At 37.9% G+C, this 576,716-nt stretch overlaps 3 protein-coding genes across 5 annotated transcripts; all 3 read right to left on the reverse strand.

The window, feature by feature from the left end:
* Nucleotides 1-33,490: 33,490 nt before the first annotated feature.
* LOC131046250 (uncharacterized) lies at nt 33,491-316,874 on the reverse strand. 3 transcript variants are annotated; one of them, XR_009105959.2, is made up of 14 exons: nt 316,425-316,874; nt 273,630-273,801; nt 273,233-273,450; nt 236,289-236,349; nt 178,226-178,298; nt 155,949-156,026; nt 147,205-147,362; nt 91,850-92,018; nt 37,885-38,347; nt 37,106-37,510; nt 36,556-36,762; nt 35,180-35,313; nt 33,981-35,075; nt 33,491-33,864 (listed from the first exon to the last, which is right to left on the reverse strand). XR_009105959.2 is itself a non-coding variant. In XM_057979934.2 (13 exons), exons 1-13 carry the CDS (start codon nt 316,827-316,829, stop codon nt 34,904-34,906), a joined length of 2,715 nt encoding a protein of 904 aa, XP_057835917.2. In that variant the 5' UTR covers nt 316,830-316,874; the 3' UTR covers nt 33,491-34,903. The 3 variants fall into 3 exon arrangements, 2 of the variants coding, with proteins under 2 accessions (XP_057835917.2, XP_057835918.2); XM_057979934.2 differs by having other exon boundaries at nt 33,491-35,075; XM_057979935.2 differs by lacking the exon at nt 155,949-156,026 and having other exon boundaries at nt 33,491-35,075.
* LOC131859778 (uncharacterized) lies at nt 41,420-42,888 on the reverse strand. The gene is made up of 3 exons (XM_059213829.1): nt 42,753-42,888; nt 42,236-42,644; nt 41,420-42,134 (listed from the first exon to the last, which is right to left on the reverse strand). The coding sequence occupies exons 1-3, from the start codon at nt 42,810-42,812 to the stop codon at nt 41,578-41,580; spliced, it is 1,026 nt and encodes a 341-aa protein (XP_059069812.1). The 5' UTR covers nt 42,813-42,888; the 3' UTR covers nt 41,420-41,577.
* LOC131046251 (uncharacterized) lies at nt 43,082-44,468 on the reverse strand. The gene is made up of 4 exons (XM_057979936.2): nt 43,838-44,468; nt 43,504-43,736; nt 43,252-43,403; nt 43,082-43,153 (listed from the first exon to the last, which is right to left on the reverse strand). Exons 1-3 carry the CDS (start codon nt 44,428-44,430, stop codon nt 43,330-43,332), a joined length of 900 nt encoding a protein of 299 aa, XP_057835919.2. The 5' UTR covers nt 44,431-44,468; the 3' UTR covers nt 43,082-43,153; nt 43,252-43,329.
* Nucleotides 316,875-576,716: the final 259,842 nt, after the last annotated feature.

A 576,716-nucleotide genomic window follows, 5' to 3' on the forward strand; every position in this document is an offset into this window, starting at 1 on the left:
GGGCAAACTGTTCACCGGTTTCATATCCAGTCTGCCAAACTAGAGTTGGAAATTAGCAACCAGACTCAAGATTTGGAGGAACTCCAACTCGTTCTACTCCCACGCCTGCAGATACTTCAGAAATGTTATCTCAATCTGGATGCCTTAACGGTGACTCAAGAGATGAGCACAATAGATGCCATGGAAGAACAGGTCTCCCAGATGTAGACAGAGAAAGAAGTGGCTACCTCCCTACTTGAGTCCTGGTCCTTATCTATGAAACAATTTTTGCAGGACTTTAAATCAGGTTTTGACAAGTTTTATTCTTTACTGTCATAAACACTTATTATTTTAATGAAACATGGATTAGTTTGTAATATTTTGTTGTCATTGTTGGCAAAGGGGGAGAAGTATAAATTTTGAATGTTTTGATGTATACTTTCATGTTATTTCTGTTAAGAAGTAGTATGCATTGTATTTTCTGCAAACGGGATAGTGCATATGCTTAGGGGGAGTAATTTTGATTATGACATTTTTGTTGTAAAACACTTAGATGTCAAAATTTCCTAAGTGTTGCCATCAATGCCAAAGGGGGAGATTGTTGGCATTTTTGATGATTATGTTGTGATTGTCATTGATGGACACACAATTGCATTGAGATCACTTTTGTATGTATAAGTTAAAGCTCAACCGGTATTTGTTCCCAACCGGTATGATGCATTATAGGCCTTAGTCTATTGGTGTTTTGTAGAAAGTGTTTACCAATTTGAAGCGGTATGCTATCCCCAAGCGGTTCGAGAATCTCTACCGATACAAAGGATCAAAGCGGCAGAACACATATTTCCCAGTCTTCACTTTGTCAAACCGGCAACTAGTATTTTTCTTAAACTGATATTTTGTATGAACCGGTAATACTCTGTGATGAGTTACCAACCGACATTTTGTGATGAGTTACCATCCACTGATTGTTTGACGGTGTCGACACTTCAACAGTGCTTTTTGTGTCGTGTTATAGAATATGTCTAGATGCATTGAACCTAGGAAATTGTATTGTAATCCTATTGGATCGACATGAAATCAGATTCCTTTATAAGGACATCATGTCTAGGGTTTTAGGTTGTAGCTAGGTTTTAAGGTGGTTGATGAGTTAGAGAGAGTGTGAATGTGTTGACGACTGAAGTAATACTGGAATGCATTAGGAATGAGCTATCAAGGATCTAACCAAGCAATCTGTGCTATTTGCTAGATCACTCACTTGTTGATAACTCACATCTTCGACAAGTCTGAAGCCCTTAACTGGGTAGGCCCAAAAGCCTCTTGTAAATCCTCTAACAAGGTGGTTCACATATGTGGATCTAAAATCCTCTAGCAAGGTAGTCTTTAATCGGACTTATCTCCTAATAGAGATTGAGATTCCTAACAAGATCTATTCTGGTAAAGAACATTGTATGACCTTAACCGGTTTGGTTCCTATTCTGCAGATAGTTACTTGTGAGTTCCATCTCACCGTGGTTTTTCCCATTTGGGTTTCCACACCAAAATCTCTTGTGTTATGGTGTTTGTGCTTCTGTGGTTGAATGCATTATTTGCTATTTGGTTTGCATGTGTGCTAACCGGTTTGTCTGCTAAACTGTTTTACCAGTTTACTGTTAGTCTAGCAAAGTGTTTAAGTACACTGATTTTTGGCATACTAATTCACCCCCCCTCTTAGTATTCATAAAATTTGTGGCTCCTCTATTAATGGCAATTATCTGTTTCATCAACCCTATCGATGAGGCTTCACCAACCACAACACTTTTTCCACCTCTGCTTCACATGGCGTCACAATGATCAAGAGATGGCCCACCGACACACAGTCAGTTCGACAAACACATACAGGTATATCCCTTTGCCGATAGAGTTTTCTTCTTCTATTAATTGGTAGAGCATCCTGTATCGATTGCGCATCTTCACCTTCGGTGGTGTGAGACAACTTTAACATTCTGCCTCTTCATCATAAACAAGCAACCATCCTTCAGATCAGTTTCTTTATCCTTCAAACCGGTTTCTTTACCGGTAGACCTTCATTCTTTATGCTCACCTTATGTGGATCTCCTTCATGCCGGTTGACATCAATGACAACTTAGTGCCAAAATGCCAACACAACTTTCCTAGCACCAAGTCACGATCATCAAAAGAAGCAAAGGAAGCAATGAAAAATCCTTTAGCACAAGGAAAAAACTCAATGTTACCAACAACCATCGACTTCCAAGAATCACTCACCCACTGATGCAAATAAGGGAGAGAAGGCTAGATTCCAACAAATTTGTACACCAACCCACAACATTGCTAGAAAGCAACATTTTCAACCACAATAGGGGAGGTCTTGGCACAAGGAAGAAGGGTATCAAATGTTAATTAAACAAACAATGTATATTTATTTAATTCATACAATTGTTATCTCAACATTAATTAGATATGTTCCAACTATTTAATTAACTAATTGAGTGACTTGTTAATGGGTTTCAAAGGGTTAAACATTGTCAACAGGCAAAGAGGACTAATAATTGGTAACCACCAGACTTGGGGTGGATCAAAATAAATTTTGAATCTCTTGCTCATGGTAATCCTGGACCATCAAGCACAAGTTGTGTTGCGAAGGATTGCAAGGGGGGAAGTGTTAGAACATGATGTTATTAGGGATCACATCCTTATAACATTTATATATGATATTCTAATATAAGGTTATAAAACCTTATATATTATATGCTTTATAAGCATATCCCATTTGAAATAATTATAATCTAATAACTATTAGATTATTAATTATTAATGAGTGGGAGTTATTGATTAGTGAAGTCACCCTTCCTCCTATATTTAAGGAGGTTCTCTCTCATTTGAGCAGTGTGGGAATTTGGAGCTTTAAGGTGAGTTGTATCACTATACACAAGAGGTATTATTGGCCACGTGGAAGTATTGGAGGAGTATCCACAGGTTCATGTCTATTTTATGATAGACTATATTTTTAAGTGTTTTAATTAAATGATGCTTTATGGGGTTTTTTACTCGTAAGGGTTTTCCCCATGTATATCTTGTGTAATGTGTACATTTATGCATGTATGTTTCTCATTTCATTTACTTTCTTGTTTATAATGATTATTATCCTAAGGTCCTAATTTCTAACATGGTATCAGAGCAGGTTAGGCTATACTAATCATTTTTATAGGTTATATTAAAAAATTATGTTAAGCTTGATGAAAAATCTCCTTATGAAAATTCCTACAATCCATGCCACAAATTTGAGTAAGTGACATAATTGTTTATTGCTATTTTTTTTGGGAAGAGATGTATCATATATTACATTAGCTGAGTAGCATGATTACAAGGTCACCTTTTCCAAAAAAGAGGCTAGCATTTGGGATTGCACTTCAAAAGGTAAAGAGTGGTAATTTTTTTAAAATAGAAAGTTTTTCTATGAGAATGTTGGCATTGTGTTGTGATTGATGTCAACCGATATAGGATGGAAACCAGTATGGGAGATTGATGAGCAGTGCTGTCATTGATGAATATCGGAAATGGTTCCATTGATGTCATCTAGCATAGCAGGTCACCGGTAAGGAAGAGTATGTCATCTAGTATAATGGCCATTGGAGTCACCAGTACACAAGTTAGTGTTTGACTTGTGTTGAAGATATGGATAGGAGATCAATATGATATAAAAACATGTAAATGATGACATATGTAAGAGAGAAAGATGTTGGTCAGTTAATTGTGATGAAGAGGGGGAATGGTACCTAAATCACATCAACACCAGAGGAGAAGTTTTGTGCAGGCCACCGGTATCCTGTGTGGATGAGAAACAATAGGACTCCCACCGGATAAAGATGCAACCACCATTTGAAGAGATGGCTAATAGTGTATGTGCCCAACCGGTTCACATGTGCCTATTTGAAGATATGTTGTGAAAATAGGGAAGCCACATTAGTACAATGCAAGATGCAGATGACAAGGATCCACTCACACAGGTAAGTGGAGCTTATCTCCTATTATGCAAGAAATGCATCATAGTTCTTGGAGATAAGAGAAAAGAGTTAAAGCCAAGTGTTTGAAGGCTCACACCAAATGAACTAGTGAAACACTATGTTGCCTTAGGTGCATGAGATTAGAGATAAGAACCAGATCAGCTGGGTAGAAAATGATGAGTTGTCGATACAAAGATTGAAGGATATGGTTGTCACTTTGATAAACATGTTAATAGCAGAACCAATCCATTGATGAATAAGGCAAGTTTGAGCAGATGCATTATCATCAAGGTGTTTACTAGTAAGTATGTCCACTGGTAATGCTGACAAAGTGCAGATGTAGAAGGCTCCCATCTGATGAAGATGTGCATGAGGTAGGTTGGCAGGTGTGTTGACCGATTTGAGTGCTCCAATGGAAGAGAAGCATAGTGCAAGGTTGAAGGCAGACCAGTTAGGGTATAATCAACAGAGTCGGTGAACCGGTAGATGGACCCGGTTGTGTGGTGGGTCGGTGATCCTATCCAAACCAACATAACCGACCTAGTAGAGGTGGATGCCGACAAAGGGGACACATGGAGGTGAAGTGGCGTGCATGCACAGGTTGATGTGGTGAGTCAATGATGTCGTTGGCGACTAGTCCAACATTTATGATGACTGCGAAGCTAGAGGAAGCATGGCAGAGGATTGCGGATTGAGATTAAGGAAACAACATAGATCCAGGAAAGACTGATCTTTCAGATCAAAGAGGAAGAAGGAAACTGCATCACACACGTGATCAATCAGACAAAAGGCCGAAAATCATGCTATAGATGACAAAAGAGAGAAGACGTGGTTTGCAAGGTAAACAAATGGGCGATGCTCATTGATTGAGTGTTGAACATTGATCAAGGACATGATATTAGATTGGATATGATATGTAACGATGACCAGAGATCAGATCGGATGTAGATTCAGTGCATGGCGGAAACCCTCATGTGCCAATGTTCAAACTCACGTTTAGGCAAGAAAATCTGGCTATAAGAGTGCGAGCCAAAGACATTGTTTGGGCCACTGCATGTGAGAGAATAAATAAATCAAGTGCTAAATGAGTATCAGAGGAGAGACTGTGTGAGAGAGAGAATCAGGCTGAAGAGTTCAACCGACAACAGTGAGGCAATTGGTAGTTTTCCATTGAGTCTAACAGAGGAGTACATCGGTAGTGACTGAATTGACAAAGAAGAGTTACAAAAGATTGCAGAGAAGGCAAGATGAGAACCGATAGGAATAAGAGGGTAGACATATGACTAAGTTATCAAGATCGATGGTGGCTAGTAGCAGTGTGGTAGAGAGAAAAGAGAACCGATAGAGAGCAGAACTGATAAAGAGAAGAACCGACAGAGAAGAAGAAGAGGTTGAACCAACAAAAATGCAACAGAGAGTAAGGTGCAATAGAGAGTGGGTTGCAGCTGGAGATAAGGTTGCTGTAGAGAAAAGGTGAATAGAGAACCAACAAAGATCTGTGTAGAGGTGAACCGGTGAAGAGCCATACATGAGAGTTACAAAGTTCTTTTGTAACAAGAAGATAACTTATGTATTCAAAATGGGATTTTGTTATCATTGAGTTGGAGCTCGGTGTAGGGCTTGGCGCTCCTTGGGTTGGTGCCCTAAAATTAGGGGTTGGTACTCCTTGGGTTGGTGCCCTAAATGTTGTAACCAAGGTTTTCATTGTGGGGCTGGATTGGAGCAGTAGTATCCAATAACACTTCTCACTGAGGTTTTTCCCATCTTGGGTTTTCCTCGTACATCTGGTGTTATGTGATATCCCTTTTATGTGTGGTTGCATTTGTGTTAGTCCCCCATCTAATTGGTATGTCTACTTTATGTTAGATCTGTTAACCGGTATACACACCTAGGATAGAAATGGGTCCAGTTTGGAAATCACTGATTCAACCCCCCTCTCAGTGACATCTCGTGTTCAACAATTGGTATTAGAGCCTAGGTTCCCGGTTGATAAGCTTTCTCTAGCTTGGGTAGATTCTGGTATTTGAACACAATGATTTGTTTTGTGTCAATCCCTACTCCTGTATTTGATGGTTCAAATTTTCCTATTTGGAGTTGTAGTATGGAAGTCTACCTATCCTCTTTAGGGTTTGAAACATGGATGTCGGTTGTAAATGTCTGCCTTAGTAAAGTCAGTCCTTCCACCGATTCAGATGTAGAAAGAAGAAACTGATGCAATGATATAGAAATGAAGGCTATATTCTATGGGCTCACAGATGTAGATCGACAAAGAGTTTGTGGGACATATTGAAGAAGCTCTATGGAAATGAGCCTACAATTGTAGAATTGGTTTGTGAAGAAAAGATGAGGAATGCGACTCATGTATCTGGAGACAATGAAGGCAGATCTGTTAGCAACCACAAAAATGGTGAAGAAGATACTCACCTCTTCATGGCTCAAGAATCAGAACATGAGATGCACACATCTTAAAATGATCATGCAGATCACTCCTATTGGTAAGATGCGTTTGGCAGTGATAGTGAAGGAGAAGAAGAAGATGAAGCATAAGTATATCTTGAAGGAGAACTTGTAAGTGCACACAAATAACTTAGTAGAGTGAGGAATGAATACAAGTTATTCAAGAATGCTGTAGTTGTGGAGCAGAACTGGTTAATAAAATGCCTTGAAGAATCTAAGAAATGCATCTCAGAGTTGAAAACTCAACAAGAAGACACCAAGGAGTGCTGGTGTAAAGATCTAGCATCTGAGCTAGAGGTAAAAGATAAAGAATATCAACAAGCTAGTAGGAGAAATGGAGAATCTCAGGAAAGACCTTGAGAAATGTCAAGATGAGCTCAAGGTAAGGATTCGGTATGATGGCAACAATAATGCCTTGGATAAGATGCTAAAGAACTAAAAGCATGCCAAGGATACCAGAGGATTAGGAAGTGGTGCCAGTAAATGCTCCACCAGCAAGAATGTCCCCCATAATGACATTCTGTTTGTCTCCTCAAATGGAGATAACAAGGGACATACCTTCACTATTCGAAATGCTCCCCAGAAGAAGGTTGATCTAACCACAACTGGTGAAGACATGAAACAAAGAATGAAGACAAGTGCTGCAGGAAGGGGGAACAATACAGATCCCAAAGGAAAAGGAAAGATGGGAGAAGGTAGCTTCATCGGAAGAAAGAACATGAGAAGACAACAAAGAAGACCTCCTACCGGTAGAAAACAAGAAAATGCTACTACCCACAAGACAAAGCAAGTGTGGGAAAAGAAGAGATCAAATGGAAGAGCTGTAGAGCATGGACAATCCATGATCCATCCCCGAAGAAGCAGAAATATAGATACTAAACCGGTAAGATCTGCCCATGCATGGCAAAACAAATTTGTAAGTTATGTGCCCCCTTTCTTTGGTTACTATTTTGCATGCAAAGAATACGGTCATAGGGCATATGAATGCAAAATGAAGTCTAGGAGTAGAAAATATGTTTTTCCTAGAAACAATAATGCCATCTGTTGTAGATGTAATGCCCTTGGCCATAAAAGTTATGATTGCAGAAGGATGAACGTGCAGTGATATGACAACCGGTATAGCAGCTACGCTCAGTATGAAAATGGATTTAGAGCATTTGAAAGACAAAATGCTACATGGAACAAAAGGAGAAGAGGTTTTTCTCTTGCAAGATCAAGAGGTCCACTAGTTCCAGTAGCAGGTTACAATGGCATGACTTGAAGAAGATGGTCTAATCAGTTTAACAAAAGGTCCTCCAAACATGCATTTGGCATGAACACTGTCTGCTTCTACAGTAATGCTTTCGGTCATGTGGTAGAATCTGGTAGAGAAAGGACCAGTAAGAAGAAGAAGGTAACACCTGCTCCCAAGAATGAAAATGGGAAGAAGAATGAGATCAAGTAGGTATGGAGGAAGAAGCAAGAAGATGCAACCATGGACCGACATTGTGCATTCAATGCATAGGTGATATCTCCTAAGGCTTAAAGGAGATGTAGGACCTTAGGGGGAGTAGTACACTGACCTTATCATTCACCCCCTTAGTGGAAGAGGACACATGAAAGAACAAGTTGCTGCCGGTATGAAGGAAGGAAATAAGATGGTAAGTGTGTGTAGTGGCTGCCTTGGCTACACACCTATAGATGAAAGATGGATCACTACTGCATGTGTCAATGGATGACTAATTGACAATTGGGATCAGATGCAAATTGACACAAGAAGACAAGAGCTAGAGGAAGGTACTTCGGTAGTGATGATGGATAGGTACAAGAACCCTGTATGTGCAATAGGTTACCGATATGTATACTAACCAGTAGTGCAAGTTATGTAAGACAATGAGGTCCAAGATCATTACATTAACTTTGGTAGTATGGATTGAGGAGTTTATGTCTCAGGTGGTATTGAAGAAGACTTGAATGACATATGTTGGCCTGGTTGTTGATCATGTAGGAATGCATGTTTTTGGGCTAACTGGTTTGATTTATGGCATGATGGTGATAATCTATAATCATGTCATATGTTGTGATGGATATAATGGAGCTGAAAGATCATCAGTTGATCACATATGCACAACTCAACTGATATATGGTATAGATTGGAGCTCTGGTTTTGAACCTGAGATGTATGACTCAGGGGGAGTTCACAACCATGTTTTTGATTTGTATCAGACCTGCTAGACACAAGGGGAGATCAAGTGTTGATGATGCAGAATCGACATGCTTGAACTTATGGGTTTATAGACCGCATCAACTGTAGAAGAAGGAAATTGTTGTAGGAATACCCAAGAGATTTTCATGATTACGAGTATCTACTTTCCCAATTGGTAGCACGCATAGTACAATCAAATTTCATTCTTAAGATAAATTGGTATCAGATGAGAGATGACACGGTTTGATCGACAGGTATATTGTACTCACAGACACATGTGCCTTCAATTGGTTTCAGTCTTGTATATGCATGTGTTTCCAGTTTGCATATACACTTGGTTGTTGAGCAATTGGTGTTAGTTGGTGGTTGAGCTCTCCATCTCAAGTGCTGAGAATTAAGAGGATGAAATGCATGATGGTTGAAGGAGGAGAAGCATCCGGTAGAGAAAAAGGGGAGAGAAAAACTTGACAGTGCCCTTTGCCATTGTTGTCAAAGGGGGAGAGAGATTCTGTAGTATGCCGCATACTACATGTGTGAGAATCCTTGGATCACACAAAGGGGGAGAAAGAGAATATGTGGTATGCCGAATACTACATGTGTTGACATCAATGCCAAATGGGGAGATTGTTGGCATTGTGTTGTCATTGATGTCAACCGGTATAGGATGGCAACCGGTATGGGAGATTGATGAGTAGTACCATCATTGATGAATATCAGAAATGGTGCCATTGATGTCATCTAGCATAATGGCCATTGGAGTTACCGATACACAAGTTAGTGTTTGACTTGGGTTGAAGATATGGACATGAGACCAATATGATATAACAACCCATAAATGATGACATATGTAAGAGAGCAAGATGGTGGTCAATTGATTGTGATGAAGAGGAGGAATGACACCTAAATCACATCAACACTATAGGAGAAGTTTCGTGTAGGCCACCAATATGCTGTGGATGAGAAACAATAGGACTCCCACCGGATAAAGATGCAGTCACCATTTGAAGAAATGACTGATAGTGTATGTGCCCAACCGGTTCACATGTGCCTATTTGAAGATATGCTGCTCAAACAAGGAAGCCACATTAGTGCAATGCAAGATGTAGATGGCAAGGATCCACTCCCACAGGTAAGTGGAGTTATCTCCTATTATGCAAGAAATGCATCATAGTTCTTGGAGATAAGAGAAAAGAGTTAAAGGCAAGTGTTTGAAGGCTCACACCAGATGAACTAGTGAAACACTAAGTTGCCTTAGGTGTATGAGATCAGAGATAAGCACCAGATCGACTGGGTAGAAAATGATGAGTTGCTGGTACAAAGATTGAAGGATATGGTTGTCTCTTTGACAAACATGTTAATAGTAGAACTGATCTATTGATGAAGAAGGCAAGTTTGAGCAGATGCATTGTCATCAAGGTGTTTACTGGTAAGTATGTCCATCGGTAATGCTGACAAAGTGTAGATGCAAAAGGCTCCCATTTGATGAAGATGTTGATAAGGTAGGTTGACAGGTGTGCTGACCAATTTGGGTGCTCCACCGGAAGAGAAGCAAAATGCAAGGTTGAAGGTAGACTGGTTAGGGTATAACTGGCAGAGTCAGTAGACTAGTAGATGAACCCGGTTGTGTGGTGGGTCGATGATCCTATCCAAATTGACATAATTGATCTAGCAGAGGTGGATGTCGACAAAGGGTCCACATGGAGGTGAAGTGGCATGCATGCACAGGTTGGTGTGGTGAGTCGGTGATGTCGTTGGTGATTGGTCCAACATTTATGATGACTGCGAAGCTCGAGGAAGCATGGTAGAAGATTGTGGCTCGAGATCAAGGAAACATCAGAGATCCAGAAAAGATTGATCTTGTAGATCGAAGAGGAAGAAGGAAACCGCATCACACATGTGATTGATCAGACAAAAGGTCAAATATCATGCTACAAACAACAAAAAGAGGGAAGACGTGGTTCACAAGGTAAATAGATGGGCGTTGCTCATTGATTGAGTGCTGAACATCGATCAAGGACATGATATCAGATTGGATATGATATGTCACGATGATCAAAGATCAGATCGGATGCAGATTCAGTGCATGGCGGAAACCCTAACGTGCCAATGTTCAAACTCACGTTTAGGCGGGAAAATATGGCTATAAGAGTGCGAGCCAAAGATATTGTTTGGGCCACTGCATGCAAGAGAAGAAATCAGTCAAGTGCTCAACGAGTATTAGAGGAGAGACTGTGTGAGAGAGAGAATCAGGCTGAAGAGTTCAACTGACAATAGTGAGGCAACCGGTAGTTTGCCATTGAGTCTGACAGAGGAGTACACTGGTAGTGACTGAAGTGGCAGAGAAGAGTTACAAAAGATTGCAGAGAAGGCAAGTTGCGAACCAACAAGAATCAGAGGGTAGACATATGACTAAGTTATCAAGATTAGTGGTGGATAGTAGCAGTGTGGCAGAGAGAAAAGAGAACTGACGGAGAGAAGAACCAATAAAGAGCAAAATCGACAAAGAAGAAGAGGTTGAACTAGCAAAGGTGCATCAGAGAGTGGGTTGCAACAGGAGATAAGGTTGCTGTAGAGAAAAGGTAAATAGAGAACCGACAAAGATCTGTGTAGAGGTGAACCGATGAAGAGACATACATGAGAGTTACAATGTTCTTTTGTAACAAGAAGATAACTTTTGTATTTAAAATATGATTTTGTAATCATTGAGTTGGAGCTCGGTGTAGGGGTTGGTTCTCGTTGGGTTGGTTCCCTAAAATATGGGGTTGGTGCTCCTTAGGTTGGTGCCCTAAAGTAGGAGTGGTACTCCTTGGGTTGTTGCCCTAAAGCAGGAGTGGTACTCCTTGGGTTGGTGCCCTAAATGTTGTAACCGAGGTTTTCATTGTGAGGTTGGATTGAAGTAGTAGTCTCCAGCAACACTTCTCACCGAGGTTTTTCCCAACTTAGGTTTTCCTCGTACTTATGGTGTTATGTGATGTCCCTTTTATGCATGGTTTCATTTGTGTTAGTCCCCCATCTAACCGACATGTCTACATTATGTTAGATCTGTTAATCGGTATACACACATAGGATAGAAAAGGGTCCAGTTTGGAAATCACTAATTCATCCCCCCTCTCAGTCACATCTAGTGTTCAACAGAGAATAATAGACAAATATTTTTAAAAACATTTCTTACTTTCCTCCATCAATTTTGAAAATATTGAATATGAAAAATTTATGTGCATCTTGTATAATGTAGAAAAAATTGCAAAACTTTTTTGAATTACATGTATCATCATATTAATTTAACACAAAAATTTAAGACTTGTGAAAGGTGCATATTCATTTGAAAGATTAGAATGCATTTTTTACCTTCTCATGTAATTAAATGATATTAGTTAATCATGTTTCTTTCCAACAAGACTAAATTTATTTTCAAGAGGATCTAAAGTGCATATATACAATTTAATAATGTGGTATCTAACTAAATCTCCATGATAATATTTTTTTTCTTATAACCTTAGGAAAATCCATCCCACAACTTCTTCTCTTGCTAAAAGATTTTCACTTGATTATTTTTTGAGATTAAATCAATTAAAAAAATTCATAAAATAAATTACGCCATCTCACAACAAGTAGATAAACACGCCCATTTTTTTTTTTGTTTTGATGGAGGTCTAGACCTGCGAGCACAACAACCCAGCAAGGGCATGAAGCTCGCAATTTGCCAGCCCAACAAAGGCCTTCACCATTTTAAATTCACCATATATCAAATAATTTTTTTAATGTTTCAATCATTCTTATTGATTTTATACATTTTTGAGAGATGTGTTCTCTTTAATAGATCAAAACCCTATACAAAATCTAAATGATGTGTCTTTTGTGAAAGGGTAACTATCCTTTAGTATTGATGGTGCATTGTTATGAGCCAACCACAATGATGATTTAATATTGAACTAGTTATCATAAAAAGCATAAGTTGCAATCCTTACATATTGGTCACGATCCGTTCTCATGACTTCCTAATATGAAGTCTATCAATGGGATAATAAATCAAATGCTCTATTCTCATTGTTGATATTACACAAATCTCCCTTCCACAAACTTGATGAGTAACATTCTTATTTCTGCACTGTTTATGGCCATACTTAACAACTTATAAATACCGACCTTCCTAAGTAAAATTTATAGGAGATGAGAAGCAAGAAATGACATGGGACACCTTGTGCCTATATATGTTGGCATGCCCTTATATGGAATCATAATAAACAACTAATTGCCTCACTCATTATGTTAGATTGTGAGACTCAAATCAAAATAAGTTTGCAAAGAGAAAATGGTATGATTGGCAGTTTTCATCATCATTCTAACGCCTCTATTCAGGAAAAAATAAAATGAATATTCAAATTACCAATGCCATTTCTTATGGCTATCTTCCTCACATATTTTATGTTCCTTGCTTCCATTTATTTCTGACTTTTATTAGTTGACTGGGGACAACTAGTTGATATTTTTCTCATACTTGGCATTGCCTTCTAATTCTCCTCCAAATGCCTTATTTTGGACAACATTTCAACAAACAATTTGTATGCCTTTGTTTGGATTTGTTTTGGTAATTTATTCAACAACATATTGTTTTGACTACAAAGGAATTTTATAGTGCATTTTTTAATGATTTCTTTGGCATTCTCTGGCTGGTTTTGGAGGCCACTTAAACCACTGTAGTTCAAAAAGGTAGTGTGTGGGGGAAAAAGCGAGACTAGGTTATCATGCCCTAATCCTACCTCTTGTCACACATTACGGAATACGAAAGAGCCTAGAGGTATCGCACAATTGGCTACTTCTTTTTGTGAAAGAGAGAGCCACGAGCTACCTATTAGGATTTCTATTCCTTCGTTGTATTTGAAAATTAAGATTATGCAAGTCCAATTCCTAACCCTAAAATGCAAGTATGAACTAACAACAAGATTGCAGAATTGAACTTAAACAATGGGAAGCTGTAAACATAAGGATAAAACAAGAATGCAAATGCGTACCCGAAGTCAAAATCGGACTGAAAATGTTCGGGACGGGGGCGCGGGTGCCACTATCCTGATTCTGTCCTGAAAACTGCACTGAAAACTGCTGTTTTGCACTCTGGAACACTGTCAGAAACTGTCGGAAATGCTGTCTGTCCGAAGGACCAGGGCGCCCAGCGCCTCTGTCCCAGGGACCAGGGCGCCCAGCGCCCCTGTCCCAGTCTTTTGCTCTGCAATTTGATGCAGAGTGCTGTCTCGACCTGTTCTCTCCGGATCTGTATCCTGCGGCGTCGTCCGAGTCTTGAAACCTGCACTGATATCTGAAAAAGGGTGTATGGGCGGCTATATAGGGTTTTGCCTTAGTCAAACCCCCGCTTCGGTGATTTCCACCTCCACGAATAGCCAAGTTGTTTTGTAAAATGTATTGCGTGTGCAGACCTAGTGTGTGTGCAAGGTCCTAAAATGCAAGAAAGCAAACTAGAGCAACCTAGAAAGTAAACCCTAATTGCTTGTAAATGATAATGTAAATGCTCTAAATCAAGATGCAAAGTGATCTAAAGCATGAATGAATGATATATTGAAGCTTATGCAAAGACATGAAAACAACATGAAATCATACCCAACCCCCAAGGCAGAGGTACAAGCCAATCTTCAGTCGGTAATCTCCTATTGTTCTTCAATGTCTTCCAAGCCCTAAATGGATGAAAGGATTTGATAAATGCTTGATAGAGGGATGTTGAAAGTTGTTGAAGTCTTCAAAGATCTGCTCTTTCACTGCATATGAAGTTCCTGAAAACAAAATTCGGATCCTTTCAAATGAAGAAAGAGAGCTCTTATGTATGAAACCCTAGGTCGCAATTTCGTCTTTTGGCCGACCTAGAGATTGAATATCCCACCAATTTCTTGGGGTTAAGCTTTATTTTATGATTGGATCGCTCTCCTAAAATTTCGAGAAAAATGTCCGGGACCGTGTGCACTCCGGGCGCCACGGTCCTGACAACTTTTCACCAAATTTTCAGGACCGTCAGATATGATGATTTTAGAGAGAATCCCGAAGTTACAAGTGATTTCGAGATGTTTTGACCCCCAAAATCAAGCCCCCAAGTTCGAAATAGGACTTAATTAGGGTTTTTGATTAGATGATGTATTGGAGGAATAACATGAAAAGGGGCACACTTTAACGAAAGGGCCCGACTTTATGATGTGAAGGATGATGAAATAGGACCTTAGACCTAATTAATTTGATTAATTAAGTGCTAAAGGAGCAATGCAATGCAAAATGTAAAATGCACTAAGGCGGGTGCTAAACTAGGTGTGAAATTGTACCACCCTAGCAAGTGCGTACAATTTATGACGCTACATTTAGCCCCCACTTTAGCGGTCATATGAGTACTACGTGCATATGCAAGCTAAAGTACAAAAAGTAAACATCATTTGAAAAAGGATATATCCATAAGTTGTCGGACGAAGCCCCCAGTGGTATCTGCAGTACACAATTAGGAACCGCACCCTACAAAACACACGTTAGATCACAAAATCACCTAATGCTTACTAAGGAAGGTGATGAAATCTGTGAGTAGCTATATGCCTCCCCCTGTTTCGACTGGCTTATTAGGGAGGTGAAACAGGGTAGCATGTTTACTTGTGACAAATTGTATAAGAGAGTATTGATGAGGGACGTTCACTAAATAGGCTTCATCAGAGCACTTTTTGGAACATCCTGAGAGTAAGGGAATGAAAATACGATTCCTACGCAACAAACAGTTCGAAAATCGCATCTCCCAAACTCAATTTATGATGAAATGAGTGATAGAGGAAAATAAGGGTTTGAAAGGTAAAAATAAAGAAATGAAAGTATATACCTTGAAAGTGACATTTGCATTTGTCACTTTGTTGTTTTCTGAATACTGTTCATTGCAGCAGAGCCCACATAGCCATCATCATGCCTTCATGACGACCGGAGCGTCCCACGAGGATTGAGATCCTGCGCCAGGCCGTGATTGACGACGAGCCACTGGACGAGGTGAGTTGACTGAACATTTGACTTTTGATTTTCCGCATTTTGACTTTTTTGTGATCGTTTGTGGGCCCTGAAGGCTGACCTGGGCCCCACCCAGGGCGCCATGGTCCCCTCAGGGCGCCATGGTCCCTGTGGGGCGCCCTGGTCCCCCCAGGGCACCATGGTCTCCTCAGGGCGCCATGGTCCCAATCAGGGCTTGGCATACGATGTTCGACAGTTTGCATGAGCGATTTTGATGATCGAGTACTGATTACGGTTATGTTTTTATGTTGCAGGGCCTCCCGTACATGAGAGAGCATACAACGGGACATATTCTTCGCAGTTTGCGAGATCAGATTCCGCGGCTGACTCAGGCAGAGAGAGACACATTATCGATCATGGGATTATGGTATGTGATCCTCATGCTAGCCATTCGGTTCCATCTTGCGATGCTGATGGCATTGATGGAGCGATGGGATCCTGACACATGCACATTTCATCTTCCAGTAGGGGAGCTGACGGTTACACTCGAGGATGTGTACCGTATACTTCGTCTTCCTATCAGAGGAGCGACTGTTACATACGCGACCGATTGGTCAGCGGAGGATCATCAGAGAGAGCAGGTATATTGCATAGGGAGAGTCATGCCGAGCGAGATGAGAGGTCGCATCATGGTCAGCTGGCTCTTACATCCTACAGGGGAGGTACCCCTTCTGAGACGCCTTATGATCGCCATCATAGCACTAGCCGTCTGCCCTAATGGGCGAGGTACGCACATGCATGGGGGTCTCACATGGTGCATTAGAGCGATGGAGAGACACAAGAGAGTGTATGCTTGGGGTCAGAGTATGCTTGCACATCTCTATCACGACCTTGAGGAGTATGTATTTGGACAGGGTTGCAGTTTGATGACATGCACACTTCTGCAAGTATGGATTTTAGAGCACTTCACATGCACCAGGCCTGTTGGCTTTCCGCTGAGTACGGCTAGTGAGCGACCTAGGGTGATTGCTTATCCACTTACCAGCGAGTGGAGATTTGGAGATCTGTTATATTGGAGAGTGTATAGAGGGATCTGATCAGGATGTAGTCACTGATTATTCTGCAGAGCCTGGAGCACAACACAGGTATGTCTCATGGTTTATGAGATCATATCCAGGTCCTATCTTTCCACCGGATCACCCGACAGGCCATCCAGGCCCATGGAGACATGGAGACCGAGATGAGGACCAGGGATCCAGGTCAGAGGAGCCAGAGGAGGGAGAGGGTCATGAGGAGGCAGGAGATCCTGATCCACCTACAGGCGATTAGCCCAGCGCCGAGGAGGAGGACACAGATAGAGATGAGGACGAGGAGGAGAGAACTGATGATGAGGAGAACGAGGATGCAGATGAGGATGGAGATGATGAGGAGGAGTCAGATGCAGCTCCTCACCATTCAGGGGATGATACCATAGCTCTGGATCCTCCTCTTATTCCCCAACAGGGGGAACATGAGGCGATACGGAGACCTGTTCCTAGTACGGTCCAGCCTACACCCATCGTGCACAGATTAGTCGAGCGAGGGGAGCCTAGTAGATCCCAGTCACAGATGCTACCGTATCATGATCCCCACTGGCGTGAGGGAGACCCAGGTATAGTAGATTTAAATTGATTATTAATGTTTTGATGATATAGAATGGTACTAATACAAAAATCTATTCTACTGCCACAGCTAATGTGCAGGAGTGGCATTCCCTGATTCAGCAGGCAACGACAGATATTTCCACGATAGCACAGATCCCCAGTTCCTCACAGATTGCCTATAGGTCTCAAGGGAACGCGGGTCGGCATGAGGACTTGTTTTCCCCATTCCGAGTACAGGTAGACATATGGAGGGAGAGAGAGAGAGTCCTATCAGAGGACCTTCAGCAGGCGCGGCGAGATCTAGCAGCAGCTCAGGCCGAGGCTACCACCTATCACGCGATCTTTATGCATAGGGATCGTAGGAGTTCCTCTCGGAGTCACTCACGGTCTGTATCGCGTTACACACCCATGGGTCCACCTTCACGGCCAGATCAGGAGGGAGCGTCTAGTCGACACTCTCCAGCCACTAGTCTTAGAGATAGGAGATGATTTTATGATGTAGGAGAGGTCACATTTTGGATGTATAGTGACCTATATTTGTATACGATCCACATATATATATGTATATATACATTCTTCTCTTTTGTCTCAAATGTGTTATCTTTAATGCTTAAAACAATGTATATTTTGCTTTGATTAAATCTAATACATTTGGTAAATGTACATGTATGTTCAGAATTTAATTTCCATGTGATTGATTTCTCAATGCACCATGATTAAATTGATACATGTGTGACTGAATTAAATATTTAATCAAGTACTACATTGATGATAGGGAAGACATATGCACTAAGTCTAAGAATCATATAACTGACGTGATTTAATTTTGAACTTAAACACAACATGATACGATTCTACTTAACACATAAAGACACTGTATAATATGCTAGCATAATGGAAATGTAAATCTTTTACAACTTACATAAATGAATTCAAGACAAACTATGAAGTAAGGAAACACACTTGTCAAGAACGAAGCAATATAGATTAAACATCATAACATTTAATTCTATTTTGCTCTAATTAGGAGATACTAACATATTACCCAATGTTGAAGAACTGAAAAGAAGATAAATAAGGAATGAAGAATTAAGCATAATATCTACGCAAGTGCATAGCATTTATAGGTTCTTTAAGAGGCGTACCATCTACATCCGCTATTTTGTAAGCACCTGATCCATAATCCTCAATAACGATATATGGTCCAAGCCAATTAGGACTAAATTTTCCCTTTTCTGCAGGTAAGGCATTCACATTGCGCTGATTCTCATAAAGGACTAAGTCACCTACTGAGAAGGAACGTTGAATAACCTTATCATTATAGCTTCGTTGTAGAGTTTTGTGATACGCTTGAATATGCTCAAGAGCGTTTATACGCTGTTCATCAAGCATCTCAAGCTGTTGAAGTCGTTGTTCTCTATAAGAGTCACCATCTACTATACCTTTGAGAGAAACCCTAAGTGATGGAATCTCTAGCTCTAAAGGCATAATAGCATCAGCACCATAAACAAGATTATAAGGAGAAGTTCCCGTAGCAATTCGCACACTCGTTCGGTAGGCCCAAAGAGCATAGATTAGCTGGTTACTCCAATCCTTACCATGCTTATTCATGGTTTTGCGAAGAATTTGTTCGATTATTTTATTGGATGATTCGACTTGACCATTTGACTGAGGATAGCATGGTGTAGAAAATCGATGTTTGATATGATACTTCTTGAGGAATTTCCTCACGTCCTTGTTCTTAAATGATGTCCCATTATCTGAGATTATAGTAGAAGGTATCCCGAATCGAGAAATGATGTTTTCTAGAAGAAATTGACAAATCACTTCAGCAGTGGTAGAGTGAAGGGGAATAGCTTCTACCCACTTCGTAAAGTAATCTGTTGCGGTTATAATGAAGGTGTGTCCTTGAGATGGAGGAGAGATTTTACCAATAAGATCCAAACCCCATGCGGAAAAAGGCCAAGAAGCTACTTGAGAACGGAGTTCTTGGGCAGGAGCATGAATCAGATTATTATGTTGTTGACATTGATGACATTTCTTAACAAATGAAAAAGAATCCTTCTGCATAGTTTGCCAATAGTATCCCATACGAAGCAATCTATGAACCAAGGATTTGCCTCCAAAATGCCCCCCACAGGCACCTGAATGTGCCTCTTCTAGAGCAACGGGGATTTCTGATTTGTTAAGACAGCGAAGGAGAAGACCATCATAACCCCTTCGGTAAAGGACATTAGAAAGAATGATATATCTAGCAGACAGCTTGCGGATTCTAGCCCTAGTGTTTCTATCAGCAGAATCAGGAAAGGTACCATCGGTCAAATATCTTACGATATGCGAGTACCATTCATCTGAGTCTATAAAGTCACAACATGTTACCAGACTAGGATCGTCTACAATAGCTGGAGAAATAAGGTTGTGAATAACAAATTTAAGATCAACCACAGGGTCCTCTAAAGATACAAGAGAAGCCACACATGCCATTGCATCCGCATGTCGATTATCTTTTCGAGGAACAGGTTCCATGGTATAAGAATCAAATTTTTGTAATAAAGAGATGGCAAGGTCTTTATATTGTGATAATTTGTCTTGTTTTGCTTGATATATTCCTGTTACTTGTCTTATAATCAATTGCGAATCTCCATAGATATGTATGTGTTTTATGTTCAGAGCTAAGGCTACTTTTATTCCCGCTATAAGAGCGTCATACTCAGCAATGTTATTGGTACACAGGAAATTTAGACGATAAGAATAGGGAATGGGTTTCTTTGTAGGAGAAATCAGAACAACACCTGCCCCCGATCCCGTACGACACTTAGAGCCATCAAAGTATAACTCCCAAATTTCATCTTTCTCTATAGAAAGAATGAAGTCGTCAGGAAAAGACTCAGGGTTAGGGAAGGAGAAAGGTGAAGGGGCCTCAGCTAGGTGATCGGTCAATGCTTGCCCTTTAATTGCTCTTTGTGAGACAAATTTAAGGTCAAATTCAGTTAACATCATAACCCACTTAGCTAGGCGTCCTGATAAATCAGTTTTAGAGAAAAGATGCTTCAACGGATCAAACTTTACCATGACGTGGACTTCTGATTTTAAGAGATAATGTCTCAATTTCTGAGTCGCAAACACCAAGGCCAAGCATTGTCTTTCTATCACAGAATATCGGGTCTCATAATCGAGTAAGGTACGACTTATGTAATAAACCGGACATTCCTTACCATCTTTATCATGTTGTGCCAATAATGCTGCAAGAGCATGAGAGGAAGCAGCTGTATACAGAAGGAAGGGTTTGGAAGGTTCGACAGGTTGAAGAATAGGAGGACTAGCCAAATACACTTTTAAATCTTCAAATGCTTGCTGACAATCCTCATTCCATTGAAAAGTGATATCCTTTTTAAGGAGTTGAGTAAAAGGAAAGGTACGATCCGCAAGTTGAGACACGAACCTACGAATGGCTTGAATCTTTCCTTGTAAGCTTTTAAGTTGAGACACATTTCTAGGAGGTGGCATGTTGACAATAGCATCTATTTTCTTAGTGTCCACCTCAATCCCACGATGCGAAACTATGAATCCTAATAGTTTTCCACAATCCACACCAAAAACACATTTTCAGGGATTCAAGCGCATGTGATATTTACGAATTCTTTCAAAGATTTGACGAAGGATTTTAATATGATCCATGCGAAGAAAGGATTTGGCTAAAATGTCATCAACATAATCCTCTAAAATCTTATGCATATAATCATGAAAGATAAGGGTCATCGCTCGTTGATAAGTTGCACCGGCATTTTTAAGTCCAAAAGGCATCATTATCCAACAAAACGTACCCCAAGGAGTGGTGAAAGCGGTTTTGAATTGATCTTGAGGGTTAATAAAAATTTGATTGTATCCTGAAAAACCATCCATGAAGGATAACAAGGCATGTCCTGCTGTAGAATCAACTATCATGTCAATGTTTGGAAGAGGAAAATCATCTTTTAAAGAAGCCTTATTTAGATCCCAAAAGTCGATACACATTCTTATTTTGTTATCTGGTTTAGCCACAGCGACAATATTTGAAATCCATGGGGAAGAATCAATAGGGCGGATAAATCCAGCCTCCAATAACTTTTCAATCTCAGCCTTAACAAGCAGAGCCACCTTAGGATTCATTTTTCGAATCTTTTGTTTCACGGGCTTAGCATCAGGAACTAAGATAATGTTATGAGTAACAATCTTAGGATCTATACCAGGCATGTCAGAGTATGTCCAAGCAAAGATCTCGGGGAATTCATGCAATAAATCTTCATATTGTTTTTGTTCCTCTTCATCCAAACATTTTCCAATTTTAATAACTTTCTCTTTATTGCAAGGGTCCATCTTAACATCAGTGGTGTCACTTATGAGAAGATTACTTTGTTGAGGAGTATCCTTTAGCTGAGGGAATTCTTTCACAATCTCGTCATTATTCATCTCTTTTCCAAAGTAGGCTTTAGTGTTCAAACAATAAGGGAGTCCCCTATTGTGATGATAACGAGGAAGAGTGTCATATGCTCCTAAAAATTCAGCTAAAGCATCATCGGTAGGGAAAACGTCAAAAGCACAAGCACACGAAGGATCCCCATCAATATACTCAGGGTGTTGCATTGATAGAGATGTAGAAATAACATTAACACTAATGCATGGTCTTTTAGAAGCTTTAGTGCGCTTGCAGGGATTATAGCCAAGTCCAAAGGCATAATTGTGAAAATTAGTCTCTAGAGGAACTTTTATCCCTTGTTCATGAGCATCGCAACCATTTCCATGATACCCATGCTTAGCAAAAATGCGAAAACCACGACCATAACGATCAGCCATTTCAGGAAGAGAAGGTGGTTTTTCATAAGACAAAGAATCAAACTCTTCATAATTAGAGGTGTGAGGAGAAGAAGTTTGAGAAGCGGCCACAAAATTATTACTCATAGGTTCAAGTAAGATTGATTGATTTTTAGCTTCTTCCTTCTTTTCAACTTTAAGCTCTCTAGAAGGAACCTTATATTCACCTACAAAGGTGGGATTAAAATCAAGAGATCCCCAATCATCTTCTTCGCGGATCTTCCCAGGATCAAAATCCTTCTTATGTGTAGTTTCAAGTCGAGAAGAATCTTCTTCAAGAGCTCCAGACTCATCCAGAGAATTTTGATCATCGGAGAGCGAGGATTCATCGATAGGTATCTTATTTAAAGAGTCATCACTAGATGAGGACGGCTTAGAAGAACCCCCCTTGGAAGTAGATGTTTGCAAACAAGCTTGAAAATTAGTATCACCTATCAAGGTATATGTCTTATTGTTATAAATAAATTTAACTTGTCTATGCAATGTAGAGGGAACAACTTGCATACTGTGAATCCAAGGTCTCCCTAGTAGCAAGTTGTACGTTAGATTTCCCGACATAACATGGATAGGTGTAGGCAAAGTAACAGGCCCCACTGTGATGGGTAATGTGATAGTACCTAATGAAGTTTTAGCCACATTATCAAAGCCTCGAATAGGACGAGAGTCCGGCTCAATTAAGGATGTATCCACATTCATCTTATGCAAAAGATTAATGCTACACACATTGAGACCAGAGACATTATCCACTAGTGTTCGTCTTATAGCAGTGTCTTTCATGATAACCACAATCATCAAGGGATCATATTGTTGTTGGATTTCACTAGTAGGCAACTCATCTTGGGTAAACACAATTTGAGCTTTAGGATTCATCACAGAGTTAACCAAAGATGCTATATTACTAGATGTATTCGGTGGAGGAACATTCAAATCTTTCAAGGCATCTTGTAACATTCCATGATGAGCGGAAGAAGTTTGAATCAAATCCCAAAGGGATATCTTAGCAGGGGTAGCTTTAAGTTGTTCTATGAGATCATATTCCTTACTAAGAACTTGCGAAATACGGGGAGCTTGTGGAAGAATCGGTTGAGGATTTGGAAGAGAAACTGGAATAACAGGAGGAGGACTAGGCTCCTATTATTTCTGGTATGATAAGTATGGGCAACCGCATGATAACTCTCTCTAGTTATTTGCTTGGCATAACTATAAGGACTTACAGGTTTTCTTCCTTGCACAATGATGATTGGTTTATTCAGAGTACGAAAGGAATCATGATCATACCCTCCTTGAACAGTAAGGAGAGGTGATTTAGGAACTTGAAAGGTGGGAGAAGGATAAGCTCCTTGGACTTCAAAGAGAGGCTTTTTATGCTCATTCAAGTTTATCATGTTAACTAATTTAGAAGTCTTGTTCTTGTTTAAAGATTTCGATAAAGCCACAAAGTCATCAAGAGAATCATCCAACAAAGCATGATCATATCTATTAAAAGGTTTATCTTTTGATTCAAAAGGAGACATCTCCTCATAGAGGGGATTGTTGAAAACAACCATGTTACTAGATTTAGTGGAAGAGTTGATAGGAATGTACCCTTGAGAGGACTCATTCAACTTATCTTTCTCATCGCAACGAAATGGCATAGTAACAAGGTTTATGAGTTTTTGGTAAAATGAAGGTTTGGCATCTTTAGGGTTCAAAAACTCATCTAAAGCTTCATCTAATTCATCTTGGCTATACTCATAATAATCATCATAAGCATGAACATTTTGCAAATAAAAGTCTGACATTTTGAAATAAAAGTTGCATGAAATTTAAACACAATGCAAAAGGAACACTCTCTTTTTTTTCTTTTTTTCTTTTTAATGAAAATGAAATGAAAACACACTAAATCTAGATCTAGATCTAACAAATGCAATGCAAGAAGAAGCAATGATAGTTTCACGTCGGGTTCACCAAAATGTGTGGGGGAAAAAGCAAGACTAGGTTATAATGCCCTAATCCTACCTCTTGTCACACATTACGGAATACGAAAGAGCCTAGAGGTATCGCACAATTGGCTACTTCTTTTTGTGAAAGAGAGAGCCACAGGCTACCTATTAGGATTTCTATTCCTTCATTGTATTTGAAAGGTAAGATTATGCAAGTCCAATTCCTAACCCTAAAATGCAAGTATGAACTAACAACAAGATTGCAGAATTGAACTTAAACAATGGGAAGCTGTAAACACAAGGATAAAACAAGAATGAAAATGCGTACTCGGAGTCAAAATCGGACTGAAAATGTTCAGGACGGGGGTGCGGGTGCCACTGTCCTGATTCTGTCCTGAAAACTACACCGGAAACTACTGTTTTGCACTCTGGAACACTGTCAGAAACTGTCGGAAATGCTGTCTGTCTGGAGGACCAAGGTGCCCAGCGCCTCCGTCCCAGGGACCAGGGCGCCCAGTGCCCCTGTCCTAGTAGGACCAGGGCGCCCAGCGCCCCTGTCCCAGTCTTTTGCTCTGCAATTTGATGCAGAGTGCTGTCTCGACCTGTTCTCTCCGGATCTGTATCCTGCGGCGTTGTCCGAGTCTCGAAACCTGCACTGATATCTGAAAAAGGGTGTATGGGCGGCTATATAGGGTTTTGCCTTAGTCAAACCCCCGCTTCGGTGATTTCCACCTCCACGAATAGCCAAGTTGTTTTGTAAAATGTATTGTGTGTGCAGACCTAGTGTGTGTGCAAGGTCCTAAAATGCAAGAAAGCAAACTAGAGCAACCTAGAAAGTAAACCCTAATTGCTTGTAAATGATAATGTAAATGCTCTAAATCAAGATGCAAAGTGATCTAAAGCATGAATGAATGATATATTGAAGCTTATGCAAAGACATGAAAACAACATGAAATCATACCCAACCCCCAAGGGAGAGGTACAGGCCAATCTTCAGTCGGTAATCTCCTATTGTTCTTCAATGTCTTCCAAGCCCTAAATGGATGAAAGGATTTGATAAATGCTTGATAGAGGGATGTTGAAAGTTGTTGAAGTCTTCAAAGATCTGCTCTTTCACTGCATATGAAGTTCCTGAAAACAAAATTCGGATCCTTTCAAATGAAGAAAGAGAGCTCTTATGTATGAAACCCTAGGTCGCAATTTCGTCTTTTGGCCGACCTAGAGATTGAATATCCCGCCAATTTCTTGGGGTTAAGCTTTATTTTATGATTGGATCGCGCTCCTAAAATTTCAAGAAAAATGTCCGGGACTGTGTGCACTCCGGGCGCCATGGTCCCGACAACTTTTCACCAAATTTTCAGGGCCGTCAGATATGATGATTTTAGAGAGAATCCCGAAGTTACAAGTGATTTCGAGATGTTTTGACCCCCGAAATCAATCCCCCAAGTTCGGAATAGGACTTAATTAGGGTTTTTGATTAGATGATGTATTGGAGGAATAACATGAAAAGGGGCACACTTTAACGAAAGGGCCCGACTTTATGATGTGAAGGATGATGAAATAGGACCTTAGACCTAATTAATTTGATTAATTAAGTGCTAAAGGAGCAATGCAATGCAAAATGTAAAATGTACTAAGGCGGGTGCTAAACTAGGTGTGAAATTGTACCACCCTAGCAAGTGCATACAATTTACGACGCTACAGGTAGCTAAAAATTTGAAACACCCATGCAAAGAAAGCATCTATAATATAGAGACGAAATGGAATACAAAGAAACTATTGTAGATTGTTTCAATTTCTATAATTGTGCCTGCCCAAAAATTATTATACTTCTCAAATATATTCAAATCAAAGTCTCTAGATTTCTAAAAATCAAATTTAGACTTTAAAGCCTATCAATCTAAAATGTAATTTAACTAAGTAATCCACATAAACTTGGAGCATTCAATAAAATATATTTACATTTTGGTTTTACTCCCTGCAAGTGAATTGTTATGCAGCCACATTCAAAGAGTTTTAGCAACCATTAAAATAAAAGGTTATTTTTTTTTTGCTATCAACTCATTTCAATTTTAGAGAGGGTTTGAGTCGATTATTTATGGCACATCAAAGTTTATTTTTTCATCAATAAAACATGCTCAATATTGCACGGTTGTAACTACAATTTTGATTAAGCACATCTCACAAAGAAACTCATTATAGGTTGGAAAGAAACTCATTATTCTCATGATATTATTTTCATAAATTATTTTCTTCACATTTGAATTTTACACCCTTCACCATTATAAAATTGTTTAATTTGATGTTAATTTTTCAAGAAAGAAAAATGTGCATACGTATAAAAAAATGTTGTGATTATCTCATGAGGAATTCCATGTGTTCTATGAGATGTCTTGTTCTTTTATGTTGTCAAATATTTTAAAGGTCTCCACCAAACTTGCACATTTAACATACATGTAAATAATCTTATCATTAAAAATGGTCCATGTAAGAAAAACACATTGTCCATGATTAATGTAAAATTATTATTTTTTGTTGTCAATCACATCGTTGAAGATACATGTATATATGAATAATATCATTAAGAGTTAAGAGGGTTGCTTTCACAATGTTATAAGAGATGGTGTAGACTTGCACTTTCCTAGATTATCCATTATAAGTGTTGATACTTCATAATTCCCTATATAAAGGCACTTTAGAATTAATTTTGATTGTCATTTAGTATGGGTAGATATAATAATGTCATTTTTTTCATTTTTATGCTATCTTCTTGTAAATCACTTGTTGATGAGATGTGAACAAAGAAGGAAGCACCTCATAACTAATGGTGTTGATCCTTCCATATAATGTTATAATATGTTTGGTGCATCTTGTCCCAATTACTATTTTCAAGTTTTCCTTCCAAATTAATTGGTACAATAGTGCTCTAAGTTGCATTACAAAAGACTCATTAGTGCACTAACCAAGACAAAGGGAAGGAACATCATGATTTATCTCCCAATAATATTTTAGAGGATTATATTGAGAATATTGCTACTTGTAGTACATTTGATGAACAACTGCTTTACTATCAAACTATCACAATGATCATCTATTTATCCATAGATAGAGCATAAAATATTTATCTATGAAATATAAAGGCTATTAAAGTTCATAAGTAAATTCAAAATTTATCACAAGCATTTTTTTTTGTAGATCAAAGAGATCTATTGTTTTAATTTTTATTTGATCTATTTTTTAGACTATTTATAATGGGTGGCTATTGCCCTTATAAACTATCTGGGGAGCAAACCTAGAAAGGATAGCTCACCCATTGCCTAAATTTTTCTATGGATCACTGCTATATGTAGTAGCATGTCTATTTTGTATTTTAAACAAGACAACTAATTATTCATGCTTATTCTCATGAAAAATATATGTTGATCTCCTTGCTACTAATTATTGGACTATATTTAACATTTATGAGGAATATTATATGATCTTTGGCAAATGACAAATGCATACAATTATGTTCTTTCTTTGCACCAAAAATCAAATTTAATTGATTACTACGTTACTAACTATATTGTTTCTTCTATGGTGAGGTTATGCCTTCAAAACATATGGTGCAAGTGCTATTACATGGATGACACAATACTTTAATAAGAAGACTATCTTCTATATGTCTTTGAATCAAATGGGCAAAATATGAATGTACTAGCTCCCGAAGAATCAATATGGCCTTGAATATTTATGGAAGAGTTTCATTTGGATACATATAAAAGTACCATCTTACTTGAAGCTACTTTACTCTTTCTAGAGAATATCATTTCTAAAGGTCAAAATGAGATCATGGGCACCTCACTCAAGTGAAAGCATTCTATAATAAAGACACCTTGAAGATCATGGGTACCTCACTCAAGTGAAATCATTCTATAATAAAGACACTTTGAAGATCATGGGCACATGCTATATATTGGAAATTTAGCCATCACTTTGAAATGCTCTATGCAGTGATTGTTTAGGTGATGCCATTAAGGGGGAGTGTACATGGCACCACCTAGTGGCTAAATCCTAGATGTAAGACCTAATAGGCATAAGACCTTTAGGCATTATATGCTCCAAATTCAAATAATGCTTGGCCTTAGGTGATGCCATTGAAGGGGAGTTTGCATGTCAATGACACCACCTAGCAGCTAAATACTAGTTTTAAATCCTATGGGTAGGCATATGTCCTAATAGGTATGACATAAGACCTATATAGGCATTAGTAAGTCCTTTAAGCCTGCAAATAGGCATATGTAAGTCCTTTTCTGTTTTAAATACTGAGGTAGGCATTAGTAAGTCCTATATGCACATTTGTGCTTAAGTCGTACGGGCATATTGTAAATTCTTCTCCTTGTAAATCTTCCACTTGTAAAAGCATTGTATTAAGTCCTACGAGCACTATGTAATGAACCTGGGGAGAGGCTAATTCGAGGAGACTGCAACTCCACTATAATTTTTTAAGACCTCGTAGCATCATTTTTAAAACATTGGGATTATAGATTATGACAAGATGACTTTCATGTAGTCTGGAATGCATGATGATTCATGTTGGCATATATTTGTGTCCTTGTTTATCACTGTCAAAGAAGACCTACGTTACTGGGGTACTTCATTTTTTCTTTTATGGAAATTGACATGTGATCCCCTATTAACATTAAGAGGGAGTGTTAGAACATAATGTTATTAGGGATCACATCCTTATAACATTTATGTATAATGTTATAATATAAGGTTATAAAACCTTATATATTATATGCTTTATAAGCATACCCCATTTGAAATAATTAAAATCTAATAACTATTAGATTATTAATTATTTATGAGTGGGGGTTATTGATTAGTGAAGTCACCCTTCCTCCTATATTTAAGGAGGTTCTCTCTCATTTGAGAGGTGTGGGAATTTGGAGCTTTATGGTGAGTTGTATCACTATGCACGAGGTATTATTGGCCATGTGGAAGTATTGGAGGAGTATCCCCAGGTTCATGTCTATTTTATGATAGACTATATTTGTAAGTGTTTTAATTAAATGATGCTTTATGGGGTTTTTTTACCCGAAAGGGTTTTCCCCATGTATATCTTGTGTAATGTGTACATTTATGCATGTACGTTTTTCATTTCATTTACTTTATGATCTTGTTTATAATGATCAGTATCCTAAGGTCCTAATTTCTAATAGGAAGTGATGGCTATATGTAAACAGTGCTTAGATGCATGATCCAATAACGAAGCCGAAGTTAAAGCGGCTCTTTTGGTGATTCAATTGCCTAATAGACTGGGTGTGGAGAACTTACACTTGGAAGGAGACTCCTAGGTTATCATACATGCCATAATTAAAGGAGAAGCTTATAACTAGAAAATTGATAGAGAAATAAAATGTATTAGTAGTCTCTTAACGTCCTTCAGAAATTTCAAAGAGTCACATGTACTGAGGGAGAGCAATTAGGATGCCGATACTTGTGCCAACCAAGCTTTCGATTTACAGGTTGGCAATATCAATCACGAAATTTACCACCCCAACGGTATAATTTTGGGCTGATCTGAGGTGAGTTGGGGATGGGTAGACGTTAGTGGTGGCTAGTGGAGTAGTACGGGAGCTACTGATCGTGCTTTTAACAAAGATTTTTTTAACCATAGTCATTTATTGCATGTTAGAGTTGATAAGGCAACAGTCTCCCAAAGGCGTGTGAAATGATGAGGATCTTTTCCAAATCCCTTGCTTGTTTGAGGGAGTAGTATTATGTTGGGTCTAAAGGGAAAGGATGGCGACTTTCCTTTACTAAGCCATACCAAACTTGAGCTACATCAAGGCACAATTATTCACAACTTGCTTAGGCTCTATTTTTAAGGAAGAAATGGTCCCATGAGCAATTTTTTTTTCCTTTACAGGATTATTTGGAATCTTTCTCCTAAAAAAAGGAGCCCCTACTTTTTAGGAAGTAGGTAAAAAAAGGGTGGGGCTAGAAATTGCCCCATCAGCGTAGGAACTTTGTTTGCCACTTGTCAATAATCTGCAGATTTGATTTCCCACCAAAATCAAATGAAGAGGGAAAATGACACTTATTTAATTAATTTTATCTTTTTTTTGCTCAAACTTCCTTTTAGTAGTTCAAACTTTTAAGCTGGTTTGCACAAAAAATTCATGGGACCGCTATGTTTAAAATTTTCCTAAAACTTCTCAGCAGCCCCAAATCTATTTTTAAGGAAGCTCCCCTCCATAGGACCCCAACCTTAGCCTGCCTTTCGAATGACTATTGCATTAATGCCACCCATAGTAATTCTGGAGGTTCGGATTTGGATGCGTAAGGCGTATGTAGCAAGCAGTAAGACTTAATGTCAGGTTGAAGTAGGAGAGAGGTTGTCTCATCTATCTTTTTTGGCAATTGGCATAGAGATACACTTAAGCGTATCCTTCTATCACTAGAGTATGGAACCAAACTTCTCCTTGCAAGTGGCGAGACCCATGGTGGCATTTTGGGGCCAAGTTTCTGACGAAAGACTGTCAAATGTCTTCAAATTTTATGACAAGGAATTCCTCACGCGAGTAAAGATTGTTCTTGGGGAGGAATATTTGAAGGCTCACTTCAAATACCGCACCAATGCCGATGTTGCTTGCATGTTTGCAACATGGTGTTTTGAGTTGAAAAATGCAGAGAAGGTGAGATGGATAGTTAGCAACTACATTAGAGAAGAATGGTGCGTAGGTGATGTAGGAGCATCCCTAGTTCTTGGCAATCTTGCATCAACCAAAAAAAAACATTTTCCTTTCAGTTTGTTCCTGATTTGTAGTTCAACATTTCATTCTGCTTTTCTTTGCATTTGCTCACTGGATTTTACGAAGCTGGATTTTGATTGTGGACATGTTCATTTGCTTTATCCTAAGTCCATGAGACGTTTGGATCTTTTCCAGACAAGTTATCACTTCCGAAATTTGAGACAATTTTTTGGCTTAGAACACTAGAACCGCTTGGACCTATTTTTCTATTGGCGAATCTTGCAAGTCACTTCCGTAGCTAACAAAGATTTAGTTTGTTGTTTCCAACGTTCCTTGGTGTGTGGCCGACCTTCCCTTAGGTCTGCACTTCATTCTATGGATTTTCCGAAAGGATCTCTTTGGCAAAGGCTGACCTTATTGTTTTACATGTTTCATTTTTGTTTCATTGGCATTTGTTTCATCTTGGGCCGAGGTGGATCACCCTTGATCATATAAATCAATGTAATTAAGCATTTATAATCAAGTTTTAGAAGATAGAAGATAGATCGAAGGATTAGGAGGTCCGGAGTTGACTCACATTCTTGTTTGAGCCCGTATGTTGCATAACACGCATGTTTTGTACTTAGGCCTGTGAGCCTAGATGTTGCTAGAAGTTTGTAACTGATTTTCATGATATAATATAGTTTGTTTCTGCATTGCCTCCATCACTTCGAGTTGTTTCTGCTGTGTAACTCTTGGTGCACGATATAGATTGTTCTCTTTGAGGACCCTCCCACCATGATTGCACTCGGAGGCTTTGAAAGCTTCATGAAGATGACGTGGGATGGGAAGGGTTTTGTCTATCCTGACGGTCCTTGGCTCCATAGAGAGTTCCATCCTCCCTTGCACCCATATCTCACATGGAGCACAAACTGCAACAACGAAGTTCGTCAAGCCTATGCTCAAATTGGCATGCATGGTGTAAATGAGTACGTACTAGCACGCAAACGACAAGGGATTAGAAGGGAACTGGAGAAGTGGGGTCCCTATGATATGAGGCCCTCACGAACGACGAAGACCTCTTCAAGAGGCAAACGAGGTTGACCAAGAGTTTCAAAGAAGACAAGGACGACACTGTATATAGGTTTCCCACCAGAGCACAACGATGTTGAAGAGATCTAGGGGTGGCAGTGGATGGTGGAAGGGCTATGAGCAATAAAGGCAAGGAAATAGTTGTAGCATCATAATAGTGTTATGGGTTCATATTTTGTTAGTAAATTCTCGTATGAGATTTTGACTCTATCTAAATGATGATTAGCAGATTATGGTGGTTGTTTGGGTAGGGGTAGTAATGTCAATCTAAGATAAGGGGCATGATCTTTTTTATAGATTATCAAACTTTGCCGTAAGAAAGTTATGGACATTAAAACTGGATGAAAATGTAATTTTATGGAAAAATTAATATAAGTACCATTAACCAATCAATCAAAAAAAAAAAAAACAATCTAGTTTTTCTTCCAAGATTAATTGGATACATTGCCATTATTTATTCAATTAATTTCACCCATTCAACTTTTTCTTCTAATATTCCCACCTTAATTCAATTGTAATTTCAACATTCTCCAATAAATTAAATAAATTGACTAATAATTATTGAATTAATATAATTCATTTAGCCTTTTCTTTTAAATTCCCACCTTAATTGAATAAATAATATTTATTTAATTAATTCAATAATTTTTCTAATATTCTACAATAAATTAAACAATAGATCTATATTTATTTAATTCCTCTTGATTCCTCTTCACAAGTAATTGAATAAACAAATTAAATTTAGTCAACTAATAAATTATTTACACATTACTCGAAAAATTGATTAAATTAATTGAAGTTCAATCTTGCAAAAGAATCTAAATCTAAGACATGGCTCCATGTACACAAGGTTCTAAAAAGAGCCATTTCTATCTTTACCATCCATCAAGATTTGATCAAATCTCCACCCTTTATTCAAATTAGAATGCACCTACTAGCAATAGGTCTATGTATTTTGAGATAAGAAGTGATAATTTATATCTTTACCACAATTGCCAACTTTGCAACACTTCACTTGTTCCCATTTCTTGGACACACAATGTAAGGACACCTCAATTGATTATTTTGATTATTTTTATTTTTTGATCTACAACATAATTTGCAGTTCTTATAGTTTTCGTCATCTCTCCAAATCATTTTGGATTGCCTAGATTCAATACACATTTTTTTCTCTTTAAGAAAACCTTTTTTTCCCTTTACTATATCCCTTTATAACAAGGGTTGATCAGATAACCATTACCAAAGGTATAAAATGGCTCTCATATGATGTTTGAAATTACATGACTAAAACTAATGTCAATTCTGATAACATGTCTCTTTATTTTTATTCTAAATCCCCATTCATTTAAAATTCACGTGTTTCTATCATGACTATCTACTTCAATTCTTCGATAATAAGAAAAGTTGGATTATAATAAGACAAGTATGTCACACAAACTCTCAACATAAATTTGCTAGCCAAGTATGTCACACAAACTCTCAACATAAATTTGCTAGCCATAAGTACAATAATGAGAAGAGGTAGATTATAGTAAGACACAAACTCAACAAAAAATTGCTAGCCATCCATATATATGCACTAATTGTTAATAATAATTTAATTAATATTCATTTTACAATTTTTTTAATAATTATATTATATCTCTTAACATCTTTTAAATAAATATACTTAAAAGAGTTTATAATTAATATAATTTAAATTTAAAATAAAGCTTCATATAGACAAAATTGCCAAAATCAGTGCTACAAGTACTTCAGAAAGCTCTATCAATCAAATCATTCTCTAAAATATATTCTCTAGTGAGAAATTGATATTGATTTCACAAGCTTCACTTCTGAGGTTCAAGCATGACTTTTTTTTATCTTGAACCTAAATACCCCAATGCATGTTTGCTTTTTTGTGTCATTAGTGGCGGCATACTTTGACTCCCTTCTATACTTCAACATTTGTGCTCATATTTCTTGGTTCTTCCTTTCGTTTTAGGTGCTCACGTGGGCCATTCTTCTTGACTATGTACTTCACTCGTGCACTTCAGACACCTGAAAATACAAATATGTATTCTTTATAGGAATTTCACTCTCTTGATGAAGAACTAATTAAATCATTTACTGATCAATCCTTATTGCCATAGTACACAAGCGGGAGCTATAAGTACCTCAATCTGTAGAGTAACGGAATTCTGAACATAATAACCTTCATGATATGTGAATTAAAACAAAAAATCTTCTTATTAGAAGAGACTTTTCCTTATACAGATTGACAGGGATACTGTAAATTCAAGACGAGTATTTTTAACCCATATCAGATGAGTTCTTCTTGTCCACTAATATATCTGGCTACCATGATGGCAAAGTACAAATTTAGGCTAGCTTAATCTCTCTTACACTAATAACATCTCCCTTTTTAACATCAGTTGCTCTGGAACAGGAAAAGAAACATAAGTACATATAAACTTTGATTAATGCCATGATTGATCATCATTTATGACAGTTAATGCGTCTCTGGTATGTCCAGTCTATAATAGAGCTTTTCCCATCTTTACACTACATGCTCAAACTTATGAGCACTTGGGAAGTTATGGACAGACCCAGCCTCTAAGGTTGAAAAATCATCATGGCTACCATCTAAATAGGCTCCAAACCAAGGACTGTGTTTTAATCTTCGTTCATGATACATCGAGAATTGAACTTCAACCTCTGTTGTGCTTTACAATCTCAAGATCTACTGTCAACTTATGATGACCTATGCTTGTAAGTCAGGTAATGTTTCAAAGGAATCAAACTTGAGAGGACATTCTGTTCGCAAACAGCTCTGCAAAATGCATCCATCTGCTTGGGATAGTGAGATAGATGGAGAGATCCTCCCAAGCAAAGATGAAAAAATAACCATTTAATGAAGATCAATCTCTTTTTCCACAAAATTTTCTGCATCTTTCAAGGTAGAGAACCAGGCAGATAAGGTAAGTATGTCTGTTTAGAATCATTGGGAGGCTACTATTCGTGAGAAGGCCTTTTTCCTTCTTACAAGTAAGATCCAACTGTGCAACTAGATTGGCCAACCTGAACAATTATAACATGTTTATGAATCGGCAGTGGGATCATCCCCTTCCGGATTAGATTCCTGAAGGACTCTGTCTAGAGTTTCATTTGGAACAGTGATACCAGCTTCTTCAAGATCTGTAACAATGGCAATTGCAGCATCCCGTTCGCAAATATCCATACAGAGAGTAATCACTTCATCATATAGTGGACTGCATAAAACAAATTGAAAAAAACAAAGAAATTCAATAAACAACAGAGGCATATGCTCGGTTTGAAGATGAATTTACAAAAAGAATACAATTTAATTACCAACCTGCCAAAAATATATCCAAGGCTATGTGCTCTTCGTAAGATTGACACCATAGCCGAAGGAAGTGGAACTCTTATGGCTGCTCGCAATACCATAGCACAATCTCCAATAGTGGGAGTACCACCTACTTCAATGACCTAACCAGAAGCCAAACTAAATAAGAGATTGCCATCACAAACAACTTGGGTAGGGTAAAACCAAAAACTCAAGAGTGTCCATGTAGTCATTAGTGTTCATAATGCAATTGCAACATTAGGTAGATAAGTCAATTCTATAATCTGATCAAAAATTTCATATTCATTCATATTGCTTAATCATGTTGGTATCCTCTAATGGTCAAACTGTTAGATACAAGAATCACATGGCTCTAAACTTTGTTTACAAATTTCAGAAAGGAAAAAGGAAGCAGAGTTCCAAGGTCAGAAAATGGAGAAAATTTTGTTCTATAAGCAGGTAAGTAATATTATAGTGGTCATCATAATTGTCTGACTGTTCATGAAGATAACTGTTTATGTGCAATGTGATCACTTAACATACAATACATGTCAACTGATCTTTTCAAATAGGGTGTTTCCCAAGAGTTGGAATCCTTTGAAGAGCTTATTCTTCTAGAGAATATAGATTTGGCTGAGTTGAAGGCAGCCATTAAGGATTGGAAAGTTTTCTATTGGAGTTCTAAGGAAAATTTGCAATGCGATTGGACCAACTTTTTTGAAATTGTATAAGGAATTTTAGGCTTGTTTGTGGAATCTTGTGATACTTACTCAACCATATTTATCTATCGTTTCTTTATCAAAAGAAGTGCTTCTTTAGTTTTAATTTTTATGCAACTTCTAGAAGTGTGCATGCAAATATCATACCCAAATTAAATTTTAGGAATGTACGGAAATATCATGCCAAAATAAGACTTTAGACCAGAAATAGTCAAGCCTATAGAGTGAGCAAGTGAATTTTTTTCTCTAAATAGGGTGATTACAAAGAACATTGATGGCGTTCACATCAAAAAAAATTTACCTAATAGATTGTTTTGTTATGTATAGTGGGGTTCACCAAAGAATGTAAAAAGTTTAAGATTGAGTTGACAAATTAAAATATTTTGATGTTTTGTAGATGCAAGCAAAATTATAAACACACATGCCAGTTGCTGGTTGTGATTCCAACAATTGATGCCAAGTGGAGAGGAGTTGGCCAGAAAGAGACGAAAGTGTTAGTGAAGAGCACTCAAGGAGTATCTTAGAAAAGTTATCCTAGATACAATAAACTTTAAAGCAGACACAGAGCAGTACATAATGGATGTGGCATCCTAATAGAAATAATAAAACAAGAATCCAGAAAAGTTCACAACTTAATTAAATAGACTGGAAAAAATGGGAGCTTGCCTTCTCCATTATTTCCATCGCAATCTTCACTTCTTTTTCCTGTGTCCATGTCTCTGGAACTTTAGTTCTATGTTCCTTTTCCCATGTCCATCCCCAAGCATCTTCAATAGTATACATCTCTGAGGCATCGAACCTCATTTGGTACTTAAGATATTTGCATATTTCCTCTATCGTTGCTTTGAGATACCATGGTTCATCTGGATCTTCCTGTTAAGATACAAAACAGCCCATATATTGATAAATAATCTACTTCATGGGAGTCAACCAGTTATGTTAGGTAATAAACAGTATCATATTCAACTAACAAATCTCTTTACATTCTATGTTGCCATATATTTAATTTGTTTGGAGATGATTTGCATCTAATTGTGTTTCTAGAAGTGTCTGACATTAATTCAATATGACATCATACATTATCTTAACCTTAATAGTAACACAAGCATATCAGGCTTTCATTAAAAATAATAAAATATAAAACGACATATTAGCATTTTTATACTATGTCAACATAGAAACTATAGGTAAATGTATATGAGTTTCACGCAGCTACCCATATCTCTTCAGTCTCTTCTGGAGACTCTGTTTCGGATTCTACTTGTTGGTTTTCTCCATCACTGGCTAGTTTTTGACTAATCAGCTTAAGTGGTTGCTTGCTTAGATCCTCTTCAAAACCAGCTACGGCTTCTTCCTCATCTTCATCTTTGTCACCTTTATCCTCATCTCCATCCTTGTCACTCACATTCTCATCTACATTGTCTGTTCCAACTTTTGATTCTGTAGCCTCCTTGCCATTATCTTCTGAAAGCACAGGACTTGCAGCTTCTTTTTCAACTTGCTTTCCATCCTCGACAATTTCACCTGTAAAGTACCTAAAACGATTCCTCCAATATTCATTGTCCTCCTTTGCATAGCTTGCCTGTAGTTGGGAAACTAACTCTTGAAGTTCATCATCCACCTGAAAAAAAGATCCTTTCTCAATCCAAATATGTATGAAGCAGATGAACTCTCTAATGTTAAGATTTCATAAACTATACAAGGTTCTCATTCTAATCGGGCACAACTCTTAATTACTATGTGATTGTAAAAATTCCTCACAAACAAGAATACAGGCATCAAATTACAGTCTTGCATGTAGCATATAGATAACATTAGAAGTCAGGCTGGATAGGCTACACAATACACATTTGCAAGAGCTCTCTTCAGGGAACTCTTATGTCTGTCTATTTGCTAAATGTCTCATGGCATAGGTCACAAGAAATACGAACACGTGGATACAAAAATAATTAAAATTCTAAATCTAAAATCTAAAAAGTATACATTATCAGTTACCTCATTTTCCTCATTCTTAGCTGGTGGAACCCAAAGAGGTATGCCTTTTGCTCTGTTTATCCTCCTCTTTTTCTGCACTCTCTGATAAAGCTCTTGCCTGTTTCCATCTGTAGGCTCACCTTGACCCTCCAGTTCCTCTTTTAACTCAGATACCAACATTTTGCTGGCAGCTTTAGGCCTTTGTACAATAAGTGGACTATTACCAACTACATCCATCTTTATCTTCTCCGCCAATCTATGAATATCCTTTTTTGTCACATCTGCTCCTAGGGAACCTTCTCCTTCACTCAACAGCTTTGTCAGGAGCCTTTTATTGTATGTTTTTGAATTCTCAATGCAACGCTGTTTATATGATATTTCAACTGGATGTGAGTAGAAAAACCCTTCACAATCAGGATCAAGAGGACGTCCACGAGGTACCCACCTCTTTCTCTCACCTGTTAAACCCCCCTCTTCAATATACCTGCAGAATCATGAAAATTATTATGATGCATATTTATTTGAAGACAAGAAGACTTCATACTAAATATTTGTTGCTTTTTTCTAGAAAACAGAATCAGAAGCGACTCTGAATATGCCCTCAGGATATAAATACAGAATCAAGTGGGTAACAAATTACATTAATTGAAAATGTCTTCTTTAGGTTGAATCAAATAAGATGTGCAAGATGATATTGTGATCAACAAGTAATGAACAAATTTAAGGTGAGAATTCTATTGCATTGTACCTCTTTTCATGTGAAATTTTAAAAGCAAGCATTTCTTGACATTATTTATATGGACTTTAAAAATGTTCGATAGTGAGTAGATACTGTGCTCATGATTTTTTATTTTTCATAAGTATTTGGCAATCCTACATCATGGGGAGAGATGGTGACATGCGGAGTAATAGTTAGTAGTGGTGAGGTGCATACAAGGTTGCAATGGTAGCATCCACGTCATGGAAAAATAGTCTGGATGACACTACATTGCAGCAGGATGCAACATAATTGGAATTGTAACATAATCCTGCATCATAGGGAGGGATAGTGACATGTGTAGCAATAGCTAGTACTCGTGAGATGCATAGAATGTTGCAATGGTAACACCCATGTCACGGGAAAACAATCTGGATGACACCACATTGCAGAAGGATGTAACATAATTGGCATTGTACTTACGGGAAGAGGCCCTGAGGTTACACAGCTATGGTTAAGTCTATGAAGTACATTATATGAATCCCAAAAAATGTATGAAAAAGCACATCTAATGATATTAATTAAATGAATTTGCAAATTCAATGAGTAATTTCATTGTTGAAGGCATAATGCAATATTTACAAAGAAGAATATTTAAAATTTTTTTATTGACTAGGCTATAATGTCCCCTTTTCCTACACCTGTGTGTTTATGCTGTAGGAAGAAACAAATGTCGTTTTTTGGTGATGTCTCTAAGAAAAGATTAAAGCAAGTCTTTTATGCAAGGCATGAGATGGTAGTGCACGCCGTCCAGAGGATATTAGGTGAGGAGTTTTTGAAGGACAAGCATAGATATAAGGTCAACACAAACATCTCTGTGATGTTTGTGGTGAGCGTCATTAATGTTCGGGAAGGCAACGAAATGGTGGGTGCATTGTGCAGGAAATTAGTGAAAAAGTGCTACTTAGGAGAGCTTGAAAATATACTAGAGAACATGGTTGAAATGGGAATGACCCCGTTGCCAAAGGATTACTATGTGGTTTGCCGAAGGGGAAAAGACGTGAAGAATACCCAATTTTGGTCCCCTAGTGGGTGAAGCAAGAGTGGTGCAGAAGTAGACGACAGTGGACAGAAAAGCTCTGTTTCTCAAGAAAATGGTGGATTTAACAAAGGTGGAGCTAGGTGGCTATACAAATATTTGGCTTCTGAATGATTGGTGAGTGATGTTGAGGACTTGGGCTCAGTTGCAGTTGAGGGCAGTGACACGGGTGCTTCTGGTGTGGCTTTCCCTTTTGTGGAGTTGTTGGAGGCTCACAATGCGTGCGGTTTGAATTGCCCGGTGAATGTGGATGCTATGAAGGCTCTTGGCCAGGCCTAGGCTCTGTAGGGTTAAGGTTTTTTGGTTAAATCATTTGGTAATTTCTGTAAATGATGCAATGTATGTACACTGCAGGGGAAGGGTGCCAAATTTGGGACAAGTCCCATATTTTGGGTTGTTTTTTTATCACAATATGGGTATATAGGTCGATAGGGATGCCATTTTGTGTAGACTTGCAGAATATGTTTCAATATAATGGATTGCAGGGGAATATGTATTAATGGACTGATATAGTGGTGATAGATAGCTAGAAATGGTGAAGGCAGGATGATTTGTAGACAGACTTGGGGTAGATAGCTGGTAGATAGTTCGTTAGATGAGGTGGGCGTAGATCATGACAATGGCAAAGACTCAAAGGACTCTGATTTTGATGCAATGTTAGGAGATGCAGATTAGGGGCAGCAGTGTACTTTGTCTTTTGTATTTTTATATCGTAATTGACAATGAAACTATATGTCAGTAGTGTAGCCTTTGGGCATTTTGTATGTCATTTCTTTGATATCACATGCATATTGACAATGAATTCTGGATTATGAATGCATATTGAGTATTGACAATGAATTTTGAAAACAAATGTTATATGTTCAAACTTCACATTCTAAATTTTTTCATAGTATCATACACATGCTATCCATGTTTTCATATGAATATAATGCATATATGCATGCTTTATCCATGTTTTCATATCTAGATTAAAAATTTCCCTATATATTTTGAATTTTCCCTATATTTGATATAGCCGTCCACTTTGTCCCCCCCCAACCCCCCTCTGTCCCCAAATTTGGCAAAAAAAATTGTCGTCCCGAGAACTCATCCCGCCATCCCCTGTCATCCCCATCTTGGAAACTCGAGATGATATAGTTGGAAACCCATTGTTCAAAGTCTGCAATCTCCTCTTCCGTAACCCAATAGTGTAATCATCTTCTGAAACCAAACTAGGATACTCGTAAGGCTTAAATTCTATACCATGAGAGGTCTCTTGCCAAAGCATCTTAGTATAGCCTACATCAACAATCCCACTATCCAATAGGAAAAATTATCTACTCAACAAGAAAACATGTTCTTCATCATATCTCATCATGGTGTCCAAGAAAGGATGCTGATTAGCCCTTGCCAAGTGGCTGATGCAAAAGATGACAACAATCATAAATCTGAAAATTTGATTCATATCTATTCTAGGAATATTTCTACTATCATAAACTGAAAGCACCTCATTAACACTTAATCTTTGAGTGTTAAAAAAAAAAAGTCTCAAGCACACTAACTCACAAAATCACTTGCAATCAAAGAAACAGGACTCAAACTCGGAGTCAGACTCGGCTGGACTTCGGAAAGTGAAAAACTCAAGAAATTTAGAGATTTTTAAAGATTTAAAACTTGTTTCATGCACCCTTTATTGAATACACCTTAAAGACACAATAACATCATCAAACTCGACTCATTTGATTACATACACAAGTATACATCAATCACATAAGCATAAACACAAATTGTAGCTGAAGGAAATAACAAACATAGATATATAAATATTGTCAAATGTATACAATATTACAAAACTCATGGAATAAAAAATCCATGTCATCATATGATCATCATCAAATGTTCCATACAAATACCAAAGGTAAATACAACTACAAGCCTATGGCTCAGAGGAGTGTGCACCCTCTGACTCCGACCCCCTGTGAAGGCGTCTAAGGTAGGTCCTGGATGATTCGACAGCCATAGCCGCTCCACGTGACACCATGCCATGCTCACCAACATCAAGAACATCTGTGTCACTATCACTATCTGCCTCTGAATCTCCTATCTCTTCTTGTGCTCTCCGCTCCTCCTCTGCCATGGCTACAACCTCAGCCTCTATATCTACCTGGTCGATCCAATCAGTGTCATCATCACTAAAGACGGCCGTAGGATCTGTCTTAGTGGCCCACTCTGCATCAGGATCAATCTCATCTAGAATGATAGGAGAGATGTCAGCTAATGCATTCTTTCTCATTCTCAGGCAGAGGTTGTAGTGAACAAAGACGAGATCATTCATCTTCTCCACGGATAATCTATTGCGGCTCTTGGAGTGTATGTGCTCAAATATACTCCAATTGCGCTCACAACCAGATGCGTTGCATGGTTGGCTTAAGATGCGAATGGCCAACTTCTGAATATTTGGTGTCATTGGGCCAAAAGAGCTCCACCAATTATCTAAGTTTGAAATGAGAAAAATAAATAAAATTAGTCTCACTCATAAACTCATTTAACAATATACAATAAAACTAAAATTAAGCCTTACAATTTATTTTTACCTAGCATCATAGTTGTCCTACTTTCTTTGGCGATAGGACGAGAGAAGCTCTCCTCTTGTGCATTTGAGAACAAGTGTAGCTCTCGAATAAGCTCTGTCTGAGTAGAACCAGCAAGTGCCATCTTCTCCATGATTGAGTATAGCCCATTAAGGACCTCCAAATCAGCCTTGAAAGTAGAGCTAAAATGGAATGTCGGATTCAGATAATAGGCTGCTGCATGGATGTGCTTATGAAGCTGATGATGCCATCTACTATCAATGATCTCCCAAATGGGACCATACTTGCTCTCATCTCCTTCATAGACAGATTTGATGCCCTCCTTTGCCCTATCCATGCCCTCATATATGTAGCCCATTGTGGGCTTTTCTCCATCTGCAACTCGCAACAGAACCACCAAGGGCTTAACAAACTGCATAATTGAAAATATTGTGTAATTTAGAAAAATGAGCAAATAAGAGACTATGATGAATAAGTTATAAAACAAAAAGTTAAATTGTAGAATTTATAAAAAATTTACCTTCACTATCTCATCACCAAGGATCCAAAAGTCTTGCTCATCAAAAATGTAGTCTGCCATATCTTTCCCTGCAGGGGTGGCAGCTTAGGATGAGGAAGACCACTCCTCATCAACAATAATATGTCTCAAGGCCGACTTACAGCGAAGCATGGACTGCAATGTGATGAAGTTTGTGGCAAATCTTGTGATTCCTGGACGAGCTAACTCCTTCTGCTCTATGTATTGTCTCATAAGAGCCAACACCCATGAATGATTATATACAAATTTGCACACATTTCTCACCCTTTCTACAAATCTCTTGACCCATGGGAATTTTCCAATATCCTCCAACATGAGGTCAATGCAATGGGTGACACATGGAATCCAAACTATAGATGGGCGCCTCTCCATCAATAGTCTACCTGCAGCAACATAGTTTGTTGCATTGTAATTAATGAAGTTACAAAATAGTAATTAATTTGCAAACAAAATTAGTTTGTATTTGTAATCAAAAGTTTACCTGCAGCAACATAATTTGCTACGTTGTCAGTCACCACCTGTACTACATTCTCCTCGCCCACCTCATCAATCACCTCCTCTATCTGCTCACATAGGTAGGTGGCATTCTTGCAATGGGCGGAGGCATCAATGACTTGATGAAAACGGTGCCCCCTAAAATAAAAAAATAAAGCAAGATCAATGATCATTCAGTAAATCATTAAATGAAAAATAAAAAATTAATGACTAAATGAAACTAAAATTAATCAATCACCTGCGGAAGAAACAAGAAAATTAAGGAGAGTTCTATTTCTCCTATCCGTCCAACCATCAGTCATGAGGGTGCAACCTTTAGTGCTCCATATCTGGCATTGTTCACCTAATTCCTTCTTCACATCATTCACCAATTGAGTCAAAATGGGTCCCCTCAAATCAAACTCAGAAGGGGCTTTGAACCCCGCCTCGCATATGGTAAGGGCATCAATCACTTCTTGCCAATAAGGAGACCTGTCACAGATAAATTAAATGAGATAAGTTAAGTATGTACGAAAATATAAAACGAAGAATCAAAGTATAAAAATTAAAACAATCAAACATAAAACATTCACCTGGCTGTAAAGAATGGAACACTGTCGTAGACCCAAAACCTGCCAACTGCCATTTTAGCAGCATCATGGACCTCCTTGTTCCAATCCATGCTCTCAAGCGACTGTTGGGACCCAGGAGTAGTGCGAGGCACAAAGAAGGTATCCAACTTAGATTTACGAATTCTAGGTCCAATGCTAACACTCCCACTACCACTGGTAGTGTTAGGAACATGAGTAGTGGCACCTGCAGAAGAAGCACTACCACCAACAGTAGCATGGTGAGTGGGACGATGTGGAGGCATAGAAAAAGGCCCTCCAACACAACCTAAAGCTGTCCCACTTCCAATGGCCGCGAGATCCTCCTTTTGCTTCTTTTTGTTTTCAATTGCTTCAACCATTACATAGCACTCGTGTATGGCCTCAATTGTTGCTTCAATGCATGGGTCAGCATCATGGCCACACACACAAGCAATATGGTATTTCAATCTATAAATGCCTCCATGGAATATTGTTTTGCAAAACATACATTTTGTCTGCCCCTTTCTTTGCCTAGGAAAATCTTCGTGAAATTTCCAAGCGGGGTCCTTTCTAATTGGGGGTCTAGAAGAAGACATTGTATGATAGTTTTGTGAAACTTGAGGCAAATAAGAAAGTGAAGGTTGCTGCAATAAATTATAAGTCATAAGACATTACAAATACAAAAAAAATTTAATACATTCATTCTTTGTTGTGAATTCATTCTCATTATACATTTTTTTCAAAAAAACTAAGGTAGGGTTTGTAAATTTTTTTTTAAAAAAAGTAGGGTTTTGATCAAAATTTCAAACCCTACTTTTAAATTTCTTTTTACAAACCCTACATAGTAACATACAAAAGATTTTGGAAAAAAATGTAAAACTTTCAAAAGAAATGAATAGAAAATGAAATTTTTGCATACAAGAAACAAAAAAATCTCCAAAAAAGCAATCTTACCTCTTACAACAAGCTTGAAATGAGCTGCAAACTCTTCCTATCCAACTCTTGATGCACCAAATCCAAACACAATGCAGCCCCAATGTGATAAATGGAAGAAATCTTGAGCTTCCTCCTTGCTGGTTTTTCTTCAATGCACCCTTGTTTTTCTTCACAACTCACTTATCTCCTCCTATTTTGCCAAATGAATGAAATGAAGTTCACTTTTAGGGGCTAAGGATAAATAACAAAAAAAAAGAAGTTAAAAAAAACTTTTTAAAATGTTTTTTTTGGCCTTTTTTTAAGCCCAACCGGCCAGCCGAGTCCCAGGAACGAGACTCACCGAGTTTGGCGATTTTATGCCAAACTCGCCAACTCGGCGAGTTTGCCGAGTTCGCCTCTTGGACTTGGTCGAGCTCGGCAAACTTGGACCCGGACTCGCTGAGTTTGGGCGAGTCCCGTTTCTCTGCCTGCAATCATCAATGCACCATTTGAAGATATACCAACCAGCAACATGGAATGACTGCAATGACCATGAGTCACCAATGTGGAAGTTAGAAATGAATGCACCATATCAGAAGAATCTCCAACACTGTATTGCCAAAAAACTTGCAAGTACTCAAAATCAATCTGCTCACTAACTAATGTTGCCATAATCAGCATTGTAATGTTGGGACAGCAATTGTCATAACGAAAAACTTCTGTATACACGAAGGATGTGAGCATGGAAAAGATTGAGGGTACTTATTCAATGACCACCTCTGCCATTCAACTCCAATTGAATAAAGCTACACTGTTTGGCTGGAAATATTGGCCAATCCATCTACATGCAAGAAACCAAAGTCCTATGCTGATTGATTAAAAGGTGGAAAGCAGCTCCAACTCTGTAATCTTGTCCACAACTCCAATCTTGAGTCAATACCACAGCTGACAATTTCACCTAGATCCCAAATCCTATGGTTATCACCAACCATATTACAGAAATCAGAAAATGCTCTATCACCCAACTCAAAAAGTGGATTTTCAAAATATATCTCTACATCCATTTCAAACAATGAGTTATCAACAAACTGAATACCATCATTATCCTCATGCTCAACCTAATCCTCCTGCTGATCCAAACTTCCATTTTCCGATTTCCTGGAAAAACAAACTAGATAAAACTCCTCTTGGATGCTAATTACTTGTCTAATGTCCTTGGCCCTTTCCTCGTTCTCTTTCTCCCTGAATTACCTTTCCACATAAAGCTGATTTTCTGCTTTAATTAATGCTATTTGGGTGTTGTTAAATGAGTCTTTAGTTGCTTTAAGCTCATAGGTGAGCTCTTCGACCTTTGCCCTTATTTCCTTGGATGTAGTTAAATCTCATGTGCAAGTTTGGTAGCCATATCTCTATCTCTAATCATATGCAAGAATGCTGATTTCACTTCCTCCATTGTGCTCTTTATTATTTGCAAATCAACAAGGGTAATATTTTGTTCACATTGATCTCTGTGTCTTTTCGATGAAATTTTGAACAAGAATTTGGTGCCATCGAACTTAGATAATGTCACACCTTGTTTTCAGCTGTCATCAATAATTATTTCTTCCAACCATCTCCATTAATGTCAATATAGTGCGAAGTTAATAAACTATTGTTATTAGGCTCAGAATTAACTCCATACCTTTCAACAGTACCACCATAGCTGCTGCAAGTATCCTGTGCTTCTTCTTCAAAGTTTGTCCTATCTTTATAGGTTCCTAGGGTTGTCCTTTCTTCTTTCATGGCTGGTAGATGATTCTTCAATTTATGTGATTCACTAGGCCTCTGATCAAAATCAGCTCCATGCATTAAATTTTCTGATTTATCTACAAGTTCATGCCTCTCAAAAACAGCTACATCTATTGCATCTTCTTTGTATAGTTTATGCTCTAAGGTTAGGACAACACTTAGGTCAAAAAGAAATTCATCACAAACTGGTTCTTCATAATATTTTTATGCCAAAACACCTAGATATCATGGATTTACAAGCTGATGGTTTTTCTAAAAGAGTATGCTCATTGTTACCTCATGAGTGGTTGATTCCCTAAACAAATGACTCTCCATATCAAAAAGGCTGAAACTATCCTGCACAATCTTCTCCATAGTTTCTGTTTGAAAGTCAAACCAATAATCACTTGAAAAATCATCACTGAAGTGTGTTTGCTGGTACAACGGAATAATTAAATACAAAAAATAATAACATACATAACAATGCATACCAGATACGACAGTAAAATATATCCTTATTCGCACATGCAATTATTACAAAGAAGAAGACCAAAGATGGTCGACCAAGGATTACAATAGATCAGCGTATACCGTCCTCCCTTCCTTGGCGGTACACGACATATTTAAAGGATCCGATAGTTGTCGAGAGGTACACAACCGTCAACCAACTGACACATAACTACCTGAGAGTGACAACCCATCTTATACAATTAATTAATACATTGTCGGGTAACCTAAATTATCAAACATAATCATAGGCAATTTATGTCGACTACATCATCCCCCCCAAAAGAAAAAGTCATCTTCCAGATGACAAGTAAACGACAAGTAAACATCAAGTAATATCTGGAAAGACTAATGAAAAGAGTGTAGACAGACTTGTACTGGACAACCCCAACTTGTAGTGTACCTGCCAAATCAAATGAGGGTTTGGGGGCAACGCCCCCCATGGGGTCAAGGGGCAGGGCCCCTTGTAAAGTTTGGGGGCAGCGCCCCCTACCTGCGCCCCTTGCGGGATCCCGGGGCAGCGCCCAGGGTGCGCTCCTTGTCGCGGTACAGGGCGGGATTGGGGGGCAGCGCTCTCGCTGCTAACACCAAATTACAACCTTCAAAACCACACGATCGTCCATGGCGCACATGATTTTTGTGATTTTTTGAGAAGTAAATAACATTGTTGATGAAGTCAAACCATAGTCTCTAGTGAAAGTCTATCCAGCACGACCCATGTGGCACCTCCATGTACGACTCCCAACTTCCTCTTTGGTGATTATTTTCTGCAATTTCTGCCTCAAAGCCATACAACGTACGGTTTGGCCTACGTACGGACCACCTATCCTCTTTGTACGATACGAACTCTTTAGCATAGTCTTCTTCTATACGGCTTGAGCTATGTACGACGCGCTTTTTTTCTTTGTATGGCCTAGTCCATACGGGATCTCCTCCTTGGTACCACTTGTATGGTACGGTTCTTCCGTATGGGTTATGTGGTATGTTGGCCTCTCAACACTGTACGACATACGGTCTAGTCCTTCAACATCACCGTACGGATTCTCCTCTCGACTTGTACCGTACAGATGGGTTACATGGTACGCTGACCTCTCAACACCGTACGACATGCGGTCTATTCCTCCTTCAGCTTGGCCGTACTGATTGAGTTTGGCATACAAACAACTCTCGCCTTCAATCGCACAATCTCCTCTTGTACCGTACGACGTACGGACTACTATAGTACTTCCTCCCGTGAGACACTCTTTCCCTTCACCATACAGCATACAAACTTTGCTTGTGCAACGTTCTGCTTCGTACCCATGCAGTGTATGGTATAGGTTCTGCGCGTATCTTTGAGGTTGTATGGTCTCCTTGTTGTGCGATCCCTTATTCTGTAGGGTGTACGACTGGTGTCGTATGGCTGAGATGGAATTCGTTGTGGCTTGTACAGTTCCTTCTGTTTATTTTTTTCTCTCAATTCCATATTCTTTGACAGTACACTTGCATAGGATCTGACCCCATATGGGTATGATTTCCTTTCGTGCAGGCTCCTTTGTTTGTACGGCCTCTATCCTTCATTGGTGGGCTTTTCCCATCCACTTTCCATCTCCGTGCTACCGGATGTATCATTCATAATTTGCATGCTTTCATCAGTTGCTCTTCACCAAGAGTTGTAGCTTCAAGAAAATTACATGTTGGTGAAAATACCTCATAATCTTCCATTTGCTAGTGGAGTAGTCCATTCAGGGAACTCGTCTCATCTTCGGAGCCATCTTCCAACTCAAGCACCCCTTCATCGTTGGGTTCCATGCCTTTCCTCCCTTCGTCCATACCAAACTCTCCACCCTCAGATTCTGAGTCGGAGTATGCCAGTTCTTCACTCACTGTTGGCAGCATTATTGTACACGGGAATAACATTAGTTAATTATGTGTAATTGTTTTGGTTAGTCGGCAACCGAGGGGTGGAAGTTGCGGTGCGACGGTTGGCGCTCGCACCCCCTCGGTACCCTTTTATACTCTGGAATGTAACTTGTAAAATACACTGATTATGAATAGAACATCTAATACACTTGTCTGATATTTACGGCATTATTTTGCGTTATGTCCTTTATGTCTTAAGTTAGTCACCCGGGAGGGCAAACATTTGGCGCCGTTGCCTAGACGAACTCGGGAACGGAAGACACAGATGGCGCACAGACACAATGGGCCTACCCGTTGGTGAGGTAAACCCGGAGGCCGACGACGCGCAGACAGAACTGTACACAAGAGAAGACACGGCAACACGAGAATTCTCGATTTTGCTCCAGGTGGCCATTCAGACATACGTTCGACGAGAAGCAGCGGAGGCAGAAATTCCACCAAGTGCCGTGTGGACAGCGCTGGAGGTTAGCCCGACAGTAAACCGGTTGATGAACCACCTCCCCTGGTTGCTTGCACAGGCATCGCTGGCACAACAGGCCTGCCTGGAGGAGATTGCCCAAGAAGAGCGACGACAACAAATCCTGCAACGCTACGAAGAGAACAGCCGACAGGACACGGAAAGAGATGGCGACAGGCCAGGAGGGAATTGAACTGTGAACTTCTTATTTTCAAATAAAAGTGTCATTGACACGAGTTGTACTTGAGCAGATGAATTAATAAAGACATGTTTTGATTAAAGAATTGAGAGTTATGGAAATGTGCGACAATTAATGCCAAACCTCTTGAATACAGATAGAAATAGAAAACCGGAAACGAACGAGTGGGAGGCCGCGCAGAGGGCTTTGATTCTGGAGCAGCAAGTAGAACGTAGACGGAGGCTGAGGCAACTTGCCGAAGGACGACCTGCTGAAGGGGGGCCTGAGGGGAACCAAGGAGGTGTCACGGAAGGTGCAGAGGCCAACGGAAATTTCTACGCGTTGCCAGATCATCGTAGGACGCGGAGCCACGAAGAATTTTTAGAAGAAACAAGGTTACGGCGAAGTCTAGTCGAGGAGACTCGGGACCAGTTTAGGAACTTATCCCTCACGCCACGGAGTGAAGATCACCAACGGGAAGCAGGAGTAGGAGCGTGTCAGAACGAAGGGGAGGGCAACAGTACGGGTGTAGGTGCCACACGCCACAGGCAAAACACCGTACCTCTAGGACACACCACCAACACTACCCGAGGTAGCAGCGCAGGGCCACAGACACAGCCACAGACACAGACACAGACACAACCGCCTCCAGGAAGACGACCAGGGATAGTGAGCAAACAAAAGTTACCAAAGTTCACAGGGGACGGCAAGGAAGACCCCTTACGGCACTGCCGTACATGTGAGACCATTTGGTCCGCCAACGGAGTAACAGACCACGATGACTGGGTACAGCAGTTCCCAGCCACGTTACGTGGAGTCGCCATAGATTGGTACTCCGATATAGATAAGCAAAAAGTGGCCACATGGGCAACCCTACAGAAGGAATTCACGGAGGAGTTCCGGTTGCTTCGTGATGACAACGAAATTGTGACAGAGATATATAGTACCAAGCAAGGTACTAAGGAGACAGTACGGGCATACAGCAGGAGATTGAAAGAACTCTTGGGTAAAATGGAGAGCCAGCCTGCTGAGGGCTAAAAAAAACGATGGTTCGTGGAAGGATTGAAATCCTCCCTACGGAAAAAAATGAAGATTGTACCCCCGACATCATACGACGACGCCTATAATAGGGCGATGGATCTAGAAAGCGAATACAAAACATCAAGGAAGAAGAAGAGTAATAGATATTCATCTGACGATGATGAAGATTCTGACGGAGAGAGCAGTAGCAGTAGCGGATCAGGTAAAAAGGTACACGTGCTCCAGAAGGACATGGAACGAATGCTGAGAGAATTCAAGGCCATGAAAGGGAGTACAAGTAAGACGGAAGAAACTGAAGTATGGTGTACAGACTGCAGGAGTGATGGTCACACAAAGGGTACTTGCCCGAAGAAGGCATTCTGTGAGATTTGCCAAATGATGGGACACTCCACCAAGGAGTGCTCATACAATATGAAAACCCGAAGCCTGAACCAGGTGTTGTTCACAGAGCAGGCCACAACATCCGCACCAGCGGGTACGGGCCAGCAGACTAACACAACAGCATCATCTGGAGGATACCGGGATAATAGACGCGGCGGCGGCGGAAGAAACAATAACAATAACAACAACAAAAACCGGATCCAGTGCGATGCCAAGGGACGGCCGATGATTCAATGTAGGGCCTGCAATCAGTGGGGACACTTCGCCCGCGATTGTACGAAGGAAGCCAACACTCAGCACCTCTGCCGATGGTGCGGGCCAGGCGACCACGAGGACGCAAATTGCCCGAAGCCTGGTGTACACCTTCTAAACATAGAACCTACGAAGGCAGAAGTATTGGCAATCACAAGGGCGCAGGCTAAAAAGATTGCCTACCCAAATCCCCACACAGAGACCGAGAGAGTACGGGAGGCCAGAGATGAGATCACAAAAGAAATGGCCGCACAAGGACAAAACAATCACCAGACAGCAAGTCCACCACAGACGAAGGGAGAAGAGGAAATCTTACGGCAAATCTTGCAGGTAGAGGTACCGGTGAAAATTCAAGACCTCCTGGAGAGTATGCCGCAGCTAAAAATGGCTATTTTAAACTCTGTACCCCCACAAGTAAAAACAAAGGAGGTAGTGCGCCCCACAACCAACCCCGCGTTTAGGGAGGTCACGAACCCCGCGGTCGACCCCATGTTGTTGGTAGTCAACAACGGACGCCACCCGGCGGTGGTAGAAATGGGTATACTAGGGACCACCTTAACAGACACTATTGTGGACGGAGGGTCGGGAGTAAATGTACTCCCAGAAGCGACATGGAAAAAGTTGGGAAAGCCTACGTTGTGGCCCCCTACGTTCAACCTACTAGGGGCAGACCAACATGGGATTAAACCCATTGGTACCCTCATGGGCCAGCAGGTGATGGTCGGCACGCAGCCATTCGTGCTGGACTTTGTGGTAATCCCCTTAAAGCAGAAAGGATATGACGCCATCCTGGGGCGGGGGTGGCTCATTGCAGCAAACGCGAACCATAACTGGAAGAGGAATACCCTTTCTTTGGAAAACGTCGGGAGGAAGTACGTAATCGATCTCCGTACGCAGATGGTGAGCGAGGAGTTAGCCTCTTCCTCCGACTCGGAGTCCGAGGGACACCAGTTAGCGGAGGGTGGAAATAGATGCCGCATGGAGCCCAGTGATGAAGGGGTGTTAGAACTGGAGGCATGCTCAGGGGACGATGGGGACTCCTTGAATGGCCTCTTCCATTGGCAAATGGGAGATTATGAACTATTTACACCATCGTGCAACGTATTGAGCATCAAAGAAGAACCAGATATATTTCCCCCAGAATATGGCGAGTATAAGGAAGGGGAGGCAGCAGTGAATGAGGCGCCGGCACACCAATTCCTGAAGGGGGAGCCTATTAAGTATCAGGAAGCCACGTTAAAGGAAATGAATCTCGGGGAGACAAGTGACCCCAAGATCATCCTGGTCGGAGATGATTGGAATCCAGTGTTGAAGACCGCAGCCTTCAAAATTTTCCTGGAATACAAGGATGTCTTTGCATGGACATACAAGGACTTGAAGGGCGTGCCCCCAGAGCTATGTGTGCATCGAATAACGTTGGTACCAGGAGCCCAGCCAGTGAGGAAGCGGCCGTACCGAATGAACAAAAATTATGCTGTATGGGTGAACGACGAAATTGAGCGGATGTTGGAAGCAGGCATAATCTTCAAAGTATAGACAAGCGAATGGGTGTCCCCCATTGTGATTTACCTCAAGAAAGAGGCCAATCAGATCCGGATCTGTGTAGACTTCCGGTGCCTAAATGCTGTCACTATTAAAGACCCATTTCCCATACCCTTCACAGACAGCATCTTGGAGGAAGTAGCTGGACATGAAATCTATTCCTTCATGGATGGATTCTCTGGTTACAACCAGATATCCATCGCGGAGGAAGATAGGCTGAAAACAACTTTCGTGGTGGAGGACGGTGTGTACGCATACAACCGAATGCCCTTCGGTCTATGCAACGCGCCTGCCACCTTTCAGCGCATCATCTTGCACATCTTCGACAAGATGTCAGTGGGGAACTTCAAAGCATTCCTAGATGATTGGTCTATTTACAGCGAACAGGACATCCACTTAAAAACTCTTGGAGAATGCCTGGAGAGGTGTCGAAGGGCACGGTTGGCCCTCAACCCGAAGAAATGTAGATTCATGGTACCACAGGGAAGATTGCTGGGACACATTGTGTGTAGAGAAGGATTGAAAACGGACCCAGACAAGATTCGGGTAATAGTAGAAATGGAACCTCCGACGGATGTCACGGGGGTAAAGTCCTTCCTTGGTCATGTAGGGTACTACAAGAGGTTCATCAAGAACTTCGCTGAGATATCCCACCCGTTGGATAAGTTGACAAGGAAAGGGGAACCATACATTTGGGCAGAGCCACAGAGCAAGGCCTTTGAAGAGCTAAAGACAAGGTTGATGGGAGCGCCCATACTGGCATACCCGAATTGGGATAAGGAATTCCACGTTCACGTGGATGCCTCAAACTACGCCATCGGGGCTACATTAGCCCAAGTAGGAGGACACGGGCTGGATCACCCCGTTTATTTTGCCAGCAGATTGCTCTCGAAGGCGGAGAAAAACTATAGTACCACAGAACGGGAAGCACTCGGTATGGTCTATGCAGTACAAAAATTCCGTCATTACCTCCTGGCCACACCATTCACATTTTACGTAGACCACCAGGCACTCATGTATTTAGTAAACAAGCCCATTATCCAGGAGAGGATAAGTCGTTGGCTATTGCTACTATAGGAGTTCACATTTTTAATTGTGGTAAGACCTGGGCGAAGCCATGTCATCGCCGACCAGCTGTCGCGGATTAAGTCGGGGGAACCTCCAGAGGGAGTAAATGATGATTTCCCGGATGCACACTTGTTCCAAATAGCCGTGCTCCCTTTGTGGTACAAGAAGATTGGAGAGTACCTATCGACGTCTCGATTTCCGGAGGGTATGCCTCTAGGGGAACGAAGAAAGCTCGCATTAAGGAGCAGGACTTTTTCGCTCATCAACGAGTTACTTTACAAGATGGGGCCGGACCAGATATTAAGGCGTTGTGTCATGGAGGAAGAAGTCTTGAGTGTATTAAGGGAGGCACATGAAGGGCCTGCAGGTGGACACATGGGTCCAGACACCACAGCTCGAAAGGTGCTTCTCGCAGGACTATGGTGGCCAACAGTATATCACGACGCCAGGGAATGGGTCGTGAGGTGCGACACTTGCCAACGGGCGGGCAAACCTCTGAAGCAGGACTTCATGCCCCTCAACCCGTCGCATGCACAAGAACTCTTTGAGCGATGGGGACTCGACTTTGAGGGTCCTCTTAAGGCCAGTCGCGCATGACAGTGCCGATACATTATAGTTGCGACAAAATACTTGACCAAGTGGGTGGAGGCAAGGGCCCTCCAGGATAATTCGGCAGTAAGCACAGCGAAGTTTATTTATAAACAAATCATTACGCGATATGGTATACCTATTCAGTTGACCAGTGACCGGGGAGGCCACTTCGTGAACCATGTCATACACCGGTTGACATCAGACTTCAAGATTTTTCACTCATTCTCAAGTCCGTACTACCCACGTGCCAATGGCCAGGCGGAGGCCACAAATAAAATAATAATGTCGGTGCTATATAAGTCTTGCGGAGTGGAGAAGGATGACTGGGAGGAGCGCCTACCGTCAGTACTTTGGGCATACCGAACGACCTACAAAGTAACTACTGGACAGACTCCTTTCCAGCTAATGTATGGACAAGAAGCCGTGGTGCCAGTTGACTTCATGGTACCGAGTTTGCAAATTGCCATCGATAATCGCCTTGGCGACATGGAAAGCCTGAGGGAGAGGCTGTACGCTTTGAACAAATTGGACGAGCGAAGGATGATGGCTCAGTGGTCGACAGAAACAGCCCAGCAAAGACGGAAGGTGTGGCACGACAAGCACCTCCAGCGAATGAATTTTACTCCCAGACAGCTGGTGTTAAAATTCAACGGGAGGAACGAAATTAAACCGGGGAAATTCAAAGTCCGATGGTTAGGGCCCTTCCCGATATGTGAGGTCAATATGAACGGGGCGATAAAGTTATGGACGCTGGACGGGAAGGAGATACCAGACGCAGTCAACGGGTCGAAACTGAAGATCTATCACGAACGGAGGGAACTGGGAACCCCCAGCCAGTCAGCTGCTACTAAAAATTGAGAAAATTTGGAAAAAAATATATATAAAAGAAAATTTGAAAAAAATATATATAAAAAAGAAAATTTGAAAAAAAAAAAAAAAAAAGAAAAAAAAAAGGTGGTCATTGTACGGTGGGGAAGAGAAAGTGGCCACTGTACGGTGGGCACACCGAAGGTGGCATCACCGCACGATGGAACCATCGTGCGGTGAAACCACCGACGGTGGCACCACCGAAGGCCGCGAAAAACATAAAAAGCCACGCAAGGTTAAAAACGCCGCGCAAAGGAAAAAAGGAATGCCGAGGATAGGAGGAAGCCACCACGCCACACACCGCACAGCACCGAACATCGCGAGGCGCGAAGGGTAAAGGAGAAGACCCCGCACACAGTTGAAGGCCAGGGAAAGGGACGCACCGCACGGCCAGACCAATTTCGCACAATCCCACGCAGCCACAGGTAGACCAAATAAGGGTTAAGCGCAGCAGCCAAGGGAAGAATAAGAGCCACAGGTAGATCAAGCAGCCGCACGGCGGCAGCCAAAAAGAGAAGGCCGTTACGAAGGGTAGAGTTTTTTCTAAACAAATCAGTTATAGGAAGATCGATGGATTCAGCCGGGAAGAGGAGTTGGAAGAAACAGCTGCACGCTTCTTCCAGTAGCAGCCAGAAGGATAGGGGTAGCAATATCAGGATCTTAGCTTCAGGAGTACGTGTTGCAGGCGGCACCATGGATGCCAGCGGTCGGCAAAAACAAAAACAGAAAACACCACAGGTTGCCGCAAGTGCGAAGAACACAGTGACGCCACAGAATATTACTTTCGAGGGCCTGAATGGGTTGGAATGCCGAAAATGGTGGCAGGATACCTCCGATAATGACTTGGTAAAGCAAAACCTTCGGAAGGCACAAGTAGAGTGGGCTATTCGGATGCTCGTGTTCCCTATCCGGGAGTACGAGGGTGCCCTACGCTTCATGGTGGACACCTTCGACAGGCATACATGCACCAGCACGTTTGAATACCTCCGGAGGGATGCCACTATATCCTTCAAAGCAAGGGATTTCACGAGGGTATTCGGCATTCCGGGCAGCCAGGGCAAGAAAATAGACTTGAAGGCCAAGAAGATGACACAGGAGGAGGAGCGGTGGATTAAATTAGTCTCCCGGAATTTGACCACAGCGGAGTTGGACAGCATGGCTAGAGCCACGAAGAGTCGCGGAATCCGCAAGACTTTTGTTGCGGAGGGCCACTGGAGGTGCATCATGGATGTTATCAAGAGCAGATTGACAGGGTCGGGTAGGGCGTCGGACATTGCCCTCCCTCAGATTATGCTGATGAATGGGCTGATGAATGGCATCGTATATGACTGGGCAGCGTTACTGGCAGAGCGTATGTATGAGTTTCTGACGCTCCAGCATCGCACATTCTATATGCCTCATTATGCTATAGGGTTATTCCTGGAGGCCACGCGGGAAGTAGTGCCGGAGGACGAGTTGGAGGTACGGCCACAGGGACCGTTAGCAGCGGGAAAGCCTCCAATAATGTATTGGAGGCACTTGGACATTGGGCACTCTTCTGCGAAGCGGAAACGGGAGGTGGATAGGGCCTCGGCCTCAGGGGAGCCTGACAGCGGGAGGGAATCCAGCAGCATGGAGGAGTCGGAGGAGGATGATGAGGAGGACGATAGCAGTCAGGCAACGGAGGAGCCTGTACGAGTCCGGTTTGCCCCACCTCTGTTACCGATGGGCACGCCTACGCCAGCATCTGGAGTAGGCGGCACCTGTATTCCGGCCTTCGGGCAGAGCCATACGCCTGTTACACTTGGTCCCCTCCAGCACGAGCAACAGGGAGCACCGTCGGGCCCAGCCACAGCGGCACTTACCGAGGACATGGCAGAGTCAGGGATGGAGGAGTCACCGCACCGGGTAGTGGTCGAGCAGGGGCCGACGAAGGTGGAGGATACTGAGCCTCACGTGCGGTTGGAGGTCGTGGGTAGTGACGCTGTGGTGATTGTTTCTGCTTCGTTGTTGGAGGAGCCGACGACAGCGACCCATCCCCCGGTCACAGAGATGCGTGCTGACCTCGAAGCTATGCAGAGTTGGCTCACACAGCGGTTTCAAATGACACTGGCACAGCCGGAGGGAGCTGTTGTATTCTCACCGTGTCGAGAGACTGGAGCGGAGGTGGTCCACTTGGATGACTCGTCAGGGGAGGCACATGGACTCACAGTTGGGCACGAGGCAGGGGAGGTCGCCTTTGGGCAGGCACCAGGAGATGGTGCACCTTCGATGGCGGAGGCGATACCTTCGCAGCAGGATACAGTAGTGACCGTTCCACCAGGGATTTCCCAGTCTTTGGCACAGGTGGGAGAGGATGTTGAGACTTATCTCGCTGACATGGCTGATATGGTAACGAGGGGTAGGCGGGTAGTGGCCGCCGCCCAGACGCAAGCATTGCAGCAGGTGGTGGTGGAGCTAGAGCAGGTCCTACAGTTTATGCGGGTGGGCTGCCCGACAGCCTTTGCTACCTGCTTTGAGTCCCAGGGGTGGCCAACTATGGAGATAGAGGAGATGCTCCAGGCTTGGAGGCTGCGTCAGCCCGTTGTGGAGAGTCGGGTGACGGCAGTTGTCCGCGAGATCGAGCAAGTCTACTGGGATGCCTATTATACATTGAGGCGCACACAGCAGGAGTCTGCAGTCAGGGAGGCTTCCCGAGTAGCGTTGGAGAGCGAGGTGGCCAGTCAGCAGGCCTCATGGGCAGCCGAGAGGGCGCAGTTGTTGGCAAAGCTAAAGGCGGCCCGCACAGAGACGGCTGAGATCCGGACAGCGAAGGCCGAGGTAGAGGGTCGCCTGGCAGCCGAGCAGACACGGTTGGCCTGCGCGACGGAGGCAGTGGATACCAAAGAGGAGTTACTAGAGGCAGCACACATGGTGAAGACAGCTCTAGAGAAGGTCCTCGTAGCGGAACGGGATGTGGCTGCACGCACTCAGCAGGTGTATGAGCTTCGTTCCCGCTTGGCGACCCAGACACTGCCATCTCACACTTCTACTTCAGGGACGCTTTCTCAGCCCCCTCCCTAGTCTTTCAGATATCTTGTATAGGTTGCATTATCTCCATTTTTGTAAGTCGCCTGGAGACGACTTTTCTTTTTGGGGGGGATGATGTTGGCGGCATTATTGTACACGGGAATAACATTAGTTAATTATGTGTAATTGTTTTGGTTAGTCAGCAACCGAGGGGTGGAAGTTGCGGTGCGACGGTTGGCGCTCGCACCCCCTCGGTACCCTTTTATACTCCGGAATGTAACTTGTAAAATACACTGATTATGAATAGAACATCTAATACACTTGTCTGATATTTACGGCATTATTCTGCGTTATGTCCTTTATGTCTTAAGTTAGTCACCCGGGAGGGCAAACACTCACCACTTGGTTCCTCAAGTCAACCACATTCTTATGCCCTTTACTCTCGATGAAAAGTGCGTTCTTCTAGTTATGATTTGCCTTTGCCATGATCAGCCAACCTCTTTCGAGGAGGGCATCATAGGCCTTTTTCTCTAGTGGAATGACGATGAAGTCGAAGAAGAAATGTTGGGCTCTGATAACAACCTTTTGTGCCATAAGTGTTCCCAAGGGTTTGATACCATGTTGGTCGGCTCCTACAAGATGGAATGTTGGTGGCCAGAGAGTTGGTTTTCCCAGACCCCTCCATGTTTCTTCCGGCAATACATTTACTCTAGAGCCACTATCCACGATGGTATTGGTTAGCTTTCATCCCATGATCTCCATTTCCACTACAATTGGCTCCTGACCAATATTCACAGTGAGCAACATGGGGTCCGCGGCCGATGGTTTTGCTGCTGGCTGGTTTGTGACTGATGTGCCACATGGTTTTGCCGTTGGCTGGTCCATGGAAAATGTGCTGTGTCATTTTGCCGCCGGCTTGCGGCGTTCCTGGCCGATGATATTGTCGCCAACTACATTTGTGAGGGCCATTATCAATTGTGGCATAGTCTGTAGAAGGTCAGATACTCGTACTGGTACAATAGCTTGCAACATTTGTTTTATGATAGTTTTCTCGGATTCCAACCGTGGTGGAAAACTAGCGGTATCATGTGAGGCCCTTCGCACCTCTGCCATTGCCCGTTCAACATCCGCCTTTGCCTCTCGGAGTCTTTCCTTCTTCGTACGGGGATCAGGTACACTGCTTTTTTGTTCTGTAACCTTGTGATTGCGAGTATCTCCTCGTTTGGCTCTTTGATGTCCAGCATATTTACCCCTTTCTGCTTTGGACAGTTGGTGTCTTCATGGTCGCCTGGTCCACACCATTTGCACAATAATTGTACATTGTCTTTCTTGTTCTGGCAATCTCTCGCAAAGTGTCCCCATTCACTACATTGTCGACATTGTATGATAGGACGTCCTCTGGAGTCATACTGTATTTGGTTTTGCCCTCATTGATTTCCATAATTGCTTGGCAATACATTAAGTGATTTCGATGGGCTAGACTCCCCTCTGTGAAGAGTACTTGTGTACTTCTCATCTTCAAATTGTACAGGCACTCCTTGATTGAGTGCCCCAGCACTTGGAAAATCTCACAAAACATATTTCTAGGATAATTACCTATCGTGTGCCCCTCACTTTTGCACTCAGTACACCATAGTTCATTACCTTCTTTGTTGGTTCATTTCTCAGCTTTCAATTCTTTCATCATTCTCAACATATCTTGTTGAAGGGCTTGTACGGTTTTGGATTCTTCGTCACTGCTACCATCGATGCTCTCATCATCATCAGTCTTTCTCTTCTCTTCGGAGGAGGTTTTGTTTTCACTCTCGATGTCCATCGCTCGATTGTAAGCATCGGGGTATGAGGCTAGAGGCACTACTTTCATCTTCTTGCGCAATGAGGGTATCAACCTCTTCGTGAACCACCTCTTCTTCAACTCGTCGGCTGGCCGGTTCTCCATCTTGTTGAACAGTTCTTTGAGCCTACGGTTGTAAGCACGTACACTCTCATTTTTCCCTTGCTTGGTATTATAGATTTCAACCACAATCTTGTTGTCATCCCTCAGGAGTTTGAATTCCAGCTTGAATGTAATGTCCCCATTTTGCGAGCATCAGAGTTTGTAAGAATTAGCCTATCATTTGACCCTCGTAGGCTAATAATTATTGATAGAGGGCCTCATGTGGCAGTTACTTGGTGATTAGAGACATTACTCTTCAGCTGGATTCAGGTTTTGGCCTTTGCACAGGTTTTCTGACTCAGATTGGCACACTTACTATTTATAGTAAGTTACTATTTTGGGAGAGCCAGGGTTCCTATTAATAGAAAGACACCTGAGCAGAGCTTATTGGCAGTGTCGACCTTGATTGGGCCTTTGCAGCTATTTCTAGACTCAGTTCCACATACTTACTATTTATAGTAAGTCACTATTCAGGGTTTCTATTTTTAGACAGGCATCCAATCACATGGAGAACAGGGAGAGTCGACTCCTGGCTCAGACGGCTTAGCAATCAGACAAGTACATCAAGAGATATTAAAGTTTAAGTGACTTAAGTGATTTATTTAATATTTTAATATTATTATAAAGTTCTAAAGTAACTTTATAATAATAAAGTCACTTTAATATAATAAAGTGCATTAAGTGAATAATTTAATGTGGGAATAAATCTTTTATCCCACATTGGCCAGGAAGGTGTTTGAGCTCTCTTAAGGAAAGAATAAAAGGAAAGGCAGGAGTTCATTCTCGGCATCCAGTTGATGAATCGTATTTTGATTGATTTTTATTGTGGAGCCTAGGGCTTTCGCAATTTTCTTCTTTGATCATAGGAAACGAAAACTTCCTATTGATAGCAATTTTGAAGGTGTGAAATAACACCTGAATTATTGCAGTTGTGGGAAAGAATACTTCAGTTCATTCATTTGTGCAAATTGGTGAAGTTTTCTACAAGGGTTTGAAGTTTATTGTTGAAGAACATTTATAGTTGGTTGTGAATCATCCTTATTTGGCAACAAATTATTCAAGGTTTTAAGAGCAGATTGCAAGTTTGTTCTTGCTGCTACAGTGCGCATGAACAGTTCCGTGAACAGTGCGCTACAGTGCCGTGAACAGTGCGCATGAACAGTTCCGTGAACAGTGCGCTACAGTAGTTTGAGTTCTATAGAAGGGGATTTAGAAAGGTTGAATAGCTATATATATTTGACAAGGGATTTGCATATGAGGAGAATCAAACCAATATATCAAGGCAGCCATTGAAATACCAGGTTTTCTATCTATGGTCATTGTATTAGAAAATCATTACTTCATTGCATCATTTTCTATTATGATTATATCATGAAATATTTGGAGGTTGCATATGTTTAATGGAGATATAATTTGCATATTCCACATTCAACATTGATCAGCCATTTAGCTTTCATACCAATTGTTTGCTTAAATGCCTAATGGCTGTAGGTGTACTTTGGGATGCATGACAAGTGTTTGTCTTAATGTCAACTAACTGTACTAGTTAATTTCAGTCCTTACATATGTGTGGAAAGGTCTAAAACAGCTAGTATATCATTTCTATAACAACTTTGCATTGTTAGAAGCTTTCCATAACTTCATTTGCAGCCTACAAACCCAAAGAAGACAAAGAAAGAATTCACTACAGCGGCTTCAAACATTGTATGCCAAATGTTTGACAATATTCCTTGGTGTTCAAATAAGCAAAAACAGGGTCAGATTAGCCAAGGGATATTACAGTGGTATCAGAGCGGTTTCCTGCCAACCTGTTGGGTGATGGTTGCATTCAATTGGTGGGAAAATCATCCGTGTACAAATCAGTTTTGATTTGGTTTTCAGTTGGGTAGTGAAAATGGGCTACATGACAACATTGTTCAGCGATAAACAGGCACTGAAAGAACTTGAACAATCACAATACAAGCTCAGCCGAGAGTTGTTGCATTTAGAGCAAACGTTTTCAAAGTTTGGGTTGCCTAAAAGATTCAATTCACTTCCTACCAGCAAAGGTCGAACACCACAAAACAAAGAAGAAGAAGTGATTAGCATGTTTAAGGAGTATAACACTCTTCCTCAAAAAATTAAGAAGGAACTTCCTTTCATGAGTTACATGGATTTGCACCCGAGTCTTTGCCATAAGACAGAGTTTGCAAGGAATAAATATCACACTATAGCTAATGAATTGTTTACACATGAAATGGATAGAGAATCTACACATAAGGATGATACAACTCTTCATCAAAATGATTTGGTATCTTCAAATTCCTATGAAGTATGCAGAAATTTATATGATGAATTTGATAGACATGCTGATTTGATTCAAGAAGACACTAGCACAGCTTTGGTTAATGATTTATCTACATCATCCTTGCAAGAGGTGACTCAAGAAGTTTCTAATATAGAGGCTACTTCTGATTTTCATGACAGCAATGATGAAACTTTGCATGAGCATGAGACAGCAGTTTTTTCACATGTGCAAAATGATCCTATTGAATTGTCACATGAAAGTTCTCAGAAATTGGGTACTAATGATGCATTGTATGTGGAGGATTCATGTCGTGGTGAGTCTGATTTTCCAGATCAGACCTTTGAAAACAAGGTAGAAGATTCATATGTTGATACGGAATCCCAAGATCGTGCTTTGGATGGGCATGCAGTTACTTTGAGAGTGGAGGTGTGTGAAGATACTGTCATACCAGCAACTTCTACCTTATCAGTTGAGCCATCCTTTGAGGTACAAAGCAACAGTACCTTAGATGTTGAGGTGTGCATGGATGAAAGCACACATGATGTTGCTTATCATGTAGTGAGTGATGACGAATCAGCCTCATATCATAGTGCATATTGTGAACCGGAAAACTTGTATGGGGGTCATAAGCTACAGAATCCTCATCATTTGGTTGGGCAACTAAAAGTGAATGACAATATGATTGCCACAACCATTGAGCATTTTGATGTTGCTCGTCAGATGTTGGCTACCTATGGTTGGAGTACTCCTTTGACAGATGAGCATGGTGATAGTGGTTTTTCCCTTGCAGAGATACATGCACTTCGAGAAGCAATTGGAATGATGAAACAAAATTACCTAAAACTACTTGCGGATAGGGATTTTCTTCTCGAGTGGGATTGCATTTGTTATGATGCATTGAAGGGAAAGGAGGAGCAGGTCGATGAGCTCACTCATGAGCTTGAGGTGACTATGGACTCATGGCAGAGTGCCGAGTTGGCTCTTCAAGAGTCACAGTTACAGATTGAGAATCTTACCGAGGAGTTGAGTTTGGCACAGTCTCCACCAACTGCAGATATAGTACAGTTATATACAGAGGCAGTTGATGAGGATTTTATATCCACTGGTTGTAGTGAGGATGTGGTTACATCTATCACAGATATAGGTACGAAAGTTTCAGCTGGGATGAGTACCTTGGTTGAGAGCAGTAGAGAACCACTAGTTGCATCAAGTTCTCCTGAGGTTAGTACTGTGACAGTTGATGCAGGACAGTTTACTGGTAGCTCTTGTGTCACAATGGTGGATTCTCTTGAGAGTTGTGTGGTAGTACACAACGCTACTCCGTCCTCACAGAGCATTTGCAGAGTGTCATCTAGTTGGGAGTATGGCTCCCATGTTGATTTGTTTCCATCTCCTGGAAGCAAATCTGTCACTTCATCCCATGCAGCTGATTTTGGATGCCAGCTTGTTGTTTTTCAGAATCAAAGGGATCAACTGCTCGATTCAAGTGTTGTTAGTGATGAGCCATTGACAGAGGTTGGAGCATTTTACCACGACTACACAGTGAGGAGTGCTCATCATTTTTCTTTTGATCCACACACAGAGGACTTGATGATGCATCCGTGTGGATTGGCTCCGAGATGCCATCCTTTGTGGGATGGGTATTCATCATCTTCAGAAGATGGGATTAGCAGTTGCGAGTGCCCGACTCAGCAGTTTATGGGGGATTACTTGCAGGGACAGCTGTCAGTTATACATCACGCTGATATGTATCCAACAGGGTTTGCTACTTCTATGTCACAAAGTTTTCTTATGGGTACATGGTTACAGGATGACTATGGTGTCAGTGGGCATGATGGTTTGGTTGGTTATCACATCCATGGAAGTTTACCGAGAGCTGTAGAGAGACATTGTGTTATAGACGCTTCCAGATATTTTTATCTCTATATGGCGAATGGATGTGGGGTTCAGTTGTTTTGGGATCCAGGAGGCGACAGGTTTGGCACAGTGTATTGGATGGGTCCCATTGGTTTGCTTCACCACTTCTGGCATGGTGAAGTTGAGATCAGAGTAGCGCAGAGGAAGTCAAAGGGTATTAGGCGTGGTAGACTTCCATTCCGGGTTTGGGATCCAGGGATATTGTGCGCAACTATGTTTATGTTGGTGCTACAGGAGTCGGTTAAGGATGTGTGGGACATTTCACAATTCTTCTTTTGGGCCTCTCGAGGATTGGAGTTTCTTTGCAGTGGAGATTGCTTGGGGACAAGCAATTTCAGGAAGGGCGGACTGTAATGTCCCCATTTTGCAAGCATCAGAGTTTGTAAGAATTAGCCTATCATTTGACCCTCGTAGGCTAATAATTATTGATAGAGGGCCTCATGTGGCAGTTACTTGGTGATTAGAGATAGTACTCTTCAGCTGGATTCAGGTTTTGGCCTTTGCACAGGTTTTTTGACTCAGATTGGCACACTTACTATTTATAGTAAGTTACTATTTTGGGAGAGTCAGGGTTCCTATTAATAGAAAGACACCTGAGCAGAGCTTATTGGCAGTGTCGACCTTGATTGGGCCTTTGCAGCTATTTCTAGACTCAGTTCCACATACTTACTATTTATAGTAAGTCACTATTCAGGGTTTCTATTTTTAGACAGGCATCCAATCACATGGAGAACAGGGAGAGTCGACTCCTGGCTCAGACGGCTTAGCAATCAGACAAGTACATCAAGAGATATTAAAGTTTAAGTGACTTAAGTGATTTATTTAATATTTTAATATTATTATAAAGTTCTAAAGTGACTTTATAATAATAAAGTCACTTTAATATAATAAAGTGCGTTAAGTGAATAATTTAATGTGGGAATAAATCTTTTATCCCACATTGGCCAGGAAGGTGTTTGAGCTCTCTTAAGGAAAGAATAAAAGGAAAGGTAGGAGTTCATTCTCGGCATCCAGTTGATGAATCGTATTTTGATTGATTTTTATTGTGGAGCCTAGGGCTTTCGCAATTTTCTTCTTTGATCATAGGAAACGAAAACTTCCTATTGATAGCAATTTTGAAGGTGTGAAATAACACCTGAATTATTGCAGTTGTGGGAAAGAATACTTCAGTTCATTCATTTGTGCAAATTGGTGAAGTTTTCTACAAGGGTTTGAAGTTTATTGTTGAAGAACATTTATAGTTGGTTGTGAATCATCCTTATTTGGCAACAAATTATTCAAGGTTTTAAGAGCAGATTGCAAGTTTGTTCTTGCTGCTACAGTGCGCATGAACAGTGCCGTGAACAGTGCGCATGAACAGTTCCGTGAACAGTGCGCTATAGTGTCGTGAACAGTGCACTACAGTGCCATGAACAGTGCCGTGAACAGTGCGCATGAACAGATCCGTGAACAGTGCGCTATAGTGTCGTGAACAGTGCGCTACAGTAGTTTGAGTTCTATAGAAGGGGATTTAGAAAGGTTGAATAGCTATATATATTTGACAAGGGATTTGCATATGAGGAGAATCAAACCAATATATCAAGGCAGCCATTGAAATACCAGGTTTTCTATCTATGGTCATTGTATTAGAAAATCATTACTTCATTGCATCATTTTCTATTATGATTATATCATGAAATATTTGGAGGTTGCATATGTTTAATGGAGATATAATTTGCATATTCCACATTCAACATTGATCAGCCATTTAGCTTTCATGCCAATTGTTTGCTTAAATGCCTAATGGCTGTAGGTGTACTTTGGGATGCATGACAAGTGTTTGTCTTAATGTCAACTAGCTGTACTAGTTAATTTCAGTCATTACATATGTGTCGAAAGGTCTAAAACAGCTAGTATATCATTTCTATAACAACTTTGCATTGTTAGAAGCTTTCCATAACTTCATTTGCAGCCTACAAACCCAAAGAAGACAAAGAAAGAATTCACTACAGCGGCTTCAAACATTGTATGCCAAATGTTTGACAATATTCCTTGGTGTTCAAATAAGCAAAAACAGGGTCAGATTAGCCAAGGGATATTACATTGAACGCCTTCTTTAGATCACTCCATGTTGTCTTGTGCTGGGCGTCGAGGTTTGTGTACCAGTCAATGGCGATCCCCTGAAGGGTGACGGGAAATGCCTTCAGCCAGTGGTCCTTGTCATCTTGGCCACTCCTCCCATATTGTTATACATGTCTTACAATGTCGTACGGGGTCCTTTGATCCATCCCCCATGAACTTAGGCATTTTCTGCTTCTCTTGGGTGTTCACCATTGTTTTCACTCGGAAGGTACCGTGTGTATTCGCCTTGTGTGTCAGACCTGGGTAGACTATTTCCACCGCTACGTTCCGATGCTTTCCCTACACTCTCGGCCACGTAGGCATCCTAGACACGTCCACCTTCAGCGTCCCCAACACTTTGAGTACTTCCAGGTGTGTCGGACCTGAGTGAACTGCTCCAAACGCTACGCTCCGGTGCTTTCCTTGCACTCTCAGACACGCGCTTGTCCTCTACACGTCCACCTTCAGCGTCCCAACACTCCGAGTACTTCCAGGCTTTGTCTCCTCTTTGTGCTCCCTTTGGCCGAGGGTCGGCGGATCACCTAATCGCTTGGTCTTGACCACCCTATGGCCTCTTCTCACCTTTAATGGGGTCTATCGAGATGAATCACTCAAGGCTGACTCGATTTCTTTTAAGGCAACGATGCCAAAATGTTTGTTGGTACAACGGGCAAATTAAATACAGAAAATAATAACGTACATGACAGTGCATACTAGACACGACAGTAAAATATATCTTTATTCACACATGCAATTATTACAGAGAAGACCATGTGATAAACCCGCATTAGCACCTGATATAAAGTTATGTAAATAATATTAAGGATATGGATCGAGTAAATAAGATTATTGTAAATACATGACTAATACGATAAAATAAGTATTATATTAAATAGAGGAAATATATTTAAAATAAGTATTATATTAAATAGAGGAAATGCATTTAATATAAGTATTATATTTAATAGAGGAAATACATTTAATATAAGTATTATATTAAATAAAGGAAATACATTTATATAATAAGGAAAGAATTATTTAAAATATCATATATTTAATATAAAGAAAGAAGTGTTATATTATTATTTTAATATATAACAAATGAAAAAGTATTACATTTAATATTAAAAAGGCAAAACTTAGTATCATTATATATTTAAAATTAAAGCCCTCCCGATTCCCCCGCACCAAGAGGTGCGATGGTAATGGGCTGTGATTACCACCGCACCCCTTGGTGCGGAAGGGGATCGTGGAGGGTCACAGCCCTTCACAAGGCTATAAAGGGAAGCAGCCACCGCAAGGGAAGGGGAGGAGATAACACGGGAGAGCAGTCAGGAGCAGACTTCGTGACCAGCAGGTAAGAGGTAAGGTATAATATATTATAAATTAATATATTAGTGTGAATTAATATATGGTAATAGTAACTAATGTATATTTCATTGAGTATTAATTAAGTATGATAATTAATAGATGTTAATGTTAATTAATATATGTTTCATTGCGCATTAATTAAGGATGATAATTAATATGTTAATATTAATTAAAGTACATTTCATTGAGCAGTAGTAAGAATATATTGAGGCTAAAACATGTGGGCATTAAGAAATACAATTAATTAATATACTAATCTGCTCATAGGGAATGATTAAGGAATATAGATGTTATCAAGGAAGGTGTAATGCATATGTCAACAATGATAGGGTATATTTAATATGAATATATGTTAAAGAATACATTAGGAATACATGTTAACATAAAATGTAGATTAGGAAATAACATAGTGCTAAATCATCAAAGTGCATTATAAATACAAATGTAAACACATGTTGGAGGCTATAGGGAGGAAACTCCCTTAGTCTAAGGAAGGGATTATGAAATCCCTAGGGCAGTATATATACTGATTATTGATATGCATATGTAGGGCTTGGTTGATTAAGTTCAACCAAGAGGAGTTGGATCTGGCCAGTCCACTCCGAGGACTTGGGTGATGGGATGCATCACCCAAGGCAAGGAATGACACATGGTCTTCCTTGGAGGGCTTGGGTGTAAGAGGTTTGGGACGATGCCTCTTGCTTTTTTGACTGGTGCTCATATCGAGACTACCTGCAATGCGCATCCCAGATGGTAGAATCCGTTTGCCTATGTCTGCACTGGTTCCTTTTTGCCCTCCCTGCAACTTGTCTTCTAACGGCTGCAACCACTTTCGCCAATCTACCTTGTTCCTGTTTGTGTCCATTAGTACAGATTACTTCTTCAATTCTGTTTTTATAACCCCCTTTGTTTTGTTTTCTCGTTTCTCCAAAAAAAAAAAAAAAACCATTCCCGTAATCGGCACAGACTTGTGTAGGTTGGTGCCGGCTGCGGTTGTGTCTCTTTGTGCGGCTGCGCTATGGTTGTGTGGCTTGGCGGCTGGCGCTGTGCGGCTGCCGGTTGCGCACTGTGTGGCTGCTGGTGGAGGTTGTGCGGCTGCGCGTGGAGGCTGCGGGAGTGTGCGGCTTCGACGTTGTGCGGGCTGCGCGTGGAAGTGTTCGGCGCGGGCGGGGTTTTATTGGCGGTGGGCGGTGTGTGCGGACGGCGGCGTGCGGTTGGTGTGTGCGCTAGCTGGAAGGGAGTTTGTCCCGTAGTTACCTTGTAAGTTGTTCGGTATGCCCAAAGTACTGACGGTAGGCGCTCCTCCCAGTCATCCTTCTCCACTCCGCAAGACTTATATATCACCGACATTATTATTTTATTGGTCGCCTCGGCCTGCTCGTTCGCCCGTGGATAGTAGGGGCTTGATAAGGAGTGGAAGATTTTAAACTCCGTTGTTAACAGTCGGATTATGTGATTTACAAAATGGCCTCCTTTGTCACTCGTTAGTTGGATTGGAATCCCATACCGCGTAATGATGTGTTCATAGATGAATTTTGCTGTGTTGACCGCCGAATTGTCGGGTAAGGCCTGTGCCTCCACCCACTTGGTCAAGTATTCTGTTGCCACTACTATGTATCTGCATCGTCGAGCTCTACTTGGTTTTAATGGTCCGACGAAATCCAATCCCCATCTCTCAAACAGTTCCTGGGCATTCGATGGGTTGAGGGGCATAAAATCCCTTTTTAATGGCCATCCGGCCCGTTGGCATGTATCACAGCTTGTTACCCACTCCCTGGCGTCATTATGTAGTGTCGGCCACCACAGTCCTGCCAACAAAACTTTCCTCGCCGTGGTGTCGGGCCCCATGTGTCCACCTGCGGGCCCTTCATGTGCTTCTTTCAAGACGCCCGAAATTTCCTCTTCTAGGACGTATCGCCATAGGATTTGATCGGGCCCCATTTTATACAATAGGCCATTAATGAATTGGAATGTCTTGCTCCTCAGTACCAGTTTCCTTCTTTCTCCTGATGGCATCTCCCTCGAAAACTGTGATGTCGACAAATATTCCCCCACGCTTGCGTACCAGGCCGGGAGAACCGCGATGCGAAATAAGTGAGCGTCTGGAAAATCTTCGTTTACTCCTTCGGCTGGTTCTCCTGACTGAATTCTCGACAGCTGGTCGGCTATCACGTGGCTCTTCCCAGGTCTTACTATAATGTTGAATGTAAATTCCTGCAGCAGTAGCAGCCATCGGCTGATTCGTCCTTGGATAATTGGCTTGTTCACCAGATACATTAAAGCCTGGTGGTCCACATAAAATGTGAACAGGGTGGCGAGCAAGTAATGTTGAAATTTCTGGACGGAGTACACCATCCCGAGGGCTTCCCTTTCTGTGGTGCTATAATTTTTCTCTGCCTTCGACAGGAGTCTGCTTGCAAAGTAGACCGGGTGATCTAGCCTGTGGTCGCCAACCTGCGCCAGTGTGGCCCCTATGGCAAAGTTGGATGCGTCAACGTGTACATGAAACTCTTTGTCCCAGTCAAGATAGGCTAGGATTAGCGCACCCACCAACCGTGACTTCAGTTCTTGGAAGGCGTCCTCCTGAGCTGTTCCCCATATATATCATTCACCTTTTCTTGTCAGCTTGTCCAAAGGGCAGGATACTCGAGCAAAATTTTTGATAAATCGCCTGTAATACCCTATGTGTCCTAGGAAGGATTTAACTCCTGTGAAATCTGTGGGTGCCTCCATTTCCACTATCACCCGAATCTTGTCTGGGTCAGTCTTGAGTCCAGCCTTACACACTGTGTCCTAACAACTTCCCTTGAGGCACCATGAATCTACATTTTTTGGGGTTGACTGCTAGGCGAGCTCGCCTGCATCTCTCCATGCATTCGCCCAGTGCGGCCAAATGTGTATCTTGGTTGCTGTAGATGGACTAGTCATCCAGGAACGCCCTGAAGTTCCCTACTGACATCTTTTCAAATATGTGAAGGATCATTCGTTGGAAGGTTGCTGGTGCGTTGCATAATCCGAACGACATTCGATTATACGCGTACACACCATCCTCCACTATGAAGGTAGTTTTTAATTTGTCTTCGTCGCCGATGGATATTTGGTTATACCCAAAAAATCCATCCATGAATGAATAAATTTCATGACCGGCCACTTCTTCCAAGATGCTATTCGTGAATGGTATTGGAAACGGGTCTTTTATGGTGACCGCGTTAAGGCATCTGAAATCCACGCAGATTCGTATTTGGTTTGCCTCTTTTTTAAGGGATATCACTATGGGCGATACCCATTCGCTGGTCTGCACTTTAAAAATAATCCCGGCTTCGAGCATACGTTCAATTTCATCATTTACTCTTGCCGCATAGTTTTTATTCATTCTGTATGGCCTCTTTCGTACAGGTATGGCCCCACGTACGAGTGTAATTTTGTGTACGCACAGTTCTGGCGGTACCCCTTTGAGGTCCTTATACATCCAAGCGAATACATCCTTGTATTCCATGAATATTTTAAATGCCGCGGCCTTCAGGACTGGGTTCCAATCGTCGCCAACCAGGATGTTTCTTGGCTCTGCTTCCGTGTCGAGGTTTGTAGGTTTTACCGATTCTTCGTACCGGATTGGTTTTGTCATGTCGAAACTGTGTGCTGGTACTTCGTTGACTGGGGCATCCCCTTCGGTGTATTCCCCATACGCCGGCGGAAATTCGTTCTCGTCCAGATTCTCGTCTACCTGCAACATGTTACACCCATACAGCAACTCGTAGTCCTCCATTTGCCAGTGAAAAAGCCCATTAAGGGAATCGGTCTCGTCCTTAGAACATCCTTGGATTCTGAGGACGCCTTCCTCGTTCGGTTCCCTTCCGTACTTTCCTCCGTCAACTCCGCCTTCTCCGTCTGATTCCGGCTCTGACGCGAGTTCTTCACTCACAAGTTGTGTCTTCAGGTCGATAATAAATTTCCTCCCGACTTTTTCCATTGACAACGTGTTACGCTTCCAGTTGTGATTCGCTCTGGCTGCCACCAACCACCCTCTGCCCAGAATGGCGTCGTATCCTTTCTTGGCTAGCGGAATCACCACAAAGTCGAGGACAAATGGTTGTGTCCCGATGGTCACTTGTTGCGCCATGAGCGTTCCAAGGGGTTTGATACCATGTTGATCCGCTCCCAGTAAGTTAAAGGTTGACGGCCGTAGTGTTGGTTTGCCAAGCTGCTTCCAGGTTTCTTCCGGAAGCACATTCACTCCGGACCCACCGTCGACGATAGTATCAGTTAGAATGGTTCCCAGTATTCCCATTTCTACCACCGCTGGGTGTCGGCCACTGTATAATGTCAGAACCAATGGGTCTGTAGGTGTTCTGCCGGTACCATCCGTATTCCGGGTTGCCTGACTGTGCGGGGTTACTTGGACTGTACGTAGGAGTGCCGTACGTAATTACGGCATCATTTCCAGGAGGTCCTTCATTTTCACCGGCACTTCAATCTGCAACATTTGCTTCAGGATATTCTCCTCCGCCTTAGATCGGGAGGTACTTACCGCTTCTTGGGTGCTCCTTTGTGCCAACATTTCCTTCGCCACTTCCGCCTTGGCCTCCAGCACCCGTTGCTTCTCCGTGCGAGGGTCCAGATATGTGGCCTTCTTTGCCTGCGACCGTGTGATTGCCAATACCCGTTCCTCCATCCTGTCGATGTTGAGCAGGTTTACTCCAGACTTTGGGCACGTTCCATCATCGTGGTCTCCGGGCCCACACCATTTGCATAACTTTTGTGGAGTTTCTTCTGAGGTGCATTCTCTAGCAAAGTGGCCCCATTGATTAAAGGCTCGACACTGGATCATTGGCTGTCCCTTTGCATCATATTGGATTCGGCTCCTGTTATTATTATTGGTCCTCCCCCCTCGCCGGTTGTTCTGATATCCGCTAGATGATGCATTATTGTTGGCGGTTTGTGACGTTTCGACGGCCGACTGCTCTTGCGTGAAGAGAACTTGTTGGTTCTTGGTTTTCATATTGTAGGGACATTCCTTTGTCAAATGTCCCGCAATCTGGCAAATGTCGCAGAAAGCCTTCTTGGGACAGGACCCCTTGGTGTGTCCGTCACTCCTACAGTCGGTACACCACACTTCATTTTCTTCCGTCTTACTTGTACTCCCTTTCATGGCTTTGAATTCTTTTAACATTCTTTCCATGTCCTTTTGGAGCGCGTGTACCTTTTTACTCGATTCGCCACCGCTACTGCTCTCCCCGTCAGAATCTTCATCATTGTCAGATGAATATTTATTACTTTTCTTCTTCCTTGATGTTTTGTATTCGCTTTCTAGATCCATCGCCCTATTATAGGCGTCGTCATATGACGTAGGGGGTACAATTTTCATTTTTTTCCGTAGGGAGGATTTCAATCCCTCCACAAACCATCATTTTTTCAAGCCCTCAGCCGGTTGGCTTTCCATTTTACCCAACAATTCCTTCAATCTCCTACTGTAAGCCCATACTGTCTCCTTGGTACCTTGTTTGGTACTGTATATCTCTGTTACAATTTCGTTGTCATCACGGAGCAACCGAAACTCCTCCGTGAATTCCTTCTGTAGGTTGGCCCACGTGGCCACTTTTTGCTTATCTACATCGGAGTACCAATCGATGGCAACTCCACGTAACGTGGCTGGGAACTGTTGTACCCAGTCATTCTGGTTTGTCACTCCGTTGGCAGACCAAATGGTTTCACATGTACAGTAGTGCCGTAATAGAATATTAAAATAATGTTAATTTTAGTATTAATGCTCAATAGTGTATATTCTTTTTTAGTTAGATCGTCTTCGATCTTCTCAGCAGTTTCTTATTAGAAACTTGCTATTCTTGTAAATATCCTTGTATTATTTATGAGCGTCTTGCTCATTCTGTTAAAATATCAATTCTTTGAAATCCATTGCGTGTCTCGCATTGTTTTATGGTATCAGAGCTATAGGAGGAATTTTTTCGAATTTTTTTTAATTCTAATTTCCAATTAGTGGAAATTTTTGAAATTTTTCTGGTGCTTAAAAATCCTTCAAGGTTTTTTTGTCCGTGGCCTAGCTCATGTTTTTCGCGACCTGCACCCTGTGTTCGGCGTCGCGTGTCTGCGACCTCCGTCTGTCATCTCCGGTGTTCCGTCTGCAATCTCCACCTGCAACCTCCTGTTGTTGGTCCGCGCGATCACCACCTCTGCTCGTGCCTCCCTCCGTGGCTCACGCGCGAACTTCACAGCGCGCGTTTTCTGACGCGCGAACTTCACAGAGTGCGCTTTTTGCATAATCTGCAAAACCCACGACCTTCTGTTTCGATTAAGGTGTTTACATTCTGTTTTTTTCATCGAAAATAAATTTTTCTTACAGAATCTTGCTGGGTTTTTCGAAACCTAATCTGGGTAGTTGCCCGATTTTTCTGGGTGCCTCGATTTTCGAGCCCGTGGATCCAAATTCTGACAACAGATTCCTTCTAGGTTTTTCGCACGCATTTCTGGGTGGTCTTTGGATTTTTTTGGGTCAGCCGAGAATTTTTTTTTGGGAAACGTGCAAATGGCTTCTCACCAATCTGATGTTAGAAGGCAGTCAACGCTTTAATGATCACAATTACAACATCTGGAAACAGCATATGTTGACCATTTTTTAATACAGGCGTCTTGACCAGCTTGTTTTGGGAAAAGAGCTTAGTCTTGGTACCCCTGGTGCAGATCAAGATAAGTTTGATGAACGCAATCGAGAGGTAGTTATGCTTCTCAAAGTCTCAGTGATTGATGATCAGTTACCGCAGATTCCTTCCGGCAAGACAACTTCTGACATCTGGAAGCATCTGAAGGAATTGCATGAGACATCTGACAAGAGCCGAGCATTCTTTCTAAAGAATCAGCTGTTCTCCATTATGATGGACGAACGTATGTCCTTACAGGAACACCTCACGAGGATTAAGGACATTCGAGATCAGCTCGAAGCTATTGGTCGGACTATGGAGGAAGAAGACATGGTAGTAATCACTCTGAAAAGTCTTCCAAAATTGTATGAACACTTCATTGAGACCCTCAATATTACTTCCACTAATGTTGATCTGAAGTTTTCAGAATTGTGCACCAAACTTCTACAGCAGGATCGCTGGAAACAACAGTTTGGTAGTGGTACTACATCAGCCTCCTCGGAAAATGCCTTCACAGCTCAATCCTTTCAGAAGGATAAAGGCAAATTTCAGTCCTCTCAGTCTTCTCAGCAGAAAGGCTCTTCTCAGACACAGGATGGAGCTAAGAAGAAGAATGTGCAGTGCAATTACTGTCACAAGTACGGCCATATGAAGAAAGATTGCCGTCAGAGGCTCGCTTCTGAACAAAAGAAACAGGGAGGGTCACACCAAAAGGCGCATGTTGCTGAACATTCCGAGCAGAAGGAGTCTGCCTTTTATGCCTTTATGGCTAAGAGGTCTTCAGATCATGCCAGGTCTTCTGCTTGGTACATCGACTCTGGTGCATCATGTCACTTTTCTCATCGGCGTGACTGGTTTACAGACTTCTCCCCTTTCAGTGATTCCATTGTATTTGGCGGAGGTGAGGAGTATACAGTTGTTGGCAGAGGCACTGTTCAGATACAGTCTGGTGGCAGGACTCTCCTTTTTCTGAATGTGTACTATGTTCCTGGAATGGAACTTAATCTGCTCTCTGTCAGCCAGATTATGAGGAATTCTCCTCAACTAGATGTGGTGTTCAGTGCTCACAAGTGCTCCATCATTGATCGGGAGACTCATCTTACTGTTGCTGTTGGTCTAGAGGATCATGGCCTATATAGGCTTCTTGACACTGGTGATTCTCCTGAAGTGGCTCTGGCAGCTCGTGTTTCTCCTCTCAGCACTTTGTGGCATCAGAGATATGGACATCTCAACATTCAGTATCTCTCTCAGCTATCTCGGGAGGGACTTGTTTCAGGGTTACCTGATATTCAGACTCAGCATCTTGGAGTATGTGGCGCCTGTCAAGTTGGCAAACAGCATTGGACTTCATTCACACATGGAAAGTCTTGGCGCGCATCTAAGGTACTTCAATTACTTCATGCTGATATTTGTGGTCCTATGAATACATCTTCTGTTACTGGTTGCAAATATTTTTTGCTTATTGTAGATGATTTTAGTAGAAAGATGTGGGTGTACTTTCTTAAACATAAATCAGATGTATTTAGTATCTTTCAGAAGTTTAAGTCCTTTGTTGAAAAAGAGTCTGGACATAGTATCATTACTCTTAGGATAGATAACAGGGGGGAATTTTGTTCTTCTGCATTCTCCAACTTCTGTGATACCCATGGCATCAAACGCCAATTGACTACACCCTACACTCCTCAGCAAAACAATGTTGTTGAGCGTCGCAATCGTACGGTTGTTGAGATGGCTCGCTCTATGTTACAACACAGAAGTGTTCCGAATAAGTATTGGGCTGAAGCAGTATTTACTGCTGTCTACTTGCTTAACCGTTCTCCTACTTAGGCTGTTAAGGGGAAGACTCCAGAAGAGGTTTGGTCTGGTCGGAAGCCTAAGATCAGCCACCTGAAGGTTTTTGGCTCTGTTGCCTATGTTTGGATTCCAGATGCTAAGCGCTCCAAGTTGGATTCCAAAAGTCAGAAACTCATGATGACAGGATACAGTGATCACCATAAGGCCTACAGACTGATAGATATAGACACTGAACGTCTTATCTTCAGTCGTGATGTTGTATTTGATGAAGACAGAGGATTCTTTCAGTCCCCTTCTTCTGAGCAGAGTTCTGAGGATCAGCCTCACAGTGTTCTTATTCCATTAGGTTCGCCTGATGGGAGGGATGATGCAGAATCTATTTTCGATGATGCACTACCTGAGTTCCCTCCGGAGAATAATCCTCCTCTTGATGCTCCTGTTCCTGATCCTGAGCCTCTTCCAGCTCCTCCAGATGTTCGCACTTCTACTCTCCGGCCTAAATGGTGGGCCAAGACCATTGGTGATCTCAAGGATACTGAGCTCATTGAGGGTAGAACCTCTCGTAATAAGAGCAAATAGCAGCATACAGTCAATTTTGCTCTCATGGCTAACATACACAGTGTTTTTGAGCCTCAGACATACTCAGAGGCTAAAGGTATACCTGAGTGGGAATAGGCTATGGAAGCTGAGTTCCAGAGTCTTCAGAAGAATCACACTTGGACCCTTTCTGATCTTCCTTCAGGGAAGAAGCCCATTAGCTGCAAATGGGTGTACAAAGTAAAATACAAAGCTGATGGAACCCTAGACAAGTATAAGGCTCGTCTTGTTGCTCGTGGGTTCTCACAGAAAGAAAGCATTGACTACGAGGAGACTTTTGCTCCTACAGCCAAAATGAGTACCATATGGCTCGTTCTTGCCTTGGCAGCCTAGTTCAGTTGGAAAGTCCATCAGATGGACGTCAAGAGTGCTTTTTTGAATGGTGACTTACAGGAAGAAGTCTACATGACGCAACCCCCAGGATTCAAGGTTGCTGGTCAAGAACAGAAGGTCTGTAGACTAGTCAAAGCACTCTATGGTCTGAAACAAGCTCCTCGGGCTTGGTACATGAAAATTGATAAGTACCTGACAGATCATGGTTTTTAGCGGAGTCCATCTGATGCAAACTTGTAAATCAAGCATTCTAGTAATGATATTCTGTTTGTGGTTGTCTATGTGGATGACTTAATCATTACTGGCAGTTCAGCACATTTGATCACTGGGATCAAACAGGATTTGTGCCGCACCTTTGATATGACAGATTTGGGACTTCTACATTACTGCTTAGGAGTTGAAGTCTGGTAGACTGAGAACAATATCTTTCTCTCTCAGTCCAAGTATGCTAGAAGTCTTGTGGACAGGTTCAGAATGCAGGATTGCAAACCTGCCTCTACTACTATGGAACCCGGGCTCAAACTTTCAGCTCACTCATCTTCACCAGTTGTGGATGAATCTCTGTTCAGGCAACTAGTGGGCAGCCTCATCTATCTTACTGCCACTAGACCTGACATCAATTTTTCAGTGAGCTACATTTCACGCTTCATGACAGCTCCCAAGGCTGATCATTGGATAGCAGCGAAGCGTGTGCTGCGTTATGTGAGTGGCACTCCTGATTATGGACTTTTGTACACTCGGAGTTCTGATCCTATACTCAGTGGTTACACAGATTTTGACTGGGCAGGTTCGGTTGATGACCGTAAGTCTACAGCAGGGTATGTGTTTAGTTTGGGATCTGGTGCTGTCACATGGACTAGTAAGAAGCAGTAGGCAGTGGCTCTCTCCTCGACAGAAGCAGAGTATCGGGGAGTAGTTAAGGCATCTTGTGAGGCGGTTTGGCTTTGACGAATGCTTGCGGATATGCATGTCTCCCAGGCAGGTCCTACTCCCTTGTCTGTGATAATCAGGGAGTGCTCAAACTCGCCAAGAATCTAGTCTTCCATGAAAGAACCAAGCATGTAATGTCCCCACCTTTTTAGCATCTCATTGGAGTTCTTAGCCTTTACATTCTCCGAAGGCTAAGTGGAGAAATAAGGAGAAATTGATTAAATTAATTTCTTATTAAGTCATTAAATAAAATAAAATTAAAAAAGGTGACTTTATATTTAATTAATTTAATTAAAAGTGACTTAAGTGATTTATTTAAATATTTTAATGTTATTATAAAGTTATAAAGTAACTTTATAATAATAAAGTCACTTTAATATTATAATGTGTGAATATGTCTTTAATCCCACATTGGCCAAGAAAGTGTTCGAGCTCTCATAAGAAAGAATAAGAAGGGACTTAAGAGCTCATTTTATATCATCCATCCAGAGAATTGATATTTGTTTGTTATGAACTTGGGAGAAGAAGCCAAGGGTTTCTGATTCAGTCAGCCATTGGAGAGCGACAATTCTTCAGTGTTGCAACCATTTGAGGTGGTGAAATATCCACTAAATTTGGCATTTCAGGAGAGCTTCATTCTGGAGTTCTATTTGGGCTTTAAAAAAAAGGGAAGACATCTAGGGTATGCAGATTTTCGAATATATATTAATTGCAGACCTACAGTTTCATTTGGTAGCCACTAAAAATCAGAATTGAAGCAATCATTTCAAAATACAATTGCTGCTACAGTACCCGCGCTACAGTACCGCCGTACGGACTGCTACAGTGCCGCGTGAATAGTGCCGCCGTACGGATTGCTACAGTACCGCGTGAACAGTAATTTTTTCAAAAAAATTAAAACTTGCAGTTGGTAGATTTTTTTCAACTACTGGGACAGCAAAAATCAGGTTTTTATTTTACATTGTAATGAATTTGTTTTCCAGGCATATTGGCCATAAAACAGAACAAACATTCCCTTGATAGTTTCGTAAATTAATTCCAGCAGTAATATTATTGTTCCAGTATTATTTTAAGCATAGGAGTTTATTCCAGTATTGTTTCATTGCTCATTATTCCCCAAAAAAAAAAAAAACACAAAAAAATCTATAAACATTCAAAAACCCAAAACAAATTCAAATCTATTGCATTCAAAAGAAACAATCAGCAGAGGAGAGCCAAGTTGGGTTCTTACATTTTTGACTGGGCAGGTTCGGTTGATGACCGTAAGTCTACAGCAGGGTATGTGTTTAGTTTGGGATCTGGTGCTGTCACATGGACTAGTAAGAAGCAGTAGGCAGTGGCTCTCTCCTCGACAGAAGCAGAGTATCGGGGAGTAGTTAAGGCACCTTGTGAGGCGGTTTGGCTTTGACGAATGCTTGCGGATATGCATGTCTCCCAGGCAGGTCCTACTCCCTTGTTCTGTGATAATCAGGGAGTGCTCAAACTCGCCAAGAATCCAGTCTTCCATGAAAGAACCAAGTGGTTACACAGATTTTGACTGGGCAGGTTCGGTTGATGACCGTAAGTCTACACCAGGGTATGTGTTTAGTTTGGGATCTGGTGCTGTCACATGGACTAGTAAGAAGCAGTAGGCAGTGGCTCTCTCCTCGACAAAAGCAGAGTATCGGGGAGTAGTTAAGGCATCTTGTGAGGCGGTTTGGCTTTGACGAATGCTTGTGGATATGCATGTCTCCCAGGCAGGTCCTACTCCCTTGTTCTGTGATAATCGGGAGTGCTCAAACTCGCCAAGAATCCAGTCTTCCATGAAAGAACCAAGCATGTGGAAACTCATTGTCACTATATTCGACAGCTGGTTGAAGACGGATCCATCCAGTTGCTGTATGTTCCTACCTTGGAGCAGCCAGCAGATATCTTCACCAAGCCCCTTGGTCCTGATAAATTTGTAAAATTCAAGGGGTCTATAGGTGTAGTTAATAGATTGAGCATTAAGGGAGGGTAATAGAATATTAAAATAATGTTAATTTTAGTATTAATGCTCAATAGTGTATATTCTTTTTTTGTTAGATTGTCTTCGATCTTCTCAGCAGTTTCTTATTAGAAACTTGCTATTCTTGTAAATATCCTTGTATTATTTATGAGCGTCTTGCTCATTCTGTTAATATATCAATTCTTTGAAATCCATTGCGTGTCTCGCATTGTTTTATGCTGTAAGGGGTCTTCCTTGCCGTCCCTTGTGAACTTTGGCAATTTTTGTTTACTCGCCATCCTTGGTCATCTTCTTGGGGGCGGTTGTGTTTGTGTCTGTGGCCCTGCGCTGCTTCCTCCAGTGGCGTTGGTGGTGTGTCCTGGAGGTACGGTGTTTTGCCTGTCGTGTGTGGCACCTACACCCGTACTGTTGCCCTCCCCTTCGCTCTAACACGCGCCTACTCCTGCTTCCCGTTGGTGATCTTCACTCCGTGGCGTAAGGGATAAGTTCCTAGATTGATCCCGAGTCTCCTTGATTAGATTTCGCCGTAACCTTGTTTCTTCTAGAAATTCTTCGTGGCTCCGCGTCCTACGATGATCTGGTGACGCGTAGAAATTTTCGTCGGTCTCTGCACCTTCCGTGACACCTCCTTGGTTCCCCTCGGGCCCCCCTTCGACAGGTCGTCCTTCGGCAAGTTGCCTTAGCCTCCGTCTACGTTCTACTTGTTGCTCTAGAATCAAGGCACTCTGTGCAGCCTCCCACTCGTTCGTTTCTGGTTTTTTATTTCTATCTTTATTCAGTAGGTTTGGCATTAATTGTCGCACATTTCCATAACTCTCAATTCGTAAATCAAAACATGTCTTTATTAATTCATCTGCTCAAGTACAACTCGTGTCAATGACACTTTTATTTGAAAATAAAAAGTTCAATGTTCAATTCCCTCCTGGCCTGGCGCCATCTCGTTCCGTTTCCCGTCGGCTGTTTTCTTCGTAGTTGCGAAGGATCTGTTGGCATCGCTCTTCCTGGGCAATCTCCTCCAGGTGCGCCTGTTGTGCTAGCGATGCTTGTGCAAGCAACCGGGGGAGGTGGTTCATCAACCAGTTCACTGCTGGGCTAACCTCCAGAGTTGTCCACACGGCACTTGGTGGGATTTCCGCCTCCGCCGCCTCTCGTCGGACGTAGGTCTGGATGGCTACTTGGAGTAGAATTGAAAATTCTCTCATTGCAGTGTCTTCGCCTGTGTAAAGTTCCGTTTGCGCGTCGTCCGCCTCTGGGTTTATTTCACCAACTGGTAGGCCCTTTGTGTCTATGCGCCATCCATGTCTTCCGTTCCCGAGTACGTCTAGGCAACGACACCAAATGTTTGCCCTCTCGGGTGAATACTTAAAGCAGGAAGTACGTAATGCAGAACAATGCCATAGATATCAGACAAGTATCAGATATGCTATTCTATTCATAATTCGTGTCCTTTACAAGTTACAATGAGGAGTATATAAAGATACCAAGGGGGTGCGAGCGCCAACCGCCGCATCGCAACTGCCATCCGTCGGGTGCCAACTAACAACAAACTCAATTATGACTTAATTAACTATTCGTATTCCCATATACAATAATGCGGCTAACAGTAAGAGGCAGTTAAGATAGGTCGAGTGATGTTCAAAGCATGTGTCTCTCAAAATGACTTGGAGCAGAGTAACCTAAAATTGAAGGAATAATTAAGAAACATTTAACCTGTTTAGTGTGGAAGGAATCAATAAAAACTGACAAGGAAAGTTGTATGAAAGTGAAAATTTATCCACCCAACTAATCTCTAATGCATGTAATCATTTCACTAGTGTTGACCTCATTCAACATGGAAATAGAGCATCAGTTGTTTTTAAAGTTATTGTTTTTTGAAATTTTTTTAGGCTTTTTATATTAATTTAGATAGGTTTAAAACTTTTTCTTTACCAAATTAAAGATTTGAGGACAACCATTCTGTCAAAGTTGTCCATCATGATCTCTTTATATATTTTCAAAACAATTTTTATTATGATTCATTATATTAATGAAACCTATTAATTTTTATTATCATAGATTGATAATTTTTCTTGTAGAGAGTTACGGATTTAGGGGAATCCATTCTAATAAAGTCATCTTCGACATAACCTTTTTATATATTTTTAAAACAATTTTTATTATGATTCATTATACGAATTTTTATTATTAATGAAATCTATTAGTTTTCAATAATATGAAATATGTAGTGCGAGTTTGAACTCTTTGACACAATGACATTTGACACTTTGATTTGTGTATTTAAATTTTAAAGTTATGTTAAACTTTACCACTATTCTTGTTTTCAAAGTTTTATGCCATGATATTTTTTGGAAATTACTATATTATGTTTAAAAAAATGGCATCTCCAAGTACTCCCCCCATCTCCTATTTTTAAAAATTAGTTGTATAGGTACTGGTATAAGGTACCAATCTCCGGAGTCTACAAATACCCTCGTCTCCTGGTGACCTTCATGAATCTGAATTTTTACCTAAGGCTGTTGTTTTGTCATCTTCATTGAGCACATCCTCAACATATGCAGATGCATGCACTTCAATGGATTCGCTTTGGGACTATGCCATACTTACCTCATGTGATAAGGTACTTCAAAAAAAAATTCTGCTAGGAACTCCTCTTCTTCCTCATGCTCGCTTGCCAAGCAAAGTTTCAACTTATCACATTGAACAATCACCATTTCAGCTAAGACCTGTTCAACTAACAATATTCCTTGACCACCCTTCCTCCTACTAGTTGATAGAATAGAGAAAAGTGATCATAGCTTGTAATAAGCCCAACCCACTTCTAATGCAAAATAAGTAATTGTATGGTCCAAGCATGGTAGGCCTTGGACATTTTCACCTTAATCAGCTAGCAAGAACTGCTGAAAGGAATGAAACCGGTTAATTCAAAGCATGGGTCATCTCACACCATAATCAATGTCAAAGAAGATGATACAGATCGCATGGACAGGTGTGGAGTCTCCTACATAATTGCATGACAGGGAAATACTCTAGATAGATTATCCTCTACCTTATCGCTGTTCATGTAGAAGAAGCACAATTTGCATTAATTAATTAACTAAAGATAAACTAGATTGTAATGAAGAGACACAAATTAGTTATTTATTGGAAGGATGTGGAAGTGAGACACAACTTCTCACATCATGCCTCATCATGGGGTATTTAATGGTAATCATAAGTTCTTCAAATGGTATAGAATATTGGTTTTTTTTTAATACACTTCTGTATAGCTGCAATGCTCATTTGAGCCTATTGTCAACATAGTGCAAGGAGGGTGATAGCCCATTCCATTGCAAGGTTAAAGGCACATGCATAAAGGAGGTTTCTAATTGGAAAAGCGTCGAGGTTGCAAGATTAAAAGATTATATCAGGAAAGGCAACAGAAAATCCAAGTTAAATCAGATTCACAACCAAGCAATTTGCATGATCATTAAACTAAAGCAGGGCTGGTGATCTTACTTGATCAAAATCTGAAGCTATACTTTCTAAATCACAAAGAATTTAGATTCATTGCTAGGTAAAAGACGCAAGGGCAAGAGTGGATTAGATAGAGACAGCATCAAATAGATTGCATGATTTATCAAGAATAGCAAACAGAGTCTGACTTCAATTCTTACATACCCGATCCATAAATAGTCAATCACATGGTTGTAAATCATCATTCAGAGGCAGCGATCAATAAGGGATTAGACAGTACATTCTTATGCCAGTTATAAACTAAGTGAATCATAAGACTCCATAACGCATCCTGCATATACATTCTCCTAATTTATAATCACAGACCACCTTCTGTATTGGAATTTACATTAAAATCCAGGTCTGACTTCTCTTAGAACAATGCATAGAATCGGTATCAGAAATGACTACATAAGGAATTAGCTATTACAATCTGTTAGAACACTTCAAGCTCACTAATTAGGCACTTATTGGAGTATTCCTGATATAAGTCTTCTATAGCAATACTTCCATCATATATTTCCAATCAAGAACATAAGAACCAGAAGCATAAAATACTCAATTAACTGCAAATTAAAGGAGATTCAAGAAGGGGCATTACAAGTGGTATCAGAGTTAGTGAACCCGCCAGCCTTTGCATAGATGTTGAAAAAATCGATTAATCATGGCAACAAAGGATATAAAACAATTGGCAAGATCACTCTATAAAGCAAGCAACAAGCTTAGTACTGAATTTCAATCAAAGGATGAGGTCGTGAACACACTTGAAAGGGTGGAAGAATGTTTGATTTACTCTAAGGAGTCATCCTCTGAAGTGTTAGGCCTAGCTTTAACTGCTACAATAACGACCTTGAAAGAACGTGAATGGCTGAGGCATCATGATGAGAAAATTGAGTTGTATTAGAGGTGTTTCTGTTGTGCTAATTTGTGTTTGAGTCATTGAATTATATTTTCAAGTAAAATTCCATGTGGTTTACTGTAAAATATAATGTAAGAACTCTCCATCATAGATGGACTACTCACAAGGTACTCGGCGAGTATTTATACGATTAACTCGCACAAAAAATTGGCGAGTCTCTGGCAAAAACTTGCTGCATAAAAAAAGAGTCCCAAACACGTCAAAAAATTATCTAAATTTTTTTTCAAGTCAGTCTCATTCTCTTCATCAGAATATATACATGAAATACAACATTTAAGCATAATTCTTACACTTAAGTTATATTTCATGTATATATTGGTAGGATGTTTGAGAGTGGTTCCAGATCTTAGGAGTTATAATGCAAATTCTAGGTTTCAGAAGATCTTTTAAATTTTCAGATTTAATCAAATTTCAATAATCAATAGGCTCCTATTAGCATTCTCTCGCTCTCGCTATCTCACTCACTTTATCAGCCCTGAATTTTAGACCTATCTATCTACCTATCACTCTTCCTCTATCCCCTCTCTCTATCACTCTCTATCTCACTCAATCCTCTCTCCCCCAAGATCTAGACCTATCTCTCTACCCCTCACTCTCTCACCCTTAGAGCCCCACAAGGGTGCTAACCTCAACCTCATGTTAGCAAGGTGGAGGAGCCACATTAGACTCCTAGGACTAGACCCTCTACTTCTATCTCTCCCCTGGTCTTCACTAGAGCTGGGAAGAGGAGGATGTAAAATGTTTTGATGTAGTATTTACTTTTAGTTTTACAAAAACAATTTGCTATTTAATTTTGTTTTATTCTGTCAACCATTAGCATTCCACAAGAGGATGCCATTTTGTACCCAATTTGCATTTAAATCAATCAAATATATTTAGACTCGGCTTGTTTCTTTTGTGTACTCATTTATTGACTCATTGGATGCATCTCCCATTGAATTTTGCAAAAAAAATAATGCATTTCTAATTAAATTTAAGCAATTTTTTAAGTTGCCGAGTTTTCACCGAATGTTTTTTTCAGCCCTTGGTGAGTTTATGCTTTTGGCAAGTAGTTCAACTATGGTAAGAATTATAGTTAATTCCTACTTTGCAAGTTTTGGAAGGCTATGGCACCACCACATTACAAAATTCTTTACTTTCTAGTATTATTATTTCTAATGACAATCTCCACAGTTCTCCACTAGGTTCAATATTTGTAATTTTTAATATAGAAGGCTTGCTACTAGAAAATAATTTTATCACATCTAGATTTTGTATTAGTTGTTGTATTGAGTTGTGTAGCTTGTCTCCAACAACATTCTCTTGCAACAATCAGTCTAACCGTTTTCATTCTACACTCTTGCATACTTTGGGATCTTGGTGATCAAAAGGTGATCAAGTTGCATGCTTGTTCATTGTGAAAGTGAAAAATTAGAAAAAATTCAGTTTGGGACATTATAGTGGTAATAGAGTAATGATCTTGTCAACCTATATACAATTTGACCACGACAACTTGTATACAAGCCAACCATTCGATGCAAAGGATCACAACATATGCATCCCAGTGACAAAGAAATCAAATACTACCACAAAAAAGAGAGCTTTGTCTCTGATCCTTTTAACACAAAAGTAGAGTTTGAGATAGAGAATATTGATATGGTGAAAAGAGAAAGGAGAATTCCTTATGAAGAAGAAAGAGTTGATTTATAACTTAGTGCCATCTTACAAGGTCCACAACAGTTGACAAATTTGTTAACACAAATGATGCAAGAATTTTAGAACATGAATACCTCCAAAACAAATTAGAATTAGAATGGTGTGGGAAGTACACCTACAAATAACAATAATTACTACACCAAAATGGTGGTTGGTTCTTTAGATAGACCTCTCCAACCCAAGTTCTTGACAAGAGAAGTGCAATGTCCCCTTCTCAGTGATGTGCATTCAGTGGTCCATTGGCCTATTCCGGAGACCCGTAGGCTATTTGGAAAGGAGAATTAGGGTTTCCAACTTCTGTGGAGTTCTGCACGAGCTTTTTAGGGTTTGTCAGGAGGGAATTCTTCAGTTCTCCTTATGGTTTCCTTCTGGGTTTTTCATGAACTCCAGGGTGGCATAACATGCATGTTAGTCTTTCGTGAAGTGAGAACTTACTATTTTTAGTAAGTTAGGGTTTGGTTGTTTGGATGATGTAGTTCTACTGTTCTATTGACTTTCCAAGCTCTTTCTCTGGGTGTGAAGATCATTTTTTTCGAAGTAGTATTCCTTGACTTACTATTTTTAGTAAGTGGCTGTGTTGAGCATTTCTATTTTTAGTAGTCTCGGTCAGGGTCCTGATTCACCACAGTTCAGTGGTCTTCATCGCACCGCTTCATCCTTGATTTTGGCAATAATCGGTATTTTTGAAGAAGGTATTTTTTAATATATTAATACCTTAGGCATGAGGTTTTAATATTTAATTGATTTTGATGGCCAACTTAGGAAAAAGGGAAATATTATTTTATCCTAAGTTTCATATTTTTCCTAGGTCAGGTGGGTGCCCAAATTTCATGTTATTGATGCTTTGTAATGTTATTATTTTATAACATATTGACAACTTAAAAAGTTCGCCCAAGAGTCTTGGAGTGGGCGCCAAGTCTAGGAAATGACATGAAATGAAATATGAGCAAATGAAAGGTAATTTGAATGATCCCATTAGAGGGAAATGCAGTTCAATTTGAGGAGAAAGCTATAAGTATGTGCCTTGGGCTTTCATTTTGGTCATCTTATGAAATTGCATCGTTATGCTGCCGGTTTGGCTATTGAAATCTAAGCTTCGAAGTGTGCCTTCCTAGCTAAGTCTCAATTTCGTACTTGGGAGATAGTACCTAGCTGTGTTTTAGGTATTTCCAGTCATGTTAGAGAGTGTTTCGCAGATTGTGGAGTGTTTTTGGTGTGGTTTTGGAGTGGTTTCTCGCTGCTGGTCGCGGAATTGCTGAAACTGAATTTCATTCATACCTCCTGGCCGAGTGAACCAATCATTCTGGGTATTGGCTCTATCAAATCGTAGTACAGAGGCGATATTGTCTACAAATTTAAAGCTGCTGATTTGGAGAGATGGAATTTTAAGAGCAAATCGTACCACCTAGCTGGGTCAGACCATTCTAGAGGTGCATTGGGATGCGTGTTTCTGTTTTGAGGCGACTAGATTGCAGTTTATGTGTTCTAGAATCATCGTCCAGGTTATATCTTCCATTTGCATTTGATTTGGTGTTTTTCAGTCTTTGTTTGAGTGAGTTATCATCATTTTGGTGTTGCCGGTTGAGAATAGTTATGTGTGTATTGACTTCAGATTTTCTGTTCAGCAGTAGTGGCTTTATTTGAGTTATTTTGATGGCTGTTCTTCACTGTAATCTGTATTGGATATCATCTCTAATCTTCTCCTTCTATCTTTTAAGGTTAAGTAGTAGTACTACTAACCATTTTTGGAGTGTTGCTTGCCCACTGCATAAGTGGAAGAGGCTGGCTTAGTCGCCTCCTTGCTCTGTAATTTAGTTATGAAGTTCTGTCCTCCCACTGAGTAAGTGGTTGAGTGATTTTATGTTTGTAATGGTCCTCCCGCTGAATAAACGGTCAAGTTGAGCTTTTTTTGTGATTCAGTCCTCTCGTTGAAACATTGTGGTTGAGTGATTGGTGTCTTAGTGTGTTGTTCTCTTGGCTGGTTTACCGCCAAGTTTCTTGTTTACTCGTTGGATAAGCGGAAGGGGCTGGCTTGCCACCCATTATTGTATTCAACTTTTAGTTGGTTTGTGGTGCTAATGATCCCCGGAACACCGTATGCTCTCACCATCCCAGATTGGGCTTTCAGTGAACAAAAGGTGGAAGGGTTCCTTTCAGTTATTCTGGATTATTTCTCTAACCTTAACGGGTCACTGTGTTTGCTTTATAAATCTTATTGCAAAATCCCCAAAAAATTTTTTTGGGGGATATTACAAGTGGGAATTGAGAGAAAGGAGAGCAACATAATCAAAATAATGGAGACAACTTTGTCGATTAATTAAATGACTACCAATCCTTGGGTGAGAAGTTTCATGCAGCCATGTCTCTACAAGATTTCTACAACTTGAAAAAGAGAGACTGGCTTAGGAGGGAGAGAAATACAAATTGTAACAATCATAGTTGGGTAAGTTGTTAGTGCCCACCTTTGATGGTATAAACAAGTGTATAGCTCGCATGTGGTTCCAAAAAGTACACTTAGTTCTCTCTAAACACTATGTTTGAAGGAGAAGCAATTAAATATGCTACACTTTATTTGGAGAGAGTGGCACAAGAATGGTGGTACCACAAAATGATCACTCAAGATCATTGTTTGATTGATACTTATGCTAAGTTTAGTCAAAGGATCATTGATAGATTTGATAGAAAGGACCCTATGGTTCATTTCAAGGAATTGGGTCAGTTTGAGTATAAAGTTCAATGGACAACTATATGTGACAATGTTCCATAGACTATTTGTTATGGTTCCAGATGCCTCTAAAAGTAGGCTTATTGTTTTATTCATGGAAGGTTTGATTGAACCCCTCAAGGGTTGGTTTAAAGCCTTTGATCCTTCTTCAATAAAAAGATACAATCAGAAGAGCTATAAACATAGAACCCTCCATTCCTAAAAGCAAGTTCTATACAAAGGCATCTGAAACAAAGTAGCATAAAACGCCTTTTCAAAAGGCAATGCCAAAGAAAATGAAAAGAAAAAATAAGAAGCCAAAAATGAGATTTGAAGGAAGAAGTTATGCTTTTCTTCTAAGGAACAGTGGGAGCAAAGCCAAAGATGTCTTGATCAAGGGCAGGTACACTGTATTGAAGTTGTTTCAGATGAAGAATCTACACAGGAAGAATTGAGTCACAAAGTGAGAAGGATGAATTGAAGTCCAGCGCCACATTTCAAATATTAGTTCTCAATGCTATTAATTAATTGATGTTATGATCTTCATTCAAACTGATATTTTTTCTGGTTAGCCTGCGATATCTTATTGATTAATATTCCAATGCTGCACTGACTGTTTGGAGTTGAGTTATGCTGTTCCAGTTTATCATTCGGCAGTTAGCATCATATATCAATTGAGGATAACAAATCCAATTATGGTCACTGCTGTTAGGGATAGGGATTTAAAGTGTTTTCAATTCTGAATTTCATATTAGTCTAGTATTTATCAGCTGCTATACTCATTAATTTTGTTCTCTATCATGCTGCAACCTGGACTTGCATTACACATAGGGTTTGGTTGGTATTTTCCTGATATTAGCTGCTGCGTAGGGTTTCATAGGCATTCAATGTAATATCCCTTGGTCAAATAGGAGTAGAAATGAAGTATTCCAACCCAAGGAATATTGCCAAACCATTGTCATTCAAGTTCTCAAACTGCTGTTCTTAGTTTTCAGTTTGGTATAAGGGACATCCAACACTAATTCCACATGAAGATCATTCACAAATAACTTTGAAATGAAAGTATGATAATATTGAAAGCTTGATAACAACCTAGACATATTGGAAGACAAATGAAGCTTTCAAACATGGACATCTACTAGCTGGAATTTTGTCAAATAATTGTCATACATTCTCAGAATTCAAACATATAAGGTGCAGCCTCAACTTCTTAATCCTTAATTCATATGATAGCACAATTTGGCATTACAAAACTCTTACACATGAACTGATACAGCTACTAATTTTCAGACTTCTGAGGACAATGGCACTATTAACTTATGCACAGCAAACTGAATTTACAATGTAGTCTATAAGCAAAGAACCTGATATGAATTTGCCAAGGTAGACGATGTAGTTGCAGGCTAAAGATCCTCAATGATGACAGCTCCAATATGCAAATGCAAAGGACATTAAGTGCTGACCCTGCTGCTGCTGGTCTGCAATCTGCAGATTATTGTCGTATTACTCCTCCAAACTGATCGATTTCTCCTCTAGGTGACAGCGCCTTACTCCCAAGGGAGTTCCAAGCTATCATATGCATTCTATAGTGAAAATCGAAGAGCATGAGAACCACGGACCTGCCTCAGATCAGACTTTCAGTATGATCCCAAATGACACCAAAATGCCTTGTAAACAGTCCCAATCATATCGCCTCACCTTGCTGTCTAATCCGCCTAACACCAATGATAAGTTCAAAGCTTCTTTGTCAAGCAATGATTAAAATCGAAGGGTATGGCACAGTAGTTCGACTTCAGACCTGGCAACTTACAGCAGAAAACTCACAAAATCCTCTTCAAAATGTTCTCCAATAAAATCGCCACACTCCTCTTATGCAAACCGATGCACCATGGGCCGTAAATTTGATAAACTGAAAATGTCATGAATTCACTCCACCATGGCAGCAACAATAACTTCAATGAGCTCAAATTGGAAGACTGAAAATGTCTCCCACTCTAATGCAAATTTGTCTTCGAGATAAGACTTCACAAATTAAGCACCCATGTAGATTCCGTCACGAACCTACTCCAAATGAAGAACTAGGGTTTCGTCCAGCCCTTCTATCCAATCTGCTGAATGTTTGCGTCCTCAGAAATTCCACCAATGCCACGCATTAGTCATTTCTTCATAACCAAAACTCCAATCTACTTGATCCTCTAACATCCTCTTCTATTTATCCTTTTTCATCACCCTTCACGAGGTTCCTTCTAGAAGAGGGTAGGTACACTTTATTATTTAATATTATTTAAGTGACTTTTAATTATTTCTAATTTTATACTTAAGTCACTTAGTAATTAAATTAATTAAACATAAAGTCACTTTTAATAATTAATTTATTTTAATGACTTTATAAGAAATTAATTTAATTAATTCCTCCTTATATCACCTATTAGCCTAGCGGCTAAAATTGGGGACATTACATTCAATTCAATATCTTATACAAAAAGTGCAAATTTAGCTTGGGATTCAATAAAATAGCTTTAGAATTTATTTACAGTCTATTTCAGTTGTTTCCATTAAGCAAAAAAACCAAAAAAGACATACTTTCAAGAAATCCTCTCGAGGGACATTACACTAATATATATCACTAAATTTTTGATGCTGTATATTGACAAGATGGAAGCTTGACAATAAATTATTATAGGATGAGTTGAATGTCATCTTATATATGGATCTTTGACAAAACTCTCCAGTTTATGAATGAAATCAATTAAAAATTAAAAAGTATTTGTCTTCCTCATGACTAATCATCATAACCATTTAGTGACTATCTGTTGCAAATCAAGAACATCAAGAGGAACTAACCTGGCTACGTGGTCCACTTCAAAGCCTAATTCAGCTGCTTCTTGGAGAGGTTCAATCCAAGAGCTTACCAAAGTACGGCCTTTTCTATCTACAATCATGGCTCTTGGTGCAATGGATTGATCATCACTAGCCATTGCTTCCAAAGCTTCGAGTAGTTCAACGGCTCTTCCTGGTTCCAAAAGCACAACAATAGTTAACTTCATAAAATGAACTTATTACTTAGGAAAGCTCTCTGGGAAAACATGTTCAATTAACACACGCATCATTTGCTTTTAATTGACTAAACTCTTCTATTTATTAGAAAAGGAAAAGTTAGTGACCAAAATGATTGAAACATGCAATTGAAATTAATACATCAGAATTATCCTTTTTAGAGTGATATGGGTGCACGAAATAAACACGAGATATTTTTTATTCAAGGTGGCAAAAGTTAACTACTGAGGAAACAGAATAAAAAAATAATGGCAATTGTTATTATAAAAAGAAAGCATTTCTTTTGCAGAACAGAAAACATAAGAGCATCAAACAAAATTTTAATAAGATTGGTTTAGTAAACAATAAGTTGAAGCCATATTCAATTAAAAGGATGTTGGATGGTTCAAAACACTTTAAATATCAGGCCATAATGCTCTTTGTTATAATTAAGAGTTCAGTAATTTCAAGTCATTTAAGTAGTTTGTCTGTCCCCTGTTTGTCATTCTTCTTAATTCTCCATATATCTTTCTTTCCACATTATGATACCATGGGGCATGAAAAACATCATTTATAGGAAAAGAATAATTTAACCTTGCATATTATGGATCCGGATCCTAGAAGCAATCTAAGGAACAATGCACTAAATTGTAAAAATTGGTGTCATTGGCACAATCAGTACTAAATATCGGTTATAGTGCAAAGGAAAAGCAAATTCAATTAGGATATTAAATCAGACACATAAGATAAGGCCATTCATCCAAAGACAAATGGAACTTAGAAATGCAATACAAAATCTTTTATCCAACCACTTTTGCAAAAAATCTGTGATAATGGATGTGAATGATTATGCTATAACTTCTGGTAAAACAAGCATATTTATATAGATAACATCAAAGAAGATTAAATGGAAACATTAAAGTGAAACAATTTGTATATTTGTCATTTCATCTTCTAGGCACAACTGCCTGCCTTTCTGCCATCTGCAGGGGCTATCAGTTGGGGAGTTCTGTGATTGTCATGACAAGGTGCTAGCTCAGGAGTTTAATTTGTAATTGGCATAAAGCTGGTGGATTATCTTTGACTAAGTTGGCATGCCAGATGTTGATTCTTTGCTGTAATACTCTTTCTGCCACCTCAATTAATCACTAATTCTTAAGAAGCAATGTACTCTGCATTTACAATTTGTTATCTAGTGAACAACTTCTGTTGTTGAGTGATCCAACCTGTATTGATAACTTTGTATATGATAGTTGCTTGGCTCCAAATAGATTAGATCTTCATGCCATAATTTTCTCTACATCTGTACATATGCTACAACCAATCAGGACACAAATCCTGTGGCTAGAGTTGTTATATTGTAGGTACATGTAACAAAGGTGGAAATAAGGACACAAAATCTCAAATCTGAAAATATGATACAGACTAGTATAAGTATTGCTCAAATTTAAACCTTCACAAACAACAAATTAGTACTAGTAGCATGCACCTGAGCACAGACCCATCAAAAAGTTAAAAACATCAAAAGTGACACTCTAGTGTCCTAGAGTGTGCCAGCACCCAAATGCACCAAATTTAGCAAAAAACATAAAACGCCCATTCAAAAAGTGGGTTATCAATAGATTTTTCTACATCCATTTCAAAAAGTGGATTATCTGAAAAAGATTGAAAATTATTCTTGTTCACTTGATTAGAGCAATCTTCATACTAGCACAACTCTATACGTGCATCTTTTGGTTTCTCTAGCATCAACACCCAAATGCACCAAATTTAGCAAAAAGCATAAAAACACCCATTCAAATGGTGGGTTATCAAAAGATATTTCTATATCCATTTGAAAAAGTGGATTATATGAAAAAGATTGAAAATTATTCTTGTTCACTTGATTAGACCAGTCTTCATACTAGCACAACTCTATATGTGCATCTTTTGGTTTCTTTGGCGTCAACGCCCAAATGCACCAAAATTAGCAAAAAACATAAAAACACCCATTCAAAAGGTGGGTTATCAAAAGATATTTGTACATCCATTTCAAAAAGTGGATTATATGAAAAAGATTGAAAATTATTCTTGTTCACTTGATTAGATCAATCTTCATACTAGCACAACTCTATACATACATCTTCTAGTTTCTCTAGAATTTCATCTAAATCAATATCCTCTCGAAAACCTATCAAGCTCATCAATTACTTGCTTAGTTTCCTTATTCTTTGCCTCGTTCTCTTCCTCCTTGAAGTAATCTACAGCTTTTAGTTGATCTTTTATTTCCAGTAGTAACACTTGGGTTTTTCTTAATGAGTTCTTGGTTGATTCAAACTCAAAGGTGAGATCATCAATTATTACCTTAATTTCCTTAGACACACTTAAGGCTCATCTGCAAATTTGACAGTCAAATCTTTGCCTTTAATCATATCCAGTTATTCTAATTTCATTATTTTTATTGCATTTTGAACAGTTTGTATATTTTCAAAAGTAATGATCTGCTTACTCCTGGCACCATTTACTCCATCTAATTGCTCAATATATTCTCTCTTAAAATTTTGTGTTAATCCTTCAATGATCACATTTGTGTTATGCAACTATGTGAGGACTTGCACTTTATTTTCTCTTGTTACCGTCAACTGTTTCTTCCAATCACCTTTGTAAAATATAGTGTCATGCAATGTTACTGTACTTATTAGAATCACTGCAAAAATCAACATTCTCTTCTAAGATATACATTTTTATCACTCTAAAAGATTTATTGTAGCTCCCACAAATTTTCTGAATAAACTTCACAGAGTTCATCTGAGCATTCATTATTAGCTGCTGGTTTGAAATTTTCAACAAGTTTAATCCCATCATTAAAAACTTCTAAATCATTTGTCTCATGCGTATACTTCAACAAGATTATTTTGGAGCTCCACCGCACATGATTATTGAGTTAAAACATTTCTTTTTCACAAGAGTATTTTGAGTGTTCTTCTTTCTCAAATTCAGTTTCTTTAACAAATTCAAATAAATTTGTTTCCATCTTCTCTTCTTCCTCATGCTCCACCATGACAGTTTCTTCCTTGTTCTCATAACCATTTTGTTGGAATTGTTGGCAAGAGACACTGTACCGATAGAGATTAGTGCATGAGGAATGTTTCGGGGTTGTCATTGATGGCAACTCAGATCAGAAATCACATCCGGTATATGGTGAATTGTCCTACCGTGTTGCCGGGAATACCGGGAATAATCATTATGTTATGTTGTCATATTATGTTTATGTTGTCGTCGGTAATAATGAGTTATGGCGGTCGATTAGTTAGTCGTTCCCGAAGAGCAATTGGATGCGACGGTTGGTCGCACCCCTTCGGGTATTATATATTGCGTACCTTTCCTTCAAAGTGGCATCAGAATAGTGGTATCAAATGTGATGTTATGGCACTTGATTTATATAGACTATGGAGTTAATACAGAGACTGGTTCTTTAATATATTTCCATTATGTTCTGTGCATTTACTTTCTGCATTTAATTGTTTACCCGTATGTGGCAAACATTTGGCGCCATTGCCTAGACATACTCGGTAAAGGAAGGAGCGGATGGCGTACGGACATGATGGGCCTACCCGTCGGTGAGATTAACCCAGAGGCCAACGCCGCGCAATAGCAAGAGGCGAAGGGGAAATTGAACCCTGTAATAATCCCGACACACTGTTGATATAAATCGTGGCCGAAAGGCAAAATAATAAAAAAAGTTTTTTTGTGTACATGGTGTACGGAAGTGATTTATGCCAAATATACTAAATAAGAACAAAAATAAAAAGATACCAAGTGATGAATGGGAAGTGGCACAAAGAGCATTGAATCTCAGACAACAAATAGAATGAAGGCGTAGGCTAAGGCAGCTTGCCGAGGGACAACCGGCCAAGGGGTTGCTCAAAGGGAACCCAGGAGGTGTAACGGAGGTTGCGGAGGCAAAGATAGATGGAGAGAATTACACACTCTACACTGTCGTAGGGTTGCCCGAAGGGAACCTAGGAGTCCCAGAGGGTGCCGAAGGAGAACTCTACAGTTCGCTAGAATACCACCGTAGGGTAAGAAGTCGCGAAGTGTTGGTGGAACAAACAAGGCGAAATCTAAACTTGATTGACGCTACCAGAGACCTACTAAAGAACTTGTCCATTTCGGAGGACAACCGGAGGGAGATGACCGAAGGTGACGGTACGACCGACGGTGCCGAGGGAGCACAAGGGTACCGTACGAGAGGCAATTTGTTTGGTTCGGGGTCAACAACCTTCTCCGGAAGACCCACGAGTGGAGGGTCAGGTGCAGGAGGCGGAGGCGGAGGATCACCAGGTACAAGCACACAAGGCACCAGAGGAGCGAGACCCAGTGGTGGGATGGCCAGTAAACAGAAGTTGCCGAAGTTCAACGGCGAGGGGAAGGAAGATCCCGTCCGCCATTGCCGCACTTGCGAAACCATATGGTCAGCGAACGGTGTTACCGACTAGGACGAATGGGTAACACAATTTCCAGCAACTTTAAGGGGAGTGGCCATCGACTGGTACTCTGATATGGATAAGACCAAAGTCGGCACATGGCCCAACTTGAAGAAGGAGTTCGGGATAGAGTTTCGCCTCCTCAGAGACGACAATGAAATAGTAGCCGAAATCTATGGCACAAAGTAGAACAAGAACGAGACTGTCCGGGCTTATAGTCGGCGGCTCAAGGAACTATTGGGGAAAATGGAGAGTCAACCAGCGGATGGGTTGAAAAAGAGATGATTCGTGGAGGAACTGAAACACTCCATCCAGAAGAAGATGAAAATTGTTCCACCAACCTCGTACGAAGATGCATATAATAGAGCAATGGATCTCGAGAGTCAGACCAAGACATCCAAGAAGAAAAAGAAGGATAGCTCGTTTGAGGATGATGACTCTTCCGAGGGAAGCAGCAGTGACGACGAGTCGAACAAAAAGGTGCAAGCCCTACAGAAGGACATGTTGAGGATGATGAAAGAGTTGAAGGTTATGAAGGGAGGTTCGAGCAAGACCGACGAAGGGGAGCTTTGGTGCACGGAATGTAAGACAGACGGCCACACGAAAGGCTCCTGCCAAAAGAAGGCCTATTGTGATATATGCCAGTTGATGGGGCATCCCACCAGGGAATGCCCCTACAACATGAAAACACGAAACCAACAAGTATTGCTTACGCAGGAACAACCAACTACATCCGGCGGTACCGGCAGCTCCTTGGCAAACAACAATGCAACATCAGGAGGCTACCGAGATAACCGGTGGGGAGGACAAAACAACAATAACAATACAAGGAGCCGGATCCAATACGACTCCAAAGGCCGACCGATGGTACAATGCAGAGCATGAAACCAGTGGGGGCACTTCGCTCGAGACTGCCCGAAGGGAAGGGAGAGGCCACACAATATTTGTGCAATGGTGCGGATCGGGAGACCACGAAGACACCACCTGCCTGAAGTCCAACGTCAACTTGCTCAATATCGAGGAAACCAAAGAAGAGGAAGTGTTGGTCGTAACCCGCGCCCAAGCCAGACACGCAATGTGCCCAGATCCGGAGACGGAGAAGCGAAGGGTACGGGAAGCACGGGAAGAAATTGAGAAAGAGATACGAGAAAGGGTGAAGGCGAAGGGTACGACGGGTACATCCAGCCGACCGGAAGCGGAGGAGGCTATACTAAATCAAATTTTAAAACGGGAGGTGCATGTGAAGGTACACGACCTCCTCCAGATGATGCCTCAATTACGAACAAAGTTGCTGAATAATCTCTCCCAACCATGCACCAATACCAACCACCGCACAGATGTTCTTGGGGGGTCTGCAATAGACCTCATGCTGCTGGCAGTTAACACTGGAAGGAACCCGGCCATTATGGAGATGGGTATCCTTGGCACCATTCTAACTGATACCATCGTCCATGGTGGATTAGGAGTGAATGTTCTTCCAGAAGAAACCTGGCAGAAGCTAGGGAAGCCGACGCTATGGCCATCTACATTCAATCTGCTGGGAGCAGATCAGCATGGAATCAAACCCATCGGGACACTGATGGGCCAGCAAGTTACCATCGGGATGCAACCCTTCATACTGGACTTCGTGGTAATCCTACTAAAGAAAAAAGGGTATGATGCGATCTTAGGGAGAGGGTGGCTGGTGGCAGCCAAGGCCACCCACAACTGGAAGAAGAACACTTTGTCTATGGAGAATGGAGGAAGGAAGTTTAACGTAGACCTTGGGATGCAGTTGGTTAGCGAGGAATTGGCATCATCTTCGGAATCGGAGGGTGCAGGAGAAGGCGACCTGAGGAACGAAGGACGGGGCTGCAGGGAGCCCAACGACGAAGGGATTCTCAAACTAGGAGAGTGCTTTGAGGATGAGACAGGGTCATTGAACGGGCTGTTCCACTGGCAGATGGAGGATTACGAAATGTTCCAGAGCTACTGGATCGAAGTAGAGGAACCAGAGCAAGTAATAGAGGAGGTGTACCTGCCGGAATACAAAGATTATTGGAAGGGAGACGCTCCAAACCTCGGTGACGGAGATAATCCCAAGATCATTCGTGTCGGCAACGATTGGAACCCTGTGTGGAAGGCCGCAGACTTCAAAATCTTTATTCTTCTTCTTCTTCTTCTTATGTACGGGAAGGAGACCGTGATTCCTGTAGAATTTATGGTTCCAGGTCTTCAGATGGCCATTGAAAATAGACTTGCAATCAACGGGTCCAAATTGAAACCCTACCACGAGAAGCGTGCAGGGGACCCGAGAGGCCGGAAGGACACCCGAGAGTCCGGAGGGGGACCTGAGAGGATGGAAGGGGACTCGAGAGGCCGGGCAGGCGACTCGAGAGGCATGGGACCAAAGCGGGAGACTCTCGAGCGAGGCAAACCGAGAAGGATGAAGGGCGATCCTAGAGGCATGGGACTCGAGCCGAAGACTCGCAACAATTAGATTAGGAAAAAAAAAAATTGAAAAAAAAAAAAAAAAAATTGAGAAAAAAATTGGTGGTGGAACCACCGTGCGGTGGGGCAACCGTACGACAGACCACCGTGCGGTGGGAGACCGTACGGTTGACCACTGTCGACAGAGGTCACCAACCTCGGAGGGTGTTCACCTATCGTACACCCGCACGGCCAAACAGTATCCACCGTACGACCTTCCCAGACACCGTACGACACCAAGCTTCGGGTGACCCCAGTTGCGATACGGCTCAGCCACCGTACGACAGACCACTCCATCGTATGACAGATGACCTCTGTACGGGCTCTGTACGGGCTCGGGACATTACAGTCCATAGGCCTGAAGGAGAATGGCGAGAGCAGCGGCGGTTTAAAAGAGGGTGAAAGGAAAAATACCACGGCACGACAGGGATAAACGGTGGTGATGGGTGGTTAAAAAAAAAACAAAACGACGACAACCAGATTTAAAATCATTCGATGGAGTCTGGAGCCAGGACACTAAAAATTTAGAGTGGAGAAGCAAGTTTTTGGCATCTTAAAATATCACAAAAAATGATGTGCGCCATGGACTTCCGTGTGGTTCTGAAGGTGTTAAATTGGTGTTGGCTATTTTTGAGCTACAATACACTTTTTGAGTTGGGTGAAGGGCATCAGAGAAGTCACGGTAAGTGTTGGGTTGTCCCGTACTGTGAGAAAGAAGCCTGAAGCTCAGCATTGGTGGGAAGCCATACACCGTAGAGGGAGACGGATTTGGAGGTCACGAAAAAACAGAGTCTGAGGGAAGGCATTGTAGGCATGCGAAGTCATAAGGCACCAGGGAGTTATTCAGTTCAGTTATCAACCTTTGGGGAGTGTGATGGAGGATTTGAGGTGTCTCCTAGCCTTTGTGCCAGAAGGTTGTGGCCACTTTCAGGCATGCATGGTACGCTTTTAGGAACTTGGAGTATGTCTCGGCTGGACATGAGGTTGCCTTGGTGGATGCACAGAGGGCTCGGGAGGAGCTGACCACCAGGTTGGAGGCAGTAGTAGCGGGAGACTTAGCTTAGCGTACCAGGAGTTGGATGCCGAGAGGGCAGCATGGGTGGCTATTGAGGACAAATTGGCTAGGGAGACAGTATCATTTGAGTAGCAGTTGGTGGAGGCTGAGACTAAAAAGCGTGTCTTGCAGACAAGTTTGGTTTAGGCACAGGAGGACTGTGATGTCAAGGAAAAAAAAAAAAAACTCCTTGCGGAAGCAATAATGGTGACATCCACACTTGAGCATCGGATGGTAGCAAAAAAGGGTTTTTAGGCGAGGACGCGATTGGCGTCAACAGTTCCTGCCATTCATCTCTATTTTGTATTAAGTCGTCCGGAGTCTACTTCTTTTCTTGGGGGGGATGATGTTGCCGAGAATACTGGGAATAATCATTATGTTATGTTGTCATATTATGTTTATGTTGTCGTCGGTAATAATGAGTTACGGCAGTCGGTTAGTTAGTCGTCCCGAAGGGCAGTTGGACGCGACGGTTGGTCACACTCCTTCGAGTATTATATATTGCGTACCTTTCCTTCGAAGTGGCATCAGAATAGTGGTATCAAATGTGATGTTATGGCACTTGATGTATATGGACTGTGGAGTTAATACAGAGACTGGTTCTTTAATATATTTCCATTATGTTTTGTGCATTTACTTTCTGCATTTAATCGTTTACCCGTATGTGAAGTTTGATATCCATTTCACTTAAGTCTGGAAGGTGGAATACAATATGCAACAGAGTATGGATACATTGAGCAGAACTCAATTTTAGTTGCATAGTTTTGGTTGCAGTGGAAGAGTTAGGTGATTGGATGTTCAAGACAACTTAATTTGCAATCCTAGATTCCGATATTGATTCTCGAGCAAAATTGAAGACCTGGTATCCAGTATTTCAGGAAGAACAAACTTATTTTGGTGATTAGTGATGAAGCATGTTATGTGGAATCTTTTGGATGATTTCCATGATTGGTTTTGAGTTCAAGGTGGTTGAGCCGACATGTGTGAAGCAAATTATCAATTTGTTTAGGTCCGCATATGGATTTGCAATCGGATTGAGTCGACTTATTGTTACACGTTTCATGTTTTGCAAGTATTTTGAAGCCGATATATTTGTGACCTAAGCAAGTGGTGTGGATATATAAGATCGATCTATTTGAGCATTTTGGATATAGATGTGTGTGTGCGAAGATTGTATGAGCGTTGGTGCGAAGTTTCACGTGCGCCATCCTTGGATTGATGCTCCGGTATATGACCGAGCAGAGCAGAACAAAGTAGGTTGTCAGAATAGTGGAAGCCAGCCACTTTGCGCTTAACCGGAACTGCATTTTGGCATTTGTAGATGCTACTCATCAGTTTAGACAATTAGTTATCATTAAAAATCATTTTTAGGACAATGAGTCCTCTGGGGTTGTAGCCCTCTTTTTTATTAGAGTAGTGAGCTCTAGGCAATTTGCCTGAATGCATGTGCATTCCCATCTTGTAATATTATTATACTCCTGATCACAATATTATAATATTGTGGGTCTCAATTCCACCATGGTTTTTCCCTTTCCAGGTTTCCATGTAAAAATTTTGGTGTTATGGTTTTGTGCTTGTTTGCATTTAGTTTTTGCACTTTTCTTTTATTCATTTGCATCCAGTGGTTTAAGAATCAATTCAAGAAAGTTATTTATTGCAGAACACTAATTCAAACACCCCCCTCTCAATGTTAATTGATTCCAACAATTGGTATCAGAGCCTAGTTCATTCAAGGAAGCCTAATAGCTTGAGGAAGATCCAAGAGAGTGAATCAATGGACTCCGGTTTGCAGAAACAACTTACTGTGGCACTTGAAGACCTAGATGCAGCAAAGAAAGATGCAAGTAGCTTGAGAAGAAATCTGAGTGATGCTGAAAATTTCATTGAGTCATTGAAAGAACAAGTGAACACATCCAGAGAGAAGAGAAAGGAGCTTATGGACAAACTCAAGGAGAAAGAAGAGCAAAGCATTGATGATCAAGTTCTGAAAGATAAGACAAACGAATGTGAAAAACTTGCTAGAGATAATGCAGTCCTGAAGAATGAAATGCAATTCATTGTGATGAAGTTGACAAAGGAGATTGAAGACGGGAAGAAGAATGAAGAAATTCTGACTCAGTCATTAAAAGATAGATTCGATGAATGATGCAAAGTTAATCATGAAAATGACCTGCTGAAGCTTGAAATGATACAATCTAGGAATAATGAGCAAGAACTTGAAAGGCAGATCATAATTCTAAGAGATGAACTTACCACTGCTAATGAGTACAAAGAAAAATTCAATGCTAGCTCAGCTAAGCTGGATGAAATGCTACAAAGTCAGAAGAATAAAGGTGATATGGGAGGACTTGGATTTGAGAAAGGAGAGAGCTCTGGATTTGGTCAAAGCAATCATCAAAAGAACAAGAAATCTCCGTTAAGGCAACCTAATGCTTATAAATTCAATGGTAAATGTTTTGTTTCCAATAAATTTGGTCATATGGCAAGTCAATGCAGAAATAGAGTTAATACAAATAATTCATCATTCTCCGGACAATGTTTCAATTGCAATAAATATGGTCATAAGTCAATTGAATGCAGAAGTATGGTAAATAGAAGAAATTTAAGATGATATGCTTGTGGAAGATTTGGACATATTGCTAACCAATGCAGATCAAGGGGAAATCAAGGTAATTCTAGGCCTAATCAGAGAAACAATAGTGTTTGTTATGCTTGCAACAAATCTAGTCACGTTGCAAAATTTTGTAGAAGCAAGAATATGAGCAAGAATGCTCCGACAGACAAGAACAAAGCAAATGATAAGGGCAAAGTGAAGGTTGAAGAGATCAAAGAGCAGCACAAGTAGCAGTAAATGGGTCCACACCTGATTTCGGTGTTGGAACCTCACACGGTAACTAAGGCATTTGGCCTTAGGGGGAAGATTTTCATGCAGATCCTTAAAACCCCCTTTTTGAGATCTTTAACCGGATGCGGAAGGTTGCAGATGATTGTAGATGGTTGTGCAAATGATCTTGAGAGATATCTGGAAGATTTGATGCCGATTTGATGCTCCGGTACAATATTCATGAGATTCAGAGCATCTAGGAGAACTTTAGGGTTGAGCATTTATTGCACCTTAAAGTTAGGTATTCGAAAAATAAAAAGGCATTTTAACTTTCATTTCTCACATTGCATTCAAAGCGAAAGAGCAGGAGAGTGTGGCGAAGAAGATTGTGGAGCTAAACCAGAGCTTGAAAGGATTCAGCGAAGATTTCTTGCATCCGGTTGAAGACAAAAAGGTATTTTCTAGTTTGAGCTATTTGTTCATAACCTAGAATTCGATAATGGCATCATCTAGTGTGGCGACTCCGGTCGTTGTCGAAATAACTGATAGGGCAAGTTCTAAGTTCAAGAAACATCCATTCAAATAGATGGAAGATGATCCGAATGGAGCATTTTCGTCTATTCCATATGGCATACTACACGTTGAAGATATTAGGGCACACATACATTGCAATATTGAGGAGCTTGGGAATGTTGAAATGCTAACTTTGTACACCAAGCACATGATGGATGGTATGGGAAACCTTAAACCCGATTTCAAATCTCTGCGGGACAAGTGTTTCATTCTGTTTGTGAACTTTCTAATTTTCTGTGAACCAGAATGGGTTAGATACATTCTGAGCACAATCCATGACAAATTCTTATGGCTTCATAAACCGTACAAGATCACCAAGCAAGCAATCCACTCTGTGCAATGCTTAAATGCAATCGGTGAAGTTCTTGGTCTAAGAAATGTGAAGAACATGACCGTGACAGAGGTAACCGGTTCCCAACATGATAGCAGATTGATGATAATCAGTGACATTATTGAGTATGATGTCAGATTTGCATCCATGGTGATGGGCTATAAGGTCTATCAATCTAGCAGAGAAAACTCAGTCTTGTTGTAACCTAATTCACACATCACCCCATCTTAGATGGGGGCCCCCTATTTTTGCTTTCTAAGTTTTTGTTTTAGATTTGCATTTTCATAAACCTTCATTTTGAGAGATTTTAAAAGTTAGAGTTTTGAGGTCATCTCGAGTCAAATTGAGAAATCTTGCTCTGAATTGCATTTGAGTGTTGTCAAAGTGTTCAGAAGGTCTGAAGGACGAGGATCGCATTTGCTTTGGGTCATTTCTGACAACTTGCTATTTTTAGAAATTTTTTGTTTTTTTGTTTTTTCTGCTTTTTTGAAAGTGGCATATGGGTTTTGTTCCTCGAGTTATTTTGTTACTACCCATTTAATCGAAATTTAAAAATCTTGTCTCTAAATATAAAAAGCAGGGCTTCAATTATTATTTTTTTTTCTGAGATTAGGGTTTTGTTATTTAGGTCATTTTAGTCCTGCCCATGTCTTCAGATTCGAAAAATTTTGCTTCTAAGTGTAAAAAGAAAGGGTTTGAAATTTTTGCTTTTTCCTAGAATTAGGGTTTTGATCCCCATGCCAAATTATTACAACCCATGCTCTCAGATTTTGAAAATCATGTCTTTAAGGGTAAAAAGCAAAATGCAAACCCTAATCAGGGTTTTGTTCCAGAAGATTAGCCATGTTCTCAGATTTCGAAAATGAGGTCTCCAAGTGCAAAAAGCACAGTGGAAATCCAGATTAAGGTTTTTGTTCTAGATGAACCAACATGGTATCAACGTGGCATGAACACTGTTGATCAAGTATGAAGGAAGAATTTAGATATGGCACATTGAAGATTTCGCCTAATTTGGGGAAGTAAAAATGGCAGATGCTTAGACAAGTTCGCCCAAGCTCAAAGGTAGACAAGTGAAAGGCAGATGGTCAGTCAAATTCACCCAAGGGAAGAATGGTAGAGCAAGTATGTCTAGGAAGATGGTAGGCAAGACATAAAGTCCACCCAAGCATACATGACATTGTCCAACAAGCATCTTCAAAGTTCGTCTCATGCACAAGAGAAGTTGTCTGACACTTGGTAAACTTCTACCTCCAGTTAGCTAACTCATGGCGAACGTCAAGCAAACTCCTACCTTTGGTTATGGTCAAGCAAACAAAGTTGGCATCATGTCTTCTAAGTCCGCCCTAGTCACAAAGCAAGAGGTGTCCAAGCTTCGGCAAAGTCCACCCTACATTGGCACAAGGAAGATGAAGTCCGCCCTACCTTGGCAGGGTAAAGAGGTTTCCAAGCCTATTCAAAGTCCGCCTAGGGTGGATGATAAAACATGCTTAAGAAGAAATGGAGTTCGCCAAACATACATGTCATAAGAACCTCAAACTCTGCCTTGGCGAATGCACTTCTAAGTCCGCCTTTATAGAGCATGTCACAAGAGAACAGGTCATAAGAACCCCAAAGTCTGCCTTGTCCTTGACATATCAAATTCTGTCTTGTCTAAAGGTTGGCAAAGTCCGCCAAGGTCTAAGAGACAAACTCAAAGACAATGCAGGGTCCACCTAGGCAAAAGTGAAGTTGGCATAACATGAATAAAGTTCGCCGTGTTGGAATGAGGCAAAGTTGACAAGTTGGCAATAAAACGAGTGACATGGCATTCACAAAATTTACTTTAATGATAGCAAAATGGAAATTAAAGATGTTAGCCAATAAAGCTAATAAAGAAGTTCACCTAAGCATTGGGTTAGAAATATTATGACATGGCATAAACTTCTAGAAGAAAGTGAATAAGACTTTCTAAGATATGATAGAAGCTTCCAAGATTCGCCAAAACTGAGGAAAGGTTGAAGCAAATAAAGCATGATGACATGTCCTTTGAAGACCAATAAGAATTCTTCAAGTTCAAACTCCCTTCTAGAAGAAAGCAAAGGGGTTCGAATTCCTTAAAGATGGAATAAAACAGTAAAACTTTCCCAAAATTGCTTTTCTAGAATAGAACACAAAGCTTCCAGAAATCGCACATCATCTATAAAACCTGGTTATGCTTCATTGAAACTTCTTTATTGCCAAGAAAGGTTCGTATGCTATGACAAGAGCATAAGCCTATATCTAAAATTCGCTAAGGATGATCAAAACAAGCAGCTCCAAGCATGGAAGAACCTGATTTCAGACAGAATCTGCCATGAAGATAAGAAGGAAAGCATTCCAAGGGTTTGGAAGAAGCAACTGAGTAGTTCAACACATCCAAAATCCTCCAAATTTGCCATTAACAGCAGATTGGAGGTTTGCTGATAAAAACAATAGAGCATCTTCCTCTTGTCATATTCTGAATTCACCTTAATCATCTCCAAAATTCACCTTGGAAAGGAGAGATTATTCAGATCTGCACATGTTTTGACAGTCACATAAATGATCTTCCAAGCAAATACAAACCTGTCCAAGGCATGTAAACTCCACCAAGAAGAAGGCATTCAAGCATAAAATCGGTCTTACAAAGCATGGGACATTTTCATCCAAGTCCGCCTAAGGTTGGGCAATAAAGCATCACACAAAGATGAAGTGAACCTTAATAAAAGACATGGCAGAAAGCAAGACAAACTGTCTGGTCATCACTGAAATTCACAATGAACAGCAAGCACAATGATAAGATAACTTCCAAACACACATGCCCATGATGACAAGAAGACATATGACTGTCCAAACTCTCTACAAGTTCTCCTATCATGAAGATTGATGTCCAATCAAAAAGCTAAACTCTGATTTGCAGTTCCAAGAAGGTGACATGAATCAAAAACCCTTGAAAGATTGATCAAAATACAAGTTACAAACATACCTATCCAAGCTCCCTACAAGACATAAATAGGCATAAGATTATCCAGGTTCGCCAAAATTGAGGTAACATGAGGTTGGCAAGCACTCTCCCAAGTTCGCCAAGACAAGGAAAAGAAAATTAGCAAAGGTTTGGAAGATAGAAAAATTAAACCATGCATAAGCAAGACATGTCCAAGCTGTCCTCCAAGTCCGCCTTGGCATAAAGACCTACAACTCCAAAGTGAAGATTCACCAAAGATGATTGTCAAAGAATGTTGCCAAGATGACATGACAAAGAGCAAACATAAATCAATATGAAGCATGCCAAGACATAAAAGGTACATATTGAAGTAAATTTGTTCCAAGACACAAACTCTAAGGCATGAAGAAATTGTCCAAACCCTTGCAAGTTGATCAAACAATGACATAAATTGATTCATCTGGGCATAAATGTAATATGTGAAGATACCTAATCAGTCACCTAAATTTGATCCATTAAGTGAGAAGACAATCAAGCTAGCATGCCATAAGGAAAGACAAAATTTTATCTAGAAGAAATCAAGCACACGAGTTGGAAAATAAATTTGTCACATGAAAAATTAAAATTATTTTCCAAAATTAAAGTTATTTTCATAAAAATAATTTTCATCACTTAGAGAATTGTCAAAATTCAAGATTTCTAGAAAGTTCTAGAAGATTCTTTGATGAGATCGAAATTTTGAGGAACATAATACTTTCCATTTTGGAAAGTCTTAAAACAAAAAAAGACAAAAAACAATTTTTTTTTAATTAAAAATAAAAAAAAAACAATAAAACAAAAATAAAACTTCTTAAAGTTTAAGAATCTTAAACACTATATATTCTCAACCAGTTCATTCTCACAATTCACTATTCAGGTTGAGCATTTAGAGAGCAATTAATAAGAAGTTTTCTCTCAAATCTTTGACCTCCAAGAAAAAATTTCAAGAAGTAAAAAATTTTAAGTAGAGGCCAAGCAATCAAGTACTTTCTCTGATTTTAAGACAGATTTTCAGAATCAAAGGTAAATTTCAGTCATAAAGAGGATTCAAAAACTCAATCTAACCGAATTTCCTTCTCTTTCTGTCTTATTTTCTTCAATATTATCAATTTCTTGGCCAAACCCTTCACTTTCAATCTTCTTTTTCACAAAAAACTTAACCATTTATCAGGCTGAAAGTGAAATTTTAGGAAAGAGAATTAGAAATCAGAATTAAAATCTAAGAATAATATTAAGTTTTCATGTGTTTTGCAGGAAACACCATTCAATGAAGTTCGCCAACAAAGGGAAGCAGATGGAATCCAAGATCAACTCTAAATGGAAGAATGTCACAGATACCGACCTTGGACACCTTGGACATGTTGACCTCGAAGAGTTCAAGAAGAGAATGTATGGTCTTGATGGACACCTGCCAACACCCATAGCCTGCCAGATGATGAGGAATGGCATCATCCAAGCAGCAGGATTTCCTTTGGTCAAGCAATGTGCTGAACTTATGGTTGAATGTGGTAGACACTACAATGCACAATCAAGAGAGCTAATTGCACCTGATGGAAGCGTTTTAGCTAACCTTTCAGAGCTGTCCATCTAGGAAACATTTGGAATTCCAAAATATAATAAGACCACCTACAAGACAAAAGAAGATACTAAGAAGATTTATGATGCTCAGTCTGAGCTCTGTGCAGCCAATGTAAACAAATCATGGTTGGAAAAGAAAAGACCCCAAGGGAAAGTGATGCAGGAGCATCCCTGGTTCATGGAAATCTTCCATCAACCAAAAATATTTCCTTTCTGTTTTGCTTTCTGTGTTTCCCAGATTTGGCTCACCGGAACCTGTGGAGTTGGATTTTTCTTGAAGACTTGATCATCTTCCTTATTCCCAAATTGCGGAGCATTTGGATCATTATCCGACAAGTTATTGCTACCGGTTTCCAAGACAGTTTTCTGTTACTGGTTGCCTGGACCTATTTGCATTGGTCATCTACCGGACCCTTTCCCGTAGCTTGCGGAGCCTTGAGCATTAATTCTGTTGTTCCTTGGTGTGTGGCTGACCTTCCCTTTGATTCTCACTTTGTCCTTTGGATTTTTCAGAGGAATTTCTTTGGTGAAGGCCGACCTTGCTGTTTTTACACGTTAGGTCTTGTTCTTTGGGTTTTGATCCCTTTCTGGGCCGACCAGATCCCCTTGGATTGTATAAATCATTGTAATAGAGCATTAGAATGTATCTAAGGAGTTAGACAGAACATAGAAGAGAAATCTGAAGTTTGAGGTCCCGGTTGTGACCTGTTCTCTATTTTGAGCATGTTTTAGCAGGCCTGTGAGCCGGTTTCTGTAACTCGGTTGTTACCGGTTGATTGTAATCAATTCTCATGATATAATTCAATCTATTATGCATTGCTTCCATTGTGTCCTTGCATTTCCGTTGTGTTTACTCTTGCTGACATCCGGAGTGATCTCTTTGAGGTCCCTCCTAACCGATGACTGCATCAGAAAGTACCTAAGGTCCTACTGCGCCCATACTTCAAGGAAGAATATGGTGATATTATCCTGCTGTTGAATAGGCTAATGGGCATCCCTAAAGGTGCACCATTCGAAACATGGATGTATTTCTTCATGGACGAGATCACATCAGGAGTTAGGATGTTTAATTGGTCCCGCATAATCAGAAATAACCTCTATGAGCAGCTAATAAATTTGGAGAAGACCAAATCATTCTACATGAGTTCTTACATAGTCTATCTACTAGCTGCAACCTATAGATATTCTGGACTTATTTGTAGAGTGTAATGTCCCCTTCTCAGCAGTGAACAATTCAGTTGGCCGTTAGCCTATTACGGAGGCCCATAGGCTAGTCGAGAGCAGAATTAGGGTTTCCTATTTTTTAGAAGGATTCCCTGATGATTTTAGGGGTATATATGTGGGAGTTTGATAGTTTGGATTCTGGATTCCTTCTAGGTTTTCAGAAAGCTTCAGGATGGTTCGACATGCATCTACATCGGGTGACTATTTCCGGACTTACTATTTTTAGTTAAGTATGACAGCTGCTCGGAATGTGGTTAAAATCACTTTGGAAACACTTACTATTTTTAGCAATATGCTATTTATAGTAAGCACTATTTTTGGCAGTGCTGCTTTTGGCAATTTGCAGTGGTCTGGTTCAGAAGCTATTTTGGGCAATGCATTTTTCAAGATTACAGCCTTCAGATCATTTTGAGCAGTATTTAGTATATGACAGTTAAAGTATTTTTTAATACTTTATTATTTTCCCCTTGGCCTAGGCATAATTTGTGTAAGACATAAAGGGGGTCGATTTGATATTTAAATTATCAACTTATAACCTAAAGTCTAGACACCCTCGAAGGTATTTTTCATTTAAAAGGATTATGACTTTATATTAGATTTGATGATTGATTATTTGGGCGGCCACTTAGGGAAAAAATATGACTTTTGCTAAATAGAAGATATTTTGGTTTGGACACCCAAGTGTAATGCCATTTCATGGCAATTTGGAGGGAGTTGAATTTTAATTTGGGGCTCCAAAAAGTTATAAATAAGAGTGTTGGGCTCTTGTTTTGAAATCCAAGAAATTTTTATAATGAAATGCTGCCAAAATGCAGAGTGAAAGCTTCGGGGAACGCTTACCTCCTAGCCATAGCTTGATTTCTTGCTTGCAATACAACAACTAGTCGAGCCAGAGACTGCTCTTCATTTAGAGGAGTGGATTGAAGAACAATGTTGCAGAATTGTTTTGGTGTGTTTTCTTGAGTGTTCATGTTGTTGGTCGCGGTGTGTGCTGAAGTGGATTTTTGGTCGCAGGTCTCAGTGTGTCATTTTGCTCGTTCTGGGTATTTCATCTATCTTTCTTTATGGTTTAGGCGATTCATTTTGTAAGTTTATAGAGCTTAAAATGGTGTTTTGGATTTTATTTTTGCAAAATCGTACCTTAGCTGGTCGTACCATGTGGCTGAGCGCTTTGGAATGCGTGCATAAACTATTGGGGTTGTTTTGCCATGTTTTGTTGTCCTAGGAATGATCGCCTACCTCCTAGTGATCATTTGCTTTCAGTTTCGTGTCATTTGATTAAAAATTGGGTGAGTTGAGTGTTTTAGTGGGATTTGATGTTGCTGATCTATGTGTTTTCAACGTGCTGGGAGTATATCATAATCAGAGAATTTTTTGCTTGGAGTTGGTTTTGGGGTGTGTGAGTTCATTGGTGTGAAGAGAAAGGACTTGGTTTCATTTGCAGCTGTTGGTCATGTTATTGCACTTGGTTCATCACTCTTATATGCCATGATTCATATTGTAATGCTTGTAGTAGTACTAACAACAATTTCTATTGTTCTTTCTTGCCCCCCTGCATAAGTGGAAGAGGCTGACCTTGCCGCCTATCTTTGGAATAGTGATTTCCCTTAAATTGCAATCCATATTGTGCATTGTAAAGCTGGTTAGTAGTACTAACAACTATCTAATTGGATTATTGCTCTTAGTCCCATTGCATAAGTGGAAGAGGTTGGCTTTGCCACCTATTTTGAATATTGTAATACTGTCCTCCCGCTGCATAAGCAGTAGAGTTGATTGTAATTTCATTTCTAGTCCTCCTGCTCGATAAGCGAGTGAGTGATTGCTTCTTCAGTTTCTTGGCTTGTCCTTGGTTGGTTTACCGCCAAGTGATCTTTTAGTATTCTCATTATCCTGCTGGAAAGTGGAAGGTGCTGGCTTGCCGCCCAGTATTGTATTTGAGATTTCATTTCCTGCAGTTATTTGAGTTAATGATCCCCTTGACAATGTATGCTCTCACCCTCCCATATTGGACTCTCGGTGATCAAAAAGTGAAAGGGTTACTTTCAGCATTTCCTTTTTGCGCAAGTTTGATTATTCTAACCTTAACGGGGGAATATTGTTGTGTTAAAAATAAATAAAAAATGTGGGGATATTACAGTGGTATCAAAGCCACACATCCTGCCAACCTGTATGACAGAAACTGGGCATCAGTATCAGATACCATTAGTGCTAGTAGACGAAACCTTTTCAGAGGTTTTAAGAAACGGAGATAAGGAAGTTGATTTAGCAGATTCGGTGGATTCAATGGAAGAGAGAACATCAGATCAAAATGTTGCCATTGGGGCTGTGGAGAGAGTTGAGAAAAAGTTCGATATTATGATGGACATGATGTCCCAGTTGATCAAATTCTCCATGACTAACAGAGAAATCGGTTATTCCTCCCATCCTGTGCTTTCAGCAAAAATCCAAAGTTTAATGATAGGTTCATATGAGGAGAAGATTAGAGAAGAAATTCTTGGCGTGTTTGAGGAATATGATACACTTTCTCAAGTCATTAAGGAAGAATTACCTTTCAATTGTTTCATGAACCACCATTCGAAAAAATACAAGACTGAGTTTGCTACAAGATTGAGTTTGCAAAGAAAAAATACCATATGATAGCTCTTACTCTATTTGCTGAAGAAGAGGAAAGAAAAACTTCAAGTGAGGAGATTGAGAATGTCGATGATGATTCCCATGTCATGCATGCACCTACCATTGATGAGGTTGTCATTCAAGAAGAAGGAAAATCAATATTTGAGGTTGTGCATGATGAACCCCTTAATGTTCCTTATGGAGCTAGTGATGATGTTGAATGCACTCATTTGCTTTCAAAGGAAGAGCAGATGAAGATTGAAGAAGATACTGTCATTGAGATTATAGCACCAGCTATGATAGATCAGCCACAAGGAGGTGTGACTTCTTTTGGTTCCCCTCTAACTGAGCCTAGCATTGTTTCATCACCTTCACCTCATCTTGGTAAGGAATCAAACCGTAGTTTGGGATTTGTTGGGCATAATGATGATGAGACAAGCTTTGAAGAGGAGGTACATGAGACTTGGGACAGCCATGGAGTCACTGCTGAAAGGTATGACAAAGATTATAATTTTGGTATTCATCATAGCAGCTTAGGGAGTTGTTGTGACCATTTCACACATCGCCCCATACAAATGGGGACCCCCTCTTTTTGCTTTTGTTTTGCCTATTCTTCTCTCTGCTTTTAGGGTTTTGAGTAAGTGGGTGAGTCGTCTGGACTAGAGTTAAGCCTTAGGGGTTTCTTTTGGATATTTTCAAGCCGAGTCCAATCAAATTTTGAAAGATTATTAAACATCCTTTGAAATAGGATGAGCCTGTCGGAAAGCCAGGTATGTCTCAGGATGGGTCCAGTCAGGATTTTTGAGGGCAAATTCAAGTTAGGTCTAAGTGTTAGCATTTTAATAATGGAATTGTACATTTTGTCTGGGTAAATTTTGACCAAATTTTGGAAGCAAGATAACTGATCCATGGCCTTGAAGATGACCTAACCCTGCATGATGAAGTGATTTGAAGACCTAAATTTTGGATATTTTGGCTTATAAAGGCAAAATCGCTCCTGTCCCTCTCCCAGGGACCAAGGCGAAAATGTTGTTTAATGCATATCTGTCTCTAACTTCCTTTAATTGTTTTGTGCAAGGTCGCCAGGGGATATAATTGGACGTAAATTGAAGATTTTGAAGATTTTGAAGACTTGAAAATGATAAATTTTGAAGGTTTAAGGTGAATTCGCTCCTGTCCTCTACTGAAGGACCAAGGCGAACTGGTTTACTTAGGTCATTCTTGGCCTTGATTGGTCAAATTGAAGCGCCAAGGATACAATGATGGATGAAATCAACATGATAGAGCACCCAGACTTAGTCGACAGCGATGAAAGGTTGAACTTTTTACCTAGCAAGATGAATTCGCTCCTATCCCTCACCAAGGGACCAGAGCGATTTTCTTTGAACTCACCTTCTTGGACCTTTTCTGGACTTGGGCTCTTGTTCATGGCTTGTAAAAAGGTGGTATCTTCCCCAGCAAAGGAAATTTGGGATGAAAATTGTAATGATTTGGCCTTGAAACCAAAAATCTCTCCTGTCCCTCACTGAAGGACCGGAGCTTGAGTTCCTAATTTGCATTGTCCTCACAAGATTTAAGTGATTTCATGATTTGGGGAGGTCAAAAGAAGTGTGTTTTATTTGTTGAATATAACTTGAGTGGCCTACAAAGGAGAAAATCAACCCAAGTTGCAACAGGTGCTCCTGTCCCTCTCCAAGGGACCAGAGCGATTTTCAAAGGAAGCTCCTGTCCCTCTCCAAGGGACCAGAGCGATTTTCTCATAAGACAAATTTTTGGCAAAGGTAAAGCGAGTTTCAAGTTTGAGATGAAGGAAGGGAGGCGTAATCACTCCATGGAAGATAATTTTGAAAGTTAGCAAAACACAAGTGAGCTCATAATGGCCAAGGCGCTCCTGTCCCTCACCCAGGGACTACGGCGAAAAACACATTATCAAGTCTTCCCCTCCAAATTTGGACGAATCCAAGCCAAGGCACAAGATGGCGATGATATTTAAAATGCTTCAAGGAAGAATGAAGTTGCAAGGACCACAAAACTTGGTGAAAATTGGCTAGGGCGCTCCTGTCCCTCATCAAGGGACCAGAGCGAAATCTTCAAATTTGCCTAATAGCCTAACATTTTGGAGTGCTACTTTCGTTTCCAAGACTCAAGATGGAATAAGGAATGATGTTTTACGCCTTGGAGGTAATTAGATATTGATATGGTTAAGAATTTGTGCCATGGACTAAAAATCGCTCCTGTCCTTCACTGGAGGACCAGGGCGATTTCTATAGAATCAACCATTTTCCTCCAAAGCCACGCCAAGACAAGGCGATACAAGATGGGAAATGTCCTTCGAAAGATGATGTACAAAGATTTGACCCCAAAAAACAACGATCCTGGGCTCAAATGTAAAAATCGCTCCTGTCCTTCACTGGAGGACCAGGGCGAAAATCCTTGGAAGAGCTCATTTTGTCTTGAGAAAACGAGTTGAAAATGCACTGAAGGGACAATAAGGATCATTGCTTACCCCACCACACGAATTGGCGATTTGGAAGACAAGGACCAAGGACAAAAGGTAAGATCGCTCCTGTCCCTCACCAAGGGACCAAGGCGAAAGTGCTTTAAGACACACTCCTTCCAAAGAAGGAATGAATTAAACTCAAGGTTCATAATAAAAATGCTATTTTGGACGTCCAGGAAGAGAATTTGAACGTGAAAAGCAAGAAATACAAGGCCAAAAATGAAAGGGCGCTCCTATCCCTCTTCTAGGGACCAAGGCGAGGTTCTTAACAAAGTGATATTTTTACCATGCCTAGGCGCCAATGTCCTCTAAGACACATTAAATGCCAATTTCGCTAAAACTCCAAAATATTTTTTAAAATCAAATTGACATTTAATAAAAGCGCATAGCATTTAATAATTGATTTTTGAAGCCCTAAAAAAATCGAAATTTTTAATCGTAAAGGCATTTAAAATTAATTTTTTATTAAATTGAATTTAAAAATGGAGCGTTTAAGGTAGCTTTTTTAATGTTTTTGCTAAGTCGGCCTTCTCCTTTTATTAATTTTTAATTATTTTTGGCCTATTTTCCAAGTCGGCCTATGGGAAATTGCAATGGTGAGCGCCTATATAAGAGAGGTATTTTGAGCGATGTTAATCCATCATTCAATCATTTATTCAAGTGCAATTTGGAGTAGCAAGGAGGAGTGCGAAATCTGGTCTAAATTGGAGTGAACTTTGTTAGAGGCTAGAGGTGGAGCGAATTTTCCTCAAGGCGTTGAAGACTAAAGGTGGTGAAGTTGATAAAGGAAGCGCATTTTGAAGACTTCGACCCACATTTTGCCTAGCGAGCTTGCCTAATTTTGCATCATTTCTTAGAATTAGTTCTCAAGAAGAGGTATGGCGAGATCTCCCTTGTTCAAATGTTGAGATTTTGAATTTCAAGTTGCGTAGTTATATTTAGGAAATGATAATTCAAAGATTTATCATGAAGTTTCCTAAATTTTGAATCTCATTTCTACTCTATATGTTTAAAATTGCAAAATATATTACTCATTATGAAATGTTGTGTAGGTGTCAAGATGGCGACCCCAAAGGCAGGAGCATCCACTAGTCGTCCACCTCTCATGAAGGAGGAGCAAGCGCAAGTGAAGGCCATCCTCATCCTAGAAGCACAAGCGAGGGCAATCCTCACCCCAAAAGTGTAAGTGAAGGCAATCCTCATCCTAGAGGTGCGAAGAGGAAAGAAAGACCTGAGAAAAGAGAATCCTCCAAGAAGAAGCAAGAGGCCAATCGAGATCGCTCATCCGGCACATCTTCTCGACAAGAGAAAAGGACACTTGAAGTGGAGGAATCTATGGAATCAATGGTTCAGAATGATAAACACGAAGAAGGATAGGCATCTCAACGCTCATCAAGTCAATCTCCCCAGGTTAATGAGCTACATGAAGACAAGAATGATGATGAAGTGACATCTCCTCTCCGAAAGGAAGAGCCATTACCTAAAGAGATACAAGTTAGAGAGACAAGGTCCGCCATTCCAGATTGGTTGAAGGAGAGACTAACAAGGGTAATTGTGATTGAGGATGAAGATAATGTAATTGACTTAGAGAGCCTTGTAGGAAATTCTCAGGAAGTAACAGAAAAGAAGAAGGCCACCAAGATGTCCAAGATGATCAGGGATGAGGCAGGGTCCAAGAAGTTGCAGATAGCTACACCAGCAGTGGACAAGTATGAAGGTGAAATCCTTGCAGAAGAATATGATATAGAAACCTTTGAGCTTGGTCCACTCGCCGCCGAGCAGACACTGAAGGAGGCAACTGATTCATTTGAGGCACTTAAAGATAAACTTAAGGAAGAAATGGAAAAGAATAGAAAGCTAGAGAAAGAGGTCGGTGCTTGGAGAGGTTACTTTAGCCATCTCAATCAGCCTTTGGGACGTCAAGATCCAGCAGTATCTCCTAGGCAAGCACTTCCCCTTGAATCAGTTGGTGAGGCAGAGAGAGTCAAGAGCTTGGTCCAGCTTATGAGCTCTTGGATTGACAAATCCCATACAGTTGCCGTTGAGTTTGCAACAAGAATGATGCAGACGATCCATCGAGCTATCCAGGTCCTTGAGATCATTCACAACCTAATGATAACAGTAGCCGCCTTTGCTCATACTAAAGATGTTATCATTCCTGTTCTTCAAGTAATCAGGCAAACACCGAGGAAGATCTTAGCACAAGAAAAGATAATGGATGGAGGAGCTCATAATTTACTCCAGTGGTCAACTCTACTCCAGATGAAGGAAGTTCTTTTCGAAGACACCAGCACCAAATGCAATCAAGTTGAGGAGATCATCCATCCAATTCAGGATAAGGTGTTTGGGGTTTTATGTACTATTCTTGGCAGAAGGATCGAAGTTGAGACAAATGTGAATCTTCAAGAGTTGGAAGAAAAGGTCAAGGTCATCTTTTGCAAAGATGAGAATGTTATCACAGATGAGCAAAGAGATCAAATGTTTGCTACTATGCTCCTGATTGAGAAAATCAAGGAACTCGAACCTGAATGGGACGTAGCTCTCCTCAAGGCCTTTGATCAGATTATCCACTTGGAGGAACGAATGAGGAATCTTCCTGAGATTCCTATTACTGAGATTGAAAGAATCGTGTCCAGATTCATTGCATATGCTAAGAAGGAGCATTGGAAAGGGAACAAGGTTTTAGAAGAGAGGTTGTTATAGATGATGTGGCACCTTAATTATCATTGGTCTATGTTTCCTAGATTTTTGTGCCAAATTAAATATTTGACTATGCATTTAATATTGTTCAATAAAAGGGGAACTTTTTGTAATAAACCCTAATTAGGGTTTAGGTGTCAGAATCTCAGCCGTTGATCTTCTTTTGATCTGGGCCATTCATTGTAATTGAGGATGCTATATATACCCTCATTCATTTTCATTTTGTCATTAGAAATAAGATTAGAAAGGAGATATTAGAATAGAATTAGAGCTTTTGGAGAGAAGAAAGTTATTTTGTAGCAAGATTGAGTTTTGAAGAGAGAATTTCAAGCAATTGTTGTCTATTTTGGCTTTGAGATCAATGAAATATTGAAGTTATGGTGTTTTATTGCAAATCTTGTGGCTACTTTCATGGTTGCTTACTTTCTTGAATCATTCTTGGTCGAAGTAGTATTTAAATTTGAAGGACTAAGTGTTGAGCTTGATCTTTGGTGAGATTCACGTTCCAAACCACTAGCTTCTTACTGATTGTAAGAACACCTTGTGTGGTCAACTGGAGATATTTGGATTACTTAAACCTTCAATCATCAATGAACTATTGATATGTACCTTCATGGTAGTGTCTATGATCCTTGATGAATTGGAAAATCATTAGTCACCTTAGAAGATCGCATCAATTTTAGTTGAGTTGTTATGTTTTGGCAATATTGAAATTGGTAGGATCTTACCAAGTCTAGCCTACATTGAGTCATTCTTAGGATTAGATTAGAATTCATCCCTTGCAAACCCTACCTTTTGATCTTTTTGAGAACTTGTTAGTTTAGGAGATCCTGTTCTTGCAATAACGGAAACGTAAGGCCTCTTGATGGAACAACATTCACAACGACCACTGGTGCTTATCCACACGTAGAGACCCTACATCAAAGAACATTGGAGTCACCCTGATTGATCCTTTTTTTGTGACATCTTCAGCAATCAGAGACTTTATTCAAGAGAGGATAAGGTACCCTTGGGTATTTTATTCTGTGTTAGGCAGTGTACAAAATACACGTCAACAGGAGTCAGTTTGTGGTTTTCAATGATAACCCATTGTTTGAGATGGGTATAGAGAAGACATATGACAATCACGTTTTTGAGTTGGATGATGGAACAACTCACGATTATAGTATTGCATTTGGTAAAAACAGCAAGGCGTGGGATCCAGGACTTCAATTGGAGTGTGCTTTCTAGCTTGGTTTTGATTCATGTTCAATTTATGAGGTGATTGGCTACCCTCTTGGGAAGCCATTAGATATGACATATGAAAATGAAGAGACTGAAGTGTTAGATAGTTCAGATAACCGGAAGACAACTGAGAGTGGGGGTGAATCAGTTGTCATAGATTACGGGAACATTCAACAATTAAAACTTTAATACCGGAACCCAAAACAATAATACCGGAATAGCAGTTAGTCAATTAAGCATAAATAATAATCACAGAATAAAAGCTATCTACACAACACCAAGATTTGTACGTGGAAAAACCGGTAAAGGGAAAAACCACGGTGGGAAGCCTACCTACAGTCAGATAATACTTCTGCAGTAAGTATGTGAATTACAATGAGGGGGCCTGCACTTGCAGGAAGGCCAATAGCCTAGAGCGCATTGCTCATCACAAAAGGAGCCTCACTGACTACATATAAATCCAGACTACAATCCGAAGAAGTGTTGAACTGCAAAAGATGGCATCTCCTATGCCTGAGTACAGTTCCGGTTAAGCTCAATACTGGAGGACTAAATTTTCTTATATAAACCCAATTCGATCTCCAACGATCAACCAACTCTTCTGCCTGAATGATATTACATCATTCGCACATTACATTCCTTGACCATGACTTCTTATATTGACCATGATGATCTATAATGAGATCTTACATCTATTTATACAGACCCTCAACCATGAACAATCAAGTCGGCTACCAAAAAATAAACCGATTATATAATTACAAACCATGTCGGCCTTAGACCAAACAAATAATATCTAGCACATAAGACATCCTGGAAATACATCAATACGTCCTTTCCACACGTTACATTAAAGCCGGTCCATAACCTAGATCAACCGGAACCAAGTATCGGTCCACACGCTTCAACAAGGATCTCTAACTGCCAAGTCTCAAACACGATTACCACCAGCATCCTGAAACTCCATCAAAAGCTTCACCAACACCACTTATGCAATTCATCAAAGATCTCCATCAAAAGCTCTGGCGGTGAAACCCTTGCCAAAACCAGAAACTAATCTTCTAAGCAAGTAGGATAGCATCCAATCACCAGACCAAAACCAACTGACCAAATATGAGTATAAGTATCATGAACAAGTCAATTCCATCACCGGACTATACCGGAGCCTGCCGGATCATACCGGATCATTACCGGATCCAAGTTAACCTGAAACCACTTAACCTACCGGGACCAGAAGGGTGTCGGTAAAGCATCCAAACAGCTAGTGTTGACATCAATGACAAAGCATCAATGCAACACATAATCAATTCCACCAAATGACCAACAATCTCCCCCTTTGGCATTGATGGCAACACTAGATGTGAAAAACATCTAAGTACCAAGAAATGCCAAACAAGTCTCCCCTTGTGGAAGACAACCAACAATCACCCGCATATAGCTCTGAATATCTCTCTCCCTTTTACTTTTCATATCTCTCCCCCTATGACTTTTTCTTTTTCTTTCTTTATCTTTTTCACATCAATATCTCTCCCCCTTTGACATCAATGCCAGAAATCTGACAGAAATATCAAAGCAAAAACATAAGCCTTTGAATCTCAAAGCTGACTACTCCCCCTGAGCAGTAGCATCCCACATCAGTGTCGGATTGAATAGTATCTTAGATAGTGTAAGCCGGATTGATGTCAAATCGCATCAATCAAGTCTCTATCGGAGGAGCAGAAACTCCCAATCTGTCTCTCAGGTACTCAAATGATTCCTTGGATAAAAGTTTAGTGAAAATATCTGCAATTTGCCCTTTAGTGTTCATATAAATCAGTCTAACTTCATTTGCTTCCACCTTCTCCTTCAAAAAGTTATACTTGATAGATATGTGCTTTGTCTTAGAATGAAATACCGGATTCTTTGATATATCAATAGCAGCAGAGTTATCATAGTGAATAACTACCGGTGCATTGCAATCCACCTTTATATCCTTCAACATTTGCTTCATCCATAAAACTTGTGTACAGTTAGTAGCAGCAACAACATACTCAGCTTCAGCAGTAGATAGAGAAGTACATGACTGTTTCTTGCTGATCCATGAAACCAACTTCTTTCCAAGAAAGAAAGCTCCACAAGAAGTACTTTTCCAATCATCAACATCTCCAGACCAATCACCATCTGTATATGCACATAAAGTAAAGTTATCATCCTTAGGGTACCACAAGCCATATTTTGATGTACGTTGCAAGTATCTAAAAATCTTTTTCACTGTCGTCTCATGATTTTCTCTAGGATTACTCTGAAATCTTGAAACAATACAAACAACATTCATAATGTCAGGCCTAGTCTAAGTCAAATAAAACAGACCTCCAATCATAGATTTGTATCTTGTAGGATTTACCGATGCAGAAACATCTTTTCTTGTCAATTTCTCACTTGTAACCATAGGAGTACTTATCGGTTTAAAATCTCCCATACCAAATTTCTTCAATAATTCCTTAGCATATTTAGTTTGACAGATGAAAATACCTTTGTCAGTCTAAGTAATCTACAAACCTAAGAAAAATTTCATCTCACCAATCATAGACATCTCAAATTCTTTCTCCATATTCTTAGAAAATTCTATGCATAATTTATCTTCACCTCCAAAAATAATGTCATCAACAAATACTTCAACAATCAGTATATCATCATCAGTGATTTTATAATATAAATTACTATCAGCACTGCCTTTAGTAAAACCAAGCTTCAAAAGATATTTATCCAACCTTGCATACCAAGCTCTAGGTGCTTGTTTTAGTCCATATAAAGTTTTCCTTAACCTACAAACCATATTTGTATCATCTGATAGTGAAAAACCATCAAGTTGCTCAATATAAACTTTCTCATCAAGATCCCCATTCAAAAATGCACATTTAACATCTATCTGATAAACTTTGTAGTTTTTATAAGCAGCATAGGCAAGAAATAATCTCACAACTTCAATCCTAGCTACAGGTGCAAAATTCTCTCCATAATCAATTCCTTCCTTCTGAGAATATCCTTTAAAAACCAATCTAGCCTTATTCCTTATAGCTTGACCATCCTCATTCAATTTATTCCTAAAAACCCATTTAGTTCCAATAACATTTTTATTTTTAGGCCGAGGAACCAAAGTCCATGTGTTATTTTTCTCAATCTGATCTAATTCTTCTTCCATAACTTTTAACCAATATTCATCTTTAAATGCCTCAATTACTAATACTAGTTCAACTTGTGAAATTAGACATACCTCATTAGTTGCCAATCTTCTTCTTGTCATCACTCCATTGCTCTTATCCCCAATGATTTGATCTTCAGAATGATTCAATCTCACATACCTAGGAGTCTTTTGACATTCTGTTCCGCTTTCGTGTTCTTCAGTTACTGTAGAATTCTCTGATGTTGCCGGAGTAACTGGTTCAACTCTCTGTTCTGGTAAAGGTGCTACCGGTTCAGATATAATCATTTCCACTGCCGGTTCCTTCTCATAAATTCTGTTTTGACTTCTGTTCAGCTCATCTACTTTGACATTAGCACTCTCCACAATTCTCTGCAATCTCTTGTTATAACATCTATATGCTTTGCTTTCATTAGAATAACCAAGAAATATGCCTTCATTAGTTCTAAGATCAAATTTCCCAATAGTATCATCTCTCCTGATATAGTATTTACTACCAAAAATTCTGAAATACTTAACTGTAGGTGTATTGTCAAACCATAATTCATAAGGTGTCTTACTAGTTTCTCCTTCGATGTGTACTCTGTTGAATGTATAAACTCCTCTACTTACTGCTTCTCTCCAGTAGATATGAAGTAGATTAGTTTCCATCATCATTGTTCTAGTAGCATCTAAGATAGTTGTGTTCTTCCTTTCCACAATTCCATTCTGCTGAGGTGTCCGAGGAGCAGAAAATTGTCTTCTTATACCATGCTTGTCACAAAAGTTAGTAAACTCACCGGATGTGAATTCTGCACCATGATCTGATCTCAAACATTTAATCTTCAATCTTGTCTCAGTTTCCACTTTAGCCTTAAAGATTTTGAACTTTTCAAATGCTTCAGATTTTTCTCTCAAAAAAGTAACCCACATCATTCTAGAATAATTATCAATGATTAGCATGAAATATCTATCACCATGAAAACTTTTAACTCTAGCAAGGCCACACAAATCAGTATGAATAAGATCAAGAACATCATTTGATTTATCTTGTATACTCCTAAAAGAGGTTCTTACCTGTTTACCCATTTGACATTCTTTACATATCGGATTATAGGGCTTCATAATCTTAGGTATATCCCTAACAGCCTTAGTTGAATTGATCTTCACAATGCAATCAAAATTCACATGACACAGCCTTTTATGCCATAGCCAACTCTCATCAATCTGTGTAATCAAACATGTCTTCTCACCGGAGTTTAAATGAAATATATTACCTTTTGTCTGTGTATCGGTTGCATTCTCCAAGGCAGATCTGTTAGTGATTTTGCATTTTCCATCCTTGAACTGTAATTGAAATCCCTTATCTACCAATTGTCCTACACTCAAAAGATTATGCTTCAAACCTTCAACATAATAAACATTGTCAATATTGTTCTTACCATCCAATGATATAGTTCCCTTTCCTTTGATCATACATGCCTTGTCATCTCCAAATCTAACTAGTCCACCATCAAATTCTTGCAAAGACAAAAACTTCCCTTTATCTCCAATCATATGATGTGAACAACCACTGTTAATAACCCATTCCTCCTAGAGTCAATTTTAGCAGCAAGTGCCTTCTATTCAGGTACATTCTCTTCCAGTGCCGAATCATCTTCCTTGATAGCCAGGAACACCCATTCCTTCCCATTGCCGGATCCACTAGAAGAGTCTTCTGTCGGTTCATCATCTGAATCAGTAATGCCTTCCTCATCCGCTATGTAGCATGATTTGTCTCTTTTTTTCTTGTACTTATATTTGTTCTGATATGCAGGGTTAGGCTTAAATGATCTTCTAACTCTTTCTTCAAATCTTGAATTCCTTTCAGGACATCTAGATGCAAAATGACCAATCTTATTACATGCAAAACATTTAAAAGGTGTTTTTCCTTCATACTTACTTCCTACCGGTCCTTTCAGTACTCTTCTAGCAAATAGTGCTTCAAGTTGCTCAAACTCATCATCTTCTCCCTTCATATCTTCTAACTTCTTTGCATATAAAGCTTTCCAGTCTAGCTTACCGGTTGTAGATGTAGATGCATGAAAAGTAGGTTCAATCTTCACAGCTCCAAAAGGTCCAAACTCTTCAAGCTCAAAAGCAGATAGTTTCCCAACCAATGTATCTCTGTTGACAGATGTATTAGCCATTGTTCTCAATTCATTAATAGTCGTAGCCTTCATTTTGTAAGCCGGTGGTTGGGCTCTCAGGACTTTAGAAACAATTTCATCTTTGCTCAGAGTTCCACCACAACATTGAATTCCCATAACAATCTCATTTACCCTTTCCATGAATGCAGTAATTCTTTCATCTTTTTCCATCTTCAGGTTTTCATATCTCACCTGGTAACCATCAAGTTTAGCAAACTTCATTGTAGCATCACCTTCATTAAGAGTCTCCAACTTATCCCATATAGCCTTTCCAGATGGTTTGTCAGTTAATTCCATTATTTGTGATCAGAAAGTGCACACAAGAGAGCTTCTCTTGCTCTACAATCATTCTCGAGCTCCTTGTCCAGTTTTGCTGGAGGAGGATTGTCAGATCCCGGATTATAGGGTGTGACACCATTCTGTGTGATCTCCCAAATCTCCTTGCCAAGACATCTCAGATGAGTCTCCATCCGAATCTTCCATACTATGTAGTTTGTTCCATCAAGCCTCATAATATCCATTCGAAAGATAGCTCCGGAAGAATTGGATGAACTTGAACTGATAGTCGCCATAGGATCTTCCTCAAATGGTTAAGCTTTCTGTAGAGAGGACCAAAGCTCTGATACCAACTGTTAGACAGTTCAGATAACCAGAAGACAACTAAGAGGGGGAGTGAATTAGTTGTCACAGATTACAGGAACATTCAGCAATTAAAACTTTAATACCAGAACCCAAAACAATAATACCGGAATAGTAATTAATCAATTAAGCATAAATAATAATCACAGAATAAAAGTCATCCACACAACACCAAGATTTGTACGTGGAAAACCCAATAAAGGGAAAAACCACAATGGGAAGCCTACCTACAGTCAGATAATACTTTTGCAGTAAGTATGTGAATTACAATGAGGGGGCCTGCACTTGCAGGAAGGCTAACAACCTAGAGCGCACTACTCATCACAAAAGGACCCTCAATGACTACATATAAATCCAGACTACAATATGGAGAAGTGTTGAACTGCAAAAGATGGCATCTCCTATGCCTGAGTACAGTTCCGGTTAAGCTCAATATCGAAGGACTAAATCCTTTTATATAAACCCAATTCGATCTCCAGTGATTGACCAACTCTTTTGCCTAAATGATACTACATTATTCGCACATTACATTCCTTGACCATGACTTCTTACATTAACTATGATGATCTATAATGAGATCTTACATCTATTTATACAAACCCTCGACCATAAACAACCAGGTCGGCTATCAAAAAATAAACCGATTATATAATTACAAATCATGTCGGCGTTAGACCGAACAAATTATCTCTAACACATAAGACATCTCGGAAATAAATCAATAGGTCCTTTCCACACGTTACATTAAAGCCGGTCCATAACCTAGATCAATCAGGACCAAGTATAGGTCCACACGCTTTAGTAATGATCTCGTACCGCCAAGTCTTGAACACGATTACTGTAATGTCCCCTTCTCATTGATGACCTTCCAGTGGTCCATTAGCCTATCCCTGAGACCCGTAGGCTAGGTGGAATAAAGAATGAAGGGTCCAGCATTGATGAAACGAGAACTTACTATTTTTAGTAAGTCAGGGGATGGCTATTTTGGTGACACTGTCCTACTGAGCTCTCCATGCTCTATCTCTGGGCGCGAAGATGATGCTTTTCGGAGCATTAGTTCTTGACTTACTAATTTTAGCAAGTGGCAGTATGGCATAATTCTATTTTTGGCAGTGGATAGGGTCTTGATTCTGCAACAGTTCAGTGGTCATCTTGGCTCAGTTTCATCCTAGTTTTGACAGTTGTCAGTACGGGAGTCATATGTGACAGATTAAATATTATTTCCTTATCATAAGGTTTAATATTTAATTAATTTGATTAATTGCTACTGATTTATTGAATTTGGGATTAATGCTTATTTTTATCCTAAGTATTTGGCGAAATTCATGTGTAATAAGGGATGTCGAATTTATTTGGAGGGATATTATTTTATATTACATCTCTATTATTTGCCAAGTAATTGACGTGGGTCCATGCCTTCTTGGCGTGAGGTTTGACTTAGGAGAATGGCGCTACACATGGGTCCACGTGAGGTGAAATGAAATGCTAATGAAGGAAGTGCAGTTTGGGGGAAATTTGCATTTGAATTTGGTTGATGAGAAGTTATAAATAAGAGCCTTGGGCTCTCATTTGGGGTATCTTGAAAAATTGTAATGTTATGCTGCCAGTTTGGCGACAAAACTTGAGGCTTCGAAGTGCGTCTCCCTAGTGCTACCCGGTTTCGTACTTGAAATACAGTACCTAGCTGTGCATCGTGTTCTCCTACATTCTCAGAGTTTTCTATAGACATTTTTGGTGGAAGTGATTCTAGAGACTTGCTGGTTTTGCCTATGGCTGAAGCACATTTTCGATCACACCTTTCTGTTGGAGTGACCGACGGTTATCGGTATCATCTCTATCCTCCTTCCTAGCCATGGCAATAAATTGTGTGAGTTTTTAGCAATTTTAATTAAGCAATGAATTTCCTAGACAAAATCGAACTTCTTAGGCATAGCGTGGGTTTTTGTACTTGCATTGGGATGCGTGCCAAATAAATATTGGGTTGTAGTTTGGATTGGTTGCTGTTGTGAGTGATATATTGTGGGTTTGGGACTGTTTTGAGTTGATTCGGGTGAAAAATGAGGGAGTTATGAGCATTTTGGTGTTTCCATAGGCTGCTGATTTGTACTTTCAGCCTGCAGATTGGTTGTAACAGAAATTTATATTCTTGCTGTAGAAATCTGCATTACTCTTCTCATCTTCTCTCTATTTTGTAAGGTTGTTTCAATAGTACTGATCAACCATTCTTGCTGTTCTTATTTGTAATCCTGTTGATGTGTATTTTGTACACGACCAAACATAGAATAAAATACCTAAAGATACCTTATCCTCTCTTGAATAAAGTCTCCGAATGCTGAAGATGTCGCGAAAAGGATCAATCGGGATGACTTCAAGGTTTTTTGCTGTAGGATCTCTACATGTGGATAAGCTCTTTGTGGTATGATGTGATTTGCTGGAATCACAAGGGGACTTACACTTGATGACTAAACTTCTGATTTGCTTTGAATATTGCTGGAACACAGGTTTTTACTAGCTTTGATTTAAAAAAAGGAAAAAAGATGAGGGTGAGGAAAGGATCTAATTCTGATACTAAGAATGTAGGAGCAATGAATGATCTTTGATGAAATTCTAACTAAGTCTTGTTTTGACATCACAGGACCATCTCCACAAGGTTAGTGCGATCTTCGAAGGAAAGCTTTATGATGTTCAAATCATCACTACAGGCATAGACACCATCAGGTTGATGCATATCAATGAAGAGGCGACAATTGAAGTTAAGCTTAAGCTGAATGATTCCAGTTGACTACACAAGGCAAGTCTACAATCAACAAATTGCTAGTAGTATGGATATACGAATTTCACCATCAATCAGCACATTTCTTCCACTCATCTAATAACATGAACTCAAATATGAGAAGTATAGAGACCATGCAAATTGTCGAATCGACCCATAAATTTCACCATTTCTTCAATGAAGTTTTACAAGTCTTTTACAACAACATCTTGGCAACAATCTTTGCCTTCTCTTTCTATTCTACTCTAATTGCTATACTATTAACTGACTAATTCACCTTCTAACTACTCTCTAACTATTTTCTATCCTCTCTAACTACCTTTACAAAATAAAGAGTCGGGGCTTATATAGTGCCCTTCATACAATTCAATGGCTAAGATCAATTTGAGATCAATGGCTAAGATTCAACAATGAAAACCCTAATTACGGTTTGTTACAACCATTACATAACATTTAATGCTTGACCAATGATAAAATTACATTTTAAGGACACATGTCTTCTCTGGAAAATTCGACCAATAGATAGCTGGGGTAGTGTTGTGATGTTTTCACACATCGCCCCATTGCAAATGGGGACCCCTGCCTTTTTGCTTTCTAGGGTTTGTTCTTTAGGTCTTTAAGGGTTTTGTCTGTTAGCCTTTGCAAGATGAGTGCTGTCAGGGAGATCAATAGGATAGCAGGTCCTGCTGGAGTGAAGTCGTGATCCTGAAATTTGGCTAAGTCTAAAAGTCCTGATCCTGAAATTTGGCTAAGTTTGGAAACTGAAAAACCTCCAAAAACTAGACTTTGCAATATAACTCCTGGAGGTCTGAAACCACTCTCAAACATCCTGAAAGTATATATGGAATATAACTTGAAGTATAAGAACTTATACTTAAATGTTATATTCCATAAAATTATCCTGACGGAGAGTTCAAAAAGTCAAATTTCGCTCTTGACCCTCAGAGAGGGCCCACAGCGAAAAATTGCTCCTGACAGAGGGTCCACAAAGAGATTTTGATTTCCTTCGTTTTGCAATGAAAAGAGACCAAGTTTTGATCATGAAGGGGAAATGAATAACTTTCTCCACCCACCTGAAGAAGTTTTTGACTTGAAATAATGAAGGACCTTGTTGAAAACAGAAAAATCGCTCCTGACCCTCAGAGAGGGCCCACAACGAGAAATCTTATAAGGGTCATTGCTAGCGTTATTTGGTCGATTTAAGATGTCAAAAGCATGGTGAAGGATAGAATGAGCATAATGAGGTATCCAGACTTGATCAAAGATGATAAATTGAAGGAGTTTTGCCCAGGAAAGGTAAAATCGCTCCTGACCCTCAAAGAGGGCCCACAGCGATTTTCTTTGTGTGCACATTTTTTGACCTTTCTTGGACATGAATTTTTATTCATAGCAAAGAACAAGACGATATCTCCCTTGGCAAAGTGATTTTTAGATGAAAAGTGAAACATTTTGGTCCAGGTAGCAAAAATCGCTACGGACCCTCAGAGAGGGTCCACAGCGAGATTTTCAAATATGCATTATTCTTGCAAGATCAAAGTGATTTTATGATTGGAAGGGATGGAGGAAAGCATGTTCTATCCGTTGAATATAATTTGGAGGATCAACACAAGAAGAAATCAACCCAAAATGAAAAAATCGCTCCTGACCCTCACTGAAGGCCCACAGCAAAAAATCGCTCCGGACCCTCAGAGAGGGCCCACAGCGAGAAACCTAAAATGGGAATTTTTCATCCAAGTTTGAGGAAGGCTAAGGTTAGGCATGGGTTTGAAACGATGTTTGAAAAGCCTTGAAGTGAAAAGAAATCGTTGAGAATCAATATTTTGAAGGCAATTCAAAAAATCGCTACGGACCCTCAAAGAGGGCCCATAGCGATTTTCCAGTTTTCTCTCCTAGGTTTGAAGAATTGAGATAAAATCTTGCTTGGAAAGGAGGAGAACGTGATGTGTTATGCCTTGGAGGTGATTTGAAGATTAAAAGATGAAGGAATTTGCCTAGAACCAAAAAATCGCTACAGACCCTCACTGAAGGCCCACAGCGAGATTTTCAAAAAATGGATGTTTTCTTCAAAATGGTGCTAAGGCAAGGTTTGGACAAGGAGAAAAGACCTCCAAGAGCAGGATGAATATTATTTTGCATTTAAAACTTGATGATTTTGGTCAGAAAATGAAAAATCGCTCCTGACCCTCAGTGAAGGCCCACAGCGAAAAATCGCTACGGACCCTCAGAGAGGGCCCATAGCGATATTGTTGAAAATCTTCGTTTTACCTTGCAACAACAAAGCGAATTTGGTTGGAGTGGATTAAGGGAAGGCATTGCCAAATGATGAAGAATCGAGCCTAAATTGCAAAAATCGCAACGGACCCTCAGAGAGGGCCCACAGCGAGAAACTTCAAAATCACGCCTTTTCTCAAAAATTGGATTGAGCTAAGTTTGCAATTCAGTGAAAGGACCTAGCTGAAATGTCTTGAAGAAATTTTGGAGGTAGAAAAGTGCTAAATTTGAGCAAGAAATGAAAAATCGCTCCTGACCCTCAGAGAGGGTCTAGGGCGAAATCCTCAAGAAGTTTCATTAAGCCATGTTTTAAAAATTAATATTCTCCAAATTGCATTAGATCGCCAAAATTGCTAATTTTGAGGCATTTGGAAAAATTAAAATTAAATTGACATTAAATAAAAGACATTTTGGCATTTAATAAATTAATTTTAAGCCTTAAAAAATCGAACTTCTATATTGGAGGCATTTAAAATTAATTTTTTATTAAATTAAAATTAAATATAAAGCGCTCAAGGCCTTATTTTCATTTATTTTGCCAAGTCGGCCCCCCTTTTTTGGAATTTTATTTATTTTTTAACCTCTTTTTGCCAAGTCGGCCTAGAGGGAGCAAAGGGGTGAGCGCTCTATATATTGGAGGTGTTTTTTCACAATTCAAATCATTCAATCATTGCTTCAAGTGCGAATTTGGAAGGCTAATTGAAGGTGCGAAATCTGGTTTGCTTGGAGCGATTTTCTTTCAAGTGTTGGAGGCTAGAAGGAAGTGGAGTTGATTCTTGTGAAGGCTAAAGGAGGTGCATTTTATTCAAGGGAGAACTTTGATCTACATTTTGCCTAGCAAAATCCATTTTTTGCATCATTTCTTAGAGTTTAATACTCAAGAGGAGGTATGGCAAAATCATCTTAACACTCTTGTTCAAGGTTTGATTTTTGGACATTTGTTTTGGAAAATCTAAGTTTGGCATAGTTAATTAGGAAATGATAACTCAAGATTTATCATGAAGTTTCCTAATTAAAATCTTAAATCTTCCTTTCTATTCTATATTTCTACGCTTCAAGATATAATACTAATTTTGAAAAGATCCGGTCCAGGACAAGGATGATCTCCTCCAGCTCAGTATCATCAAGGAAGATCAAGCAAGGATAAGGGTGACCTCCTCCAGTCTAGCATCGACAAGGACGGCCTTCCTCGGACAATCATCATCATGACTAACCTCTTCCAATCCAACATTCCAAGGCGAGGTACATCATCACCCTGCACATCAAAGACAAAATAAGTCAGAGCAAGGGTTCGTTGAAGGAGCAGATAGTTCCAGAAGAGTTAATTAAAGCTAGCTTCTCAGCAACATCAAATTGGCATCAACCAAGTGTCAGCCGAGTTGGCATCCTAGTCATCACTTCTCCAGTCAGTGTGGTCCACCTCAGCATGTCCAGATTCAATGTACCTAACTCATGGAAGGTGGCACAAACTTCGATGTACCTACCCTAGCTATCCATTGGTCAAATTTTCTAGAGAGGACATGTGTCCTTAAAATGTAATTTTATCATTGGTCAAGCATTAAATGTTATGTAATGGTTGTAACAAACCCTAATTAGGGTTTTCATTGTTGAATCCTGGCCATTGATCTCAAATTGATCTTAGCCATCTAATTGTATTGTTGGCACTATATAAGCCCCGACTCTTCATTTTGTAAGAGAGTTAGAAAAGAGTTAGAAAGCAGTTAGAGGGGAGTAGTTAGAAGGTGAATAATCAGTTGATAGAATAGCAATTAGAGTAGAATAGGAGGACAAGGCAAGAAATTGTTGCCATTGATTGTAAGCAAACTCCATTTTCATTGAAGTAATGGTGAAAGTGTGTCGTTTCTTGCAATATGCATGGTTTCTTGTTGAATCTTCAATTCTAGATGGCAGATGATTAGATCAAATGAAGGAAATTGTTGAATGGACCTGTGTGGAATCCGTTCAATCCATACCACTAGCCTCTTACTGATTGTAAGGACGCCTTGTGTGGTCAACTGGAATGAAATGAGCTTAATCATAAGTCGTTACACGTCTATTGTTTCATGCATTTTCTTGAATGGTGATCATTGTCAGATGGTGTACGATTTAAACTTATTGGAAGCATCCCTTAGAAGATCGCACTGAGTTGGTGTTGAATTGTTCAGCCTGATGGTGAGACCTAGCCAGTAGGAATCCACCTAGTCATTCATCCATCTTCTCGCATTCTAGGTAGTAGAGTAGACTTCCTGAACCTTGCATCTTTTGCCTTTTGTTTGTCTTCCAGTTAGTTAGTAGGACTTGTGATTCCAGCAAATCAGACGTTCAAGTCATTGAGTGTAAGTCCCCTTGTGATTCCAGCAAATCACATCATACCACAGAGAGCTTATCCACACGTAGAGATCCTACAGTAAAGAACCTTGGAGTTGCTCCGACTGATCCTTCAGCGAAATCTTCAGCAGTCGGGAACTTTATTCAAGAGAGGATAAGGTACCCTTGGGTATTTTATTCTGTGTTTGATAGTGTACAAAATACACGTCAACAGGTAGGTACATCGAAGTTTGTGCCACCTCCCATGAGTTAGGTACATTGAATCTGGACATGCTGAGGTGGACCAATCCAATTGGAGATGACTAGGATGCCACCTCGTTTGACACTTGGTTCATGCCAATTTGATGTTGCTGAGAAGCTAGCTTTAATTAACTCTTCTAGAACTATCTGCCCCTTCAACGAACACTTGCTCTAACTTCTATTGCCTTTGATGTGCAGGATGAATGATGTACCTCGCCTCGGAATGCTGGATTGGAAGAAGTTATTCCTGATGATGCTTGACCGAAGAAGGCCGTCCTTGTCGATGCTAGATTGGAGGAGGTCGCCCTTATCCTTGCTTGATCTTCTTTGATGAGAACCTGCCGACTTGTAGATCCTCCAGGCTTTGGAGTCGCCATCTTGATACCTACACAACATTCCAAAATTAGTAATATATCTTGAAGTCTAGAAATTGAACTTAAAAGGAAGATTTAAGATTTTAATTAGGAAACTTCATGATAAATCTTGAGTTATCATTTCCTAATTAACCATGCAATACTTAGACTTTTCTAAAAAAAGTGACCAAAAATCCAACCTTGAACAAGGATGCTAGGATAGTTTTGCCATACCTCCTCTTGAGTATTAAACTCTAAGAAATGATGCAAAAAAATGGATTTTGCTATGCAAAATTTAGATCAAAGTTCTCTCTTGGATAAAATGCGCCTCCTTTAGCCTTCAAAAGAATCAACTCCACTTCCCTCTAGTCTCCAACACTTGAAATAAATTCGCTCTAAGCAAACCAGATTTCACACCTCCAATTAGCTCTCCAAATTCGCTCTTAAGGCAATGATTGAATGATTTGAATTGTGGAAAAACACCTCCAATATATAGAGCGCTCACCCCTTTGCTCCCTCTAGGCCGACTTGGCAAAAAAGAGGTTAAAAATAAATAAATTTCCAAAAAAGGGGGGCCGACTTGGCAAAATAAGTGAAAATAAAGCCTTGTGCGCTCTATATTTATTTTTAATTTAATAAAAATTAATTTTAAATGCCTCTGAGATAGAAGTTCGATTTTTTAAGGCTCAAAATTAATTTATTAAATGCCAAAATTTAATGTCAATTTAATCTTAATTTTTCAAATGCCTCAAAATTGGCAATTCTGGCGATCAAATGCAATTTGGAGAATATTAATTTTTTAAAACAAGGCTTAATGAGATTTCATGAGGATTTCGCCCTGGACCCTCTCTGAGGGTCAAGAGCGACTTTTGATTTTTAGCCTTGAATATTCCACATTTCAACTTGAAAATCTCCTGGAGGGTAAATTGATATCCCGTTAATGTGTTGCACTTCAAATTTGACATTTTTTACGAGGAAAAATAGGTGAAAATGCAAATTTCGCTATGGGCCCTCTCTGAGGGTCAGGAGCGATTTTTCATTTTTTGCTCAAGTTTAGCACCTTTCCACCCCCAAAATCTCTTCAAGACATTTCAATTAGGTCCTTTCACTGAATTGCAAACTTAGCTCAATCCAATTTTGGAGAAAAGGTGTGATTTTGAAATTTCTCGCAGTGGGCCCTCTCTGAGGGTCCGTAGCGATTTTTGCAATTTAGGCTTGATTCTTCATCATTTTTCATTCAAACTTCATTCATCATCTCTGAGGGTCCGTACCGATTTTTCATTTTCTGACCAAAAACATCAAGTTTTAAATGCAAAATAATATTCATACTGCTCTTGGAGGTCTTTTCTCCTTGTCCAAACCTTGCCTTAGCACCATTTTGAAGAAAACATACATTTTTTGAAAATCTCGCTGTGGGCCTTCAGTGAGGGTCCGTAGCGATTTTTTGGTTCTAGGCAAATTCCTTCATCTTTTAATCTTCAAATCACCTCCAAGGCATAACACATCACGTTCTCCTCCTGTCCAAGCAAGATTTTATCTCTATTCTTCAAACCTAGGAGAGAAAACAAGAAAATCGCTATGGGCCCTCTTTGAGGGTCTGGAGCGATTTTTGTAATTGCCTTCAAAATTTTGATTCTTAACAATTTCTTTTCACTTCAAGGCTTTTCAAACATCGTTTCTAACCCATGCCTAACCTTAGCTTTCCTCAAACTTGGATGAAAAATTCCCATTTTAGGTTTCTTGCTGTGGGCCTTCTCTGAGGGTCCGGAGCGATTTTTCGCTGTGGGCCTTTAGTGAGGGTCAGGAGCGATTTTTTCATTTTGGGTTGATTTCTTCTTGTGTTGATCCTCCAAATTATATTCAACGGATAGAACATGCTTTCCTTCATCCCTTCCAATCATAAAATTACTTTGATCTTGTAAGAATAATGCATATTTGAAAATCTCGCTGTGGACCTTCTCTGAGGGTCTGTGGCGATTTTTGCTACCTTGACCAAAATGTTTCACTTTTCATCTAAAAATCACTTTGCCAAGGGAGATATCGTCTTGTTCTTTGCTATGAATAAAAATTCATGTCCAAGAAAGGTCCAAAAATGTGCACACAAAGAAAATCGCTGTGGGCCCTCTCTGAGGGTCAGGAGCGATTTTTCCTTTCCTGGGCAAAACTCCTTCAATTCATCATCTTTGATCAAGTTTGGATACTTCATTATGCTCATTCTATCCTTCACCATGCTCTTGACCTCTCAAATCGACCAAATAAGGCTAGCAATGACCCTTATAAGATTTCTCGCTGTGGGCCCTCTCTAAGGGTCAGGAGCGATTTTTCTGTTTTCAACAAGGTCCTTCATCATTTCTAGCCAAAACTTGCTCAGGTGGGTGGAGATAGTCATTTATTTTCCATTTATGATCAAAACTTGGTCTCTTTTCATTGCAAAATGAAGGAAATCAAAATCTCGCTGTGGGCCCTCTCTGAGGGTCAGGAGCGAAATTTGACTTTTTGAACTCTCTGTCAGGATAATTTTAAGTATAACTGACATTTCCTTCTATCTTTCTTCTTTCTTATATTTTAAGTTATATTTCATATATACTTTCAGGATGTTTGAGAGTGGTTTCAGACCTCTAGGAGTCATATTGCAAAATCTAGTTTTTGGAGGTTTTTCAGTTTCCAGACTTAGTCAAATTTCAGGATCAGGACATTTCCAGACTTAGCCAAATTTCAGGATCGGGACATCACTCAAGCAGGACCCGCTATGCAGGTGATCTTCCCGACTACACTCATCTTGCAAAGGCTAACAGACAAAACCCTAAAAGACCTAGAAAACAAACCCTAAAAAAGCAAAAAACAAGTGTCCCCATTTGCAATGGGGCGATGTGTGAAAACGTCACAACAAATCCCCACTGCATAAGTGGAAGAGGCTGGCTTGCCGCGTTCTTGCTTTGTAATTCAGTTTATGTACTCAGTCCTCCCACTGAATAAGTGGTCGAGTGATAAGTTTAATACAATGGTCCTCCCGCTGAAATATGCGGTAGAGTGATAGCTTAATGTAATGTCCTCCCGCTGATAATGCGGTAGACTGATAGCTTAATGTAATGTCCTCCCGCTGATAATGCGGTAGAGTGATTGAGTTTCAGTTTCTTGTTATTTTCCCTTGGCTGGTTTACCGCCAAGAATTTGGTTTCTATCCTGCTAGATAAGCAGAAGGGGCTGGCTTGCTGTCCAGGCATTGTAATTTTCAGTTTGTTTTATGGTGCTAATGATCCCTGGAACACCGTATGCTCCAATCACCGGACCAAAACCACCTGACCAAATATAAGTATAAGTATCATGAACAAGCCAATTCCATCACCAAACTATACTGGAGCCTGCCGGATCATACCGGATTCAAGTTAACCAGAAACCACTTAACCTACTGGGACCAAAAGGGTGTTGGTAAAGCATCCAAATAGCTAGTGTTGACATCAATGACAAAACATCAATGCAACACATAATCAATTTCACCAAATGGCCAACAAGAAGGAGGATGCATTTGGAGTGATATGAAAGTAGGAAGCATCATTGTTCCTTACAACATGATTAGTTGTAAGTGTGGTCTTGAGTTTTGGAATTTGCCAACAAGTGGGACACTTCATACCAAATCAGAATTGATGAGTAGTCCTGCATGCCTTTCATATATAGTTGGAGATGTTGCTTCTTCATGGGATGAATTGATTCATAGAGACTTCTACACTTTATATTTTGAAAGGTTTCCAAACATTGTTCTTAAGCTTGTTGGAATTTTCAGAACAGCAGTAAGGGAAGGTAGTTACCAGCTTGTTTCTTGTGTAGCTTTGGAGAAAAGATATAAATATGAAATCTATACATTTGACAATCTGTCCTTCGGATTGAGTAATGTTTTAGCATATACTAGTCCTTTGGGGTTGGATTGAGTAATGTTTCCAAACATTGTTCTTAAGCTTGTTGGCATTTTCAGGAACAACAGTAAGGGATGGTAGTTACACTTGACAATTTGTCCTTCGGATTGAGTAATGTTTTAGCATATACTAGTCCTTCTTTGGGGTTGGATTGAGTAATGTTTCCAAACATTGTTCTTAAGCTTGTTGGAATTTTCAGAGCAGCAGTAAGAAAAGGTAGTTACCAGCTTGTTTCTTGAGTAGCTTTGGAGAAAAGATATAAATATGAAATCTATACACTTGACAATCTATCCTTCGGATTGAGTAATGTTTTAGCATATACTAGTCCTTCTTTGGGGTTGGATATCCTTGCTTGGGATTTTCAACAAGAATTGATAGAGATTACAGGGAGTCATAGGAGTGACCTTTGGAGGGATAAGGATCAAGATTTCAGACTTAAAGGTGATGTTCCTTTCTTTACCAGCCACTGTGTGTTTCCATTGTTTCACCTACAGGTGAATTGGAGAGAAATCTTAAGTAAGGGTTGGAACATTGATCAAATGCATACTCTTGGGCATCTTCTTTGGAAAAGAATGGATCAGATTTTCGGATTTGGGCTTGCTGACTGGTTGCAGATTAGTCACTCCACTTTATGGTTTGCTCTCATTCAAGGGAGTTGGGGCAATTTGTTGGGTTGTGCAAGTAATGGTTTTCAATTAGAGATTGCTTTGAGCTGTTTTCCAGCCACTTTTGATTTATCTTTGAGCATTGGAATGCTGCTTATACTTGGAAATTTCATTGGTGCTACTGTTGTCCTCTTTGTAGAGCCCTTCAATTAGATTGTACTTCATTGTTTTCAATCATTTACAGCAGTAGTTGTTGTTTATTTCAGACCTTCCAAACACAAGGAGTTCTCTTTATGAAGGTCGATGTTGTAAACTTTAACAGTTTACCTCCAAAGTTGGTCCAGGACAATGATCTTCTTTATGCTATGGCTCATATTTCAGAGAGCCTTGGAATTGTGACAATGGGCATTACCACTAATGTCCACAATCTGATCAGCAGATGTGTTGGATGGTTCCTTCAAGGCAGCAGATGAGTTGTTCATGGTTGAGGATTGATGGTAGAGATGAATTGATTAGAGGAGTTGGCTTTTCAGCTATTGCCACACTCATGTCTCCTATGCATTTAGTGAGATTTCAGATTGTTTATAGCTGTCTGAGTTGTTCCACACTGTTTTTGGTGACCTCTGACTTTAAGCAGTTTGATAATTGAGCATTTGCAGACGATTATGCAACCAGCTGCGGGAGATCCTCTAGGTACAGTCCTGTTATTCCCCAATTCTACATGGGAGAGTTTGGGTCACTGTCATCACTTCATAGTGATACTATGCATACTTCTAGATGATGGTTGGTTGACTACAGTGAATTTGGTTTGTTGGGCTACCCGAGTTTCTTCCCTTGAGACATGGAAGTTAAGGGTTGGTGTTATGATTTCGATTGGTGACAATCGAGGTATTCCTTGGTTGGTAGATTTTATAGTAACAATGATTGATCTTCTTCATTTTGGGGACATCATGGGAAGTGATGCTTGGATTTATGTGTTTTGGTTTTGTGGAATATTCTTTCTTTTACTCAAGATCTTGATTGTCAGTGAGTTTGCTGATGTGGATTTTATAGAGTTGTCTTGGCATGATATGTTACATGGCATTGATTTCAGCTATCTCAGGGATTATGTCTCAGAGCAGCAGAGAGTTTGGGTGAGATGGCTACACTTAGAGGAATACTGCTACAATTCTTCCTACCACATGTCCATCAGAATGTCTACTTTTATGGCACTCTTTGGGTATGAGGCCCCTAGCTTTGCTGGGTTGGTGTTTGGTGATAGCAAAGCCACTCAGGCAAAAGATATGGTGCAGCAGTGTCAAGATATTTTGAAGGATTTGAAGGATAACCCCCAAATTGCACAGAATCAGCAGAAGTTGTACGCTGATCAGCAGAGTGTAGAGCGCTCATTTGAGGTTGGAGACATGGTCTATCTTAGACTTCAACCTTTCAAACAGTCTACTTTGAAGAAGAGTAGAGAAGAGAAACTCAAGCCACGTTTCTATGGGCCATTCAGAGTCATCAAGAGAGTAGGTGTAGTGGCTTATGACTTGGGGCTACCAGTGAGTAGCAAAGTTCATAATGTCTTCCACGTGTCTCGCCTCAAGAAGGCACTTGGACACAATGTAGTTGTCTCTTCTAATTGGCCTCCTTTGGAAGAGGAAGGAAAGTTGGTATTGATTCCAGAGGAGATCATTGATTTCAAAGAATGTTCTTTGAGGAGAAGGACAAACAAGGAGTATTTGGTGAAGTGGAAGAATGTGCCTATGGAGGATGCTACTATAGAAAATGAAGAGATTTTGCAGCATCCAAGCTCGCAATTGCTTAAGGACAAGCAATTTTGGGGAGGGCGGACTTTAATGTCCCCTTCTCAGCAGTGAACAATTCAGTTGGCCGTTAGCCTATTCCGAAGGCCCATAGGCTAGTCGAGAGCAGAATTAGGGTTTCCTATTTTCTAGGAGGATTCCTTGCTGATCTCAATGGTATATATGTGGGAGTTTGATAGTTTGGAATATGGATTCCTTCTGGGTTTTCCGAAAGCTTCAAGATGGTTCGACATGCATCTGCATCGGGTGACGATTTCCAGACTTACTAGTTTTAGTAAGTGTGACAACTATTTGGAATGTGGTTAAAATCACTTAGGAAACACTTACTATTTTTAGCAGTATGCTATTTATAGTAAGCACTATTTTTGGCAGTGCTGCTTTTGGCAGTTTGCAGTGGTCCGATTCAGAAGCTATTTCGAGCAGTGCATTTTTCTAGATTACAGCCTTCAGATCATTTTGAGTAGTCTTCAGTATATGATAGTTAAAGTATTCTTTAATACTTTATTACATTCCCCTTGGCCTAGGCATAATTTGTGTAAGACATAAAGGGGGCCGATTTGATATTTAAATTATCAACTTATAACCTAAAGTCTAGATGCCCTTGAAGGTATTTTTCATTTAAAAGGATTATGACTTTATATTATATTTGATGATTGATTATTTGGGCAGCCACTTAGGGAAAAATATGACTTTTGCTAAATAAAAGATATTTTGGTTTGGACGCCCAAGTGTAATGCCATTTCATGGCAATTTGGAGGGAATTGAATTTGAATTTGGGGCTCCATAAAGTTATAAATTAGAGTGCTGGGCTCTTGTTTTGAGATCCAAGAATTTTTTTATAATGAAATGCTGCCAAAAAGCAGAGTGAAAGATTTGGGGAACGCTTACCTCCTAGCCATAGCTTGATTTCTTGCTTGCAATACACCAACTAGTCGAGCAAGATATTGCTCTTCATTCAGAGGAGTGGATTGAAGAACAATGTTGCAAAATTTGTGTCAGTTTCAGATGTTTTGGTGTGTTTTCTTGAGTGTTCATGTTGCTGGTCACGGTGTGTGTCGAAGTGGATTTTTGGTTGGAGGTCTCAGTGTGTCATTCTCCTCGTTTTGGGTATTTCATCTATCTTTCTTTATGGTTTAGGCGATTCATTTTGCAAGTTTATAGAGCTTAAAATGATGTTTTGGATTTTATTTTTGCAAAATCGTACCTTAGCTAGCCGTACCATGTGGCTGAGCACTTTGGAATGCGTGAATAAATTATTGGGGTCGTTTTGCCATGTTTTGTTGTCCTAGGAATGATCTCCTACCTCATATCATTTGTTTTCAGTTTTGTGTCATTTGGTTAAGAATTGGGTGAGTTGTGAGTGTTTTAGTGGGATTTGGTGTTGCTGGTCTGTGTGTTTTCAGCGAGCTGGGAGTATATCAGATTAGAGTTTTTGGTGTTTGGAGTTGGTTTTGGGGTGTGTGAGTTCATTGGTGTGAAGAGAAAGGACTTGGTTTCATTTGCAGCTGTTGGTCATGTTATTGCACTTGGTTCATCACTCTTATATGCTATGATTCATATTGTAATGCTGGTAGTAGTACTAACAACAGTTTCTATTGTTCTTTCTTGTCCCACTGCATAAGTGGAAGAGGCTGGCCTTGCCGCTTTCTTTGGAATAGTGATTTCCCTTAAATTGTAATCCATATTGTGCATTGTAAAGCTGGTTAGTAGTACTAATAGCTATCTAATTGGATTATTACTCTTAGTCCCATTGCATAAGTGGAAGAGGCTGGCTTTGCCGCCTATTTTGAATATTGTAATAGTGTCCTCCCGCTGCAGAAGCGGTAGAGTTGATTGTAATTTCATTTCTAGTCCTCCCACTGGATAAGCGATTGAGTGATTGCTTCTTCAGCTTCTTGGCTTGTCCTTGGCTAGTTTACCGCTAGGTGATCTCTCAGTATTCTCATTATCCCACTAGAAACTGGAAGGGGTTTACTTGCCACCTAGTATTGTATTTGAGATTTCATTTCCTACAGTTATTTGAGTTAACAATCCCCTTGACACCGTATGCTCTCACCCTCCATATTCGGCTCTCGGTGATCAGAAAGTGAATGGGTTACCTTCAACATTTCCTTTCTGTGCAAGTTTGATTATTCTAACCTTAACGGGTGAATCTTTTTGTGTTTAAAAAAATAAAAAATGTGGGGAAATTACATAGAGGCATAGTTGCCAATAGAGAGAATGAATTCAGATTGTATGATTGTTACCTGCAGTTGCAACTTAAGGAAAAGAGCTACCGAGCATATGATGCATTCCTGATGTACATTACAAGGATGTTGCAAGGAGGAACTCACCAGAGGCTATCTCTTGAAGCTAAAAGTTTGATCAGCAGATATGGATCCTGGTTTATCCAGTTTCTAATGTTCATGTACATAAGAGTCCAAGGCTTTGAAAGACATCCTTATAAACTTCCAATTTACCCAACTAACGAGATAATCCTGCTTGAAGTTCTCAGACAGCTTGAGACACATCAGAACTTCAAAAGAATAAGGCAGAAGGCAGCTATATCCTTCCCATTCTTCATTGGAAACATGGAAGAATCTTGTTCGACAGTGCAGGCAGTTGAAAGTGTCAGGCTAGAGATGCAGTGGTACCCTTTCACCGAGCAAATTATGATCCTTATAACAATATCAGATCAGCAAATGGAGAAAGACACACACACAGGGTAGACATAGAATATTTTTGGGCCAATGCAGCAGATGAGTTTCATATTAGGAAAAGGATGTGTTCTAGGTTGTCGGTAAGCCTAATCAGGATGACTGGACCTTTCATTGTGCTAGATCAGCTGGAAGATAATGGAGAGCATACTCAGCCCAGTTTTGATGAGCATGCACCCTTTCCTCCTATCAAGTGGTCAAAACCAAAGCATGTAGTCTTAACCACGCTAATGCAGCCAGTCATGAAATATTTCGGGGGGTGTGTTGAACAGTAGTGTCACAAATTGAAATGGAGAAATATAGCCTTGACCTATGATCTGATGGTAGAAGCAGAAGGATACTCCTCAAATAAAGAAGCGACTTAGAGTGTCAGTGCTAAAAGAAAGGGGAAAGCAACAGTGAATGAAGAGCTTGCTCAGAAGACGCAAAGGGTGGAACCATCTTGTTTTGCTGCATCTAAGAATGAAAGATATATACTAACTATTGATGAGTCATTGGCAAAAATAGACTCTCCTTCAATTCATGAGGAGAATGCAGAGTCAGTCCACGAGGAAAATGAACAGCCACCGTCTCCTACTGGCATAAAGATTCTAGAATCAGAAAACGAAATGGAAGAAGGAAAATTTCAAGAAGGGATGATTTCTGCCCTTTGAGGTATTGGACATGAAAAACACAATCGAGAGGTGGAAAGCATTGAGCAGACCACCGTTCCTGGTTGGTTGAAAGAAAGATTGAAACTAAAGACACCAGCAATAGAGGATCCTGAAGAGGATGACATGACAGATTTCATGGCCAAACTAGAAAAGGTTGCAGTGAAGAAAGTAGCCAAGAAATTTTCCACCATTCAAAGGGATGAGACTGGCAACCCTACATAGCTGTGCCTAAGGTGAACAAAGCAAAGGGAGATATAGCTCCTCATGAGTATGAGATCACCACTTTTGACTTGGGACCAAGCACAAAGACCCAAGTAAAAGAGGAGTTAGACAATTCAGTTGCTTCCATGAAGGCAAAGCTGGATGAAGAGACAAAAGAAAAATGAACATAGGAGAGAAGTTGAGCGCTTGAGAGAATATATTCGGCATTTGACTACTAAGCCACTTGATCAAGCCAATCCAAAGGTTCTCCCACTTTTGGATTCACAACAAGTAGTTAAAAGTTCTGAGGAAGATGCAGCAACGGCTCATGTACCTTGATTTATGAAGTTCGCTCATGTAGCTTAATTTGTGAAGTTTGCTCATATGCCTTCAAACATGAAGTTCGCTCATATAGCTCCAAACATGAAGTTCGCTTCTCTCACCAAGCACATGAAGTTAGATCCTATCATCCATCACATGAAGCGACTCTTGAACTTCGCCTTCGATCTTGCTCTTAAAACCACTCCTTAGTTTATGAAGTTCGCTCCTACGTTGCTAAAGGTGAAATTCGCTCATCTTCCTCAAATTGTGAAGTTCGCTCATTTCCTCCAACTTGTGAAGTTCGTTTGTCTCCCCTCAAACATGAAGTAAACTTGCCTTTCATCATCCTAAATTCGAAATCATTCTCTCCTAAACATGTTGAGGCATCAAATAAGCTTAAGGAAATGATCTATTAGCTGCTTCGCATCTTGTTGTGGGCAAATGAAACAAATTCGCTCTCCTAGGCCTAAACATGAAGTTTGCTCTCCTCCTTGAGTTTATGAAGTTTTCTCTCAGGTACTTGAACATGAAGTTCGCTCATCTCCTTCATTTTGTGAAGTGCGCTTATCTCCTCCATTTTGTGAAATGCGCTCATGAGCACTTGGAGATGAAGTGAATTTCAAACCAACTCCTCTTTAATCCTTTTGTTGCTTCATTGATTCAATCCTTAGTTTTTGCTCAAACTCACACTCAAACAAAGCTCAAATAAGGTTTATAGGGGAAAAATTCGCTCTCATACCTCCAAACGTGAAGTTCCCTTCCCTAGCTCAATTCTTGAAGTTCGCTCTCCTAAGGTTGAACATGAAGTTTGCTCCTGGGAGCTTGGAGATGAGGTAGATTGAAATCGAATACTAATTGTTTGCTCATCACCTTATTCCACTCTCTCCATTCAAACTTGCAAGATGAAGCTCTTGGAATCAACTTAGTTCTCAGTCAAGGGTATTTGAGGTGAATTGCAGCACTCATGAGAAGCACTTGAAGCTTTCACCTTTAACCTTGAACCCTTAGAGTGCCACCAACTAGCAACTCTTCAGACTCTTTGGTTGAGCTCATTACTGACTCACATAAAATCTAGACCCTATGAACTTACTCATTTCACCTGCGAGGGGAAGAGACTAGACTAAGAGGCTAGGACCTAAAAAAAGGGAGGGTCCCCATCTTGATGGGGCGATGTGTGAAATGGTCACAACACGACCGAGGGAGGAAGCAAAGCCATACAGAAACATACCGTACAAACATGAGCATCATACGAATAAACAAGTTGAGCAGGTCAATGAGCCGTATGAAAACATATTGTACACAAGAACACCGTACGGAGAAGCAAGTTCAAGAGTTCGTACGCACGAGGAGTCTAGCAGTACAACCTTTACCATACATAAGAGAGTTGTAGTTGAGTACACCGTACGGGCAAGTGGGGATGATGTCGCACAGAGAAGAGATAAACAAGTCATACGGAAAGCAATCCTGCACACCATACCAAAGGGGAGACAATAAGTTGTACGAACACGAAAGACTAAACATGGAACTAGCTCACATACTGTATGGACAAGAGAAGTGGGTGCATGAGTTGAGGCCGTACATGACAAAAGAGAAGTTGTGCTCGAATTCAAAGACATCGTACAAAAACACTAAACTGTACATGAGGAATGAGTCAAGGTCGCAAGTGAGTAAAAGTTGCAAGCCGTTCATGGAAATGCCACTTGCGTTGTGGTTAAACATTGTGAAACCTCCATTTTCCGGCTTCATCAACAATGTTTCGAGTGTATTAATAAATCACGAAAATCATGTGCTGCCCTTGCCCCTGCTGGGGCACTACCCCTAGGTACCCCCGGACCCCCACAAGCGGCGCTGCCCCTTGACCTCGTTGAGTGTGTTGCCCACAAACCCCCATTTGATTTGGTAGGGACACTAAAAGTTGAGGTTCTCCAGTGCATATCATTTCCTACACTCTTGTCCTTAGCCTTTCCAGATGTTACTTGATGTTTACTTGTCATTTGGAAGACGACTTTTTCCTCTGGGGGGGATGATGTAGTTGGCATAAACTGCTTATTGTTATATTTGATAATATTTGTTATCTACCAAAGTATTAATTATTTGTATTAAGTGGTTGTCACTCTTGGGTAGTTAGGTGTCAGTTGGTTGACGGTAGTGTTCCTCTCGACAACCGTCGAGTTCTTTAAATATGTTGTGTACCGCCAAAGAAAGTAGTATGGTATAGTCAGATCTATTGTAATCCTTGGCCGACTATCTCTAGTCTTCTTCTCTGTAATAATTGCATGTGCGAATAAAGATATATTTTACTGTTGTGTTTGGTATGCATTGTCATGTACATTGTTATTTCCTGTATTTAATTTATCAGTTGTAGCAATAAACAAACTCATTAATTAAAAACTGAGCAAGTTGTTGAATTGTGAGAGCTCACAAAATTAAACTAGTCAGCGAGTCACTCATTGAAAAACTCACTTGCAAGTTGAATAACTCACACAATGGCACATAACAATTCACTTATTTTAAAAACACAACGGTAAATGATCTGCCATCTATGTCAATAGATCCATTCCCACAAACATGCATATATGAGTTGTGAGCGAGGATGCGTCGTGATGAACAAGACTCAAACGAAGAGTACATACTTTGTGATTTAGCCATATAATGAAAAGCTCCAAAAATCTGGGCTTATGGAGGCAATACAAATTATGAAAAGTACAAGGCAATGTGAATTGACTACGATACACCATGCCAAGAAATGCCCAATAGAATTTAGCAAAGATCAAGACTACTATTAACCAACTTCACACTCTAGGCAAAACATTTTCACATTCAATAAGCACTACAGTACCTCCAAGGACATCTTCTATTCTTGATACTTAGTATATTTGTTATGTTGGCTCAAAACTTAAGTCTTCAAATATCTCCTCTCGAAACCTAATACATATATTTATTGTTAGATTGTCTTATCACTAACTCTCCTTTCAATGACTTTATTAGTGTTGATAGATAGATATTTGGTTAGTCAACTCATTAATTAAAAAATGAGTAAGTTGCTGAATCGTGAGAACTCACAAACTTAAACTAGTTAGTGAGTCACTCATTGAAAAACTCACTAGCAAGTTGAATAACTCACACAATGGCACATAGCAAGTCACTTATTTTAAAAACACATTGGCAAGTTGCAAGATGTTTTTGATAACTCCCCATAAAAATCATAAAACTTGGTGAGTCCATACAAACAAGTTGCCTAATGGCACATAATGTCACTTTGTGAAAGAAAAGTATCAAAAAAACCATCATTTTTGCATTTTCTCCTTGATTCTTATAAAGCATTTGACACTTTGATAAGCTTCTGTTGCCTTTTTCAAGTGATTTCAACTGATTCTAAGTGATTGTGAATTGATTCAAATTGGATCACTGAGGATGTGGAGCCTATGTCGTCAACATATGAGATCACTGATATTGAGAGGGACACAGAGAATAGGCTGCAGACATAGTGGCACAAACAGAGGTAGAAGGCAAAGCGTCAATAGGGGCTTCACTGGATGATAATGATATGCCTAAGGATGATAATGGTCCTCAAGAAAAATCATTGAAATCCAGTTCAAGGCATCCACGCATTCTCTTAGAAGCTTCAACTGGAGATGAAATTTGTAAATATGGATTTGTATGTTATAATCATGTGACATGGATATGTGTTGATCTCATCTTTTGTTCTAAAATCAAGGATGAAAAACTTATGGATTCTTTAAATTCAGTTCCATGCATGTTTTTAGGACGATTTAACAAATTAATTTGATTTTTGATGTGTAGAAATTTCACCAAGTTTTTGCTGAGTCCCAAGTCCATGTAAAAACTTTAGGCCTGCCAACTTATTTGCTAAGTCCAAGGATTTCAAATATGGGTTCACCTGCATTGCAACTAGCATAAACTCAATTTACATATGATCACATTGTTTGGTAAAACCATATTCACTGGAAACACAACTTTATTCGTATATCATCATACAGCTATTTGCATTTGCATGTATGCATTGAAGCTGGTCTTCAATCAAATAAAAATATCGGTTGCTTGTTTATACTTCAGTTTTATGTCAATATATCAAAGTGCTGTAGAATATTCTGGCTAGGAGCTACCAAGAAAATGAGCACAAAATTTTAAAAAAAAGCTTTGTATAACTTAACATAATTCACAAGAATTAGATGCTATAATAGACAACTTGAATTTTAGATAGAAAATGTCTAGTTTTTACTCCTGCTAAGAAAGTCCATGGCTTAAAAATCAACTGAAAAAAAGAGAAACTTTTGATTGCATTTCCAAACATATAAATTTCTACATAAGGATACAAACATAAAAGCAAACACTTTTCTATTGTTATAGAGTTCAATGTTGTCTACATCTAACTTTTCACCATGCATCTGTCTTTAGAGATTTCAAAATGTCCCTCTAAAATTACCTTCAAATCACCAACCTTAAATTTTTGTAACTTACCTTCAAGACATAGTGCCCGAAGATACAAGGAAAGTGCGTCTCCATGCTTCCCATCATTGTGAAGAACTTTCATTGCTCCTTGATAACACTTGAGTCCACGAAAATGTCTTAATGCTTCATTTATAATGCAATATTTTGTGAAGCATTCTACCAGCAACCTACCATACCAAGAAGGGTTTGTTATAAATAAGTAGTCTAGATATTCGTTGAACAACTTATGATTGAATAAAATACCTACAGACATATACACATACAAGCTTTAATGACTCACTAAACTTGTCTGCCAAAGCTCAAAAGATACAAAAAGGTGCATTTCTTAGATATAAGATGCTAACAAATACAACAGCAGCCCCCACCAAAAAATTCAAAGTGTAACTGTTTTAAATGTAATCAGCTCTTCAAATACAAAAGAGAAGTTGAGTGCCTAAGGGAATACATTCAACACTTGATTAAACCACTTAACCAAGCCAACCCAGAAGTTCTTCCACCTCTGAATTCACAGGAAACAATCAAAAGTTCTGAGGAAGAAGCAATGACAGCCAAAGAGACCAAGGCATGGATGGAAAGCACAAGTAAAGAGGCAGCCACATTTGTGGAAGGGTTAGCATTGACATATGGACAAACCTCCTCTTTACTCTCCAGGATTGCAAACATGGCAGAAGCATGGGCTGACCTTCAAGACATTCAAGACAGAATTATCCCATGCCTTAGAACATTGAAAGGAGTTCCAAAACAAGAGTTAATTGATGGAAATATAATTGAAGCAGGAGTTGTATATGACTTCAGCAGTTGGCATTGGACATTGGTTGCACACAGTGAAGTCTTGGAGAAAGTGAAGGTAGATGCTGATAGAGCCGAAGAGCAAATAAAAGAGTTCCAAGACAAAGTTTTCCTTGTGGCTGCGGAAGTGCTTGAGAAAGAAACCATCCAAGAGAAGGATATGCAGCTAGAAAACCTAAAGATCAAGACACAGGAAATCTTCTCCACTGGACCAATCCTGAAGCGGAATTTGTCTAAGGCATCGAACCTCCTGTCTATCAGAGATGCTTTCCAAAAGCAAGAACTAGATTGGCAAATCACTTTTGCTGTATGTGAAGATGATTTGGAAGGATTGGAATTCAGGATCAATATGCTGCCACATGTCACAATGGAAGAGGTTGATCAGATCGTGTCCAAGTTCATTGAACATTCTGCTTCTCAACAGGAGAAGGGGGTGAAATCCTAAAAAATAGCACCTTGTGCCACTTGTCTTGGATGTGCTGGATATCAGTTTTATTTTGGGAAACCCTAATTAAGGTTAGGTTGTCTTAATCTCGACCGTTGATCTTAGATTGATCTCAGCCATTCATTTGTTTTCAAAAACTCTATATAAACTCATTCTCTCATTTCATTTCAGTGTGGAGAGATTTATGAAATTGTTGCGTAGAGCTACTTGAATAATAAAAAGTTCATTGTCAGTATTGTTTTGAAGCTGGGTTGCAGGGAAATGTACCCTAGACCCTTGGAGACCTGCACCGGATACTGGTTCGCGTATCCTGTGTGGGAGTCGCCAATGGATGCGTTTCCACTTTCAGGAGACGTGGGCGGGAGTCGGCAAGGCGTCTCCCGACGTATCCGGGCAAAAATAAATAAATAAATAAATAAACGCATGAAAAAGGTAAAAAAACCTAAAAAACGCGACGTCACAACTACATACGGTGGCCAAAAAGTCAACGAAACCCTAACACAAATCCATTTGCGTCACACGAACACAAGTTGCAGTTGCGCGAACACTGGTTGCAGTCGCGCAAACACTGGTTGCAGCCGCGCGAAGTCCAGAATAGCGCTGAAATACTAGTTTTAGGATTCGGATTTGCAGGAGATTTAAACACAATTTGCAGCCAACAACAGGTTTTATTTATTTTGCATTCAACTTTGGCCTTTAAATTTTAGTTTTGTCTACATTTTTGCTGGGTTCCAATACATCGATTTTTCATTTTTCACAGTAAATGAACTGTGAATGTTCGATGGTTAACCATCGAACATTCACAGTTCATATACTATGAAATGTGAATTTGTTTATAGTTTTTACTAAAAACTAAAATATATTATATTATAAATTTATAATATTAATAATTATTAATTATATACAGTTTAAAACTTTAAACTTTAAGTTTAAACTTTATATACATTTCATAATATTTATTGTTAATTTATTTCACAGTATATAAACTGTGAAATGTGAATGTTTCAGTGTGAATGCAATTTTAATTTTTTTAATGTAATAATAATATTTTTTTATTTTCAAGTATATGAGAACTTCATAGTTCATATACTTGAAAATTAAAAAATATTATTATTACATTTAAAAAATTAAAATTGCATTTTAATAATTTTTCTAATATTTTTATTTATTAATAATTTCAATTTGTAATATTTCTATTAATGATTTTACCAGAATATTAGCCATGTGTAATATTTTTAATTTTTTATTAATGATTTTATTGAAATTATTTAATATTTTTATTTATTATTAATGATTTCAGATTTTACCATAATATTAGCCATGTGTAATATTACCAGATTGAGCAGTAAGAAAAAAAATTATAATCATATTATTCTTTTGTTTTAATTTTAAACTTTAATTTTTTATTCAAATTGAGCATTCAAAATGTCGGGTGGAGGAAGACAAGGGTTGTACCCACTATGGAAGTATGTTGATCGTGTTCCGAGGCCGAAAGGATCAGGTGGAACAGCCACTATCAAATGCAAACTTTGTAATTTGGGATGGAAAGGTACCTACACGAGGGTGAAGGCTCATTTCCTCCACTTGCCATGTAATGGTGTTGAAGGTTGTCCAAATGAGTGTGAAAGACATGATGCTGTGAGAGAACAAGAAAGGGCTGATGGGAAAGTTGTTATGCGAAGCTCTCATGTTTAAACAACAGGGGCAGCTACTACAACTTACAGTCATGATATAGAGTCAGAGGTGGATGTGACTTCTAGAGGTTTAGCAACTGAACCGGCTCCCAAAAGACCACACATTGGCAGCGCAAACCCCATTGGAAGATTGTTTGATGTGCAAGGACGAGAAGCAGTTGATGCAGCCATTGGACGATTCTTTTATGCAAATGGAATATCATTCAATGTGGCTCGCTCTCCATTCTATGAAGAGATGGTTCGTGCTATCAATAGTGCACCAGCAGGCTATTAGCCACCTGGGTATGAGAAGCTTCGCACTACTCTTGTTGATAAAGAAAAAAGTCGATTAGAGGTACAAATTGCACCATTGAAAAGAGTGTGGGATCAAGAAGGATGTAGTATTGTGATGGATGGGTGGACAGATGCTAAGAATCGTCCACTACTTAATATCATGGTAACATGTAGCAAAGGGCCTTATTTTTTGAAGGCAATAGATTGTTCAGGGCAAGAAAAAAATGCAGAATTTCTTCATAGTCAGCTATGTGATAGCATTGAGGAGGTGGGGGCATCACATGTAGTCCAAGTTGTTACTGATGCTGCCCCTGTTTGTAAAGCAGCAGGCATGTTGGTGCAAAAGAGGTACAGGCAGATATTTTGGACACCATATTGTGTGCATTCATTAAATAATGCTCTCAAGGATATTGGCAAGTTCCAATGGATTTCAGATCTCATAGAGAAGGGCAGAAAGATACAAATGTTCATATGTAACCATCACCACACACAAGCCATTTATCGTAAATTTGCCAAGGTGGAACTTTTCAAACCTGCTGACACACATTTTGCTTCTTACTTCATTCTTTTTGACTGCCTTTGTGAAGTCAAAGGAGCTTTGTGTTCCACGGTTGTTAGTGATGCATGGGCAGCTTGGAAACAATGTACATCAGATATTGCAATTGAGGTGAGAGCTATGGTCCTTGATGAGCATTTTTGGGCTGATGTTAAGTTTGTTGTGGACTTTATTAAGCCCATATGTGAGGTGATCAAATTTGCAGATTCAGATAAGGCATGTTTGGGAGAGGTTTATGAAGCAATAGATTCCATGTGTGAAAGAGTAAAGAAGATAACTAATGCAAAAGATATTTCTCTATATCCTTTGATAGAAGAAAAGTTACATGGAAGGTGGAACAAACTTAACACACCTCTTCATTGTGCTGCCTATGCCCTTAATCCTAAATGGTATGATATAGAAGTGACCAAAAAGAGAGCTCCACATCAGGATAGAGAGGTAATGAAGGGCTTTTGGGCTGCGGTTAAAAAGATTTATCGCTGAGGTGAGGAAGCTTCAGTTATGACGACTCAATGGAATAAGTTTTCACGTGGGCAAGGTGATTTTGCTTCTGTGGAAGCTATATATGATATGAAAGTAAAGAGAGACCCTATAGAGTGGTGGTGGAATCATGGAAGTGAAGCCCCTGAATTGCAATCATTTGCAATACGATTACTCTCACAAGTGGCTACCTCTTCATCTTGTGAGAGAAATTGGAGCACTTATGGGTTCATTCATTCACTGAAGAGGAACCGATTAGGATCAAAGAAAGCAGAGAACCTGGTGTACATTCATAGCTCACTTCGTCTTCTCTCTCGTGTAGATCCTGGATACAATGAGGGTCCTTCGGCAAAATGGGATCAAATTTCACCTGATGGAGACGTTGCAGCCATTGTAGATGAAGTGGTTGAAGCAGATGGACTAGCTGATTTACCCCTTGTTATTCTACCATCAGAGGAACCCAAATTCGAGAGTGATAATATTTGGAGAGCCTCATAGCTGATGACCTTGATATGGATGATCATGGCGAAGAAGAGTAGATTATAAATATAAAATTTCTGATTTTTGCTTTCAGTTTTTGGTTTGCGTATCAGCTTGCTGTTTATCAAGCTATCTTCAATATGTAATCAGTATCACTAATCAGTTTGAAACTATGACACAATGATTGTATGGCATTTTGATCCTAAACTTCATAGTTAATAGTTAATACTTAATGTTATTTCTTGTTTTGAAAGTCCAATGTCATCAGATTTTCAGATTTTCTATAAATTATTAAATTATATTAAAAAAAAAAATTTGGCGTCTCCAAGTACCCACGTCTCCTATTTTGAAAAAATAGCCGTACCAGTACCCGACATCTCCAAGAACCCCCGTACCCATGCAACCTTGTTTTGAAGTCTTATTGTTATCAAGTGGTTGCATGGTTGCATATTTTCTTCAACACTTAGAATAGATTTGCTTCAAGTAATTTGCTTTGAAGTTGTTAAATGAATGAAGGATTGATAGTTTGGATTCGTGAAACTTTTGCTCATACTTTCTTTGGATGGATGATTTTCATTCAATGTGTAAAGTTAGCCTGAGCTTTTGATGTGGATGCTTAACTTCTACTTTGAGTAATATTGTTCAATTGTTGGTATTATTCGAAAGTGTGAAAATCTTGGTATTATTCGTAAGTGTGAAAATATTGGTCAAGTGTTGTTTATTGGTTTCACCCAGTCTACATTGTCTCTTGAGTTATTAGCAATAGTTAAAATTCCTAAACCCTTATCCTTTTTATCCTTTTTTGAAATCCCAAATCAGAAAATCCAAAAACAAAGAGCATTGATTGATAAAATTTACGTAAGTCCGGCTTATGATACTAGTTGAAGTGTTGGTCCCTTTGTCTATTACCAGCATATCACAATGCCCATTGAGCTTATCCACACATCAAGACGTGACAAAATAAACCTTGGAATCGCCATATGATCTTCTCGCAATCTTAGCATAAGCGGTGATTTTTCAAGAGAGGATAGAGTGTCATTAGACATTTTATTCTAATGTTTGATAAATGATAAAACGTACACCAACAGGTCAAAATGATAGGCTAATCTACTTGACACTATTGTCTAGCTAGAAAGGGGACATCACACTACTCCTGTGCGTGACACGGATTTGTTGCCTAGAGGCAAAATGGTTTCAGCCTTGATGACGTAGTATCTTCGTATTTTAGCCATAGTCCTAAGGGTGGAGAGGTTTCTTCACTTTCAGATATGTCTGCCATTACTTCGGTCAACCAAGCGATGTTGGTCTTTGTCCCAGTGGCAATGATCAGATTGGGCAAACAAAAACAGGAGCTTTGGGGGAGAAGAATCCATTAGCTAAAGTGGATCCAAATTCACTGGCTTCTTCTCCATCAGAGATGGATTGGACAGAGGTTGAGAGGAAGAAATCCTCTTCTGGCAAACATCAGATGTTGCTCAGATCGACCATGAAAGGGGGAACTTATGGTCAGAATAGAAATTTCTTTGAGATAGGGCTTTCTGAGAATGCAGCAATCTAACAATGCTGAATTTTTAAGTATATTTTGTGGGTCATGTTGACAGCCCATTTTGGTGTTGTCCTACTTTAAGCACCCCTTGTAGCAAGGGCATGCATTGATGTACTTACTTTTTTCATCAATATAAACCACTTCTTGCGTATCAATGTAGGGGGGTTATCAATAGTACATAAAAAAAAAATTGCAGTTCACAGTGTCCTATCAAAAATAAATAAGTTGCAAATTCAAAGGGTTTAGAAGATACATTAAGAAAAAAGAGTTAAGTCTGGATATTTGAGTCTCTGTAATGTCCCCTTCTTGATGATTGTACTTCCAGTGGTCCATTGGCCTATTCCTGAGACTCGTAGGCTATGTGGAATGAAGAATTAGGGTTTCAAACATTGATGAGGCGAGAACTTACTATTTTTAGTAAGTTAGGGGTTGGTTGTTTTGATGATACTGTCCTACTGAGCTTTCCATGCTCTGTCGCTGGGTGCAAAGATCATGCTTTTCGGAGCAGTAGTTCATGACTTACTATTTTTAGTAAGTGGCAATATGGAGTATTTCTATTTTTGGCAGTGGACAGGGTCCTGGTCTTGCAGCAGTTCTTTGGTCTTCTTCACTCCGCTTCATCTTAGTTGCTATTAATGATCAGTATGGGAGTCATAAGTAATTTAATTAAATATTATATCCTTGTCAAAGGTTTAATATTTAAATATTTGCAGTTGTTGATTAATTGTGGAGGTGACTTAGGAAAAATATAATTTAAGTAATATTCATTTGATTATCTCCTAAGTAAGAGGGCGAATTTGTGGTGGCCATTTAGCGGATTAAAACATCTTTGGTCTAATGTTATTTTTGCAAAAATGACGCCACCATGAGGAAGTTCGAACTTACCTAGGAAAGGTAAGTGGGCGCCAAGTTAGTGGGGAGACATAAGGTGAAATGAAATTGAATTTGAAAGAAGTTTGGCGCCATTTGCATTTGCATTTGGGAAGGCGTGAAGTTATAAATATGAGACTTGGGCTCTCATTTTGGACATCTTGAAAATTTGCATTGTTATGCTGCTAGATTGGCGTCAAAACTTTGAGGCTTCAGAGTGTGGCTCCCTAGTGCTTTCCAGTTTCGTACTTGAAATATAGTACCTAGCTATGAGCTGTAATCTACCATACTTTCAGTGCATACCTTAGTCTTTTTGGTATTTGGAGCGATTTTTGGAGTTGCTGGTTTACCTATGGCTGAAGCACATTTTTTATCACACCTCTCTGCTTGAGCGTCTGGTCATTCTGGGTACCAGCTCATTCATCCTTCCTGATACTGGCGATTCATACTGTAAGTTTTTGGCACCTTGCATTGAGTATGGAATTTAATATTGCAAATCGAAATTATCTGGTTAGGCGTGGGTTTTAAAAGGTGCATTGGGATGCATGCCAAATAAATGAGGGTGTTTTGATAGCGTACTTCTGGTTTGTCTTGATCGCTTCTGGTCTAGTGTTGGTTTGGGTTTGATTTTGGGTGAATTGGGTGAGTATTGAGAGAGATATGAGTGATTTAGTGGGTTTATAGGCTGCTGGTTATGCATTTCCAGCCTGCAGTTTTGATGTTAGCAGAGTTTCATGCTTATTATCTTTCATGTTCAGCATTATTCTTCTACTCTCACTCTCTCAGTTATTGTAAGGTTAAGTAGTAGTACTACTAACCCATTCTGGCTTGTAATCTCTCATCCCGCTGAAAAGTGGAAGAGGCTGGCTTGCCGCCTACATCAGTCAAATTGTAATTCAGTCCTCCCGCTGCATAAGCGGTTGAGTGATGATTGGTTGTAATGGTCCTCCCGCTGCATAAGTGGTTGAGTTGAGTATTTGTAATTCAGTCCTCCCGCTGAAATACTGCGGTTGAGTGATTTGTGTTTGTTGTATGGTTCTCTTGGCTGGTTCACCGCCAAGTCTCTTGCTTTCCCACTGGATAAATGGAAGGGGCTGGCTTGCCGCCCAGTATTGTATTTACTTTATCATTTCAGCAGATTTGTGATCTAACGATCCCCTCTTCACCATATGCTCTCAACTTCCCACATTGGGCACTTGGTGATCAGAAAGTGGAAGGGTTGCTTTTTCAGAAAGCTTTGAGTTTTATGCTTTCTAACATTAACGGGTATATGTTGGTTGATGATTCTTATTGGTCTTAAAAAACAAAAACAAAAATATCCGGGATATTACAGTCTCAAAGTCTCTATCACCTTATGATTAGTGTCAAGAAAATAGATCACTATAAGTAGGTGGTAAAGAAAAAAACGAAGGAAAAGGAACAAAGCATATCTAAATGTAGTTTTACACAACTGTAATAAGGCACAAATATCACTTTTTATCCTAACTCACATATACCCACAAAAACTAAAGAAACTCAGAAATGATTTGCAATTGAGAACATAGAAAAAATAAGCTATTTGTCTTAGTACTCTCACAAAGATAAAAAAGAAGCATATGAAACATAAGAAATTCTGCTCACGCATAAGTCTTCACATTCGGCTGCACACGTCTATGATCTTCAACCATAGCTCCAACCAAATTAACGATTTCTTCACACCTGCAAAAATATGTACATTAACAGAAAATGAATTTGGAAATACAAACACATTCACTCTAGGTTACAAATAGTCCACACTTTTCGAAAAGCCACCATTACGAATAGATTGGAGGGGTTAAATAACTCTATTTTATAAATTACACTGTTAATGATCAATTATCTTAAAAAACATACCCACTAATTTTGAACCTTGATCACACTAAGTGCAGCACCTTAGCATTCAACAAATAAAAAATAATATTTTTGGTGGAGGAAATGGAAGGGCACAAACAGACATTATCCTAAATACTTATGTTAATGAATAATGCAAATTGTTGCTGTAGGAATAGGAGGGGTTCAAATATTTTTTCCATATGCAGATGGTTTAAACAAGATGTGCCACCACAACTGTTCCAAAAACCCACCCAAGGCTCAAAAGTGACTCAAACATCTTCATACTTGGGATTAGTGTAATATCCTACCCTATTTGCCCTTAAAATATTTTGCACTATTCCAATCTTACTTTTCAACGAATCTGATGTTCAGGAATTATGACAAACACTTTGCATGCATAAAAGATAAAAGGTTTGCTCGATGAATGTGAATCAGATTTCACTCATTGGTTTCATATCCATTTTACAAATAACAAGGCATATAAATTGGATAAACTATACAACAGAAAGAAGCACGATTTGCATTGTATTTTCAGTCATTCACATTATAGTATGTCTGAACATAAAATGTCTGAAAATAAGACAGACCTTTATTGCAATGATACTCAATCTGGAACGAACAGCAGACTGAAATATGCTTAGCGGTCCACAATAATCTTTATTGCAACAAACTCAGACAGGAATGAGCGGGTGTCTGAAATTTATAGCAGTTACCAAATATTCTGATTTCTCATCAGCAAATAGTGATTTAATTGCAGAAATCAGTCTCTAGGTTATGTCTGAAATCAACGTCCACCACTTCCAGGAATCACCAGGTTATGTCTGAAATCACTGTCCACAACTTCCAGTAATGGCTGCAGCAGTTCATAGCATCATACCTCCTCAAGAAGATGATCCAACTCCACTCTAAATCACAGAACGTGCACCAGCGAAGTTGAAATGATCCACCCCTGGACCTTTAATGCAAGTCTGATATTTTTGTTTGGAAATTTTCAGAATTTTTTGTGTTTTGTGTAGTTTTTTCTGATTTTTTGAGTTTTTTGCTTGGTTTTGACTAAGAAGAAATGCAATACAAAATAAAGAATGCTGAAAGGAAATGGTACAACAAATAAACACATATAATAGATAAATTTTTATGAGACTTTATTGAGTGATTTGTTGGTTACATACTCCTGATCGGCATGTACAGGTCTGATACAAAATCTGGAATAGCAAATTTGCCTTGATGAGTTAGATATTTCACCCAAAAACGCTGTCCATGGGTTTGATCTGCATTATCAGGCTCATATTAGGTCTGAACAGCTCCAATAAAGGTCTGAAACCCCACGTCCCAGCTAGGGATTGGCTGCAAATGCTCCCAAGAAGGTACAGCTAGCTGTAGGGACCAATGATTCGTGTTTACTCCCTACAGGGTATGTGTTTTATTACTGAAAGTAAACAGAACAGTAACAGAAACATAAACAGCAACACATATAGAATGCACAATAGTATATGGCAGAATGATAGATCTTTTATTGCAAAATGTAATGAGTACCAAAGTAACAGAATCCCGTTCCCGATAGAATGCCAGACATATATACCATTCGGTGGAACTACCCCTTCAGAAACTTAAACGCATTACATTGCCATTTACTAATCAAAGCATAATAAGTATTATTCAGCTAGCTATGGCATAATTGCTGTCTACATCAGCCCCCCCAAAAAAGAAGTCGTCTTCCAGACAATAGAACAAAATGGGGCTATACAACTACTAAAAACTACTGAGTACTAGGAAGGTGAGAGGACATCCCTGGACTAGTTGAGGACGTCGAAAGCTGTTGCTGAAGGTCATTTTATAAAATGATAATATAGTCATTTTATTTAATAAAGCTCTCCAGCTTGCTCGAGAAGCTACTTAATCAGGAGGAATTAAAAAATAAAGGATGATTTATCCCACATTGAGTGTGGAGGTTCACTTGGAGGTTGGGAAGTCTTTATAAACGAGCTTAGTCTTCATTGAAGAGCATGTTATGGGAATAATATATTGAAGCTATTTCTCTTGTTGCTAATATTCAGTCGCTGGATTGTTCTAAGGACAAAAGCCCTTGGAACCAAGAAGGTTTGGACGGAAACCCACTCCTTCAAAGATTGGTGGATTCAAACGGAGTTCACATCTGGACTTAATGGTGGAGTTTTGAAATCAAATAAGCAGTTTGAAGAAGACTTTCCTTCAATCTAAAATATGAATGCTGAAAGTCATCTGTTCATGGAGATAATTGCAGGTCATGAAGTCCCAGCAAAGTCTGAAATGATGGTGAAGTGCTGAAGAAAAACTCGATAAGCTATAAGGGTAAAAATCATCTTTTCTTGTGCAAAAATCAGAAACATATTGTTTGCAGGGTTCTTGGTATTTTCTAGGCGAATAGGGCAGCCTGTGCATCGTCTAAAGTGGTCAAACCCTGGCAAAAATGGAGGATATGGTATTGTAACCAGGCTGTAGGCTGAGAACACATAGTTAACAGCCATACTAAACTCACAGCAGAACTTGGGTGACTCCTAGTACACATTGTACATACGTCTCCACTGATTGCTCATGGCTGGGTCTGCATTTTCAACTTATGTGGCTGAGATAATCAGGTGCAAACAACTTTATGACTTCCCACTAAAGTCTTCAGCTTCATAGATAGAGAATCGACTGTTCTGAAATTTGTCTAGCGAACTATATCTGAGGAGTGGAATATAAGACTGAACTGAAAATTTTGAGGACAAAATAGTTAGGAGAACTTACAGTGGTATCAGAGCTGTGTATCCTGCCAGCCTGCTGGGAAAGTCAGTTTAATTTTTAGTTTGTCTTGACCAGATTACCAATATTCTTCTAACATCAGTCCCATTAAATTGTTGAAAGATGAGGTCTATGCAGGAGCTTTTGACGGATCTGAAGCAGACTTATGAAAATTATGACAGAACTTTGCCAAAGCTGATCCATCATCCAGAAGTACTAGAACCTACTCATGCAAAAGAAGGGAGAAAAACATTATGGTGGATAGTCTAACCAGCTCAATGGGTGACAAAGAGTTGGGCAAAATGTTGTATACTGCAGGAGAAAAACTTGGACACTTGTTCCTTTCAAAAGATGCTCTATTCACCTCATTGGAGGAAGTGGCGAAGTATTTACAAAAGGTGGATCAGTCACCTTCCCAATTGATTCAAATAGCAATAACTCCAACATGGAATTCTTTGGGTGAGTACAGGCTATTGAGACACAAGGATAAGGAGGTAAGGCTTGTTGTATCTCGTTGTTTAAGTGAAATTATAAGAATTACAACTCCTGAAACTCCTTACAAAGATGATAAAATGAAGGTGGTCTTCCAAGTAATCATTGAAAGTTTTGATGGGCTAGGTGAAATCAATAGTCCTTTTAGTAAGAGGGCTATGAATTTAGAATTGATGGCAAGTGCCAAGTCATGTGTCATCATTAGTGTAAATCCCTAATGCTTTTATGATGATCAAAGGGGACAACCTCAAGGTTCCAAATGTTAGGTCTTGACCGCAGGATAACTCAGCGGTTTGATGTGTTTTGCTAGTAAACATGAGGGGCTTACATTTACAACAAGTTGGCCTGCATCCAATGATGTTGCGATTCTCAAGCTGGGAAAATAAGAGAAAAAGAGATAGGGTTTAGGGATCCTAAGTACAATGGTAGTAATGGCTGGTGTTGCGGGTAGACTGATTTCCATAAACCAATTCATGTTTCGCTAGAGACACCCTCACAACTCAACAAGAACAGTGCAAGCTCCTAGGAAATTAAAGGTTTTCGGACTATGGGCATTCTTCCAGGCACCCAATTCTAGCACAACCTGAAACAAATACCCACAGTTGAACTAAGCATAGTTATGGGTTCAAACTAACCATGCACAGGGACCTACAATCAGCATGCCCCCAATGGTATAAACCAGTATTACATCAAATACCCCCCACATTTCACCATCAGAATCACTTAACTCTAATTTAACCAAATGAAGGGAAACCATGCAAACAAAAGAAAACCAAAATAACCAACACAATACTTCAATGTTCATATATTGATTTCAACTGCCATTACAACAATTTCTTATAGTAGTCCTATTATACTCTACTTCTAATCTGCCAACTGCTAAAATCTACCTATCTAACCTAGCTGTGTAAAAATTCTAACTTTCTAACTACTAAAATCTAACCCTTTACAAAAGAGAGACAATGCCTTTTATAGATTTTACAATTTGAATCAAGGGCTACGATTAATTGCATCCAATGGTTGTAATCTTCCTTCTAGAAGCCTGGCAGCTTAAACCATGCCTATTAACTTCTTATAACTTCTCAGCTGCCACCCTCAAGTTCAACCACCTTCTGAGCTACTGACAACTATTTGACATCAATTTGATCAATCAGGTAAGCTGAGGAATAACTGACCTGTGTCCCCCTTGTTTTAAATGTGTTGAACGAGACCCACAAGTAGCTATTTCACAACAAGGCAATTCAGTTTTACAAACAGATTTTCTGGAATTTTCAGCTCTGAATTTCTGAATCTGCATATTTCTTGTAGCATTTTGAGTGGTTTTGCCTTCAACTTGCTACTGCTGGTATTGCGTATCTCCGTGCTTTGATCCTATGCGTTGAATCATCCTCACCACCTAGCTCGATCACGATCATATCTTCAATTTGCGCTTTAGGTTACCACCTTAGCTCCTTCCAATAGCATCAATCTACAAACACGAATTTGATTTGAATCAATCACCTTGAAAAATTTAAGTAATTTCACCAAATATAAAATGTTGTCAAGGCAATGCTGGGCTTCGTTTCGACAAAAAAGAGGAGAGAATGCAAGATGTTTACTTTTAAAACCAATTCGAACATCCTTTACTTCATTTCATTTTTAACTTAAGATCGCGCCACTTTAAAGGGAAAAGTTAAGCGATTTAGAACAAAAGTGCCAAAAAGTTCCCTTTATTTTAAAATTTCACACTTTGCCATTTAAGGGGAGACTTCGGTGATTGGAGGCCAATTTGTAGAAACGCTTGTCCCTCTTTGTTTTGTTCACTTAATTTTGTTTCATTGTTTGGGGGAAAAGTTAGGCATTTAGAGACGAAAGTGCTCGAAAAAGTCCCTTAATGCCTATAACCCTATCAACCCCCCCCACCCCCTCCTCCTATTTCGTAGTAAAGTTGAGAGGATAAAGTGCAAACTTTCATTTTAAAACACTCCCCCCCTTGGTCCTTTAATTTGTTATTTTTCCTTTTAAGTGTAAAGTTTCGTGATTTGGGTGGAAATGCAAAAACAAAAGAGCTTGAACTTTATTCTCCCTTTAACCTTAGAAAAAGCTAAGTCTAGGATAAACAAAAAGGCGATTTCGTCTTGCCTTTGACTTTGAATGTTTCGACCTTGCATTCCAAGGGGTTTTATCGGCAAATGCAGAGTCATTTGGCAAGGAAAAAACACTTATTTTGCCTTGGAAAAAAAAAGTATCGAACCCTATCATTTTGCATTGAGCGCTGGAATTTTTGTTTTTGATGGGTATATTTTCGAGTTTGCAAGGCAAGATTAAAGCGATATGAAAGCATATAACTTAAAGACAAAGTCGAACTTTATAATTTAGTTTTTGGCTTTGACTTCAAGTGGCGGCTTCTGGGTGCATTGTCGGGGCTTTTCTCGGCATTTACAGAGGGTTTATTCCATTCACTCAGATCTTTTTGATTTGTGAATGCGCTTTAGCTTCTTTCAGTGATTTATCGACCTTTGAGAGCTCGACAACAAGGCGATATCATCTTTTATGCGGGCAAACACCCAAACTTTGCTCTGCATTTTTGATCTTAGACTTGATCATTTGGCTCCTTTAAAACATCGCACTAATTTGGTGCTTTCACCATGGAAAACGGAGACGATGGCGACTTTCAAGGAAGAAATACAATTTCGCCCGAACAAGAAAATCGAACTTTATCATTGCGTTTTGAAGTTTATGTATTCTGCCCCAAGTGTTTTGGGATTATTTTCGATAATTGGAAGGCATTGTGAAGAGCTTTGGGGCTTGTGCGAATTTTGTATGTTTTCTGAAGCAAGTTCGGGGGAAGGGGGGGGGAATTTTTAGCTTTAGCAGAGGATTGAGAGGCCATAAAATTTTGATTTGCTCTAATGCGAGCAACTACAGGCAGGGGGTCCCCATCTAGGATTGATGTGCAAAGCACAACAGATCCCAAATGCAAAATCGCTAATTGCGTTGCTCAGGGAAAGTGTAGTCCAAACCTCCCTATTCACCGAAGGTATTGCTAAAGCCAAGTGTTGATCCATCTTAAAAATTCTTAGTGGATTTTCATAAGTCTCCTCAACTCCCATCTCAAACAATGGATTATTGAAGGATACCCAACTCTGATTTTGAGAAGAAAGTGCACTGCTGCTATGGACAAGATCTAAATCAGGATTATAATACCAATCGACACTGATCCCACAGTTGTCCCTACTCTCTTGTCATCCTCATCATCACTTCAAATGGTGTACTGTGGATCCAAAACATCAAGATTGCTAACCTCATACTCCAAGTGAGCTGCAAATGAAGATGAATCAGATTTCCTCTCCAAAATAAAATCCACTTCACCAATGCCAGCCTGTATGCCTATACCATGTCCTAACTGATTTTTATCTTCCTCAAGATCACCTATAAGATGCAAGTTACAAACACGTGCTCCTTCATCCCTCACTAACCCTTCTTCTAGGGTAACTTTTGATTTTTTTTTTCATTATTCTTCTCATGTACTTCACCGTACCCATTTTACCAGGTGTCAAGGTTACAACCAAACTTAAGAAATCATCCAAGGAAACATTTTTTTAAACCCCTTAGGCATGCTTTGGTACTCTTCAAAGAGTTGGATAGCTTCTTGTTCATAACTCCCCTTAATCTGATCTTCGACCTGCTATAACCCATTGTTGTACTTTAGAATTTTATTTAATCTCCCAACAGGATGGCAGGAAACCTCTGCTCTGATACCACCTGTATGCCTATACCATGTCTTGACTAATTGTTATCTTCATCAAGATCACTTGTAAGCCGCAAGTTACAAACACATGCTCCATCTTCCCTCACTAACCCTTCCTCTAGGGTAACTTCTAGTTTTCTTTCATTATTCTTCTAATGTACTTCACCATACCCATTTTACTAGATCTCAAGGTTATGGCCAAACTTAAGAAATCATCAAAGGAAACACTTCTTTTCAAATCCCTCAAGCATGCATTGGTACTCTTCAAAGAGTTGAATAGCTTCCTATTCATAACTCCTCTTGATCTAATCTTCAACCATGCTAGAACCCATTGTTGTACTTATTTAATCTCCCAAGAGGATTGCAAGAAAACTTTGCTCTAATACCATTGTAAGTGATCTACCCCTGGATCTTTAATGCAAGTCTGATTTTTTTGTTTAGAAATTTTCCGATTTTTGTGTTGTGTAGTTTTTCTGATTTTTTGAGTTTTTTGCTTGGTTTTGACTAAGAAGAAACGCAATAAAAAATAAAGAAAGCTGAAAGGAAATGGTACAACAAATAAACACATACAATAGATAATTTTTTATGAGGCTTTATTGAGTGATTTGTTGGTTGCATAACCATGATCAGCATGTGCTGTTAAAGGTTGTAACTTCAGTAGATATCATTACCTGCCATGATTATGGATTTCTCCTTGCGGTTGTATTCTTCACCTTGTCGCATATCTTCTCTCTTCTCTATCTCGAGCTCTATATTTGCTTTTGGTTTTCTTCACTGATTGTTGGAAGCTGGAAAGTGTTTCGGTTTCGTACTACATCTGTCCCTACTCATATTACATGTATCGGATTCTTTGTATGTTGTCACCGACCTTGTATTAGTTGGAAATGCGTTTCTTTTCCTTCCGTTGAAGTTCATTCACTCGTGGTGTCTGTCGTTTGTGTAACTGACATCTTCTTTAGTGTTTGTCCTTCTGCCTTATTCTTCGTGAGCTATATCGGGTCATGTCTTGTGCTATTTATTCATTTGCCGAGGGACATAAAGAAGGTGATCGATCTTCAGATTTTGATGATTATTTATGAAAAGCTCAAGTCTTTGATGTTGTGACCTTGCATCATCTTTAGTCTTCTGATATAATTATTTATGTTCAGCTGTGTTCATTGGTGTAGGAAGATTTGATCTCTTATCATCTTCTTCAACCTTATTTGTAAGCAGTATTCTAATAGTCTTATTCTATTTTAAGCATTATCAATCATTGTTAGATGATTGTCTACTAAGTGTGAGAGTTATGTACTCATCTTGAGCATTCAATAAAATCTTTTTTTGGTGTGGCTGGGTTTTTCACCCTCACGTGGAGGGTTTCCCTAGGATAAATTGTTGTGTATCTTATTCTCTCAAGTTTTCTTAGTTACTGTTATCTGAGTTTGTAGCTTTATGGTTCTATTTTTTACATGGTATCAAAGCGGGTATAAAGAAAAGATCCAGAACTAGATTGCTTAGTTTTGAAATTCTCTTTATTTGAAGCTCTAGTATGTTTATTTCAAGTTTTTCCATCATGGTGAATGGACTCAAAGTTGAAGACAGATTGGATAGTGTAGCCAATTACACGTCATGGAAATTCAGGATTCTTATTGTGCTAGAAGAGAATGATCTTCTAAACTATGTGAAATCTGTTGTAGATGAACCTTCAGATGACACCGAGAAAGCTCAATGGAGGAAGAATAATCTCATGGCTAAAAAGATTCTAATTGATTCTGTTAAGAATCATCTAGTACCTGTTATATCCAAGTTGAATTCAGCCAAAGAAATGTTTGAGTGCCTTCAAAGCTTGTATGAATTCAACAGTACTAGTAGAGCTCTAGCATTGAGACGTCAACTCCTTCATATCAAAATGGCTAGAGGTGAATCTATTGTTTCTTTCTTTATGAAGATTACAAAATTGAAGGATCAACTCAATGCTATTAGAGATTCTATTGATAAAGACTCGGTTATGCTGGCCATGAATGGCCTTCCTCACTCTTGGGAATCTTTCATTCAAGGTATTAGTGGAAGAAATGAGTTACCCAAGTTTGATCGTTTGAGAGTTGATTGCATTCAAGAGGAATGCAGATTGGAGGCAAGACGAATCGATGCAAATCTCATCATGAAGAAGATCATGTTTTTGCTGCCCATACGTCTAAAAGAAAAGGAAGGAAAGGGAACTTCAAAAGGAACAGAGATAGAAATTCTAATTCAGCTCCTGAATCTAAGAGAAGAAAGGACCTCTCCAGAGTACAATGCTTCAAATGTGACAAGTTTGGTCACTTTGCTAGAAAATGTCCTTCTAGACCCAAACCACAAGCTGCAACAACAAATGTTGAAAATGTTTCTCCTCATAGAGAGTCTAGTGAAAATTTAGAGGGGTTCTTATTTATTTCTGCTCTCTTCAGTAATATTCCCACTGACAGTGATACATGGCTTATTGATAGTGGAGCCTCCCGCCATATTACTGGTTATCATGAACACCTCTCCAACTTGAAGGAAAAAGATTCTCATCTTCAAGTTATCATTGGTAATGATGCATGTCATTCTGTGAAGGGTGCTAGTACTACTTCCTTTCAGTTGGATTCTGGTATCCCTCTTCTTCAGAGCAATGTTCTCTTTGTTCTTGGTATTAAGAGGAATCTGATTTCTATTTCAGCATTAGAAAACAAGGGTTATCATGTTGCTTTTGTTGATGGAAAAGTTCTTGCTTGGAAGAAGAACACCAACATTCAGTCAGCTCGTGAGATTGGTGTTCGTCATGACAGTCTTTATAAGCTTTCAACCTGTCCTATTCAAGCATTAGCTCACAATTCTACAAGCTCAAATGAGCTGTGGCATAAAAGAGTTGGTCACATAAACTTTAAAACTTTGTCTTCAATGGAGAAGGTGGTTGTTGGTCTTCCAAAGCTGAATCAAAATCATGAAGGTGTCTGCAAGAGATGTGCTCTAGGTAAGAATGTTAAGAGTACTTTTCCTAGTAGTGAAAATAGAGCAAAGGATATTCTAGAGTTAATTCACTTTGATTTGTGTGGCCCTATGTCAGTTGCTTCCCTTAGTGGTTTTTGGTATTATGTTACCTTTATTGATGACTTTTCTTGTAAGTGTTGGATTTATTTTCTTAAGTCTAAAGAATCTGATGAAGTGTTGTCCAGATTTAAAAAATTTAAAACACTTGTTGAAAATTTATCTAACAAGAAGATAAAGGTTCTAAGATCTAATAATGGGGGAGAATATGTTTTTGGTTTATTTCATAACTTTTCTTTTGAAGCTGGGATTAAGAGGGAGTTTTGTGTCCCTTATAATCCTCAACAAAATGGTGTAGCTGAAAGAAAGAACATGACAATTGTTGAGTCTGTGAAGGCTATGATCCATGATCAGAGTCTTCAAACATTTTTATGGGCAGAGGCTTGCAGGACAGCAGTATACATTCAGAATCGTAGTCCTCATCAAATCCTAAACAACATGACTCTAGAAGAAGCTTTTTCAAGTATCAAACCAGACATTAGTCACCCCGGGGTTTTTGGATGTCCTGTCTATATTCATGTTCCAAAAGAGAAAAGAACTAAATTAGAACCTTCAGGAAAGAAAGGCATCTTTGTTGGTTATAGTGAATCTTCAAAAGTATACAAAATCTATATTCCAGGTCAAAAGCAAATTGAAATCAACAAGGATGTGTCTTTTGATGAAGATGTAGCTTGCAAGAAATCCAAAGAGTCTAACATGGAATCTGATAGAGAAGACTTTGAGCCTCCTCAAGACATAGATGTGGCTGATCCAGATTCACCTTCAGAGATTCAAAGGGAGAATACAGATTTAGAAAACTTTGTTGATCCTGTTGATCCAATTGATTCTATAGATACTTCTGTAGGTCCCAGTAATATTCCAGCTAATAAGAAAAGACCATTGTGGGCTCGACACACTATGGAAGAGGCTGAAAAATATGCAGCCCCTCATGGCACCTTTAGAGAGAGTAAAAGGCCTCATAAGTTTGCAGGATATGTAGCTTTGATGAGTCACTTTATAGCATCCGAGCCTTCTAATTTTGAAGAAGCCTCAAATCAACAAGTGTGGAAGGATGCCATGATGGAGGAGTATCAATCCATTATCAAAAATGATGTGTGGGATATTGTTCCTAGGCCCAAAGGTAAACCTGTTGTTTCCTCTAAGTGGCTGTTCAAAATTAAACATGCAATTGATGGGAGTGTAGAAAAATATAAAGCTAGATTTGTAGCTAGAGGTTTTTCACAAAAGGAAGGCATAGACTATGAAGAGACTTTTGCACCTGTAGCACGTTACACTTCTATCAAAACTATTATTGCTATTGCAGCTGTTAAAAGATGGAAATTGCATCAGATCGATGTAAAGACAACATTCTTGAATGGTGTAATTGAAGAAGTTTTTATTGAGCATCCAGATGGATTTGTGATCCATGAGAAAGAATCACATGTATGCAGATTGAAAAAGGCCTTCTATGGCCTTAAGCAAGCTCCACGTGCTTGGTATGAAAGAATTGATCAGCATTTGTTGAGCTTGGGTTTTCTCAAAAATGATGCAGATCCAAATATCTATTTCAAGGTAATTGATGATAAAGCTTTAATTTTAGTTCGATATGTTGATGATTTATTTCTTATTGGATAGGATGATCTCATTGCTAGATGTAAGAAAGAGTTAACTTCTTAATTCAAGATGAAAGATCTTGGTTTGATGCATTATTTTCTTGGTTTAGAAGTGTGGCAAAGACCAAATGAAGTCATATTGAGTCAAGGGAAATATGCCATTGACATTTTGAAAAGATTTGGTATGTTAGATTGCAAGTCTATGGCAACTCCCATGGAAACAAATCTGAAAAAGTTACATGAGGTTGCAGCTAGTTCATACTTAGTTGATCCTACTATGTATACGCAATTGATTGGATCTTTGATGTATTTAGTCAATGCAAGGCCTGACATATGTTATGTTGTTAACACTCTCAGTCAATTTATGAGTGAGCCTAGACAGATTCATTTTGTTGCAGCTAAACATATATTGAGATATGTACGTGGTACAGTGGGATATGGTCTAAAATATACTTCTTGTGGAGGTCTGAAATTGCAAGGTTTTTTTGATCTAGACTTGGCAGGATGTGCACCTGACAGGAAGAACACTTCCGATTGTTGTTTTAGCGTAGGTTCAGCTATAATTTCCTAGTGTAGCAAGAAGCAATCATGTGTGGCCCAAAGTACAGTAGAAGTTGAATATGTTGTATCTGCTACAACAGCTAGAGAAGCAGTGTGGCTTCGTAAATTGCTTTTTGTAGGATTGTTTGGACAACCTTTGGAACCTACAATGATTCATTGTGATAACCAAATTTGTGTGAAGCTTTCAGTTAATCCTGTTTTTCATGATAGAACCAAGCATGTGGAAATAAAATATCATTACTTGAGAGATATGGTTAAAAGGAAAGCAATGGAGCTCAAATACATTTGCACAGAAGAACAAACAATAGACATTCTTACCAAGCCACTTCCTAGAGTGAAGTTTTGTTATTTTCGAGATAACATTGGTATGGTAGAGAATGATGCTCTTGCTGAGAGAGAATCTCAACTTCAATGAATTTTTATATGTTGTTAGTGAGTTCTTCTCTCTGAGAGAGAAGTTCGAGGTGCATTCGCTTGTAATGCATTTTTCTCTATGACGGAGAAATTTGAGGTGAAAGCCCTTGAGGCTCTTTCCACTTTTGGGGGTAGCCATAGCGGATGTCATGTTGAGAGACTCCATGACAACATCACATTGAGTGACTCTGTGATGAGAGCTTGTGTTATTTCACCCATGGGAGTAGCCATGGTGAACATCATGTTGAGTGAATCCATGATGCCTATCATGTTGAGAGAATCTGTGATTAAATTTTGTTGTTTTCATATTTTGTTTGTCATGTTGAGAGACTCCATGACTTGAATATCTATAAATGATATCTCCTTTGTTAAGAGGGAGTGTTAAAGTTGTAACTTCAGTAGATATCATTACTTGCTGTGATTATGGATTTCTCCTTGCGGTTGTATTCTTCACCTTGTCGCATATATGCTCTCTTCTCTATCTCGAGCTCTATATTTGCCTTTGGTTTTCTTCACCGATTGTTGGAAGCTGGAAAGTGTTTCGGTTTCGTACTACATTTGTCCCTGCTCATATTACATGTATCGGATTCTTCGTATGCTGTCACGGTGTCACCGACCTTGTATTAATTGGAAATGCGTTTATTTTTCTTCCGCTGAAGTTCATTGATTCGTGGTGTATGTCGGTTGTGTAACTGACATCTTCTTTAGTGTTTGGCCTTCCGCCTTCTTCTTCGTGAGTTATATCGAGCCATGTCTTGTGCTATTTATTCATATGCCGAGGGACGTAAAGAAGGTGATCGATATTCTGATTTTGATGATTATTGATGAAAAGCTCAGGTCTTTGCTGCTGTGACCTTGCATCATCTTTAGTCTTCTGATATAATTATTTATGTTCAGTTGTGTTCATCGGTATAGGAAGATTTGATATCTTATCATCTTCTTCAACCTTATTTGTAAGCAGTATTCTAATAGTCTTCTTCTATTTTCAGCATTATCAATCATTGTTAGATGATTGTCTACTAAGTATGAGAGTTTTGTACTCATCTTGAGCATTCAATAAAATCCTTTTTTGGTGGCTAGGTTTTTCACCCTCAGGTGGAGGGTTTTCCCAGGATAAATTGTCGTTATCTTGTTCTCTTAAGATTTCTTAGTTACTGTTATCTGAGTTTGTAGCTTTCTGGTTCTATTTTTAACATGTGCAAGTCTGATAAAAAATCTGAAATAGCAAATTTGCCTTGATGAGTGGATATTTCACCCAAGAATGTTGTCCATGGGTCTGATCCACATTGTCAGGCCCATATAAGATCTGATCAGCTCCAATAAAGGATTGAAACCCCACGTCCCAGCTAGGGATTGGCTGCAAATGCTCCCAAGAAGGTATGGCTAGCTGTAGGGACCAATGATTCACTGATATATGGTGGGAATTGGCTCAGATCTGCAAATTACTTCTCCAAACTTGCCATCCACCCTTGCTGATCGCTGATTCTTTCACCACTAAATCTGAAAATAGAATAATAACCTATAAGAATTCCCTTGGGTGATCTTTCATACTTGTAGGCTCTCAATCCTCTGATAGTTTTCATTGCCAAAGTCTGATTTCCTGCTGAAACCCTTTCTCTAGAGCTCTAAATCCAAGTTGCTGCTGTAATAAGGAATCTATGAATGCCAAAATGAGCCCCCAAATGTCACTTTATTGACCTCAACCCTAATCGAACTTTTTTAGGGTTGCAAGATTTTAATTTATTTAATTTTAAATTGCCTCCTAAGGCTGATGAAACTTTTCCATGAGGCCCTTATTAATCATTAAGTTGTTTTTATAAAACATCTTATGTCTCCTAGGACTGTAACCCTCATGATGGCCTCTCTTATTAGCTAGTTTATTAAATTTTATAAAGTAAATTTATTTAATTAAGCAACTTCCAAATTTAATTAAAACGTTGAAGTCATTATTTTAATATTTCATTTTTTATTCTGAAATCATCATATGTTCTCTCCAATTGCAAACTAATACTGCAAATGATCCCATGTTGATGCTTGGATGAAGTAGGCCAACTGCTAGTCTCCTAAAAAATAGGAGAGTATCTCTGATCATTTGAAAATGCTCATAAGGCTTTCTGCTATGCTCCACAAGCTCCAGGTGGTCAACAAATTAATTGTCAATCCCCTCCTAAAAAATAGGAACCCCACTTGAAAAATAGGAGACTGACCCTAAGCTCCTGAAATGCCTCCCAAAACTCCTCAAAGGGTCACAAGACCCTTGAATAATCTCCCTATCCACCGTATTAGCCTACAGGAACCGTACTGATAGGCTAACATTGGTAAAAACACTAAGGAAGGCGCAAAAATGGGGACATTACAAAAGTCACATGTGGGAACTCCATACATTGGTGGCCAAAAGAGGGGCAATTTGCTCTATAAAAGCATAGCTAGATGATAACCTCTATATAAAGCAAGTAATAGGGTCACCTAAGATAGACAATCAATCAACAACAATACCCATTTTCAAACTTACTTCCATTTGAAGCTGCACATAAACCAACAATGGTAGAAAAAACTATAGCGATACTGTAGCGAACATTGTAGCACTCTTTGTAGAGATTTACTGTATTGAGCCTTCAACATTCATTGAAGCTTCAAAATCCTTCAAAAAATTCATGCCAAACCTTAACTGGTATGATTTTCCTTCGTAATCCTCCAAACTTGAATTCAAATAAGCACAAATATAATCTCTAGATGCGATTATCAACTGAGTACCCTTGTATGATGTCTGACACCTGCAGGAACTATTCCTCTTGAGAGTTTTCATTCTCAAAAGTCTGGATCTTCAACAGCAAACTCTTGCTCTGCAAAAAGTGTCAACAATTTACAAATGATCAATAATAATCAAATGAATACTTTTTTCGCTTTTTTATACCTCCACAAAGCCATGATTTCCTTTGGCTTTTTTATCATTTTCAAACATTAAATATCTTTTACCCTTAATGTTATAATTTCGTCCAAGGTTGGCATCCCACAATTGCTTTAATAAATGGTTTTTATATCATTAAATGAATAGATGCGTTTAATGCCCTTATAACACCATTAATTATAAAGTCGCTTTTAAAATTTAATATTATTAAAGTCATTACTTTAATAATAATAAATAAATCATAAACTCCAATTAAAGCCAATATAAAAACAATTAATTAATTCTACCAACACCTCAAGGCTAATCACAATGCTCGCTAACCATCCAAATGGTTTACTATAAATAGTAATGTCCAACCCAATGTCCATATGACTTACTAAATATAGTGAGTGTAAATAGAACCTAAATGACCCATAGAAGGTAAATCTCTAATATCTCAATGCACCAAAAAGGACAAACAAGAAAATGACACCCAAATTGTCAGCTGAAGAACCGCAAATGGCCTCCAAATTGACTCATTAGCCTACGGAGACCAGTTAGATGGGCTAATCCCTAGAAAACACTAACGCTAAAGAAGGCGCAAAAATGGGGACATTACAATCCGCCCTCCCCAAAGATTGCTTGCCCTCAAGCAATCTGCATCTATATACCAAACCAAATGCTAATTGCACTTGTATGTCAGTCTACCGTAGGACATGCTGCTACAAAGGGCATAAGGAGTCAAACGAGGGAGGGAAGATCTTTCTCCCTATCTACGCGCTTAGTTTAGTTCGTTCAAAGGCATTCAATCCCACCCATACCTAAGACCAGGATCCCATATCAATCTCAATAATATGGTTCCACCAATTCGCTGCATCACTCTAATATAACTGTAATCAATCTGCAACAACTTCAGAAGCACTCCATTTAAAATGTAAATCCTTGGATCCCAAGTCATCATGTTCTCACACCAACAAAAAGTAGAGGGATAGATAACTCTAACCATGCCACCAACTTCAAATGTTAGTCTTAAATCTAAATGAACTCCCATGAATGTGGAAAAAGATCATCCTAAGTGCATAACCAATCGAACCGCTCCACCGTATGCTACTGTTATAGATCAGAACAGCATCTACCCAACTGAGAACCTCAACCCAAATGAAGCAACAAGTACCTCCACGGGCAACAGATGATGGTAGCTCGTCAAAATGCCAACCTCCAACAAGGAAAGTTTGATACAGACTTCTCCACCCTTCCAATCAGCTGCTGCCCCCAAAAGACAATCTGAAATCTCTGCAGTCAACAAAACTGAATAGCTGTCTAATACCAATGTGTGGACCACAACCCAATGAATGTCGAAATGCTTCTCTTCATGCATACCTCATCCCCTAAAAACGAATCATCTCCATACTCCGATAATGCACAATGAGGGAATAGTGTATCAATGGCCTCTCCAAGAGTGTCCACATGCTTAGACACTCCTGAATCAACAATGCCACCACCCATGTACACCCTTTCATAGGATGCTCTAAAAAAAGTAATCTCTATCATGTGAGCCTCTAGAAGAGATAACCCCTTAAACTCTCCACGAATGTCCAGGGGCTCAACCAAATCTGAATCACTTTTCTCCCTTTACATGAGTAGGTATAACACTTGTGGCTGGTCCACCAAGTGTGTATTCAACTATCACTTTTGTATCTATATCCACTAGGTGTGTGCTCGATTGGCTCTCCCTCGAAGGTGACTCATGATCTCCATGATGCAAGCTATGTGTATACTCAGTAATTTCAGAATCATATCGGTCCTCAAGCCAATGCAAATCTGAAAGCTCCTCATGCTTGACCATCATATAGGGTTTTCTCCTCAAACCATGAGTACCACTCTCACCCTCAGGTGCTATGGCAGCCACAGATGACTTGATTTCTACTGTGGATAATGATGATTAAGCCAGACTCAATTCTTCACATAGCTCATCAATCTGAATTTCTGGTTCTTGAAGGGCCATCTAAGTGCTCTCCAAAGAATCCTTGGTAACCTTAAGCTCGTCAGTAATCTTATCTACCTCCTCTTCTTTCCCTTTCAGCGCATCAAAGTAGATCTCATCAAGCATGAAAAGGTGATCTCTATCGGAAAGTAGTTGTAGGCAATTTGTCTTCATTACCACTAACACTTCTCTAAGAGACTGTAAATCTTAAAAAAAAAGTTCACCACCAAGGTCCATATGTATCCTTGAAGACCTCCAACAACATTTTTCCATCAACTTATGGTTGTCATCAAAATGTTTAATGGCTGCAACAATTTGGTCTCCATTTATCTTCAACTGTCCTGCCAAATGATAGGACTCTTGAGACCTATCAATCCCATACAATTTTTTTAGTTTATGATCAGTATCATGCAGCACTAAATCAGATTTGTTTTCGAGGTTAATATCAACACCATCAATGCTATTAATGCCATCATTCATCCACAACTGTGTAGGTGAAGTTAGAACAAAACTATGGTCAAAAGTAGATCCATCCCAAATAGGATCCACGTCATATGCAGGAACCATCTCACCTGAACTAACATAAGCATCAGCACTCACATAAGATGTGGAGTCATCATCATTGGCTGATTGGAAAACATCTTCATATACGCTATCAATATGCCCATCACATGCATTAGTGTGATCAACCTCGTAGGATAGTTCTACCTCCAAGCTTCCTACCAAGAAACTTGTGCAATCATTACCTGACATGGAATATTTCCCATAACTGGATATTGCACTTTCAAGTGAAGATTGCTTCTTGGATGTGACTGCAATAGATGACTGATTTTTTGATTTGGCAACCTCCATGACAGGATCTACTTCAATCTCCATGTACTTTTCATCTATAGCTTCAGTAGATAAGTCCTTGTCCTTATAGGGCTGAAGTGAACTTGTGGTTCTATTTTCTTTAGAGCTTAGAGTCCAATCTCTCATAATGTTGAATGGTTTTTATCTTATCCACTATCACCTATAGGCTGCAAGTCACAAACAAGTGCTTCTTCTTCCTTCATTATAACTTCTTCAAGGTGTAACTTCTGATTTTTCTTTCATTATCCTTGTGATGTACTTCACCATGCCCATTTTACCAGGTCTGAAGGCTATAACCAAACTTAAGAAATCATCAAAGGAAACCCATTTTTCAAACCCCTCAGGCTTACTTTGGCACTCTTCAAAGAGTTGGATAGCTTCCTGTTCATATCTCCTCTTGATCTGATCTTCAACCTTGCCAAAACCCATTGTTGTACCTCTAAAGTTTCTTAAATCTCCAAACAGGAAAGCATAAAAACTCTGCTCTGATACCACTGTAATGTCTTACCCTATTTGCCCTTAAAATATTTTGCACTCTTCCAATCTTACTTTTCAATGAATCTTCTGTTTAGGAATTATGACAAACACTTTGCATGCATTAAACATAAAAGTTTTGCTTGATGAACGTGAATCATATTTCACTCATTGGTTCCATGTCCATTTTCCAAATAACAAAGCATATAAATTGGATAAACTATACAACAGAAAGAAGCATGATTTGCATTGTATTTTCAGTAATTCACATTGTAGTATGTCTGAACATAAAAAGTCAGAAAATAAGACCAACATTTATTGCAACAATACTCAATATGGAACAAACAGCAGTCTGAAGTATGCTTAGCAGTCCACAATAATCTTCACTGCAACAAACACAGACAAGAATGAGCAGCAGTCTAAAATGTATAGCAGTTCACAATTATTCTGATTTCTTATCAGAAAACAGTGATTTAATTGCAGAGATCACTCACTAGGTTATGTCTGAAATCGCTATCCACAACTTCCAAAAATGCCTGCACAGTTCATAGCATCATACCATCCTCAACAAGATGATCAAACTCCACTCTAAATCACAGAATGTGCACCAGCGAAGTCACACGTGGGAACTCCATACATTGGTGGCCAGCAGAGGCGCAATTTGCTCCATAAAATCATGGCCAGATGATAACCTCTGTACAAAGCATGCAATAGGGTTGCCTAGGATAGACAATCACTCAACAACACTATCCATTTTCAAATTTACTTCCATTTGATGCTGCAAATAAACCAACAATGGTACCAAATTCTATAGCGGGTATTTTAGCGTACACTGTAGCAGTCACTATAGCAATTATTGTAGCAAATACTGTAGCAAGCTTTAAACATTCATTAAAGCTTCAGAATCCTTCACAAAATTCATGCCAAACCCTAACTGGTATGATTTTCCTTCATAAACTTCCAAATCTGAATTCAAATAAGCACAAGTATAATCTCTGGATGAGATTATCGACTGAATACCCTTGGATGATGTCTCACACCTGCAGGTACTGTTCCTCTTGAGAGTTTTCATTCTCAAAAGTCTGGATCTTCAGCAACAAACCCTTGCTCTCCAAAACAATTCAGCAATTTACAAATGATCAGTAATAAACAAATGAATACTTTCTTGGCTTTTTAATATCTCCACAAAAAGCCATGATTTCCTTTGGCTTTTTAATCATTTAATAACATTAAATATCATTTGCTTTTAATGTTATAATTTCCTCCAAAATTGGCATATCACAATTGGCTTTAATAAATCATTTTTATATCATTAAATGAATATATGCATTGAATGCCCTTATCACACCATTAATTATAAAGTCGTTTTTAATATATAATATTATTAAAGTCATTACTTTAATAATAATAAATAAATCATAAAATCCAATTAAAGCCAACATAAAAGCAATTAATTAATTCTGCCAACAGCCCAGGGGTAACCACAGTGCCTGCTAACCATCTAGATAGTTTACTATAAATAGTAAGGTCCAGCCCAATGTCCATATGACTTACTAAATATAGTGAGTGTAAAATTGTAAATAGAGCCTAAATGGACCCTAGAAGGTAAATTTCAAATATCTCAATGCATCATAAAAGAGAACACAAGAAAATGACACCCAAAGTGTCAATTGAAGAACCCTGAATGGCCTCCAAATCAACTTATTAGCCTGCGAAGACCAATCAGATAGAGTAATCACTGAAAAACAGACACTAAAGAAGGTGCAAAAATGGGGACATTACAATTAGGAACATTAATATATGGTATCTTTTATAACTAATGAAAGAAAATAGTGTTACCAGAATACCATTCAACATACAATGTGTAAAATCATTCTAGCAATGTTGTGAGAATTGCCAAGAACACAACCAAAATTGCAATGGATGATCCAAGGAAGGTGTGACAATGCTACAGCTTTGACATAATACTCAACCATAATTGTGAGGCCAAATCCAAGGGGAGTGAGCCATGGCTATAAACTCAAATTGCAGAATTGACAAATCCAACATCAAGATCTGAGACAACCAAATTTTCAGCTTTCTACTAATAAAATAGCTGCTGAGAAATTAAAACACCCATATGAACAGTTTAACTCTTTTTTGACCTACCCATCACATTCGCTCCTTCCACTCTTACTCATTCTTTGGGTTTTCAATCCCCATTCAAAATAGCTAATTTTTACTATGCAAGAGTGGCTATATAATCGAATTGATAGTTATTTTCTCCAAACCAAACAGTTGGACTTTAGTTACAAAAATTTTCAACTTTAGACTTCAAGCATCAAATTAAAGTAAACCCTAAGTGGAGAAAACCTTTCCCTCGTTTTTGTACTCATTCTATTTAATGTTTTTGGTTTCAATTTTATAGATTCTATATTCAAAATCTGAAAAAGAAGAGAGATAAAAGCCCAGGTGTCATATTTTTTCTTTTTTTTTTAACCTTTTTTCCTTTGCAATTTTTTAAACTTATTTCCTTGGATTTTTCCTCAGTCTTTACGACTAGATTCTTATATTAACAATATTATTTATTTCCTATCTACAATGTAGAATTAACATTTTCAATTTGCTAGAGCCAAAAGGAATAAACCCTTTCTAGAACCATGGCACATTACTTATGGAGGGAAAATTTAATGAAAACTGCAATATAAAGCCAGCAGCAATCACTAATTCTATTCAATATAACAAATCAACACATAAGACAGAATAAGAAGCATGAACAGTAATTCTACTTAAAAACAGGCATGAAATTACCATTCCCTTCACTCCAAGTGCCAATGACACAGTTTTAAGTGTTTGGATTTTTTGAATGCAACTTATTCAAGCTAAATAAAAAGAATACTAAAGTTCTTATGCTAAACATAGTTCACTTGCAATCCAAGCAAACTCAAAATATAGCCATAAGATTAGAGACAATTTTTTTAAGTTAAGAGATAAGCTTTACAATGTACCATGTATGGCCATTAATAGAGGGTATCATAATACATGCAACACTAATAAAATTTAGAGATTAGATTTCATTTATGAGTTAGTTGACAACTACGAGGAAATTGAAAGTTTCAAAGTTAGTTGAAGAGCACTTTAAACATGATTTCACTTTAAATTTACTGTCAAAAGCTTTTGCTCCCTCTTCTATTGTACCTTCCTCTCTTTAACCAAAAAAAAAGAATGTCAATTCTAAGAATACAAAAATGTAATATAAATTTGTAGAAAACTAACCTATCACCAGAATTTGCTCTCAGGTGCGCTTCAATAACCCAATTGTATGTCTCCGTGTCAGGCTTCATAAAATCTACAAAAAGGACCAGAATCTCAATAAAAGGCTCCAACCACTTATACCAAATGTATGGAATAATGGTAATATCAAAGTCAAATATCATTCAATAAGAATTTTATAAGTGTAGGGAAAAGAAATAAGGAACAGCACATCCACTCACTTAACAAACACCCAAAAATTATCGAATATTATTTTTAATTTAATGTATACGTGATTACAATCATGTATTGTTATCCCAGAAGGTAGTTAACATCTCCAAACTGTTTTTTGAAACACTACTCAAGGAGTTGTCCAGCTCTATAGTACACAAAGCTGTATGAATTTAACATCTACAAGATATTTAATGTGTGTAAGGATTTAGAGAGAATCATCTACAACTTATAATTTTTCTTGTTAGCCACATATCTAAAATTAATTCATATCTCAAACTATAGTCAGCTCACTTGAGAAACAAAAAAGGAATTCTATTTGCTTTATAACTAAAAATTGGGTCTATATCATTGACAAAGTTCAATGGACCCCTTTGAAAACAAGGCAACCAAACAAGAAATTACAAAAATTCAAAATAAATGACATGCTATCATTGCGATAGATAGTTCTCAAATGTAAGTTTAGTGACACAGTCATACTTATGCAACATGACCACAAGCAATTGCAGTGACAAAAAATCATTTAAGTGCTGCTGTGGCTCTTGACACAAATTATGTAAATGCATATAGTGTGGCTGCAGAATAAGGTAAAATGTCTACATAACAAGAATTTTTTGTGACAATGATATTACTAATACTACTCCTTGCAAACTCGTAGTATTTTGTACAATCACAATCTAAGAGGGGAGGAGCTTCCCAACTATTCATAATAATATACATTCTTAGTTTAATATACCATCCATTCCATTAATCACATTTAGTGCACGTGCCACTAAAACTAAGACTTTATTCAAGTAATATCCATAAGGCTAGTCTACTTTAAAGTTGAAAACTGTAATCATAAAGTATCATCACTAAAAAAGGTTGACATCTACCATTCCCTCTAACCTTGAGCATCTGATTGAACACTCCTAGGAATCGCTGCAAAAATATTTATGTTGCAGCTGGTTGTTGCAGTCTTCACTGCGCATAACATAGACACTATGATTGAAACTGGAATGGAAGTTGGTTGCTTGTATCAGCATTGTCATTAACATATGGATTGCAAGAAAATTATAATAATTTACAACTGGAGCAAAAACAAAATGACAAGTTTCTTAGGACACACAAGATTTTTTTAAAATTTTACCTACGAGTTCTTAAAGATAGCCTTACCATGCAAGAGTGACTAAGGAAAATTTAAATAATTACATATCTATGAAAGAGGCCAAAAATATTTAACATCCTTAAGACACCACTGACTGAAGCTTCAATCCTTGCAGTAGCAAACCCAACCATACCACTCAATATTTGTAAACATTAGCAAACACACAATATAAATAATACATTACTAAGATGACAAAGAGATAACTTAAGAAAGTATTGAAGAGGATGAAATACGATTGACAAGTGAAAGCTAGGAATAATCGTGCAAAAGGATTTAGGGGAAGATTTTGGGCATTGGTGATAGCAAAAGGAATGATTTTGTTTGAATGAAATCCCCACGCTTTCCTTCGTTTCATCTCACATCTAGGCAGGTTAAGGCAAATGGGGGGCCCCTGTGAAGTAGGGGTATGTGTGCAACACGCACAACAAATGGCGACTTGGCTTGGAAATGTTCCCGAATATTTCAAGGATGACTATCCAGATTGAACCCAACATCTCTAGTCTATACCCCACATAACAACCAAAATGACAAAAGATAGATTCAAATTAAAAATGAGATCGCAACCTGAACCAAGTCACCGATCTTGAAAATCAAGTGTGTGCAATGAAGTCCATTCCAGCTTAAAGAGAGTTGAAATATCATTGTTCAGTCATGGCAAGCTACCTAGGGCGACACTAACTCCATAAGCAACTTGGATATTGCCACGCTACCAGTGAGCATCTGTAGCTCTGGCGAGGTTATCACCTGTAAGCTCACAAAGAATGCTCAATTTCCGGTAAATTTTCCTTTTGAATACCTGTACAAGTCTTTGCACTCCCAAAGCCAAGTACTTTCATATTTCTTTGCTTTTCAATTCCTTTTCTTTTGATTTTTCTCTTTTCACCTTGGCTGGTAAGCAATGAAGCCTACGTGGGATTGAGCGCTATAGTGGTCGTTGAAGCAAAGCCTTAGATTTTTAACTTGCAATGACTTCCTTTGACAAAACAACAAACCTAAGCAATATTTAAGTGTTTTATATGCTATGATCACAATGTTGGTGACAAGATGCAGTAAGCAACTAAATTTTTTAAATGACTAAGCCTTAAACCAAATGATTTAATTACGGGGTCAACCATCAATTAGGTGTTCTACCAAAGTTGGCATCCAAGAAATAAGCCGGAAAACATCCTGGCTTCATACACTAAAGTTGAGCATACCCCTACAAAAACGACAGGGAGACAACCCCCTTGAAAGAAAACCTACACAAAAGCAAATGAAGCAAACTACTCTAAAGTGGTAAGTAGGAAATCTAAACTAGAAAAAGAAAGGCAAACTACTCTAAAATAGAAAAAGAAAATCTAAACTAACTATATACAAGGAAGGACCCACTATACAAAATGTGGACTATATGTATCCATCCCTAACCCCGGATGATTTCTTAACATATGCAGTAGTAACAAGGTAAAGGGCACACTCCTAAGTTTGGTTGGATTGTGTTTGTATTCTTAAGGGAAAATTTTCAATTGGCCACTCTAGGGTTTAACCATGACATCGAGTAATATTAACAGTTAGGATAGTTCAGTAGGTTCATGGTTAATCCATATGCAGGTTGTTTTCCGAAAATATTAAAAATTGAATTGATAATACTCAAAATTAACAGGAGAAAGGGAAGAAACAACCTGGTGTGTTTCTAAGTCCTATAGCTTGTCATGTGATGAAAGACCTTCAACAGCTTCAAGAGGTCACAACTGCTGGTGCAGCATCCCGCTCACATCCGGTGTGTGCAAATCAGTATCAAATTCTACAAGTTGAACAGGCCGAAAATCAGTCTGGAACTCGAACTCAAGGGAATGTGTCCATCGGTGCATCTTCAGGTTGCATAAACCATCCAGCCTTATGCGCTTCAATCACCATATCCTCAAACAACAAGGACTCTTCGATAGCTTGGTCCCCAAAAACATCTTCGACTAGCTCTTGGACTTTATGCTCCATTGGTGGAGCTTCTGCAAACTATTCTTCAGCGTCGAGCCAACCTACCAGGCTCACTTGAGCTTCATCTTTAGCTCTTCCTTTTGTTGTCATTTTATCACACCCTTGGTCTATCAGTAACATCTGATCAGAGATACGATCAATGGACGAGCCCTGCCCTAGTTGACCAAGGACTAAGCAGAAGAATCATGAAGTAGGAAGTGCTCCCTTGTCGAAGGAGGTCCTTCCTCTGGCCTTTTCCTCTTTCCCCGAAACTCCGGAACCCCGAGGTTCTGAGGTTCTTCCCCTTTGCCTTCTCCTGTTCTCCTTCTCCGGAACTCCAGAACCCCGAGGTTCTGAAGTTCCTTCCCTTTGCTGCCTCTCCCTTCGTTCCCCGAAACCACAAGGTTCCGAAGTTCCTCTCTTTCTTTCTCTTTCTCTTTCGTTCCCCAGAAATCCCAAACCCCAAGGTTCCGAAGTTCCTTTCTTTTCTCCTTCCCTTCCCTGGAACTCCAAAACCCTGAGGTTCCGAAGTTTCTTTGCTCAGTTCTGCCTTTCCCTTGCCAGTTCCCTCCTCTTCTTCTCCCTCTTCCCCGGAACTCCGAAACCCCGAAGTTCCAAAGTTCCTTCCTTAGCCTTCCTTTCTTCTCTCAGGAACTCGCGAACCCCGAGGTTCCGAAGTTTCCTCCCTCCTTGCCTTTTCTCTCTAGTTCCCCCGGAACTCCGGAAGCCCGAGGTTCTGAAGTTCCTTCCCTTTGCCCCTCTTTCCCGTTCTCCGAAACTCCGTAACCCTGAGGTTCCAAAGTTCCCTACTGCTCTCCTTTCTCCTTCCTAGAACCCCGAGGTTCTGAAGTTCTTTCCTTGTCTTCCCCACTTCGGGAACCCGAGTTTCTGAAGTCCCCGGAGTTCCTTCCAACTGGCGACACTTTCGGATGGCTTGATCGACACTCAAAGCATTAAATGTTCCGACAGTTTTGGTGACTTATACACCTTTTTTTGTGGAGCCACAGGGGTGCATTTAATGTTTTTGGCAGGATTTCAATCAAGGAGGTACCGGGCCATGCTTGTTGTGGTGACTTATGTCATGTTTGCATACTCTGACTTTGGAAGGTCAGTCAATCCGCCTTCTCAGAGTTGCCTTTTGTGGGCATGGCTAGGTTGCTTGCAAGTACTGAGATCAAGTGCATGCACTTCCCTGCACTCCCAGACTGACATGCAGGGTTCGTGATCACTCTTGTAACCATTTTTCTATATAAGGCTTTTAAGCCTCATTGTAAAGGGTTCTCTCCTTGCTGCCTTGAGCTTTCCTATGCTCTTTCTCTTCTCTTGAAGACTTGTAATTATTTTTACATTTTTGCAACTGTAAGTTTGGCCTTTGGCCTTTGAATGAATTGAAATTACATTCTTGCCTTCCTTCAACTTATGCATGTTGTGTATGTTTCCTTACCTTCATCATAAGTGTATGTTTTGTGGCTCTTCTCTCCATATATTCTATGTTAACTTGTTTTTTCTAAGTGTGACTTGTGGGAATCTTTCTCCCCTCTTGACACCTAGCAAATTCTAACCTCCATACATGCATTTGGGTCACTCATGCAACTGACGTTTGTGCATCTCTTGGGTATTTCAATTGATTCCTTGTGGCATTTTGGGTGGGGAGAGAAACAATCTCTTATCTTGGTGCATCACCTCCTTTGATTTTAAGCATTCTCTCTTCCCTTTACCTCTGCAATTTGTTAGGATAGGCTTAAGAGTTAGTTTTGAAGTGTTGAGTTGGTTCAACACCTGCACCTGGATTGAGAAGGAAGACGACCTTCTCCGAAGATTCAACCTTGTTGCGCAAGGTCCCACACTTCGGGGTTGTCTCCATGTTTCACAAGGTTGCTGAGTTGATAGCTCGGCAAGGGTGCGAGCTTTGGTGATAACAGTTTTTGGCACGCCAGGTAGGACACAATTTCGACATACATGCTAAGGATTGAGTCCTAATTCTTAGTGTTTCAATCTTTAGAGGCAATCACCTCTCAAGCACTTGGCGACTCTGCTCAAGGTCCAGTTCTTGTTCACGCAAAGTTCATAATTGAGAGACTCTAGAAACCCCAAGTTCCCAAGTCAGTGCAAATCTGACACCTCCGGAGGTCCGGAACCCCCAGGTTCCAAGGTGCTTAAGTTCAGAACCCCCAGGTTCCGAAGTCCGCTACTTTGGAGGTCCGGAACCCCAAGGTTCCGAGGTCTCTGCTCAACAGGTCCACTGCTTGGTCATGACTTGTTGCAGCTCCGGATTTCATGCCCAGAATTCAAACAAGGGCGTCTTGTAGAGGTAGTTTCCAGTTCGAAGAGCTCTCATCTTCAGGCTCTAAAAGGCGGAGAGGTAGACCTTCATTATCACCAGTTAGGGAGGTCAGGGTTGTAAACACTCCATCTCCCAAGTCTCATTCTACCCGTCCATTTACAAGACCATTACTATCAAGGGCTCCCACCACTCATATCAATAGACCATTGTTTCACATGGCAAGTAATCAGGTTTTTGTTACCTTCAATGGGGGGAGTCCCCTTATTTTGACTCAATGGAATGACATACCAGTGGCTGCATTGAAGAGTATACCATACTTCACTGGTGAAACAACTAGGACGCCCATTGAGCACATTCAAGACATTGCAAACATCTACTCCGTCCATAATATCACTCAGGATGATGTTGCTGTCAAACTCTTAGCCACATCTTTGAAAGGCAAAGCTTTGCAGTGGTATAGAGGGTTGTCGTCTAGCTCCATTCACAATTGGAACGAATTGGGGGAGAGATTGTGCAACCATTTCGAAGACCAAAATGATCACCTATCACTTGTGGAGCAGTTGACTACGATCAAGAGGGCACCCCACGAGTTCATGGGAGATTTCAATTTCAGATTCCATAAGACATGGAATAGAATTCCTGCTCTAGTGAAGCCATCTCCAAATCATGCCTTCTTGTATTATCTTAGAGCTCTCAACAGCGATATAGCTGTCATGGTACAATCAATGGGTGGAACCTCTCTACCGAGTGCATATGACATGGCCATAAGAGCAGAAAATTGTTTGATTAAGGCTAGGAAGATAGCTCCAAGGCCTCCAATGCCTCTCTTCCTAGAAGCTCCTCCTCAACAACCCACCTTGGCTCCTTTCCCCATGGCACCCGCAGGTCAACCATCCACACGCTCCACATCCTCCAATGAGCTCCATGATGTCAAGGCTCTATTGCAAAACTTTAGCAATGAGTTGGTGACAATAAAGAGGCAGCAAGCCTAACATAGCAAACCTTATTAGGCACAAAACCAGAACTATCAATAGAATAGGCCACCCTTTCAAGGGCAAAACCAATGGAGCAATGCTAGACCCTTGAATAGTGTGAACCCCACAGCTGCAAGTAGCTCAAAAGCAATAGTTCCAATTCAAAACAATCTCACCCAAGAGAAAGATTGGTGTCAACCATGCAATCAGCCACACAACCAAGGTGCATGCCAAAATGGAGGGTTTGTCCAAACCTTAGTGGTGCAGGATGAGCCGACCACGTCTAGCCAACAATATGACTCAAATCAGCCAAGTGCTGGCACTCGGGCTTCCTTACAAGGGGATTCTACCTTTGTCAATTGGCAGCAGGCAAAGTTATGTCATTTGAACCAAACAAATGGTGAGTCTATGCTACAGTATACAAGGTCAAAGAGGAGAGCCATGGAGGCTGCCTCACCTTCAACATCAGCCCAAGCTCCAACACCCAAAGTAGTCGCCCATGGTACAAGCCAGAGTACCATGCAAGGGATTAAGAGGCGGGAAGAGGCCCAAGTCGTCCAAAGAGCAAAAATAGACCTTGTAGCCTCAAAGGGTCCTCTAAAATCAGTTGGTGTCCCTTTCAACATAGTTGATCAGATGAAGAAAGCCAACCTCAACGTCACTATGTGGGAGGCCCTTTCAATCCCATCTCAAAGGGATTTGCTTAAAGAGGCCCTGAAGGACGTCGATCAGTCAGGTGATGAGGCAACAGTCAACGAAAAGGCAGTCTCCACCAGTTTGGTGCAACCCAAGGAGGAGGAAGATTCAAGCAAGATCAGCAAGCCTCCCCCTTTCTATCTCTCCTTAATCATAGGAGATAATCTGGTTCACAACTGCATGATAGATTCAGGAGCTAGTAGCTCAGTCATGCCTAAGAAGGTAGATGATCTTCTTGGCATAGAATACGAACCTGTGACAAAAGGGGTGGTCCAATTAGATGGCACTTCTATTAAGACAGTAGGGGTGGTAAAAATTTGAAGTTAACCTTGAATGCATGCCCTAGTTGTACTGTCTTGCAAGACATATCAATTATCAACCTCCCTGCCTTCTTTGCCATCAGCCTGTCTAGAGACTTTACCACCAAGATAGGTGGGTTACTTGTCTTCTAATTGGTCCCACATGCTATTTCGAACAAGGTATGGTACCAAGGTCACCATAAGGGCAGAGCCCATTGCCCAAAACCACATTGAGCCTTACACCCTCAACCCTATAAACATGAATTGCACTTTGCTTGAAGAGGGGAAGGAGCGTATTGTCCGTGAGCCTGCCACTCTTTTGCAAGAGGTTCCTAATTGCTTGCTGGACGAATGGGCCAATGCTTTTCAATTTGATCCATTAGCTAAGACTTAAGAGACTGGGCTTGGCACCTATTATATCCATGAAGAGGATACTCCTATCCCTAACCTCATCAAAACACAAGAAGACTCAGAGGGGTTATGGAACATGTTTTTTGATGGTTCAAGAAACAAGAATGGTGTAGGTGTTGGTGTAATGTCCCCTACTAGGATTTGGTCAATTTTAACCATAATTAATCTATTTTCAAAATACTTATGACTTAAACTAACTTGATTAAGAGTCAAGACTCCCTTAACATGAATCATATCTGGAATGTTCTTTCTTTCTTTAGTCAGTCAAGTACTTGTTATGTTACAATACAAAATAGTTAATCGTATTCTGATTTATTTATAAATCATTACATATTTACTTATTACTATTTATATGAATTATTACTAATTTCTAAAGGTATTATATTAGCATTTATTATTATTATCAATATTTATATTTACGATCGTTATATCATTCCTTACTTTGATTTGAGTATATGTATACATAAATAAATAAGTAAATTAAGTAATATTACCACCTATTATATAAATTACTAATACTGCTACTTCAACATTACTTGTTAGTAGTATGTTTGGTGGCTGGTAATGGCAGACAGATCTGACATGTGTCAGATCTGGTCTGCCACTGCATATGGAATTAAGGATGACTGTCGTAGTTTATACTAATATTACCACTGCATAAAAACATCATCAGACTTCATATATTAAACATACGTGTTAAGCACATCACCATGCAAAGCCCCAAGAAAAAGGATGCTACTGCCTGTAACTTAATCATGGTTCTGATCTGATATGATCCATCGCCTGACCTCCTTTTATGAGTACAGACTATATGATAATTCCCCATCTATAAGATGGTTGCCGATAACATATTCCCCCCCCCAGGGATAGCTCACGATCCTTCCCTTATAACAACCAAGTAGGTGTGAAACGAAGAGTCATGCTCCTTCCATTTATATTCTTTTCAATGATTGAATTAATCAAATCGAACTTAACTATTATTTACTAATAATCCTTATTGATTATTTGTTGGCATTAACTGAACGATATACTCATTGTTGCCGACTAGCCTTCTTATTATTTGTTGTCTTCATGCTAATTGATCCCTAACCTTCTTTAAGATCGAAGTCTGAACATATGAATTGCTGTCTGATGAATTTCTTAATATCGTGCCTCTTTATAACCGTTAACAATTAGTGGATGGTTAACATCTTTGTTTTAATCGATATTGTAATAGTTGGCGTTCTTAAATTGATATTATTAATCTTGTACAAGTCATTGTGCCTAAATCTGGATCATTCACTTATCGCTGATTAAGGGAATCGTGGTTCCTTAGAAAATGTTGACCAGTGTTCCCCTGATGGTCTCCTTTCATTTTTGAATCGCTGGAATGATGGATCGTTGCTTGTCTATGTTATCAATGTGTGGCACTAGTTAATGCTTATCTTATCTATGGTTGCCAATCTACATGTCTTCCTCGATCAACTAAAGAATTATTGATAACTTATATTAATCGTTGTTGTATTGATACCTTATGAACCATTAAATAAACAAATAGGAATCCCAATCTTATCTTTGGCGCTGCTTGTTTGGGTGATGTTGATATCAACTTTATACAAATTAATTCTATATGGTGGCTGATATTAATCATATAACATTAATTTATTTTTATTTGACTATTTCAAGAATATTATTATTAAAATAAATATTAATTAAATAATAATAAATAACTAATTTTTCGAATAATCATTCACTGATAAATACTCAGAATATAAGGGATATTACAAATAGATGAAGATTAGATTGCATAAAGACCACATCCTTATCGTTCTCCGCATCCATAACTAAGTGTATGAATTATGTACTCCAATTTCACTTAGTTGAAGAAATGTAATATTATAAGATAAAACTATAAAGTTTAATAATAAATATTAATAAATATATTAAAAAAATAATAATATTTAATCATTACAAATAATCTTTGGTTTCATAATTATCATATTAATTACTAATAATCACTTTATTTAAGATATATATATATATATATAACGATCAAGGAGGGGATATGACAGTCTTATTATAATATTAATATTATTTTTATATTAATGAATGATTAATATTACTATTAATATTATTAATTACATAATAAATGATAATTTATTATTATGATGAAGAATCACAAAATCTATTATTGATTACATCACCAGGATGTGGGGTTATGACAACCCTCTCACTTTAGAGGAAAATTGTGAAGTCTCATAAATGAGACGATTTTCCCATATTATTAAATGTTAATTAATAAATGTTTTAATTATCGTATTTATTTAATCACAATAATCTAATGTCCAAAGAGGGGTTATGACAGTCCGCCCTTCCCGAATTTGCTTGTCCCCAAGCAAATGTTTATTTTAATTTCATCAACTAAGTCATCTACCAACATGAGTTAAACAACACAGAGCATATACATGGAAAACACGAAGCATACACGTGGAAGGCACAAAGCATACATATATGCAAACACGGAGTATACATGTGAATACACACATTGTGCAATTTCTTTCTTGTTATGAGTAGAAATATAAATCAACACTTGCCTGATGCAAAAATATAAACATCCAATCTAGCTTGTGATGTCCCCATTTCGCCAATCTAAGGAAACATGTAAACAATAAATTTTAATGATCATCTCGGGTGTAATTAGTCAAAATTCATTTGAGTTCATTTGTTATCAATAAGTCAATTCCATATTTAATTCCTAGTGGGATAAAAGGGATAAGCTACCTTAGGATGCCCGTAGCGCTTATCAGGCCCAAGGACGATACACACCCCCTTGGCCCTCCTGCCAGAAGCCCTTTGTCAACAGCAGTGGGTGGCCTACCTGACAGAGGCCTAGTTCCTGCTATCCCTGTTGCCTAATTCCTCATCTATCTCACTAGGTTTGGATATGCAATTGCTTTATTCATTATCTTGGTAGTATCTTATATCATTCACCAATTGTCACCTCAGGTAGAGTATCTAAGAATTTCAATTGGAGTAAATATAATGAGTCTGATTAGCCATATTGACAAAGAGGATAGATGGCACAATGTTTGGATGTTTTCCTCGAATATTAATTAAATAGACTATGCTTAACTTCCTATTCGCCATTAATGAAAGAGAAAAGATTTAGACACAACGAGACGCCCGTAGCGCTTATCAGGCTCAAGAGCGGTACACTCCCCCTTGGCCCTCCTGCCAGAAGCCCTTTGTCAACTGCAGTGGGTGGCCTTAATGGCGAATAGGAAGTTAAGCATAGTCTATTTAGTGGCCTAATTTAATCATTACAAATAATCTTTGGTTTCATAATTATCATATTAATTACTAATAATCACTTTATTTAAGATATATATATATATATAACGATCAAGGAGGGGATATGACAGTCTTATTATAATATTAATATTATTTTTATATTAATGAATGATTAATATTACTATTAATATTATTAATTACATAATAAATGATAATTTATTATTATGATGAAGAATCACAAAATCTATTATTGATTACATCACCAGGATGTGGGGTTATGACAACCCTCTCACTTTAGAGGAAAATTGTTAAGTCTCATAAATGAGACGATTTTCCCATATTATTAAATGTTAATTAATAAATGTTTTAATTATCGTATTTATTTAATCACAATAATCTAATGTCCAAAGAGGGGTTATGACAGTTGGCATGATGCTTGTTTCTCCTGAGCAGGAGAAATATTTCTTCTCTTTTAGGCTTCAATTTGGTTGCACCAACAATGTCGCTGAGTATGAAGCCTTGATCCAAGGACTCCAACTTGCACAAAGCAGAAAGATCAGATCTTTGCAAGTATTTGGAGATAGTGAGTTGGTTGTTAACCACATCCGAGCCCAAAGTGTGGCAAACAACAACCTACTCAAATCATACAAACACAGGGTTTGGGATTTGATTGAACGATTCGAGGCCTTCAATATCCAGAGCATTCCTAGAAATCAAAACAAGCATGCAGATAGGCTTGCAGTGGTTGGTGCTCAATTCCGCATACCAGCGCATGTTGCAAGCGAGAAGGAGCAACACATCAGGCTTGTTGTCAGGCCTATTATCCCAGACAATCAGGTAAATTGGCAAGGGTTCAAAAGCAATCAACAAATCGTCAACTTCTTGCAAAATGAAGCAGAGTTTTCTGCTAAAAATCAGCCTAAGTTGCAAGACCAATATGGAGATCAAATCATGTAGCTCAACTCCAACAAGTTGTCTAAGGGTCTAGTTACTTTGGAGGGCATTTTTAACTCGGATGACCAGTTAAGGAAGAAGATGAACTTGGCTGCAAAGAAGGGTGATTACAAGCTAGTTGTTGTCGCCGAGGGTAGGTCCTTAAAACTTGGGCAAGGTGTGTTCCTCAACCAAACAAGAGGCCTTTGTTGAGCTTTGCCAAAAGTATGATGACATAGTTGCTTGGACTTATGAAGATTTGAAGGGTTTTGACCCTAGCTTAGCCCAGCATACCATAGAGCTAAACCCAGATGCAAAGCCAGTTAGACAAAAGCAAAGGCCAATAAACCCCAAAATTGAGCCACTAATGAGGAAGGAGTTGACCAAGCTCATAGAAGCCAATATCATCTTCCCTATCAAGCACTCATCCTGGGTGGCCAACCTTGTCCCTATAAGGAAGAAGAATGGTGAAATCAGGCTATGTGTAGACTTTAGGGATCTCAATAGAGCCTCCCTCAAGGATCACTATCCCCTTCCCTCTATGGAGCAAATTCTCCAAAAGGTCAGTGGCTCGAAAAGATTTTCATTCTTGGATGGGTATTTAGTCTACAATCAGATCTTGGTCCAAGAATCAAACCAATACAAGACTGCATTAACTACTAAGTGGGGTACCTATGCTTATTGTAAAATGCCCTTTGGGCTAACCAATGTAGGTGCCACGTTCCAAAGAGAAATGGGCATGGCTTTCAAGGGTGTATTAGCAAAGTTTGTCCTTGTATACCTTGATGACATAACTGTTTATTCGAAGCATGCAGCTGACCATCTTGGTCATCTTGAAAAGGTGTTCATGAAATGCAGGGAATATGGTGTGTCCTTGAGCCCTACCAAGTGTGTATTTGCTACAGATCAAGAAAGATTGCTAGGACACATCGTATCCAAGGAGGGTTTGACCATTGACCCAAAGCGAGTGGAGGCTATTCTTTCTCTTCCATTCCCCAGTCACAAGAAAGGATTGCAAAGTTTCCTTGGTAGGATCAACTTTGTGAGGAGGTTCATTCCCAACCTTGCCACCATGGTAAAACCCCTCACTTCCATGTTAAAGAAAAACTTGGCTTTCAGTTGGACCAAGAGATCAAACAAGCAATTGCTCAGGCCCCTACCTTTGTCAATCCCAATTATGAAAGGGATTTTATCCTCTATACCTTTGGAGGAGAATCCTGCATTTCAGCTGTCCTAACACAGTTGAATGATGATAATTTGGAGCAACCTATTGCTTTCTTTAGTGAGGGGCTAAAGGACTATGAACTTAAGTATAGTTATGTAGAAAAGCAAGTCCTCACTGTTGTAAGGGCGTTAAAAAAGTTCAGACACATGTTGTCCAACAACAGGATCCAGCTCTTAGTTCCCCATGCGAGTGTCAAGGATTTCCTTCTAAACAAGGATATCAGTGAGAAACGGGCTGGGTGGATAACCAAGGTCATGGGGTATGACATCAACATCAAGATCACCAAGCTTGTAAGAGGCAAGGGCCAATGTGAACAGCTTGTCTCATCTTCTGAGACTACTTCAGAGGTCGCCCTTGTGTTACAAGAGGATCAACCAACTGGCAACAACACTCAATACAGTTGGGTAGGTGACATGACCACCTTCTTAATGGAAGGTAGATACCCCCAAGGTCTGGGTAGGACTAAAAGAAGGCATTTCAGGTTGCAGTCCATTCCCTATGTCTTAGTGAATGGCACTCTTTTTTGAAAAGACTCTAATGGAGTCTTACTAAGATGCATCGACCACAACCAAGTCAACAGATAGTTAGAGGAATTTCATGATGGCTCTTCAGGGGGTCACTTCTATGCAAGGACTACGGCTATAAAAATAATGAGGGCTGGTTATTACTGGCCATCCTTATTCAGTGACTCACATAGATGGGTGAAGAATTGCAAGAAATGTGCTCTCTTCTCTGGGAAGCAGAGACTAGCTGCCCTACCTCTTCATCCCATCCAAGCAGATCAACCGTTCGCCCAATGGGGTTTAGACTTCATTGGCATGATAAGCCCACCTTCTAGTGCTGGCCCTAAATGGATCTTGGCCGCAACAGATTACTTCACTAAGTTGACAGAGGCAGTTGCATTGAGGAATGCCACTGAGTCCTCAGTGTTGGAATTACTAGATGGAATTGTGACAAGATTCGGTGTTCCCTCCACCATCATATCAAATCAATTCTTGGGCAGTTAGGCATGGTGTGTACTTGAAGGCATCATCCAACTATTACCCTCAGGGTAATGGCTTAGCTAAATCTTCCAACAAGAACCTCATCAGGATAATTAAGGACAATTGAAGACAATCAGAGGGCATTGCATACTAAGCTAAGGACAGCCTTATGGGCTGACAGGATCACACCCAAGAGGGCGATTGGTAACTCCCCTTTCATGCTAGTATACGGGAACGAAGCAAGACTCCCAACTTCCCTAGAGTTACCCTCCCTTGAACTAGCACATCAGCTGGAATTAACAGAGAATGATGCCATGAAAGTAAGGCTAGCTGAGCTGATGGAGCTGGAGGAGGTTAGAAGTCAGGCTATGCATATACTTGAGACTCATCAAGAGCAGGTCAAGAAGGTTTTTGACAGAAAGGCTACTAATAGGGATTTCAAAGAGGGAGATCTAGTTCTCAAGTGGGATGCAGATAGAGCCAAAGCTAGGCGACACTCCAAATTTGATGCTATTTGGAGTGGTCCATATGTCATCACTACTTGCAAGGAGGCCAATGCATTTCATCTCTCTAGGCTTGATGGCGAAGTTCTTCCAATCCCAGTTAATGGGATCCATCTCAAGCCCTGCTTCTGACGAGGGTGTTGATGACTATGTAAATATTAGACTAGAGGTTGTTTTGCTTTCATAAGTGCTTGTGCACATGCCGCATTCTCCTTAAGTGGGTCTACGCTCTAGTTTTCAGTATTCCTCCAAGTGTTGGCACACACATGTTTTGGGTCTTTCAATTACTCAGTGCCCAATGGATGCTCAAGGTTTCTGGAATTCATGCTGAGTAGGCAAGCATCCCGCAGAAATTGCCAAAAATGTTGTCATTTTAAGACACCCTTGGTCCATCAATAAGAATCGATCAGAGATATGATCCATGGACCAGCGTTGACCTAGTTGACCAAGGACTAAGCAGAAGAATCATGAAGTAGGAAGTGTTGCCTTGCCGAAGGAGGTCCTTGCCTTGGCCTTTTCCTCTTTCCCCGGAACTCTAGAACCTCGAGGTTCTTCCCCTTTACCTTCTGTTCTCCTTCTCCGGAACCCCGAGGTTCCAAAGTTCCTTCCCTTTGCTGCCTCTCCCTTCGTTCCCCAGAACTCTGGAACCCCGAGGTTCTGAAGTTCCTCTCTTTCTTTATCTTTCTCTTCCGTTCCCCAAAACTCCGGAACCCCAAGGTTCCGAAGTTCCTTTCTTCTCTTCTTCCCTTCCCCAAAACTCCGAAACCCTGAGGTTCCGAAGTTCCTTTGCTCAGTTTCGCCTTTCCCTTGCTAGTTCCCCGGCATTCCAAACATCTTTACCATCATGCCCTTTGGCCTGGACTTAACCAAATTCGGAAGGGAATGCTAGATAATGTATATTTCGCCCTGGTCCTTGACTGAAGGACAGGAGCGATTTTGCATTTATTAGCTCAATTGTGTTTAGCCAACTTTCAAAATTCATCTTTGACGGATTGGTTGGGTCGCCCTTCATTCATCTCTAGCTTGAAATTCGCTTTTCCTTGGTCCAAAACTTGTCTTGAGGAAAAATCGCTCTGGTCCCTTGGAGAGGGACAGGAGCTATCTTTGAAATTCGTCTTGGTCCTGACAGAGGGACAGGAGCGAACTTGACTTTTTGGGTAAATTTTCTCTTTCGGGATCCATTCAAGTTATATTCAATAGGCAAAACGTACCTTCCTTGATCTCTTCCACATTGCGAAATCATTTAATCCCGCAAGAATAAGGCAGACTTGGTGTTCAAGCTCCGGTCCTTCAGTGAGGGACAGGAGCGATTTTGTCATTTTAGCACATTTCCTTGCTTGCAAATTACTTCAAACTATATTCAATGGACAAAACATGCCTTCCTTGACCTCTTCCAATCCAAAAATTGTCTTGATCCTGCAAGGACAGTGTAACTTTGAGAAACAAGCTCCGGTCCTTCAGTGAGGGACAGGAGCGATTTTTGTCCTTGAGGTCAAATGTTCAACTTTTCATTGCAAACGACTAAGTCTGGGTGCTCCATTATGTTGATTTCATCCCTTATTACGTTCTTGATGTTTCAATTTGATCAACTAAGGCCAAAAATGCCCTAAGTAAGCCATTTCGCCCTGGTCCCTGGGAGAGGGACAGGAGCGATTTGGCCTAAAACTTAAAAAATTTGCCATTTTGAGTCTCAAAAAATCTTCAAAACCTTCAATTTATGCTCGATTGCATCTCCTAGCGACCCTGCACAAGACAAATGAAAGAAGTCAATAACCAAGATGCATAAAATACCAATTTCGCCCTGGTCCTTGACTGAAGGACAGGAGCGATTTTACCCCTATAGGCCAAAATATCAAGAATTTAGGCTTTCCGTCACTTCACAAGGCATTATTAGGTCATCTCCAAGGCCAGGAGTCAATTATCAAACTTTCCAAAATTTGGTCCAAATTCACCCGGACAAAATTGCACAATTCCATCACTAACACTTAGGCAAAATTTGAACTTGCCTTCAAAATTCCGACTGGACCTAGACAGACACACCTGACATCCTGACGGACTCGTCCTATTTCAAAATTGCAATTCATACGAGGATGCTCAATAATCTTTCAAAATTGACTGGACTTCGGCTTGAAAATATCAAAAAAGGAAACCCTAAGGCTTAGCCCTAATCCAGACGACTCACTCACTTACTCACAACCCTAAAAGCAGAGAGAGAAACAGGCAAAACCAAGCAAAAAAGAGGGGGTCCCCATTTCAATGGGGCGATGTGTGAAATGGTCACAACAGTACCCAAACCCGATCACTCCCATTTCCATTTCTCATCATTACCATCACCATTTCACCATTCCATTTCCTTCCATTTCCACCTCCCCTACTGTTGTGCGAATCACACACCCATCCCCGTCTTAGACAGGGACCCCCCCCCAGTTTGTGCCTTTCTGTCCTGACCCTGAAATTCTCGCTAAGTCTGGAATTTCCTGATCCTGAAATTTGGCTAACTCTGAAAAACTGAGGAAACCTCCAAAAACTAGAATTTGCAATATAACTCCTAGAGGTCTGAAACCACTCTCAAACATCCTGAAAGTATATATGGAATATAACTTAAAGTATAAGTGATCACTTATACTTAAATGTTATATTCCATTAAATGATCCTCCGAGGAGATCTAGACAAACTTGCCCAAGTGCCCAAGCTCGCACTTCTTGAGAAAACGTTTAAAATCGCCCAAAATGCCCAATTTCGGACCTTGGGGCCAAAATGTGAAAAAGTTCAAAAGTTGCGAAAAAGCCCCCAAAGGTCCGAAAATCACTTAAGTCTCCCAATTTCGGACCCTAGGCCAAAAAGTGAAAAAGCTGACAAAGCTGGCTGGAAGTCCGAAAAAGTGAAATGTTGCAAAAGTGCCTTCAGGTCCGAATTTCACTTAAAGCACCAATTTCGGACCCTAGGGCCGAAATTCTAAGTTTCTTCTAAATTTGCAAAATGCGTTTATAGGTCCGAAATTCTTCTGAAAATTACGAAATATGCCTTATGGTCCGAAAATGCCTTTGGGCAACAAAGCACGAAAACTCCAAAATCGCAAAGGCAGAAAAGTGTGTAAACACTCTGAAATCTTCAAAATCGCGAAGGACGCCTTAAGGATCCGGAGTTTGCTATAAATTGGCGAAAGTCTCCAGTTCGCTAAAGCACCTTTGCTCCGAAATTTGAAATAATGGCAAATCACAAGAGGCGTTGAAGCTCCGAAATGTGTAAAAACCCTCTATGTCCGAAATTCGCCTTAAAATCCTCATTTTCGGACCCTAGGGGCGGAATGTGAAAACGTGAAATCTTGCAAGGCTCCTCCAGGTCCGGAGTTCGCCTTAGACACCCATTTTCGGACCCCAGCCCCAAAATTTTTATAACCCATCAAACTTGCAAATAGTATGAATGCTCCGAAAATATCTCCAAGGTTGCAAAATGCTGGGAGCTCCGAAATTTGTTTAAAATTTCGCAAAATATGCTTCAAAACGCTGAAAGCTCCAGAAGGTTAAAATCGCGAAAAATACCTTGGGCACCAAAACGTCAAAACCTCCAAAAAATCCGAACTTCACTTCAAAGATTCGCAAAAACGTTGAATGGTCTGAAATTCTGGACAAGTTGTAAAAGGCGCCTTAAGCTCCGAATTTGGCATTAAAATCACGAAATTCCAAAACGCCAGGAGGTCCGAAAATGATAAAGTTGCAAAAAGTTCAAACAATCCGAAATTTCCCAAAAGGGTGCTTTAGGTTCGAAAATGCTTTAAAAGTTTATACGAAACCCCAAAGAGCTCCGAATTTCGTCCAAAACATCAATTTCGGATCATGTGGCCGAAATTTAATATTTGGAAGAGTTGCAAAAATCCCCAGATGATCCGAAATTTCACTTAAAACGCCAATTTCAGACCCTGGGGGGCTAAATTGGAGAATGTGATGAAATTTCAATAGCGTCTAAGTTCTCCAAAATTCACTAGAAAAGCATGAGAGTTAGAGTTTTAAAATCTGCAGAAGTTCTCCAAACATCCAGAATCGTGCCATAAACCCATTTAAAACACCCAAGACTCCAAAGGTAAAATCACGCAGAAGTAAAGAGCCCAAGGATCGGATTTCACATTCGAAGAGAAAGGAGAAGCATTTTCAAGATACATCTCACAAAGAGCTTCTCAAGCCAGATGTCGTAATTAAATTTAATGTTTGTTAAAATTAAATTATTTAATTTTCCAAATTAATTTAATTAAGTGAAATTGGTCGATCGCAAGACATCATCGAAGAACCAGGAGAAAGACCTGAAATGCAAATTGAGGAAGGATCGCAATTCAAGGCCAGGCGCTGAAGATTGGAAAAGAAAAGATGCAGGAGCGCAAGAACAACCGAGCATTGGGAACCGTGCCGTTGAACAAAGATGAAGTCCACCGGCGAAATTGGAGGCAAAAGGCAAAAGAACACTCAGTCTATGCATTCTCAAGAAAGTGCACAGCTGGATTTAATTCAAGGAATTCAATTCCTAAAAAGCTGAAACTGCTTTATTGTAAACTGCCTATGGATCCCATGCAAGATATTTTTGTGGATAACTATTCCCAACCACCAAGAAGACCAGATAGACCTGAATTAAACCCAAAAGTGGTTGGTAGTTGAGATATTTGTTGGTTGGATAACTGAGAATTTAATGGGCATGGGTCAAAGCTGTCAGCTTCTGGAAGGCAGATCAGGACCCTTGGATGCAGTCCATCCTGGCCTCTGATTCAAAATTGTAATATCTATAAAAGGCAGAGGCCTTTCTTTTGTAGAGATTGTTAGATAGTGAGATGGTTAGATAGTTAGATTTTAGAGTTAGAATAGGTTAGATCTTAGCAGTAGCATAGAGATGCTGCAGAAATTGTTGTAATAGGTAGTTGAAATCAATATATAAACATTGATTTGGTGTTTATTGTCTTGTTTTCATCCTGTTTGCATGGTTTCTTTCAGCATTTTAGATAGATCTTTCTATTTTGGGTGTGCAGGTATTTGATAGATTCGAGCTCATCCCACTGAGGATATGCTGATTGTGTATCCTTTTGTGTGGTTAACCTGAGCCTTCGATTGTGCTTAGTTCAATTGCAGGTGTCCGTCTGAGCTGCGCCAGAAATTGGTGCTTAGCTGTGCGTCTCCAGTCTGAAAATCTTCCAAGTCCCTTTGAAGATTGCACCATTCCTGCAAGGTTGTGAGCCATTCTGGCCAAGCAGGAATTGGTTATGTTGAATCCGTCTACCCGCATACCCGTGTTATTAGTTTTAGATCTCCTAACCCTTTCCTTTTGCTCTTTATTGCGTAATTCGAGAATCACAGCAGACTAGCTTGTTGCCAGTTAAACGTAAGTCCCCCTTGTGTTTCCAGCATAAACACATCGAGCCACTGACAGATCCCGCAGTTAAGACCTGACAAAAGAAACCTTGAGGTTATCCCCTTTGATCAAAGCGTAGAAAATAGCATTAGGGATTCCCTTATTTCAAGAGAGGGTAGGATACTCGGTGAGTTTATTCTATTCTGCGTTGGCCGTATGGAGTTTGCAGCGATGCGATTTCATCCACGTCAACACCTACCACGCTTCAATTCCATTTACCATATCCTCTACCCGCCTACCTTTCCATACTCCATCTATCCTTCCTTCCACCCATCCCCATATCCTAACCCACTTCACCTACATAACCTAACTTTTATTTCCTAACTTCCATCCCACATCCTTAACCTACCCCTACCACTACCCCACATCTCACACCCCCTTACCCTTCTACTTCCCTTAGCGTACCCTTTCCCTTACCTACCACTTTACCCCTACCCCTATCCTAACCTAACCCACCTTCCATTTCCTACCTTTTCCCTTAACTACCGCCTCACCCCTTCTACCCTTTCATTACCCCTTTATACCTCCCCTAATCCATCCACTACCCCCTATACGTCCTAACCCCACGTATCTCCTACTTCCATCATTTATATCCCTTATGTCACCCTTTCCTCCAACATCTCATTCCCCCTCTTTCTCCACGTAGCAGCTACCCTTAACATTTCCTACCACTCACCCCTCTTATTTCTCTCCACCGTATCACATTATATGCTGGGCCCCACACACTCCAAAATGGAGAATTAAATAGATTTGTCTTAAGGACTCTTGCTGGGACCCACTAACCACTGGCTGAGAATGAAAAATGTTTTTTTTTTTGTCTTTGATATTGCATGGACCCCACCAGAAATTTTGAATGAAAGAAAAGTGTTTTTAGGAATTTTAAAATATAAAGTATCCACCTCATCAGTCCTTGCAAGGTGTGGCAACAAAAAATAAGGAGCTGGCCTCTAAATGAAGATGTGTCACTTTAATGAAGATAAGAGTAAAACAGACCCTTTAACATCCACCGTCTATATAAGAGGACATCCACCCCCATTCCAAGGAATTAATCAAAGCAATTAATACGATCTGCTCTACAATCTAAAGACAGCGAATTGCAATAGACAGAGAGGCAGAGCTACAAATTTGAGGATCAAAATTCAGATCAGAACTGATTTCAAGGACTAATTCCATCAGTAGATTGTTATTTCCCAGATTTGAATTGATATTTGAAAGCACAATTAATGATGCATTAGGGGTGTGTAAGATTGTTTTATTTGCAGGATTCTTGATTCATCATGTGTCTTTCAGGTTTTGATAAGGGGACCAAAAGCTGATAAAGAGATGATTTCATTAGGAAGTTCAAAGACTACAATCCAAAGCAAATCAAATTCAAGGAGGATTCACACATCAATATCCACATTTGGGAAAGGGACAATATCAAGATTCAATCACACAAAGAGGGTGGATCAGACCATTACTATACACTTACAGAAGCTGACTGAAGGAGATTCACCACCTTAAACAGAGTTGGAGTTTGATACAAAAGCAAAGGGAAGCTCATGGAATGATGAAGAAGAACGAGCAAGTGCATCATAGTTTACTAACAACAAATTTGCTTAGGACCCGTCCTGTGCTCCCCAATTGGAGCAAAATTCTTCAAGATTCTGTCCTTCGCCCCCACTTGGAACGAAATTCCTCCCTAGGCCTTCTTATAGATCAGATTGACAGTGTTTTCATGTAGAATGGTTTAAATACTTAAAGCTGGAATTTCATGAATTCAAGGAGGAGATTGAAATTCACTTCATGTCTTAAGTTGGAAGAGCGAACTTCATGTGTTGGGGAATGTTAGGTCAACAAGTGTATCATAGTATGGTTGGGGTGACAGAGGTGGCCGTGATTGGTGGTGAGAGAAAAGTGTACTGAGTTGCTTGGCATTTGGTAATGGCAAGCAAGTGGAGGAAGGAAAATTGATCTGGGTGTGTTCCAAGGTGTGTAGACCCAAATAAGTTGCAGAATCCTCAGTTTTGAGTCTTGACACATTCCCAAAGTGTCCCACGGGTTTAGAAAACTCTGAGCTTGGTTTTCCTATAGGTTGCTTTGGAAAAGAGGCCTAATTGGGGCTCCTAACCAATTAGGACAGGTGTGAAACAAAGTAGTTGGTCCAAAAAAACCTATCTCAGTTTGACCTATGTTATAGAGGATCCAAAAGGGTATCCAAAACTGTTCCTTGTTTGTGGAGTTGCTTGGGAAGTTTGTGAGTTGTGGCCTGAAAACCCAAAACCTACGGCTACAAGGAATTTGGTGAGGTTGTGAAGAACAAGGATATTAGGAAGTTGGTAGACCAATTCCAATGCATGAAACATGTCAAGGGGGGTGTGTCATGACCTTGTGTGAGTTTGGTTTGGGCCTGCACCATCTATGTTGTGTTTTGCTTTTGTGAACCCAAGTAGCCTAGTGTGGATGAAGGCTAGTGAAGGGGCGAGTCTTGACAAATGCTGCAAAGTTTTTCCAAGGGAGTTGTGGGTGAGTTGTGTGGTTGAAACATGTGTTGTAAGTCTCCTGTTTGAGTGGCCAAGTTAAGGGGATTGTGTTGAGTTGTGGTTGAGCGTTGTGGGACCTACCTTGTTTCCCTGTGGCTCTGCATCATATTGGTATCAGAGCTAGTGGATCATTGGGTATTGTCACCTCAGTGTATGTCCTCAGACGAAGGTGAGGGAGAGGCTGGCAAAATGCCTCCAAAGGGAATGACTCCTGAAGTAGCAAAGAAACTCCAAGAGTTGGAGGAACATCAGAGAACATTCGTGGAAGCCTTGAGGTCAGAGAGCAAGGAAGCTACTGAGGGAAAAGTGGATGTTCCAACTTTTAATAGAAAATTGGGAGCAAATGAGGCCATAGATTGGATAGAGGCCCTCAACAATCATTTTGAGTACAAAGGCGTTCCAAAAGACATGAAAGTCAAGTTTGCTAAGTGCAAGTTGCAGGGATCAGCCCTTACTTGGTGGAATTATGTCCAGGGAGAAAGAGTTAAGTAAGGAAAGAGTATGATAATATCTTGGGAGAGGATGGCAGCCAGATTGAAGGCTGAGTTTTTACCCTCTGATTATGAGGTCCAAGTCTATAGGAAGATGCAAAGTTTCAAGCAAAGAGAAGTTGATGTAAGTGCCTATACAGAAGAATTTCATAGGCTAAGTTTGAGATGCAAGAATCAAGAGAGTGAGAGTAGGAAGGTGGAACGGTATATAAATGGTTTGAAGTACAATCTACAAGATGAGATCAGCATCATGGCTCCTGAGACATTCAGTAAATGTTTCCAAATGGCCCTAAGAGCAGAAGAAAAACTCAAGAGGAAGAGTGAGCAGCAGAATAGGGGTAGAGGTTCCAAGAACTTCAGAGGAAGAGGTGATAGGAAACAACCGCAGAAAGGCCAAGGAGAATCCAATTAAAATGAGCAGCAAGGAGGCTCCAACTTCAAAGGAGGTTTCAGAGGGAGGAGATCCAATGACACAGGAAGAGGATCAGGTAGAGGTCCTTTCAGAGGGAGATGTTACACTTGTGGTCAAGTGGGCCACCCCTATTTCAAATGTCCAAAGAAGAGTGCCTCAAGTTCTCAAGGTGGAGAATGAAGAACCCATTTGGCTCAAGAGGAAGACTGTCAAAGTGTGAAGTCACCAGCAGATGCACATGGAGAAGTGGGAGAGAACCTGATGGTGAGGAGAACGTGTTGAAAGTACCAACTCCCCAAGAACCCCCACAAAGGAAGACTATATTCAGAACCACTTGCAAATCCAATCCAAGAATTGTTGAATAAGGGGATGATAAGGGAAAGCTTACGTCCCTGCATTGTACCCACTGTTTTGGCACCCAAGAAAGATGGGAAATGGAGATTATGTACAGACTCTAGAGCCATTAACAAGATCACCATTAGGTATAGATTCCCTATGCCTGGGATAGAGGATTTGATGGACTATTTGTTATTTCACAAAAATAGACTTAAAAAGTGGTTACCATCAAATTAGAATAAGAGAGGGGGATGAGTGGAAAACCGCTTTTAACACTAGTGAGGGGTTATATGAATGGATGGTTATGTCCATTGGGAAAACCAATGCCCCTAGCACTTTCATGCGTCTGATGAATGAAGTGCTCAAACCCTACATTGGGGAATTTGTGGTAGTCTACTTGTATGACATTCTCATCTTTAGCAAAACCAAGGAGGAGCACTTAAAGCACGTAAGGATGGTTTTGGAGACATTGCATAAGGAGAAGCTTTTGATAAATTTGGAGAAATGTGAGTTCCTGAAGCAAGAGCTGGTTTATCTTGGATTTGTCATTTCAAAGGGCAGCATCAAGATGGATCCATCCAAAGTAGAGGCAATATTGAGTTGGCCTACCCCAAGGACTATGGGAGAGGTAAGGAGTTTCCATGGTTTAGCAACGTTCTATAGGAAATTTATAAGAAATTTTAGTCAAACCTGTGCTCCTATGTTAGAGACCATAAAAGGTGGTCAAAAATGTAAATTTACATGGACCAAGGCTGCTGATGAAGCATTTGAAACATTGAAGAGGAAGGTATCACAACAACCTATCCTAACCTTGCCTGATTTTGATAAAGTTTTCCAAATTGAGTGTGATGCTAGCAATGTGGCTATAGGGGCGAGTCTCAATCAAGAAGGCAAGCCAATAGCCTTCTTCAGTGAAAAGTTGAATGAAGCCAAGAGGAAGTACTCCTCATATGACCTTGAGATGTATGCTTTGTTGCAAGCACTCAAGAAGTGGAGGCACTACTTGCTGCCAAAAGAATTCGTTGTTTATACGGACAATCAGGCCCTGAGTTTCTTGAACAGTCGAGAAAAGCTTAGTCATAAGCACATGAAGTGGGTGGAATCCATCCAAGCTTATATCACCCTTAAGCACAAGAAAGGTGTTTCAAACAAGGTTGCAGATGTTCTCAGTAGAAGGGCATTAATAGTTCAAGAGGTGCAGTTGCAAAGTGTGGGAATTGATTCCCTAAAGATTATGTATGAGGAAGGTGAAGACTTCAAGGAGATTTACAAGGTATCTTCTGATTTTGCTAGTAAGTATCATGTTGAATACTCTGAATATTTGATTCAAGATGGACTTTTGTTCAAAGGTAATCAGCTATGTATCCCTAGATGTTCAATGAGGGACAATATCGTTAAAGAAAAGCATAGTGGAAGCATGAGTGGACACTTTGGTTTAGATAAAACATTGGAGCAGGTAAGGAGATACTATTTTTGGCCTAAAATGCAATCTGATGTTAGGAGATTTGTAGAGTGTTGTGTTGTTTGTCAAAGGGCCAAAGGAGTGGCCACCAATGCAAGACTCTACCAGCCTTTGCCCATCCCAAGCAGGCCTTGGGAGAGCATAAGCATGGACTTTGTGATTGGGTTGCCAAGAACCAAGCACGGTTATGATAGTGTTTTTGTTGTGGTGGATAGATTTAGCAAGATGGCTCATTTCCTACCTTGCAAGAGCACAAATGATGCCTCACATATAGCAGGGATCTTCTTCAAAGAAGTGGTAAGAATCCATGGTCTTCCTTTGAGTATTGTGTCTGATAGGGATGTCAAATTTGTAGGCCATTTTTGGAGGACTCTTTGGAAAAAGTTGGGCACAAATCTGTCCTTCACCTCTGCCTACCATCCTCAAACAGATGGTCAGAATGAGGCAGTTAACAGGTCATTGGGGAACCTATTGAGGTGTCTCACAAAGCATCATGGTCAGTCTTGGGACATGGTTCTCCCTCACGCAGAATTTGCTTATAATGACTTGGTCAATAGAAGCACTGTGAAACGTCCATTTCAGGTTGTGTATGGCATGAATCCAAGGGGTATTTTGGAGCTAAGGGAGTTGCCTAAGGAGGCCCCAAACAGTGCACAAGGTGAAAACTTTGCTGAAGCAATCAAGGACATTCATGAGCAGGTCAAAGCAACATTACAAAAGACTGCAGAGAAGTACAAAGAATAGGCAAATAAAAAGAGAAGGGGAGTTCAGTTTCAGGTTGGTGATATGGTGTGGATTCATCTGAAAAAGGAGAGGCTACCAAAGGGAAAACACACCAAGCTTATGATAAGAAAGATAGGACCATGCAGGGTCATAAGGGCAATTGGATCCAATGCCAATGAGATTGCCTTACCTCAAGACATTGGCATATCACCTATTTTTAATGTCTCAGATCTGACCTTTTGTAAGCATGATGTTGTTGTGAGGTGCTGTAACAGGTGTACAAGATAAAGGAGATGATGAGTGGCTTAAGGATTTTCCATCCACGCCACCTTTGAAGCCTGAATGTATCCTAGATACCAAGGTGGTGAAACAGACTAGGAACCAGACCTATAAACACTATTTGGTGAAGTGGCATGGACGGCCAGAAGAAGATGCAACATGGCTTGATGAGCATGATATTCAGAAGTTTGGATGTAGGCTTGAAGATCTCTTCTCAAGAGGACTTGAGAACAATTCACCCGGGGAGTATGGTGCAGGGGCACTGTTGTCATTTTATGACACCCTTGGTCCATCAGTGAGAAGTGAGAACCAATCAGAGATACATTCCATAGACCGGTGCTGCCCCAGTTTATCAAGGAGAAAGGCAATGGAATTATGAAGTGTGAAGTGTTGTCTTGTCTGGAGGAAGTTCCTTTCCTTGCCTCCTTCTCTCTTCCCCGGAACTTCGGAACCCCGAGGTTCCGAAATTCCTTCCTTAGCTTCTTCTCCTCATCCCCCGAAACTCCAGAACCCCGAGGTTGTGAAGTTCCTTCCTTAGCTTCTTCTCCTCTTTCCCCGGAACTCCAGAACCCCGAGGTTTCGAGCTTCCTTCCTTAGCTTCTTCTCCTCTTCCCCCGGAACTCCAGAACCCCAAGGTTCCAAAGTTCCTTCCTTAGCTTCTTCTCCTCGTCCCTCGAAACCCCGAGGTTACGAAGTTCTTTTCCCTTGCCTTCTTCTCTTCTCTGGAACCCTGAAGTTCCGAAGTTCCTTTTCTTTGCCTCTTTCTCTCTTCCCCAGAACTTCGGAACCCGAAGTTCCTTCCTTAGTCTTCCCAACTTCCTTTCGGCTTGCAACACTTCTAGATGGTGTGATCAACACTCAAGGTTTTTAATGGTCCAATAACTCTTGCAAACAGTTTTCAATATAAAGGTTGTTAGGCCTCATTGTAAAGGGTTCTCTCCCTGCTGGCTTAAGCTATTCTATGCTTTTCACTTCTCTTAAAGACTTGTATATTTTGCATTTCTGTAACTGTAAGTTTGGCCATTGGCCTTTGAATGAATTGAAATCATCATTCTTAACTTACTTCAATTTATGAATGTTGTGTATGTGTTCTTACCTTCATTATGAGTGTGTGTTTGTGGCTTTCTTTCACATATATGTTGTGTTAACCTATTTTCTGAGTGTGATTTGTGGGAAATCTTCTCCCCTTTGACATTTAGCAAATTCTAACCTCCATAAATACATTGGGGCATTCATGCAACTAAAGTTTGTGCATCTCCTAGGTATTTCGATTGATTCTTTGTGTCATCTCTAGGTGGGGAGAGAAATATCTCTTATCTTGGTGCATCACCTCCTTTCATTTTAAGCATTTCTCTCTTCCCATTTCCTTTATAAGTTGTTAGGATAGGCTTAGAAGTAAGATTTGAAGTGTTGAGTTGGTTCAACACCTGCACCTGGATCAAGAAGGAAGCCGGCCTTCTCCAGAGATTCAATCCCCTTGCGCAAGGTCCCACACTTCAGGGTTGTTTCCATGTTTCACGAGGTTGTTGAGTTAATAGCTCAGCAAGGGTGCAAGCTTTTGTGATAACGGGCACCAAATGGGCTCACTAAGCCCAAGAATTGATATTTTCATGTTTTCAATGTTTTGTGATGTAATAAGGATCTTGTGATCCAATGTTGTTAATGTGACACTTTTGTAAGGCTTTTAAGCAATTCAATTCATTCATTGATGTAATAGGACCTAGTCAAACTTGGTCAACTATGTTCCCTGGGACCAAAATGAGTCTTGTCAGTTGGATTCAATGTTGATTGGTCATAAATGGCCTAAATGTGATGGTTTAAGGTCGGTTTGGTCGGTTGGATGGCCAAGGATGTAAGTTTTTAAAATATTGTTAAGTTGTCATGACAATTTGACACAATTGGTGTTTGTTTGTCTCCAACGGTCCACTAATTCAAAAATCAGTTGTGGACGTTAGGAGTAGTTGGATATGGCCTATAAATGCCTCAGAGGTCAAAATGTAAGGGTTGTTGAAGGTTTGGAGAAGAAAAGCTATCTGTGTTGCCCAAATTGTTGTCTCAGTCCGTGTTTGTGAACAAATCTCTCTTGTATCTAGATTGATGATTGATTATATCTTGTTTGGAATGTTGCACATGTGAATTACCTTTCATTTCCATTCGGTTGCAGGAGTTGTTGTTGAGTTTTGTGCAAGATATCTGATTTTCTTTGTTCCCAAGTTCTGAATAGACCCTACCTAGGGTTTCACCAAGAAATGGTTGATCCTGATATTCCCCAGTGAAAAAAATTCTCAAACTCGGGGGAATGTTAGGTCAACAAGTGTATCATAGTATGGTTGGGGTGACATAGGTGGCCGTGATTGGTGGTGAGAGAAAAGTGCACTGAATTGCTTGGCATTTGGGAATGGCAAGCAAGTGGAGGAAGGAAAATTGATCTGGGTGTGTTCCAAGGTGTGTAGACCCAAATAAGTTGCAGAACCCTCAGTTTTGACACATTCCCAAAGCGTCCCAAGGGTTGAGAAAACTCTGTGCTCGGTTTTCCTATAGGTTGCTTTGGAAAAGAGGCCTAATTGGGGCTCCTAACCAATTAGGACAGGTGTGAAACAAAGTAGTTGGTCCAAAAGAGCCCTATCTCAATTTGACCTATGTTATAGAGGATCCATAATTGTTCCTTGTTTGTGGAGTTGTTTGGGAAGTCTGTGAGTTGTGGCCTGAAAACCCAAAACCTAGGGCTACAAGGAATTTGGTGAGGTTGTGAAGAACAAGGACATTAGGAAGTTGGTAGACCAATTCCAATGCATGAAACATGTCAAGGGGGATGTGTCATGACCTTGTGTGAGTTTGGTTTGGGCCTGCACCATCTATGTTGTGTTTTGCTTTTGTGAACCCAAGTAGCCTAGTGTGGATGAAGGCTAGTGAAGGGGCGAGTCTTGACAAATGCTGCAAAGTTTTTCCAAGCGAGTTGTGAGTGAGTTGTGTGGTTGAAACATGTGTTGTAAGTCTCCTGTTTCAGTGGCCAAGTTAAGTGGATTGTGTTAAGTTGTGGTTGAGCATTGTGGGACCTACCTTGATTCCCTATGGCTCTGCATCACATACATGAGCGGATTCTATGCTGAACTTCATGAATCCACATAGATGAGCAAACATCATGAACTCACCTAGGGCAATGAACTTCAAGATTCATGATACAACAACGAACTTCGAACTTCACCTTCAAGCATATAAGAGCAAATTTCATGTGCAAGAGATCAAGAGCGACTTTGCAATATTGTTTATAAGAACATTGCTTTGAGCTGATTCAATGTTTGGGAAAGTGATTTTGGAATCAAAGTGATAATGAAAGGTGAGATTTAGGACTAACTTCACGCACAAGGCAAGTAGAGCAACTTCATGAGTTGATGATCAAGAGCAACTTCATGAGTTGTGAGTTTGGAGCGAAATTCATGATTAAAAGGAAATGAGCAAATGCACCGAAGACAAGATACAAGGCAGCTAAATAGATGCATTTTCTTTAAAGCTAATTTGATGCCTACGAGGGGATGATTTTGAATGAGTCGGGCCAATGAGAGCGCACTTTACAAACTGAACACTTTACAAACTGAAACAGAAGAGCGTATTTCACAAATTGGAGGATATGAGCACACTTCAGCACTTCACAAACTCACCTACATGAGCGAACTTCACAATTGGAGGGTGATGCGCGGGTTTTCCTTAAGAGCTTTGTTTGAGTGTATGTATGAGTGTAAGGATTAAATTAATGAAACAAATAAAGGATTGAAGAAAAGTTCATTTCAAATTCATTTCATCTCCAAGACTTCAAGAACTTCATGTCGAACTTCACAAAATGGAGGATATGAGTAAGCTTCAGGAATTGAGCTACATCACCGAACTTCAAAAATGAACACTAGAGAGAATTTTATGAACATGTTAAATGGAGCGACTTCATGAGTTCAACATTTGGAGCGACTTCATGACTTCACCTTTTGGAGTGAATCTCATTGATGAGCATACATAAGCGAGTCCACATTAGGGAAGTTGAAGGAAATGAAGGATGTTTGATAGCAATTGCCTTGAATGGATTCAATTCCAAATGCACTTCGTGAGTTGACAAATTGAAGTGAAATTTCTTACTTCATAAGTTCAGCAATTGGAGCGAAATTTCCTACTTCATGAGTTGCAAGTTTGGAGTGAACTTCATGACTTTGCATTTTGGAGCGAATTTCCTACTTCATGACTTAGCATCTTGGAAGGAACTTCATGTCTTAAGCCTTTTTGAAGCGAACTTCACAACTTCACCTTTTGGAGCGAACTTTACAAAATGAACTTCATGAGTCAATGAAATGGAGCAGACTTTATACAAAATGCACTTCATAAGTTGAGGATTAGGAGCGAATTTTATTCAAGCAAACTTCATAAGACAAGCGAATAAGCAAAGTGAGAGAAGCAAACTTCATGTGCACACCCCTTAAGACGACTTTGATATTTAAGGTTGCATGAACGACTTTCAACATCACAAATTGACCTACAACAGTGAACTTCATGAGTTTGAAAATTGGAGCGAATTTCATGATTTAAGAAAATGGAGCCAATTCCCTATGAAGGTGAACTTCATGAATTCATAATTTGTGTGAACTGCATGTTTGAGAGATTTTAAGCAAACTTCATGAGTTCAAGGTTTGAAGCGAACTTCATCAGTTCAAGGTTTGGAGCAAACTTCAGGAGTTGAAGATTTGGAGCGAATTTCTACAAAGGTGAACTTCATGACTTAGAAGATTGGAACGAATTGATTGAAACAAGCATCACGTGCACACCATCTAGAGCAATCTTCATCTTCAAACATACATAAGCGAATCTCAGCTTCAGGTTCAAACCTAGATGAGCAAATCTCAACTTCATGAATTAGCACGCATGAGCGAATTTCATATTGAACTTCACAAACTCAACATGCAAGAGTGAACTTCAAGAATAGAAAGAGGGGAGCGAACTTCATGTTCTGAGCTGCAAAAATGAATTTCAAGAATGAAAGTAAATTCAATGGCAAGACAAGGGCAACTTAATGAACATCAAGGGTGAAGTAAACTTCAAGAGCTCCTCTTTAAGAGCAAAAAACAACTTCAAGTGTCACTTCATGAGGGTGAATTCTCTTCATATGCTCTTATTAAATCCATATATCAAGTGTATTTGATACTTGCTTGTTTGTTTTGCAGTAGATGAAGAAAGAAATAAGGAGATCACACAAGAAGCATTCACTTGATCTACGTGTTGTGACGTATTCACACATCGCCCCATTGCAAATGGGGACCCCTACTTTTTGCTTTCTAGGGTTGGTTTTCTTGGCTTAGTCTTTTAGGTTCTTGGCTATTGATCTTTGCATTAGAATTGCCAGAGAGCTTATTTGAATAGGATGCTCTCGTTAGGTTTAGATGAACCAATGGGTGGCCCAAGTCAGGATCTCTTTGAAAGCCCTCTTTAGGTCTGGCCTTGGTTTAGTTTTGGGGTTAAGTCTTGATTAGAATGATGAAGTAAAGATCAAGTGCAATCATGAAGGAGAGAATGGAGGGAGTTAAAGATTTCTTCACTTAGTTTGATGAAGTCATTTTACTTCTAGGCTTTGATTGGCATGGAACTGACCTCGTGCCCTTAGAAAATGCCTAATGATCTAGTGTAGACTCGAAAGTTTGACAGGATGAAGAGAAATTTGAGCTAGAAGGCCAAATTCGCTCTTGACCCTTCCAAAGGTACAGGAGCGAATTCCTTCTAAACTCCATTTGCCCTCCTAATTTGGATGAAATCCCACTCTAGAATGATTAATTGAGAGAGATTGGTATGAATTCACCCTTGGGGATGCCTTTGGACAAACTTTGACTAGGTAATTTGGAAAGAGTCAAGAATTTGAGCTAAAACCTCAAATTCGCTCCTGACCCTTCCAAAGGGACAGGAGCGAATTTCCTCAGACTCTTCTCTTGCCCCCTAGTTTGGATCATGAACCTTCTTCCCATGGTTTGAGTGAGAATGCTAAGGCCTTGTGAATGAGTTGAAACAAGTTTGAATATCAAAACATGAAGAATTTAAGCTCAAGAAGCAAAAGTCGCTCCTCACCCTTCCAAAGGGACAGGAGCGAACTTCTAAAGGACCTTGTACCTCCCTAAGGTACATGAGCGAAATTGTCAAGACTTATTTTTGATCAAGCATTTTGAGCAAGGGAACCCCTAAAAGTGACTTCTTAATTTGATCTAAGGTGAGGACAACGTGAATGAGGGTGGAGAATGAATGTTTGAATGATATATAAGACTAATCCTCCAAATTCGCTCCTGACCCTTCCAAGGGTATAGGAGCGAAATTCTTCAAAGACCCCCTTTTTCACCCAAGCATTGAAAGGATTCCATTCTAAACAAATTAGAAGAGCAAGGACATGAAGCTTGAACCTGAAGACTTAAGGTATATTCGAGAATTTGAGCCCTAGAGCTAAATTCGCTCTTGACCCTTCCAAAGGGTCTAGAGCGAATTTCCTTAGATCTCCTCCCTTGGTCTTAGCTTAGACCATTGCCCTTCCTTCTCAGCCCTAATCGAAGGAGTGACCTATCTTTGCCTTTTGAGCAAATTCAAACAAGATTGGATGATGAAAATGTTAGGAATTTGACCAAGATGGCCAAATTCGCTCCTGACTCTTCCAAAGGGACAGGAGCGAATTTCCTTAAATCTTCCTTTTGCTCCTTGTTTAGGCCAAAATCTTTGTTCCTATGGCGTGATTGAGAGAGGATCGATATATACATGCCTTTGAAGAGAATTGCAACAAACTGAAGTGATGAAAATGTTAGGAATTTGAACATAAATGTCGAATTCGCTCCTGACCCTCTCAAAGGGTCCAGAGCGAATTTCATTAGGTCATGTACCTCTCTAAGGTACACCAGCGAATTTGTAAAACTTGATGTTTGACCTTAGCTTTTGAGCAAGAAAACCCCTTAGTGATTTCCTAGCATGAGCTATAGCCAGGGCAATGTGGATAAAGGTGAAAGAATGAGTATTTGAGTGACATCCAAGCCTAATGCCTCAATTTCGCTCCTGACCCTTCCAAGGGTACAGGAGCGAAATCCTTAAGGGGACCTCCTATCTCACCTAAGACATTGAATTAGACTCATTTTGAGCCAAATAAAGGACAAATTGACTTGGTTATGGTGGGAAATGGATTCAAAAGTCAAGTCTAAGATGAAGCTAAGTGAAAAGGAGTGTGAATTGAGCTTAAAGGAGCAAATTCGCTCCTGACCCTTCCAAAGGGTCCATAGCGAAATTCTTAGAGGGTCATGTACCTTCCAAAGGTACCCAAGCGAAATCTCTTCTAGGCCTTCCTGAGGGTCAAAATGATGATATCTTCATATCAAAGAATTGGAATCTAAGGCTAAAATGATAAAAAGAAGGCAATAAGTGAATTTAACTAGTAAAGAAGCTAATTCACTCATGTACCTCTCAAAGGGTCCAAATCGAAAATTCCATTTTAGGGCTTGTCCTTGGAAAGGGTCCAGAGCGAAAATTTCATTATAGGTCATGTCCTTCCAAAGGGTCCAGAGCGAATTTTCATTATAGGTCTTGTCCTTCCAAGGGTACAAGAGCGAAATTCCTTAGGAGAGAGGGCTTAGCTAATGAAATTGTGTTGAAGGTCTTCTTAAAGGTGATTCTAGTGTTCAAGCAATCCTAAGAACTATGAATTTGAGAGTGCTTTCATTTGAAAAGTGAGAAAACTTGAGACAACTCCTAATTCGCTCATGTACCTTCCAAAGGGTCCAGAGCGAAATTGATCCTAGTGCCTTCTTGTTGATGGTTTGAAGTGAGAAATACCATGTTAGGATGAATATATCATATGTGCTTGACACCATCTTTTGTTTGCTTTGCAGATCTACAAGACCGAATTGGAAGAAGATTAGGCAAGGACAAGGACGGCCTCTTCAAACCTCATCATCATTAAGGACACCTTAAATGCATGGAAGGAGACCCAAGGTGTTGCTAGGGTGAAAGGACTTCGAATGATCAACAATTAGAAGCAATAGAGCAAGATATTCTCAAGGACCTCATTCTATCACATGGAGAAATCACAAGATGTCAGAGGTGAAGGAGTGACGACCATGACTTCCTATCACCACTACGTGAAATCAAGAGGAGGCCTCATCATACACAAGAGAGTCGAGGAAAGGTACACCATTCTCAAGTACATCAAGGACGAAGGAGGATCAACCAAGGTCAGTGCAAGGGTATGTTGAAGAAGCAGATAGTTTCAGAAGAGTTAATCAAAGTTAGCTTCTCATCATCATCACATTGAATATCAAGAGATACAATGTTCCTTGACCAAGCACAAACGCAAGACAAGGTAGCATCCCAGTCACTGTTCCTCCAGTCATAAGGGTCCACATCAGCATGTCCAGATTCAGTGAATCACGCTTATGCACGAAGGCATAGACTCTAATGTACCTAACCCTATTTCCTATTGGTTCTCATGCATTGAATGTAATTTTTTCATTGGCTAAAGGAGTTTGTTGTAACAAACCCTAATTAGGGTTTTCATCTTGAAATCCTAGCCATTGATTGTAAATCAATCAGAGCCATTGAAATGTAAAGAGCTCTCTATATAAATCTCTGGCTCTTCATTTGTAAAGGTTAATAGTGGTTAGAATAGTGAGTAATTTGTGAATAGGATAGAAGAATAGAAGCTTAGATAGTAATTAGAATAGAGTAGGAATAGAAGGCAAGAAATTGTTGCCTTGGTTGTAAAAGACTCCATTTTCATTGAAGATATGGTGAAATATGTCGTTTCTTTGCAATGTGCATGATTTCTTGTTGAATCTTCATATTAGATGGTAAATGATTAGATTGAATGGAAAATTTGTTGAGTGCACTCGTGTGGAATCTGCCTAGTCCATACCACTAGCCTCTTACTGATTGTAAGTACGCCCTACATGGTCAATTGGCATTGAATGAGCTTAATCTCGAATTGTTATACGTACACTGTTCATGCACTAACTTGAATGGTGATCAGTGTCTGATGGTGTAACGATTTGAACATATTCAAAGCGTTCCTTAGAAGATTGCACTGAGCTGGTGTCAAATTGTTCAGTTTGATGGTGAGACCTAGCCTAGTAGGACTCCACCTAGTCATTCATCTATATTCTTACATTATAGGTCCTAGAATAGATTTTCTGAACCCTTGACATTTAGCTATTTCTTTATTATCTCGGTTAGTAGGTAGGACTTAAGTTCCAACATATCGAAGCATTCAGGTAATCAAACGTAAGACCCTTTGTGAATCCAGCATAATCACATCAGACCAAATTGAGCTCATCCACATGTAGAGACCCTACATACCAGAACCTTGGAGTCTTCTCGAATGATCCTTAAGCAAATCTTCAGCATTCGAATAACTTTGTTCAAGAGAGGATAAGATACCTTGGTATTTTATTCTGTGTTCGCATGTGCATGAAAAACACATCAACACTACGACATCAACGACGTGAAAGGAGTCACAAGATAAGGGATTCCGAAGGAGAGGAACAGTAGTGACATCAGAAGTACATCAATACTTCAAAACCAAGATCCACACCTTACACATCTATGATTGAAGTCCTCGAAAGCATACTTCCAAAAGAGTTAATCAAATTTAGAAGATCATCATCATCATCATCATCGCGGAAGTTGGATAATGTTGAGTATCAAGAAATATTCCTTCATGATAATCTATCAAGCCTACAAAGTGCGAATTGAAGTGCCATCCTAGTCATCATCCCAATCACTATCTCTACCAATCAAAGAAGCTCCACATCAGCATGTCTAGATGCAATGAACCTAACTCACCAGTGATGGCACAAACTCCGAGGCACCTACCCTTGTTATCTTTTGGTTATATTAAAGTGTTGTAATCATTTCATTGGCCAAATTGAGTTTGTTGTAACAAACCCTAATTAGGGTTTTCATTGTAGAATCTTAGCCATTGATGGAGATTCAATCCTGGTCATTCATTGTAAATGAGGTCTCTATAAAAGCTCAAGCTTTTCATTTGTAAATGTTTAATAGTTAATAGTGAGTAGAATAGTTAATAGCTAGTAAATAGTTGATAGAATAGCAATTAGAATAGAAGTTAGATTAAGAGAAGGCAAAGATTGTTGCCAAACCTTGTTGTAGAGAACAATTGGTTTCATTGAAGTTGAGGTGAATTTGATTTGTTACTTCAACAACTCGCATGGTCTTTACTTCTTAATTTACTTTCTTGTGGATTAGTTTGAGTGGATGGAATTGGTTGAATGTATTTTTGTAGAGTCTGTTGAGTCCATACCACTAGCCTCTTGCTAATTGTAAGTGTGCCCTGTGTGGTCAACTGGAGTGAATTGAGCTTAACTTCGAATCATTATACATCCATTGCTTATGCATTAACTTGAATGGTGATCAATGTTTGATAGTAATGATTTGAACATCTTTGAAATGTACTTAGAAGATTGCACTGAACTTGTGTCAAATTGTTCAAGTTGATGGTGAGACCTCGCCTAGTAGGATTCCATCTAATCATTCATCCATCTTACATTCTAGGCCTTAGAATAGACCTTCCCAACCCTTCACCTTTTGCCATTTTTTCAAAATCAAGCTAGTTAGGACAAAAAGCATCACCATATTGCAACATCAGATGATCCAGTTCCAGCAATTCAAGCATTCAAGCATTAAAATGTAAGTCCCCTTGTCATTCCAGCATAATCACATCAACCAACAGAGCTTATCCAAACGTAGTGACCCTACATTCATGAACCTTGGAGTCTTCTCGAGTGATCCTTAAGCTAATCTTCAGTATTTGAGAGATTTTGTTCAAGAGAGGATAAGATACTTTTAGGTATTTTATTTCGTGTTCGCATGTGCCTAAAAAACACATCAACGCATCCCACCTCTTTTGTAGATTTGATTATTGCGAATAGCAAAGCACCTTAGACCAAATTTTGGGTACAAGAATATCAAACTTTTATGAAGGCTCTAAAAGCTATGTTACCCCAAGTTTCTGGGACAAGGGGAAGGGGAAACAGGTTTCCAGGACGTTTTTTTTGCCCAGAATAGGGGACGGCTATATATGTGTGTGTGTGTGTGTGTGTGTGAATAATGAAATTTAATAATAGCAAGTAGCAACATAATAAAATTTATAAATTAGAGTCTTGATTCTAATTCTAATTATGTAATATAATATACTAATATCATTGATCATTCATCAAATCATTATAGAACTAAGAACATAGCATCAAACGAATAAGATTAAGAACATAGGATAGCATCATGAATCATGATCAAATGAATCAAATAAGAGTTCAAATTTCAATTTCATGCATTCATAGATATAATTCATTGAAACAATGAGAAGTTACACTATCAAGCACCATATCATAGATTCATATATCAAAATATTTAAATAAGCAAAGGGTGCAAGTTTCAACTTTCAACAAAATGAAACATTAAAAGTTAAATTAATAGAAGAAGAGCTATAAGTATCATATCATATATCAACTATCATGTATCAATGTATCATATAATGTCAGAAGTGAGAAGACTCAAAGTGACAAAGTCCGAAAGTCTCAAACTTCAAAGTCAAAATGAAAACAAAAATAGTATGTTGCTGCCCCTAATCTTGATTCAAGTCAATGTCACTGTCAGCCTGAACCTCAAGGATTCCATTATCCAGTGGAACGCCAACCATCCCTGTGGTGTGTCATCCTCATCAACCTGGGTGGCGTCTTCGAGATTAATATCCCACCATAAAGTTGGAGTCTGTAGATACTCTGGAGTCGTACGATCTGCAACGTAGAGCACTGTGCATAGCCACCAACTTCTCTGCTTGTTTAGAGGTAAGCCTATTCCTCTTCACGGAGTGGATAAAGTTGTATGTAGACCAATTCCTCTCTGCAACAGAGGAACTAGCAACCTGTGAGAGGAGACGAATGGCAAGTGACCTCAACTCTAGTGCATCTGACCCATGCCACTGCCACCATCCAACAGGGCTTTTTTGAGCCATTATTGCTCTATCCATCTTGGCCTCTGGTGTGCTAAAGTTTGGACCATCAAGGTTTGTGAAGGCAACCCATTGCTCACGAAGTCCCCCAGATTCCTTAGCTGAATACATCTTTTGAAGGGCCTTTATAATCCCACATCTCACCTCGGCATCCTCACTAGGAGGGCACCTTTTAGGCCTAGGCTCATACCATTTTGGGTTTAGTGCATAGGCTGCCATATGAAGTGGAGTGTTCATAGCATTCCACCTACGCATGAAAATTGGGTGAATGTACTCCTCATATAAGTCCAACGACTTATAATGAGCCAAAATTATCTCCTTCATCTTCTAAATCAAGTTGTCCATAGTCTCATATATCTCTCCAAGGCTAGGAGAGTCTGTATTATCATATCTAATGACATCTACAACATGAGAGATGATGGAACAAACATATCTGCAATAAGAAAAAGAACAGAATCAAAATGTTAAAACTCAGAATTTTTAATGTAAAATAATAAAATCAGATTTTTTTTTATTAAATGACTGAAAATTAGAATTTTTTAATTAAAATCAGAAATTTTAAAATTTTAAAATTTTAAAATTGAAAGAAATTTCTGATTTTTTATTAAATATGACAATCAACATAATTTACCTCATAGTGGTCCACCAATTGTCATCAAGGATCCGTTGTTTTATGGCTTTTCCTTCAGTAGTGTTTGCAGTAGGCCATCTATTCCGCTCTAAATGCACTACCATCATCTGTAGAGCATCATGCACTTCAACCATCCTCTCTAAAAAAATGTAGTGACTGGCATATCTTGTTTCTACAGGTTTGAGAAATTCCTTCTTTGAAAATGTCCTGTAGGGAGCAAGTGAGTTATGGTGGTTGCAAATGAACATCTGAACATCTCTACCTTGTGTCACCACTTCCTTTACCCGATCCAATTTCACCATGTCCTTCAATGCATTGTTCAATGCATGAACACAACATGGAGTCCAAAAGATGTGTTTATAAACACCCTCCACCATCAAACCAGCCAGTTTGCACACACATGTTGAATCAGTGATCACCTAAACAACATTTGAGGGCCCACATCCTCTATGGCCTCTCTCAGAATGCTAAACTGAAAAAATCTGCATCCTTGCGTTTCCCTAAACAATCAATGGCTCTAAGAAAATAAGAGCCAGTTGTGCATGTAACCATGATGTTGATGAGTGGCCGATGACTAATATCGGTCCACCCATCCATCACAATGGAACAACCATTCTTCATCCAAGTATGCCTCATATCTTACATCTCCAATCTCACCATTGAATATGCTTTGTCAAGAAGGGTAGTATGTAGTTTATGATCTCTAGGGGGTACATAAGAGGGACCAACATTACCAGCATCTTTCATCATTTTCTTGAAGTAAGGAGATCGGGCTACATGAAATGGGATGCCATGGGCATAAAAGAAATCAGCAACGGAATTGTCAGCTAATTCTCGTTGTTGCATATTAAACAAATTTTTAACTGACATTGGCTGCTCACTATCACTAGCCTTCCTCTTTCCTTTTTCATTTTTATTTTTTTTGGCTTGCACACTATGAATGGTACTACCACTAGATGACATAGGATGAACACTAGGAAAATAAGTAGATGGTTGTGAGGACTGAGACATTATGAAGGGTAGACCTTTAGATTTGCATTCAGCCTCCATGTGTAATCTATAACACACTAACTTTGCATCCTCCTTTAAATTTTTACAATATTTAACTACTTTGCCCGTAACACCCAAGAAATGAGACCACACCCTTGTGTAGCTCCCTCTAATTTCACCTTCGCATACATGACACTTATACACCCTACTTCCACTTGAATTTTTTCTTTTGGCATCTGTGGAATGAACAAGGCAAAGTAGAGATTTTTTAAGGTTAAAAGGGCCTTGTGCAAATGGTTTTAAGGTAACTGAAGGGATTTCAAATTTGTTAGGTTCATGTGTCGAGTCACTCCCAACACCTCCACTTCCACCCACAACTGCAACTTCTTCCCCTTCCCATTCTTGATCACTACCATCACCCCGATTGTTGTCACTAATGTTTAATGAGTGAGTCTACTAATATTATATATAATGCAAGCTCAAAATTCTGAAATATATACAAAAAAAAAAATCAGATTTTTTTCTTTCAATGCTCCAAATTTGAGACAAATCCAAATTATCTTGTTGTTCAAACTTCAAACCTTGGCCACTTTCCAACTTTCCACTTCCCCTGGTATAAATTTTTTCTTATGCTCAAACCCTAGGTTGCTTGAACTCCTCCTTTCGTCTGCAGACTGTCGTCCCTGTTCTTTTATTTTCCCCTCCCGTGCATTTGTTTTTCTTTTTACTCATGCGTGACTGTCCCATATGATATCGATATCATATTATATGATATCGCTGGTGATAATAATAAAGTTAATATACTTATTAACTTTTCTACAAACTATAGATTATAAATTATAATTTATTAATTTGTAATTTTTAAATAATAAAATTATTATAATATTTATTATGTATTAATAATTACTAATAAATAATAAATATTATAATATTATACAAGCGATTTTTAAAAAATAAAAAAAATTACTTTTTATAAAAAAATTACTTTCACAATCGCGGATCCAAATTTTAAAAAAAAAAATTTGCTCTTAAAATAATAATAGTTCTTTCAATTTTTTTATTAAAAAAACAAATTATTGTTGTATGAGCCGGAAACGACTAGCCGACGAGGACGGCTTGGGCATCCCCTACCGTCCTAGGGATGATCAACGGTCCCCGAGGAAAATGTTGACCGTCCTCGAGTTTTCGGGACGGTTTCAAGAAATTTTCGGGCATCGAGGATGGCTAGGAAAAGTTTTTGGCTGTCCCCAAGTCCTCGAAACCAGGATGGTTTCCGAAACAAGTGCCTTGAAGCCGGAAATGCATTTTTGAGTAATGTAGTCTAAAAGACAATATAAAACAAACTTTGAACCAACAAAAGGTGTATGCGGATAGACATAACAAGGAGGACATTTGAGATTGGGGATATGGTATATTTATGGTTATAGCCTTAGAGACATTAGTCACTCAAGAGGAATGGTACAAAAAATTTAAAACCTGGGATTTATGGCCCCTATAGGATTATATAGCATATCAGGGAAGTTGCCAATGAGCTAGAACTACCAAAGCATAGTAAAATTCACAATATATTCTATATTTCATGCCTTAATAAGGCGTTTGGATAACACATTATTGTTAAGAAATTTCCAGCCATAAATGACAAATCTCCACATAACCCAAGAGAGAAATCTATGCAAACAAGTATTCGGGAATCGATATGCAAAAGAATAGACAACATGCCATCAAAGATGACACAAAATATACCCTAGGAAAACCCTCTTGAGGGAAAAAACCAAGCCTCCAAAAGAATCCATCACTCATGTATTATTCCGCAATTAAATCATTACAATACATCTTTGAAGTCTTCTATGAACACTTTTGTAACAACACATCCCATGCCACACTTCAAACCCTCACAAATGCAACAAGAGATGCTCTCAACCCTTATCCAAAATGCCCAACTAGCCAACCTTAGACAACTACCCTTGTGTTTTCTTCTATAGAAACAAGCTCATACAAAACCCCCAAGTGGTATTACACAAAACCATTTGACTAAAACCATCATTACAAAACCATTCACCCAACATTTAATATTGGATACTTTATTTAATAAGTTTCCCAATATTAAATAAATACAATCACAACTTACATTCAACACATAAAATGGCCCCAAGAATGTTAACTGTAATGTCCCCACTTCCTGAGTGATCTATCAGGATGGAGAAGTCACAGGATGGGGAAGTCACCTGACACCCATCTCCACAGGTGAATTATAGTGTTTGGGGATAATTTACTTGCCAAAGGAAATCATACACTTAGTCACTTTTATCACTTTGGCAATTTAATAAAGTATCTTTATAATTTAAATTTATAAAAGTAACTTTTTTCTACAAATAGAAAAAGTTACGTTACAGGTTGTTTCTTTTAAATAACTTTATATTACTCCCTTGGCACACTTTGCTAAGTGAATTATATTTTAAAAAGTGGCCCCATTCAGTGATAAGTTGCCCCTCAAGTTGAGTGAACCATTATGAAGCCTAAAGATTCCATTTGGAATCTTCTAAGATGCATGTAGGGTTTGATCTAGGGTTTGGAGGCTTATAAGGCTTGTACGTGCCAATTGGGGAGCTATGCTTTTGGAAAATTATTGAATCTTTTACCTTGCAGCAGTCTGCCATTACAGGAACAGCTTGAGGAAACCTGATTGGAGACGAAAACCTTTGATCTAGGCTTGGTTGGACGATACCCCAGCCATTCACACTACATCAGCACTCAGAATTCACCTCATATTTGGCCATTTGGGGTCACAAATCAGACGTTATTGATTGTAACAGAATTTTAGGGTGAGAACCACAAATCATAGCAGATTTAAGGGTCTCTACAGCAAAATAAGTGCATTTATGACAGCCGTACTACTCCAGGTAGCTGCCCGTACTATTTTGGGCAGCCTGGAGTTCCGAATAAAATAATTGGAGGGTTTGGAAAATTAGAATTGCTTGTAATTTCATTGTTGGGGTCTAAATAAGAGATCACAGTAGGTTTGGAGGGAGGAAAATATCAGATCTGAGCAGCAGCAGCAAATCATTGGGGAAAAAGGTCACAATTTGGGAATCTTGCTTGACAACATTTTGGAATTCTTACCTCACTTGCTATTTCTTCTCATATTTTGTTTTGGTAATTCATTATTAATCAAATAAAGCTCATTGGAGTTGTTGTAGTTCTTTGAAAGCTTCCGTTTCAGTAGTTAGTGCATTTTGGGTCAATAAACAGAGCTCATCCAAGCAGGCGTTGGACTCCTGGTAAGACAATTGGGCTTAATATCTCTAATTTGGTAAATTATTCTGATTTCTTTAAAAGCTGCAATAAAAATCAGAATCTTGAATTCAGTTCAGTTGATATTCTTTATGTTTGGCATCTATTTTTGTATAAGCATTGTCTATCATTCTCGCATAAAACATTAAAACTTCAAAATTTCAAAACCTCGTCAAATTCTAAAGTAAACAATTCGCTAGTCAAAGAATTTGAATTTGTAAACAATCAGCAGATTGGATCAGATGTCTAGTCAGGGATCTTTCAGTGGTATCAAAGCAATGATCCTGCCAGCCTGGGGGTCATTAGAGTAATTCTACGCAGCGGGGCAGATTTGGTACCTACAGATATCACACACGCAGGAGACCTAGAATGGATTTTAATTTTGTCACAAAACCACACTTTGAGACTAATATGGGTGATATGCCTGAAGGACAGAGGAGCCCACCCAGACAGGAGAGACAGATTCCACTCAATCCTGATGAGATTATGAGGAGCTTGGCTGAAGCACAGCCAAGAATTGTTGAAGCAATCAACAGGTTGCAAGACACACTTGACAGAATGGTTTTGGGAAATAATAGGGGAAGGCACAAGAGTCGTAGAAAGACAGTATCAGCTGCAGGAAGTAGGGGCAGTGGTAGAATTCCATCTTCCCTGAGTAATGCATCCATCTCACCACGGCGGGACAGGACCCATACTAGGACAGCGGATAGGCCTATGCTCTCACGGTTCACTCCTAGAGATGTACCACCGTTGGCTGAGCCTCGGAATGGAATCACCTTCTAGGACACAATTATGGTTGCCAACGATGAGTGGGCACTCTAACAGCACATGTTAGAGATGCATTCCGGTTGCATCAATATTGTATGCAACGTTGTGATTCCATGAGGGGACAAAATGACAGGGGACCCAGACAGCGGTGGAATAATGATCTGAAGAAGGCTACAGGTAAGTCGATTTTATCCACTTTTGATGACAGCGGTTCCAGTAGTGCACGTGCGTGGGCTCACAAGGTAGATGTATACCTCTCCTTGAAACCCATGGCTGAAAATGAGGCCATTCAGATTGTTCTCCTACATTTGGAGGGTGTCGCATATGACTGGTGGCACCATGGATTGCTCAAACAGAATCAAACCCTTATTCATTCATATGTAGAGTTCACAGAGAGACTAATTTCCAGATTTGATAGGAAGGACATGGAACTTTACTACAGGGATTTAGCTCTCCTGAAACAGTCGGGACATGTGGATACATATATTAATGAATTTTAGCGTATAGCAGTGATGATACCTGAGATGCCTGTAAGAAGGGTAATTATGCTCTTCACAGAGCGACTTCATAAGACATACTGTGGTTTGAATAAGGCTTTGAAGCCTAAGACTCTACAGGAGGCTATACAACTTACCTTAGATTTAGAGACCACACCTCCACCTTCTACATCTCCGCAGAACGGGAAATCTTTCAAAGGTTCTAAACCTCCTCAGAGTTCATCTACACAGTTACCCAATGCACCACCTCCTCTTAAGATGGATCATGAGTCACGAAATGAATTAAGGAGGAAGAAATTGTGTTTCTCATGCAAGGAGCCATGGGAACCAGGTCAAAGATGTCTTGGAAAAGGCAAGGCACATCTTATAGAGGTCTTTTCTGATGGTGAGGATGAGCAGATGCAGGATACAGGTGATGAGGATACATTGGCTTTTGCTAACGTTACGATTGCATCATTTTCCGGAGTACCTTGGTATTACCTCCTTCGATTGAAAGGAAATCTTAGGGAGCAGCAAGTGGACTGCTTGGTGGATACTGGTGCTACTTACAACTTCCTTAGTGAGCAGACTGTAGAGAAATTTGGATTACAGGATGAGAAATTTTCAAGATTTAGAGTGACAATTGCTAGTGGTACTACCTTGAGTTGTACTATGAGAGTTTCTCAACTTAGCCTTCAGTTGGGAACTTATCTCTTGACTGATGATTTCTATGTCATACCGTTAGAGCAATATGATGTGGTTCTTTGTATGCAATGGCTACAATCCATTGGTAGGTACACATTTGATTATCATAAGATGCAATTAGAGTTCTCAGTGGACGGGAAGTAAGTGATGTTGAGAGCTTCAACGGAAGGAAAGCCTCAAAGAATGACAGCATGTTGGTTGGAAGCTAATATCGATGCATCTTGTAGTAAATCAGATTTTGTGCACTTTGAAACTGCTGATATAGAGCAATCCCAGAGGTTGAATGAGGATTGGTCGGCAAGAGCATGACATGCCAAATTTATAGTCCAACAAGCTAAGAAGCATCTCCTTCGTATTCATGACATTTGCCACACGGATGATAAGGCAAAATTGGAATTGTATTATTCTGATTTTTCAGTTGGTGCTGGTCAATTTCCATCTAGTGTTGATAAAATTGAATATGAGCTTAAAGAATGGACAGCAAAGACTAAGTTTGTTTGTACCGGCTTTGAGGACTCCAAGGTTATGGGTACAAGTTCTAATCTTCAGATTTATAACAGCTGTGAATTATTGTTCCTTCATCATGGCATTCATGCATATAATCACGGGGCAGTGAGCCATAGAAATTCTGCAGTGTTGAATACATGTGACACGTGCTTTGACTCTTCCTATGATGGCATATATGTTTCACCTTTGAGTTTGCTATTGGTTACTCTTAGTGTGGCAGCGTTATCGTTGTTGTGTGAAGGGTTATTTGACATCATGCTCTCCTACTTCAGGTACTCTAGCAGATTTCTCATCTTGGTATGGGATCCGTGAATTGATTTGCTTGGGAAATTTTATCAGAGTGGAGCAGCGTGTTGCTTGATATTCCTTGAGGGCAAGCAATCCCGGGAAGGGAGAACTGTAATGTCCCCACTTCCTCAATGATCTATTGGGATGGGGAATTCACCTAACACCCATCTCCACAGGTGAATCCTAGTGTTTGGGGATGATTTACTTGCCAAAGGGAATCATACACTTAGTCATTTTTATGACTTTGGTAAGTTAATAAAGTAACTTTATAATTTAGAGTTATAAAAGTAACTTTTTTCTAAAAATAGAAAAAGTTAAGTTATAAGTTGTTTATTTTAAATAACTTTATATTACTCCCTTGGCACACTTTCCTAACTGAATTATATTTTAAAAAGTGGCCCCATTCAATGATAAGCTGACCCCTCAAGTTGAGTGAACCATTATGAAGCCCAAAGATTCCATTTGCAATCTTCGAAGATGCCATGTAGGGTTTGATCTAGGGTTTGGAGGCTTATAAGGCTTGTACGTGCCAATTGAGGAGGTATGCTTTTGAAAAATTATTGAATCTTTTACCTTGCAGCAGTCTGCCATTGCAGGAACAGCTTGAGGAAACCTGATTGGAGATGAAAACCTTTGATCTGGGCCTAGTTGGACGATACCCAAGCCATTCACACTACATCAGCACTCAGAATTCACCTCGTATTTGGCCATTCAGGGTCGCAAATCAGACGTTATTGATTGTAACAGGAATTATAGGATGAGAACCACAGATCATAGCAGATTGGAGGGTCTCAAGAGCAAAATAAGTGCATTTATGACAGTCGTACTACTCCAGGTAGCTGCCCGTACCATTTTGGGTAGCCTGGAGTTCCAAATAAAATAATTGGAGGGTTTGGAGAATTAGAATTGCTTGTGATTTCATTGTTGGGGTCTAAATAAGAGATCACAGTAGGTTTGGAGGGAAGAAAATAATCAGATCTGAGTAGCAACAACAAATCATTGGGGAAAAAGGTCACAATTTGGGAATCTTGCCTGACAACATTTTGGAATTCTTAGCCGACTTGCTATTTCTTCTCATATTTTGTTTTGGTAATTCATTATTAGTCAAATAAAGCTCATTGGAGTTGTTGTAGTGCTTTGAAAGCTTCCGTTTCAGTAGTTAGTGCATTTTGGGTCAATAAACGGAGCTCATCCAGGCAGGCGTTGGGCTCTTGGTAAGACAATTGGGCTTAATATCTCTAATTTGGTAAATTATTCTGATTTCTTTAAAAGCTGCAATAAAAATCAGAATCTTGAATTTAGTTCATTTGATATTCTTTATGTTTGGCATCCATTTTCCTATAAGCATTGTCTATCATTCTCCAATAAAACATCAAAACTTCAAAATTCCAAAACCTCATCAATTTCTAAAGTAAACAATTCACCAGTCAAAGAATTTGAATTTGTAAACAAACAGCAGATTGGATCAGATTTCTAGTCAAGGATCTTTCAGTGGTATCAGAGCAATGATCCTGCCAACCTGGGGGTCATTAGAGTAATTCTATGCGACGGGGCAGATTTGGTACCTACAGATATTACACACGCAAGAGACCTAGAATTGATTTAAATTTTGTCCCAGAACCACCCTTTGAGACTAATATGGGTGATACGCCTGAAGGACAGAGGAGCCCACCCAGACAGGAGAGACAGATTCCACTCAATCCTGATGAGATTATGAGGAGCTTGGCTGAAGCACAGCCAAGAATTGTTGAAGCAATCAACAGGTTACAAGACACACTTGACAGAATGAATTTGGGAAATAATAGGGGAAGGCACAAGAGTCGTAGCAGGACAGTATCAGCTGCAGGAAATAGGGGCAGCAGTAGAATTCAATCTTCTCTGAGTAATGCATCCATCTCACCATGGAGGGACGGGACCCATACTAGGACAGCGGATAGCCCTACGCTCCCACGGTTCACACCTAGAGATGTACCACCGTTGGCTAAGCCTCATAATGGAATCACCTTCCAGGACACAATTATGGTTTCCAGCGATGAGTGGGCATGTCTACCAGCACATGTTAGAGATGCATTCCTGTTGCATCAATATTGTATGCAGCGTTGTGATTCCATGAGGGGGCAGAATGACAGGGGACGCAAACAACAGTGGAATAATGATCTGAAGAAGGCTACAGGTAAGCTGATTTTATCAACTTTTGATGACAGCGGTTCCACTAGTGCACGTGCCTGGGTTCACAAGCTAGATGTATACCTCTCCTTGAAACCAATGGCTGAAAATGAGGCCATTCGGATCGTTGTCCTGCATTTGGAGGGTGTCGCATATGACTGGTGGCACCATGGATTGCTCACACAGAATCACGCCCTTGTTCATTCATATGTAGAGTTCACAGAGAGACTAATTTCCAGATTTGATAGGAAGGACGTGGAACTTTACTACAGGGATTTAGCTCTTCTGAAACAGTCGGGACATGTGGATACATATATTAATGAATTTTAGCGTATAGCAGTGATGGTACCTGAGATGCCTGTTAGGAGGGTAATTATGCTCTTCATAGAGGGACTTCATAAGCGATACCAAGGTTTGGTTAAGGCTTTGAAGCCTAAGACTCTGTAGGAGTCTATACATCTTACCTTGGATTTGGACACCAAACCTCCACCTTCTACATCTCAGCAGAATGGGAAATCTTTCGAAGGTTCTAAACCTTCTCAGAGTTCATCTACACAGTTACCCAATGCACCACCTCCTCTTAAGATGGATCATGAGTCACAAAATGAATTAAGGAGGAAGAAATTATGTCTCTCATGCAAGGAGCCATGGGAACCAAGTCATAGATGCCTTGGAAAAGGCAAGGCACATCTTATAGAGGTCTTTTCTGATGGTGAGGATGAGCAGATGCAGGATACAGGTGATGAGGATACATTGGCTTCTGCTAACGTTACGATTGCATCATTATCCGTAGTACCTTGGTATTACCCCTTTCGATTGAAAGGAACTCTTACGGAGCAGTAAGTCGATTGTTTGGTGGATACTAATGCTACTTAAAACTTCCTTAGTGAGCAAACTGTAGAGAAATTTGGATTACAGGATGAGAAATTTTCAAGATTTAGAGTGACAGCTGCTAGTGGTAATACCTTGAGTTGTATTATGAGAGTTTCTCAACTTAGCCTTCAGTTGGGAACTTATCTCTTGACTAATGATTTCTATGTGATACCGATAGAGCAATATGATGTCGTTCTTGGTATGCAATGGCTACAATCCATTGGTAGGTACACATTTGATTATCATAAGATGCAATTAGAGTTCTCAGTGGATGGGAAGGAAGTGGTGTTGAGAGCTTCAACGGAAGGAAAGCCTAAAAGAATGACAGCATGTTGGTTGGAAGCTAATATCGATGCATCTTGTAGTAAATCAGATTTTGTGCACTTTGGAACTGCTGATATAGAGCAATTCCAGAGGTTGAATGAGGATTGATCGGCAAGAGCACGACATGCCAAATTGATGGTCCAACAAGCTAAGAAGCGTCTCCTTCGTATTCATGACATTTGCCACACGAATGATAAGGAAAAATTGGAATTGTATTATTCTGATTTGTCAGTTGGTGCTGGTTAATTTCCATCTAGTGTTGATAAAATTGAATATGAGATTAAAGAATGGACAGCAAAGACTAAGTTTGTTTGTACCGGCTTTGAGGACTCCAAGGGTATGGGTACAAGTTCTGATCTTCAGATTTATAACAGCTGTGAATTATTGTTCCTTCATCATGGCATTGATGCATATAATCACGAGGCAGTGAGCCATAGAAATTCTGCAGTGTTGAATACATGTGACACGTGCTTTGACTCTTCCTATGATGGCATATATATTTCACCTTTGAGTTTGCTATTGGTTACTCTTAGTGTTGCAGCGTTATCATTGCTGTGTGAAGGGTTATTTGACATCATGCTCTCCTACTTCAGGTACTGTAGCAGATTTCTCATCTTGGTATGGGATCCGAGAATTGGTTCACTTGGGAAATTTTATCAGAGTGGAGCAGCGTGTTGCTTGATATTGCTTGAGGAGAAGCAATCCCGGGAAGGGAGAACTGTAATGGCCCACTTCCTCAGTGATCTATCGGGATGGGGAATTCACCTGACACCCATCTCCACAGTGAATTCTAGTGTTTTGGGATGATTTACTTGCCAAAGGGAATCATACATTTAGTCATTTTTATGACTTTGGTAAGTTAATAAAGTAACTTTATAATTTAAGGTTATAAAAGTAACATTTTTCTAAAAATAGAAAAAGTTAAGTTATAAGTTGTTTATTTTAAATAACTTTATATTACTCCCTTGGCACACTTTCCTAAGTGAATAATATTTTAAAAAGTGGCCCCATTCAATGATAAGATGACCCCTCAAGTTGAGCGAACCATTATGAAGCCTAAAGATTCCATTTGGAATCTTCTAAGATGCCATGTAGGGTTTGATCTAGGGTTTGGAGGCTTATAAGGCTTGTACGTGCCAATTGGGGAGGTATGCTTTTGGAAAATTATTGAATCTTTTACGTTGCAGCAGTCTACCATTGCAGGAGCAGCTTGAGGAAACCTGATTGGAGACGAAAACCTTAGATCTAGGCATGGTTGGATGATACCCCAACCATTCACACTACATCAACACTCAAAATTCACCTCATATTTGGCCATTTGGGGTCACAAATCAGATGTTATTGATTGTAACAGGAATTATAGGGTGAGAACCACAGATCATAGCAGATTGGAGGGTCTTTACAGCAAAATAAGTGCATTTATGACAGTTGTACTACTCCAGGTAGCTGGCCGTACCATTTTGGGCAGCCTGGGTTTCCAAATTAAATAATTGGAGGGTTTGGGGAATTAGAATTGCTTGTGATTTCATTGTTGGGGTCTAAATAAGAGATCACAGTAGGTTTGGCGGGAAGAAAATATCAGATCTGAGCAGCAGCAGCAAATCATTGGGGAAAAAGGTCACAATTTGGGAATCTTGCCTCACAACATTTTGGAATTCTTAGCTGACTTGCTATTTCTTCTCATATTTTGTTTTGGTAATTCATTATTAGTCAAATAAAGCTCATTGGAGCTGTTGTAGTGCTTTGAAAGGTTCCGTTTCAGTAGTTAGTGCATTTTTGGTCAATAAACGTAGCTCATCCAGGCAAGCGTTGGACTCCTGGTAAGACAATTGGGCTTAATATCTCTAATTTGGTAAATTATTCTGATTTCTTTAAAAGTTGCAATAAAAATCAGAATCTTGAATTTAGTTGAGTTGATATTCTTTATGTTTGGCATCTATTTTCTTATAAGCATTGTCTATCATTCTCGCATAAAACATCAATACTTCAAAATTTCAAAACCTCAGCAAATTCTAAAGTAAACAATATGCTAGTCAAAGAATTTGAATTTCTAAACAAACAGCAGATTGGATCAGACGTCTAGTCGGGGGTCTTTCATTAACACCTAGTGTTGGTGTTGGAATAAGCCACACCCAGACCGACGATGGACTGGTCCAAGAGGGGCCAGTAGCTCAGTGGTAGAGCACTCCAGCAACGTATGGAAGGTCCTAGGTTCGAGTCCTAGCTTGTCCATGTCTCAACATCGTATCAGAGCCAAGTCCAGGCTAGAAGCCCCAAGCACACGAGAGGTGTGGCTTAAGGGGGGGTGGTTGTGTTGGTATAAGCCACACCTAAACCGTAGAGGGGCTAGTAGCTCAATGGTAGAGCACTCCAGCAGCGTATGGAAGGCCCTATGTTCGAGCCCTAGCTGGTCCATGTCTCAACACCTAGTGATGCACGTACTTTTGCTTTCCCCTAGGTGCACCAGACACATAATAATATATTAAACATTATGAAAGTGTACAACACCTAATTTCTAACAATTATACCCTATAAAGACTTACCACCGTTGGATGAGGAGGGTATAATGGTTTTGATTCTGAAAGCCATTATTGATGTCAGGGAGAAGAAGTCCCGCAATAGGAGTATTCCCAAGTACTTGGTCAGATGGAAGGATTTACCTACAAAAGATGCCACTTGGGAAGGAGGGCAAATTCTTCAACACCCAAATATGCAATTGCTTGAGCACAAGCAATTTCGAGGAGGGAGGACTCCAATGTCCCCTTCTTTTGGGAGTGTCATTAGCCTATTTTATTCTTGTAGGCTAAATCGAAGAATTAGAATGCGAATAATTTAAATAATTAAATTAAATTGCCTTAAATTGAGGTTGTGGGCAACTTGTATTTAATTAACTTTTATGAAGTGACTTAAGAAGCAAAAATAATATAATCGCTTTATGTGGGCCAAAAAGACTAATATTTTAATAAAAGTGAATTTAAAATATAGCTTTTGGAAAGTTAACTCAAGAGTTATAAAAGAGGAATGAAGGAGCTCATTTTCATATCTTAGACATTTTATTTCTCTCATTTGCAAAGTTTGGACTATGAGTTCAACTTCAACCCTAGGGCAAAAACCCTACAAATATTTGGCTTCAAAGATGAAAGCAAGGATGAAAATATCGGCTAAAAATCGGCCAGATTGCGATTTATCACGAGGCAAATGGCCGGCCGATTTAATCGGTGTTAAAATCGCGCCCGATTTTACCTTAAAAATCACAAGGTTTTGGCAAAAAAAATCGGGATTGTTTTCGATAAAATCGGGATTAAAAAATTAAAAATTGCGTCATTCTAAAGCATTTAAAATCACCTTTTTAGGGCTCCGACTTTATCGACGGTTTCAGTTCTGAATCATTTAAAATATGGCAGCATTTAAAATACGACAGCAGACAGACATTCCTAACCATTCAAAATAATACAGGAGAGTTTTCTAAGCACTCTGCAACGATTCGCGTCAAGAGATTGAATCAAAACATTCACTCAACATAACTTGGAAACTATACATTAAGCAATAGTTTTTTATTATTAATTTATGAGACTTGTATTGTTTCGAAATATACATTACTATACATTACTTTGAAACAATACATTACTTGGAAACTATACATTACTTTGAAACAATACATAGAGCGATAGTTTATTATTATTATTAATTTATGATTATTAGAATTAAATTTTATTATTTTAATATTTAATACAATTATATTTAATGTTAAATACTTCTAATTTATTAGTCTAATATTATTTGTCTAAAATATTAATGTAAATTTTAATATTTTTAATCAATAAATATAATATCATATATATTTAAATTTTAATATAATTTAATTTATAAATTATGTACTCAATTTTTTTAAATATATGGTATATTTTATGTATGTGGTATTAAATTAATATTTTAATTTATACTAATTTTATATGTTTTTATTTTAACAAATTTTAATCTATTAATTAAATTTAAACTTTTTGATTATTTTGTGAATATAATATTAATATTTAAAAAAATTAAATTTAAGAAATTATATATTTTCAAATGTTTGATAATTTTGCCGATTTATTGCCAATTTTTTCCCGATTTTTTGCCGATTCCCGATTTTTTTTAAAATTTCGACCAAAAGATTAATTGTCGATTAAGATATTTACATCTTTGGATGAAAGATTTATTCCTAGTCAAATACATGGTGGATTCATAGTTGTGCTTAATTGGAGAAACAAGAATTTAGTTTCAGTTGTCGGCTTCGAAATCCCAAGTACAAATTTATTGAGATTTGCCAACATATAATAAATTTATTTGTCTAGTGTGGGCAAGTGAATACTTATACTAGAGATATAGTGAGGTGTGTTGTGAAAATACAAATTAATAATATCAAATTTTGAGAGAGGTTGAATGATTATCCAACCGTACAATTTTATAGTACCAAGGAGTGGTCGTATCATCTTCTAAGTTTCTAAGGAGTCGAAGCTTTTGCGAAGGCTTAAAAAGCTTTGATAATCCAACGCAGCCTGCCATTGGGGTCAATGTAGCTTGAAGGGAGTTCAACAAAGCCTAATGCAGCATTTAGGACAGCTCAACATTTTAAAGAAAAAACAACACAAACTCAAGCTTTCGTACAACCTATAACCTGTCATGCTTCCTATACCTGAGCCATACCATTGTAAAGGACTATCATAATGTAATGTCCCCGATATAATTAAATAATATTAATTATTGTATGGCCCTAAATTTAATAATAAATAGGTCGGGCCCCCATTTTTATTTTATTAGTTAAGTTATGTTTGTGTCGGCCCGTTTGTAACCCTTTGGGAAGTTTCCCGGAGCCCATATTTATGGTCGAGTCTATCATAGTTGTAGGTATGGGAATTTTGATATTTTTCTCTCGTGTGAATTCTTGTTGGAGTTCTGGTTACCGCCATTTCAGAGGTGAAAGACCCTCCCTATTTGGTTTGTGCAGTTTCGGTGGGATTCCCTCTCACCCTATTCTGTCTTTGTACTTGCTCCGGATCTGGCAATCTGGAACCTTATCATTGTTCAATCTAATTTTACTTCTAGCGTCATTTTTGGTATACATGCATGTTATCACTCAGAGTTCAATACTTGGTATGCGCGCAGAAGATCAATTTGTGAAACCGAAGGTAGCCCATTGAACCACCGTACCACTCGGCAGATCCTCCACACGTACGGCTTCACCGTACGACCACTCTCTGCACCACCGAAAGACCTTCTTGTCACCTCCGTACGACCTCCTTTTGGCCACACCGTACACCTTCCCCACCACCGTACGGCCCTCTTGTGCTCTACCGTACGGTCTGTTTGGCATCACCGTACGGCCCCTCCCTCACTTCCCCGTGCGACACTCACACCAAACACTCCTTCCTCTCCACCGTACACCCCTCCACCCCACACCACCGTATGACTTCCTTTCAGCATACGGTCACCCAACCTCACACCACCGTACGGCCTCTCCACCGCACAGCAACCCCCCTCTACTCCACTTCGTACGACCTTGCTGGTGCACCACCATACGGCCAATGTTGAATAGTTTGGGAACATTACAGTGGTATCAGAGCTGTTAATTCTGCCAGCCTGTTGGGATAATCATGGCATCGGGTGATGGATTGATAGATGCGTTGAGGGAGTTAAGAAGTGGTGAGCAGAAGCTCTCTGAGACCCTCCTAAGAAGGCCTGCCATATGTTCTCTATCCTAGATTTCGGCGGATTGGAAGGAACATCTGTTGGTTGAATACTCTAAGAATACTTTAGCCTGTGAACTGATGGATGGTCAAGTACAGGATGACAGATACAAGAGGGTTGACGACATCATTTACTACAAGGACATAATCTATCTGGTGCCCGAGTCTAAGATAAAGGAGACGATTCTGAAGGAAATGCACGATTCTCCCTTGGTCAAACACCCAGGATACTTGAAAACCTACAGACAAGACTGGGAGAGGTTTTCCTGGAAGGGACTTAAGAACGACGTTCTACAGTATGTACGGAAATGCTCCACCTGTCAGCCAATAAAATCTGAGCACACCTTACCCGCTGAACTGCTACAACCATTGCCAATCCCTAACCAAAAATGGGATAGCATCTTGATGGATTTCATTACTGGAATTCCCCTCGTGCAAAGAAAGGATTGCATCTTTGTCGTGGCAGATCGTTTGACCAAGTATTCCCATTTCTTTTCCATCTCCACCGGATACCAGGCAGAGGCGGCCGAGTGGTTCTTCCATGAGGTATTCTGCCTGCATAATCTTCTGCAGAACATAGTGAGTGATAGGGATTCTGGAACACCACAGTGGCATGAAGAACATGCGACAGACATGAGCGTTACTTTTCAGGAAGAGCAGCATCTACATGAGAAGAACATGTTGCAGATGAGTTTCGAGATTCCAGACCACCATGGGAAAATGACTGATTGGCATGATGGCATGATAACTTGGGATTCGGGCATCGATGTGTTTGATGATTCGTTTCAGTGGGATCCTAACGACTCCAAGCATGGCAACGTTTATATCAGAGTGGAGTAATGGAAGTTGGAGGGAGGTTTACTCTTCTCACTTACTTCCATGTGTGGGCACGTGGTCATGTTGCGGCATGAAGATTTCAGATATGGCTATCGGTGTGCGTGCTTGGTTTGGGACCCTGGATCTCTGCAGTGGGCAAACCATTTAATGATGGATTGCTTGAGGGCAAGCAATCTTTGGGCGGCGAGGATTTGTAATGTCCCTGATATAATTAAATAATATTAATTATTGTATGGCCCTAAATTTAATAATAAATAGGTTGGGCCACCTTTTTTATTTTATTAGTTAAGTTATGTTTGTGTCGGCCCGTTTGTAACCCTTCGGGAAGTTTCCCGGAGCCCATATTTATGGCCGAGTCTGTCATAATTGTAGGTATGGGAATTTTGATATTTTTCTCTCTTGTGCGAATTCCTGTTGGTGTTCTGGTTACCGCCATTTCGGAGGTGAAAGACCCTCCCTATTTGGTTTTTGCAGTTTCGGTGGGATTCCCTCTCACCCTATTCTGTCTTTGTACTTGCTCTGGATTTGGCAATCTGGAACCTTATCATTGTTGAATCTAATTTTACTTCTAGCGTCATTTCTGGTATACATGCATGTTATCACTCAGAGTTCAATACTTGGTACGCGCACAGAAGATCAATTTGTAAAACCGAAGGTAATCCATTGAACCACCGTACCACTCGGCAGATCCTCCACACGTACAGCTTCACCGTACGACCACTCTCTACACCACCGAAAGACCACCTTGTCACCTCCGTACGACCTCCTTTTGCCCACCCCGTACACCTTCCCCACCACCGTACGACCCTCTTGTTCTCTACTGTACGGCCCTCTTGTGCTCTACCATACGGTCTGTTTGGCATCACCGTACGACCCTTACACCCTACGGCCCCTCCCTCACTTCCCCGTGCGACACTCACACCAAACACTCCTTCCTCTCCACCATACTCCCCTCCACCCCACACCACCGTACGACTTCCTTTCACCATATGGTCACCCAACCTCACATCACCGTACGGCCTCTCCACCGCACAGCAGCCCCCCTCCACTCCACTTCGTACGACCTTGCTGGTGCACCACCGTACGGCCAGTGTTGAATAGTTTGGGAACATTACACATACAACTCTTTTTTTAATATTTGGAGTCTTTATGGTTGCTGATTGGAATGTTTGAAAGCCTTCAAAAGGTCAGCAATAATACATATGAATTTTTTGTGATATATAGGTATTATGTAATATTTTTGTAATTCATCAGTTTGCTACAGCAGCTCTTATACTTGTCAATTAATATTTGATGTACACATTTCCCTGGTATTTAATTTAAAATATTATTAGCATCTGTATTTGAGAAATCAGTCTATGATGATTGTTTATGCTATTGCATCAAAATGAAACAACAAGCAAACTGTTTGACGAAATGTCTGTGCATCATAAATTGTAAAAAAAATTAAATTTTTAGTTAAATATTTTGGGAGAGTATACTACTAACCTTGAGAGTAGTCAAAATCATCCTAACAAGAGAAGCATGAGTACAGCATTCTTAAAGTGAAATTATCAAGGTCTAAACCAATCAAGCTCATATGTCCTAAATATTAAAAAGGCATAGAAACTGCTCACCTTAAGGATAGTCAAATTGCTTTATTTTGTGAAACCAAATTATCATCAACTTCTTACAGTTATTACACTAGAGAAATTGCATGTGCATGATTCCAAGAAGCTCAAAGCATTGAATAGTATTAGTAAAAGCTAAATTTCTTGAAAGTGTAGAATTTGTACCCAAATCATCATAACAAAATTAATATATTTGACTATATATTATTTAGATGCCTGCTACTCCAATAGGTGAATAATATCAATTAAACCATTTAAATCTTAATAGCCCATGCTAATAGAGATATTAAACAAATTCTTCTCAGTAATATGTCCAATTAAAAATTATTGATAGTTGCAAAATGACATAATCTGCACCTTCACCACACTCCATTTTCTCGAACGTATTTGCAGCTATTTCTGGGAATCCTGATGTTGCCTGAAAAAATTGCACAACCAATGAGACCTTTGACTGAAAAACATATGTTCCTTAAAGAACAATTCAGTGATGGCAGACGTGTAATACAAAGAGACCATTGAAAAAAAAGATAAGTGACAACCATCATATAATGAACCACATTTTGCAACAGCTAAATATTTGCCAGATTTAAATAGTGCATTTACATTTATACAATATTCTTGCAAAATTAAAATACCCAAGCTACTTCACATAACCTTGGGGATAAATGTAGAATGCAAACTGTGCAATCCACCTTTGAATGGTAGAAACAGGCCCTTTTAATCAAATACTGCAAGACCAACTTACAGAAAGAAACCCTTAACAGAATCCACCCTGTAAGCATTGTCACTCCAAAGCAAAAATAAATCTACTTATCCAACTGTCTAATTAGAAACCAGGCTTAGTGGATAAAAAATAGTGAAGATCAAATTAACAGCAGGAAGGATCTTGAGAAGTCAATTGGTGGGAAGACTTGTGGGCCTCAATAAGATCAGAGAATGGATTCAAAACAATATGGACATTAATAAATTTTTGGACTCAATCAAATGGATTAACTAAGGACAAGACCTAAAATACAAAGAATTCAAGGAAATCAAAACAAGATTTGCAGAATTTTTTAAGATCTTACAGCATAATGTTAAGATATTGTCTTCCTTTTAAAAACACATATTACAAAATGAACTCAAGCAATAAACATTAATTGTTTTTCATTACTTTGTTTTTGTTTTGGATGTGTTCATATTATTTCTTGCCATAGGAACTAGAATGGCATCTACCTCTTCCTCCATTGGCACAAATGAACAATCAATATCAAAACAAAGAAATCATCTAAATTCTCCCCTATGGAAGTAGATTGACATTATAAGACCGCTTCCAGGAGGTGGGGGATTCCGTTGGAGATGCCAAGGATGTGGTGTAGAACATAATATTCATATTTTTGGGTGGTAGGCCATTTGTGTGGAATACCAGGAAGAGGCATCAAAAAATGCCTTGGAAAGGATGGTAAACCTATACTAGATGAGATGATGATGAAATATATTAGGGAGCATGAGGCAGCAGAAGAGAGAGAAGCTCACAGATTGAATCAAACCGCACCAAAAAAAACAACGGGAATGCAACCCCCATCTAATCCCAATGTTGTAGTAGAATACCACCCCTTCTTTTCCCCAGCTGAACCTCAAAGTGAAGCACCCTTGACACGCAAAAGAACAAAGGGGCCTTTATAAACTGCATTTCAAAATGAGAGTCGAGACATTGCCGACCAATATGTAGCAAGGTGCACATATGCAAATGGGTTGGCTTTCAATGTTGTTCGCTCCCCATATTGGAAGCAAATGTTGAGAAGTGTTAATGAAGCTCCAAGAGGGTTTAAGGGCCCAAGTTATGAGAAGGTACGTGGAACCTTATTGGAAATAGAGGTGAAGAGGGTTGAAGATGCATTGAAACCCATAAGGGATTCATGGGCTGAGATAGGTGTATCAATTGTTTTAGATGAGTGGAAAGATTCTAAAAACCGTCCCTTGATTAATGTCATAGCAGTGTCCCCTAAAGGGGCAATGTTTTTGAAAGTTGTGGATTGTGAGGGCCAAGCAAAAGATGGCCAATTTATTGCAGATATTCTCATCTCCACCATTGAGTCAATGGGACCCCGCAATGTTGTCCAAGTCATAATGGACAAAGCAAAAAATTGTAGAGTTGTTGGTTTGTTGGTTGAAGAATGCTATCATCACATTTTTTGAACACCTTGTGCAGTCCATTCACTCAACCTTATGCTACAAAAGATTGGGAATAAAATTAAATGGATCAAAGATGTGTATGTAGAGGCTGAGCACATCCAAATGTTCATCAGAAACCACCACATGTCTCAAGGGATTTTTAGATCTTTTTCGAATTTGGAGCTATTGAAGGTAAGTGAAATAGTAATTTAATTTTACATTTTCTGATTTTTTATTTTCAATGTTCATAATTGTGTATTCTTCTTTAAAGTTTGTCTTTATTTTTTAATCATTTTGGCATTAATTTGTGTTATAGGTTGTTGAGACCCGTTTAGCATCAAACAAAATCATTTTGAGACAACTTGTGAAAGTTAAAGTGGCACTTTGCAATATGGTGATCAGCACAAATTGGACTATATGGAAGCAGAGCAGCAGTAAGAGGGCAGCAAAAATTAGGTAACGGATATTGAATGAGTCATGGTGGGATCTTGTGACATATCTCCTTAGTTTCACTGAGCCCATTATGAGCATGATTCGCTATACTGACATGGATAGGCCTTGCATTGGTGAGATTTATGGTGGCATTGACTCGATGCTTGAAAAAATGAAGTGCATCATAAATGCAAGAAAGGCCCCAAGGAGAATTCTTCGAACAAGTGGAAGCAATTGTTGTAGAAAGGTGGAATAAGATGACCAATCCTTTGCATCTTCTTGCCTATGCCTTGACACCGAAGTACTATAGCAATCATTTTATTGATAACAAGGAAGGTTTCCACCATGGAGAGATCTAGAAGTGTCTAATGGGTACAAGGCAGCATTCCTTAGACTCTATCATAATGATGATTTGTGAGACATTATTACAAATGAGTTCATAGAATTTGCAAATTTAAATGGTCTAAGTGTTGATGCTCTTCATCATAGATCCAAGAAGGATGCTAATAGTTGGTGGTACTTCCATGGCACGTGCTTCCAAAACCTACAACCCCTCGATGTCAAAGTTTTATCACAAGTTTAATCAATTAAAATTTATCACAAGTTTAATCAATTAAAATTTATCACAAGTTTTATAATTTTATTTATAGTTTACTTTGTCTTCATAGGTTGCTAGTAATTTTTAATTTTAATTTTTATAAATTTATATCTTTAATTGTTTACTTTGTCTTCATAGGTTGCTAGTGATTTTTAATTTTAATTTTTATAAATTTATAACTTTAATTGTTTACTTTGTCTTCATAGGTTGCTAGTTCATCTGCTTCAAAAAGAAATTGGAGCACATACTTTTTCATCCACTCAATAAAGTGCAATGGATTGCAATCAAAAAGAGCAAACAATTTAGTATATATGCATTCCAACCTACATCTTCTTTCACACAAGCAACGTGACTACAACCAAGGAGAAACGAAGATGTGGGATATAGAGCCACAACATACTGATTTGGATGCTTTTGTTTCTCAACTTGTTGCACTAGATGACTCGGATAGCGAGCAAACTTATAGTGCAAGTGCAAGTGGCATTGGCATTGGCATTGGTTCATCTAATGTCAATGTCAATGATGAGGAGGATGAGGAGGAGAATGAGGATGATGAATTAGAGAATACATTTGATGATTAAGCTTTAAATTGTTGAAAGTTGAAACAATGATACTTGAATATTTTGTCATTTTGATATTAAACTTGATGTATATGATGCTTGTTAGCTCCATTTTTAACAGTAAAATTTAAAATTTTTAGGTCAAACTTTAAAGTGCTAAAATCCTTGAACTAATAATCTCATGGCCGAAGAAGTTATAAATGAGGGGTTTTAAAATAAAACAAAATTATGATTTATTATCCTTCTTGATGAGTGTTGTCAATACAAGTTAAAATACCCATGCATTCCATCCGTGAAAACTTAGTTGTTAAAGCTCATTCATCGAAGATTTAACAAGTTGGCCAAGTTTGTTCAAACACTTTCAATGATAAAGTCTTCATCGGCAAGTTGGTTTATTTTCTAAAGAAGCCAATATACTTATATGAGACATATTTTCAAAGTTTCACTTAAAAAAAAATTCTCAATATTCCAAAGTTACCAACATATCAACTCATTAATATCATTGGCAAGTTGTAGCACTTTCAAAAGTCACTAATTGACTGAAGATGTGGACGATAAATGAAGTAATATTTGTAAGATTGCCAACTTTGCAAAGTATAGAAAAACACCGATGCACTCTCAAAGTTAGTTATTCTAACTCATTTATTGACAATTTTATCAAGTTGCCAAAGAGCTGATGCATTCTTAAGCGAAAAGGTCGTTATTATTTCATCCATGATTGAGAAAAGTTGTGCAAGCTTCTGAAAGAACATATGCATTTTTCAAGGAAGAGTTAGTTATCATAACTGATTCTTATATTCTTTGAAACTACATGCACTCAGCAAAACCAACTTGGTAACCATCAAGAAAATTTAAAGTGACAGTTGCGAAGCCGAGCTCTACAATCTTTGTCTCCATCCTCTCTGCCTGCGCAAAATGGAAGCTTTCGAACAGGTTACGTTCACCCATCAAAATGCCTCAAATCGATGTGATCTCATGAAATGCGATGACGGCAAGACATGCACAAAATAAATTTGGCGAAAATTCTTTAGAAACTTTCAAGCAACTGCAAATGTCGTGTTGAACATGAATGTAAAATGTGGAAGCATAGCCAAGGCACGGTGAATTGTTTGACAAATGTCTTAAAACGATGTCACCTAAAAGAATGTGGTGTGCTACAAAAAGGATCTGTTGAGAAGGTTTTAAAAAATTTCAAGCAAATGCAATTAGCAGGCGTAAAGATAAATTTTATTACCCTTGCTTTATACAAAGGCATCAGCACAAGTTCAGTGAATGGAGGTCATTCATATTTTGATCGCATGAGCAATGGTTATTTAATTACGCCTATAGCTAGTCATTGTATATGCATGTTGAACTTCATACTGTTGTGCGAATCGCACACCCATCCCCGTCTTGGACAGGGACCCCCAATTTGTGCCTTTCTGTCCTGATCCTGAAATTTGGCTAAGTCTGGAATTCCCTGATCCTGAAATTTGGCTAACTCTGAAAACTGAGGAAACCTCCAAAAACTAGAATTTGCAATATAACTCCTGGAGGGCCGAAACCACTCTCAAACATCCTGAAAGTATATATGGAATATAACTTAAATGTTATATTCCATTAAATGATCCTCCGAGGAGATCTGGGCAAACTTGCCCAAGTGCCCAAGCTCGCACTTCTTGAGGAAACGTTTAAAATCGCCCAAAATGCCCAATTTCAGACCCTGGGGCCAAAATGTGAAAAAGTTCAAAAGTTGCGAAAATGCCCCAGAGGTCCGAAAATCACTTAAGTTGTCCAATTTCGGACCCTGGGCCAAAAAGTGAAAAAGTTGATAAAACTGGCAGGAGGTCCGAAAAAGTGAAATGTTGCAAACGTGCCTTCAGGTCCGAATTTCACTTAAAGCACCAATTTCGGACCCTAGGGCCGAAATTCGAAGTTTCTTCTAAATTTCCAAACGCGTTTTTAGGTTCGAAAAGTGAAAACGCGATTTTGCGAAATATGTTACAAGGTCCGAAAACCACTTAAACGCCCTCAGTTTCGGACCCTCGGAGGTAAATGGAAAGTGCGTAGAGTTTAGGAAACACAAAAAAAAAAAAAAACGCGTTTTAGATCCGAAATTTACCAAAAGCGCTTCAAGCCCCGAAAATCGTTTAAAGTGTCCATTTTCGGACCATGGGGCGAAATCGAAAAAAAGGTATAAAGGTGCGAAATCCTACAAAGCTCCTCCAGATCCGAAGTTTGCCTTGGACACCCATTTTCGGACCCCAGCCCCAAAATTTTAAAACTCAGAAATTTGTAAAACGCCTTCAAACTCCAATTTTGTAAACATGTTTAGGTCCGAAGTTCACTTATTTTGCAAAAGGTGGTTTAGCTCCGAAAATGAGAGTTCACCAAAAACGTGAAGTCCCATTTTCGGACCCTAGGGGCGAAATGTTTGAAAATCGCGATTTGCAAAATATATGTAAGCTCCGAAATTTGCAAAAGGATGGCAAGGTCCGAAATTCGCCTTAAGTCCTCAGACTTCGGACCCATGAGCCAAAAGTGAAAGGTTTTGAAAATTCAAAAGTTCAAATGCTCCAAATTTGCAAAAACGCCAAAGGGTCCGAAATTTTTTGCAAATTTCAAAAGGTGCCCTCCGTTCTCCGAAATTTACCAGAAAAGCATGAGAGTTAGAGTTTTAAAATTTGCAGAAGTTCTCCAAACCTCCAGAATCGCGCCATAAACCCATTTAAAACGTCCAAGACTCCAAAGGTAAAATACGCAGAAATAAAAAACCAAGGATCAGATTTCACAATCGAAGAGAAAGAGAAGCATTTTCAAGATACATCCCGCAAAGAGCTTCTCAAGCCAGACGTCGTAACTAAATTTAATGTTTGTTAAAATTAAATTATTTAAGTTTTTCAAATTAATTTAATGAAATGAAGTTGGTTGATCGCAGGACGTCATCGAAGAACCAGGCGAAAGACCTGAAAATGCAAATCAAGGAAGGATCGCAATTCAAGGCCAGGCGCTGAAGATTGAAAAAGAAAGATACAGGAGCGCAAGAGCAACCGAGCATTGGGACCTGTGCCGTTGAACATAGATGAAGTCCACTGGCGAAATTGGAGGCAAAAAGCAAAAGAACACTCTGAATGCTGCAAGTTTATGCATTCTCAAAGAAGCACACAGCTGGATTTAAGTCCAGAAATTCAGTTTTAAGGCTGAAATTGCTTTATTGTAAAACTGCCTATGGGTCCCGTGCAAGATATTTTTGTGGATAACTATTCCCAACCACCAAGAAGATTGGATAGACCTGAATTAAAGCCAAATAGTGGCAGGTAGTTGAGATAGTTGCTGGTTGGATAACTGAGAATTAATTAGGCATGGGTCAAGGCTGCCAGCTTCTGGAAGACAGATCAGGGCCCTTGGATGCAGTCCATCCTGGCCTCTGATTCAAAATTGTAATATCTATAAAAGGCAGAGGTCTTTCTTCTGTAAAGGGTTAGATGGTTAGAGATTGTTAGAGATTGAGAGATTGTTAGAAAGGGTTAGAAATTGCTAGATAGTTAGATTTTAGAGTTAGAATAGGTTAGATCTTAGCAGTAGCATAGAGATGCTACAGAAATTGTTGTAATAGGCAGATGAGATCAATATATCAACATTGATTTGGTGTTTATTGTCTTGTTTTCATCCTGTTTGCATGGTTTCCTTCAGCATTTTAGATAGATCTTTATGTTTTGGGTGTGCAGGTATTTGATAGATTCGAGCTCATACCACTGAGGATATGCTGATTGTATATCCTTTTGTGTGGTTAACTTGAGCCTTCAATTGTGCTTAGTTCAATTGCAGGTGTCCGTCCGAGCTGCGCCAGAATTGGGTGCTTAGCCGTGCGTCTCCAATCTGAAAATCTTCCAAGTTCCTTTGAAGATTGCACCATTCCTGCAAGGTTGTGAGCCATTCTGGCCAAGCAGGAATTGGTTATGTTGAATCTGTCTACCCGCATACCCGTGTTGTTAGTTTTAGATCTCCTAAACCTTTCCTTTTTCTCTTTATTGCGTAATTCGAGAATCACAACAGACTAGCTTGTTGCAAATCGTAAGTCCCCCTTGTGTTTCCAGCATAAACACATCAAGCCACTGAGAGATCCCACAGTCAAGACCTGACAAAAGAAACCTTGAGGTAGTCTCCTTTGATCAAACTTAGAAAACAGCATTAGAGACTTCCTTATCTCAAGAGAGAGTAGGATAATCAGTCGGCTATTCTATTCTGCATTGGCCGTATGAAGTTTGCAGCAATGCGATTTCAGACACGTCAACACATACCCACACGACTCTCTTGAAGACACTCCATATCCTATTATTAGCTGTGAGTTGAAGCTGTGGTGGATATATCTTTTTTTTAGTGCCTGAAGATCATATATGAATATGCATTGTTCATATAAACAAATCACCTGAACAATAGGATAGAATCACTCCAAAGAAATCTCTCTTGTCAAATGCATGATTGTAGCATATTCTCAAAATGGATTTGTTGATAGCTTTAGAAAATTTCAAATCGAAGCATGTCATAGTCACGGTATGGAAGGGAGATTTTTGTCAGATACTATTGACAGAAAATATACAGGTCGATATGAATGAATTGTTTGACAGGAGACCTTGGAAAGATGCCATTCTGTTGGGTGCGATGATTTTTAAAAAAAACTTTGGAACAGGTTATATGCGTCCATCAAAACATCACGGTATAGAGGATTTTGTGCAATAATATTGTTAAAAACACTTTGGCCAACATGATATACAATAAAATGGTTTTGTTGAAAAGGCTTCATAAATATTTCAAGCGCATGCAACCAGGTAGTTATGAACTCGAGTTTCATGACAATCATCCTTTCTATCTATAACAGCAATGCTCGGAAGTTGGTAGACTTTTCTGTCATGATCCATTCCAGCATCCTCCACGACAGTGATAAAATGGAAGCCTTTAGAAGGTTATGAACACATATCAGAGCATAGTGGGTACATATATTTTATCATAATGGCTCGAAGCAGATGTCATCTCAAGGAACATAATGATTGCAAGATTTGCAGAAAATGGATTCATTGTGAAGGACTTATTCATTTTCAAGAAAACGCACTTGAACTCTTTGACAAAATGCCTCAAAGCGGATTCATCTCATGGAATGCCATGATTGCATCATAGGTGCAAAAGGTGGTAGATACGAGTGAAAAATGAGGAATCATAGACATCACATGAATTGTTTTAAACAATGCCTCGAAGAAATGTGGTCTCACCAAATGCATGATTGCAGTATATGTACACAATGGGTATATTGAAAAAGTTTAAAAAACCTTTGAGTAATTGCACAGAAAGCCAAATTTGACTTCACCATGTGTGGTCGGTGGAAGGGAAGGGGAAAGCATATACGAACTGTTTGACATTATTCTTCAAAATGATGTCATTCCAATGAATATAATGATTGCATACCAAACACAAATGGATATGTTTACAAAGCTTTAGAAATCTACAAGCAAATGCACTTCACATCTCTAAAATTGAAATGGAGGCTATACAGATTTTGATCCAAAGGATTGCATATATACAGTTGATTGATATGTGGTTGTAATCGACCTTTGTGTCTGTGATGACCACCTTGAAGACACTCAATATCATGTACCAACATCGATTATGAGGACGTGTTTTCTTGAATTTGAAGCATGAAGCGGAGCATTACCGATAAAGGGGTTTATCAGATGTTCGAGTTACAGTTGCAAGTGCCTGTGTAGACATGTATGCGAAAGGTGGAAGCATTGCCAAGCATATGAGCTTTTTTTTTAAAATGCCTCGAGGAAGAGGGACATCATCTCAAGAAAAGAAAAGAAATTATTGTAGATTCTATATAAAATGGACTAATTGAAAATGTTCAATAAAAGAATGTAAGTATACACAAGGCAAAGAAAAGGTTTCAAGGCGGCATATTGGTCATCGTCAACAAGTTGGTAACTCTTCCTAGGTTGCCAAAGTTAAGATTCTCACACATCCCATAACGTCGATGAAGAGGGAGAACAAAGAGTTAAACGTTATCGATACTACTTAAATCGCCTATGAAAGATGTTAGTTTTAACCATCTCCTAGCAATCAACATTGTCACGCAAGCATACAAAGTAAAGGAGAGGCATTGGTCGACATCTGGGTAGAAAGACAAACATAGACATGGCATCATGAATTATTCAAAAGGATGCTTGAGAGAAACATTATTTCATGCTCATGGTATGGACACCCACTGAAGTACACCGGACAAGCCGTGAAAGAATTTGCATAGAAAAAGATCCATTTGACAAATGCCTCCAAAACATGTCATCTCATGGAGGAAAATGAAATAATAACAGGTTGCACACAAAAGACATATTAGAATGAATTTAAAAGCTTATGAGAAGATATGTAAAAAAAATCCCAAAGTCAATTTCCGGAATCTTGCTGATGTGGAGATAAAGAGAAGTGCAGGAAGTATTGACAGAATGTGACAAAGAATGTATAGATATATATAAATTTATCATTTAGCGAATACATTCAACTCTTCTCACTTTAATGTCATGTTAAGATGGTTATGGGGAAATGTGAACAAAATATGCAATATTTTGAAATAAGTTAGTGTTGACGTGTATTTTGTGCACAATCATACACAGAATAAAATACCCAAGGGTACCTTATCCTCTCTTGAATAAAGTCTCTGATTGCTGAAGATGTCGCAAAAAAGGATCAATCAGGGTGACTCCAATGTTCTTTTATGTAGGGTCTCTACGTGTGGATAAGCACCAGTGGTCGTTGTGATTGCTGTTTCATCAAGGGGCCTTACGTATCCGAATTGCAGGAACAAGATTTCCTAATACTAATGAATTCCAAAAAAGATCAAAAGAGTAAGGCTTGCAAGAGATAAATTCTAGTCTAATCCTAAGAATGACCCAACGTGGGCTAAACTTGGCAAGATTCTACCAACTTCAGTATCGCCAAGGAATTACAACTTTACTGAAACTGATGCGATCTTCTAAGGTGAATAATGATTTTTCAAATCATCAAGAATCATAGGTACTACCATGAAGGTACATATCAATGACTCAATAATGAATGAAGGTTTATGCAATCCCAATATTTCCAGTCGACCACACAAGGCGTCCTTACAATCAGTAAGAAGCTAGTGGTTTGGAGTATGAATCTCACCAAAGATCTAGCCCAACACTCGGTCCTTCAAATTTAAATACTACTTTGACTGAGAATGATTCAAGAAAGTAAACAACCATGAAGATAACCACAAGAATTGCAATAAAACACCATAACTTCAATATTGTATTGATCTCAAAGCCATCATAAACAACAATTGTTTGAAATTCCTTCTTCAAAGCTCAATCTTGCTACAAAATAACTTGCTTCTCAAAAACTCTAACTATTTCTTATTGCTCTCTCTTAACTCTATCTCTATATCTATCTATCTATCTAAATGAAAATGAATGAGGGTATAAATAGCATCCTCAATTACAATGAACAGTCCAGATCAAAAGAAGATCAATGGCCAAGATTATGACACCTAAACCCTAATTAGGGTTTATTACAAATAGCCCCCTTTTTATTGAACAATATTAAATGCATAGCCAAATATTAAATTTGGCACAAAAACCTAGGAGACATAGACCAATGATAATTAAGGTGCCACATCATCTATAACAACCTTTCTTCTAGAATCTTATTCCCTTTCCAATGCTCTTTCTTAGCATATGCAATGAATCTAGACACGATTCCTTCGATCTCAGCAATTGGAATCTCGGGAAGATTCCTCATTCGTTCCTCCAAGTGGATGACCTGATCGAAAGCCTTGAGAAGAGCAGTGTCCCATCCAGGTTCAAGTTCTTTGATTTTCTCAATCAGGAGCATGGTAGCAAACATCTGATCCCGTTGCTCATCTGTAATAACATTCTCATCTTTGCAAAAGATGACCTTGACTCTTTCTTCTAATTCTTGCAAATCCACATCTGTCTCAACTGCAATCCTCCTGCCAAGAATAGTACATAATACTTCAAACACTCTGTCCTGGATCGGATGGATAATCTCTTCAACTTGATTGCATTTGTTACTGATGTCCTCAAAAAGAACTTCCTTCATCTGGAGTAAAGTTGACCATTGGAGTAAACTATGAGGTCCTCCATCCATTATCTTTTCTTGTGCTAGGACTTTCCTTGATGTTTGTCTGATTATTTGCAGGACAGGAATGATAACATCCTTAGTATGAGCAAAAGCAGCTACAATTATCACCAGGTTGTGGATGATCTCAAGAACCTGAATAGCCCGATGAATAGTCTGCATCATTCTTGTTGCAAATTCAATAGCAACTGTATGGGATTTGTCAATCCAAGAGCTCATTGTTGTGACCATTTCACACATCGCCCCATTTGAAATGGGGACCCCCTTCTTTTTGCTCGATTTTGCTCGCCTTTCGCTTTGCTTCTTAGGGTTTTGGTAAGTTTGTCAGTTGTCTAGATTAGGGTCAAGCCTTAGGGTTTCCGTTACTGTCTTTTCAGGCCAGAGTCCAGTCAGTCTTGAGAGCTTTTTAAGCTTCCTTTTGTAGGATGCAATTTTGAATGGAATGAATTCGCCAGAATGGTCTATTTTCAATTGGAATTTTGGGTGCAGAGTCTTAATTTGTCTAAGTGTTGATGATGAAAATGTGAATTTTATTCAATTGAGTAATTTTGACCTAAATTTTGAGTTTTTTGATATTTGATCCCGGGCATTGGAAATGATTTGTTTTTGCCTTCAGAAGTGATTAAACTGGTGAAATCATGATATTTTGGCCTGTAGGAGCAAAATCGCTCCTGTCCCTCAGTGAAGGACTGGAGCTCGTTTTCAAAAATCTTACTGTCCCTGCAGGGTCAAGATGATTTTTCGGATGGAAATGGTAAAGAAAGGCGTGATCTTTCCGTTGAATATAAATTGAAGAATTTCACGAACACAGAAATGCCTCAGGAAGCAAAATCGCTCCTATCCCTCAGTGAAGGACCGGAGCTTAAAATCAAACATCACCTCGTCCTTGCAGGATTTTAACAACTTGACGATTTGGAGAGATTCAAGGGAGTGCATTTTACCAGATGAATATAATTTGAAGGCCAAACACGAAGAAAAGTGGACTAGAATGCCAAGATCGCTCCTGTCCCTCAGTCAGGGACCAGGGCGAAATCCATTGTAGCTCCCGTCCCTCTCCCAGGGACTAGAGCGAAATTCTTCATAAGGCATGTCTCAGGCAGAGATCAAGCAAGTTTTATGTTTGAAGGCAAGAAAGGAGGTGAATTGAACCTGTTGAAGACAAATTGAAGATTACAAAACATCTACAAGGGACCCAAATGCCTAAGTTCGCTCCTCTCCCTCCGTCAGGGACCAGAGCGATTTTTGCCTTAAACAAATTTCTTGCCAAGTAACAACGAATTCCAAGGCATGGATGAGTGAAACGAAGTATAACAAGACCGTTGAAGATAAATTTTGAGGTTAGCAAAGCGAGATGAAGCCTACAAGGCTAAGTTCGCTCCTGTCCCTCAGCCAGGGACCAGGGCGATATGATGATTATGTTGCCTTTCCGCTAAGTTCAAACCTCTCCAAGTCAATGTAAAGGGTGGTAAGGACGTTTTAAGGCATCTCAATGAAGAACAAAGCATCAAAGGTCCCCAGTATTGAAAGATTTGCATCAAATGTTCAAGTTCGCTCCTATCCCTCAAGAAGGGACCAGAGCAAAATCCTCATGAAGGCCTAGATTTCGAAAGTTTATCAAGTATTAAGTGATTAGGAAGGATCAAGGGACTTCATCTTACATTATGAAAGTAATTACAAGTCAATAGAAGAAAAGACAAGCTCAAAACCTTGAAGTTCGCTCCTGTCCCTCAGGCAGGGACCAGAGCGATATTGACTATATTGGCCAAATCTCTCAAAAATCACGTTAAGTCAAGGTTATGCGAGATGATAAAAGGTCCAAGGTGTCTTTTGAAGATGATATACAAAGGTTTTAAACGTCAAATGAATACCAATTTGAACAAGGAAGCTATATCGCTCCTGTCCTTTGGACAAGGACCAAAGCGATTTTTATTAAAACGTTCATTTTTCCTCAAAATCAAGACAAGGCAGGATCGCACAAGATCAAGATAGTCGTTTGGAAGGCAATGAGTGAGAAGTTAAAGGTTAACTACAAAGAATGTTGATTAGAGCACAAGGATCGCTCCTGTCCCTCACCAAGGGACCAGGGCGATAATCCTCCCAACATCAAATACGCCTTGTAGAAGTCAAGTGAGACAAGCATGGAATGAAGAAATAACATTATTGTTCGCCTTATGATGGAGATTTGAGATTTAAAAAGCAAGATCAAGGAGAAACTATGAAGTTTGCTCCTGTCCCTCTCCAAGGAACCAGGGCGATATCACATCTAGAGGCACTCCTTCGCACAAGCAAGTCACTCAAGTTTGAAAATCCTAGCAAAAATGCCAACTTCAACGTAGGGATGAAGATTTTGAACATCAAAAGCACAAGGATCGAGACCATGTTGCTAGATCGCTCCTGTCCCTCAGTCAGGGACCAGGGCGATGAGGTTTGCATTTCTCCATTTTCAAATTTTGGCGCTAAACAAACATTTTGAATTTCTTTTAAATGCTAAATTCGATGGGTTTTGAAAATTCAATTAAAAGGCATTTAAAATTTGCGCTTGATATTAATTAATTAATTGTTTTTTGCCTTGTAAAAAAAAATCGAATTTACTAATTAATAAACGATGGCATTGAATAATTAATTATTAATTATTAATTTAAAATCAAGTAGAGCGCTTGGTTTATGGAAGTCGGCCTTGTTATTTATTTAAAAAATCATTTTTAATTGCCTAATTTTACCAAGGTCGGCCTAGTGGTAATTGAGGTGTGAGCGCTTATAAAGGTTGCTGAAGATTTTCATTTTCACATTATCATTTTATCATCCACATTCAAGTGCGATTTGAGGAAGACAAAGGAAAGTGCGAATTGTGTTTAGAGAGAGCGAATTTCGTTTCAAGCAAGGTGGTGTGAAGTATCATCAAAGGGGGTGCGAATCTAAAATTTCATATCGTGCGAACTTGCCAAGGATATTGGAAGAGCACGTCAAAGACTTGAAAGGTGGCGAAGTTGCTAATTTGAAGAGGAGATCACGTTGAAGCCATCTAATATCAATTTTGCCTAAGCGATTTTATTCATTTTGCATTCTAGAGTTAGTTCTCAAGTAAGGTATGGCGATATTGGTTTTATTGTTTTAAATTTTGAAACGTTGATCGTCATAGCTTAAATTTTGAATTTTGAAATTTTGAATTCCAGTTGCTCAATCATTTTTTAGGAAATGATAACTCTAAGACTTATCATGAGGTTTCCTAAAAAATTCTCTAATCTATGTTATTTATTGCAAAATCTAGTTTCTCATTATGAAATGTTGTGTAGGTATGGCGACCCCGAAGGCGGGAGCATCCACCAGTCGTTCAGCTCTCATGAAGGAAGATCAAAAGACCGAAGAAGTGGAGACCAAGATCGTGTCGAAGTGGAGCAACATTGGAGATACTAACTTGGGCAACTTCAGCACAAAGAAGTTTCGAAATGTCCCTTACATTGGCAAGCCATCACCTGTCGCCTGGAGGATAATTGAAAGTGGCATCATTAAGGCGGTCGGCTTCCCTCCAACAGTTCAGTGTCATGAGTTGATGATCGAGTGTGCTCGTCATTATGATCCTCAATCCAGAACGATCGTGTCCAAGGAAGGAAACACTTTGGCTTATCTTTCAGAGGAAGCTATAGGTGAGGCTTTCCATCTTCCAGAGCACAGAGATATGGTCTACAAGAGCATAGAAGGAGCCAGGTCAATGTACGAAGATGATCCAGATGCGTGTCTAAGCATCATTAACAAGAACTGGTTACTCAAGAGTCGTCCTCGCCTGAGTAAGGTACCGAACACACCACACAGGATTGATTTCCAGGAGGAGTACAGAGATTTGATTACAATGCTCAACCGAGTCACAAGAGCCCCTCAGGCTTTTTACTTTGAAAAGTGGATGTTCTACTTCATCCAGGTAATAGTTCAGGGTAAAGGAACAATTCATTGGGCTAGAATGATTAGCCATTGTTTGGACGTACAGTTGAGGAGACTCAAAGCTACCAAGTCCTTCCACATGAGTTCATACGTCATCTATGCCTTGATCAGGAGCTTCGAGTCCGCAGGACTACCTCACAGAGGAGTGATTGGAAGAGGACCCGGCGAGGTCAGAGTTTGTGATTCCTATGTTCACTTGCATCATCCGCCAGGAAGCAACTACAGGTTAGTTAATGATACCTTCACTATGAACATCACAAGGACGTTGCAAGGCGGGATTCACAACAGATTATCTCAGGATGCACAAGAACTAGTAAAGAGGTATGGTGCTTGGTTTATTCAATTTCCGAAGTTTACTTATATCAGAGTTCATGGATGTCCTTCACCTCCATACATGTTGCCAAGATATCCGACAGACAGAATTGTGTTACTTGAGGTAACAAGACAGTTGGCAGCTTATGCGAAGGCATTCAGACACAGACATGGAAATGGAGTTCCGGTACCTATCATATTGGGCAATTCAGTTGAGGTATGTCCTAATGCTTTAGCCATGGATGACGCAGAGAAGGAGTTAGCTTTGTATTCTTTTTCATTCTTTGCTTTGAGGGAAAGCTTTGATCCACATGGATATATAGAGGAGACAGTCGGTAGAAAGTTTAAGCATGAGTTTCAGATTGAAGATTTTATGATGAATCTCTTAGACGATCTTGAAGTGAAAAGGAAGATGCATTCTAGATTGCCTTTGGATTTCATCAGGAAATGCAAGATTTACAGAGTGGCCGACCAAGCACAGGACAGTGGCAGACATCTCCAGTCATCCTATGATCGAGAAAGCAAATCAGTAAGGTTAGATTGGAATGAGCCCGAGGTCGTGGATTTAGATGCTTTGATGGCTCCAATCTTGTCTTGTACTCGCAGATGGGTTGATGTGCAGCATCAGAAGTTGAGAGAGCAAGGCATAGCTATGACTTTCACTTTGGAAGAGAAACCAGCCGAAGGTGGAGCTAGTGTGAGCGAAGGTAATCCTAATCCCAAAAATGCAAATGAAGGCAACTTTCGAAGTGCAAGTGAAGGCGATCTCCATCCAAGAGGCTCGAAGAGGAAAGAGAGACCTGGAAAGAGAGAATCTTCCAAGAAGAAACAAGAGGCCAGCCGAGATCGTTCATCTGGTACATCCTCTCGACAAGAGAAAAGGACACTTGAAGTGGAGGAGTCTATGGAGTCGATGGTTCAGAATGATAAAGAAGGACAGGTACCTCAAGGGTCACCAAGTGGATCTCTCCAAGATTATGAGCTACATGAAGACAAGAATAATGACGAAGTAACATCTCCTCACAGAGAAGAAGAAATATTGCATAAGAAGATTCAGGTTAGAGAGACAAGATCAGCCATTCCAGATTGGTTGAAGGAAAGATTAACAAAGGTGATTGTGATCGAGGACGAAGACAATGTGATTGATTTAGAGAGCCTTGTTGGACATTCCCAGGAAGTGACAGAGAAGAGAAAGGCTACCAAGATGTCCAAGATGATTAGAGATGAGACTGGATCCAGAAAATTACAGATAGCTACACCAGCAGTAGACAAGTACGAAGGTGAGATCTTAGCAGAGGAATATGATATAGAGACATTTGAGCTAGGTCCATCCACAGCCAAGCAGACACTAGATGATGCCACCGATTCATTTGAGGCATTGAAGGACAAGCTTAGGGAAGAAATGGAGAAGAGTAGAAAGCTCGAGAGGGAGGTCGGTGCATGGAGAACATATTTCAGCCATCTCAATCAGCCTTTGGGACGTCAGGATCCAGCAAGATCACCTATACAGGCACTTCCCCTTCAATCAATTGGTGAGGCAGAGAGATTCAGGAGTATGGTCCAGCGTATGAGTACTTGGATGGATAAATCTCATACAGTTGCCTTAGAATTTGCGACAAGGATGATGAAGACTATTCATAGGGCTATTCAGGTTCTTGAGATCATCCACAATTTGATGATAAGGGTAGCCGCATTCACTCATACCAAAGATGTTATCATTCCTGTCTTGAAAGTAATTAGACAAACATCGAGGAAGGTCCTAGCGCAGGAAAAGATTATGGATGGAGGATCTCACAGTTTACTTCAGTGGTCAACCTTACTCCAGATGAAGAAAGTTCTCTTTGAGGACATCAGTACTAGGTGCAGTCATGTTGAGGAGGTGATCAACCCGATCCAGGACAGAGTATTTGAGGTACTACGTACCATTCTTGGCAGGAGGATCGAAGTTGAGACAGATGTGGATTTGCAAGAATTGGAAGATAGAATCAAGGTCATCTTTTGCAAGGACGTCAATATCACAGATGAGCAACAGGACCAGATGTTTGCTACCATGCTCCTGATTGAAAAGACTAAGGAACTTGAACTTACATGGGACGCAGCTCTTCTAGATGCATTTGATCAGGTCATCCACTTGGAAGAAAGAATGAAGAATCTTCCCGAGATTCCAATTGCTGAGATCGAGGGAATCGTATCAAGATTCATTGCATATGCTAAAAAGGAGCATTGGAAAGGGAATAAGATTCTAGATGAGAGGTTGTTATAGATGACATGGCACCCTAATTGTCATTGGTCTATGTCTCCTAGATTTTCGTGCCAAATTTATAATTGGCTATGCATTTAATGTTGTGCAATAAAAGGGAGCTTTTGTAACAAACCCTAATTAGGGTTTAGGTGTCATGATCTTGACCGTTGATCTGCTTTCAATCTGGACCATTCATTGTAATTGAGGATGCTATTTATACCCTCATTTTCATTTCATTTGTAATAGAGATAGTTAAGAGATTAGAGAGAAAGTTTGATGTATTAGAGAGATTAGAAGCAATTTTTATTTTTGTAGCAAGATTGAGTTTGAGGAAAGGAATTCAAGCAATTGTTGTACATGATGACTTTGAAATCAATGAAATATTGAAGTTATGGTGTTTTGTTGCAACTTTCTTGGTTATCTTCATGGTTGTTCAATTCATTTGAATCATGCTCAATCAAAGTAGTGTGTTAATTTGAAGGACATAGTGTGAGACTCGATCTTTGGTAGGATTCGTAATCCAAACCACTAGCTTCTTGCTGATTGTAGGAACGCCTTGCGTGGTCAACTGGAGATATTTGAATCACTTAACCTTCAATCATTATTGTATCTTGGATATGTACCTACGTGGTAGTATCTTTGATCTTTGATGCGTTGAAAATCATTCGTTACCTTAGAAGATCGCATCAATTTCAATTGAGTTGTTATTTTATGGCGAAATTGAAGTTGGTAGAATCTTGCCAAGTCTTGTCCACATGAAGTCATTCTTAGGGTTAGATTAGATTAGACCTCTTGCAAACCCTATCCTTTTGTTATTTTTTGAAAACCTTCTTTAGTTTAGTAAGACTTTCGGAGTGTAAGGCCCCTTGAGGACACAGCAAATCACATCATACCGCTGGTGCTTATCCACACGTAGAGACCCTACTAACCAGAACATTGGAGTCATCCTAACTGATCCTTCATGCGAATCTTCAGCAGTTAGAGACTTTATTCAAGAGAGGATAAGATGCCTTTAGGTAATTTATTCTGTGTATGATGGTGTACAAAATACACGTCAACACTCATAAGCTGGACCAAACTCCTGACTCTCTCTACCTCACCAATTGATTCAAAGGGAAGTGCCTGCGCAGGAGATACTGCTGGATCCTGACGCCTCAAAGGCTGATTGAGATGGCTAAAGTAGCCTCTCCAAGCATTGACCTCTCGCTCAAGCTTTCTATTCTTTTCCATTTCTTCTCTAAGCTTGTCCTTAAGTGCCTCAAATGAATCAGTGGCATCATCCAACGTCTGCTCGGCTGTGAGTGGACCAAGCTCAAATGTCTCTACATCATATTCCTCTGCAAGGATTTCACCTTCATACTTGTCCACTGCTGGTGTAGCTATCTGCAATTTCCTGGATCCTATCTCATCTCTGATCATCTTGGACATCTTAGTAGCCTTCCTCTTTTCTGTCACTTCCTGAGAATTTCCAACAAGGCTCTCTAAATCAATCACATTATCTTCGTCCTCGATCACAATCACCCTTGTCAGTCTCTCCTTTAACCAATCCGGAATGGCAGATCTTGTTTCTCTAACTTGTATCTCCTTAGGCAATGTTTCTTCTTCTCTGAGAGAAGATGTCACTTCGTCATTATTCTTGTCTTCATGTAGCTCATTGACTTGGAGAGATCGGCTTGATGAACGTTGAGGTACCTGTCCTTCTTCATGTTTATCGTTCTGTACCATTGATTCCATAGATTCCTCCATTTCAAGTGTCCTCTTCTCCTGTCGAGAAGATGTGCCGGATGAACGATCTCTATTGGCCTCTTGCTTCTTCTTGGAGGATTCTCTTTTTTCAGGTCTCTCTTTCCTCTTTGAACCTCTAGGATGGGGAGTACCTTCACTTGCGCTTCGAAGGTTGCCTTCGCTTGTGTTTTTGGGATTAGGATTACCTTCACTTACACTTGCTCCTCCTTCGCCTGGCCTTTCCTCCAAAGTAAAAGTCATAGATATGCCCTGCTCTCTCAACTTTTGATGTTGCACATCAACCCATCTGCGAGTACAAGACAAAACTGGAGCCATCAAGGCATCTAGACCCAAAATTTCAGGTTCATTCCAATCTAGCCTCACTGCTTTGCTTTCTCGGTCATAAGATGATTGGAGATGTCTGCCACTATCCTGAGCTTGGTCGGCCACTCTGTAAATTTTGCATTTCCTGATAAAGTCTAAAGGCAATCTGGAATGTATCTTTCTTTTCACTTCAAGATCATCTGAGAGATTCATCACAAAGTCCTCTATCTGAGGATCATGTCTATATTTCCTTCCGATTATCTCTTCTATATACCCATAAGGATCAAAACTCTCTCTCAAGGCAAAGAATGAAAATGAATATAAAGCTAACTCCTTTTCTGCATCATCCATGGCTAGAGCATTAGGACATACCTCAACTGAATTTCCTAGTATGATAGGAACAGGAACTCCATTTCCATGCCTGTGTCTGAATGCCTTCGCATAAGCTGCCAACTGTCTAGTTACCTCAAGTAACACTATTCTGTCTGTCGGATATCTTGGCAACATATAGGGAGGTGAAGGACATCCATGAACTCTAATATATGTAAACTTCTGAAATTGGATGAACCAAGCACCGTACCTCTTTACAAGCTCTTGTGCATCCTGAGATAGCCGATTGTGAATCTCGCCTTGCAATGTCCTGGTGATGTTCATCGTGAAGGTATCATTGACTAACTTGTAGTCACTTCCTGGAGGATGATGCAAATGAACATAGGAATCACAAACTCTGACTTCCCCGGGCCCTCTTCCGATCACTCCTCTGTGAGGTAATCTTGCATATTCAAAACTCCTGATCAAGGCATACATGATGTATGAACTCATGTGGAAGGACTTGGTAGCCTTCAGTCTTCTTAACTGCACGTCCAAGCAATGGCTAATCATTCTAGCCCAATGAATTGTTCCTTTTCCTTGAACTATCACTTGGATGAAGTAGAACATCCACTTCTCAAAATAGAAGGCTTGAGGAGCTCCTGTGACTCGATTGAGTAATGTTATCAAATCTCTGTACTCCTCCTGGAAGTCGATCCTATGTGGTGTGTTTGGAATCTTACTCAGGCGAGGACGACTCTTGAGTAACCAATTCTTGTTGATGATGCCTAAGCAAGTGTCTGGATCATCTTCGTACATGGACCTGGCTCCTTCTAAGCTTTTATAAATCATATCTCTGTGCTCCGGAAGATGGAAAGCCTCACTTATAGCCTCTTCTGAAAGGTAAGCCAAAGTGTTTCCTTCCTTGGACACGATCAATCTGGACTGTGGATCATAATGGCGAGCACACTCGATCATCAACTCATGGCACTGGATTGCTGGAGGGAAGCCGGCTGCCTTGATAATGCCACTTTCAATTATTCTCCTTGCGACAGGTGATGGCTTGCCAATGTAAGGGACCTCTCGAAACTTCTTCACACTGAAGTTTCCCAAGTTGGTATCTCCGATGTTGCTCCACTTAGACACGATCTTGGTCTCCAATTCTTCGTTCTTTTGATCTTCCTTCATGAGGGCTGGACGACTGGTAGATGCTCCTGCCTTCGGGGTCGCCATCGTGACACCTACACAACATTTCATAATGAGTAATAGATTTTGCAATATAGAAATATAGATTAGATTAAAGATTGAATTTAGGAAACTTCATGATAAATCTTTGAATTATCATTTCCTAAATATAACGATGCAATTTTGGAATTCAAGATTCAAAATTCAAAATTCAAAATTGAGGCTAGGACGATTCAAAATTCAAAATTTGGATAAGGGAGATCTTGCCATACCTTTCTTGAGAACTAACTCTAAAAAGATGCAAAATTAGGAAATTCACCTAGGCAAAAATGGAGATTGGAGTCTTCAACCTCTTGAAGAGAAAATTCGCTCCAACTCTAACCACAAACAAAGTTCGCACTCCACCTTGGATGGAAATTTCGCTCCTTTCCTTAGATCAAAATTCGCTCCCTCTATTGCTCTTCCAAATTCGCATGCAACAATGATTGAATGATGGTTTAAAATGCTTGAAAGTACCCCTCTTATATAGGCGCTCACCTCCTTAATTGCACATAGGCCGACTTTTGGAAATAAGGCAAATAATAAATAAAATTTAAATAAAAATGGAGGCCGACTTTTATAAAAAATATGGAAATATAACCCCAAGCGCTCTCCCTTTTATTTAATTTAATAATTAATTAATTTAAATGCCTTTGTAATTAATAATTTCGATTTTTTTAAAAGGCCCAATCAATTATTAAATGCCTTATGCGCTATTTTTTAAATGCCATTTTAATTAAATATTTCAAAGTTTATCGAATTTTTGCATTTAATGTATTTCAAAATTTATTGGCGCCAAAACATGAGAGATATAAGGGATACTAACCACATCGCTCTGGTCCCTGGGAGAGGGACAGGAGCGCCTTAGCCAACTTGGATTGATTTTCTCGTTCAAAGTCGCTTCCTTTACGTCCAAACTGGGATCTTCATTCGTAACTTGGAGTTTGATCTATTCAATTTTTGAAATGAATGCCTCTTAGACCATTTTCGCCCTGGTCCCTTGGTGAGGGACAGGAGCGATTTTTGCTTTTACTCCATGGTCTTTGTCTTTTGAATCGCCAAATCAACTTGCGAGGTAGGCAATGATCATCCTTGTTTGTTCTACGCATGCCAATCTTGTCCTCTGCAAAGCAAACTTGATTTTTGGAGATTTTAGCCCTGGTCCCTGACTGAGGGACAGGAGCGAACTTTACATTTTAGTCAAAATTTGCCGAGCCTTGGGGTCAATTCCTTGTTTATCATCTTCGAAAGGCACTCCTTACTTTGCACAATTCTTGCCTTGGCATCATTCTGGAGGGAGATGTTTGATTTCATAGAAATCGCTCTGGTCCTTGACTGAAGGACAGGAGCGAATTTGCATTTGTGGCACAAAATTGTTGATTTTTGACGTTAACTCCTTGTTCATCATCTTCCTAAAGACATTTGGGATCCCGCATGATCTTGCCTTGACGTAGTTTTTGAAGGGAACGGTTGACTTTATTGAAATCGCTTTGGTCCTTGACTGAAGGACAGGAGCGCCATTTTGTTCTTTGTGCGAACCCTTGATCATATCAACTTCAAATTGTCTTCAAAGCGAAAAACGTTGTTTCTTATTCCTTCTTAAGTCTTGCAAACGATAGTAGTACTCCAAAATTAGGCACACTTGAAGACTTCGCTCTGGTCCCTTGGAGAGGGACAGGAGCGCCTTAGGCAATTTGAGCAAGTTTTGTGGTCCTTTGCAACTTCGCTCCTCTTAGAGACATCCCAAACATCATTTTGACTCTGTATCTTGGCTTGGACTCGACCAAATTCGGAAGGGAATGCTAGATAATGCATATTTCGCCCTGGTCCCTTGGAGAGGGACAGGAGCAAACTTTCATTTGTAAGCTCATTTGTGTTTTGCCAACCTTCAAGATTATCTTCAACGGATTGGTTGGGTCGCCTTTCCTTCATCTCAAACTTGAAATTCGCTTTTCCTTGGTCCAAAACTTGTCCTTTGAGAAAATCGCTCTCGTCCCTTGGAGAGGGACAGAAGCTATCTTTAAAATTCGCCTTGGTCCCTGACAGAGGGACAAGAGCGAACTTGACTTCTTGGGTAGATTTTCTCTTTCGGGGTCCATTCAAGTTATATTCAATAGGCAAAACGTACCTTCCTTGATCTCTTCCAAATCGCGAAATCATTTAATCCTGCAAGAATAAGGCAAACTTGGTGTTCAAGCTCCGGTCCTTCAGTGAGGGACAGGAGCGATTTTCTCATTTTAGCATATTTCCTTGCTTGCAAATTACTTCAAATTATATTCAATAGACAAAACGTGCCCTCCTTGATCTCTTCTAGTCAAAAAAATTGTCTTGGCCCTGCAAGAACAGTGCAACTTTGAGAAACAAGCTCCGGTCCTTCAGTGAGGGACAAGAGCGATTTTTGTCCTTGAGGTCAAAACTCAATTTTTCATTGCAAACGACTAAGTCTTGGTGCTCCACCATGTTGATTTCATCCCTTATTGCGTCCTTGACACTTCAATTTGATCAAGTAAGGCCAAAAATGCCCTAAGTAAGCCATTTCGCCCTGGTCCCTGGGAGAGGGACAGGAGCGATTTGGCCTTAAACTTAAAAAATTTGCCATTTTGAGTATCAAAAAAATCTTCAAAACCTTCAATTTATGCTCGATTGCATCTCCTGGCGACCCTGCGCAAGACAAATGAAACAAGTCAATAACCAAGATGCATAAAATACCAATTTCGCCCTGGTCCCTAGGAGAGGGACAGGAGCGATTTTACCTCCATAGGCCAAAATATGAAGAATTTAGGCTTTCAGTCACTTCACAAGGCATAATTAGATCATCTCCAAGGCCAGGGGTCAATTATCAAACTTTCCAAAATTTGGTCAAAATTCACCCGAACAAAATTGCACAATTCCATCACTAACACTTAGGCAAAATTTGAACTTGCTTTCAAAATCCTAACTGGACCTAGACAGACACACCCGACATCCTGACAGACTCGTCCTATTTCAAAATTGCAATTCACACGAGGATGCTCAATAAACTTTCAAAATTTGACTGGAATTCGGCTTGAAAATATCAAAAAAGGAAACCCTAAGGCTTAGCCCTAGTCCAGATGACTCACTCACTTACTCAAAACCCTAAAAGCAGAGAGAAGAACAAGCAAAACCGAGCAAAAAGAGGGGGTCCCCATTTTAATGGGGCGATGTGTGAAATGGTCAGAACAGTTGGTCACATTGATGCAAGACTCCTTGGTTTTTGGAAGGTGTATTCATGGAAGCAAACGATGCTTAATGGGATAGTTGAAGCACATATGTACTTGAAGAAGATGTGTTGGCGAAAACTACTTCTTGATGTCAATAAAGATGAATAGATGATGAGACTGTCACAAAGATCAATAAAGAAGATGAAGATGGATAAGTGCCTTACATTGGTCCTAACTTTAATGTTTTAATGTTTCAAGTTGATCTTTGTAAAAGTGACCTAAGTCACTTATTGTAATTAAAGTTAGAATTTGGGCTTTTCTTTTGTGAAAGTTAGGTCAATCCTAACTTATTTGTAAGGGGTAGTTTTTCTAAGCATTGGATGAGGTAGTTATCCTAAGTTCTCATTTTGGGCAGTTTTTCTAAGTAGTTATTTCTTCCAAAGTTGAGGAAGTTATTTCAAGTAGTTGAGGAAGTTATAAAGTAGTTATAAAGGTGGTTAGGGTAGTTACCTCAGGTGGTTACGACTTCACCCATATATACCTCATTATTATTCAATGTAGGGGATTCCACTTTTTCACAAGCTTTGTATGAGAGAGTTGAATAGTATTATTCGAGAAATTAAGCAATAGAGATCAATTTGTGTGTTCAACTTATTCTCATGGGTTATTATCAATGTTCTTATGTTTAATTGATGATTACCTAATGCTTTCCCTTTAACATTGAATGTGAAGAAGATTATTTCAAGTTGTGGTATCTCAAACTTGATTATATGGAATTTATTTTAAACTAGATTCATACCTTGTATGGCGTTCAATCTTTCTTTATTGTTCGTTCTTTAAATTTTCGAAAAATCCAAATACCCCCATTATACGAGGGAGCTGCCCCTCTCAAACGCAGAGAAGAATTACCATTCTTTTGTTTTTGTGATTCTTCAACTGTTGTGAACGCTTTGTTGCTAATTACAGGGCAAAACAGAGTTTTTCAAGAAAGTTTCTTAAAGCAACAAAACTATTTACCAACAATGCTATTATGGTATGATCATGATACTATGATTACAGGTTTATGTTGGTTTTGTTGTTTATATGATGCTATGTGACATGCTAATCTTAATTCATGCTTATAGGCTGCATAAATATATATATATATATAATTTACATGTTTTTGTACTAACAAACCCAAACCCCTTTTCAAAATTTTGCCGTCCAGCGTACGGGTTCCTCGAACCCGAACCGACAACTTAGTATTTAATATATAACTTGCATTTACATATTTGTGTTTCTTCACCAGTCTTAATTCAATTTATGGATTTCAATCTTTGCATTTAATTGAAAATCTTAAACATCTTTTAGCCATGTCGGTTTACTTTCTACAATATGTAATGTCCTCTTTTGGGGATGTTCCTAAATCTTCCCCTAAAATCAATGAAATGGCCCCCTTACTTTTTTTTATTTTTTAACACATCGAAGCACCCGTTAAGGTCAGGAAAGAGAAATACAATGTTGCTGAAAGGTAACCCTTCCACTTTCTATTCACCAAGAGCCCAATATGGGAAGGTGAGAGCATACAACGAATAGGGGATTGTTAGCTCCAAAGACAAATTGAAGTACAATGCTAGGCAGCAAGCCAACCCCTTCCGCTTACTCAGAGGGCAAGAAGAACACAATGTAAAATCACTCTATCACTTTCCAGCGGGAGGACAGTTATTATAATACTAAAAATAAAATCACACAACCACTTGTTCAACGGGAGAACAATTGTAGACGGCATAAAATGCCTATGGTTTTATTTGTTATTTACCAATGCATTAATTAATTATATTAAGTGGGTTGTCACTCTCGGTAGTTATGTGTCGGTTGGTTAACGCTTGTGTTCCTCTCGGCAACCATCAGGTTCTTTAAATATGTTGTGTACCGCCAAGGAAGTACTATGGTATAGTCAAATCTATTGTAATCCTTGGCCTACCATCTCTGGTCTTCTTCTCTGTAATAATTGCATGTACGAATAAAGATATATTTTACTGTTGTGTCCAATATGCATTGTCATGTACATTATTATTTTTTGTATTTAATTTATCAGTTGTAGAGGAAAACCTTTTGGCGTCATTGCCTTAAAAGAAATCAGGTTAGACTTGAGTGATTCATGCCCGTAGACCCCATTAAATGTGAGAAGAGGCGACAGGGTGGTCAAGACCAAGTGATTAGGTGATCCGCTGACCCTCGGCCGGAGGGAGCACAGAGACGAGTTAGAGCCTGGAGGTACCCGGAGTGTTGGGACGCTCGAGGTGGACGTGTAGAGGACGCGCACATGGCCGAGAGTGCAAGGAAAGCACTAGAACATAGCGATCAACCCAGGTTAGCACACTTGGAAGTACTCAAATGTTGGGGATGCTGAAGGTGGACTTGTAGAGGACACCTGTGTGGCCGAGAGTGCAGGAAAAGCACCGAAACGTAGCGATCGAAATAGTCCACCCAAGTCTGACACACAAGGCGAATACACATGATACCTTCCAAGTGAAAACAATGGTGAACACCCAAGAGAAGCAGAAACTACCGAAGTTCATGGGGGATGGATCAGAGGACCCTTACGACATTGCAAAACATGTATAACCATTTGGGAGGCAAATGGCCAAGACGATCGGGATTACTTGTTGAAGGTGTTTCTGGCCACCCTTCAAGGGAGGGCAATTGATTGGTATACCGACCTCGACGCCCAATACAAAACAAGATGGAATAATCTGAAGAAGGCCTTCGAGGAGGAATTCAAACACCTGACGGATGACAATGAGATCGTGGCCGAAGTCTATAATACCAAGCAAGGGAAAAATGAGAGTGTACGTGCTTACAACCGTAGGCTCAAAGAACTGTTAAACAAGATGGAGAACCAGCCAGCCGACGGGTTGAAGAAGAGGTGGTTCACAGAGGGATTGATACCCTCACTGCCCAAGAAGATGAAAGTAGTGCCTCCATCCTCGTATGCCGATGCTTACAATTGAGTGATGGACATCGAGAGTGAAAACAAAACCTCCTCCAGAGAGAAGAGGAAGACCGACGATGATGAGAGCATCGAAGGTAGCAATGACGAAGAATTCAAAACCGTACGAGCCCTTTGACGAGATATGTTGAGAATGATGAAAGAATTGAAAGCTAAGAAAGGAACCGGCAAAGAAGGTAATGAACTATGGTGTACTGCGTGCAAAAGTGAGGGGCACACGAAAGGTAATTGTCCTAGAAATATGTTTTGTGAGATTTGCCAAGTGTTGGGGCATTCAATCAAGGAGTGCCCGTACAATTTGAAGATGAGAAGTACACAAGTACTCTTCACACAGGGAGAGTACAGCCCATCAAAATCACAAAATGTATCGCCAAGCGGTTATGGAAATCAATGAGGGCGAAACCAAATATAGTACAACCCTAGAGGACGTCCTATCATACATGCTGACAATGTAGTGAATGGGGACACTTTGCAAGAGACTGCTAGAACAAGAAAGACAACACACAATTATTGTGCAAATGGTGTGGACCGAGTGACCATGAAGACACCAACTGTCCAAAGCAGAAGGGTATTAACATGCTGGACGTGGAGGAACAAGAGTATGCACTTTTGGCAATCACGAGAGCACAAAGGAAGAAAGCAATGTACCCTAATCCCTGTACGGAGAAGGAAAGACTCTGAGAGGCAAAGACTGATGTTGAACGAGCGATGGTGGAGGAGCGAAGGGCCTCACATGATGTCGCCACTACTATACCACGATCGGAGTCTGAGAAAACTATCATAAAACAGATGTTGCAGGCTACCATACCAGTACTGGCCCTCACAAATGTAGTCAACGACAACATCATCGGCCAGGAACGCTACGAGCCAGCAAAACCATCTGGCACATCAGTCGCAGACCCCATGTTGCTCACTGTGAGTATTGGTCGAGAGCCAGCCATAGTAGAAATGGAGATCATGGGATGGAAGCTAACCAATAACATCGTGGACAGCGGCTCTGGAGTAACTATATTGCCGGAAGAAACATGGAGGGGTTTGGGCAAACCAACTCTTTGGCCACCAACATTCCAACTTGTAGGTGCCGACCAACATGGCATCAAACCCTTGGGAACATTTATGGCACAAAAAGTTGTTATCGACACCCAACATTTCCTCCTCGACTTCATCGTCATTCCACTGGAGAAAAAGGCCTATGATGCTCTCCTCGGAAGAGGTTGGCTGATCATGGCAAAGAAAAATCATAACTGGAAGAACACACTCTCCATCGAGAGTGAAGGGCATAAATATGTGGTTGACTTGAGGAACCAGGCAGTGAGTGAAGAACCGGCACCCTCCGACTCAAAATCTGAAGGTGGAGAGTTTGGTATGGACGAAGGGAGGAAAGGCATGGAACCCAACGATGAAAGGGTGCTTGAACTGGAAGATTGCTCTGAAGATGAGACGAGTTCCCTGAATGGACTATTCCACTAGAAAATGGAGGACTATGAGGTATTTTCGCCAACATGTAATTTCCTTTAAGCTACAACCCCTAATGTAGAGCAACTGATGACTGCACAGAAATCAGCCAAGAGTAATTCCATCGTACAGAAATCAGCCGAGAGTGAGTACACCGTACGAAAATCAAAATCGAATACTGCCAAGAGTACATTGACTAACGGGAAGGAGGGCTTGATATTGCACGAAGCTCAAAACCCAAGCTATGCTGCATGGATCACAGAAGCTCAGCACACTAGACAGTTGGAACACATAGGTCACGACGTCGTACAATCAATCCAACCAGAGGAATCCATACGAAAAAAAGAGAAGAATAACGTACGAGAGTACACTGCACGAGAAAGTAAGGAGGGGTCCATATGAACTTAACAGAGGCCTACACCATAGCGGCATTGACACAAAGTCATACACATCTATATGAGACTGGGGAAGCAACGAAGAAGGAAAACATTCGTACAAATCCATATGGGAGAAGCTTCTGTACGAATCCGTACAGGAGATATATCCATACGAACCCGTACGGCATGATATTGGTGGGAGTAAAGATTGGTCATATGCATCCGTACGGGCATGCCAAATTGACAGAAGAGCATCACAGGATACCATACGAATCCGTACGGAGAAGAAGGCGAGAGGAGTACACTGCATGGGCAAGTAAGGAGGGGTCCATATGAACTTAACAAAGGCCTACACCGTAGCGGCATTGACACAAAGCCATACACATCCGTACGAGACTAGGGAAGCAACGAAGAAGGAAAACACTCATACAAATCCATATGGGAGAAGCTTCTGTACAAATCCGTACAAGAGAGATATCCGTACGAACCTATACGACATGATATTGGCGGGAGTAAAGATCGGTTGTACGCATCCGTACAGGCATGCAAAATTGACAAAAGAGCATCACACGATACCATACGAATCCATACGAAGAAGAAGGTGACGATTGGTGTCGTACGGATCCGTACGAACAAAGCAAGTGGCAACACAAGAGGGTCGTATGGAAATATACTGCACGAACAAGAACACCATACGAAGCAACAAGTTGAAGAGTTCGTACGTCACGAGAGTCTAACCATACAACCTCTACCGTACGTGAGCAAGCCGTATGTGAGGAATGAGTCAAGGCCACAAGTGAATAAAAGTTGCAAGTCGTACGTGGAAATGGCACTTGAGTCGTGGTTTAACACTACAAAGTCTCGATTTACTAACTTCATCAGCATTGTTTCTAGCGTCTTAAAAAATCATGAAAATCATGTACGCTATGGAGTTTCGTGTGGTTTTGAAGGTTGTAATTTGGGGTTGGCGGCGGGGGCGCTGCCCCTCAACCCCACCTTGTACCGCGACAAGGAGCATGCCCTAGGCATTGCCCCTCAACCCCACCTTGTACCGCAACAAGGAGCACGCCCTAGGCGCTGCCTCAGGATCCCGCAAGGGGCGCTACCCCTTGACCCCACTGGGGACGTTGCCCTCAGACCCCCACAAGGGGCGCTACCCCTTGACCCCATTGGGGGTGTTGGCCCCAAACCCCCATTTGATTTGGCAGGTACACTACAAGTTGTGGTTGTCCGATACAAGTCATTTCCTACACTCTTGTCATTAGTATTTTCAAATGTTACTTGATGTTTACTTGTCATCTGGAAGACGACTTTTTCTTTTGGGGGGGATGATGTAGACGGCATAAAATGCCTATAGTTTTATTTGTTATCTGCCAATGTATTAATTAATTATATTAGGTGGGTTGTTGTAATATCCCAGTTATTTTTTTTTTAATTTTAAGGCCAACAATAGTCATCCACAAGAAGATAACCCGTTAAGGTTAGAAATCATAAACTGAAACATGCTGGAAAGCAACCCTTCCACTTTCTGATCACCAAGTGCCCAATGTGGGAAGGTGAGAGCATACGGTGTTGAGGGGATTGTTAGCTCAATTAACTGAAAACAATACAATGCTTGGGCGGCAAGCCAACCCCTTCCGCTTATCCAACGGGAAAGCAAGAAAACTTGGCGGTGAACCAGTCAAGTGAGACACACAAAGATACGAATCACTCAACCGCAATATTTCAGCGGGAGGACCATTACACTCAGACATCACTCGACCACTTATGCAATGGGAGGACTAAAATTACAATTTGCTTGATAATAGGCAACAAGCCAACCTCTTCCACTTTTCAACGGGATGAGAATTACAAAACAGAATTGGTTAGTAGTACTACTACTTTACCTTACAAAAAAATAGATGATATGAGAAGAAAGTAATGCTGAATATCCAAATAAGAACATGAAATTCTGCTAATATCAAATCTGTAGGCTGGAATTGCAAAACAAGCAGCCTAAGGAAACACTAAAAAGCTCACAACTCTCCCAATACATATCCAAATCACCCAAAATCAGTCCCAAACCCACACTAGACTAGCTACGATGACAACCAACCAAAGACATGCTACCATAACTCCATTATTAATTTTGCACGCATCCCAATCCACTTCAGAAACCCACGCCTAGCTTAGGAATTTTGATTTTGTCTAATAAATTCAAAGCTCAACCAAAGATGCCACAAACTTACAGTGTATATCGCCAGTACTAGGAAGGATGAAAGAGCCAATACCCATAAATGGTCAGTCGCTCCAGTAGAGAGGTATGATCGAAAATGCACTTTAGCCACAGGCAAACCAGCAAGTTCCAAAATCGCTCCACCACCAAAAATGACTAAGATACGCTCTGAGAATATAGTAGATTACAGCACATAGCTAGGTACTATGTTTCAAATACGAAACCGGGAAGCACTAGGGAGACGCACTCCGAAGCCTCAAAAGTTCTGTCGCCAATCCGGCAACATAACATTGCAAGTTTTCAAGATATCAAGAATGGGAGCCCAAGGCTCTTATTTATAACCTCACACCACCAAATTCAAATGCAAATTGCTTCAAATTCATCTTTCCCCATTTGCATTTCATTACATCTCACGTGGACCCAAGAGTGGCGCCATCCCACAAGTCAAACCTCGTGCCAAAAAGTAAGGACCACGATTTTCACTTGGCAAACATTTGAGATGAAAATAAAATAATATCTCCCTTAATAATTTGACGTCCCCTTAGACATAAATTTCGCCTAGCACTTAGGAGATATTAGGCATTATTCCCAAAGTCAATAAATCAGTAGTAATTAATCAGATTAATTAAATATTAAACCTTAGGATAAGGAAATAATATTTAATTATGTCACATATGACTCTTGTACTAATTACTGTCAAAACCAGGATGAAGCTGAGCCAGGAAGACCACTAAACTGCTGCAGGATCAGGACCCTGTCCACTGCCAGAAATAGAAATATGCCATATTGCCACTTACTAAAAATAGTAAGTCATGAACTACTGCTCTGAAAAGCATGATCTTCGCGCCCAGTGACAGAGCATGGAGAGCTCAGTAGGACAGTATCACCAGAATAGCCATTCCCTGACTTACTAAAAATAGTAAGTTCTCGCCTCATCAATGATGGACCCTCATTCTTCATTCCACCTAGCCTACGGGTCTCAGGAATAGGCTAATGGACCATTGGGAGGTCATCAACGAGAAGGGGACATTACAATTGTCACTCTCGGTAGTTATGTGTTGGTTGGTTGACGGTTGTGTTCCTCTCGGCAACCGTCGGGTTCTTTAAAAATATTGTGTACCGCAAGGAAGTAGTATGGTACAGTCAGATCTATTGTAATCCTTGACCGACCATCTCTGGTCTTCTTCTCTGTAATAATTGCATGTACGAATAAAGATATATTTTACTGTTGTTCTTTGGTATGCATTGTCATGTACATTATTATTTTTTGTATTTAATTTATCTGTTGTAGCAGTAAACAACAATGATTACAATATTGAAAGTAAAATCATTCAACCACTTATTCAGCGGGAGGACTTGAAACCCAATTGAAGTAATAGATAGGCGGCCAAGCCATCCTCTTCCACTTCTACAGTGGGAAATACAAAATGTAAAATGCCATAAGCAAAGGCTGATCAATACAACTGATTTCAGCGTTACAATGAGAGCATTAGCTTACAAATTACAATAGGAAATTGACATCTAAACACAACAAAATGTTAGGAATTGATCCTCTAACAAATATGAGCAATCGAACATATGGAAAGTAACCAAACAAGTAAATAACTCAGGTCTGATATAAAGAATAGTTAACTGAAATAACAGACCAGCAAGGAGAGAAATCACCTAAATGCTCATAACTTTACCCACACCCCTCTGAATGAATTGAAATCAAGTGCGAATGATCCTGGAAGAGAAGATGCCCAAGCCAAAACCAGCAACTTGCTGCAAATCTGAACAAATATCACTGCACGCTTATCAAGGCAGCCTCAAGCATGGTATGGCCAGGCAAGAAGGGTGATTTTGTCTAGAAAATCCAAATCAACACCAAAATCCACGAAACTTAGCAAAATGGATTGCCTAACCAAGAGGAAACATAGGAAGAATACCCCGAAACAGCGACTAAACTCTCAGCAACTTATGAATGAATTTCACGTTCAGCCCCATACCAAAACAGCAATTCCAAAATTGAAAACAACACTCAAAAATCAAAAAACAACAATTATCTTCATCTTCGTTGAGCTCAACCTACTCCTCTGAATGAGAAACAATCACAATATTCAACTAGGGGCTATCTTTCAAGCTCGAAACTGAAGGTACAAGGAGGTATGCATCCCTCGAAGCAAGAGTCTGGAATTATTTCGACAACACTTTGTTATAATAGCAAATGGATGGTACCAAATGAAGGCCAAAGCACTTATTTATAACTTCCTCCCAAATCGAACCTCCTTTTCCCTCCAATGTGGGACTAAACGATGACATTCGAATTTTCCTTAATTTGCATTTTCATTTCATTTCATTCCTTCACCAAGTCGTCCCCTTTTACCTAGACAAATTGCTTTATTAAAGTGAGCGCCCAATATATAATTGAGAAAATGACTTATGATATTAATATAACTTAAGCAACCCCTTAGATAAAATGTCCATTTTTGCCTTAAGTTACAATTCACTTAAAACACCATTTTCATCAAATACTAAACATGCCAAAACAAGATCCAAGATTATGGGAGATCAAACTGAGAGAACTGCCCTACCAGATATAGCCACTGCACTAAGCTGCAGAAACCCTGCCAAAAATAGCACTACTAAAAATAGCACTTATTAAAATAGCATACTGCTAAAAATTGTAAGTGTGTCCAAATGCATTTTAACCACATTTTGAGCAATCGTTGCAACTTACTAAAAATAGTAAGTCCGGAAAAGTCTTTAGATTCATTTGCATGTCACACCATCGTGAAGCTCTCAAAAAACTTAGAAAACCCAGAGAAATGAGTTGTCCTCGCCCCCCACTTGCTAAAAATAGTAAGTTTACCAAACTCCAATGCTTGTTATGCATGTACCATCATTGCGAAGCTTTCTGAAAACCCAGAAGGAATCCAAAATCAAAACTGTAAAACTCCAACATGCAAGCCAGCAAAAACGTTGAGATATCCCCCTAGAAATAGGAAACCCTATTTTTTGCTTCTGACTAGCCTACGGGTCTCCGGAATAGGCTTACGGCCAACTGAACTGATTACTGTTGAGAAGGGGACATTACAATCAACCATTCAATTAAAACAAGAAATATAGCTCATTAAGATACAACTTACCAATTAAAAATTTCCTTTCCAACATAAACTTTGGTTTAACCCCTGCAATAATGTTAATCAACATTTGAAATATAATCCATAAGGCCAATTATTTCCATAAGGGTTAGGAATCCAATAACATATAAATGCATATATAATCAATCGCATTAAAAATCAGATAGATATTTTAAGTTAAATAACATCACTCATTGTGATCTAATCTATAGTTGTATTTCCATAAATCAACCATTGTAGGGAGTTGAGAGGAAAGCACGATTGAGTGCCTAGGACCATTTGCCACAACTAAGCCCAAGGGCAACTCAACCACTTGGCCCACAAGTAGCAAGATCTCTCGTCCATCCAACTTGGGGTGGTCTACTGGGGAGCCCGTATCTACTCTCCCAATCATGGCCCCACAATAGGGTGCCTGGAACGTTCACAACAACTAAGCCCAAGGGCGTGGAGCATCATCCAACCAAGACAACTCAACCCCTTAGCCCACAAGTGGTAAGAACATCCAACATGGGGTGGCTTACTTAGAAAGGGAACCCGTATCAGCTCTCCCTATTGAGGTTCCTCTATAATCCTTATATGATTGCTTGTAGGAGACAAATAAAAGATTAAATCAAATAATATAAGAGTCTAAGCAGTACTTCCCATTACTGATCATATCTATGATACATAAGGGATTATTTAGACAGTGTACTCAATTATGTTGCGTACCAATTATCTGTTAATTCTAAGAGTTATCTTTTCTGGGTGCTATTTATATTTCTCAACGTCTGATCTTATTTTATAAGTGCAGGTAATGTGTATCTGCCTTTTGTTAATTTGATCTGCTTCTGCACCGATGCCTTTCCTCCAAATGGACTTCTTCCTTATATAGCCTTCAATTGGTGATGGAGGGTTATGCCCCTTCCCAGGGTCACAACCTTCTTAAGAGTGGTGTCTCTTTACAATTGTCCCTTTCCTTCTTCACAGACAAATTGTTGTTGTTAACTTAATGATCTTGTTGCCTTAAGTTAAATTTCTATGAATACATCAGCCTATGCATCAATGCTTATATATGTCTTTGTTTAAGGTTTGAGAATGGGGTTAGCCAGCATATGAGTCGGCCTTTATTCAACTGATTTTATCTTGCTCTTAAATAATTCATTGTTCCTTCACATACCTCTTAGCTAATTTTCCTCCTTAAATATACTATCTTGGGCAGTCAAGACATCCATATATGTCTTGTCAAAGCATGGTCGGCCAAAAGTAATTATTTAGTTTAGATCATAATGTGGATAAGGCCAATCAGCAAGGATAACATTAGTACGTCCTTCATCCTAAATAGCAATCACCTTTCGACGTGGAATACTCCTATGTTCGGTGCAAATATAAGGAAGTCGGCTAGAGTAAAACTGACTTACATATGATTTAGTCATCTATACATACTTCCCTCATATTGTTTGCAATGGAATACCTTAATTTCTGGGTGGGGCACTACACAGTAGATAGATTTATATAAAATTTTCTTATTTAGTGCAGATAAACTAACAATGTTTTATGCTATAGACTATTTGTTTGTATTGCACACTTGATAAATCTTGTAATTCCAAGTCAAAGGGGGCTTCCCCTATAAATTTGAAAAACAGTTTACCATACATGCTGTTCCAATTTGTGTCACATTGAAAGGTGTGAATTAAATTGCTAACACATTTGCATTTAAATTAGCATCCAATCCATTTCACATTATTAAGGAAACCAATTTTAGTCTTAAATGATTGGAAAACATACAAACTTATGTTTTATTTTAAAATTTTCCCATGGAAAAAGACTACAAGTATGACCATGAACACAAGCTCAAGAAATAAGAAGCACAAGTATAGAATTGAAAAGCATGCCTATTGGAAAAGCTTATGCATGTTAAAGGAAATAAAGTAAAATAAACTACTTTGAAACAATAAATGGTAAGACTACCATATTAAATTTTCTTTGAGTACCCAATGCAAGTCACTTCAGGTTCATACCTGTACACTAAGTAGGCAATTAAAATGAAAAGTTGTCGGCATTCTTCCATAAGCCTCCATATTCTGTACAATCATCAAGGCATTAGCATGATCCATAGCTTTACAATTTTCTACAATCAAGAGATCATAGAGTCTATCAGTGCCTCTTAATCCTCCTTCTGCACCCTTCAAAAACACATCATTTGCCTTCTGTAGATAACCGGCTCTAAATAGCTCCTCTGCAATCAACAAAATATCATGTTGGCAAAAGAAAACTTGAGGTCCAAGCGAACATCATTAGAGACAACAAAAATACATTATACTATGGGAACAAAATAGCATTAATGCCATCAGAAATATATTATTTTGCCTAACTAGAACCTTCATTGCATCATCAATATAGAATATTATAGTTTACCAACAAGAACAAGCCAGGTTCGACGAATATCAAACTTGAAGTTTTCCATAGAAGCAAGGATTTGTTGTCCTCTCAAATCATGACCCTTTGACCCAAAGAGTCGAACCACTGCAACAAATGTCTCTTCTAGAGGACGAATACCTAAACTTACTTCTTTTCGCAATAATTGCACCTGCATCAATCAAACTATCCTCTGAGCATCAGAGATTTTCTTCAGATTATATTGTGGTATGCATCTCCATTTTCTCAGTTATCAGCACACAAGATAAAATAAGGAAATCTGCAAACAAGAATTCTAAACAGACAATAAATTTTTAGACAACAAAAATCATCTATCCAGCTTTAAAACAATTTATTCGAATATGATACAAAGCATGAGAATAATAGATGTACTCTGAACCTGTGATTGATACAACCATTTGAGATGAAAGCTTGTGAAATCAAACATTTAGCTCAAGATGTACTATATTATGAGCAACAGAAAAATAGCAATCGGCTATAATACTGAAAGATATAAAATAAAACTAAACTGTATCAATACATAAAAGCTATGAAACAGCAGATCAAAACTTAATATTCAAAAATTTCTTGAGATGCACAATGCTACCCAACTTGGAGTGGTGTAAAAATAAAATGCAATTAGACAGCTTACCTGGTTTAGACAGTTTGCAATTTCTTTAGAGCCAGTTCACTGTGCAAGAATCTTTTCAGTGTTGCAATTAACAAAGCAAGGAATGTGCTCACAGCTTTGCAAGGATATGCTATTAAGTGGAACAAGCAATTGGATTCAAGGAAGATGAGAACAAAGGAACTATCACAACTGAATTCAATTAGAAATTCAAGCACTAGCACACTGATGTTCAAACTTATAGATAGTTGGATAGTCTAAAGCAACAAAGGGGTGAATCATTAAGGACTATATAGAAGAATGTTGAATCTAATGTAAATGTTTTACAAGCATTTTGGTGATGAATTCAAACAGAAATGCTTTGTGAATGGAATAAAGAAGACATTTGAGGAGTGCATCAATGTCTAATTATACAAGCACCCACAATCTTAAGCTCAAAGCCACAATATGGCAATACTTGCAGCTGCAAGAAAAGAACTTGTCAGGTGTGTTAATGTTATTGTAGCTATGGTCGGATTCCTTCAGGCTGACATAGATAACATAAAGGTTGAGATAATATAATTATATTATAATTAGTGTGATAATATAATTATATTATTATAATATTGTGATAATATAATTATTGATGTTATAATAATTATATTGATGATACAATTATTGTGATTGATAATCTAATAATTATATTGATGATACAATTATTGTGATTGATAATATAATAATTATTGCAAGATAATAGAACTATATTATTATGTAATAATATAATTATTAAATTAATAGGGTCACATGTGAAGTGTGGTGACCCTTGGTGAAAAGTCACCTCTCGCATATATTATGAGATATGTGATCTCATTCAGTAAGGGATAAGAACAATGGAATACAATTGCAGATTGACATACCAAGATGCTCAGGGGAGACAACTGTGAATTGTCTATGGTTGGGAGGGCAAATCATTGCCCGTGGTTAAACGTGCATTTAAAATTCAACATGGTATCAGAGCAGGTACGAAACTTGGGAAAGGCCCTGGTACACCGTGCCACTCCATACAAGACATATTTGTGTGCTGTAGAATGCACTGATTTCCTCAATAACTTATTTGCGTGCTCAAGCCAAAGTATTATATGTACATAATGCTGTGATCCCATAATACAAATCAGCAAGAAAACAATTTGCTTGATGACAACAAAGAGCGAGTGATTTAGAAGGTGACAGCAACCATAGGTGTCAATCAGCGAGCAGCAATTATATCTACAGCGATTCATTCTGATCAAGAGATTAGACAGGATGCGGAAGTCTAAAGGGTGCGATTTTGGTGCATATGAAGAGTCTTTGTGAAGTCGACTAAGACTGATTGATAAGAACCGACTCTAGCAAAAAGGTCTACTACACAGAACAGTAATGTCTAACAACATGCTGCTGAATAGCAACTACATTGTAAGGTGACGGCAACCATACTTCGTTAAGAAGACTAAAATCTTGTTTAAGAAGGAAAAGTACTTAAAGACTTGCAGCGATTAAATATTGGCACGACTTAGTGTAACAAATACGTGGAATATAATAATGATTGGTAAAGAATAATAATCCACTTGTCAAAAAGTTTGTGGAAGGTGCCATCCATAAAAAATGAAATGTGGCTAGTTATTGATTAGGAAGAAAATTAATCTAGTTGGTCAATGAGACGAGTGGGTGTGTCCACACTAATATGCAAAGGTGGCATTTCTTTAATACACAATTTGAGGTGTCAGCATCTATGGAAGCTATCCATAATATCGAAGAATGTGTGAGTCCACATGTTGCTGTTGATAAATATGATACATGTCTTAAGTGAGCAATTCCTAGAAGACTTGGAGAAAATCTGATACTTGGTATGGAAGGAAGATGATGCGGAAGCTCTTAAGTTTGAAGATGTAGCGAATAAAAAGATGAACGACACTGCATATTAAGTGTGCAGCGAATGTCACTAATTTGTTTATATTAATTATAAACAAAGATCAATGCTAAACTGTAGACAGCGATTAAAGTGGCAGTGAATATAGTTAAAGAAAACTACAAAGAACATTAATAAAAGCAACTCTAAAGAAAGATACGATTTAGTATAGAAGGATGTGATTTAAGTATCTAAAGGTGGCATGATACTCAGGTGTACGCAACAGTTGTGGATTTGGAGAATCAACAAAAATGGATGCAACGATAGGAGCTGCTTCTTCGTTGGGGTGTTATTGAGGACAGTGGAAAGTATGAGTCTTCAGTAGATCTCAACCATGTTAAAGAGATCATTAAATGGGGAACAAATTACCTTCTCAAGACATTCAATTCATCTTCTGATGTGAATCCTCAGTGGCCGGCAGGATTAAAAGATAGTCGCAGACTCATATGCCATGTGAACATCCGACGCATGGCGAGATTCCTCCAAGTTGGTGAACTAGGGGCTGAAGACAAAATGCAAACAGAATTCGCAAGCATGGTGAAATTGCAATGGGTAGCAGGATTGGAAGGAGGATGCAAAATTGAAGTCAGGGACAAAAGTCCGAGTAAGGAATCCCGCCAAGGAGCAGAATCTCAATTACCACAGTGAGAAATTAGTCATTGTATTTGGGCTTATTAACACGTCCCCTGGGACAGCTGTCCAGATTGTCAAGAATCTTGGGGTATGTGATGACTGCATATTATGTGAGCAGAATGAGCTAAAGTGTTCTGGTGTGAGGTGCAAACATAGTTTGGAAAAAAGTTCCAATGACCTGTGTTTAAAATTCCAGAACCATCATTGCTCTTGAATTTACCTTATTTTCTTAGCCGCAGCATGTATGGAGATCATATCGTCAACAGATTTACAAGAATGGCGAACTGAATATGAGTTATGAGTATGGAAGATAGCTGGAGAGGGTGCTCCTAAAATTGAAGTGTTGAGGCAGCTTGGTGTCCAGGCCATAACATTGCAGGGAATGGAGAGTTACTGCATTAGTGTTTTTGCTGAGGCACTTAAGATGGAAATGACTCTGATTATAATAGTGATGTGACTGTCAGCCAGAGCTGAAAGCTTGGCCTGATCACTCCTATCGTGTCCCTCCCACAGTGGAAGTAGACTAAGGTTCTGAGATCCATCAAATAAAAGATAAGTATTCCATGCTTGATTAATGCACATGATTTTTTATAGTTATGCTATAAATTTGAAAGTGACTCATGTATGCTTCATTTGCGTTAGATAATCTCTTTGAAATTCTTTCAAGACGGACCGAAAAATAAAGCATAAGAGATTGCACTCAAGGAAGGAAGAACTTGATAATTGCTGCTATGAGATTGAGTTGGTGGCTGGAGACATTTCTTCGAAGAGGAAGAATTAACATTCAGAAGGAGCCTGACATTTCAGCTTCAGAGGGAGCAGCTAAGAGGATGTGCTTCAGTTGACATCCGAGGATCTTGGTCATATTGGTTCAGAGGGAGTGGACCATGTCGAGATGGTTTCTCCAGTGATCAGTCAGAGGATTATGATTCATGGGATGGAGTCCCATGTATGTAGGCTGGAAGGCCTTTATGCTGACTCCTAGGTCGTAATATTCCTGAATAGATGGATACTTGGTGAGCTTGGGACTCACCAAGTGTGATGCAGACTCCAACCTTGTATTTCATAATAGGACAAAGCATGTGGAAATCCAATATCACTATATTAGAGACATAGCGCAAAGGAATGATATTCAGCTGAGATACATTAGCACTAATGAGCAGACGGCAGACATTCTCACCAAGCCTCTCTTCAGGATAAAGATTGTGTACTTTCGAGATAAGCTTGGTATGGTGAAGAATGAAGCCCTAGCTAAGATTGAGTCTCAGCATCATTGATATATATTTATATTTTATACTAATGCATTCTTCTCTTTGAGAGAGAAGTTTAAAGTGTAAACTCTTGTGAATGCATTTCTCCTTGAGAGAGACTTGAGGTGTAAGCCCTTATCTCCACCCTCTGATATGGTTCATGATGGATGTCATGTGTGTGATGCCATGACAACACCACATGAGAGAGTTTGTGGTGACTTTCTTGTTCTTGTGCGTTTACCCTCTGGATGAGCCATGGTGAATATCATTGTGAGGTGACGATCTCACAATGATGAACACTTGTGCATCTCACCATCATTGTGAGGTGACGATCGCACAATAATGGTTGATATCTCGTGAGGTGATATCTATGGATAAGCCATAATGGTGGATATCAAGCGAGGTGATGTCTATGGATAAGCCATAATGGTGGATATTACATGAGGAGATATCTATATATAAGCCATAATGGTGGATATCACGTGAGGTGATATCTATGGATAAGCCATGATGGTTGATATCACAGAGAGGTGATATCTTTCCTTTCCTCATATGAATGAAGCCATTGCGGTCAAAGATCACAATAACGGTTGATGTCACGGTGAGGTGATATCTATTCTTTCACCATTCATGGGAGTAGCCATGGTGGTTGTGTTCATTTGTATTTCCACTCATGGGTGTAGCCATGATGGATCCACCCTCTGGGAGTAGCCATGGTGGATGTCACTATGTGACTCAGATATCAAAAAGGATTCCTCCCTAGCTAAGAGAGAGTGTTGATGTTTATAGCTAAAGTCGAATTCGTGTTTGGGCCGACCTAATGAAGAAGTGCTTCTTTAAATATAAATATCGAGAAGGATTCCTCCCTAGCTAAGAGGGAGTGTTACTGTTATTGTAGCTATGGTCGGATTCCTTCAGGCTGACATAGATAACATAAAGGTTGAGATAATATAATTATATTATAATTAGTGTGATAATATAATTATATTATTAAAATATTGTGATAATATAATTATTGATATTATAATAATTATATTGATGATACAATTATTGTGATTGATAATATAATAATTATACTGATAATATAATTATTATATTATTATTGCAAGATAATAAAACTATATTATTATGTAATAATATAATTATTAAATTAATAGGGTCACATGTGAAGTGTGGTAACCCTTGGTGAAAAGTCACCTCTCGCATATATTATGAGGTATGTGATCTCATTCAATAAGGGATAAGAACAATGGAATGCAATTGCAAATTGACATACCAAGATGCTCGGGGGAGACAATTGTGAATTGTCTATGGTTGGGAAGGCAAATCATTGCCCGTGGTTAAACGAGCATTTAAAATTCAACAAGGTGATAATGAGGATCTTTCGGATTTTGAGATGCTTAAGATATCATCTAATAAGATTATAAAGGAAGATAAAAATAAATCAAAAAAGCCAAAAAAATGAAGTTGGAAATCTTACACCAAAGACCACAAAGAGGATCAATCCAATCAAAATATGTATGATTTGTATGTTAAAAGCCATGATACAATAGAATGACCATTAAACTTAAAGACAAAATCAAAAGAAGATTGGAAATGTTTGTTAACTCAGCCAACACCTACAAGCAAAGGCACAAGTATCAATGTAATCAACATTCAAACAGTTAAAGCAGCAATATTAGCAAACTTACAAGGTCATAGATTCATGAGGATAATAAAGGTAAACAACTGCAATAAGTCGAGATCTTGTAGAAGAGAATGTCTTAATTTAATTGAAATCAACCCCAAAATGTGTTGAATGTGATCTCCAAGATCATGATGACTAAGATTGTTCAAAACCAAAACCAAACACTATAGTCGATGTTGAGACCAAGAAAAAAGAAAGATATTTGTCAACCTGGACAACAACAGGAAATAAAAATAAGGAAATGAACATGACAATAGAAAAATATTGGATGAATGATGTTGCCAAGGCAGTTCAGGATTTCAAATAGCAACCTGTTGTGACCTTTTCACACATCGCCCCATTGCAAACGGGGACCCCCTCTTTCCTGCTTTCCGCATCATGTTAGTCTAGGGTTTTGGCAATCAGATGGCAAATTTTGATCTTTCAATGCTTGAGTCTCGGTTTTGAAGTGATCATACCTCTTGTTACTTTGGGAGAGATTGATTACTCTCTGTATCTGAATTTTGATTTCTGGTTATGATCTCTTTTGGGAGATTGTTGGTTTTTGGTATTTGGCATTTTTGTTTTGGCACTTTGATGGTTTTTCCATCTTGTGTTGCCATCAATGCCAAAGGGGGAGATTGTTGGTATTTTGGTTATGTTGACATGGTTTTGTCATTGATGTCAACACCTATTAACACTTATCAACTCTGGCACTTTGGAGAATCGGCAAGCAAGTGACTTATGCACAGTCACCAGTATATGGTACACCGGCAGGATATATTGTTCACCGGCACTTGGACTGACATGGAAAACACTTGGTTATGTCAAAGACATCGTTTGGACACTTTGTCTTGGAGATTTGTTCATTGGCATACTCGTGTTTGCATATTTGCTGTTACCCGCAAATAGGTCCAAAATAAGCTCCGACAGACTTATCTATTCTAGATCAACATGGCACGCTTTGGAGATGATTTTGTTGTTATTGCAAATGCATTAAGCCGACATGTTGAATTGGATATTGCATCAGTTATTGATTTACTTGTAATTGATGTCATTGTAATATCTTTTAGAACCGACCTACTAAAAATTGGTCTTAGGTTATGGTATATATGTAAGATCTTATTTGTAAGATCGATATGCGATTGGGAAAAAGAATTGTAAGAAGGTATATGCGAGAATAAGCAGAGCTATACACGCAGACATCATTTGAAGGTGAAGCAAGGTTTTTGTGAAGGCATATCAGAACTACACCAGTACTGAATCCAGCATATGAATATGTTATTTTGAGCAGTACATCATTATTGGATTTAACCATCCAATTGTAGTCAGTGTGACTCCTATTTGTGTTTGAGCAGTGAGCTCTAGGTGCTTGGCCTTTCTGCATGTGCAGACCCCATTTGTATACACATACTATCTGCAGTGGTATCATTTGATTGTGGATAAGGTTTCCCACCGTGGTTTTTCCCCTTACAGGGTTTCCACGTACAAATGTTGGTGTTATGTGTTGTGGATGTTATTGTCTTTCTGTTTCATGCATTAATCTTTACCGGTACTATAATTAACTGATAAACTGTCTACTAGCATAAAGTTTGGCTTACTGGTATTAAGCATTAAGGTTGGTTAAGTTGTTTTTGGTTTGAATTTATTTGACAACTGATTCACCCCCCCCCCCCCCTCTCAGTTGTCTCTGGGAACTAACAATTGGTATTGTTGGCAAATGCACACTCCAATGAGAAATTGTAGGTGATTGAAGGTATTGTCATTGATAGCAACCTTACAATCATGTGATACCAGCAGGCAGACACAGGCACCAGCACCGACAGACTCTACACCGGCATACAGACCACCGGCACCAAAAGATTGATCTCCAACACCATGGCCGACAGGAATTTTGTTTAAATGTATTTTGTATTTAATTGTAAAATCTTTTGTAAGCTGACTTGGCGTATTGTAATATGACTCATATATGTATGAGATCATTGTAGATCATTTAATATAGAGATAATGCAAAGTATGCAAAGAAGATAGCAGACCTAATGTGCGAATTATTGGGATAAGGGTTTATGTATATTGCAGAGCTTAAACCGATATTGAATCTAGCATAGCAGATGCTGATCTGAAGCAGTACAAGACATTGGATTAGTATAATCCATTTTGTAAGTCAGTGTGACTTCTTTGTAATTGAGCAGTGAGCTCTAGGCACTTGGCCTTCCTGCATGTGAAAGCCCCTATTGTAAGTAGTAATATTCTCTTATTGGCCAATAAGTGAATATCGTGGGTCACAAATCCCACCGAGGTTTTTCCCACACCGGGTTTCCTCGTTAAAATATTGTGTTATGGTGTGTCTCTTATGTTGTGGTTGTTATTCTTATTTACTGCATTATTTTTGGTTTACCGGTACACAGTTTTGATATACTTTTCATGTTATAAATTAAGAAAATTATTATACTGGTCAGATACTGATTCACCCCCCCCCCCCCTTCTCAGTATCTTTGGGAATCCTAACAATTGGTATTAGAGCCTGGTCCTCTATTTTCAAAAGCCTAACAGCTTGAGGAAGATCTTAACACCAGTAGAGATGGAAAATTTGAGAAAGCAATTGGAAACAGCTCTTTCAGACTATGATGCAGAAAAAGTAAAGAATATCAAACTTGAGGATGATCTGAAAGCTGCACAGGATATTATTCGAGGACTTCAAAAAAATTTCACTATAGCAAGGAATAAAAGAAGAGAAATTTGTGAAAAGATGCAGAATGATGAAGATGAAAAAGAAACTTTTAATGATCTGGTAAGCAAATTGAGACAAGAGAACAGTACAATGAAGAATGAGATGCAAGATATGACTATGAGATTTTGTAACGAAATTGAAGATAGAAAGAAGAATGAAGATGATTTGGTTAGAAGACTAAATGATGCTAGAAATGAAAACACAAGACTTAGTCATGAAAATGAAATGTTGAAGACAGATTTGACACATACACAAAATGACAGAACTGAACTCATGAGACAAAAAGGAATCTTGGAGAATGAACTAACTGCTGCAAATCAACACAAGGAGAAATTCAAGAAAAGTTCAGAAGAACTTGTTGACATGCTGATCAATCAGAAACCTAATGGTGATACAAATGGCCTTGGCTTTGAAGTTGGTGAAAGCTCCGGTACTGCAAACAATCATGATCATAGTAAACCGGTAAGACAACCTAATGCTTACAAATTCAATGGGAAATGCTTTAACTGTAACAAGTATGGTCATAGAGCAAATTAGTGTAGATCTAGAAATTATCAAAACACTGCTACACCCACCGGTCAATGTTCTAAATGCAACAAAATTGGTCATAATTCAGAAAACTACAGAATGAATGTAAGATGTTATGTTTGTGGAAGATTTGGACATCTATCTAATCAATGCAGAACACAAACCGGCATAGGATATGGGAAAGCTATTCAGAAAAACAATGTGACTTGTTATGCTTGTAACAAAATTGGACATATTGCAAAATTTTGTAGAAGCAAGACTCCACCAGCAAATAACAAAGGTCCTAGTTTGAAAGGTAAAGAAAAAGTTGAAGAGGTAAAGCAAGAATTCTCAAAACAATGGATCAGAATGTTGATGGATATACTCCTCCATCGGTAGAACAGAGTAACACTCCACCGGCAGGAGACCCTTCATCTAACTAAAGGAAAATCCTTTGGGGGTTTAGCAACAAACTGAAAAAACATGCTAACATACCCTCGGTTGATGGTGAGAAGTTAAAATTACTTCTTTACCGGCAGATGAGTTAAGTTGTGACTTAACCGGCAAGCATTAAATGTGGTAGTTGGAGAAAATAACATTATAAAGCAAGTGTTTTGGCTCCTTTTTCATTCACCAAGCATCAAATCTTCGAGAGCACGAAAATTCCCGAGCGAAGGCATCCTGAGCGAAGAAGTGAAGCAATTCATCCAAGCACTCATCCTAAAGGCAGATTGAGGTATTTATAACTATGGCTTCCTCATCCACTCCTGTATTTATTGCAAACCCTACTGTGATTGAAGTTATCAAGCGCCCTAGACCCATATTCAAGCTTGTTCCCGAAATAGCAAAGAAAGATGATACCCTAGGTGCATTTTCTCAAATTCCTAAGGGAGTAGTATATGTTGAAGACCCTATGATATACATACATTGTCATATAGAGGAATTAGGAGATGATGAAATCAAGAATATGTATTGGACTGGGATTTGTGATGAATCTGGAAATATCAAACTGGAACATAAGATAGTGGAAACCCTAGGTTTTACTGAAATCCTTAGTGTCCCGGAATTTCCCAAGGATATTATAAGGATTGTGCTAAGCAGAGTTCATGGTGAATTCTTTTGGTTGGATTCAATTCATAAGATCACCAAAGAAGCAGTAAAGGTAGTAACAGGGTTACCTTCCACCGGTAGTAGGACTGAAAGAACTAAAAAGGTCTCCAATGACACAATAATAGACCTAACCGGTGCAACATTTGACAAAAGGTCTCTAAGGGTAAATGATGTAAAGGATATCAATGTCAAATTTGTCAGTATGATTTTAGGCTACAAGGCTACACATGCAAATAGGTTAAACTCAGTATCTAGCCTATGTATTAAAAGAGCATATGGCATGGTTAACAACAATGCTAGAATAGATGTGTGTGAATGGCTCAAAGATCAATTAATAGACAATCTGAAGAAGATAAAGGGAGATAAGAAAGGAACCTTTAGATTTGGAAATTTACTTGTATGTTTAATGCTGTATATTACTAAGCAAGTACCCGGTATTGGTAGGAGAGATTTTGGTTTTGACATACCGGTAGGAAAGCAACTTTTGGATACACTAAACAACATGGGAGTTAACAGGGAGAAAAATTTAAATGAACATTTTCAAGCACTAAAAACTCGAATGAAAACTAGAACGAGACTGTCACAGGCAATTGTGGATAAATATCAAAAGGAAATATGTTTTGTAATTAAGAAAGATGAAATCTGGATGGAGGCAGTTGTCCCTAGGACTATCTGGGTAACAGAAATGGGCTATGAAACAGATGATAACATCATAGAAACTTATGCAAAAGCCCTCCTTGAAGCACCAAAGGAACCTACTGAGAAAGTCTTTGGAAATGCAGAAACAATTGAAAGTGGAATTCAGTAAAGGAAAAGGGTTAAGAAAGTTGAACAAATTGTGAAGAAAGGAACCCGACAGGCAAAAGCAATTAAGGAAGATGTTTTGAAACAAACTGGTATCAAGGAAAGTGAGCTGGAAGGACTTCAACCGAAAGCTCATCTTTCACCGGTTGGAACTTCTTCTGAGAGTGATATATCGGCGGTATTCAAAAGGGTGGAAAGGAAAAGAAAACCCTCACCGGTACCCTCACCCACACCTAGGAGAACCAGACAAAAGCAACAGGCAGTGAGGCCTCAAGCAAGGAAGTTGACTCCGAAGAAGAAAAAAGTAAAACAAGACATTGCTCCACTAGATAAGCTCCTTAGTGAAATAACAGAGGATGGAAAGTTGAAGAATATTAGCAAACTATACAATACACTTTCAGCTGATGACAAAGAGAGCATAGAAAATAGTGTAATTTTACACTTGGATATTTACAAGAAATTTTTTATGGAAATTGTTGATGAAATACCCACTAATCTTTACAGAAGACTTGAAGCTAGAAGGGTAGCTATTGTTGAGTTGGACAAGAAAATAAAAATTGAAAAATTACTTGCAGTTCACCTAGTGAGCTCACCGAAAGAAATTGATCAATTAATTAGTGAGGCCAACCGGATTGTATTCTCAACCGGTCACCGGCATGTAGCACTAATGGCAGGGAGAATGAAAGAAATTTCAGAAGAGACTGGGGACCAATGGGACATATTCTTTGTTGAAAAGGAGAAACAGGAAGAACTCAAAAGACCCAAGACTATCAGAGTATATCAAAAGGACAGGGATAAGGGGAAAGGCAAGGAAGGTGGACCTCTAAACCTTAAGATAACTGACAACTTACCGCCACCTCCTTCTGATACTCCACCAGTAGAAACAGTTGACACACAACCGGCTACTGAGAGTATGGAGACTCGTCTAGAGGATACAAATCCTGAGTCTGAAGTTTTGTATACCATGAATATTGATATGTAATGTCCCCCCTTTGAAATAGAATTTAATAATAAATAATAAAAATTAAATTAAAATATTAAAAATTAAATTATAATATAAAGAATATAATTAATTAAAATTTAATTAAGTTAATGAATGGTTAAAAGACATGGAAGGAAAAGTTGTGACTCCCTCAACAATAAGATATAAAAGGGAGAAGAGAAACTCATTTGGGAGGGGGATAACTTGGAAATCAGAAGTGCAGATCTGATTTAAATAAGAAGTGCAGGTCTGATTGTGAAAGGTTGTGTCCCTTTCAAAGGGCAGAAATAATGAAGAGTTGCACACTTTCAAAGGGTGTTAATGGTGAAAGTGTGTGTCCCTTGCCAAAGGGCATACATGATGAAGAGGTATGACCTCTCCCTCACATTGAAAGATATAAAGAAAAAAGGGGGGATAGTGCTAACAGGGATAGCCACGTTGGAAGCAAAAACTGTGGAAGGAGTAGAGCGTACCCAGTGAACGGTAAGTGGTTTGCCCTAAACTGTAGGAAATACTTCATGAATAATGTCGTGGAATTCGAATCATACCGCAAGATAAATTAAAGCAGAATAGCCGGTAAATAACAAAGATACATTCTAAATTAATATATCAGAGATGCATTTAGAATCAATGTTGCAGAGATACATTCAGAATTAGCATAATAGAGATGCACTCAGAATTGTAATGACACTTCTAGAGACAGAGATACACTCAGGATTATAATATAATAGTGATATATTAGTGATGTTAAATAACAATTACCATAAGATTGTAGAGATACACTTAGAATTAAAACGGAAGAAATAGAGATTGCTTCAGAGGCAATTTACAGAGCTAGGGATCATTGAAGCATTTCATAGCAGAATTATATTTAAGTCCCTGATAATGTCTTCGATGATTGCTCCTTTTAAAGAAGCCATAGAGACCAGAGGGCATAATTGAATGCCAAGATTTCAAGAGGAATCCAGAGAGAGATTCATAGGGAGTCTCTTAGAGACAATATATATTATATTGTAGAGGTTAACCATATGCATATGTTAGAGATAGAGAAGTTTGAGCAGGGGTGGGATCTCTGCCAAGCTTTGAGAACATTAATGATTTCACTCATTAATAGAGATCCCAAATAGAGACCTTAGGAGGACGACATCCTGGGTTGCTCCTAACTGAGAAATATTTCTCAATAGAGGGTTGGGTCAATCCAGGTAAGGTCCAACTGAGTATTGTATCTTTTTTTATAGATACAATAAATCAGTTAACATTATTTGTTAAATATGTAGAATAACGTATAACATTCTTTCTTGTATAATTGCACAAATAAATATATATGTTTAATTATCTTTCATATTGTTTGTATACTAACATTTGTTTGCAGGACTTGAACGCCAAATAATCCAATCCCCAAGTGGGAACATTACATGATACACAAGAGGTGAATATTGTGGTAGATAAAGAAACCACTGAAGATAAGAAGAAAGATGTGACTACTGAGTCACCGGCTGCAGATGTGGAAATCAATGTTAGCACAGAGACAGAGAAACCGGTAGAGGACTCTACTAAGAAACAATCAGAGAAACCGGAAATGAATAGTGCAGAGGCAAATACACACAAACCGGAAGTACATTCAGAGGCTACATCTGAGAAACCGGCAGTTGAGAGCTCAGAGAAACCATCTGAGGTACTAGAACAGAAACAGGTTGATGTACAAATTCAATTGAGACAATGCCACCGGCAAAAACTGAAAAGCCTAAACCATTGCTAATAGAAATGCATACCCAAACATATCCTCCTGAGAAAGAGGAAAGCAAGGTTATCACTACAACCGGCAGCATGAAAATTGTAAAAACAGTTGGACAGACATCTGGTACTTCTATAGCAGAATTCCGGCCTACAAATGTAACAGAGGTCTTATTGGACTCAATAAAGAAAATCGAAGAGTGTAGTGCACAAGCCTATAAGGCTATTGATGATACAATCCCCATTCTTAAATTGATAGCACGCAAGTGCATTGTGGCTAATAAAGATTCTTTAGGTCAGCTAGACACATTGTCTAAATACATCACCGGCAACATTTTGACAATTGATCAAATAAATGAGGACACAGTTAAGGAGAAAATGAATAAAGAGAAAGAGAAATTCTTTGATGAAACAATAAAGAAGTGCATGGGACACATTGGCACACTTTTACCAGCACTAAACAAAACAATAATGGAGTTTAAGGAACTCTATAGAGATACATGCAAATATTCTGACAACAGATATAGACAAGGAAATAAGTAAGGTACAAAAGGAGATTGACAATATAGCTGATAACCTCATCGGTTCATCTGAACCATTATCAGTTACAGAGCAGATGATACACAGTCTTGAAGAAAAATTTGAGAAATTTGAAAATGAGAAAGACAAAATAAAAGGGAAGGCAAAAGACATTAAATGCAAACTCAGCCCCAAATTGGAATACCTCATCTCTTTGAGTAAAGAGATCTCTGAGGCACTTGTTCAAGGACTGAAGACACCGGAGGAACAAATGCATCACCTCACCGATACTATTCAAAGGACAGAGGCTGCACTGAAAGACAGTGAAAAGTTCACTGAGAGTCTAAATTTGGTATTAGCAGAACTCTTTCAGATTGTAACCCACAGGATACAAGGATCCAGGCAAGAAACACACTCCACTGACAGCAAATGACAACCTTTGTCATTGATGTCAAAGGGGGAGTAGTGAGATGAGAAAAATGATCAGAACAGGACATCATCAGCTCAGGGGGAGCATGGATTTTTGACAACACAGAAAATTTTTTTGGACATCATTTTTTGGACACTTTTTTATTTTTCTCATGAGTGTTGCCATCGATGCCAAAGGGAGAGATTGTTGGCAAATGCACACTCCAATGAGAAATTGTAGGTGATTGAAGGTATTGTCATTGATGGCAACCTTACAATCATGTGATACCGGCAAGCAGACATAGGCACCAGCACCAAAAGATTGATCTCCGGCACCATGGCCGACATGACTTTTGTTTAAATGTATTTTGTATTTAATTGTAAAATCTTTTGTAAGCCGACTTGGCATATTGTAATATGACTCATATATGTACGAGATCATTGTAGATCATTTAATATAGAGATAATGCGAAGTATGAAAAGAAGATAGCAGACCTAATGTGCAACCTTACAATCATGTGATACCGGCAGGCAGACACAGGCACCGGCACCAGCAGACTCTACACCGGCATACAAATCACCGGCACCAAAAGATTGATCTCCGGCACCATGGCCGACAGGAATTTTGTTTAAATGTATTTTATATTTAATTGTAAAATCTTTTGTAAGCCGACTTGGCATATTGTAATATGACTCATATATGTATGAGATCATTGTAGATCATTTAATATAGAGATAATGTGAAGTATGAAAAGAAGATAGCAGACCTAATGTGCGAATTATTGGGATAAGGGTTTATGTATATTGCAGAGTTTAAACCGGTACTGAATCTAGCATAGTAGATGCAGATCTGAAGCAGTACAAGACATTGGATTAGTATAATCCATTTTGTAAGTCAGTGTGACTTCTTTGTAATTGAGCAGTGAGCTCTAGGCACTTGGCCTTCCTGCATGTGCAGGCCCCTATTGTAAGCAGTAATATTCTCTTATTGGCCAGTAAGTGAATATTGTGGGTCACAAATCCCACCGAGGTTTTTCCCACACCGGGTTTCCTCGTTAAAATATTGTGTTATGGTGTGTCTCTTATGTTGTGGTTGCTATTCTTATTTACTGCATTATTTTTGGTTTACCGGTAAACAATTTTGATATACTTTTCATGTTATAAGTTAAGAAAATTATTATACCGGTCAGATACTGATTAACCCCCCCCCCTCTCACTATCTTTGGGAATGCTAACAAGGTGCAATTAGGGTTTTAAAATTTTGAATAGGATCAATTATTTCACAAATTGTAAATGTGATCCTAAGTTTTGCCTAGGTCTAGGGGTTGCAACAGGTTTTAAATTGAGTGTAAATATGTTGCAAATTAAAGTTTTTTTTGTGCTAGAGCATCTAGGGACCCTCTGGGAGTCATTTTCTTGCTCTCACAAGGTAAATTAAGTCAGACTTGCACATTGTCCCAATGGACCCTTATTATCCCCTAGTTAAAATGTTGACAGTCCTGATGCAGAACAATAAAATTTGAAAGTTTGGGCATTTTTAGTGTGGAAATCATCACAATCCCGATGGAAAACGTTTCTCCCCATGAAATTAAAGTCATAAAATCAATTTGTCCCGATGGGAGGCGTTTTTTCCCTTAAGTTTTTTGGACTCTGTCTCGATGAAGGGTGTTTTTCCACCAAGTTCCAAGTGTCTTTGGGAAAGTCCCAATGGATCAGGATTCTCCACCACAATTGTCCCGATGGATCACATTTTTCCACCAAAGGTGAAAATGATTAAGTGTTCCAAGTTGTCCAAATGAGGTTCGAATTTCCCCAAGGATGGAAAATGAAGGATGCAAAGTTAAGTGTAGACAAAATTGCCTTGTCCCAATGAAGTGCATTTTTCCCTTGGATGAATTAATGAAGTTTTAATGTGAATTTGTTGTCCAGATGGAGTTTGAATTTCCCCTAGAGGCTATTATGATGAATTTTGACAAGTTTTGGAGTTCCGATGAGGTACATTTTTCCCCGGAACTTAATTTATGGACAAGGTTGACGGAATGAATGAAAATTTATTGTCCTAATGGGGGTCGTTTTTCCCCAAAAGTCAGATTTGTGGACAAAATGAATGAATGAATGCAATTTTGGTGCCCAAATAGGGGTCGTTTTTCCCCAAATGTGATTTTTTTAGACAAAGTAAGTGAAATGATGAGATTTTTTGTGTCCTGATGAGCCACGTTTTTCCCCAAATGCGTTATGTGATGAGTTATGATGAAATTTAATGCAAATTTTTATCCCATAAGAATCAATTTTCCCCAAGCGGCCCAAATTTAATGCAACTGAAAGATTCTAATGACAAGTGTGCTTACATTCAATTATTTTTTCCGTGTTACAATTATTTAGTGATCAGCAACAATCATTTAATGACAAATATGTGATCCCAAGGCAAACCAATTTTCCACCAGGCTTTTATAAAGCAAGTTTTTTATCCCACATTGCTTGTGTGGTGAAATATCAAGGTAAAAACACGAATAAGTATGCCCAGCCAGCATTATAATATTATTATATTGCCTCGATGTGACAGTTGGATGTGTGATTGAAAGAAGATTGAAGATCATAGCTGGGGGATTTTTGTCTAAGTGTCATTTTGACACCATTATTGAAGGAGAATTTCCAGACATGTTGCAGATTGGAGGATGCCATTGGTGACTTTGGCGATTTTTATGCTTGGCACGACCATAGCTGGGAACCATGATTTTGTGTGTGGCTGATTGCCTCACATTTTGGGGAAAATGTGGATATTTTACTTGGTGCCATTGTTGGGATTGACTGCGATTTTGTCCAAGTGTTTGCTGGGCGCTATTGTTTGAGAGTTTGGACACCATTGTTGGGTGCCATTGCTGATCCAGGACTGAGATATTGCATTTCCAGATCTGAAGTATCACTCCCAGCCATTGTTAGTGAAGGGCAATTTTGATTGGGCATCATTTTTTAAGAGCTTAAGGGTATTTTATGAGGACACCATTGCTGGTGCAGGTCTAAAACATCATTTACCAGCATTGCATTCAGACTGAAAGAACATTTCCATCCCCATAGTTGTGTCCAGGTGTGGCCATTTTTGAGTTTTGGAAGACAAAGTAATTCAAATCCAAGTGTGTGCCATGACTGAGACCCCATCCAGCCACTTATTTCAATCACTTCCGGTGTGTCTTCAGACTTTTGGAAGTCATTTTCAGACCTTGGAAGGTGTGTTCAGACTTAAGAATCAGAAAATCAGACCTATATATACCATTTTTCAAGTGTATTCAGACCTGGGGTATACTTTTTGAGCCTCAATTTCATCATTTTTAGAGTATACCAAGGTGTCCTCAGACTTAATTTTTCATGATCAGACCTTAAATAAGTCTGAAAATCAAGGTTTTAAGAGGGTTTTGGACCCCATTTTGATCAAAGTTTATATTATTTTCATAATTTATGTTACAAATTGTTAAAATTTCTGATTTTAGACCCTTGAAATGGACAAAATCATTAGAAATCAAAACTTACGAAATTCTGAAAACAAACTATTCAAGTTATTTTTCCATGATATTGACTTCTAGCTTCGTTCAGGTACCATGTCTAAGGCAGGAATAGTAGCGAGGAAGGAGCAGTTGAAGATCGTACAAGAGGGTTTCTATCTGGAATCATTGCTATCGTCCCGATGGAAGAGGATCACGGATACAAACATAGAATTCCTAGATATGAGGCAGATGCGACAAGGAAATTTTAAAGTGAAGAACCATCTTCTTTCTGCCCTTTCAGCCAATATCATGAAGAGTGGAATTTACCAAGCAGCCAGCTTTCCACCATCCAACAATGCAGTGAACTTATTGTCGTGTGTGCAAAGCACTATGATCCAAGAACCAGAATGGTCAAGTCACCCAAGGGGATAGCCCAAGATGCAATCGCATAAGTGTTTGGAATCCCCAGGAGTGCGAACATACAAGAGAGAACTAAGGATGAATACCAAGCTAAGATTTTAAAGAAGGCAGATGCATGTATGACAATTGTCAACAATGAATGGGTCATTGAGCCAAGGCATCACCACTCTAAGCTACTTGTTGTGACGTATTCACACATCGCCCCATTGCAAATGGGGACCCCTACTTTTTTGCTTTCTAGGGTTTGTTTTCTAGGTCTTTTAGGGTCTTGTCTATTGACCTTTGGCATTTGAAGGGTCGCCAGGGGGCTCATTAGGATAGAAGGCTCTGCTTGAGTCAGGTGGATCTACTCAAGAGGTCAGGTCAATTGAGTGATTAGGGATAATTTAGATCATTCCTAGGGTGTTTTTTGTGTACTATCTGGTCGCACTTCAAGTTGCTAAATCAAACCTTGGTTGAATTTATAATGTCCTCCTAAGTCCCATCCCTTACATCAAGGGCAGAGCGAATTCGCCTTGAGAAGTCTGGAATGTCATCCTGATCCTCAAATGTCTTGAAATTTGGCTAAGTCTGGAATGTCATCCTGATCCTGAAATTTGACTAAGTCTGGAAAATTGAAGAATCCTCCAAAAACTAGATTATGCATTATAACTCCTGGAGGTCCGAAACCACTCTCAAACATCCTGGCAATATATATGGAATATAACTTGAAGTATAGGTCACTTATACTTAAATGTCATATTCCATATATAAATCCTCACGGAGAGGCTAAAATGTCAAATTTCGCTCCTGACCCTTCCAAAGGGTCCAGAGCAAAATTTCACAAAGGACCTAAGATTTCACCCAAGTCATTGAATGGTTGAGCAAATTTGCAAGGATAGGGAAGGAAATGGATCTAGGATCAAGTCTAAGGCAAAGTCAAGTCAAATCCAAGGTGAATTGAGCATAGAATAGGAATTTCGCTCCTAACCCTTCCCAAGGGTCCAGAGCGAATTCCTCTATAAGACACTCTACATTGCCCAAAGCCATGAGCTAATCCATGTCACGGGTATTATTGAAGGCAATTCACTTGTTTAAATGAAGAAATGTGGGAAATGGAGTCAGAAATCAACCCAAAATGCAAATTTCGCTCTTGACCCTTCCAAAGGGTCCAAAGCGAAATTCCCAAAATCTACCTTTTTCTCTCAATTTTGTGTCAAGCCAAGTGTGGATCAGGGTGAATTAAGATTGGAGATACCCCTAGGCATGCCTTTGAATAGCTTGTGACCACCAAATGTGAAGGAATTGAGCTAAAACTTGAATTTCGCTCCTGACCCTTCCAAAGGGTCCAGAGCGAAATCCTAAATAGGCCTTGTCCCTAGCCATGGTTTTTAGCGAAATTCTTCGTTCATGCCATTTTGAGGTCAAACAAAGTGTTGTCTTCATAGGGGAAGGATCCAAAGATGAGAGTCCAAGTATAGAAAGTGAGAAGGATAGATCTAGGTGAAGGAAAACAAGCAAATCAAGAATTTCCCTCCTGACCCTTCCAAAGGGTCCAGAGCGAAATTCCCAAAATCACCTAATTTGCCCATGATTGAGATTAAGAGATGGATTCCCAAGCCTTGGTGGAGAGAAAACTAGTGTATGCTTGCCTTGGAAGGCATTTTGGAGTAGAGAAATGATAGAATTTGTCCTAGAATGTGAATTTTGCTCCTAACCCTTCCAAAGGGTCCAGAGCGAAATTCTTAAAACCTCTATTTTGCTCCAATTTTGCATCAAACCTAGTGTTGATTGAGATTAAAGGCATCCTTAGACATGCATTTAAGCAAGTTGTGTTCACAAAATGTGAAGATTTTGTCCTAAAATGCAAATTTCGCTCCTGACCCTTCCAAAGGGTCCAGAGCGAAATTCCTTATAGGTCCTGTCCTTGGCCAAGGTCCAAAGCGAAATCCTCTTTTTTGGTCTTTTTGGGGGTCAAATCAATGATGTCTTCAGGAGAAAGCGATTCAAAGGTCAAGAGAAGTTCAAGGCAAGGATATGATGAAATTTGAGCTAAAATACAAATTTCACTCCTGACCCTTCCAAAGCGTCCAGAGCGAAATTCCTAGGAGGTCTAATATTTTGCCTAGGTCTTTGAGCAAAACCTATTTCTAAACAATTAAGGAGGCGAAAGGCTAGGTCTAAGATTATGAAATGATGAAATGAGGTCGAAATTGAGCAAATAGCAAATTTTGCTCTGGACCCTTCCAAAGGGTCCGGAGCGAAATTCTTATAGGGCCTATCCCTGGGGAGGATCTTGAGCGAACTTCATTTTAATGTCTTCTTGTTGATGATTTAAGGTAAGAAATGCTATGTTAAGATGAATATATCATGTGTACTTAATCATCTTTTGGTTTGTTTTGCAGATGTAGAAGATCAGGCCAGGACAAGGACGACCTATTCCAGCCTCATCATCATCAAGGACATTCCGAGTGCATAAAGGAGGACTCTAGGTGTTTTGAAGCGTTGGGAGACTTCAAGTGTTCGAGGAGTTGCAAGCTAGCCTCAAGACCTCATTCTACCACATGAAGAAACCACATGATGACAGAGAAGAATGACCTTACCAGCACTTCAAGGCGAGGTATGCTACCGGAGAAAGAAGACTTGACCATGAAGAGGCCTCATCAAACACAGGAGGGTCAAGGAAAGGTGTGCCACTCATCAAGTGCATCAAGGACAAAGGAGGATCGACCAAGGTCATCACAGAGCAAGTACCAGACAAGGTGGCATCCCAGTCATTGTTCCTCCAGTCAAATAGCTCCACCTCAGCATGTCCAAATTCAATGTACCTGACTCACCAGTGATGGCACAAACTTCGAGGCACCTACCCCTGCTTCCTATTGATCCGCAATCATGAGATGTAATTTTCTCATTGGCTAAGGAAGTTTGTTATAACAAACCCTAATTAGGGTTTATGTCTTGTAATCCTAGCCATTGATTCTAAGTCAATCAGAGCCGGCAATTTGTAAAGGGCTCTCTATATAAAGCCCTGGCTCTTCATTTGTAAATGGGTTAATAGTCAAAGATTAGTTAATAGTTAGGAGTTAGCAAAAGAGAGATAGTCAATAATTAGTAGCTCAAGAGTAGATAGCATTTTAGAGTAGAGTAGAAAGAGAAGGCAAAGATTGTTGTCAAGACATGTAAATTTCGTTGAAAAAATGGTGAATTCTATGTGTTGATTCAACAATTTGCATGGTCTCTATACTCCTCAAATTTAATTTCATGTTATTAGATGAATGGAAGGAATTTGTATGATCAATGGTGAAATTTGTATATCCATACTACTAGCAGTTTGTTGATTGCAAACTTGCCTTGCGTAGCCAACTAGAATCATTCAGCTTAAGCTTAACTTCAATTATCGCTTCTTCATTGATATGCATCAACCTAACGATGTCTATGCTTGTAGCGGTGATCTGAACATCATAAAGTTATCCTTAGAAGATCGCATTAACCTTGTGGAGATGATCATAGCATGTCAAAGCAAGACTTAGTTAGAGTTTCATCAAAGGTCATCCATTGCTCTTAAATTCTTAATGTTAAAATTTGATTCCTCTCGAACCCTTATCCTTTTTTCCCTTTTTTAAAAATAAAGGATCAGTAAAGACCCACGTTCCAGTGATATCCAAAGTAAATCAGACGCTCAGGTCATCAACGTAAGTCCCCTTGTGATTCCAGAAAAATCACATCATACCGCAAGAGCTTATCCACAAGTAGAGACCCTACATACAAGAACCTTGGAGTTGCCTTGATTGATCCTTCGGCGAAATCTTCAGCATTCGGGGAAACTTTGTTCAAGAGAGGATAAGATACCTTGGTATTTTATGTTGTGTTTGCATGTGCATAAAAAACACATCAACACTACCCAAGAGGCTTCTATCATCGAACTTCAAGGATGAATATAGGTGATTTAAATTCTGTAATGTCCCTTATTTAACTACCTGGAAAGTGGGGACAATTATATATCAACTATCAGTTTTCAAGAGATGTCTTCCCTTGGTGATGCTAATGTTGCCTTGCAAATGACATACAACCGATTCAAAGGAGCAATATATGGATTGGATAGCAGATTGATATGGTATCTGATATGATCCTTAGAAATATGCAAAGTTATAATATTTCAGTCTACAAAACTATATATACAGAAATATATGATCTTTTTGATATAGTGATATGGGTTATGCAATAAATCTCTAGTAAAGCTGATAATCTTTCCCTCCAACTAGACTAATGTAGAGCGGATTTCTGTTTCAAATTCACTCTCAATAAGTATGCAAAACTGCCACTTATGTCTTTGCTATATTTAATGTGCCGATATACTTATGCAACTATGAATACAATGATATCACCCATAGTAATAGGTTGTTGTTTTTGGTATGGAGATATATGCTTGCATCACGATGGTGTTGTCTTTGATATTGATAATATTCCTTGTGCAATCGCTTATGTGCCTTCGGCAATGGTTCCCAAAGAGCGATCCTAAAACTAGAATAAGAAGTCCAATTCCAACTCCCTTACTAAAATGGAAAGAGTTGCCTTCTTATACTTTGTGTTTGGAGTGTTAAGACATGCCTCATGTCTCTTTGTGAATGCTTCCTACATAAAACTTACTAATCATTATTAATCTCTAAACTAATGATCGATGGTAATTGGGTTGTCATCGGGTCTATCTGAGATTTGCCTTTAATTGGTGACTATTGATCATTAGTTGACATCACGTCACTTTAACCATAATGCTTAATCGACTTGTACCCTTAGTTTAGCCAATATCATTATAATTCAAACTACGGCATTATTATATGGTTGACCATTACTAGGTATACCGTTTCCATGTTAAGCATCGATAATTTACGATTATTAATTTCCCATTGCTTGGCTACCGATTTTCATATGGACTACCGTTGCTGTTAACACAAGAGTATACCGTAATTATTGTTCTTCACTGATCCCTCGTTCATCGACTACCTTCAGTATCGTGCCTGCTATGTCATTCTTCTTTATTGTGAAGAGTGGATGATTGGAACGATTTCTTGGGACCTTTATTGATTCTTCCTTGGCCAGGGGTATGAATATCCTGGCAATATATATTATTCTTGGAAGACATCAATAATGATAGGATGATTGTTTGGTCACGTTACCTACTATTGTTTTTGTTTATTAGTTTTCTTCTTTTTACCTGTCTTAATTAATATTATATTTTATTTATTTATATTATTATATTATATTATATATATATATATATATAATATTTTCAATTTTAATTTTATCATTATTATTTATTCTTAAGTTGTATTTCAAAGTGGTGATATTACAGCCTTCCCCACTCAAGATTGCTTGTCCTCAAGCAATTCAAAACTGTTTCTTTTCCCAAATAAAATACAAAGTATAAAATGGAACGATAAGAAGTATACACGCGAAAGCAAGTATACAATGGAATGATAAGAAGTATACACACGAAAGCATGAAGACACGGAGAATACACTTAAAAAACGGTGCATACATATGAAAACGCGAAGTAAACACATGGATAGATACAAGCATACACATGTAAATATAGTTTACTTGGTCCACAAGAAGCAAGAACGTCCCACTAGGGCCAGATCCATCCCTTGAGCCAATCAATCTCTTATTTTACCCTCGAGAAGCAGGAGCATCCAATCAGGACCAAAACCATCTCTCGGAGCAACCAATCCACAAGAGGTAGGAGCGTCCAACCAGGACTAGAACCATCTCTTGGGCCAATTCACTTTTTCCACAAGAGGCAAGAGCGTCCAAACAAGACTAGAATCATCTCTTGGGCCAATTCACTTTTCCACAAGAGGCAAGAGCGTCCAACTAGGACTAGAACCATCTATTGGGCCAATTTACTTTATCCACAAGAGGCAGGAGAATCAACCAAGACTAGAACCATCTCTTGGGCCAATTCACTTTTCCACAAGAGGCAAGAGCATCCAACCAGGACTAGAACCATCTCTTGGGCCAATTCACTTTTCCACAAGAGGAAAGAGCATCCAACCAAGACAAGAACCATCTCTTGGGCCAATTCACTTTATCCACAAGAGGCAAGAGTGTCCAACCATGACCAGAACCATCTCTTGGGCCAATTATAATTCCATAATTCACAATAAATCTCTTTGACAAATCTGCTATAAAGTCTTCCATAATCTAATCATAAGATTGTCATAAAGTAACCACATTCTTTTCTCAAAAGTCTATTACCAACTCTTCATATACTTCACCTTAGATCTCCATAATATTCTCTCTTAATCTAGCGTATATATTATATACTTGATTGTCTTCTTTGCAAAAAACATGTACGTTTAACAATCTCTCATATTGTATTGCCATTGTCATTTTATTTGTTATCATATTTTGGACAAAGTTAATATATCCCTTCTCATTGATTAGAATGCATAGTCGATTTATCCTTACCCTACAGGCGGCCTTCCCCACTCAAGATTGCTTGTCCTCAAGCAATTCAAAATTGTTTCTTTTCCCAAATAAAATACAAAGTATACAATGGAACGATAAGAAGCATACACGCGAAAGCAAGTATACAATGGAATGATAAGAAGTATACACACGAAAGCATGAAGACACGGAGAATACACTTAAAAAAAGGTGCATACATATGAAACGCGAAGTAAACACATGGATAGATACAAGCATACACATGTAAATATAGTTTACTTGGTCCACAAGAAGCAAGAACATCCCACTAGGACCATATCCATCCCTTGAGCCAATCAATCTATTATTTTACCCTCGAGAAGCAGGAGCATCCAATCAGGACCAAAACCATCTCTCGGAGCAACCAATCCACAAGAGGTAGGAGCGTCCAACCAGGACTAGAACCATCTCTTGGGCCAATTCACTTTTTCCACAAGAGGCAAGAGCATCCAACCAAGACTAGAATCATCTCTTGGGCCAATTCACTTTTCCACAAGAGGCAAGAGCGTCCAACTAGGACTAGAACCATCTATTGGGCCAATTTACTTTATCCACAAGAGGCAAGAGAATCAACCAAGACTAGAACCATCTCTTGGGCCAATTCACTTTTCCACAAGAGGCAAGAGCATCCAACCAGGACTAGAACCATCTCTTGGGCCAATTCACTTTTCCACAAGAGGAAAGAGCATCCAACCAAGACAAGAACCATCTCTTGGGCCAATTCACTTTATCCACAAGAGGCAAGAGTGTCCAACCATGACCAGAACCATCTCTTGGGCCAATTATAATTCCATAATTCACAGTAAATCTCTTCGACAAATCTGCTATAAAGTCTTCCATAATCTAATCATAAGATTGTCATAAAGTAACCACATTCTTTTCTCAAAAGTCTATTACCAATTCTTCATATACTTCACCTTAGATCTCCATAATATTCTCTCTTAATCTAGTGTATATATTATATACTTGATTGTCTTCTTTGCAAAAAACATGTACGTTTAACAACCTCTCATATTGTATTGCCATTGTCATTTAGTTGTTATCATATTTTGGACAAAGTTAATATATCCCTTCTCATTGATTAGAATGCATAGTCGATTTATCCTTACCCTACAGGCGGCCTTCCCCACTCAAGATTGCTTGTCCTCAAGCAATTCAAAATTGTTTCTTTTCCCAAATAAAATACAAAGTATACAATGGAACGATAAGAAGCATACACGCGAAAGCAAGTATACAATGGAATGATAAGAAGTATACACACGAAAGCATGAAGACACGGAGAATACACTTAAAAAACGATGCATACATATGAAAACGCGAAGTAAACACATGGATAGATACAAGCATACACATGTAAATATAGTTTACTTGGTCCACAAGAAGCAAGAACGTCCCACTAGGACCAGATCCATCCCTTGAGCCAATCAATCTATTATTTTACCCTCGAGAAGCAAGAGCATCCAATCAGGACCAAAACCATCTCTCGGAGCAACCAATCCACAAGAGGTAGTGTTGTGACGTTTTCACACATCGCCCCATTGCAAATGGGGACCCCTGTTTTTTTTTGCTTTTTAGGGTTTGTTTTTTTTTAGGTCTTTTAGGGTTTTGTCAATTGGCTTTTGTATTTTTGAGTGCTGTCAGGGAGATCAATAGGATAGCAGGTCCTGCTGGAGTGAAGTCCTGATCCTGAAAATTTGGCTAAGTCTGAAAGTCCTGATCCTGAAATTTGGCTAAGTCTGGAATGTCCTGATCCTGAAATTTGACTAGTCTGGAAACTGAAAAACCTCGAAAAACTAGATTTTGCAATATAACTCCTGGAGGTCTGAAACCACTCTCAAACATCCTGAAAGTATATATGGAATATAACTTAAAGTATAAGAACTTATACTTAAATGTTATATTCCATAAAAATTATCCTGATAGAGAGTTCAAAAGGTCAAATTTCGCTCCTGTCCTTCACTGAGGATCCAGAGCGAATTTCGCTCCTGTCCCTCTCCAAGGGACCAAGGCAAAGCGCTCCTGTCCCTCACCAAGGGTCCAGGGCGAAAAGGCTTATTTGAGTCATTCCTGGCCTTCTTTGGTCAAATTGGAACATCAAAGGCATGGTGAAGGACGAAATGAGCATGATAGAGCATCCAGACTTGATCAAAGACAATGAAATGATGGAGTTTTTGTCTACAAAGGTAAAAGCGCTCCTGTCCCTCACCAAAGGACCAGAGCGATTTTCTTTATATACACATTTTTAGACCTTTCTTAGACTTGAACTCTTATTCATGGCATGTAACAAGATGATATCTTCCTTAGCCAAGACATGTCATGGTGAAAAGTGAAGCATTTTGGCCTAGAAGACAAAATTCGCTCCTGTCCCTCACTGAAGGACCAGAGCTTGAATTTCAAATTTGCACTATTCTTGCAGGATCAAGACAATTTTATGATTTGAAGAGACCAAGGAAAACATGATTTATCCATTGAATATAATTTGGAAGGCTAACAAAGGACGGATGAGCTTGAATTTGCAAAATCGCTCCTGTCCCTCTCCAAGGGACCAGGGCGAAAAACACATTAACAAGCCTTCCTCCCCAAATTGGGACGAATCCAGGTCAAGGCATAAGATTGGAGTGATATTTAAAAATGCTTCAAGGAAGAATGGAGTTGCAAGGACCACAAAATTCGATGAAAATGGGCTAGGGCGCTCCTGTCCCTCACCAAGGGACCAGAGCGAAATTTTCAAGTATGCCTAAACACTTAATGTTTGAAATACTATTTCTTGTTTCCAGGACTCAAGATAGAATGGAGAATCATGTTTTATGCCTTGAGGGTAATTGGAGGTTGATGTGGTCAAGAATTTGTACAATAAACTAAAAGGCGCTCCTGTCCTTCACTGAAGGACCAAGGCGATTTTCATAAAATCAACAAATCCCCTCCAGAATCACGCCAAGACAAGGTTGTGCAAAGTGAGAAATGTCTTTCGAAAGATGATGAACAAGGAATTTCTTCCAAAAAATCAACAATCCTAGACTCAAATGTAAAAATCGCTCCTGTCCTTCACTGGAGGACCAGGGCGAAAATCTTTGGAGAGTCTATTTTGCCTTGAGAAAACGAATTGAACATGCACTGAAGGGATGAAAGGGATCATTGTTTACCTCCAAACATGAATTGGCAATTTAAAAGATAAAGATCAAGGACAAAAGTAGAAAATCGCTCCTGTCCCTCACCAACGGACCAGGGCGAAAATGTTCTAAGGCACGCTCCTTCTAAAGATCAAGTGAATTAAACTCAAAGTTCCAAATAACAATGCCATTTTGGACGTCCAGGAAGAGATTTTGAACGTAAAAGCAAGGAATACAAGGCTAAAACATGAAAGAGCGCCCCTGTCCCTCTCCAAGGGACCAAAGCAAGGTTATTAACAAATTGATATTTTTTACCATGCCTAGGCGCCAATATCCTCCAAATCGCGTTAAATGCCAATTTCGCTAAAACTCCAAAATATTTTAAAAATTAAATTGGTATTTAATAAAAGCGCATAGCATTTAATAATTAATTTTTGAGCCTTAGAAAAATCAAAATTTTTAATTATAAATGCATTTAAAATTAATTTTTATTAAATTAAAATTGTAAATGGAGCGCTTTGAGGTATTATTTTTGCCCATTTTATTAGGTCGGCCTCTTGTTTTTGCAAAATTTATTTATTTTTTGGCCTATTTTGCCAAGTCGGCCTATGGGAAATGAAATGGTGAGCGCTCTATATATTTGGGGTGTGTTTTTTCATTATCCAAATCATTCACTCATTATTTCAAAGTGCGATTTGGAGGGCAAAGAAGTGCGAAAGCTGGCCTATTTGGAGCGAATTTTCCTCAAGTGTTGAAGACTAAAGGTGGTGGAGTTGATGCTTGTGAAGACTAAAGGGGGCGCATTTTGCTAAAGGGAGTCTTGATCTACATTTTGCCTAGCGAATTCTCCTATTTTTGCATCATTTTTTAGAATTAATTCTCAAGTGGAGGTATGGCGAGATCATCCTAGTCCCAATGTTGAAATTTTGAATTTTGAACTTCAAGTTTTGAAAATTGCGTAGTTAATTAGGAAATGATAACTCAAGATTTATCATGAAGTTTCCTAATTAAAATCTTGAATCTTCCTTTTAAAGTTTAATTTTTAGATTTCAAGATATATTATTAATTGTGAAATGTTGTGTAGGAGTCAAGATGGGGACTCCCAAGCTCGAAAGATCTACAAGTCGGAAGACTCTCCTCAAGGAAAATCAAGCCAGATCAAGGACGATCAAGCAAGGACAAGGGCGACCTCCTCCTGCCTAGCATCGGCAAAGGCGACCTCCTCCAGCCTAGCATCGACAAGGACGGCCTTCTTTGGACTAACGTCATCAAGGGCGACTTCTCCAATCTAGTATTCCAAGGCGAGGTACATCAATCATCCTGCACATCAAGGACACAAGAAGTTAGAACAAGGGTTCGTTGAAGAAGCAGATAGTTCCAGATGAATTAATTAAAGCTAGCCTCTCAACAACATCAAGTTGAATATTTACCAAGTTACAAGTGTCAGACGAGGTGGCATCCTAGTCATCACTTCTCCAGTCAGTGTGGTCCACCTCAGCATGTCCAGATTCAATGTACCTAACTCATGGAAGGTGGCACAAACTCCGATGTACCTACCCCGGCTATCCATTGGTCGATTTTTCCAGAGAAGACATGTGTCCAAGCAATACAATTATTTCATTGGTCAAGCATTAAATGTTATGTAATGGTTGTAACAAACCCTAATTAGGGTTTTCGTTGTAAAATCTTGGCCATTGATCTCGAATTGATCTAAGCCATCGAATTGTATTGAGGGCACTATATAAGCCTTGGCATTTCATTTTGTAAAGGCAGTTAGAATATAGTTGGAAGCAGTTAGAAGATAGATAGAGAGTAGTTAGAAGGTGATTAGCTAGTTGATAGAATAGCAATTAAAGTAGAGTAGAGAGAGAAGGCAAAGATTGTTGCCAAGATGTTGTTGTAAAAGACTTGTAACTTCATTGAAGAAATGGTGAAATTTATGGGTCGATTCGACAATTTGCATGGTCTTTATACTTCTCATATTTGATTTCATGTTATTAGATAAGTGGAAGAAATGTGCTTGATTGATGGTGGAATTCGTATATCCATACTACTAGCAGTTTGTTGATTGCAGACTTGCCTTGTGTAGTCAACTGGAATCATTCAGCTTAAGCTTAACTTCAATTGTCGCTTCTTCATTGATATGCATCAACCTGATGGTGTCTATGCCTGTAGTGATGATTTCAACATCATAAAGTTTTCCTTCGAAGATCGCACTAACCTTGTGGAGATGTTCCTGTGATGTCAAAACAAGACTTAGTTAGAATTTCATCAAAGATCATTCATTGCTCTTACATTCTTAGTGTTAGCATTAGATCTTTTCCTCGTCCTCATCTTTTTTCCTTTTTTTTAAGTCAAAGCTAGTAAGAGCTTGTGTTCCAGCAATATTCAAAGCAGATCAAACGTTCAATCATCAAATGTAAGTCCCCTTGTGATTCCAGCAAATCACATCATACCACAGAGAGCTTATCCACACGTAGAGACCCTACATACAAGAACCTTGGAGTCATCCTGATTGATCCTTTTTCGCGATATCTTCAGCAATCAAAGGCTTTATTCAAGAGAGGATAAGGTACCCTTGGGTATTTTATTCTGTGTTTGATTGTGTACAAAATACACGTCAACAGGTAGGAGCGTCCAACCAGGACTAGAACCATCTCTTGGGCCAATTCACTTTTTCCACAAGAGGCAAGAGCATCCAACCAAGACTAGAATCATCTCTTGGGCCAATTCACTTTTCCACAAGAGGCAAGAGCGTCCAACTAGGACTAGAACCATCTATTGGGCCAATTTACTTTATCCACAAGAGGCAGGAGAATCAACCAAGACTAGAACCATCTCTTGGGCCAATTCACTTTTCCACAAGAGGCAAGAGCATCCAACCAGGACTAGAACCATCTCTTGGGCCAATTCACTTTTCCACAAGAGGCAAGAGCATCCAACCAAGACAAGAACCATCTCTTGGGCCAATTCACTTTATCCACAAGAGGCAAGAGTGTCCAACCATGACCAGAACCATCTCTTGGGCCAATTATTATTCCATAATTCACAGTAAATCTCTTCGACAAATCTGCTATAAAGTCTTCCATAATCTAATCATAAGATTGTCATAAAGTAACCACATTCTTTTCTCAAAAGTCTATTACCAACTCTTCATTTACTTCACCTTAGATCTCCATAATATTCTCTCTTAATCTAGTGTATATATTATATACTTGATTGTCTTCTTTGCAAAAAACATGTACGTTTAACAATCTCTCATATTGTATTGCCATTGTCATTTAGTTGTTATCATATTTTGGACAAAGTTAATATATCCCTTCTCATTGATTAGAATGCATAGTCGATTTATCCTTACCCTACAGGCAAGCAAGATCATGGCTCTGATACCACTTGTAATGTCCCTTATTTAACTACCTGGAAAGTGGGGACAATTATATATCAACTATCAGTTTTCAAGAGATGTCTTCCCTTGGTGATGCTAATGTTGCCTTGCAAATGACATACAACCGATTCAAAAGGAGCAATATATGGATAGGATAGCGGATTGATATGGTATCTGATATGATCCTTAGAAATATGCAAAGTTATAATATTTCAGTCTGCAAAACTATATATACAGAGATATATGATCTTTCTGATATAGTGATATGGGTTATGCAATAAATCTCTGGTAAAGCTGATAATCTTTCCCTCCAGCTAGACTAATGTAGAGCGGATTTCTGTTTCAGATTCACTCTCAATAAGTATGCAGAAACTGTCACTTATGTCTCTGCTATATTTAATGTGTCAATATACTTATGCAACTATGAATACAATGATATCACCCATAGTAATAGGTTGTTGTTTCTGGTATTGGAGATATATGCTTGCATCACGATGGTGCTGTCTTTGATATTGCTAATATTCCTTATGCAATCACTTATGTGCCTTCAGCAATGGTTACCAAAGAGAGATCCTAAAACTAGAATAAGAAGTCCAATTCCAACACTGAAATGGAAAGAGTTGCCTTCTTATACTTTGTGTTTGGAGTGTTAAGACATGCCTCATGTCTCTTCGTGAAGGCTTCCTACATAGCACTTACTAATCATTATTAATCTCTAAAATAATCGATGGTAATTGGGTTGTCATCAGGTCTGTTTGAGATTTGCCTTTAATTGGTGACCGTTGATCATTAGTTGACATCATGTCACTTTAACCATAATCCTTAATATACTTATACCCTTAGTTTAGCCAATATCGTTATAATTCAAACTACGGCATTATTATATGGTTGATCGCTAGGTATACCGTTTCCATGTTAAGCATTGATAATTTACGATTATTAATTTCCCATTGCTTGGCTACCGATTTTCATATGGACTACCATTGCTGTTAACACAGAAGTATACCGTAATTATTATTCTTCACTATCCCTCATTCATCGACTACCTTCAGTATCGTGCCTGCTATGTCAGTCTTCTTATTGTGAAGATTGTGTTGACGTAGCTAAACTCGTGTCGCCACAACTCTGTCCGACCAATGCAAAATAGAATGATCTCGCCAAGTATCCTATCCTCTCTTGTGTAAGGAAGCCCTAATGCTGTTTTTTAATTGATCAAAGGGGACAACCTCAAGGTTCTAAATGTCAGTTCTTGACTGCGGTATAGCTCAACGGTTGATGTGCTTTGCTAGAAGCACAAAGGGACTTACGTTTTGCAACAAGCTGGTCCGTTGTGATTCTCGAACTGCGAAAATAAAAGAAAAAGAGAAGGGTTCAGGAGAACTAAGGACAATGATGATAATAGTTGATGCAGTGGGTAGACAGATTTCGATAAACAAATTCTTGTTTTTGCCAGAGACACGCTCACAACTAGACAAGAACTATGCAATCTCCAAGGGATGAAGGATTTTCAGACCGGAGACACTCATTTAGGCACCCAATTTTGGCGCAGCCTAAGACGAACACCTGCAGTTGAACTAAGCACAGTAAGGTTCAAACTAACCATGCACGATGACCTACAATCAACAGACCATCAATGGTATGAACTAGAAATGCATCAAATACCCTTCCATACTTCACCATTAAAATCTTTGCACTCTAATTCTAACTAGCTAAAAGAAACCATGCAAACAGAAGAAAGCAAAGACAATAAACACCATATATCAATGTTCATATATTTGCTTCAGCTGCCATTACAACAATTTCTGCAGCAGTTCTACTCTACTCCTAATCTAAAAACTGAAATCCAATAGTCTAACTACCTAAAAATCTAACCCTTTACAAGAGAAAGGTCTTTGACTTTTATAGAATTTACAATATGAATCAATGGGCAGGATTGACTACATCCAAGGGCCCTAATCTGCCTTCTAGAAGCTAGCAGCTTTAACCCATGCCCACTCAATTCTCAACTATCCCTACAACTACCGACAACTATTTGGCTTCAATTTGGGTCTATCCAGTAGTTGGAAATAACTGACCTATGTTCCACTTTGTTTCAAAATATCTTGAGTGGGACCCATAGGCAGCCTTACATTAAACAATTTCAGTTTTTAAAAGTGAATTTCTGGAATTAAATCCAGCTGTGTATCCTTCTGAGAATGCATAATTGCTGCATTCAAAATGTTCTTCGGTCTTTGATCTCGCTGGTGGATTTCAACTTTGTGGTTCAGGTGATGACGCGCTTCTCCGTGCTTCATTTTGATCTCGCGCTCTGCGGCGCGTTCTTTATTAGGAGCACCTAGCTATCATTTTAATTTCGCGCTTCTGTATCTTCGCCTCTCGGTGTTGATCGCGATCTTATCTTCTTGATGTCATCGATCATAATCTGTAAACAATCAATTTCACTTTGCATTAATTATTTTGAAAAATTAAGTAAATTAATTTAACAAGCATATTTAACTTTTAAACGTCCCATGTGAAATTAGGGTTTCAAGATTTAAAATGCACGAGCTCTCACTTGGTCAACTCTTTGGCAAAACTCGGCTTCACGAATGAAAATGTGAACTTTGAATTTCTTGCAAAATTAATAAAAGTGTCGAATTTCTCTTTATTATGCCCTTAAACAAGTGAAATTCGGGATTTTTAGTTAAAATGTGTGATTTAAACCTTTCATTTTGTCTTTAAAATTCGGCCAATTGAGCCAAATTGCGATGTGCTTACCTTTTCAGCTAAAAGACCCCTTTTGCACGACTTAAATATTTTGTGCTTTTTGGCAAATTTCAGTTTATTTGGTGGTTCTACAAGATTTTGAAGCTTATATCATTTTCAGCCTTTTAGCCAGTGTTGCGCAACTTAGACTATTTGAAGTTTCTTTAAGATTTTCGAGTTATAGGCCTCTTTTGCGCGAATCTGCACTTTAGGAGCGTTCGGCCTACAACACTACTTTGCGCGAACATTAGTGATTTTCGGCTTGAGAAGTTAAAATGCGTGATTTCGGTCTTTGGTTTCGGCTCAAGAGGATCTTTCGTGATTTTTGAAGCTTGAAGTTTTTCGGCCAGATTAGACCTTTCCGCGCGACTATGTCAGTTTTGAGAGCCTCGTCTTATATTTCGGCCTCTGAGGTTAAAATGCGAACTTGATGTCCTTTGTTTATTTTCGAGCTTGAAGGAGATTTTGTGCGACTTCAACCTTTCTATGCGACTTAGTTTTGTTTGCCTTAGACCTTCAAATTTCGGCCTTTGAGATGGTTTTGCGATTTTGGAGTTTTAAGCTTGCAAGGTCAGTTTGCAAGGTTTCTGACTTCACGTTATATTCCGGCCTACTTAGCTAAATCGCGCAACTTGGAGATTCAGGCGAATTAGACTCATTCTGTGATTTTCGGGCAATGAAGCCATAATATGCGATTGGGAACTTAGCATATCGGCACTTTAAGCTGATTTTGAGATGCATTTTCACTTGGAACGTGAAATTCGATCAATTTGTATGTTTTGTGTGATTAACCTTTGACCTCGACCTTGAATGTTTTAAACGTCTTTTCTCTTCTATCGGGATAGATAGACACAAACTGGGGGTCCCCTGTCAATGACGGGGGGAGGCGTGCGAGCACAACAGAGTGAATGATTGGAACGATTTCTTGGTTCCTTTATAGATTCTTCCTTGGCCAACGGTATGAATATCCTGGCAATATATATTATTCTTGGAAGGCATCGATAATGATAGGATGATTGTTTGGTCACGTTACCTAATATTGTTTTTGTTTATTAGTTTTTCCTCATTTTAGTTGTCTTAATTAATATTATAATATTATATATATATATATAGATATATATATTAAATTTTAATTTTATCATTATTATTTATTATTAAGTTTTATTTCAAAGTGGGGCATTACAAATTCTTACTCAATCGAGTGATGGAAACATCTCAAGGGGCGTTGTTTGAGAACTGTATGTTTTATTTTATTGAAGACATGTCAAGAGGAGTATTGATCAATTGGGCTAATATAATCAGTGATAACCTCAACTTCCAGTTCAGAAGTTTGGAGAAAACAAAGACATTCAGCATGACCTCCTACCTTGTATACTTGCTTGCCAGATTTGTTGTATACAAGGGATTGATATGCAAGGGCAAAGTCTAGAATGGGCCAGGGCAATACAGATTTTATGAGTGTTATCCACAACTCCATCTGCGCAAGATTGAACACTATAGAAGGGTGAACGATGCTTTCACCATGTACATCACCAGACTGCTGCAGGGCAAGATCCACAAAACAGTTATCCAAGGAGGCAAATAGGCTTATTGAGAAATATGGATTGTGGTATATACAGTTTCCTACCTTCACATACCTACAGATTCAGGGATTTAGATCCAAACCATACAAACTTCCTAGGTATTCAACAAACAAGATGATCCTACTTGAGGTAGTGCGACAACTTTTGGAGTTTGATTTTATCCGAAAGGAGAAGCATAGAACGGGGATAACTCTTCCAATTGCACTTGGGAAGACTTTGAAGGTATGTCACACCATGGCCGCAGCAAGTTCAGTTATTCAGGAGCTTGAATTCTATCGTCTTGGAACTTATAAGAGCAGGGATCGATTTGATCCATTCAAGAATGTTGTGAAGATCAAGGGAGAAAGGTTTATACATAAAATTGACATTGAGGACTATTGGGTTAATCTCATGGATGAGCTCGCAATGAGGAAGAGAATGTGGTCCCGAATGTCAGTGGACTTCATGAGGAAGTGTAATCTCTTCTCCACTCCTAATCAGGTGCATGATGATAGTGATCATACTCATCCGCAATATGAGAATGAGGTGAACAAACCAATCCTATTGCCCAATTGGACGCAGCCTGAGGTGGTGGATTTGAATGTGCTTATGAGAGAAATGATTACTCCAAGGAATGGGAGGACAAGTACATCAACAAGTTAAGAGAAATGAATGTCACCTTTACCTATGAAAAGATGAAAGGCGAGGAGCCTTGCCTCGATGATGATGAAAGGACAGTCAGTAATGTAAAGACACATGATGATGAGGAGAGTTAAGCTCCCAAGAGAAGGAAGGGTATGCCTGGTGAATCACAAGCAAAAGGCAGGGAGACTGTTAGCCAGCAATCAAAGAAGAAGAAACATAAGTCTAGCACTCCTCAATCCACCATGAGTTCCTCATCAGTCAAAGAGAATGATATGCCAAAGAAGAACAAAGAGTCAGAATAGGGTTCCGATATGGAAATCCTACCAGAAAATAATCAAGAGTTGCAGGCTACAACACAATCGGCACCACCAAATGAAGATGAAGAGCAGCCAGGATCTCCCATTGTCCAGTTGGAGGTTAGCTTGGGCAACAATGTGGTCGATTTGACCAAGGACAAAGAGACGGATGAGGATGTGATTTCAGCCTTGACAGGCCTTGATCTAGACATGAGCCTTGAGGACAGGATGGAAATGTCCACCATTTCCAATTGGTTGTTGCAGAGCATGGAAAAGAAGAAGATGATAGAGGCACAGCCCATAGAGAATATTGATGATTTCTTAGCCAAGCCAAATGAAGAAAAGGAGCAGAAGAGGGCTAAGATATTTTCTAAAATTGCTAGAGATGATACGAGTGTGCGTATTGCACAAGTGGTTGTCCCGATGGATTATAAGACCAAAGATGTTGTCACTCCCATGGATTATCAAATCACTACGATTGAGCTTGAACCTACTACGAAGGAGGAGGAGTTCCAGGAACTTGATGATACAGTCAAGGCAATCCGGGCACGATTGGATAGGACTATTGAAAAAAAGGAGATGCTTGAAAATGAAAATAGGAGAGTCAAGGAGTACATTTAAGGGATGAATTCCCAAAGGCGTGAGGATCCTACTTTTGTCTCACCTATTGCTATTGATCGTGAATTTCCCTTTGATTATGAGGTAGCAAGGAATACACATTTGGAGGTTGGAAAGTGGATTGAGGATGCTGCAAAACAAGCAGATGATTTCCTAGCTCAATTTGTCCAAGCATTTGAGACAAATCATCAATGCTCATATTCAAGATACGGTATTTGGAAGGAGTTTGGGATGATGTTCCAACCAGTGCAGGAGAAGACAATTCCTCATCTCGGGGTGTTGAAGCGAATCCCAATGCCCACGTTGATCCAAGAGGGGATTGTACATGCAAGTGATGTCTGATTTTCAGGGATGGTATTGTTCCTTGGCTATGAGCAAGTCCACTTATGATCATGCAAGACAAGATTGTGCAAAAATGGAAGGATCAATCCAAGAGATTCAATCTACGATCCTTACATCTATTGATGAGTTGTTGGGGATGGATGTCCATGCTTCCAACACTTTACACTTAGAAGAATTGAAAGAAAAGATGAAGTTCATATACTTCAATCAGTTAAAATCATTGAAGAAGAGTCAGATAGATGATTTGGTTTCTCTCATGGTCCACATCAACAGTTTGCAGAAGCTTATGCCAGATTGGGAGAATGCACTTAATTCTTTCTCAAATGTATTGGATGTGATAGATGCGCAACAAGAGGCTTTGCCCAACATCACCATGGAGGAGCTTAACTTAGTCTAGGTCAGATTCTTGGAATATGCAGCTAGAGAGAGGGATGCAGGCCAAAATCTTCTAGAAGATTCCCTCCTTGATGACTAGGTATCATCCCATTGGGTTACCTTTTGGTGATTCTTTTTTTGATGTAAACCCTAATTAGGGCAAATTTAGGGCGGTGTTGGCATGATCTAGGCCCTTGATTCAAAATGCATCTTGGCCCTTCATTCTATTTGAGACTCTATATAAACCCATTGCCTCTCATTTGTAAGAGAGAATTTTGAGAATTGTCATCTATATGTTGCAGATTTGAATATAAATCATTGAAGTGTGGTGGTTTTTGTTTGGATCTTGTATGCATTTGTGGTTCTCATTGCCTCCAAAATTTAGAGTAGAATTTAGATTAGAATTTGTTTTCAAGTATTGTAGATTGGATGAAAGAATCATTGAATGCATTTGATTGAAATCCATCTAATCCATACCACTAGCTTTCTTGTTGATTGTAAGTTCACCTTGTGTGGTCAACTAGAATATGAATCCTACTTAACTTCAATTATTGCACATCCATTGGTATGCATTGTCTTGATGGTATTGTTGTTGACGTTGATAATTTGAAAATCTATAAATTTACATTAGATGATTGCACTAAGCTTGTGTCAAATTGTTCATTGATGGTGAGACCTTGCCTAGTAGGATTTCATTGAATCGTTCATTGCCTCTTGCATTCTAGGTTAGAATAAAACTCCTAAACCCTTACTCCTTTTGCATTTTATTTGAAATCCTTTGTTAGATTAGATCAAGAGCTATATTGCAAAATCTTCAATCATTGGCAAAACCTATTCCAATCCATGATAAGATTGACAAATCAAAACAATTGTGTAAGTCCCCAAGTGAAAACAGCAATTCACACCAACCATTGAGTTACCCACATGTCAAGAACTGACCGTAGAAACCTTGGAATCGTCTTAGTTGATCAGATATTTAGCATCTGAGGTGATTTTGTTCAAGAGAGGGTAAAGTACTTTGGTATTTTATTCTATGTTTGATTGTGCCTAAAAGATACATCAACACAACCAAGTAACAATACTGATATGTGGGAAATCACTCAGCTGCCTCCATTGCATGAAGGATGATCTAAAATGGGACAGCCTCAAACAGTCAAGATAAAAAGACAGAGGAAAGTTGCATGAGATGGGTGACTTTGGAGAAATGAGATGCAGGCCAAAATCCATTACAACGATTGTTGACCTTGACATATGGCACAACAGTGTCAGTTCTGGAAAAGTTTAGTATGATTATTCACCAATCACCACAATCAACATAAGCACAAGCACAGGGGTAAAGACAAAACCAGCATATCATGACCACAATGCCCTAATATTACACGACGACGGTATACCAAAAATTATGATAATGATTGAATTCTTGGTCTTAGCTAGTGCCTTGATTGGCAAAGGAACTAGGATCAATATACTTCAAGTAAATTTGTGGAAAAAATTGGGTGAACCCACATTACTTCTGGCCACATTTAATAAATTAAGGTCAACGTGATAATGATTACTCCTACTTCCATGCTACCAGCCCAACAAATCATAGATGTGTAGAATTTGTGGTTGATTAAAAAATTAATATGGAAAGTGTACTGAACATTATGATGCTATACTAAGAAGAGCATCACTTGAACATGACTGTATTCAAGATAGGATGAGCAAGATAAAGCATAGATACAACAAGAAATGAAATTACTGGAGAAGAACAATCAAGTTCCATTGCAGGTTCAGATTCTAAGCAAGATAAACATGAGGTTGATGAGTAAGAGTTGTAAACGTAGATGACTGCTTGAAGATAGCCAGTATGTTCCAGAGAACTATTAAATTGGTAGATGTATGAGTACAGATCCTTTATCCATCTTATCTCATAGAACATACAGAAAGCAAAAGCCTGTCTAAGAACTGAGAAACAGCCATAGGGTATAAGAACGCAGAGCAAACCTTTATATCTAAATGATATCAAAATAGAGGAAGCAAAAAGATCGCTTTACCAAACCAGTGTAATCCATCAGCCATAGAATATTTCCAACAAACAGCAACTATGCACTGCCTCCTTTATGTAATACAAGCCAAGAAATAATGAGTTGCATATACAACTTGTTGTCAGTGGAATCTTGCACCCCTACAACAACAAACATAATTTTCCCAAGCAATCCAGCAGCACAATAGGATGTAGACCCCAAAGATGGAAGGTATTATACCCATACAAAAAAAAAATTGTATGAAATTTATAACCAAAATCTTGTTGTTTCCTGATCGGCAGATATGTTTCAGACTCTGTCCCATTGGTCTATGTCATTTTTATCATGCCATGGCAGGAACAATGATCAGAATTTTCAAGTGTAAAGCAAACGAAATTCAAGCAAGATAAGTTATGAGAAAGGTATATTCCAAGTCAGAAATTGCAGTTACAGTCATATAGGATGCCTAAAAAGAGAAAATTCATGTGAATTCATACATGAAAATGTGTCTGATAAGGTCAAATCAAAGTAACAAAAATAAAACTATGCGTTTTCATGTCCACAAGTGTGCCTCTGAGTGTGAATGTGAAGTTAAAACAGTCAAAACTTACATTTAGATGTCTTGGATCTCACCTCTGAACTCATAAGTAATATTCAAGGGTTTGTGTGTACCCACACAGGCACGTGCATAATCATGATAATATCAAATTCAAAGGAAGAAAAACTGTCTTCTGGTGTTCTAGCATGTGTCTATTAGTGTGCATGATCAAAATCAAATCAATGGAATCTGAAAATCTTTAGAGTGGCACACATGAGAGCTTTGGGACTGTTTTGGTTGACAAAAGAGCTGCATTTTCATATCCAAGGGCATGTCTGATGTAGCAGGTGATAAGTATTTAAAAATAGCATTCAAATCCATGTTGTTAGGCAAGCATGTAGACACCATCGTGTAGCGTTCTATGATCAAACTTATGCATGTACCTGCTAGGGCACATGTCCGATCATCTCAAGGATAATCGAAGAAGAGAAGTACCTGTTTTATGTTAATAGGCACACGCTTGATTGCCTCGTGAACAGGGCAGACTAAAGTGTGTGATAAGCTTATATATGGTGCACACTGAGAATCAAGTATAAGCATGGTTGACCAAGATTTGATTGAAGGTAGGTTTGTAACTAATGTAGTAGGTTTCAGTTTGGAAATTTTAATAAATTTATTTGAGATTTTTTATGGTCAAGATTAATGAAATTATTATGAGAAATATATACATTTGCAGCTCCAAATAGCTGCCGTAGCATTATGAAAATTCTTTGATGCTGATCGAACCATCATACTAAGGCAGCGATAATTTTAAAGAAGGGGTAAGTTCATGAAATGAAGGCTTAAAGCCTTATTTCAACTCGGCCGCAGCCTTTGGAACTTCTCACAAAGGAATCGTGTGGGATGTGAAGGTATCAATTCCCTTTATTCCCTTTTTGGGAATCTTTGGTTAATAAAGTTTGCATTGAGGATATTGATGGGAACAAAGAGCAAGTAAATTTCTGGTTTTGAACAGCAGATATATAGTCATCTACAGCAGCAATAAGGTCCAAAAAAATCTATGAGACAACGTATGAGAAGCAAAACTTATCTTTAAGCCGTGTATTTACAAATAAAACTTTTCTCTGTTATTAAATTATTGAATGCCAAGTGTTTGTAAAAATGTCAATATTTATTTACAAATATGGCAACTATTTGTGAATATTCCTGTGGTTGATAATGATTGTTGCAGCTGTTCTTGATTCTTAAAATCAAACTTATTAATTGCTATTACGATTTCCAAATTGTTTGACGAAATGTCAATGAGCTTACATTGTGAAAATTAGCAAGTTTGATCAAATATTTGAATAGCTTAATTACAGTTGCATTATTATTGATGATATTTAAAGAATATAAAAAATACTCCAATCGAGATATTACAATATATGTATCTAATGAGATAAATCATGATAGAAAAAGATAGACAAAGATAGAAGAAAATAGGCAGGCATTCATCTCCTCTAAGAAAATGGCATGCACAGAATACTCGTATTAATAAAAATTTGTAAATATTATTCTTATATCTATATCCTTATTTAAAAACCTGTCTCTTGTTTGCTACATTACTTCCCCATGTTAAACATCTGAGTTCTGAAAAATGTTATTCCGGACCTGGTATCTCCACATCATGCATACCATATGTATCTTGATATAAAGGACTCTGCTCTTCAAACAGCATATTAAGTAATATTTTGTTTAGGTATTCATCTCATATCCTTTAACCCTACTCAAAAATTATTTTCACAGATAATATTTTGAAAATTCAAAAGTTTGTCGAGAAACTAAGATGGAGATCAGCTCACATTGTGAAATAAAAAAAAAAAGGAATAATGACGACACAAAAAATAAATAAATGTGAAGTCAGAGTTGCATACCACTCCATATTCGTCAGCAGCGAAGACGTGTGCAACAATTAGACCATGGAAAGAATGAGGACCAGGCGTAAGTCCAGCTGAAATCATGTCATTCATTACATCCGTTGCGCCTTTCACATCTCCTCTTCTGGCACATTGCATTAATTCCTCCATTAAATTAAATCTAAACTTAGCCTCAAAATTGCTTGTGAACCCTGGTTTCTGCCTTTTAAAAACAGCATTTGCTCGAGCAACACCATTATCGGGTTCGTTTATTGTAGTAGCTTCAGATGAGGCCCTGGCGATTCTGCCACACAGATAACTTTTCTTTCTCGTGTGGAAATAATAGCATGTTTTTTTGGTACAAGGTGCGGATATTGGTTTCAATGAAGAAAACCCTGGAATTGTGTTGAAGGCAGAGGCCATTAGCAACGCACAGAGCTCTTGCTCGGTTTAAGCTTATCTCTTTTCAACTGAGCTATTTATTTTCAAATTTTTAGAAAGTTTTTTTGAGGCTTTCGAGAAATTATTTTTCGATTTTACTTTATCTTTAAGAATAAAATCAGGTGAAAAAGCAGCTTATGGTATGGCTAACATTTTTATTTTTTTTTTAATTTTAACCACTTAATTTAATAATTTTTTATTTATTTAGTATTTTTTTAAATAAATATTATAATGCTTTAATTTAGTTCAAATGTTAGTGTATGTCTTATATTTTAACATAAAGTATTATTTTAAGTCAATTGTCTTAATTGTACAAAGATATAACCTCTTTTCTTTTGGTCAATTTCATTTATCTATTTCAGAAGTAAGATGGCATAAGCTAGTCGTAAATTAAGCTATAAGCATCTTTACTCTCTAAGGTAGGGTTAAGTTTATCAAGACAATACTTTGTAATTTTTTTTAATGCATTTCCCACATTACTGTGGAAAATTCATCCTTAACAAGTCTTTTTATATCTTTGTTATTATTTGAATGTGAAAAATTCATCCTTAATCAATAAGGAACTGATACTTTTAATGTCAATTTTCTTATAAGCTTGCACTTTCGAATCCTCTCCATTTATTTCCATTTTACTTTTCTTGAGCTACTAGCACATAGTTCAAACCCAAAAAGAATTACCAAAATCACTAATAACTTGAATAAAACTCAAAGTTTTTAAATTAAATAATTTAAAATTATTTAATTAATCTAATTTTGTTCTTCTAAATTAATATTCATCATTTTTTATCATAAACTAATTATTCAAATTTCTATTCTAATCATTTAATCATTCAATAATTCCTCTTTTAAAATTAATTAAATAATTTAAGTATTTAAATAATTATGATTTATCTACCTTAATTAAATAATTTTTTTATTTAATTAAGTTCAATTTCTATTTTTTCATAATTAAAAAATTTAAATACCTCTTTAGTTCTATTCTATAAAGAAAAATGTGTTCTCTAAGCTCCCAAAAATCTCATCTTGAACTAGATGTTTCCTATTTAAGCTTACTGTTGAATTCTATCCCAAGATATTGACTTTGTTACTTCTTCCAATTCTTCCAAGAGACTTCCTGCATAATAAAAGTTGAGCTGATTTTTTTTATTGGAGAATATCAAGATTTTGATCTTGTTAGTGTTAACTTGTGTGGCCACCTCCTTGAAAAAGTGTTATAAATCTTGTAAGTGTGCTTTCAACCTACAAGTAGACCTCATTCTAATCAAAATTGGATAATTTGCATATAAAAGAACTGTCAAAACATATTATTCAAAAGAATGGCATTCCCTCCTTATATATTTAGCCAATCGTGTAGTTTGTCAATATATAAAACAAAAGGTAAGGGATAAAGGTCATCCTTGATTAACCCCTATGCTCCTAAATCTTTTTGAGAGGCATGTACTTGAGTTCTAATTTTTTATTGAACCTCTTCATAAATCCTATGAATTGTTACTTTATACATTTTGATATACTCAAATCTTGCATTTTCTCCATAATCTAATTTTAGGAACCATGTTGTAATGCCCTACCAAGGAGCTCCCCAAGAAAACCTAGAATATTTTTTTTGAAACATTTCATATTAACTTAATGACTACAATGCCAAAGATATGACACGACATGTTGCACTTGCATGACAATGTGCACACAAGTGTCACAAGGGAGACCATGACTCATGGGAACACCTACACAAGAACTCGTCATTTTACAAGCAAGAAGATGAAAATGGAAGACTAACAACAAAACCATTCACCATGATGAAATGACAAAATAGAAAGACAAAATGTACCTCCTCAGTGGTGATATACCACAACAACATCCTTTCACAAAAAGACACCATGATGGGATTAGAAAATAATCAGCCTCCAAGCCACATTTAAATAAGTTGACCAACTCAAGCACAAACACTCTTGACACAAGCAGGAATCCACTAGCTCAACTACAAGCATACAATATCTTGTCGCAACTTGACAACACACAAGAAAAAGACTAAAGTCTCAAAATATCAACTAGCCATAGAGGAAGGATCAAGACACCATAAGGATGGCTAGAAAAGGCTTTCAACCCTTACAAGACTACACAAGAGGTTACAAGACCTCACTTGAAAAACTAGGCTTACTCCTTGGTCCTAGGTGCAACGATCGGTTTACTATAGACACAACCATGCAAATTGATGAAATTTCCACCACTGCAACACACTTAGGCCACCTTAGAGGTTACCTTGAGTCTCCAAGTCCTAACAAGCAACTTCGGTGACCTAGAATTGCCCCTTTGGGGCCTTGAAAACCTCACCGCAAACAACACTAGACTCTGGCACCCCAAGTGGACTTGGGTGCCCATTGAGGACATTGGCATGCTAGGAGGACACTAGCACATTGTGTTAGAGTAGTCTAGTCATGATATAGTCCATTTTATGTGTTAGTGCCCATGTAACCCTAACTTGTGTTATCCTCCTTTAGACACACATCTGCCCTGACCAATGGGAAAACCAAAGGTAGGGGGTAGTCAACCAAATGTGACAAATGGAGTAGACTAAAGGTGTTGGTTACACTCCAATAACATGAAAACATCCAAAAGAGCTTAGGGACAAAGTGTAAAAATAACTCCCATGGACACTAGATGTCACTAATGTGCGAAAGGAGAGGATGGGGAGGTGAGTAATGACCTCAATGGCATCTTAAACTCCTACCCTAAGCAATGGAATGCAAGAAAATGAAATTATGATACTATTTGACATTTATTGTGTAACTCTAAACAAGATGCTTCAAAAGGGCTACAATGAACTTGGAAAGACTCAAAATAACATTGAATGCCACAAGAAGGTATGATAACCTTAAAAGGGAACTACAACACCCTTCCAGATGATTCAAGACACAACTATGTTCATTTTAAGCCCAAAAGAAGATGCTCACTCACACGTCTTAATTAACATAAGCATCATAACCAATATAAAAAGCATTCATGCTCAACCCCAATTCCAAGACATGCAAATGAAACTTCTTCTAATTACTTAATATATGTATCATGAGGTCCAATGAATACATTATGTCACACAGTATAGTACTCCAACATCCTTGAATTATACATTTGCACAAGCTGAAACTGTAAGAAACGTGAAGGAAATGACTAAGAAGAATCTATTAAGCATTCTCGGTCCAATATCCTCTAGACCCAAATGGTCCACTCCCTTTGTGCTAGGATATAGTCACAAAGACAACAAGTACTTACACACACAAAGAAATCATGATACACACAATACTCAATCCAAAAGTGCATAATGCAAATCATCAACACATGAAGATACACTACATCCAAGCACAAGGAATACTATAAATTCATAGGCCAATCGCACATGGCAACTACATAAACATTCATAAATCAACACCAACAAGAAAGGTATATCCATATTCCAAGTGTTACTCAACTGCAAGGATAGGTATTAGAGAACAAGAGAGTGGATTTCCATCATGTAGCTCAAGGTGATGGCTCACACGAAACTAAGTGGTACTCTCATACAGACAAGAAGACCCAACCATACAAACTCAGTGCTCCTCCCCGAGGAGCAGGAATGTCTTCCCAAGACATCCTTAGTCTTTATGAGCACTTAATTCATGCAAGGAGCATCCAATTATCTTAGTTATGTTTTATTACTCATGTTTCATTAGTTATCACTTGATAAAGTAACTCCCACGCCATGATCAAGCCTACAAGCCACTTTGGGTTGGGGACATGTTGGGAGCCACCCCAATAATTAACTCTAATCCCTATCCTAGGCTCATCACAATCTAATGAATATGAAAATAAAACCATAATCAAATGATACCAACTTTTCATTTTCATGAATATTTACAAAATGAGCCAAATTTCACAATTCTCAATAACATCAAGAGACGAAATCCAATTTGACCCAAATCAAAATTTCATATACTAAATCCATCATTCCACATAATATATCATCGAAATTTCATAAAAAATCCACTTTTAAACAAATTCTAACTCTTATCCAAAATGAGGTTAATAGTGAAATCCACCATTAAAGGAGCTTCAAAAACTCATAGAAATTTAAAGTTCAAAATTCAAAAATCTAAAAGTGTCTTTTCAGTTCTTAGGTACACAAAACTCCAAATCCACCATAAAACCATCCATTCAATTAAAAAGTGGGCATGGTAAAATTACTAAATACCATAGTTATAAAAAAAATGTTCACATAAAATGATTTACAAATTAAAATGCATTTCTTTCAACTAATGAAATGCAAAAAAAATAATTCAATATATTTGCAGCCATTAAAACTCAAAAAGAAGTAAAAACAATGAACAAATGAGGATCCTACCTCAATTTTTCCCAAGCTTGAAATGCATCAAACATGCTGAATGAATCCATGAATCCTTTGAGTAGCATAGACAATTCCCTTATCCTAATCCAATGCAAAATTCCTCACAAAATTTCTCCCACAAATCACTCCACAATCACCATTTGAAAATTTCAACATAGGGAGGGTTTCATGCTCTTCAAAATCATCAAAAATTGGCAACATAAAAATGAGCACTTTTTCCCTCTATAAAAGAAAATTGAATTTGAAATAAAATAAATAAATAACTCAATAATTCAAAACTTAAATTCCCAAACATCCAAATTTAACCCAATAATAAAACGCAATAAAAATGAGTACAAATAAGACAATTAAATCCTCATTTGAAATTTTAAATAACTACAAAAACCCAAAAAACGCATATCAAAATGAAACTTTATGAAAAATGCAAAATGACATAAACGTCCATGGACACTCTTCACGAGTGAATCACATAGGGGATTAGACTTTTCTAGAACATTACCAGCATAATATCCAAGTGTAACATGATCATCACACAAGAAATCATACTTTAATCCAATACAATGGTTTAGGGCTCAACATATTTGGCCAATCTAACATCTCCTTATAACCATCTTTGATGTAAGCTCAAACCTATGTAGTGAGGTGAATTCAATACCCAACACCTGCAACCACTCAATACACATTAGGAGTACATGTGCATAAATATGTAAATAGCCAAAGCACACGCAATTTCCCCAAATAGGGTTGATTATCATATATATGAATCTGTACTACACTTAACTAATTTAAAACATATCATCATCTAATTTCTAAATCAACATTAATATCTAAACATAGTAAAACAACATCTCATTATTATTTCATCTAAACATGCATATTAATACCACAATCACATAAAATCCATATGTTAACAAACGTCTCAAACATCATTGAATTGAAGCATGATTAGCATTGAGAATAATATCAATTCATACACATCACATGAAATATCATCATCCAAGGACACAATAGGGTCCACACGAGGACTTAGGCACAATAGTACACACACACACATCTCAATGTAATCACAATAATGACTGATAGTCTAAATACATCACGATCCATAAAAGAGCATCATACATGTAATGAAATAGAATATAGAAATGACACTTAAGAGGAGGGTGTGTACACCAAGATGGTGCCAAAAAAGTGGACACACACCAAAAAAAAGTTGAAAAAACAAATAGCGCGTACGTGGTTTTTGAATTTTGAATAACCACGTACGTGTTTTGGTTAGTTTATGTTGAGCCTAAAGGGAAGAAATCGTGTATGTGGTCCTTAAAAACTAAGACCATGTACGCGGTCCCTTAGAAATTAGGACCCTATACGCGATATTAGTGTTTTAAGACCATGTACGCGCTACCTGTCAATATTTTTTTTACGCCGACTGGGTCTCATTTTCAACCCGCGGTCGAAAGCAGTTTGGAGGGGCATTTTCTTGCGAAACCGCACACAGGCTCCTGATTTCCACTTCCTAACACCATGGAAAGAGGTAGGTTGTTAATTTTTTTTGTTTATTTTGCATATTTGATACATTTTGAATTTAAAATCATTGATTAAGATTAGTTTTTTTATTTTTTGTTACAAATATATTCGATTCTCAAAATCCAGAACCACAACGAGATGAAAACCTGCAAAATACACTTCCAGCTCCTTCTTTAGAGTGTACACCAGCTACACAAGAGCAATTGCTTAATCAGTTAGGGCAAAACACTGCTAAAATAAGTGGACTGATTAATAAATTAAAAACGTCTAACCTTGAGCATCATTTGTCCCTTGCCATTAGCCTAGAAACATTAGCTAGTGGTGCCAATGCAGTTTCCACTTAGATTATAAAATGGGGAAACTATAGTGATAGGTGTCGTGCATTTTATGAGAATGGATTATCATATGAGGGAGTGAAAAACAAAAACATAAGTAAAGCACAATATATGTGCTCTTTTTGTTGATCCTAGAACTGGTGAGTCCTTACCTCTTAATGCAAAGAGGTTTCCTATACATTGGTGTACCAATGTACAGATGAGGAATCTATTTTGGAATAGGTGGTGGATGGTCTTTGATGAACCACCTTGTAATAATTATGAGGTGTCATTGTCTTTTTTGAGGAAAGTATATTGTGATTTTGTCCTTAATGAGAAGCCTAATTATTTTGACATGAGAGAGTTCCATGGTAGAGGTGACAACTCTGCCCAAGATAGACCTGGAGCTCGTAGGGTATTAGACCCGCATAGTCGTCGCTCCGTAGCACCCAAACCCAAGGTGCATGTGACTGTCCCAGTAGCCCTGAAAGAGGCGATGGAGCTACAGATTCTTCAGGAAACCACAACATTGACTGATGTGATCATCCAACATGGGACACAGTTAGCACACCCTCTTGTACCGAACGATGATCCATTAGCTGGGGCAGTCGGCGCTAGTCAGCCCATTCAGCATGTGTGTCCCACTTGCTCAGGCATATGCACATGGATGGATGACGAGGCCACTACATATGGCTCCACAACCCATTCATGCACGATTTGTGGGAGTAGATGTCAGACCGACACGACTGAGGATGTGGCATTGATAGATGAATTGATGGATATGTTGTTTGATAGTCGGCCACAGACATAGGTGTGTTGATTTGAATTCATAACATTTTATTTATCAATCACTTAAAATTTGTAATTGTAAATGAATTTTCATTAAGAGATCGATTTAAATTGATACAAATAATATGAATTTCAAGATGCGGCAGTGGCATCTAATATTCCTCCCGCAGTTATTGCAGCTGCAACTTCGACGCCTATGGTATAAATTTTGTAACATGTTAAAATAGAATAGTACACTTTGAATTCAAAAAAATATGTAGATATACTAACTCTCTTTAATGCTTGACATTTTTTTGTTTTGTAGGCATTGTCAAGGGACCAATTGTCCCAAATTAACGATGTCACTCTCTCAGCAATTGATTTTGGCCTACAGAGCTATGCAGTATCATATTTTGTACACCTTATTTTATGTATTCTTTTGATGGAATTTATGCAAGTCATTTAATTTTAGATTTGTTAAATTATGTTTAATATTATCTATACTAATATCTCTTGTGTTAATTTTGTTTTTTTTAGGGTACCCCCTCCATGTCTAGGCCCGATCCTCAACGAAAGAAATTCTCAAGGATGCCTAAATGTGGGAAGAAGGTAATTGAACACATTTTTAATTATACAATTGTTTGAAATGGTTGAAATTGTCTTAGTTGTAATTTGTAGATTGATTAGTGTTTTTTGTTTGTTTTATATACAACGACCATTGATCTTTGTAGATATGTTGAATGCACCTGATACGCTCGAGGATCAAGAGAGGGCGGAGGTATGTATCTCTACTTTATTTTCTTGATTTGATAATTGTATGCACGTGTACATGTGAACTTGTGATGAAATATAATCTTATCAATTTTCATACAAGGAATATCCATAGCTACTTCATCAATGGCGAGGCCTCCTCCATGTACTGGAGAATCATCTCAAGCTTCGGTACAGTTTTGTTCTCTACATCATAGATTTTTAGTGTTTTTGATGTATATATTTTAGTACATTGTATTAATTGTATTTAATCAACAATAGCCCCCTTCACGGTTCGGCCATAACTTGGAGCCTTTGAAGAAGGTATTCTTGAGAGAACTCCTAAGGTTGACAAGGAGAAGACAAAGAAGACAATTGATCTTAGATCAATAGATGAGGTAATCTACATTTCTATTGCAAAGAAATTATAGTTAAATGTGTAGTTATGTTGATAATTGTGAACTATTTTCTGCAAAATGATTCTAACTTAGCTTTTGAATTCTGGTTTTGCAACCATCTTATACAAAGCTGTGTACTGCATCGAAGAGGCTTAATTTTGATGATCCACCACAAACTGTATAGGATCATATAGTGTTAGTTGTGGTCATTGAATGACCAATACATGTAGATATATTCTACATTTTTATTGTATATCGATTTGGACATGGCATATGTCACATTTTTGTAAAACTTGTATTGACTTGGCATACATGCCTTTTTTGATATATATAAATGTTGATATTCGATCCAATAAATGTGTATTGTGTTCATTATTGTGCATTTTATTGATATTGATAGACATTTTCGATACATACAAATTTTGTTCATTGTGTTGATTATTATGTATTTTGATATATATATATATATATATATATATATATATATATATATATATATATATATATATATATATATATATATATATATATATGATTAAATAATTATTGATGGTTGTAGTGTCATAAAATTGCGACCCTAGAAATTTACGACTGCATTAGGGTCCTCATGCATGCAAACTTGAATCCTCTAGCTCGATCGGAGACCGAAGAGTGCTTGGCTTGCAAAAATAGCTTCTTCCTTGGCCTCCACATCACTCTGTCTGCACTCTGCCCTGGAGAAATGGCACCCCTGTCCTTGCCCTATTTTGGGGCAAGACCTTCCTAGAGCATGCATTGTGGGTTGTGCAGTGAGCAGGAAATCTCCCCGATGTTGGCATGTAACAAAATTTAAATCCTTCAAACATGTATTTAAGGGTGCATTCGCTTTCTCATTTGCATAGGTTCAATAGGTGGAATTTTGATAAGGTCATAAGCGATCAAGAGCATTCAAGCATTCTTTTCCAGCATTGAGCATTCTCAAGTCTCCGTTCAAGGCTAGGCATTGCGTTCAAGTCAAGGATTCAACCATTGAAGAGGAGATTGATTTTATAGGAGTTGAGAAAATACAACACCACAGGAGCCTGAAGATCTTCTGCAAGCTGAATAACCTGTTACAAGGAGAAGCAATGAAGCAAAATCTGAAGAACATACAAAACACAGAGAATATGCTCAAAAAGAGAGAGCTTAATATTCACAAAAATATGTAATGTGATTCTTACAATGAAAAGAAAGAACTCAACCTTTAATAGGTCAAGAAACCCTAAAAAGGGAAAACCTAGGTTTGCACATAATAATTAATTAAAACAATTAATTATATGCACCTAAAGTTAGCTTAAGTGTAATAGAGATAAAGGGAACTTAAATAATTAAACAAAGAATGTTTAATTAATCAAGTAAATACCCGAATACTCTAACAGATTTCAACATACAATTCCATACAAGCATTTCTATCAACATTGCTACTACAACCTCCCTTGAGATGATTTACAATTTAGTTTTTCATTTACATCTACTTGCAAGTACTTTCTTTTATTACTTGGTTAATTCCAAAACTGGGGTTTGACCTAAAGGCAGACCCCCAATCCCAACACATTTACCTCTCTTGTTTATGTGTAGGTTGTAGGTGCACAACGGTACTTTTGGATTCGGGCTTTATTTGCAGAGGCAAAAAAACCCTTTTCATTTCATAGATTTTTCGGAGGACCATGTAGATTCCCGCCACGGTCTAGACAACTTTTCATCAAATTTGCAGGGCAACTTCATCTCGATATTTTACTGCCAAATCCAGGTTCACACCTTCATCCCATATTCAGATCTCAAGTTATAATTGATTCTTTATCACTTTTGCACTACATAATTCAATCAATTCATTTCCAAATCAAACAAAGGAAGAAGGGATCATCTTAACATTCTTAATTCATTTAGAATTCAATCTATCATCTTTGTGTGGAGATTGAATCTAGTGAATTATCCCTTTTATTCCTAATGTAATGGTGAAAAGTGCTTGAAGGATAATCAATAGTGAAACTCTCATCTCTCTTTGAGGGAAAGGGTTAGTTTTCCTCTTGATCTATCACTCATCATTTTCTCACTATTGCATTTTGGTGAACCTGACATCTTGCATGCTTTCCTTTGAGAAACATTGCATATTTTTCATTTACAAGTTTCAAATTTCTGCAAACTTAGTGGTTAAATCATTAAAAACCCTAGTCTTTAAAATTAAAATTGAACTTGTGATTTGTAAAAATTGCTTGTGGTTATCTTAGATCTGAAAATTGTTTTGTTTGTCAAATTCAATTTCCTCATTGTCTTGTTCAATTTGCAATTAAAATTTACAAAATTAAGAGGTTACTTGTTAAAACCCTAATTTTCAAACATCATCTTGAACCTGTGCAAAAATTGGATTTCCCTTTAATTTTCAGATTTCTGATTGTTCTCAGATTTGTTTTCAGTTCTATAATTCAAATTTTCAATTTTCACCCTTTTTCCCAAAATTCAAAATTCAAAATTAAGTGGTTAGGTCATCAAACCCTAATTTTTAAAATTAATTGGATTTTGTGTGAATTTCAAATCAATTTCATTTACATTTAGATTCTTAAAAATTTTCCAAGGTGTCCCTGTCCATTAGGTTTGACCCTTTTCAAAATTGCATTTCAATTCCTCTTTTTCTTCAAAACCCTAATAGGGTCCTATTTTCACATTTGTGTCTTCATTTAGCCCATCTAGAGATTGTAAAATTTGCCAATTTGGGGGGGTTAGCTTTAAAATCATTATAATATCCATCCCTGAAAATTTCGAAAAAAGTTGGTCAAACCATTTGTGTTCGCACCACGGTCCTCGACTTTTTTTCCGTAATTTCAAGAGACTATTATGACTGTCTTTAATAGCCTAAATCCAAAAGATTGGTTGAATTTATCAATTTTCGAACCCTCTAGAATTAGAAATACCTTCAAAATTCAACATTTCAACTTTCAAGAAAAAATTTAAAATTAAGAGGTTAATTATTGTCTGCCCTAATTTTAAAAATTTTGATTTTAAAATTAAGTGGTCTTCACTTGGCCTTATTTTTAAAATTCCAATTTCCTTCCATTTTTGGAAATTGTGTCATTCCCTTCCTCCAACAAAGTTCAAATTGTGTAATCATTACTTTCTTAAATTTTGCATTACTCAATTTTTGCAAGCTTTATTCGACAATTCAAAATTCAAATTTTCCCTCTAGTGCACGAGTTTTACCACTATTAGTCCTACCTATCCTATCCCCATTAGACAAAGCATTAGAATTAAAAGCTTCCCAAGGTTTAATTACCGAGGAGATGGAGTCTAATTTGGGTGACTTCTTTAATGATGATCATGCTAATTCTTCCCATCCTAATCATATGCCCTTTGATGGATCCCATGATGAAGAAGAAGCTTTAACTAGGGTTTCTTTAGATCAACTTTCTACATTGGACAATCAATTTGATAGCTTTCAAAAATGGATGTCCCAAGAATACCCTAATAGTGAAGCTCTTCCATTAATCAAAGGCCTTAACTGCATGCTTCAAAGTGATAAGAATGAAATTGATATTTTGTGTGGCATTGAACATATTGTTAATTCTAATGTCATGCCTATCAAGAGTTGTGCTGAAACCCTAGGTTACTCACAACCTTCAACACAAGTCAATTCCTCTATTCCTTTGACCAATTCTATGACTAGTATTCCTACTTTCACATCCAACATCATGGCCACTTCAACTCAAAATGTCATTCCTACAACCATAGGTTATGGGGGCAATCCCTCTTCTTCATTTAATCCTCCATCGTTACCTATATCTTCCATGAGTATTCCTACTATTCCTCAACCAATCGGTGTGACACAAGGGGGCAATTCCTTCAACAACTTTATTCCTCCTTTAAATTTCCCTTTTCCTACCCAATCATCACCAATGCCTACTTATCATAGTGTCCCACCACCTTATTCTCAGTCCATGCCTTCTTTCAACAACATCACACCACCTTCTCAATCACCTATGTCTAACATGAATTCTTCTACTTAAATGACAATCAACAATCTTGCCCAAATTGTGTCTTCCTTAAAATAACAAATTGCTTCTATGAGTCAATCCAAGTTTAGTGTGCGCACCTTTGATGTTGCAAGCCCACTTTTTCTTGATATTGTTAAAGTTGTGCCACCTAAACATGTTGAGATCCCTCAATTGGAACTCTATAATGGAAAAGGTGATCTCTTACACGTGTCAAAACATTTCAAACCTTGTGTACTAATTTTGCTTATGATCAACAATTTCTTGCAAAATTGTTTACAAGAACACTAAGAGATAAGGCCTTACAATGGTATTGCTCTCTGCCTTCTTATTCTATCACTTCCTTTCAACAACTAGAAAATGCTTTCATCCAACAATTTCAAAACAACATTGGTCCTAAAATCACTTTGACTGATTTAATGCATTGTAAACAAGGCGTTAAAGAAAAAGTGATTGATTTCATTGGTAGATATAAGCATTTGTGTGCTCAAATTTCTTTTCATGTGCATGATAATGATATTCAAAGAATTTTCATTTCTAATTTGCAAAAAGATATCAAGGAGAACCTTCTTTTGTCTGAGTTTACTTCCTTTTCGCAGTTGTGCACAACACTCCGCAATTATCAACTGGTTGTGAGTCAAATGGAGCAATCCACTCCTATGGCTCCGATTGATAAGGGGGAGAGTGTTCAACAACTGTTTGCGAAATTCAAACCAACACAAAGCTTCATCAAGTTCAATGATCCAATCAACAACAACCATGTGAATGCTACAACAGGTGTGCCTTCTATTTCTAAAATTTTCCAAAGAGAAAGACAGTTTACTCCTTTGAATGAATCTTTGCATAGTATTATGTCTCAGTTATTAAATAGAAATGTTATCAAACTTCCTTCTATAAAACAAGTTGATTCTTCCAAACTTGCATCTCCTCATTTTGATAATAATTTTTTTTGCCAATTTCATCGTCAACCTGGTCATGATACTGAGAAATGTTTTGCATTGAAAAATTAGATTCAAGACTTGATTGATAATAATACTATATATGTGGTAGGTGTGAATGATAAAGGGAATAAATCACTAGCTCCTCCTAATCAAAATCTTAATATTTTCACTAATCCCTTGCCATCTCATACCTTTAACGTGATTGAGATTGTGCCTAATTCTCTCTCTTCTCAAGCATTCATCTGTATGGCTCCAACTTTGGTTAATATGGTAGAAACACAAGAATTGCCTAAGGATCCTTGTATTAAATTTGACCCTAGTGAGACCATTAGAGCACTTGATGGCCCTTTATATATAGTTGCAAAGGTTAAGGATATCCCTTACCGTGGTGCCCTGATTGATCCCTCTTGCATGGTTAATGTCATAACTGAAGAGTATCTTTTCACTTTATGATTTCATAAACCACTATATTATGCTTCTAATGTATTTGTGAGGTTAGTTGATGGCTTCTCTTGTCATACCATTGGTTCTATCACTCTTCCTGTTGAGGTTCATGCTAAATCCATGGATGTTGACTTTGTTATCATACCTTCTTCTAAGCAATTCTGTGTGAAGTTGGGCTATCCTTGGCTATCTTCCATGAAGGCTATTGCTTCTCCAATCCACAAGTGTCTTAAATTTTCTCACAATGGAGAAATCATAACTGTTAACCATAGCTTATTTTGTCCATTTGAAAGAAACCCTGGTATTCCTATTGATCTCTTTTGGCCTAAACAATTTCAATGTCTTCCATCAAGGAGCGATTCTCTTTTTCAATCTTATCAAAAATGGAAGAATGATATGATCTTATCCTTAAGTCAACCTAGATCACCGACACTTGACATTCCTATTATTCTTCAAGATGAGGTTCTTCCCCTCTCGGATAGAACTAATCTTCCTCCTAAGGAAAATTGTCCACCTACTCCTATGGATGTGACTTTACCTTCTCTTAAGGAGAACCCCAATATTCTTCCTAAGGCTAGACCTATCCCTCCTCCCCATGATGGACTTGGTCTCCTTCCTACACCTAATATTCCTCCTTTCTATGGTGCAGTTCCCCCTTCTTCCTCTTATCGAGAGAAGAGGCCTACTTCTCCTATTGTTCAACCAAAAAGACCTCAACCTAAACCTTCCTCTATTAAGGGGAACACCATTCCTACTTCTTCAAGTGTTCCTCCTCCTTCTCAGCCTTCCACTAAGACTCAGTGGAATCGTTGTACGAGAGAATGCCAATGAAGGTGTTGTGTTCGAGCTCATGAAGCTATCCCCCAAAATACTCAATCTCCTCAGACTTCGACGGTTGACATGATTCCCTTTTCTCCTACGCAAGATGTTCAACCAACATCTCCCAATCATAAGTTGCATAAAATATGTGATGGTTTTACTCCTATTCGTGTTCTTTCTCCTCTTGCTTTAAACTTTGATGAAGAAATGGGTAAAAATATTATTCATAATGGTAACACAACTCCTAATGCTTCTGACAATGAGTATGAGTATGTTGATGTGGACAAACATTTATCGGATGAGTTTTCACAAACTTTAATCCTAGCTCCTAGAATCAAACAAAGTGACTTACAACATGAGCATAGTTCTTGTTTTGATCTTGTGATAGCTCCATCTATTGTGCTCAATATCGCTCCTCTAGCATGTTGCTCGCCTTCCCAAAATAGTGATCAACAAGATTGGGAGACGAATGTCATGCTAGATTAGCAATATTAGCATTGCAGATCTTTCTCTCTCCTTTCTTTCTCTTTTGTGACCATTCTTCTATATGTATCCTTGTTCTTCTATTGTTCCCTTAATGTTTACCTGGGGATGATGCAAAGCATTGAGATCTTCTCTTGGTCTTTTTCATGTTGACTCAAAAGACATCCTCTCTTCCCTTTCTTCTAAGGTAGTGTCCTTCTTTGGGGAATGAATATTATTATATGCATATACATACATGATATACATGAGTTATAATACAACATACTGACCCCGAGGAAAGCGACACTACCTCATGTTTTGTGTTCATTATCCTTGGGTTTATACCTCAATTGGGGGCTAAATCCTTGCGATAACATGCTTCCTGTATTCTCTTTCTCATGGGTGTATCCTACCTTAAAGAAATCGCTCCCGATAAGGCGCATGCAAAAACTTTAATGTGGGGGCATACACTCCGCTCATACTTTCTTTCTTGTGATACTTAGAATTACTTAGTGTGAGATTTTGCCAAGATCAAGAGGCAATGGAAAGCACAAATAAGAGAGACAAAATATATGATAGAAATAAACTGTATTCTATCAAGATGAAAATACTGATCAACTGGATCATCAATCATTCATTTTCATACAATGAATATGAGCCTGCTTATATAGGCAAGGCTATATGGATATGTGAGCACACAAATATGACATGTGGCTCAATAAGAAACAAGGGTAGGTAGGAGAAACAATATAATATTCTGCATGAAGTGGATCACCTACTGAATGTGGAGTGTAACAACAAGATAAGTCCACAAAAGGTGGAAATTCTCCTACACACACTATCCCAATGTGGCACAAATACCTAAGTGTCTCATACCCAAACTACAATGAAATGCATTTCCTAAGTAAACTTAAGTAAGGTGTAATAATATCTATGATGAATAATTATTTACAACAACACTTAGTGAACTTTGTTTTGCTTTGTAATCTTTTGTATCCTTGCTTTCATGACTCATAGTGAAGGGAACTTTGCTACTTGCAGTCATGGCTCTACCCTTCTCGATCTTCCCTTTTACTTTGTCAATTGAAGTTGTAATATCTTAAGTCCATTGGGGGCTTGGCGAATCTTGCCTCCTTGACGTGGTGAAAGTCTTTCAATCTTGTTTCCTTGTACTTTACCAATATTATTGGCATACGCTTATACTCCCGCTAAAATGGGGGCTAAATGTAGTGTCATAACATTGTGACCCTAGCAATTTATGACTGCATTAGGGTCCTCACACATGTGAACTCGAATCCTCTAGCTTGATCGGAGACCAGAGAGTGCTCGGCTTGCGAAAACAACTTCTTCCTTGGCCTCTGCATCACTCTATCCACACTTTGCCCTGGAGAAAGGGGTAGGATAGGGGCATGGTGCCCCTGTCCCCCCTTGGAAAGGGGCGTGGTGCCCCTGTCCCTGCCCTATTTTGGGGTAGGAGCTTCCTAGAGCATGCATTGTGGGTTGTGCAGTGAGCGGGAAATCTCCCTGATGTCGGCTCGTGACGAAATTCAAATCCTTCAAACATGTATTTAAGGGGGCATTCACTCTCTCATTTTCATAGGTTCAATAGGTGGAATTTCAATAAGATCATAAGCGATCAAGACCATTCAAGCATTCTTTTCCAGCATTGAGCATTCTCAAGTCTCCCTTCAAGGCTAGGCATTGCATTCAAGTCAAGGATTCAACCATAGAAGATGAGATTGATTTCAACATACAATTCCATACAAACATTTCTATCAACATTGCTACTACAACCTCCCTTGAGGTGATTTACAATTCAGTCTTTCATTTGCATCTACTTGCAAGTACTTTCTTTCATTACTTGGTTAATTCCAAAACTGGGGTTTGACCCAAAGGCAAACCTCCAATCCGAACACATTTCCCTCTCTTTTCTATGTGTAGGTTGCAAGTGCACAACTATACTTTCAGATTCAGGCTTTATTTGCAAAGGTGGAAAAACCCTTTTCATTTCGCGAATTTTTTCAGAGGACCGTGTATATTCCCACCACGGTCCGGATAACTTTTTGTCAAATTTGTAGGGCGACTTCGTCTCAACATTTTACTGCCAAATCTAGGTGCACAACTTCATCCCATATTTAGATCTCAAGTTATAATCGATTCTTTGTCACTTTTGCACTACATAATTCAATCAATTCTTTTCAAAATCAAACAAAGGAAGAAGGGAGCATCCTAACATTCTTAATTCATTCAGAATTCAATCTATCATCTTTTTGTGGAGATTGAATCTAGTGAATTATCCCTTATCTTCCTAATGTAATGGTGAAAAGTGCTTGAAGGATAATCAATAGTGAAACTATTATCTCTCTTTGAGGGAAAGGGTTAGTTTTCCTCTTGATCTATCACTCATCGTTTTCCCACCATTACAATGGTTAAATGATTATTTTTGATCGTTGTATTTGGTGGCTGCCTTTTTATAAAGTTAAATGAATATTTGCCTATGTAATCAACAATATGAATATAAACAACACAAATCTATGATATAAAGCATTGCAATCGTGGAATATGATTTGATAAACTTTTTGAAATATTGAATTAACCCTACAAAACTCCTTGTCTCAATGAAAATGAAATTCAATGGTAATGGTCAGATTTGATCCATTATAATGATCATTGGATGCTTTTGATTCCTTTCGTTTATATTTGTCAATGTGAGTGGTGCGATATCACCCTCATGCTCACAATGGTCAAATTTTGGTTTTTCATATTGTTCTCCATTGTTTTATTTAATTAAGGTGATTTGGGACCATTAATGGTCATTTGAAGTCATTTGTGAAAGTTTGGGGGTCATTTGGATAAAAGATGTAAAAGTTGCTCAGTTGTTGTCAAAGTTGTAAAAGTTGCAAGGTAGGCTAGAATTGATTTCGTTTGTTGTGGGAACAAACAAACATCACGAGCACATCCAGGTGGGTAGGATTATTCTAGGAATGCTCTTGTTGTGCCTCCCAAAGCGTTGTAACGTCAAGAGCCATACCCTCCCGATGCGGTCTCTCAAGTGCCCTGAGTCCAAAAATTGTCAAACTTTGACAAATTGTTTCTCCCAATTTAGGACACATATGATTGATCTGTTTGAACTTGTAGGGTCATGTGAGGCTCTTCTACAATGGCATATCTTGGTTTTTGATGACTCGGAGCCATTTTCAAATGGTAGCATTTTTTTGCCTGCTACAAAAATCGTTAGTCGCATGCAATGCAAAGTTGCAAGATAGGCTAGAATTAATTCTATTCGTCATGGGCACAAAACAACATCATGATCATGTCCAAGTGGGTAGGCTTATGATAGTAATTCTCCTATTGTGCCTCCCAAAGCGCCATAACGTCGAGAGCCATACCCTATCAGTGTGATCTCTCAAGTGCCCAGAGTCCAAAAAATTGTCAAACTTTGATGAATTGTTTCTCTCAATCTTGGACACATATTGTTGGCATTGTGTTGTCATTGATGTCAACTGGCATAGGATGGCAATCGTTATGGAAGATTGATGAGTGTTGTCATTGATGCATACAAAAAATGGTGTCATTGATGTCAACTAGCATAGCTGGTCATCAATACAGAAGTTGGTGACATTGAAGACATAATGAATGAATACCGGTATTGGATAACAATTAGTAAGTGATATATTGGCAGTGCATTGTTGCCAACCGACAAGTGAGCAAGCAGGGTGAGTTAATGAAGAAGTGGCAACTGATATGTTGTTGGATGTTTGGATGTGAAACAACAGGACTCCCACCCGATGAAGAAGGCTGACAGTGAGTGTGCCCAACCGGATCAAATGTGCCTAATTGAAGATGTATATGCTCAATGTCAGTTAAGGCATATTAGTGCAATGATAGATGCAGAATGAGATGAAAAGGATCCACTCCCACCGGCAAGTGGAACTTATCCCCTAACATGCATGGAATGCATTACATCTCTCTGGGATAGGTTGCAAAGAGTTAAAGGCAGGTGATTGAAGACTCACACCGACTGAACCGATGAAACACTAAGTTTCTTTAAGTGCATGAAATCAAAGATGTGTATTGGATCAACAAGGGTAGACATGATGAGTTGCCGGTACAGAGAAGGAAGGATAGGTTTGTCACTTTGACAAACTAGTTGATAGGAGAATCGATCTATTTGATGAAGAAGGCAATGGTGAGCAGCTGCAGACTGAGAATGTTGTCATAATGTAGATGGAGTTAGGTGCCACCGGTTTGCATGGTATGTTACCTGTATACATACAGAAGATATTACCAGTATAGATGTCCACTGGTGAGCGAGCAAAAGTGCAGAAGTGAAAGGCTCCCATTTGATGAAGATGTACATGAGGTGGCTTGGCAAGTGTGATGACCGGTAAAGGTGTTCCACTGGAAGATCAACAAAGTGTAGGTATGAAGGTTACAGGTTAGGGTAGAATTGGTTGAGTTAGAGAAATGGTAGATGAACCCAGTTATGTGTTTGGTCGGTGATCCTATCTGAACTGACACATAGGTCTAAGCTGATGAATATGGATAGAGATGCCACGTGAAGTTGAAGTGGCAAGCATGTAGAGATTAGTGGAGTGCCTTTCGGTGAGGTAGGTGGTGACTAGTCAATATTAATGTCAATTGCGTGAATCATGGGTCAAGAGAAGAAGGGTGTAGCTTGAGACAGATTTGAGCTCAAAGATTGGATTCATTGGCATCATGATTGATGCAGTTTGTCCAGGTGCTGATCAAGGTAGGTGAAGCTATCTGCATGATTGCTTCATGGTGTTTGACAAGTGTAGATTGTCATGTTTGCCAAATATGGAAAACATGTTCTGGATGCATTGGGATTGGCAGAGTTTGATTGATTCATTGCAGGTGGTTGATCTCTGGAAAGAGATCTAATTAGATTGATTTTGCCTCTATGTCGATGAAGGAACCCTAGCGTGCCATAAATTTGAATGTCGTTTTGGCGGGAAGGCTTGGTATAAATATGCAATTCGAAGACCAGATTTGCTACTTCTGTACTAGAGAAAGTAGAGAGAAAATAAGACTGAGAAGAGTCAAGTAGATTAGCATCTGAAGTAGAGAGCCAACAAGAGAGATAAAACCAGTATCAGAGGTTAACTAGTGTTCAACTAGTAAAGCTAGAGTAACCGGTAAGTTACAAGAGAGAATCAATCAAGTGAACCTATAGTGGTAGAACCGACAATAGAGAGTGAGGTGAGGTCAAAAGAGATCTTGCAGACCAGTACAGAGAAGAAGAAGAAGATACAAAGATAACAGACAACCGGTAACAAGTTGCAAAGTTATTCAACCAATGGGGTCAAAATAGGTGTGTTAGCAACAGGGACAAAAGTAGGCAGTAGAGAATAAAACAGAGTGTGAACCAGCAGAGTGAAGGCAGAGTGCAAGATAGAGGATACTACCGGTAATGCTAAGGAGAAGGGTAACCGGTAAAGAGATTATTCATAACTGGTTACAGAACTCATTTGTAACTGGGCTATTACTTTTGTATTGATAAATAATGTTCTTTGTAGATCACTAAGTTGGAGCTCAGTGCAGGGGTTGGTGCTCCTTGGGTTGGTGCCCTAAATGTTGTAACCATTGTTCTTATTGTGAGACTGGATTGGAGCAGTAGTCTATAGCAGCTATTCTCATCGAGGTTTTTCCCATCTTGGGTTTTCCTCGTATATATCGGTGTTATGTGATGTACTCTTTGTGTGGTTGAATTATGTTGTCCTGATTTATGTCACCTATAGGTTTTCTTGGTCCTTAGATGGGTAATCGGTAATCTCTCTTGGAGTTAAAAGGGTTGAGAATTTAGAAATTACTGATTCACCCCCCCTCTCAGTGGCATCTTGTGTTCAACAATTGGTATTAGAGCCTAGGTTCCTGGTTGATAAGCTTTCTCCAACTTGGGTAGATTCTGGTATTTGAAAACAACGGTTTGTTTTGTGTCAATCCCTACTTTGGTGTTTGATGGTTCAAACTTTTATGTTTGGAGTTGTAGGATGGAAGTCTACCTGGCCTCCCTTGGGTTTGATGTATGGATGTCAGTAGTAAATGGATGCCCTAGTAATGTCAGTCCTCCTACCGATTCAGATGCAGAAAGAAGACATCGGTGTAATGATGTAGCAATGAAGGTTATACTCTTTGCGTTATCTGGTAATGTTTCCTCATAGGTGGATAGATGCAGATTAGCAGAGAGTTTATGAGACAGATTGAAAAAGCTCTATGGAAATGAGACTACCACTGTAGAATTGGCTTGTGAGAGCAAGAAGAACAATAGAGCAAGCACATGTGCAAATGATGAAGGGAGATCAATTAGCAGCTGCAACAATGATGATGAGGAAACTCATCTCTTCATGACCCAAGAATTAGAAAATGAGAGACACACATTTGAGAGTGATCATGCAAATCATTTCTACTAGCAAGATGTGTTTGGCAGCTTTAGTGAAGATGACGAAGAAGATGAATCAGAGGTTGATCTTGAAGGTGAACTTGTAAGTGCACTCAAAGAACTTAGTGGAGTGAGGAATGAATACAAGTTGTTCAAGAATGTTGCGGTTGTGGAGCAAAATCGGTTGATCAGATGCCTTGAAGAATTTGAGAAATGTATCTCAGAGTTGAGGACTCAACAAGAAGACACCAAGGAATGTAGGTATAGAGATCTAGCATCTGAGCTAGAGGCAAAGGATAAAGAGTATCAACAACTAGAAGGAGAAATGGAGAATCTTAGAAATGACCTTGAGAAATGTCAGGATGAGCTCAAGAATAAAAAACATTCTAAGTATACCGGTGGATTAGGATGTGGTACCAGTGAATTCTCTACAAGAAAGGAGACCTCCCACAAAGATATTCAATTTGTCTCCACAAATGCAAATGGCGAGGGTCAGACTTTCACAGTTAGAAATACTCCAAGGATGAAGGTTGATTTGACTACAACTGGTGAAGACATGATGAGGATTAAGACCGGTGCTACAAGAAGGAGGAACAATGCTGATCCAAAACGAAAAGGAAAGATAGGAGAAGGTAGCTTCACCAGAAGCAAGAACCTAGAAAGGAGACAACATAGAAGACCTCCTACTGATAGAAGACAAAGAAATGTTACTTCCCATAAGACAAAGCAAGTGTGAGAGAAGAAAGGATCAGATGAAAGGATTGTAGTGATTGGAAAATTCAAGAACAATCCCCGGAGAAGCAAATATGGAGATACTAAACGGGTAAGATCTCCTCATGCATGGCAGAATAAATTTGTAAGTTATATGCCATTCTTTACCGGTTACTACTTCTATTGCAAAGATTACGGCAATAGGGCAGATGATTGTAAAAAGAGGTCTAGAAATAAGAATGCAATCTTTCAAAGAAGCAAATGGCCATAGTGTGTCATTTTGTAGAAACATGCATAGATCTTCTCCTATGCATGATAGGAAGAGTCCATTTGCTGCCTCAAGAAATGTAAATTATGTGTGTTATAACTATAATGGATTTGGCCATAGAATTCATGAATGCAGGAACAAGAAAGTTCAGTCACATGACAGTCGGTGTAGCAGCTATGCTCAATATGAAAATGGGTATAAAACATATGAGAGATAAAGTGTTGCATGGAACAAAAGAAGAAGAGGTTTTGTTACTACAAGATCAAGTGGTCCACCGGTTCCAGCAGCCGGTTACAATAGCATGACCAAAAGAAGATGGTCAAACCGGTTTGATAGAAGGTCCCCCAGTCACGTGTTTTGGTTTGAACATTGCTTGCTTCTACAACAATACTTCCAGTAATGAGGCATAATCCGGTAGAGCAAGGACCAATTGAAAGAAGAAGGTAAGACCTACTCCTAAGATTGAAAATGGGAAGAAGAATGAGACCAAGAAGGTATGGAAGAAGAAGGAAGAGAGTAGGACCATGGACCAACACTGTGCATTCAATGCACAAGTGATATCTCCTAAGGCCTAAAGGAGATGCAACATCTTAGCGGGAGTAACAAACTGACAATATTATTCACCCCCTTAGTGAAAAGGACAAATGGAAGAACATGTTTCTACCGATATAAAGGAAGGAAGTGAGATGGCAAGTGTGCATAGGTTGCTACCTTGGCTACACATCTACAGATGAGAGATGGAATACTTCCGCATGTGTCAATAGGATGGTTAAATTGCAATTGGGATCATAGACACTTGACACAAAAAGACAGAGGCTAATGGACAAGGTGTCCCGGTAGAAATATTGAACTAGTAGGATAAAGTGGTATGTGTACTATGTTACCGGTATGATTGTTAACCTATATTGCAAAATATGTGAGTCAACGTGTTCTAGTAGCATGGTAGTGGCTCCCGTGGCTTGGATTGTTGGAGTTGTGTTTTGGTAAAGATGAAGTAGTCACCAGTAGAGAAGTGTTGGACTAGTAGACAACCTTGTGTGCATGCATCCTTATGTGTTATCCGGTTGGATAAGTGACATGATATTGATGAGGGTTGACATTGCAGTCATGGAAGAGGATGTCACAGGATCGTGGTGGACATCTTGGAAGTGGAAGACCATCGACATAGCACTTATGCTCACTTCCACTAGTATAAGGTGTAGATTGGTGTACTGGTTTACGACTTGACAGAAAAATGAAGACCAAAGATCTGTGGTTTAGGGGGAGAATATTTCAGACTGGTACCTAATTACCACAAACAGATTAGTATTAGAGCAACCCCTTCAAAGGAAGAATATATCATTGGTATCAGATGGGGAAGTTGCAATCTGACTGGTAGGTAAGTGAAGTTTACTGACACACTTTTCAATAATTAGTTGCTCCTACAATTGGTATCAGATCGATATACACAATTGGTGTGAGTTGGTGTGTGAGCCCTCCATTTCAAGTGCTGCCAGTTGAGATGTTGTAGATCTTAGTGGTCAAAAGGGAAGAAGCAACTAGTAGAAAGGAGAAGAGATAATAGTTGCAGTACCAGTAGAAAAGAGGGAGATAGAGCTTGCAGTTTACCGGATGTCAAGACCCTTTGCCATTATTTTCAAAGGGGGATAAAGAATCTGTAGTATACCAGATACTACATGTGTTGACATCAATGCAAAGGGGGAGATTGTTGGCATTGTGTTGTAATTGATGTCAACCGGTATAAGATGGCAACTGGTATGGGAGATTGATGAGCAGTGTTGTCATTGATGCATACCGAAAATGGTGTCATTGATGTCAACTAGCATAGTAGGTCACCAATACACAAGTTAGTGTTACTTGCATTGAAGACATAAGGACTGGAGATCAGTATTGGATAACAATCGGTAAGTGATATGTTGGCAGTGCATTGTTGCCAACTGGCAAGTGAGCAAGCAGGGTGAGATAATGAAGAAGTGGCAACCGGTATGCTGTTGGATGTTTGGATGTGAAACAATAGGACTCCCACTGGCTGATAGTGAGTGTGCCCAACTGGATCACATGTGCTTGATTGAAGATGTATATGCTTAATGTTAGCTAAGGCATATTAGTGCAATGACGGATGTACAATGAGATGACAAGGATCCACTCCCACCGGTAAGTGGAACTTATCCCGTAACATGCATGAAATGCATTACATCTCTCTAGGATAGGTTGACAAGAGTTAAAGACAGGTGATTGAAGTCTCACACCAGATGAATCGATGAAACACTAAGCTACCTTAGGTGCATGCAATCAGAGATGTGCATTAGATCATCAAGGGTAGACATGATGAGTTGCCGGTATAGAGAAGGAAGGATAGGTTTGTCACTTTGACAAACTAGTTGATAGGAGAACCGGTCTATTTGATGAAGAAGGCAACAATGAGTAGCTACAAACTGAGAATGTTGTTGGAATACAGATGGAGTTTGGTGCCACCAGTATGCATGGTATGTTACCTATATACATGCAGAAGATATTATCGGTATAGATGTCCACCGGTGAACGAGCAAAAGTGTAGAAGTGAAAGGATCACATCTGATGAAGATGTGCATGAGGTGTCTTGGTAAGTGTGATGACTGATAAAGGTGTTCCACTGGAAGATCAACAAAGGGCAGGTATGAAGGTTACTAGTTAGGGTAGAATCGGTTGGGTTAGAGAACCAGTAGATGAACCTAGTTATGTGTTTGGTTGGTGATCCTGTCTGAATCGACACAGAGGTCTAAGTTGACAAATACCAATAGAGATGCCACGTGGAGTTGAAGTGGAAAGCATGCAGAGGTCGGTGGAGTGCTTATTGGTGAGGTAGGTGGTTACTAGTCGACATTAATGTTGATTGTGTGAATCACGAGTCAAGAGCAAAAGGGTGCGGCTCGAGATAGATCTGAGATTAGAGATCGGATTTTTTGGCATCATGATTGATGTAGTTTGTCCAGGTGTTGATCGGGGTAGGTGAAGCTATCTACGTGATTGCTTCATGGTGTTTGACAAGTGCAGGTTGTCGTGTTTTCTAAATATGGAAAACATGTTTTGGATGCAACGGGATTGGTGGAGTTTGATTGATCTATGGCAAATGGTTGATCTATGGAAAGAGATCTAATTGGATTGAGTTTTCCTCAAGGTTGATGAAGGAACCCTAGTGCGCCAGAAGTTTGAATGTCATTTTGGCAGGAAGGTTTGGTATAAATATGCAGTTTGAAGACCAAATTTTCTATTGCTATACAAGAGAGTAATCCTGAGAAAAGTAGAGAGAAGATAATACTGAGAAGAGTCAAGTAACTTAGCATCTGAAGTAGAGAGAAAACAAGGGAGATAAAATCGGTATCAGGGGTTAACCAGGGTTCAATTGGTAAAGTTGGAGTAACCGGTAAGCTGCAAGAGAGAATCAATTAAGTGAATTTGTAGTGGTAGAGCCGACAACAGAGAGTGAGGTGAGGTCAGAAGAGATCATGTAGACCAGGTACAAAGAAGAAGGAGAAGATACAGAGATAATAGACAACCGGTAACAAATTGCAGAGTTATTCAGCTGGTGGGGTCAAAACGAGTGTGTTAGCAGTAGGGGGAAAAGGAGGCAGTAGAGAATGAAATAGAGTGTGAACCAGCAGAGTGGAGGCAGAGCGCAAGACAAAGGATACTATCGGTAATGCCTCCCAAAGCGTCAAAATGTCAAGAGCCATACCCTACTGATGCGACCTGGAAGTTGCTTGACAACTTTTTTGACAATAATGACAATTTAATTTAAATTGTATCTAGACTCAATCTATGACTCCCATGACCCAATAATGACCCAAATAATTCTTGATGAATACACAATGTACAACACAAATCTCCATGATTATTGCTTACATCACATAAACTCAAAACCCTTAAGATATAATCAAGAATGGTCATAATTGACCTTATCACATCACATAAACTCAAAACCCTTAAGATATTCAAAACATAGACACATATATTCAAAAAATAGTCACAAAACATGGTCACACATATTCAAAAATTTGCCTCTAAATATGGACAAATCGACACTTGGCCTCTAAATATGAATATACTCGATTTCAGAAAAAAAAAAAAAAAAAAAAAGTGTCCACAAATTCCTATATACTTTCAACCCATGAATCTATAAGTGCAAAGTCAAAACATCACCAAGATATGCACATCTCAAAACTACAAATTAGAGAGGCATTACAAATGCCATTTAAGCTTTCTTAAATTTCACAAATTGTGATAAGCTTCTCTTTTTCCATTCCATACTTTTTTTTAATGATATCTCTTAAGGTAACGATTTTATCTATTGTAGAGTATTTTATTCTAGCAACTACTATACCTTTTGTGATTTTATCTTTTTCTTTTATCTACTTATTTATTATGTCCTCAATCGCGATTTTGAATAGCTTTGTAAATCAAGGATTGACCATAATGATGATTTGGTAATTAGAAGAGTTATTTATATTTCTACTCTTGAAGAAGGGTACTACTAGGATAGTTGTTTAATCTCCAAGGAAGCCATGTTGAAAATATTCTTAATGTGAGGGTTAGGTTTTTTTACTCACTATTTTAGGTGCTTTACCTATATCCCATCCTTGTCACAAAATCTACATATTCTCAGTTGCTTAATACCTTCCTTAACTTCATGTAACTTGAATAAATTTATTCTTGCATTGACTATAGGAGGGACATCTTATTTTTGAAAGGAATTATAGGTAGTGATACAACTTCCTACACTAATCTTGAGAGGAGGGTAATGTAAAACTTTTTAGATATTTATAACGATTTCATAAAATTAATAGAAATAAACATAAATAAAATGCATACCACAACACAATGTTTTATGTGGGAAAAACCCTTTTGAGAAAAAAAAAAACCCAAACTATAAAAGCCACCAAATATATTATTCAAAAATCAACAATAGATTACAATATAGTTGTAGACTAAGTTTCTCATAGGATTATCACCATCTGAGATCCAAAGGCAATTCGATAGTTATCAAACTCTCAAAATACATCACAATGCACAACCATAATACAATGCCCTCATAAAATAGGGTTGCCTTCTAAGGAAAACAAATCACACAAAATATTCACCATTAGATTTGTGACATAATGATAAACAATCTAGATTCACAATAATAAATTATACCTTTATCAACTATTGAGCAATCTATATGTAATTTTGTAGCATATAGAATTCACCAACATGTGTGTATTCAGCATTCAGAATGTACCTTAAGATATAGTTTTTATAATACACTAGTAACCTTATATTATTGCAATGTTGTGACACCATTTTTCTAACAAATCTCTTGCTTTTTGAACACCTTGCAAGGTCAACAAGAGGGGTATTGTTAGAAATTACGATCTTAGGATACTAATAATCATAAACAAAATATAAAATAAATGAAATGAGAATCATACATGCATAAATGTACACATTACACAAGATATACATGGTATAAACCCTTTCAAGTAAAAAACCCAATAAAGCATCATTTTATTAAAACACGTACAATGTAATCTATAAGAAAATAGACTTGAATCTAGGGATACTCCAATACTTTCACATGGCCAATAATACCTCTTGTGCATAGTGATGTAACTCACTATAGATCTCCAAATTTCCACACCTCTCAAATGACAGAGAACCTCCTTAAATAAAGGAGGAAGGGTGGCTTCAGTAGTCACACCTTTGCAATAACCCCCATTCATAAATAATTATAATCTAATAAACTATTAGATTATAATTATTTATGAATGGGGGTTATTGCAAAGGTGTGACTACTGAAGCCACCCTTCCTCCTTTATTTAAGTAGATTATAATTATTTTAAATGGGATATGCTTATAAAGCATATAATATATAAGGCTTTGTAACCTTATATTAAAGAACATTATATATAAATGTTATAAGGGTTTGACCCCTAATAACATAATGTTATAACACTTCCCCTTAAATAAAGTACCCTAGTAACGTAGGTCTTCTTTGACAATGATAAATAAGGGAACAAATGTATGCCAACATGAAGCTCAGAGCTCTGAGGACAGGGAGGTTGGCCTGGAGGTTAATCTTAACACTACTGGTGATAAGAACCAGGAAGAACATCACTTGAATATTGATCTCTGCATCAATAATGGAATGGAAAGCCTCAAACAAATGCTCAACTGGGTGCATAAGGAAATTGATGGAATCAAAACCAAGCAAGCTCAGGAAGTAGGGAAAATCAAGACATTACAAGCTTTAGGCTCCGGAAAGTTCAATTCCCTTTCGAAATGTCTCAGTGAGCTCACCAAGGTGATTGGTAATGTTGAGGAGATTATCAATGCCAACCACAAAACCTTTCTTGGCTTGGAAAACAGAGAAGGAGAAACTGAAAAGAGACTTGATGGTATTGAGAAAACACTCAAAACAATAGGGGAACAAAGCCACAAGATTTTGAAGGCTGCCTTGGCCAACATGAAAGCCCTTATCTGCAAGCTGGAGAACTACCAAGGGGATAAGGTCATGGTGGGACACAAGGCTAGGGAGAAGAACGAGAGCAAGCACTAAAAGGATGCAAGGCCACAATAAGGAGATCGAGGAGATTAAGTGGGCAACAAACAACATGGAACACATGGAGCTTGAAGCGATAGAGATGCTTCAGAGATTAACCTAAGCTTGGACTACCGTCGGTCTTTTTTGGTCTGTAATCCGTGTTCTCTTGTTTGTTGGCATTTGGTTCACTAGTTGTCTTTCTTTTGATTGCTGTCTTTTTGCTGTGTTGTAATGTTTATCTTTTGATTTTCTGACTGTACTAGGTTTTAGGGACCCATCAAAACCTATTTTCCCATATTCAAAAACATGAAGATCATGCATTCTGGACTACATGAAAGTCATAATGTCATAATTTATAATCCAAGTGTTTTTAAAAATGATGCTACGAGGTCTTATAAAAAAATTATATTGGAGTAGCAGTCTCCTCAAATCAACCTCTCCCTAGGTTCATTACATAGTGCCTGTAGGAATTAATACAAATGTGCTTGTAGGACTTAATACAATTCTATTACAAGTGGAATATTTACAAGGAGAAGAGTTTACAACATAGGACTTGAGAACAAATGTGCTTTTAGGACTTGCTAATGCCTACTTGCAGTATTTAAAGAAAAAAGGACTTACTTATGCCTACCTATAGGATTTAAAACTAGGATTTAGCCACTAGGTGTTGCCATTGACGTGCACACTCCCCTTCAATGGAATCACCTAAAGCCAAACATTAATATGAATTTGGAGCATATAATGCCTAAAGCTCTTAACCCTATTAAGTCTCACATCTAGGATTTAGCCACTAGGTGGTGTCATGTACACTCCCCTTGAATGACATCACCTAAAATCTAATCATTACAAAGAGGTTTTTAAAAATGGGTGGCTAAGATTCCAATATATAGCATGTGCCCATGATCTTCAATGAGCTTTTATGATGGAACTGGACAAAACTTTAATGATGAAATACTTTCACTTTAGTGAGGTGCCCATGATCTTCAATGTACTTTTCTCTCTAAGTTGGAAATGGTAATCTTTAGAAAGAGTAAAATAGCTTCAAGTAAGATGGCACTTTTACATATATCCAACTGGAAATCTTCCATAAATCTTTGAGGCAATATTTATTCTTCAAGATCTATTTTCATATTTGATTCATTTTGATTCAAAGACACATAAAAGATATCATTTTTATTAAAGTATTGCTCCATCCATGCAATAGCACCTACACCTTATATTTTGAAGGCATAATCTAAAATAGAATCACCAATATAGTCAGTAACATAGTAATCAATTAAACTTGATTCTTGGTGCAAAAAAAATAAAAAATAATATTATGAATCTATCATTTGCCAGATCATATAATATTCCTCATAAAAGTAGTAGGGAGATCAACACATGTTTTCATGAGCATAATCATCAATAATTAGTTGTCATGTTTAAAATAAAAGTAGGCATGCTACTACGTATAGTAATAATACATAAAAAATTTAAGCAACAAGTTAGCTATCCTTTTTTAGGTTTGCCTCCTGAGTAGTGTATTAAGGTTATGGCCACCCATTAATACAAGATATTTATTTTTCATATTAATATAGTCAAAAAATGGATCAAATAAAACACAAAGATACAAAAATCCTTACAAAGAGATGCTTAATAAAGCTAGATAATATTCACTATCTTCAATATGGTTGAGTTTAGAAGACCACATAAAAGAGAAAAAGAAATTAAGAAAATTTATTTTATATATTTTCTATAGTTTCAAGGTCGACATGATAATAGATTTCAAGGGCATTATATATCTGGTTCATTTTGGTATAGCGAGAATGAGTAGGAATGGTAATTATTTGAGAGATATTATGATCCTTGTCTGCTTGGTTTTGATTAAGTTTTTTTTATCTTAATGGGACCACCAAAAAAAGTAGACAAAATTTCTAATTTAGCGCTTACATATGATAACTTGTGATTACCTAAGGGAAACTATAAGTTGCTTGTGAAGTAGATCAATAATATGGATATCATATTCTCTCTTCTCAAAGAATGATTTCTAAGTTAATTTCTTTTGATCATGGATTATTCCTTCTTAGATGTATGGTTTATCAACTAGATCCTTGAGAAAAGGAGAACATAAGAAAGATCTTTGTATATAAATATATTATTGTCTTATTAAATTTACCTTAAAAAAATGAAGAGACAATTAACAAATATACTAATCAATTTTCCTTATACTTGAATGCAATAGATAATGGTCATAGTTAGTAGCTGCCACTTTTAGTTAGACAAGTGAAATGTTAGAAATGGAATCTAAGACAGATTATTCTAGCCTACACTTGTATGGCGAAGCACAAATAAAGTATGTGAATTGTCTCAGAAAATGCCTAAAAAAGATTTCATCTACTCTCAAGTCTACTAGAGGAAGGTGTTTCATAACATGGATGCTTGGATGCACGAGAATGCCTCATTGTTTTGAAAAATAGGAACTAAGGGTTACATGAAGCTTGAAACGAGTTAAGTGTGGAAGGTCCATCAGATGGAGGGATACAATATGAGATCATGCTATGTGGATTGTACATTATTGATGACCGAGTTATCATCCAATTTTACATCTTTTTAATATCTCATTTTAGTTATAATCATTTTAAATAGTAATTCATCCAACACACATGATCTTTTGAGACAATAATGGTATTTGAAATGTGTACTATGCCTTCTCACAATCACAATCAAAGTGGTAACATATTAACAAAACTTTCTAGCAATCAAGATTATTAAATTTTCATAGTGTCGCGCCTGTTAACAATGAGACGTGTCAAAGTCTTAAATTTTAAAATATGGACCCTACAAATCTGATATTCAAGTTGATTCCAACATCTGGGAAATGGATGGAGCTAACAATGAATAGTAATTAGCTTGAAAATTTTTAGTTTGATCATTTGTTATCTTTCGACAATATTACACTATTCTCATCTCTAGCAACCATCTATGACCAATGGAAAATAGCTTGTATGAAGATATTTATTCATTGAAGACTATGCAATTAATTAGAGAACTATATACAAGAAGTTTATTTGTGATCATTATATCCTAAAAACCTCTGCCCCTTTAATTGCACATTCCAATGTTGAAATGAATTGTGCAAGTTATGCATAGAAAATATCTCCAACACACATCAAAAATAGAAACTTGAGGGTGGAGAGATTCTAAATACGATTCAAAAGGAAGTCTTTTTACTTGATTGTTTCTTGGTAAAGAGCATTCTTGACATCTAGTATGTTGGTTTTTGAAACACCAAAATCTTTATCAATTTTACAATGAAGCTTATCTGTAGCTATTAAACGAGAGAGTTTTTGTCAATAAAATTAACACTGACACCAATTTTTTTTTTCTACATTTGACCTCCATAGTTACACTTTTGTAGGATTCTAGAAACTATAAATATATGAATATAACATCGTAAATTGTATCATTATACAATTTCATCCTTACCTAGCCCTCACCTTGGTGTTTTGACCTTTAATGCTCAATGCTTTCTTTAATGATGCTCACAACCTCTAAAAATCTAAATTTTCAATTCTAGCTCTAGCCTCCACCCCACTTTAAGTCTTGATTGATAGGACTAGGATGCCATGGTTCTCCCAATCAAGACCCAAAATAGGACTCAAAATGACCACTTCATGTGGGTAGGAAATTTGGCTCCATGTCGACCTAATTTAAAACTTTAAATATTTACCACATGGTTATGAATAAAATGAAGCTTACCCCCCCTCATTTGGAAACTTTTGGAGAACTAGATGAGATCTTTCAATTTGGAAATTGATTGCACTCTAGTGAATTCAAGCCTAAGGGAGAAAGCATTCAAGTATTCATAAAGCATCAAAGGAGAGGTCAAGTCAAGTTCAAGCATTCATGATCAACCTTATATGAAGACATTCTACATTGTATTCTAAACCCTTGTGCGAGGATTCAATCAAGCTTCATCAAGGTATCAAGTTCAATTTTAGGAATTTTTCAGATCAAATCTAGCCTTTCCCTCAAAAGAAAAGCATTCCATTTCAATTCTACTTCAATTCCTGTAGTACCCCTCCCTCGATTGAACTTTTTTAGATTTATGTTTTGATTACAATTGACTTTTTTAGCGGATATTAGTGGATACATTATATTATGATATTTTACTTAGACATTATGCTATGATGTGTTATGCTTTAATTTGAGTTTCACTATATATTGTTCATGCAATATTTCCTTATTGATAATTAAATGTTATTTTATTGGATTATGGATATGGAATAACACATTTATTTTATGCGTGAGATGCGTTATGTACATGTATCATGCTTGTACGTGTATGGGGTGCGAGGAGATGATTTTCCTTCACTCACTTCGGTGAGACAAAGAACGTCATGATTCTCCTTCACCGGTGTGTCTACTGTGTTTGTATATATATGCATATGTGGTTCGTTGATGCAGGAAATTGCAAGTATAAGTACCGTGTAGGTACATGGTATTGACTCCACCTGGCTTCACAGGTGTGAGCATACCTTATTGACCTAATGGAAGTGGAGGAGATAGTTGTAAGGCCCTACAATTACCCCTAGCCACACTCAATAGTGAGCATTATCAGTCGTCTGTCATCCCTGTGATTGGTATGCATGCATGTTCTTATTTGGTCTATTTGAGTTGCGTGTTATGTGTTTTGTGATTGATATTATTATCCTTTTTGTGTTTTATTTATGAAATTGATTATTATACTTTAAAGTAGTTATTAGTTAATGTGTTTAATATAGTATTTTAAATAAGGGATGAAATTAAATAAGAACCCTTTTTATTTCAAGTGATAAAACAAAATTGTCAAGTTATCAAATTAGTTTGTAGTTAAAATTTCATATTGTGAGTTTAAAATATTGTGTTATGCATTTTTGAAAAAGGTAAATAAAATTTTTAAAAAAGAAGATATTGTATCAAGATATTAGAGTGATCCTAGAGAGAATCATGAGAGCGCGGTGAAAAGGATTTTTTAGGTATTTGCAAGGAGCAACTAAATATGGTTTGTGGTATCCTAAAGATGATGGTTTTACACTATTTGCATATACAGATACAGATTGGCCTGGAGATGTTGATGGCCTAAAGAGCACATCCGGTGGAGCTTTCTTTCTTGGAAAGAAACTTGTTTCATGGATCAACAAGAAATAATCATGTACCTCTTTATCTACTACTAAATATGAGTATGTTGCTGCTACTACTAACTGTACACAAGTTCTATGGATGAAGAAAATATTGAAGGATATAAGGGTGGATTGTAATGAACTGGAAGTTATTCACTGTGATAACTCTGTTGCTATTGACATATCAAAGAATCCGGTATTTCACTCTAAGACAAAGGAAATATCTATCAAGTACAACTTTTTGAAGGAGAAGGTGGAAGCAAATAAAGTCAGTCTGATTTATGTGAACACTAAAGAGATATCTTCACTAAACCCTTGCCTACGGAATCATTTGAGTACTTCACAGACAAATTGGAGGTTTCTGCCCCTCCGGTAGAGACTTAAGTGATGCTGATTGGCATCAGTCCGATATGCATTTACAAAGCTACTATTCATTTCGGATTGATGTGTTGGTGCTGTTACTCAAGGGGAGTATTCAGCTGTGTGGTTCAGTGGATTTATGATTTTTCTTTGATGTTTATGTCAGATTTTTGGCATTGATATCAAAGGGGGAGAGATATATGTGAAAAATAGAGCTTAACATAATATCAGTCAAAGGTGAGAGATTAGAGCTTAACATGGATATCATTCATAGGGGGAGTTTGTTAACTTCATTGTAATATCATATTATGGGAGATTTTTGGCTGCCTTCCTTTGGGGGAGAATTTTTTTGGCATTTCCTAGTAGTTGGATGTTTTTCACATCTAGTGTTGCCATCAATGCCAAAGGGGGATATTGTTGGAAAATTGGAGGAATTGATTATGTGTTGAATTTATGTTTTGTCATTGATGGTAACACCAACTATTTTGGTTGTTTACCGTTTCCGGTAGAGTGGTTGGATTATGATATTGATCTGGTATGATTTGGTTTGTGGAATTGGTTTGGATCTATCATTCATGTTATTCAGATGCATATCACGATCAATTGGTTCGAGATTTGATGACTCGAGAGCTATCATTTTTTCTAGTAAGCCTTTTGGTCACCGGTAAGGGTTTTACCGGCATAGCTTTGTTGAAGATATTTTGATGCACTTGATAAGTGGTGTTGGTGTGGCTTCTATATGGCTTTCAGGATGCTGTTGATTATCATGTTTGTGTTCCTATTGATCAATGGTGTTGCATTTATGACCGGACCTAATGCTATCTTATTTTGCTAGGTTATGGACTAGTTTATGTAACGTGTTCGTGGATGATCCTGATGCGTTACCAATTGGATTTATTGATTGGATTATGTTATTTCAGTTTTAGGCTGACTTGGTTGATCATTGGATTGTGGATTTATGTTATGCATTTATTGTATTATCTTTTAGGAGGATGACCTAATTGTTTAGGTTCTGGGTTGGTATAAATATGATGTAAGATCTCTTTGTATATCATGGTTATGGGTTTTTGGTTTTATGGGCTATGCGACTATTTATGTGTGAATAAGGTTGTAATCATATGCAGAGGTTTTGGTCTATCATAGGTGATCGAATTGGGTTGGTGAAAGATGTTTAAGACCTCTGGTATTGAGCTTAACTAGAACTATACTGAGGCGTAGGAGATGTTATTCTTGCAGTTCACTCTTCTTTCCAGATTGTAGTCTAGACTTATTTTGTAGTTAGTGAGGATCCTTTTGTGATGAGCAGTGCACTCTAGGTTGTTGGCCTTCTTGCATGTGCAACCCCCTCTTTTTTTAATCACATACTTACTGCAGAAGTATTATCTGACAGTGGGTAGGCTTCCCACCATGGTTTTTCCCTTTATCGGGTTTTCTACATACAAATCTTGGTGTTATCTTTTGTGGATGGTTGGTAAATGTCCCGTGGCTTATATTTGTGCTTAACTATTGTATCTGCTATTCCAGTATTTGGTTTATGTATTCTGATAATAAGGTTTTAATGCTTAAAGTTCTATAATCTATTGCCAACTGATTCAACTCCCCCTCTCAGTTGTCCACCGATTATCTGAGCTGTCTAACAAAATTGTTTACTAGATCATTAAGGGATAAAGCTTTACAATGGTATTGTTCCTTGCATCCTTATTCTATTACTTCTTTTCAACAATTGGATATGCTTTCTTTCAATAATTTCACAATAATATTGTTTCTAAGATTACTTTGATTGATTTGATGCATTGTAAACAAGGTGTTAAACAAAAGTGACTGATTTAATTGGTAGATATAAGCATTCGTATTGTCAAATTTCTTTTCCTGTGTATGATCAAGATATTCAAAGACTTCTCATTTATAATTTGCAAAAAGATATTAGGGATAAACTTTTCTTTTCAGAGTTTACTTCCTTTATGCAATACTTCACAATTATCAGCTTACCGCGAGTCAATTGGAACAATCCCCTTCAATGGCTTTGAGTGATAAAAGTGAAAGTTCTCAACAACCTTGTACAAACTTGAAACTAAATAAGGGATTCATCAAGTTCAATGACAATAACAACACTCAAGTAGCAGCCGCAACAACAAGTGCGCCTCCTTTGTCCAAATACTTTAGAAAATTATTTGCTCTTCTTAATGAATCTTTGCATAGTATTATGTCACAACTGTTACAAAGGAATGTGTTGGAACTTCCCCCCATTAAACCAATTGATACAAATAAGCCTTTTCCACCTTCCTATGATGCCAAATCCTTTTACCAATACCATCGTCAACCTGGACATGCCACTGAAAAGTGTTATTCCTTAAAGAGTAAAATTCAAGACTTCATTGATAACAATATCATATTTGTGACTAGTGTGAATGATAAAGAAAACAAATCGGTAGCTCCTCCTAATCAAAACCTTCAAATTTTCACTGATCCTTTACCTTCCCATTCCACTAATTTGATTGAGACTGATCATCTTGCCTTCTCTCCTAATGATGTTGGCCTTGATTCTAATAATGTGGTGAACCTTATTGATAAAAATAAACCTCCTAAGGACTTATGCATTACATTTGATCCTAGTGAAACTATTTTTCAGCACTTGATGGCCCACTTTACATAGCTGAAAAAATCAAAGGTATACCCTCTCAAGGGGTGCTCATTGATCTAGCTTGCATGGTTAATGTGATAACTGAAGAATTTCTTTAACTTTGCAATTGCATCAAGTGACATATGATGAAATTGTTGGAATCAAGGAACACTGAGAGGGGGGGTGAATCATTGTTCTGCAATTTTTAACTTTATTTGCTTGTCCTTTTAGCCAGTTAATGAAAATGAACAAAAGAAAGATGCAAAAACACAAAGTAATTAGCAACAACACCATAACACTATATTTTATATGTGGAAAAATCGGTTAGTGGAAAAATCGGTTAAGGGAAAAACCACGATGGGGATGAGACCCACAATATAAATATACTCTATTAGAAGTATAAGACTATAACATTCAGAATACACATGTATTCAAGCACACTGCTTAGAGCACACTACTCAAAAGAAAGAAGGGTAACACCCAGAAGGCTTATTGCCTTATACAATATTTTACAAAAGATAATTGGAATATACAAACTGAAAAATAGCATCTAAAAATGCCAAGGTATAGTTCTAGTTAAGCACAAAATACTTAATCACATACTGTTATGCCATACTACTTTGTTCCACTATTCTGCATTATTTTGGAGTAGAAATCTTTCACTTGCGCATGTGAAACTGTGCACATTAAATCACAAAAAATTTCCACACATTCAACAATATAAAAAATGATTATATCCTTTGGTCTTTTATATCTGCAACATGAAATTATGGCTTCTATATGTCGGCTACAAGAACACTTATCCACATAATGAAATGTGCACACATAGTCGGCTCAATCCAAACTCCAATTCATATGCGGACCGAAAAGAATTGTCCACACACTTTCCAAATGTTGGCTAAACATCCTCAAAGACAAAAACAATCACCAAAATAGCTACAATAATTCCGCACAATGGTCCACAATGCAAGATGTCCATATCACACTATTCAACCTAGAAACCTGTACATCAGATCTTCCAATTCACTCAAGAATCAACACCATAAATGAAGATTCTGGAATAAGCTACTCCAGACATCTAACTAACATCCTTTATCCCCACAACATGAAGTATTCAACCCAAATGAAATGCCAACCAAAATACTATATTTTGTCGGATACTCTATTCTAACTCACCAAACTTAACTAACTCTTCATTCTGACTTCTGGTAGGATCAGATCACACACTGTAGATAGGATCTCTAACTATAGTTTCCATCAATGACAACACCGAATGATTTGAATAGTGTTTCTTGCCAACAAAAATTGACGTGATAATTAGAGTTTTTGATAGCTTCTCTTCTCCTACTATTGGTTCTATCAAACTTCCTATTAATGTTGCCACTAAATTCTTAGATGTTGTCTTTGTTATCATTCCTACATCCAATAAATTTCATATGAAGTTGGGACATCCTTGGCTCTCTTCTATGAAAGCGATCATTTCTACTGTTAATAAGTGTTTGAAATTTCCTCATGATGATAAAATCATAACTATTAGTCATAGCATATATCAACCTATGGTGAGGCATGGAGATGTTTGTCTTGATTATTTTTAGTCCGAATAATTACAACCTCTTCAACCTAGAAATGATGCTGTCTTTAAATCATATCAAAAATGGAAAAATGAGATGATTCTATCCTTGAGTAAGCCTAGAAATCCAACACTTAATCTTCCTCTGACTGATGATCATGTGCCTCTCCTTATGGATAAGTCTATCCTTCCTCCTAAGTAAAGTGATATTCTTTCTCATAAGGAAGAATCTATTCCTTCTCCTAAGGATGAGTCTATTCTTCCTCCCAAGGATAGAAAATCTCTTCCTCCTTAGCATCAAGTTATTCCTCCTCCTAAGGATAAACATATTATTCCTCCTAAGGATAGACCTATTCCTCCTCCTCGTGATGGAGCCGATCTCCTTCCTACATCTTGTATTCCTCCTTTATATGGTGCGGTTTTGCCTCCTACATCTTAAAAAGGGAAGCTACCAACCTCTCCTATTATTCAACCTAAAATTCCTTCTTCTATGTATCCTTCATTCAAAGAAGAAAATAAGCCTATTCCCGATGAACCTAAACCTTCACAACCTTCAGCTAAAACTAAATGAAACCATTGTGTGAGAGAACACCAACAAAGATGTCATGCTAGAGCTCGTGAACTTGCTTCTCAAACCATTTCTTCTCCAAAGACACCAACCCTTGATATAATACCATTTTCTCTACCTTCTCCTAATCAAGATGTTCAACCTAATTCTTCAAGACACAAAATGATTAAGACACATGATCGTTCAAGTTCTATTCCTATTAGAGCTCCTATTTTTGTTAATCTTGATGAAGTAGGTGAGGATGTTGTTAATGCTGATCTTAAGATTTCTGATGATGAATATGAATATGTTGATGTTGACAATGTTTTATCTGAGAAATTTTCAAAAGCATTAATCCTAGCTCCTAGTAACAAACAAAGTGACTCATCATTAAGCATTGGTCTTCTCTTTCTTGTTTGCGACCTTCTATTTCTCTCTCAATTCTTCTATTTATTGTCCCTAGTGTTGTCTACTTGAGGACAATGTAAAGCATTGGGATCTCTTTTGGTCTCTCCCATGTTGACTCAAAAGACACATGTTCCCTTCCTCCATGGTGGTTTATTTTCTTTGGAGGATGAGGACAATTCTATGCATATATATACACATGATATACATTGGTTATCATAAAAAGCACATTGACTCCAAAGTTAAGAAAAGCCACCCCATGTTTTGTGTTTTTTGATCATTATCCTTTGATTTGTCCTCTCTTGGGGGCTTATTATTGTGATAATGTGCTTGTCTTTTTGGTTGTATCCTACCTTAAATCAATTTCTCCTGATAAGGCATACACAATTTCTTTAACGTGGGGGCATACACTCCATTCAATAATTCTCTCTCTTGCATATCTTGATACTTAAAGTTATTTAGCGAGCTTTGTCTTTTGCTTTGTAATTTTTGGTATTTTTATTTTCATGACTCATAGTAAGAGAACCTTACTAGTTTGTAGTCATGGTTCTCTCTCTCTTTCTTTCTTGATGTCCCTTTTATCTTGTTATCGAAGTTGTGATATCCTAAACTCCACTAGGGGCTTGGTGTATCTTTCCCCCTTGATGAATTGGTGAAAGTTTTTCAATGTGAACCCTATGTAGTTTATCAAGAGTATGATTGACTTCATACTCCAACTAAAGTGGGGGCTAAATGTAGCATCCTAAAATTGTACCCCTTTACAATTTTGACCGTATTTGGGTCTTCACCTTAGTGTTTGCATTCCTTGGCCTAATTGAAGACATGATTATGCTCATACCCAACATAAATGCCATGAAACTTGATTTTTACCCCCTTGGGCACCTTGATCCTAACCCAAAATAGGGTAGGACCATGGCCCGTTCAAACCCATTTTTGCATTTTAAAAATGAGTGGGATTCCCCCCTCTGTGTCGGCTCATGTCGTAAAATTAGCCAATTTTCTTGACAGACAAGTATATAAAGGGGATTTGTCTTCTCATTTGACATCTATCAATCAATCAACAATCTAAGAGATCCGACAATCAAAGAAAGCATACATGAGATCAAGCATTCAAGCATTCAAGAGCAATCGAGCATTTTTAGTCTTCCTTCAAGCCTTGGAGCAACAATAAAGTCAAGATTCAAGCATTGATGAAGATATCATTCATCTTGTTTTTGTCAAAGACTTCATAAACCCTATTTCTGTGTGGAGGCAAGCAAAACTTTCCAAGGAGGTATCATCATTCAATTTTTAGTCATAATTCAACATCTCCCTCAAAAGGAGAATCTTTCATTATAGTCATTCAAATTATCTTTATTTCAATTTCATGGTTAATTCCAAAACTGGGGTTTGACCTAAGGAAAGACCCTATTCCCAACCTATTTTACCCTTTTCTATGTGTAGGAAACATGTACAGAGCTGTGATCTTCAGGATAAAATTCATTCACAAAGATAAATCAACCTTTTTTGGCGAGTGAAAAAGTAAGAGGACCATGGCGATGGGTATCACGGTCTTGACCTTTTAAGGAGCTTTTTCAAGGATTAGATTTGACTTGGCTTATACTACTCAGATCTAAGTGCACATGAAAATCCTGCATTTGTAGCTCACTATTTTCTCAGCTTTACCTTCATTTTTCAACACTTTACCTGAATTCAACATTTCGATTTACAAAAGAGAGGAAACTCTAAAATCAAATTAATCCGATCCATTTAGTATTCAATCCTTATCTGATTTTTTATTGAATCTGGTGGATTTCCTTCCCTCTTTTTAATGTAAAGGTCCTAAGTGAAAATATTTTGTGGTTTTCATCCCTCTAATGGTAACCCTAAATCAATTTTCCACTTTATAGTAGCAAGCTGTGGAAAAAACTTCAACCCAATTTTTTTTTCTTGACTAGTGCCACTTAACATACTCCTGCCCTTATCTATTAGTGTCATATTCATTCTTTTTGCAACTCCATTCTACTATGGAGCATATAGTTTTTCCTTATATCCATTAATACCACAACCTTTATAGAATCTATCAAAATCATTAGAGAAGAATTCACTCGCATTATCAGTCCTCAAACATTTTATTTTCTTTCTAATAGGCAATTCAATCATTGCTTTAAATTCTTTAGATCAAATGAAAACTTTAGATTTACTCTTTAGAAAATATACCCATGTCCAAGTCCTTAATAAATGAAACATAATATGTGTATTTTTCAATGGAAGGAACATCTATAGGTCCAAACACAACATAATGAATAAGATTAAAAAAACACCACAAGATTAATGAGAACTTAATTAAAAAAGAACATGTTTTTGTTTTTCATAAATGCAATGGTCACAAAAATCAAGATCAAGATTACAATCATTCAAACCTTCAACAAAATTTTAATTTCTCAAGGTCCTTAGATCCTTTTCTCTAATGTGGCCAAGTCTTTGTTGCCATAACATATTCTTTTTTGTGGGTAACTTTAATTTGGAATAAAGAGCACCCTTAGGTATCCAAAAACTATGACCATTTGTTGAAGGTGAAGCCCTCACATCTTCTAATGAAGTATCCACAAATTTTCTTTTCATAAAAGTTCTATTATTCACAACATTCTATGCATCCATCTCATACAATGTGCCAAATTTGACACCTCTAGCAATCACCATAGCACCTCTCACCATTTAACATCTTGCATCATAAAATACTATCTATACACCTACATCTACCACTTTGCTCATAGATAACAATTTTTATGCTAGTCTAGGGACATGCAACACATCATTAATCATTTTTACTCTACCATCAAGAATTTTGATTCTAATTTTACCATGAAAAATAATATCTAAATGAGAGTCATCACCCAAGTACACCTTACATTATATTATTCATATTCAAAAAGTCAATCTCTATTGGAATCCATATGAAAAGATGCACCTAAGCCTATTAACCATGCATCATTACCTACATGAATGGCCAAATTTGCAATCACATCACCATCTTCCTTCTTGGATTCAAAATCGTAACTAATTTTTTTTTTCTTATTTTATTTTTTGCAATAGTTATGAAAGTGTCTAGATTTATTACAATTCCAACAAATAAATTTGGATATTCTAGGAGGCTTGTATCTCCCTTTGGAATTGGATTTATCATACTTCTCATTCTTCTTACTTTTTTTCTTAGGTCTCCATGAATAATGTAGTCACATAAATCTGTCCACTTAATTAAATGAATACTTAGTATTTATTTGATTATTTAACCATCAATTAATAATTAATTAAATTAATATTTAATTAATTCATCTTAACCCTCTTCTCCTATTAATTAAATAAATTATTCAATTTATTTGATTTAATTCACTTAACCAAATTCAGACCATTAATTAAATAAATAAATCATATTTATTTAATTAAATATTCTCTCACATTTAAATAAATTAATATTTATTTAAATCCCCCAAAATCCCACCTCTCACATTTAAATAAATAAATCATTTATTTAAATCACCTTTTTCCTCCACCCACTTGTATTTTCCTACAAAAGCAAGTTGCACAATTATTTTAAATAAATAATTTATTTAAATCACCTTTATCCTCCACCCACTTGTATTTTCCTACAAAAGCAAGTTGCACAACTATTTTAAATAAATTATTTATTTAAAATCCTATTTATCCTCACCCACTTGAAACCTTTAATGGTTTCCCTTAAAGTATTCAAACTTGATGGCTTTAAAGTCTTCAAACTTGATGGCTTCCTTCTATAGTCTTCTTAAGACTTTAATGGTTTTCCTAAAAGTCTTCAAGCCTTTAATGGTTCCCCTCAAAGTCTTCAAGCATTTTAATGCTTTATCTTCCTTTTTCTCATTTAAATAAATTAATATTTATTTGAATATTTATCCAAATACAACTTGCACACATTTATTGAAATAAATGAATTTTTATTTTAAATAAAATCCTATTTTCCCTCACCCACCAAATCCACTTGCAAAATCTAATCCCCTTCTAGATTCTTCTAACCCCTTCCTAATTAGCCTAATCTATCCCCTAATTATTGTCACATTCCTAAGCAAAATGGAGTCACTTCTCAAAGCCTAAAAGTCTTTGATAACCATTAAAGGCTTTCAACCTTCAACCACTAAATGTCTCAAAGTCTTGGATAACCTTTGAAAGCTTCCAACCTTCAACCACTAAATGGCTCAAAGTCTTTGATAACCTTTGAAAGCTTTCAACCTTCAACCACTTAATCCCCAAAGTCTCCAATAACCATTAATCGTTACCTCAAACCCTCCCACATGGTTAAAACATTTGTTTTGACTCAACCTCTACCCAACCCAAGGGTCTCATCAAGCCTTTAATGCTTTGACCATGATTATCTCTTAATCATTTGCACAAAGGTTTATCCTTGCATTAACTCCTAATCCAGTGGGTAATCCTAATTTAGGCTTGACCCTTACCTTCTAGATAACCATGAGGTCTCCTCAGGCATTTAATGCCTCCAACCTCTTCTCTCAACCCAATCTTATGTTGACACTTGTCACCATTTCATTGGTGCAAATTGTGCACATGGATCCCCAACTTTCAAGCTTGACCCTTGATTAAACCTTTCAATCCTGGCCATCCATTGCTCCATTTTTCCTATAAATAGAACCCATTCCTTCATAATCCAGATCCTGAAAACTTGTATGCATTTAGGCTATAGACATTTTTAGAGAGCATTTAGCATAGCATAACTACAATCTTGTCTTTTTGGTAAAATCAATCATTTTAGCATCAATAGCATAGTATTTAGCTTTTCATTTCATATTTGAAGCTTAATATTAAATCTCAATCCTCCATAAGCATCCATAGTGCAAAAAGCTGCTGAGAGCTACACTCATTTGGGACCTGGAGAGGAGAGGAACAAGGGAGGAGCAACTATGAGCATCTTGATTAGCTATTTCATTCTATGTTTATATGCTTTCTATTTCATGCTTAATATCTCTCTTGATATGCCTGTTTAGGATAATCTTTTGTTGCTAACACTAACGTTTGTTTCTTGTGCTCTTGTGTGTGTTGCCATCAAACAGATTTTCTAATCCTTTTTGCAGAGCATCAAATAATTATGGTCTCCTTGACACTAATGGATACCTTCCTCATCTCTTTAGAAAGAAAAGAGCCCACCACATCTCCAGTCTTCAAAACAATAGAAGTACTACCAAAATCCATAACAAGACAATCCCACAAATTAGGCAAATAACAAAGATCTAACATTTCTCCTCATCCATCTTGATACCAATAGATGCCAATTGAGCCACCAACATATTTAATGCTTTCAGGTGGTCTATAATTCTTTCATCCTCTTCCATTCTCAAGGGATACAATTTCTTCCTCAAGAAAATCTTATTCACTAAGTATTTGGCTTGACACATCTCACCAATCTTCTTCCTAGGTTCTTCCTATCTTCTTTGCAATGGACTATTCATGGAAATTGGTTAAAACAGAGTCTTCCAAGCACAATCTGATTAGACCCTTGGTTTTATGACCCATAACATCATACTGAGCAACCATAGTGGGATCTAGAGGTTTGAAGACATTCTCATCAATAGCATTCCAAATATATCGATCTATTAATAGATCCTCCATCTTAACTTCCAGATCACAAAATTGTTTCCAAAAACTTTCTCCACCTCTATTCTACTTGTTGAACATGCCATTTTAAAATTCTTGCAACAAGATCACAAAGTATAATCTACACAAGCTCTCACTCAAATTTAGACTAGTTCAAAAAACCCAACAACCCACAATTGAAACCAAAGGTGAATAGGCTCTAATACTAATTGAAAGGATGTTAAGGTAGTATAAAAAAATCATACACTAATCTTGAGAGGAGGGTAATGCAAATTTTCCTAGATCTTTATAAGAATTGTATAAACTTAACATAAATAAATATTCAAATAACATGCATACCACATCACAATGATTTACGTGGGGAAAGCCCATTTGGGAAGAAAACCCCACAGTAAAAAATTTATCCAATATATTGTTCAAAAATCAACAATAAATTACAATATAGTTGTAGAGAAAGCTTCTCATAGGAGTATCACCAATGAAGATCCAAATGAAGCTAAATAACTATCACAATGCACAACCATAATATAATGCCCTCATAAAATAGGGTTGCCTTCGAGGGAAAACAAAACACACAAAATATCCACTATTATATCTATGACCTAAAGATAAAGACTCAAGATTTACAATGATATATTATACATAAAATGTCTCTTTATAAGATATTGAGCAATCTAGATACACTTTTGTAGCATACAAAACACACTAGGAGCTATTAGGCAATCTAGATGCATTTCCATAGCATACAAAATGTACTAGTAGGAAAAAAACACAAGCGTGTATCTAACATTCTAAACACACACGTAACCTTTATTATTGCAAGGTTGAGACACCATTTTTCTAACAATTTTAACTCTTAACCATATAATTCACTTACATATTATATCCATAAGATACTAGTGATGTTATTTTGTGTTTCAATTCTACTCTTTTGGAGTTCCTTCGAAATAATTTTGGATCACTTTTCACTAAATTTATTACTTATTTTTTCCTCTATTCTTTCAAATCACACTTTGAAACCTTGCATCCTTTATCAAACCAACCGTTTACCAAAAAACTAAATTTCTTATTGTTATTTTTTGCCCTTTTATATTTTTTTAGTGCTTGCTGAATTATGTTTCTTTGCTTTAGAACTTCTTTAAGGATTGAATAGTTCTCTTGTGATATACAAACATTACCCTTTGTTGGGGGTTGTTGAATGGGCTGCACAATTTTACTATTTATTGATTTGTTTGTTAGAATGAGAACTTTATACACACTAAGTTTTGGTATAATTTTAATTTTATTGGAGAATCTTCAGTCCTACTATTTTTTCCTTACCTATCAAGTTTTTTGAGTAAATAACATAATCCACAACAATCATCCCATTGTATTTTTTTTTAATGTATTTTCCATATTTCTTCCACATACTGATTCCATTATAAATAACTAATCCATGCATACCACATAATGTTAATGATTCATTAAAAAAATGGTTAATGGCTCCTTTATCTCTTGAACATATTTTCTATTGATGATTTTTCTCTTCTACTCGCTAAAGGGATTATTACTAATACATTTCTTGCTACTTAGGATTTCAATTTTCTCATTTGTTGTCCTAACATTGAGATCTCCTAGAGAAGTATCTCTCCAAATTGAAAGTACAAAGAGAGGTCTTTCTTTAGAGTTGTATATGTATCCTCAATATCCATCCCACATTTTGTGTAGGCTTTTGAAGTTTGTAGGGAAAAATGACAAGTTGAAATTTCAATATTTATCCTATTTTCTATTATTTTTATCCATATATATTTTTCAGCTAGCTATTCATCATCCAATTAGACATTTGTGTCCCTTGTTTCCTTTATGAAAGCCATTTTTCATCCATACCCCTTCCCATTTTCCATTATTTCATTTCAAACTATCATTTTCTTATATCCTTGAAAAACAAGGAATTGCAGCCATCAACTAATGAGTTTCCATGAGAATTTGTTTTTCTTCTCTCTAAGTTATAGACCTTAACCTAGGTGCTCTCCTCCAATGATACCCAAACTATAATTCTAACACATGAGTTTAACTACATCTAGGAGGCTCTAATTTATTATTTATCTTGAAATGATGGACTAGAGGCATACACATCACCTCATTTTACTCATGTTTATTTTGTAAAAAATTGCCTATAACAACCCAAGATCTAGAGGGCAATGAATAGCACAAAAGCAAGAGAGAAAAAAATAGAAGAAAAAACTACATTCTCATCAATCTGAGTACAATTTACATGTGCTTGCATATATAGGCAATACAAAATGAAGAGATCACACAAGGATGACATGTGGCTCAATGAGATGCAAGGGTTAGGTAGGAGTAGATAGGATCTAAAATAATAAATAATTCCACTAAAGGTGGATCACCCATTGAAGGTGAAATTATAATTCCACTATAAGTGGACATGAAAATTTGATAACAAGATAACACTACCATAGGTGGAATTTCTCCTACAATCATATTCCCTAGATATGCAATTTCCTAAGTGTCTCTTATGAAAATTACTATGATATGCATTATCCTAAGTTAAGTGTAATTATGAGAGACATAAATTACACCAACATGTTTATTCGAATTTCTTGATACCTTTATCTTCTCTATTTGACTTTAAGTGTACTCTTATTATATTTACATATTTAAATGTTTGTGACTATTGATGTAAGATTTTCAATTTTTTGTCTATCCCCATTTATTATTGTTGTCATATTTGGCATATATGATTGCTTGCACCTTTTATTTTAAATCTATTTGTCATTTGTTTTAAATTCACTCTTTCACCCTTTCTTGGTTATGCTTTATTATTATATCCTTTATTAGGGATCCTTCTAAACTTCTATTTTAGAATTCCCCTTGTGCATATATCTTGTATTATGGTATTTTTTCGCATTTCATTTATTCTTACCATTTTTCCTTAATTATACTACCTCCTTTTACCATTTTAATTCACAACTTTAGCGTGACAAAAAAATGGAACTAGTGAAATCGCTATTTGAATTAGAAATCCCCTTGCACTTTGTATAAACAATATCTACTTGCCATTCATAGTCTTTACTATGGATTTTAGGTTGGTTTACATTCATATATAGAATATTTTTATAATTCACTAAGGACATAAGGTTGAGACACTCTTCAAATCAAGATAATCTTTTTTTCTTTTTAATTTGAATAAACCTTATGACTACATGCTTATATATTGCGTAGCTAAAAGTAGACGATGAATAATGGAAGAACACATAATGGATTAGATAAGTTAAATACAAACACCAAAAGATATAGTTCAAACATGATGACTGCATTGAAAACTACAAGAGATAAAAATAACACCTAGAAAAAGCTTTCAATGATTTTTAAGTATTAAATTTTAAAAGAATAATAACACAAGGTGGAGCACTTCAATATTAATTTAGAAGCAAAATAGGCATACTAAATATTATTGAACAAGTAACAAATTTTGGAATAATAATCTTGCATAGTTGGTGATTGGAAATTTTGACAACAATAAAGTGTGACAATTGCCATTAGAAATCTAAGTGAAAATGGAACTTATTACATTGCTTATGAAAATATTGAATGAAAAAATAAAAATAAAACTCCCTAAACTTCAACTTTAGCCACTAACTTGATTGATTATTATGCAATTTTTATTGCAAAATTTTGTCTACTAAAACTAAAACTAAAATCATACTAGTACTAGTTTGAATGATGGTATAAATTACTAGAAACTAAAAATTAAATCACACATCTCTCACATGTCAATTGATCTAAAGATAAATAATCTAGAAATACCTAAAACAAAAAGGCTAAATGTATTGTGACCTAAAAATATAGAGAGCTAAAACTAGCATGAACTATCATGAATTAAATAGCCTAAGTAGACCATTCTGAGACCATAGTAAAAGCACCAGATATTATGCAAATCTAACATAATGAATATTTACATATATCTGCACCCTTATTCATACTTATCAATATAGGGCTATCGAACAAAACTGAGGATAGGCATACAATGTAACCCAAAAACTATATGAACACCAAGATTACTCCTCCATAGGCTACGAGACCGACAATAAGCCATCTCTAACATTTAATGTAGCAAATGAAGTTATCAGGTCTTCAATTGGTCAACAATGGATCTTGTTAACTTGGTCAAAGGATAGCCAATAAGATGGAGAGACTCGGTCAACCTGCATTGAAGCTTCATTACCCACTAGCACTGACAGAGAGAGAGCAAAGGGCCCCATTTGCCCATGTTTTTTGGCCTAAGATCCTTAGGATGACATGTATTTTTGAGAAGATTCAACTTTTTAAGTTTGAACTTAAACCTCTACAAACATTGCAAACAACTATTTGGAAAGGTCTTACATTTTGTAGGGAGAGTGACTGCTTTATGCTATCAAAGATTGGGGGAAATTCATCATGATTGAGCAGGAACTATGTGGGGAACAAACTACCAACTTTTTCTTTACCATTCCATGGACCATAGTGGTAGATGGCTTCCAAAAGTTGGTTACTATCCAAAAAATTTGCCCAAATCATTTTATGGATGATGTTTTTTAAGGGAACCCATGACTGCAACACATCAACTACATTGGAAAAGAAGATAGAAACCAGTTGGGAGGGAAAAATAAACCTTTTCTCTCATGGATAAAGGATTTCTTCCTTGATAATCCTCTATATGTTGCGTTTGCAATGTTGACAGAAGATGTTGAAGACGATTCCCATTTGGTCCTCGATGATATGATCCTCAAACGATATCTCCCAAGCAGTGACTTTCAAGGGCACTCTGAAATTTTGTGGAGAAAACTTCATTATGCATCAAAATAGGAAAAGCTATAGAAGAAAAAAAATGCAAGTGATGTATCGATACTTGGTAAAAAGAAATGTCTATCTTGAGAATCACATTCCCTGCCAAAATTATTACAAATCTCCATATGATGTGAAATGATTAACAAGTTTGAGCGACATGATTGAAGCTATTTTTTTAATTATATTGCAAAGTAGCAAGAGATGCTGCATGTGTGAGATCAAATGAGAAATATCTTTGATCTCACGAAGCTCATAGTATAGGCCTCCATCGTACTGCCAACATGGAGGATGCATGAAAGAATGACAAACATCATTTCGACCACCATCGTATTGCCAGGAAGGAAGAGGGGTGAAGAATCAATCAATATGATGTAATAAAGGTGAACACGACATGTGTGTGTAGGCTCATGAGACAAAGTGCCAATCTTTAAATCATCATGTCATAGATTTAGAATCATCATTATTTGCTCACTTGAAAAACACGCAAAAGTTAATTCATTCTGAAAAAATCTTAAAGCAGTTGAAAGTTCTGGGTGACTCTGAGCTGATCATACACTAGGTCTGAGGAATCTCTAGTGCCAAAAAAATCCGTATGAGATCCTACTGCAATAGAACGTGGGATCTGATCAAAAGCTTTGCTTCTTTTAACATCTAGAGAATTCCTCAAAACAAATGCATCCACTGATCGGATGGCTACTATTGGATCGCAATTCGACCCTATTGTGGACCTGCTCACCAATCCCTAGGTGGTTTGTGTGATCGTTTGACCAACTATTCGTGACAATGATACCCACTGGCAATTTTTTGAGAGCAACAAGCAAATCACTTTGTTTATTAAAAAATCAGGAGAGTTTGCTGACCAATTGCAACCTAAAGTAAAGGAAGCTTATGGGGATTAGATTATTCAACTGAAATCTAACAAGCTCCCAAATGGATTGATCACCCTAAAAAAATTGTTTGACCATGGTGATGCCACAAATGACAAACGAAAACTTACGACTGATAAGGGTGACTACGCTGAAATGTCAGTAGGGAACGAGAGAATACTCAAGGTTGAAAAGGGAGTTCACTCAAAAGACCGAGAGAGACTGGCTTGATATTGTGATGAATATGTGGGCATGCTAGCATGGTCATATGAAGATTTGAAAGGGTACAACTCTAGCATTATTCAACACACCATTGAGCTTGTTGATGGGGCCAAGCCGATCCGGCAAAAGCAGAGACCGGTCAACTCGAAGATTGAGTTCCTTATGGCTCAGTAATTGAAGAAGCTGATAGAATCAAAGATCGTCTATCACATCAAGTATAGTACATGGGTATCCAATTTGGTGCCAGTCAGGAAGAAGAATGGAGATATTTGGCTTTGTGTAGACTTTTGGGACCTGAACCAAGCATCTATAAAAGACCATTATCCTTTGCCACCAATGGAACAATTGTTAAGCATGGTAGCAAGGTCAAAGATGTTCTCAATGTTGGATGGTTTCTTAGGTTATAACCAGGTATTGGTAAAGCTAAAAGATCGACATAAGACAACCTTTACAACCAAATGGGGAATATTTGCTTATCAGAAAATGCCTTTTGGGTTGTCAAATGCTGGTGCAACTTTATAGAGAGCTATGGATCTAGCTTTCAAGGAGCTCATTAACAAAATTATCCTCATATATTTGGATGACTTGATCGTGTTTTCAAAGCACAAAGAAGATCACTTTGATCATCTTGAGCTAGTGTTCCAGAAGTGCTTAGAGTTTGGCATCTCCTTAAACCCAAAGAAATGCATCTTTGGGGTCCACCAAGGAAAATTAATAGGGCAATGTTTGGGGTCCCGCATGGAAAATTAATAGGGTAGGGCATGTAGTGTCAAAATAAGGAGTCTCCATCGATCTAGATCAAGTGAAAGAAATAAATGAGCTCCCTCTTCCTATCAACAAAAAGGGCGTTCACTCCTTCCTAGGTAAGGTTAACTTTGTTAGCCACTTTATCTCAGACTTTGCTGGGATGGTGAGGCTCATGACTCTAATACTTAAAAAAGAAACACATTTTAAATGGACTCCTGAAGCTAAAGAGGCTTTTGAGAAGATTAAAGATGCCATCTCTTCAGCCCCTGTGCTATCCAACCCTGATATGTCTAAAGATTTTATGATGTATGTTTTCTCTAGCAATCATAGCATTGTTGTGTTTCTAACCCATAAAGATGTAGACAAAAGAGGTGAGCACCCCATACCTTTCCAAAACTCTGAAAGAATATGAGGCTAAATATAATTTTGTTGAAAAGAAAGCTTTGGCCATCGTCAAATGCCTAAAAAAGTTTAGGCATTTTATCGCTTGTAATAAGACTACTGTGTATGTTGCCCACCCTTCAGTCAGGGAATATATAATGGAAGGCGACATTACAGAGAAGAGAGCGAACTAGATTACCAAAACCCTGGAATATGACATTGATGTCAGACCCACCAAGGTGATCCATGACAAAGGTTTGTGTGAGTACACAGCCCAAGAGCTTGAACCCCAAGAAGTCAAGGTTGCTACAGAGAAAGTTGTAATCGTCACCTCCGAACCAACAAAAGCATGTTGGGTGGAGACTTAGAAACATTTTATGAAGATTGGGATTTTTCCTGAAGGCCTCCCTCCCGAAAAGAGGAGATTCTACAAGATGTAGAATAGCGGCTTTCGCTTGGTGGATGGAGTGCTTTTAAGAGAAATTTTGATGGAATCTTGCTCTGTTGCGTGGACCAAGGCCAAGCTAGTAATATTCTACATGAATTTCATTATGGTTCATTAGGAGGCCACTTTTTAGCACAAACCACCATCATTAAGATCACCCGCGCTGGGTACTTCTAGCCCTCTATGTTTAAAGATGTGCACACTCTGGTAATAAAATGCAAAGAATGCTTGTACTACAGTGGTAGGGGCAAAAAGGCGACAATGCCACTCAGGCCCATAATGGTTGAAGAACCCTTTGATCAGTGGGGTCTCAATTTCATAGGGATGATCAACCCCCCAAGATCAGCTGGACACAAGTGGATCTTATTTTCTACTGACTACTTCACCAGATGGTCTGAGGCAGTCCCCCAAAGGAATTCATTAGAGGCCGAAATATTAGCATTCCTAGAAGATTTAGTGTGCCGATATGGTTTGCCAAAGACCATAATATCGGACAATGTGTGAGCATTCATAGAATCACAAGTCACCCAGTTCACTCTTAGTAGAGGCATCTACCTAAAGGCCTCCTCAAACTACTATCCGCAGGGAAATGGCCTAGTTGAGTCTACTAACAAGAATCTCATAAGACTCATCAAAAGGATGGCCTCTGAGCACAAAAGGGAGTGGCATCACCACTTGAGAAGCAAATTATAGGAAGACCGGATAACACCCAAACAAATTCTAAAGAACTCTCCATACAAGCTGGTCTACAACAAGGACACATTATTCCCCGTGTCTTTGGAGATCCCCACCTTAAAATTACTCAAATCTATCGAGGTTGTAGAAAATGGTCCCATGGAGGTGAGATTGACAAAGATTATAGAACTAGAGGAAGCAAGGGAAGCAACATTTTTGTCCCTTCAAAACCGCTAGCAAACCGTCAAGAGGTGGTTTGATAATAAGAAAAGTTCTGACCTGGGATTTAAGCAAGGCGACCTTGTTTTGAAATACAATGATAGGGTAGCCAAGCCCGATCAGCATGCTAAATTTGATGGTTTATGGGAGGGACCCTTCCACATTATAAATTGCAAAGTTTTCAATGCTTTTGATCTTGAGGATATGCAGGGAGATTCTCTCAGAATCCCAGTCAACGGGTTCCATCTTAAACCTTTTCACTAGCAACTTTTTTCCTAATGTACAATAATGTAAATAGTGTTTTTCTGTGTGCCTTATTTATCTAATTATGTTGTTGGCATATGTACAGAGCATGATGACATGTTAATATTGTATGTTGTCATTGATGTCAATATGCTAAGTGAACTGGTATATTGAAGTTAAGCAACTGACAAAGAGAACCGGTATGATGTTGTGAACTAGCATATGTGAAAAAGTGAAGTGGTATGCTTGTCTAAGTGAACCGATATGTCGCAAAGAGAACAAGAGAACCGGTATGATATTGTGAACCGAAACCAGTATGTTAGAACGAGAACCGGTATATGGAATGATTTGTATCAAGGGTTCATATGGCATGACTACAGGTTGGTAGTCTTAGTCTTAGGGTTTCCGGTTGAAGTGTTTCAAGCTTGTGTGATTCAACTGATGGAATTGTGTGATGAGTTAGCATTGTAATGGAGATCAGATCATGTTGCCACATTAGCCTCATGCACATGAAGGATCTTGCATGAAGGAGATTGATCCTATCTACCTCGGGAATGTGTGAAGTATCTGCAAACGGTGGAGAACGTGTGATGGGTTATCGCCTCCAAGAAGTGGTGAAGAATGAACGACGGAGAATATCTTGAGATCTGTTCAAGACTATTGTATTCAAATGCAAAGTGTTCAATGGTCAGGATTGAACCGACTGAATTGCTCAACCTAAATGTTTAGGGTTTAGGGTTTATGTTACCGACCTATCTATTTCCTATAAGGTCGATGTTGCATTTCATGTTGAAGTTGTTGGCAAATGTTGTGTGTGTATCTAAGTGCAAAGATACGTGATTCTTGCCAGACTAGATAAGAGGGTAGATACCTACAAAGTGTGTATGTAAAAGAAAGGAACTAAAGCAGATCTGCATTGGCATTGAGTGCTATTACTAGATCATTGTAATACTTGTTGATCTCTAATCACTTCAATAGTTGGAAAATCCCTTAACAGGGTAGCTTTAACTAGCTTTCTATAAATCCTTTAACAGGGTGACTCAAAGCCATTGAGTTCATAAAATCCTCTAACAAGGTAACCCTTAAGAGGGTTTAACCCTTAACCGGGTATTCTAGCCATCCCTTAACCGGGTGATCCCTAATAGGATTGGTTCCTAACATAACCTGTTGTAACAGTCTTTAATTGGACTAGGCTTCTAACAGAGCGGACTTCTAAAGACTTCAAAAATAGATTGTGGGTATTCATCCCCACCGTGGTTTTTCCCAGTTGGGTTTCCACATGAAAAATATGTGTGTCATATGTGATGTCTTTTTCATTCGATGCTTTGTTGTTTTCTGTCAAGCGGTGAATCATGTTGATCTAGCAAGTTATTATATTTCTGTTGATAGATTACTTGTCTATGCACAAGGATAATGTGGAAATGAGGGTGTAGGTTGTGTGGTAAGATAAATGCTTCTAGTTTATATCTTTCACAATCTCATTGTGCTTTAACCAGTAGTATTTTGGTTTATGACCGATGTTAGTGATTGGCAGTCAAGTTCACTGTTTGCAGTCAAACCGGTTTAGGAAAAGTTTTTGTACTAGTACTAATTCACCCCCCCTCTCAGTACCGGTTTGGTACTCACTGTTCATCATTGTGTTATCAGTTGGTATCAGAGCATCCTCTAGGTCCTTTGTGTTGTAAGCTTAACCGCTTGAGGGAAAGATCCTATTGTAATGATGAAGAGGGAAGGTCCAAAATTCAATAGAGATAACTTTAAAATATGGAAGGACAGAATGAAGATATACATCAGAAGCATGGGTGCTCAACATTGGAGCTATGTTGAGAATGTTTATGTTATCCCTATTATTACTTTCACCGATGACCAAAAGAGAGAGATTCAGGAGAATGGGCAAGTCATGGAAGCCCTAATCAGTAGTTTATCTGACATTGAGTTTATTGATGTCCAGGATAAAGAAAATCCCAAAGAAGTATGGGATACTCTTGAGAATATCTATGGCAGTGATAAGCATTTGAAACAAGCTAAGGAATAAATCCTTAGAGGAAAGTTTGAAGATATGTGGATGGTTGAAGGAGAGACCATTCAACAATATGGAATAAGAATCAAAACTATTGTTGGAGATATCAAGAGTGTAGGTGGTAAAATGGAAGATTCCACTATTGTTAGCAAAGTTTTGAGATCCTTATTATTGGTCTATGCAACAAGGGTTGCTGCTATTCAGGAGTTGAGGTCAATAGACAAGACTAAGGTATCCCTAGGCTCCATCATTGCAAAGTTGATAGCCTATGAGCTAAATAGCTTTGATGGCAGTGTTCAGAAGACTAAATCAGCCTTTAGAGCATTTGCTGCACCATCTAGAAAAGGTAAAGAAGCTAGTACCAGTGGCAAACCAAGATAGAGCAGAGAAATGGATGATGAGGAGATCCTGATGGAATTTGAAGCTCTTCTTGCCAAGAGACTTCCTAAGGGAACTGACAAATACAGAGGTAAGATTCCTTTGAAATGCTTCTCTTGTAACCGGATAGGACACATCACTATGAACTGTCCTAATGGTGACAACAAGGATAAACCAGAAAGGTTCAAGAAATTCAAAGGAGGAAACCGGAGAAACTGTTTTGTAGCAGTTGATGAAGGTGTCATAGATGAGGAATCAGAAGATGAAGAAAATGAAGATATTGTGTTTGTTGCAGTCAAGGAGGATATGTCAGACAAGAAGGCTCTTGTCTCCCGCTTTGATAATTCCAATGAGTGGATTATTGATAGTGGTTGTTCTCACCATATGACTGGTGACCAGAGCAAGTTTATATCTCTGGAAGAGTATGATGGTGGTGTGGTTCATTTTGGTAATGATGCACTATGCATGGTCAAAGGCAAAGGGTCCATCTCTCTAAATGGAAAGAGCAGTGTTGACAATGTGTATTGGATAGAAGGTCTAAGGCACAACCTTTTGAGTGTTGCTCAACTAAATAATAATGGGCTCACTCTGGAATTCAAAAATGGAGTGTGCAAAATCAAAGGAAAGAGTGGTGAACTGATGGCTACCGGTATGGAGACCAAAGGTAACCTATTTCAGCTTAATGCTAATGTCAGTACATGTCTTATGACTAAGTTTGAAGACAACTAGATATGGCATAGGAAACTTTTCCATGTAAACTTTGACAATATTGTGAAGGCCAGTAAGATCAAGGTAGTTAGAGGATTGCCGGTGCTGAGAAAATCGGAAAATCATTTGTGTAGAGAATGTCAACTGGGGAAAATGTCTTCCTCAACCTTCAAAGGTAAATCTTTCATTGTAGACAATTTACTTGATCTTGTGCATACTGATTTGTGTGGTCCTATGAAAACTAGGAGTGTGCAGGGAGATAGGTATTTTATGATTCTTATAGATGATTGCTCAAGAATGATGTGGGTCACATTTTTGAAGGACAAGTCTGAAGCCTTTGGAAAGTTCAAAGCTTTCAAAGCACTAGTAGAGAAGGAAAGTGGTAGAAGAATCAAATGTCCTAGAACTGATCAAGGAGGAGAATTCACTTCCGGTGAATTCAACAAATATTGTGAAGAGAATGGCATCAAGAGGCAACTGTCTACCCCCCAGACTCCATAGCAGAATGGATTAGTAGAGAGAAACAACTGGACTATGGTTGAAGCGGCTAGAACTATGTTGATCCAAGGAAAGGTCGCTCACACCTTTTGGAGAGAAGTGGTGAGCACTGCAGTCTACACAATGAACTGGGTACTCATCAAGAAAGGAAAGGGCAAGACTCCTTATGAGTACTGGACTGGTAAGACACCTATGGTAAGCTACTTTAAAGTATTTGGTAGCAAATGCTATATAAAGAGGAGTGAACATCAGAGCAAGTTCGATGCAAAATGTGATGAAGGAATATTCCTAGGACATTCCACAAAAAGTAAAGCTCTCAAATGTTTCAACAATAGGACCCAGAGAATTGTTGAAAGCATCAATGTTAGGGTTGATGAAAACTCTGTGAAATCAGAGGAAACTGGTAGAGAGCATGTAGGAGATGAATCGGTAGTAAATTTCTGGGATCCGGTTGCAAATCAGCCCAGTACCAGTAATTGTGCTCCTACATTGGTAGATGCTGACGCTGATGAAGATGATGATGATGAAGAAAAGCAAGAGGAAGCTGTTAAGAACAAACCTAGGTATGTAAAACTCAATCATGATCCAAAGCAGATCATAGGAGACAAAGATGCAAGAATTCTCACAAGAAGAAAGGTTAGAGAAAGCTCATGTACGATCTTTGAATTTGAGCCTAAATCATTCAAAGAGGCACATGAAGATGAAGACTGGATCAAGGCAATGGAGGAGGAACTTGACCAGATAGAAAAGAATGGTACATGGTCTTTGGTACCCAGACCGGAGCATAAAAATGTCATTGGAACCAAACAGGTCTTTAGAAATAAATTGAATGAGGATGGCACAGTGGTAAGGAACAAAGCCAGACTAGTATGTAAAGGATATGCCCAAGAAGAAGGAGAAGACTATGGAGAAACCTTTGCTCTAGTAGCAAGATTGGAAGGAGTTCGTATGCTCCTTGCATATGCAGCTTTTAAAGGATTCAAGGTATACCAAATGGATGTAAAATCTGCATTTCTAAATGGAATACTTGAAGAGGAGGTATATATAGAGCAACTGGATGGGTTTGCCCTATCAAAAGACAGTGACATGGTGTGTAGGCTACATAAAGCCTTGTATGGACTAAAGCAGGCACCTAGAGCATGGTATGAACGCTTGCACTCCCATCTTGTGAAGATTGGATTTGAAAAAATAAGTGTAGATAGCAATATCTACTTAAAATTAGAAGGAGATTAGATTTTGATCTGTGAATTATTTGTCGATGACATAACCTTTGATGGAGATGAGAAGATGAGTCATGACTTTGCAGATGAGATGAAAAAGGAGTTTGAGATGTCACTCATAGGGGAGATTAAGTTCTTTATTGGACTGCAGATTCAACAAATGAAAGATGGAATCTTTATTACTCAGTCCAAGTATGTCAAAGAGGTGTTGAAGACCTTTGGCATGGAAGACATCAAACTGGTTGGTACACGAATGGTGGCTGGTTGTAAACTATCAAAAGAGGATGAATCAACATTGGTAAATGAGAAGGAATACCGATCAATGATTGGTAAGTTGCATTATGTAGTGCATAGCAGACCGGACATTACACATGCAGTGGGTATTACCGCTCAGTTTCAGCAAAGCCTAAGAGAATCACACTTGGTAGCAGTCAAGCGGATTCTTAGATATCTAAAGGGAACTATTGACTATGGATTATGGTATCCTTATAATGATGATTTCAATCTGAAAGTGTTCACAGATGCTGATTGGGCTGGTAATGTGGATGACCGAAAGAGCACGACCGGTGGTGCATTCTTTCTTGGTGGTAGACTGGTCTCATGGATGAGTAAAAAGTAGAGTTGCATCTCTCAGTCTACATCAGAAGTGGAGTATGTTGCAACTTTTATGAACTGCACCCAGACTATTTGGATGAAGCATGTATTGAATGGCTTCAAAGTTCCTGTATCTGAACCGGTAAGTATATTTTGTGACAATACAAGTGCAATTAACATTTCCAAGAATCCAGTTTTACATGCTAGAACTAAGCACTTTGAACTCAAGTATCATTTCTTGAGGGAAAAGGTTTAGAACAAAGAGGTGGTATTGGAACATGTTTCCAGTAAGGAGCAGTTAGCAGACATATTTACCAAGCCTCTACCGAAGGTTACCTTTACCTATCTGAGAGGTTAATTAGGGGTGTTGCCCCTTCAAGAGGTAAATTAAAAGTCTATGCTCCACATCAGTCAGGTCTTCCATTGATATATCATTTCAAGATTGATGTGTTGTAGGATGCTACTCCTTAGGGGGAGCGGTATAGTGGAATAGGGTAGCTTGTGCCTCCACTTTGGCATTGTTGTCAAAGGGGGAGAAGATGTGAAGCGAAGAAGATATCTTCAACAATAGGGAGAAGATGTGATGCAGAAAGAGAGATATCTTTGTATATTGCCATCAATGCCAAAGGGGGAGATTGTTGGCATATGTACATAGCATGATGACATGTTAATACTATATGTTGTCATTGATGTCAATATGTTGAGTGAACCGGTATATTGAAGTTAAGAAATTGACAAAGAGAACCGGTATGATGTTGTGAACCGACATATGTGAAAAAGTGAAGCGGTATGCTTGTCCAAGTGAACCGGTATGTCGCAAAGAGAACAAGAGAACCAGTATGATGTTGTGAACCAGAATTGGTATGTCAGAACAAGAACCGGTATATGGAATGATTTGTATCAAGGGTTCATATGGCATGACTACCGGTTGGTAGTCTCAGTCTTAGGGTTTTCGGTTGAAGTGTTTTGAGCCTGTGTGATTCAACCGATGGCATTGTATGACGAGTTAGCATTGTAATGGAGATCAAATCATGTTGCCATGTCAGCCTCGTGCATGTGAAGGATCTTGCATGAAGGAGATTGATCCTATCTACCTCGGGAATGTGTGAAGTCTCTGCAAATGGTGGAGAACGCGTGATGGGTTATTACCTCCAAGAAGCGGTGAAGAACGAATGATGGAGAATGTCTTGAGATCTGGTCAAGACCGTTGTATTCAAATGCAAAGTGTTCAATGGTCAGGATTGAACCGACTAAATTGCTCAACCTAAATGTTTAGGGTTTAGGGTTTATGTTACTGACCTATCTACTTCCTATAAGGTCGATGTTGTGTTTCATGTTGAAGTTGTTGGCAAATGTTGTGTGTGTATCTAAGTGCAAAGATACGTGATTCTTGCCAGACTAGATAAGAGGGTAGATACCTGCAGAGTGTATATGCTGAAGAAAGGAACTAAAGCAGATCTACATTGGCATTGAGTGCTATTACCAGATCATTGTAATACCTGTTGATCTCTAATCACTTCAACAGTTGGAAAATCCCTTAACAGGGTAGCTATAACTAGCTTGCTGTAAATCCTTTAACAGGGTGACTCAAAGCCATTGAGTTCATAAAATCCTCTAACAAGGTAACCCTTAAGAGGGTTTAACCCTTAATCGGGTATTCTAGCCATCCCTTAACTGGGTGATCCCTAACAAGATCGGCTTCTAATAGAACCTATTGTAACAGTCTTTAACTAGACTAGGCTTCTAACAGAGCAAACTTCTAAAGACTTCAAAAACAGATTGTGGGTATTCATCCCCACCGTGGTTTTTTCTAGTTGATTTTCCACGTGAAAAATATGTGTGTCACATGTGATGTATTTTTCATGTGATGCTTTGTTGTTTTCTGTCAAGCGGTGAATCATTTTGATCTAGCAAGTTATTATATTTTTGTTGATAGATTACTTGTCTATGCACAAGGATAATGTGGAAATGAGGGTGTAGGTTGTGTGGTAAGATAAGTGTTTCTGGTTTATATCTTTCACAGTCTCATTGTACTTAACTGGTAGTATTTTGGTTTATGACCGGTGTTAGTGATTGGCAGTCAAGTTCACTGTTTGCAGTCAAACCGGTTCAGGAAAAGTTTTTGTACCTGTACTGATTCACCCCCCCCTCTCAGTACCGGTTTGGTACTTACTGTTCATCATTGTGTTATCATATGTTTCTTCATGCATTCCTAAAGTGAAAAGTGAATCACAAGATACACCTTGATCAAGAAAAAATAAATCATTATATTATAGGTATCTTGGTACAATATATACATAAGGCCTACGACCTAGTTTTGAGAAGTAAAAAAGACAAAACTTTATGTAGAAAGGGTGGCATTATCTCAATGATGTTCTTCATCTTCATCTTCATCTATTTGGAATTCAGAGTCGTCATCTTCATCTTTGACATCGTCTCCTTCCGACCACTCATGGCTAGAGTCATCGCCAAGCTCCTGAGCTATTGACACAAGCACTAGGTTGGGTTGGACATGCGACGTTAAGATCCACGAGAACATGTAATCCTTGAACTCAGTATACCACTTAGTGCCTACCAAAACGGGCACTATCAGATGGACTTGGAGGAGGAACTCTGCAGAAATCTCTCCTCGGAAGTGATGAGACGACAACAACATGGTCTTCAAACTGCTTATAAGCGGATGCGAGGTCACTTCCTCACAAAAGGTGATGAAAGACCGCAAATATGAGGCAAGAGGTAAGCCTCTGAAAGGGATGTAATACACCACCATGTCTTCTCGGCCACCTAGATATTCCAGGGAGAAGAGTTCTTTAGCTAGCTCCAAGGTCAAATAACCAGTCATCTCGATATCTAGTAATGAAGCCACAAAATGTGAGTAGATATCCGTGTTTACACGATATTTGTCCAAGTCATCAATGAAATCCTCCCCAAGCACCCATTTGATAGCAACAATGATCAGAGGATTTTTGCATCGTGTCATCCCCTTTAACCTTCGATCTGAAATATTACCTAAGAAAGCGACTTGAGGCTTACTTCTGGTGAGCCTGACGGGAGTATCCATTTTTTCAAGAAACTTTGTCGTTGAGCTGGATACTATGCAAAAGAATGTTTGAAAAGACATATTTATAGTGGATTTTCAGCTCCAGATTATAAATAAAGTAAAAATAAAGTGCTCCCGATTTTGGATGCAACTGTCTTCCCTCATCAACTTGCACAAGAAGAGGGAGTCCGGTTTGAAGGTTGCGTATGTCTTGCCCTGTACCTCGAAAAGAGAAGCAGTGTCCTCAGACGCCACATGTATATATAGATACATCGTGTTTAATCCATAACACCCACAGGTCTATTATAACTCATGTGAGCTCCACTGGCTGCCGATACTCTCCTTAATGGGGAGAGTTGTTCGGACAAGCAGATCGTCTCACGTGGCTCTAAGCAATGATAGATTGAATAGGCATTTTCTTGGGAATCGTAGATGGTGGCACTCATCCTTTTTTAGAATTAATTGCATCTGGAAAATGAATTGGCATATGTGCGGATAGATGCTTGTCATTAAACGCCTTCTTTCATGAAGATCTAAGCATGCAACACATTTAAGGAAGAAGGTCTCCAAAAGTACCCAACACCCCAAACACCGAAAAGATTTAGAAGTGTCAAGAAGAAAAGCCCTCTTACAGAAGATGGAGATGGAAGCAACTCCCTCAGGAAGATTGTGGGTAGATGTATTCAGGGAGCTCTCATATTCCTCTCACGCCATGCCCCCAAAGCCGAAATATCAAAGAACTAGAGATAAATCAAAGACGGTCACCCACAACCTGACGATGGTGATAGATTCTCTAGAGAATGTCATTGAGACCGAACTTCACAAGCAGCCTAAGAACCTCAGATAGGCCACTCACCGTAGAATGGTAAATCACATAAATGAGCCGCAATCTACAACAATCAATTTCTGGAATAGTGGTGCTCCTCAGTTCGTGGTCCCCATCGTCTCGCACTGTCCAAAATTTATGGCTACGTGCACTAGCAGGTTTGACCCCATTTCTTTTTTAGTTCAGGGCTCTTTTCTAAAAGTAGTTATAACCCCAGAGGCTGTGAGATATATGATGTGTTGTCCTATTTTTGACGGAATGGAGGTGTTCACTAAAAGTGCCATGGAGGAATATTGGAGCACTAGAAGAGATATTGTCTCTTTCTGTCATGGCACGTTGAATCAGAGTCCATCAGCTAGACCTCCAAGACTCCCTCTATCCTACATCGACTTGAGGCATGATGACCTTAAGGATATTTCCTCGACCCTTGCGTGGCTATGTGATCATGACAACGAAAGGGAGATCACTGCTCTTATGATAGGCTTCCTATTCAAGTGCGGAAAGCAGAAAGGGCCATTTCATTTCGACTTCTCTATTTTTATAGCCAGAGAAATGGTAAAGCAACTAGTTGAATTCCAACATTTTCAGCAGTTCAAGTTTGTCTCATTCCTAGTTCACATTTTCTTGCACCAGAAGGATGATTTTTTCAACCAATTCATGCGAATGGCTACCCATGATGATTTAGGAAACAAAATGCCTGTGTGGGCCTAGATACCCATCTTGCTAGCTTCTTACGATGGCTACCAATTTTCAGACTATTTCCTAATTCCCATCCTTTTAAATCTCGGTTTGATCCTTGAGGAGCCTCTTGCTCGCTTTTCCCAGATACAAATGAATTGGATGTACAATGAGCGCCCCCCTTGTGATTGGTTTCTAGGTAGTGACTTTTCCTTTATTCGGGTGCATGGCTTCTCTGAAGAGCCTTTCCACCTACCTACCTATGTCACAGAAATAACCCTCACCCTTGAAATATCATGACAGTTGGTGAAGATTGACATAGCTATAGGGGTGGGAAAACATGATTCTTGCATAACAGAGGACCACAAAGCTATTGGCACCATTACTCTTGTTCGGAGAAGCATTGCTGAAAATGTCCTGACATCCAAGCTGGTGCAACTTGGCTTAGTAGTAATTAATGATATGTGGAGTTACGACCCAGATGGGTGCCTTTTTAAGAGAAAAATGAAGTTAAGCATGAACCACAAAGTTCATGGGAAGGATGCACTAACCCGCCAGTGAATGACCTAAGTCTCTATGTGGGTCTCAATGATTTTTCCATTTTAAAATGACCCTCGTGGTTGAATTTTTACTGTATCATGCAAAAGTACAATCTAGCGAAGCCCATTCCCTAGAGTATGCTAGAAGCCATGAGGTTGGATTCGTGACCTAAGAAAAAGAGGGAGGATTTCTAGATCTACCATCAGGAAGTGAATCAGCCCAAGGCTAACATAAGGAACACTCCTTTTGACGAGTGTTTTGAGATTGAATGGTGACATCACAACAAGTCAGATGAAGAGATAGGCGATGAGTCCCCATGTGGTGACTCATCCCTCGAGGCATCCCAACAATAGGAGGTAGAAGTTATAAGTATGGAAGAGAAAGAGACTGAGGCTAATATTCCTCTTCCTCTCATCAATTCAATTTGAAGACCCTGTTCCCAAACTGCCAAGAGATCGGCTGAGAAGCAGGCGCTTGATTTCCCTTCTAGTAAAAAGCAATATCTAGTTTATGCAAAGAAAGGTTTGTCTTCTCGGGTCCCAGAGGTTCCCTCAGTCTCTCAGCAGTTGGTGACTTCTACGGTTCAGGTACACCCTTATTTTCCCTTTCTCCCTGCTCAATCTATATCTTCTGGAGCTCCCCATCTTGCATCTGTGCCTACTCAAATCCCCACTACTCTCACATTAGCACCCGCTGGGGTTCCGATCAACCCTCAAGTTGTGTCATCGTAGGTTTGCATTTTGCTCCCTTCTCTCGATTTTATCCCTGCAACATTTTCCCTATAGATGCTTGATGCAACCACTGTCTCATGTAGGCTTGGTATTGGAGAGTCCACTCCTTCCCCAAATGTTGGGGTAGCGTCTACTGATCCATTTTCTTCAAGAGCCTCTTCTTTTATCCCGTTGTTTTCTCCAACCATGCTTGCACACCCCATTAAGACCTCTTTTGGTGGCCCTATTTCCCAATTCCCCTTTGCAATCCCTCCTGGTGCAACATTTACAGGTCAAGGTATTGTAAAATCGGATGCTTATCAACAATAGGTTACCTATTCCAAGACTGCGCGTATTGGTAGGACCGGTAAGAGAAAAGAGAAAGATGGTGCTAGGCCAGCCCGTCTGCACATACAAACACATTTAAACAAGGAAAATGATAGTCTTTTCTTTGTGACCATGTTCCCCAAGGTCGACAAGCCAAAGGCCCAAATGAGACCCAATGATTACACCTTGCATGCTGTTGGGGTCAATCTCCTGAACACTACGACATCTGACAAAGTTGAAATGATGGAAGAAACTTTGAAGGCTGTGTCTTTAGATTTCATCAAAAAGAGTTGTCTCCTAGAGAAAATGCAAGCATAGAATGTGAGTCTCTAAGAATCTTTGGACCAATAGAGAAAGGAAGACAGAGCTAGGAATGCTGAAATCAATTGTTTGCAAGGATTGTTGACACAGGCTAACTTTGAAAAAAGAAAGTTGCAGTCGGCCTTGAACTATGTGAGTTCTTAGCTGAAAGGATAGGAGGCAATGAGGAATGTGGCCTTGAAAGAATTACAGGAGAAGGAGCAAGAAATACAATAGTTAAAAGCAGCTTCCAGAGATGCTACCCAAGTTCATACATGGCTGCATGAGGAGATCCGCCTAAAAGAAGAATACGCTCAACAACTAAGTGATACACAAGTCATACTTTCAGAGGAAAGAGCAAGGTTTGAAACAGATGTGCATGAAAAAAGGAGTACAACGAAGCAAGCTGAGAAGAAATTGCTAGATATGGAAGGTTTGTTGCAGCAAGAGGGAGACCACATGTCGCGACTTCAACAAGCTATACAAGATGGAAATGCCAAAATCCTTGCTCTAGAAAGTCAGGTGGTCCATGAACAAGATAGGTGCAGGGAGCTGCAATATGAGATAAGAGAAAAATATGAGGAAGTCTCGCAGTTGTCAAACCTTCCTCCCCCCTTGTAGATTCCTCAATATTTTTCTCCAATTTTGGTAAAATTATATGTTTCCCATTGGGAAATAATTAAGCAGTATTGCCCTTCACTGCAACCCGTGCTGAGATTTCTAGGAGAAGCACAATCCCTCTATGCTGAAGTGGGCACTCTCATTAACAACTCTATGCCTTTTATTGGTCCTAAGCTCCTCATAGCCCAGAGCTTAATTCATATGCTATATGCTACTCAAGATGAAGAGTTGAGATAAAAAGGAATTACAGACCGTAATCAATTAATCAGGAAGACTAGTGTATTCATTAAGCAACACAGGGTAATCGTGCATGTATCAGCAACGCTTGAGCCTTTACATATTTCGGTTTCAGATATCAAGCAGTGCATAGAGAGATTTGTTTCCCTGGGTATTCCTTCTCCTTTTCCCGTGAATGGTTCTGTGTTAGGGATTGGACAAGTGTTGAACCAGATAGAGCAATTACAACAAGATAGGACCTTCCTACAACGCTTGAACAATCCTATTTCAGTAGAGGAGGTCGAGTGTCTCCTGCACCCCTGGCCCAACTCTACATGCTCTTGAAACTGGTCCATGATGAACAAACGATCTTGCCATTCAATGAAGTAATTTTTTTAGATCAACACTACTAGAATTTGGAAGCGCAGGTGTTACCCTCCGAAGACAAATGGTTTTTGTTGCAGCATGTCTTCGATTTGCTTCGCCCTATTCTAGCATGAAGTCTGGTCTTTGAACCAACAATTTTGGTTTCTAGCATTCCACAGGAAGAATTCCTCATTTAGGTGCCAAGAAATGTTGATGTTACTTCAGGATTTCTCGTAGGCAGCATTTTGATCAATTGGTAGCGATTTCTTTTGATTTTTGACCATTTTCTTGTGGTCAGCATGCGTCTCGGCATTGCCTCAAGTCACTCACTTTTCTCTCTTAAAGTTGAGAGAACACGGAGCTGCTGCATGGCTCAGGTTTTTATATCGGTGTATGCTTCTCGGCCCCACATCCATCGTGTAAAGTTTAAGACACTTGGTATCCTCGTGTTGCACGATCTAATTCTCTTTCTACGCTCAACTTTAGATATCCCCTAAGCTGCCGCATGTCTTCCATGGTAGTTCATGAAGCAAGATGCAATTTGCATCGCAATTTTCTTGTTGGGAAGGTGCAGGGATCGCCATGACGCGGTTGAGATAACAACTTCGAAGGTTGTTTTGTTGGGTAGCATCTTGCAGTTGCTAGGATGTTGCTAATGCTACGAGCTGTTAGTTAGGAGCCGAGGGCTCTATTTATGCTTTCTTTTCCTTGCTTTGAAGGGTTCAGACTTTTAGAGAGATTTTTAGATTTTGGCTCATTAAAGAGGCCTTTATGTTGTTTAAATTTGGTGAATGATAGACATGTCAGATTGTGCCTATGGCCTTTGTGATTTTTTTATTTGAAGCTTAATATATTGACTTATGTTTTGTTTTCAAGTTCAATAACTTCTATGATATTCACTGTGAGACTCCATGGATTAAACTATGTTCTGAGACTTGTTATCTGTTGGATGAATGGTTAATGTCATTTTATGTTAAATGAGTTTTATTGAGTTACTCTCTCGATTGGTTTTGAGCATGTAGATTATTGAATGAGCTTTAAAGCCAGATGTCTCTGGGTTATTTATGCTGTTAATTCTTTTCCAAACTATTTTGGAATATCGCCTAAGTAGTATAGATCATTTGTTTTAAGTCTTCTTCTTTACCTTTTCTCCCCAATTATATGAAGAGCCGACTTCTTAAACCCTGAGGTCATTCAATGAGTTTTGCACAAAAGGTCCCCCATCATTGAACTTACCATAAGGCTGTTAGCATTTAAGGTAAAATTAAGAGTCAATAGTTACTCTTGCTACATGACCTGGTTTGTTCTCATTGAGGACCCATCCGATCATGGCTACATCACAATTCTACAAACAATTTACATTTATGGTTTTTCATTGTCCTCTCCCTCTTGTTGCATTTATTCTCCTCTCTCTCTTCATGCACCCCTACTTACTCTAATCTATGTGCTTTATGTAGGCTATTCTCTTTCTCATGAACCCATTTTCTCTTTCTCAATATGTAGGTCTAGGCTTCCTTATTGTCCTGCTTCCCACACTGCTATCCTCTCTTATCTTTCTTCTTTTGCAAGCTTTTAATTTATTTTGTCTCGCATGGCCTAAGCCCCTCCTCTAGCTTCTCACAACCTAGATTCTTCTTTCTTCCTTGACTAAAATCCTACTATGTTGGTTAATGGCCACACCAAACAACGCCCCTCTCCTCTTTATTGCATTAAATTATTCTTCATTGATGCCTTTATGAATTTGTTTTCCTTCTTCTTGGCTGATTTACAATCAATGGATGGCCTTTGGAATTATTCCATCATTCCTAGCTTAATTATCTCAACATCTATCAAATTACATTTTATCAAAAGTTTCAAAGGTCTTATGCTTCATACCTTGCTTCAAAACTCCCATTACAAGCCACAAGGATTCTCACAAGGTCGCATAATCTGGCTTTAGGGTTGCCAAATTCATTTTCTTGAAAGTGTCTAAAGCCTTTTTGAAAAATCCATTTTGTACATATCCTACAATCATTGCAATCCATGAGATGAAATTTCTTTGAGGTATTCCATCAAATAGTTCATGTACCTTGTCTATGTTTCCACATATTACATATATGTCTAGTAGGGAAATTATAATTACAACAACCTGACAAAATTCTTGTATCTTTTATAATTTTATGGATGTCCATGCCCTATTCTCAAGCCCCCATTTTGGCATAGACAAAGTTGACACTCACTTTTAACAAATTTTATTTTATATTAAAGAGGGGACATCACCCCCTTAAACTCAATATATGGATTCTGCAAGTAATAACTATAAGAGGATGTCAAATATACATTGCATAACATCATTCAAGAAGTGAATGGATAAATTATAGGCTTCATTGTCAGGTATACCAACATTCTAGTGTTTAGTCTTAACCTCTAGTTACAAGAAAGTTCATTTCATCACCCTTCCATGTTGAACAAAGAACCAGTTGTATTTCTACCAATAGTTATCTTTTCAAGTGAAAGAGAGGATGGATATATTATTAGTTAGTGAGTACACAACCTATTGTGAGCTAGAGAGAAACTTTATAAAAATGAGTAGATAGATTCCAAACAAAACCAAGACAAAAGGAAATATTTTTGGATGATTTTGATTTCTTATCCTCTTGAATGTTCTTGCATCATTCCTTGAGACATAATATGGTTAAAAAATACAAGACCAAATTCCAAAATGACATCCTTCCCTATGATACAATGAACACCTCCTTTTGTAAATATTCTAAAGGTGAGTGACCACAACTACACACAAAAATTGGTGTGTAATAATCTAGGAAGACAAAAGGGAAATCAATGGATTCATCATAAAATGAAGGATGATATAACGATATAAGATACTTTGTAATTATGATGTAAATATAAGCTACTTGGTAATTATGGGTTGAACACTAAGCGATTCATGTTGATGATGATGATCTATAAGAGAATTTTAAAAATATCTTCCACTTAGATTCTACAAATTTCCTTATGAATTATTCTACTTAGCGACTCTTCAAAATCCAATGATTCTCTTATATCTCTTATGTCTCCTTATAATTAAACCGATTATCCTCCAATTGGTTCATGTACCTTGCTAGATTCTTTAACGAATTGTTAAATAGTCGTATGTTTCTTTTTCTTCTTCAACTAATATAGTGTTATCTTCTCCAATAACCTTAACTCATATAGCCTATGATATAGATTTTGATTAATAGATTATAATAGAAATAAACATGTGGAAGGATCCTCCTACTAAAAGATTCATATTGGAAGTGAGATGACTTTGTAATCTTACTTTAAAATACAATAGAAATAATTATAAATTTGTGTAATTGGTTTAGATTTAGAGGAGGTTTGTATAGTTTAGATAAAAAAATTGGAATTAAGTTTTGAGATAGATAAATTATATTTTAAATGGATATTGTTAGCCTAGATTCAATGCTTTGTTTTTTGTGGCCCACTAGATCTATAATCCTATTTAGTTAGCCACAAAAATTAAATAAAAATAATTTTTTTTTGTGTTCATGTAATTAATAAAATTATTAGATTAATTTACTTTTTTTAGATAGATGTATTCAAGATATCTATAGTAGTGATTTTTTTTTTAGTGAATCATGGTAAATAACATAAAATAAACAATAAAAAATCACGTATTATTGTCTAAATAACTAAAAGTACTTTATTGCTAGACCTTCTCTTATCAAATAGTTACACTATCAATGAATACTTTATAATAGTAGTTATCAATAAATTATAGAATATAGCATTTTGGTTGGGAATGTGAAGTCCAATGATCACATGGGCTTTTGGCTTCTCCCAACTCTTCATTTCATAGTTGCATATGATTGTATAAATAGATGTGTATTATCCATGTAGTAGCATATTGATGTAATTGTTAATATAAGAGACTTCCCCTCTTTTCCATGGATGTAGCCTTTAATGGTGAACCACATAATTTTGTTGTGTTGTGTGTTGTTCTAGGTTTGTCTAATTTTTTTTGGTTGTTGTTATTCAATATGTTTTTCTCTACTCGCTTAAAACTAACAATTGATATCAAAGATTGGTTAGATTGAGTAGAGATCGAAGAAGGTCAAGTTTGGGAGCTCCATAATAGTTTTATGTTTCTTTCCTCCCGATACTTCAAGTATATTTTAATGGGTGTAACTGAATTTGTAGTTTCAGATGATGAAGCCAATTCAATCATTGAAGACTTTCTTAGTATGCTTGTATAAATGGATATGTACAGTCCATGTACTAACGTATTTATATAACGATTAATATAAGAGAATAATATAAGAGAGTTCCTTTCTTTGCCATGGATGTAGCCTTGAATGGTGAACCACATAATTTTTCTATGTTGTGTGTTTGTATAATTTTATTTTTTGCTATTATTTAATATGGTTTCCTCTTGCTCATTTAAAATTAACAATTCCATCCACCAAATTAGTTGTCAGTTTTTATAGCTATTATTATTATTATTATTTGATGAATAATTTGATTACATGTACTTGAATATTTTTTTGATCATTGTAACTAAAAATCAAATATAATATAGTAGCCTATACACTAAATTATTTTTTAGTTGTTGGAACTATTATTATTTTATGGATAACTTTGGTGACAACTAGTTTCATGCATTGGGATTTTTTTCGTTGTAGTTGTAGTTAAATATTGTATACAATATATTTTGAGAATGTAAGAGCCTATGCACCAAATTGGCTGTTAGTGATTGTATATATTATTATGACTCAATGATAATTTTAAGTGTGGATATTGGAGCTATTATTTATATATGATGAATTCCATGAATTTCATGTATTGAAGTTATTGATATATTTTTTATTATAAATTATAGAAATTACTTTTTTCATAGATCAACTATCTAAATACATTTTTTCATTTTTCATTTTATATTACAATATTACTTATCATAATATAATACATTACTTGATTTACATATTTTTTATTTCTTATAATAATATATAATAATATTATTAATTATTAATTAAATAAATTTAAAAGATTAAAATTTTTCTAAACCTTTTAAATTAGGTTAGGTTATTCTTATGCAATTTAATATTATTATGATAATAAAATAATATTATTAATATATTAACCAAAATAATATAATACATAGAATAATAATATTTTAGTCATTATAATATTAAAATACTAGTATTAATTATAATACAATAGTATGAATAGTACGAATAGTTTAATAGTAACAATAATATATTATTGTAGTAATAGTAATAATATAAAAATATTAAAAAAATTATAATTGTAATAATAATAATATAATAATTCTAACACGAATAATATAATACTATTTTTTTAATAATATATTAATAAAAAATTAATATATATATGAAAATTTGTATTGTAATATTATAATAAAATATATATGTATATGTAAAGAGTTTAAACCCATATTTTAATATGAATAATATAATAATAATAATTTAATATTTATCTTACTTAAAAAATAATATAATAATTAAAACATAATAATATAAGAATTTTAATATTTATCTATATGACACTAACCCTTACCTAACTTTAAATCTAATCATATGTCGAATTGAACATTAAACGTAACCATAAACTAAAGATGTAACCTAAGCCTAACTTGACACCAACTTTAACATAACAATAACTTAACCATAATCATATCTCTAATTGAAATGTAAACTTAATTATAATAATATACTAAATAAATTCAAAGAATTAAATATAATCTAAATCTTTTAAAATTTCTTAAATTTTAATTATTATAATATTAAAATTATTTATTGCATATAAGTATGATGTATAATTTCATATGATGGGCAATTTCTTGCATTTATATGTTTGATCATTCATTATATTTAAAATTTAATTATGATAGTTTTTTAGAGGGAAAACAAGTTTAAATAATTTTATTTTTCTCTTCACAGATAATATAAATATATTTTTAGTTAGAAAGAAAAAATCATTTAGATATTTTAAATAACTGTAGATAAGGAATACAAACTATTAGAATAATAAAAGTACTTCCAAATGCATAAGTATTAATGAGACAAATTTGATTAATTAGTATGAATTAAGCATGTAGATAGTAAAACCTAGATTAATATTTTAAAGAGATTAAAAATGTAATTTTTGATATATCATAAAATGGGTCTTTTTTAAGATATCAAATTTCAACTCTTCATGTCTCTTTGTCATTATATTTAATTACCATCCATGTTCCAATTAGAATGCAAGCTTGTAGGAGGATATCCTCCATCATTCAATATTAATAAGGGGTATCCTCCATCAATCATTCAATACCAATAAGGGGAAAAACACCATTTATTGTCTATGTTCCAATTATCCTTCATTACTTTAAAGAAACCTAAAAAAATGATAACTAAAAGTCCATTAATAAATTTCACATGTGCCAATAGGATTCACTTGTACTCCCCGTAGTTACAATTTGCATAAATAATGACAATTTTTGAGGTAGTTGTAGCACACAGTTATTAGGACATCTTTAAGCAAGACACTTTGAAATGACCACTTATTGATCCTTACGTGCATAATGGATCCCTCCGCGTGAATTATTATCCATCCTTACGTGCATAATAGATCCCTCTGCTTGAATTATTTCCGCGTGAATTATTTACGCATTAAATGACCACGTTTTGATCCTTACGTGCATAATAGATCTCTCCGTAAAATGATTCGCCCAAACTTTTTCCAATCATGCTAATAAAGCTTATGATTTGAACAAAAAAAATAATTAATGCTCCATTTTTATATATTAACTTTTTGATAGCAGGGTCTCGATAACCTTGTTTTATCCAATGCATTTCCTCCTCTTTAACAATAATGATATTAGAACAGCATAGGAATCATACAAATTTCTCGTAATCATAGTAAGCTAAGGCAGCAAATCTTAAATCTAAATTAATTTTTTTATACCACCTTTCACCAGTAGTCACCTTTATATACACTTCAATCACTTTATTCTCAATATCATCCTTGTTTCTAGTCGTGGTGATGGTTTTAGACGGTTTCACCAATCGCAGAGAAAAATGGAGAAGAATGGAGAAGGGCCTGTTTTTCATGAGAATGAAAATGAGAAAGGAGAAAAGAGGAAAAACACTCGTTGGACGACAGAGCTGCATGGGAATTTTCTTCGAGCAATCCAACAACTTGGAGGTCCCGAGAGTAAGCATTCATTCAATCTTTCTGCAGATGTTTGGAGATTTAGTTTTTTATATGTTATATCTTTAATTATATCTTTCCTTTTGATATTGATGTAGAATTCTAAATATTTTTATGATATGAATCATATCTGATTTTCTAGGATATCTTGTTCATATTGAATCCAGTATAATTCATTTTTGTGGATCCTATGATTATTTTATATTTTATACTCTACCTGCAGAAGCAACCCCGAAACAACTGATGGAGCTAATGGGTGTTGAAGGGCTTATCGAGTGTAAAACCATCTGAAGGTACTGGTAAATTGACGTAATTGCCCATTGACTTATTGTTAGTGTTTTTCTCTCTGAACTTGCTGTTTTTTTTTATTCATATTAGTTATTTGTTTGTATAGTTGTACAGAAACGCCATCAAGTTTGGCAAGAATGAACAAGGTATGTTTCACAACCTAACTAACCCTAGAGATAGCAAGTTTACATTTATAAAAAATGTGAAATGAAGACCCATTTAACAAAAATAAATAATTGTAGATGTAATGTGACTCACCTCTATTGTTAGAGTTTGAGCTGATATCAGGTAATATCATAAAACAATAAATTTATTTTATTTCACAACAACATGCCAGGAATTTGTAATATATATTGTTCTCCATTTGTCTTCTCATTGGCTTCAAAATTAATCCTCAGTTTTTCCTTTTTCCTTTTTATAAATAGAGGGACATAACTTACTACAACTTCAAAAGCCGACAGTCAAGGTTCAATCAAATTCAAGTTTATTACTTGAGGATGGAGACAAGTCACAAGTGATAACTTTAGACAAGCCTCTAGTGTAAATATGCTTTTATGGAAAACAAGGACTGCAATGCAGCTTTAGTGCCTGCCAAGTAATGCAGAGTTGATGATTTGGATGTCAGCACTTCTAGGTTTCGTACTGAAAAATCTATTATTATAGAGCTTTGTTCGTTTAATAACATACTCTTGGTTCATCCTTTCAGAGATCTTGTCTGATATTAAATGTACAAAGTGCAATATGGAAGATGCTTGTAATTGCACTCATAAGTAGTTGATTAGGTCTTTTATCTAATCTTGTATTTTGTATTTGAGTTGAGAAGGGAGGTTTTCTTTACTGATTCTTTTTTCCTGGAATTCTTGAATCAGTTTTTATATAAATATAATTTATTAGTGGTTTGTCATTTTCGTCAAAAAAAAAAAAAAAATTAAAAAATACTCTTTGATTTATTGACTTAATTTGATATTAAATCATACAGAAAATTGTAAAATAATATTAATTGTTTAATATAATTATTTATGTTATTTGAAATACAATTCTCTATTACCATTTCTATGTATCGGATCCTAAAGCTGACATTGATATCAAAACCATAGAAAAGGAGGAAGGTTGATACCATTTAATCAAAGTTAAGGAAAATGCTATATCTAGAATTTCACCCCAATTTTTCTATTCTTCTTTGCAACTGACAAGAGTTTTACAATATCAGAATGCAACTCAGATGCATTTAGTTTAAATTCCTCATTTTTGGTGAATTTTTTCTTGTAAACCTTTCAACCTTCAAAACGGAGCTCACCTTGTATGATGACAGCCAGCTTACTCCCTTTGCTTTCATTCAACTTCAACTGCATAATTATATGTTTAACTTTTTAAATCAGTTCTTGCCCTCGTCATAGTAGAGTTTCTTAAAATTGATTTGACCAAAAGCAGAACCATCCTTCCATGAAATAGAATTAAAAAAGTGAATGCAAAAGTTGGTGACCAACATAAATCTTTACACAAAACAAAAAGGTCCTACTTTGAGTATCAGGGAGTGCATACTGGGTCTTAATTTTCTGCCAATTGATCAAATCGATATATCCTGGAATTTTTGGATGCCTTTCAAAGCCCAAGTTTCAGTAGAGCACCCTTGGGTCTTACCCAAGGGTTTATCCTTCTAGACCAAATTCCTCCATATGGACATCTGAGTAGAATAGGTCTTTTTACAATTTTGTAGTAAATGAAACACATTTTTCCAGGCCTTCCACACGCTATTAAACATTGGTGGTTTCAAAGTTACGACAAAATATATCACGAAAATAAACTGCACCATAAGCTTTTCCTTTCTTAGGCTTAAAGAGTGATAAATTATATGTCATAAGCACCTTTGAATGCTCGTCTCCATTAAAGGCATTGATGGTGAGGTCCAGTTAACTGTCACCATCAATGACACCACCCAAGCTCTTTGCTAAATGACACCATTGTCAATTGACTGCATGCATTTTACCTTTCTTCATACTATCAAATCAAATGAAGCCTCTCAAAATAATTTGTGACTTATTAAAGTTACAATTAGAAAAAATACAAGTAGAAGAAAAGAGGATAGTATGAGAAGATAATACCTTTTGAACTACTTGGATTCTCCAAACAAGTGATAACAAATGGGTTCACCGCTTCTAATGTTTTGTTTTCACTTTCAAAAACAACCATTCCTACATATCTTTTAGATTAGGAGAAAGAACAAAGCGGATATCAAGATACCTAACAATTTAATTAGGCTATGACCACTGCCAATCCTAACCATCAATCCACTCTAGGGGATCCTCCTTCTAGGTAAGGATTGAAGACTTAATACTTGAAATTTTATCTCCATACAAAACAAAAATCTAATCTATTCAACATATTATCAAAGCTATTCTTGTTCATTTCCACGACCAAAGTAGTATCATTTACAAACTAACTATTAAGAAGCTGAACATGGATATTAGGTATACTTATACCATAAACAATGGTGGTGATTAATTTATTCCTAAGAAAGTAATGGAGGGAATCACTAACAATGACACACAGGGAAAGGGCAACCCTTCTTGATAAACATTTGAATTTGAATAGGATTGGTAAGTTGACCATTGATGTCAATTTGAGTAGAAGAACCTTCAAACAAAATCTCAATCCATCTATAGAACTTCTTGGGAAATCTCAAGGATTTGAATATTTCTAAAACAAATGACCATTCAACCATATCATAGGCCTTCTAAAAATCTAGAAGAATTATTGTAACATTATGGTTACTATAGTTATCCCAATGCATTCCTTCTTCCTAATCGGTTATCAAATTGTCCAAGATATACCTTCCCTTTATAAAGCTAGTCTAGGTAACTGAGACAACCTAAATTACTTGTCATATTACCTAATCTAATAGCAAAAGTTTTAGCCATGTTTTGTAAGATACATTCAATAATGTGATTGGTCTCCAATTTTTAATCAAAATTTTGTCCCCACCCTTAGGAATGAATTTGATAATGCTTCTATTAGTATTACTTCCAAGGGAACCAATAGGAAAGACCTCATATACACCAATCCCATGGGCTTTCCCATTACTGAATATTTTAATAGTTCTCAAGATTTCAGCTTCAGAGATATCATTGTCTAATATAGTTGCATCCTCTATAGGCACCTTCCAAGCAATACTCTTCATACATAATTCCCTAGTTTTGGTAAACTCTTGGTTGTCTTGAAAAGAGAATAGGTCCTTAAAGGAGAAGAAAGCTTCTTTCATAATTGCATTATCAATAGAGAAGGTACCCTAAATATTGATGGGCCCTATCCTTTTTCTCTCTTATTTTTGTCTAATGATGTTTAAAAAATATTTGGAAGCTTAATCCCCCTCATGAAGCTAATTTATTCTAGGTTTGACTTTAGCCCCCCTAATGGTGATAAATTTGGATCATTCTTAAAAAATATTTAGTCCCAACAAATTCATTCTCAATGTTTAAATTACCTCTGCTCAATTGTAGGTCTCTTTCTAGGCCCAACAGTATACCCTGCAATAGATTTTGAAATCCCATCTTTATCCATAGCTTTCTTTTCCCCCACAATACCAATCAAAGTTTGCATGGGTTAACAAGAGATTAATAATTTTGAATAAAAGAGCCATTATTTAGTTTTCTTGAAAGATCATAAGGTATGCTATTACCTTTTGGACAATCAATATAATTAAGGAGAGAAACATTGAGTTTGAAGTATTTAAAAGATAATTTTCAATGAGGAGTCAAATCCTTGGAGAATTCAACTCATGCCTCAATAGGTGAGTGATCACCCATGGAAGTGGGGAACATAGAGGCAATCCTACCGTTTTCATCTCTAAGAAAAGTGATTTTTTTTAACTATCTCTAGTTTGGAGTAAATTCTCTTATTCTAGGTTTGATTATTGTACCAAGTGAACCAAATATAGTTGTATTCTTTTCTATTCCAATGGATATGTATTGGATGAAAATGGAATTAGGTAGTATTAGGGCCTAAATCTACTTTCAAATAAATATTGGAATACAAAAGCACCTAGACGAGTGATTGTCTTTGACTAACTCTTGTGAAAGAGAGTCAAGGGATACTTCTAGGGATTCTATTTCTTTGCTACTATGTAAAAGGATATGTAAAGTATAGGAGAATGTAAAACTATAATGAAGGAATAAAGACAAGTGAATAAAAAGGTATTGTACATAGCACACTAATAGATAACTGAATCGAGACAATGAATATAGATCTAAGAAGAGGGTTATTTTGTGCACCTGTGATCAAAATCTAGAACTAAATTGACAGGACCAGGGTGTTATGTGCCTTGGTCTATTAAGTTGTGATCTAGAGATCTAGTTTCTGAGATAGTCTGAACAATGACCTAGAAATCTGGTGCTAAACAAGGAGGACTAGGGCATGGGGTTCCCTGGTCCTAGGAGAAGGGCGTTGGGCACCTTGGTCCCTAAAGACCAAGCCTGACTTCTAATAGAAAACCTACCCCTATTTGCTGAGATCTTCCAAAAACTTCTCTCTCCGCTGGATACCTATAACTATACCTACAAGTTGAAACTGCTATGTTTGTGGTTATATAAGGGTTTTCCTTAGTCAACCCGCTTGTTTTGGTGATTTTCATTTCTAGAATATAGCTGGTCTTGTAAGTAAAAAAGTTTGTGTGCTCTTGAATCATATGTTTTTGTAATATTTCTATGCGCTAAATGCAAACTAGCTCATTCTACCCAAGTGTGTTAGATAAAACCCTAAATGATACTAATGAATATGCTTTAGATCATAATTATGATGCAAACCTAAAACAATAATTTAAATATGAAATTTGATGTGATGCAGATTAGAAGTTGAATATATAGGCATAAGAACAACATGGAATCATACCAAATCCTTAGGAAGACATACAAGTCAATAAAAAATTATTGATTTTCTTATTATCCTCCAATGTCTCTTGAAACTTCCATGGTTGATGAATAATTGAATGATCGATGAATTTGTAGGTCTGAAACTTCACATATAGAAGCACCTTCACTTCACAAGGATCTCCTCTTGAAATTCCTATAAATAGATCGACAAATGTGGAAAATATTTGCCTTATATATGAAACCCTATATTTAATTTTGATGAAATTCCAACTTAGAATTAACATAATTTGATACAGAGCCGGATTTGAATTAGAAAAGACTACCAAATTATCTTCCTTAAATTCATGGAAAATTTTTAAGACTAGGTAGTATAGAAAAGTAAACATTCATGAGGAAAAGGATCTATCTATAAATATCAAATGAATCCCCAGGTAATATCTATAGTAAAATGTTAGGAACCACATTCTACAAAACCATATACATTAGCTGAAATTAGAAAATATCCTAAAATGCTTACTCAAAATGATGAGATTTGAGGGTAGCTATATGCCCTCCTATTTTGGCTTGCTAATTAGGAGGTTGAAATGGAGTACCATTATTACCACTTTGAGTTGTGAAAGAAAATTGTTGAAAAATTATCACAACAAGGTTCAATACAAGATTGAAAATAATAGAGGATCATTTGGTAAGATATAGATCTAAGTCATGATTCCAATGCAACCAATGGTGTGAAAATCAGAGCTCTCAAACTGAATATGTGAAAGATTAAGTGCAAAATACATAACTAGGTTTCTAAAAAAGAATTACCTTTTAAATAGTGACAATGACACTATTCATTTGTACTACTCACTTTTTATCTTGAAGTGTAGAAGTAGAGCCCACAAAGTGAAGAATGCCACATTGACAACTAGACATGCTCACGAGGATGGAAAACCTGAGGAAATTAGTATTGGAGGATCTCTTGCTAGAAAAGGTAGGCTTGCCAACTGTTCTTTATTGATTTATTAGATCTGATAGGTGATATCACATTGGTTAGGAGAATTATGATTGTCATAGTGGTACTAGCCATATGTCCATATGGTTGAGGTAGTCACATACATTGTGGACTCCCCTATGCCATATGTGAGATAGAGGAGTGCACCACACTATGTTCACTTTGGAATATAACATGTTAGCACATCTCTACCATGATTCGGGAGACTATTTTTATTATGAGAGGAAGATCTTGATGACATGCACTCTCCTCAAGGTTTGGATGTTCGAGCATATTACATGTATAAGGCTTGCAGGGTTTCCTATAGATATCACTCTTGAGGAACCTTGAGCACATGTGTATCCATGCATTAGACCATCACAAAGTGGAGACTTATTGTATTGGAGAGTCATGATGGACCACCTACGACCTTGCGATATCATATGGAGGCCCTATAGATGGATGTATGATTGGGAAAGACAATATGCATAGTTACAACATATGAAGCATGACCATCTAGTAAAGGGTTACCATAGTTACATCATCATCCCATTTTAATTTGATAAAGTTATGAGGTAGTTTGATCTAGAGTAGGGGTACCCCACAACTGTATTGATCTACATACAACACTCTCAAAGTGTCATAAGACCAAGAGCCAGGCCTAGACTTCCAACACGGGATATAGAGAGATGATCCTAGAAACCAACACCAAAGCTTAAAAAACTAGAGGATACATCACTATAAGCCTTTTGAAACAACTACAAGTAGGTTGCATACAATCACATAGTCACATCGTTATCCCACTATAACTGCATTACATTAGACCGTATTCAAACCAAAGAATGTAACTAAGTTAAATATAAAGATCAACAAGTTTGACATCAATGACAACAAGAACTCATATTTGCAACAACGTCTTCTGTAGAGATATTTAGGAGGAAACAACTAGTGAGACACAACTGAATGTTTCCTCATGCCTTTTTGTCTTACTTTCTCCACTCATGATCTATCAAGGTAGAATCCTCTAGTTTCTTATCTTTTGAAACTAGCAACCACTAATTCCTCTATTCAAGGTGATCTTCAACTTTCAGCTTCCACGTCTTGTAAATAGTACTATTGAACTTCTGAATATCTTGATGAGATGTGGAGGCCATGGTATACAACCTTTCTCAAATCTAGAAAAAATCTTCAAACTTATAGAGAGGAATCCCTCCCTCAATAGAACCACTTAGCTCTAATAGTAAATATTCTAAAACAAGGTGAAGAAAGCTTTCAATATGAACTTAAATTTATTGTAGGTCTAATTCTAAAGATTAACCATTAACATAAAGATTGTATAATTAAAACAAGAACAAGAAAACTATTGTACATGAAACACGAGATTTGTATGGAAAAAACTCAACCAACGAATTAGAGGCAATATTATTATGAATCTAATGAAGAAAACAACAACAATACACTTCTCTTTACACCTATGTAAAACCTAGCGACACTTTTTTACCCTACAAACTAAACAAGACTGAATGAAAAATGCTAGCTCAAGGAACTTATTTATAGGAGTTTGTGAGGATGAATACCACTATTGTATCACCAAACAACACATAGAAAAACTACCTAGAAAAACTCACACCCACCTCCAAAAATATCCTAAATTACATATGCTAGATGCAGTTATCTTAAGGCTTCTCTCATGCATGTGCACATGTGTAAAGATTCTATTATATAGATATTGTCATATAGTATTAATCATTGTGATAACCATCATATATTCACTTACAAAACCTAACATTTGTTCAAGCACCTCAAAATTGAAGATTCCAAGAGGTGTCACCTATCTATTTAATCCTTTTCCTAGAGGCCAAATAGTAAAAGTAACTTTATCTAAGTTACATGGTCTCTTTGACCACCCTTGGTTAAATAGTTTAACCTCTTATGGGTAAAGTGCAAAATGAATTTAGGAAAACAATAAATTAAAGAATTTATAGGGTTGATGGCACCTAAATCTTAATAATAGAGATATTGAGTTTGAAGCAATTAGAAGAGCACTTTTGGAGGTTCTAAATCCTTTGATAATTCAACACATGACTCAATAAGTGAGTTATAGGACATGTAGGTGGTGAACATAGAGATAGTTGTACCCTTTTTATCTTTGAGAAAAGTTGAAAAAGATCTAATTAACATAGAACTTATCTAGTCTATAGTAGATTATCATATTCTAGGATTTATTATTAGACCGAGTGAACCAAATATCAGTATATTTATATTTCTTCTTTTCCAATGGATCAACTAAAAAAAGTGTTTTCTTCATTTTAGACCAAAAATATGGTTGATTTTCCTTCTAGAGACCATCCCTTCTCCATGACTTATCCTCTTCATTCTTGAGCATATTGAAATCTCCAACCATAATCATTGGGATTTTAGGGAGGTTAGTCGGCATCCAAGGCCATAGATCAAACGTATATGGTTATAGTCATTAGAGGCATAGATGAAACACATGGAAAAAACCTTTGAACCAATACTCATATAAACCAAGACAAGTCTATTGTACAGAGAAGATCTATAACTAATAATGAATTTGGACCAACAATCATTAATCAAGATAGCTACACCTTTTTTCCATTTATCATTGTTAGTACATAAAGAGTTTGTTAACTTGCAAATGAAATTTAGAAACACAGTCCTTCTAAAAACCTACCACTTTGAATTCTTGGATGAATTAAACATTCATTTTTAGCATATATTGGAGAATGATATGAGTTCACAAATTATTTGTCAAGAGATTTTAATGCCCTAATATTCTAACTATAGATTTTTAGTTTCATTTAAACTTAGGATGAGGTCGGAGGGGATTTCTGATTCTTATACAACTTTTTAAAAAATTGGGAGACTCTCTCTATCTTAGAATTCTTGTAAAAAAAGGAGTATTATTGTCCTTGCCTTATTGCCACCCTTCTTATGAGTTTTAGTACTCCTATACCTCTCTAACTATTTTCTTTTATTCTTTATTTCAACATTTTTGTTCTGCTTACATAAACATGGCCAATTTAGTCTCAAAAGTAAAGTATTAAAGATTAAAGTAAATGAGAATGGTATTTCAACATTACTTTGGATCTATTTGATAAGTCGTTTTAAATGTTAGTGTTTAATATAAAATTATCATTAGGAATGTCTTGCATCTTTTATCTAGAATCCTAGGCCTTGGATTTAATTGTATCTAATGCAAATTATTGGTCATTATTAGGGAAAAGATTAACCCTAGAGGTGTCAACAACATTGTCAACAACATAAACCATCTTGTTATTATCATCAACACGGATAACCAATTCTTGTTCAAACTATTAGAATCTCTTACCAAATCCAATTCATCTTCAAACAAGTTGTTGGATAAGGAGAATGTGGTATTGCCTCAATTAGGAGACCCCATATTTGAAGAAGGGAGTATATAATATTTTTACCAGATCATTGATGCAGGAGCATCTTTGATGGGTGCACAAGAAGACAAAGCACTATATTTTGAATACTTTTGGATTTTCCTTTCATTGGAAGATAGATGGTTTTAATGAAAGCTTGAAGTTGAAGAAGTTCAACATTATAAGAAAGAAATTAAAATTTTACAATTCTCTTTAAAATACTGAAGAGATTGAGTATCTTATATAGTATGAGAAGGATTCCTCATTGAAAATATAAATCTAGATTACACATAGAGAAAGGGCATTGAAGTATAAGTTTGTGGGTGCCTATCTTATGATAGGTTGCGGAAATAAAGAAAGAATTGACCATCCTTCAAAATGGTATGAAAAAGGCGTAGTAAAGAAATGAATGCACAAAGGAGGATGAGATGGCATTTTGGAGAATAGAGTATGAGTAGCTTGAGGTGTGGTGAGAGAATAGACGGGGAATGTTCTCCATCTTGGGTGTGAGGAAAAAGAATTTCATAATAGAGAAAGGAATAGATGGCAAGAAAATAAAAAAATAGAAGCTGTAACATGTGTTGGAATCAAGAAACATTGAGGGGGCGGGGGGTGAATCAGTGTTCTGCAATTTTTAACATTATTAATTTGTCCTCTAAAGCACTTAATGCAGATGAATAAAAGAAAAGTGCTGAAACATAAAGCGAGTAATAATAACACCATAACAATAGGATTTTTTACATGGATATCCAGTTAAGGGAAAAACCACGATGAGATTGGGACCCACAATATTAATATACCTTGTTAGAAGTGTAATAATATTACTTGAAGGGAATGCACATGCATTTAGGCACACTGCCTAGAGCTCACTGCTCAAATACAATAAGGGCTACAACCCTAGAAGGCTCACTACCTTACAAATTATTATAGATAATAATTAGAATGTCTGAACTAATAAGAAGCATCTACAAATTCTAGAAACAGTTCTGGTTAAGTACAAAACACTTTGTTCTGCAACACTGCTATGTTATGATATTCTGTTGTATTCCGGAGCACAAATCCTTCAATTATGCACAATCACTCATACACCCTTCACACATAACTATCAATACACCAAATTATCATATCAATCGGTCTTATATATCTACAACATCAATTTACGTTTATTTCATGTCGGTCCTAAAACTGCATAACACACAAATGAAACATGGTACTTAAGTCGGTTCAATCTAATCCAAAACAACCAAGTGGACCAAAACAAATTATCCACACGCTTCCTTCATGTCGGCTCACTAACCTAAAAAACACAACTAATGGCCAAAATCACTCCACACAATCCGCACAATGAATCTTCACATGTTACCGCTGATAAGCACTGTTCTAACAGAAAACCTATCTACTGGATCTTACAACTCATACAAGACACAACTCCAGAGCACACAAAAATGGAAAGACAATTTAAATATCCATAATCCATTTCTAAGATCCACAACATAAAGTAATCAACGCAAATAAATCGCAAACCACACCACAAAACTGTGCACTCTGTCGAATGACTTGTTCTTCTCACCGTACCTCACCAAACCTTAATCAATCTTTTGGTATGAATGAATCATGAACTATGGATTGGATATCTGACTCAAGTTGCCATCAATGACAACATTTGATCATCAATGCAGTGTCTCTTGCCAACACCATGAGCATAGAGAGAAGGATACATGATAATAAGAAGAAAGAGGTGCATATTGAAGAGATTGGAAATTGATTTGAGGATAGAGAAGTGGTAGTTAATTAAAGAACCAAGGAAATAAATTTTGATATTCAATTTTTATAAAGAGGGATGGGTTTTGAATATTGTGTAAATAAGGGAAGGAATGTTGGATTCTAACCATAACTAACCCTATTTATTTCTTTGTCTACTTTTCTCCTTTCCCCATAATGTTTCGTGAAGGCCTCCCTCCCAAAAAGTTGAGGTTTGTGTGAGTACACAGCCCAAGAGCTTGAACCCCAAGAAGTCAAGGTTGCTACAGAGGAAGTTGTAATTGTCACCTCCGAACCAACAGAAGCATGTTGGATGGAGACTTGGAAACATTTTATGAAGACTGGGATTTTTCCTGAAGGCCTCCCTCTCGAAAAGAGGAGATTCTACAAGATGCAAAATAGTGGCTTCCGCTTGGTGGATGGAGTGCTTTTTAAGAGAAATTTTGATGGAATCTTGCTCTGTTGCATGGACCAAGGCCAAGATAGTAAGATTTTACATGAATTTCATTATGGTTCATCAGGAGGCCACTTTTCAGTGCAAACCACCATCATTAAGATCACCCGCATTGGGTACTTCTGGCCCTCTATGTTTAAAGATGTGCACACTATGGTAATATAATGCAAAGAATGACCATAATATCGGACAATGTGTGAGCATTCATAGGCTCATGAGTCACCCAGTTTTCTCTCAGTAGAGGCATCTACCTGAAGACCTCCTCAAACTACTATCCACAGGGAAATGGCCTAGTTGAGTCTACTAACAAGAATCTCATAAGACTCATTAAAAGGATGGGCTCTAAGCACAAAAGGGAGTGGCATCACAACTTGAGAAGAAAATTATAGGAAGATCGGATAACACCCAAACAGATTCTAAAGAACTCTCCATACAAGTTGGTCTATGACAAGGACGCATTATTCCCCGTGTCTTTGGAGATCCCCGCCTTACAATCACTCAAATCTATCGAGGTGGCAGAAAATGGTCCCATGGAGGTGAGATTGAGAAAGATTATAGAACTAGAGGAAGTAAGAAAAGTGACATTTTTGTCCCTTCAAAACCACCAGCAAACTGTTCAGAGGTGGTTTGATAATAAGAAAAGTTCTGACCCAGGATTCAAGCAAGGCGACCTTGTTTTGAAATACAATGAGAGGGTAGCCAAGCCCGGTCAACATGATAAATTTGATGGTTTATGGGAGGGAACCTTCCGCATTATAAATTACAAAGGTTTCAATGCTTTTGATCTCGAGGATATGCAGGGAGATTCTCTCGGAATCCTGGTCAATGGGTTTCATCTTAAACCTTTTCACTAGCAACTTTTTTCCTAATGTACAATAATGTAAATAGTGTTTTTCTGTGTGCCTTATTTATCTAATTATGTTTCTTCATGCATTCCCAAAGTGAAAAGTAAATCACAAGATACACCTTGATCAAGCAAAAATAAATCATTATATTATAGGTATCTTGGTACAATATATACATAAGGCCTGTGGCCTAGTTTTGAGAAGTAAATAAGACAACTTTCTACAGAAAGGGTGGCATTATCTCAATGATCTTCTTCATCTTCATCTTCATCTTCATCTATCTCGAATTTGGAGTCGTCATCTTCATCTTCAACATCAACTCTCTCCGACCACTCGTGGCTAGAGTCATCGCCAAGCTCCTGAGCTATTAACACAAGCACCAGGTTGGGTTGGACATGCGGCGTCAAGATCCACGGGAATATGTAATCCTTGAACTTAGTATACCACTTAGTGCTAGCCCAAATGGGCACTATCAGATGGACCTGGAGGAGGAACTCTGTAGAAAGCTCTGCTCGGAAGTGATGAGACGATAGCGACATGGTCTTCAAACCGCCTATAAGCGGATGCCAGGTCACTTCCTCACTAAAGGTGATGAAACACCGCAAATATGAGGCAAGAGGTAAGCCTTTGAAAGGGATGTAATACGCCACCATGTCTTCTAAGCCACCTAGATACTCAAGGGAGAAGAGCTCTTTAGCTAGCTCCGAGGTCAAATAACCAATCATCCTGATATCTAGTAACAAAGCCACAAAGTGTGAGCAGATATTCGTGTTTACACGGTATTTGTCCAAGTCATCAATGAAATCCTCCCCAAGTACCCATGTGATAACAACAATGATCAGAGGATTTTTGTGTTGTGTCATCCCCTATAACCTTGGGTCTGAAATATTACCTAAGAATGCAACTTGAGGCTTACTTCTGGTGAGCCTGACGGGAGTATCCATTTCTTCAAGAAACTCTATTGTTGAGCTAGATACTGTGCTAAAGAATGTCTAAAAAGACATATTTATAGTGGATTTTCAGCTCTAGATGATAAATGAAGTAAAAATATAGTGCTCCCGATTTTGGATGCAGTTGTCTTCCCTCATCAACTCACACAAGTAGATGGAGTCCAGTTTGAAGGTTGCATATGTCCTGCCGTGTTCCTTGAAAAGAGAAGTGGTGTCCTCAGATGCAATGCATATATATAGGTACATCGTGTTTAATCCATAACACCCATAGGTCTTGTTGTGACCTAATCACACATCACCCCATCCCAGATAGGGACCCCCCCTTTGCTTTTAGGCCCTTTTGGTCATTTGGCTTCTGTTTTTGTGTGTGTTAGTGGCAATCTCTTCAATCCCTCCTGCTGGGATATTCGAGGGTCAGTTAGTGCTAATCTGCTTCTCTGTCAAGCGAGTTATGTGAGGTCTAAAGCCTGTTTTGTTCTTTTTCTAGGGTTTTGCCTTTTGTCTTAGATTTTAGGGGTTCTTGTTAGGGTTTTGGGAAAACTAAGAATACGACTAGAGTCACGATCCTTCAGGGCACCTCCCAGCAAAATTTGAGCCCAAACGGAACAAATTTCTATTTTTAGAAAGTCCCTATTTTTTAGGGATTTTTTCAAGTCGCCCAGAATGTCGCCATTTTGCCAAAAATCAAACTTACTATTTTTAGTAAGTTTCTATTTATAGTAAGTCATTATTGCACCTGGTTCAAGGATTTAACGCTGACACCTGGAAATTTTCTATTTTTGGAAAGTTATTACAGGCAGGGTCAGTCAGCCAGAGCGACAAGGATCAGGCATTCACAGGCATTTCTATTTCCAGAAAGTCAGATAGCAGACAAAGGTGGCCAGAAATGGGTCAGGTGCTAGAAATCCATGCCTAAAATGGAAAGCTCAGGAAAACACTCCAAAAGCACAAAAGGTCAAAATAGGCTAAGTGTGGAAGTCACTCACAAGCGACAAAATCCACCTCTCCATGGACAGGGTGAAAATGCGCCCAGGTCTGGTCTGGGGCGCTGAAACCAAGGAGTCATTCACAAGAGCAATTTTCTGCCTCTCCATGGACATGGCAAAAATGCGCCCAGGTCAGGCCTGGGGTGCTGAAATCAAGAAGGCATTCATAAGTACAATTTTTTGCCTCTCCATGGATAGGGTGAAAATGCACCCAAGCCAAGTCTGGGGCGCTAAAACCAAGGAGTCATTCACAAGAGCAATTTTTTGCCTCTCCATGGACATGGCAAAAATGTGCCCAGGTTAGGCCTAGGGCACTGAAATCAAGAAGGCATTCATAAGTACAATTTTTTGCCTCTCCATGGATAGGGTGAAAATGTGCCCAAGCCAAGTCTGGGGCGCTGAAACCAAGGAGTCATTCACAAGAGCAATTTTTTGCCTCTCCATGGACATGGCAAAAATGCACCTAGGTCAGGCCTGGGGCGCTGAAATCAAGAAGGCATTCATAAGAACAATTTTCCACCTCTCCATGGACAGAGCCAAAATGCGCCCAGGTCTGATCTGGGGCGCTGAATCCATGAAGGCATTCACAAGTGGAAAATTCATGAATCCTTGGCATAGTAAAATTTCACCCAAATAGAAAATTTGAAATTTTGCCTAAGGTGCTGAAACCAAGGAGTCAAGGAAGAATAAAAAGTAGAAATTCCCCTCGGGTGAATTTTCAATTATGCTATTTTCAGACATCAAATCCCGACCAAATATGGAAATTTTTATAGATTCCGAATCGAGATGAAATTCCCCATCCAATGAACCCAACTCCTAAAATTTAGGAAGATCCCCAAAAAATAGGGATATGGAGAAAAGCCAGGAAAGTTCCTTCGACGACACAAGATGACAAGTCAGAGTGGAATTGAGCAAATCCCGAGAAAAATCCTGCAATCTCCCTCCAAAATTGGAGAGTATGGAATCAACGAGTTGGCAGGACGAATCTTTCAAGAATGACGCATGACTAGGAGCATTTAAGGAAGGTTCTAAATTGGAACTCACATGCATGGGAAACTACCTCGCATGTCGTAGTGATTAAGGAAAGTATGACATGCCATAAATACAGTTACTAATTTGATGCCTCTTGAGAATTCTATATAAGTTGGAAAAAACATTTCATTTTTCACGTGCGAGATTCAGGAAAGGAAGAGTGAAGAAGTGAAAAGTTTTTTATACTTAGTCTCTATTTCATCATTTTGAAGTATTCCCAAGATGGCAGAACCTAGCAGGACAACTACTATCTCCAGGCAGGCAATGATCAAAGCAGAGACGAAGGGTTTTCTTCCCCATTCTCGGTTGAATTCAAGATGGGAAGAGATCAGTGATACCAACTTCGGCATGTTCAACTGGGCTACATTCAAGATAAGAATGTTTAGAACTGTAGGACACAATCCATCTTCGATAGCTATCAAGATTGTGAGAAGTGGAATAGTTGCAACAACTGGCTTTCCTCTCGCCATTCAATGCCTAGGTCTAGTCTTGGAATTTGCAGCACGTTACAATCTAGAGCAGAAGACGATCTCAATGCCAGATGGCAAGTTACTGGCAACATTGACTCCAGAGGCGATTGGTGAAGCCTTCTGAATCCCTTCACATTACTCCATGACATACAGGACCAGCAACGGAGCCCAAGCAGTCTATGAAGTAGGCCCCACCAGGTGTGCTAATTTGATCAATAAGCAATGGTTGCTGAAACCTAGAGTACACATTTCCAAGATGCCCAAAACTCTCACAATCTTTGAGTTCAAGCAGGAATATGTGGACATGATAAAAATGCTGAGTAGAGTAATGGGATGCTCACACACAGTGAACTTCAAACCTTGGATGTTCTTCTACATTGGCGAGATCATGAATTCTAATACATTGATTGACTGGGCTAGATTGATCAGCCACTACTTGCATGAACAATTGAGGAACCTGCAAGAGAAAAAGTCTCAATCTTTTTTCATGAGCTCCTACCTATTCTATATGCTGGCACAAAGGGGTGGATTCGATGGGCTACCAGCAAGAGGAATCATGGGCTGTGGGCCAGCTCAGCTAAAGGTGCATGAATGTTATCCTCAGCTACATCTCCACAACGTGAATTCTTACAAGTTGGTGAATGACACCTTCACCATATACCTGACATGACTTGTGCAAAATAAGTTGCACATGAGGTTGTCTTCGCAAGCAAGTGCTTTGGTCCAGAAGTATGGCACCGCGTTCCTTCAGTTCCCCAAGTTCACCTACATCAGGACACAGGGTTTCTGCTTCCAATCTTACAAATTGCCTAGATATCCATCAGATAAGCTTATATTGCTCAAGCTCATGAGGCAATTGACTACCTACAATCAGCTGCAGAAGAAGAAGCAATCTATTGAATTTCCAATTGTCTTGGTGGATTTCATGGAGATATGCCTAGGATTGGAGGCCACTGAAAGTGCAACAAGTGAGTTGGCATTCTACTGACTACCATTTTACACTTCCAGGGCCCAATATGATCCTTACAGCTAGATCAGGAAGGTTGCCGGTGTCAAATTCATACATAGATTTCACTTGGAGGATTACTGGGCCGGTGCCGGGGATGACTTTGAGATCCAGAGAAGAATGCACTCAAGATTACCCCTCGACACCATAAGAATAAGTGAGATCCATCAGCTGCCAGACCAGGTGAAGGAAGACTCAGATTTGATGCAACCCGAATTTGAGAGGATAAAAGATCAACCTATCCTGTTGCTAGATTGGTCAGAGCCTGAGGTAGATGATTTGAACATTTTGGCTTGCTAAAATTCACTAAGCACTGGATTGACAGGTAGACAAGAAAGTTGGTTGAAAACCATGTCCTTCTGACATACCAGCTGATGGGAAATCTGGATTCTCACAGCGAGGCAACTGAAGACTCTTCATAGGGTCAGGTAGGAAGAGAGGCCTGGATAGACAAAGGAAAAAGTGCCCCAAAGAGGCCAAGGGTAACAAAGGCGAAGGATTCCCAATAGGAAATCCTACGCGATGTTTAGCAGGAAGCCCAACAAGAGAAGCCTCCATAAAAGAGAACGAGGACAGGAAGGGAACATTCACCAGTTAGCTCCGCGAGCATACAAGAAGTAGAAATGTTCCCACATCCTGTAGGCCCACTTCTAGGAAACGTTCTAGCACCTGATATACTCAACATCAATGCTTCACAGGGCCATCATCAACCAAGAAGTTAGAGGCAAGAGGTTTCCCCGCACCTGGAAGAAGTTCGCTAGGATAATTTCATAGAGACTATCCTTGGCTAAATGGAAGAGGAATCTCAAGAACGGGAGCATGTAGAGGATTACAACCATTCCATCCCCACGCCAGATTGGTTGATAGGCAGATTGGGAAATGAAGCAGGAAGGGAGCCCAATCCTGCTCAGGAATTAGAAGAATTATTGGATGGATCGGCCACCAGAAAGAAAGGCCCCTTGGAAGTTTTCCAAGGTAGTCAGGGAAGAATCCAAAGCTTGGACCATGCACATTGTTGAACCTCCAGTGGATAAGGATAGGAGTGAGATCAGGCAAGAAGATTACGTCATCAGACAGGTGGATCTTGTCCATGCTTCCACCGATCAAGTAATGGGAGATTTCGACGATTCTTCCTTTGCCATGAAGGAGAAATTGCTGAATTCAAAAGCAAAGTGTAAGCGACTAAAGGAGGAAAATAGACTTCTATGCGAGTATGTCAGGAGTTTCAAGAAACCCCTCAGGGAAGCAATTCCTTCATCCACTCCCCCTCCCTTCCTTCCCAAGGAAATAATTTATGATGCAGAACTTACAAAGGCAATGGTACAAAATTCCCGAGAATGGGTAGAGGATGTTTATGTTGAGGCACATAAATTTGTAGAAGATCTAACTCAGCTCCATTCGAGGTTCTTGGCCCTCCTTAGTAGGTTGGAAATGATAGAAGGACTATGGGAAGATGTTGATGTCTACCAAGACTTAACCATTTCCTGACTCAGGGCTTTGATGAGGACTCCAAGGCAAACACTGGTAGATGGGAAAGTAATCCAGGAGAATGAAGCCTATGACTTTCCTCGATGGTTCTACACCATCTGTTTAGGGAAGAACACCCTTGATAAATTTAGTATTGATTCCGTCACCTTGAAGGAATCCATCAGAGGGATATAGGAAGAAATCCTCACTGCCATCGAAGCTTTATTTTCAAGGAAACTCAGCGATGGGGGAACAACAGTGAATTCCTTGAAATCCCAGTTACATGATTTCTTCTTTGTCGGTTCATTTCCCAAGGAACATTTTGCAAATGTTTCTTCATTCTCTGATATGATGAAGAAAACACAGGAGGCCATGGCAGATTGGGAAGGGTTCTTTTCCAGAAGCGAAGAGGAGATTGCCTTGATGGAATTCAACATCGAGAATGTGCCAAGTATCTCCATCAGAGAATTGGAAGCCGTCATTGGTAGGTTCATTACTTACGCCATTAATGAGCGAGATAATGGTTGTCCGTTTTTGGATGAAAGTCTTTTGACTAAACCATGATGGCGTATTTATGGCTGAAGAGAAAATTGACTAGGCGCGGGACCGGTCAACGCATGCCACCACAAGATAAGGGAATCTTCTTGCATGTTGTCCTCTCATAATGGTTTTATGACGGATTCTTCTTGCATGCCGCCATCGCTTGGATAGTGATGGGTATTTATGATGATGTTAGTTATATTCCGAGCATGATCATCATCATGGGCGCTATTTTAGGCTTTTTTAAATTTATTGTAAGTGGGCATAATGGGTTGTTTAATGCAGATTCCCACCTTGTTGCATCATGTGTGGAGAATCTTTTGGGAAAACCCTAATTAGGGTTTTGCATGTAATCTGGGCTTGAGGCCTATATAAGGGGGTGACCCCCTCATTTGTAAGGAGGAGAGACTATCGTCAGAGATTGTTGCTAAGAGTTTTTGAAGCAAACACTTAATACATTTTTCAATTGTTGGTGTGTTCTTGTGTTGTTTTGGAACTCACATGGTCTCGTTCTCTTCATAGATTAGATTTGTTTTCATGCAATTAAATGAACTGGATTTGATAGGATCGCTTGTTGCCAAATTCGTGCTCATACTTTTGGTGTGTAGCTGATTGTTGCATACTGTGCAAAGTTAGTCCGAGCCTCGTTATAAGTGTATGTTAAACTTCGATTGTTAGAAGAGATTGTTCTATCTGATGGTTTCTTTTGACGATTTGAAAATCTTTAGCACTCCCCCTGAAGATTGCACCACCTTTGTGTAAGTTGTGCTTTGCTGGCGAAGCGAAGTGCGGTTGGATTTTGCACAAGTTTGTCCCATCTCCTTGTTCCTAAGATTAGATTACCTTTAGTTTAGTTCCCCTCTACCCTATTCCTATTTACTTTTTGCATATTTCATAATCCGAAAATCTAAAACTTAGAACTTCATTGCAAATCATCTATTTCAACAAAGTCTTGAGCTTACATAAATTTCTCCGACATACGTAAGGCCCCTTGGATTACCAGCAATCACATCCGTCAACTGAGTCACACCCATAGCATAAAGGAACCTTGGAGTCGAGTTGTCTGATCATCCTACAATATCAGCATGCAATCATACTTTGATCAAGAGAGAGTGAAGTGACCATTGGGCAACTTTATTCTATGCTGAACGCCATCATAAAAAACACGTCAATAGAATTGGCGCTAGAAGGAGGGCTGTTTTCATTTGAAGAAGAAATTTTGTTGTTCAAAGAGGAGATTATGACTCAAGATGGTGCTACTTGGCACTCGAAGTTCACCTCCTATTCTACAGCCTGGTTTGGGATTTCACGATCATCAGGAGGATATCATTGCTTACTTAGCTAATTTTGCTCAAAAGATAATTAGAAGTGAAGAACAGTACAACGAAATTCGGCTGGTGTTGCAAGGAGAATGAGAGAAGGCTATTGAGATCACTGTTGAGATTGAAAGAGATTTTCTCAACCAAAGGTTTCCACTTGCTCCACATGCTCCCTGCCGCCAGTGATCCAAGAAGCTGGAGCGTATTAATTCATTCTCACCAGAAAGACATCAAAGGATTCTGCGGTCTACCCCAGGAGCAAAGAAATTCCAAGAGCTTACATTCCAGCCAAGATGTGGGAAGAAGGAAACCGCATCCTCAAGTCAAGGTTCACCAAGTGTCGAAGATCTTACCCTTTTGTTCCAGACTCCACCATCACAGCGTTCAATAACAAGAGTAGCTATTGCGGGTATTCAACAGAGGTTCACTCAAGCACCAATGCAACCAGTTGTCCAGCAGCAGCTGATACTTGCAATGGCACACCAACAGCAATAGCAGCAGCCACACCAGCAACAACAACAAGCCCCAGGGCTAAATTGGCACCCTGTGAATGCCTCACCACTCGCTTCTTTCGCAACATATCATGACATGCCAAAGAATCCAGAACACTTCTGCACCAAGTTCTACATTAATGATGTCAATCGCACTGTTGAAGAACATACTAAAGTATTTGAAGACACTCTCCAGAATCAGGATATCCGGCATGAGGATGTCGCCTGCCAGCTATTTCCATATTCTTTGGGTGAAGAGGCGTTCTATTGGTACATCAAATTGCCAGTAGACTCTATTGGAACTTGGCAACAAATGAAAGACACATTCTTGGCCAAATTCAGATTGCCCGTCTCCCCAACAGAAGTGTATCAGTAATTTATCGAAGTAAGGAGACAAGAGCGGGAGCCAATTAGTGCCTTTAATAACAGATTCCAAAGAGCCTACTCCAGGCTACGCTCCCCTTACAATGTGAGTGATGAATCCACCCGAAATATATACTATGCGGCACTGGATTGTTTCACCTCTATGTTCGTCCAGCAGACTAACCTCGCTAACCTGAAGGTGGCCTATGATGAAGCTTTTAAGATTAGCCTTTGATCACCAACGACTGCTATAGGAATGACGCCTTACAATCTACAAGTTGGCATAGCAAGTTATCTCCTTGCCATCAATCTAGTTCCTGCACCAGCCAATCAGTTAGTGCTGCATCTGGGGGCCCCAATGTCACAGGCCCCACTATCGCAACCGGTCTATCTACAGAACACAACCACTTCATCTAGGACTCAGGAGGAAAGAGATGACATGAAAGAACTAATAGAGCAAGTGAAAAAGTTGTCTACTGAAGTAACTTACCTTAGAAATTAGAATAACCAGATGCAGAGCATGCAGAGAAATCATCAGCCATACCAAGGAGGCAACAGAGGGTACCATAATAACCCTCTAAATCATCATGAGAACCATCAAGGACATAGTGTTAGGCATCAAAAAAACAATCATGGTTTTCAGAATAACAATAATAACCAAGGATTCCATAAGAAAGCATGGAACACAACACCAAATAATGGGGGTGTGCCTTCACTGCTGAACAATCCACCACCCTCCGACAGTAGACTCGCAGATAAGATATTCCTTGCAGAAGCTACCTTGTCAACTTGGTGTAGGCTACACAACACCAACCAACATTCTGAGCTACAGTGTCATGAATTCCAAGTAGCTGCTGATATTTTCCGGCAAGAAATGAGGAATTCTGAAGGTCTTGAAATTCCTCTGAGCATGGGACATGAGATAGTCCCAACACAAAGATATGACCAGGCTCTTATCCTAGAGGATTTCAGATTCCCACCTAAATTTGAAGATTACACGTTGCCACAAGGATCTTATAGATTCCCACCAGCATCAGCAAATGGCCCCATGGAGCCCCTAGGGTACCATGGATCCTCAAAAGTCTCGCCTGACGAACCTTAGGTTAAAGATGGATACATCTTTCCCCCATTGAATAACAGTGTTTTGGTGGAAACGGTTGGCGAAGTTCAGGCATTTCAACAAACGAATGGAAATTCCGCCCCAAGGGCATATCAGAGAAATTATTGGAACCATGACCCCCTCATTTGTAAGGAGGAGAGACTATTGTTAGAGATTGTTGCTAAGAGTTTTTGAAGCAAACACTTAATACATTGTTCAATTGTTGGTGTGTTCGTGTGTTGTTTTGGAACTCACATGGTCTCGTTCTCTTCATAGATTAGATTTGTTTTCATGCAATTAAATGAACTGGATTTGATAGGATCACTTATTGCCAAATTCATGCTCATACTTTTGGTGTGCAACTGATTGTTGTATACTGTGCAAAGTTAGTCTAAGCCTCATTATAAGTGTATGTTCAACTTCGATTGTTAGAAGAGATTGTTCTATCTGATGGTTTCTTTTGACAATTTGAAAATCTTTAGCACTCCCTCTGAAGATTGCACCGCCTTCGTGTAAGTTGTGCTTTGCTGGCGAAGCGAAGTGCGGTTGGATTTTGCACAAGTTTGTCCCGTCTCCTTGTTCCTAAGATTAGATTACCTTTAGTTTAGTTCCCCTCTACCCTATTCCTATTTACTTTTTGCATATTTCATAATCCAAAAATCTAAAACTTAGAACTTCATTGCAAATCATCTGTGTCAACAAAGTATTGAGCTTACATCAATTTCTCCAACATACATAAGGCCCCTTGGATTACTAGCAATCACATCCGCCAACTAAGTCACACCCGTAGTATAAAGGAACCTTGGAGTCGATTTATCTGATCTTCCTACAATATCAACATGCAATGGTACTTTGATCGAGAGAGAGTGAAGTGACCGTTGGGCAACTTCATTCTGTGTTGGACTCGTGTGACCTCCATTGGCTGCTGATACTCTCCTTAATGGGGAGAGTTGTCCGAACAAGCAGATCGTCTCAAGTGGCTCTAAGCAATGGTAGACTGAATAGGCATTTTCTTGAGAATCACAGATGGTGGTGCTCATCCTTTTTAAAAATTAATTGCAACTGGAAAATGAATTGGCATACATGTGGACAAACACTCATCAATAAATGCCTTCTTTCATGAAGATCTAGACATGCGATGCATTTAAGGAAGAAGGTCTCCAAAAGTACCCAACACCCCAAACGCCGAAAAGCTTTAGAAGTGTCAGAAAGAAAAGCCCTCTTACAGAAGATGGAGATGGAAGCAACTCCCTCAGGAAGATTATGGGTAGATGAATTTGGGGAGCTCTCATATTCCTCTCACGCCATGCCCCCAAAGCCAGAATATCAAAGAACCAAAGCTAAATCAAAGACGGTCACCCGTAACCCAACAACGGTGATAGATTCTCTAGAGAATGTCATTGAGACCGAACTTCACAAGCAGCCTAGGAACCTCAGAGAGGCTGCTCGTGGCAGAATGGTAAAACACAAATGAGCCGCAATCTACAACAATCAATTTCTAGAATAGTGGTGCTCCTCAGTTCATGGTCCCCATCATCTCGCACTGTCCAAAATTTATGGCTACGTGCACTAGCAGGTTTGACCCCACTTCTTTTTCAATTCAGGGCTCTTTTATGAAAGTAGTTATAACCCTAGAGGCTGTGAGAGATATGATGCGTTGTCCCATTTTTGACAGAATAGAGGTGTTCACTAAAAGTGCCATGGAGGAATATTGGAGCACTAGAAAAGATATTGTCTGTTTCTATCATGGCACATTGAATCAGATTCCATCAGCTAGACCTCCAAGACTCTCTCTGTCCTACATCGAATTGAGGCATGATGACCTTAAGGATATTTCCTTGACCCTTGCGTGGCTATGCGATCTCAACAATGACCAAGAGATCACTGCTCCTATGATGGGCTTCCTGTTCAAGTGCCGAAAGCAGAAAGGACCATTTCATTTCAAATTCTCTATTTTTATACCCAAAGAGATGGTAAAGCAACTAGTTGAATTCCAGCATTTTCGACGGTTCAATTTTGCCTCATTCCTAGTTCACCTTTTCTTGCACCAGAAGATGCTTTTTTCAACCAATTCATGTGAATGGCTATCGATGATGATTTAGGAAACAAAATGCTTGTGTGGGCCTGGATATCCATTTTGCAAGCTTCTTATGATGCCTACCAGTTTTCAGACTATTTCCTAACTCCCATCCTTTTAAATTTCGGTTTGATCCTGGAGGAGCCTCTTTCTCTCTTTTCCCAGATACAAATGAATTGGATGTACAATGAGCGCCCCCCTTGTGATTGGTTTCTAGGTAGCGACTTTTCCTTTATTCGGGTGCATGGCTTCTCTAAAGAGCCTTTCCGCCTACCTACCTATGTCACAAAAGAACCCTCACCCTTGAAATTTCATGGCAGTTGGTGAAGATTGATAGAGCTATAGGGGTGGGAAAACATGATTCCTCCATAATAGAGGACCACAAAGCTATTGGCCCCATTACTCTTGTTCGGAGAAGCATTGCTGAAAATGTCCTGACATCCAAGCTGGTGCAACTTGGCTTAGTAGTAATTGATGATATGTGGAGTTACGACCTAGATGGGTGCCTTTCTAAGAGAAAAAATGCAGTTAAGCATGAACCATAGAGTTGATGGGAAGGATGCACTAACCCGCCAGTGAATGACCCAAGTCTCTATGTGGGTCTCAGTGATTTTCTCATTTTAAAATGACCCTCATGGTTGAATTTTTACTCTATCATGCAAAAGTACAATCTAGCGAAGTGCATTCCCTGGAGTATGCTAGAAGCCATGAGGTTGGATTCATGGCCTAAGAAAAAGAGGGAGGATTTCTACATCTACCGTCAGGAAGGGAATTAGCCCAGGGCTAACATAGGGAACACTCCTTTTGACGAGCATTTTGAGATTGAATGGCGACATCACAACAAGTCAGATGAAGAGATAAGCGATGAGTCCCTACGCGGTGACTCATCCCATGAGGTGTCCCAACAGTAGGAGGTAGAAGTTATAAGTATAGAAGAGAAAGAGACCGCGGCTAATATTCCTCTTCCTCTCACCAGTTCAATTCGAAGACCCTATTCCCAAACTGCCAAGAGATCGGCTGAGAAGCAGGCGCCTGATTCCCCTTCTAGTAAAAATCAATATCTAGTTTATGCAAAGAAAGGTTCGTCTTCTCGAGTCCCAGAGGTTCCCTCAGTCTCTCAGTAGTGGGTGACTTCTAAGATTTAGGTATGCCCTTCTTTTCCCTTTCTCCTTGCTCAATCTGTATCAGCTATAGCTCCCCATCTTGCACCTATGCCTACTCAAATCCCCACTGCTCTCACATTAGCGCCCGTCGGGGCTCCGGTCGACCCTCAAGTTGCATCATTGTAGGCTTCCATTTCACTCCCTGCCCCCGATTTTATCCCTACAACATTTTCCCTATAGATGCCTGATGCAACCACTATCTCATGTAGGCTTGGTTTTGGAGAGTCCACTCCTTCCCCAAATGTTGGGGTAGCATCTACTGATCCATTTTCTTCAAGAGCCTCTTCTTTTATCCCGTTGCTTTCTCCAACCATGCTTGCACACCCCATTTAGACCTCTTTTGGGAGCCCTATTTCCCAATTCCCCTTTGGAATCCCTCCTGGTGCAGAGTTTACAGGTCAAGGTATTGCAAACTTAGATGCTTATCAACAATAGGTTACCTATTCCAAGACTGTGCATATTGGTAGGTCTGGTCAGAGAAAAGAGAAAGATGGTGCCAGGCCAGCTCGTCCGCACATATAAACACATTTAAAAGAGGAAAAGGATAGTATTTTCTTTATGACCATGTTCCCCAAGGTCGACAAGCCAGAGGCCCAAATGAGACCCAATGATTACACCTTGCATGCTGTTGGGGTCAATCTCCTGAACGCTATGACATCTAACAAAGTTGAAATGATGGAAGAAACTTTGAAGGTTGTGTCTTCAAATTTCATCAAAAAGAGTCATCTCCTAGAGAAAATGCAAGAAGAGAATATGTTTCTCTAAGAATCTTTGGACCAACAAAGAAAGGAAGACATAGCTAGGAATGTTGAAATCAACTACTTGCAGGGATTGTTGACACAGGCTAACTCTGAAAAAGGAAAGTTGCAGTCGGTCCTGAACAATGTGAGTTCTCAGTTGAAAGGACAGGAGGCAACGAGGAATGTGGCCTTGAAAGAATTATAGGTGAAGGAGCAAGACATACAATCATAGTTATATGATGCTCTTGTATAGTTTGTCTGCTCATCTGTGGCTTTAACTTTTCCCTTGTCATGCTTTGGGAATGGTTCCTCAAACATTTCATGTTCTTGATTGGATGAGTGTCCTTCAATCTCAATGTCACCTCTATCAATGAGATCTTGTATGATGTTCTTCAGTCGATGACAATTTCCTGTTTTATGCCCTTTGCTCTTATGAAAGTCACAATACTCATCATCATTCCACCAATTTGGTTTAACCTTTGGCACATATGGAGGAAAATATGGAATTGTGATTATCTTGTTTTCCATTAGCTTTTTGAAAACTGACTCAAGTGGTTCTCCCAATGGGGTGTGCTTCCTTCGTGATTTGGAAGTTGTTTGAGTATTCACTTGGTTGTTTATAGAGCTTGATCCCGAAAAAACAATTTTGGGTCGCACTATATTGGCATCAACAACACCATCATTGACTGTGTTCTTTTTTTTGTTCCAAAATCTTGGCTTATCTTTTCCTTTAAAGTCATCTTTGTTTTCCTTGAATATCTTAATGACTCCTTGTTCAATTAGGACCTTTTCTGTCGCTAAGCCTTTTTCAATGACGTCCTTGAAGGTGGACAAACAAGCTTTCCTTAGATCATAGCCAATGTCTTTGTTAACATTTTGGGTGAACATCTCTACCATTTGTTTTTGTGGAATTTCACAAGAGCATCTGCTGACTAGATTTCTCCATCTTTGTAAAAATGATGAAAAAGATTCTCCATCCTTTTGTTTGGTGTTGCACAAAGTAGTGATTGATATGTCTGTCTCTATGTTGTATGAGAAATATTGAATAAATGCATTTTCTAAGTCACCCCATGACTTTATTCCAGGTGGAAGTTGGGAGAACCATTCCATAGCTTGATCACCTAAGCTTTGTGGGAATAATCTCATCAAATATGTCTCTTCTGCTACTACCTCAATGCAAGCTGTGAAAAGCTGTCTTATGTGTGCCTTAGGATCCCCTTTTCCTCTATACTTATCAAACTTAGGTGTCACAAAGTATGTAGGAAATGGAGGCATTAGAATGCTCTTGTCAAATGGATAGGGACATATGTCTCTCATTGTGTAAGTTGGCTTTGGTGTATTTATGTCCTCCATTTTCTTTTGTAATTCCTTGATTTGTTGTTCCAAATTGTTCTTTGGTGGAGACTGACTTCTTAGACCATATCCCATGCTTGAACCACTGGGTGGAGGAGGAGCATGTTGCATATATGGATGATATTGATCATACACATGTTCATATGGAGGAGGTCTATAGTGATGTTGTGTATAAGGACCACTTGGTATAGAGTCATGGTGAGGAATGGAATATCTGCTTTGTCCATGTATACCATACTCTATAGGCATATCATGAGTTTGTTCTAGTGTGTTGCCCCCAAATTTGACGCGGGGTTTCCTTGTGTCCGAATTTTGAGCATGCCTTTGAATATCCAATTGCTTTGGTGGTTGATCCTTAGCATTGGTATGTGATTGAGCATATTTTTCTGCATAAGACTTCCATAATGGTCTACGAAGGTGAGTATCATATGCTTGACCATGTGTGTATGGGACCTCAGGTTTTTGAAACAAAGATTATGGTGATTCAGGCACCAGATGTGGTCCTCTATTGCCTCCACTATTAGGCCTCCTTTGATCCATGTTGAGGTGAGGTTGTTGCAAAAGTCGATTTTCCATTATTTGAGACATGTTAAAATCATGAGGTATCTTGGCTCCACTTTGTGCCATCACTTGTAGAAAATATTGTCTATCTCTCCTCATTATTTCCTCAACCAATCGATTGAAATGGGGATCCATAATGGAGTCTTCCACTTCTGCTGAATGTATTGAAATGTTGTCCATATTGTCATTGTGTGTATCATTGTTGTTTGTAGTGCCAATTTTTTCAACATTTGGAATGTTTTCGTAGGCATCCATGTTAGGTAATGTAGTATGATTAGAATTGAAAAAGACATAATTGTCATACTCATAGGCACTCATGTTTGCGGACTCTTGAGCCTCTTTAGCTTCTCTCCTAGATTTTTGGGAACGGGTTTCAACCATGAACTAGGTATTTACCAAGATGTGTGAGACTAGATGAAAATGGAAAGAGTATGGAAGACCAAGAGTTGGATGGAATGTAAATGATTCTGAAGTGTACTTGCAATGTCCAAAGTGTAAGACCAAGTATGTATGTAGTAGAGTAGGTGTGACTTCCAAAGAGATGATAGTTTCTCTTGATGAGGTAAGTTGACCTTGACTCTAAGTAAGACCAAATGAGACCCAAAGGTGATAGACCTTGATGAGGGACCACTTAGCAAAATGTTGTTGTATGTAGTGTGTTGACAAAGTATGATGAGGACAAGCAAGTGACCTTTTGACTCAAGTTTAGAGAAATGTGAATGTAATGTAAGGTGTAAAGCAATGATGGACTTTGTGAGACCCAAAAATAGGTTGAATGCTAGATGAAAACCTGAAGAGATAGCTTAGGAAGCTCAAGAATTCTGAAACTGATTGCTCTTGTTTGTTGGACTGTAAATTTTTCCAATTTGTGAAGTTGTTTGTTGTGACCAAATCTGAATGTTTGACTGTTTTTCATGACAAGAGGACACAATGTTGATGAAGACTTAATGTTTGCAAGTGTTTAGACTAAAAAATGACTCAAAGAAAAGTGTGTTGTTTGATGTAAAATTGTTTTGCATACATTTGAAGACACAAAAGACACAATGTTTTGTTGTTTGGTCTTGAATATTTGATTGTTCAAAAGAAGACAAGCACAATTCTTATGGTTGGCCAGGACAATAGTTGTTGATCCCACATCGAGTTTCCCCTGAGACTACACTATTCAGAGCGGATACTTAGATGCTTGACCCCAATGGCTCCACCTTCGACACTCACTTCTCGGGGCAGCCAAGCATCAGTCCCCACGAAAAGTCCCCGTGGCAAACTTTGTATCTCTACTAATAACCGTATGTGTGTGGGCCGCTACTAGAGGTCCGACCTCTTGCCCCAACAACTAGAAGGATTTTGGCTTCTAAAACAAAAAGGTGCTAGTAAGGGCATCTGCTCGTGTGGCCATACATGTGGCACTTTCAGCTCTGTAAATACAGAAGGCTCCCAGCCGGTAGGGGTTATACCCTACAAATGATCAAATAAATTTGATCAAAAGGGTTTATGGGGAGACATAGTGTCGGTATGAACTAATCAGCACATGTTATCCATAGTTTTCACCATGAATACAATTATTTATAGTGGTCTGGAAGAATATGACTTTTCTTTTTTTACCACTTGGGTTGATCTCTCCTAACTAGTAGTCCTAATGACCACACGGGGAGACAGGCCCTCTAAAGATGAAACAAAAAGAGCCTATTGCTCAAGACACAAAAGACAATGGTTCAATTTTAGTGCACCAATTGAAGTGTTTGCTAATCTATGAAAGCAAGACACACAATAAAAGATAAAAAATCATTGCCAAGGTCCTACAACAAAGATCTATTAGTAGTTTGGATTATTTGAAATAATCACCCCTTCCTGCAAGCACACAAGTTAGGTAAATTTTAGATCCAAAAGACTTTGTGAAATAGGGGCCTTCAACAATGCATTTTTTTGACCAATTCAAAGATTTGATTCATCATAAATAAATAACACCTGTAGAATTTCAAGAGATTTCCAGAAATGTAAGAAAATCCAAAAAATTTGCTAATTTGCTCCAAAAATTAATTTTTTATGAAAAATCATAAACAATTCATATAAAATGCAAAATCGATCCAAAAAATTTAAAATTTTTACTGGAGAGTCCTAATTGTCTTCCAAACCTACATAAAAAAATTTCTGCAACAAATCCAACCAGTTTGTGAGATATGAGTAAAATAATGTAAAACCCTAATTTTCAAAGATCCAATTTTTGAGGAATGATTTTGCATAAAATTTAAAATCAAAAAGAATAGATCCTATGTATCATTCTGAGGTATTTCCAAAAATGTAAGAAAATCCAAAAAAATCGCTAATTTACTCTCAAATTTAATTTTTTATGAAAACTCATAAAAAATTCATATAAATTGAAAATTTGATCCAAAAAATCTAAAATTTTTACTTAATCCTTCTGGTACTTTTTCTAAAATGGTGAAAAATTTTTATGCACAAAATCAAAGCCGTTTGTGAGATCTGATCAAAATAAGGAAAAACCCTAATTTTTAAAGATTTGATTTTTTAGGAAATATTTTGCATCCAAATTAAAATCACAAAGAATAGATACCATTTATGATTATGAGAGATTTCCAAAAATGTAAGAAAATCTGAAAAATTCTCTCATTTTCTCTAAAAATTAATTTTTTATGAGAAATCATAAAAAATTCATAGAAAATGAAAATGTGCTCGAAAAATTTTGAATTTTGGATTAAGAGCTCTTGATACTTTCTTCAACTTGCAAAAAACATTTGGTGTAAAATTTCCAAGCCTTTTGTGAGATATGATCAAATCTCTCCAAGATCTTGATTTTGTGTCCAAAACCCTAGTTGCACAAGGTTATTCTCCAAATTGTTTTACAAAACAACAATATAAGGTTAAAAAAATCTGTAAAAAACATAGATCTAACAAAAATCCATGTCCCACGGGGCGTGCCAAAATGTATATGGTGAAAAGTGGATAAAACAATGTTGAAAGACTAAATGAATTCAACCACAAAACCCTAGCCTAACAACAACAAAGATCCACCATAACATATGAAGATTACCTAAGACAATGCAAATCAAATCAAATCACAAAGATTATACCATCACATGTCCAATAGGGTTTGGATCTCCATTCTTCCTATCTCCTTTGATCTTGCTTGATATATTTTCTCTCTGATTTTATGTGTGCACAAGAGCTCAACAAAGAACGAAAATGTGGTTGCAAGTAGGATCACATATGAAAGTGCAAAGCGTAGTTGGGGCTGAATGCATAGTGAGTTTTTGTCAATTTATTAGGATGCATAGATTGATTAGGGTTGATAATGAAGGAAGAATCTCCTTATATAGAAGACACCATATGAAATGGAGGGATAAGATTGAGAGGTGTAAAAGATAAAAGGTCGGCTATGATTAGAGGGTAGGTAGAGAAAATAATAAAATAATGAGAGGGTAGGTAGTGTAGGAATTAAGAGATGAATGACATGTGTCATGGGTAGAAAAGGCTAATGAATTAATTAAATAAATAAAGATTTATTTAATTAATAGAAGAAGTGGGATCAATTAAATAAATAAGATATTTATTTAATTGAGAAATAAGGCTAGAAGAGGATAAATGAATTAATTAAATAAATAAATATTTATTTAATTAATAGAAGAATTAGGCTAAAAATAATTAAATAAATAAAATATTTATTTAATTAGACATGACAATTTTAGGTGTCTACAACAGTCGGTCCTGAACAATGTGAGTTCTCAGTTGAAAGGACAGGAGGCAACGAAGAATGTGGCCTTGAAAGAATTATAGGAGAAGGAGCAAGAAATACAATAGCTAAAAGCAGCTTCCAGAGATGCTACCCAAGTTCATACATGGCTACGTGAGGAGATCCGCCTAAAAGAAGAATACACTCGACAACTAAGTGAAACACAAGTCATACTTTTAGAGGAGAGAGGAGGGTTTGAAACAGATGTGCATGAAAAAAGAAGTACCATGGAGCAAGCTAAGAATAAATTGTTGGATATGGAAGGTTTGTTGCAGCAAGAGTGAGACCACATGTCGTGACTTCAACAAGGTGTACAAGATGGAAATGGAAAAATCCTCGCTCTAGAAAATCAAGTGGTCCATGAACAAGATAGGTGCAGGGAGTTGCAATATGAGATAAGAGAAACATATGAGGAAGTTGTTAGGGTTTCAAGCAGATCCGAAGCAAATATGAACTAACAATTATATGTAGATTTAAATACAAAAGATACAAAAATAAAATAGGACACAGATAACACAGAGATTTAACGTGGTTCACCTAGAATGGGTTACGTCCACCATACACAGCCGTCCAATCTTTCTTATTATCTAGCAAAAAATAGTACATCAACCTTACAATGCCTTAAGCATCCCAGCCGCTTATAACATGCATTTTTAGGACAAAAACAAAGTCAGCCTTTTTAGGGTTTTATTACAATGTTGGTTTTCATCAAAAAAATACCCAAATTTTTTTTTCTTGGGGGCTCCCGCCCTAAAACCCCTACTTTTCTTGGGGGCTCCCACCCCTGAACCCCGACGAGGATACGTGTTAAGTGTATAGTACTTTTCTGATCAGTCACCACATTTCAAAAATCTCCCACTTGGAGACTGATAAGGCTCCACACTAAACAATCTCCCACTTGGAGACTGATACTACACAACACCACTGTACATGCATCATCTACTGGATAAAATACTAGGACTCGACTGGTATAAATTATACAATTATCAATCAAGAAGGCCAACAAAAACTGAAGAAGAAATCAGCTTCTCCTGTGGAACTGCCTTCGTGAACATATCGACAGGATTCTCACTTGAGTGAATCTTCTCAAACCGTAACTGACCCTCCTCCAAAATAGTCCAGATGAAGTGGTACCTGAGTTGAATGTGCTTTGTCCTTGAATGAAAAGCAGAGTTCTTCGCAAGATGAATGGCACTCTGGCTATCAGTATACAATGGGCGATCCTCCTGTGTTTGACCCAATTCCTCTAGAAAACATTGTAACCAAATCATCTCCTTGCTGGCTTCTATAGCAGCAACATACTCAACTTCAGTGGTTGAAAGTGCAACAACCTTTTGCAGCTTAGAAACCCAACTAATTGTAGTTCCCCCTATAGTAAAAACATACCCTTACTCCTCCATGAATCAATATCACCCACCAGATCAGAGTCAACAAATCCACTCAAAGCAACATTAGATCCTTTGAAACATAATGCCTTCATAGTAGTTCCTTTCAAATATTGAAGAATCCATTTCACAGCATTCCAGTGTTCCATACCCAGATTACTCATAAACCTGCTCACAACTCCCACTGCATGTGCAATATCTGGCCTTGTGCATACCATTGCATACATCAGACTGCCAACAGCTGATGAATACGGGATGTTAGACATTTTATTAACCTCTTCCTGTGCCTTTGGGCACATCTCCTTAGTCAATTTGAAATGACTAGCCAAAGGTGTACTAACTGCTTTTGCATCCTACATGTTAAATCTTTTCAACACCTTCTTTATGTACTCACTTTGGGACAAATTCAAGGTTCTATTTTTCCTGTCCCGTGTAATCCTCATATTGAGAATTTGCTTAGCTGCACCCAAATCTTTCATAGCAAATGACCTGGCTAATTTTTGTTTAAGATCATTTATATGTTGCATGTTAGACCCAACAACAAGCATGTCATCAACATAAAGCAACAGGATAATATAACTGTCATTATCAAATCTCTTAAAATATACACAATGATCAGAATGACATCTATGATAACCGTGTTTAGCCATGAAACTTTCAAATTTTAAATACCATTGTCGGGGTGCTTGCTTTAGGCCATACACACTTTTCTTCAACCTGCACACCAATTTCTCCTTACCTTTGACCTCATATCCCTATGGTTGCAACATGTAAATTTCCTCCTCCAAATCTCCATGGAGAAAAGCTGTTTTGACATCTAATTGTTCAAGATGTAAATCATCTGCAGCCACAAGACTAAGTACAGTTCTAATTGAAGTCATTTTTACCATAAGTCTGACCTTATATCTTTTCTAACCTCCTTCCTCCTCCTTTAGTCGATAAACCCATTTGTTAGGCAAGGTTCTTTTTTGTGCAGGTAAAGGGACTAAGTCCCAAGTCTTATTTTTCATCAAGGAGTCCATCTCCTCTTTCATGCCTAGCTCCCACTATTGTTTGGCATCTACCTGCATTGCTTCTTCATATTCTTCTAGTTCACCAGAATCTGTTAATAAAATAGAATACAAAGAAGGAGAAAATCTTTCAGGGGGTCTACTTGTCCTCGTAAAATGTCTAACACTTGCAGGAGTTTGTGGGACAATCTGTTGTTGCTGAGCATCAAGTACCTGTGGCATTTCATTTTTAGGAATCTCATCCAACACCACATATTCTTGTTTGTCTTGTTCATGCTTCTTTTTCTGCATCTGCTCTTTATACATAACCTTCTCATTGAATATAACATCTCTACTTCTAATTATTTTCTTATTTTCAAAATCCCATAACCGATAGCCATATTCATCTATCCCATATCCAATGAAGGTACATTTCTGAGATTTAGCATCAAGCTTGGTTCTATTTTCTTTATCAACATGGACAAAAGCTTCACAACCAAAAGTTTTTAGAAAATAATAATTTACCTTTTTACCAGTCCATGCCTCCTCTGGAATACCACCATCCAAAGGGGTTGAAGGTCCTCTATTTATCAAATAGACAACAGCATGTACAACATCTGCCCAAAAATGTAAGGGCAATCTAGCATGCAATCTCATGCTCCTTGCGTGTTCCATGATAGTCCTATTCATTCTCTCTGACACACCATTTTCCTGTGGAGTTCCTGGAACTGTCTTCTGCTTTCGAATCCCATTTAAGGAGCAGTAATATTCAAATGCTTTGCTGCAATACTCACCTCCATTATCCGATCTGAGACACTTCAACTTTTTTCCTGTCTCATTCTCAACCAAAGCTTTCCATATCTTAAAAGTTTCAAAAACATCTGATTTTTGTTTTAGGAAATATACCCATGTTTTTCCTGAAGAACATAAAATCAAGAGAGCCCTAACCTCTTCTGCAAAGGTAATTTTTACCAAAGACAAATGACTGGTAATAGTATTAAATTCATTTAAGTGCTCCGCTACAGATCCTCCCTCACTCATTTTCAAATTAAACAAACGCTTCATAAGAAATACCTTATTCGAAGCCGAGGGTTTCTCATACAACTTAGCCAATGTTTCCATCAAATCTACAACCATTTTTGCTTCTGTTATATTGAATGCTACAGACAGCGCAAGGCACAATTGAATCAATCCTAGTGCCTTTCTATCTAAAATGTCCCACTCTTCATCTGACATTGTGGTCGCTTTCTTTGCCTTTCCTTCCAATGGCCGCCACAAATCCTTTTGATATAGGTAATCCTCCATCTGCATTTTCCATAACTGATAATTTTGGCCGTTAAACTTTTCGACTTTGAATTTAGAATCCTCCATTGCTCCCACTCAAATCTGAAAGTCCTGCCAATTTACAAAAAACCTCGCTCTGCTACCAATTGTTAGGGTTTCAAGTAGATCCGAAGCAAATATGAACTAACAATTATATGTAGATTTAAATACAAAAGATAAAGAAATAAAACAAGACATAGATAACATAGAGATTTAACGTGGTTCACCTAGAATGGGTTACGTCCACCATACACAACCGTCCAATCTTTCTTATTATCCAGCAAAAAATAGTACATCAACCTTACAATGCCTTAAGCATCCCAGCCACTTATAACATGCATTTTTAGGGCAAAAACAAAGTCGGCCTTTTTAGGGTTTTATTACAATGTCGGTTTTCATAAAAAAAATACCCATTTTTTTTTCTCGGGGGTTCCCACCCCCGAACCCCCGCTTTTCTCGGGGGCTCCCACCCCCGAACCCTAGCAAGGATACGTGCTGAGTGTATAGTACTCTTCTAATCAGTTCCCACATTTCAACATAAGTCTCGCGGTTGTCAAACCTTCCTCCCCCCTTGGAGATTCCTCAAGATTTTTCTCCAATTTTGGTAGAATTATATGTTTCCCATTGGGAAATAATTAAGCAGTATTTCCCTTCGCTGCAACCCATGCTAAGATTTCTAGGAGAAGCACAGTCCCTCTGTGTTGAAGTGGGTGCTCTCATTAACAACTCTATGCTTTTTATTGGTCCTAAGCTCCTTGTAGCCCAAAGCTTAATTCATATGCTATATGCAACTCAAGATGAAGAGTTGAGATAAAAAGGAATTACAGATCGTAATCAATTAATCAAGAAGACTAATGTATTCATTAAGTAGCATAGGGTAATCATGCATGTATCAACAATGCTTGAGCCTTTACAGATTTCAGTTTCAGATATCAAGCAGCGCATAGAGAGGTTTCTTTCCCTGGGTCTTCCTTCTCCTTTTCCCGTGAATGGTTCTGTGTTAGGGATTGAACAAGTGTTGAACCATATAGAGCAATTACAACAAGATAGGACCTTCTTACAACACTTGAACAATCCTATTTCAGCAGAGGAGGTCGAGTGTCTCCTGCACCCCTGACCTAACTCTACATGCTCTTGAAACTAGTCCATGATGAACCAACAATCTTGCCATTCAATGAAGTAATTTCTTTAGATTAACACTACTAGAATCTAGAAGTGTAGGTGTTACCCTCTGAAGACGAAATTTTTTTGTTGCAGTAGGTCTTCAATCTGCTTCGCCCCATTCTAGCATGAAGTCTGGTCTCTGAACTAGAAAATTTTGGTTTCTATCATTCCATAGGCAGAATTCCTGATTTAGTCACCAAGAAATGTTAATATTATTTTGGGATTTATCGTAGGCAGCATTTTGATCAAGTGGCAGTGATTTCTTTTGATTTTTGACCATTTTCTTGTTCGTTAGCATGTGCGCCAAGTGGTGTCTTGGCATTGCCTCGATTCACTCGCTTTTCTCGCACCTACTAAACACTTATCAACTCTAGCACTTTGGAGAATCAACAACATTCATCGGCAAGCAAATGACTCATGCACAGTCGCCGGTATCTAGTACACCGGAAGATATAATGATCACCGACACTTGGAATGATATGGAAAACACATGGTTATGTCGAAGACATCATTTGGACATCTTGTCCTGGAGTTTTGTTCATTGGTATATTCATATTTGCAAATTTGCTATTATCGACAAATAGGTCCAGGGTTACATCGACAAGTTTATCTTTTCCGGATCAGCATTGCACACTATGAAGATGATTAATTATTGTTGTAAATGCATTAAGCTGACATGTTCACTCGCTTATTGCATTGGATGTTGTATTGGGTGTAAAATATTTTTATTGTAATAGCTTGTAGAGCCGACCTACTAAAATTGGTCTTAGGTTATGGTATAAATGTAAGATCTTATTTGTAAGATCATATGTGGAATGCGAAAAAGGATTGTGTGAAGGTATATGCGAAAATAAGCAGAGCTATACACGCAGACATCATTTGAAGATTGAAGGAAGGGTTTTTTGTGAAGACAATCAGAACTACAATGGTACTAAATCCAGCATATGAAGATGCTATTTTGTACAGTACATTCTTATTGGATTTAACCATCCAACTGTAGTCAATGTGACTCCCATTCTGTGATTGAGCAGTGAGCTTTAGGCGCTTGGGATTTCTGCATGTGCAGACCCCATTTATGTACACTTACTATCTGTAGTAGTATCATCTGATTATGGGTAAGGTTTCCCTCCATGTTTTTTCCCCTTATAGGGTTTCCACATACAAATATTGGTGTTATGTGTTGTGGATGACTTTGTCTTTATGTTTCATGCACTAATCCTTACCGGTATAGCAATTAACTATTAAATCTGTCTACCGACATATTAAACTAGTATCAAGCATTAAGTTGGTTAAGTTGTTTTTGGTTTGAATTTATTTGACAACTGATTCACCCCCCCTCTCAGTTATCTCTAGGACCTAACAATTGGTATCAGAGCTTAGTCCTCTTTTTCAGAAGTTTAATAGCTTGAGGAGATCGAATGTCTACTAATTATTTCAGGAAGGATAGTCCTAAACTTGATGGAACCAACTATGGCATATGGAAGATCATAATAGAGACAGATCTAAATTGCATTGGAAAAGACATCTGAGATGTTACAAAGAATGGTTATACTGCTGCTGTACAAGGTCAACCTAGTCCAGCTAACTTGACTAAAGATGAGGAAAATGATTGCAAAGCAAGAGAAGCACTTTTGAGCGCATTATCAGATCAACAAATCATGGGACTATCAGATAGGTCTACTGCTAAAGCTATTTGGGATCATTTGGAAACACTGAATGAAGGAGATTCCACATTCAAAATTGCAAAACTTGAAAGCTTCCGAGTCAGGTATGAACATCTGAAAATGGAAGAAGATGAAAGGATTTCTGCTTTTATGGAAAGAGTAAATGAAATTATTTTGGGTATTAAATGTTTTGGAGGAACCTTAAGTGAAGATGAAATTGTTTCAAAAGTTTTAAGAGGATTTCCATCGGCATATAAAATGAAATTCACTGCTATAAATGAGTTAAGAACAATGCCTAATACATCAGTTACTAGGGATATTTAATTGGGAAACTTTTAGCTTTTGAAATTGAAGAATTTGGTCCTATTGCTACTATAAAGACAAATATGGCCTTTAAAGCATCAACATCATCTGCTCCATCATTTGAAAAATCTGATTGGAAATCCTTTTATGCAAGAGAACTTGAAGAAAGCAGGAAAGAGAATGAAGAACTTGAAGAACTTGAAGCACTATTTGCAAGAAAAATGCCTAAAGGTCCAGTTGGAAGTAAGTATGAAGGTAAAACACCCTTTAAATGTTTTAACTGCAATAAGATAGGTCATATGGCTTCAAGATGCCCTGATAGACATGCTACACTAAGAGAAGAAGCTAGAAGAACATAAAAACCTAACCCTAAATATCAGAGATACAGATTTAAAAAGAATAAAGACAAATCTTGTTACATTGCTGATGAAGGTGTGATTGATGATTCTGATGAGGATCCAACAGACAATGGATGGGTTTTTGTTGCTATAACAAAAGATCACCCAACACCTACTGCTCAACTGGTAGTACAGGCCTTGGCAGATAAAGTTGAAGTAAAGGATGAATGGATCATTGATTCAGGATGCTCACATCATATGACAAGAGACAAAGGTAAATTCTTGAACTTTCAAGAATACAATGGAGGCTTAGTGAGATTTGGAGATGACAAAGCTTGTTCAATCAAAGGTAAGGGTACAATATCTCTTGATGGTAAGCATAACACTGAAAATGTTTACTATGTTGAGGGATTAAAGCATAATCTTTTGAGTGTTGGTCAATTAGTTGAGAAAGAATTTCAATTACAATTCAAAAATGGAAAATGCAAAATCATGAATAGAACTGGTTTGGAAATTGCAACCGATAATTAGACTAGAGGTAATATCTTTCATTTGAATAATAGTGAAAAGACATGCTTAATTGCACATATAGATAAAAGTTGGTTATGGCATAAGAGACTCTGTCATATAAAGTTTGATTGCATGGTAAAGGTCAGTACTACTAAGGCAGTTAGAGATTTACCTAAAATTGTCAAACCTCAAAATACAGTATGTAAGGAATGTCAATTTGGAAAACAAGTTAGAGCTAGTTTCAAAAGTATTCCAGAAAAATCCAATAATGCTCTTGATTTGATTCACACTGATTTATGTGGTCCAACTAGAACTAAAATCTTACAAGGTGATAGATATTTCATGCTAATCATTGATGACTATTCTAGAATGTGTTGGGTTACTTTTCTCAGAGAAAAATCAGAAGCACTTGGAAAGTTCAAACTGTTCAAAGCAATGGTAGAAAATGAAACCGGTAAGAAAATCAAATGTCTAATATCAGATCAAGGAGGTGAATTTACATCTAAGGAATTTAATACATTCTGTGAAGTGAATGGAATTAGAAGACAACTATCAGCACCTCGGACACCAAAGCAGAATGGAGTTGTTGAAAGGAAAAATAGAACTATCTTGGATGTAGCAAGAAGTATGTTATCAGAAGCAAACCTACCACATGTATATTGGAGAGAGGCAGTTAGTACAATGGTATATACATTCAACAAAGTTCACATCAAAGGTGAAACCGATAAGACCCCTCATGAACTATGGTTTAGTAAAACTCCTACTCTTAAGTATTTCAGAATTTTTGGAAGTAAATGTTATATCAGAAGAGATGAGTATATTCACAAATTTGATCCTAGAAGTGATGAAAGAATATTTCTTGGTTATTCATCTAAAAGAAAGGTATATAGATGTTTTAACAAAAGATTGCAAAAAATTGTTGAAAGTACAAATGTAAAGATTGATGAACAATTCAGAGGAACTTCAAGGTATATAGACTCTGAATAGGCAACAAAATTTTTGTCAAATGAACCTACTCTAAATCCACTGGTACAAAATGAAGATCCAGTTACCCCGGTATCATCTAAGGATTCCATAGTAACTAAGGAACCACAACAAACAAAGACACCCCGATATTTAAGACTGAATCATTCTGAAGATCAGATAATTGGAAACAAGTTTAAAGGAGTTATGATAAGAGGAAGATTGGCAAATGAAAAGGTATGTCTTATTTCTTAAATTGAACCATCATTTGTTAATGAGGCATGTGAAGATAAATTTTGGATTAAAGCTATGGAAGAAGAATTAGAACAAATTGAGAAAAATAACACTTGGACATTAGTTCCCCAGCCTAAAGATAAAAATGTAATTGGAATCAAATGGGTATTCAGAAACAAACTTAATGAAGATGGTAAGGTTGTTTGAAATAAAGCAAGACTAGTGTGTAAGAGATATTCTCAGAAGGAAGGAGTTGATTACAATGAAACCTTTGCACCAGTAGCTAGAATTGAGGCAATCAAATTATTTTTGGCTTTTGCAGCACACAAGAACTACATAGTTTATCAAATGGATATTAAATGTGTATTTTTGAATGGATATCTTGAAGAGGAAGTGCACGTTGAACAACCTAATGGAGTTTCTTTGACAGATGACAATGATATGGTTTGTAGGTTAAGAAAAGCTCTATATTGATTGAAACAAGCTCCAAGAGCTTGGCATGCAAGATTGGATAAGTATCTTTTAAAGATTGGTTTTACTAAAGGAAATGTAGACAACAATTTATATTATAAAGTAACTAATGATGACATCTTTATTATAGAAGTATTTGTTGATGATATAATTTTTGGAGGAGAAAATGGATTATGTAAAGAATTTTCTATTAAAATGTAGCAAGAATTTGAATTGTCTATGATTAGAGAAATAAAATTCTTTTTAGGATTGCAGATTTCATAGATTGATAAAGTTATATTCTTGAGTCAATCCAAATACTTAAAAGAGTTACTAAAGAAATCTGGGATGGAGAACTCTAAACCGGTAAGTACACCTATGACAACAAATGACAAATTATCACAAAGGGATGAATCTACACATGTTAATCCAACTAGATACAAATCTATGATAGGAGGTTTACTGTATTTGACACAAACCAGACCTGATATTATGAATGTAGTATGTATTGTTTCAAGATTTCAAAGTAATCCTAGAGAAAATCATGAATCAATAGTAAAAAGGATTTTCCGGTACTTACAAGGCACTATAAATCTTGGATTATGATACCCCAGAGATGAAAACTTTGAATTATGTGCATACATAGATGCAAATTGGGTAGGAGATGTGGATGACAGAAAAAACACCATCGGTGGAGCATTCTTTCTTGGAAACAGATTAGTCTCTTGGTTTAGTAAGAAACAAAGTTGTACATCTTTATCAACATCAGAATCAGAATATGTTGCAGCAACAACTAACTGTACATAGGTACTATGGCTTAAGTAAATGTTGAAAGACATAAAGGTAAAATGTAAGGAACCTATTACTATCTATTGTGATAACACTGCAACAATTGATATATCTAAAAATCCGGTATTACATTCTAAAACCAAACATTAGGGAAAATGTTGAAGCAAAGGAAATAAAACTGGTTTATGTGAATACTAAAGAGCAGATTGCAGATATTTTCACTAAACCTTTTCCTAAGGAGACTTTTGAATATCTTAAAGATCAGCTTGGAGTCATACCACCACAGGTAGAGACTTAGACAGTTGATGATTGACATCAACCGACAGAATTAACAGAGAAATCTTTTTTCCCGGCTTTGATGGGTAGCTACTTCTCAGGGGGAGTAGTTAGTATATTGAATTGATTGGTATTTTGTATATGAACTTGGTTTTATTGTAACTTTGGCATTTTATGTCAAAGGGGGAGAGATTGGTATGGAAAAAATTTGAAAAACACAAGGAAAACTCATGTTGCTCCCAGGGGGAGAGATTGTTGTCACTAGTACATTTGGGCCTAATTTTCGACGGCTAATTGTCGGATTTGCGATGACCAAATGTCAGTCTTCCGACAAACTTTACCATCAAAAACTCATCGTCGGAATTTTTGACGATGCCATTTCCATCGGATTTCTGACGGATGTTATGATTGCTCCTCGATGACTGTCTGACATGGCAGTGACGTTGGATATACACCATCCTTGTCGAACGTTCCATTAGTTGTCGTCGAAATTCTGACGGCGAGAGATGATGTGGGTCAAATGGCTTTTCTGTCGGTGAATGAAAGCATTGAACGAGTTCTATTTTTAAAAATTGCATTAAACATTTTAATTTATTTGATTCAGTGTTATTTGCAAAAAATGATTATCAATGATGTTTCCTTTCTCCAAGAATTGTCTAGGATCTTTCCATCAGATAATATGTAACATCAAATGACTAAATTTTTTCTTTACAAATGCTTATTTAATTTAATTATTATCTGAGCATGAATTAAAATTTATATCTGTATGGATGCAGAACATACAAGCTTTAGAGTCATGTGCAAGAAAATTTCCTAAAAGAAAGCAAGCAGGCATTATCTTGAATGACATAGAAACAAGCTCATCAGCTGCCTAGAAGAGAGCAATTGGAGAAAAGAAGAGGAAAGTGTTAAAGGGTGATAAATAGATAGAGAGTATGCAATAAAAACAAACAATGTCTGGAGTGTCTGATGTGACGTCTCTAATTTATATCCGGAGGAACTAACTGGTTTTGGAGTTCCTACAAAACCTATTGGGCCACGCTTTGGAGGAAATCAATGTGTTCATGCAAGGAGCACATTTTTTCTATTTTGAGAATGATGGTTTTGCACCGAAGGATATTCAGAAGTCAATATCCAAAAATTTCTATAGTGTGGAACAAGAGTTGGCGGACTCGAAGTATAATTGTCAAATTTCAGAAGACCAAGAGGTTATGTACACAATCTCCCAATACAAGAGCAATTTCAAGAATCACCTCTCCCCCCCATGACTATTTAGGAAGCACTTCCTCAAACAAAGGACTATTGGCCTCCATGGGATCAAAGAAAAAAATTAAAGCATAGACTCTAGACGATGTGGTGGTGTCCTTCGTGAAGAACTCTACACTATAATTGAAAATTCATGAGGGAAACTGCAAGATAGTGAAGAGAAATACAATCTTGAAAAGTGGGAAGAATGGATCTTGGATTGGGTGGGGCCAAGTCAGGTGGCTCCTCTAGAGGTTGACTAGATAGAAATCATATTAGGATTTGAAAAAGATCACACTCGTGGAACTTCATGTGCGAGTGATTGATTGCGGTGTTTGGGTAATGCATTCCAAATAGATACAGGATAAAATGCTTTCAAGACATATATAAGGTATAAAAGGAAGCCTACCCTGTCATTTGAAGGGGTCTACCTACAATTCAAGTGATCTCTTAGTTATAAAATCAATTCAATTCCAAGTGAATGACAATCAAGCATTGAAGGAGAATTCAAGTTGGTGTAGGTGCATTTGGAAGACAAAAGGACTCAATGAAGCCATTAAAGACTTTTGAAGGTCTTAGGAGTGAAGAGCCAATCGATTATGATGTCTTAAGGGGGAAGCCTTAAACAAAACACACTAAGCTTTGACTGCTTAGGTGTGTTGTGGGCCCATTCCTTCCCTTGATGTCCCTTCCCATATGTTTTCGTTAAAAAGACAATCACCGTTAGCATTTGAATTCAAACAGTGTTCTCGCGTTTGACTGCATAGAACAAAGCAAATAGCATAAGAAACTCTCATCTACCTCACAGCTATCATAGAATACCTCCCCGAGGAGATATTCTCATGTCCTTTCCCACTTTATGCTGTCGATGAAATACATAAGCATCCTCACAATGCAGTCAATGCAACAAATTGATTTCCATTTCGATCAGTTTTATTTGCCAATGTACTCTCTACCTGTACCAAAATGGGAGCTTTGGAACAGAGTATGGGCTTCCATCAAAGAAAAAGGTAAGGGCAATTAATATCAGATGCTTAAGGTTGGAAATGCTCCGTTTGACATGTTTGGAAAATGTGGAAGTATAGACATGAAAGCACATGAACTGTTTAGTGAGATGCATCAAAGAAACACAATCTAATGGAATGCTATGATTGTAGGATATGTACAAGATGTGTTTGAAATGGATTAAGAAACTTCCAACCAAATGTGATTAGTGAGTATAGATGTTGTAGTGCAACTGCCCAGGTACAGATGCATGCAAAATATGTAAGCTTAGATAAGGCACATGAACTATTTGACATAATGCCTCAAAGATCACCCAATATCCAATGACGGTTGGGAGAAAGAAAACATCAATTTTTTGATAATCTTAAATATTTCTTTATTCATCACTATAAATCTATTATGAATTTAGTCTCAATATTGCAGAAATTTATTCTATTATGAATGCAATATTTAGGGATGTAATCTTTATATATTTTTTTTAATTAGGAAAAGGTCCTAATAGAATCCCCAACTAATTAATCTAGAGAAATATACCACTAAAGAAAGAAATTCAATCCTCACCACTATGGTCTTGGAGGATTTTAAGAGACTTGGATTCCTATATTGGCCCGCTTTTCCTTGACCCTATTTTAAAATAGTAAACTAGTTTGAGAGAATCTATTGGGTGGGAAATTGTGTATTTTTGCAATTATTTTCATGCATGGAAAGTGATTTAAAGTTTGGACCAATAGAGGATAAGTATTTCTTGAACCTTCAAGGACATGTGTAGAGCACCACATGGATGTTTCTCCATTATTGAACTCTTTGAATATGTAAGTAAATTATTTTTGGTTGATGACACAGTAAGTGTGGTATTTGTCTTTTCGATATGTTGTGGATAATATTAATCAAATATGGAATTTTTTTGATGCTATATACACTATGTTTTGGATTGAATTTAGGTAAGCGAAGAGGTAATGGAAGAATAAAAGAGGTACACAAAGGAAGAAGAGTGAAATAGGTGGTTTGGGATGGAGGTTACAAGTATATATGATAATTCGTATGGATAATTTGTTGTCTATAAAGAGGCAAATAAGCTATCACAACTTCAACATGAATGAATGCCTCATCTACAGAAGCAAAAGGTACCTCTAATGGTTTCAAAATTTGTCAAAATAGTTATGATATACCAAATAATCAAGTAGAATATACTTTAGGTAACTAATATTATATTCAAACTATTTATTTTGATTTTCATCATATCCTTTCCATGTGCATTTCCCTTGGTTTTAGTCCCATTTTTTCTTTATTTTATTCAAAACAAAATTTATAGATGCCTCTACTTGTCTCACCATTCATTAATTGTTTGGGAATTTCATTCCATTCACCAAGGTTGGCATCTATTCTAAGACTTTGTGTCATGGCCAAGATAAATGATTTGCCTCTAGTTTCTCTCCAATCTAGTCACCTAGTAGCATGTGAAATATATCTCTTCCTAATTATTATTCTCTCCATCTTGTTAATGACCATTTCATTAATGAATCCTTCCTCATAATTTTGGATAAGTGAGACAATGTTAGCTCAAGGAATCTTTTCAATCCTCTTTCAAGATTCTTTCCCAAGTAATAATCTTGCATATTGGAAAATAAATTACGCTTCTATTTTTCCAAGCCACTCTTCCTTATAATGTTTAGATTTATTCTATAGTGCTCATTGTGACTCATGTTTACTACTCTTCCTATGAGTCTCATTCCAATATCTCCTACAAAAATATGGAATGATTACATTTATATTTTATTTGTGTCTCCTAAATATCCACAGAATTTGGAGCAATAATACAATTTTTTAATAATATTTAATTGTAAAAGAAAGGATTCAAATGGAACTAAACACTCAAAATAAATTAATCAGGGTTAAAGGGATAAACTAGGATCAATTCATGAAGGCAAGATCTGTTATCTCAAAATTAATCCTAATTACTAAAAACACTAGATTCTCCCCTAAAAGGTTGTTGAGTCATAGAAGGCCTAGCTTGATAGCCCTATAGTCTCTCATACCTAAAATATCCTTGTGTCTATGATGGTCAAATGTGACTACCCTATGGCCTCTACTATGCTCTAGTAGACCTATGTCCCTAATAATGATACTACTGGGTTTTTCTTTGTAAATCATATAGCAAGTCTAAATTATCCTTTGAAGGATGGGGAGGCCTATGGACACTTTAGTCCCTTAATCAAGGTTACAAACTTCTCTCATGCCTCTTGTGTCCTCCCATGTACCTCCTTTTCCATAAGAGACTTTGCCATAGCAACCCTAAAGTCATTTGGATTGGCCTTGTGTAAGAAAACTAAAATTTTGGGCTTTCCACCCCTAATGAAATAATTGACGAGTAACTTGTCTTGAATGTAATCTACAAACTACAAGAACTCCAAAAACTAACTCTCATGTTGAGCCAATATGAAACCTTATTATGTAAATTGTGAAACTCATCTATGCATCTCTGTCAAAAATATTTTGAAATAGAACACACTTTGAAGCACTCCAAAATGGTATCTGGAGAGGGTTTCCAATGTGAGTTGGTGCATTTTATCCTCCCAGTACCACAAGGTGGAAGCAAGTCCTCTCAAAAATTGCATTGAAGATTATGCCTTTAGGTTGCTCACATATAGATGCAACCCAAAGCATAAGTCCAAGCTAATTAGTAAACAAGACTTATCCTCAACCCCATTTGTGGATCTTAAAAATGTAGAGGATTGGAGATGAAGCAACTCTCGAATATGATCCTTTGGCTCATGATATCGGCTTGCTATAGTCTATACCTCTTGTATTTATGCATGATGAGGCTAGGTAATGTGTATTGATCAATATTCTATCTCCTCTATATGTATTTCCCAAATTCAAGGTGAACTCCTAATAAGCTCCCAAGATGCAAGTATATGCTCCCCTACTACAAGTGGATCCTCATGGCTTGTAAGATTTGAGGTCCATACTCGGGCTACTCATCTTGGTGAAAACTCTCAAAGTGATATGACCCTTCCTTCCATTTCCTAGCGAATAGTTGTGGTTGAAGCTAGTGAAGATGGATAGAGATTCGATAGTGTGGTATATATGTTTGCAAAATGTGGAAGCATCCGCAAAGTGGGTGAGCTGTTTGACAGAATGCCTCAAAGAGATGTCATTTCATGGAACACAATGATGGGAATGGTGAATACTCAATGCTAAAGGAAAAGAACCATAAAATTCATTTATCTACTTGATATTGGAGCACAAGTCTTAGGATAAAAACCTATCAAGAGCCTAGAATTGAGGGTTAATCATTTTGCCAAATCACTTGGAGTTGTGATCCAAGCTTCCTCTATTTTGAACTATTTTGATATTAGGGCCTTGCTCTTAGCCTCGTCAAAATACTTGATCCCAAATAGACTCATTCACCTCTAAACCAAAAACCCAATAACACTTCCAACATCATTAAATATTTAATAAACTTTTCAAAAGATCTTTTTGTTATTTACGAGAATTTTTTAACAATTACATAATTCTCATATAGACTTGAATAGAACAATAAACATATGTAAAAGATTTGTCCAGAACAACATCTACTATTGAAAGTTTGCACCATTACATGCACCTGCAAATTCATATTTTAACATAAACATGATATAGGACAATAATAATTTAAAATAAATGTCCACCACACATCTGATCTCCTTCAAGGTAAGCATTAAAATATGAAGTACACAACCTATCTTCCCTACAATGAGGAAAATACAAATTATCTAACACCAGAAGACGCAATCAACTTCACTCCAATGGCTTCCTAAAAACCAAAGTAGGATCTATCTAGCCATAGTTGGAAGTTTTTCATACCATTTAAAATAATGTCTCCCATTACCAGCAACTGATTGATCAATGTTGGCTAGTGTCTGCCTCCACTTCCACCGAATCATACTCCATCGCCACTTCCAGCCTGACATGGCAGTGACGTCGGATATATAGCCTAGAGGAAGCTCTTATTGTGGGTGAACTTTTTCCTCTGTCCATAGCTTTTTTTGCGGTTGAACTTCTTCCTCTGTCCGTAGCTCTTATTGCTGTTGACGGAGGCCCGAGAGTCACCATTTACACAACCCATTTTGGGCTCCCTTGCGGTCGTCCTCGCTGGTTATGTGACATCCCTTGGCACTTTGTGCCCATGGCACTTCATGCCCCTGTTCCCCACTGCAGCCGTGTTTGTCACACCAATGATCTTCCCTGCCACGATTAAACCCACAGGTTCGCTACAGAGGGCGTGGGATGAATGAGAGGAGGGATTTTGTAAAGAGGCAGGATTTATGAAATGACTTGGTCTTTTTTTTTTTTTTTTTAAGTAATGCACGTGGTCATCAAAATTTCAACGAATGCGGGCACTTTTTCTAAAAAAACCCAATTGTCATTGCCAATTCCTTCTTCGTCGAAACCAAATGTTGCATTATTGTTGGAATTCTGACGAAATCGGGCATTTTTTCAAAAAAAAAATCAAGTTTGATCACAATATACCTTCTCCGTCAGAATTTTAGGCTAAATGTATTAGTGTGTTTAGGAGGATTATTACTCTCTGTATCTATATTTTGATTTCTGGTTATGATCTCTTTTTGGAGATTGTTGGTTTTTGGTATTTGGCATTTTTGTTTTGGCACTTTGATGGTTTTTCCATCTTGTGTTGCCATCAATGACAAAGGGGGAGATTGTTGGTATTTTGGTATGGTTTTGTCATTGATGTCAACACCTACTAAACACTTATCAACTCTGGCACTTTGGAGAATTAACAACATTCACCAGCAAGCAAATGACTCATGCACAATCACCGGTATCTGGTACACTGACAAGATATAATGATCAGTGACACTTAGAATGATATGGAAAACACATGGTTATGTCGAAGACATCGTTTGGACATCTTGTCCTAGAGTTTTGTTCATTGGTATATTCATATTTGCATATTTGTTGTTACCAGCAAATAGGTCCAGGGTTACACCGGCAGGTTTATCTTTTTCGGATCAGCATGGCATGCTATGGAGATGATTAATTATTGTTGTAAATGCATTAAGCTAACATGTTCAATCGGTTATTGCATCGGATATTATATTGTTTGTAAAATGTTTTTATTGTAATATCTTATAGAGTCGACCTACTAAAATTGGTCTTAGGTTATGGTATAAATGTAAGATCTTATTTGTAAGATCAGATGTGGAATGCGAAAAAGGATTGTGTGATGGTATATGCGAAAATAAGCAGAGCTACGCACGCAGACATCATTTGAAGATTGAAGGAAGGGTTTTTTTGTGAAGATAATCAGAACTACACCTTTACTGAATCTAGCATATGAAGATGCTATTTTGTGCAGTACATTCTTATTGGATTTAACCATCCAACTGTAGTCAATGTGACTCCCATTCTGTGATTGAGCAATGAGCTCTAGGCGCTTGGCCTTTTTGCATGTGCAGACCCCATTTATGTACACTTACTATTTGTAGTAGTATCATCTAATTGTGGGTAAGGTTTCCCACCGTGGTTTTTCCCCTTACAAGGTTTCCACATACAAATATTGGTGTTATGTGTTGTGGATGACTTTATCTTTATTTTTAATGCACTAATCCTTACTGGTATAAAAATTAACTATTAAATCTGTCTACCGACATATTAAACTAGTATCAAGCATTAAATTGGTTAAGATGTTTTTGGTTTGAATTTATTTGACAACTGATTCACACCCCCCTCTCAGTTGCCTCTAGGACCTACCAAATATTATTTCGGGATTTATTGTAGGTAGCATTTTGATCAAGTGGCAGCAATTTCTTTTGATTATTGACCATTTTCTTGTTCGTCAACATGCGTGCCAATTGGCATCTCGACATTGCCTCGATTCACTCACTTTTTTCATTCAAAGTTGAGAGAACATGGAGCTGCTACATGGCTCAGGTTTTTATATCAGTGTATGCTCCTCGGCCCCACCATCCATCGTGTAAAGTTGAAGACACTTGGTATCCTTGCATTGCATGATTTGATTCACTTTCTACGCTTGACTTTAGATATCCCTCGAGCCGCCGGATGTCTTCCATGGTAGTTCATGAAGCAAGATGCGGTTTGCATCGTAGTTTGCTTGTTGGGAAGGTGCAGGGATCACCATGACGCGGTTGAGATAACAACTTCAAAGGTTGTTTTTTTGGGTAGCATCTCGCGGTTGCTAGGATGTTGCTGATGCTATGAGCCGTTAGTTAGGAACCAAGGGCTCTATTTATGCTTTCTTTTCCTTTCTTTTAAGGGTTCATACTTTTAGAGAGATTTTTTAGATTTTGGCTCATTAAAGAGGCCTTTATGTTGATTAAATTTGGTGAATGATAGACATGTCAGATTGTGCATATGGCCTTTGTTATTTTTTTATTTGAAGCTTAATATATTGACTTATGTGCTGTTTTCAAGTTCAATAACTTCTATGATATTCACTATGAGACTCCACAGATTAAACTATGTTCTGAGACTTGTTATCTGTTGGATGAATGGTTAATGCCATTTTATGTTAAATGAGTTTTATTGAGTTACTCTCTCCAATGGTTTTGAGTGTGTAGATTATTGAATGAGCTTTAAAGCCGCATGTCTCTAGGTTTTTTATGCTGTTAATTCTTTCCCAAAATATTTTGGTGTATTGCCTAAGTAGTATAGATCATTTGTTTTAAGTCTTCTTCTTTACCTTTTCTCCCCAATTATATGAAGATCCGACTTCTCCAACCCTTAGGTCATTCAATGAGTTTTGCACAAAAGGTCCCCCATCACCGAATTTACCATAAGGCTGTTAGCGTTTAAGGTAAAATTAAGAGTCAATAGTTACTATTGCTACATGACCTGGTTTGATCTCATTGAGGACCCACCGGATCATGGTTGCATCACAATTCTACAAATAATTTACATTTATGGTGTTTCATTGTCCTCTCCCTCTCATTGCATTTATTCTCCTCTCACTCTTCATATACCCCTACTTACTCTAATCTATGTGCTTTATGTAGGCTATTCTCTTTCTCATGAACCTATTTTCTCTTTCTCAGTATGCAGGTCTAGGCTTCCTTATTGTCCTGCTTCCCACACTGCTATCCTCTCTTATCTTTCTTCTTTTGCAAGCTTTTAATTTATTTTGTCTCACATGGCCTAAGCCCCTCCTCTAGCTTCTCACAACCTAGATTCTTCTTTCTTCCTTGACTAAAATCCTACTATATTGGTTAATGGCCATACCAAACAATGCCCCTCTCATTTTTATTACATTAAATAATTCTTCATCAATGCCTTTATGAATTTGTTTTCCTTCTTCTTGGCTGATTTACAATCAATGGATGGCCTTTGGAATTATTCCATCTTTCCTAGCTTAATTATCTCAACATCTGTCAAATTACATTTTCTCAAAAGTTTCAAAGGTCTTATGCTTCATACCTTGCTTCAAAACTCCCATTACAAGCCACAAGGATTCTCACAAGGTCGCATAATCTGGCTTTAGGCTTGCCAATTTCATTTTCTTGAAAGTGTCTAAAGCCTTTTTGAAAAATCCATTTTGTACATATCCTACAATCATTGCAATCCATTAGATGAAATTTCTTTGAGGTATTCCATCAAATAGTTCATGTGCCTTGTCTATGCTTCCATAGATTACGTATATGTCTAGTAGGGAAATTATAATTACAACAACCTGATAAAATTCTTGTATACTTTATAATTTTATGGATGTCCATGCCCTATTCTCAAGCCCCCATTTTGGCATAGACAAAGTTGACACTCAGTTTTAACATATTTTATTTTATATTAAAGAGAAGACGTCACCCCCTTAAACTCAATATATGGATTTTGCAAGTAATAACTATTAGAGGATGTCAAATATACATTGCATAACATCATTCAAGAAGTGAATGGATAAATTCTAGGCTTCATTGTCAGGTATACCAATATTCTAGTATTTAGTCTTAACCTCTAGTTACAAGAAAGTTCATTTCATCACCCTTCCATGTTGAACAAAGAACCAGTTGAATTTGTACCAATAGTTATATTTATAAGTGAAAGAGAGGCTGGATATATTAGTTAGTGACTACACAACCTGTAGTGAGCTAGAGAGAAACTTTATAAAAATGAGTACAAAGATTCCAAATAAAACCAAGACAAAAGTAAATATTTTTGGATGATTTTGATTTCTTATCCACTTGAATGTTCTTGCATCATTCCTTGAGACAAAATATGGTTAAAAAATACAAGATCAAATTCCAAAATGACATCCTTCCCTATGATACAATGAACACCTCCTTTTGTAAAGATTCTAAAGGTGAATGACCACAACTACACACAAAAATTGGTGTGTAATAATCTAGGAAGACGAAAGGGAAATCAATGGATTCATCATAAAATGAAGGATGATACGATGATATAAGATACTTTGTAATTATGATGTAGATATAAGCTACTTGGTAATTATGGGTTGAACACTAAGTGATTCATGTTGTTGATGATGATCTATAGGAGAATTTTAAAAATATATTCCACTTAGATTCTACAAATTCCCTTATGAATTATTCTACTTAGTGAATCTTCGAAATCCAATAATTCTCCTGTATCTCTTATGTCTCCTTATAATTAAACCGATTACCCTCTAATTGGTTCATGTACCTTGCTAGATTATTTAACGAATTGTTAAATAGTCATATGTTTCTTTTTCTTCTTCAACTAATATAGTGTTCTCTTCTCCAATAACCTTAACTCATAGAGCCTATGACATAGATTTTGATTAATAGATTATAATAGAAATAAATATGTGGAAGGATCCTCCTACTAAAATACTAATTGTATAAATAGGTGTGTATTATCCATGTAATAGCATATTGATGTAATTGTTAATATAAGAGACTTCCCCTCTTTTCCATGGATGTAGCCTTCAATGGTGAACCATATAATTTTGTTGTGTTGTGTGTTGTTCTAGGTTTGTCTAATTTTCTTTTTTTAGTTGTTATTTAATATGTTTTTCTCTACTAGCTTAAAACTAACAATTGATATCAGAGATTGGTTAGATTGAGCAAAGATGGAAGAAGGTCAATAATAGTTTTATGTTTCTTTCCTCCCCATACTTCAAGTATGTTTTAATGGGTGTAATTGAATTTGTAGTTTCACATGATGAAGCTAATTCAATCATTGAAAACTTTCTTAGTACGCTTGTATAAATGGATGTGTACAGTCTATGTACTAGCTGGATGTGTACAGTCCATGTACTAGCGTATTTATATAATGATTAATATAAGAGAATAATATAAGAGAGTTCCTTTCTTTGCCATGGATGTAGCCTTTAATGGTGAACCACATAATTTTTCTATGTTGTGTGTTTGTATAATTTTATTTTTTGTCAATTTTTATAACTATTATTATTTTTGAATAATTTGATTACATGTACTTGAATATTTTTTTGATCATTGTAACTAAAAATCAAATATAACATAGTAGCCTATATACTAAATTATTTTTTAGTTGTTGGAACTATTATTATTTTATGGATAACTTTGGTGACAACTAGTTTCATGCATTGGGATATTTTTTTTGTAGTTGTAGTTAAATATTGTATACAATATATTTTGAGAATATAAGAGCCTATCCCCCAAATTGGTTGTTAGTGATTGTATATATTATTATGACTCGATGATAATTTTAAGTGTTGATATTAGAACTATTATTAATATATGATGAATTCTATGAATTTCATGTATTGGAGTTATTGATATATTTTTTTATTAAAAATTATAGAAATTACTTTTTTCACAGATCAACTATCTAAATACATTTTTTAATTTTTTTTTATATTACAATATTACTTATCATAATATAATACATTACTTCATTTACATATTTTTTATTTCTTATAATATAATATAATAATATTATTAATTATTAATTAAATAAATTTAAAAGATTAAAATTTCTCTAAACCTTTTAAAACGTTTTAAAGATTAATAATATTACATGTATCATAAAAGAAAAGTTAATAATATTAGTTAGGTTAGGTTATTCTTATGCAATTTAATAATATTTTTTATAATAAAATAATATTATTAATATATTAATGAAAATAATATAATACATAGAATAATAATATTTTAGTCATTATAATATTAAAATACTAGTATTAATTATAATATAATAGTATGAATAGTTTAATAGTAACAATAATATATTATTGTAATAATAGTAATAATATAAAAATATTAAAAAAATTATAATTTTAGTAATAATAATATAATAGTTCTAACATGAATAATAAAATACTATTTTTTTAATAATATATTAATAAAATATAAAAGAAAATTAATATATATATATGAAAATTTATATTATAATATAATATATATGTATATGTAAAGAGTTTAAACCCATATTTAATATGAATAATATAATAATAATATTTTAATATGTATCTTACTTAAAAAATAATATAATAATTAAACCGTAATAATATAAGAATTTTAATATTTATATATATGACACTAATCCTTACCTAACTTTAAATCTAATCATATGTCTAATTGAACATTAACGTAACCATAAACTAAAGATGTATCCTAAGCCTAACTTGATACCAACTTTTACATAACAATAACTTAACCATAATCATATCTCTAATTGAAATGTAAACTTAATTATAATAATATAATTAAATAAATTCAAAGAATTAAATATAATCTAAATCTTTTAAAATTTCTTAAATTTTAATTATTATAATATTAAAATTATTTATTGCATATAAGTATGATGTATAATTTCATATGATGGGTAATTTCTTGCATTTATATGTTTGATCATTCATTTTATTTAAAATTTAATTATGATAGTTTTTTAGAGGGAAAACAAGTTTAAATAATATTATTTTTCTTTTCACAGATAATATAAATATATTTTTAGCTTGAAAGAAAAAATCATTTAGATATTTTAAATAATCGTAGATAAGGAATACAAACTATTAGAATAATAAAAGTACTTCCAAATGCATAAGTATTAATGAGACAAATTTGATTAATTAGTATGAATTAAGCATGTAGATAGTAAAACCTAGATTAATATTTTAAAGAGATTAAAAATGTAATTTTTGATATATCATAAAATGGGGCTTTTTTAAGACATCAAATTTCAACTCTTCATGTCTCTTTGTCATTATATTTAATTACCATCCATGTTCTAATTAGAATGCAAGCTTGTAGCAGGACATCCTCCATCATTCAATATTAATAAGGGGTATCATCCACCAATCATTCAATACTAATAAGGGGAAAAACACCATTTATTGTCTATGTTCCAATTATCCTTCATTACTTTAAAGAAACCTAAAAAAATGATAACTAAAAGTCCATTAATAAATTTCACATGTGCCAATAGGATTCACTTGTACTCCCCATAGTTACAATTTGCATACTTTAATTGGAATTGTACAACTTTATTGGTACCCATTGCATACTATTGTGACATTTGTGAATGAGTAATGGCAATTTTTGAGGTGGTTATAACACACAGTTATTGGGACATCTTTAAGGCAAGACACTTTGAAATGACCACTTATTGATCCTTACGTGCATAATGGATATTATTGATCCTTACGTGCATAATGGATCCCTCCGCGTGAATTATTTACCTTTTGATCCTTACGTGCATAATGGATCCCTCCCGCATTAAATGACCACCTTTTGATCCTTACGTGCATAATGGATCCCTCCGCATTAAATGACCACCTTTTGATTCGCCCAAACTTTTTCCAATCATGCTAATGATTTGAACAAAGAAAATAATTAATGCTCCATTTTTATATATTAACTTTTTGATAGCAGGGTATCGGTATCCTTGTTTAATCCAATGCATTTCCTCCTCTTTAACAATAATGATATTAGAACAACATAGGAATCATACAAATTTCTCGTAATCATAGTAAGCTAAGGCAGCAAATCTTAAATCTAAATTAAATTTTTTATATCACCTTTCACCGGTAGTCACCTTTATATGCACTTCAATCACTCTATTCTCAATATCATCCTTGTTTCTAGTCGTGGTGATGGTTTTAGACGTTTTCACCAATCGTCTGACAAGGTTTAGCAGCAGAGAAAAATGGAGAAGAATGGAAAAGGAACAGGTATCCGAGAAATTCTTCATTTTGGTAAAAGGATTCAAGTAGGAAGCAAAAATAAAGGGCCCGTTTTTCATGAGAATGAAAATGAGAAAGGAGAAAATGAGAATGAGAATGAAAATGAGAATTAGAATGAAAATGAGAAACCTCTGGTTGAAGGCTCAAATGGAATGATCTTGACAACCCAAAATGTAGTATTATAGTCCTCAAGGCAAGATTTCCAATGAAAATAATTTTATTACATATTGAGTTTATTATGAACTTGTTTTTTTAATTTTACCAAATATAGGTTTTTCACCGAACATGAACTTCTTTGTTCAATGCATTGGGAAAAATAGGAAACTAATTCAAAAAAATTCTGAAAAATATCTAAGCCCTGGGTATTTATGTCTTCTTTCTAACAAAAAAAATAAAATTGAATTTCGATATATATAGAATAAGTTATGTGTTCAAACGTAAACCTATGTCTGAATTATGACTAGTCGGAATTCAAAACTTAATAAAATGAAAAATGTTAAACATATCACTATCAAACCAACTGCAAGCCTTGGATATTGATGTTACAAACCAAAATTCAAAAGAATTGAGTTTTTATCATTTATAGGAAAAAAGTTATGCATTTCGGGAGGCACATCACTCTTAAAAAATGTAGTTTGTTGTAAAAAACTAATTTTTGAGGGAGATGGAAAAATTAAAAAAAAATCTTTCAAAAAAATTTGAATAAAATATATATAGAATCTACAGAGAAAATTCTACAAATCACTAATTTACATCATCTTCAAATTCTTAATAGTTTAAAATTTATAGTTGTCGGAAGTTAAAGATTATTTTAAAATTGTTCATCTCAGTGTCAAAAGTGGCAAAAAAGTGGGAACCATTATTGTGAGTTCACCCCAGTTGGTGAAGATTGACAGAGCTATAGGGGTGGGAAAACATGATTCCTCCATAACAGAGGACCACAAAGCTATTGGCCCCATTACTCTTGTTCGAAGAAGCATTGCTGAAAATGTCCTGACATCCAAGCTGGTGCAACTTGGCTTAGTAGTAATTGATGATATGTGGAGTTACGACCCAGATGGGTGCCTTTCTAAGAGAAAAAATGCATTTAAGCATGAACCACAGAGTTCATGGGAATGATGCACTAACCCACTAGTGAATGACCCAAGTCTCTATGTGGGTCTCAATGATTTTCCCGTTTTAAAATGACCCTCATGGTTAAATTTTTACTCTATCGTGCAAAATTACAATCTAGCGAAGCTCATTCCCCAGAGTATGCTAGAAGCCATGAGGTTGGATTCGTGGCCTAAGAAAAAGAGGGAGAATTTCTAGATCTACCGTCAGGAAGTGAATTAGCCCAGGGCTAACAGAGGGAACACTCCTTTTGACGAGCATTTTGAGATTGGATGGTGATATCACAACAAGTCAGATGAAGAGATAGGCGATGAGTCCCCACACGGTGACTCATCCCACGAGGCATCCCAATAGCAGGAGGTAGAAGTTATAGGTATAGAAGAGAAAGAGGCTGAGGCTAATATTCCTCTTCCTCTCGCTGGTTCAATTCGAAGACCCTATTCCCAAACTGCCAAGAGATAGGCTGAGAAGCAAGCACCCAATTCCCCTTCTAGTAAAAAACAATATCTAGTTTATGCAAAGAAAGGTTCATCTTCTTGGGTCCCAGAGATTCCCTCAGTCTCTTAGTAGCGGGTGACTACTACGGTTCAGGTATGCCCTTCTTTGCCCTTTCTCCTTGCTCAATCTATATCTTCTGTAGCTCCCCATCTTGCATCTCTGCCTACTCAAATACCCACTACTCTCACATTAGCGCCCGTTGGGGCTCCGATCAACCCTAAAGTTGCATCATTGCAGGCTTCCATTTCACTCCCAGCCCTCGATTTTATCCTTGCAACATTTTCCCTATAGATGCCTGATGCAACCACTGTCTCGTGTAGGCTTGGTTTTGGAGAGTCCACTCCTTTCCCAAATGTTGGGGTAGTGTCTACTGATCCATTTTCTTCAAGAGCCTCTTCTTTTTTCCTGTTGTTTTCTCCAACCATGCTTGCACACCCCATTCAGACCTCTTTTGGGAGCCCTATTTCCCAATTCCCCATTGGAATCCCTCCTAGTGTAGCCTTTACAGGTCAAGGTATTGCAAACTTAGATGCTTATTAACAATAGGTTACCTATTCTAAGACTCCGCGTATTGGCAGGACCGGTAAGATAAAAGAGAAGGATGATGCCAGGCCAACCCGTCTGCACATATAAACACATTTAAACGAGGAAAAGGATAGTATTTTCTTTGTGACCATGTTCCCCAAGGTCAACAAGCCAGAGGCCCAAATGAGACCCAATGATTACACCTTGCATGCTATTGGGGTCAATCTCCTGAATGCTATGACATCTGACAAAGTTGAAATGATGGAAGAAACTTCGAAGGCTGTATCTTCAGATTTCATCAAAAAGAGTCATCTCCTAGAGAAAATGCAAGAAGAGAATGTGTGTCTCTAAGAATCTTTGGACCAATAGAGAAAGGAAGACATAGCTAGGAATGCTGAAATCAACTGCTTGCAGGGATTGTTGACACAGGCTAACTCTGAAAAAGGAAAGTTGCAGTCGGCCTTGAACAATGTGAGTTCTCAGTTGAAAGGACATGAGGCAACGAGGAATGTGGCCTTGAAAGAATTACAAGAGAAGGAGCAAGAAATACAATAGCTAAAAGCAGCTTCCAGAGATGCTACCCAAGTTCATACATGGCTGCGTGAGGAGATCCGCCTAAAAGAAGAATATGCTCGACAACTAAGTGATACACAAGTCATACTTTCGGAGGAAAGAGAAAGGTTTGAAACAGATGTGCATGAAAAAAGGAGTACCATGGAGCAAGCTGAGAAGAAATTGCTGGATATGGAAGGTTTGTTGTGACAAGAGCAAGACCACATGTCGTGACATCAACAAGCTGTACAAGATGGAAATGCCAAAATCCTCACTCTAGAAAGTCAGGTTGTCCATGAACACGATAGGTTCAGGGAGCTGCAATATGAGATAAGAGAAAAATATGAGGAAGTCTCGCGGTTGTCAAACCTTCCTCCCCCCTTGGAGATTCCTCAAGATTTTTCTCCAATTTTGGAAGAATTATATGTTTCCCATTGGGAAATAATTAAGCAGTATTTCCCTTCGCCGCAACCCGTGCCGAGATTTCTAGGAGAAGCATAGTCCCTTTGTGTTGAAGCGGGTGCTCTCATTAACAACTCTATGCTTTTTATTGGTCCCAAGCCCCTCGTAGCCTAGATCTTAATTCATATGCTATATGCAGCTCAAGATGAAGAGTTGAGATAAAAAGGAATTACAGACCATAATCAATTAATCAAGAAGACTAATGTGTTCATTAAGCAGCACAGGGTAATCATGCATGTATCAACAATGCTTGAGCCTTTACAGATTTCAGTTTCAGATATCAAGCAGCGCATAGAGAGGTTTCTTTCCTTGGGTATTCCTTCTCCTTTTCCCACGAATGGTTCTGTGTTAGGGATTGAACAAGTGTTGAACCATATAGAGAAATTACAACAAGATAGGACCTTTCTACAGCACCTGAACAATCCTATTTTAGTAGAGGAGGTCGAGTGTCTCCTACACCCTTGGCCCAACTCTACATGCTCTTGAAACTAGTCCATGATGAATCAATAATCTCGCCATTCAATGAAGTAATTTGCTTAGATCAACACTACTAGAATCTAGAAGCGCAGGTGTTACCCTCCAAAGGTGAATGGTTTTTGTTGCAGCAGATCTTCGATCTGCTTCACCCTGTTCTAGCATGAAGTCTAGTCTCTGAACTAGCAATTTTGGTTTATATCATTCCATAGGCAGAATTCCTCATTTAGTTGCCAAGAAATGTTAATATTATTTCAAGATTTATCGTAGGCAGCATTTTGATCAAGTGACAGTGATTTCTTTTGATTTTCGACCATTTTCTTGTTGGTCAGCATGTGCGCCAAGTGGCATCTCGACATTGCCTTGATTCACTCAGTTTTCTTGCTCAAAGTTGAGAGAACACAAAGCTGCTGCATGGCTCAGGTTTTAGATTGGTGTATGCTCCTTGGCCCCACCATCCATCATGTAAAGTTGAAGACACTTTTTATCCCCACGTTGCACGATCTGATTCTCTTTTTGCGCTCGACTTCAGATATCCCCCAGGCCACCGCATGTCTTCCATGGTAGTTTGTGAAGCAAGATGCGGTTTACATCGCAGTTTGCTTGTTGGGAAGGTGCAGGGATCGCCATGATGTAGTTGAGATAACAACTTTGAAGGTTGGTTTGTTGGGTAGCATCTCGCGGTTGCTAGGATGTTCCTGATGCTGCGAGCTGTTAGTTAGGAGTCGAGGGCTCTATTTATGCTTTCTTTTCCTTGCTTTGAAGGGTTCAGACTTTTAAAGAGATTTTTAGATTTTGGCTCATTAAAGAGGCCTTTATGTTGATTAAATTTGGTGAATGATAGACATGTCAGATTGTGCATATGGCCTTTGTGATTTTTTTATTTGAAGCTTAATATATTGACTTATGTGCTATTTTCTAGTTCAATAGCTTCTATGATATTCGCTGTGAGACTCCACAAATTAAACTATGTTCCGAGACTTGTTATCTATTGGATGAATGGTTAATCTCATTTTATGTTAAATGCGTTTTATTGAGTTACTCTCTCGAATGGTTTTGAGCATGTAGATTATTGAATGAGCTATAAATCCGCATGTCTCTGTGTTTTTTATGCTGTTAATTCTATTCCAAAATATTTTGGCGTATCGCCTAAGTAGTATAGATCATTTGTTTTAGATCTTCTTCTTTACCTTTTCTCCCCAATTATATGAAGATTCGACTTCTCAAACCCTTAGGTCATTCAATGAGCTTTGCACAAAAGGTCCCCCATCACTGAATTTACCATAAGGCTATTAGCATTTAAGGTAAAATTAAGAGTCAACAATTACTCTTGCTACATGACCTGGTTTGTTCTTATTGAGGACCCACCGGATCATGGCTGCATCACAATTCTACAAACAATTTACATTTATGGTTTTTCATTCTCCTCTCCCTCTCATTGCATTTATTATCCTCTCTCTTCATGTACCCCTACTTACTCTAATCTATGTGATTTATGTAGGATAATCTCTTTCTCATGAACCTATTTTCTCTTTCTCAGTATGCAGGTCTAGGATTCCTTATTGTCCTGCTTCCCACACTGCTATCCTCTCTTATCTTTCTTCTTTTGCAAGCTTTTAATTTAATTTGTCTCACATGGCCTAAGCCCCTTCTCTAGCTTCTCACAACATAGATTCTTCTTTCTTCCTTGACTAAAATCCTACTATATTAGTTAATGGCCACACCAAACAATGCCCCTCTCCTTTGTATTGCATTAAATAATTCTTCATTGACACCTTTATGAATTTGTTTTCCTTCTTTTTGGCTGATTTACAATAAATGGACAGCCTTTAGAATTATTCCATCATTCCTAGCTTAATTATCTCAACATCTATCAAATTACATTTTCTCAAAAGTTTCAAAGGTCTTATGCTTCATACCTTGCTTCAAAACTCCCATTACAAGCCACAAGGATTCTCACAAGGTCGCATAATCTGGCTTTAGGCTTGCCAATTTCATTTTCTTGAAAGTGTAAAGCCTTTTTGAAAAATCCATTTTGTACATATCCTACAATCATTGTCTATGCTTCCACATATTACATATATGTCTAGTAACATATTACATATATGTCTAGTAGGGAAATTATAATTACAACAACTTGACAAAATTATTGTATCCTTTATAATTTTATGGATGTCCATGCCCTATTCTCAAGCCCCCATTTTGGCATAGACAAAGTTGACACTCACTTTTAACATATTTTATTTTATATTAAAGAGGAGACGTCACCCTCTAAACTCAATATATGGATTCTGCAAGTAATAAGTATAAGATGATGTCAAATATACATTGCATAACATCATTCAAGAAGTGAATGGATAAATTCTAGGCTTCATTGTCAGGTATACCAGCATTCTAGTATTTAGTCTTAACCTCTAGTTACAAGAAAGTTCATTTCATCACCCTTCCTTGTTGAACAAAGAACCGGTTGAATTTGTACCAATAGATATCTTTTCAAGTGAAAGAGAGGCTGGATATATTAGTTAGTGACCACACAACATGTCGTGACTAGAGAGAAACTTTATAAAAATGAGTAGAGAGATTCCAAATAAAACCAAGACAAAAGTAAATATTTTTGGATGATTTTGATTTCTTATCTGCTTGAATGTTCTTGTATCAATCCTTGAGACAAAATATGGTTAAAAAATACAAGACCAAATTGCAATATGACATCCTTCCCTATGATACAATGAACACCTCCTTTTGTAAAGATTCTAAAGGTGAATGACCACAACTACACACAAAAATTGGTGTGTAATAATCTAGGAAGACAAAAGGGAAATCAATGGATTCATCATAAAATGAAGGATGATACGACGATATAAGATACTTTATAATTATGATGTAGATATAAGTTACTTGGTAATTATAGGTTGAACACTAAGTGATTCATGTTGATGATGATGATCTATAAGAAAATTTTAAATATATATTCCACTTAGATTCTACAAATTCCCTTATGAATTATTCTACTTAGAGACTCTTCAAAATCCAATGATTCTACTATATCTCTTATGTCTCCTTATAATTAAACCGATTACCCTCCAATTGGTTCTTGTACCTTGCTAGATTATTCAACAAATTGTTAAATAGTCACATGTTTCTTTTTCTTCTTCAATTAATATAGTTTTCTCTTCTCCAACCCTTTTCTTACTTAAAAAATAATATAATAATTAAAGCATAATTACATTAGAATTTTAATATTTATCTATATGGCACTAACCCTTATCTAACTTTAAATCTAATCATATGTCTAACTGAACATTAACGTAACCATAAACTAAAGATGTATCCTAAGCCTAACTTGATACCAACTTTAACATAACAATAACTTAACCATAATCATATCTCTAATTGAAAAGTAAACTTAATTATAATAATATAATTAAATAAATTCAAAGAATTAAATATAATCTAAATCTTTTAAAATTTCTTAAATTTAATTATTATAATATTAAAATTATTTATTGCATATAAGTATGATGTATAATTTCATATGATGGGTAATTTCTTGCATTTATATGTTTGATCATTCATTTTATTTAAAATTTAATTATGATAGTTTTTTAGAGGGAAAACAAGTTTAAATAATATTATTTTTCTCTTCACATATAATATAAATATATATTTATTTAGAAAGAAAAAATCATTTAGATTTTTTTAAATAACCGTAGATAAGGAATACAAACTATTAGAATAATAAAAGTACTTCCAAATGCATAAGTATTAATGAGACAAATTTGATTAATTAGTATGAATTAAGCATGTAGATAGTAAAACCTAGATTAATATTTTAAAGAGATTAAAAATGTAATTTTTGATATATCATAAAATGGGGCTTTTTTAAGACATCATATTTCAACTCTTCATGTCTCTTTGTCATTATATTTAATTACCATCCACGTTCCAATTAGAATGCAAGCTTGTAGCAGGACATACTCCATCATTCAATATTAATAAGGGGTATCCTCCATCAATCATTCAATACGAATAAGGGGAAAACCACCATTTATTGTCTATGTTCCAATTATCCTTCATTACTTTAAAGAAACCTAAAAAAATGATAACTAAAAGTCCATTAATAAATTTCACATGTGCCAATAGGATTCCCTTGTACTCCCCATAGTTACAATTTGCATACTTTAATTGGAATTGTGCAACTTTATTGGTACCCATAGCATACTATTGTGACATTTGTGAATGAGTAATGACAATTTTTGAGGTGGTTATAGCACACAGTTGTTGGGACATCTTTAACGCAAGCCACTTTGAAATGACCACTTATTGATCCTTACGTGCATAATGGATCCCTCTTATTGATCCTTACATGCATAATGGATCCCCCGCGTGAATTATTATTGATCCTTACGTGCATAATGGATCCCTCCGCGTGAATTATTTACCTTTTGATCCTTACATGCATAATGGATCCCTCCCGCATTAAATGACCACCTTTTGATCCTTACGTGCATACATTAAATGACCACCTTTTGATTCGCCCAAACTTTTTCCAATCATGCTAATGATTTGAACAAAGAAAATAATTAATGCTCCATTTTTATATATTAACTTTTTGATAGCAGGGTATCGGTATCCTTGTTTAATCCAATGCATTTCCTCCTCTTTAACAATAATGATATTAGAACAGCATAGGAATCATACAAATTTCTCGTAATCATAGTAAGCTAAGGCAGCAAATCTTAAATCTAAATTAAATTTTTTATATCACCTTTCACCGGTAGTCACCTTTATATGCACTTCAATCACTCTATTCTCAATATCATCCTTGTTTCTAGTCGTGGTGATGGTTTTAGACGTTTTCACCAATCGTCTGACAAGGTTTAGCAGCAGAGAAAAATGGAGAAGAATGGAAAAGGAACAGGTATCCGAGAAATTCTTCATTTTGGTAAAAGGATTCAAGTAGGAAGCGAAAATAAAGGGCCCGTTTTTCATGAGAATGAAAATGAGAAAGGAGAAAAGAGGAAAAACACTCGTTGGACGACAGAGCTGCATGGGAATTTTCTTCGTGCAATCCAACAACTTGGAGGTCCAGAGAGTAAGCATTCATTCAATCTTTCTGCAGATGTTTGGAGATTTAGTTTTTTATATGTTATATCTTTAATTATAAATTTCCTTTTGATATTGATGTAGAATTCTAAATATTTTTATGATATGAACCATATCTGATTTTCTACGATATCTTGTTCATATGGAATCCAGTATAATTCATTTTTGTGGATCCTATGATTATTTTATATTTTATACTCTACCTGCAGAAGCAACCCGGAAACAACTGATGGAGCTAATGGGTGTTGAAGGGCTTACCCGTTATCGAGTGAAAAACCATCTGAAGGTACAGGTAAATTGACGTAATTGCCCATTGACTTATTGTTAGTGTTTTTCTCTCTGAACTTGCTGTTTTTTTTATTCATTTTAGTTATTTGTTTGTATAGTTGTACAGAAACGCCATCAAGTTTGGCAAGAATGAACAAGGTATGTTTCACAGCCTAACTAACCCTAGAGATAGCAAGTTTACATTTATAAAAAATGTGAAATGAAGACCCATTTAACAAAAATAAATAATTGTAGATGTAATGAGACTCACCTCTATTGTTAGAGTTTGAGCTGATATCAGGTCATCTCATAAAACAATAAATTTATTTTATTTCACTAACTTAATATATTTGACTTTTTGTTGCAGGAAATCTTCAGCCCAGAAGGCACACCATATTTTTTACTAACTTGGAAGGCATAGAAAGGAAAAGGGATTTAATGCTGCTGGTTCAACAAGGATCATTTCTGAAGCCACATTCAAAAGAAACATGTTCTACCTTGCAAGCTTCTCACTACAGCAGAGGCACAACAACATGCCAGGAATTTGTAATGGAAAAAGCAACCCTAATTCTAATATATATTGTTCTCCATTTGTCTTCTCATTGGCTTCAAAATTAATCCTCAGTTTTTCCTTTTTCCTTTTTATAAATACAGGGACATAACTTACTACAATTTCAAAAGCCTACAGTCAAGGTTCAATCAAATCCAAGTTTATTAATTGAGGATGCAGACAAGTCACAAGTGATAACTTTAGACAAGCCTCTAGTGTAAATATGTTTTTTATGGAAAACAAGGACTGCAATGCAGCTTTAGTGCCTGCCAAGTAATGCAGAGTTGATGATTTGGATGTCAGCACTTCTAGGTTTCGTACTGAAAAATCTATTATTATAGAGCTTTGTTCGTTTAATAACATACTCTTGATTCATCCTTTCAGAGATCTTGTCTGATATTAAATGTACAAAGTGCAATATGGAAGATGCTTGTAATTGCACTCATAAGTAGTTGATTAGGCCTTTTATCTAATCTTGTATTTTGTATTTGAGTTGAGAAGGGAGGTTTTCTTTACTGATTCTTTCCTCCTGGAACTCTTGAATCAGTTTTTATATAAATATAATTTATTAGTGGCTTGCCATTTTCGTCAAAAAGATATAAAAATAAAAAAATACTCTTTGATTTATTGACTTAATTTGATATTAAATCATACAGAAAATTGTAAAATAATATTAATTGTTTAATATAATTATTTATGTTATTTGAAATACAATTCTCTATTATCATTTCTATGTATCGGATCCTGAAGTTGACATTGATATCAGAACCATAGAAAAGGAGGAAGGTTGATACCATTTAATGAAAGTTAAGGAAAATGCTATATCTGAAATTTCACCTCAATTTTTCTATTCTGCTTTCCAACTGACAAGAGTTTTACAATATCAGAATGCAACTCAGATGCATTTAGTTTAAATCCTTCATTTTTGGTGAATTTTTTCTTGTAAACCTTTCAACCTTCAAAACGGAGCTCACCTTGTATGATGACAGACAGCTTACTCCCTTTGCTTTCATCCAACTTCAACTGCATAATTATATGTTTAACTTTTTAAATCAGGTCTTGCCCTCGTCATAGTAGAGTTTCTTAAAATTGATTTGACCAAAAGCAGAACCATCCTTCCATGAAATAGAATTAAAAAAGTGAATGCAAAAGTTGGTGACCAACATAAATCTTTACACAAAACAAAAAGGTCCTACTTTGAGTATCAGGGAGTGCATACTGGCTCTTAATTTTCTGGCAATTGATCAAATCGATATATCTTGAAATTTTAGGATGCCTTTCAAAGCCCAAGTTTCAGTAGAGCACCCTTGGGTCTTACCCAAGGGTTTATCCTTCCAGACCAAATTCTTCCATATGGACATCTGAGTAGAATAGGTCTTTTTACAATTTTGTAGGAAATGAAACGCATTTTTCCAGGCCTTCCACACGCTATTAAACATTGGTGGTTTCAAAGTTACGACCAAGTATATCACGAAAATAAAGTGCACCATAAGCTTTTCCTTTCTTAGGCTTAAAGAGTGATAAATTATATGTCATAAGCACCTTTGAAGGCTCCTCTCCATTAAAGGCATTGATGGTGAGGTCCAGTTAACTGTCACCATCAATGACACCACCCAAGCTCTTTGCTAAATGACATCATTGTCAATTGACTGCATGCATTTTACCTTTCTTCATACTATCAAATCAAATGAAGCGTCTCAAAATAATTTGTAACTTATTAAAGTTACAATTAGAAAAAATACAAGTAGAAGAAAAGAAGATAGTATCATAAGATAATACCTTTTGAACTACTTGGATTCTCCAAACAAGTGACAACAAATGGGTTCACCGCTTCTAATGTTTTGTTTTCACTTTCAAAAACAACCATTCCTACATATCTTTTAGATTAGGAGAAAGAACAAAGCAGATATCAAGATACCTAACAATTTGATTAGGCTATGACCATTGCCAATCCTAACCATCAATCCACTCTAGGGGATCCTCCTTCTAGGTAAGGATTGAAGACTCAATACTTGAAATTTTATCTCCATATAAAACAAAAATTTAATCTATTTAACATATTATCAAAGCCATTCTTGTTCATTTCCACGACCAAAGTAGTGTCATTTACAAACTAACCATTAAGAAGCTGAACATGGATATTAAGTATACTTATACCATAAACAGTGGTGGTGATTAATTTATTCCTAGGAAAGTAATGGAGGGAATCACTACCAATCACATATAGGGCAAGGGCAGCCCTTCTTGATAAACATTTGAATCTGAATAGGATTGGTAAGCTGACCATTGATGTCAATTTGAGTAGAAGAACCTTCAAACAAAATCTCAATCCATCTATAGAACTTCTTGGGAAATCTCAAGGATTTGAACATTTCTAAAACAAATGACCATTCAACCATATCATAGGCCTTCTCAAAATCTAGAAGAATTATTGTAACATTATGGTTACTATAGTTATCCCAATGCATTTCTTCTTCCTAATCGATTATCAAATTGTCCAAGATATACCTTCCCTTTATAAAGCTAGTCTAGGTAACCGAGACAACCTAATTTACTTGTCATATTACCTAATCTAATAGCAAAAATTTTAGCCATGTTTTGTAAGATACATTCAATAATGTGATTGGTCTCCAATTTTTAATCAAAATTTTGTCCCCACCCTTAGGAATGAATTGGATAATGCTTCTATTAGTATTATTTCCGAGGGAGCCTATAGGAAAGACCTCATATACACCAATCCCAGGGGCTTTCCCATTACTGAATATTTTAATAGTTCTCAAGATTTCAGCTTCAGAGATATCATTGTCTAATATAGTTGCATCCTCTATAGGCACCTTCCAAGAAATACTCTTCATACATAATTCCCTAGTTCTGGCAAACTCTTGGTTGTCTTGAAAAGAGAATAGGTCCTTAAAGGAGAAGAAAGCTTCTTTCATAATTGCATTATCAATAGAAAAGGTGCCCTAAATATTGATGGGCCCTATCCTTTTTCTCTCTTATTTTTGTCTAATGATGTTTAAAAAATACTTGGAACCTTAATCCCCCTCATGAAGCTAATTTATTCTAGGTCTGACTTTAGCCCCCTAATGGTGATAAATTTGGATCATTCTTAAAAAATATTTAGTCCCAACAAATTTATTCTCAATGTTTAAATTACCTCTGCTCAATTGTAGGTCTCTTTCTAGGCCCAACAGTATACCTTGCAATAGATTTTCAATGCCCATATTTATCCATAGCTTTCTTTTCCTCCACAATACCAATCAAAGTTTGCATGGGTTAACAAGAGATTAATAATTTTGAATAAAAGAGCCATTATTTAGTTTTCTTGAAAGATCATTAGGAATGCTAGTACCTTTTGGACAATCAATATAATTAAGGAGAGAAACATTGAGTTTGAAGTATTTAAAAGAGAATTTTCAATGAGGAGTCAAATCCTTGGAGAATTCAACTCATGCCTCAATAGGTGAGTGATCACCCATGGAAGTGGGGAACATAGAGGCAATCCTACTGTTTTCATCTCTAAGAAAAGTGATTTTTTTTATTAACATAGAAACTATCTCTAGTTTGGAGTTAATTCTCTTATTCTAGGTTTGATTATTGTACCAAGTGAACCAAATATCATTGTATTCTTTTCTATTCCAATGGATCTGTATTGGATGAAAATGGAATTAGGTAGTATTAGGGCCTAAACCTACTTTCAAATAAATATTGGAATACAAAAGCACCTAGATGAGTGATTGTCCTTGATTAACTCTTGGGAAAGAGAGTCAAGGGATACTTCTAGGGATTCTATTTCTTTGCTACTATGTAAAAGGATATGTAAAGTATAGGAGAATGTAAAACTATAATGAAGGAATAAAGACAAGTGAATAAAAAGGTATTGTACATAGCACACTAATAGATAACTGAACTGAGACAATGAATATAGATCTAAGAAGAGGGTTATTTTGTGCACCTGTGATCAAAATCTAGAACTAAATTAACAGGACCAGGGTGTTATGTGCCTTGGTCTATTGAGTTGTGATCTAGATATCTAGTTTCTGAGATAGTCTGAACAATGACCTAGAAATCTGGTGCTAAACAAGGAGGACTAGGGCATGGGGTTCCTTGGTCCTAGGAGAAGGGCGTTGGGCACCTTGGTCACTAAAGACCAAGCCTGACTTCTAATAGAAAACCTACACTTGTTTGGTGAGATCTTCCAAAAAATTCTCTCTCCGTTGGATACATATAACTATACCTACAAGTTGAAAATGCTATGTTTGTGTCTATATAAGGGTTTTCCTTAGTCAATTCCCTTGTTTTGGTGATTTTCATTTCTAGAATATAGCTGGTCTTGTAAGTGAAAAAGTGTGTGTTCTCTTGAATCATATGTGTTTGTAATATTTCTATGAGCTAATGCAAACTAACTCATTCTACCCAAGTGTGTTAGACAAAACCCTAAATGATACTAATGAATATGCTTTAGATCATAATTATGATGTAAACCTAAAACAATAATTTAAATATGAAATTTGATGTGATGCAGATTAGAAGTTGAATATATAGGCATAAGAACAACATGGAATCATACCAAATCCTTAGGAAGACGTAAAAGTCAAAAAAAATTTACTGATTTTCTTATTATCCTCTAATGTCTCTTGAAACTTCCATGGTTGATGAATAATTGAATGATGGATGAATTTGTAGGTCTGAAACTTCACATATAGAAGCACCTTCACTTCACAAGGATCTCCTTTTGAAATTCCTATAATTAGATTGACAAATATGGAAAATATTTGCATTATATATGAAACCCTAGATTTAAATTTGATGAAATTCCAACCTAGAATTAACATAATTTGATACAGAGTAGTATTTGAACTAGAAAAGACTGCCAAATTGTCCTCATTAAATTCAAGGAAAAATTTTAAGACTAGGTAATATAGATTCACCCTCATCCTATCAAGTTTTTTTCAAATTTCTAGGAATGTGGGATAACGAGATTCTAATGTTGATTCTATCTCAGTGGCTCAAACCAAAATATGTAGATATGCAGGATGGGATTTGAAAATTGAAATTAGGGTAAGATTAGGATTAAATTAAGATTGAATAATAAAATGGGGCACACCTAGGAGTAAGGGCCCAATTTTATGCTATGTGGACAAATGAGAGAGGACTTGGATTTAATTAAATTCCTAAAGAATTCCTAAAATGTATAATACAATGGAACACAATAAGGTGAGTGATAACTAAGCGTGGAATTGGAAAACCTAATTAATGGTACAATTTATGACGCTACATTTAGCCCCCACTTAAGTGATCATATTGCATTGAGTGCATATGCAAGATAAAGTATAGAAAAGTAAACATTCATGAGGAAAAGGATTTTTCTTTAAATATCAAATGAATCTTCTGGTAATATCTATAGTAAAATGTTAGGAACCACATTCTACAAAACCATATTGTTAGCTGAAATTAGAAAATCTCCTAAAATGCTTACTCAGAATGATGAGATTTGAGGGTAGCTATATGCCCCCCTATTTTGGCTTGCTAATTAGGAGGTTGAAATAGAGTACCATTTTTACCACTTTGAGTTGTGAAAGAAAATTGATGAAAAATTATCACAACAAGGTTCAATACAAGAATGAAAATAATAGAGGATCATTTGGTAAGATATAGATCTAAGTCATGATTCCAATGCAACCAATGGTGTGAAAATAAGAGCTCTCAAATTGAATATGTTAAAGATTAAGTGCAAAATATATAAATAGGTTTCTAAAAAAGAATTACCTTTTAAATAGTGACAATGACACTATTCATTTGTCTTACTCACTTTTTGTCTTCAAGTGTAGAAGTAGAGCCCACAGAGTGAAGAATGCCACATCGACAAGTAGACATGCTCGTGAGGATGGAAAACCTGAGGCAATTAGTATTGGAGGATCTCTTGCTAGAAAAGGTAGGCTTGCCAACTGTACTTTTGTGATTTAGTAGATCTGATAGGTGATATCACATTGGTTAGGAGAATTATGATTGTCATAGTGGCACTAGCCATATGTTCATATGGTTGAGGTAGTCACATGTATTGTGGAATCCCCTATCCCATATGTGAGATAGAGGAGTGCACCACACTATGTTCACCTAGGAATATAGCATGTTAGCACATCTATACCATGATTCACGAGACTATTTTTATTATGAGAGGAAGATCTTGATGACATGCACTCTCCTCAAGGTTTGGATGTTCGAGCATATTACATTTATAAGGCTTGCAGGGTTTCCTATAGATATCAGTTTTGAGGAACGTTTGAGCACATGTATATCCATGCATTAGACCATCACAAAGTGGAGACTTATTGTATTGGAGAGTCATGATGGACCACCTACGACCTTACAATATCATATGGAGGCCCTATAGATGGATGTATGATTGGGCATGACAATATGTATAGTTACAACATATGAAGCAGGACCATCTACTAAAGGGTTACCATAGTTACATCGTCATCCCATTTTAATTTGATAAAGTTATGAGGTAGTTTGATCTAGAGTAGGGCTACCCCACAGCTGTATCGATCTACATACAACACTCTCAAAGTGTCATAAGACCAAGAGCCAGGCCTAGACCTCCAACACGGGATATAGAGAGATGATCCTAGAAACCAACACCAAAGCTTCAAAACCATGAGGATACATCACTATAAGCCTTTTGAAACAACTACAAGTAGGTTCCATACATTCACATAGTCACATCGTTATCCCACTATAACTACATTACATTAGACCACATTCAAACCAAAGAATGTAACTAAGCTAAACATAAAGATCAACAAGTTTGACTTCAATGACAACAAGAACTCATATTTGCAACAACGTCTTCTATAGAGACATTTAGAAGGAAACAACCAGTGAGACACAACTGAATGTTTCCTCATGCCTTCTTTTCTTACTTTCTACACTCATGATCTATCAAGGTAGAATCCTCTAGTTTCTTATCTTTTGAAACTAGCAACCACTAATTTCTCTGTTCAAGGTGATCTTCAACTTTCAGCTTCCACATCTTGTAAATAGTACTATTGAACTTCTGAATATCTTGATGAGATGTGGAGGCCATGGTATACAACCTTTCTCAAATCTAGAAAAAATCTTCAAACTTATAGAGAGGAATCCCTCCCTCAATAGAACCACTTAGCTCTAATACTAAATATTTTGAAACAAGGTAAAGAAAACTTTCAATATGAACTTAAATTTATTGTAGGTCTAATTCTAAAGATTAACCATTAACATAAAGATTGTATAATTAAAACAAGAACAAGAAAACTATTGTACATGAAACACCAGATTTGTATGGAAAAAACTCAACCAACAAATTAGAGGCAATATTATTATGAATCTAATGAAGAAAACAACAACAATACACTTCTCTTTACACCTATGTAAAACCGAGCGACACTTTGTTACCCTACAAACTAAACAAGACTCAATGAAAAACGCTAGCTCAAGGAACTTATTTATAGGAGTTTGTGAGGATGAATACCACTATTGTATCACAAAACAACACATAGAAAAACTAACTAGAAAAACTCACACCCACCTCCAAAAATATCCTAAATTACATATGCTAGATGTAGTTGTCTTAAGGCTTCTCTCATGCATGTGCACATATCCAAGGATTGTATTATATATATATATATATATATATATATATATATATATATATATATATATATATATATATATATATATATATATATATATATATATATATATATAGTCATGTATCATTAATCATTGTGATAACCATCATATATTCACTTACAAAACCTAACATTTGTTCAAGCACCTCAAAATTGAATATTCCAAGAAGTGTCACCTGTCTATTTAATCCTTTTCCTAGAGGCCAAATAGTAAAAGTAACTTTATCTATGTTACATGGTCTCTTTGACCACCCTTGGTTAAATAGTTTAGCCTCTTATGGGTAAAGTGCAAAACGAATTTAGGAGAACAATAAATTAAATAATTTACAAGGTTGATGGCACCTAAATCTTAATAATAGAGATATTGAGTCCGAAGCAATTAAAAGAGCACTTTTGGAGGTTCTAAATCCTTTGATAATTCAACACATGACTCAATAAGTGAGTTGTAGGACATGTAGGTGGTGAACATAGAGATAGTTGTACCCTTTTTATCTTTGAGAAAAGTTGAAAAAGATCTAATTAACATAGAACCTATCTAGTCTATAGTAGATTATCATATTCTAGGATTTATTGTTAGATTGAGTGAACCAAATATCACTATATTTATATTTCTTCTTTTCCAATGGATCAACTAAAAAAAGTGTTTTCTTCATTTTAGACCAAAAATATGGTTGATTTTCCTTCTAGAGACCATCCCTTCTCCACGACTTATCCTCTTCATTCTTGAGCATATTGAAATCTCCAACCATAATCATTGGGATTTTAGGGAGTTTAGTTGGCATCCAAGACCATATATCAAACATCTATGGTTATAGTCATTAGAGGCATAGATGAAACACATGGAAAAAACCTTTGAACCAATACTCATATAAACCAAGACAAGTCTATTGTACAAAGAAGATCTATAACTAATAATGAATTTGGACAAACAATTATTAATCAAGATAGCTACACCTTTTTTCCATTTATCATTGTTAGTACATAAAGAGTTTGATAACTTGCAAATGAAATTCAGAAACACAATCCTTCTAAAAACCTACCACTTTGAATTCTTGGATGAATTAAACATTCATTATTAGCATATCTTGGAGAATTTTATGATCTCACAAATTATTTCTCAAGATATTTTAATGCCCTAATATTCTAACTATAGATGTTTAGTTTCATTTAAACTTAGGATGAGGTCGGAGGGGATTTCTGATTCTTATACAACTTTTTAAAAAATTGGGAGACTCTCTCTACCTTAGAATTCTTGTAATAAAAGGAGTATTATTGTCCTTGCCTTATTTCCACCCTTCTTATGAGTTTTAGTACTCCTATACCTCTCTAACTATTTTCTTTTTTTCTTTATTTCAACATTTTTGTTCCCCTTACATAAACATGGCCAATTTAGACTCAAAAGTAAAGTATAAAAGATTAAAGCAAATGAGAATGGTATTTCAACATTACTTTGGATCTATTTGATAAGTCGTTTTAAATGTTAGTGTTTAATATAAAATTATCATTAGGAATGTCAAGTGCATCTTTTATCTAGAATCCTAGGCCTTGGATTTAATTGTATCTAATGCCAATTATTGGTCATTATTAGGGAAAAGATTAACCCTAGAGGTGTCAACAACATAAACCATGTTGTTATTATCATCAACACGGATAACCAATTCTTGTTCAAACTATTAGAATCTCTTACCAAATCCAATTCATCTTCAAACAATTTGTTGGATAAGGAGAATGTGGTATTGCCTCAATTAGGAGACCCCATATTTGAAGAAGAGGGTATATAATTTTTTTACCAAATCATTGATGCAGGAGCATCTTTGATGGGTGCACAAGAAGACAAAGCACCATATTTTGAATACTTTTGGATTTTCCTTTCATTGGAAGATAGAGGTTTTTAATGAAAGTTTGAAGTTGAAGAAGTTCAAAATTATAAGAAAGAAATTAAAATTTTACAATTCTCTTTAAAATGCTGAAGAGATTGAGTATCTTATATAGTATGAGAAGGATTCCTCATTGAAAATATAAATCTAGATTACACATAGAAAAAGGGCATCGGAGTATAAGTTTGTGGGAGCCTATCTTATGATAGGTTGCAGAAATAAAGAAAGAATTGGCTATCCTTCAAAATGGTATGAAAAAGGTGTAGTAAAGAAAAGAATGCACAAAGGAGGATGAGATGGCATTTTGGAGAATAGAGTGTGAGTAGCTTGAGGTGTGGTGAGAGAATAGATGGTGAAAGTCCTCCATCCTGGGTGTGAGGAAAAAGAATCTCATAATAGAGAAAGGCAAGAAATAGATGGGAAGAAAATAAAAAAATAGAAGCTGTAACATGTGTTGGAATCAAGGAACATTGAAGGGGCGGGGGGTGAATCAATGTTCTGCAATTTTTAAAATTATTAATTTCTCCTCTAAACCACTTAATGCAGATGAATAAAAGAAAAGTGCTAAAACATAAAGCGAGTAATAATAACACCATAACAATAGGATTTTTTACATGGACAACAAGTTAAGGGAAAAACCACGATGAGATTCAGACCCACAATATTAATATACCTTGTTAGATGTGTAATAATATTACTTGAAGGGAATGCACATGCATTTAGGCACACTGCCTAGAGCTCACTGCTCAAATACAATAAGGGCTACAACCCTAGAAGGCTCACTACCTTACAAATTATTATAGATAATAATTGGAATGTCTGAACTAATAAGAAGCATCTACAAATTCCAGAAATAGTTCTGGTTAAGTACAAAACACTTTGTTCTGCAACACTGCTCTGTTATGATATTCTGTTGTATTTCGGAGCACAAATCCTTCAATTATGCACAATCGCTCATACACCCTTCAAACATAACCATCAATACACCAAATTATCATATCAATCGGTCTTATATATCTACAACATCAATTTACATTTATTTCATGTCGGCCCTAAAACCACATAGCACACAAATGAAACATGGTACTTAAGTCGGTTTAATCTAATCCAAAATAACTAAGTGGACCAAGACAAATTATCCACACGCTTCCTTCATGTCGGCTCACTAACCTTAAAAACACAACTAATGGCCAAAATCACTCCACACAATCCGCACAATGAATCTTCACATGTTACCGTTGATAAGCACTATACTAACAGAAAACCTATCTACTAGATCTTACAAATCACACAAGACTCAACACTAGAGCACACAAAAATGGAAAGGCAATTTAAATGTCCATAATCCATTTCTAAGATCCGCAACACAAAGTAATCGACACAAATAAATCGCAAACCACACCACAAAACTGTGCACTCTGTCGAATGACCTGTTCTTCTCAATGGACCTCACCAGACCTTAATCAATCTTTTGGTATGAATGAATCATGAACTGTGGATTGGATATCTAACTCAAGTTGCCATCAATGACAATATCTGATCATCATTGCAGTGTCTCTTGCCAACACCATGAGCATAGAGAGAAGGATACATGATAATAAGAAGAAAGAGGTGTATATTGAAGAGATCAGAAATTGATTTGAGGATAGAGAAGTGGTAGTTAATTAAAGAACCAAGGAAATCAATTTTGATATTCAATTTTTATAAAGAGAGATGGGTTTTGAATATTGTGTAAATAAGGGAGGGAATGTTGGATTCTAACCATAACTAACCCTATTTATTTCTTTTTCTACTTTTCTCCTTTCCCCATAATTTTTCATGAAGGCCTTCCTCCAAAAAAGTTGAGGTTTGTGTGAGTACATAGCCCCAGAGCTTGAACCCCAAGAAGTCAAGGTTGCTAGAGAGGAAGTTGTAATTGTCACCTCTGAACCAACAGAAGCATGTTGGATGGGGACTCAGAGAAATTTTATGAAGACTGGGAATTTTCCTGAAGGCCTCCCTCTCTAAAAGAGGAGATTCTACAAGATGCAGAATAGTGGCTTCCTAGTGCAGGAGCACCCTTCAAAGGGCTCCCACCATTTGATTTTTTTGTGTTCTTGCTTCTTTAAGAAGCTATTATAAATATGATAAGAGCCATGAGCTCATAGGTCTTGTTTAGGTCCTAGTTTGGTCCTAGGTTCATGAGTCTAGGTTCACTTTTCTTGTGGAGTAGAGGGTATGTGTTTAGGGTGCTTCTTAGCATGGTGGTGTCCTTAGGATAGCCCAATGTGGGCCTAGGAGTCAAGAAAAGCAACATTGAGAAAGTTGCTCAAAAGTTGCAAAAGTTGTATGACAACTTTTCAAAGTTGTCAAGTAACTTTTCCACCTAGTAGGTTAAAATCCTTAGTTTAGCATTGACAACCCTAATGTGGGTACACAGACCGAGGAAAGGGTACTATATTTAGTTTCAAACCCTAAGATGATAGGTTGGATGTTAGTTTTGTACGACCCAAGGAAAGTGACTTGACTGTGACTACAATTTTGTTGCCATCGGCACTAATGGAGCAATGAAAGATTGATAATGGATTGATCTTTGAGAAAAACTATGTTGAGAGTCTTGTATGGTGTATTTAATTCCATTTTGAGAATTTAGATTAGGTTTTGTTTTGCAGGTGTTGTGTGTTTGTAAATATTTTGTAAACTACCCTCTCACTGTCCAGTTTTGGACTATTTTGAGAAAATGGGTTGATAACTCCTTTCCCCATTTTGTAATCACCATGAAACCATGGGGAATAGAAGTAAAGACCTTGTAAATTACTTCAAAGCAAGCAGGGCCCTTGAAGATGCAAGGAAGCCAACCAAAGACCCACTCCTAGGCGAGACTAGACAATGCCTGACTAGGAAGGGTTAAAGTGCAGAGGTCCAAGAGAGAAAGGAAGGTCAGAGGAGGATGAACCCTTTGGAGGAGTTGTAGAGGGGTGAGTTGAGAACCATTGGTGAGAAGGAGGAGCTTCCACCAATCCAGACAAGGTGGCAAGAACATCAAACCAACACTGTGACCATGGCAGGCCTAAAAAACCCTCTTTAAAACCCTTGAAAACCTCAAAATTCACCCAGGGCAGTGTACGGACAGTTGAAGGCCCAAAACCAAAAAAATCCTTGAGCCCATGCCAAATGAATAAAATTTATTTTGGGGAGTTTCACAATAGTATGCATTGTTTGCAAGAGGGATCCTTAAAAGACGGGATATGAGGCCTAATTGGGCACATTCCTTGTAGCCCTATTTTGTAGGAAAAAGACAAAATAGTGAAATCAGTAAGGGGTTGGAAGGTTGAAACCTCTTGGGGGAACATGAATGGATGGGAAAAATTATCTAAGACCTATCCTATCCTTGCTAGGACCTAAGAAGGTGTGGAACAAGCCAAACCCTTATTAGCCTAAGTAGGGGTTCTTTGAATCTCATGAGCAGGTGAGACCTTAGGAGGAAAAATTCAAGTTGTTGGTGGGTGGATTGGGCAAGGTCAGGGGATTCCACTAGTAGGGGAAATCCTGGAGACCCTAGGGTTTAGTTAGAACACCTAGTGATCCAAGGAAAGGATCTAAGAGCATAGACTAGGCTAGTCTATCCCATTCCCCATCCCATCAGATTGGTATGAGAGCCAAGTTAAAGATTGGGTGGATCGTGCATGTCTCTATACTTTGGTGAAGTAGTAGGGGATAACAAAATGGTCACTAATGTAGAGCTAGCTAGGGAGGTAGAAGAGAAGAAGGAGAAGAACAGACTCCTTGAAGAAGCTATGAGTGAGATAAGGGACAAGCTGCAAGAAGTGGTGGATCAGAGGACACATGGACCTTGGGGTGAGGACACCAAGGATAAGGGAAAGAAAACTATTGACATAGATGACATTATACCTGAACCATACCCCTTTTTCAATGAAGAACCATTTGTAAAGGCTATTAAGGCTTTGAATGCCAAAGCTTTTGAAGGATTGCCACATTTTAGTGGAAGGATGGACATTGACACTGTCATGGAATGGATTGAGGGTATGGAGAACCACTTTGAGTGTGAGGGGGTGACAGAAGCTCAAAAGGTTAAGGCTGTGAAATCAAGACTAAGGGGAGCAACTTTGACATGGTGGAAGTACCTGTAAGAAGAGAGAGTTAGCATGGGGAAGCTACCTATTGCCAATTGGAAGGCCATGGTAAGTAAGATCAAGGAGAACTACTTACCAGAGGATTATGAAGTCCAACTTCATAAGAAGAGATAGGGATTGAAGCAAAAAGATCTGGATGTGACCTCCTACACCGAAGAGTTTCAAAAGCTTTTCCTTAGAGGTGTACAAGGGGGTCCAAGTAGGGGTAGAGGTACCGGCAGGGGTAACTCCTACTTTGCAACTATGAAATGTTACAATTGTGGTCAATTGGGACATCGGTCCTATAGATGCCATGACAAGCCTACCTCATCAAATAGTGGAAAGAGGGTTGCTTATGAAAATGAAGACACATCAAGCAGCAAGACACCTTAGGTGGACCATATTGAATCAGAGATTGGAGAAAATCTGATGTTCAATATGGTCTTGATTAGACAGCCGGTTAAGAATGAACCTAAGCATAGGAGAGCATTGTTTAGGGTGAGATGCAAGATCCTTGGAAAGGTTTGCAAGGTGATAGTGGATTCAAGGTCAACTGATAATATAATATTAGAGGAGGCAACCAATAAGTTGAAAATCACAAGGTGACATGGTTGAATCAAGAGCAGAGTGTGCTTATCAATGAACAAACTTGGGTAGAGTTCTCTATTGGAGGATACAAGGATAAGATCCTTTATGATGTGTTACCCATGGACACCTGTCACCTATTGCTAGGTAGACCCTGACAATTTGATATGAAGGTGATCTATGATGGAGAGGAGAACTCCATTTCCTTTAAGAAGGATAGCAAAACCTTTAAGATTCAGTCTTTGATAGAGAATGAAGAGGGAACCTCAAGAACACCTAGTGTCTTATTGGCTACTGGTAAAGAGTTCTTACACTTGCTACATGAGGAGGAGACATTGAGGTGTGCCATCTTTGTGAAGCCAAAGGAGGAGGAAGACAAGTTGCAGGCAGAGGTACCCAAGGAGGTGAAGCAAATGTTGCAAGAGTATAAGGACATAGTGAGTGATGGAGAACCTGCAAAACTCCCACCAAGAAGGTCTATAAGCCATCAAATAGACTTTGTTCCTGGTGCATCCCTACCTAATAAAGTTGCATATAAGCTCACACCTGACCAAAATAAGGAGGTGGCAAGGCAAGTGCAGGAGTTGTTGGAACAAGGACTGATCAAGAAGTGCATTAGCCCATGTGCAGTCTTGGTAGTGCTAGCAACAAAGAAGGGAGGCAAGTGTAGACTTTGCATTGATTCAAGGGAAACCAAGAGGACCACCATAAGGTACAAATTTCCCATTCCTAGAATAGAGGATTTGATGGACTGTTTAGGAGGTGCTATGTATTTTACCAAGTTGGACCTTAAAAGTGGTTATCACCAGATTAGAATCAAGGAGGGAGATGAGTGGAAGACTGCTTTTAAGACCACAGAAGGATTGTATGAGTGGCTTGTGATGCCATTTGGACTCACCAATGCCCTAAGAACCTTCATGAGGTTGATGAATGAGGTGTTAAAAGACTTCACAGGTAGGTTTGTGGTGGTGTACCTAGATGACATTCTCATCTATAGCAGAACCAAGGAGGAGCACCTTGAGCATTTGAGGTTAGTCTTAGAGAGGTTGCATGAAGAGAAGTTATCAATCAACCTAGAGAAATGTGACTTCTTGAAGTAGGAGCTGGTCTACTTAGGATTTGTGGTGTCAAAGGGAACCTTGAAGATGGATCCAAGCAAAGTGGAGGCAATCTTGAATTGGCCTGCCCCTAGGACAGGGACTGAAATTAGGAGTTTCCGTGGTTTAGCTCAATTCTATAGGAAGTTTGTGAGGAACTTCAGTGGCATATGTGCAACAGTCCTTGACACCATAAAAGGAGGCCAAAAAAACCAAGTTCAAATGGACTGAATAGGCGGATAAAGCATTTCAATTTTTGAAGCAAGAAGTAGCCACAAAACCCATCCTACTCTTACCTACTTTTGACAAGCTATTCACATTGGAGTGTGATGGCAGTGGAATTGTAGTAGGGGGTGTATTAAGTCAAGAGGGAAGGCCTGTGGCATTCTTCAGTGAGAAGCTTAATGAGGCCAAGAAGAAGTACTCAACCTATGACCTAGAGTTGTATGCACTAGTTCAGTCCCCCAAAAAATGGAGCCATTACCTACTCCCAAAGGAATTTGTGGTGTCCACAGATAACCAGGCTTTGAGTTACATTAACACTCAAGAGAAGCTTAGCAATAGACATTTGAAATGGATGGAATACCTCCAATCCTTCACCTTCACCATTAAGCATTAAAAGGGGTAACTCAACAAGGTGGCAGATGCTTTAAGTAGGAAGTTGTTGACAGTTCAAGAGTTATAGTTGTAGAGCATAGGAATAGAAGGTTTCAAGGACCTCTATGAAGCAGATGAAGACTTCTCATCAGCCTACAAGGTTTGTAAGGAGTTTGAGAACCATTTTCATAGTGAGTATGCAGATTTCACTCTCCAAAATGGTCTCTTGTTCAAGGGTAATCAGTTGTGTGTGCCTAGGTGATCTATGAGGGAAAACCTCATCCAAGAAAAACACAATGGTAGTCTAAGTGGACACTTTGGAGTCAACAAAACCTTGGATCTAGTACAAAGGTACTATTATTGGCCCAAGTTGCCAAGAGATGTGAAAAGGTTTGTGGAGCAATGTGGTGTGTGTCAAAGAGAAAAAGGAGGATCAAGTAATGCAGGCCTCTATCAACCATTACCGGTCCCAAATAGGTGTTGGGAATGTATAAGCATGGACTTTGTAGTAGGATTCCGCAAGACAAAGACATGTGTGGATAGCATCTATGTGGTAGTAGATAGATTTTCCAAGATGAGCCATTTCATTCCATGTAGAACTACACATGATGCTAGCTATATTGCACATTTCTTCTTTAAGAAGATTGTAAGGATTCATGGACTCCCATTAAGCATTGTTTCAGATAGGGACAGCAAGTTCATGGGCCATTTTTGGCAAACTTTATGGAGGAGACTAGGAACTAATCTTTCATTTAGCTCAACTTACCATCCACAAACTGATGGTCAAACTGAAGTCATTAATAGGGTGTTAGGCAACTTGTTGAGGTGTCTAACCAAGGAGTATGGTCAGACATGGGATCTAATCATTCCTCAAGTAGAGTATGCCTATAATGACAGTGTGAATAGGACCACTGGAAGGAGTCCTTTTGAGGTTGTCTATGGTAGACACCCAAGGGGAGTGTGTGAACTCAGGGAACTTGGTTCCATGGAGATGAAGAGTGGTCAAGCAGAGGATTTCACTCAAACCATCAAGGAGATCCAAGAACAGGTCATCAAAGCCATCCTAGAATGTACTAAAAAACTGAAGGGCAAAGTAGATGAAAGAAGAAGAGAGGTTCAGTTTAAAGTGGGTGACTATGTGATGGTCCATCTGAGCAAAGCTAGAATGCAAAGTGGCAAGCCTACTAAACTGCAAATGAAGAGGGTAGGACCTTGTAGAATTCTGTCAAAATATGGTGAGAATGCCTACAAGGTTGATCTTCCTTCAGACTTAGCCATTTCACTAGTCTTGAATGTTGCTGATCTGATAATGTACAAGGGTGAGATAGCAGGGCAGACTGAGAATCAAGCCAAGGTGCTGCAAGACTTGGATGTGAATGCCTTACCTCAAGTAAAGAATCCCATAGTAGAGGAGATCTTGGAGTCAAGGGTGAAGAATTCTACTAGACACTAGGTCTACATGGAGCACTTGGTGAAGTGGGCAGGTCAACCTGTGTCTGAAGCTACTTGGGTTGAAGAGAGCAAGTTCAAGAAGCTTGGCATTGATCTGGATCTTCTTACTCCCCTAGTTACTTAGTTTGTTGCAGAGGGGGAGTATGGTGTAGGAGAACCCTTCAAAGGGCTCCCACCATTTGATTTTTTTGTGTTCTTGCTTCTTTAAGAAGCTATTATAAATATGATAAGAGCCATGACCTCATAGGTCTTGTTTAGGTCCTAGTTTGGTCCTAGGTTCATGAGTCTAGGTTCACTTTTCTTGTGGAGTACAGGGTATGTGAGCCTTTGATGTGTTTAGGGTGCTTCTTAGCATGGTGGTGTCCTTAGGATAGCTCAATATGGGCCTAGGAGTCAAGAAAAGCAACATTGAGAAAGTTGCTCAAAAGTTGCAAAAGTTGCATGAGAACTTTTCAAAGTTGTCAAGTAACTTTTCCACCTAGTAGGTTAAAATCCTTAGTTTAGCATGGAAAACCCTAATGTGGGTACACAGACTAAGGAAAGGGTACTATATGTAGTTTCAAACCCTAAGATGATTGGTTGGATGTTAGTTTTGTACGGCCTAAGGAAAGTGACTTGACTGTGACTGCAATTTTGTTGCCAGTCGACACTAATGGAGCAATGAAGGATTGATAATGGATTGATCTTTGAGAAAAACTATGTTGAGAGTCTTGTATGGTGTATATAATTCCATTTTGAGAATTTAGATTAGGTTTTGTTTTGTAGGTGTTGTGTGTTTGTAAATATTTTGTAAACTGCCCTCTCACTGTCCAATTTTGGACTATTTTGAGAAAATGGGTTGATAACTCCGTTCCCCATTTTGTAATCACCATGAAACCATGGGGAATAGAAGTACAGACCTTGTACATTACTTCAAAGAAAGCAGGGCCCTTGAAGATGCAGGGAAGCCAACCAAAGACCCACTCCTAGGCGAGACTAGACAGTGCCCGACTAGGAAGGGTTAAAGTGCAGAGGTCCAAGAGAGAAAGGAAGGTCAGAGGAGGATGCACCCTTTGGAGGAGTTGTAGAGGGGTTTTCTAGTGAGAAGGAGGAGATTCCAACAATCTAGACAAGGTGGCAAGAACATCAAACCAACACTGTGACCATGGCAGGCCTAAAAAACCCTCTTTAAAACCCTTGAAAACCCCAAAATTCACCCAGGGCAGTGTACGGACAGTTGAAGGCCCAAAACCAAAAAAATCCTTGAGCCCATGCCAAATGAATAAAATTTATTTTGGGGAGTTTCACAAGCATATGCATCATTTGCAAGAGGGAGCCCTAAAAGACCGGATAGGAGGCCTAATTGGGCACATTCCTTGTAGCCCTATTTTGTAGGAAAAATACAAAATAGTGAAATCGGTAAGGGGTAGGAAGTTTGAAACCTCTTGGGGGCACATGAATGGATGGGAAACCTTGTCTAAGACCTATCCTATCCTTGCTAGGACCTAAGAAGGTGTGGAACAAGCCAAACCCTTATTAGCCTAAGTAGGGGTTCTTTGAATCTCATGAGCAGGTGAGACCTTAGGAGGAAAAATTCAAGTTGTTGGTGGGTGGATTGGGCAAGGTCAGGGGATTCCACTAGCAGGGGAAATCCTGGAGACCCTAGGGTGTAGTTAGAACACCTAGTGATCCAAGGAAAGGATCTAAGAGCATAGACTAGGCTAGTCTATCCCATTCCCCATCCCATCACTTTCGCCTGGTGGATGGAGTGCTTTTTAAGAGAAATTTTGACATAATCTTGCCCTACTGCATGGACCAAGGCCAAGCTAGTAAAATTCTACATAAATTTCATTATGGTTCATCAGGAGGCCACTTTTCAGTGCAAACCACCAGCATTAAGATCATCCGCCCTGGGTACTTCTGGCCCTCTATGTTTAAAGATGTGCACACTCTGGTAATAGAATGCAAAGGCTGCGAGTACTACAGTGGTAGGGGTAGAAAGGTGGCAATGCCGCTCAGGCCCATAATGGTTGAAGAACCCTTTAATAATTGGGGTCTCGATTTCATAGGGATGATCAACCCCCAAGATCAGATGGACACAAGTGGATCTTATTTTCTACTGACTACTTCACCAGATGGTCTGAGGCTGTCCCCCTAAGGAATTCATTAGAGGCTGAAATATTAACATTCTTGGAAGATTTAGTGTGCCGATATGGTCCACCAAAGACCATAATATTGGACAATGCATGAGCATTCATAGGCTCATGAGTCACCCAGTTCGCTCTCAGTAGAGGCATCTACCTGAGGACCTCCTCAAACTACTATCCACAGGGAAATGGCCTAGCTGAGTCTACTAACAAGAATCTCATAAGACTCATTAAAAGTATGGGCTCTGAGCACAAAAGGGAGTGGCATCACCGCTTGAGAAGAAAATTATAAGATGACCGGATAACACCCAAACAGACTCTAAAGAGCTCTCCATACAAGCTGGTCTATGACAAGGACACATTATTCCCCGTGTCTTTGAATATGCCCGCCTTACAATTACTCAAATCTATTGAGGTGGCAGAAAATGGTCCCATGGAGGTGATATTGATAGAGATTATAGAACTAGAGGAAGCAAGGGAAGCGACATTTTTGTCCCTTCAAAACCACCAAGAGGTGGTTTGATAATAAGAAAAGTTCTGACCCAGGCTTCAAGCAAGGCGACCTTGTTTTGAAATACAATGAGAGGGTAGCCAAGTTTGGTTAGCATGCTAAATTTGATGGTTTATGGGAGGGAACCTTCCGCATTATAAATTGCAAAGGTTTCAATGCTTTTGATCTAGAGGATATGCAGGGAGATTCTCTCGGAATCCCAGTGAACAGGTTCCATCTTAAACCTTTTCACTAGCAGCTTTTTTCCTAATGTACAATAATGTAAATAGTGTTTTTCTGTGTGCCTTATTTATCTAATTACGTTTCTTCATGCATTCCCAAAGTGAAATGTAAATCACAAGATACACCTTGATCAAGCAAAAAGAAATCATTATATTATAGGTATCTTGGTACAATATATACATAAGGCCTGCGACCTAGTTTTGAGAAGTAAAAAAGACAACTTTCTGCAGAAAGGGTGGTATTATCTCAATGATCTTCTTCATCTTCATCTATCTAGAATTTAGATTCGTCATCTTCATCTTCGACATCATCTCCCTCCGACCACTCATGGCTAGAGACATCACCAAGCTCCTGAGCTATTGACACAAGCACCAGGTTGGGCTGGATATGCAGCGTCAAGATCCTTGGGAATATGTAATCCTTAAACTCTGTATACCACTTAGTGCAAGATGGAATGGGCACTATCAGATGGATCTGGAGGAGGAACTCCACAGAAAGCTCTACTCAGAAGCGATGAGATGACAACGACATAGTCTTCAAACCGCATATAAGCGAAAGCCAGCTCACTTCCTCACCAAAGGTGATGAAACACCACAAATATGAGGCAAGAGGTAAGCCTTTGAAAGGGACGTAATACACCAACACATCTTCTAGGCCACTTAGATACTCTAGGGAAAAGAGCGCTTTAGCTAGCTCCGAGGTCAAATAACTAATCGTCCCGATATCTAGTAACAAAGCCACAAAATGTGAGCAGATATCCGTGTTTACATGGTATTTGTCCAAGTCATCAATGAAATCCTCCCCAAGAACCCATTTGATAGCAGCAATGATCAGAGGATTTTTGAATCGTGTCATCCCCTGTAACCTCAGGTCTGAAATATTACCTAAGAAAGAGACTTGAGGCTTACTTCTGGTGAGCCTGACGGGAGTATCCATTTCTTCAAGAAACTCCATCGTTGAGCTGGATAGTGTGCAAAAGAATGTCTAAAAAGACATATTTATAGTGGATTTTCAGCTCCAGATGATAAATGAAGTAAAAATATAGTGCTCCTGATTTTAAATGCAGTTGTCTTCCCTCATCAACTCACACAAGTAGATGGAGTCCGGTTTGAAGGTTGCCTATGTCCTGCCCTGTACCTCAAAAATAGAAGCGGTGTCCTCAGACGCGACACGTATATATAGGTACATCGTGTTTAATCCATAACACCTGTAGGTCTATTATAACTCATGTGAGCTCCACTGGTTGCTGATACTCTCCTTAATGGGGAGAGTTGTCCGAACAAGCACATCATCTCAAGTGGCTCTAAGCAATGTTAGACTGAATAGGCATTTTCTTGGGAATCGCAGATGGTGGCCCTCATCCTTTTTCAGAATTAATTACAACTGGAAAATGAATTGGCATATGTGTGGACAGACACTTGTCATTAAAAGCCTTCTTTCACGAATATCTAGGCATGCAACACATTTAAGGAAGAAGGTCTCCAAAGGGTGAACTCACAATACTGGTTCCCACTTTTTGACCAACTTTGACACTTAGATGAACATTTTGCATAAAACCTTCACTTTCCGACACCTATAAATTTTAAATCGTTAAGAATTTGAAGATGATGTAAACTAGTGATTTGTAACATCCTTTTTGTAGATTCTAAATATATTTTTTTCAAATTTTTTTGAATAAAATTTTATTGATTTTTCCATCTCCCTCAAAAGTAATTTTTTACAGCAAACAACGTTTTTTAAGAGTGATGTGCATCCCGAAATGTATAAATTTTTTTTCTATAAATGATAAAAACTTATCTCTTTTAAATTTTGGTTTGTAACATCAATACCCAGGGCATGCAGTTGGTTTGATAGTGATATGTTGAATATTTTTTATTTTATTAAGTTTTAAAGTCCGACTAATTATAATTTAGATATAGGTGTACATTTGAACACATAACTTGCTATATATATATCAAAATTAAGTTTTATTTTTTTTGTTAGAAAGAAGACATCAATACCTAGGGCATAGATATTTTTCAGAATTTTTTTGAATTAGTTTACTATTTTTCCCAATGCATTGAACAAAGAAGTTCATGTTCGGTGAAAAACCTACATTCATAAAAAATAAAATAAAAATATATTAATGAACTTAAATATATTAAAAATCATACTATTTCGAAAGCTTATAATAAGGACTAAATCCTTAAGAAAACAAAACTTCTAAATGAATTTGTTTGACCCCTCAAAAGCTAACGTAAAATTGGTTTTTTATCAGCATTTGATAGATGCAAAGGAGACTCCATTGCAAGTATGATTTAGAATTAGAGAGGTTCTATCCAAGAAATTTTGATCTAAGAGCCTTTGATATAACTCTCTTCTATTAATTACTTCAAATGGGACCTCTTAAAGCTTAAATAATTATATTTTCCAAAAAATGTATGATTTCAGCAAAAATCAGGATGTACCAAAAAGTGGGAACCAACTTTGTGAGTTCACCCCAAAAGTACCCAACACCCCAAACGCCGAAAAGCTTTACAAGTGTTAGAAAGAAAAGCCCTCTTACAGAAGATGGAGATGAAAGCAACTCTCTCAGGAAGATTATGGGTTGATGTATTCGGGTAGCTCTCATATTCCTCTCATGCCATGCCCCCAAAGCTGGAATATCAAAGAACCAAAGCTAAATCAAAGACGGTCACCCGCAACCCAGCAACGGTGATAGATTCTCTAGAGAATGTCACTGAGACCGAACTTCACAAGCAGCCTAAGAACCTTAGAGAGGCCGCTTGCGACAGAATGGTAAAACACATAAATGAGCCACAATCTACAACAATCAATTTCTGGAATAGTGGTAATCCTCAGTTCGTGGTCCCCATCGTCCTGTACTGTCCAAAATTTATGGCTATGTGCACTAGCAAGGTTGACCCCATTTCTTTTTCAATTCAGGGCTCTTTTCTGAAAGTAGTTATAACCCTAGAGGCTATGAGAGATATGATGTGTTGTCCCATTTTTGACAGAATGGAGGCATTCACTGAAAGTGCCATGGAGGAATATTGGAGCACTAGAAGAGATATTGTCTCTTTCTATCATGGCACATTGAATTAGAGTCCATCAGTTAGACCTCCAAGACTCTCTTTGTCCTACATTGACTTGAGGCATGATGACCTTAAGGATATTTCTTTGACCCTTGCGTGGCTATGCAATCATGACAATGATCGAGAGATCACTGCTCCTATGATGGGCTTCCTATTCAAGTGCCAAAAGTAGAAAGGGCCATTTCATTTCGAATTCTCTATTTTTATAGCTAGAGAGATGGTAAAGCAACTAGTTGAATTCCATCATTTCCGACGTTTCAAGTTTGCCTCATTCCTAGTTCACCTTTTCTTGCACCAAAAGGATGCTTTTTTCAACCGATTCATGTGAATGGCCACCCATGATGATTTAGGAAACAAAATGCCTGTGTGGGCCTAGATACCATTTTTGCTAGCTTCTTACGATGCCTACCAGTTTTCAGACTATTTCCTAACTCCCATCCTTTTAAATCTTGATTTGATCTTGGAGGAGCCTCTTGCTCACTTTTTCCAGATACAAATGAATTGGATGTACAATGAGCCCCCCCCTTGTGATTGGTTTCTAGGTAGCGACTTTTCCTTTATTCGGGTGCATGGCTTCTCTAAAGAGCCTTTCCGCCTACCTACCTATGTCACAAAAGAACCCTTACCCTTGAAATTTCATGGCAGTTGGTGAAGATTGACAGGGCTATAGGGGTGGGAAAAAATGATTCCTCCATAACAGAGGACCACAAAGCTATTGGCCCCATTACTGTTGTTCGGAGAAGCATTGCTGAAAATGTCCTGACATCCAAGCTGGTGCAACTTGGCTTAGTAGTAATTGATGATATGTGGAGTTACGACCTAGATGGGTGCCTTTCTAAGAGAAAAAATGTAGTTAAGCATGAACCATAGAGTTCATGGGAAGGATGCACTAACTCGCCAGTGAATGACCGAAGTCTCTATTTGGGTCTCAGTGATTTTCTCGTTTTAAAATGACCCTCATGGTTGAATTTTTACTCTATCGTGCAAAATTACAATCTTGCGAAGCCCATTCCCCAGAGTATGCTAGAAGACATGAGGTTGGATTCGAGGCCTAAGAAAAATAGGGAGGGTTTCTAGATCTACCATCAGGAAGTGAATTAGCCCAGGGCTAACATAGGGAACACTTCTTTTGACAAGCGTTTTGAGATTGAATGGTGACATCACAACAAGTCAGATGAAGAGATAGGCGATCAGTCCCCACACGGTGACTCATTCTATGAGGCATCCCAACAGCAGGAGGTAGAAGTTATAAGTATAGAAGGGAAAGAGACTGAGGCTAATATTCCTCTTCCTCTCGTCGGTTCAATTCGAAGACCCTATTCCCAAACTGCCAAGAGATCGACTGAGAAGTAGGCACCTGATTCCCCTTCTAGTAAAAGCAATATCTAGTTTATGCAAAGAAAGGTTCATCTTCTCGAGTCCCAGAGGCTCCCTCAGTCTCTCAATAGTGGGTGACTTCTATGGTTCAGGTACACCCTTCTTTTCCCTTTCTCCCTGCTCAATCTGTATCTTCTATAGCTCCCCATCTTGCATCTATGCCTACTAAAATCCCCACTGCTCTCATATTAGTGCCCATCGGGGCTTCAGTCGACCCTCAAGTTGCATCATTGTAGGCTTCCATTTTGATCCCTTCCCCTAATTTTATCCTTGCAACATTTTCCCTAAAGATGCCTAATGCAATGACTGCCTCATGTAGGCTTGGTTTTGGAGAGTCCACTCCTTCCCCAAATATTGGGGTAGCGTCTACTGATCCATTTTATTCAAGAGCCTCTTCTTTTATGCCGTTGTTTTTTCCAACCGTGCTTGCACACCCCATTGAGACCTCTTTTGGGAGCCCTATTTCCCAATTCCCCTTTGGAATCCCTCCTGGTGCAGTGTTTACAGGTGAAGGTATTGCAAAATCCGATGCTTATCAACAATAGGTTACCTATTCCAAGACTGCGCGTATTGGTAGGATCGGTAAGAGAAAAGAGAAAGATGGTGCCAGGCCAGCCTATCCGCACATATAAACAAATTTAAATGAGGAAAAGGATAGTATTTTCTTTGTGACCATTTTCCCCAAGGTCGACAAGCTAGAGGCCCAAATGAGACCCAATGATTACACCTTGCATGCTGTTGGGGTCAATCTCCTGAACGCTACAACATTTGACAAAGTTGAAATGATGGAAGAAACTTCGAAGGCCGTGTCTTTAGATTTCGTCAAAAAGAGTCATCACCTAGAGAAAATGCAAGAAGAGAATGTGTGTCTCTAAGAATCTTTGGACCAAGAGAGAAAGGAAGACATAGGTAGGAATGCTGCAATCAACTGCTTGCAGGGATTGTTGACACAGGCTAACTTTGAAAAATGAAAGTTGCAGTCAGCCTTGAACTATGTGAGTTCTTAGCTGAAAGGATAGGAGGCAACGAGGAATGTGGCCTTGAAAGAATTACAGGAGAAGGAGAAAGAAATACAATAGTTAAAAGCAGCTTCCAGAGATGCTACCCAAGTTCATACATGGCTGCATGAGGAGATCTGCCTAAAAGAAGAATACGCTCGACAACTAAGTGATACACAAGTCATACTTTTAGAGGAAAGAGCAAGGTTTGAAACAGATGTGCATGAAAAAAGGAGTACGACGGAGCAAGCTGAGAAGAAATTGCTAGATATGGAAGGTTTGTTGCAGAGGGAGGGAGACCACATGTCGCGACTTCAACAAACTGTACAAGATGGAAATGCCAAAATCCTTGCTCTAGAAAGTCAGGTGGTCCATGAACAAGATAGGTGCAGGGAGCTGCAATATGAGATAAGAGAAAAATATGAGGAGTCTTGCGGTTGTTAAACCTTCCTCCCCCCTTGGAGATTCCTCAAGATTGTCCTCCAATTTTGGTAGAATTATATGTTTCCCATTGGGAAATAATTAAGCAGTATTTTCCTTTGCTGCAACCTGTGCTGAGATTTCTAGGAGAAGCACAGTCCCTCTGTGCTGAAGCGGGCGCTCTCATTAACAACTCTATGCTTTTTATTGGTCCTAAGCTCCTCGTACCCTAGATCTTAATTCATATGCTATATGCAGCTCAAGATGAAGAGTTGAGATAAAAAGGAATTATAGACCATAATCAATTAATCAGGAAGACTAATGTATTCATTAAGCAACACAGGGTAATCATGCATGTATCAACAACGCTTGAGCCTTTATAGATTTCAGTTTCAGATATCAAGCAATGCATAGAGAGGTTTCTTTCCCTGGGTCTTCCTTCTCCTTTTCCCACAAATGGTTATGTGTTAGGGATTGAACAAGTGTTGAACCAGATAGAGCAATTACAACAAGATACGACCTTCCTACAACACCTGAATAATCCTATTCAGTAGAGGAGGTCGAGTGTCTCCTACACCCCTGGCCTAACTCTACATGCTCTTGAAACTAGTCCATGCTGAACCAACAATCTTGCCATTCAATGAAGTAATTTGTTTAGATCAACACTACTAGAATCTAGAAGCATAGGTGTTACCCTCCGAAGGTGAATGGTTTTTGTTGCAGCAGGTCTTCGATCTGCTTCGCCCCGTTCTAGCATGAAGTCTGGTGTCCGAACCAGCAATTTTGGTTTCTATCATTCCACAGGCAGAATTCCTCATTTAGTCACCAAGAAATGTTAATATTATTTTAGGATTTATCGTAGGTAGCATTTTGATTAAGTGGTAGTGATTCTTTTGATTTTCGACCACTTTCTTGTTCGTCAGCATGTGCGCCAAGTGGCATCTCGGCATTGCCTTGATTCACTAGCCTTTCTTGCTCAAAGTTGAGAGAACACATAGCTACTGCATGGCTCAGGTTTTTATATCGGTGTATACTCCTCGACCCCACCATCCATCGTGTAAATTTGAAGGCACTTGGTATCCCCGCATTGCACGATCTGATTCTCTTTCTACACTTGACTTCAGATATCCCCCGAGCCGCCGCGTGTCTTCCATGGTAGTTTGTGAAGAAAGATGCAGTTTGCATCACAGTTTGCTTGTTGGGAAGGTGCAAGGATCGCCATGACACGGTTGAGATAAAAACTTCGAAGGTTGTATTGTTGGGTAGCATCTCGCGGTTGCTAGGATGATCCTGATGCTGCGAGCTGTTAGTTAGGAGCCGAGGGCTCTATTTATGCTTTCTTTTCCTTGCTTTGAAGGGTTCAAACTTTTAGAGAGATTTTTAGATTTTGGCTCTTTAAAGAGGCCTTTATGTTGATTAAATTTGGTGAATGATAGACATGTCAGATTGTGCGTATGGCCTTTGTGATTTTTTTATTTGAAGCTTAATATATTGACTTATGTACTATTTTCAAGTTCAATAACTTCTATGATATTTGCTGTGAGACTCCACAGATTAAACTATGTTCTGAGACTTGTTATCTATTAGATGAATTGTTAATGTCATTTTATGTTCAATGACTTTTATTGAGTTACTCTTTCGAATGGTTTTGAGTATGTAGATTATTGAATGAGCTTTAAAGCTGCATGTCTCTAGGTTTTTTATGCTGTTAATTCTTTTCCAAAATATTTTGGAGTATCGCCTAAGTAGTATAGATTATTTGTTTTAAGTCTTCTTCTTTACCTTTTCTCCCCACTTATATGAAGAGCCGACTTCTTGAACCCTTAGGTCATTCAATTAGTTTTGCACAAAAGGTCCCCCATCACTGAATTTACCATAAGGCTATTAGCGTTTAAGGTAAAATTAAGAGTCAACAGTTACTCTTGCTACATGACCTGGTTTGTTCTCATTGAGGACCCATCGGATCATGGCAGAATCAAAATTCTACAAATAATTTAAATTTATGGTTTTTCATTCTCCTCTCCCTCTCATTGCATTTATTATCCTCTCTCTCTTCATGGACCCCTACTTACTCTAATCTATATGATTTATGTAGGATAATCTCTTTCTCATGAACCTATTTTCTCTTTCTCAGTATGCAGGTCTAGGATTCCTTATTGTCCTGCTTCCCACACTGCTATCCTCTCTTATCTTTCTTCTTTTGCAAGCTTTTATTTAATTTGTTACGCATGGCCTAAGCCCCTTCTCTAGCTTCTCACAACATATATTCTTCTTTCTTCCTTGACTAAAATCCTACTATATTGGTTAATGGCCACACCAAACAATGCCCCTCTCCTTTGTATTGCATTAAATAATTCTTCATTGACACCTTTATGAATTTGTTTTCCTTCTTGTTGGCTGATTTACAATCAATGGATGGCCTTTAGAATTATTCCATCATTCCTAGCTTAATTATCTCAACATCTGTCAAATTACATTTTCTCAAAAGTTTCAAAGGTCCTATGCTTCATACCTTGCTTCAAAACTCCCATTACAAGCCACAAGGATTCTCACAAGGTCGCATAATCTGGCTTTAGGCTTGCCAATTTCATTTTCTTGAAAGTGTAAAGCCTTTTTGAAAAATCCATTTTGTACATATCCTACAATCATTGTCTATGCTTCCACATATTACATATATGTCTAGTAGGGAAATTATAATTACAACAACTTGACAAAATTCTTGTATCTTTTATAATTTTATGGATGTCCATGCCCTATTCTCAAGCCCCCATTTTGGCATAGACAAAGTTGACACTCACTTTTAACATATTTTATTTTATATTAAAGAGGAGACGTCACCCTCTAAACTCAATATATGGATTCTGCAAGTGATAACTATAAGATGATGTCAAATATACATTGCATAACATCATTCAAGAAGTGAATGGATAAATTCTAGGCTTCATTGTCAGGTATACCAACATTCTAGTATTTAGTCTTAACCTCTAGTTACAAGAAAGTTCATTTCATCACCCTTCCATGTTGTACAAAGAACCGGTTGAATTTGTACCAATAGTTATCTTTTCAAGTGAAAGAGAGGTTGGATATATTAGTTAGTGACCACACAACATGTCGTGAGCTAGAGAGAAACTTTATAAAAATGAGTAGAGAGATTCCAAACAAAACCAAGACAAAAGTAAATATTTTTGGATGATTTTGATTTCTTATCCGCTTGAATGTTCTTGTATCATTCCTTGAGACAAAATATGGTTAAAAAATACAAGACCAAATTCCAAAATGACATCCTTCCCTATGATACAATGAACACCTCCTTTTGTAAAGATTCTAAAGGGGAATGACCACAACTACACACGAAAATTGGTGTGTAATAGTCTAGGAAGACAAAAGGGAAATCAATGGATTCATCATAAAATGAAGGATGATACAACGATATAAGATACTTTATAATTATGATGTAGATATAAGCTACGTGGTAATTATAGGTTGAACACTAAGTGATTCATGGTGATGATGATGATCTATAAGAGAATTTTAAAAATATATTCCACTTAGATTCTACAAATTCCCTTATGAATTATTCTACTTAGCGACTCTTCAAAATCCAATGATTCTCCTATATCTCTTATGTCTCCTTATAATTAAACCGATTACCCTCCAATTGGTTCATGTACCTTGCTAGATTATTCAACGAATTGTTAAATAGTCATATGTTTCTTTTTCTTCTTCAACTAATATAGTTTTCTCTTCTCCAACCCCTTTCTTACTTAAAAAATAATATAATAATTAAAGCATAATTATATAAGAATTTTAATATTTATCTATATGGCACTAACCCTTATCTAACTTTAAATCTAATCATATGTCTAATTGAACGTTAACGTAACCATAAACTAAAGATGTATCCTAAGCCTAACTTGATACCAACTTTAACATAACAATAACTTAACCATAATCATATCTCTAATTGAAAAGTAAACTTAATTTTAATAATATAATTAAATAAATTCAAAGAATTAAATATAATCTAAATCTTTTAAAATTTCTTAAATTTTAATTATTATAATATTAAAATTATTTATTGCATATAAGTATGATGTATAATTTCATATGAAGGGCAATTTCTTGCATTTATATGTTTGATCATTCATTATATTTAAAATTTAATTATGATAGTTTTTTAGAGGGAAAACAAGTTTAAATAATATTATTTTTCTCTTCACATATAATATAAATATATATTTATTTAGAAAGAAAAAATCATTTAGATATTTTAAATAACCGTAGATAAGGAATACAAACTATTAGAATAATAAAAGTACTTCCAAATGCATAAGTATTAATGAGACAAATTTGATTAATTAGTATGAATTAAGCATGTAGATAGTAAAACCTAGATTAATATTTTAAAGAGATTAAAAATGTAATTTTTGATATATCATAAAATGGGGCTTTTTTAAGACATCAAATTTCAACTCTTCATGTCTCTTTGTCATTATATTTAATTACCATCCACGTTCCAATTAGAATGCAAGCTTGTAGCAGGACATACTCCATCATTCAATATTAATAAGGGGTATCCTCCATCAATTATTCAATACTAATAAGGGGAAAACCACCATTTATTGTCTATGTTCCAATTATCCTTCATTACTTTAAAGAAACCTAAAAAAATGATAACTAAAAGTCCATTAATGAATTTCACATGTGCCAATAGGATTCACTTGTACTCCCCATAGTTACAATTTGCATACTTTAATTGGAATTGTGCAACTTTATTGGTACCCATAGCATACTATTGTGACATTTGTGAATGAGTAATGACAATTTTTGAGGTGGTTATAGCACACAGTTATTGGGACATCTTTAAGGCAAGACACTTTGAAATGACCACTTATTGATCCTTACGTGCATAATGGATCCCTCTTATTGATCCTTACGTGCATAATGGATCCCTCCGCGTGAATTATTTACCATTTGATCCTTACGTGCATAATGGATCCCTCCCGCATTAAATGACCACCTTTTGATCCTTACGTGCATAATGGATCCCTCCGCATTAAATGACCACCTTTTGATTCGCCCAAACTTTTTCCAATCATGCTAATGATTTGAACAAAGAAAATAATTAATGCTCCATTTTTATATATTAACTTTTTGATAGCAGGGTATCGATATCCTTGTTTAATCCAATGCATTTCCTCCTCTTTAACAATAATGATATTAGAACAGCATAGGAATCATACAAATTTCTCGTAATCATAGTAAGCTAAGGCAGCAAATCTTAAATCTAAATTAAATTTTTTATATCACCTTTCACCGGTAGTCACCTTTATATGCACTTCAATCACTCTATTCTCAATATCATCCTTGTTTCTAGTCGTGGTGATGGTTTTAGACGGTTTCACCAATCGTCTGACAAGGTTTAGCAGCAGAGAAAAATGGAGAAGAATGGAGAAGGAACAGGTATCCGAGAAATTCTTCTTTTTGGTAAAAGGATTCAAGTAGGAAGCGAAAATAAAGGGCCCGTTTTTCATGAGAATGAAAATGAGAAAGGAGAAAAGAGGAAAAACACTCGTTGGACGACAGAGCTGCATGGGAATTTTCTTCGAGCAATCCAACAACTTGGAGGTCCCGAGAGTAAGCATTCATTCAATCTTTCTGCAGATGTTTGGAGATTTAGTTTTTTATATGTTATATCTTTAATTATATCTTTCCTTTTCATATTGATGTAGAATTCTAAATATTTTTATGATATGAATCATATCTGATTTTCTAGGATATCTTGTTCATATTGAATCCAGTATAATTCATTTTTGTGGATCCTATGATTATTTTATATTTTATACTCTACCTGCAGAAGCAACCCCGAAACAACTGATGGAGCTAATGGGTGTTGAAGGGCTTACCCGTTATCGAGTGAAAAACCATCTGAAGGTACTGGTAAATTGACGTAATTGCCCATTGACTTATTGTTAGTGTTTTACTCTCTGAACTTGCTGTTTTTTTAATTCATTTTAGTTATTTGTTTGTATAGTTGTACAGAAACGCCATCAAGTTTGGCAAGAATGAACAAGGTATGTTTCACAGCCTAACTAACCCTAGAGATAGCAAGTTTACATTTATAAAAAATGTGAAATGAAGACCCATTTAACAAAAATAAATAATTGTAGATGTAATGTGACTCACCTCTATTGTTAGAGTTTGAGCTGATATCAGGTCATCTCATAAAACAATAAATTTATTTTATTTCACTAACTTAATATATTTGACTTTTTGTTGCAGGAAATCTTCAGCCCAGAAGGCACACCATATTTTTTACTAACTTGGAAGGCATAGAAAGGAAAAGGGATTTAATGCTGCTGGTTCAACAAGGATCATTTGTGAAGCCACATTCAAAAGAAACATGTTCTACCTTGCAAGCTTCTCAATACAGCAGAGGCACAACAACATGCCAGGAATTTGTAATGGAAAAAGCAACCCTAATTCTAATATATATTGTTCTCCATTTGTCTTCTCATTGGCTTCAAAATTAATCCTCAGTTTTTCCTTTTTCCTTTTTATAAATACAGGGACATAACTTACTACAATTTCAAAAGCCCACAGTCAAGGTTCAATCAAATCCAAGTTTATTACTTGAGGATGGAGACAAGTCACAAGTGATAACTTTAGACAAGCCTCTAGTGTAAATATGTTTTTTATGGAAAACAAGGACTGCAATGCAGCTTTAGTGCCTGCCAAGCAATGCAGAGTTGATGATTTGGATGTCAGCACTTCTAGGTTTCGTACTGAAAAATCTATTATTATAGAGTTTTGTTCGTTTAATAACATACTCTTGATTCATCCTTTCAGAGATCTTGTCTGATATTAAATGTACAAAGTGCAATATGGAAGATGCTTGTAATTGCACTCATAAGTAGTTGATTAGGCCTTCTATCTAGTCTTGTATTTTGTATTTGAGTTGAGAAGGGAGGTTTTCTTTACTGATTCTTTCCTCCTGAAACTCTTGAATCATTTTTTATATAAATATAATTTATTAGTGGCTTGCCATTTTCGTCAAAAAAAAATAAAAATAAAAAAATACTCTTTGATTTATTGACTTAATTTGATATTAAATCATACAGAAAATTGTAAAATAATATTAATTGTTTAATATAATTATTTATGTTATTTGAAATACAATTCTCTATTATCATTTCTATGTATCGGATCCTGAAGTTGACATTGATATCAGAACCATAGAAAAGGAGGAAGGTTGATACCATTTAATGAAAGTTAAGGAAAATGCTATATCTGAAATTTCACCTCAATTTTTCTATTCTGCTTTCCAACTGACAAGAGTTTTACAATATCAGAATGCAACTCAGATGCATTTAGTTTAAATTCCTCATTTTTGGTGAATTTTTTCTTGTAAACCTTTCAACCTTCAAAACGGAGCTCACCTTGTATGATGACAGACAGCTTACTCCCTTTGCTTTCATCCAACTTCAACTGCATAATTATATGTTTAACTTTTTAAATCAGTTCTTGCCCTCATCATAGTAGAGTTTCTTAAAATTGATTTGACCAAAAGCAGAACCATCCTTCCATGAAATAGAATTAAAAAAGTGAATGCAAAAGTTGGTGACCAACATAAATCTTTACACAAAACAAAAAGTTCCTACTTTGAGTATCAGGGAGTGCATACTGGCTCTTAATTTTCTGCCAATTGATCAAATCGATATATCCTGAAATTTTTGGATGCCTTTCAAAGCCCAAGTTTCAGTAGAGCACCCTTGGGTCTTACCCAAGGGTTTATCCTTCCAGACCAAATTCCTCCATATGGACATCTGAGTAGAATAGGTCTTTTTACAATTTTGTAGGAAATGAAACACATTTTTCCAGGCCTTCCACACGCTATTAAACATTGGTGGTTTCAAAGTTACGACCAAGTATATCACGAAAATAAAGTGCACCATAAGCTTTTCCTTTCTTAGGCTTAAAGAGTGATAAATTATATGTCATAAGCACCTTTGAAGGCTCCTCTCCATTAAAGGCATTGATGGTGAGGTCCAGTTAACTGTCACCATCAATGACACCACCCAAGCTCTTTGCTAAATGACACCATTGTCAATTGACTGCATGCATTTTAGCTTTCTTCATACTATCAAATCAAATGAAGCCTCTCAAAATAATTTGTAACTTATTAAAGTTACAATTAGAAAAAATACAAGTAGAAGAAAAGAAGATAGTATCATAAGATAATACCTTTTGAACTACTTGGATTCTCCAAACAAGTGACAACAAATGGGTTCACTGCTTCTAATGTTTTGTTTTCACTTTCAAAAACAACCATTCCTACATATCTTTTAGATTACGAGAAAGAACAAAGCGGATATCAAGATACCTAACAATTAAATTAGGCTATGACCATTGCCAATCCTAACCATCAATCCACTCCAGGGGATCCTCCTTCTAGGTAAGGATTGAAGACTTAATACTTGAAATTTTATCTCCATATAAAAGAAAAATCTAATCTATTTAACATATTATCAAACCTATTCTTGTTCATTTCCACGACCAAAGTAGTATTATTTACAAACTAACCATTAAGAAGCTGAACATGGATATTAGGTATACTTATACCATAAACAGTGGTGGTGATTAATTTATTCCTAAGAAAGTAATGGAGGGAATCACTACCAATCACATATAGGGCAAGGGCAGCCCTTCTTGATAAACCTTTGAATCTGAATAGGATTGGTAAGCTGACCATTGATGTCAATTTGAGTAGAAGGACCTTCAAACAAAATCTCAATCCATCTATAGAACTTCTTGGGAAATCTCAAGGATTTGAACATTTCTAAAACAAATGACCATTCAACCATATCATAGGCCTTCTCAAAATCTAGAAGAATTATTGTAACATTATTGTTACTATAGTTATCCCAATGCATTTCTTCTTCCTAATCGATTATCAAATTGTCCAAGATATACCTTCCCTTTATAAAGCTAGTCTAGGTAACTGAGACAACCTAATTTACTTGTCATATTACCTAATCTAATAGCAAAAATTTTAGCCATGTTTTGTAAGATACATTCAATAATGTGATTGGTCTCCAATTTTTAATCAAAATTTTGTCCCCACCCTTAGGAATGAATTTGATAATACTTCTATTAGTATTATTTCCAAGGGAACCAATAGGAAAGACCTCATATTCACCAATCCCAGGGGCTTTCCCATTACTGAATATTTTAATAGTTCTCAAGATTTCAGCTTCAGAGATATCATTGTCTAATATAGTTGCATGCTCTATAGGCACCTTCCAAGAAATACTCTTCATACATTATTCCCTAGTTCTGGCAAACTCTTGGTTGTCTTGAAAAGAGAATAGGTCCTTAAAGGAGAAGAAAGCTTCTTTCATAATTGCATTATCAATAGAGAAGGTACCCTAAATATTGATGGGCCCTATCCTTTTTCTCTCTTATTTTTGTCTAATGATGTTTAAAAAATACTTGGAACCTTAATCCCCCTCATGAAGCTAATTTATTCTAGGTCTGACTTTAGCCCCCTAATGGTGATAAATTTGGATCATTCTTAAAAAATATTTAGTCCCAACAAATTTATTCTCAATGTTTAAATTACCTCTGCTCAATTGTAGGTCTCTTTCTAGGCCCAACAGTATACCCTGCAATAGATTTTCAATGCCCATCTTTATCCATAGCTTTCTTTTCCTTCACAATACCAATCAAAGTTTGCATGGGTTAACAAGAGATTAATAATTTTGAATAAAAGAGCCATTATTTAGTTTTTTGGAAAGATCATTAGGAATGCTAGTACCTTTTGGACAATCAATATAATTAAGGAGAGAAACATTGAGTTTGAAGTATTTAAAAGAGAATTTTCAATGAGGAGTCAAATCCTTGGAGAATTCAACTCATGCCTCAATAGGTGAGTGATCACCCATGGAAGTGGGGAACATAGAGGCAATCCTACCATTTTCATCTCTAAGAAAAGTGATTTTTTTTATTAACATATAAACTATCTCTAGTTTGGAGTAAATTCTCTTATTCTAGGTTTGATTATTGTACCAAGTGAACCAAATATCATTGTATTCTTTTCTATTCCAATGGATCTGTATTGGATGAAAATGGAATTAGGTAGTATTAGGGCCTAAACCTACTTTCAAATAAATATTGGAATACAAAAGCACCTAGATGAGTGATTGTCCTTGACTAACTCTTGGGAAAGAGAGTCAAGGGATACTTCTAGGGATTCTATTTCTTTGCTACTATGTAAAAGGATATGTAAAGTATAGGAGAATGTAAAACTATAATGAAGGAATAGAGACAAGTGAATAAAAAGGTATTGTACATAGCACACTAATAGATAACTGAACCGAGACAATGAATATAGATCTAAGAAGAGGGTTATTTTGTGCACCTGTGATCAAAATCTAGAATTAAATTGACAGGACAAGGGTGTTATGTGCCTTGGTCTATTAAGTTGTGATCTAGAGATCTAGTTTCTGAGATAGTTCTAACAATGACCTAGAAATCTGGTGCTAAACAAGGAGGACTAGGGCATGGGGTTCCCTGGTCCTAGGAGAAGGGCGTTGGGCACCTTGGTCCCTAAAGACCAAGCCTGACTGCTAATAGAAAACCTACACCTGTTTGCTGAGATCTTCCAAAAACTTCTTTCTCCGCTGGATACCTATAACTATACCTACAAGTTGAAATTGCTATGTTTGTGGTTATATAAGGGTTTTCCTTAGTCAACCCGCTTGTTTTGGTGTTTTTCATTTCTAGAATATAGCTGGTCTTGTAAGTAAAAAAGCGTGTGTGCTCTTGAATCATATGTTTTTGTAATATTTCTATGAGCTAAATGCAAACTAGCTCATTCTACCCAAGTGTGTTAGATAAAACCCTAAATGATACTAATGAATATGCTTTAGATCATAATTATGATGCAAACCTAAAACAATAATTTAAATATGAAATTTGATGTGATGCAGATTAGAAGTTGAATATATAGGCATAAGAACAACATGGAATCATACCAAATCCTTAGGAAGACATACAAGTCAATAAAAAATTAGTGATTTTCTTATTATACCTCATTGTCTCTTGAAACTTCCATGGTTGATGAATAATTGAATGATGGATGAATTTGTAGGTCTGAAACTTCACATATAGAAGCACCTTCACTTCACAAGGATATCCTCTTGAAATTCCTATAAATAGATGGACAAATGTGGAAAATATTTGCCTTATATATGAAACCCTAGATTTAATTTTGATGAAATTCCAACTAAGAATTAACATAATTTGATATAGAGCTGGATTTGAATTAGAGAAGACTACCAAATTATCCTCCTTAAATTCATGGAAATTTTTTAAGACTAGGTAGTATAGAAAAGTAAACATTCATGAGGAAAAGGATCTATCTATAAATATCAAATGAATCCCCTAGTAATATCTATAGTAAAATGTTAGGAACCACATTCTACAAAACCATATACATTAGCTGAAATTAGAAAATCTCCTAAAATGCTTACTCAAAATGATGAGATTTGAGGGTAGCTATATGCCCCCCTATTTTGGCTTGCTAATTAGGAGGTTGAAATGGAGTACCATTATTACCACTTTGAGTTGTGAAAGAATTTTTTTGAAAAATTATCACAACAAGGTTCAATACAAGATTGAAAATAATAGAGGATCATTTGGTAAGATATATATCTAAGTCATGATTCCAATGCAACCAATGGTGTGAAAATCAGAGCTCTCAAACTGAATATGTGAAAGATTAAGTGCAAAATACATAACTAGGTTTCTAAAAAAGAATTACCTTTTAAATAGTGACAATGACACTATTCATTTGTACTACTCACTTTTTATCTTGAAGTGTAGAAGTAGAGCCCACAGAGTGAAGAATGCCACATCGACGACTAGACATGCTCATGAGGATGGAAAACCTGAGGCAATTAGTATTGGAGGATCTCTTTCTAGAAAAGGTAGGCTTGCCAACTGTGCTTTATTGATTTAGTAGATCTGATAGGTGATATCACATTGGTTAGGAGAATTATGATTGTCATAGTGGTACTAGCCATATGTCCATATGGTTGAGGTAGTCACATGCATTGTGGACTCCCCTATGCCATATGTGAGATAGAGGAGTGCACCACACTATGTTCACTTGGGAATATAACATGTTAGCACATCTCTACCATGATTCGAGAGACTATTTTTATTATGAGAGGAAGATCTTGATGACATGCACTCTCCTCAAGGTTTGGATGTTCGAGCATATTACATGTATAAGGCTTGCAGGGTTTCCTATAGATATCACTCTTGAGGAACCTTGAGCACATGTGTATCCATGCATTAGACCATCACAAAGTGGAGACTTATTGTATTGGAGAGTCATGATGGACCACCTATGACCTTGCGATATCATATGGAGGCCCTATAGATGGATGTATGATTGGGAATGACAATATGTATAGTTACAACATATGAAGCATGACCATCTACTAAAGGGTTACCATAGTTACATCATCATCCCATTTTAATTTGATAAAGTTATGAGGTAGTTTGATCTAGAGTAGGGCTACCCCACAGCTGTATCGATCTACATACAACACTCTCAAAGTGTCATAAGACCAAGAGCCAGGCCTAGACCTCCAACACGGGATATAGAGAGATGATCCTATAAACCAACACCAAAGCTTCAAAAACATGAGGATACATCACTATAAGCCTTTTGAAACAACTACAAGTAGGTTCCATACATTCACATAGTCACATCGTTATCCCACTATAACTGCATTACATTAGACCACATTCAAACCAAAGAATGTAACTAAGCTAAACATAAAGATCAACAAGTTTGACTTCAATGACAACAAGAACTCATATTTGCAACAACGTCTTCTATAGAGACATTTAGAAGGAAACAACCAGTGAGACACAACTGAATGTTTCCTCATGCCTTCTTTTCTTACTTTCTACACTCATGATCTATCAAGGTAGAATCCTCTAGTTTCTTATCTTTTGAAACTAGCAACCACTAATTTCTCTGTTCAAGGTGATCTTCAACTTTCAGCTTCCACATCTTGTAAATAGTACTATTGAACTTCTGAATATCTTGATGAGATGTGGAGGCCATGGTATACAACCTTTCTCAAATCTAGAAAAAATCTTCAAACTTATAGAGAGGAATCCCTCCCTCAATAGAACCATTTAGCTCTAATACTAAATATTCTGAAACAAGGTGAAGAAAGCTTTCAATATGAACTTAAATTTATTGTAGGTCTAATTCTAAAGATTAACCATTAACATAAAGATTGTATAATTAAAACAAGAACAAGAAAACTATTGTACATGAAACACCAGATTTGTATGGAAAAAACTCAACCAACAAATTAGAGGCAATATTATTATGAATCTAATGAAGAAAACAACAACAATACACTTCTCTTTACACCTATGTAAAACCTAGCGACACTTTTTTACCCTACAAACTAAACAAGACTCAATGAAAAATGCTAGCTCAAGGAACTTATTTATAGGAGTTTGTGAGGATGAATACCACTATTGTATCACCAAACAACACATAGAAAAACTAACTAGAAAAACTCACACCCACCTCCAAAAATATCCTAAATTACATATGCTAGATGTAGTTGTCTTAAGGCTTCTCTCATGCATGTGCACATATCCAAGGATTGTATTATATATATATATATATATATATATATATATATATATATATATATATATATATATTGTCATGTATCATTAATCATTGTGATAACCATCATATATTCACTTACAAAACCTAACATTTGTTCAAGCACCTCAAAATTGAATATTCCAAGAAGTGTCACCTATCTATTTAATCCTTTTCCTAGAGGCCAAATAGTAAAAGTAACTTTATCTATGTTACATGGTCTCTTTGACCACCCTTGGTTAAATAGTTTAGCCTCTTATGGGTAAAGTGCAAAAAAAATTTAGGAGAACAATAAATTAAATAATTTACAAGGTTGATGGCACCTAAATCTTAATAATAGAGATATTGAGTCCGAAGCAATTAAAAGAGCACTTTTGGAGGTTCTAAATCCTTTGATAATTCAACACATGACTCAATAAGTGAGTTGTAGGACATGTAGGTGGTGAACATAGAGATAGTTGTACCCTTTTTATCTTTGAGAAAAGTTGAAAAAGATCTAATTAACATAGAACCTATCTAGTCTATAGTAGATTATCATATTCTAGGATTTATTGTTAGATTGAGTGAACCAAATATCACTATATTTATATTTCTTCTTTTCCAATGGATCAACTAAAAAAAGTGTTTTCTTCATTTTAGACCAAAAATATGGTTGATTTTCCTTCTAGAGACCATCCCTTCTCCACGACTTATCCTCTTCATTCTTGAGCATATTGAAATCTCCAACCATAATCATTGGGATTTTAGGGAGGTTAGTTGGCATCCAAGGCCATAGATCAAACATATATGGTTATAGTCATTAGAGGCATAGATGAAACACATGGAAAAAACCTTTGAACCAATACTCATATAAACCAAGACAAGTCTATTGTACAAAGAAGATCTATAACTAATAATGAATTTGGACAAACAATTATTAATCAAGATAGCTACACCTTTTTTCCATTTATCATTGTTAGTACATAAAGAGTTTGATAACTTGCAAATGAAATTCAGAAACACAATCCTTCTAAAAACCTACCACTTTGAATTCTTGGATGAATTAAACATTCATTTTTAGCATATCTTGGAGAATTATATGAGTTAACAAATTATTTGTCAGGATATTTTAATGCCGTAATATTCTAACTATAGATGTTTAGTTTCATTTAAACTTAGGATGAGGTCGGAGGGGATTTCTGATTCTTATACAACTTTTTAAAAAATTGGGAGACTCTCTCTACCTTAGAATTCTTGTAATAAAAGGAGTATTATTGTCCTTGCCTTATTTCCACCCTTCTTATGAGTTTTAGTACTCCTATACCTCTCTAACTATTTTCTTTTATTCTTTATTTCAACATTTTTGTTCCCCTTACATAAACATGGCCAATTTAGACTCAAAAGTAAAGTATAAAAGATTAAAGCAAATGAGAATGGTATTTCAACATTACTTTGAATCTATTTGATAAGTCGTTTTAAATGTTAGTGTTTAATATAAAATTATCATTAGGAATGTCTTGCATCTTTTATCTAGAATCCTAGGCCTTGGATTTAATTGTATCTAATGCCAATTATTGGTCATTATTAGGGAAAAGATTAACCCTAGAGGTGTCAACAACATAAACCATGTTGTTATTATCATCAACACGGATAACCAATTCTTGTTCAAACTATTAGAATCTCTTACCAAATCCAATTCATCTTCAAACAAGTTGTTGGATAAGGAGAATGTGGTATTGCCTCATTTAGGAGACCCCATATTTGAAGAAGGGAGTATATAATATTTTTACCAGATCATTGATGCAGGAGCATCTTTGATGGGTGCACAAAGGAGGATTAGATGGCATTTTGGAGAATAGAGTGTGAGTAGCTTGAGGTGTGGTGAGAGAATAGACTGGGAATGTCCTCCATCCTGGGTGCGAGGAAAAAGAATTTCATAATAGAGAAAGGAATAGATGGCAAGAAAATAAAAAAATAGAAGCTGTAACATGTGTTGGAATCAAGGAACATTGAGGGGGCGGGGGGTGAATCAGTGTTCTGCAATTTTTAACATTATTAATTTTTCCTCTAAAGCACTTAATGCAGATGAATAAAAGAAAAGTGCTGAAACATAAAGCGAGTAATAATAACACCATAACAATAGGATTTTTTACATGGATAGCCAGTTAGGGGAAAAACCACGATGAGATTGGGACCCACAATATTAATATACCTTGTTAGAAGTGTAATAATATTACTTGAAGGGAATGCACATGCATTTAGGCACACTACCTAGAGCTCACTGCTCAAATACAATAAGGGCTACAACCCTAGAAGGCTCACTACCTTACAAATTATTATAGATAATAATTAGAATATCTGAACTAATAAGAAGCATCTACAAATTCCAGAAACAGTTCTGGTTAAGTACAAAACACTTTGTTCTGCAACACTGCTATGTTATGATATTCTGTTGTACTCCAGAGCACAAATCGTTCAATTATGCACAATCGCTCATACACCCTTCACACATAACTATCAATACACCAAATTATCATATCAATCGGTCATATATATCTACAACATCAATTTACGTTTATTTCATGTCGGTCCTAAAACTGCATAACACACAAATGAAACATGGTACTTAAGTCGGTTCAATCTAATCCAAAACAACCAAGTGGACCAAAACAAATTATCCACATGCTTCCTTCATGTCGGCTCACTAACCTAAAAAACACAACTAATGGCCAAAATCACTCCACACAATCCGCACAATGAATCTTCACATGTTACCTCTAATAAGCACTATTCTAACAGAAAACCTATCTACTGGATCTTACAACTCACACAAGACACGACTCCAGAGCACACAAAAATGGAAAGGCAATTTAAATATCCATAATCCATTTCTAAGATCCACAACATAAAGTAATCAACACAAATAAATCGCAAACCACACCACAAAACTGTGCACTCTGTCGAATGACCTGTTCTTCTCACTGGACCTCACCAAACCTTAATCAATCTTTTGGTATGAATGAATCATGAACTATGGATTGGATATCTGACTCAAGTTGCCATCAATGACAACATCTGATCATCAATGTAGTGTCTCTTGCCAACACCATGAGCATAGAGAGAAGGATACATGATAATAAGAAGAAAGAGGTGTATATTGAAGAGATTGGAAATTGATTTGAGGATAGAGAAGTGGTAGTTAATTAAAGAACCAAGGAAATAAATTTTGATATTCAATTTTTATAAAGAGGGATGGGTTTTGAATATTGTGTAAATAAGGGAAGGAATGTTGCATTCTAACCATAACTAACCCTATTTATTTCTTTGTCTACTTTTCTCCTTTCCCCATAATGTTTCGTGAAGGCCTCCCTCCCAAAAAGTTGAGGTTTGTGTGAGTACACAGCCCAAGAACTTGAACCCCAAGAAGTCAAGGTTGCTATAGAGGAAGTTGTAATTGTCACCTCCGAACCAACATAAGCATGTTGGATGCAGACTCGAAAATATTTTATGAAGACTGGGATTTTTCCTGAAGGCCTCCCTCTCGAAAAGAGGAGATTCTACAAGATGCAAAATAGTGGCTTCTGCTTGGTGGATGGAGTGCTTTTTAAGAGAAATTTTGACGGAATCTTGCTCTTCTGCGTGGACCAAGGCCAAGATAGTAAGATTTTACATGAATTTCATTATGGTTCATCAGGAGGCCACTTTTCAGTACAAACTACCATCGTTAAGATCACCCGCATTGGGTACTTCTGGCCCTCTATGTTTAAAGATGTGCACACTATGGTAATAGAATGCAAAGAATGCCCGTACTACAGTGGTAGGGGTAGAAAGGTGGTAATGCCGCTTAGGCCCATAATGGTTGAAGAACCCTTTGATTAGTGGGGTCTCGATTTCATAGGGATGATCAACCCCCCAAGATTAGCTAGACACAAGTGGATCTTATTTTCTATTGAATACTTCACCAGATGGTCTGAGGCTGTCCCCTTAAGGAATTCATTAGAGGCTGAAATATTAGCATTCTTGGAAGATTTAGTGTGCTGATATAGTCTGCCAAAGACCATAATATCAGACAATGCGCAAGCATTCATAGGCTCATGAGTCACCCAGTTCGCTCTCAGTAGAGGCATCTACCTGAAGACCTCCTCAAACTACTATCCACAGGGAAATGGCCTAGCTGAGTCTACTAACAAGAATCTCATAAGACTCATTAAAAGGATGGGCTCTAAGCACAAAAGGGAGTGGCATCACAACTTGAGAAGCAAATTATAGGAAGACCGGATAACACCCAAATAGATTCTAAAGAACTCTCCATACAAGTTGGTCTACAACAAGGACGCATTATTCCCCGTGTCTTTGGAGATCCCTGCCTTACAATCACTCAAATCTATTGAGGTGGTAGAAAATGGTCCCATGGAGGTGAGATTGATAGAGATTATAGAACTAGAGGAAGCAAGAAAAGTGACATTTTTGTCCCTTCAAAACCACCAGCAAACCGTCTAGAGGTGGTTTGATAATAAGAAAAGTTCTGACCCAGGATTCAAGCAAGGCGACCTTGTTTTGAAATACAATGAGAGGGTAGCCAAGCCCGATCAACATGCTAAATTTGATGGTTTATGGGAGGGAACCTTCCGCATTATAAATTACAAAGGTTTCAATGCTTTTGATCTCAAGGATATGCAGAGATATTCTCTCAGAATCCCGGTCAACGGGTTTCATCTTAAACCTTTTCACTAGCAACTTTTTTCCTAATGTACAATAATGTAAATAATGTTTTTCTGTGTGCCTTATTTATCTAATTATGTTTCTTCATGCATTCCCAAAGTGAAAAGTAAATCACAAGATACACCTTGATCAAGCAAAAATAAATCATTATATTAGAGGTATCTTGGTACAATATATACATAAGGCCTGCGGCCTAGTTTTGAGAAGTAAATAAGACAACTTTCTGCAGAAAGGGTGGCATTATCTCAATGATATTCTTCATCTTCATCTTTGTATTCATCTATCTGGAATTTGGAGTCATCATCTTCATCTTCAACATCAACTCTCTCTGACCACTCGTGGCTAAAGTCATCGCCAAGCTCCTGAGCTATTGACACAAGCACCAAGTTGGGCTGGACATGCGGCATCAAGATCCACGGGAATATGTAATCCTTGAAATTAGTATACCACTTAGTGCCAGCCCAAATGGGCACTATCAGATGGACCTGGAGGAGGAACTCTTTAGAAAGCTCTGCTCGGAAGTGATGAGATGATAGTGACATGGTCTTCAAACTGCCTATAAGCAGATGCCAGGTCACTTCCTCACTAAAGGTGATGAAACACCGCAAATATGAGGCAAGAGGTAAGCCTTTGAAAGGGATGTAATACACCACCATGTCTTTGAAGCCACCTAGATACTCTAGGGAGAAGAGCACTTTAGCTAGCTCCGAGGTCAAATAACCAATCATCCTGATATCTAGTAACAAAGCCACAAAATGTGAGCAGATATTCATGTTTACATGGTATTTGTCCAAGTCATCAATGAAATCCTCCCCAAGCACCCATGTGATAGCAACAATGATCAAAGGATTTTTGTGTCGTGTCATCCCCTGTAACCTTGGGTCTGAAATATTACCTAAGAATGTGACTTGAGGCTTACTTCTGGTGAGCTTGACGAGAGTATCCATTTCTTCAAGAAACTCTGTTGTTGAGCTAGATACTGTGCTAAAGAATGTCTAAAAAGACATATTTATAGTGGATTTTTAGCTCTAGGTGATAAATGAAGTAAAAATATAGTGCTCCTGATTTTGGACGCAGTTGTCTTCCCTCATCAACTCGCACAAGTAGATGGAGTCCAGTTTGAAGGTTGCATATGTCCTGTCGTGTTCCTCGAAAAGAGAAGTGGTGTCCTCAGATGCGATGCATATATATAGGTACATCGTGTTTAATCCATAACACCCATAGGTCTTGTTGTGACCTAATCACACATCACCCCATCCCAGATAGGGATCCCCCCTTTGCTTTTAGGCCCTTTTGGTCATTTGGCTTCTATTTTTGTGTGTGTTAGTGGCAATCTCTTCAATCCCTCCCGCTGGGATATTCGAGGGTCAGTTAGTGCTAATCTGCTTCTCTGTCAAGCGAGTTATGTGAGGTCTAAAGCCTGTTTTGTTCTTTTTCTAGGGTTTTGCCTTTTGTCTTAGATTTTAGGGGTTCCTGTTAGGGTTTCAGGAAAACTGAGAATACAACTAGAGTCAGGACCCTTCAGGGCACCTCCCAGCAAAATTTGAGCCCAAACGGAACAACTTTCTATTTTTAGAAAGTCCCTATTTTTTAGGGATTTTTTCAAGTCCCAGAATGTCGCCATTTTGCCAAAAATCAAACTTACTATTTTTAGTAAGTTTCTATTTATAGTAAGTCATTATTGCACCCGGTTTAGGGATTTAACGTTGACACCTAGAAAGTTTCTATTTTTGGAAAGTTATTATAGGCAGGGTCAGTCAGCCAGAGCGACAAGGATCAGACATTTCTATTTCCAAAAAGTCAGATAGCAGACAAAGGTGGCCAAAATGGGTTAGGTGCTGGAAATCCATGCCTAAAATGGAAAGCTCAGGAAAACACTCCAAAAGCACAAAAGGTCAAAATAGGCTAAGTCTGGAAGTCACTCACAAGCGACAAAATCCACCTCTCCATGGACAGGGTGAAAATGCGCCCAGGTCTGGTCTGGGGCACTGAAACCAAGGAGTCATTCACAAGAGCAATTTTCTGCCTCTCCATGGACATGGCAAAAATGCGCCCAGGTTAGGCCTAGGGTGCTGAAATCAAGAAGGCATTCATAAGTATAATTTTTTGCCTCTCCATGAACAGGGTGAAAATGTGCCCAAGCCAAGTCTGGGGCACTGAAACCAAGGAGTCATTCACAAGAGCAATTTTTCACCTCTCCATCGACATGGCAAAAATGTGCCCAGGTCAGGCTTGGGGCACTGAAATCAAGAAGGCATTCATAAGTACAATTTTTCACCTCTCCATGGATAGGGTGAAAATGTGCCCAAGCCAAGTTTGGGCGCTGAAACCAAGGAGTCATTCACAAGAGCAATTTTTCGCCTCTCCATGGACATGGAAAAAATGTACCCAGGTCAGGCCTGGGGCACTGAAATCAAGAAGGCATTCATAAGAACAATTTTCCACCTCTCCATGGACAGAGCCAAAATGCGCCCAGGTTTGATCAGGGGCACTGAATCCATGAAGGCATTCACAAGTGGAAAATTCATGAATCCTTGGCATAGTAAAATTTCACCCAAATAGAAAATTTGAAATTTTGCCTAAGGTGCTGAAACCAAGGAGTCAAGGAAGAATAAAAAGTAGAAATTCCCCTCGGGTGAATTTTCAATTATGCTATTTTCAGACATCAAATCCCGACCAAATATGGAAATTTTTATAGATTCTAAATCAGGATGAAATTTCCCATCCAATGAACCTGACTCCTAAAATTTAGGAAGATCCCCAAAAAATAGGGATATGGAGAAGAGCCATGAAAGTTCCTTTGACGACACAAGATGACAAGTTAGAGTGGAATTGAGCAAATCCCAAGAAAAATCTTGCAATCTCCCTCCAAAATTGGAGAGTATGGAATCAACGCGTTAGCAGGACGAATCTTCCAAGGATGACACATGACTAGGAGCATTTAAGGAAGGCTCTAAATTGGAACTCACATGCATGGGAAACTGCCTCGTATGTCGTAGTGATTAAGGAAAGTATGACACGCCATAAATACAATTACTAATTTGATGCCTCTTGATAATTCTATATAAGTTGGAAAAAACATTTCATTTTTCACGTGCGAGATTTAGGAAAGGAAGAGTGAAGAAGTGAAAAGTTTTTTATACTTAGTCTCTATTTCATCATTTTGAAGTATTCCCAAGATGGCGGAACCTAGCAGGACAACTACTATCTCTAGGCAGGCAATGATCAAAGCAGAGACAAAGGGTTTTCTTCCCCATTCTCAGTTGAATTCAAGATGGGAAGAGATCAGTGATACCAAATTCGACATGTTCAACTGGGCTACATTCAAGATAAGAATGTTCAAAACTGTAGGACACAATCCATCTCCGATAGCTGTCAAGATTGTGAGAAGTGGAACAGTTGTAGTAGCTGGCTTTCCTCCCGCTATTCAATGCCTAGGTCTAGTCTTGGAATTTGCAGCACGTTACAATCTAGAGCGGAAGACGATCTCAATGCCAGACAGCAAGTTACTGGCAACATTGACTCCAGAGGTGATTGGTGAAGCCTTCAGAATCCCTTCACATTACTCCATGACATACAGGACCAGCAACAGAGCCCAAGCAGTCTATCAAGTAGGCCCCACTAGGTGTGCTAATTTGATCAATAAGAAATGGTTGCTAAAACCTAGAGTACACATTTCCAAGATGCCCAAAACTCTCACAATCTTTGAGTTCAAGCAGGAATATGTTTACATGATAAAAATGCTGAGTAGAGTAATGGGATGCTCACACACAGTGAACTTCAAGCCTTGGATGTTCTTCTACATTGGTGAGATCATGAATTCTAATACATTGATTGACTGGGCTAAATTGATTAGCCACTACTTGCATGAACAATTGAGGAACCTGCAGGAGAAAAAGTCTCAATCCTTTTTCATGAGTTCCTACCTATTCTATATGCTGGCACAAAGGGGTGGATTTGATGGGCTACCAGCAAGAGGAATCATGGGCTATGGGCCAGCTCAGCTAAAGGTGCATGAATGTTATCCTCAGCTACATCTCCACAACGTGAATTCTTACAAGTTGGTGAATGACACCTTCACCATGTACCTGACATGACTTATGCAAAATAAGTTGCACATGAGGTTGTCTCCACAAGCAAGTGCTTTGGTCCAGAAGTATGGCACCGCGTTCCTATAGTTCCCCAAGTTCACCTACATCAGGACATAGGGTTTTTGCTTCCAATCTTACAAATTGCCTAGATATCCATCAGATAAGCTTATATTGCTTGAGCTCATGAGGCAATTGACTGCCTACGATTAGCTGCAGAAGAAGAAGCAATCTATTGAATTTCCATTTGTCTTGGGGGATTTCATGGAGATATGCCTAGGATTGGAGGCCGCTGAAAGTGCAACAAGTGAGTTAGTATTCTACTGACTACCATTTTACACTTCCACGGCCCAATATGATCCTTACAGCCAGATCAGGAAGGTTGCTGGTGTCAAATTCATACATAGATTTCACTTGGAGGATTACTAGGCCGGTGCCGAGGATGACTTTGAGATCCAGAGAAGAATGCACTCCAGACTGCCCCTCGACACCATAAGAATAAGTGAGATCCATCAGGTGCCAGACTAGGTGAAGGAAGACTCAGATTTGATGCAACTCAAATTTGAGAGGATAAAAGATCAACCTATCCTGTTGCTAGATTGGTTAGAGCCTGAGGTAGATGATTTGAACATTTTGGCTTGCTAAAATTCACTAAGCACTGGATTGATAGGTAGACAAGAAAGTTGGTTGAAAACCATGTCCCTCTGACATACCAGCTGATGGGAAATCTGGATTCTCACAGCGAGGCAATTGAAGACTCTTCATATGGTCAGGCAGGAAGAGAGGTCTGGATAGACAAAGGAAAAAGTGCCCCAAAGAGGTCAAGGATAACAAAGGTGAAGGATGCCCAATAGGAAATCCTATGCGAGGTTCAGCAGGAAGCCCAATAGGAGGAGCCTCCATTAAAGAGAACGAGGATAGGAAGGGAACATTCACCAGTCAGCTCCGCGAGCATACAAGAAGTAGAAATGTTCCCACATCCTGTAGGCTCACTTCCAGGAAATGTTCTAGCACCTGATATACTCAACATCAATGCTTCACAAGGCCATCATCAGCCAAGAAGTCAGAGGCAAGAGGTTTCCCCGCACCTGGAAGAAGTTCACCAGGATAATTTCATAGAGACTATCCTTGGCGAAATGGAAGAGGAATCTCAAGAATGGGAGCATGCAGAGGATTACAACCATTCCATCCCCATGCCAGATTGGTTGATAGGCAGATTGGGAAATGAAGCAGGAGGGGAGCCCAATCCTGCTCAGGAATTAGAAGAATTATTAAAGAGGATGGATCAGCCACTAGAAAGAAAGGCCCCCTGGAAGTTTTCCAAGGTAGTCAAGGAAGAATCTGAAGCTTGGACCTTGCACATTGTTGAACTTGCAGTGGATAAGGATAGGAGTGAGATCAGGCAGGAAGATTACGTCATCAGATAGGTGGATCTTGGCCATGCTTCCACCGATCAAGTAATGGGAGATTTCGACAATTCTTCCTTTGCCATGAAGGAGAAATTGCTGAAGTCAAAAGCAAAGTGTAAGCGACTAAAGGAGGAAAATAGACTTCTATGCGAGTATGTCAGGAGTTTCAAGAAACCCCTTAGGGAAGCAGGTCCTTCATCCACTCCCCCTCCCTTCCTTGCCATGGAAGTAATTGATGATGCGAAACTTACAAAGGCAATGGTACAAAATTCCCGAGAATGGGTAGAGGATGTTTATGTTGAGGCACATAAATTTGTAGAAGATCTAACTCAGCTCCATTCGAGGTTCATGACCCTCCTTAGTAGGTTGGAAATGACAGAAGGACTATGGGAAGATGTTGATGTCTACCAAGACTTAACCATTTCCTGACTCAGGGCTCTGATGAGGACTCCAAGGCAAACACTGGTAGATGGGAAAGCAATCCATGAGAATGAAGCCTACGACTTTCCTCGATGGTTCTATGCCATCTGTTTAGGGAAGAACACCCTTGATAAATTTAGTATTGATTTCGTCACCTTGAAGGAATCCATCAGAGGGATACAGGAAGAAATCTTCAGTGCCATGGAAGCTTTATTTTCAAGGAAACTTAGTGATGGGGGAACAACAGTGAATTCCTTGAAATCCAAGTTACATAATTTCTTCTTTGTCGGTTCATTTCCCAAGGAACATTTTGCAAATGTTTCTTCAGTCTCCGATATGATGAAGAAAACACAGGAGGCCATGGCAGATTGGGAAGGGTTCTTTTCCAGAAGTGAAGAGGAGATTGCCTTGATGGAATTCAACATCAAGAATGTGCCAAGTGTCTCCATCGGAGAATTGGAAGCCATCGTCGGTAGATTCATTACTTATGCCATTAATGAGCGAGATAATGGTCATCCATTTTAGGATGAAAGTCTTTTGAATGAACCATGATGGCGTATTTATGGCTGAAGAGAACATTGACTAGGCGCAGGACCGATCAACGCATGCCACCACAAGATAAGGGAATCTTCTTGCATGTAGTTCTCTCATAATGGTTTTATGATGGATTCTTCTTGCATGCCGCCATCGCTTGGACAGTGATGGGCATTTATGACGATGTTATTTATATTTCGAGCATGATCATCATCATGGGCGCTATTTTAGGCTTTTTTAAATTTATTGTAAGTGGGCATAATGGGTTATTTAATGCAGATTCCCACCTTGTTGCATCATGTGTGGAGAATCTTTTGGGAAAACCCTAATTAGGGTTTTGCGTGTAATCTGGGCTTGAGGCCTATATAAGGGGGTGACCCCCTCATTTGTAAGGAGGAGAGACTATCGTTAGAGATTGTTGCTAAGAGTTTTTGAAGCAAACACTTAATACATTGTTCAATTGTTGGTGTGTTCTTGTGTTGTTTTGGAACTCACATGGTCTCGTTCTCTTCATAGATTAGATTTGTTTTCATGCAATTAAATGAACTGGATTTGATAGGATCGCTTGTTGCCAAATTTGTGCTCATACTTTTGGTGTGTAGCTGATTGTTGCATATCGTGCAAAGTTAGTCTGAGCCTCATTATAAGTGTATGTTCAACTTTGATTGTTAGAAGAGATTGTTCTATCTGATGGTTTCTTTTGACGATTTGAAAATCTTTAGCACTCCCCTTGAAGATTGCACCACCTTTGTGTAAGTTGTGCTTTGCTGGCAAAGTGAAGTGCAGTTGGATTTTGCACAAGTTTGTCCCGTCTCCTTGTTCCTAAGATTAGATTACCTTTAGTTTAGTTCCCCTCTACCCTATTCCTATTTACTTTTTGCATATTTCATAATCCGAAAATCTAAAACTTAGAACTTCATTGCAAATCATCTGTGTCAACAAAGTCTTGAGCTTACATAAATTTCTCCAACATACGTAAGGCCCCTTGGATTACCAGCAATCACATCCGTCAACTGAGTCACACCCATAGCATAAAGGAACCTTGGAGTCGAGTTGTCTGATCTTCCTACAATATCAGAATGCAATCGTACTTTGATCAAGAGAGAGTGAAGTGACCATTGGGCAACTTTATTCTATGTTGGATGCCATCATAAAAAACACGTCAACAGAATTGGCGCTAGAAGGAGGGTTGTTTTCATTTGAAGAAGAAATTTTGTTGTTCAAAGAGAAGATTATGACTCAAGATGGTGCTACTTGGCACTAGAAGTTCACCTCCTATTCTACAGCCTAGTTTGGGATTTCACGATCATCAGGAGGATATCATTGCTGACTTAGCTAATTTTGCTCAAAAGATAAGTAGAAGCGAAGAACAGTACAATGAAATTTGGCTGGTGTTGCAAGGAGAACAAGAGAAGGCTATTGAGATCACTATTGAGATTGAAAGAGATTTGCTCAACCAAAGGTTTCCACTTGCTCCACATGCTCCCCGCCGCCAGTGATCCAAGAAGCTGGAGCGTATTAATTCATTCTCACTAGAAAGACATCAAAGGATTTTGCAGTCTACCCCAGGAGCAAAGAAATTCCAAGAGCTTACATTCCAGCCAAGACGTGGAAAGAAGGAAACCGCATCCTCAAGTCAAGGTCCACCAAGTGTCGAAGATCTTACCCTTTTGTTCCAGACTCCACCATCATAGCGTTCAATAACAAGAGTAGCTACTGCGGGTATTCAACAGAGGTTCACTTAAGCACCAATGCAACCAGTTGTCTAGCAGCAGCTGATACTTGCAATGGCACACCAACAACAATAGCAGCAGCCACACCAGCAACAACAACAAGCCCTAGGGCTAAATTGGCACCCTGTGAATGCCTCACCACTCACTTCTTTTGCAACATATCATGACATGCCAAAGAATCCGGAACACTTCTACACCAAGTTCTACATTAATGATGTCAATCGCACTGTTGAAGAACATACTAAAGTATTTGAAGACACTCTCCAGAATCGGGATATCCAGCATGAGGATGTCGCTTGCCAGTTATTTCCATATTCTTTGGGCGAAGAGGTGTTCTATTGGTACATCAAATTGCCAGTAGACTCTATTAGAACTTGGCAACAAATGAAAGACACATTCTTGGCCAAATTCAGATTGCCCGTCTCCCCAATAGAAGTGTATCGGTAATTTATTGAAGTAAGGAGACAAGAGCGAGAGCCAATTGGTGCCTTTAATAATAGATTCCAAAAAGCCTACTCTAGGCTACGCTCCCCTTACAATGTGAGTGATGAATCCACCCAAAATATATACTATGTGGCACTGGATTGTTTCACCTCTATGTTTGTCCAACAGACTAACCCCGCTGACCTAAAGGTGGCCTATGATGAAGCTTTCAAGATTAGCCTTCGATCACCAGCGACTGCTATAGGAATGACGCCTTACAATCCACAAGTTGGCATAGCAAGTTATCTCCTTGCCATCAATCCAGTTCCCACACCAACCAATTAGTTAGTGCTGCATCCAGGGGCCCCAATGTCACAGGCCCCACCATTGCAACCGGTCTATCTACAGAACACAACCACTTCATCCAGGACTCAGGAGGAAAGAGATGACATGAAAGAACTGATAGAGCAAGTGAAAAAGTTGTCTACTGAAGTAACTTACCTTAGAAATTAGAATAACCAGATGCAGAGCATGCAGAGAAATCATCAGCCGTACCAAGGAGGCAACAGAGGGTACCATAATAACCCTCTGAATCATCATGAGAACCATCAAGGACATAATGTCAGGCATCAAAATAATAATCATGGTTTTCAGAATAACAATAATAACCAAGGATTCCATAAGAAAGCATGGAACACAACACCAAATAATGGGGGTGTGCCTTCACTGCTGAACAATCCACCACCCTCCGACAGTAGACTCGTAGATAAGATATTCCTTGCAGAAGCTGCCTTGTCAACTTAGTGTAGGCTACACAACACTAGCCAGCATTCTGAGCTACAGTGTCATGAATTCCAAGTAGCTGTTGATATTTTCTGGCAAGAAATGAGGAATTCTGAAGGTCTTGAAATTCCTCCGAGCATGGGATATGAGATAGTCCCAACACAAAGGTATGACTAGGCTCTTATCCTAGAGGATTTCAGATTCCCACCTGAATTTGAAGATTACACGTCACCACAAGGATCTTATAGATTCCCACTAGCATCGGCAAATGGCCCCATGGAGCCCCTAGGGTACCATGGATCCTCAAAAGTCTTGCCTGACGAACCTTAGGTTAAAGATGGATACATCTTTCCCCCATTGAATAACAGTGTTTTGGTGGAAGCAGTTGGCGAAGTTTAGGCATTTCAACAAACGAATGGAAATTCCGCCCCAAGGGCATATCAGAGAAATTATTGGAACCGTGACCCCTTCATTTGTAAGGAGGAGAGACTATTGTCAGAGATTGTTGCTAAGAGTTTTTGAAGCAAACACTTAATACATTGTTCAATTGTTGGTTTATTCTTGTGTTGTTTTGGAACTCACATGGTCTCGTTCTCTTCATAGATTAGATTTGTTTTCATGCAATTAAATGAACTGGATTTGATAGGATCGCTTGTTGCCAAATTCATGCTCATACTTTTGGTGTTTAGTTGATTGTTGTATACCGTGCAAAGTTAGTCTGAGCCTCATTATAAGTGTATGTTCAACTTCAATTGTTAGAAGAGATTGTTCTATCTGATGGTTTCTTTTGACAATTTGAAAATCTTTAGCACTCCCTCTGAAGATTGCACCGCCTTCGTGTAAGTTGTGCTTTGCTGGAAAAGCGAAGCGCGGTTTAAATTTTGCACAAGTCTGTCCCATCTCCTTGTTCCTAAGATTAGATTACCTTTAGTTTAGTTCCCCTCTACCCTATTCCTATTTACTTTTTGCATATTTCATAATCCAAAAATCTAAAACTTAGAACTTCATTGCAAATCATCTGTGTCAACAAAGTATTGAGCTTACATAAATTTCTCTGACATACGTAAGGCCCCTTGGATTACCAGCAATCACATCCGCCAACTGAGTCACACCCGTAGCATAAAGGAACCTTGGAGTTGATTTGTCTGATCTTCCTACAATATCAACATGCAATGGTACTTTCATCGAGAGAGAGTGAAGTGACCGTTGGGAAACTTCATTCTGTGTTGGACTCATGTGACCTCCATTAGCTGCTGATACTCTCCTTAATGGGGAGAGTTGTCCGAACAAGTAGATCATCTCAAGTGGCTCTAAGCAATGGTAGACTGAATAGGCATTTTCTTGGGAATCACAGATGGTGGCGCTCATCCTTTTTTAAAATTAATTGCAACTGGAAAATGAATTGGCATACATGTGGACAAACACTCATCAATAAATGCCTTCTTTCACAAAGATCTAGGCATGCGATGCATTTAAGGAAGAAGGTCTCCAAAAGTACCCAACACCCCAAATGCCGAAAAGCTTTAGAAGTGTCAAAAAGAAAAGCCCTCTTACAGAAGATGGAGATGGAAGCAACTCCCTCAGGAAGATTATGGGTGGATGTATTCGGGGAGCTCTCATATTCCTCTCACACCATGCCCCCAAAGCTAAATCAAAGACGGTCACCCGAAACCCAGCAACGGTGATAGATTCTCTAGAGAATGTCATTGAGACCAAACTTCACAAGTAGCCTAGGAACCTCAGAGAGGCCACTCATGGCAGAATGGTAAAACACATAAATGAGCCACAATCTACAACAATCAATTTCTGGAATAGTGGTGCTCCTCAGTTCGTGGTCCCCATCATCCCACACTGTCCAAAATTTATGGCTATGTGCACTAGCAGGTTTGACCCCACTTCTTTTTCAATTCAGGGCTCTTTTATGAAATTAGTTATAACCCTAGAGGCTGTGAGAGATATGATGCGTTGTCCCATTTTTGACAGAATAGAGGTGTTCACTAAAAGTGCCATGGAGGAATATTGGATCACTAGAAAAGATATTGTCTCTTTCTGCCATGGCACGTTGAATCAGAGTCCATCAGCTAGACCTCCAAGACTCTCTTTGTCCTACATTGAATTGAGGCATGATGACCTTAAGGATATTTCCTTGACCCTTGTGTGGCTATGCAATCTCGACAATGACTGAGAGATCACTGCTCCTATGATGGGCTTCCTGTTCAAGTGCCGAAAGCAGAAAGGACCATTTCATTTCAAATTCTCTATTTTTATACCCAAAGAGATGGTAAAGCAACTAGTTGAATTCCAACATTCTCGACGGTTCAATTTTGCCTCATTCCAAGTTCACCTTTTCTTGCACCAGAAGGATGCTTTTTTCAACCAATTCATGCGAATGGTTACCAATGATGATTTAGGAAACAAAATGCCTGTGTGGGCCTGGATATCCATTTTGCTAGCTTCTTACGACGCCTACCGATTTTCAGACTATTTCCTAACTCCCATCCTTTTAAATCTCAGTTTGATCCTGAAGGAGCCTCTTGCTCGCTTTTCCCTGCTACAAATGAATTGGATGTACAATGAGCGCCCCCCTTGTGATTGGTTTCTAGGTAGCGACTTTTCCTTTATTCGGGTGCATGGCTTCTCTAAAGAGCCTTTCCGCCTACCTACCTATGTCACAAAAGAACCCTTACCCTTGAAATTTCATGGCAGTTGGTGAAGATTGACAGGGCTATAGGGGTGGGAAAACATGATTCCTCCATAACAGAGGACCACAAAGCTATTGGCCCCATTACTGTTGTTCAGAGAAGCATTGCTGAAAATGTCCTGACATCCAAGTTGGTGCAACTTGGCTTAGTAGTAATTGATGATATGTGGAGTTACGACCTAGATGGGTGCCTTTCTAAGAGAAAAAATGCAGTTAAGCATGAACCATAGAGTTCATGGGAAGGATGCACTAACTCGCCAGTGAATGACCCAAGTCTCTATGTGGGTCTCAGTGATTTTCTCGTTTTAAAATGACCCTCATGGTTGAATTTTTACTCTATCGTGCAAAATTACAATCTAGCGAAGTGTATTCCCCATAGTATGCTAGAAGCCATGAGGTTGGATTCATGGCCTAAGAAAAGAGGGAGGATTTCTACATCTACCATCAGGAAGTGAATTAGCCCAGGGCTAACATAGGGAACACTCCTTTTGACGAGCATTTTGAGATTGAATGGCGACATCACAACAAGTCAGATGAAGAGATAAGCGATGAGTACCTACGCGGCGACTCATCCTACAAGGCATCCCAACAGTAGGAGGTAGAAGTTATAAGTATAGAAGAGAAAGAGATCGAGGCTAATATTCCTCTTCCTCTCAACAGTTCAATTCAAAGACCCTATTCCCAAACTGCCAAGAGATCGGCTGAGAAGCAGGCGCCTGATTCCCCTTATAGTAAAAATCAATATCTAGTTTATGCAAAGAAAGGTTCGTCTTCTTGGGTCCCAAAGGTTCCCTCAGTCTCTCAGCAGTGGGTGACTTCTATGATTTAGGTATGCCCTTCTTTTCCCTTTCTCCCTGCTCAATCTGTATCGGCTATAGTTCCCCATCTTGCATCTATGCCTACTCAAATCCCCATTGCTCTCACATTAGCACCCGTCGGGGCTCCGGTCGACCCTCAAGTTACGTAATTGTAGGCTTCCATTTCACTCCCTACCCCCGATTTTATCCCTACAACATTTTCCCTATAGATGCCTGATGCAACCACTGTCTCATGTAGGCTTGGTTTTGGAGAGTCCACTCTTCCCCAAATGTTGGGGTAGCATCTACTGATCCATTTTCTTCAAGAGCCTCTTCTTTTATCCCGTTGTTTTCTCCAACCACGCTTGCACACCCCATTTAGACCTCTTTTGGGAGCCCTATTTCCCAATTCCCCTTTGGAATCCCTCCTGGTGTAGAGTTTATAGGTCAAGGTATTGCAAACTCAGATGCTTATCAACAATAGGTTACCTGTTCCAAGACTGCGTATATTGGTAGGTCTGGTAAGAGAAAAGAGAAAGATGGTGCCAGGCCAGCTCATCTGCACATATAAACACATTTAAAAGAGGAAAAGGATAGTATTTTCTTTATGACTATGTTCCCCAAGGTCGACAAGCTAGATGCCCAAATGAGACCCAATGATTACACCTTGCATGCTGTTGGGGTCAATCTCCTGAACGCTATGACATCTAACAAAATTGAAATGATGGAAGAAACTTTGAAGGTTGTGTGTTCAGATTTCATCAAAAAGAGTCATCTCCTAGAGAAAATGCAAGAAGAGAATATGTGTCTCTAAGAATCTTTGGACCAACAGAGAAAGGAAGACATAGCTAGGAATGCTGAAATCAACTACTTGCAGGGATTGTTGACACAGGCTAACTCTGAAAAAGGAAAGTTGTAGTTGGTCCTGAACAATGTGAGTTCTCAGTTGAAAGGATAGGAGGCAACGAGGAATGTGGCCTTGAAAGAATTATAGGTGAAGGAGCAAGACATACAATCATAGTTATAGGATGTTCTTGTATAGTTTGTCTGCTCATCTGTGGCTTTAACTTTTCCCTTGTCATGCTTTGGGAATGGTTCCTTAAACATTTCATGTTCTTGATTGGATGAGTGTCCTTCAATCTCAATGTCACCTCTATCAATGAGATCTTGTATGATGTTCTTCAGTCGATGACAATTTCCTGTTTTATGCCCTTTGGTCTTATGAAAGTCACAATACTCATCATCATTCCACCAATTTGGTTTAACCTTTGGCACATATGGAGGAAAATCTGGAATTGTGATTATCTTGTTTTCCATTAGCTTTTTGAAAACTGACTCAAGTGGTTCTCCCAATGGGGTGTGCTTCCTTCATGATTTGGAAGTTGTTTGAGTATTCACTTGGTTGGTTCTAGAGCATGATCCTGAAAAAACAATTTTGGGTCGCACTATATTGGCATCAACAACACCATCATTGACTGTGTTCTTGTTTTTGTTCCAAAATCTTGGCTTATCTTTTCCTTTAAAGTCATCTTTGTTTTCCTTGAATATCTTAATGACTCCTTGTTCAATTAGGACCTTTTCTGTCGCTAAGCCTTTTTCAATGACGTCCTTGAAGGTGGACAAACAAGCTTTCCTTAGATCATAGCCAATGTCTTTGTTAACATTTTGGGTGAACATCTCTACCATTTGTTTTTGTGGAATTTCACAAGAGCATCTGCTAACTAGATTCCTCCATCTTTGTAAAAATGATGAAAAAGATTCTCCATCCTTTTGTTTGGTGTTGCACAAAGTAGTGATTGATATGTTTGTCTCTATGTTGTATGAGAAATATTGAATAAATGTATTTGCTAAGTCACCCCATGACTTTATTCCAGGTGGAAGCTGGGAGAACCATTCCATAGCTTGATCACCTAAGCTTTGTGGGAATAATCTCATCAAATATGTCTCTTCTGCTGTTACCTCAATGCAAGCTGTGAAAAACTATCTTCTGTATGCCTTAGGATCCCCTTTTCCTCTATACTTATCAAACTTAGGTGTCACAAAGTATGTAGGAAATGGAGGCATTAGAATGCTCTTGTCAAATGGATAGGGACATATGTCTCTCATTATGTAAGTTGGCTTTGGTGTATTTATGTCCTCCATTTTCTTTTGTAAGTCCTTGATTTGTTGTTCCAAATTGTTCTTTGGTGGAGACAGACTTCTAAGACCATATCCCATGCTTGAACCACTGGGTGGAGGAGGAGCATGTTGCATATATGGATGATATTGATCATACACATGTTCATATGGAGGAGGTCTATAGTGATGTTGTGTATAAGGACCACTTGGTATAGAGTCATGGTGAGGAATGGAATATCTGCTTTGTCCATGTATACCATACTCTATAGGCATGTCATGAGTTTGTTCTAGTGTGTTGCCCCCAAATTTGACATGGGGTTTCCTTGTGTCCAAATTTTGAGCATGCCTTTGAATATCCAATTGCTTTGGTGGTTGATCCTTAGCATTGGTATGTGATTGAGCATATTTTTCTGCATAAGACTTCCATAATGTTTTGCGAAGGTGAGTATCATATGCTTGACCATGTGTGTATGGGACCTCAAGTTTTTGAAACAAAGATTATGGTGATTTAGGCACCAGATGTGGTCCTCTATTGCCTCCACTATTAGGCCTCCTTTGATCCATGTTGAGGTGAGGTTGTTGCAAAGGTCGATTTTCCATTATTTGAGACATGTTAAAATCATGAGGTATCTTGGCTCCACTTTGTGCCATCACTTGTAGAAAATATTGTCTATCTCTCCTCATTATTTCCTCAACCAATCGATTTAAATGGGGATCCATAATGGAGTCTTCCACTTCTGCTGAATGTATTGAAATGTTGTCCATATTGTCATTGTGTGTATCACTGTTGTTTGTAGTGCCAATGTTTTCAACATTTAGAATGTTTCCGTAGGCATCAATGTCAGGTAATGAGTATGATCAGAATTGAAAAAGACATCATTGTCATACTCATAGGCACTCATGTTTGCGGACTCTTGAGCCTCTTTAACTTCTATCCTAGATTTTTGGGAACGGGTTTCAACCATGAACTAGGTATTTACCAAGATGTGTGAGACTAGATGAAAATGGAAAGAGTATGGAAGACCAAGAGTTGGATGGAATGTAAATGATTCTGAAGTGTAAGACCAAGTATGTATGTAGTAGAGTAGGTGTGACTTCCAAAGAGATGATAGTTTCTCTTGATGAGGTAAGTTGACCTTGACTCTAAGTAAGACCAAATGAGACCCAAAGGTGATAGACCTTGATGAGGGACCACTTAGCAAAATGTTGTTGTATGTAGTGTGTTGACAAAGTATGATGAGGACAAGCAAGTGACCTTTTGACTCAAGTTTAGACAAATGTGAATGTAATGTAAGGTGTAAAACAATGATTGACTTTGTGAGACCCAAAGATAGGTTGAATGCTAGATGAAAACCTGAAGAGATAGCTTAGGAAGCTCAAGAATTCTGAAACTGATTGCTCTTGTTTGTTGGACTGTAAATTTTTCCAATTTGTGAAGTTGTTTGTTGTGACCAAATCTGAATGTTTGACTGTTTTTCATGACAAGAGGACACAATGTTGATGAAGACTCAATGTTTGCAAGTGTTTAGACTCAAAAATGACTCAAAGAAAAGTGTGTTGTTTGATGTAAAATTATTTTGCATACACTTGAAGACACAAAAGACACAATGTTTTGTTGTTTGGTCTTGAATGTTTGATTGTTCAAAAGAAGACAAACACAATTCTTATGGTTGGCCAGGACAATAGTTGTTGATCCCACATGGAGTTTCACCCGAGGCTACGCTATTCAGAGTGGATACTTAGATGCTTGACCCCACTAGCTCCACCTTCGACACTCACTTCTTGGGGTAGCCAAGCATCAATTCCCATGAAAATTCCCCGTGGAAAACTTTGTATCTCTACTAATAACCGTATGTGTGTGGGCCGCTACTAGAGGTCCGACCTCTTGCCCCAACAACTAGAAGGATTTTAGTTTCTAAAACAAAAAGGTACTAGTAAGGGCATCTGCTCGTGTGGCCATACATGTGGCACTTTCAGCTCTGTAAATACAGAAGGCTCCCAGCCGGTAGGGGTTACACCCTACAAATGATCAAATAAATTTGATCAAAAGGGTTTATGGGGAGACATAGTGTCGGTATGAACTAATCAGCACATGTTATCCATAGTTTTCACCATGAATTCAATTATTTATAGTGGTCTGGAAGAAGATGACTTTTCTTTTTTTACCACTTGGGTCGTTCTCTCCTAACTAGTAGTCCTAATGACCACACGGGGAGACAGGCCCTCTAAAAATGAAACAAAAAGAGCCTATTGCTCAAGACACAAAAGACAATGGTTCAATTTTAGTGCACCAATTGAAGTGTTTGCTAATCTATGAAAATAAGACACACAATAAAAGATAAAAAATCATTGCCAAGGTCTTGCAACAAAGATCTATTAGTAGTTTGGATTGTTTGAAATAATCACCCCTTCCTGCAAGCACACAAGTTAGGTAAATTTTAGATCCAAAAGACTTTGTGAAATAGGGGCCTTCAACAATGCATTTTGTTGACAAATTCAAAGATATGATTCATCATAAAAAAATAAAACCTGTATAATTTCAAGAGATTTCCAGAAATGTAAGAAAATCCAAAAAATTTGCTAATTTGCTCCAAAAATTAATTTTTTATGAAAAATCATAAACAATTCATATAAAATGCAAAATCGATCCAAAAAATCTAAAATTTTTACTGGAGAGTCCTAACGGTCTTCCAAATCTACATAAAAAAATTTCTGCAACAAATCGAACCAGTTTGTGAGATATGAGTAAAATAATGCAAAACCCTAATTTTCAAAGATCCGATTTTTGAGGAATGATTTTGCATAAAATTTAAAATCAAAAAGAACAGATCCTATGTATCATTCTGAGATATTTCCAAAAATGTAAGAAAAGCCAAAAAAATCGCTAATTTTCTCTCAAATTTAATTTTTTATGAAAACTCATAAAAAATTCATATAAAATGAAAATTTGATCCAAAAAATCTGAAATTTTTACTTAATCCTTCTAGTACTTTTTTGGAAATGGAGAAAAAATTTTATGCCCAAATTCAAAGCCGTTTGTGATATCTAATCAAAATAAGAAAAAACCCTAATTTTTAAAGATCTGATTTTTTAGGAAATATTTTGAATCAAAATTAAAATCACAAAGAATAGATCCCATTTATAATTATGAGAGATTTCCAATTATGTAAGAAAATCTAAAAAATTCTCTCATTTGCTCTCAAAATTAATTTTTTATGAGAAATCATAAAAAATTCATAGAAAATGAAAATGTGCTCCAAAAATTCTGAATTTTGGATTGAGAGCTCTTGATACTTTCTTCAACTTTCAAAAAACATTTGGTACAAAATTTCCAAGCCGTTTGTGAGATATGATCAAATCTCTCTAAGATCTTGATTTTGTGTCCAAAACCCTAGCTGCACAAGGTTATTTTCCAAATTGTTTTACAAAACAACAATATAGGGTTACAAAAATCTGTAAAAAACACAGATCTAACAAAAATCCATGTCCCATGGGGCATGCCAACATGTATATGGTGAAAAGTGGATAAAATAATGTTGAAAGACTAAATGAATTCAACCATAAAACCCTAGCCTAACAACAACAAAGATCCACCATAACATATGGAGATTACCTAAGACAATGCAAATGAAATCAAATCACAAAGATTATACCTTCACATGTCCAATAGGGTTTGGATCTCCATTCTTCCTATCTCCATTGATCTTGCTTGATATATTTTCTCTCTGATTTTATGTGTGCACAAGAGCTCAACAAAGAACGGAAATGTGGTTGTAAGTAGGATCACATATGAAAGTGCAAAGCATAGTTGGGGCTGAATGCATAGTGAGTTTTTGTCAATTTATTAGAATGCATAGATTGATTAGGGTTGATAATGAAGGAAGCATCTCCTTATATAGAAGACACCATATGAAATGGAGGGATAAGATTGAGAGGTGTAAAAGATAAATGGTCGGCTACGATTAGAGGGTAGGTAGAGAAAATAATAAAATAATGAGAGGGTAGGTAGTGTAGGAATTAAGAGATGAATGACATGTGTCATGGGTAGAAAAGGCTAATGAATTAATTAAGTAAATAAAGATTTATTTAATTAATAGAAGAAGTGGGATCAATTAAATAAATAAGATATTTATTTAATTGAGAAATAAGGCTAGAAGAGGATAAATGAATTAATTAAATAAATAAATATTTATTTAATTAATAGAAGAATTAGGCTAAAGATAATTAAATAAATAAAATATTTATTTAATTAGACATGACAATTTTAGATGTCTACAACAGTCGGTCCTGAACAATGTGAGTTCTCAGTTGAAAGGATAGGAGGCAATGAAGAATGTGGCCTTGAAAGAATTATAGGAGAAGGAGCAAGAAATACAATAGCTAAAAGAAGCTTCCAGAGATGCTACCCAAGTTCATACATGGTTGCGTGAGGAGATCCGCCTAAAAGAAGAATACACTCGACAGCTAAGTGATACACAAGTCATACTTTCAGAGGAGAGATGAGGGTTTGAAACAGATGTGCATGAAAAAAGAAGTACCATGGAGCAAGCTGAGAAGAAATTGCCGGATATGGAAGGTTTGTTGCAGCAAGAGTGAGACCACATGTCGTGACTTCAACAAGGTGTACAAGATGGAAATGCCAAAATCCTTGCTCTAGAAAGTCAGGTGGTCCATGAACAAGATAGATGTAGGGAGTTACAATATGAGATAAGAGAAAAATATGAGGAAGTTGTTAGGGTTTCAAGCAGATCCGAAGCAAATATGAACTAACAATTATATGCAGATTTAAATACAAAAGATAAAAAAATAAAATAGGACACAGATAACATAGAGATTTAACATGGTTCACCTAGAATGGGTTACGTCCACTATACACAGCCATCCAATCTTTCTTATTATCCAACAAAAAATAGTACATCAACTTTACAATGCCTTAAGCATCCCAACCGCTTATAACATGCATTTTTAGGGCAAAAACAAAGTCGGCCTTTTTAGGGTTTTATTACAATGTCGGTTTTCATCAAAAAAATATCCAAATGTTTTTTTCTTGGGGGCTCCCACCCTTGAACCCCCGTTTTTCTTGGGGGCTCCCGCCCCTGAACCCTGATGAGGATACGTGCTAAGTGTATAGTACTTTTTTGATCAGTCACCACATTTCAACAATCTCCCACTTGGAGACTGATACTACATAACACCACTGTACATGCAGCATCTACTGGATAAAACACTACGACTCAACTGGTATAAATTCCACAATTATCAATCAAGAAGACCAACAAAAACTGATGAAGAAATCAGCTTCTCCTGTGGAACTGCCTTCGTAAACATATCGATAGGATTCTCACTTGTGTGAATCTTCTCAAACCGTAACTGACCCTCCTCCAAAATAGTCTAAATGAAGTGGTACCTGAGTTGAATGTGCTTTGTCCTTGAATGAAAAGCAGAGTTCTTCGCAAGATGAATGGCACTCTGGCTATCAGTATACAATGGGCGATCCTCCTGTGTCTGACCCAATTCCTCCTGGAAAACATTGTAACCAAATCATCTCCTTGTTGGCTTCTGTAGCAACAACATACTCAGCTTCAGTGGTTGAAAGTGCAACAACCTTTTGCAGCCTAGAAACCCAACTGATTGCAGTTCCCCCATTAGTAAAAACATACCCTTACTCCTTCGTGAATCAATATCACCCGCCAGATCAGAGTCAACAAATCCACTCAGAGCAGCATTAGATCCTTTGAAGCATAATGCCTTTGTAGTAGTTCCTTTCAAATACTAAAGAATCCATTTCACAGCATTCCAATGTTCCATACCTGGATTACTCATAAACCTGCTCACAACTCCCACTGCATGTGCAATATCTGGCCTTGTGCATACCATTGCATACATCAGACTGCCAATAGCTGATGATTACGGGATGTTAGACATTTTATTAACCTCTTCTTGTGCCTTTGGGCACATCTCCTTAGTCAATTTGAAATGACTAGCCAAAGGTGTACTAACTGCTTTTGCATCCTGCATGTTAAATCTTTTCAACACCTTCTTTATGTACTCACTTTGGGACAAATTCAAGGTTCTATTTTTCCTATCTCGTGTAATCCTCATATCGAGAATTTGCTTAGCTGCACCCAAATCCTTCATAGCGAATGACCTAGCTAATTTTTGTTTAAGATCATTTATATGTTGCATGTTAGACCCAACAACAAGCATGTCATCAACATAAAGCAACAGGATAATATAACTGTCATTATCAAGTCTCTTAAAATATACACAATGATCAGAATGACATCTATGATAACCGTGTTTAGCCATGAAACTTTCAAATTTTAAATACCATTGTCAGGGTGCTTGCTTTAGGCCATACAGACTTTTCTTCAACCTGCACACCAAGTTCTCCTTACCTTTGACCTCATATCCCTGTGGTTGCAACATGTAAATTTCCTCCTCCAAATCTCCATGGAGAAAAGCTGTTTTGACATCTAATTGTTCAAGATGTAAATCATCTGCAACCACAAGACTAAGTACAGTTCTAATTGAAGTCATTTTTACAACTGAAGAAAATATTTCATCATAATCTATACCCTTTTTGTGTGCAAAACCTTTTACCACAAGTCTGGCCTTATATCTTTTCTGACCTCCTTCCTCCTCCTTTAGTCGATAAACCCATTTGTTAGACAAGGTTCTTTTTTCTGCAGGTAAAGGGACTAAGTCCCAGGTCTTATTTTTCATCAAGGAGTCCATCTCCTCTTTCATGCCTAGCTCCCACTATTGTTTGGCATCTACCTACATTGCTTCTTCATATTCTTCTAGTTCACCAGAATTCGTTAATAAAATAGAGTACAAAGAAGGAGAAAATCTTTTAGGGGGTCTACTTGTCCTTGTAAAACGTCTAACACTTGCAGGAGTTTGTGGGACAATCTGTTGTTGCTAAGCATCAGGTACCTGTGGCATTTGATTTTCAGGAATCTCATCCAACACCACATATTCTTGTTTGTCTTGTTCATGCTTCTTTTTCTGCATCTGTTCTTTATACATAACCTTCTCATTGAATATAACATCTCTACTTCTAATTATTTTTCTTATTTTCAAAATCCCATAACCGATAGCAATATTCATCTATCCCATATCCAATGAAGGTACATTTTTGAGATTTAGCATCAAGCTTGGTTCTGTTTTCTTTATCAACATGGACAAAAGCTTCACAACCAAAAGTTTTTAGAAAATAATAATTTACCTTTTTACCAGTCCATGCCTCCTCTGGAATACCACCATCCAAAGGGGTTGAAGGTCCTCTATTTATCAAATAGACAACAGTATGTACAACATCTACCCAAAAATGTAAGGGCAATCTAGCATGCAATCTCATGCTCCTTGCGCGTTCCATGATAGTCCTATTCATTCTATCTGACACACCATTTTCCTATGGAGTTCCTGGAACTGTCTTCTACTTTCGAATCCCATTTAAGGAGTAGTAATATTCAAATGCTTTGCTGCAATACTCACCTCCATTATCCGATCTGAGACACTTCAACTTTTTTCTTGTCTCATTCTCAACCAAAGCTTTCCATTTCTTAAAAGTTTCAAAAACATCTGATTTTTGTTTTAGGAAATATACCCCTGTTTTTCTGGTTGAGTCATCAATAAAAATAACATAATAACAAGAGCCACCAAGAGATGATACCTGAGCCGGTCCCCATACATCTGAATGTACAAGCTCTAACTTCTCACTCTTCTTCTCTTTCCCAACCTTGAGAAATCAAACTCTTTTCTGTTTACCATAAACATAGTTTTCACAGAACTCTAAATCAATCTTCTTTAGTCTTGGTAATAGATTTTTGGAGTGAAGGGTTTTCATCCCTTTCTCACTCATGTGCCCAAGCCTATGGTGCCACATTATCGAATCTGTTCTTGCAACATTTATTGTTGTTGTCCCTGCAGTAACTTTATCTGTAGCAGCTAAGGTAGAGTAAGTGTTACTAGTACACAGATATAATGTGCCTACCTTTGCGCCTTTAGCTACTACTAATGATCCTTTAGTGACCTTCCACATACTATCTGAGAAGGCAACTATGTAACCTTCACTACCTAGTTGCCCTACAGAAATTAAATTTCTTCTTAAATTAGGAACATGTCTTACCTCCTGCAGAAACCAGTCATTACCATTCTGCAACTTGATCTTTATCTTTCCTTTTCCAACAATTTGATAGGGCTCATCATCACCCAAATATACTTGTCCAAAATCACCTTGAACATAATCTAGAAAATATTTTCTATGGGGTGTAGCATGAAATGAAGCCCCAGAATCTATTACCTAAAAATCATTAACATTATCCAAACATAAGATTAAAGCATCTTGTAAAGTATTACTTGCAATATTACCTTCCTTACTATCATTTTCATTTTTGTCTCCTTCTTTGTTTTTTTGAGACCAACAGTCTTTCTTTAGATGACCAGGCTTTCCACAGTACCAACAATCTTTCTTTCCTCTAGATTGAGAGCATCCTTTCTTTGACTTCACTCGTGACTTCTCATTCCCAAGGCCTTTTCCTCTTTCCTTTGATCTTCCTCTGTTCTCCACATTCAAAACACTACCCGATGATGTTGGAGTCTCACCTGTGCTTTTCCTTCACATTTCATCGCTTAGGATAACACCAACAATATCATCAAATACCAAAGTATTTTTACCAGAGACAGAGTTACTTACAGCCATAACCAAGCTGTTCCAGCTTTCTGGCAAAGAACATAAAATCAAGAGAGCCCTAACCTCTTCTGCAAAGGTAATTTTTACCGAAGACAAATGATTGGTAATAGTATTAAATTCATTTAAGTGCTCTACTACAGATCCTCCCTCACTCATTTTCAAATTAAACAAATGCTTCATAAGAAATACCTTATTTGAAGCCGAGGGTTTCTCATATAACTTAGCCAATGTTGCCATCAAATCTACAACCATTTTTGCTTCTGTTATATTGAATGCTACAGACAGCGCAAGGCATAATCGAATGGATCCCAGTGCCTTTCTATCTAAAATGTCCCACTCTTCATTTGACATTGTGGGCGCTTTCTTTGCCTTTCCTTCCAATGGCCGCCACAAATCCTTTTGATACAGGTAATCCTCCATCTGCATTTTCCATAACTGATAATTTTGGCCATTAAACTTTTTGACCTTGAATTTAGAATCCTCCATTGCTCCCACTCAAATCTAAAAGTCCTGCCAATTTACAGAAAACCTCGCTCTGCTACCAATTGTTAGGGTTTCAAGTAGATCCGAAGCAAATATGAGCTAACAATTATATGCAGATTTAAATACAAAAGATAAAGAAATAAAATAGGACACAGATAACACAGAGATTTAACATGGTTCACCCAAAATGGGTTACGTCCACCATACACAGCCGTCCAATCTTTCTTATTATCCAGCAAAAAATAGTACATCAACCTTACAATGCCTTAAGCATCCCAGCCACTTATAACATGCATTTTTAGGGCAAAAACAAAGTCGGCCTTTTTTAGGGTTTTATTACAATGTCGGTTTTCATCAAAAAAATACCCAAATTTTTTTTTCTTGGGGGTTCCCGCCCCCGAACCCCCACTTTTCTCGGGGGCTCCCACCCTTGAACCCTGGTGAGGATACGTGCCGAGTGTATAGTACTCTTCTAATCAGTTGCCACATTTCAACAGAAGTCTCGCGGTTGTCAAACCTTCCTCCCCCCCTTGGAGATTCCTCAAGATTTTTCTCCAATTTTGGTAGAATTATATGTTTCCCATTGGGAAATAATTAAGCAGTATTTCCCTTCGCTGCAACCCATGCTAAGATTTCTAGGAGAAGCACAGTCCCTCTGTGTTGAAGTGGGTGCTCTCATTAACAACTCTATGCTTTTTATTGGTCCTAAGCTCCTCGTAGCCCAAAGCTTAATTCATATGCTATATGCAGCTCAAGATGAAGAGTTGAGATAAAAAGGAATTATAGACCATAATCAATTAATCAAGAAGACTAATGTATTCATTAAGCAGCATAGGGTAATCATGCATGTATCAACAACGCTTGAGCCTTTACAGATTTCAGTTTCAGATATCAAGCAGCGCATAGAGAGGTTTCTTTCCCTGGGTCTTCCTTCTCCTTTTCCCGTGAATGGTTTTGTGTTAGGGATTGAACAAGTGTTGAACTAGATAGAGCAATTACAACAAGATAGGACCTTCCTACAATGCCTGAACAATCCTATTTCAACAGAGGAGGTTGAGTGTCTCCTGCACCCCTGACCTAACTCTACATGCTCTTGAAACTAGTCCATGATGAACCAACAATCTTGCCATTCAATGAAGTAATTTTTTTAGATCAACACTACTAGAATCTAGAAGTGTAGGTGTTACCCTCTGAAGACGAATGGTTTTTGTTAGAGTAGGTCTTGAATCTACTTCACCTCGTTCTAGCATGAAGTCTGGTCTCCGAACTAGAAAATTTTGGTTTCTATCATTCCACAGGCAGAATTCCTTATTTAGACACCAAGAAATGTTAATATTATTTTGGGATTTATCGTAGGCAGCATTTTGATCAAGTGGCAGCGATTTCTTTTGATTTTTGACCATTTTCTTGTTCGTTAGCATGTGCGCCAAGTGGTGTCTCGGCATTGCCTCGATTCACTTTCTTTTCTCGCACCTACTAAATACTTATCAACTCTAGCATTTTGGAGAATCAACAACATTCATCGGCAAGCAAATGACTCATGCACAGTCACCGGTATCTGGTACACCGGAATATATAATGATCACCGACACTTGGAATGATATGGAAAACACATGGTTATGTCGAAGACATCATTTGGACTTCTTGTCCTGGAGTTTTGTTCATTGGTATATTCATATTTGCAAATTTTCTATTATCGACAAATAGGTCCAGGGTTACACCGACAGGTTTATCTTTTCTGGATCAGCATTGCACACTATGGAGATGATTAATTATTGTTGTAAATGCATTAAGCTGACATGTTCACTCACTTATTGCATCGGATGTTGTATTGGGTATAAAATATTTTTATTGTAATATCTTGTAGAGCCGACCTACTAAAATTGGTCTTAGGTTATGGTATAAATGTAAGATCTTATTTGTAAGATCATATGTGGAATGCGAAAAAGGATTGTGTGAAGATATATGCGAAAATAAGCAGAGCTATACACGCAGACATCATTTGAAGATTGAAGGAAGGGTTTTTTGTGAAGACAATCAGAAATACAATGGTACTGAATCCAGCATATGAAGATGCTATTTTGTGCAGTACATTCTTATTGGATTTAACCATCCAATTGTAGTCAATGTGACTCCCATTCTGTGATTGAGCAGTGAGCTTTAGGTGCTTGGGATTTTTGCATGTGCAGACCCCATTTATGTACACTTAATATCTGCAGTAGTATCATCTGATTGTGGGTAAGGTTTCCCTCCATGGTTTTTCCCCTTATAGGGTTTCCACGTACAAATATTGGTGTTATGTGTTGTGGATGACTTTGTCTTTATGTTTCATGCACTAATCCTTACCGGTATAGCAATTAATTATTAAATCTGTCTACCGACATATTAAACTAGTATCAAGCATTAAGTTGGTTAAGTTGTTTTTGGTTTGACTTTATTTGACAACTGATTCACCCCCCCTCTCAGTTATCTCTAGGACCTAACAATTGGTATCAGAGCTTAGTCCTCTTTTTTAGAAGTTTACTAGCTTGAGGAGATCGAATGTCTACTAATTATTTCAAGAAGGACAGTCCTAAACTTGATGGAACCAACTATGGCATATGGAAGATCAGAATAGAGATAGATCTAAATTGCATTGGAAAAGACATCTGGGATGTTACAAAGAATGGTTATACTGCTGCTGTACAAGATCAGCCTAGTCCAACTAACTTGACTAAATATGAGGAAAATGATTGCAAAGCAAGAGAAGCACTTTTGAGCGCATTATCAGATCAACAAATCATGGGACTATCAGATAGGTCTACTGCTAAAGCTATTTGGGATCATTTGGAAACACTAAATGAAGGAGATTCCACATTCAAAATTGGAAAACTTGAAAGCTTCCAAGTCAGGTATGAACATTTGAAAATGGAAGAAGATGAAAGGATTTCTGCTTTTATGGAAAGAGTAAATGAAATTGTTTTGGGTATTAAATGTTTTGGAGGAACCTTAAGTGAAGATGAAATTGTTTCAAAATTTTTAAGAGGATTTCCACCGGCATATAAAATGAAATTCACTGCTATAAATGAGTTAAGAACAATGCCTAATACATCAGTTACTAGGGATATTTAATTGGGAAACTTTTAGCTTTTGAAATTGAAGAATTTGGTCCTGTTGCTACTATAAAGATAGATCTGGCCTTTAAAGCATCAACATCATCTGCTCCATCATTTGAAAAATCTGATTGGAAATCCTTTTATGCAAGAGAACTTGAAGAAAGCAGGAAAGAGAATGAAGAACTTGAAGAACTTGAAGCACTATTTGCAAGAAAAATGCCTAAAGGTCCAGTTGGAAGTAAGTATGAAGGTAAAACACCCTTTAAATGTTTTAACTGCAATAAGATAGGTCATATGGCTTCAAGATGCCTTGATAAACATGCTAGACTAAGAGAAGAAGCTAGAAGAACATACAAACCTAACCCTAAATATCAGAGATATAGATTTAAAAAGAATAAAGACAAATCTTGTTACATTGCTGATGAAGGTGTGACTAATGATTCTGATGAGGATCCAACAGACAATGGATGGGTTTTTGTTGCTATAACAGAAGATCACCCAACACCTACTGCTCAACTGGTAGTACAGGCCTTGGCAGATAAAGTTGAAGTAAAGGATGAATGGATCATTGATTCAGGATGCTCACATCATATGACAGGAGACAAAGGTAAATTCTTGAACTTTCAAGAATACAATGGAGGCTTAGTGAGATTTGGAGATGACAAAGCTTGTTCAATCAAAGGTAAGGGTACAATATCTCTTGATGGTAAGCATAACACTAAAAATGTTTACTATGTTGAAGGATTAAAGCATAATCTTTTGAGTGTTGGTCAATTAGTTGAGAAAGAATTTCAATTACAATTCAAAAATGGAAAATGCAAAATCATGAATAGAACTGGTTTGGAAATTGCAACCGGTAATCAGACTAGAGGTAATATCTTTCATTTGAATAAAAGTGAAAAGACATGCTTAATTGCACATATAGATAAAAGTTGGTTATGGCATAAGAGACTCTATCATATAAACTTTGATTGCATGGTAAAGGTCAGTACTACTAAAGCAGTTAGAGATTTACCTAAAATTGTCAAACCTCAGAATACAGTATGTAAGGAATGTCAATTTGGAAAACAAGTTAGAGCTAGTTTCAAAAGTATTCCAGAAAAATTCAATAATGCTCTTGATTTGATTCACACTGATTTATGTGGTCCAACTAGAACTAAAAGCTTACAAGGTGATAGATATTTCATGCTAATCATTGATGATTATTCTAGAATGTGTTGGGTTACTTTTCTCAGAGAAAAATTAGAAGCACTTGGAAAGTTCAAACTGTTCAAAGCAATGGTAGAAAATGAAACCGGTAAGAAAATCAAATGTCTAATATCAGATCAAGGAGGTGAATTTACATCTAAGGAATTTAATACATTCTGTGAAGTGAATGGAATTAGAAGATAGCTATCACCACCTCGGACACCAAAGTAGAATGGAGTTGTTGAAAGGAAAAATAGAACTATCTTGGATGTAGCAAGAAGTATGTTATCAGAAGCAAACCTACCACATGTATATTGGAGAGAGGTAGTCAGTACAACGGTATATACATTCAACAAAGTTCACATCAAAGGTGAAACCGATAAGACCCCTCATGAACTATGGTTTGGTAAAACTCCTACTCTTAAGTATTTCAGAATTTTTGGAAGTAAATGTTATATCAGAAGAGATGAGTATATTGACAAATTTGATCCTAGAAGTGATGAAAGAATATTTCTTGGTTATTCATCTAAAAGAAAGGTATATAGATGTTTTAACAAAAGATTGCAAAAAATTGTTGAAAGTACAAATGTAAAGATTGATGAACAATTCAGAGGAACTTCAAGGTATATAGACTCTGAACAGGCAACAAAATTTTTGTCAAATGAACCTACTCTAAATCCACTGGTACAAAATGAAGATCCAGTTACCCTGGTATCATCTAAGGATTCCACATTAACTGAGGAACCACAACAAACAAAGACACCCCGATATTTAAGACTGAATCATTCTGAAGATCAGATAATTGGAAACAAGTTTAAAGGAGTTATGATAAGAGGAGGATTGGCAAATGAAAAGGTATGTCTTATTTCTTAAATTGAACCATCATTTGTTAATGAGGCATGTGAAGATAAATTTTGGATTAAATCTATGGAAGAAGAATTAGAACAAATTGAGAAAAATAACACTTGGACATTAGTTCCTTGGCCTAAAGATAAAAATGTAATTGGAATCAAATGGGTATTCAGAAACAAACTTAATTAAGATGTTAAGGTTGTTAGAAATAAAGAAAGACTAGTGTGTAAGAGATATTCTCAGAAGGAAGGAGTTGATTACAATGAAACCTTTGCACCGGTAGCTAGAATTGAGGCAGTCAGATTATTTTTGGCTTTTGCAGCACACAAGAACTACATAGTTTATCAAATGGATATTAAATGTGTATTTTTGAATGGAGATCTTGAAGAGGAAGTGTACATTGAACAACCTGATGGAGTTTCTTTGACAGATGACAATGATATGGTTTGCAGGTTAAGAAAATCTCTATATTGATTGAAACAAGCTCCAAGAGCTTGGCATGCAAGATTGGATAAGTATCTTTTAAAGATTGGTTTTACTAAAGGAAATGCAGACAACAATTTATATTATAAAGTAACTAATGATGACATCTTTATTATAGAAGTATTTGTTGATGATATAATCTTTGGAGGAGAAAATGGATTATGTAAAGAATTTTCTATTAAAATGTAGCAAGAATTTGAAATGTCTATGATTAGAGAAATAAAATTCTTTTTAGGATTGCAGATTTCACAGATTGATAAAGGTATATTCTTGAGTCAATCCAAATACTTAAAAGAGTTACTAAAGAAATTTGGGATGGAGAACTCTAAACCGGTAAGTACACCTATGACAACAAATGACAAATTATCACAAAGGGATGAATCTACACATGTTAATCCAACTAGATACAAATCTATGATAGGAGGTTTACTGTATTTGACACAAACCAAACCTGATACTATGAATGCAGTATGTATTGTTTCAAGATTTCAAAGGAATCCTAGAGAAAATCATGAATCAATAGTAAAAAGGATTTTCCGGTACTTACAAGGCAGTATAAAATCTTGGATTATGATACCCTAGAGATGAAAACTTTGAATTATGTCCATACATAGATGCAAATTGGGCAGGAGATGTGGATGACAGAAAAAGAACCATCGACGGAGCATTCTTTCTTGGAAATAGATTAGTCTCTTGGTTGAGTAAGAAACAAAGTTGTACATCTTTATCAACATCAGAATCAGAATATGTTGCAGCAACAACTAACTGTACACAGGTACTATGGCTTAAGTAAATGTTGAAAGACATAAAGGTAAAATGCAAGGAACCTATTACTATCTATTGTGATAACACTGCAACAATTGATATATCTAAAAATCCGGTATTACATTCTAAAACCAAACATTAGGGAAAATGTTGAAGCAAAGGAAATAAAACTGGTTTATGTGAATACTAAAGAGCAGATTGTAGATATTTTCACTAAACCTTTTCCTAAGGAGACTTTTGAATATCTTAGAGATTAGCTTGGAGTCATACCACCACAGGTAGAGATTTAGACAGTTGATGATTGACATCAACCGATAGAATTAACAGAGAAATCTTTTTTCCCAGCTTTGATGGGTAGCTACTTCTCAAGGGGAGTAGTTAATATATTGAATTGATTGGTATTTTGTATGTGAACTTGGTTTTATTGTAACTTTGGCATTTGATGTCAAAGGGGGAGAGATTGGTATGGAAAAAAATTGAAAAACACAAGGAAAACTCATGTTACTCCCAGGGGGAGAGATTGTTGTCACTAGTACATTTGGGCCTAATTTCCGACGGCTAATTGTCGGATTTGCGATGACCAAACGTTGGTCTTCTGACAAACTTTACCATCAAAAACTCATCGTCGGAATTTCCGACGATGCCATTTCCATCGGATTTTTGATGGATGTTATGATTGCTCCTCGACGATCTTCGGACATGGTAGTGACGTTGGATATACACCATCCTCGTCGAACGTTCCATTAGTTGTCATCAGAATTTTGACGGCGAGAGATGATGTGGGTCAAACGGCTTTTCCGTCAGTGAATGAAAGCATTGAATGAGTTCTATTTTTAAAAATTGCATTAAACATTTTAATTTATTTGATTCAGTGTTATTTGTAAAAAATGATTATCAATGATGTTTCCTTTCTCCAAAAATTCTCTAGGATCTTTCCATCAGATAATATGTAACATCAAATGACTAAATTTTTTCTTTACAAATGCTTATTTAATTTAATTATTATCTGAGCATGAATTAAAATTTATATCTGTACGGATGCAGAACATACAAGCTTTAGAGTCATGTGCAAGAAAATTTCCTAAAAGAAAGCAAGCAGGCATTATCTTGAATGACATAGAAACAAGCTCATTAGCTACCTAGAAGAGAGCAATTGGAGAAAAGAAGAGGAAAGTGTTAAAGGGTGATAAATAGATAGAGAGTATGCAATACAAACAAACAATGTCTGGAGTGTCTGATGTGGCGTCTCTAATTTATATTTGGAGGAACTAACTGGTTTTGGAGTTCCTACGAAACCTTTGGGCCACGCTTTGGAGGAAATCAATGTGTTCATGCAAGGAGCACATTTTTTCTATTTTGAGAATGATGGTTTTGCACCGAAGGATATTTGGAAGTCAATATCCAAAAATTTCTATAGTGTGGAACAAGAGTTGGCAGACTCGAAGTATAATTGTCAGATTTCAGAAGACCAAGAGGTTATGTACACAATCTCCCAATACAAGAGCAATTTCAAGAATCACCTCTCCCCCCCATGACTATTTAGGAAGCACTTCCTCAAACAAAGGACTATTGGCCTCCATGGGATCAAAGAAAAAAATTAAAGCATAGACTCTAGACGATGTGGTGGTGTCCTTCATGAAGAACTCTACACTATAATTGAAAATTCATGAGGGAAACTAAAAGATAGTGAAGAGAAATACAATCTTGAAAAGTGGGAAGAATGGATCTTGGTTTGGGTGGGGCCAAGTCAGGTGGCTCCTCTAGAAGTTGACTAGATAGAAATCATATTAGGATTTGAAAAAGATCACACTTGTGGAACTTCATGTGTGAGTGATCGATTGCGGTGTTTGGGTAATGCATTCGAAATAGATATAGTTGCATGTCATCAGGATAAAAGTCTTTAATTAATACATTACCCATTTGGAATGCATTACCCAAACACCACAATCAATCACTCGCACACGAAGTTCCATGAGTGTGATCTATTTCAAATCCTAATATGATTTCTATCTCATCAACCTCTAGAGGAGCCACCTAACTTGGCCCCACCCAAACCAAGATCCATTCTTCCCACTTTTCAAGATTGTATTTCTATTCACTATCTTGCAGTTTCCCTCGTGAATTTTCAATTATAGTGCAGAGTTCTTCACGAAGGACACCACCACATTGTCTAGAGTCTATGCTTCAATTTTTTTCTTTGATCCCATGGAGGCCAATAGTACTTTGTCTGAGGAAGGGCTTCTTGAATAGTCATGGGGGGGAGAGGTAATGCTTGAAATTGCCCTTCTATTAGGAGGTTGTGTACATAACCTCTTGGTCTTCTGAAAGCTGAAAATTACTTCGAGTCTGCCAACTCTGGTTCCACACTATAGAAATTTTTGGATATTGACTTCCAAATATATCCCTCAGTGCAAAAGTATCATTCTCATAATAGAAAAAAGGTGCTCCTTGCATGAACACATTGATTTCCTCCAAGCGTGGCCCAATAGGTTTCGCAGGAACTCCAAAACCAGTTAGTCCCTCCAGACATAAATTAGAGACGTCACATCAGACACTCCAGACATTGTTTGTTTGTATTGCATACTATCTATCTATTTATCACCCTTAAACACTTTCCTCTGCCATTCTCCAATTGCTCTCTTCTAGGCAGCTGATGAGCTTGTTTCCATGTCATTCAAGATAATGCCTGCTTGCTTTCTTTTAGGAAATTTGCTTGCACATGACTCTTCAACTTGTATGTTTTGCTTCCATACAGATATAAATTTTAATTCATGCTCAGATAATAATTAAATAAAATAAGCATTTGTAATGAAAAGATTTAGTCATTCGATGTTACATATTATCTGATGGAAAGATCCTAGACAATTCTTGGAGAAAGGAAACATCATTGATAATCATTTTTTGCAAATAACACTAAATAAAATAAATTAAAAATGTTTCATATAATTTTTAAAAGTAGAACTCGTTCAATGCTTTCATGCACCGACGGTAAAGTCGTTTGACCCACACCATTATGCATAATAGAACAAATCAATATAATAGGCTATTATAAAGAATATATACAAAAATATGAAAGAACATTAAATTACCATTACAAACCCATAAACCATTAAATAGTGACAATAGATATAAATTTGTAAATGTCTCCCTATAAAAACCACAACCATAACCAAAACAAAAAAATTCTTACCCACAAAAACTTAGTTGGTGAGTTGCAAGTCTACAACATCTCTCAGATGATCAAACTGTTTCTTAATTTTGTTCTTCTGGTTAGTCAATGGATTTAGTTGCATGTTCAAGTTTTCTATTTGAAGCCTTCCGTTTCCCTATATTTGAGAGATAATAAAATTCTTGTGAGTAGGAAATTGATTCAGGAGTTACGTGTGAAGAATTGGCAAAGTAAATGATGACAATCAAACTCAAATTTTATCTGTCTTGATTAAGTAATTTTATCTTGATGGCATTAAATTAAAGTTCTTTCTCTATTTTTTGGTGATCTTTGGAGCAGAGGTTGCTTTGCATTGACCTGGGATACATTTAACTTGTGTTGTATCTGTAGAAATATGTATCCTAGGATGATGCAATGCAACCTCTGCTCTACCAATACCAGATAGAAGAGAAAGTACTTTAATTTAAAGCCATCACGATAAAATGCTTTCAAGACATATATTAGGTATAAAAGGAAGCCTACCCTGTCATTTGAAGGGGTTTACCTACAATTCAAGTGATCTCTTAATTATAAAATCAATTCAATTCCAAGTGAACATGCAATCAAGCATTCATTAAGAATTGAAGGAGAAATCAAGTTAATAAAGATATCATCTTTTAAATTAAGAAATGGGCAGGAGATTAAGAATACAAACCTTCCATATTGCACACTTCAAGGTATATTAAAATCAGTTTAAAGTGTATTCATTTAGGGACCTTTCATAAAATATTCTCAACTTACATATCATAAAAGGATCTTAAAATATTCATTGTTTATAATGATCAAAATTTGGTTGTTCCATACACCTTCCTTTACTATTTTAAAAATATCATCGACCAAAATATTGTGCAGCAGTAGTATGGAGTGCATTTCATCTATTTTATGTCTAAATATTTCATCATACCACTTTCTTTTCAAAGGTGACTGATCGATTGCAGTGTTTGGGTAATGCATTCCAAATAGATCCAGTTGCATACCATTTATCTGCCTTGATTAAAGACTTTTATCCTGATGGCATTAAATTAAAGTTCTTTCTCTATTTTTTGGTGATCTCTAGAGCAGAGGTTGCTTTGCATCAACCTGGGATACATTTAACTTGTGTTGTATCTGCGGAAATATGTATCCTAGGATGATGCAATACAACCTTTGCTCCACCAATACCAGATAGAAGAGAAAGTACTTTAATTTAAAGTCATCTGGATAAAATGCTTTCAAGACATATATAAGGTATAAAAGGAAGCCTACCCTGTCATTTGAAGGGGTCTACCTACAATTCAAGTGATCTCTTAGTTATAAAATCAATTCAATTCCAAGTGAACAACAATCAAGCATTGAAGGAGAATTCAAGTTGGTGCAGGTGCATTTGGAAGACAAAAGGACTCAATGAAGCCATTAAAGACTTTTGAAGGTCTTAGGAGCGAAGAGCCAATCAGTTATGATGTCTTAAGGGGGAAGCCTTAAACAACACACACTAAGCTTTGACTGCTTAGGTGTGTTGTGGGCCCATTCCTTCCCTTGATGTCCCTTCTCATCTATTTTCATTAAAAAGACAATCACCATTAGCATTTGAATTCAAACAGTTTTCTCGCGTTTGACTGCATAGAACAAAGCAAATAGCATAAGAAACTCTCATCTACCTCATAGCTATCATAGAATACCTCCCCAAGGAGATATTCTCATGTCCTTTCCCACTTTATGCTGTCAATGAAATACATAAGCGACCTCACAATGTAGTCAATGCAACAAATAGATTTCCATTTCGATCAGTTTTATTTGCCAATGTACTCTCTACCTATGCCAAAATGGGAGCTTTGGAATAGAGTATGGGCTTCCATCAAAGCAAAAGGTAAGGGCAATTAATATCAGATGCTTATGGTTGGAAATGCTCTGTTTGACATGTTTGGAAAATGTGGAAGTATAGACATGAAAGCACATGAACTGTTTAGTGAGATGCATCAAAGAAACATGATCTAATGGAATGCTATGATTGCAGGATATGTACAAGATGTGTTTGAAATGGATTAAGAAACTTCCAACCAAATGTGATTAGTGAGTATAGATGTTGTAGTGCAACTGCCCAGGTACACATGCATGCAAAATATGTAAGCTTAGATAAGGCACATGAACTATTTGACATAATGCCTCAAAGATCACCCAATATCCAATGACGGTTGGGAGAAAGAAAACATCAATTTTTTGATAATCCTAAATATTTCTTTATTCATCACTATAAATCTATTATGAATTTAGTCTCAATATTGCAGAAATTTATTCTATTATGAATGCAATATTTAGGGATGTAATCTTTATATTTTTTTTTTAATTAGGAAAAGGTCTTAATAGAATCCCCAACTAATTAATATAGAGAAATATACCACTAAAGAAAGAAATTCAATCCTCACCACTATGGTCTTGAAGGCTTTTAAGACACTTGGATTCCTATATTGGCCTGCTTTTCCTTGACCCTATGTTAAAATAGTAAACTAGTTTGAGGGAATCTATTGGGTGGGAAACTGTGTATTGTTGCAATTATTTTCATGCATGGAAAGTGATTTAAAGTTTGGACCAATAGAGGATAAGTATTTCTTGAACCTTCAAGGACATGTGTAGAGCACCGCATGGATGTTTCTCCATTATTGAACTCTTTGAATATGTAAGTAAATTATTTTTGCTTGATGACACAATAAGTGTGGTATTTGTCTTTTCGATATGTTGTGGATAATATTAATCAAATATGGAATTTTTTTGATGCTATATACACTATGTTTTGGATTGAATTTAGGTAAGTGAAGAGGTAATGGAAGAATGAAAGAGGTACACAAAGGAAGAAGAGTGAAATAGGTGGTTTGGGATGGAGGTTACAAGTATATATGATAATTCATATGGATAATTTGTTGTCTATAAAGAGGCAAATAAGCTATCACAACTTCAACATGAATGAATGCCTCACCTACAGAAGCAAAAGGTACCTCTAATGGTTTCAAAATTTGTCAAAATAGTTACGATATACCAAATAATCATGTGGAATATCCTTTAGGTAACTAATATTATCTTCAAACTATTTATTTTCATTTTCATCATATCCTTTCCATGTGCATTTCCCTTGGTTTTAGTCCCATTTTTTCTTTATTTTATTCAAAACTGTAGCGTCCAAAAATTGCGACACTTGCAATTTTGACCGCATTTGGGTCTTCACGATGGCAACGCAACACTGAACCTGAATGGAGACCCCGAAACTTGTCCACAACATCAAAAACTGCATTTTTCAGCACCCTGGCCTGATCCTCCTTGCACCCTGCTGTCCCGGGAGGTGGGACCAGAGCGCCCAGTGCCCTGGTCCTTCAGGACTAGGGCGCCCAGCGCCCTGGTCCCCCAGGACCATGGCGCCCAGCGCCTTGGTCCCCCAGGACCATGGCGCCCAGCGCCCTGGTCCCTGGCCCTATTTTGGGCCCGGTCTCCTATGGGACTTCGGGTCTTTTTGTTTGCAAATTGGAAAATAACATTTCCTGGTCGGCCTAAGGTCGGGAAAATCAGTCTATCAACCCTAATTGGCAAGTATATAAACTACATTTTCCTCTCTCATTTGGGATAAGGGGTGAAAAAAGGTGGAAATGATACTCAAAACATTCAAGCATTCAAGCATTCAAGCATTCAAACATTCCTTCAAGCAATTGATCATTCTAAGTCTCTATTCAAGGCTAAGTGTTGCATTCAAGACAAGGATTCAACCATTGAAGAGGAGATCACATGCTACAACATACAACATACAACAAACAACAACATCTATACCTTCGCATATAAGGATACAAACATCCTTACAACAAGGTACTAGTACTTGTTTTACATTACAGTCATTTACATTTACAACATTTCTCATTTCTTGGTTAATTCCAAAACCGAGGTTTGACCTAAGGGCAAACCCCTAATCCCTAACCCCCCAATTGTCTTCACTTTTCTGTGTGTAGGTTGCAGGTATGCGGCTGAAATTGAAGATCTGGAATCCTTGTGCAGAGACGAACAGATCCCCCTTCATTTCGCGGATTTTTCGGAGGACCGTGTGCACGCCGGGCGCCATCGTCCCATCAACTTTTGCTCAAATTTGCAGGACAGCGCCGTCTCGACATTTTACTACTAATTCCAGGTCCGCAGCTTCATATCATATCCCTATCTCTGTTTATAAGCGAATATTTCCCACTTTACATGCATTCCTAGCTTAATCATTCTATCTACATTCTTTACAAAAGAGGGTATCCTTGCTATCACAACCCTTGAAACTCATATAGAATCCAATCTTGCATTGCGTGGGATTGGATCTTGTGGGTTTCAACCCCTCTTTTGAATGTGAAGTCCCTCCTAAGTGAAAACCATCAACCCTAGTGAATCTCCCTTCTCTCTCCTTGGAGTTGGGGAGGGGAGAACAACTAGGGTTCAATTTTTCCGCTTTACATTTTGGTGAACCCGACGTGAACATCCTTTCTGATTATTCATAGTTAGATCTGAAAATTGGATTCCTTGATTACATTTGCATGTTTGATCTTTTGCAAAATTTTAGAGGTTAATTGCATAAAAACCCTAAATTTTCTTTTTAAGTAATTAAACTTGTGAAATGTTTAATTGTTAATGCTTGTTTCAGATCTGCCCTTCTATTACAAATTGTCAATTCATATTTGTGCTTTAATTCTAAAAATTAAGTGGTTAAGTGTCAAAACCCTAATTTTTGAAACCTTCTTGATTCAACCTTTGTCCGACAATTTCACTGATCAAAACATCTCCAAATCAGCTGTAACTTTGGATTTCGCAATAAAATCACAATATCTTTCATCCCTGAAAATTTGGAAAAAAGTTGCGAGGACTGTGTGCACCCCGAGCACCATAGTCCCCGACATTTTTTCCGAAATTTCGAGAGCTAGATCTTACTGTATTTTTCTACTAAAATCCAGAATTTTGGCCGATTTCATCAATTCTAACACCTTCAAAATTATAGTCAAAGTTGGTCTAGCAATTGCTTGGATTGAGGCTTCTAATCATTCAAAAATTGTTGAAATTGAAATTTGTGTCAAAATTGTGTTTCTTACAGTCCTAAATCTGAAAAGTATGTTATCATTCATTCGAAATTTCAGTGATTTATTCAAATTTTTGCAATTTGTGACTTTTGAAATTAAGTGCTTAATTACAACAACTTTGATTTCCGCTTTCAAAATTGAATTTTGCGTGAAATTGAGTCAACTTCCAAATTTCAAAACTTGCATTGCTTTTGGTATTCCCTCTAAAATCATAAAATTCAAAATTTCAGTTTCCCTCTCTTTTTCAAAATTCAAATTTTGCATTTTTTGACAATCTTGGTAGGGTTCAATTTTGAGATTGCAACTTTAATTTGGCCTATCTACAGATCATAAAATCACTCAATTTTTTCAGGTTAGCTGTAAAATCATCATAACTTTCATCCCTGCAAATTTCAAAAAAAGTTGCGAGGACCGTGTGCACCCCGAGCGCCACGGTCCCGGACATTTTTTCCAAAATTTCGGGAGATTGTCCTGATTGTATTTAACAGCTTAAATCTAGAAGATTGGCTGGTTTTACTGAAATTTGCTACCTCTAAAATTCAAAATCTTCTCTCTTTCTTTAGTGCATGAGTTTTACAACAATAAGCCCTACCTACACTATTCCCATTAGACGAAGCCTTAGAATTAAGTCTTTCCAAGGTTTAATTACTGAGGAGATGGAACCTAATTTGAATGGTCTTTTTAATGAGGACATGGGTAATTCCTCTAATCCTCTTAATGATGAAGAAGCTCTCCATGAGGTTTCTGTAGAACAACTTTCAAAATTGGATAACCAATTTGACGATTTTCGACAGTGGATGTCTCAAGAATACCCTGATAGTCAAGCTCTTCCTTTAATTGAGGGTCTAAAACGTATGCTTCAAAGTGATAAGAATGGAATTGATATTTTGCGTGGTATTGCACACATTGTGGATTCAAATGTGATGCCTATGAAGAGTTGTGCCGAAAACTTAGGTTATACACAACCTCCTATTCAAGTTAATCATTCTATTCCTTTGACGACTCCTATTGCTAGTATACCTACTTTTACATCAAACATAATGACTACTTCAATACAGGACATTCCTCCTATGATCACTAATCATGGGGGCAATCCTTCTTCTTCAATTAACCCTCTTCCTTCATTCAATCCTTCTTCTTCATTCATTCCTTCAATGAGTGTTCCTATTATATCTCCACAAATGAACATGATGCAAGGGGGCAATTCATTTAACCCTTCCATTCCTCCTTGTAGTGCTCCTCCTGTCCAATCATCTCCTATGACTAACTATCATAGTGTCCCACCACCTTACTCTCTACCTTCTTTCAATAACATAACACCTCCATCACAATCTAACACGTCTAATATGAACTCTTCGACTGAAGCGACCATTAACAATCTTGCACAAACTGTCTCTTCTTTACAGCAACAAATTGCCTCTATGAACCAATCTAAGTTTAGTGTGCCCACATTTGATGTTGCGAGCCCACTTTCTCTTGACATTGTTCAAGCTATCCCCCCTAAACATGTTGAAATTCTGCACTTGGAACTTTATAATGGTAAGGGTGATCCTCTAACACATGTTAAGACCTTTCAAACAATATGTACTGATTTTGCTTATGACCAAAGGTTGCTTGCAAAACTGTTTACTAGAACATTAAGAGACAAAGCCCTACAATGGTATTGCTCGTTGTCTTCCTATTCTATTACTTCTTTTGAACAACTTGCAAATGCTTTCATTCAACAATTTCAAAACAATATAAGTCCTAAAGTTACTTTGATTGATTTAATGCATTGTAAACAAGGTGTTAAAGAAAAAGTGACTGATTTCATTGGTAGATATAAGCATTTGTATGCTCAAATTTCTTTTCCAGTGCCTGACAATGATATTCAAAGAATCTTTATTTCTAATTTACAAAAAGACATTAGAGAAAAACTCCTGTTTTCTGAGTTTACTTCTTTCCAACAGTTGTGCGCAACTCTTTACAATTATCAACTAACTGTGAGTCAAATAGAACAAGAAAATCCTATGGCTTCGAGTGATAAGGGTGATAGTAGTCAACAACCATTTGGGAAGTTTAAACTGAATAGAGAGTCCATTAAATTCAATGAAAACATCATCAACAACAATGTGAATGCAGCATCAGGTGTGCCTCCTATTTCTAAGCTTTTCAAGAAAGAAAGAAAGTTTACTCCTTTGAATGAATCATTGCATAGTATTATGAATAAGTTATTGGAACAAAATGTGCTTACTCTTTCTCCTATAAGGCAAATTGATCCTGCAAAGATTACTTCACCCTATTTTGATAACAAATCTTTTTGTCAATTTCATCATCAACCTGGGCATGATACTGAAAAATGTTTTGCTTTAAAGGGGAAAATTCAAGATTTGATTGATAATAATACTATCTCTGTTTCTGGAGTGAATGATAAAGGCAATACATCTGTAGCTCCTCCTAACCAAAATCTTCACATTTTCACTGATCCATTGCCTTCTCATACCTCTAATGCGATTGATACTACTGATTCCTCTATCTCAGCCGATGATCTTGTGTTCATGACTCCGAATGTGATTAACTTTGTGGAGCAGCAGAAAATCCCTAAAGAACTTTCCATCACCTTTGATTCTAGCGAAACTATCAGGGCACCTGATGGTCCTTTATATATAGTTGCAAAAGTCAAAAATACACCTTGCCGTGGAGTGCTTATTGATCCTTCTTGTATGGTTAATATCATTACTGAAGAATTTCTTTTTACTTTGCAATTGAATCAAGTAATCTATGATGAAACAGATGTGGTTGTGAAATTATTTGATGTATTTTCTTCTCCTGCAATTGGTTCTATTAAATTACCTATTGAAGTTCATAACAAATCCCTTGATGTGAACTTTGCTATTATTCCATCTTCCAAACAATTTCGTGTGAAGTTTGGCTATCCTTGGCTATCTTCCATGAAAGCTATTGCTTCTCCTATTCACAAGTGTTTGAAATTTCCCCATAATGGTGAAGTTGTTACTGTCAATCATAGTCTCTTTAAACCAGCTGAAAGAACTTCTAGCATTCCTATTGATTACTTTTGGCCTAAACAATTCCAATCTCTTCCTCCGCGAAGTGATCATCTTTTCAAATCTTATCAAAAGTGGAAAAAAGATATGATCCTTTCTCTAAGTGAACCTAGAACACCCAAACTTGACATTCCTATCATTCTTGAGAAGGAAGTTCTTCCTTTGAAAGATAAAACTAATGTCTTTCCTCAAGAAGATTCCTCACCCATTCCTATGGATTTGACTATGCCTATATCTAATAAACTTCCCAAAAGTAGACCTATCCCTCCTCGTCATGATGGACTTGGTCTCCTTCCAAAACCAAATATTCCTCCCTTATATGGAGCAGTTCCTCCTCCTTCCTTTTATAGAGAGAAGAGACCTTCCTCTTCTCCTATTATTCAACCTAAGAGACCACAACCTAAACACCCAAGTGATAAGGATGAGAACATTCCTCCTCCTCAATCTTCTCAACTTCCTACTAAGACTAGACGAAATCGTTCTGCACGTGAACGCCAACGAAAGCGTCGTCTTAGAGCTCAAACTTTGTAATCCCCAAAAACACCTTCAACAAGCATTATTCCATTTTCTCCTCAGCTGGAAATTGAGCCAAAATCTCCTAAACATAAGATGCATGATGGTCTTGATAGTTAAAGACCCTATTTTTATAAATCTTGATGATGATATAGATGAAAATGTTACTTCTCTTGCTTCTGATAGTGAATATGAACTTGTTGATGTTGATAACCATTTATCTAATGAATTTTCTAAAGCACTTATCCTAGCTCCTAGACAAGAACAACGTGGCTTGGAACATGAACATAGCCCTTGTTTGCATCTTGTGATAGCTCCATCTGCTGTGTTGAATGTTCCTCCTCTAGCATGTTCCCTGCCTTCCCGAAACATTGATCAGCAAGATCGGGGGGTAGATGACGTGCTAGACTAGTTTCATTAGCATAGCAGATTCTCTCCTCCTCCCTTTCTTTTGTTACTTCTTCTATATGTTACTCTCATTCTTCTATTTGTTGTCCTTAGTGTTGTCTACTTGAGGACGATGCAAAACATTGAGATCTCTCGATCTCTCTCATGTTGACTCAAAAGACACATGTGTTCCCTTCTTCTAGGTGACCTTCCTTGATTGGGGAATGAAGAACAATTATGCATACATACATATGATATACATGAATTATCATACAGCATACTGACCCCGAGGAAAGCGAAGTCACCTTTTGCTTTGTGTTTTGTGTCTATTATCCTTGGGCTTATCTCACACTTGGGGGCTAAATCCTTGCGATAACGTGCTCCTTTCTCATTTCTTATATGTATCACTACCTTAAAGCAATCACCCCCGGTGAGGCATGTGCGATCGCTTTAACGTAGGGGGGCATACATCCCATTCATATCTTTTCAAGATACTTGAAAATTTCTTGACAAATTTAGCTTTGCCTTGAAATTTTTTGATATCTTTCTTGCATGACTCATAGTGAGGGAACCCTACTACTGATAGTCATGGTTCTCCCTCCTGATCTTCCCTTTTACTTTGTCAATCGAAGTCGCAAGATCCTTAGTCCACTGGGGGCTTGGTGTATCTTGCGTCCTTGACGTGGTGAAAGTTTTTTTTCAATATTGTTTCCTTGTACTTTACCGGAAGTATGAGCGTACGCTTATACTCCCGCTAAAGTGGGGGCTAAATGTAGCGTCCTAAAATTGCAACACTTGCAATTTTGACCGCATTTGGGTCTTCACGATGGCGACGCAACACTGAACCTGAATGGAGACCCCGAAACTTGTCCACAACATCAAAAACTGCATTTTTCAGCACCCTGGCCTAATCCTCCTTGCACCCTGCTGTCCCCGGAGGTGGGACCAGAGCGCCCAGCACCCTGGTCCTTCAGGACTAGGGCGCCCAACACCCTGGTCCCCCAGGACCATGGCACCCAGTGCCCTGGTCCCTGGCCCTATTTTGGGCTTGGTCTCCTATGGGACTTCGGGTCTTTTTGTTTGCAAATTGGAAAATAACATTTCCTGGTTGGCCTAAGGTTGGGAAAATCAGTCTATCAACCCTAATTGGCAAGTATATAAACTACATTTTCCTCTCTCATTTGGGATAAGGGGCAAAAAAAGGTGGAAACGATACTCAAAACATTCAAGCATTCAAGCATTCAAACATTCCTTCAAGCAATTGATCATTCTAAGTCTCCATTCAAGGCTAAGTGTTGCATTCAAGACAAGGATTCAACCATTGAAGAGGAGATCACATGCTACAACATACAACATACAACAAACAACAACATCTATACCTTCGCATATAAGGATACAAACATCCTTACAACAAGGTACTAGTAATTGTTTTACATTACAGTCATTTACATTTATAGCATTTCTCATTTCTTGGTTAATTCCAAAACCGGGGTTTGACCTAAGGGCAAACCCCTAATCCCTAACCCCCCAATCATCTTCACTTTTCTGTGTGTAGGTTGCAAGTACGCGGCTGAAATTGAAGATCTGGAATCCTTGTGTAGAGACGAACAGATCCCCCTTCGTTTCACGGATTTTTCAGAGGACCGTGTGCACGCCGGGCGCCATCGTCCCATCAAATTTTGCTCAAATTTGTAGGACAGCACCATCTCGATATTTTACTGCTAATTCCAGGTCCGCAGCTTCATATCATATCCCTATCTCTATTTATAAGCGAATATTTCCCACTTTACATGCATTCCTAGCTTAATCATTCTATCTACATTCTTTACAAAAGAGGGTATCCTTGCTATCACAACCCTTGAAACTCATATAGAATCCAATCTTGCATTGTGTGGGATTGGATCTTGTGGGTTTCAACCCCTCTTTTGAATGTGAAGTCCCTCCTAAGTGAAAACCATCAACCCTAGTGGCTCTCCCTTCTCTCTCCTCGGAGTTGGAGAGGGGAGAACAACTAGGGTTCAATTTTTCCGCTTTACAAAAACAAAATTTATAGATGCCTCTACTTGTCTCACCACTCATTAATTGTTTGGGATTTTCATTCCATTCACCAAGGTTGGCATCTATTCTAAGACTTTGTGTCATGGCCAAGATAAATGATTTGCCTCTAGTTTCTCTCCAATCTATTCACCTAGTAGCATGTGAAATATATCTCTTCCTAATTATTATTCTCTCCATCTTGTTAATGACCATTTCATTAATGAATCCTTCCTCATAATTTTGGATAAGTGAGACAATGTTAGCTCAAGGAATCTTTTCAATCCTCTTTCAAGATTCTTTCCCAAGTAATAATCTTGCATATTGGAAAATAAATTACACTTCTATTTTTCCAAGCCACTCTTCCTTATAATGTTTAGATTTATTCTATAGTGCTCATTGTGACTCATGTTTACTACTCTTCCTATTAATCTCATTCCAATATCTCCTACAAAAATATGGAATGATTACATTTATATTTTATTTGTGTCTCCTAAATATCCACAAAATTTGGATAAATAATACAATTTTTTAATAATATTTAATTGTAAAAGAAAGGATTAAAATGGAACTAAACACTCCAAATAAATTAATCAGGGTTAAAGGGATAAACTAGGATCAATTCATGAAGGCAAGATCTGTTATCTCAAAAATTAATCCTAATTACTAAAAACACTAGATTCTCCCCTAAAAGGTTGTTGAGTCATAGAAGGCCTAGCTTGATAGCCCTATAGTCTCTCATACCTAAAATATCCTTGTGTCTATGATGGTCAAATGTGACTACCCTATGGCCCCTACTATGCTCTAGTAGACCTATGTCCCTAATAATGATACTACTGGGTTTTTCTTTGTAAATCATATAGTAAGTCTAAATTATCCTTTGAAGGATGGGGAGGCCTATGGACACTTTAGTCCCTTAATCAAGGTTACAAACTTCTCTCATGCCTCTTGTGTCCTCCCATGTACCTCCTTTTCCATAAGAGACTTTGCCATAGCAACCCTAAAGTCATTTGGATTGGCCATGTGTAGGAAAACTAAAATTTTGGGCTTTCCACCCCTAATGAAATAATTGACAAGTAACTTGTCTTGAATGTAATCTACAAACTACAAGAACTCCAACTACTAACTCTCATGTTGGGCCACTATGAAACCTTATTATGTAAATTGTGAAACTCATCTATGCATCTCTGTCAAAAATATTTTGAAATAGAACACACTTTGAAGCACTCCAAAATGGTATTTGGAGAGGGTTTCCAATGTGAGTTGGTGCATTTTATCCTCCCAGTACCACAAGGTGGAAGCAAGTCCTCTCAAAAATTTCATTGAAAATTATGCCTTTAGGTTGCTCACATATAGATGCAACCCAAAGCATAAGTCCAAGCTAATTAGTAAACAAGACTTATCCTCAACCCCATTTGTGGATCTTAAAAATGTAGAGGATTGGAGATGAAGCAACTCTCGAATATGATCCTTTGGCCCATGATATGTGCTTGCTATAGTCTATACCTCTTGTATTTATGAATGATGAGGCTAGGTAATGTGTATTGATCAATATTCTATCTCCTCTATATGTATCTCCCAAATTCAAGGCGAACTCCTAATAAGCTCCCAAGATGCAAGTATATGCTCCTCTACTACAAGTGGATCCTCATGGCTTGTAAGATTTGAGGTCCATACTCAGGCTACTCATCTTGGTGAAAACTCTCAAAGTGATATGACCCTTCCTTCCATTTCCTAGCGAATAGTTGTGGTTGAAGCTAGTGAAGATGGATAGAGATTCGATAGTGTGGTATATATGTTTGCAAAATGTGGAAGCATCTGCAAAGCGGGTGAGCTGTTTGACAGAATGCCTCAAAGAGATGTCATTTCGTGGAACACAATGATGGGAATGGTGAATACTCAATGCTAAAGGAAAAGAACCATAAAATTCATTTATCTACTTGATATTGGAGCACAAGTCTTAGGATAAAAACCTATCAAGAGCCTAGAATTGAGGGTTAATCATTTTGCCAAATCACTTGGAGTTGTGATCCAAGCTTCCTCTATTTTGAAATATTTTGATATTAGGGCCTGGCTCTTAGCCTCATCAAAATACTTGATCCCAGATAGACTCATTCACCTCTAAACCAAAAACCCAATAACACTTCCAACATCATTAAATATTTAATAAACTTTTCAAAAGATCTTTTTGTTATTTACGAGAATTTTTTAACAATTACATAATTCTCATATAGACTCGAATAGAACAATAAACATATGTAAAAGATTTGTCCACAACAACATCTACTATTGAAGGTTTGCACCATTACATGCACTTGCAAATTCATATTTTAACATAAACACAATACAGGACAATAATAATTTAAAATAAATGTCCACCACACATCTGATCTCCTTCAAGGTAAGCATTAAAATATGAAGTACACAACCTATCTTCCCTACAATGAGGAAAATACAAATTATCTAACACCAGAAGACGCAATCAACTTCACTCCAATGGCTTCCTGAAAACCAAAGCAGGATCTATCTAGCCATAGTTGGAAGTTTTTCATACCATTTAAAATAATGTCTCCCATTACCAGTGACTGATTGATCAATGTCGGCTAGTGTCCACCTCCACTTCCATCGAATCATACTCCATTGCCACTTCCAGCCTGACATGGCAGTGACATCGGATATACAGCCTAGAGGAAGCTCTTATTGCGGGTGAACTTTTTCCTCCGTCCATAGCTTTTTTTGCGGTTGAACTTCTTTCTCTGTCCGTAGCTCTTATTGCTGTTGATGGAGGCCCAGGCGTCACCATTTACACAACCCATTTTGGGCTCCCTTGCGGTCATCCTCGCTGGTTATGTGCCAGCCCTTGGCACTTTGTGCCCATGGCACTTCGTGCCCCTGTTCCCCACTGCGGCCGTGTTTGTCACACCAATGATCTTCCCTGCCACGATTAAACCCACAGGTTCGCTACAGAGGGCGTGGGACAAATGAGAGGAGGGATTTTGTAAAGAGGCGGGATTTATGAAATGACTTGGTCTTTTTTTTTTTTAAAGTAATGCACGCGGTCATCGGAATTTCGACGAACGTGGGCACTTTTTCTAAAAAAACCCAAATGTCATTGCCAATTCCTTCTCTGTCGAAACCAAATGTTGCATTATTATCGGAATTCCGACGAAATCAGGCATCTTTTAAAAAAAAAATCAAGTTTGATCACAATATACCTTCTCCATCGGAATTTTAGGCTAAATGTATTAGTGTGTTTAGGAGGATTATTACTCTCTGTATCTGTATTTTGATTTCTGGTTATGATCTCTTTTTGGAGATTGTTGGTTTTTGGTATTTGGCATTTCTCTTTTGGCACTTTGATGGTTCTTCCATCTTGTGTTGCCATCAATGAAAAAGGGGGAGATTGTTGGTATTTTGGTATGGTTTTGTCATTGATGTCAACACCTACTAAACACTTATCAACTCTGGCACTTTGGAGAATTAACAACATTCACCAGCAAGCAAATGACTCATGCACAGTCACTGGTATCTGGTACACTGACAAGATATAATGATCACTGACACTTGGAATGATATGGAAAACACATGGTTATGTTGAAGACATCGTTTGGACATCTTGTCCTGGAGTTTTGTTCATTGGTATATTCATATTTGCATATTTGTTGTTACCAGCAAATAGGTCCAGGGTTACACCGACAGGTTTATCTTTTTCAGATCAGCATGGCATGCTATGGAGATGATTAATTATTGTTGTAAATGCATTAAGCTAACATGTTCAATCGGTTATTGCAACAGATATTATATTGTTTGTAAAATGTTTTTATTGTAATATCTTATAGAGTTGACCTACTAAAATTGGTCTTAGGTTATGGTATAAATGTAAGATCTTATTTGTAAGATGAGATGTGGAATGCGAAAAAGGATTGCGTGATGGTATATGCAAAAATAATTAGAGCTACGCATGCAGACATCATTTGAAGATTAAAGGAAGGGTTTTTTTGTGAAGACAATCAGAACTACACCTTTACTGAATCTAGCATATGAAGATGCTATTTTGTGCAGTACATTCTTATTGGATTTAATCATCCAACTGTAGTCAGTGTGACTCCCATTCTGTGATTGAGTAGTGAGTTCTAGGCGCTTGGCCTTTCTGCATGTGCAGACCCCATTTATGTACACTTACTATCTGTAGTAGTATCATCTGATTGTGGGTAAGGTTTCCCACTGTGGTTTTTCCCCTTACAGGGTTTCCACGTACAAATATTGGTGTTATGTGTTGTGGATGACTTTATCTTTATTTTTCATGCACTAATCCTTACTGGTATAAAAATTAACTATTAAATCTATCTACCGACATATTAAACTAGTATCAAGCATTAAATTGGTTAAGATGTTTTTGGTTTGAATTTATTTGACAATTGATTCACACCCCCCTCTCATTTGCCTCCAGGACCTACCAAATATTATTTTAGGATTTATCGTAGGCAGCATTTTGATCAAGTGGCAGCGATTTCTTTTGATTTTTGACCATTTTCTTGTTCGTCAACATGCGCGCCAATTGGCATCTCGACATTGCCTCGATTCACTCACTTTTTTCATTCAAAGTTGAGAGAACACGGAGCTGCTACATGGCTTAGGTTTTTATATCAGTGTATGCTCCTCGGCCCCACCATCCATCGTGTAAAGTTGAAGACACTTGGTATCCCTGCATTGCACGATCTGATTCTCTTTTTGCGCTTGACTTCAGATATCCCCCGAGCCGCCGTGTGTCTTCCATGGTAGTTCATGAAGCAAGATGCGGTTTGCATCGCAGTTTGCTTGTTGGGAAGGTGTAGGGATCACCATGACGTGGTTGAGATAACAACTTTGAAGGTTGTTTTGTTGGGTAGCATCTCGCGGTTGCTAGGATGTTGCTGATGCTACGAGCTGTTAGTTAGGAACCGAGGGCTCTATTTATGCTTTCTTTTCCTTTCTTTTAAGGGTTCATACTTTTAGAGATATTTTTTAGATTTTGGCTCATTAAAGAGGCCTTTATGTTGATTAAATTTGGTGAATGATAGACATGTCAGATTGTGCATATGGCCTTTGTTATTTTTTTATTTGAAGCTTAACATATTGACTTATGTGCTGTTTTCAAGTTCAATAACTTCTATGATATTCACTATGAGACTCCACGGATTAAACTATGTTCTGAGACTTGTTATCTGTTGGATGAATGGTTAATGCCATTTTATGTTAAATGAGTTTTATTGAGTTACTCTCTCGAATGGTTTTGAGTGTGTAGATTATTGAATGAGCTTTAAAGCCCCATGTCTCTAGGTTTTTTATGCTGTTAATTCTTTCCCAAAATATTTTGGCGTATTGCCTAAGTAGTATAGATCATTTGTTTTAAGTCTTCTTCTTTACCTTTTCTCCCCAATTATATGAAGATCCGACTTCTCAAACCCTTAGGTCATTCAATGAGTTTTGCACAAAAGGTCCCCCATCACCGAATTTACCATAAGGCTGTTAGCGTTTAAGGTAAAATTAAGAGTCAATAGTTACTATTGCTACATGACCTGGTTTGATCTCATTGAGGACCCACCGGATCATGGTTGCATCACAATTCTACAAATAATTTACATTTATGGTGTTTCATTGTCCTCTCCCTCTCATTGCATTTATTCTCCTCTCACTCTTCATGCACCTCTACTTACTCTAATCTATGTGCTTTATGTAGGCTATTCTCTTTCTCATGAACCTATTTTCTCTTTCTCAGTATGTAGGTCTAGGCTTCCTTATTGTCCTGCTTCCCACACTGCTATCCTCCCTTAGCTTTCTTCTTTTGCAAGATTTTAATTTATTTTGTCTCGCACGGCCTAAGCCCCTCCTCTAGCTTCTCACAACCTAGATTCTTCTTTCTTCCTTGACTAAAATCCTACTATATTGGTCAATGGCCATACCAAACAATGCCCCTCTCATTTTTATTACATTAAATATTTCTTCATTGATGCCTTTATGAATTTTTTTTCCTTCTTCTTGGCTGATTTACAATCAATGGATGGCCTTTGGAATTATTCCATCTTTCCTAGCTTAATTATCTCAACATCTGTCAAATTACATTTTCTCAAAAGTTTCAAAGGTCTTATGCTTCATACCTTGCTTCAAAACTCCCATTACAAGCCACAAGGATTCTCACAAGGTCGCATAATTTGGCATTAGGCTTGCCAATTTCATTTTCTTGAAAGTGTCTAAAGCCTTTTTGAAAAATCCATTTTGTACATATCCTACAATCATTGTACTCCATTAGATGAAATTTCTTTGAGGTATTCCATCAAATAGTTCATGTGCCTTGTCTATGCTTCCATAGATTACGTATATGTCTAGTAGGGAAATTATAATTACAACAAATTGACAAAATTCTTGTATCCTTTATAATTTTATGGATGTCCATGCCCTATTCTCAAGCCCCCATTTTGGCATAGAGAAAGTTGACACTCACTTTTAACATATTTTATTTTATATTAAAGAGAAGACATCACCCCCTTAAACTCAATATATGGATTCTGCAAGTAATAACTATAAGAGGATGTCAAATATACATTGCATAACATCATTCAAGAAGTGAATGGATAAATTCTAGGCTTCATTGTTAGGTATACCAACATTCTAGTATTTAGTCTTAACCTCTAGTTACAAGAAAGTTCATTTCATCACCCTTCCATGTTGAACAAAGAACCAGTTGAATTTTTACCAATAGTTATATTTTCAAGTGAAAGAGAGGCTGGATATATTAGTTAGTGACTACACAACCTGTAGTGAGCTAGAGAGAAACTTTATAAAAATGAGTATAGAGATTCCAAATAAAACCAAGACAAAAGTAAATATTTTTGGATGATTTTGATTTCTTATCCACTTGAATGTTCTTGCATCATTCCTTGAGACAAAATATGGTTAAAAAATACAAGACCAAATTCCAAAATGACATCCTTCCCTATGATACAATGAACACCTCCTTTTGTAAAGATTCTAAAGGTGAATGACCACAACTACACACAAAAATTGGTGTGTAATAATCTAGGAAGACGAAAGGGAAATCAATGGATTCATCATAAAATGAAGGATGATACGACGATATAAGATACTTTGTAATTATGATGTAGATATAAGCTACTTGGTAATTATGGGTTGAACACTAAGTGATTCATGTTGATGATGATGATCTATAGGAGAATTTTAAAAATATATTCCACTTAGATTCTACAAATTCCCTTATGAATTATTCTACTTAGCGACTCTTCGAAATCCAATGATTCTCCTATATCTCTTATGTCTCCTTATAATTAAACTGATTACCCTCTAATTGGCTCATGTACCTTGCTAGATTATTTAACGAATTGTTAAATAGTCATATGTTTCTTTTTCTTCTTCAACTAATATAGTGTTCTCTTCTCCAATAACCTTAACTCATAGAGCCTATGACATAGATTTTGATTAATAGATTATAATAGAAATAAATATGTGGAAGGATCCTCCTACTAAAATACTAATTGTATAAATAGGTGTGTATTATCCATGTAGTAGCATATTGATGTAATTGTTAATATAAGAGACTTCCCCTCTTTTCCATGGATGTAGCCTTCAATGGTGAACCATATAATTTTGTTGTGTTTAGTGTTGTTCTAGGTTTGTCTAATTTTCTTTTTTTAGTTGTTATTTAATATGTTTTTCTCTACTAGCTTAAAACTAACAATTGATATCAGAGATTGGTTAGATGAAGAAGGTCAATAATAGGTTTATGTTTCTTTCCTCCCCATACTTCAAGTATGTTTTAATGGGTGTAATTGAATTTGTAGTTTCACATGATGAAGCTAATTCAATCATTGAAAACTTTCTTAGTACGCTTGTATAAATTGATGTGTACAGTCCATGTACTAGTTGGATGTGTATAGTCCATGTACTAGCATATTTATATAATGATTAATATAAGAGAATAATATAAGAGAGTTCCTTTCTTTGCCATGGATGTAGCCTTTAATGGTGAACCGCATAATTTTTCGATGTTGTGTGTTTGTATAATTTTATTTTTTGTCAATTTTTATAACTATTATTATTTTTGAATAATTTGATTACATGTACTTGAATATTTTTTTGATCATTGTAACTAAAAATCAAATATAACATAGTAGCCTATATACTAAATTATTTTTTAGTTGTTGGAACTATTATTATTTTATGGATAACTTTGGTGACAACTAGTTTCATGCATTGGGATATTTTTTTTATAGTTGTAGTTAAATATTGTATACAATATATTTTGAGAATATAAGAGCCTATCCCCCAAATTGGTTGTTAGTGATTGTATATATTATTATGACTTCTTTGATAATTTTAAGTGTTGATATTAGAACTATTATTAATATATGATGATTTCTATGAATTTCATGTATTGGAGTTATTGATATATTTTTTTATTAAAAATTATAGAAATTACTTTTTTCACAGATCAACTATCTAAATACATTTTTTTGTTTTTTTTTATATTACAATATTACTTATCATAATATAATACATTACTTGATTTACTTGAGAAGAATGGAGAAGGAACAGGTATCCGAGAAATTCTTCTTTTTGGTAAAAGGATTCAAGTAGGAAGCGAAAATAAAGGGCCCGTTTTTCATGAGAATGAAAATGAGAAAGAAGAAAAGAGGAAAAACACTCGTTGGACGACAGAGCTGCATGGGAATTTTCTTCGATGGGAATTTTCTTCGAGCAATCCAACAACTTGGAGGTCCCGAGAGTAAGAATTCATTCAATCTTTCTGCAGATGTTTGGAGATTTAGTTTTTTATATGTTATATCTTTAATTATATCTTTCCTTTTGATATTGATGTAGAATTCTAAATATTTTTATGATATGAATCATATCTGATTTTCTAGGATATCTTGTTCATATTGAATCCAGTATAATTCATTTTTGTGGATCCTATGATTATTTTATATTTTATACTCTACCTGCAGAAGCAACCCCGAAACAACTGATAGAGCTAATGGGTGTTGAAGGGCTTACCCGTTATCGAGTGAAAAACCATCTGAAGGTACTGGTAAATTGACGTAATTGCCCATTGACTTATTGTTAGTGATTTTCTCTCTGAACTTGTTGTTTTTTTAATTCATTTTAGTTATTTGTTTGTATAGTTGTACAGAAACGCCATCAAGTTTGGCAAGAATGAACAAGGTATGTTTCACAGCCTAACTAACCCTAGAGATAGCAAGTTTACAATTATAAAAAATGTGAAATGAAGACCCATTTAACAAAAATAAATAATTGTATATGTAATGTGACTCACCTCTATTGTTAGAGTTTGAGCTGATATGAGGTCATATCATAAACCAATAAATTTGTTTTATTTCACTAACTTAAGATATTTGACTTTTTGTTGCAGGAAATCTTCAGCCCAGAAGGCACACCATATTTTTTACTAACTTGGAAGGCATAGAAAGCACCTTTAATGCCCATTTATGGTATTTTTCAATTATAGCGCGGGGGTTCGATCGAACCCCCCTTCATTCGAACCCCCTTAAAAATGGGGGGTTCGAGAACCCCTTTGATTTTTGGCCTTGAAACCTCTGGTTGAAGGCTCAAATGGAATGATCTTGACAACCCAAAATGTAGTATTATAGTCCTCAAGGCAAGATTTCCAATGAATATAATTTTATTACATATTGAGTTTATTATGAACTTGTTTTTTTAATTTTACCAAATATAGGTTTTTCACCGAACATGAACTTCTCTGTTCAATGCATTGAGAAAAAAAGGGAACTAATTCAAAAAAATTCTGAAAAATATCTAAGCCCTGGGTATTTATGTCTTCTTTTTAACAAAAAAAATAAAATTGAATTTTGATATATATAGAATAAGTTATGTGTTCAAACATAAACCTATGTCTGAATTATGACTATTCGGACTTCAAAACTTAATAAAATGAAAAATGTTAAACATATCACTATCAAACCAACTACAAGCCTTGGATTTTGATGTTACAAACCAAAATTCGAAAGAATTGAGTTTTTATCATTTATAGAAAAAAAGTTATGCATTTCGGGAGGCACATCACTCTTAAAAAATGTAGTTTGTTGTAAAAAACTAATTTTTGAGGTAGATGGAAAAATTAAAAAAAAATCATTCAAAAAAATTTGAATAAAATATATATAGAATCTACAGAGAAAATTCTACAAATCACTAATTTACATCATCTTCAAATTCTTAATAGTTTAAAATTTATAGTTGTCGGAAGTTAAAGATTATTTTAAAATTGTTCATCTCAGTGTCAAAAATGGCAAAAAAGTGGGAACCATTATTGTGAGTTCACCCCAGTTGGTGAAGATTGACAGAGCTATAGGGGTGGGAAAACATGATTCCTCCATAACAGAGGACCACAAAGCTATTGGCCCCATTACTCTTGTTCGGAGAAGCATTGTTGAAAATGTCCTGACATCCAAGCTGGTGCAACTTGGCTTAGTAGTAATTGATGATATGTGGAGTTACGAACTAGATGGGTGCCTTTCTAAGAGAAAAAATGCATTTAAGCATGAACCACAGAGTTCATGGGAAGGATGCACTAACCCACCAGTGAATGACCCAAGTCTCTATGTGGGTCTCAATGATTTTCCCGTTTTAAAATGACCCTTGTGGTTAAATTTTTACTCTATCGTGCAAAATTACAATCTAGCGAAGCCCATTCCCCAGAGTATGCTAGAAGCCATGAGGTTGGATTCGTGGCCTAAGAAAAAGAGGGAGGATTTCTAGATCTACCGTCAGGAAGTGAATTAGCCCAAGGCTAACAGAGGGAACACTCCTTTTGACGAGCGTTTTGAGATTGGATGGCGATATCACAACAAGTTAGATGAAGAGATAGGCGATGAGTCCCCACGTGGTAACTCATCCCACAAGGCATCCCAATAGCAGGAGGTAGAAGTTATAGGTATAGAAGAGAAAGAGGCCGAGGCTAATATTCCTCTTCCTCTCGCCGGTTCAATTCGAAGACCCTATTCCCAAACTGCCAAGAGATAGGCTGAGAAGCAGGCGCCCGATTCTCCTTCTAGTAAAAAACAATATCTAGTTTATGCAAAGAAAGGTTCATCTTCTTGGGTCCCAGAGATTCCCTTAGTCTCTTAGTAGCGGGTGACTACTACGGTTTAGGTACGCCCTTCTTTTCCCTTTCTCCCTGCTCAATCTGTATCTTCTGTAGCTCCCCATCTTGCATCTCTACCTACTCAAATACCCACTACTCTCACATTAGTGCCCATCGGGGCTCCGATCAACCCTCAAGTTGCATCATTGCAGGCTTCCATTTCACTCCTAGCCCTCGATTTTATCCCTGCAACATTTTCCCTATAGATGCCTGATGCAACCACTATCTCGTGTAGGCTTGGTTTTGGAGAGTCCACTCCTTCCCCAAATGTTGGGGTAGTGTCTACTGATCCATTTTCTTCAAGAGCCTCTTCTTTTATCCTGTTGTTTTCTCCAACCATGCTTGCATGCCCCATTCAAACATCTTTTGGGAGCCCTATTTCCCAATTCCCCTTTGGAATCCCTCTTGGTGTAGCGTTTACAGGTCAAGGTATTGCAAACTCAGATGCTTATTAACAATAGGTTACCTATTCTAAGACTCCACGTATTGGCAGGACCGGTAAGATAAAAGAGAAGGATGATGCCAGGCCAACCCGTCTGCACATATAAACACATTTAAACGAGGAAAAGGATAGTATTTTCTTTGTGATAGTATTTTCTTTGTGACCATGTTCCCCAAGGTCAACAAGCCAGAGGCCCAAATGAGACCCAATGATTACACCTTGCATGCTATTGGGGTCAATCTCCTGAATGCTATGACATCTGACAAAGTTGAAATGATGGAAGAAACTTCGAAGGCTGTGTCTTCAGATTTCATCAAAAAGAGTCATCTCCTAGAGAAAATGCAAGAAGAGAATGTGTGTCTCTAAGAATCTTTGGACCAATAGAGAAAGGAAGACATAGCTAGGAATGTTGAAATCAACTGCTTGCAGGGATTGTTGACACAGGCTAACTCTGAAAAAGGAAAGTTGCAGTCGGTCCTGAACAATGTGAGTTCTCAGTTGAAAGGACATGAGGCAATGAGGAATGTGGCCTTGAAAGAATTACAAGAGAAGGAGCAAGAAATACAATAGCTAAAAGAAGCTTCCAGAGGTGCTACCCAAGTTCATACATGGCTGCGTGAGGAGATCCGCCTAAAAGAAGAATACGCTTGACAACTAAGTGATACACAAGTCATACTTTCAGAGGAAAGAGAAAGGTTTGAAACAGATGTGCATGAAAAAAGGAGTACCATGGAGCAAGCTGAGAAGAAATTGCTAGATATGGAAGGTTTGTTGCACCAAGAGTGTGACCACATGTCGTGACTTCAACAAGCTGTACAAGATGGAAATGCCAAAATCCTCGCTCTAGAAAGTCAGGTGGTCCATGAACAAGATAGGTGCAGGGAGCTGCAATATGAGATAAGAGAAAAATATGAGGAAGTCTCGCGGTTGTCAAACCTTCCTCCCCCCTTGGAGATTCCTCAAGATTTTTCTCCAATTTTGGTAGAATTATATGTTTCCCATTGGGAAATAATTAAGCAATATTTCCCTTCGCCGCAACCCGTGCCAAGATTTCTAGGAGAAGCATAGTCCCTCTATGTTGAAGCGGGTGCTCTCATTAACAACTCTATGCTTTTTATTAGTCCCAACCTCGTCATAGCCTAGAGCTTAATTCATATGCTATATGCAACTCAAGATGAAGAGTTGAGATAAAAAGGAATTATAGACTGTAATCAATTAATCAGGAAGACTAATGTATTCATTAAGCAGCATAGGGTAATCATGCATGTATCAACAATGCTGGAGCCTTTACAGATTTCAGTTTTAGATATCAAGCAACGCATAGAGAGGTTTCTTTCCTTGGGTATTCCTTCTCCTTTTCCTGCGAATGGTTCTGTGTTAGGGATTGAACAAGTGTTGAACCATATAGAGAAATTAAAACAAGATAGGACCTTTCTACAATGCCTGAACAATCCTATTTTAGTAGAGGAGGTCGAGTGTCTCTTGCACCCCTGGCCCAACTCTACATGCTCTTGAAACTAGTCCATGATGAATCAATAATCTTGCCATTCAATGAAGTAATTTATTTAGATCAACACTACTAGAATCTAGAAGCGCAGGTGTTACCCTCCAAAGACGAATAGTTTTTGTTGCAGCAGATCTTCGATCTACTTCACCCCGTTCTAGCATGAAGTCTAGTCTTTGAACCAGCAATTTTGGTTTATATCATTCCATAGGCAGAATTCCTCATATAGTCGCAAGAAATGTTAATATTATTTCGAGATTTATCGTAGGCAGCATTTTGATCAAGTGACAATGATTTCTTTTGATTTTTGACCATTTTCTTGTTCATCAGCATGTGCGCCAAGTGGCGTCTCGACATTGCCTTGATTCACTCACTTTTCTTGCTCAAAGTTGAGAGAACACAGAGTTGCTGCATGGCTCAGGTTTTTATATCGGTGTATGCTCGTTGGCCCCACCATCCATCATGTAAAGTTGAAGACACTTGGTATCCCCACGTTGCATGATCTGATTCTCTTTCTGTGCTCGACTTCAGATATCTCCCAGGCCACCGCATGTCTTCCATGGTAGTTTGTGAAGCAAGATGCGGTTTGCATTGCAGTTTGCTTGTTGGGAAGGTGCAGGGATCGCCATGACGCAGTTGAGATAACAGCTTTGAAGGTTGTTTTGTTGGGTAGCATCTCGCGGTTGCTAGGATGTTCTTGATGCTGTGAGCTGTTAGTTAGGAGCCGAGGGCTCTATTTATGCTTTCTTTTCCTTGCTTTGAAGGGTTCAGACTTTTAAAGAGATTTTAGAGTTTGGCTCATTAAAGAGGCCTTTATGTTGATTAAATTTGGTGAATGATAGACATGTCAGATTGTGCGTATGGCCTTTGTGATTTTTTTATTTGAAGCTTAATATATTGACTTATGTGTTGTTTTCAAGTTCAATAGTTCTATGATATTTGCTGTGAGACTCCACAAATTAAACTATGTTCCGAGACTTGTTATCTATTGGATTAATGGTTAATCTCATTTTATGTTAAATGCGTTTTATTGAGTTACTCTCTCGAATGGTTTTGAGCATGTAGATTATTGAATGAGCTATAAATATTTTGGCGTATCACCTAAGTAGTATAGATCATTTGTTTTAAGTCTTCTTCTTTAACTTTTCTCCCCAATTATATGAAGATCCGACTTCTCAAACCCTTAGGTCATTCAATGAGCTTTGCACAAAAGGTCCCCCATCACTGAATTTACCATAAGGCTATTAGCGTTTAAGGTAAAATTAAGAGTCAACAATTACTCTTGCTACATGACCTGGTTTGTTCTTATTGAGGACCCACTGGATCATGGCTGCATCACAATTCTACAAACAATTTACATTTATGGTTTTTCATTCTCCTCTCCCTCTCATTGCATTTATTATCCTCTCTCTTCATGTACCCCTACTTACTCTAATCTATGTGATTTATGTAGGATAATCTGTTTCTCATGAACCTATTTTCTCTTTCTCAGTATGCAGGTCTAGGATTCCTTATTGTCCCCCTTCCCACACTGCTATCCTCTCTTATCTTTCTTCTTTTGCAAGCTTTTAATTTAATTTTTCTCGCATGGCCTAAGCCCCTTCTCTAGCTTCTCACAACATAGATTCTTCTTTCTTCCTTGACTAAAATCCTACTATATTGGTTAATGGCCACACCAAACAATGCCCCTCTCCTTTGTATTGCATTAAATAATTCTTAATTGACACCTTTATGAATTTGTTTTCCTTCTTGTTGGCTGATTTACAATCAATGGACAGCCTTTAGAATTATTCCATCATTCCTAGCTTAATTATTTCAACATCTATCAAATTACATTTTCTCAAAAGTTTCAAAGGTCTTATGCTTCATACCTTGCTTCAAAACTCCCATTACAAGCCACAAGGATTATCACAAGGTCGCATAATCTGGCTTTAGGCTTGCCAATTTCATTTTCTTGAAAGTGTAAAGCCTTTTTTGAAAAATCCATTTTGTACATATCCTACAATCATTGTCTATGTTTCCACATATTACATATATGTCCAGTAGGGAAATTATAATTACAACAACTTTACAAAATTCCTGTATCCTTTATAATTTTATGGATGTCTAGGTCCTATTCTCAAGCCCCCATTTTGTCATAGACAAAGTTGACACTCACTTTTAACACATTTTATTTTATATTAAAGAGGAGACATCACCCTCTAAACTCAATATATAGATTCTGCAAGTAATAACTATAAGATGATGTCAAATATAACTTGCATAACATCATTCAAGAAGTGAATGGATAAATTCTAGGCTTCATTGTTAGGTATACCAACATTCTAGTATTTAGTCTTAACCTCTAGTTACAAGAAAGTTCATTTCATCACCCTTCCATGTTGAACAAAGAACTGGTTGAATTTGTACCAATAGTTATCTTTTCAAGTGAAAGAGAGGCTGGATATATTAGTTAGTGACCACACAACATGTCGTGAGCTAGAGAGAAACTTTATAAAAATGAGTAGAGAGATTCCAAACAAAACCAAGACAAAAGTAAATATTTTTGGATGATTTTGATTTCTTATCCGCTTGAATGTTCTTGTATCATTCCTTGAGACAAAAAATGGTTAAAAAATACAAGACCAAATTCCAAAATGACATCCTTCCCTATGATACAATGAACACCTCCTTTTGTAAAGATTCTAAAGGTGAATGACCACAACTACACACAAAAATTGGTGTGTAATAATCTAGGAAGACAAAAGGGAAATCAATGGATTCATCATAAAATGAAGGATGATACGACGATATAAGATACTTTATAATTATGATGTAGATATAAGCTACTTGGTAATTATAGGTTGAACACTAAGTGATTCATGTTGATGATGATGATCTATAAGAGAATTTTAAAAATATATTCCACTTAGATTCTACAAATTCCCTTATGAATTATTCTACTTAGCAACTCTTCAAAATCCAATGATTCTCCTATATCTCTTATGTCTCCTTATAATTAAACCGATTACCCTCCAATTGGTTCATGTACCTTGCTAGATTATTCAACGAATTGTTAAATAGTCATATGTTTCTTTTTCTTCTTCAACTAATATAGTTTTCTCTTCTCCAACCCTTTTCTTACTTAAAAAATAATATAATAATTAAAGCATAATTATATAAGAATTTTAATATTTATCTATATGGCACTAACCCTTATCTAACTTTAAATCTAATCATATGTCTAATTGAACATTAACGTAACCATAAACTAAAGATGTATCCTAAGCCTAACTTGATACCAACTTTAACATAACAATAACTTAACCATAATCATATCTCTAATTGAAAAGTAAACTTAATTATAATAATATAATTAAATAAATTCAAAGAATTAAATATAATCTAAATCTTTTAAAATTTCTTAAATTTTAATTATTATAATATTAAAATTATTTATTGCATATAAGTATGATGTATAATTTCATATGATGGGTAATTTCTTGCATTTATATGTTTGATCATTCATTTTATTTAAAATTTAATTATGATAGTTTTTTAGAGGGAAAACAAGTTTAAATAATATTATTTTTCTCTTCACATATGATATAAATATATATTTATTTAGAAAGAAAAAATCATTTAGATATTTTAAATAACCGTAGATAAGGAATACAAACTATTAGAATAATAAAAGTACTTCCAAATGCATAATTATTAATGAGACAAATTTGATTTATTAGTATGAATTAAGCATGTAGATAGTAAAACCTAGATTAATATTTTAAAGAGATTAAAAATGTAATTTTTGATATATCATAAAATGGGCCTTTTTTAAGACATCAAATTTCAACTCTTCATGTCTCTTTGTCATTATATTTAATTACCATCCACGTTCCAATTAGAATGCAAGCTTGTAGCAGGACATACTCCATCATTCAATATTAATAAGGGGTATCCTCCATCAATCATTCAATACTAATAAGGGGAAAACCACCATTTATTGTCTATGTTCCAATTATCCTTCATTACTTTAAAGAAACCTAAAAAAATGATAACTAAATGTCCATTAATAAATTTCACATGTGCCAATAGGATTCACTTGTACTCCCCATAGTTACAATTTGCATACTTTAATTGGAATTGTGCAACTTTATTGGTACCCATAGCATACTATTGTGACATTTGTGAATGAGTAATGACAATTTTTGAGGTGGTTATAGCACACAGTTATTGGGACATCTTTAAGGCAAGACACTTTGAAATGACCACTTATTGATCCTTACGTGCATAATGGATCCCTCTTATTGATCCTAACGTGCATAATGGATCCCTCCGTGCGAATTATTTACCTTTTGATCCTTACGTGCATAATGGATCCCTCCTGCATTAAATGACCACCTTTTGATCCTTACGTGCATAATGGATCCCTCCGCATTAAATGACCACCTTTTGATTCGCCCAAACTTTTTCCAATCATGCTAATGATTTGAACAAAGAAAATAATTAATGCTCCATTTTTATATATTAACTTTTTGATAGCAGGGTATCGATATCCTTGTTTAATCCAATGCATTTCCTCCTCTTTAACAATAATGATATTAGAACAGCATAGGAATCATACAAATTTATCGTAATCATGGTAAGCTAAGGCAGCAAATCTTAAATCTAAATTAAATTTTTTATATCACCTTTCACCGGTAGTCACCTTTATATACACTTCAATCACTCTATTCTGAATATCATCCTTGTTTCTAGTCGTGGTGATGGTTTTAGACGGTTTCACCAATCGTCTGACAAGGTTTAGCAGCAGAGAAAAATGGAGAAGAATGGAGAAGGAACAGGTATCCGAGAAATTCTTCTTTTTGGTAAAAGGATTCAAGTAGGAAGCGAAAATAAAGGGCCCGTTTTTCATGAGAATGAAAATGAGAAAGGAGAAAAGAGGAAAAACACTCGTTGGACGACAGAGCTGCATGGGAATTTTCTTCGTGCAATCCAACAACTTGGAGGTCCAGAGAGTAAGCATTCATTCAATCTTTCTGCAGATGTTTGGAGATTTAGTTTTTTATATGTTATATCTTTAATTATATCTTTCCTTTTGATATTGATGTAGAATTCTAAATATTTCTATGATATGAATCATATCTGATTTTCTAGGATATCTTGTTCATATTGAATCCAGTATAATTCATTTTTGTGGATCCTATGATTATTTTATATTTTATACTCTACCTGCAGAAGCAACCCCGAAACAACTGATGGAGCTAATGGGTGTTGAAGGGCTTACCCGTTATCGAGTGAAAAACCATCTGAAGGTACTGGTAAATTGACGTAATTGCCCATTGACTTATTGTTAGTGTTTTACTCTCTGAACTTGCTGTTTTTTTTATTCATTTTAGTTATTTGTTTGTATAGTTGTACAGAAACGCCATCAAGTTTGGCAAGAATGAACAAGGTATGTTTCACAGCCTAACTAACCCTAGAGATAGGAAGTTTACATTTATAAAAAATGTGAAATGAAGACCCATTTAACAAAAATAAATAATTGTAGATGTAATGTGACTCACCTCTATTGTTAGAGTTTGAGCTGATATCAGGTCATCTCATAAAACAATAAATTTATTTTATTTCACTAACTTAATATATTTGACTTTTTGTTGCAGGAAATCTTCAGCCCAGAAGGCACACCATATTTTTTACTAACTTGGAAGGCATAGAAAGGAAAAGGGATTTAATGCTGCTGGTTCAACAAGGATCATTTGTGAAGCCACATTCAAAAGAAACATGTTCTACCTTGCAAGCTTCTCAATACAGCAGAGGCACAACAACATGCCAGGAATTTGTAATGGAAAAAGCAACCCTAATTCTAATATATATTGTTCTCCATTTGTCTTCTCATTGGCTTCAAAATTAATCCTCAGTTTTTCCTTTTTCCTTTTTATAAATACAGGGACATAACTTACTACAATTTCAAAAGACTACAGTCAAGGTTCAATCAAATCCAAGTTTATTACTTGAGGATGGAGACAAGTCACAAGTGATAACTTTAGACAAGCCTCTAGTGTAAATATGTTTTTTATGGAAAACAAGGACTGCAATGCAGCTTTAGTGCCTGCCAAGTAATGCAGAGTTGATGATTTGGATGTCAGCACTTCTAGGTTTCGTACTGAAAAATCTATTATTATAGAGCTTTGTTCGTTTAATAACATACTCTTGATTCATCCTTTCAGAGATCTCGTCTGATATTAAATGTACAAAGTGCAATATGGAAGATGCTTGTAATTGCACTCATAAGTAGTTGATTAGGCCTTTTATCTAATCTTGTATTTTGTATTTGAGTTGAGAAGGGAGGTTTTCTTTACTGATTCTTTCCTCCTGGAACTCTTGAATCAGTTTTTATATAAATATAATTTATTAGTGGCTTGCCATTTTCGTCAAAAAAAAATAAAAATAAAAAAATACTCTTTGATTTATTGACTTAATTTGATATTAAATCATACAGAAAATTGTAAAATAATATTAATTGTTTAATATAATTATTTATGTTATTTGAAATACAATTCTCTATTATCATTTCTATGTATCGGATCCTGAAGTTGACATTGATATCAGAACCATAGAAAAGGAGGAAGGTTGATACCATTTAATGAAAGTTAAGGAAAATGCTATATCTGAAATTTCACCTCAATTTTTCTATTCTGCTTTCCAACTGACAAGAGTTTTACAATATCAGAATGCAACTCAGATGCATTTAGTTTAAATTCCTCATTTTTGGTGAATTATTTCTTGTAAACCTTTCAACCTTCAAAACGGAGCTCACCTTGTATGATGACAGACAGCTTACTCCCTTTGCTTTCATCCAGCTTCAACTGCATAATTATATGTTTAACTTTTTAAATCAGTTCTTGCCCTCGTCATAGTAGAGTTTCTTAAAATTGATTTGACCAAAAGCAGAACCATCCTTCCATGAAATAGAATTAAAAAAGTGAATGCAAAAGTTGGTGGCCAACATAAATCTTTACACAAAACAAAAAGGTCCTACTTTGAGTATCAGGGAGTGCATACTGGCTCTTAATTTTCTGCCGATTGATCAAATCGATATATCCTGAAATTTTTGGATGCCTTTCAAAGCCCAAGTTTCAGTAGAGCACCCTTGGGTCTTACCCAAGGGTTTATCCTTCCAGACCAAATTCCTCCATATGGAAATCTGAGTAGAATAGGTCTTTTTACAATTTTGTAGTAAATGAAACGCATTTTTCCAGGCCTTCCACACGCTATTAAACATTGGTGGTTTCAAAGTTACGACAAAGTATATCACGAAAATAAAGTGCACCATAAGCTTTTCCTTTCTTAGGCTTAAAGAGTGATAAATTATATGTCATAAGCACCTTTGAAGGCTCCTCTCCATTAAAGGCATTCATGGTGAGGTCCAGTTAACTGTCTCCATCAATGACACCACCCAAGCTCTTTGCTAAATGACACCATTGTCAATTGACTGCATGCATTTTACCTTTCTTCATACTATCAAATGAAATGAAGCCTCTCAAAATAATTTGTAACTTATTAAAGTTACAATTAGAAAAAATACAAGTAGAAGAAAAGAAGATAGTATCATAAGATAATACCTTTTGAACTACTTGGATTCTCCAAACAAGTGACAACAAATGGGTTCACCGCTTCTAATGTTTTGTTTTCACTTTCAAAAACAACCATTCCTACATATCTTTTAGATTAGGAGAAAGAAGAAAGCGGATATCAAGATACCTAACAATTTAATTAGGCTATGATCACTGCCAATCCTAACCATCAATCCAATCCAGGGGATCCTCCTTCTAGGTAAGGATTGAAGACTTAATACTTGAAATTTTATCTCCATATAAAACAAAAATCTAATCTATTTAACATATTATCAAAGCTATTCTTGTTCATTTCCACGACCAAAGTAGTATCATTTACAAACTAACCATTAAGAAGCTGAACATGGATATTAGGTATACTTATACCATAAACAATGGTGGTGATTAATTTATTCCTAAGAAAGTAATGGAGGGAATCACTACCAATCACATATAGGGCAAGGGCAGCCCTTCTTGATAAACATTTGAATCTGAATAGGATTGGTGAGCTGACCATTGATGTCAATTTGAGTAGAAGAACCTTCAAACAAAATCTCAATCCATCTATAGAACTTCTTGGGAAATCTCAAGGATTTGAACATTTCTAAAACAAATGACCATTCAACCATATCATAGGCCTTCTCAAAATCTAGAAGAATTATTGTAACATTATGGTTACTATAGTTATCCCAATGCATTTCTTCTTCCTAGTTGATTATCAAATTGGCCAAGATATACCTTCCGTTTATAAAGCTAGTCTAGGTAACCGAGACAACCTAATTTACTTGTCATATTACCTAATCTAATAGCAAAAATTTTAGCCATGTTTTGTAAGATACATTCAATAATGTGATTGGTCTCCAATTTTTAATCAAAATTTTGTCCCCACCCTTAGGAATGAATTTGATAATGCTTCTATTAGTATTATTTCCAAGGGAACCAATAGGAAAGACCTCATATACACCAATCCCAGGGGCTTTCCCATTACTGAATATTTTAATAGTTCTCAAGATTTCAGCTTCAGAGATATCATTGTCTAATATAGTTGCATCCTCTATAGGCACCTTCAAAGAAATACTCTTCATACATAATTCCCTAGTTCTGGCAAACTCTTGGTTGTCTTGAAAAGAGAATAGGTCCTTAAAGGAGAAGAAAGCTTCTTTCATAATTGCATTATCAATAGAGAAGGTACCCTAAATATTGATGGGCCCTATCCTTTTTCTCTCTTATTTTTGTCTAATGATGTTTAAAAAATATTTGGAACCTTAATCCCCCTCATGAAGCTAATTTATTCTTGGTTTGACTTTAGCCCCCTAATGGTGATAAATTTGGAGCATTCTAAAAAAATATTTAGTCCCACCAAATTTATTCTCAATGTTTAAATTACCTCTGCTCAATTGTAGGTCTCTTTCTAGGCCCAACAATATACCCTACAATAGATTTTCAATGCCCATGTTTATCCATAACTTTCTTTTCCCCCACAATACCAATCAAAGTTTGCATGGGTTAACAAGAGATTAATAGATTTGAATAAAAGAGCCATTATTTAGTTATCTTGAAAGATCATTAGTAATGCTAGTACCTTTTGGACAATCAATATAATTAAGGAGAGAATTTTCAATGAGGAGTCAAATCCTTGGAGAATTCAACACATGCCTCAATAGGTGAGTGATCACCCATGGAAGTGGGGAACATAGAGGCAATCCTACCATTTTCATCTCTAAGAAAAGTGATTTTATTTATTAACATAGAAACTATCTCTAGTTTGGAGTAAATTCTCTTATTCTAGGTTTGATTATTGTACCAAGTGAACCAAATATAATTGTATTCTTTTCTATTCCAATGGATCTGTATTGGATGAAAATGGAATTAGGTAGTATTAGGGCCTAAACCTACTTTCAAATAAATATTGGAATACAAAAGCACCTAGATAAGTGATTGTCCTTGAGTAACTCTTGGGAAAGAGAGTCAAGGGATACTTCTAGGGATTCTATTTTTTTGCTACTATGTAAAAGGATATGTAAAGTATAGGAGAATGTAAAACTATAATGAAGGAATAAAGATAAGTGAATAAAAAGGTATTGTACATAGCACACTAATAGATAACCAAACTGAGACAATGAATATAGATCTAAGAAGAGGGTTATTTTGTGCACCTGTGATCAAAATCTAGAACTAGATTGATAGGACCATGGTGTTATGTGCCTTGGTCTATTGAGCTATGATCTAGAGATCTAGTTTCTGAGATAGTCTGAACAATGACCTAGAAATCTGGTGCTAAACAAGGAGGACTAGGGCATGGGGTTCCCTGGTCCTAAGAGAAGGGCGTTGGGCACCTTGGTCCCTAAAGACCAAGCCTAACTTCTAATAGAAAACCTACACCTATTTGGTGAGATCTTCCAAAAACTTCTCTCTCCGCTGGATACCTATAACTATACCTACAAGTTGAAAATGCTATGTTTGTGTCTATATAAGGGTTTTCCTTAGTCAATTCCCTTGTTTTGGTGATTTTCATTTCTAGAATATAGCTAGTCTTGTAATTGAAAAAGTGTGTGTGCTCTTGAATCATGTGTTTGTAATATTTCTATGAGCTAAATGCAAACTAACTCATTCTACCCAAGTGTGTTAGACAAAACCCTAAATGATACTAATGAATATGCTTTAGGTCATAATTATGATGTAAACCTAAAACAATAATTTAAATATGAAATTTGATGTGATGCAGATTAGAAGTTGAATATATAGGCATAAGAACAATATGGAATCATACCAAATCCTTAGGAAGATGTACAAGTCAATCAAAAATTAGTGATTTTCTTATTATCCTCCAATGTCTCTTGAAACTTCCATGGTTGATGAATAATTGAATGATGGATGAATTTGTAGGTTTGAAACTTCACATATAGAAGCACCTTCACTTCAAAAGGATCTACTCTTGAAATTCCTATAATTAGATCGACAAATATGGAAAATATTTGCCTTATATATGAAACCCTAGATTTAAATTTGATGAAATTCCAACTTAGAATTAACATTATTTGATACAGAGTAGGATTTGAATTAGAAAAGACTACCAAATTGTCCTCGTCAAATTCAAGGAAAACTTTTAAGACTAGGTAATATAGATTCACCCTCATCCTATCAATTTTTTTCAAATTTCTAGGAATTTGGGATAACGAGATTCTAATGTTGATTCTATCTCAGTGGCTCAAACCAAAATATGTAGATATGCAGGATGGGATTTGAAAATTGAAATTAGGGTAAGATTAGGATTAAATTAAGATTGAATAATAAAATGGGGCACACCTAGGATTAAGGGCCCAATTTTATGCTATGTGGACAAATCAGAGAGGACTTGGATTTAATTAAATTCCTAAAGAATTCCTAAAATGTATAATGCAATGGAACACAATAAGGTGAGTGATAACTAAGCCTGGAATTGGAAAACCTAATTAATGGTACAATTTATGACGCTACATTTAGCGCCCACTTAAGTGATCATATGACATTGAGTGGATATGCAAGCTAAAGTACAAAAAAGTAAACATTCATGAGGAAAAGGATTTGTCTATAAATATCAAATGAATCTCCTAGTAATATCTATAGTAAAATGTTAGGAACCACATTCTACAAAACCATATTGTTAGCTGAAATTAGAAAATCTCCTAAAATGCTTACTCAGAATGATGAGATTTGAGGGTAGCTATATGCCCCCCTATTTTGGCTTGCTAATTAGGAGGCTGAAATAGAGTACCATTTTTACCACTTTGAGTTGTGAAAGAAAATTGATGAAAAATTATCACAACAAGGTTCAATACAAGAATGAAAATAATAGAGGATCATTTGGTAAGATATAGATCTAAGTCATGATTCCAATGCAACCAATGGTGTGAAAATAAGAGCTCTCAAACTGAATATGTTAAAGATTAAGTGCAAAATATATAACGAGGTTTCTAAAAATGAATTACCTTTTAAATAGTGACAATGACACTATTCATTTGTCTTACTCACTTTTTGTCTTCAAGTGTAGAAGTAGAGCCCACAGAGTGACGAATGCCACATCGACAAGTAGACATGCTCACGAGGATGGAAAACTTGAGGCAATTAGTATTGGAGGATCTCTTGCTAGAAAAGGTAGGCTTGCCAACTGTACCTTAGTGATTTAGTAGATCTGATAGGTGATATCACATTGGTTAGGAGAATTATGATTGTCATAGTGGCACTAGCCATATGTTCATATGGTTGAGGTAGTCACATGTATTGTGGACTCCCCTATGCCATATGTGAGATAGAGGAGTGCACCAGACTATGTTCACCTAGGAATATAGCATGTTAGGACATCTATACCATGATTTGGGAGACTATTTTTATTATGAGAGGAAAATCTTGATGACATGCACTCTCCTCAAGGTTTGGATGTTCGAGCATATTACATGTATAAGGCTAGTAGGGTTTCCTATAGATATTAGTCTTCAAGAACCTTTGAGCACATGTGTATCCATGCATTAGACCATCACAGAGTGGAGACTTATTGTATTGGAGAGTCATGATGGACCACCTATGACCTTACGATATCATATGGAGGCCCTATAGATGGATGTATGATTGGGCATGACAATATGTATAGTTACAACATATGAAGCAGGACCATCTACTAAAGGGTTACCATAGTTACATTGTCATCCCATTTTAATTTGATAAAGTTATGAGGTAGTTTGATCTAGAGTAGGGCTACCCCACAGCTGTATCGATCTACATACAACACTCTCAAAGTGTCATAAGACCAAGAGCCAGGCCTATACCTCCAACACAGGATATAGAGAGATGATCCTAGAAACCAACACCAAAGCTTCAAAAACATGAGGATACATCACTATAAGCCTTTTGAAACAACTACAAGTAGGTTCCATACATTCACATAGTCACATCGTTATCCCACTATAACTACATTACATTAGACCACATTCAAACCAAAGAATGTAACTAAGCTAAACATAAAGATCAACAAGTTTGACTTCAATGACAACAAGAACTCATATTTGCAACAATGTCTTTTATAGAGACATTCAGAAGGAAACAGCCAGTGAGACACAACTGAATGTTTCCTCATGCCTTCTTTTCTTACTTTCTACACTCATGATCTATCAAGGTAGAATCCTCTAGTTTCTTATCTTTTGAAACTAGCAACCACTAATTTCTCTGTTCAAGGTGATCTTCAACTTTCAGCTTCCACATCTTGTAAATAGTACTATTGAACTTCTGAATATCTTGATGAGATGTGGAGGCCATGGTATACAACCTTTCTCAAATCTAGAAAAAATCTTCAAACTTATAGAGAGGAATCCCTCCCTCAATAGAACCACTTAGCTCTAATACTAAATATTCTGAAACAAGGTGAAGAAAGCTTTCAATATGAACTTAAATTTATTGTAGGTCTAATTCTAAAGATTAACCATTAACATAAAGATTGTATAATTAAAACAAGAACAAGAAAACTATTGTACATGAAACACCAGATTTGTATGGAAAAAACTCAGCCAACGAATTAGAGGCAATATTATTATGAATCTAATGAAGAAAACAACAACAATACACTTCTCTTTACACCTATGTAAAACCTAGTGACACTTTGTTACCCTACAAACTAAATAAGACTCAATGAAAAACGCTAGCTCAAGGAACTTATTTATAGGAGTTTGTGAGGATGAATACCACTATTGTATCACCAAACAACACAAAGAAAAACTACCTAGAAAAACTCACACCCACCTCCAAAAATATCCTAAATTACATATGCTAGATGTAGTTGTCTTAAGGCTTCTCTCATGCATGTGCACATATCTAAGGATTGTATTATATATATATATTGTCATGTAGTATTAATCATTGTGATAACCATGATATATTCACTTACAAAACCTAACATTTGTTCAAGAACCTCAAAATTGAATATTCCAAGAAGTGTCACCTATCTATTTAATCCTTTTCCTAGAGGCCAAATAGTAAAAGTAACTTTATCTACGTTACATGGTCTCTTTGACCACCCTTGGTTAAATAGTTTAGCCTTTGACAGGTAAAGTGCAAAATGAATTTAGGAGAACAATAAATTAAATAATTTACAGGGTTGATGGCACCTAAATCTTAATAATAGAGATATTGAGTCTGAAGGAATTAAAAGAGCACTTTTGGAGGTTCTAAATCCTTTGATAATTCAACACATGACTCAATAAGTTAGTTATAGGACATGTAGGTGGTGAACATAGAGATAGTTGTACCCTTTTTAACTTTGAGAAAAGTTGAAAAAGATATAATTAACATAGAACCTATCTAGTCTATAGTAGATTATCATATTCTAGGCTTTATTGTTAGATTGAGTGAACCAAATATCACTATATTTATATTTCTTCTTTTCCAATGGATCAACTAAAAAAAGTGTTTTCTTCATTTTAGACCAAAAATATGGTTGATTTTCCTTCTAGAGACCATCCCTTCTCCACGACTTATCCTCTTCATTCTTGATCATATTGAAATCTCCAACCATAATCACTGGGATTTTGGGGAGTTTAGTTGGCATCCAAGACCATAGATCAAACATCTATGGTTATAGTCATTAGAGGCATAGATGAAACACATGGAAAAAACCTTTGAACCAATACTCATATAAACCAAGACAAGTAAATTGTACAGAGAAGATCTATAACTAATAATGAATTTGGACCAACAATCATTAATCAAGATAGCTACACCTTTTTTCCATTTATCATTGTTAGTAAGAGTTTGTTAACTTGCAAATGAAATTCAGAAACACAGTCCTTCTAAAAACCTACCACTTTGAATTCTTGGATGAATTAAACATTCATTTTTAGCATATCTTGGGGAGTTATATGAGTTCACAAATTATTTGTCAAGAGATTTTAATGCCCTAATATTCTAACTATAGATGTTTAGTTTCATTTAAACTTAGGATGAGGTCGGAGGGGATTTCTGATTCTTATACAACTTTTTAAAAAATTGGGAGCAAGGAGTATTATTGTCCTTGCCTTATTGCCACCATTATTATGAGTTTTCGTACTCCTATACCTCTCTAACTATTTTCTTTTATTCTTTATTTCAACATTTTTGTTTCCCTTACATAAACATGGCCAATTTAGACTCAAAAGTAAAGTATAAAAGATTTTTGCAAATGAGAATCGTATTTCAACATTACTTTGGATCTATTTGATAAGTTGTTTTAAATGTTAGTGTTTAATATAAAATTATCATTAGGAATGTCTTGCATCTTTTATCTAGAACCCTAGGCCTTGGATTTAATTATATCTAATGCCAATTATTGGTCATTATTAGGGAAAAGATTAACCCTAGAGGTGTCAACAACATAAACCATGTTGTTATTATCATCAACACAGATAACCAATTCTTGTTCAAACTATTAGAATCTCTTACCAAATCTAATTCATCTTGAAACAATTTGTTGGATAAGGAGAATGTGGTATTGCCTCAATTAGGAGACCCCATATTTGAAGAAGGGAGTATATAATTTTTTTACCAGATCATTGATGCAGGAGCATCTTTGATGGGTGCACAAGAAGACAAAGCACCATATTTTGAATACTTTTGGATTTTCCTTTCATTGGAAGATAGAGGTTTTTAATGAAAGTTTGAAGTTGAAGAAGTTCATCATTATAAGAAAGAAATTAAAATTTCACAATTCTCTTTAAAATGCTAAAGAGATTGAGTATATTATATAGTATGACAAGGATTCCTCATTGAAAATATAAATCTAGATTACACATAGAGAAAGGGCATTGGAGTATAAGTTTGTGGGAGCCTATCTTATGATAGGTTGCAGAAATAAAGAAAGAATTGGCTATCCTTCAAAATGGTATGAAAAAGGTGTAGTAAAGAAAAGAATGCACAAAGGAGGATGAGATGGCATTTTGGAGAATAGAGTGTGAGTAGCTTGAGGTGTGGTGAGAGAATAGAAGAGGAATGTCCTCCATCCTGGGTGTGAGGAAAAAGAATCTCATAATAGAGAAAGGCAAGAAATAGATGGCAAGAAAATAAAAAAATAGAAGCTGTAACATGTGTTGGAATCGAGGAACATTGAGGGGGCAAGGGGTGAATCAGTGTTCTACAATTTTTAACATTATTAATTTGTCCTCTAAACCACTTAATGCAGATGAATAAAAGAAAACTGGTAAAACATAAAGTGAGTAATAATAACACAAGAACAATAGGAATTTTTACATGGATAACAAGTTAAGGGAAAAACCACGATGAGATTGGGACCCACAATATTAATATACCTTGTTAGAAATGTAATAATATTACTTGAAGGGAATGAACATGCATTTAGGCACACTGCCTAGAGCTCACTGCTCAAATACAATAAGGGCTACAACCCTAGAAGGCTCACTACCTTACAAATTATTATAGATAATAATTGGAATGTTTGAACTAATAAGAAGCATCTACAAATTCCAAAAATAGTTCTGGTTAAGTACAAAACACTTTGTTCTGCAACACTGCTCTGTTATGATATTCTGTTGTATTTCGGAGCACAAATCCTTCAATTATGCACAATCGCTCATACACCCTTCACACATAACCATCAATACACCAAATTATCATATCAATCGGTCTTATATATCTACAACATCAATTTATGTTTATTTCATGTCGGCCCTAAAACCACATAACACACAAATGAAACATGGTACTTAAGTTGGTTCAATCTAATCCAAAACAACTAAGTGGACCAAAACAAATTATCCACAGGCTTCCTTCATGTCAGCTCACTAACCTTAAAAACACAACTAATGGCCAAAATCACTCCACACAATCCGCACAATGAATCTTCACATGTTACCGCTGATAAGCACTATTCTAACAGAAAACCTATCTAGTAGATCTTACAAATCACACAAGACTCAACACTAGTGCACACAAAAATGGAAAGGCAATTTAAATGTCCATAATCCATTTCTGAGATCTGTAACACAATTTAATCAACACAAATAAATCGCAAACCACACCACAAAACTGTGCACTCTGTCGAATGACCTGTTCTTCTCAATGGACCTCACCAGACCTTAATCAATCTTTTGGTATGAATGAATCATGAACTGTGGATTGGATATCTGACTCAAGTTGCCATCAATGACAATATTTGATCATGATAGCAGTGTCTCTTGCCAATAACATAAGGATACAGAGAAGGATACATGATAATAAGAAGAAAGAGGTGTATATTGAATAGATCAGAAATTGATTTGAGGATAGAGAAGTGGTAGTTAATTAAAGAACCAAGGAAATAAATTTTGATATTCAATTTTTATAAAGAGAGATGGGTTTTTAATATTGTGTAACTAAGGGAGGGAATGTTGGATTGTAACCATAACTAACCCTATTTATTTCTTTGTCTACTTTTCTCCTTTCCCCATAATTTTTCATGAAGGCCTTCCTTCAAAAACGTTGAGGTTTGTGTGAGTACATAATCCAAGAGCTTGAACACCAAGAAGTCAAGGTTGCTATAGAGGAAGTTGTAATTGTCACCTCCGAACCAACAGAAGCATGTTGGATGGGGACTCAGAAACATTTTATGAAGACTGGGATTTTTCCTGAAGGCCTCCCTCTCGAAAAGAGG

Source organism: Cryptomeria japonica, chromosome 11, assembly GCF_030272615.1.
Source record: "Cryptomeria japonica chromosome 11, Sugi_1.0, whole genome shotgun sequence".
NCBI lineage: Eukaryota > Viridiplantae > Streptophyta > Pinopsida > Cupressales > Cupressaceae > Cryptomeria > Cryptomeria japonica.

Coding starts and splice junctions, on each gene's coding strand:
- LOC131859778 (XM_059213829.1), bottom strand. CDS start 42,812: ATGGCAGACTACATTTTTGATGAGCAAGACTTTTGGATCCTTGGTGAT. Junction 42,645..42,752: donor TTGGTGATGAGATAGTGAAG/GTAAATTTTTTA, acceptor TCAATTATGCAG/TTTGTTAAGCCCTTGGTGGT. Junction 42,135..42,235: donor TAGGACAACTATGATGCTAG/GTAAAAATAAAT, acceptor TTTCAAACTTAG/ATAATTGGTGGAGCTCTTTT.
- LOC131046250 (XM_057979934.2), bottom strand. CDS start 316,829: ATGGCCTCTGCCTTCAACACAATTCCAGGGTTTTCTTCATTGAAACCA. Junction 178,299..236,288: donor GAAAATGGAGTGTGGTGAAG/GTGCAGATTATG, acceptor TCCTTTTTGTAG/ATTTTATGAAGCCTGACACG. Junction 37,511..37,884: donor CTAAGAATGAGGAAAATGAG/GTAACTGATAAT, acceptor TCTTTTTTTCAG/GTGGATGATGAACTTCAAGA.
- LOC131046251 (XM_057979936.2), bottom strand. CDS start 44,430: ATGTCTTCTTCTAGACCCCCAATTAGAAAGGACCCCGCTTGGAAATTT. Junction 43,737..43,837: donor GTTCCATTCTTTACAGCCAG/GTGAATGTTTTA, acceptor TATCTGTGACAG/GTCTCCTTATTGGCAAGAAG. Junction 43,404..43,503: donor TTTTCTTGTTTCTTCCGCAG/GTGATTGATTAA, acceptor TTTTTATTTTAG/GGGGCACCGTTTTCATCAAG.